The sequence below is a fragment of the Hermetia illucens genome, chromosome 5 (assembly GCF_905115235.1).
Source record: "Hermetia illucens chromosome 5, iHerIll2.2.curated.20191125, whole genome shotgun sequence".
NCBI lineage: Eukaryota > Metazoa > Arthropoda > Insecta > Diptera > Stratiomyidae > Hermetia > Hermetia illucens.
Window position 1 is genome coordinate 77263715 of NC_051853.1, and position 487587 is coordinate 77751301.

The window sequence follows — 487587 nt, forward strand, 5'->3', positions numbered from 1 at the left end:
TGCAGCATCAATGTTCATTTGGCTAGTCTACCGTGAAGGCCAAACTGATCATATCTTTGAGCAAAGTGTACTCTATCACCGTTTTCAAAGTTGTGCCCTCCTTATTTGCTCTAAATTTGTGTACTGCCAGATATTCTTGTTTGTTTGTATGGTAACGCAGTACCTGAATTAACTCACTCGACATATATGCAATCATTGCGTCCTTTTCTTGTCTTTTCCGTCAAGTCCACTTCCTAGGCAGCATACAAAACAATCTATCTGAACATATTCCTTGCCATGACATTTTGGGCCATTTGGATGGGTTAAATCGGCAATGTGCCACATGTGAGAAGAGAATATAAAAAGTTTCCGATTCAGCTAACTCCTTTTTCTAAAATGGATTGGAAAAATAGGAAGATGAATCGGTATCGAACGGTGCCGCGTCGAAACGTGCGGAGTCAGGACGTTCGGGTCGAAGTAACATGCACCCTCATAAACGATATGTATATTCCTAAATGGCCAGTTTGGGCTAACCTGCATGCAAAAGAGTGTAGTCTGCATTTTTCGTACTGCCCACAAAGGATCCATTCACTTCCTTCGTTGCCGAAAATTCTTCTATTTCGTTCATTCCCTGTCTAAAGTTGTCTTCAAAGTGCTACCTATCCGTAGTGACATTGATAGGTAGGATAAGTTCTCCTTTTTCTGACCAATTTCATAAGCTAGCGATTTTTGCCAAGTCGGGGCTGATTATTACTCCAATCCAACTAAACTAACTAACTAGATCCGCCCCGAACCAGTGAATACCCTAATAATCATCAAATCAAAAATCACACTCATGCGATCACATGACCTATGTATCAGTGAAATTACCAAAAATTATAATAGAAAAGCCAAATCGTTTGGTTTTCAGAAGCAATAAAGATGATATAAAGAATTCCTCTCGGAAGATAATGCTTAAATCGCCATACCACGATCGATTTCCTTTTAATAAAGATATGCATTTTTCTTTATTTTCTCGCAAGGGTATTCTTCAACTCATCAGCTGTAAAGAAAAACTGAGGAGAAGTAGGTGAGGCTGATCTGAACTTTGAACATTACTCCAAAATGATCCGAGGAGTGTCGACTGATCAATGCATCAATTACCCCCTTTCCCAATCCCTCGGGAGTACACCAGATTGCTAGGATTTACGGAGGACATAGACAGAAACTGTAAGGAATAATTCCACAGAGAGGGCGTGTCGGTTGGCCGAGATTATTTCACCTTTATTTTGAGAAGTAGTCTGTATCCGTATTATGCGATCATTAGCTATTTTATTCAGAAGAGGTGGAAATTCACCACATATCATACTTTTAAACAGCGCGGTTAAATTTTCTCTCTCATCATCGAGAATGAGGAGTCCATAACCGGAACTAAACCTGTGAACTGAACCTTTCGTGATGTGTCATACCATAAGGAAAACATTACAATCTGTATGGCCTTCCAAACTAACCCAATAATAAATTTTCCGCCACGGCGTACGCTTTATCGTACTTTCCGGAATTTGTCCCACATCCAAGTTTCAGTAGCCAGCCAAATTCTACGGTACCTCTTCGGGAGGTGCTAGAGAAAAGAGCGGTTGTAAAGTAAGGCCCATGTTGCGGTCATCAAAATAGTTAGTGGTCCGAGCCGAGTTTCAAGGGTCGAGGATTTCCTTGGTGAGAGAAGATGCAGAAGCGATACGTAAGCGAAAGCGAGCAACCATCAAATGATTCTCTCGATCTAGGCCGATATCAGGGCCGCTGACAAGGCTATCCAGAATGTACGTTGCAGGTCAGGCGAAACCCAACTGATCTTATGGTAGACTCTGTGCTTGAACCGTGTGTCATCAATCATGAGGCAGTGAAGAAAGCTAACCTGTCACTACGGTCCTCAAGACCGTGTTCCCCGTGACCTCCCCGAGGAAAGTCTTATCAGAGCTCACCGAGCGTTAAGATTACCAATCATGATCACAATGCAATCGTTAGGAAATCTCTCATGAACTGCATTGAGTTGCTTATAGATAACCTTCTTCTTCTCTACATCAGAACTCTCCATTGTAGCGTGACCTTGTACTATGTGGATATTTCTTATTTTGGGCCGGGATCTTGCAGTTAATATTCTATCTGTCACAGATGTGGTAAGTATCAGTCCGACTCCGTATTCACGCTTACTTTCGGCAAGCTTACCAGAGTACAATAGAACAGTGCCGTAAGAGGGAGCATTCCCCAGAATCCCACCATCTTTCAGCGCTTTCCCCATTATGTTCAAACTGCATCACTCAAATTCTCGGTGAAGTTTGAACAAGGAGTATTGTGGAGAACGTTAACATCGTGGTCGAGTAAGGCCCTTATTTAGGATTCCGCTTTGGATGTTCTTATAAAAGTTGCCAACCAACTCCGCCAATTGATTTGATAAAGGTTCTAACCCTAAATATTCAATGAGTATTTTCAATTGAATTACTGGAACCTGAACAATAGTTTTACAAAAAAATCAAAACAACTGTTCAAGCTATATATGCCAACAGGAAAATAATTGTCTTCCAATCACTGTCCAATCCGTCACTTCAAAGGCGCGCCGTTTACTCTAAAGTCATTAAATGTCAAGAAACCAAGTAGACAAATTTATCAGCGCTGATTGACGCTCACCTCCACCAACACCCACCACTATTCACATTAAAAAAATTTAATCCATTCTCAAATGTCAACCCTTTCAAATAAGGTCTTAATCAAAGTCTCTTTGCGTCATCAGTTTTCAAAATTTCACCCGTAAACTTTGCATTGTGCCGTAATTTGATCACTTCCAGCCACCCCAGGAGGCCTGACTGCAACCCCTCCGTGTAATCATTCTGGTTCAGTGATGAGTTCCGTTACGGATGCTGCGTTTTCCACCCGGCCGAGCATTTTCACCCTCATAAATCAGACCGGCAATGAACTCTCGAGTCAGATTGTAATTTGTTAAGTGTCCTTTTTGCTTGTAGCTCCTGAACGTAAGAGCAGAGAGTGAAAGTTGCATTTTTGAGGATCATTCCGGTAATAGGAACTGGTCGTTGAGGGTTGTTACGAGTAGGGTGTTGCAAAGAGGAGTGTATGTGTATGTTCACATAATCGCATAATAACCCCTTGCACTTGGAGGGTTTTGTGAGATGTTCCGTGCGGTAATCAAATTTGGATTAAATTGATGTTTTCGGTGGAAAATGGAATGGAAAACAATGACTGAGGGTGGCGGTGTTTCGAGGGGTGAATGCATTGTGTCTGTTTTTCTAAATCGAAATAATCAAAACATGATTCCGGAAGGGATATACAACTCATTATGGGTCGATATGTCTACGAGATCTTTACAAGGACGTACATTTTCGAAACGACAGGCAAACATGTGATGAATAAATATTGTTCTTTCTTTTTTCGGTTGATCCATGCATCAGGTAAGTAATTTGTCGAAATTATATGATGCGTTACAATTCATTGGACACATGGAATTTATTAGTACATCAGATGAAACTTTTCAATCGGTGAACAAAGCTGTTAGTGCATAGCGTTTTCTGAAAGAACAGGTTAAGAGTATTTTTACTTTCTCTACCGAGATGAAAACTATGGAATAATGCGGATAAGCTCGGTCAATTCGATTGCTAAGTTTGGGGAGTCTCGTCTCCAACAAGCAAAGAAGAAGCTTCTGCTCCATCCCAAAGAAAAACGCTCTTACCACTTCTCTTCCTTTCTTGACCTGGGAGTTGATCTGAGGCTTGATTTTAACTACAAGATTCTGGTCGAGGTTACGGAACAGCAGAGAAGTCCTACGCACTTTAATATAGAGGAAAAGGAAGCTGCATACAGTACAGGAAAGGCTTCCTAATGATCACATTGAGATCGGTTGATTTGAATGCCAAGGTGGGCTCTGAAAATACCTTGATCAGGACACGTGGTTTTTCTGGTCGTACAATAACGGTGAAAAATTTCAGCAATATCCACCGGATTGGTTTAATATCTAGCGTAGTATTAGTTAGTTTTACTAGGAGCAACTATACAGTAACTCAAAATGGACAAGCTTGCATTGCATTCATGACAGTAGAAATGGTACCTGTTGGCACTTCTGCTTGTATTTTTTTTTAGCATTTTGTCCATTCCGAAGGCAGGGAGCTCCTGACTTCCCTGCGGGCACTTTTGCTCACTCCCCGTCCTTTCTTTAATGAAACCCATGCTTCACTTGTATATTCTCTTATCCTTACAGTCCTTTTGTTTCCCACTCGTAAACCTAGTCGGATTCCGGGCGACCGGTTTTGTAGATCCCACTCTTCTCTTGCAGGCAGACTTTTTGGGAATCCAATTTTTGTTTTACCTGCTGTTTCCTGCTTGTGGGTATCGGCGCCCGGCTTGTCTTCGACAATGCCATGTCATACCAATGCTACGCGTCACTCTTGAATAGAAGCAGGAGAATTTATTTCTGTTCTCTCAGTTTCCTTGCTATACGCCTAGGTGCGCTAGTTAAGTTCCCCCTTCTTCAGTTGCTACTCCTTTTGTCTCATTAGCTGTTTCACCGATTTCTCTTTGTAGCCGTTCATCTTACAGGTGCTGAGTATATATTCTTTCACATTTCCGAAGTGTTTTTTATTTAGTAGGATCATGTACATAGGATGGATCAGGGAGTCGAAGGGGGCCATTTTTTGACTCCATGAATGGTTAGAGGTTATTGGGGTGGTTCGTCGGATGTGGGTGCTTTCTCTGTGGAAACGGAGATTGCATCTTGTCTCTTGATTACGAGACATCATCCACATATCTTACCCAAAATGATCGTCTCCAGATGCAACCAGAGAGATCATGTTCTCATCACCAAAAAATAGTCATCCAGCATCTTTTACGTGAGATCATGTCGAGGAACAAATTCCGACTCCGACCACTATATGGTAAAAAACGTTAACAGGTGCCGAATTTTCAAAACCACCAATTTTCAACAACAGAATAAAACCCGACCCACTACGAAAAATAAAAAAGTGATTTACCAGCGGAGGAGCACAGCAGAAATGGAAAAATGACTAGCTCCTATTTTTCAAAATTTCAAGAGGAAGTCCCTTGATGGCGCCGGGAATGACTTCAAACGCTCTATCAACATGAAATGCTGGATATGAATCCCGACGCCGAGCAAATAACTAGTTTGATGGTGAATGTCTTGCTTGACAAGAAAAAAGAGGCATATAAGAAACATATAGAGCGAAATACAAGGACAACGAGAAGCAATTAGGAAAACCGCCGGTGAACACTTAATAAAATATTGAAGCAAAATGAAATGGGAGCATTGAACCGCCGAGAGTAGTCAAAAATTGCTATATGTCCTATTCACAAAAAAGTTGACATGTTAAAATTATTGAGGTTATATTTTTTGGTATTGGTATATATCTTGGTTAAATACGGAGGCGACCAATTACACCAAGTGGTTCATCAACTTGTGCTCAAGGTGTGTGACAGCGAATCAAAGCCTGACTACTGGCAAAGAGGCATTATCAATCTCATAGATAAAAAGGGAGATACCACACAGCGCAACAATTATAAAGGTATCCCGTTGCTGAGTACCATCTATAAGATATTCTCCGCTATTTTGCTAGGTCGGATAGCCCCATACGCCCACAACATTAATGGCCCATACCAAAGAGGGTTCACTCCAGGCAAATCAGCAACAGATCAGAATTTCTCTCTGCGGCAAGCAATGGAAAAACCGTTGGAATACGGACATCGACTTTAAAGCCATGAGAGAATTCAGTATCCCAACGAAATTGATAAGACTGACTTGGCTGATCCTGACCATTGTGCGAGGCCAGATAAAAACAGCAGGATCACTCTCGAGACCATTCAACATCGACAACAGTCTAAGCAAGAGGATGCCCTATCATGCGTCCTCTTTAACCTGGCCCTTGAGAAGTGATCCGTGATACTGATGTAAATACTAGAGGTACGATCCTCTTTAAGTCCACCCAACTACTGGCCTATGCTGACGATATCGACATCATGGGAAGAGCGACCCAAGACGTACAAACTGCTTTCATCCAGATCGAGTAGGCGGCGCGAGATCTTAGGCTGCACATCAATGAAGGCAAGACAAAGTATATGGTGGCAACGTCAGCACCAAAAACCAACCAACCAACAACATCAAACCTTACTAGTCAAACGGGAAAATAAGGATAGGAGAATACAACTTTGAGATAACTCTGATATCTAAGGTCGCAAATCACAACAGATAGGTAGGTAGGTATCAGTGGCCGCTCCGAGGAGCACAATTAGCGCTTTGGTGCGCCGTTTTGATGCCACAAACTCCTAAGACCGTGACTGTTGTTATAGGAACAGGGAAGCGGAGTCCAGCTGGCTCGGATCTTCAGAGCCAGCCCGTAGCATTCACGAAGGAAAGCAGCTCTCCGACCCTGTAACTAGAAATCTCACTGAGGTCCCCAAAGAATGGTTTACCCAGTGTCCGCAGCCTGACTCGAGCCAGAGCCGGGCAATCGCAGAGAAAGTGCATGAGGGTTTCCCTTCCTTCTCCGCAGCTTCGGCAATGCGAGTTGTAGGGTAAGCCGAGCCTAGCGGCATGGTCCCCTATGGGCCAGTGCCCCGTGCAGAGCGCCGTAATCTTTAATGCATTTGCACGCGTCTGGCACAGGAGCTCCCGTGATCGGGCTATGTTATAAGCGGGCCAATTTCTCCTTGATTTGGCACAGCTTGTAAGCCTTCGTCATCTCAGGCCCGCGGCTGCTAGGTAGTGCGAGTAGACTCGGCCCCCGACAGCCGCCAGCGAAACACCGACTGTGTTCCCCGAGGGACTGCCAAGAGCAGAGCCTTGCCTGGCCAATCCGTCAGCCCGCTCATTCCCTTCTATGTTCCTATGCCCGGGAACCCAGAGGAGAGTGATCTTGAGCGTGCCGCCCAGATGGTTGAGCGTGTCTCTGCACTGCCCCACCAACCGGGAAGATGTCGTCGTTGAGTACAAGGCCTTGATGGCCGCTTGGCTGTCGGTCAGAATGGCTATGTTACGCTTGGGGCTCGAATTACGCTCCACCCATCGACAGACTTCCAATATCGCCAGTACTTCCGTCTGGAATACACTGGTGAAACCTGGGAGACCATACGACTTGGATACACCGTGTGTATTCGAGAAAACCCCCGCGCCGACTCCATAGGCCATCTTTGATCCGTCCGTAAAGAATACCGTGTCATAGTCTTGCAACACGCCGCCGGTCTTCCACTTTGCCCTGGTTGGAAGGTCCACAGCAAAGTTTCTCGTGAAGTTCAGCTTGCGTGTGGCATAGTCCGTGGGGGATGCCCAGATTTCTCGAGGTATTTCATCTAGAATGTTGCTGTGGCCGTAGGACTTCGCTGCCCAGCATCCGGACTCACGTAGTCTGACGGCACTGCACGCTGCAACATATTTGATGTGGAGGTCAAGGGGGAGGAGATGCAGGAGTACATTGAGAGCAACTGCCGGGCAAGACTGCAGAGCCCCCGTAGCACCTGCACACGCGGTTCTTTGAATCCAATTAAGCTTCGTTCTATTGTATTGCCTGCTATCATACAATAGATCCGTACGTCAGGATCGGATGCACTACAGCGGTGTACATCCAGAGAACCATCCTCGGCCGGAGACCCCATTTCTTGGCAAAGGTTCTCTTACAGGCATAGAAGGCTATACAGGCCTTTTTAGCCCTCAGTTCTATGTTCAACCTCCAATTTAGCTTAGGATCCAGGATTACACCCAGATACTTCACATTAGAGCAAAGAACCAATCTTTGTTCATTCAGCCGTGGTAGATGGAATTCAGGTATCCTCGTCTTGGTGGTGAATAGCATCAGTTGCGTTTTGGTTGGGTTTATGCTGAGTCCGCATCTTGAGGCCCACAGGCACACCTTTCGCAACGCTCCTTCCATGATGTCGGTCATGATGGACAGAAACATCCCAGATACTAGTATCACCAAGTCGTCGGCATACGCCACCACCTTCACCCCGCTGCTGTCTAATGTACGTAAAATTTTGTCCATTACTATTAATCAGAGCACCGGTGAGATAGCACCACCCTGGGGCGTGCCTCTGTTCACAGCTCTGGTCAAGTGGTTGCCTCCCAGATCGGATTGGATTATCCTGGTACTCAGCATGGATATAATCCAATGCGTGAGATACCCCTCCAATCCAATACCGGTCAAGGCTTCCTTGATGGCGTTGGTACTGACGTTGTTGAAAGCTCCTTCTATATCCAAGAAGGCAGCAAGGGTATACTGCTTGTACTGCAGCGATCGCTCAACCGTGCCAATTACCTCGTGGAGGGCGGTTTCTGTGGATTTTCCTTTGAGGTAGGCATGCTGGGACTTAGAGAAAGGCGTTCTCTCCATAATCGTCCTTAAGTGAATGTCCAGGACGCGTTCTAGGGTCTTCAGCACGAAAGAGGTCAGGCTGATTGGTCGAAAGTCCTTCGCGGACTCATGACCGCGCCTGCCCGCTTTCGGTATGAAAACCACCCATGCGCGCCTCCAGGACTGCGGTACGTATCCTAAAGTGATGCAGCTCCGGTAAATCTCAACAAGCCACGGCACAACCCTTTCCTGCTGCTTCTGTAGCATGACTGGCATTATGCCATCTGGGCCTGGAGATTTGTATGCGGAGAAGCTGTTTATAGCCCAGCCGATCCTATCCCCGGTAATTACCGATTTGATAGTCTCGCACAGCTGGGGTTGCCGCAAACCCTCGAAGCGAGGTTCTGACTCACAGTCCTCCTCGCTGGAGGGAAAGTGCGTTTGCACCAGCAGCTCCAAGGTTTCACTAGAAGATTCCGTCCAGGAGCCTTCCGACTTTTTAGGGAAGGATGGACTCTTATGTTCCTTGGACAGAATCTTATTGAGCCTCGCGGATTCACTAGTGCTTTCAATGTCCTGACAATAGTCTAGCCAAGACCGCCTCTTGGCGGTCCTGATGGCCGACTTGTACTTCTTTAGGCAGTCCTTGTATGGCTGCCAGTATTTTTGCCTGTAGCAGATGTTGAAGATTTCTCTGGTCAGCTTCCTGAGACTAGAGAGATCTTCGTTCCACCACGGTGGCAGGGTCTTTTTGCTATACTTAGCAGGGCACGCGACTTTGAAGGCGGTATCAAAAGCCTTCTCCAGAGCCCCGACCTTTGACTCCAGTTCGTCTGTCGTGGCAATCCTACCAATTTGCGCACCGGAGAGTTTGGTCTTAATTACCTGACCAAACTTTCTCCAGTCGATCCTCCTGGGGTCTCTAAAGGGCTTGGAGACCTCTGCGGCGAGATCTAGACTGAAGAGTATCCAACTGTGGTCAGAGAAGGATCTCTGGTCAGACACTCTCCAGTCCTCCACCCTAAGAATCCCGTTGTCGGTTATTAGGGTGATATCAAGGACCTCCTCCCAACCGTCACAGTTCTCCGAGCAGGGGAAATGAAAGGTTGGTGTACTGCCCCTGTTACACAATGATAGATTTGAAGTAATAATAAAATCAAAGAATGACTCACCTCTTTCGTTGATTTCAGAGCTGCCCCAAAGCGTATGCCTTGCATTTGCATCGCAGCCTATCAGCAGGTTGGCTTTCTTTGGTGTTATGGTGTTCGTCAGATGTTGTAGTTCTTCTGGCGGAGCTGATCGGTCGTAAGCCATGTACGCCGAGGAAATATACACGTTCTCTGCCCCCACCTGCTCCAGCTTGACCACAACTAGGTCACTGGAACTCAGGTCCGGGCACAGGAAAGCGTGCAGACTCTTCCTCGCAAGAATACATGCTCTAGGTTTAGCCTGATCAGCGTCTCCTGTGCTGTGGAATAAATTAAAATATTTGCTTTGGAGCCCTTTGATCGTTCGGTCGCTTCCGACCCAGGGCTCCTGTATTAATGCGATGTCGATGTCTTCCTCTAAGAGGAAGACGAGCAGATTAGCCGAGGCACACTTCGAGTGCTGCAGATTTATCTGCGTTACCCTCAGCATGATCTGCTTGCGTGGGGGGTTCGTCAGCTCCCGTCGGACCGTTGATCGTCATCTCCTCCTCCAGATAACAGCTACGATGATGAAATCCGCGCACGGTTTTTGTCAGCCAACAGAGCTCATTTCAGCTTACAAAAACTGTTCCGCTTGAAACGTCTCACCATAGGGTCAAAGCTCTTACTGTACAAAACAATGATCATACCAGTCCTCATGTATTCCTCGGAGACTTGGGTTCTTACCAAGAAAAATTGCGACTTGTTGGCTGCGTTCGAGAGAAGAATCCTCTGAAGAATTTTTGGCCCCCTACATGAGGATGGACGATTCCGTAGTTTACATAACGACGAAATCTATGAGCGATACCATGACCGTCAATTTGTGGATAAAATCCGGTGAATAGCACTTAATCTGTGTGGATGAGGATGATCCAACCCGAAAAGTCTATAAGGGCAACATGTATGGTATAGAGATGGAGCGATATCGTAGGACGCCAGACATCTTTTAGGGATATCGAATTGGTGGACCTTGGCGCAAAACCGGGATGTCTGGAGTTCCTTAATAAAGGCTGGCCTAGACCGGATACCGGTTATTGCTCCGTTGATGATGATGATGATATTTCTTATAAAATCTTCTCGAAAACACTAGAGAAAAGAATAAGACTGTACGCCGATAAGACGGTTCGGAAATTCCGATCAGTTTCTCGCACTGGAAGATCTATGATTGGTCAACTCTTTACCGTCAAACAGATGATAGAATTGCTGGGAATTCAACATCCGCATCCACCAAATATTCGTTGACTTCAAGGAGACGCATGGCAGTATTGATCGAAATGTACTGTACAAAGTAATACTTGACTATGGAACTCCCACAATGATAATACCCCCCACAATACCGCTCGTCAGAGTTAATAATAACCTGAAAGAAGCGTTTGAGACAAACGCCAGGTTAAAGCAAGAAAGCGGGCTAGCACCTCTACTGTTTAATCTTGCACAAGATTAGGTAATACGAAAGTTGCCTATGGTCCCAAAAGGCACACTGCTTTATAAGTCCTGCCAAATTGTTGCATATGCGGACGCTATAAACATCAGGGCACCATCTTTCGCATCAAGAAATGAAGTTGATTTAGGAAGTAATAAAAACAAGCCGGAAATTAATATTAGATCAGGGACTTGAAGTGTGTTAGAGCACTTCATTCAAGACCGTAACGGTAGACTACAGTACACTGTAGGAGGAGCATTGAATCAGATACAAACATGATTTGTATCAAATATTTAATGACCTCCAAAATAATCAAAGTTTGGAAGCGGCTGGCCATGTTCAACGTATGGACAACACTCGCAAAGCTAAAAGGGTATTCGATGAGAAAGTAAGTGAAGGACGAAGACCTGTGGAAAAATCTCGGAAGTAGTCAGCAAATTCTGTTGACGAAGACAGCGCATCACTGCTCGGATTTCGAAGTTAGAGGACATGATCGATGAATCAAGATAGTTGGAGGAAGAACTTCCTGAAGGTTAGAGCAGAAATGGACTGTAAAGCCTCGACGATGCGTCGTTAGAACGTTAGTTTTAATGTAGATGTCTAGGACCTTCTCCACTCTTTTGGTTTGAAAATCCATACTCTTCATTTTCTCTTCAGCTACTTTCTTATTTCCCATTTTTCTCCTCCGTTTGTTATTAGAGTATCAGTCAGAACGTCATTGTCTTCCACAATGAGATAAGACCGAGAAATGGGTGTTGAGAAGTATTTATTGTTCTCAGAATAGCCTGCATATTTCTGTCGTCTGTTTAATTCCCTCATAAAATTTGGATAACTTAATCACTTTGCTTCTTTGATCGCGTTGCTGCACGTCATCAAAATATTTTTATACATTATCCAGCCCGACTTTGTAGAGCCCGGTTGAAGAATTTTGGGAACTTGGCCTTGCCTCAATCAGACGTCTGGCCTCTTATGCCGCTACTGACTCCAATTTCAGTTCGTTATTGATATCACCGCTCGTCCGACATGAGCCATTTTGTCGTTCATGCACTTTATGCATGGGAATCCCAATTTGATTTCTTCGGATTATGTTCAGTTCTATTTATTTAAGAGTTGCCTTCAATGTCGAATCTGATTAGTCTGTGACCCGACATAGAGGATTCCTCTTTAACTCTAGCTAGCTCCCCAAGATTACGTCTAGGACCTCTTCTTTGGTGGTAGCCATAAATTTCCGTATATTCTATATTTCTAACCTAACTTTCTAGCAATAGAAAAAACAAAGGTACTCTTCAATTGGTGTTTCCGCAGGTTCTACTCTCCAAATCTTCCTATGTGTATTAGCATCGAAAACGAGAGAGAGTAGTAGCACTTCCGCTCGCAGTACCTCACGCACACAGTTTATCATCTTCTGAAAAGAAGTCGGATGTCACGAGGCATTTCCGTCATCTTGCCACAGGCCATGGATAATCACGAGTTCTTCTATCGGAACTCTGAAAGAGATATATATATATTTTAGTTTAAGTTTTCAAATTCATGCATGTTTCTTATATCTGGCACCGTGAACCCAGGGTTTTTGGGCCAGTACTATATCAATACTATTCTTTTGAAATTGCCTTACATGATGATGCATTTTTGAAATTGTGGAAGTGCACTCATGCTATCTAAGTGTTGGCCATTGGTGTCAGAGTATCATCATCCTCCTCATCATCCTCTGACAAAGGACTTCGCTGCGATATGTTCTGGGTCTTAAGCCTTAGGATGTCCACGTGAAGATCGTCCATTCTCTTCTCCTCAATAGACATCAGGTTTATCGTCTTACTATCAACTATGTTCCCATCAGCCTTCATAATTCCTACAATTTCTCAAAGAATCGAGTATGTGTGCCCCTGGTATTTCATCTCCAGCACATGTCAGCGGTTTTGCCCCTAGCAGCTTAGCAATTCAGGGCCTACGCTCTTGATTCATTCCGCCCTGTCTTCGGTGGCGCAGTCTACTAAACCTTGTTTAAAGGATATGCCACCTAAGGCAAACTTGACATTCCATCTCTTACACATCTGTTTAGAGATAAGCTTTCCCATGATTCCCTGCTCTTCACGAGCGAGCAGGAATGAACTGGGTACAATAAGTCAAATATCTTTCAACGCTCTCATATAGTTAAAGTCTAGTATCTAAGCTCCTACCTCTGTCCCTAACATACTCGCAATTTCCTTTTTTTTCGGGTTTACGTTTGGGGCTTTCAAGAGGTTGTGTTCTATTTTCCTTCTTTTCGGGTATAAGTTTAGGGTTTTGAAGAGGATTCCCCTCTTGTGGGTTAATGTCTGTTCCTCCCCTCTTTTTCAGTTATGCTGTTGAAGCCTTAAGCCTCTCCTGAGTCCTCCGCAAGATCTTTTTAGGTCCCAGACCATCCTTCAAATGGTGCAGATACCTTTTGATGCTGCGTACAGATACTATTTGACGCCTGCGTAGTTAAGACATACTTTCTTTTTAATGGCTGATATCCGTTCTCCTTTGTATTCTTTCTGCTGATAACAGATCTTCATTGACTGTGATCTTCAGGACACACAATTCTTGACCTTATCTCCGCTGCCTGACTTCTCTTCTTTGGTATTTTCACTCATGATGTACCAGTTTCCTTTCAGTATGCTTTCAGTATGCAGAACCAAGGTCAAGAAGCCTACCGTACCATAGCCCTTAGTAGTACGGTAAAATCAAACAGCTCGATCTCTATAACAGCGCCTCCGCTACAAGTCTCATATGGCCTCTGAACATTTTCTACGATCAAAGGCGTGCTAGCGGGGATTACTAGACCATACCATCGAAAACGCATTTCGAGCGTCCAAGAGGCTGCAACCCTATGTCGTTCATGGATATTCCTATTTCAGATTCAGTCAAAGTGAGCTATGAAATACCTTCATTTTCAGATATAGACAGGGATCAGCCCAGTCCCAAGGTATGTGCTTAATTAAGCTCCCTTTAATTGAGTGCATTACTCGTCCCCATTAGGCCCTTTTGCTTAATTGTACTACTCGTACTTACATGTTCGATGGTAAAATGATACTTCATAGGGAACAGTTCTATGTCTTTCATTATATGTACCCAAAATTAGGACTGACCATTCGAGGTCCTTCATTGGAATCTCGCTCCTGGAACCGGTTCCCTGGTGAAGAGCCACTACATCATATATTATAGCCACCGTCCAGTAAACCATGTGCATAGAGTAGATTTCCTTTCCTCCTAGCCAAAAAATCAAATCTGCTCCGGCTTTGAAGACAATGGTAAGTGGCTATATACTCTGCATTTATCAGGCAAATTTTGAGAGACAAATGCGCCCACAGGCGAAACTGCAAAGTTGGAGAAGGACACCTTCTACGAGTTAATATGGTGGACCGTCGCGTCGGCTCCTATAGCTTACTTAAAAACACCAAAAATAACGGACTGCAGATTAATCATTTAGCAGTATCGTATGAAATGGTTGTTGGAAGTACCTGGGTTGTGCAGAAAGTGATCCAGAAACAAACGTGGGCCTCTTCAGACGGGACCATTTTCAACCAAGTTGACCACGTGTTGATTGCACGCCGCCGAGGACCAATATAGACCCAGATCACTATCTCGTTGGTATGACAACACCGCCTAGAACCCCGTCTGATAATCAGGTAAGACTGAATACTGAAGCCATCCATAACAAAGCCCTCCGTAATAAGAGGGAAATGGACGTGGCAATAATCGCATCTAACAGAGATCCTGACGATGAAGCATGAACAAATGATCTTCACAACCACCTGAAGAAGGTTATCATTGATACGGATGCAAACATACTTGACTCCAGTCGTTAAAAAGTTCGGATGGATTGGTTCGAACGAAAGAACGCTGTATACCAGGCAATGCTGCACTCTCAAAGAACGCAGGTACGCGCAGAATCATATTACGAACTTCGCCAAGTGGAAAAGTGATTTTATAGACAGAAAAGCCTGTGAAAAGCCTATGAACTCGAGAGGTAGAGAGAGAGCAACCACACCAGGCCCGGAAGTTTTGCTAATAAGTCAGCAGGATGAAGCTTTATAAACCTCGATATCAAAGCGAGAAATCTAATTTCCGACAGAATGGGCTTATTGGAGTTATGGGTTAAGTATTTTGATGAACTATCGCCAACTTGGTTGCATGGAAGGAGTCGACTTGTCCCCTAACAAACTACACCAAGCGGTTCATCAAGTGATGCTTAAGTGAATCAATGCCTAACGAACGGCACCGAGATATTTTCCGCCCCATACACAAAAATGGAGATATCACGCAGTGCAGCAATTATAGATGTATCACGTTGCTGAGTACCATCGATAAGATAGCCCCATATGCCCAGAATATTATTGCCCCATACATCAGTTGCACCATCTTTCCATCGACTTCAAAGCGTCTATGATAGCGCAGTCTGGGTGGAACTATATATGGCCATCACAGAATTCTGTATCCCCACCGTTAAGACTGACTAGGCTGACACTGACTAAAGTGCGGAAATAGATAAAAGTAGCAGAGTCACTCTCGAAACCATTCAATATCAACAATGGTCTCAGACAGGGGAATGCCCTATCATACATCCTCTGTAACTTGACCCTGGGAAAAAGGATCCGCGAAGAAATCTCCAAAAAATGTTTGGCCTCTAACATGCGGATGGACGATATCATGACCGTCTGGATGTAGATAAAATTCCGCTCAATAGATTGTGGTAGGCTGGTAACTTAATCCCTATGGGTAGGGATGATCCAGCCGAGATATTTAGTGAGGGCAACATTTATGGTAGAAAGAGAAGACATAGCAGATCCTGACTCAGATGGAGCGATTGCGTAGGTCAGGACGCCAGACAGCTTTTAGGGATATCAAATTGGTGGACTTCGGAGCAGAAATGGGATATCTGGAGTTCCTGACCAAGGCAGGTCTAGATCGGATACCGATTTTTGCGCCGTTCATGATGATGGAAATTCCTCAATGCATAGAAGTTTGTATGATTATAACGATTCATAGTGCATAGGAAAGTTCTCCGGTGATTATTTCATTTTAAATTAGTCAATATGGTTCCCAATGATAAAAGGGAGGCGTCCGTCAACAATCTCCCGCCTTAAAGGGGAAGTACTGATATGTTCTAAACTAATCCTTGGCATTCATATGAGTAAACGGAAGGCCTATATAATATTTCAGCCGCATTTCGTTACGGACACTTAACTGAAAGAAAACCTAACGTCATGTCGACATTGAGGGGCTCTACTACTGGATTTAGGGTCCATGGCCATTATGAAATTCCCACAAGAGACCAAACCAAAGTTCTTGATATGGCACCAAATGGGTCCAGTCATTCAGTATGGAAGCGTCGATGTCAGACCACGGCAGAAACTATTGCTGGAACCTATTTTCAGCTGAAAGCCGACGAATGGATCCCTTGTAAGCAATTTTCATTGAACAAAATAATTAAAGAAGAGTTTAGACTTGTTGAAAAGTCCTTACTAGCGGAAAATCAGGATGTTATCTTACCCCTTCCAATAGCGGTAGAATGATCATAGTGATCATATATAAAGTACAAATTTGGAAGTGTTTTTCTTAAAGCATTCTATTGAGTAAATTAATTCGAATACATGGTCCCAAAATTGGATACGACAGAATGTTGCTGTTAACTCAGAGGACATATCTCCTCAGCACGCCTACACATCGTGTCGTTGCCTTCCTGTAAAATTACTTCTTATATCCCAAGCATCTTGAAAGTAGGATGACCCTGTGGCCTACCTTAAACATAAAGATCTATCTACATATAGAGTTGTTGAAGAGTAAGGTTAAGAATTATAAATCAGTGTAAGGTTGACATACTCGACTGCATTCTTCTACGACCTCACAACCACTTATTTTGCAGCCCACGTATAACAAAATTGTTTCGAAAATTGAATTTAATTACTTCGCTAATTAAGAAAACATCCCAAAATCCCACACATCTCAAAAGTTGATATTTCGCACTACTTCCCTAGCCTAAACCGTATCCTTCCTGGCTACAATGTCCGTCTGCAACCAAATATCTTCTCGATCTTTGTCACAGCACGATATCAACTTCCTTCTTTTTGTCCTGATTTTTAATTGATAAAGCATTTAAACTGAGAGATGGGCTCATAAATTGTCCGAAAAAAATCGATCGCCATGTCTCGTGTTGATTTTAATCAGACGCCACTTTATTTGTTCGTGTGCTGCTTCTCTACCCTTGCGACGCGGAGGACGATGAGGTATGCATGCGTTTAATGGACAGGTTCCGCTTGTACCAGTTCAGGTATGGGGCGAGGAGCTAACCTTAACTACCTGTAATTTAATTCAGTATCGAGTATTTGCCACGGAGAATCATCTGACGCATAATTTAATATCACAGCTAGCCCAAAATACTCTCTAATGGCCTAAATGATACCTTGAGGAAGAAGTGGTCACTTTGTTGTTGTCTGTTGAGGGGATTAAGCGTTGCCACAGGCCAGCTCCTCTACAGTATCCATGATATTCCTCCTTGGACTGGAATTCTGATCCTATTTTAAAATATAAACCGCACTTTATGCCCGAAAACAAACACATGAACGCAAACATACCCCGAATATCTGGCAGTGCTCTCGATTAGTGTCCTCCTTCTCCATTGTATTCCCGAATTAATTGATAAATATCTTTGTGTCTTGAACCTTTTCAGTGTGGCTTGTTATCGCTGGGCATGATGAAGAAGCAGAGGTGGAAATGCTGCATTTAAACAAACAGCAGGTGGCAGGCCCGGGCCGAATAAATCATTTCTATTCGACCTGAATGGTCTCCGATGGGCGTTCTGTCGCTGAATTGGGTTATTTGTGGATAAATAGTTAATGTGGCTACTAGTCTTTCGAGGGTTCCGCAAGGCTGGTTCACCTGAGCCTATAGCTTCCATACTTTCTCAGAATTTATTAAATTTTGGGTGATTTCAAGCGATATCGCCTTCAGTGCGTCTACAACTTAATCCTCGACTAGCGATAGCGCCCCTAAGTAAATAATGCGATAATGGACATTGCAAGCAATCATTATCAGTTTTATTTCATTTCAGCACCAAATTGAATTTCGTGTCAGCTGTTGCAGATCATCTCCACTCTCCTCAGAGCTCTTAAAGTTCGCACTTGTCACTCGTCCTGACGACATATGCTGCTCCCTATGCCCTCAGCACGTATCCCTTACGTACACAGTCTTCAAGTATACGCTCTCGACCCTCTTCTTCAATTATCCGAAATGAACACATGTACCTTTTGTGATGAGTTGTTATCTTATTCCCAAAAGTAAACGTAATTGTTGCTATCATCTGAAAGTAATCGCACTTGAAAGGCGAGAGAGAGGACGGATAACATGCGCCCCCTTTGGGTGCGAGCGAACAAAAGAAGTACATTAGCAGCCTGCACTCCCTTCTCCAGCTGTAATTGGCATCGTCCTGGAGGAAAACTCAATCCCTGTACGCCACTTCACTTCACCAATTCGCGTTTTAAGTGAACTGCTCAAATGCACTTAATCTGGTTTTTCATGATGTTCCTTTGTCGGTAGGATCCCGAGTATCTGAGCGCCATATCCTTAAAAAAGATGAGTGTTATGGGCTCATGTCGTTCCTTGTCAGATTTGAAGGAAAATATTGAGCATAGTGCATTGTTTCGACGCTGGAACGTATTCATGTTTCAATTCCTGCCAACTTGATCCCTAAGTCCTAGTTCCATTTCACATTGTACGAATAGTGCCCGTATCTCAATTCGCAATAGCTCATCATATTGAATAGTATTGAAAGTATTATAAGAGATTCTTGGTTTCAGATAAAGAATTCCCAAAAATTAAAAGCCTCAATGAGAGACAACAAGGTTCCGCTGCTAGGATCTAATAATAGAAGTCAATAATTGGAAAATAGATTAGAAATTCACGAACTCTTTGCTCATATTTAAAAGTATGTGATATAAGAAACTTAATGCAATCCAAAGTTGAAGAAAAGTAACCACGTTCAAATTGAAGAGGAGTTTAGGTTGAGCGTAACGGTAACTATTATTTAGCTGCAGCTAGCTACTCTAGCTAACTATGTGCATAACATAGCTTCAATCGAATGAAACTGCTATCAGATTGATTTGGAATATTATTTTCTTCCTTCTTAGCCTTTGTTCCGTTTAGGCGCAGAGTTTACTCCTCTGGATTAGATTCGCCACTTTTTTTAGTTACAAACTTGGTCCTCCTCAGGGGTCGTCCTTTCAGGTGTCGTCAGCGATCTTTAATCAAGTAAGCGGCGAGCGCTGATCCATCTGTGAGTTCCGGGATCAGCTAAGCGTAACTCAGGCCTCAGGGAACTGGGGAAGGAGATTTGTCCTCGAGAGTATTCCCGCTCTTGACTATTGGCACCCGCTCCCTTGCACATTATGCGCTGATGAAACTTACATGGAGAACAAATAAAACTAAAAAAAAATGGAAGAAATAACAGGGAAGGAGAAAGAGCTGTCTGCATTCGAACGCAGTATGAAAATGCGTCGCTTACTGCAGCGACCAGCGAACGAGGTAGCGAGGGCTAAAAGACCTAATGTAACACCGGAACGTTCAAATAAGAAGGAAGCGTTACAAAGTGACGCGACAGACGGATTGCAGATAGCTCACTGCAAAGCGAACTGGGGACAGAAGAAGACGTGCTTAAAGGAGCCGGTACCCAACTAGTTTCCAAGGGCCAAAAAAAAGAAGCAGAGAAGGACAAAAGGAAAGAACCGGCTATGTCGTCAGAGACCCATCTGACCAAAGACAAGGAGGCTACAAACTCAAAACCAGTAACAGAAAAAACGAGGAAACGAAGAAACACTAGACTGTCGACTCGAATCAACAGATTAAGCCGTCAGAAGTCAAGACATTTGCAGAAGTCCCCAGTGAAATTCTCTACAAGATGAAACCCAAAGCCAATGGAGCAGAAATATCTTCCATACGGAAAACGTAGCGTGAATACGACTAGCAAGAGGAGCGGTCAAGGGACTACTGAGGGAGGAGGTTCTCGTTTCTAGTCTAGAGGCTATGTGCTCTCTATAAATCTGAGATCTTTACTGCCTCACAAAAAAGGTCGAAGTGAAGGAGGCCATGAAGCGTGAATATCCAGAGGTAACCAATGCCCGGATAAGTATCACTTCTGTGAATGCTCGAAGCCAAAAACTCGCTATAGTGGAAATCCCCGATCAATAAGCGAGGAAATTTCATAACAGCGGGAGAATACAAATTGGATGGGCAGGATGCAGGGTACGAATGTGGATAGCCTCAAGCAAGTGCAGTGTCTAAACTATGGACATACATTAACAACTTGAACGGACAGCACGTCGCATATGCCGTCGGGTAGGTCACTAAGCGATGATCTGGCACGAAAGCAAAAATTGCGTTCCTTGCAGAGGTCGTGATGCGTCTGGTGAGAGCGTTGCGCACAATACGGGTTCATTATCCGCACCCTGTAAATTAACATGCACCGCAGTGTAACCGCCCACGAGTTGTTAGCGCAGTTCGCAGCGGAGATAAAAGCTGATCTAGTGCTAATCGGCCAACAATACCAGAACACCGACTTCATGGCAGTGTTTGGCGACTCTCTATATTTTTCGTTGATGGCAGACTGTTTCCTTCTGCCAGGTTGCTCCGTCAGCCCGGTGGCTGTCAGCCTGCTGTCAACTTGTAGGCGAGCTACTCAGGCGGGGGAGTTTCCAGTCATGGTGAGTTGCGCTACTTTGGTGTGAAGCTCGGACGAACCTACACTAAGCGAGTCCGCACTAAAGTGCGGACGCTTTTCAGCTTTTATCTGATGCTATATGAGACGATGGCGGACTTTCTGCGCCGGCTTAATGCTCTAGAGGTCGCCGTTTGGGGTACGGAGGGGCGAATCCTGGTAGGAGGTGATTTTAAGCTAGGGCCTTTGAATAAGGCATGCCTCAGCCAGATTCCAGAAGGAAACTGATCCTGGAAATGGCGGGGGGAACTGGGTTCGTAGTTATAAACACCGGATTCACGCCGACGTTCCGGAGCCCAAGCTCGGAAGGAAGCATCCCTGATATAACTTTTGCGTCGCAATCTCTGGCACCGTCGCTGGACATGTGGCGAGTACTAGAAGACTTCCTGGCAAGTGCTCATCAGTACATCGCGTTTGACGTGGTTGATGCTACTTACCGGCTTGCACCAAGCGCTGGAGGGCGCTTCGGGGGGTGCCAGCATTACGTGGGATGAGGATGATCCAGGCCGGAAAGTTTATAATGGCGATATGGTAGAAAAATAAGACGAGGCAGGCCCTGCCTGAGGTGGAACGATGGCGTAGACCAGGATGCCGGACAGCTTTTAGGGATATCGAATTGGTGGACCTCGATGCAAAACCGGGATGTCTAGAGTTCCTTATTAAGACAGGCCTAGACCGGATACCGGTTATTGCGCCGTTGATGATGATGAGTAAAACTCAGCTGATGAATTAACCTGATACTGAATATAGCGCGACACATTTTAAAAGAGCCTAACCACATTTTCAACGATGTCATAGTCATCAGTACAAGTAGCTTTGTACTGATGAAGGGGGTAAGTTGTACCCGAAATACAGGGTGCGGCAGCATAACTTCCTTTTTTAAAATGCGCGCCACTCAGTTAGTGGATGTCATAGCGGAGCGTTAGTGGTCTCGTTCAAGAGGGGATACTGTAAGGTTTTGTCCCAACATGGTTCAGTCGCCATCATGCATTGGAATAGTGAGGAGCGTGCCTTTGCCGTTGAGGTTTACTTTTCAAGCGGATGTTCGGTTATTGCAACACAGCGTGCATTTCTGTTAACAAACAAAACATGCGCTACTGGGCTGACACCAACCCTCGAGAATTGCATCAAAAGCCTTTGCATTCACCCAAAGTCACAGTGTGGTGTGCAATTTCCTCAGTTGGAATTATTGGTCCCTGGTTTTTTGAGAAAAATGAGGTTACAGTGACAGTGAATTCGGACCGGTATGTAAACATGCTACAGAATTTTTTTTCCCACGGCTAGAAAATTTGGATTTGGGCGACACTTGGTTCCAACAAGACGGTGCAACAGCACACACTTCAAGAGCATCGATGGCTGTTTTGAGGGAACGCTTTCCAGGGCGCCTTATCGCAATTAGAGGCGATTTGGAATGGCCGGCACGCTCTCCCGATCTGTCCCCTTGTGATTTTTTTCTATGGGGTTTTTTGAAATCCCGTGTTTATGTGAACCGTCCAACAACTCTACAAGATTTGAAGACCAACATCCAAGAAGAAATTGCCAACATAACATCTGCTATGCTAACAAGAGTCATGACAAACGCCAGAAATCAGTTTACGCAATGTATGGAGAATGGGGGACAACACCTAACAGATTTGATCTTCAAAACAATGTAAATAAAAACTTTAGACATGTACCTACATTATAAAAAATAAATAAATATTTTCCGATGCATACAATAGTTTTTATTGAGTTTTGAAAAAAGGAAGTTATGCTGCCGCACCCTGTATATATATACACTATAAAATAAAATTATAGTTTGGAGTAAGCTACTGGTCTATTAATTTTAGATTTAGCTACAAATAGAAGACAATATCTAACCTCTTAAAAGCATTCTTCACATTGAAAGTAAGTACCAAACAAAATTTATTGGCTTTCATTGCCGCCTCTGCAATTTTTGTCACCGTACTGATCTCATTGGCAGTAGGTCTCGCCATTCGGAATTTGAACTGCTTGTCTGCGAGACCGTCCTCCCTTTTATAGATGACCCATTCGAAAAGTTTGCCGATGCCGTTTAACAAGCATATAGGCCTATAAAATGACGAATCGCCCAGAGGCTTATTTCACTTCGTCTGTCGCTTCCACTTCTCCGGGAAAATCCCTTCTTTGAATCAAGCGTGAATGTTTTGGAATTTGTAATTGTCTTGACTGTGACTAACAGCGCTTTGTTGGGGATGCCGTCTAAGTCTGGAGCTTTATTTGCAGCAATCTTCTTTGCCGCCCCTAGGATCTCTTCTTTCTCTCTTTGGGATCTACTTGAACAATGTACTAGATTCGATTCGCTCCTGAAACTTGTAGAAAGAGCATACTAATAATATTCGGCAGTAAATCAAGGTTGGTGATCCGTGGTGAATGTTTACCCTTATTTGATGACATGACCGTCTTATACGCACCTTATCCTCCCCCCATCCCCTATGGGTCGGAGTCCACTTCCTTGCATAAGCTCTAGAAGTGTTAATTTTTACTTCTGAAACTGGCTGCTTGCAGTCTGTCTGCCTGTCTGTCACACTCGAATTACTCAGAAACCTCTAAACTTATTGGTTGGTTAGGACATGTGTTCTGTGAATCCCTGTTGGTCATCTCTGCATATACGGGATGAATTTTTGACCATCGTCCAATCTCAGTATTTCATTTCACACTATTGATTTATGGATGACTTAGCGCATTTTAAGGCAATAAAAATTTACAAAGAATGAATCATATCAAGAACTGCGGAACTACTGACGCAATACACGCTGCAGGGTTACTCATGGGGAAACACCGCGAGAAGCATCGCCGTCTTTACATTGCCTTTCTGGATCTAGAGAAAGCGTTTGACTGTGTACCACAGGAACTCATCTGGTATGCTTTACGACAACACTTCGTGCCAGAAGAACTCGTGCACTGGGTTCAATTGCTCTACCACGATCCGAAAAGTAAAGTTCGAAGTATGGCGGGTGTATACAAACCGCTTCGTGTCTCTGTTGGTGTTCATCAAGGAAGCGCCCTCTCACCACTCTTCTTTGTTCTTGTTATGGACACCGTCACACGGGATATCCAACGTCCAGCGCCCTATACACTGCTTTATGCAGATGATGTTTTCCTAGCATCTGATAGCAAAAATGATCTCGAGCAACTTGCCCAAAAATGGAATGATCGCCTCATGCAACACGGTCTCAGATTGAATTTAAACAAAACTGAATTTTTGACGACCGATCCCCATGAAACAGGCACAATCACTGTCAGCGGCAGTGATCTGCCCAGAACTGAGCGATTTAAATACTTCGGGTCAACGCTATCAGCCAATGGAGAACTGCGTTATAAAATTGCTTCACGCATTAACGCAACCTGGATAAAGTGATGTTCCAAAACTAGTGGTCTTTATGATCGACGTATCAACGGACGTCTCAAATCTAAAATTTACCGCAATGTCGTCCGTCCAGTCGCTCTCTATGGTTCTGAGTGTTGGCCGACCATAAAAGACAATGAACGGCGTCTTGCGGTAATGGAGACGAAGATGCTACGTTGGACTAGTGGCGTCACACGTTTAGATCACATCCGAAATGAGGATATCCGCGATCGTTATGGGGTTGCACCGATCGTGGAATAATTGCGGGAGAGGCGTCTTCGATGGTATGGTCACGCAATTCGTGCAAACGAGAATTCACTTGCCAGGATTGGTCTGAACATCGAAGTCGATGGTAAACGACCAAAAGGCAGACCTAAACAACGGTGGCTTGATACGCTAGATGGCGATTTAAAGCCTCGAGATTGTACCTTCGATAGAGCCAAATGGCGAAACCGATCACGACGAGCCGACCCCGCTTGTGAAGGGGACAAAGCCTGAAGAAAAAGAAGAATCACAACAGAGAACAAGATCTCAATGAAGCCTACCTCTTCCCTGGGAGTGCAAGTTAATAATTTGAATAAAATAAACAATCTATTACTGCTTAATTCGACTACAACCAAACTAAGTATTTAAAGAGAGGCCAACTTCATTAAAATAACTTTCTAATACAACAAGCAGTCATACCAAAAGATTATGTTCAAATGAATACAGATCCTTTTTTATCAGAATAGCCAGAGAGAAAGTTAAGTACCTTTGACGTATATTATATTCTTACATCCATGCACACACTCACAATGCTTGCAATTTCCATCTATATTTCGCGAAAAAAACGCGGCAGCACTGTTCACTCGAATCACGATCAAGGTAAGTAAGGTATTTTTCCCATTCTATTTTTCGGGCCAGGTAAAAGTAAATTTTTATGTACACAAGACATTCAGATATGAATCGAGCGATAACATGCCAACAAAGACGTCCCGCTGAGCTATTGAATCCCAAAACAAACAGACGTCGACATCGAGGCCCATATTGCAGGCGAAGGCGGACCAGCGTCTTTTGTGGAAATTTATTCGATTTCACGGGGCTTGGATGCCTCCTCGTCCCGAGATTTCTTCCCGGGATAACGTGGACCGATTGAATGGTCTCTGGTGGACGAACTATTCAAGTGATCCGAGTTCAGGTGAGTCAATGGAATGGAAATCTTGAATGCTAAATTGTCTCGATCTTCATCTATGTACGTATAAATGCACGAATATAGTACACACGAGTTGATGTAAGAATGCTTGGCACAAAAGTGTGGTATCAAGTTTTCGACATGCAGGAGACGTTGAAACTTAACTCCATCACAATCGCGATCACAGATCGCCAGAAGTGATAAGACGCAGTCAGCTGGGACGGAAAGGATATGAGCGCTGATATTGAAAGTAGATCCAGGATATCAGTCAGGGATCGCGGTCACGTATGTATGCACATATATATGTGTTTATCAATGTTAATGCTGTGGCAGGAATCTCAGTGATTATTGGAAATAATAAGAAATTTGGAAATCAAACCGAGAGGACTTTGCGTGACTGCATTACTGCACAGATACACCCTTCGATCTACGTAATTTATTTGATCCTCGTGTTCAAGTGTCGAATTGCTCGAATGTGAACAGCCACGAGAAACGACTGAACTTGAGGAATTGAAACAGCAAATCCCTGGGGTGCACATTACGGGGCCAAGCCGCCATAAAAATCTTCAGAAAAGCTGCATGAATTCTTCTTTCTAGTTGAGCAGAAGGAAAGGGAATGTGAGTGTTCTGTTAACCCACCAAAGCACCAAAAACCGTCCACGCATGTGGAAATTATAAATAAAGACAGATGTGTATGAAGTCCCTCCTTAGAGCAGAGAAGTAAATAAAGTATCTGTAGATCCGCGATAGAAAGCCTGCACTTTTCACTCCGACAAATTGCCTCGTACGTCCGCGGGTTAAATTATTCTCAAGATATTCTGGCATAGGCATACTGAATGAGGTGTGTGCCTGTGATCAACAAGAGACCGGAACAATTTATTGACGATTAGCATGGAGGAATAATAACTTACGGGTGCCTAGTTGAGGCTGTCTTTTATTGACTGAACGTCTTTTACTGCGAGATCAAGCCGTCGTTAATTATGTCATCTTTACAGAATGCCTCATTTGTCATTCGTACCTCGAGCCTGCAGAATATGCAACCCGTGGAAGACCCATTCGAGTTGCTGCTCGGGCGGCGCATTTAAACGAAATTAGGAATCATTGCTTGCTAATCGTCTAATCCCTGGGATAAAAGGGTTAGAACCAGTTCAAGTTCTATTAATGATAAGCAGACTAGAAGGGGAGCTGGTAGGAACTATTGCATTTTTCTAATGTATTTCCGCAGATCACAATCTTCTAAAGTTGTCTAACATCACTTTTGGGGTAAGCACCAACTGTTTGCAACATTAACCAATTGGGGCTGCTTAGTACATGAGGGATGGCAAATTATATGTTATGTGAAAGAGAATTGATTGAACGATATAAGAAAATGTTAAAATTTGTAAAAAGGAGTAGAGTGGTTGAAGAGAAACAGTTAGAACTGCATCAAAATAGTAACTACTGATATCCCTTTAATCACTAACTCTCCGTCACATAGCAGCTTCTTTCAGCTCAGATAGAGGAAGAGGGTTTGAGGTAATATACTAAGAACAATCCTCAAGAAAAATAAAAGCATAATGGTGAGACCAGAAAAAGATGATAAGGCGGAGGAGCAAGAGCCTTTCTGGAGATGCACTGCGATATATTAGCTCTTCAAGAAACACAGAACTGCAGTATAAAACGCTGCAACCCAGAACATGAACGCGGTGAAAATGGCTGTGAACCCCTCTACTTTGATAGAGTAACATTGCTATCTCTAAGAATTCCCGTGATCCCATTAAAGACGTCGAGCGGTGTGATGATCAATCATCATCATCAACGGCGCAACAACCGGTATCCGGTCTAGACCTGACTTAATAAGGAACTACAGACATCCCGGTTTTGCGCCGAGGTTCATCAATTCGATATCCCCAAAAACTGTCGGACGTCCTGACCTACGCCATCGCTCCATCTCAGGCAGGGTGTGCCTCGTCTTCTTTTTCTACCATAGATATTGCCCTTATAGACTTTCCGGGCTGGATCATCCTCATCCACACTGATTAAGTGACCCACCCACCGTAACTTATTGAGCCGAATTTTATCCACAACCGGACGGTCATGGTATCGCTCATAGATTTCGTCGTTCTGTAGGCCACGGAAACGTCCATCCTCATGTAGGGGGCCAAAAATTCTTCGGAGGATTCTTCTCCCGAACGCGGTCAAGAGTTCCCAATTCTTCTTGCTAAGAACACAAGTCTCCGAGGAATACAGCAAGATCATGTCTTGCATAGTAAGAGCTTTGACCCTATGGTGAGAAGTTTCGAGCGGAACAGTTTTTGTAACCGGAAATAGGCTCTGTTGGCTGACAACAACCGTGCGCGGATTTCATCATCGTAGCTGTTATCGGCTGCGATTTTTGACCCTAGATCGGAGAAATTATCAACTGTCTCAAAGTTGTAGCCTCCTATCTTTATTCTTCCTGTTTGACCAGTGCAGTTTGATGTTGTTGGTGGGATGGTTTTCGGTGCTGACGTCGCCACCATATATTTTATCTTGCCTTCACTGATGTGCAACCCAAGATCTCGCGCCGCCTGCTCGATCCAGATGAAGCCCGTTTGTACGTCTCGAGTCGTTTTTCCTGTGATGACGATATCGTCAGCATAGGCCAGTAGTTGGGTAGACTTAAAGAGAATCGTACCTCTTGCATTTACCTCAGCATCACGGATCACTTTCTAGAGGGCCAGGTTAAAAAGGACACATGATAACGCATCCACTTCTCTTAGACCGTTGTTGATGTCGAATCGTCTTGCGAGTGATCCTGCTGTTTTTATCTTGCCTCGTACATTGGTCAGGGTCAGCCTAGTCAGTCTTATCAATTTCGTCGGGATACCGAATTTTCTCATGGCTGCGTACAGTTTTACCCTAGCTATGCTATCATAGGCGGTTTTAAAGATGATTTGTTGCAGATTTACCAAGAGAGAAGCCTCTTTGTTATGGGCCAATGATGTTCTGGGCGTATGGGGCTATCCGGCCTAGCAAGATGGCGGAGAATATCTTATAGGTGGTACTCAGCAAAGCGATATCTCTACAATTGCTGCATTGTGTGATATATCCCTTTTTATGTATTAGACAGATAATGCCTCGTTGCCAATCGTCAGGCATTGACTCGCTGTCCCACACCTTGAGCACAAGTTGATGAACCACTTGGTGTAATTGGTCGCCTCCACATTTAACCAATTCGGCTGTAATTCCATCGGCTCCTGGCGACTTATGATTTTTAAGCCGATGAATTGCACGGACTGTTTCTTCTATACTTGGTGGTGGCGGTATTTGTCCGTCTTCAGTTGGCGGGACCTCCAACTCGCCGATGTTCTGGTTGTTTAGTAGTTCATCAAAGTACTCAACCCATCGCTCCAATATGCCCATTCTGTCTGAAATCATATTTCCCTCTTTGTCTCGGCAGGACGAGCATCGAGGTGTATAAGGCTTCATCCTGCTAACTTGTTGGTAAAACTTCCGCGCCTAGTGCGGTTGATCCCTGTACTTTTCTAGTTCACAGACCTGTTGGTTCTCCCAGGCTTCCTTTATCCGTCTGTAAAGTCGCTTCTCCGCTCGACGGAGTTCGTGATAAGTCTCTGCGCGTGCCCGGGTTCTTTGAGAATGCAACATTACTCAGTATGCAGCGTTCTTCCGTTCCGTTGCTAGCTTACATTCATCGTCAAACCAGATGGATGGGTTCAGGGTTAACTCTGACCTGATTGTCAGAGGGGATTCTGGGTGGTGTTGTTTTTCATTCGTTATTCGTAGCCGCTCGCTTATGTTTTCAAAGCCGATAACAGCAGGTTTCATTTTTTTGCTGACTAAGAAGCCTACTTCGAGCACATGATTTACTGGATGGCCACTATACCAGGAAACCAGTCCCTGGCCAACACATCTCTTGGAATGCCGTAACATCAGCCCTATATTGGGACAGGGTATCGGCTAGCTGCTCAGCAGTTTCATCTCTGTACAGGGACCATACGTTCCATGAGAAAATGCGCAAATCATTATTCTTTTGTCGTTGCCGGGTTCGTCGTTGTGTAATCCGTCCAGCCCGAGGCTGCTGTTCTGGTTTCGTAACAAGTTGTTTTCTGTGTAAGGTTGTCAGCCCTATCCAACCCCCAACTTGGAGAGCCAGTTAATACAATTTGTCCCGTTTTTAGGCGCGGGAGACTTGCCTTAATCCTTCTCCGTCTGCAGCTTTTCGTTAAGAAAGAGCTCCCAGCGGTCAGTACGTGGAGCTGGAGGTAGGGTTTGGTAGTAGAGCTGTTGATGTTGGTTCAGCAGGCGTTTCTCAGGTTGTATGCTCCATCGTGGGTACCAATCCACTTTTCGCCCTGGGACCTATACTATTCTTTGACCAGAATTATCCTCAAGAAAAATAAAAACATAATGGTGAGATAAGAAAAAGATGATAAGGCGGAGAAGCAAGAGCCTTTCGGAAAATGAGCTGCGATATATTAGCTCTTCAAGAAACTCAAAACTGCCTTATAAAATGCTGAAACACAGAACATGAACGCGGTGAAAATGGCCTCTCTACTTCAACAGAGTAACATTGCTATCTCTCAGAGTTTCCGTGATGCAATTAAAGAGTGAGGTGATGATCAATGGCGGAGCTCAACATTACTAGCACTGATTGTATCATTCATTTGTCTACTATCTACACGCACCAGAGACAGGTCAACCCGATGCCAAGCAAAATTACTTCTACCGACTACTCGACGAAAAGTCCTGTACCGCATTTGCTAATGACAATATCATCATTGCGGATGATCTCAATGGTCATGTTGGTGAAAAGACAAATACATACCGTCTTGTAGAATGCCTATTCTGAAAATTTGTCCAGCTTATGAACTATGGTCAGCCAGAATGCCAACAATACTTTTGCAAGTCTTCCTGCTTTTCGACAGGATAAAGTTTTCACCATAATTGGTTTTTACAGAAAAAAAGCATTAAGACTATGTCAGCTGTCATTATAGGAAACTTATTCCCGGATTTTGATATCAGCATTAGCGAATCCTACTGATACTCCGATTACTAGTTTCGGTCTCTGTATAGCGGAAATTGAACCTTCTTTTGCTAAGCCATCCTAGATTTAGTGTAGGTACAGCGTATTGAATTTACAAATAAAGTTTCTGAAGTGATCATAATACTGATCACCGCTCTTAATGCAGCTTGACTACCGTTGCAGATTGCTATGTGCCTACCTTTTAATTTCTCGCCAATCACCCAAGTTGCTGCCCTTATGATCATATATACGCCAGGCTAAAAATCGTAGCATATTGTCCCAGGAGGAGGAAAACCCCACTTCTCGTTTCTATTTGAAAGGTACACTCTTCTTCCGAAACCCTGTTCTATTTTTGATTCATTAGCGTAGAATACCTCAGCAAATCCTGCCACATATCTCTCTGATTCACCCTAGTTTTCTCAGCGTTTCAGAATAATTACATTACAACAACTGAACTCTGTTCTCCCAATAACTCTTCCGATATTCTGTGCCCCCCCCCCCCCATGTCTGTTGTTTCCTCATAGATTTAAACAAGTTAGCAGCTCTTGTTGCAGTGATCTGAATATACAAATCCAAGGCTTCAAATTGCGTTTAGAACGGCGCCGGATCTCGTGCTAATGGCAAGACATACAGAGGTGTTTTCTGAAATACGACTAGTTTATTGTCAAAACCCTTTTGTTTCACCTTAATCCACTACAGTACGGACACACTAAGTGAACATCTGCCTAATAACAACAACTGATATCCATATTACAACATGACACTTAAGTCCCCATGTCGAGGCAAAGGTCCGTCTGCACAGCTCATAGGCTGTAGGAGCTCGTTGCATCTTTACCTCTACACGTTTGTTCCAAAGAAGCTTCTTATAATGTAATACTAATAATAATAATCGTTGGCGCAACAATCCATATTGGATCAGGGCCTTGGACCGTGTTAGAGCACTTTATTCAAAATCGTAACGGTACGCTACTGTATACTTTAGGAATCAATGTGGTCAGCATTACGCTCGCCCGAGATTATTACCCTGATTTGACTCAGGTACTCATTCACAGCTGAGTCGACTCGTATCCGACGTCAAATCATGATACAAATCCCGCTGCCACCAGTGAGAATTGAACCGCGACCTTCCGTACGACAGCCTTGTGCTCTAACCACTCAGCTATCCGCACAGCTTCTTGTCAGGATTTCATCCCCTAATTTTAAAAGCAAAGAGCGAAGAACACGTTAGTAAGTATGTTGGTTTTCATTGAATTGATGCAAACTTAATGACTTCTCATGAATGTGATACTCAACCAATCACTCCAGACATTGCGACGAGAATAGTAGATTTAGGTAGTCATTTTTCCCCAGGCTTAGGTATCAATACTACTTTAACGTTCTGCCGCGTAGTCTAGAGTAAGGCATCCTCGAAAAATATTTCCTAGACGTCACCCTGCGTGCTCTACTCCCTCCTTTAGCGTCACCAGATAGAAGCTTTGAAGAACTTAAGGGACAGTATAGCAACTTTCGCTTCCTCATTTCCCTTTGCAACAATTTCGTGATGAAAGATTTGCAGAAATCGCTAATTCTCCCTGTCCTACTTCTGGTATCTGTTCTCCCGGTTAGTATTTTTCCAAGAGAGTCTTTACTGATTCAACTCTGGAGTTCGTGAAAAATCCAAATTGGCAGACTCATTCCTTGCAAGGGCTCTGCACAACCCTGAAGTCTTCTGTCGAGTTGCGCTGTTCAAGTTCAACCAGTCTTCATTCTTTATTCTTAATGATCTTACAAGCAAGATTCAGTAGTAATCTGGTTGATTTCTTGAGTCTTTGCAGTTCTTGATTCCACCAGGAAACCGTATTTGCCTCGAGTAAAAGGATAAGCCTCTTCGAAGCACCCTAAAAGTATGCGATTTATTGTTCCCGATTGATCTCCTATCGCCAAAGAAGTCATTAGTCGCCTAGGGAACTGCACTTTGTTGCCAAGAAGTTCATTTGACTTTCCGCGATTCTTTTCCCAGCATCTCCTCTATGTAGTACAATCTGTTCTGTAGTAAGAGTAAATTTTAATAACGGTGGTCCAATAATGGGACTTTGCTTCACTAATCTAATCAACTCTTTCAACTTTGAAATACAGATTATTAGGTTAATTAGTTCGTTTCTTCTTGCACTACAAATGTAGGGTACACCCTACGTTCGGGGTCAACAACCCAGCAGAAGTGATAAAGTCAAAAAACTTTTCCCCCCAGGATTGCACTTGCCACTCCCCCAATAAATATGTTGAGCGTCTGCAGCACAACCTGTTAAGAATCAAGAACTTCTTCTTTTGATATTGCCACACAACGCAGTAGCTTCCGCTGTCGTCAGTTAGGAATGTACCAAGTATCGTGATGTCAGGCCTACATGAACATACCGATATTAGACCAGCTTTGTACATATCACCAGCTTTTCCTTCTCCCACTTTTATTAGTAGAAGGATAAAGGCTCCCGTTTTTTGGAAGAATTAGGCAAGACTGCTACCGGCTATAGAAAAAGATTCGACATCTTTTTGCTTTACTTACTGAAAATTTCACTCATTCTGCAAATAAGGGTACTTCTAAAATTTGAGCACTGAAGTAAACGACAAATAGTTTCGAAATATTTTTTCTTGTTCTTTATATTTCTAGTAAAATAAAAAGGAAAAGGTTTGAATTTTCAATTTAATGGAGCACACCAGCGTAAAACTTCAAAAAAGTCTATTCTTTATTAGTGTAAAAAAATTTTTGTTTCTTCTCTTAAAAACGCGACCTCCCCGGCCGCTAACTAAATTCAAAATATTCCGCCCGCTGAATAGCGCATAGCCGGGGGCCATACCAGTTGACAGTCGTAAAAAGACGCGCATACACGCGTCGCCCAGCTTCTATGCTTCCCAGATACTTTACTTGATGCGATGAGGAAGGCTGCTGGACCACCTTCTGCCACTGGTCTTCTACTGACGCCGAGCCCACCAGATTTACTCCTCTAACTGGGGTGATTACCTCAAGGCGCAAGAGGAAGGCGAGATCTACAAGCGCCCCAGCCTTTCCCTAATGCTGTTCGGAAAGCCGTTGAGTCCATCTGCAGAGACCTCACTCAAAAGATGTATTGGTGAGTTGACCCAAAACAACAATGAGAGTTTCAATTCCAATCTTCCCCAAATCCAGCTATTCTGGAGCTGTCATTATTGGAAGTGACACCTATGTTTTATCTACCATTTCCAAAAATTGCTACAGTACCATCTTGATAATCCTGTCAGAGCTTAAAACAACAGTGGGCCCACACTGTCTGTCAGAGTGCCAGAGGAGGAATGGAGAAGGTATCAATTCAACCAACCGCAAGACTGCCCTAGCAACCAAGAAAGTCCGAATCACCATTATGCAAGCAAAATTAGGAAGAATGGAAGAGGATGCTGTTGATGAGGGTTGCCTGTTTGCTCTTGGAATGTCACAATAGTGGTGAGTGTCGTAAATCCAAGTTGCCTTCATAAAATCTCTATTCAAAACTTCAATTAACTTTTTCTCAAAATGACTTTTTAAGGTTTTGTTTGCTGATTAGTACTTTTCGATGCTAGTCTTCGTTTTGACATTCGTTGAAAAGGCGATGAGTGGGCTCTCAGAAACTACCTAACCGAAAAATCTGAAAAAAATCGTGAAGCTGCCTCTATACGGTGTCCAGACCTGAAAATACTCTCTATATTGAAATCTGCTCAAATTAAGTTAATAATAATATATTACTATATTTTTGGGAAAATTCAGTAAAAACCCTCCTTAAGTTTATCTTAGAGTTATAAAAATGTGGTAATATAAAATGTAGTATTGTAGTAATATAGAATATAATATGAAGCATGTTATCCCTAAGTTTGATCAAAATCATACTATTACTAACAAAGTTGACTTTAACTGACTTTAACTGACTGTGTAAATTTACTGCAATCCAAAGTATTAAATATCAATATCACACTAAAATGAGTATTCTGACATGCTAAATGCATATACATAACGGGATACGTACAAATGGGATAGTTCTGCACTCAAGTACACTCACAGACGAAGCAAACAAAACCTTTCATACCTGAAGCGTAGAGCTTCCGGTTTCCCGACTTATTTTGAACGTATGTAGCCTCTAGCCAAAACACCGTAGCAAATAAAATTCTGAAATTTTCCAGGATTACACTTAACATGTGAGTTCATCCATCAAACTAAAAACTATTACCCTGAAAATTCAATTTGTCTGTCCAAACAAGCCGAAAACCTGCATGGCAAAGAACTTTTGGCCAAGTAGCTCACATCTTTCGCATTGAAGACCCTAGGTCACTTTCTAGACATTCAGTTGACGACGATCAAGAAGAAGTCGCTTCTCTCCAAATCTCAGCATGCCTACCTCAAAGGCAAATCTACAGAAAGAGTGGGTACATTCTCCGGAGGCATTTTAGAGACGCGCTAAACAGTGTGGACTACAAGCTAAAACTCACCCTATTCTGGGCTCTCGGCCATATAAAGATAGAGGATAAGGAACAGGCCCACGTATCGGCTAGATAGGATTCCGCTTCTGATAACCTCTTGATAGGCACAGTTTGCATTTCGCTGGGAATTTTATAGGGTAGAATCCACTCGTTTTACGTAACAGTCGCTAGCTCCAAAAGATGAAAGAGAATTTGGCCCTCCTACAAAACCGTTATTCATGAGAGCTTTTCTTCAAGACATGCTTGAACGCGCTACAGAATTCCAGCGGTTTGTACAGGGCACTGGCCTCTAGGGAGCCGTATCGCCAATTCGGCATTCCCTACAATTCGAATTATCGAGGTTGCGGAGAGTGGGAGCGATCTTTAGGCATTTCCTTTTTGCCCAGCTCTTGCTAGAGCTCGGCTGGCGAACACAACACGTTGCAGGATGCAGGAGCTGCTAGTCTCCCCAAATGCCAAGGACTGGTTCTGATAATACACAGTAGCCACCGTCTTAGCGGTTTATGGCTTCACAACGGCGCACCATACCGGTAATTGTGCTCCTCGGAACGGTCACTTTTATCTACCTAGACACTCTGAAACTCTTGCAAACTGGAATTGTCCTGCTGGAGTGGCTTTCAGTCAATTAAATTAAAACAACCCATCTCTCCTCCTTTTACAATACCAATGGCTCTGTGTACTCGTATAAATTAATTCGCCATTATGAGATTTTTCTTGTAGAATGTGTAGTTTACTAATTTGTTTTGGTTTAAACTTAATCACACTAAAAATTTGTATTACATTGAAAAAGGCCTATCTTTAAAGTACTTATGTCTAGTAGACGTATAGAGCTGCAATTCACCCCAAATTATTGTATTTAAATTGCAATTGTTCCTCAGAGCCCCACTTGAGGACATATAAACCAAAAAATTAACTGAATCCGAAATTCGGAGCTCTGGGTTGCAAACTTGAATTCGCACTACTGGTATTGGATCTTAGAGCACATCGAATACACGTCCATAAAAACCAAATATGTAGAAGTAAACTGCTGTCACATATAATGAAAGCAGGATATACATGATTTGGAACTTCAAAACTCTCCTGCTATTTTCCACCTCCCCCAAAATTACTACACTTCCAAGCAAAAGTGTCTAAACAGGCGCCCCCTTTGCAGATGAATACATAAACATTCAGAAGAGTAATTTCACGGCTGACTTCTTCCTGCTCTATGCAACGGTGACCTCAATAATAAATCACATACTCGTTCTTACGAATCAGGAGAATTTTAGAAGGACGAGTCAATTAAAGATGCATTCGGAGAAGACACAACCAACCGCGGTATCTGTAATCCATATCTTCTTAGAATCCTTGCGTCCAAGCTATTGAATCCCGACGAAAGGTAGAATACATAACTTCATAGGTTTTAATAGAAAATGGAATAGCATCTTCAATCCCATCATTTCGTTGGTTTTTCGAGTATCAAATTCTATAGGAAATGTGTATCATCCTTTTTCATGGATTAGTCCAAGGACCCTTTTCTAGGGTGCAGGGACCAAAAACCCATCAGACATGGGGATTTCAAGTTTTCACTTGGCTGAATTTTGTCGTAATCAATTCGTAACATGGAATCAAGTTGGATTAAGAAGTTGAAATCAAATTCTTGTGGATAAGGGAAGTTGAAGGTGGCCTTCTTGTGGAGGGAGGTGAAATTTACAATACATTAACATATGTATATGTACGAATATATTGTTATGACGAAGTAATTCCAAACGTGATATTAGCAAGAATCGAATTAACAAAAGGAAATAGTTGCTGTAAATATGTATATATCAACAAGTGTATACAAACACAGTCCTAATACATAATCTTATAAAAATAGTAAATATAGTCAACAAAAATATCATAAAATTGAAACGTTTTCTTTCGAACGGTGCAACCAACAACGATATTTACTGTAAACTAGAACAGTCTTTCAGAATTTGGTCTTTCCGTGGCTTACTAGTGTTAGCTTAGGAAGCAGGTGCATACTGAGTCGATGCCCTAAATGGTTTCGTTCTGTGAAGGCATATACCATTTGGAAGGAGGAGGAGATGCAGTGCGGAAGGCCGCATCAGCAAAAGCTGATGCTTACTATGAAAAAGAGGAGGGTGTAGACCATCGACGCATGGAAGGCAGTAACCAGTGCCCGGAATACAGGAGAGCCCTCAACACACTACTGCTAGTCACAGCCTACCCTTGCAAGACATCCACCAGAAAGATATCGTTGTGGTCATAAAATGGGCGCTATATCGAAATCACGGTGGTGACATTTCGTTCAAAGACCAAAAGGGCCCAGCAGCGCTATGGGCTTGCGGAGAATCAGCCTTCCAGGAAATATTGGAGCATCAGGAGGATGGATTCATCAGAGCAAAAGTGAAAGGAACATATATCATATATATGCTATATCTCACACTTGTAGCATGTAAAAAATCAACACCTAGAATTTTTTTTGAACAAATCTTTTTGAAATATGAATTGAAATAGTCTCTAATAAAATTATAAAAAAAAGAAAACATAAAAATCTTCGGTTTTTTTCTCAAAATCTTGGAAAATGTAAGTGCGGCTAACCTTAGTTCGTGCACTGGTACTGCTCTCTCTGATTCTCTTGATCCTTAAAGAAAATATTCTTGTTAATTGTAGATTAATTAACAATATCTTTTGGCTGATGCGCTTTTATGACGTACTGGTGTATAAAATTACACCATATTACTTTGTATTGTAGGGGACTGTCAAATAAACTGGAAGCCAACCCATCTTTCTTTGAGGGTGATACGTAATTCTCCAGGAGGCGTGCTTCTTGTTTACCAAGAAATAGCCAGGGTGCATGTGAATTGATCTTACTATTAACAAAACACTACGGATCTAGGCACAGGAGTCGAAAAACACCTCCCCAATTTAGGGTGTTCTGCGAACCGTGCCCATTGTATAGTTTCCAATTGGGGGTAAGTGACTTAACGGAGCCCCATGCATACCTAGGCGCCTCATTCAGTTAGCTATACATTATCGTGCTACATTGCGCTATATTACGGCGGAGTTTCTAATCTCTATACCCGTGGAAACAATACGAGTACACTAACAAAAAAGATAAAAAGACTAACAACAATCAAGCGAGACCCCATGTAATGAGAACCAGGGGACTAGATCCCAGAATGGAGAAGTTGGAAATTGACGTCAGTGCAACTATCTGCGCTATCTCAAGTAAAGCCATGAGCCAAAAGTGGCCCTTAAGAAGTCGCAGAATAGACCCAAATCACCGCGAGCAATTAAAAGTAAATGCCTTATTAGCTACCGAGATCCCCGAAGGAATCTCGAAGACCATAAAGGCTGAAAGGACTGGATCAAGCAGGGAAGTAGACCTACTTCTCAGTGAGGAGAAAAAGCTACGACGGCCTAGACCTGGATCTTCTAGGGCTCAAGGTGGACAGCGGTATGCACGAAAGCGCCTTATCGGAGGAGGAGAATGATACTCCGACAGTGGAGAAGAAGTAAAAAACCCTAATGAAGTCAATAGCCAACACTAAAATAGCCTACGTAAACCTCCGCCATGCAAGAGCTGCATCTGCAGTGATTACAAAGGAATTCTCCAACCACAACTTTCCTGGAGTACGGGGTCTGCAAGGGGATGTATGGAGGTTATTTGGGACTCCTCTTGCGAAAAATCAGGAGCTTGCATCATTCATAAACGTGATTTACAACATATATGTTTTTGAGAGTTATTGACTAGAGACCTTGTGGCTGTTCAAGTTTCACTTCCCAGGAGACAACATCCGGATTCCACCAGAGCTAGTCGCTAAACTGGTGAAGTTCTGCAGGAAGAAATCTCCTCGGCTGCGATTCCAACGCCCATCACAATGTCTGTTAAAGCAGCGACACTAATCGAAGAGATGAATACCTTCTTAGATTTATTCTAAATAATAAGTTAGAAATATAAAACGTAGGGAACACTCCAACATTTATGACCAGCACTTGACAAGAGGTACAAGACACAACTCTAGGGAATACTCCAACGAAGAAGCTGGTCAACAATTGGCGGAGGGCAACTATGAAATAAAAAGAATAATAAGGAATCCTAAAACAACTGGTTGTAACTCTTACGCTGCGTTGATACTTAAGAATCAACGTGGCTTATCTACACAAGGACGGTGATATCAGGAGTGAACTAGAACTGAATATAGCGATGGAAGACCTCAACAAAGTCATCATTGGTGCATATGAGGCCAGTTGTCGGACCTAGATAGTTGAGCCATCTAGAGATTCATCGTGGTATAACAGACACCTAGCCAGAATAAAAACAGAAAAGTAAAATAGAACAGATTCAGGGGATTCTGTGAAGGAATCGAACATACTGCCGAAACAGCAGGGCTACACAAAGCTATAGAAAAAGACAGGGCAATATCTTCTGTCTTCTTACATTTATCGAGAATGACAAGGGATACGTCTACTTCTCAGAACTCATTTCCCGGGGTCTTACCCCACGCGGAAGGCGGCAATATTTACATGACACCCCAACAATGGATAAAAAGGGGAAGATGGGAACTGGAAACTAACGTACACTAGGGTAAATCAATTTTAAATCACTGAAATCGTCCGGAATAGGTAGCATATTCCTAGCACTACCACTACCAGAGAGGCCCAGAAATCATCTTATCATCTCATGCCAAGGGCATGCAAGCGGGTGAAAGTGGTCTTCATTCCGAAAGCGGGCAAAAGGGGCCATTTTCATCCGAAATCTTTCAGACCAATTTGCCCTATATCATTCGTACTCAAAACCAACTAACTATCTAATGCGCAATCCCCTACATCAATGTCAACGCGCTTACCAGGCGGGACGGTCAACCGAAACTGCCCTGTATCAGCTGACGGATGCATTACAAGATGCCATAGCAACTAAAAGGAGGGATACCAGTCGTTAATGAGTACCTGAGTCAAATCAAGGTAATAATCTCGGGCGAGCGCAATGCTGGCCACATTGCTTACTACCATGTACTTACGGTTACGGTCTTCAATGAAGTACACTTCAAGGCTCTGATCTAATATGGATTGTTGTGAAACTAACAAAATAATACTTCGTGCGTTTTTTGGTATTGAAGGAGCGTTCGATAATACACCGTATACCGAGATACCAAATTCCCAGATTCGGAAAGAGTGAGAAACATCTAGGTTTTTTGGAGGGGCAGAATCAAGGCTGTCCACAGATTGGGGTACTATCAGCGCTTACTCGTAGTATGGTAGTTTATGAGCTCCTATAAGACGTTACAACTACTGGAATATAGGTCCAGGGTTATGTTGACGACAATGTTTTAATGGCATGAAAGTAAGACGAGAAATAGAAGTCAACTATTCCTATGGAAGCCGCATGTGGAAAAGAAATGTTGGATGACTTGCAGGTCCCTAGTAGGAAAACTCAAGCCAATGATTATCTATGGAGCGGTAATCTGGGCAGAAAAAACTGAACTCAGCGCAACAGCCAGGGAGATTTCAAAGACTGACTTGTGCCTGCATTAGGAAGCAATGAGGACATGTCCAACAATATCCCTAGAGGACCTTCTGGGATAAACTTCTTTCCATCTTTATGCAAAAATGCAGGCACAGAGGGCAATCTTCAGAATATCAGTGAGGCGGGCAACTGAGTAAGTCGAAGGAAAATTAATATTCTTTCTAGGCGGTGTCCTAAATTACTGACACAAAGGGATAACATGTCAGCGAGGTTTCATTTCGATAAGAAGTTTGAAACAAGTTGGAGTAGCAGGGCAAAGTAGGAGAGCGTGCCATTGACTTACGGAATAAACTAACAGATGATTACCGGGAACCTTAACGAATCTTTTCCAGCAGAGGGAGCAAGCGCGAGGCCATGGGCCCAAAGAAAACGTACTTTAAACCAGTGGGTAAGCACACTAGTATATTCCAGGCGGAAATATACCCCATAATCAGATATACCTTCTGCAACCTCCATCCAAAGGAACTATAAGGGACAAAACATTGCTATTCTGACTGCGATCAAGGCACCTAGGGCCAACTAGGTAAACTTCAAACTGGTATGGGAATGCCAAGCGGCGATCAAGGCACATAGATCTAACCAGGTAAACTTCGAACTGGTATCGGAATACCAAGCGGCGATCAAGGCGCTTAGGTGCAGCCAGGTAAACTTCAAACTGGTATGCGAATGTCTTGAGAGGCTGAACATACTCGGCTCGAACAATAAAGTCTGGATGCTCTGGATTATAGGCCATATTGGGCTAGAAGGCAATAAAACAGAGAACTAACTGGTCAGGAATAGAGCGGAGATGCCACTTCATGGACTAGGAAACCTTTCTGTGGAATCGGGAATGGGTTCATGGCTACAACACTGAATAACGAAGAGGAACGGCAAAGGATGATGAACTGGACGAATCTACCAGAAATGGAACCGTCCAGGGTGCGCATGGAGGGTTCTTTAAATCTTAACCTCCGAATCAGAGAAGGAACGCTCACTGGTCATTGCAACCTAAATTATCTACTACGGAAGCAAGAGATATCAGACGGACATTGTCTACAGATTCTGTGAAGAAAGTAACGAAACCTGCTCACATGTTCTGGGACAATTTTCGGCATTTAAGCGAAATAGGTTAGGGCAGCGGAGAGAATACTTAATACCACTCCTGACACTCCTTTTGGAGTTCTTTCCGCTGTCCGCCAATGAATGGAAAGTTTGCCACGACTCAATACCCTCCTGGACATGGAAGCTCCGAAGTTCGTCGTTATCAGCTTCGTGACTGAATTTAGGACAGTGTCAACTGCAGCGCCACCACCCCCAGCATTGTCCTCCAGCGCGGCCCCACCTGCTCCAAAATATTCAATAATCCTCCCTTCACCTTTGCAACATTCCACACACAGAAAGACCCGCCGCAAACACCCTAATTTGGGTACCGTCCCAAATACAGAACGCAGCAGAGCCTAATATATCGGGGTGCTATGAAGCTGGGTCCTTGTTCGCTGATCAACACTAGATCAGCTTTGCTTTCCGCAGCAAACTGCGCTAACAACTCCTCAGCGGTTGCACCGGTCCATATTTATTAGTAGGATGCAGACCATGTTGACCGAATCCTAGCTCTTTCCAGTCCTGCTCTGAAGACCGGACACCGCCCGAAATCCGCAGTGTGCATAGAACGCAACTATCCTTTTCGTTGTAGGTATTCACTCTATGGCCTACCTGAACGCATCTGCGGCATATTGATCTTCGGTCAGGTCATCGATAGGTTATAGACGTGTTCCTTAACGTCTGTAACATTTGGTTGAGGTGCCCTACATATCACCCAACCAATTCGGATTCTCGTGCTGTCTAGAAGCTTCCTCGCGTATTGTTTTTCAACTTCTACCACAGCGAATTTTTGGCCTCGGGAGTTCGCAGAGGTGATACCAATCCGGCCATTGGTTACCTCGTTCTTTTCTATGATGCAGTCAAGGTCTCGAATGTCCACACTGGACGTGGGTCCCAGATTCCTTGACTGCTTCACAGAACGTACCTTTATCTATTGTCCTCGAACCTAATTCGACCAGGACTCCACCACCCTTCATGTTCCGAATGACTACCTTCGGGCTTGATCTTATAACGGATTTCACTGAAGACTTCCGCAAAGGTCTTGCGTTATGTCGACTTAATAAGCAGTGCTGGCGGTCTAGTCGTTGCCTCTTGCCCTTCTCCGGCTTCTTCTTTTGAGCCTTCGAGATTACCTGAAGTTTTCTTCATATGTCCCTTCCTCCTTTCGTTTTTTTTTTACAATTTGCTTTGCAACGGGCTGTCTGCGATCCGCACTTCGCACGTAGGCCATACTTTATTGCGAAACCATCCATAGCATTGTTTAGTAGCCATGGAAGGGGGCTCAGTGCTATGTAAAACCAAAAGGGACTTAACGAATACTCCTGAAAGATTATTCTTCGTATACGAATGGACTATGAGGTTTTGACACCCTCGGATAAATGCACTGATAAGGTGACTTCCACGACTTTCGCCAAAAACTTTATTAGTTTGGGATCAATGCAGTACAGATGCAGAACAGTGATTAGCCAGGGGTACGGGACGCAGTCAAAAGCCTTGGTATAATCGATACTGCAACTAAAGAGTCGATAATGAGTTGCCCTTTGCAACCCCTTGACCCGACTCGGCAGCCCATCTACTCGTCGGAGAAATGTTAGTCACGAAATGCGCATTGACCCTTCCACTAATAAGGGACGTTATAATTTTTTAGAGAATTGATAGCAAGTATTATAGGATATTATTAAGGGTCAAACTGAAAGGATGAGAAAATTAATTATTTCTACTTAGTTGTGTTTCCGAATTGGATATTCATCTCCGAGGACCGACAGCACCGAGGAACATTGCTCATTCATTGTTGTTTTAGCCTTTTTATTCTGTCTACTGTACATATATGTATGAATATATGCTCTACAACTTCAACTTGAGAGCAAACAAATCGCATTTTGTTTGAAGGCAAAATAATTCGATAATTGCACAAAGAAAGTTAAATTTTAAACGTGCATTCGTTTCTCAATCTACGTATATAGAAGCGCATATATCATGAACGGCTTAATCTGCAAACGGTATCATATCCACTAACATTCAACATCCACAGAAACTGTTACTGACCTGACAGGAGTAAGCGGATATCGCTCGGGAAAAACAAATTAATTCAGTACAATTACTTAAGTAAGTCACGTCTGCAGCTCCTAATTGATTTCAATTGTAACGTCTTCATTGTACGGGGTAGTATCAGCTCTCCCGATCGATCACGCAGCGCTTCGACCAGACTTCTTTGCCTCCTTCTTCCAATTGAAGGAATATTTGCAACTCTGGTAGCGCGTTTGTAACTTTAATTGCACAAAGTCTTTTTGCTGCGCTGCCATAGATAGAGATCTGCACGGTTTTACCTTAAAGAGGGAGAACCGCCGATTTACCTCTGTACATGCAATTTTGCACGGTAGGCGGATTACGGTTGCGAATTCGACACAGCTCAGAGTATGGAGTCATCGCCTAAGTGAAGTTGCTCCCGATTTTATCACATTAAAATACAAAATAAGTCATTGCATGAAGTCGGGGGATGTTCGCATAGAGGAATCTCGCTTAAGAATCACGACACGATCGCTAATTTCATTCCATTACAATTCGTTTGGATCTGTACGCTACCTGACTGAAAATAGTTCGTATCTGTTTCAAATCATGAATATAAAATATATTCAAAAATATTTAACATACCAGCATTCATACATCATATGTGGCTGTCTGAAAAGAGAGGGGCCTCAAGTCGGCCGTAAATTTACGATAGTGGCCAACCTCAGGGTAACATGCCACAGCAAGTAAACTCTAGTAGGCCCGATCATCAATTGAAGACTATATTAAGGACATTCTGAAGATAAATGTTACCAGCGTAAGAGTATGTAATTAGACGAAGGAGGCAGGCTTGTATAATGGGTTCAGATATTAAAAGGACATAAAAGTTGCTCCATAATCATCAACGGAAGATGGTTCAACTCTAAAGTATGAACCACCTGTGAGTCCTGTGAACACATGAATGAATTTCTCACCATCACTCTCGACACTATAGCAAATTTGTAGCCAGTGTAAGTTCACTGCAAACGTACAAATGTCCTCCATTCCCTAGGTAACCTCCCCGACTTTATTTCCCTCCCCCAAACCCAATCACATATTCCAATTCCAACCGAGGTAATTTGAAAGATGAACACGTTTTGATTTACGTTACCTCACGCTTGAAGTCCGACTAACCACCCAAGGGTTCCTAGTGAAATGCTTAAAATCGTAAATCGAAAATTTAGACAACGACGGCATAAGGAACATATTGGAAAGTCAGAGGAGAGCCTGGGACCAACAACAACGAGTGGTGATCATGCCATCAAACGAGTATTTATGGGAATTTTTGTCAAAGTTATTTTTACCGAGTTTTAATGACATCCACAATGGTATTTGATAGTCACCTGTACTTGTAGTACGCCTGGGAAGGCCTCTCTCCGCGTGTCTTGGCCATCAGATGGTTGGTACCTGTACAGAAAGTGGCGCCTGTATCCCGTCGTGCGGCTGGTTCACGAGCATACAAATCAGATAAAAACAAACAGTAAAATTGATATTTGAGTTTTAAGTATCTTTAGATTTTTTATTAAGGATGGCCGGGTCAATTTCTTTCTAATAATTTCAGTTTAGATTTCTCTGATGGTGATGCTAATGGTTAACGACATGCTCAGCAATAGATTAATATCTTAGGCTGATGTCAACATTCGTTGGTCTAAAACAAAGTGATTGGTCGCTTTCTACAATTTTACGCCATTGAAATGTGTGACCGCCAATAAACGAAACCACAAGAAAGACTGAAATGATATCTGATATTTCACAAAGGTGCACGTCAATTCGGCTCAGGATAATAAAGCAACAAATAGTGTCACTCGTTCATTCTATCCTCGTATCTACTAATAATTATCTACAGACAAGGAAATCTAATCTTTACGGTAGATGTCTTTAATGCCCAAAGAATTGGATACATGTTTTGAAAGATATGGATGACTTACTTATCACATGATGAAAGCTCTGAAGGATCTTAGCCGAGTTGTGGCGAAAAGAGGGCGGAACGGAGTATGCTCCACAACCAAAATATCGGCGAGTTGGTGGTCCCGCCAACTGAAGACGACGAACAAATAGTATAGAAGGAACAGTCCGTGCAATTCATCGGCTAAAAAATCATAAGTCGCCAGGAGCCGATGGAATTACAGCCGAATTGGTTAAATATGGAAGCGACCAATTACACCAAGTGGCTCATCAACTTGTTCTCAAGGTGTGGGACAGCGAATCAATGCCTAACCTGACCCTCGAGAAAGTGATCCGTGATGCTGAGGTAAATGCAAGAGGTACAATCCTCTTTAAGTCCACCCAACTACTAGCCTATGCTGACGATATCGACATCATGGGAAGAACCATCCGAGACGTTCAAACTGGCTTCATCCAGATCAAGCAGGCGACGCGAGATCTCGGGCTGCACATTAATGAAGGCAAGACGAAGTACATGGTGGCCACGTAAGCGCCAAAACTGACAGTACGAACAACATCAAATCGCATTGGTCAAACGAAAAAAATAAAGACAGGAGGCTACAACTTTGAGACTTCGAGTCTCCTATCTAGGGTCGAAAATCATAACCGATAACAGCTATGATGATGAAATCCGCACACGGCTGTTGGCTGCCAACACAGCCTATTTCAGCTTATAAAAACTGTTCAGCTCGAAACGTCTCACCATAGGGTCAAAGCTCTTACTGTACCAGACTATGATCTTGCCAGTCCTTATGTATTCCTCGGAGACTTGAGTTCTTAGCAAAAAAACTGTGAACTCTTGGCCGCGTTCGATAGAAAAATCCTCCGAAGAATTGTTGGCACCCTACATGAGGAAGGACGATTCCGTAGCCTACATAAGGACCAAATCTATGAGCGATACCACGACCGTCAGGTTATGGATAAAATCCGGCTCAACAGGTTACGATGAGCGGGTCAACTAATTCGTATAGGTGGGGATGATCCCACCCGGAAAGTCTATAAGGGCAATATCTATGGTAGAAAAAGAAGGCGAGGCAGACCTGGCCTGAGATGGAGCGATGACGTAAGTCAGGACGACAGACAGCTTTTAGGGATATCGAATTGGTGGACCTCGGCGCAAAACCGCTGGAGTTCCTTATTAAGTCAGGCCTAGACCGGATACCGATTGTTGCGCCGTTGATGATGATGGTTAAAATGTTTAAGTGAAGTCTCTTCGAAGACTATACTCATATTGAACATGTACAGTCTCAGCATAGCTTCCGTGCAGAAGCCTCTGTTGAGTGCATATACCCTTCTGTTATTAGTTGCTTCGCTATTTAACTATCCATGAGATACCGCACTTTCGTTCTCATCACACTTGTGTAACTGATAGGCCACCTATGATGTAACAATGATTCGAGCCTCGAGCATGAATTCGCTTACTCATTTCGTCTATCGCATATATTCAGTTTCATTTGCAGTAGCGTAGATGAATGCGAATTTTGGACTCGCAAAACAATAGGCTATTAGGCTATCAACTAAAAACTTCTCTCCATCATCAGAGAACTCGCCTGGAACAGATTGGCACATTACTTCGAGCTAGCCCTCCCGCCATCCTGGCTTAGGGAGCTTTCAAATCAAATAATTCCTTTCACCAGCGGGTGGTGAGAGGAGGCAGATGGTTGTTAGTTCAAGGAACCCCTTGCCATCCGATCCCTCCACCAGTCGAACTCAATCTTGTTCGAAACAAGAAGAACCCAAACGAAATGTCCATCTGCCAGTACTCTTCAGCACACCTCTGATAACTTTTTCCGGAAAGAGGTTTTCTGTACTTGTATAAAGTTGCTGATGAAACCCATCCCACTTTTTATAGAGAAAAAGGTATGTTCGGCGTCGTCCACCACTCCAATGCAGAACACACAGTCAGGAGATCGTACCTTCCCAATCTTATGGAGGTAAGACTGAAAACCTCCATGCCCATTTAAAACTTCAGTAAGCAAATAATCAATAATAGTCAGGTGCGTTCGGTTCAGCTACGGATCTAAATTATCAAGCAGTCACGCAGTCCATCTGCCTCTTACCTCATTTCACCAAGTTGAGTTGCCACTGGTTGATGTTCTTCACGGGCAACTAACCCTCTTAAATCTTTACCTTTACGGCTGCAGATGATTTTACGTTTCCTAGCAAGGAAGGCAATGAGGATCTCACACGCGATCACAATCACGCCGGTTCTCAGACAGTGCGATAATCAGACGCCATTTGCAAAGCTCCGCCTCTGCACTTGGTAAAGACGCTTACGATAGACCCCCTTGCCAAGAGCATCAGCCCATTCCTCCACACGGTAGAGCAGAATTGGCTGCTTTGCTCTCATAAGAAGACGTTTCCTGGGAGAAATAGGGCCCCAACATTTGCCACTAGCCGACTCAATACCGAGACTCCAACTGCAGTCCTGTCCACTGCTGCTTTGATTTATTCGAAGAAACTAATCTTCGAGTCGTCACAATATGGCATTAGCAATGTGGCTACAACGAACTGTAATCCTATAGTATACGTTCCGGTCACAAATGAAGTGCTATACACTTCAAAACCCTGATCTGTTTGGATTGTCACGCCAACGATTATTTTTATTTTTCCGAGTTGTCACAATCTCGGCAGATGCCGGATTTTACCTAATACTAGCACTAAGTGCCAAGCAGTTAGGCTCGGACGATCCTACCTACTTAAAAACTAAAGGGGCACTGGTGGTGGTGGCCGGTGATAGGTCAGTGGGAGAATCCGTCGAGTACTCCCCGCAACATCGAGCACGTATGCAGAATGGTGTACTTCTGCATGGTTTAAGCCAGACTCTGTGAGAGTCCCAAGACATCAAGGGCAGCCATGAGGGATTTTGGTATAATACCTGTAGCTGACAATATTATGAGGACTACAACCACATGCTCAAAATGCCAAATTTCTTTAATTTCCCGTGCCAGTGGCACGTGTTTACCGTACATTACCTTCAACTTCCATTCATCGATCCCCTTTTAGTCCGACGTCAACCCACTCAGAGGATCGATCCTTCAAGTTAGTTGGGGTCAGCCCATAGCCTTTCTGCAAACAGCCGGATGCAAGAGACTCGTCTGCTCTTTGCTGTAAAAATAAGGGGGTAGCGAGTCAACTTTGCGATGTTACGAGGCAGGTTCATCCGCTCCAATCCGCGCAATATTCCGACTGCCTATGCCTGTGAAGGGATAGCGAATCTGGTGAGTGCGCTCATTTTATTCTTCCTAGAGAGATGCGATTTCACCACCAGCTTCACAAGTCGCAGGAATTCGGACAGCAGAGCATCCTTCAGATCACCAACTTAAGCATGGGTTCCTTGCAGAATTCCTAGATACTCGTAAAAGTCTGCCTCCGTCATAGGTTCGATGTGGAGGTCACCAATGCTATGTCCGGCATGCGACTCGTGGTGACCTTTGCGGATGACTTGGATTCGATACTTGTCTAATCCGAATTCCATCCAAATATCCCGGCTAAACATATGAGTATCAGCATACATCTTGATGTCATCTAAGTACATTGAGTGTATCACCTCGCACTTAGCAGGTAGGCCATACTTTATTGTGAAACCATACCCTCTAGCATCATTCCGTGTCCGCGAAAGCGGGTTCAATGCCATGCGAAACCAAAGGGGACTCAACGAATCCCACTGGAAAATGCCTCTCCTATGCGGATGAGCCCTGGGTATTATGAACGCACTGATAAGGTGGTATGCCACCCTTCCATGACTGTCGCTAAGAACTTTTTAGTTTGGGATCAATGCGATACAAACGTAGGACATCGATTAGCCAGCATTAGCATAATCGATATAACAACTGAGGAAGGGCGCAAATTCTTCTGGTTGACTAATGACCTGATTTATGCTATGTGCCAGCAAGCGTGTGCCAACCGGCGAGTACCTTCGGCGGTGCTGGGCGGGTAACTCCCAAAGCCCACCCCTATATTCTCACGCTTTTTGGACGGTTTGTTGGGATACGTTGAGAGATCTAAAAAAACTCTGCTGGTTCCTGGCATACGTTTCATTCTGAACACGTCTGGAGTGACTCTAGCCATAGCATCGTAACCGACTGCATACGACAGAAACTATCTGATTTAGTGCGTCAAGAATTTCAACAGCGAGTGTCCCGCTGGGAATGGCATAGTTCCTGTAAACCCTCTGCACTTTATTTTTTACCCGTCTGCTGGCATTACCAGTGCCGATTTTAATCAGCCTAGAATGTCATAACTTAGTGAGTCACGCCGACGTTCCAGACGAATTTTCCATGGTTGGTCTCTTCGGTCACTCAAACCAATAACGCAAAAGCGAGTCTTCTGACCGTGCAATCTGACAGCTGAAATTGCACCACATTGACAATGCTATTAGCACCGTGGTTCCTGTGTGGAGTTGCCAAATTTCCAATCAGGCGATTAGAAATCCAGAAATCAAACCAAATGTAATTTTTCGATACAGGACTTCGGAAGTCCACTACTGACGGCTTTTAGTAGTGGCCAAGTGGGCTCCCGGCTGTCGATATCCAGCTACCGCGATACCTTAGTAGTGGTTAACTTGGCTACTGTGGCATTGGATGCTACAAGAAATAATAGTGTTGTGGAAATGAGATCCTATATACTCTTTGACACTCGACGAACGAGATTTCTCGCAAAACTCAGAAATATATGAATATGAATGAAATCTGTAAGTTCATCAAGAATATCCGCCCAAAATATTAAGGCTCTAATAAGGGGCATTAAGTTGTCCTATATTAGGGCAATAGAGGGGAAGAACGCCCAAGCATCATGCAGCAAGCCAAGCAGGAAACGCAGGTGACATCTCCTCAACATAAGGTAGGTGAGAACGTGGGGAAATGGAGTGAACTCTTTGTTGTCTTGCAAGCCCCCAAGAAGAAAAAAGCCTCGTCACTGAAGAAAACTGAGCGAAAATTCAGGGAAATGTTGGTAGTTCCTCGAGTAAGGCCTCAAAATTGACGAAAGAGGAGAAATCGCCACTTCGTAATCCCGAGTAATAAATAAAGGTGGGCAGCAAAAACCATGAAACATAATAAGAAGATCCGGAGGTATGTCTTATACCGATATCCTTTGGAAAGTCAAAGCAGGTACAGAATTGATAGACTTGGGGGATAGTGTGAGTCGTGGCAGGCGAAGGCAGAAATTAAATAAATCCACCGAAAAGTCAGCGGATAGTTTTCGCGGCCAGACGAAAATGTGCTAAGTGAGCAAGGAGAAGTGAAAGCTCGAAGACAAGAGATAATAATCGAGTATGGGTTTCATCACGGAAGGATATCTGTGTTGCACTAAGGCAAATTATCAATATTTATCGTTAGCGGAATAGGAGAGAGTCCGATATAATCAATGAAATAGACTTATAGGGTTACACAGACCGCTATTATAAATTTGCCGATAGAGTCGCCTAGTTTCGTCGTGTGTCGAGGAAGCAAGTATCTCTCAAGAGGAGATCCAGATGCCGCGATTTCGATTACTTAGCGGCAACATGTGCTAGTCAACACTATAGATTGATATTGTCAAAGATTGTCAAGGAAATCCAGGAAATATGTTGTGCAAAGGAAAAAATAGAGTGGACGACCCCAACATTGCAGGTGGTAACAGGTGTCCGGCATATAGGAAAATCCTTATGAGGTTAATACAAATTAACCTCAACCATTGCACAACTACTCTCTCAAATCAGTCGAGAATCGAATGTGGATTTGGTGATAGCTTCCGAACCTTATCGAAATTACCGTAGTGCTACGTTAGAAAAGGCTCATCTCTAAACGCATATTGGCGATATTGGCATGCAGAAAGTAAGTCACAGATGAAACAATGTGTATTTGTGAGGAAAAAAATCAAAGGCGTCCATATCAACACCATCCCAACAATCTCGCAATGTAAGGATATGTTAAACAGCTTGGTATTGCGCGCTACATACTACAGCCATATTGCCGACGATGTCAACTCGTGGACATTGGAGTGGCAAAGTCGAGAGACGAACAGCAGGTGCCAAGTCCTACTTGAAACCATCGCAAAGTAGAATGCTAACCAATTTTGAATGCGTGCTAGAAACTATAGAAAGAATACCGCGGTCCTCGAAGTAACATTAAGAAGGACATACAGAAAAGTAAGCGGAATTGCTACAGACAGCTGTGGCTTGAAGCAAATACCAACCCGCGGGGAGTAGTGAATGAGATTAGTGGGTAAAAGTCATCCCAAGTGGCGTGCCAGCGACTTTAGTTCAAAGTAATTGGAATTGTTTTTCCACAGCAAGAAAGAAGGGAGTATACTTTAGCTAAAGGTTCAACTGGACATCTTCTAGATCCCCGAGATGACTAAGAAGGAACTACAAGAGATCGGACGAGCTGAAAATAATAACGCTCCAAGAGTGGATGGGATATCGAACGAAGCCCTATCGTTTGCTGCTGAAATCAGGTCCACATGGCTCATACGCATGATTCTTTCTACCCAATGGAAGCGGTGGAGGTTGGAGCTTTTACCGAAAGCCCACTGATGCAAAATCTTCATATCGCCCGATCTCTCTTTGAAATAGTATGAGATAGATGATGGAGAGGGTGCTGCTTCTGTTCATTAAGCAAGCAGGTGGTCGACTGGAGCGACAATATGTGTTTCGGCGAGTGCATTCTATGGTCGATGGGTCTGGTTCAGGAAGCAACAGGAATAACCTCTTGGATAGACTTCTTTGGTACGAGACCAATGGCGGGCTGAAAGAATATTTTGTGCCAAAGGAGGCAACGTTGTCTGGGTTTTCGTGATAGTTGCGAAGCAAACTGCGGACGTGAAAGCTTACGGAAGTGAAACCATTCATGCCGTCAGGTTAGCAATTGAGGTAGTCTTTATTACCAATCGCAGGAAAAACAATACTGTTAAAATCCGGGTTGGTAATCACTAGGTCTTTGCAAAATAGGTCATTAGTTACCTGGGTATAATCCAAAGGACACTTGAGCTATGCGCGAAAATGGCAATTTTAGATATCCGCTATCACGATGAGGCCTATTATCGGGTGGATAAAAAATAATCACCAGCTACTAATCGCAGGGGTGGTGAAAACCATCTTGGTCGGCGCAAAGGACTGGCACCCATACGCGTTGTGATCGCAAGGCGTAAGAGGCAGTAGACAAGTCACACGTTAAGGAGGAGCAACAACTACATTGCTAGTCACGCCATGTAGTAGAATCGACTCTCCCAAGAAGGCTGGCCAGTGGGCCGCCGCAAGAGCACTTGGCGTAGAATAGTAGGGGGGCTGACGCGCATTTGATATAACTGCGAACGATGAATTTTAAGTGTGGTTGACGCACTATATCAAACCAAAAGGTTGTGGCGGCACATCGGAGGCCTGAACCACGAACTCATCGCCTTGTTGAATTCACCTCTGACGACGCATTGAACTGCTGTCAACAGAGTTGACGGCTTGACAGGTGTCCGGCGCAAAAAATGACAAGGAACGCTCTCTCGATTTGACCGCCGGCGCGACCGGCTCATATTTTGAAGTAGTGAAATACACACTACGTTTTGTTAGGTATCTAAGTATGTGAATGATATGATAATTTCGAATGAATACTCCCATTATATTATATATTGGAAATATATGAGAACCATATTCCTGTTTCCTGTTCAGGAAAATACACTGGACAACGCGATGAACCGAAACCGAACCCACTATCATTTTTTTCTTCATAAGCAACCTTCTCTCTCCCCTCACGATCCCTTCCTTTAGGCCGATTACATTTAGCTCTTTTTGCCTGTAACGTCCTCAATCGACTGTTTGTCACTTCGGTCGAAATTAGGCGCTCCGCTTCATTGGTACTTTATAAATGCATAAATTGCCACTAAATGCAATTCGATGTGCTCCTCTCCTAAATCCCTTCCCGTTCTCTTTTTCTAGTCTTTTGAAGGCTACCCTTTATCATTCCAAAGCTCAACCCAAGACCTCGGTGTAATGTTCGATGATAAGCTAAGCTTGGACAAATATTGCCTGGACGCCAGCAATTTGATGTGGTCACCCACCAACAACTGTGATTGGCTTGCACTCCCCTTCGCCCCGCCCCATCTATAAGAAGAATTTCGCGCGTGTAGGCTATCCTATGCCACTACATTCTCTTATTCTCTCTTATTTAAGACTAGGCAGAACTTTCCTGGATATGTTTACCCTTTATAAATTTCCCGCTGGCTTGATAGATTGATCCGCCTCTACTGACATCACTTCCGTGCGGAAGGATCACAAATCCGATAGAAAATGCATTAGAAAAAAAGCAAGTGTGCTCAGCTATGAAGGTGCGGTGTACCACAGAATAGTGTCTCGGGTCCAACACAGTTTGTCCTGTATACGAATGATATATTCCAGTCAAGAAGACAAAATAGTGACATTGTCGGACTTCGCTTCGCTTCAAATATTTAGGTATGACATTCGATGCTAAGCTCAGCTGGAAAATTTCCACTACCGGAATTCAAGGCTATATCGTTGCTATAACGCATGACAATTTGGCCTGCGAGGCTCGTGCTATAGTTTTAAGGGTAGGCTAAGCTTTTCTTCTTTCTCCTTCTTCTAAGGATGATACTAACTGGATTATCTCCATTTATTGTCCTTAAGTGGTTGTCGATTTGGGTTGGGAACTGATGGCCATTGATTAGTGCGCGCTAGTGTTGCCGAAAGTCGTTTTGATTCCCCGCAAAGTTTAACAAGTTGGAAAACCGGAAGCTAAACGCTTCAGGTATGAAAGGTTTTGTGTATTTCTTTTATAAATAGATTTGAGTGTGCATTTGTCCCATTAGCATGTAGCGCGTAAAATATGCACATAATATGTGAAAATATCCACTTTCAAGTGATATTGACATTCATAGTCTTGAATTTGCAGAGGAGCGACAGTTTTGACCTAGTATAACTTTGTTAGTAATAATTCGATTTTCACCAAATTTGGCAGAATCATGCTTTATGCTGTAGCCTATATTGCTGCAAAATTTCATGATTCTAGGGTGAACTTAAGGGGGAGTTCTCCTGTCAATTATTAAAAATTATAGTAATGTACTGTTATTAACTTTATTTGAACAGGTATCGGTATAGAGGATATTTCGGAGCTTAGACACCATACAGTGGCAGCCCCATGATTTTTTTCAGATTTTTCGATTGAGTAGTTTCTGAGAATGGGTTTGCTAAAAAATGATCACTTTCAACCTCCCGCACTCCCCACCTTTTCAACAAATGTCAAAACTAAGGCTTCGAAGAGTACTAACTGAGGCTTTTAATTTGACACCCCGCATGACTATATTTCATGAAAAAAAATGTACACCACCCTTTTGCATGTATGAGGACTGCCTTAAATTCGACGTAAAAGAATGTAACTTAATATATGCGTGAGCGTTCACAGTTCCCACCTTTCTACCAAATGTGATGCCAATCGCTGGTACCGTCTCCGAAAAAAATGCGTGTGATGGACAGACAGACAGACCGCCCCTTCCCCCTTCCGGGGGAAGCCACAGTGCTGGGTTACGCTGACGACATAGCACTGGTTGTTGTCGCAAAGCATCTCGAAGATGCTGAATTATACTCAAGCGAGGCAATCGGTGCTGTTAAAAGTTGGCTAAAGAGCTCTGGTCTGACACTTGCGGAGGAAAAAACGGAAGCGGTCCTCATCACTAAGCGCTGGATGAGAAATTACGCCTGTATTAGGATCGGGAATCGTATCATCACTTCCAAGTCGACCATCAAATACTTGGGGTGGTGATAAGCTAGAAGCAACATGTTTGCGACAAATCATCAACCGCAAGTATGGCCCTAGCAAGGATGATGCCGAACGTGGGAGGGTCACAGCATACCTCTAGGTTGCTTATAGCCGGAGTGGTGACCTCGATCATGGTCTATGCAACCCCAGTTTGGAGGGAGGCATTGCGGATGTCAGGGAACGCTACCAAACTGAGTTCAATCTACATTAGGACAGCCCTGAGTGTATGCTCTGCCTTCAGGACTGTCTCAAATGATGCAGCATTCGTCATCTCTGGAATGATGCCGATTGACATCTTGGCAGATGAGATGGCGAACATATACAATGCGAAGCCAACCTCTTCCTCATCGCGGACGAAGAGGGGATCCATAAATAGATGGCAAGAGCGGTGGGAACGCTCAGGAAAGGGTCGGTGGGCTCACAGACTCATTCCTGCCATCATGGAGTGGTTGGAGAGATGACACGGTGAGATTAATTATAATCTCACCCAGTTTCTCACGGGGCATGGAGGATATCTCCAATACGTTTACAGGTTTAAATTGGAGACTTCACCCGACTGTCCAAATTGTGATGGAGTCTCAGAGGACCCAGAACATGTATTCTTGCACTGTCCGAGATTTGTGGAAGAAAGGAGGAATCTAAAGGAGACTCTAGGAGAGGTGCTGGTACCAGAAAATCTGGTGCCGAAAATGCTAGCACACCAAGAGAATTGGGATGCGGTCAACTCCATGATCGCATCTATCCAAAATAAACTGCGAAAAGCAGAGGAGAAGAGAAAAACGCGGTCACGTGCGCCGCGTATAGAAGAAAGGCGACCAAGCTAGAATGAGCTGACTCCACTCCGTGATGTAATACTTTACGGTGGTTCCGCGGGGCAGGGAGGGCGTCGGGGGTGGTTTTAATGGGTAAAAATCCCAAACGCTGGTGTATCCAGACTGGTGTCTTTTGAAGATTTCCACCTCCTCAAAAAAAAAAAAACAAACAGACAGTAAACCGATTTTTATAAGTTTTGTGTTTATACAAACCTTAAAAATGGTGTTCGGATTCTCCTCACAATTAATAAAAATGGAAACCTCTGGAGAAAGAGAGAGCCCGTGTCGACTAGTGCTCAAAAGTGACGGAAGAAAGACAAGCGTAGTTGAAGTCTTCACGTGACCGCAGATTACTACTAGTTTCTATAAAGAGACTGCTCTTATGTCGCATTCCCCCCTACCCCACAAAAAAAAACAGTTGTAAGAATTTTTTTTACAAATGTACTAAAAGGCTTAGATGTTTCTGGGCCATGCTGACTGCTATTCGTTTGCCTTTTCTCAAAACAGTTTGATATTGAAATATATACATATGCATTTCCTTAAAAAAAATTCTTTTAAAAAGTCAAAATTGATTTAATTGTATTTAATTTTTCCAGTATCTTTATTTCTTAAATCGTGTAAGGACCTCAAATAAGGATGAGAACAAATAAAAATCTTCCGATTATTGTGACCGCCAACTCATTTACCATCTCCATAAATTTTATAATATGTAAGAACTTTTATACTATATTTGTCCATTATTTCAGATTAACATCTGCATTCAACGCGTTCTTATCTGATTTTCAGATTTTACCGATATGCTTACATTGTAAAGATATAAAACCGCAACATGAATAGCACCAATTCAATTTCAAGGACCTCTTGAAATTCGCTACAAAACCCTAAACACCGGGGCAGGGCAGGTGATACAACATTATCATAGAAACATGAAACTCCATGTTGATAGGCGATAAATGTTGTAACGAAATGACATTGGTGACATGTTCCTCGTTCGAATTAGATCGTAAAGTTTACATGCATCCCGATAAAAAGATTGGCCATAAAAAGTTTTATGTAGGCACCTCTTGGTCGCCGTGTTGCAGTCAGCCAAGACAGCGCTTCAACCGCTGTCAAGTCCAGGTATCAACAGGCAGTAAGCGAACCTGAACCTCTGCTGGTTGTTCCCGGTAACGAGCTAATCAAAATTGTCAGCTCTACTGACGACCTGTTAGTATAATTGCTAGATAAGCACAAAAACGGATCTCGGAGCCATTTCCGTGTAAATTATTGCCAAGCGCTTATGTTCACGACGATCTCCGTATCTTTAAAGCAATGGGCCTGAAACAAAATCTAAAGATAGTGAGGAAGGTTGTAAATTCGTGGAAGATGTAACGGTTAAATTAATGGCTAATTATGGAGATAAGAGATGTGGTGACAATCTAATTCGAACAATGCCCATCCAGCAGTAGTTTGAACTGAGATGAGGAGTCTACAAATTGAAGAGGAGTGAGTATACGAAAAGGGATTTCATGTGAACCGTATTTTTTAGTACATGAAAAAAGGGAAATGCGTAAGTTACATGCTTCAATTTTTTGTATGTCCCATATGACTTGAGAGAAGTAAGTGCACTTCATCCTGCATGTGCTCTCGACGATACGATCTTACTGCAAAGAAACTACGTCCCAAAACATCATGCCTGGCATACTAAATTTACAATTCGTTGCTTGTTCACTTGGATCTCACTTGACACCGCAAATTGTTAAAATAATTGCGAACAGATTAACAAATTGCGAAATTAAAATGCTGGCCAATAAATTTCTTCTGTTCGCACAGAGTCGAATTCTGTCGCCAACGTGCCAATTTCTTATCTTTCCTTGGTTGCTTTCTTTTTCCCGGCCGCAGACGATTTTCTTGGTGACATAAACAGGAATTCTACATTGATGAATTTCCATGGCGCACTGATATACGCAACCTGTCATAGGAATTGACTGCATCATTCATCAGTCGATCTGCGCTAGATATCAGATACTTGGGCTCCAAGTAGGGTTTGGGTTATTTTCTGAAAATAACATTAAGGAGTTCTCTTCAGACAAGGAAAGCAGTGCTCCTTAACTGGATGTACCCTTTTAAAGTGCTAATTCCTTGGAGAGCCAATGAACAAATTCCAGTGTCAACAAATATTTTGAAGAGGCCGTTCGTGATGAACTAAAATCAGGCAGAGCAATACTGAATGAGACTCAATAGAGGCGATTTTTCCAAATGAACTCCAAAACGCATCAACTTAGGTTTGATATCTCTTCAACCTAAGATCCTCATGAAGGAAACTACACTTATGTGAACTTGGACGGCTGATTAACATACTACCCAACACGTGAAAATGTGAGAATAGTTTTCATTTTTCTTTTATATCCCCACTGAAGACATACCAAAAGAAATGCACACATAGTTGGAATGGGCCGCCTCGGCAGACAAAGTACAATCTCAATTTCCTGTTACTGGGACGGGAGAGCCTAAATGAGATTCTGCTGTTTTTGATAGAGGGATCATTAATAACTGAAGAAGGAGAAATCACAATGCCAGAAATTGATCTTGTACCCTGAACTTGTTGGCAATCAATTTTAGGCATATTAATGCCAAGCAAGACGAAGGAACATGTGTTCAAGCTTGAAACCATAGTTCCAAGCCAAGCTGATGACATGTACATCTCAGAAGACAGAACAATTTGATGACATAGGTTTTATGCAATTTTGCAGCAGAAAGATATTTTTTGGGAAAAAAGCTTAGTATTCGTTTTCTGTGATAATCGAATTCGATGGCTGCCTTCATTTTCACCTCAGAATCATTAGATCCCCAAATTAAAACTTTGCTCTGAAAACTCTACTTCCAGAGCTGTATAGAGTTTTCTCTGGCACTTATAAGAGGGCCCTTCGAGTTGGGGTTTAAAAGCACACTCAAAGTGTTCTCTGCTTGCCGTAAAAGGCGTCTAAAAGGGATAGAATTTCGTGGGCCAGCAACCGGCAACTTTCGAAAACGGTTAATGATTAGTTCCTGAAATGTGCGCATGCTTCTCGCCCAAGCTATTTAGATCCTCCGGAATACTCGCTTTCTCCAGTTAAAACGAAAACTTCAGCCAATTAGGCTGGATATAATGGGCCTAAAAGAAGTGAGATGATGGAACTCGGGAGAGTACGCTTCTCTCTCTTGCGGCACCATGCTTTTGTAGTCTTGAAAGCCAATTGATAACAGATGTGAATCAGGTGTCGGACTGTTACTGACGGTTACCGCAAGGGACGCTCTCATAATCTTGGAGCCAGTTCCCCAATGCAAGATTGCGGTCAAGTTTAAGGGATGATGTTGAAGAGAAAGAGGCTGTTTTGTGCAAATACACGCAGTTCAGGAAGGCTTGCCAAAAGCGACAGTAATGGGTAATCCGAACGCCAAGATGCGATCAAACATGGTTTGGAGGCGCATGGCTTTGACGACTGTATTGACAACGGTCGAAGGTTTGTGGCTTTCTGAAACTTTCATCGCCTCATCAGCGACAGCATACTGTTCGTCAACGCAGCCACAGGCCTTGCCCAAATTCTGCTAGGTTTCGACTGACCGCATGTGAAAATTTAATAACATCGAGAATATCACAATTTGCAATAGCAGTGACAGCTGGTACTGACATCGGCCTCAAAAAAGACCATCACCTGATGGTCGTTTACTATCGGGTGTGTTACATCTACACCTGCTGTAGGGAAATATACTGTCGGTCGCAAAAATTCAATATGGGTCCATCACCCGGCGATCGTCGATTGATGTTTGGCAGCGGGAAAACTTTCTTATTACTCAAACCGCACAAACTCTAAACAATCCACCCGGGAATAGTAGTGACCACTAGACCACCATCAAAAGTACCTTTATTTCTGGTCCTGATGAATTTGTTGGCCAAGCCCCAAAAGAACGTCACAAGGTCTGACTGACAGTGACAGATCGATGAACGTGAGCTTTGTGGAATGTTGTGAATGAAGGTTCCGCTCGAAATGTCTCACCATAGGGTCAAAGCTCTTACTGTACAAAAAAATGATATTGCCAGTCCTCATGTATTCTTCGGAGATTTGGGTTCTTAGCAAGAAGTATTGCGAACTCTTGGCCGCGTTCAAGAGAAGAATCCTCTGAAGAATTTTTGGCCCCCTACATGAGGATGGACGGTTCCGTAGCCTACATAACGATGAAATCTATGAGCGATACCATGGCCGTCTGGTTGTGGATAAAATCCGGCTCAATAGTTTGTGGTGGGCGGGTCCCTTAATCCATATGGATGAGGATGATCCAGCCCGGAAAGTCTATAAGGGCAATATCTATGGTAGAAAAAGAGGACGAGGCAGACCCTGGCTAAAATGAAGCGATGGCGTAGGCCAGGACGCCAGACAGCTTTTAGGGATTTTGAATTGGTGGACCTCGGCGCAAAACCGGGATGTCTGAAGTTCCTTATTAAGGCAGGCCTAGACCGGATACCGGTTATTGCGCCGTTGATGATGATGATGTGAATGAAGGTGGACGTGCTGAAAATCCGTTAGCAAGGCAATGCGCAAGAAGTGCGATTGGTTAGGGAAGCAGAAAGTGCCGCAAATAATAACCATTTCGTTACCATATATTGTATCATGAAAGCGCTTACAGGTGGTAATAAATCCTTCAATGATCCTATGAGGGACGGTTCTGGAAAGATGACGATCTAAAGAAATGGCTCCCCAACTTGGAGCGAAATTATCCTTGCCAACAACATGTTAAGTAGACTGAAATTTCCCAGCTGGACGGTCTTCCTATAGAAATGTTCATGATTATTTCAACAGTTTTTGTGTCGCAGCTACTTTGGCTTTTTTGTGCTGGAGATCTTCCCCTAACAGTGGAGGAAAGAGATGATAGTCAAGATTTTGAAAAAAAGGTCCACCATCGAGGGCGACGATCAACTTGCCTAACTTGATAGCATTGTTTCTGAGCACAGAACTCGATGTTACCTGACTTGAAACCGGGCATTCTCGTTTTATTTAAAATCTAGAAATTCAGACACTTCAACACCCACATCAAGTTGAGGTTCTTCCGCACCATCATCCTCTCTGTGCTGTCACATGAACCCACATAAAAACTGAACGTCCTCTTACTGAAAGACTACAAACCTTTTTTAACTATAAGGTCTGTACGCTAAATTTGTGGGAGCCAGCCACCAGATTTACAATGAGATGCAGAAGGCAATAATAGCCGCATCGTAAAAGATCGCAGTTGTGACAGCCAAAGCTGGCGTTATATAGAAATTTGTCCTGATCGCTGCATCGCATTTCAATACATTTTAGGAGCCGAAAGTATTTGACGGACTAGCAGGATCTTTATGAATTATAGCAACAGACGTTTTGGAGGGGGTAGTCTCAGGAATGTCTATACCACATACAGGTCCGAAATAAACTAGACCAGGAAACCCCAAGTGTGAAGCCTGACCAGTCAGTACTGGTTGAGGAAGAGGGAATTACACAATTACCGCTAGCACATGCCGCTGCTATCAGCAGGTGAAATTCTATGTGGACGGTCATTGATGGACCAAACTTGACGGTAAAGATCAACTTTTCTATCGAAACGATGATCAAAGATCGTCAGCATACGGCGAGAGCATTAATTTAGACTTCTGATCTCAAAAGTCAAAAGCTAGAATTTCCCCTAGCTCGAAATTTTTCAGGAATTCAAAACAGAAATTTCAATTAAAAAAGAAAACAATAAGCTGGCCCGCACACTTTTTAACTTGGGCTCAAAGGTGACACCTGAAGCTAAACGGTAATCATAACTACAAGCCAAGATGTAATTACCGTGCCGCGGGCTGAATGCTTACAGGATTTAAGATATGACCGTAAACGGTGCACTCTGGGTACTAGGCGACCCCTAACTTCAACTAGCCTTGTCTAGGCAGAAAGGAATTCTACCGAGATCGATTTTCTCGGTAAAACAATGGTCATGGCACCAAACCACAAGCCCGGGTTGTCCAAAAGTTAAGGAGAAGGGATCGTCCGAGGCATTAAGCTTCGCTTTGAGTCAGTCAATAGGTGTATACCATAAAATGTTATGGCTAAATTTTGCGTCGAAAGCATAAACTAGTGGCGCTGGCAATACTCTTCCTCCCTCAACGAAATGTGGGTGGGTGCGCAACTAACCTAGGGCCTAGTCGCTGCCATCAATCAGAAAGTTTTTTTTGTGGTTTCCAGAAGAGAAGCGTGATGGTGCTGAGACTATGGAACATTTTGGTGCCCAGAATAACCTCAACACTTCCACCTAGATGCTACTAGCCACTATTTACTATTTTTCACTATCGACATTCCTGAACCGGATATTAAGAAGTTTCAGGAACAAACGTCAGGTTTAAAGGGCCGGAAGCAAGGGGCCTAAATTTCCAACATGCTGACTTGTTGCATGCCAATGGAAGATGTAGACACTGCTCCTGCATGGTATTTTCAAAAGACTTCCAGGCTGTCTAGTTAGCGGCCCATGTGATGGTCAACTTTTCCATGTGAAGCATTAATCAGAGCTAACCAATATGCCAAACGGGATAACAGCAGTATAGGATGTTAACGTTCATCATATATGCTAGGGAAGTTCCAATATCAACGCAAGAGGAACGAGACTCTGGTAGGAATCCAATTCGAATCCTCAATTCGAATAATGAACCCACTTCCTTCAACGTGGTCAGGCGAGAAATCGTTGTGGCTTCCCCTGACATTATTGCTCTTGACAGAGGGTGGAGAGTATCACACGATATCACAGTCTGGGATCATCGGTGCATTGATTTTGAATCGGAAGCCACACAAAAAAGACTGGGCGATATACTAAACAGAGCTGGGGGCCAAAGTTACGATCCTAGGGAGGCGAATCAAATCCGTTCCTGAAAATGCAAAAATAACCCAGATGATCACAACTTCCGAAGAGAATTGCCCACTCAATGCGCCAAAGAAGGGCAAAAAACCATAATGGAATTCGAAACTGCTCTGTGGTTCTGTATGACCGAGATAGATAAGACCCGGGAACTTTCACCAAAATGGATTCATTGTATGTATGCATCCATAATAAAAGCTATTTTAATGAACATCGATTGTTGTTGTTCTGGTGCTGATTCAGGTGCACGGTTTTCCAAGTATTACAGGAACAATGAGTACTACGCCTACCCCGTCACTCGAAGCTATCCTAAATCTACCCCTATTCATTTGGAGGTAAAACGGGAACCAGCTAACGACGCATATAGGCTTGATATCAATAGTGTGTTGAAAGGCGACCAATCATATGGTCATGCGTCCATATGGAAATTCCTTCGCAAACCCCGCCTTTGAAAAGACATACTTCGTCGTAATCCCGAAAAAAAAGAGGTGTAGTCAACTAATAGCGACGAGTCTTTTGGAATTACAGACTTAATAATCTTCACCGACGGGTCAGCCGTGAAAAACAAATTGGGCGCAGGGATGTTCTCCGGGAGATTTCCAATTATGAAACTGGCCCGTCCTTTTCGGAAAAATGACGACCATATTCCAGGAGGAGATATATGCCATTTCATTGGCAGCAGAAGAATGACTGAACGAAACGTTCTTGATGTTGATGCCAGGGCAATTGAACATCGCTAGTAATGAAGAAGCTGGCAGACTGACCCACCAAGGGTATGGATCCACAATGGTGGTCGGAACCAGATTTTGGCAGCCGACATCCACTCTACTGTGAAGGGTGAAATGGAAAGAATTCACGCAGCTGAATGGAGTAATTTTTGGCAGTCGAAATTCTTTGTAAAGGAACCATGAGCCGCTAGAGCGGCATTTTTGTTTTCTTTTAAGAAATGGTACATGAAAACTCTAGGAGGGCTTTTAACGGGACACTGCTCCTTAAACTACCACATGGAAAAAATGGAGTGATGGTTTCGACTATATGTCAATGTACGGAGGAGGCAGAGTCGGGCTTGCACTTCATAGCAGCTGCCTAGCCTCCTTCTTGCTAACGTTTTATTCAACGAAGAGTCGTAGGCGATCTCCAGAACAATTAGTACAATTGGCCAAACAAAAGGCCTGAGTACTTGGAGCTGCAGCTACCACTATCCTCCCAAAACCAAACTAACTAACTTATTCACAAAGGTGAGGATGATCTAAAGTCTACAGGGGCAATATCTACATATGGTTGGAAAAAAAACTTGTCAAACCCTGCCTCACATGGAACGATCGCGTAGACCAGGACGCCAGACAGCTTTTAACGATGTCGAATTGGTGCCTCTCGTCGTAAAACCGGGATGTCTACAGTTCCCTATTAAGGTAGACCTAGACTGGATACTAGTTGTTGCGCCGTTAAGTGACGATGATGATAATTCATTAGCCAAGATTGAACTGGACATCAAAACTGAATTGACCAAAGGCCGACTGAAATAGAGATGGTTTGATAAGATTGATGCGTATGTAAGGATCTGTCAATTCCATCCAAGCGAACAGATTTCCGAAACGTAGTCCGAAAAAAGGGGCGAACTCAATTTTAATGAAACGACTCCACTTCAGAGCAGGACAAACACTAATACACTAATACAACTGATGGAACTGCGTACATGGTCAACGACTAATGGCGTGGTCGCCTTTCCTTCAACTTTTTCGGTTCCTTCCAATATTAACAATGAGAAAATTTTTATTAGGAAGGTACTCGGTGCCACTTGACCACCTTGACTTACTTTAGCAAACACTAATTTATTGGAAACGTCATAACCCTTCCTGCTGCAACATGCACTGGTGTACCCAAGTAGGATTCGTTAATAAATCATTACCGACTACCCAATAAATCTATCTATCCAATTATACCCAAAAAATATAAAATTTTCGATGATATCTTCCGGAACATTTCATAGGTGATGCGTACATGTGTATCTCGCCAAATAATATCTTCTAATGTGTGCTCCATGAATAATTCATTAGAAAAAAGTTGGTAATTAATTCTGCATAAATGATGAGTTTACTGGGTTTTGATAGGATACATGGCGCCCGCTCCTACTGATCTCAGATGGCAGAATTCAAGGTGTAGTAAGTAGGCGGCGACCACAAGACTAGACCTGAAAAACGTTAAAACCAGTGGCCGTGCAGTTTTAATGGTTCTCTATCGCCACTGGATACCTTCATCCAATTATTCGCCTTCTACAGGGCATATTGATAATATCATTTTTCTCCTGAATCTTTGTTAGTAATTAAACTGAGGTTTTCTTGTTTTTGTCTGGAAAGTTTTCAGTTTATAATATTTTCAAATAAATAAGATTCCTATCATCCTTTCCTTTTCATTGCCTTTTCAATCCGAAAAAGGATAACGGAAAGGACGCGTTTCTTGTGGAAAAACTCAATGGACAGAACAATTGAAATGAAAGGACACACCCCAAACAACATTTACATAAAGCGTACGTTGTCACTACAAACTTTATGGGTGCTGAATATCTAATGCACCCACAAATCGTGTCACACTGCGAACCTTACATCGGGAAATTGTCCTTTCTACGTGTGGAACCCCCATGCAAGCACCACCCAGTGCAACGAAACGTCCGCAAGAATCGTTTATTTTAATTTGTGTCAATTAGAAATAAAATATGAGCTCGTTCCTGGAATAATCAAATAAATTTCGCAAAACTTGATCCGTAACTAGAAGTGCCATTGAATTGGAGGCATTATGGCTCGTAGACAGAGCTCCGCTGCGAGCGCGTGGGAAGCTGCTGGGTGTGAGTCCATGTCTTCGTCCCCGGATGTTTCAAAGACAATTGTTAGACATTAACTAATAAGATGTTGTTTGTTATTTGGAAGCCGTTTAACGCCTCTAACGTTCCCTCCATCCGTGCCCCTTTTTGGGCTCATACAAATTCACTTAGTCGTAACTACATTCTGGAGCGCCATGGGAGAACGGGTCGCCGTGTTTTTATTTGTCCGCTGGGAAATCACTTAAGTGCCTTCTTCAATTCAAAACACTTTAAGATATGTGAGTTTGGACTGCGGTGAATGGAAGAAGTCGAGCGTGCCGAGGTCCATCGAGACGCTCATTTGCTACTGAGTTCGTTTCCAGTTCCTATTCACTTCCACTACTGCATCAAGCGAAGCTGCCAGGGGAAAACTTCAGATATCGTACCGGGCTTTGTCATAACATGGTCCTAGCGGAAGTTTTGAAATTACCGAACTGTCTGGCAACTTCCACCATTGCAGTCCGCCTGCACTTCCACGCGGTATTAATGACAATCCGCTACCAAATGAGCGCTGCTTATAGTGTTTTGTCGTAGGACCCATCAAAATGATAAGACAAGAGCAGCTGACGAGTCTGTTCCCGTATAAATAATTTGGGTATCAATGTCAGGCTACTATTTAGATCGGTTTCCAGAGCAATGGTCGTACAAGCACAGTGGGCCCGATATCGGTCCCTTGGGTGTTTCGCCTTCTGCGCGAGTACTTTTGAGTTGTGAGTTTCTAACGTTCCAGCTCTGGGGTGCAATGTGCAAGATGTTTAGCAATCGACTCCGGTTTATGGACGAAATACTTAAGAAAATGGTTTTCTAAACAGGCTCATAAATTACGAGACATAAGTGGCGGCATCAAGAGACATGTCCACACATACTTAATTTAATGCCTATACGCTCTTGAAATTCGGAAAATGATTCGTATTTGTAAAAAGTGTGAAATAATACAATCCCACATATGGTTACAGATATCTAATTTTGTTTTTAAGCATCCCTTAATTGCTGAAGCAACTTTTGGCATGCTTAATTTCTTCCTATATAGTACACACCGATAACAAAGTTGTTTCAGAAAGGCTACTTCAGTCTTTGATAATTTGAATACATGCATTACTCCCTGTCATGGCAATTCGGCCTTTCCACACGGTCTGCTATCAGATGAATTTCCAAATAAATAAACTTATTGGCAATTAATGTTGGAATCCTATAACATCAAGTTGGGCCTGATTATTGTGCTTTTTCTTGCGCCATAATCATAGTGTCATTTTCATTAATCCTTAAACCCATACCCTTAACGTTTGACCCTAGACACAAAAAGATCTCTTTTGTATCCGATGTATTTCGTGTAATATTTTTAAGTCGCTTCATAGGCAAATCTCACTATTGGAATGTACTTGGACAATAAGATATCATTAGTAACTGCTGGGATTTTATATAATGGGAAAATACTGGATGGATTTGCTAAATCTCCGATCCGGCACGTCCCTTGGTGCGGATAAGGGAATACTCGGCAGATGTATTATAAGCATTCACATATCCAGAGGCAGCTTGAAACCTGCTCTGCCAAGCGAGAGGAAGCATGAGTGAACGCTGTATCTCCAGCCCAAAATCGTAGTAAGCCACAATCGAAGATGCAATAGACAGCTTTTGAGGAAGAGACATTTCTGACAATTCTAAGAGGACGTGACGATCCGAAGGAAACGGCGCAGGAAAAAGTGAGTCAGTTACGTCGCAACCCTGTTTTCCCCAAAGTACCAAACCAATCTTTTGGTGAAATCGGAAAAGTTAAGATCATATTGTCTATAAGCGAGGTAGGTAGGTAGGTATCAGTGGCCGTTCCGAGTAGTCCAATTAGCGCTATGGTTTCGCGTTTTAATGTCACAAACTCCTAAGATTGTGACGGCTGTTATGAGATCAAGGAGGCAGAGTCCAGTTGGCTCAGATCTTCAAAGCCAACTCGTAGCAGTCACGAAAGAAAGAGAGCTGGACAATCGCAAAGGAAATGCCTAAGAATTTCCCCTTCTTCACCGCAATTTCGGCAATGCGAATTGTACGGTATGCCGAGCCTGGAGGCATAATCCCCTATGGGCCAGTGCCCCGCACAAACCGCCGTAATCTCGTATGCATTTGCATGTATCTGGCACAACAGCTCTCGTGATCGGGTTTTATTATAAGCGGGCCAAATCCTCTTTGATTTGGCATCGATGGTGTAAATTCCGCACATGACAGTCGCTAGCGAGACATCGACTGTACTCGCCGAAGGACTACCAAGACCAGAGCTCCGCCTGGCCAATCCGTCAGCCCGCTCTTCCTCCTCCCTATGACCAGGAACCCCTAGAAGGGTGACCTAGAGTGTACCGCCCAGCCAGTTCAGCGCATTTTTGTACTATCCCACCAACTTGGAGAATGTCGTCGCTGATAATAGCAGCTATCGTCCGGTTTCCGGTTTCGCCTATACTTCCACTTAGAATACAATGTTGAAACCTAGGAGACCATCTTTGATCCGTCGGTGAAGAATACCGTGTCATTGCATTGCAACACGTCGCCGATCTTCCACTCTGCCCTGGTTGGAAAATTCACAGAATAGTTTGTAGTAAAGTTTAGTTTGAGTGTGGCATAGCCCGTGGTGAATTCCCGGATTTCTTAAGGTACTTCGTCCAGGATATTACTATGGCCGTAGGACTTTACTGTCCAGCATCCGAACACACCTATTGATTGTGGAGGTCTAGGTGGAGGAGGTACAGTCTGTTGAGAGCATCTGCGAGCAGAGCAGCATAATTCCGGTAGCACCAACACACATGATTCTCTGAATCCTATTAAGCTTCGTTCTATTTACTTTTCCCCAAAGCCTGCCACCATAGAATAGAGCCGTACGTTAGGATGGAATGCACCACAGCTGTGTACATCTAGAAAACCATCATAGGCGGGAGACCTAATTTCTTTGCGAAGGTTCTCTTGCAGGCATAGAAGGCTATGCATGCCTTTTTCACCCTCAATTCTATGTTCAATCTCTAACTTAGCTTTGGATCTGGGATTATACCCAGATACTTTACATTGGAGGAAAGAATCAATCTTTGTTCATTCAGCCGCGGTAGGTGGAATTTAGGTACCCTTGTCTTGGTGGTGAAAAGCATCAGTTTCGGTTTGATTACGTTTATGCCGAGTCCGCATCTTACGGCACACAAGCACACCTTTCGCAACGCTTTTTCCATGGTGTCGCTCATTACGGAGGGAAACATCCCTGACACTAACATCACCAATTCGTCGCCATATGATACCACTTCCACTATCGTAGGCACTAACATTTTGGAATGTTCCCTCTATATCCAAGAAGGCATCTAAAATATACTGTCTGTACTGCAGTAACCGCTCAACCGTGCCAATTACCTCGTGGAGAGTGGTTTCTTTGGATTTGCCTTTGAGGTAGGCACGCTGGGACTTAGAGAAAAACACTCTCTCCATAATTTAAATGGATGTCCAGGACGCGTTCTGGGATTTTCAACACAAAAGAAATGAGGCTAATTGATCGAAAGTCGATTAGTAGGGTGATATCAAGGACCTCCTACCAACCGTCACAGTTCTGATGGTTCGGACGCCTCCGAACCCAAGGCTTCTGTATTAATACAATACAATGCGAAGACAGGAACACTACACTAGGCGCACTTCGTTTGCTTTAGATTTGTCTGCATTACCCTCAGGATGATCTGCTTGCATGGGGGTACGCCAGCTTCCGTCGGACCGTCGATTCTCATCTCCTCCAACAGGTTGTTGGCGACGTCGATTGGATCCAAGTCATCTTCAGGTTTTGAAAACCCGAACACTTTCACCTTTTGCGTTCTAGACTCCGAACCGCATTTTTTAGTCTATCTTGTCCAATCCGTCACCAGGTGCTCTCCGTTTATACTGAGCAGAAAAGTTGGCTGTTTGTCTAGGGTTCCTCCTCTCTGATAACTACCCAGTCGCCCATGGGAATCCAGGGGTTTATAAGGCGCAGAAATTGGACGAGCTTGCTCTTATCCATGTGGGTCTTTGGCAACCAGATGCAGCGTCGGATCTCCTGGGAATCTCATCGTAAAAGTTGACTTTGAAGTTTACGCCCTTCCAGGCGTTTCTGATCTTAGCGACGCACGAACCTAGAAAGTTCCTGGAGAATTGGTCCTCACAAGCTATTACGTGGAACCCACGAACCACCTGAGAGAAATCAAAGAAAGGGGTGGATCCCGAGTTTTCATCTTTGGCTCATTTACCATCTCCAATAGCCTGACCTCCACACTGGTCCACACCTCCGGCGCCAGTTTGCCGTTAACGGAATTGCCATCCGCCAGCGCCACACGTAAGTGGCTCCTGGTCACGTCGCTGAAAAGTTTCGCAGTTCGTGGCTCGTCGGCTGGCTGTTGGTCCTTACTTTTCTGCTCCGCTTGGGTGTTCGGATAGCTGAGTGGTTAGAGCACAAGGCTGTCGTACGGAAGATCGCGGTTTAAATCTCACTGGTGGCATTGGAATTTGTATCGTGATTTGACGTCGAATACCAGTCGACTCAGCTGTGAATGAGTAGCTAAGTCAAATTAGGGTAATACTCTGGCGAGCGCAAAGCTGACCACATTGCCTCCTATAGTGTAGTGTAGTATACCGTTATGGTCTTGAATGAAGTGCTCTAACATGCTTCAAGGCCCTGATCCAATATGGGTTGTTGCGCCAACACTAGCGGGCTTTCTCTTCTTAGCTGGTTTCCGGTGACCGACGTTTTTTATCGGTCTGGATTCTCTGACATCGACGGTTGCGCGTTAGGAATACTATGTCTGGTATTCGCTATACCCGGATTGACGGCAGTGAATTTCAGGTGGACTGTCTGCTGCCTCGCTCCGAGAGGTCCCTACGGTTAGTTTTCGAGCACAGCGATGCTACGACTGGCCCCGATTGCACTTCTCTCGACGGCTACTGTCTCGAAGCTGGATGCCAGCAGCTCCTCCTCCCATGATGCGCCTGGCATCACCACCTCTTCTTGTCTAGTTTATTTTATTTTGAGTCCATTTCTTGGTCCTACGAGTAGTCCGGAAAGAATGTCCACCCTGGCTAAAAGAAGGAGGTTAAGCAATGACTTCAACGTAGTTCTCCCAGCCCATAATTTCGTCAGAAAATCATCGAAGTGCGGCAAACGCAACAATAACCATAATACCAAATAAATTCCAGTCACTGAATCGAGCCCGGTCAAATCATTTGATCGTGCTTGTGTAGTTCGCTGCCCTCCTCACATTACTTTGCAATTGTTCAACAACTCGTTACCAAAAAAACAACAGTTGTCAGTGGCCAGTATCTTAATTCCCGAGTCTATCAACTGTACCTCAAGTAGAAGGAGGCGCAGGAGCATCTTGAAGATGTTCATTGAGCAAGAGTAGTGTCCATTCCTGCGGTTTTTGGATTATGTTAGGCTTAATCCTGTAGTGTTCCTTGTTCAATGCAGACAGACAACGGAACCATAATGGTTGTGTGTTTACTCACTAGTTCTGTGTTTAATCACCAATTTAACTTTGCATCCGCAATCACTTCAAAATACTGTACATTAGAAAAGAATGACAGTGTTCAATCAAGAGAAGTGCAGCTCAGGTATCTTTAAATTAGCGGCGAACAGCATCAGATCAATTTTGGTTGAATTTATGCCAAGTCCCCATTTTGTGATCCACAGTCTCCCTTTTTCCTGTGCTCCCTCATAATCTCGCTGAAAATGATGAGAATCATCCCTGATACGTAATATAGAACTAATTCCATATTTTCTGAAGACCATGACCGCATAATCTTTAAACGGAGGTCTAGGCAACAATCGACCTTGTTTACAGAAAAACCGAAAAGTTTCGCCGGAAAATTTCATCCAGGAACCATCTAATTTTTAAAAAGGGGTGCGTTCCTACGTTCTTTGGCCAGAATCTTACTATGGTTTAGAGAATCAATGGCGCTTTGACTTTGACTAATGTAAGTCCTTTTGGTAACCGCTATCCATATTAGTTGAAGATATTCAAAACCACCCTAGTCATCTTCTGGAAAGTAGATATTACTCCACGGTGGTAGCAGATTTTTGCTCTTTTCTACTATGCATGAGACTCTAAACTTACGTAACTTACATTGTCTTCTCTAAAATTTCACCTGGAGTGGTTTTGTGTTTGAAAGGCTCCACTTTAATAAGCCAACTTTCTTCACTCAACCCTCCCAGAATCTACGAATGATTTGGAAGCGTCTACCACTAGATTCACATTGAATATCCAATTGTGGTCTTGGATCTTTGGGGGATCTTTGTTTGGACCTTCCCTTGTTCTCCACCCTGAAAGTCACACTATTAGTAAATAAGGTGATATCAAGTACCTGACAGTGCGATGCAATGTAGTAGGTTGGGGTCATCGTGTTCTGCATCGTTACGCTGTGTTCATATCCAGGGTCGTCATGAATATGTGTATTCGCCTTTGTGCCCTTGCAGTGAGATGCTAATAAAACTGAAGTACATTTCAAGTACCCTTTCCTAACGAGTCATCGCGCTTTTTCTACTTGCATTAAAGGGCAAAACATGGAAGACGTCGAACAATTGGTAGGGTTGTTTCTGCCGAAGGTTTTGACCAAAATCTCAACACTACCACCAAGTTCAGGCTGTTTCACGGCAACGTTCTCCCTATGCGGTAACCACTATTACTTAAGAGTTCTAAGCTATCATTAATTCATGTCTGTATCGTGCAATCGGGGTATACTGATTTGAAACAATTAGAAACGGCCAGATATCCGTAGAGGTATTGATGAAGAGGCGGTAATTGTTGTTGATGGGGCATACTGTGGGAAAGGGGATAACTCCATTGCACACTTCGCGACGCAATTGAACCCATTATCAATGGATGGGCAGTGATTGGGCCGCCCTAGAAGTATATGATGCCGAACAGCGAAGGAGAAGAAGAAGCTTCGTACATGGTTAGAGATGAAGCACATTGGTAGGAATGGGCAGCGTTGAAGCAAAGGTCTCTGTATGTTACACTGAAAGATATTGTCTTCACTACACTGATAGATTAATAGTAATAAAATCAAAAAGTTCGTTGATTTCCAGGCTGCCTCAAAATGTATGCCCTGCGTTGGCATCACAGCCTGTTAGTAGCCGATGTGCGCTAAATGCGATAGCCCTTAGGGCATTCCGGGTCGATTGTGAGTCTATGGTAGTAAGTAAAAGAAACATCCAAACCTTACGCTCCCAACTATTTCGCTTCAACCACAGCTAAATCTTTGGAACCTAGGCCAGGACACATATAAGTCCTTTCAGCCAAGGTCAGCCGCTCTACGCTTTCCAAGATCGACTTTTTTTGCGCTTTAAAATGAATTGCTTGTCCTTAAGCTCTTTTATTACCATATCTCAAATTCAGGCTTCGTAAAAGAAGGGAAGGGAAACAAGCTTAGTATTCCCAATCTTAAATCACAGCAGCAGGAATAGTGGGTCAAATCTCCCTGGTGGTAGAGGGATTTATATCGTGTCTGGATGTCGGATACTAGTCGACTCAACTGTAAATGAGTCAAATCAGGGTAATAATAACATCGTACCGCACTCCTTTAGTGTCTTGGATGAAGTGCTCTAGCACACTGACCAAAATCCATTTGTGTTGTCGATTTTCCGGTGCATTCAAACTGCCTTCAATAATAAGAAGTAGAAAGGGAAGACTATTATCGTGAGGTTCTTCCTTCGTGGCAGAAGCCATTGATCACCTCTGCCTTGGAAGCAGCGAGGAGGGACCGAAAACAACATGACTGCGAATTATATCCAGTATGAAAGCCACCTTAGTCAGGCGCAAACTTGCCCAAAACAAATTTTTGTTTTGAGACAGAATGATAGGAAGGAGAGGGGGTAGGACACCGTTGATCCATCGTATTGTCAAAGACAACAGTTTACCACTATCTATAGGTGACTCCTGGTCACCTCGCTGAAAGGCTTTGACGAGCCATTGTGCTTTCGATGGGGCTACCTGTTTTGCGCGGCCCTGTAACCCTTACTCCCTTTACTAGCATCATCAAGCTCTTTCTGGGATCGGTTATGTTTAAATGCAGTACGCTGCGTCCTCTTTAACTCTCCAGGTGTTAGCTGTTTCATTCTCTAACAATCGCCTGGCGCTCATCAGTCGTACTGGCCCTCCTATTCTTGTCAGTCTTACTCAGGTTTTAGTATTGCCTCTGAGAAGGACTTCAACGGATCATTGTTAGTTTCCGAGGTTTCCTGTGCTAGTTTTATGGGAATTCTCCAACATTGGTGGTTTCGAGTGTAGCTGTACTAGCAGTAGCTTCCCCCTTGGCTTCACACCCTCTCGGCAATTATCGTCTGCAACAAGGATGGCCTCGAAGCTATTGCTACAGTTCATCCATGCCCCGTTTCTAGTTGGCTGTCCCCAACAAGCTCTAGTCCTTTCAGAAAACAGTTCCCAACGCTATCATACAGCGTTAATGTGAAGCACAACCGATCTGCGCCATTGTGGAAGTGATATAGCTTACAATCTGGGGTAGTAGTAGTAGTTGGGTAGTCAAGTTCCCGGTCACATCTAAAAGGGATCTCTGTGACTGCGAAAGCGTAGAAGCAGTTCGACGATAGTAAGAAACTGAAGACTCTTATCGCCGTTGCGAGTCGGTGCGAATGAATGATGCAATTGAGCTCTGAAACGGTAATAAATCCCGCCTCCGCAAGCGTCGGGAAAATGAGATATTAACATTGTGCTGGTAGGGGAAGCCAAAGCTGCTGTAAATAATAGCAATTCGTACCGTATCACTACAGAACCTGCAAATAGTCTCAATGGTTTAATTTTAGTTTAGTTTAGTTTAGTTAACTGGGGGGAGCCGCAGCACCGAGCACTCAGGCCATTGTTAGGCCAATTGTACTATCCCCGTAGTTGCCTATTCAATGGCTTTCCGCCTACGGTGTTCGCGAATCTAAGAACATTCTTCAGAGACAGAGAGTGTGCAGATTCTTCATTGAAGAAAACCTTGCCAAGGTGTCTTCGTCTGAGATCTGAGGATGCCGGGCAGCTGCATAAAAAGTGCAGGGCCGTCTCCTCCTCCTCCTCACATTGGCTGCACATAGCCGAAAGAATGTCCCGGCACCCACATCAGGAATGTTTCGTTCAGTCGGCCAAGTTTGAGCAGCACCTGATGACAACTCCACACCAACTGGCTTGATATGTTGTTGCCATTTAGTGCTGATAATGGCACCCAACTGTAGGAGCAGATTCGAATGGTGCGACCCCTCCATTTTTGTCGCAGAAATTCTCCTATTGCCAATGAAATGGCATATATCTCCGCCTGGAATATGGTCGTCATTTTTCCGAAGGGGGCGAGCCCGTTCTATAATCGGATTCTCCGAGAACACCCCTGCGCCCGATCCATCCTTCATGACTGACCCGTCGGTCATGGCCACTTGTCGACCATTGTTCTCTTTCGGTGATTACGACAGTGTATGTCTTTTCAAATACGAATCTGGAAACCATATGATCGGTCGGCATCAGGGCTACCGGATGTTTTCCAAGGAATTTCCAGATAGACGCATGACCGTTCGATTAGCTGCCTTTCCACGCCCCAATGGTATTGAGCCTATATGCGTCGCTGGCCGCTTTCCGTTTCACCTTCAAGTGAATGGGGGGGTAAATTTAGGATAGCTTCGAGTGCCGCAGTCGGTGTAGAACTCATTGCTCCAGTAATACTTAGGGAAGCAAGTCTCTGAATCTGCGTTAGCAGCTTCCTGCTGTTAGCAAAGTTCAGTCTTGGCCACTAGACGATGCATGCATACATCAAAATGGATTTTATTATGAATGTATTCTTCCACTATATCCGTTTTGGTCAAAGTTCCCAGGTCTTACCTATCGGATCTCTACAGCACCAGAGCAATCTGCAGGATTTCTGATATTGTTCCTGAATATGATGCTTCCACCTTAACTTGGAGTCGAAATGTACTCCTAAGTACTTGACTGTTTGTGCTAGCTGGATTTCCGCCCCTGCTAAGGTGGGTAGCGTATAGCTGCCCCACCTGACGTTCCAAGTGAACATAACTAGTCCAGTCTTTCCAGCGTTCACCGTGAGTCCATTGCGGAGACACCAGCTGTGGATTACATGCAGAGTTGCATTCAAGCGGTCACATACTGTGTCCGCAAACTTGCCGGTAATTATTACGGCTAGGTTGTCCGCAAATGCTTGCGCAAAGGCTTTTTTGTCTTCCAGGAGCCACAGCAGGGTATCCAAGAGCCATAACAGTGGAGAGAGAACTCCTCCCTGTGGGCAGCCCCTGACACATCCTGCTTCAATAGACTTCTGGCCGACCAATATGTGGATTTTTTTCCACTCTAGCATGTGAAGGATCCAACTGATTAGCAGCGGTTCGATTCCATGCTGGCTTGCCGCATCACAAATTGCCGCGAATGAGGCATAATTGAAGGCACCTTCGATGTCTCTGAATGCACCTAAGGCGTATTCTTTTTCGGACATCGCCTTTTCAATTTTTGCCGTAAGTTCATGGAGTGCTGTCTCCGTGGATTTGCCTTTCTGGTAGGCATGTTGCCTATGGTGAAGTGGCCACATAGGAATGTGTGTATCCCTTATGAACCGATCTACTAGTCTTTCTGTCCTTTTAGCAGAAAGGACGTTAGGCTGATCGGTCGAAAGCTTTTTGGGTCTGTGTAGGTGGGTTTTCCTGGTTTGGGAATGAACAACACCTTCACATCCCGCCATTTCAATTTAAGGACATTATCAGAAGCATCCTCATTAACAATGACGATCAACTCAGCGATTTAACATTCGGCGAAGTTCTATCTCTCGTGGATGATATAACTATTCACCTTGTGAGGTCGTGAAGATGTTCAATGGACAATGTGATCTTGCCTCAAACAAATCGACTGCGCTGATGACATTTGCTTGCTCATTGCTCATCGAGATATGTAGCTTGGGCAGGTTCTTAATTTGGAAAAGAAGATTAGTACAATCAATCTGAAGATAAATGCTAACAAAAACAAGTTTGTCAATCTTTCTGGTCATTGGACTTTTAAAACCTACACTAATGCGTAGAGCATTGAAATTAAATGCCCAGGAAACCCTCGATGCAAAACTGTAGGTTTCTGGGGAAGTCCTGGAGCAGCGCATTTTTAGAAGTCAACAATTTTGGGGCGTATAATGTGGCTTACGAACTATGCGCCATTTGCGGGAAAATGACAATTATATACGAGTACATATCCCAAAAGTTCATAAAGAGCTTTGTTTCGTGGAATATATACTGCAGTTTCCATAATATTGCCGCCACAATCTTTAATAGCAAATATATAGTAATTTGTGCCCAATCAAGATTCCTTTTGCAATTCTGGGTTTAGCTTTGCGATATTCCTAAATATAGTTATTCTGCTAATGAGCCCATAACATAATCCAAACGATTTCGTAAAAAAAAATTAACCACCAATATCAAGCCAAAGATTGTCAGCATGGAGCCGAGTTCCCTGTTCGGATTCCAAGAAGTAACCTGTTCAAATTATGTAGGCAGAAATTCTCGGAATCGGATATTTTATTTTATTATATAAACAGTCTAATTGGCTGCTTCTTTTTTGAATTTTCATATACAATCCTTTATGTTCTGTAGATATTTTGGACATAATCAGCAATTCAAATTTCATTTTATGAATATCCACACAAATTGTCCGAAAAAGTCTGTTTTCCAGTGGAGGTGATAATGATCTTTATGTGCAATCACAGCATTTTGTTGAATATTTCCAGACGCTCGGAGAACGCTCGCAAGGAACAAGTTGTTTCACAAGCTGGGGTCAATTTTCAGAGATAAAAGATAAGCTTTTATTTATGGATAAGCCAGTAAGTTCGCTGGAATCGAGCCATAAATAATGTTTTTGTATGGGGCGTATGCATAGTGAGTGGCAGACAGTAATTGATTGGTCGTTTTGCATGTGTCCTAGAGAAAAGAGAACGTCGATGCGAATAAAATTTTCTAATTGGATTCAAATTTGTATAAAGTTTCAATATTCAAAATGCCAGCGGCATAAATTAGTTTGGAAATGAGAGCCTGACATTCTGATATTGAGGCGCTTCGATATGCAGATTAGCTTCTGAAACAACCTCCCGTACTCATACTCGCCACACTGAAACAGAGGCTGACCTATCAAAAATGGCGAAGCCTTATTTGAATCCCATGTTCCAATATTTATTTTTGCTATACGACTACGGCAGCACGCAGCGAAAAAATCCGGACTTTGGGTCGAAAGTAAGTGGACTGCGCCATTAACCATTTAGCTTTAACTACTTCGCTGCGCAACCCTCTTGCATGTAGGAACTTGACTTGCAAGTCCTGGATCCAACCCAGTAGCGTGGAATACACTAATCCTTCCAGTAATTCTGGACGTTATGAGCTTGTAAAAGGTTAGGAGTCAAGTAATCGGTATTCTTCTCTACCATGTAGGGAGAAAGTAAGGCAAGAAAGAAGGGTGAAATTTTCCTTCAGCTGATTAATAGCCTTATTTATATTATATGCCAACTAACGATGCATATGGGTAAACTTCTTGCACCCGATCCAAGCTAGGGGCTCCACAGTTCAACGAACTGATTATAGCTCGTCGAATCTTCTCTTTGGTAACCCAAAAATCATGCCCATGATATTGATACGGCAGATACCTTAGGAGGTAAATCACTGGGCATCCAACCCTCAAAGTCCATTCCAATATTCTTTTGCTTCATTAGCGAAAAGTGCACTGACGGGATTAGTAGAGAGTACGAAAGTAAGAAACTTTATTAATGCCGGCAAAGTAAGAAATTCTCTGGAGTCACCGATGAATTTATAAAACTATGATCTCGACTCCTTATTGAATTTCTTGTTTAGTGCAAACTCATACAGAAGATCAAAGTGATTGATCTTCAAATTTTTCACACAAGTAATGAGTTGATTGGTGTGGCCCACTATTTGCTTCAGGACACTGTCATATCGCATAGGAAACAATTCCCAGACTCATAATAAGTCGATTTGCTTCATCCTCTATATTGCTCCATAGGTACGAAAGGTTTTACACCTCTCTTAGTCGAATATTTTCTTGAACGGAATTTTGTACAGATCGCGTCATCCTTCTACTATAGTTACCAATAAATGAAGCAATTCTAATTGGCTCAAGTTAAATGTCATTGTTGCTGTTTGCAGTTGCCTGCTGCTGGATAGGCGTCACATCTTATCTTCGAAAATCACAAATCACAGCAAATTATCTTAAAGCTTATCGATTAGGTAGAAGTATCCGAAAACGTAAATCTGGCCTGCCCCCTCCCGCAAGGACATTCTTTCCTGCGGTATTTTCTGGATCTCATATAATGGTCCTATCTTGTCTAGGAATGTCTAATCGCATTCGTTAGCACTTCTCTGTCTATAAGGCCCAATAGATCCCCATGTTCGTTTAGTGCGACGAAGACTGTTCGGTATTCAGACTAATTTCGTAAGACTAATTAGGCTGAGCCTGATCAATGTGCGAGATCAGATAAAAACAGCAGGATCACTATCGAAACCATTCAACATCAACACCGGTCTAAGACAATTGGATGTCCGATCATGCGTCCTCTTTAACCTGGCTCTGGAAAAGTGACCCGTGATACTGAATTAAATGCGAGAGCCACCATCCTCTTCAAGTCAACCTAACTATTCGCCTATGCTGACAATAGCTACATCATTGGAAGAACGACCGACACGTAGAGACTGCCTCCATCCAGATCGAGCAGGCAGCACGAACTCTTAGGCTGCACTTCAATGAAGACAAAACGAAATATATGGTAGCAACATCGATACCGAAAAGCACCAACCAACAACATCATATCACACTGGCCAAGTAGGAATAATAAAGATAGGATAACTTCTCCTATCTAAGCTCAAAAATTACAATTGATAAGAGCAATGACGATGAAATCCGCGCACGGTTGTTGACAGTCAACAGAGCCTAGTAGATTTTGAAGCCTATATTTCGAATGGATGTACCATTCTGATTTTTTTCCGATTTTTCGTTTGGATAGGTTCTCAGAACGAGACCAATTACACTTTTCGGGGCGCAGATTTTGAGCCCTCGCTCTCTTATATTTTATCCAGATCCATAAAAGGATCAATTTCGAAAAGTACTAATCGAACCCCTGGGAGCTCTTTCTTAACGAAAAGCTGCAGACGGAGAAGGATGAAGACGAGTCCCGCGCCTAAAAACAAATTGTACCAACTGGTCCTCCAGGTTGGGGGTTGGGTAGGGCTGACAACCCTACACGGAAAAAAACTTGTTACGAAGCCACAACAGGAGCCTCGGACTGGACGGATTACACAACGCAAACCCGGAAACGACAGGGGAATAACGATTTGCGCATTTTCTCATGGAACGTGCGCTCCCTGTACAGACCGAATGCTGCTCAGCAGCTAGCCGATACCCGATAGTAGGGAAGGAACCCGCCCGCCGATAGCCCGATAGTAGGGAAGGAACCCGTATTTAGGCGATACGTTGGCTCCCATATCTTACACGAAAATACAAATGGTAACGGACTACGGATTATTCGATTAGCAGTGTCAAACGAAGTACCTGGTTTGCGCGGAAAGCGGTCCACAAACATACGTGGGCCTCTCCAGACGGGGCCACTTTCAACCAAATTCACCACGTGTTGATCGAACGCCGCCACCTCTCAGCCTTGATGAATGTCACAACATATAGGGGGGCCAATATAGACTCGGATCACTATCTCGTTGGCATGGTGTTCCGAGCTCGAATAACAATACCACCTATAATCGCCTCTGACAATCAGGTGAGAGTGAACACTGAAGCCATCCACAAAACAGCCTTCCACAAACGCCTTCCTATAAGAGGGAAATGGACGCCGCAATCCCTGCAGTCAACAGAGGACCTGGAGATGAAGCATTAACAAATGATCTTCACAATCACCTGAAGAACGTGATCATTGATACGGCCACAAACATACTTGGCTCCAGCCGCAAAAGGAGTCGGAACGGCTGGTTTGATGATGAATTTAACCTAACAATGGAGCGGAAGAATGCCGCATATCGAGTAATGTTACATTCTCAAAGAACGCGGGCACGCGCAGAGACTTATCACGAACTCCGCCGAGTGGAGAATCGATTTCACAGACGGAAAAAGAAAGCCTGGGAGAACCAACAAGTCTATGAAATAGAAAAGTACAAAGAGCAACCGCATCAGGCGCGCAAGTTTTACCAACAAGTCAGCAGGATGAAGCCTTATACACCTCGATGCTCATCCTGCCGAGACAAAGAGAGAAATCACATTTCCAACAGAATGGGCATATTGGAGCAATGGGTTGAGCTACTGAACAACCAGAACATCAGCGAGTTGGAGGTCCCGTCAACTGAAAACGACGGACAAATACTACCACCACCAAGTTTAGGAGAAACAGTCCGTGCAATTCATCGGCTTAAAAATCATAAGTCGCCAGGAGCCAATGGAATTACAGCCGAATTCGTTAAATAAAGATGCGACCAGTTACACCAAGTGGCTCATCGACTTGTGCTCAAGGTATGGGATAGCGAATCAATGCCTGACGATTGGCAACGAGGCATTATCTGTCTCATACATAAAAAGGGAGATATCACACAGTGCAACAATTATAGAGGTATCACGTTGCTGAGCCCAAAGACGACCAACAAGAGCACGTTCTGCGAAGCGGTCAAGGGGCTATTGGGGGAGAAGGCTCTTGTTTCCAGCCTAGAACCCATGTGCTCTCTGGAAATACGGGATCTTGACTGCCTCACAGAAAAGGTCGAAGTAGAGGAGGCGCTAAAGCGTGAATGTCCAGAGGTAACCAATGCCCGGGTAGGTATTACCTCTGTAAATGCTCGAGGCCAAAAACTTGCCGTGGTGGATGTCCCCGAGCAATATGCGAGGAAACTCCTTAACAGCGGGAGAATCAAAATCGGATGGGTAGTATGCAGGGTACGAATGCGGATAGTCCCCACCAAGTGCTACAGGTGTCTGGACTATGGACACACGTCAGCAGCTTGCAAGGGTCCGGACAGGAGGACAGCATGCCGGAGATGCGGCCAAGCGGGTCATCAAGCGAAGACTTGCAAGGAAAGCGAGAGTTGTGTTCTCTGCAGGGATCGTGGCGCGTCTGGCGAAAGCGTCGCACACACTGCGGGCTCGGGACGGTGTCCGATCTTCAGGGCGGAATTGGAGAGGGCTAGGGTGCGAACGCCATGATCCGCATTTTGCAAATTAACATGCACCGGAGTGCAACCGCTCACCAGTTGCTAGCGCAGTTCACTGCGGAAGTAAATGCTGATCTAGTGCTGATTAGCGAGCAATACCGAAACAAGGACCCGTCCTCATGGTATCTCGACTTATCGGGCACCGCTGCCATCTGGGTTCAGGACGACGTTCGACTTCGTGTTCTTGCCGAAGGCCGGGGGGACGGATTTGTCTGGATCCGGTGTTTAGGGATAACGTTTTTTAACGTTTACCTGACGCCGAATGAGTCGATTCCGGACTTTCAACGCCGGCTTGATGCTCTGGAGGACGCCGTTTCGAGCACGGAGGGACGAATCCTGGTTGGCGGTGATTTTAATGCCAGGGCTCTTGAATGGGGCATGCCTCAATCAGACTCCAGAGGGAAACGGATTCTGGAAATGGCGGCGAGAACCGGGCTCGTAATTTTAAACACCGGATCCACGCCAACGTTTCGGCGCTCAGGTTGTGAAGGAAGCATTCCCGACATCACTTTTGCGTCGGAATCTCTGGCATCATCGGTGGACGGGTGGCGAGTCCTAGAAGACTTCTCGGCAAGTGATCATCAGTACATTGCGTTCGAAGTGTTTGACGCTACTTGCCGGCAAGCACCAACACGACGTTCCCCCTGCGTGTGGAATGCCGGGAAGGTGAACATCGGAAGGTTCGTCGAAGCTCTTGGAGCAGGTTGGGCCGCGCTGGGGGGCACTCCGGGGGGCACTCCGGGGGGTGGTGGTGTCGCAGCTGATACCGTCGTAAATTCAGTGATGAATTTGATAACGACGGCGTGTGAGGCTTCCATGCCCCGGAGAGGCCCCAGGCGCGACAAGCCTTCTATGTACTGGTGGACGGCGGAAATTGCCGACTTACGGAAGGAGTGTCATAAGCTCCGCCGTTTGGCACAACGTTTGTACGCCAACGAGGAGGCATGTGCCATAAAGGCAAAATATAGATCAGCAAAAAGGAGACTCCGCAGTGCTATAAATAAAAGCAAAGCTCGCGGCTGGCAAATTCTTGTTAATGAGGTGAATGATGACCCGTGGGGATTTGGCTATAAGCTTGTCACTCGGAAAATCGGGGCTCTGCAGAAGCCCTGCATACTGAGCACCGACCAGATGGACCGCATTGTGCGGGCATTGTTCCCCAGACACCCTGTACGGGTTGATGTAAACAGCGCGGAAAGCGTCGTGGATTGCCCCCTTTTCACAATGGGAGAACTCGAAGAAGCGGTTCTCACTATGAAAAACAGGAAGGCGCCAGGTCCTGATGGCATCCCGGCGGAAGTTTACAAACTGGTGTTCCGCCAACGGCCAGAATTGCTGCTCGAAGCGTTCAACGCGTGCTTGAAGGAGGGCATTTTTCCTTCTCGCTGGAAAGTGGCCAGACTCGCGTTGATCCGTAAGGGTAAAGGAGATCCGGAGCTCCCGTCTGCATACCGACCGCTGTGTATGCTTGACAGAAGCTCATCAGGGGTAGACTCGCTGAAGCGATCCGTGCTGCCGGGGACTTATCCGCAAGGCAGTTCGGGTTTAGAACAGGGAAATCTACAGTGGATGCTGTTATGGAGGTCGTAGATGCGTTTAATCGAGCCGGGGCGCACATCCGCCGATCTCGACGGATAGTGCTCCTCATAACGCTTGATGTCAGAAATGCCTTCAATTCCGTAAGATGGACAGATATGCTAGGCACACTAGAGAACTCCTTTCACGTGCCAAACTATCTCTTGCGGATATTGAGGGATTATCTGAAAGACCGCTCCCTGTTCTATGAGACGATAGAGGGCCAGAGGAGGATGGAAATCACGTCGGGAGTAGCGCAGGGATCCATCCTAGGGCCGAACCTCTGGAACGCTTCCTACGATAGTCTGCTGAGACTCGATATGCCCGAAGAGTCGCGCCTGGTCGGCTATGCAGACGACGTTGTGGCACTTGTTGCCGGACGCACTGTTGAACAGGCGCAAAGCAGACTTGGCATATTGATGCGACGGGTAAGCGGATGGATGCCTGCTCACGGTTTCAACCTTGCGCTGGAAAAAACCGAAGTAGTCATCCTGACCAGAAGGAGAATCCCGACCTTGCGTCCAATATCGATCGGCGAGTTGACTATAGAGTCAAAACCAGCGGTTAAATACCTTGGTTTAATGCTCGACTCGAAGATGAGCTTCTTCGAGCAAATCAAAGCAGCCGCGGACAGGGCTGCAGCAGGAGTCGCGGCCTTGAGTCGGCTAATGGCGAACGTCGGCGGCCCTATATCAACTAGGAGACGTCTCCTCATGGGAGCAACGCAGTCCGTCCTTCTCTATGGTGCGGAGGTATGGGCTGATGCCCTTGACAAGGAGGTGCATCGTAAACGCCTCGCTCAAGTGCAGAGGCGGGGAGCTTTGCGAGTGGCGTCTGCTTATCGCACCGTCTCCGAACCGGCTGTGATGGTGATTGCGGGAGTGATCCCCGTTGCCCTCCTTGCCAAGGAGCGCAAAGCTATCTATCGCCGTAAGGGCGAAAACTTAAGAGAAGTGGTTGCCCGTGAAGAACGTCAACGCACCCTTAACGAGTGGCAAGTTTCTTGGCAAAATGAGCCAAGGGGCAAGTGGACTGCGCGGCTCATCGACAAATTAGACCCATGGTTGAACAGAAAGCACGGTGAGATTGATTACTTCCTTACCCAACTTCTAAGTGGGCATGGAGGTTTTCAGTCTTACCTGCACAGGGTTGGGAAAGCGCGATCTCCTGATTGTGTGTTCTGCAATAGAGTGGCGGATGACGCTGAACACACCTTTTTCTCTTGCGAAAGGTGGGACGGCCTCCGCCAGCAGCTTTATGCAGACACAGGGGAGCTCTCTCCAGACAACATTGTCAGAGAGATGCTGAAGAGCGCTGGCAGCTGGAATCGTATTGCGCATTATGTTCGGGCTCTTCTTACTACGAAGAAGATTGAACTCGACCGGCAGAGGGATCGGACGGTAAGGGGTTCCCTGAACTAACAACCCCCTTCCTCCCCTCCCCTCCCATTGGTGAAGGGAATTCCCTGACTTGAAGGCTCCCAAAGCCGGGAGAGCGGGAGGGCTAGCCCGAAGTAATGTGTCAAACGGTTCCAGGCTAGTTCTCTGATGACAGGGAGGTGTTTAGTTGGTAGTCTGCCAGCGTGCTGTTGCGGGAGTCCAACACTCTGTCCGTAAACGCATTCACCTACCCTACTCCCAAAAAAAAAAAAAAAAAATCACGTTGCTGAGTACCATCTATAAGATATTCTATGCCCAGAACATCATTGGCCCATACCAAAGAGGCTTCACTCCAGGCAAATCAGTAACAGATCAGATTTTCTCTCTGAGGCAAGCGATGGAAAAACTGTTGGAATATGGACAACAATTGCACCATCTATTAATCGACTTTAAAGCCGCCTATGATAGCATAGCCAGAGTAAAACTGTACACGGCCATAAGAGAATTCGGTATCCCGACGAAATTAATAAGACTGACTAGGCTGTCCCTGGCCAATGTGCGAGACGAGATAAAAGTAGCAGATCGCTCTCAAGACCATTCGACATCAACAACGGTCTACAACAAGGGGATGCCCTATCATGCGTCCTCTTTAACCTGGCCCTTGAGAAAGTTATCCGTGAAGCTGAGGTAAATGCAAGAGGTACGATCCTCTTTAAGTCCACCCAACTACTGGCCTATGCTGACGATATCGACATCATGGGAGGAACCATCCGAGACGTACAAACTGCTTTCATCCAGATCGAGCAGGCGGCGCGAGATCTTGGGCTGCACATCAATGAAGGCAAGACAAAATATATGGTGCAACGTCAGCACCGAAGACGAATCAGCCAACAACATCAACCGCACTGGTCAAACAGGAAGAATAAGGATAGGAGAATAGAACTTTGAGACCGTTGACAATTTCTCCTATCTAAGGTCGAAAATCACAACCGATAACAGCTATGATGATGCGCACACTTGTTGTCAGCCAACAGAGCCTATTTCAGCGCGTTTGAGAGAAGAATCGTCCGAAGAATTTTTGGCCCCCTACATGAGGATGGACGATTCCGTAGCCTTCATAACGACGAAATCTATGAGCGATACCACGACCGGCCGGTTGTGGATAAAATCCAGCTCAATAGGTTACGGTGGGCAGGTTTCTTAATGCGTATGGATGGGGATGATCCCACCCGGAAAGTATTAAGGCAATATCTTTGGTAGAAAAAGAAGACGAGGCAGACCCTGCCTAAGATGGAGCGATGGCGTAGGCCAGGACGCCAGACAGCTTTTGAGGATATCGAATTGGTGGACCTCGGCGCAAAACCGGAATGTCTGGAGTTCCTTATTAAAGCAGGCCTAGACCGGACACCGGTTGTTGCGCCGTTAATGACGATGATGACTAATCGAACCCCTTCATTTGATGTCCCATGATCCCGTGACTATGCTCTATGAAAAAAATGTGCCTCTCTTTCGCATGCATGAGAAGCCCCTCTTAAACTCAACACAAAATGCCACTTTGCAAGTGGTTCATAGACTACACATTCTCACCAAACTTCGTGACGCTAACGTCAACTGTCTGCGAATAAATCGGGTGTTATTGACAGACATGCAGACAGACGGACAGATAGTCATTGAATCGATTCCAATAAGGTTTTGTTCCACAAAAAACCTTAAAAAATAAAAATATATTGTACCCAACAGACGCAAGGTGACTCTGAATCCGAAAAAGTTACAAGAACCGGATTCAATTCTTCAAATATCTATTCCATTACTTTGTTCCCCTCATATAACGAGTTCGTCTATGGCCAGCTCTTATTGCAATGCTCCGGATAAAAACTATATATGTACATATATCCTACCCCACTACAGATATATAGGCTAACATCGGTTTAGCAACATATATCCACATTACCACATGAGGCTCTAATGCCCATGTAGAGATAAGGGTCCGCCTGCAAAGCCCATAAACTGTAAAATCTTTGCCTATGTATGTCTATCCCAAAAAATTTTCTCATCTAACATAACTCGCAACTGTTTCACCTCTTCCAAGACAGTTTGCTAATTTTCGTAAATAATATCATTGTGCAGACGTGACGAGAAAGGGTGAAAAGCAGTAGATTCTCCCCAGGCCGAAGTTTTCTCGGGGGCCGGAGTAAAAATTCCTATGGAAAAAAAGGATAATAGGATGGCCCGCATAATTCTCAATCCAAACTTGCATAATTTTCACCCCGGACTTTTTTTCCCACATAATTTTCGACTATTTTTGCACATAATTTTCGCACCGGGCTGAGATGAGAGATGTTAATAGGATTTGCTGAAAACCTGAGGGACCAATTGTCAATATTGTTCAGAGGAAGCTCAGCCACTTGATTCAGATATACTTGGGGGTATATTGGCAGCTCTTGAAGTTCTCACAACACTGAGTACACCAACGCACCCCACAGTACACGGTAACACACCCCCTGGGGGCAATACCACCTAACTAAAGTATCATTACCACCATGCTCTCTGGCAGTATCGCAAAGTTTTTGGAATGGCGCACAGTTCCCTCGCTTAGATGTGTTTGAGGTGTTATGCCCCATTTATGAGGATAGTTACAAGCATATATACCTGTGTTCCGCCTCAGGCCTTTGAATTCCCGTAACTCGAACTAACTCACCAGGTTCCTATGAAGACCTTCTTTTTTAGTGGCTTCCCTTAAATCTCTGCATTTCCTTATTATCTCGTATGTATATCTAGTCCTTCACGGTTTTCTCCTCTCCCAAAATATTGTCGGCTCGGATTGACATGTCCAATGTCTGTAATAGTAGAGGAAATAGGACACCTTTCTATGTCCCCCTTTCGTTATACATACACAGCATCCCTTCTATCTCCCAATTGACAGCTGCCTTAACTTTTTGTGCGATATTTGCAAAGAGAACAGCACGTTTCTTGAAAATAAAGACGACCTCTAGCTTGGACTTCTTTCTGCAGTCTTTTCAGTTCAGTGTTATGGCTATCCATTCTTCGTTTCACCTTCTCTGGCGGTGCCCCCCTAACTACTTATCTTTGATCGGAGCACTAAAGGAACAGGTCTGTACCTCCCATCGATATTGTTCTGATATTCTTCAAGAACTGGTCGTTTTGACTGATCTTATGATGATAAATCTAGGAACCCATCACGAAAATCGAAAATATTCTTGTCCTTTGGGCAACATAAACCGTGCCCGCCATCTCTCAAAAGGTGCCTCTAATCCCTGCACTTTCTGCAGTTTTCCAGCCTGTCTTGATAGCTGTTGTATACTGGTGTAAAGTGGTACCCAAGGAACCTTTATGAAAACAACTTTTGTGCATTGCAGCAAAGGGAAGAATAAAATGGAATCTCCATACGCCTATTCACGACCAGGCCTACTTCCATATCGCCTGAAATAATCAGTTGAAGTGCTCAGTCAGCGGACAAAAACCTATAAGATGGATTTGTGTTTTTCCACAGACCTTGTTCATCCCCTTTGCCTCTCGCTCCAAACAAGTAAAGCCTAACTTTTCTTCCAGTTCAGCGACATGCCTTATTGCAAGATGATTTCGTCTGTTACTTTGTATTCTACGATTATCCCTAGTTTCCAACCTCTTAGACTCAACTTGCTAATGTTCTGGATATTCCCGTGATAACTGTCCGCTACCTTTTTGCTACGGTTGCTTGATCCGACTTCCTTTCAGGTTTCCTAACTTGGTAGTAAAAGGTGTTGCAAACTGCAAATGGCATCTATTCTATTCAGGACATTCATTCAAAGATATTTCCACGTTTTTCCTGTTACCTGACATCCATAAATATATTAACCAACCAAGCAACCAAGTGATATATAACTCGGGTTTTTGTATCTTCAAAAGTCATCTAGTTTCCGCATCCTGCCCTCAAGCAAACAAACATACCCAAACAACCCTCACAGACAAATTCTCCCCCAAAAAATCAATAACCTCCCCCATTTTGGACTCCCCAACATGTGCGCAGACAACATCACTCTTCATTCATGACTTTCACTAATTCAATTCGCCCCACAAAAACGTGCAACTTCAGCACAAGACCCAGTCGAGATGGCAGAGCACCGAGTCCGGGCAATAGACACTCGCTCGTGATAGCCGTCCATTAATCATCGCGTACACTGTAAAAACGATGCGGAGAACACGAACCGCCCGACACTTGCTGCGTGTGTTCACCGAGCCCGGGCATAGTAGGTAGCAAAACAAACGTCCCACGGCCGTAATGGGCTAATTCGAGGGGTGGTACCCGTCCTAACACGTCTCTCGCGCGTCATTCGTGCGGTTCCGCAGATTACCATCGAAGCGGCTACCGTTCCATTGTTCGGGCACTGGTTCGCTCCCCACCCCGCCGCTCTGAACCGCAACCATGTTGTCGGTAGACTGCCGATGGTTCTCCCGATAGTGCAGTTCGGTGGTTGCAGTAGTTCTTGTTTGAATGCGAAGGGGCGGGGCCGACGCTGCCGACAATGGGCTGAGATGTAGTACTGATTGTGCATTTGCGCAGATGTTGCTGGAGCGCCCGGAAGATGGTTGATAAAGTTGTCCTGGGCTTGCAATGGATTGGAAAAGAGCGCGGGTGATTGCGATCTGCAATATCCGCTTCATAGAGATGGTAAGTGAACCACTGAGCAATAGTACCTAAATTTGCTGCCGTTGTATCTTTATGGAACAATCTCGAATCTGATTGCCCTGCATAATAACTAGCCCAGGACAAAATCCGGCTAGTGGTGATATAGACCGATGCCAGTTGAACTTCATATTTGAATCTAATTCATTCCTTTTCTTGTTTTTTGCGGACCTATAATGCGCCCATTTGTATTTCTAATTGATGAGTTTATGCGTCAATAATATATGTAATATACCTAATTTATGTCATGCGTGACATCAGCATATGTGACTGGAAAACTCAATTCAAACATGCGTCTCCTCAAAATCTCCTGTAGCGATTGTACTACGTTCTTTCGTATTTTAGTACAACCCAAACTGAATCCCACAAGCAACCATGGGATATGTAGCGCTCGCCTCCGCTGTCTCGGCCCGCCCCCTTTCTTCTTCTCGGCGTCTCGTTCTGCTTTCTTGGTGTGCGACGCCTGCACCGCTGCACCCTGGGAAGGAGTGCTCAGGTGTGGGAAGTTCCTCCCCGGTGTGCTGCGCGAGTCGCTCCCAGAATCAAATCGTCGTCGTCGTCTTCGGCGCTCGGTGACTTGAATTTCGAGTTTTCCTCAGTCAGTGGTTTGCCGCCCGCGTCGCTGCGTTTGCTTCGTGAATTAATTGTGCCGTGTCGCAGAGTGGCGCTGACTAATTGCCGGCCCCGTACCGGAGTGCATCGACAATTGCATTTCCGCTGGTGAAATTCGCGCGCGGCCAACGATGAGGTGAATTCCGCGAGACTCGCATTAATCCGTGTCGCAATCCACACGGAGGTGGTGAGTGCGTCGGCTTCTGACCTGGTGTAGTTCCGATTCTGCAAGGAAGACTTTCTGTTCTCGTGGCTGCTCGCGGCAAGGATCCCAGACTCAAGATGCTCGTCCCGTCCGACATGATCGCGGCCCAGTCGAAAATGGTTTACCAAATGAACAAATATTGCGCGGATCGCGTGCAGGTGCGCAAGTCGCAGATCCACAAAACGATCATGGAAGTGTGTCGGATTGTGCAGGACGTGCTCAAGGAGGTCGAAGTGCAGGAACCGCGATTCATCTCGTCTCTGAACGACTACAATGGCCGTTACGAGGGGCTGGAGGTCATCTCACCCACCGAGTTCGAGATCATCATTTACCTGAACCAAATGGGCGTCCTGAATTTCGTGGACGACGGGACTCTGCCGGGTTGTGCGGTTCTAAAACTCAGTGACGGACGCAAGCGATCCATGTCGCTGTGGGTGGAGTTCATTACCGCTTCCGGCTACCTCTCGGCCCGGAAAATCCGTTCGCGCTTCCAGACACTGGTTGCGCAGGCGTGTGATAAGTGCGCGTACCGGGATATCGTGAAAATGATCGCAGATACCACGGAAGTGAAGTTACGCATCCGCGAAAGGATTATTGTGCAAATCACGCCCGCCTTCAAGTGCGCGGGGCTGTGGCCCCGGTCGGCTTCTCACTGGCCGCTACCCGGAATTCCGTGGCCGCATCCTAATATCGTGGCCGAGGTGAAGACCGAAGGATTTGATATGTTGTCGAAGGAGTGCTTGGCGCTGCAAGGAAAAAACTCTGCCATGGAAGGCGATGCCTGGGTGCTGAGTTTCACAGACGCAGAGAATCGATTATTGCAAGGTGAGCGATATGTGGTACACGCCGTCGGCGTTTGCTTTCGGGGAGACCGGGAAGAATTTAGTTCCCATTGCCGAAATTAGAATAGTCAAACCAAGCATGGATTAATTATCCATAGGAAAATTTTTAATCACATTAAAGCTAAAATTTTGAATAGAAATTAAGATTTAATCCGAAATACGCAGTCATTCACTACGTGAGCTGTATTTCGGCTAATGCTCGAATGTGGGATGGGAAGTATCTTGCAAAATTCAAAAGAATGAAAATCTTCTCAGAACGAATTCTATGCATTACTGTTAACGTCGAGCTTATATCGCATATTCCAACTGCGAACATTTCACTCACAATACCAGCGGTTACTAATGAGCTTCCTCTGATCCTGGATGAAGTCGCGCACGCTAAAAGAACGCTTGAAAGTCTGCATTGAATGAAAATTGCGAATTTTCACGGCTAAATTTCACAATCTGTTAAAATTTGAATTGAATGAGGAAATGTTCATTTATTCATAATAAATCTTATTGATAAGTGAAATCTTCATTAATTTGCGAATTACTCTAATGCTGGTGGCAACAGAAATAAAATAGTTGCGGCCCGAGGGATAGGCGCTTCCGGCGTAAGCGTTTTGGAATTTTCTTATGCGGTAAAAATTAGCAGAGAACAGAGAAATTGTTTTAAGGTACATCTTGGATATCTGGGAGTAACCGACATTAGTCATTCAAAATTCAAGATCAAATTGCTGATAAATAGTTTGGCTTGGTCCAGCTGAGTAAACCATTAGCAAAATTAATTTACTCTGAATGGGGGACTCATATGTTCACTTCCTCGTCCTTCGAAATCATGCCATTCGAAAAACTCATGATCTACGTGATCCAGAAGTTGACGCAGATCTGTACTTAGAATAGCAAGTGGAATACTGCCTTCCCCTTAATGACAGTGGTTCAGAATAGCTTTGCAAATTGTAACTTTCTTCAATGCCAGCGTAGTTCGCTGTGGAGGTAAAGGGGACTTAGTGCTAAGCAGGGAACAGTATCGGAATAACGCGGACTCAGATGTCGCTTGGTTTCGGACCGTGTCTGACTTCAGGCTCGGCCCCAAGGCCGAGAGGATAGCTTTATCTGGATTTGGTGTTTAGCGAATATCCCGGCCTAGAGTGCGAATCAATGGTGGCGTCAATGGACGGGTTGCGAGTTCTGGAAAATATTTTGGCGAACGATCATCAATACATCGCGTTCGAAGTGGTTGTCCTTACGATTCGCCGTGCTCCAGCCCTGCGCTCTGCCTGTGTCTGGAATGTCGCAAACATCACAAAATTCGTTGAAGCTCTTCGAATGGGTAGAACCGCTCAAGAGGACACCTTAGAAGGTGATATCGTGGCAGCCGACACTGTCATAATTACATTTATGAACCCGGTTATGACAGCCCATGGAGTTTCTATGCCCTGTTTGGCACCTTTTATTGCCAACCTGCAAAAAGAGCGTCATTTGTTTCGCCGTTTGGCTCAACGTTTAGACGACCGGAAAGTGGCACGCATTACAATTACAAGGTACGGATCAATCAAAAGGAGACTGCTTATGTGATAAACACAAGCAAAGCTCCCTACGAATTAATCGATGGGTTGGCGATAACAGCGTGAAAGGCGAGGATTGCGCACTGTGCACGATAAAAAACCTGGAATGGAAGAAACAGTCCTCTCTATAAAAAATAAGAATTTACCAAGATCAGCACATTCAGCGCTTACCTGGAGGAAGCAATTATCCTTGTCGCTAGGAAGGGTCAAAGCTGGCATAGATGAGCTGAGGCAAACGAAATCACCGTTTTCATATCAATCATTCTATGTGATTGATGCAGGCGGGAAAATGCTCGAACGGCTCAGGAGAAGCAGATTCATAGAGTTGAGGAGCAAAGCCGTTGTCAACTCTTCGTAAAACTTGATGTTCTGAAATGCATTCAATTTCGTAAGATCGCTGATATGCTAGGCACACCAGAGAATTCAGTTCAAATGTCGGGCTAACTGTTGAGTATATTGAGGGGTTATCTGAAAGACTACCCCTGCTTATTTTTGAGACGCTATGGGTCCAGAGAAGGGTGAAAATCACTTCGGAGGTAGCACAGGATCTATTCTATGGCCAGACCTCTCGAATACTTCTTACCAAAGTCTACTAAGACCCTACATGCCAAAAAACACTTGGGACATTAATGTGATGGGTAAGTAAATCCATGACATCTCAAAAAAATATGTAGTAATTGTGAGTCCCATATCGATAGGCGAGATTATTAAAGAGTTAAGCCCAACGGTTAAGTATCTTGGATAGAACCTCGACCTGAAGCCTGAAAAGCCATAGCTGGGGTTTCAGCCATAAATTGGCTAAGGGCAAATGTTGTGGGTACCACCATGATAACATGAATCGTCGCAGTCCGTTTTGCTTTATGGCGCCCAGATTTGGGCTGAGGCAGCTATCAAGGAGGTGTCTTGTGCAAGCACAGAAACGGAGGGTGGTGTCTGCCTACCGCGTCGTCTTAGAATCGGTAGTGATGATGGTGGTCGCGGGAGTGACTCTCATTACCCTTTTTCCAACGAAAGTAAAACGATCTACAAGTGGAAAGAAAAAGTCTCGGGGCAGATGGTTGCTCGTGAAGGACGAGAACATATACTTCGGAATCAGATAGATCACGCCGCTTAGCAGTAACTTAAGCTCGTGATTAAAGCGAAACCATGGTAAGATTGATTATTTCTTTACCCAGTTTCTAGTTATGCGTAGAGTTCTTCAGAGCTACCTGCACAAGATTAAGAAGGCACCACTCCTTGACTGCGTGTTTTGCAATGAGGTGGTGGATGACCTCAATCACATCTTTTATCTTATTGAAGCGGGTAAGGAATTCGTCGGCAACTTTACCCAGATAGAGGAGAGCTCTCTACGGGCAGCATTTGTCAAAAAGATGATGAGGAGCGCTGAAAAATGGATCCGTTTTGCGCATTATGTTCTGGTTCTTGTTGCGAAGAAGATATAGCTCGACCGTTAGGGGACGAAAGGCAGGAGTTTTCTAAACTAACAATACCTCATTTGCAGACTCCCTAGGGCGAATCCTGGCTCAAGTTAATCATTCCGGAGGTATATATTTTATTGGTAGCCCGACGGCACACCGGTACGGAAGTCCAACACTGTGCGTAAACACATTCACCTACTGTATCTAAAAGGGCAAGAATATTGGAAGAGTAGGAAATAAAACATAAAAAAAACCTTGTAAACGGAAAACTATATTCTAAGCCCGGAAATTAGAGCGGCTCATGTAAATAAATTGTTTGGTCTAATTTCTGCGAGTTATAATTTTAGAGTGGCTAGTGTACAAACAGAAGTTGTGATTGTCTCTTTCTCCCGACTTGTAAAGGGTGATCAGGAATTTCGAATTATCTGAGTCAGGGTTCACGACCAACAGCTTAACATAGAACATCGATACATTTGATTTGAAGAAGGAACTCCAAGTCAGATGCTTTATTGATCACCGAGTTTTTGAACTTCAGGGTCTTAATCTCGTTGCCCCGTGTTAAAATTCCGCTTGACCATGGACGTTTGTCTTCATTTTTATGCTGTCCCGCTGCTGTAAACTTATCACTGCACTCAGATCCTAGTGGTCCATTGTACTGGATTCTCCCGTCTAACGGAGTACCCCGGATTTGTTTACGTATCGCAGGATTTCTGTTAGTAGATGTGATACTACCCGCTCCAGTTGGAGCACATCAGCACTGAAAATCTGATAGGTAGGGACTCACATAGAAAAGGTTCTTTCGATTCCGTTTCCTCATTACACAATGGACACGTATTGCCTCGGAGAATTCATATTCTGAACATATGCTCAACTAGTAAATTATGACCAGTCAGAATGCCCAAACTGCTCCTGCAAGTCTTCCTGCTTTCCTCCAGGATAAACTTTGCAGTATTTTTGTTTGGTTTTGACAGGACAAGTTTGGTGTAATTAAAAATAAAACTAGGTAGCTTGCTCCTACTACAATATATTTTACCTCTAAGTACTTAAGTACTGAGGAAGAGAGTAAGTAGCTTTCGAAATACGTATTTACTAACTATTAAAATATATTGTAGTAGGAGCAAGCTACCTAGTTTTATTTTTATTTAGAAGAACTACAAGCATCGGAACGATAACTATTTTAAGTTTGGTGTGTTAAGCAGTATTAAGGTTCTGCCATTTGCCATTACGAGAAGCTTGTTCCCAGTTTTTGGTAGCAGCATTAGGTAATGCTGTTGACATCCCTGTTGCTGGTTTCTATGGGGAAATTGAGCCTTCCTTGGCTAAAGCAACCGAGATTTCATTCATCGGGTACCACGAATACTACCACCATATTGAATGTAGAAACAGAATTCAATTGATTTCTACATTCTTGATCAATTTTTGAAGTGATCAAATAATTGCTTAACCTCCTTAGATTGCTGTGTGCCTGCCGTTCAACGGCTTGTCAATCACCCAGGTTTCCGCCATTAGAATCGTTTATACTTCACCCTGAAAGACCCTTGAATATTGTTTCAAGGGAAAAGTCCACTGTTCTGCTTCTGAGCTATCGGTGTGGAAAATACCAGTATATCCTACCATGCCTTCCTCCGGTTTGTTCCGGTTTTCTCTATGTTTGAAGATAACTTCATATCTTCTACTAAACAGATGTATGGGAATCCGGGAATCAGGAGGCATTGTTAAAACTGGATTCACTTCTCCCAATAACTCTTCCAATGCTCTGTACCTTCCACGTCCGTTGTTTCATGGTAGACCTAATCGAATTAATCTATGAGCTACTCTCATTGCAATGCTCTGAATAAACAAATCTAAGGGCTGCAAATTGAGTATTGCATTTAGAGCGGGACCGTCGTGTCGTGCCCATGGTATCGGTAATACCGATTCTTTACAGTGTGGCTAGTTTACAGCGAAAACTCTTCTGACCTCAACCCATCATGGATGCACAAGCGAACATTAGCCTAATGAGGTGCCCCTCACCTCTGGAAGCCAAATACCATTCAGTTGTCTACTTTTTGTAGGTAATACCATTGTTGTTTTATTTGAATTTGCCGAAAACCCGTGCCTGAGGCAATTATCAATCAAATCAACGGCGTATTGTATATTTCTATACACCATTCTGAGATCCAACTAGCACAGCTACGTCATCAGCATAAGCATTAGCGTGTATTCGCAGATTTACCAGTTCACATAGTAGTTAGTCGACCAACATACTTCATAGAAATACGGTTAGCACACCTCCTTGAGACAGCACACAACAGCAAAATCTACTTAATGAAAGTTTTATCAACACCGTGCGCTCTGGCGCGCATCACACAGCTTTTGAAAAGGTACATAGTCAAACGCCCCAGCAATGTTACGAACACCCCCATCACGTACTCGCCTTTCAAAGTTGCGTCCTATATTTTTGAATACAAAGAGTGAAGAGCAGCCTCTCAAGATTTTCCACGCTGGTAATCGTGTTGGTTTTCATTTAGTGAGTGCGACTCTAGCGTCTTCTCGTTAGTGTGACTCTACAGACATTTCAGGGAAAATAATATTAAGCTGATTTGTCTAAAGTTCTTTGGATTTGAATAGTCATCTTTCCCAGGATTAGATATGAGGATTACCTTAACCTTCTGCCAAAAGGTGGACAAGTAGCCCAGAGCAAGGCATCCTCGAAAAATATTTCCTAGAAGTGCTCTAAGTGTTCTATGCCCTCCTTTAGCATCGTTGGATAGATACCATCCATACCAGGTTCTTTAAAGTGCTCAAAGGATAGTATAGCAACTCTCCCGTGTTCATTGGTGATAACCACTCTCGCTGTGTTCCAATTCCCGTTGCAACACTTTCGTGACGAGAGGTTTACAGAAACTGCTAATTCTCTCCTTACAAGAAAGTCTGTACAGACTCACCCCTGGAGTTCGTGAAAATTTTATCCAGGTTTCTAACAGAGTTCAACTTGGTCGACTCATCTCTTTAAGGATGCTGTATAGCCTGGGAGTTTCCCTTTCTCCTTCCAGTTCTCACATTGTGCTTTAAAGGAGTCTTGCTTCGAACGTTTCACAAGCCTCTTATATTCATGCTATGAGTTCCAGGGGTCTAACCTGCATTCTTATTGCTTTTACAAGCACATTTCAGAAGTCGTCTGGTTGATTCCCTGAGTCTTTGCAGTTCTTGTTTCCACCATAAATCTGTTTTACCACTTTGACCTGCATAGCAGATGACAATGAAACTAAAGCACAGTTGGGTAGAAAACCCGAAATTATGCGCTCCACTTATGGAAGCTTTATGTATTTTTTATATATAAACATTTGTTCTATTTGTACCTAGCTCGTGTCAGACTATTCACTTTAACATTGTGCTGTTAAAATGTTCCTCATTTTGGACCGAAATGTTGCGGTCAGTATTTTGTCCGAACCCGACTTCCAAGTAATTAAGGCGCGCGTTGCGATTGCAGCATCAACCCAACGTCGGATTAATGCATGTTTCTATCAAGCTTTCCGAAGTACAACGGCACAGCCACACAATAAAGAAAGGGGTACTCTCCAGAGTCTCCCCTTCTACCCCAACTTAACCCCAGAAGGTCCAGCTTGTAACGCTGGAACTCTCGTTCAAGTTGCAGAAAACGAGCGTTATGGTTCTGGCTACCGCAGCCGCCTTCCGAGTCAAAGGCCGTTTACCGGTACGTATAGTTCGTCGTTCTCCGGGGCATATAAAATGTGAGATTAGCAAGAAAGTTTCGAAATCTTCAACTGGCTAGTCCGTTGAAATTGAACCTTTTCAGTCGCGTTTTGCGACAAGCACCCACCTTAGTGGGACAAAGGTGCATTGGCTTAATAGTGAATAATTTTAATAAGAACCCACCTAGGCCCTGAGACCCTTGAATGTTCAAACCAGTGGGTCATTCCTCCATTCTCAAACGGATTTTTGATCGTCTTTGAGGGAGTAATCTTTAGAGTAACATAATTAGAATTTAGAATTGCACGATTTATGGAGTGTAGATTACAAATTATAAAATAAACAATTTCGTTTACAAAACTTGAAAAATAAATAATTTTCCTTGTCCTCGCTGCCAACGCCTCTACCCCAATTCTATTACCACAGCCACAGTGAGAGGATGCTGCATTTGAAGATCCTCGGTCCTTCTCGAGAAAATTATGTTCTCCAACAAGGATTATGCTTGTTCTCGTACACTGTACATGCTTCATGTTACCATGCACATAAAGCCTGTCAACATGATTTGTTGTTGTTTCTTATCATTCAAAGAAGGATTCTCAAGAGCAGTCGCCATCACTTTCTTTATTCTTCTAAACGCCGCGTGGAGGCTGACCATCACTATCGCTGAAATTGTCGCCACTTGGTTTTACAACCGTCTATTATCATGGAGGGGGGAATGGGAAACCAGAAGCCTGACGAAAGGGGAAATACCCTCAGGCCCGAAGTTTTCTCAGGGGCCCGGAATGGGGACTTAAACAAAATAAAATGCATATTTTTGTAATAGGGTAGGAGCCCTATTGACCCCTATTCATTTATAAATTCTTCGGGAAGCATGCAAAAGGATTTTATATTTGTGTTAACTTGATAGGTGGCGAATATATAGTATGTATAGCTGTTACACTTCTCCAAGTCTTATTTTGACAGAGTTCGGAAGCGTATCATACTTAGCCAATTTTTTCTCCGGCACTTGTGATTACTGGTGACCAGCCAAACCACAATTAGACATTGTATTGACCAACCAAAGTGATATTAAATAAGTATCGAATATGGAAGAGCCGACAGGTCATTTTGCTCAGGAAACCTGTAAGCGGGGAGGTTGTCGAGCTAGCTAGAGGATACGACGATCCACCAAACTCTTGTAAAAGTGCGGTTGATTTCAGTACCGGGTTTCCAGAGAACAAAATGCAACTTAGTCTTGTGTAGAGTGATGCACACCCAGCAGAAAACCTAACCTTCACTCCGTCTGCCAGTAAGCCAAACAATTGCCCAGAGGGCAGTCGATAAGACTTATTAACAAAGAAATTACAAGTCTGGATCAAAATTAGTTCTTCTTCTTTTTCTTCAGCCATTTTCCCGTTCACAGCTCGTCGTAATCGGTTTCACCATCTGGCTTTATCGAATGCCTGATCTGGGTACAATCTTGAGGCTTTTAAATCCCCATCCAGCTTATCAAGCCACCGTTGTTTCGGTCTGCCTTTACCGTCGACTTCGATGTTCACACCAATCTTGGCAAGTGAATTCTCGTTAACACGAATTGTGTGACCATACCATCCAAGACGCCTCTCTCTCAACTCCTCCAGGATCTGTGCATAAAAGTTAGTTATTTTGCTAAATACTCCTAGATAGATCGATAGAGAAGAAGACTTAAGGAGACTCTGGGCAGAGACGAATAAGTATTTGGTAAGTCTCTAGAGGGGTCATTCCAAAGACATACAAGCGATCACCGGCAGAGATTTTATCATTCAAGCTTTATTGCTTCAGCAAGGAAAGGATCGTAAGCAACTTTAAAGGTAATAGTAGACGTTATCAAAGGAGAGCTATATGAAATATGCAGTAGGATATGGGTAGAAAAACTTCAGACTTGGAAAAAACCTAATCAGGCGTTGAAGCTCTGGAGACTACATTGGACACATTTGCCAAGTTGTGCAAACCATGCATTGCAGAGATCTTCCTTGCATTACGGGCGTGGCAGAAGCTTGTTTTGATATCTAAAGGTGGTAAACCTTCCATTCTTTTATCATTCCATATATACTTTAAGCACTAGAACAAAAGTGCTGAAGCAAGTAATAACTCTGATGGGTACTTTTTGATGGGGACCAGCTCACAGCAATTTACTTTCCCTCTTGTGGTCCATGGACCACTCTTTGTTGGGTTAAACACCCAAGTTTATCAAAAAAGTGGGCTGACGTAGCTGAACAAAAAATTCACTTCGGCCTAGTTTGGGTCTGAACATACGGTGAACTTCACTTCAATAATAATTTGCACTCATGTCGTATTTGCCATTATATATAAGTGGAGCGATTATCATCCATTGATTTCCACCAAATAGCTCTAGAACGACCCACTCGCAGATCATCCAGGGATACCGATACCATTGCATGGCGCAGCTAGCGATGGAGTTGTCAGCCTCTGTTCCATCCAGTGCAGCGATGAATTTCTTCGTTCGAAATCGTATCATGCCAGAGAATCTCAATACACGACGCAGACAAATGTTGACGAAGGCTTAAACCACTTCCATATTGCAGCGCAGGAACATTACCATCAAACCGCTTCCGCTTGATGTTAATTCGGTGCTCGTGATCAAGCTCTGTGCCGCCGTCGGCAGGAGCAATGCTTTCGAGATATACATAGAATGCCCTACCCGTTAATGGGGCAAGAAGAATGCAATGACTAATAAGACTGAGAAACTTGGTTATGTTGGTATTTATCTTTAGTCCGACTCTGTTTGTTTCCGCCATATGACCAAGGTCGATGAACCGGTGAAAGAGCAAAAAGATGTTATCATCGTAGTCGAAGAAAAAATTTATTGTTCGTTGAAGTCTTCTATGTCCTCCGGACAAGGTAGCCTAAGAAAATTGACGATAATAAGAAGAAATGAAATCGGTGACAGGATGATGATCATCATCATCAACGGCGCAACAACCGGTATCCGGTCTAGGCCTGCCTTAATAAGGAACTCCAGACATCCCGGTTTTGCGCCGAGGTCCACCAATTCGATATCCCCATAAGCTGTCTTGCGTTTGCCTCATCTTCTTTTTCTACCATGGATATTGCCCTTATAGACGTTCCGGGTGGGATCATCCTCATCCATACGGATTAATTGACCCCCCACCGTAACCTATTGAGCCGGATTTTATCCACAACCGGACGGTCATGGTATCGCTCATAGATTTCGTCATTGTGTAGGCTACGGAATCGTCCATCCTCATATAGGGGGCCAAAATTTCTTCAGAAGATTCTTCTCTCGAACGCGGCCAAGAGTTCGCAATTTTTCTTGCAAAGAGCCCAAGTTTCCGAGGAACACATGAGGACTGGCAAGATCATTGTCTTGTACAGTAAGAGCTTTGACCCTATGGTGAGACGTTTCGAGTGGAACAGTTTTTGTAAGCTGAAATAGGCTCTGTTGGCTAACAACAACCGTGCGCGGATTTCATCATCGTAGCTGTTATTGGTTGTGATTTTCGACCCTACATTGAAGAAATTATCAACGGTCTCAAAGTTGTATTCTCCTACCTTTATTCTTCCCGTTTGAACAGTGCGGTTTGATGTTGTTGGTTGGTTGGTTTTCGATGCTCACGTTGCCACCATATATTTTGTCTTACCTTCATTGATGTGCAGACCGCCTGCTCGTTCTGGATGGAGGCAGTTTGTACGTCTCGGGTGGTTCTTCCCATGATGTCGATATTGTCAGCATAGTCCAGTAGTTTGGTGAACTTAAAGAGGATCGTACGTCTTGCATTTACCTGACAGGATGATACCCTGACAAATTCCGCTTTGGATTTCAAATTTGTCTAAAGCTTTACCCCGATACAGAACGTAACACTTTAGCTATCATATTTCACTCTGATAGTAGCTATTAGTGTCACCGGAAAGTACCTCTTATCATTTATGTGGTGGTGTTTAACTCAAAAAAGAGGGGTCCGTGGACCATAAGAGAGAAAGTAAGTTGCTTCCCAAGTGGTCCGGTATGTCATTAAGTGGATGCGGATTCAGGAATCCCTATCCTTATCCCTACAAAAAAGATCATTTAAGATGCATTCCCTGTTGACACTGTTAAAAGCCTTCACCAAATTGATGAAAAGCAGTAAAGCGGAGATCTAAACTACACCCACTGTTCGAAAATGATCCGGGTGGTGATGTGATCTGTGCTGGAGAATCCAGAGCAAAAAGCGGCCTGCACTCTGTCGATCAAACCTTCGAAAGTTCCACAATTTCAGCAATATTTTAGCTACTGTCTTTGCGACTAGCCATTTCAGGTGGAACGTCGTCAGATGTTATACCGTTGAGAGCCCGGGTGAAGTACTCCTTCTATCTCTTCAGATGCTCATCATGATGAATAAGGAGCTGGCAGTTTACGTTGATCAGACCATTGAAATGCGAACAACTGCAAGTTCTTTCATAATGTTCAGTTCAGTTCTCCTGAACCACCCTGAAGGTGCAACGTATCGAGAGATATGCTGGTGATGAACTGTTTTTGCTGTTCTGCTCTGGTAGGGAGTGATATTGTTTTCAGATACGAACCACAACTTTCACCTCAGCAACAATTTCTTAAATATTTTCAAGAGAATATGAAGAATATCTGTTGGTCTATCGGAAGTAATATGCGTTTTGTCCTTCCTGTCGTTCGGAATCATCGAAAGATGCAAAATTTGCTAAGGTTTCAGCTGCAGATTGAAAACATAGGACACTTTTCTGATAATGAAGTTATTTCCTGAGGCTTTCTTTGGATCGGGGTGTATTCTCGATGCTTGCTTTTGAAAAGAGTATATTTTTGTACGCTATGCTATTCCGAATTAAATCTCATAGCACTAGCAGATAGTAACTGACGATTAGGTAATTATTTGGCATTGTGGTTGGTGTCTATGCAACGGTGTAACTGCTTGTAGCCTTAGATACAATATTATAGAGATCTGCAGGTGTACCTTGGTTTGGACTCGCTCTTCAATTGGCAGTATGTATCCTACTACAGTTTCTTCAGTTGTTGACACTGGAATGCTTATTCTTTGAGCAATTAGCTCTGTTATGTAGATCTCCACAAATCATGCAGACACTAGGCACTTTACAGTAAACTTTGTGTGGGCAAATTCTCTACATTTTTGACACTGAATGGGTCTACTTCATTTCCGCGGTTCTTCAGCAAGAACCCTGAAATGCGCTTCAATTCCCCCACGATTTCTGTAGAGGATTGCTCGCATTCCTCCTTCACGGTTGTACGCCAACTGGTCTTGGGGCGACTCACTCGCCGGCCATCTTGGGGGAATGGGTTACTCTGCTTGACGTAGCCAGCATTAAAATTGTCGCCTCTCCCAAATGTGTGATCAATCTACTGCCTTGTTGGCACTGACAAAGGGAACTAGTGGTTGCGGAAATATCGGTGTTTGCAAACTTAATAAATACCGCTAGCGAATTGAAAAGGCAAGTCTTAATTATTTCAAATATCCACTGCCATCCGATCACATTCTACGGATGACACGCCTGTACGCCTGCACGGCGATTGTGTTTATTTTCAGTCCAACTCTGTTTGCATCTCTTTCCAAATCCAGAGCAGATTGCCCATGGCCAGATGTCAAAAATTTAACCAAGGTTTTTGAAGAAAAATGTCGCCGTCCGTTGAACACGTCCTCCGGACAAGATAGCATGAAAGACGCCACCAATGACAAGAAGAAATATTATCGGTGACAAAACGCGACTCTGGTGTACTCCGCATTGGATCTTAAATTCCTTTCTGCTTTTGCTCGATTCAGCACGCGACATTTTGCCCCATCATATGTTGCCCTTCGCTTCCGAAATGCACCTCCTGCTTAGAACAGGCCAGATATACTCCCATTTCACACTGTTGAAAGCTTTCTCGAAATCGATGAAGAGCAGATGAAGCAAAGATCTTAACTCCGTGCCCTCCAAAATAATTTGTATGCTGCTAATGTTGCCAATGTATAAGAATACAGAGCAAAAACCAGCCGGCCAAGTTTTGATGAGTTTCAGGATTATTCTATCTACAGGGTGCGGCAGCATAACTTTTTTCAAAACTCAATAAAAACTATTGTATGCATCGGAAAATATTTATTTATTTTTTATAATGTAGGTGCATGTCTAAAGTTTTTATTTACATTGTTTTGAAGATCAAATCTGTTAGGTAACGTCCCCCATTCTCCTTACATTGCGTAAACCGATTTCTGGCGTTTGTCATGACTCTTGTTAGCATAGCAGGTGTTATGTTGGCAATTTCTTCTTGGATGTTGGTCTTCAAATCTTGTAGGGTTCTTGGACGGTTCACATAAACACGGGATTTCAAAAAACCCCATAGAAAAAAATCACAAGGGGACAGATCGGGAGAGCGTGCCGGCCATTCCAAATCGCCTCTAATTGAGATAAGGCGCTTTGGAAAGTGTTCCCTCAAAACAGCCATCGATGCTCTTGAAGTGTGTGCTGCTGCACCGTCTTCTTGGAACCAAGTGTCCCCCAATCCAAATTTTCTAGCCGTGGGAAAAAAAAATCTGTAGCATGTTTACATACCGGTCCGAATTCAGTGTCACTGTAACCTCATTTTCCTCAAAAAACCAGGGACCAATAATTCCAGCTGAGGAAATTGCACACCACACTGTGACTTTGGGTGAATGCAAAGGCTTTTGATGCAATTCTCGAGGGTTGATGTCAGCCCAGTAGCGCATGTTTTGTTTATTAACCGACCCACACAAATGAAAATGGGGTTCATCGCTAAAAAAAATAATAGCACCCTCGGAAACGACATCAAGAAGAAGCTCACACGCGTTCATCCGAGAATTGAAGTCACGTTCTGAAAGTTCATGCACAATCGCCATCTTATAGGGATGAAAATGAAGATCATCTCGAAGAATTCTTCTCATAGAACGATCGGATAGTCCAAGGGCAGATGCGTGTTTGCGCGCAGAACGCCGTGGCGATCGCAACATTGACGCTCTCACTGCTTCAATGTTCTCAGGTGATCTAACGGGCCGAGGGACTCCAGTTCTTCCTTTTGTCGCACTTGCAGTTTGTCTGAATGTAGTGACCCATGTAACAATTGATTTGCGGTCTGGGACGGGAGCCAACGGGGCTAAATTAAAGCGATTCCGAAATGCACGCTGTGTTGCAATAACCGAACATCCGCTTGAAAAGTAAACCTCAACGGCAAAGGCACGCTCCTCACTATTCCAACGCATGATGGCGACTGAACCGTGTCGGGACAAAACTTTACAGTATCCCCTCTTGAACGAGACCACTAGCGCTCCGCTATGACATCAACTAACTGAGTGGCGCGCATTTTAAAAAAGAAAGTTATGCTGTCGCACCCTGTATTATCTTTGCGACGTTAGGAAATACGCAGATACGCCTCCACATCTGAGGCTTTATTAGCTCAAGTGCAAACTCCAGTCACATAAATACTGTTTGGATTCCATTCTTGCAAGCTCATCTTCGCTGGTATACCACAAATGCCTGAGCACCGCATCTTCGTTAAAACCCTCGCCCTTCTTTTTCCATGAAGTTTAACGATGACAATTCTCCAGAGGAAGGGTCTCTTGCAGTGCAGAGGCAGGTGATCTTTAAGGCGAGGACAGTTTCTTGATACCTGCCTCTGCTTTTTTTTGTTTTGTGTAGCTGGTTTCAATGTCCACATCTGACGACGGCCTTTTTTGTGGCGAAAATAGCAGCTTTCCCTAGTGAATGACATATCCGAGATGTTTGTTCCAGTTTAATTTCGTATCTTGAATCACACCCAGAAATTTTGCTTCGCTTAATATTGATGAAAGTTTGATCAAGCTTTTTTTAGTGAACGCCAGGTGAGGTTGAGGTTTATCGTAGGATTCTTCCTATCTCTATCTCTACATCTGTGATTATATTTTCCCGATATGAGTACATTGATGTCATCGTTATACTTTTGGACTCGATACCCTGTTCTCTTTAATAACACAACCAATTCGTCCACTATGAGGTCCCGTCTTCCAACAACGACTGTAGAAGTCCACATATTGGTACCTTCTACACTCCTCTCCTGGTGGTTAACAAAACGAAATCGAAAGCACCGGCCAACCTCTCCCTCATGTGACTTTTAAAATTATTTTCTAGTGTTCTGGCAAAGAGGGGGAGTTATTGCCTTACAGGCTTTCGTCTAGGATCGACCTTTGCTTTGGCTTTTCTAGAAAGGCCATTTCAACTAGCTTTTAAGGCATCGGTATGTAGCACAATATAAAAATGCTGTTTCAGAAATAAAATCCTCCAACACAACAGGGTGAGGTATGCTCCATTTGAACCTGGTTATGTATATGGTTCAGTGAAATTCATCGTCAATTTCATTTTATTACTATATTCGTCCCTACTCGCATTGAAGTTCAGAAGTTCAGGATGAAGAACACTTTGAAAGCTCCACCAACAGAGAGCAGGTTGTTTTTTGCTGTAAGTCTTGCTGTACTAACCTCGCCAAGGCCCTCCGAATAGTTTTAGAATGGTGTGCAGAATTTAGATCTCTGCTTTTCCTGACGCTAAACGTGTACTGTCATTCCTGTGTAATCTAGTAATGGAGAAAGGGGCAGCAATATGTATGGAGAGAAGAAAACCCTCAACAAAAATGCCAATAATATCCTCTGCTGTATAACCACTTTAAGAAAACAGCGGTAGTACCAATAGGATTTTTTCTAAAAACTACAAATATTGCAAGTTTATGTCACGTGATTACTGGAAAAATATAGTCAAATAAATAGGACAATCGCAAACATATTTCGAAATTGCAGTCAAAATTCACTTCGGAAACAATCCGATCGGCATTATCGGCATCCAGTACTTCACCTTTCAATCTGTATTTTTGGATATGTACTTATAGAAAAAAAACAATGACAATGAAACTGAACGAGATTTCAAACACAATTTCAACGTCCGCTAGAAAACCACATTATTTAGGAAAGAAACAACTGCAAAATCACGTGTATGTCTATCACTATCACTAACTAACACTGAAATTTAAAATTGAAATCATGTATTTGGTTCACCCAATCTCATTTCTAAAAATAACCGTGGTTATTATGACTGGAGCCTCTTAAATATTTTATTTTAAGAAAAATGAATACTATTTCCTTTAAACTTGTGAAAAATTCTGCATATGCCGGCTACAATCTAAAATTTATTAATTGTTTTAGTTGAGAACATAACTCCCATCCATGAATATTCAGAACTAGTTGGTAGTTTCCGCTCGGTCTTCCTCATTAAGACAACTACATTTACTTTTCTGAAGAAAACGTGCCTGAATTTATTTTGCCGCTTTCTATTTATAAAATAACTTAAAATTCAAAACTACAGCCTACATCCATCCTTATCTTAATTAGCTATCTTCTGCTTTATTCCTAAAATTGTGCTCGCCGGAATAATTCTGCTGAACGTCGGAAGCTTTCACACTTGAATTACTTTAATTACGTTTACAGCACATAAAAGTTTACCTCCAGACAAAATAGCGCAGTATTTATATCAAAATTTAACTGGCCCCTCAAATCCGTCCAGTTGCCAGGTATTCCGCATTCAACGGACGGAGTTCTGGATTTTGCTGTGGCGTTCTAATGAATGTCTTCTTCCATTTCAATTAATTTTTCTGTCAGATTCGCGTATTTATGGCTCTCCTACTCTCAATAAACAATCAACATAGAAATGTCATGTGCGGCTAGCTCTTCCGCTTGGTTTTGAATGGCGGAAAAAGTGAGGCAAGCAACCTTCCTGCAGTCGGAGGATCCAAAAGATAAAACACAGCTGAAACAAACGATCTCAGCCCCAAACCGACATGCACGCTATCGTGCTCCCACATGGAAACCTACTAATTGTCCGTGTCAAAAATAATATTTTGTTTCTCGTAGTAGACAACTGCCCACGACAATAGAAATAAATTTTATTTATTATAAACTTTCAGAATTTATTGGGAATTAACGAGAGTTTTGTCTCGTCTAAAGCGAGATAAGTTTATTTGGATAATTAAAATATTTTCATATTTTTTTTCAAAGTCACAAATCTTCAGCAATGATGGGATGATAAATCTGGAAAATATGATTTTTCAAGAAATAACCATTAATAGTGGTTAAGATAAGCTTTTCTTGGGATTTGCCTTCATATATTTTAAAAAAGTTGAGGAATTCCCACAAAAAAATGGAACTTGGAATTCGGGCTTTTTAGGAACCTTGCCACATTTTCTGTATCTTACCTCGGGTAACAGAAAGTTCGTTGTTCTGTTAACTTTAAAGTGTGTTGTATTTTTTGTTTGTTTTGAAGATGGCCGAATTTTTGTTAGTGAAAATTGTCCTCCAGGTTGGGGTCGGGTAGGACTGACAACCCTACACAGAAAACCAACGTTACGAAACCACAGAAGGAGCCTCGGACAGGATGGACTTTACAACGACGAACCCGGCAACGACAAAGGAATAATGATTTGCGCATTTTCTCATGGAACGTGCGCTACCTGTACAGTGACAGTGCTACCAAGCAGCTAGCCGATACTCTCTCCCAATATAGGGCTGATGTAACAGCGTTGCAGGGACCGGTTTCCTGCAGAAGAGCCAGTACACCATATATTATTGTGCCCATCCAGTAAAACATGTACTCGGGGTAGGTTTCTTAATAATAATAATAATAATCGTTGGCGCAACAATCCATATTGGATCAGGGCCTTGAAGTGTGTTAGAGCACTTCATTCAAGACCGTAACGGTACACTAGGAGGCAATGTGGTCAGCATTGCGCTCGCCCGAGATTATTACCCTGATTTGACTCAGGTACTCATTCACAGCTGAGTCGACTGGTATCCGACGTCAAATCACGATGCAAATTCCACTGCCACCAGTGAGATTTGAACCGCGACCTTCCATATGACAGCCTAGTGCTCTAACCACTGACCTATTCGGACACGTAGGTTTCTTAGTCCCCCCAAAAAATAAAACCTGCTGTTATCGCATTAGAAACATAAGCGAACCGCTATGCACTGTGCGCTTGCGAGGCAAATTTAGAAATATAAGCCTCATTAACTCCTCCGCCCCTACAGAGGAGACTGCAGATTCGAAGAAGTATACTTTCTACGTGGCAGTGGAACGAACTCTCGAAGCCTGTCCCAAGTATGATATCAAAATCATTGTTGGGGATTTTAAAAGTCAAGTAGGGACGGGGCCCGTATTCAGGCGATACGTTGGCTCCCATAGCTTACATCAAAATATAAAATGATAACCGACTACCGATTATTCAGTTAGTAGTATCGCACGAAATGGTTGTTGAAAGTACCTGGTTTGCAGGGAAAGCGGTTCACAAATATACATGGGCCTCTCCAATCGGGAACACTTTCAATCAAATTGATCGAACGCCGCCACCCGTCAGCCTTGATGAATGTCAGAACATATAGGAGGGCCAATATAGACTCCAATCACTATCTCGTTGGCATGGTGTTCCGGGCTCGAATAACAACATCACCCAGAATCTCCTCTGGCAATCAAATGAGAGTTAACACTGAAGCCATCCACAGCACAGCCCGCTGCAACACCTATAAGGGAAAATGGATGCCGAAATAACCGCAGTCAACAGAGATTCTGGAGATGAAGCATCAACAAATGATCTTCACAATCACCTGAAGAACGTTATCATAAAAACGACGTACAAACTGCCTTCACCCAGATCGAGCAAGTGGCGATCAGCGCGAGATCTTAGGTTGCACATTAATGATGGCAAGACAAAAATATATGGTGAAAACTACAGCTCCAAAAACCAACCAACCAACAACATCAAACCGCATTGGTCAGGGGGGAATAAAGATAGGAGACTGCAACTTTGAGACTGTTGATAACTTTTCCTATCTAGGGTCGAAAATCACAACTGATAACCGCTACGACGATGAAATCCGCCCACGGTTCTTTATTCTTTATTCTATTTTAACTTACAAAAACTGTTCCGCTCGAAACGTTTCATCATAGGGTCAAAGCTCTTACTGTACAAGATAATGATCTTGTCAGTCCTTATGTATTCCTCGCAGACTTCTGAGCAAGAAAAATTGCGAACTCCTAGCCGCGTTCCAGAATTTTTGGCTCCCTACATGACGATGGACGATTCCGAAGCATACCATGATCGTCTGGTTGTGGATAAAATCCAGCTCAATAGACTACGCCGGGCGAGTCACTTAATCCGTATGGATGAGGATGATCTAGTCCGAAAAGTCTATAAAGGCAATATCTACGGTAGAAAAAAAAGATGAAGCAGACCCTGCCTGAGATGGAACGATGACGTAGGCCAGGATGCCAGGTAGCTTTTAGGGATATCGAATCTATCCTTACTAAGGCAGGCCTAGACCGGATACCGGTTGTTGCGCCTTTGATGATGATGAAAATTGTTAATCAATATACAACTACGAAATATGATACAATAAATATCAACAATAAGCAGCATAGGTAATGGATCGATCCAAGGATACGTTAATCAGAGATACAAGAAACAGGGTTGGAGAAGGGGACGATATAATCCGAAAAAAGAATAAAATACGAACCTCTTCAACCCTTTGTTAATAATAATAAGATCTTTACCAAGCTTTCAGAATAATGCTTCCTATAAGAGCCTATCTCCCATCTAGGGTGAGCTTAAGAGGGGTTCGCAGTAAATTTTCAGAACATAAAAATTTGAGGAGAAATCTAAAAGGAGAGTATTTGGAAGCCTAGATACCATGTTTACTAACCACCATAATTTTCTTCAGATTTTTCAATTTTATCTCGTTCGAAAAGCTCTATTTAGGACCTTCCATTTGGTATTCCACATGAATATGTTCGATGAAAGAAAATTTGCACCCCTCTTTCAGGTATATTAATTCACCGGATGCTTCTAGTTCACAGTTTCTACCTCCCCACCAAAATTCGTGTTGATCGGTGAAATCGTTTCTGAAAAAAGTGCGTATGGCATACAGGCAGACAGAGAGTGAACCGATTTTAATAAGGTTTTGTTTTCAACAAAACTTCAGAAAGAGGTAGATGCACCGGTTAATACTGATGAACCTTTGCTAATTATATTGTACCCATTAAGTATACTATATTATGTCGATTAATCCTATCTCTATTGGAATTTTAGGAAGTTTCCTTCTTCTAGGTGTTTCAGCCTAATATCTCTATCTAATTATTCTCCCAGGAGCACTAACCTACTTTGCAAAAGTGATATTGTTCGAACATGTGCATGGAAGTTTCATGGCTCCCCTTACGAAAACCTGCCGACAGCACCCGCAAATATCTCTAGTTTCCCCACTGCTGTGTTATCCAACTTTATTGTATGAGCCAAGCATATTCAATTTATCAAAACATTCCCATACTGGTCCAAAATTCTCCTGGTTGGACCTGAGTGTTTTGACACCGTCTGTTTGTCGGTTAGGATCCCAATATTCTACCCCCTATACTTCCTTTGGAGGTTGTACGTACACCTATCTTTGCCTTACATTTTCGCCTGAAATATGTATTCTGGTATGCTTACCCATTAATTTGAAATACGTTTCCCTTCGAGTAATGACTCCTTCTACAGTGCATGACCCGTAGTGTACCAGGAAATCAGTGGCTAGTCTTAACCATAGGCTAATGGCATGCTCTACCAGTTTGTCCTGTTGCTTCATCGTGTTTCAAACTTTTTATCAAAATAAAACTCTATTGTCATGTTATTGGCATCAGTAATTCGGGATACCGTCTAAAAATAATATCAATCTTCTTTCGATTTAGGCAGTCCGCCGTGTACCTTCAACATGTTGAAGATTGCGCCCTCGCCTGCATCTGTATGCGAAAATGAAGGGGCGCTCTTTGCCGCAGTGCTATACAACAAACTAATATTTGATGGGCGATACTATATTCCACCATGTGGATTATCTTGGATTGTGTCCATGACAATAAAATTGGTACCTGGTGATACTTCTACTTGCCAAGGATCACGCGTGGAGACATTACTGCTTATGTAACCATCCAAGACTTTCTGTACTGTTTTCAACACAAGTGATGTTGTCCTCTAAATGACTACCAATGTACCCCAGGTTGTTTCGCTTGGTTGAAAAGTTTCCATATCTCTACTTTTAATCTAGCCAGATTCCTGTTCCACTAGGGAACGTCCCTTGGTGTCCTTGCTCAGGTACTTTATACGTTCTCTTAGAATTTCTTACTATTCTTTAAAAACCTAATAAAACTAAGAAAGATTACTATGACCACTTTCTGAGAATAGTCAATGTGGTACTGAGGAAAAAGAATAGCCACCCTTTTGGCAACAAGGCAAGTTTTCAAAGCAGTAAAAAGGATAAAGATTGGGTTTCAACCAAAAATAAATATGTGTAGACATAAAGATGACAGTATCATCACCGGGAAGCGAAGAGGAACGAAAGGTGGGTGTCGTACTTTGCCGGTCTCCTCCGACACAATGCCAACGGATGAATTGACAACCTCGCAAATGGAGAAAACTAATGCTGAGGTTTTCCTACTATCCCTACAGAAGATTGGTGCAACGATAAAGGGCTTAAGACAAACAAAGCGCCGGGGATTAATATCATACCACCGTTGCTATTGAAAGACTGCAGCATTCGGATGAAAAAAACCATCTCCATACTTATCTCGCAGATATGGAAGCAGGCGGAAATACAGTTACAGTGGCATAAAAACATCATTTATTACAACCTTCAAAAAAGCTGGCAAGCTGGCATGCGATAATTACAGAGACATCACACAGCATTGTACGTCTTGGAAAACTGACTGAAGCCCTACTCGAAAATAACAACGGAAAAGCGGCTTCAAGCGTGGAAGCTCAAAAATATATTAACTCTTCACCGTGAAACAAGTGCTTGAGATGCGCTGAACGTTTAACGTCAACATCTGCCAGATATTCGTCGACTTTAAACGAAGGTAAGACAGTATCTCGCAACGTACTGTAGGTTAAACTCTAGTTTGGCATTCAAACAACAACAACACAAGTTTCCCTCACGAAAGCAACTGTGAAGAGCTCAACTTTGCTTCGAACCTGCAACCAATTTGACTGGTCTGAAATGGAGGGACAGATTAGCACCAATGCTCTTCAACTTGACACTTGGGCTCGCAATCGGAAAAATCCTTATTGATACCAAAGGTACGCTGCTTCTTAACAACGCAACAAATTGTATGCGAAACCTTCAATGATTAGTCCAGGGCCATAGAGAGAAAATCAGGTCCTGAGTGGAAATTATTCAGAAAACAGGGCCCGATGTGAAAATTATCCGGGTCTCGCTTCAATCGCTCAATTGTGGACAGGTCACAGTCACTGACAATGACAGTGCCTTTTTCATCAGCATTAGTCATCAAAAATTCAATTTCACTCTGATTGAATCTGAGACCGTGTTGCATAAAGCGAACATTCCATTCTTAAAAAAGTTGCTCGAGATCAGCTTTTCTATGAGACACTAGGAAAACATCTGCATGAAATAGTGTATAGGGCGCTGGATGTTGGATGTCCGTGTGACAGTGTCCATAACTAGAACAAAGGGGAGCACCAACAGACACACGAAGCAGTTTTGATATACCCACCACACTTTGCACTTTACTTCTCGGATCGTGGTAGAGTAATTTAACCCATCGCACGAGTTCTTCTGACACTATTGTTGTCGCAGTACATATCAAATGAGTTCGCGCGGCTAACGGTCAAACGCCTTCTCTCGATCCTGAGAGCGACACTTCTCACGGTGCTTCTCCTTAAGTAATCACATGGCGTGTATTGCGTCAGTAGTCCCTCAATTCTTGACAAACCCAGCTTAATTCACGATTATTTGCACGATGTGGATAATCTTGCTTGGGATAAGGTTGTCACCGGATCGGACGGTGATTCGAACACTCACCTGGACTCTTTTCTTTTTCCATATTGGAATGTTGGTGCGTTCTTGCTAGTCAGATGTAGTTTTACTTTCACCCGATTGAAGCTGGAAGCTGTACGCTTTTGCCCATGCAGGAGCTTAGAGGAGATATTGTCAAGTTCTGCTATTCGTTTTATGAGTGCTCGGCTTCAGCGGCGCTAATAGGTGAGGTTGCCAAAATTGTCGCTAAAGCTTGTGAAAATGGAGGATGCACAAATTTTTCCGTTGAAATCTGCTCGAAATATTCCTGTCATCTATCCATCCCTGGTGGTTGATCAACAAGCAAAGTACCGTTCTTGTCATAAATGCAAACGAAAGTGCTCGGTACCCTGTATTTTTCGGTGTCGACTTTTGACAAGTCGATTTAGATCTCTCTCACCGTCCCGAGTGTTGAATTTATCATAAAAAGCCTTTATAATGGGCCGGCCAGGTGACAGCGATCCCTTCCTTTGCTTTTCGATTAGCATTGTTCTAAATTTGCGAATAGGCCAACGTTTTATCGTCGAGAAACCTACGGTAGTAACAAGTTTCTTCTCACAGACATCTGAGCCGCTGAACATCGTCATTTCAAAGATAAGGATCTTTCTGGGATAAGCATCTTTCTTCGTGAACTCAAGGGTTGCATAGGCCGCTTTGTGCGATGATCTCATAGAAAACGGCTTTGCAGTCAGTGATGGCGATAAACTATCGGCGTCTTATAAGGATATAATCGATATGCGTTTTACTGCTCGCGCTATATATAAATGTAGGAAAATGCGACAAACATTTGATAAGCCATTAATTGCCAAGAACAAGGTCGTGAATGTCCGCATAACCGGCAGCTTACCACCCTCATTGCATGCTCAAAAACATTTTCGCCATGGGACCTGTTGTCGTCTGCCTCTTCGTCCACATGACCATTAAGGCCACCTGTAATGATGATATAATTATCAGCAGGCACGTTATAGGCCTTTGCATCGGGAAGTTGTCAGAAAGCATCTTTCTCGGCATCAGGTCAACCTATCTGCGATGGGTATGCGACGAAAAAGTGAATCGTGCGATCAGCTGATATAATGCTGAGCTTTATCAGTCGGTCATCAGATCGTTCGACTACCTTAATGGCATCACGAAAACACTCAAAGATGCCAATGTCAACATCATATTGCGTGTGTGGGTTACCAAAATAGAGCCGTTTATAGTCATTTCTACCGCGATCACGTTCTATGTTGTAGCTTTTGGCACCATACTATGGAGTTTCTTGCAGAGCACAGAAATCAATGGGCATTTTCCGAAGGTTTTTGCGTGTTCCTCCGTCTTTCCAGTGAGAGTGCTAGTATTAAACATGCAGACACGTATTTGTTTTGCTCGAGCTAATTTTCTTACGTTCCGACGCCGTTCATGCGTCAAGAACCCTTGCCCGTTTCTCGACAGGATCGGGGCTCGTCCTGCCCGGTTGACTTCCGTTCCGAAGCTTATACCTTAGGGGTAGGTAGGTATCAGTGGCCGCTCCGAGGAGTCCAATTAGCGCTTTGGTGCGCCGTTTTGATGCCACAAACTCCTAAGACCGTGACTGTTGTTATAGGAACAGGGAAGCAGAGTCCAGCCGGCTCGGATCTTCAGAGCCAGCCCGTAGCATTCACGAAGGAAAGCAGCTCTCCGACCCTGCAGCTAGAAATCTCGCTGAGGTCCCCAAAGAATGGTTTACCCAGTGTCCGAAGCCTGACTCGAGCCAGAGCTGGACAATCGCAGAGAAAGTGCATGAGGGTTTCCCTTCCTTCTCCGCAGCTTCGGCAATGCGAGTTGTAGGGTATGCCGAGCCTAGCGGCATGGTCCGCTATGGGCCAGTGCCCCGTGCAGACCACCGTAATCGCTTATACCTTAACACGATCATTTTGTTTTTAACAAAATTAGATGCATTTGCTTGCTCGGCCTGTTGCGAGACGTTTCACCAGGAGAGATCAGGTAGAATTTAGCATAATGGAATAACTCCAACTCTTTCGCTGATCACAGCATTTTATTTTTGTTTTACTGAGACTAGGCTTGAGACCAATTCGCTATCTAAACAACATGGCGAAGTTATGTTCAGCGAATGGGTAACTCAGACATTTAAAAATAAAATCGATAACTCCAGACCGGTTGAGAAGCCGAGAAGGCGCTGAGGGGATTCAGGCGAAACCAATAGGACTTCATTCTTATTCGTAAGGAAATTAAGGAGGCCAATGTGTTCACAAAGCGAGCTCTAGTATTACGCAGAAGAACAACTGTATATATATGTATGCATGTGTGTGTTTTCTTGCGGTCAAGTATGTTGATCGAGCTTGTTAACGACGTTACCGCCAGCTCTGTTATTACTGACATCTCATATGACAATCCTCCTACTCTTATACGTAGTATAAATGCTGTTGAGGTGCCTTTTCGGTAGTTCAAAATACACATATACCCATGAATGGGCAGATACTACAGCAAACTACGACTTGCTTCCTCCGACTCTATTCGATTCGCTGGCTTCCAAAATAAAGTCGGTTGTTTGTCGGAAACATACATACGTAGACTAGGACAATACTCAACAACTATATTTAAATTATCTTAACAATCTATTTATGGCCTAAATAGGTAAACCATAATTTTGGTAGTACCTGAATACGAAACATCAGTTTCCTTGGGAAAAGATGCACATCTACCCAATTACTTGAAAACTAAACACAAAATTCAATCGCTTGACCTCAACAAAACAACTAACAACAAACATTTTCTTTCTCTATTCAATTGCAGGTGCAAGTCGACGACGTTGTCTCAGCATCTTAAAGACACTGCGTGATCGTCACTTAGATTTGCCCGGAAACCCGGTGACATCATACCACCTAAAGACATTGCTTCTGTACGAATGCGAGAAACATCCACGTGAAATGGAATGGGAGGAAAATTGTATTGCCGATCGGATCAATGGCATCTTCTTGCAGTTGATCTCATGCCTACAGTGTCGAAGATGTCCTCATTATTTTCTACCAAACATGGACCTGTTCAAGGGTAAATCGCCCGGTGCCCTCGAGAATGCAGCGAAGCAAGTGTGGAGGCTGACAAGGATTATGCTAACCAACGCCAGATGTCTTGAAGAACTTTAATTCAGTTGCAAGACCTATTCGTAAGCCTAACGTATTAAAAGGACTGTGTAGTATTCGTGATTGCGTGGAAAGATACTCAATGTTAGATGAATGATAAGAAGAATGCGCGAGTGCATTAGGAGAAGCGAAAATTGAATTTTCTTCTTGCTATAGTCAAAATTTCTAGGATGGCTTCAGTGTAGAGTAGTCGCTCAAAGGCGTTTCGAGTAGTAAATTGCTCCTGGAAATGATAATGTGTGATTAGCATGAGGACGACTGTGAGTCCTTATCAGGCGCTCTGCCAATTTATTATTGTAACATTTTCATTTCTGTTCGAACACTAAAACTCATTTGAGAGCTACTGATGAAACTCAGCAAAAACTTAGTAACAAATAATCCAATTATGGCATAATCCTTGTTACATCTTTTTTCATTCCCAACCAGCTACTTGTTAGCTAATTTGAAAAACATTTCCAAACAGTAAAACAGTACTACGTAGCTTATCTCGAATCAATGTTGCAAAAACGCAATGACAAGATACACAGGTAACACAGATATGACATGTCCACTGTAGCCATTCTCTTTAAACTAAAGATGCAATATCTACGGTCACCACCGACCCAAGTTTTTATCATATTACATTTCGCGCTGTCGCTGCATTACATACTCCTGGCTACGACTGGCCTTAATGTGTATCTATCAATAAGTGTTCATCTACAAAGGTAACGAGTGGCGACGAAGCGGTTAAATCTTTATAGTTCCATATAGAAATCAACTTATGTTAACTGAGACAAAGGCTTGAGTATCTTTTTTGTGGCGTGGAGGATCCTCTTAAAATGGCATCGCCGTTAATCAAATGTGTCACTAAGTGGCCTTTAAAAATAGCCGAGAGATAAGCTTGAATAGAAGCAATTTACATAACAAAACGTTCCTATTCTACGAATTCTCGGAATGGCCTCACCTCTCCCTAGAACAATATCTAAATTAAAATATATCTGAATTTAATGTGAAACCTATCCAAATAAGTCGTTAAAAGCACACACAGGCACTATCGACCTCTGAAAAAACATATCGTCATGAAAATCGGATCTGACTCCGCTCCGGCTCCTCTCTTGCTGGATACGTCCCAGGTCTGAATTAGAACTTTGTCGTTCCACCTACAAAAATGCGCTTGGCACGTAAAAGTATCAATAAAAAATTGAATTTCAGTCGCTATTCAGAAAAATCTCACATAAATTTCAGAGGGAGAATATAGAGATGAGCACAGCCAACTGAACGATTAAAATATGTTTGATTCTCCTTTCGCCTCGCATAATTAACATTTTAGATGTAAAACGTGAATAGGAATCGATTAATCACTGAATTTGGAAATATGGAAACACTCTTGAGCGACACCAGTCTGAAATCTGAATCAATTTGGTTGGGCTTTTATCTTGTGCACTTTGGGGGAATTTCAGGTTATCGTTGAGGGTTGCCGCAAGCTCTGTTAATGCAAAGACCCAATAATTGAATTGGGCGATTTGTAAGGTTTAATTTTGGAAGTGGTAAGCAGCTAACAGCTTTAAATCCTTAAAAGTTTGCATACATAGCGTGACGTAGAAACAAATTTTATAAAAAGGCATTGGCATGACGTTTTCAGATTTTACCGGAGCTGGTCGGATTCTTGAGAAATACATTACGAACTCAACGCGGCTAAAACCAGGTTCAACTATCGGTACCTCTTGCTCTTCCCAACGTTAGCACTACCACGGGACATGGTAATGCCTCCCCGTGATATGTACTTCTGTACATCTTATATATTGGTAATTCACTGTCCAGCAGACGACGGTTATATTCAGAGTTGACTATTTCACAATCGTTCGCGAGACAGCCCAAGGAAGCTTCAGTTTATTTGAACCATTTTTATCTATAAACACTCCAAGGGTTGTTTGTTTTATTAGAATGTTTTGTGCTGACATGAAGGAACCGAAACTAGCCTACTATGAAGATACCGTATCAGCAAGATTACTTTTCCTGAAGACGGCCAGAGAACTATTGCTATGCAACTCCACCGTATTGTAACACTCCATATTCTGAAATGGTATTCCCTAACTGAATTTTCCTAAAACCGACTTCCTGCACAGATGCGATATTAAATACGATTTTTACACTGAAGTGTACCAAAGTACAAAGTATATATATAATATTACATTGAGAGGGTGTCGCGTTGCAGAATCAAAACATCGTACCTCACTTGAACCTAGATGATGTTGCTACAATTCCCTGTCCATCTGGGAAAACTGAATAAGTTAAAAACTGTGGACCTTGACATCTATATTGTTTATTGGGAAAACCACATAAGCAGGACCGTAGACAGAAAATCCGGGCTCAGCTTAAAAATTATAGGGATAACCGAGAGCCAAGGTGAAAGTCATGTACATGGGTCTAGGGTGAAAATTACGTAGGCCACCATTATCCATTCTCTTCATTGAAATTCAGGCTATTCAAAAACCGGCACAATCCCCTCTCCGATTTACATTCAAAGTTGAATTGGGTTAAAATGCTGTGTTGCTGCTGGAAGAGCGGCTAGTCCCTCGTGGGTTCAAAAACTAAAGTTGATAGACCAGTAGCTTACTCCAAACTACAATTTTATTTTACACAAAGCTACTCTAGTAGCTTTGTACTGTTGAAGGGGCTAAGTTGCTCCCGAAAGATATATATATACTATAAAATAAAATTGTAGTTTGGAGTAAGCTTGATAGATAGAAGACAATATCTAACCTCCTTTAAAAACTACTTTGAAGCAGACTGCATTTCACACTATTTCTTGACTCGTATCACACAGTCCCTGTGTACTTGATATGTTTATGTCAATAATTTCGTCGCCATCTACATCACATCATTCATCACAATTTGGACGAGTTCGATATTCCATTGTTACTCCGTATTTCAATCCTGATTATGGTTCGGTTTTGTGGTCACATGTTCAAAAACATCACTCCGTCTCCATCACTTTTTTTTTCGGCGATATAACCTCATTCCAAAGTCACCAGAAATCTGTTTTCCTGAAAAGCGCCAGTAGGCCAACCAAGCCTTTGGCTTTTTTTTTCCGCGAAAATACTTTTCGTTGCTCAAAATTCAATAATTAGGATTGTACTCGTAGCCTGGTGACGGCTATAACACTGCCTCACCCACTAGAACAAAACCTCACGAGAAACGACCTGACAGATAATTTTTAGTGTTCCATCTACTTACTAAAAAAATGCAGCTAGGGAATATGATGCATGCGATACCGTGTGACAAAAACGAAACAAGACCTTCTGTCACACAAAAAGCGAATGAAAACTATAAAACACCCTAGCCGAAGGGCCTTTTTGCTTGCTTATGTTCCAACTAAACCTCTAAAAGTTGCAAATAAAGTTTCGCCTTATACCCTTTAATCAAATATATTGTATTTACCTGGCTAGAATATTATTTAGGGAATCCTAGTTTGGTCTTAGCTGGATTTGCCACAATACAGGCAGGCCTAGATTGGCGCTAGTATGACTTTGGTTATTTAGTATATTCTAAATGGCGCCTGCAACGTTTTTATGTTTGTCTAGATAAAAGGATTATCTTGGCCTTTGTAGAACTCTGTGATCTCTATTATATTCTAGATCGGATCTAAATAGCTCACTCCAGATGATGTTGGCCATCTCAGTTGCAAATGTAGCTAGTCGTTGCCGATGTGCAAGTTGGCTTAATGTCAGAACCTCCATCTTCCGATGGTCAAGACGCTGATTTTTGCGACTCTTAAAACGTACAGTGTGGTGGCAATGAAATGAAGTACAAGTATTAAAAAGGATAAAAAATGCAAGTTTTACCATGTTCTAAATCAACACTCCCTGCAGCCTATTCAGCCTGGTTTTATCAATGACTATATAGACAAGATACCATTCAAAGACTTCGCCGTTATACAGGCGTCAGAATCGCATTTGCTGGGTCAAAGATTTCCCGAAGTATCTTCCTCTAGAACACAACTACGTTTTCGCAATTTCGTTTGCTAGGCTCAAGTCTCTGAAGAATAGGTTAGGAGTGGCAAGAGCATGGTCTTGAACAGTACGAAGTTTGACTTCGTCAAAGCTAAACTGTAGGCTGCCAAAAGCTGCCAGAGTTGAATATCATTATCTGTAGGTGATTAGTGCGTCTGATTACCATTGACATACCTGCGTCTGTGCCGCCTGCTCAATCAGGGCTAGCAATTGAATGAACTTATTGAGGACTTAAGATGCATATGTTTGAAGTGTTTCTAACGAGGAATGAGGCAATGCTAGGAATTTTCCTACTCATTAGTATAGGTATTTTTTAGACATGCAAATTTGAGAACGATGTCATTCTCTGTGATGCCTTGGCCAGGGGACGTGGAGAGGTGTCAATGGAGTATATCATCTCATCTTAAACATATTCTGATCAAATCTGATTGCTTTTTGACCGAGTCATAGCTCCTGACCAATGGCTTTAAATTTATAAAACGAGGTACAGAGGTTCGAACTAACGACACATAGCAACAGTTCTCAGTCTGACATGACAGAACCGTGAAATCGTCAATCACTTTTTACATCTGGCCAGGGTTTTTACTGCCGGTGATGGACCCCACTCGACTAGATTCCCTTTTGTTTTGATTATGATTGCTTCATCTGACTCGTTTCTGTATGGTACTTCTTCCGAAACTGGTCCTAAAAGAGGATTTATTCAGTTTAACTTGCCGTATCATAGCGCTTTTGTTACTACAAGTTGAAAAGCCTAGCTCAAGACTGCTCCGTAGGTGCGTGAACATTGATGGGGCTGTTATTGTGGAAGGAGAGTGCTTATCATTTCATTTATTGCTTTGAAACTGATACAATTGGATTAATTTTTTTGCTCATGGAAAAACATGTTCCGAGCTCATAGCGCTTCGGATGTCAGCTGAAATAAATGTTGAAGTACTTTTTTTCTAAGTGGTAGTGCGCATCCACCGTATTACATAAACTACGGTAATGCCCACATTATATATGAACAGGAAATACTCGTTCTATGGAAAAATGCGCATATGATTGTCCCTTTTTCGTTCCCGGATTCGAAGAGGCACACTCTGTCTCAATCCAGCCATACGCTTGGTTTTGACGTACTAAACCCTCGCATTCGTCCTACCAACTAGACAGTATAAGTACAGTACCCAGGTGCCTTGACAAGGACGTACTTACTATTAGAGCTGAGAAGTTCCATAGCAGGATACATTTCTCTAGCTTTGATGCCTTGGGAAGGAGAATCCGCGACACAATGAGATACCATCCCTTTGGTTTTGACCCTTTCACCTTGCATTCTTCGACCAATCCCGAAACTTTTTTTACCAGCACGAATTGGTTAATAATGATGTCATCTCTACAAATGGAACTATTTATCAGGGGTTGCAAAAAGGAATGAGGAGCTTGATGTAACACTCGAAATTCAAATTCTTGTCTTTGGCATCACCTTAATGTCCCCAATCAGCAGGAAAAATATAAATCTCTAAAAGCCTCCTTCCACCTGACTTGGCAACACACAACCAACACTGATCACCATAAAACATTGTACGCATTGATGACTATTTTACCTTCCAAATGTGCTTCACCTGATCAAAATATCAATCAGATTTCTGGTTGTCCGATGACATGTTTTGAATATTTATGCTTTTATTATATCACGCCGCATCGCATCAAATCATTTAGCTTGTTTTATCCGCGATTTTATTGTGTGTTGGCTGTCTCTTAGCTCCACGGTACACGTATAGTTGTATCTAAAGTAATGGACGATAAATTATCTTGCGAGATTTGTTGATGACCGTTTTTGATAAATTCGTACATGGTTTTTGGCAATTTCGACGAGCTCTAATTTCATGAGGTGTCTGCAGAGTTTACCAATGAGCCTGGCTGGTCAACTGCGAGTTGTAGTGGTTGGAATGGATTCCACCTGTAGCGGACAACGTTTGCGAAATGTTGATGTGATGTTTGTTTTGGCCATTTCGAGGAGAGCAAAGACAGTCTGCAGGTTTTGCAAATTGCGACAGCGCAACCAACTGTAATGATGCGGCCAACTGCGACGATGGGGCTGAAAACGTGAATATGCAAATTCTCGCAGTAAAAGCGTATCTCGTCTGTGAAAACCTGAGCAATACTTGATCAACGATTATATGTCATGTTTTGTAGGCGAACTGCAATAAAATAATTTACTTTATATAGCAAATTCATGTCATTGCAACATCTTGTTAGCGGAGGTGAAAATAGTTAACCCTCAGTTGGAAGCATGCACGGATAGGGAATGCACAAAGTGTTCTTGGTAATAATTCAGGAATTATCCTACGATTTTCACCAAGCGTCCCAGTAAAATATAGGTGACGAGTAGACAGTACACTCTATATTTGTATTATCCAGTCCACTCCCAACATTTAATTGCGGTCTTTGGAACATGGGGAGCACGCTTACCTTACTTCAAATTTCGCACACTGTCTCTTCGCTAAGGGTTAAATGATTTCCATCTACATCAACTCCAAACAACAAAGTATATCTTTGCTCTTACTGTAAATACCTTAATTATTTGCATTTATAATTAAATTTATATTTGTGAATACACGGATCGACATTTATAGAAAACGTACACTCGTTGCTGTGATATTAACATTTTTTATCATCATTAAGCAAATCAACACACTGGTCACGATCAAATAAGACAATTTTAAAAGCACATACAACAAAACTTGTTGGTTGCTAATCGCGAAATGAGTATATTTTATGAGTAATAACACCAGTTACAATATTATGGCAGAAGTTTTGTTTTCAATAAATTCAGTAGATACATTTGGATAAACGTTATTTATTTGCCGAGATGGATACAATGGGAAATCGAATATGTCATTTAGCTGCATTTAGAGTGTTTTTATGAAGGTGAATGTTGACCCCCAAGGGAAATGGTATTATGGTATTAATGTAACGCGGAGGACACAATGCTCTCCAGATTCATCATCGAATATTCTCAGTCATCTTTAGATAGGCCAAAAATTCTATTAATGCACCTCCATCCTGCGGTGAACAAATTTAACATATTATTGTAACCTGCAGTTATCGTTATTCTCAGAACAATGATTTAGGTAGGAAAAGAAATCTCATAAAATTAACTCTTCCCGCGAAGGATGATCTCCATCTGAGAGCTTGACGTTTCTTTGAAAGTCCGAACTGTCTCATCTCTTAACTTTACCTTTCCATTAAGGGTCCATTCCGTATTTATATTTTCTTCTTTGTTAGCAAAAAAAACACAACTCAAATATATTGAGAGTCAACACCTGGACAAAGGGTAAAGCGCAAATCAAAGGACTTCGAAAAAATATTCTACTTGCGATTGTATCCTGAAAACAATTGAAAATGTTTTCAATATTTAAACAGATAAATTCCTGACGAGCTTGTAAAGGGCGAAATTCCGGCCGAAGGAAAGGATGTTAATGTTAAGATAGAAGAACATTAAATGAAACAGATGACATGTCTAAAATTTGTTTTCAGTGCGCGGACGTACATACATAAGTATTCTTGGCAAAAAACGAGGAGTCAAGGTCAGGCTGTTGTTCGTGAGCCCCACATTGGGCGCTGCTCATAATATTTGGGAGTGAAATGTGAATCAGACTGCCATAACAACCGAACCCTTCTGGTGTAATATAATGTGAATTACATTAAAAGTTACTTTAGAAATGATCTCGGAAAGTGGTTTGAAAGATGATAATCAAAAATGTTTATGTTTATGTTTCTACTATTTACTGCCTCTTCAAAAATGGACGATCGTTAATTGCTCCTCCCCTTTATATCGTAGATAATTTTACCATATTTGTATTCTAAAGGGATGAATACAAAAGCCTAACATCAGATGTTGACCCCGGTTTCTCTCATAGTATCGCTAGTTTTGATTAAACAAAGTTAAGTGCAGAATTGGGAAAACGGCTCCAAGCGCTTCTGTTGACAGATAGTACTAAAGAACCGAACTGTATAGCCGAAAAATCAGGCGTAACAAAGGCTTTGCCAGTATATGAGCCAGGGTATATCAAGAGACAGACAAGGTTGACAGTGAACCAGGGAGGGAGAAAAGTGAAAAAATTACGAAATACCAGGAGAGGTTGCTTGTAGTTCTTGAAAAATACTCTGATGACATTCAGGCGAGCTAAAAATATTCTGTTTAAATATGGTACGGACATACCCCTGTATAAAGTAACGCACTGATTTAAGGAGGTATTCTAATCTATACCCATAAATGTTGGGCGCTTTGTAAGTTAAATAAGAAAAACAAAATTTATTTTTGACATTCATTTTCCGATAGCTTATTTATCGATTCTTAAAAAACGTATATACAAGTTTTTCAAAAAAAAAAGAACGAAGGATATATGGTTAAGGTTTGGGACAAAATGCAGGTGTGCTGGCTAAAAAAATTGTTGACCTGATTATTTGAAAGCAAAGTCAAAACAAGTCGAAAATCGCGTTGCAGATATGAAAAGTTTTGTATATTTGTTAGGTAAGAATATTTAAATGCTAAATTGTTGCTTTTGTGCGTAGCTCATAATCAGAGCCGTAGAGAGAAAATCCAGATCTCAAGTGAAAATCATACGTAAGAAACGGAGCCCGGTGCGAAAGTTATATAGGTCCGAGACGAAAATTATGCGGGCCCCTTTATTACCCATTTTTTAATTGAATCTTTTATTTCGGCCCATTAGAAAACTCTGGGGCTGGGAGGAATCCTCTCCCTACCACCCACTCTCGTCAGGCCTGCTCATAATGGATTTTAGTATGCCATTTTAATGAGATATCGAGAGGGGTTGCGCCGATTAAAATTATAATCTAAAAATAGAAATTCGCTGGCTCCTTGGAGTGGATGATGTAGTTTTCGTTTTTCCAGAAACATATTTCGGCATCCACTTGCTGTTTTTTACCACTGAATTATGATATTCAATGTCTTGGGTGGCAGTGAATCATACAAAAGCGACTATACTGTTATGATAGGAGCGAAGGTAGTAGACCATGAAACTTTTGTAAAAGTATGGCTATATAATTTCTGCTGAAGAAAAATGCGACTTCAAGTGATGCATATTCTCCAGTAGAAAATCAGCTATTGATGGAATAATGAACTGACTAACCTTCATTCGGGTCACTATCGAACCTAACAATTGGCTAGAGGGCGGCATATAGAGAAGCCTACAAGAACTTCAATTAACTATGTAGCGAATTGAAGGAACTCTTGAAAGCACATTGTTGAAAGTCGAATGTTTGTGTTGAGGATCATTTCCATTCCCTTTATCCCCATTCCGTGGTTATTCCCTCAGCAAGGGAAAGATTTGGGGAATAATAGTATTAACCAGAGAAATCAGGGAAGGGCTATTGGAATTACCTAAATCTCTACCGAACTAAGGAGTACGGCACCCGTGTTGAAACGCAACACCACGCCGAGGCCCGAAGGTCTCTTCTCGCTTGAGCATAACCACAACCACCATGAAACTCCCACTAGGGGGGCCAACTGCAAATAACCGGGCTGTACTCACATACAACGCGAATTCACCCGAAGTATGACAGTCCAGGGGCTTTCCCGGTTCCCATGGTACCAGTATACGCCCGGTAAGGTTTCGTGACCAAGTTTCCACTTCAGATGAGTCCCCGTGCAGACTCAGGTCTGATCGCCCTAATTAGGCCTTTGGAGCATTAGCCTACTGCATGAGGGCCGGCAAACCAAAGTGAGTACAGCGTCTCCCGGTGCCACCACTACGGAGGTTCTCCTCGGCCACTTGGTTTTGGTTTGGCCAACAGGGTTGCCGCCCCGCCTTCCTCACCGCCACTTTTGAGCACCACACAGATATATACAATAGGATTCTGTATTGCGCTCGCTATTGTGGAACATAATGCGCAATGATGTACCAAATCTTTACCAAGCCACCCCATTGAACAAAGCCAAAAACAGCATTATTCACAGTTGGAAAACATGTAAAGGATGTCAGGTACAACTCATGTGGAGATAAGAGACATGACATTTTTATTATTTGGAATCACATCGCCACTTTTGAGCTGGCTGTGGGAATCGTGATGAGCGCAAACTTAAATTTTAATCAGCTCCTGTAATATACTCGTCACAAAATATCCAGTGATTGTATGACCCAGGCGAGAATGATGCTGATCATAAGAAGTATATTTTTTTATTGCTTAGGTTTTAGAAGAGAAAGGAAGAAGGGGACATTTTGCATAGATACGGAATTTTCATCGGGGCCCAAAATTGCGACACACAATGAAATAGAAAAAGCAAAAAGAATAATAGCGAGACCAGCATAATTTTCACCCCTGCCCGGATTTCTTCTCTAAGGATGAGAGTGCTACCTTAAACTTCATAATTATGAATGGCTTAACCGCCATTGTTGGGTCTAGGCCTGCTTTAGTAAATTCCAAACCACCTGTCCTTGCGCCGACGGCCACCAAATCGATATTCGTAGCAGCTATTTGGGGTTCACACTTACGCAGTAAAACGGCGCACCACAGCGCTATGTTATCCCTACATCTGAGGATATTGTCTCTATGGACGTTCTGGTCTAGATCATTTTCATCTATACGTACAGCATCAAGTGCGATAAAAATGGAGCTGAAACACACTTTCATTGAAAACTAAAACTGTATGAATCTTCCGTACTTCACAAAATAGTGAATAGGAGACATACAATGGTAGTGAATGAGCAATAGTTTTTGATGTTGACATTGCTACCATGTGATCGGTCTTGCCTTTATTAATGTGCCACCCAAAATTTCCCTTACGCGATCTGGATGAGTGCTGTTCTTCTCATATTGTCCATATAGCATATATAATATTTGTATTTAAGTGGACTTGAAGAGAATAGTGCCAGTAACACTCACTTAGTCACTCACTTTTTCTACCGCCAGATTTAAAAGAATACATGGTAGATATTAGACTGTTAGTGATGGCAAAAGGTCTCGAAAGTGGTCCTGTTGCTTTTATAAGCCTAGTCAGTCTTACTATTTTTATCGGGATACCGAATTTTCTCCTTGTGGCATATAGTTTTACCCTGAAGGTGGTATCATAGTTTTTCCATCGACTGTACAAGAAATCAAATCTGAACTGTTACTAGTTTAGTTGGAGTGAAACCTGTTTAGAACTGAGCTGATGATATCTCGGGATTATGCGGTAATCGAGCATAGAGAAGCTATGAAGAATTCCTTATAGATGATACTCCACAACGTGATGCCCTTTGCTGCTATCCTGAGTGATATCTCCATTTTCAAGGATGAAATCGGTAATACCTCGTTATCAGTCATCAGGCAATAATTCGCTGTCCCAAACTTTGAGCATACGTTGACGAACTACCTAGTGTAGTTTACTGATTCTCAGCTGTATTTCCATCGACTCCAAGAGACTTACGGTTCTTAAGCCAATTAATTGCACAGACCACCCTCCTATAATTATCTGCCGTTTGCTTTTGGCACCTCGTGTTCAACAGTATTCTGATTGTTGAGCAATTCAACGCATTACTGCAATATGCTCATGCGATCAGAAATCTGCTTCCTTAGAAGAAGCATCTCTTCTCTTGCCTTCAGAGTTCGCAGGAAATTTTGGAGGTTATTGCATTGATACACAGCATTCTTCCATTCTGTTCCAGGTGTTCATATCGTGTACATCTGAGAACTACGGTTTATTTGGCAACCTGTTTAGGTGAGAGAGATTTGTATCGTTACTAGATGTCGGATGTCAATTGGCTCAGCTGAATGAGTACCTGAGTCAAATTAGGGTAATAACACAAACAAGCGCAATGCTGACCACATTGCCTCCTACAGCATACCATAATCTTGTAGTATGCAATCTTGGATGAATGAAGTGCTCCAACATGCTGCAAGGCCCAGATACACTTGAATTATTGCGCCAACGATTATTATTTTATGTAGGTGATACAGAGTCAAAGGGAAGAGTGTCAAAGGGTATTTGAGGTGGAGTTGTTATTCAACCCCAAAGCACCATATCAACCATATTCCGATCCGAGTCTTGATTGACCCTCTCCCCCATTTGTCCCAACATTCATAAAAGCTTGTAGGTGGCGACATTTGATTTACGTGTCCTCAATTTGATTGAAAATGGTCTCATTTAGAAAAACCCACGTTTGTTTGTCAATTTATTTCATGAAAAACGAGTAACTCCAAATACCATTTCGTGTCACACTGCCAGTGGAATGACCCTCAGTCTGTTGTAATTAGTATACTTTTACAAGCCGACGTATATTTTATTTGCCGACGTATCGCTTGAATACGGGCTCCCTCCTATGTTGAAATCCCTCCAAATGGTTCATTGCCATATTTTGGACAACCTTCGAGGACCCGTTCCACTGTCTCCTTGAAAGTGAAACCCTGGACACGGAATTGATCGTGCAACAACCTAGTTTACTCGCAAGCAGCATGTCAAAGTAATCGACATTGAGCCCCACCTAAAGGAAAATAACTCCATTTTGATCTTGAAAGAACTGTTCCTGACGGTGGAGGTGGCACAGTGTTTAAATCTTCAGATAACGGACAATAAAAATCAAAGGAATCACCATGATTAGTTCAGAAATGCAGAAAAAAATTAACTATAAGGAAAGACACATTGTGTCGATTGCGTCTACATTTAATAAAAGTGAAAGAAGAAGGAGGAATAACAGTTGGGCGTTTATGCATGAGTACCTCCTATCTAATCCCAATTCGATTCCTTTCTAGCACAAATTGATTTTGCGACCATAGAAGACTCCTGGCGAAGGTGCAATGGTACAAGTCTATACTGATGGCAAGTTCGGTATTTACGATGGTGGAATCGAAGTCTATGTAAAATCTCCGTGGAAATTAACTTGGAAGGGATTTAACTAGCGGATTTAGCACTGAACTCAGTGGCGAACTTAGGTACGGAACCAGCAGCAAACTTAGTTCTAGACTTAACACTGGACTTAGCATTACTAGTAAATTGAACGTCGGTGGTGGTTACGTAGACAAACTTCATTTCGTCGATAGTTTGAGCAGCAGTGGCTTCAACTTTCTCCAGAAGCGCTCATCCTAAGTGTTCTAGTCGATTTAATTTAAGGGGGTCATCCCGTGTGTCGGATCCGGGGAATCGAAAATATGGGCAAAGTGATTTTTTGATATTCGGAATCGTTCAGATATTACAGTGTTAAATAGGTAAAATGTCACATGCCAAGTTTATGCCGATCGCTATAATAAAGACGTTATTTATCTGAATGACGTTCGAATGATTTCGTTAAAATAATAAGAATTGAAACCAAGGGTTTATATGTGTTTGTTCAAAAAACATAAGGTTTATGGACTAGGCATAGCAGATAATGGTCAGTTTAAATTTTATGGTTAAAAATAGCATTCTACTTTTTAAATGCGATTTCTCGAAACTGCATGTCGAAAATCTGTTACCACCATAGCCCAAAATCTTCCCAGCGAAATTCTTTGAAATTTTCAGGACTTATTCAGAACATTCTATGGTCCGCAAACTAGAATAATTGCGATTCGTTCAGTAGTTTTTTTTATTCATTAAAGAAGCCTTGAAAAAACACTAAAATTCACAAAAAAAACAAGACACCAAGACTGGGGACTATTGTTAAGTCCGCACATTAAAATGCCGTTTACAGTTTTTCTTTAAGACAGCGCCCTCTAGCGTGGCAGCAGAAAAACACCTTTTTTGGAGATGGGTATTGAAGTTGCTCTATATTCCAATAATTAACTATCCTATTGGGCTGGAAAACTTACTACGCATCCTCAAGATATCAATAAATATATGGTGAAAATTTGCATTTGTACCTTTATCCAGTTCTTCACAAAAAATTTCTAAAAAAAGCGAAAAAAACCACCTTCACACGGGTAATTGGGTAGTGTTTCTTGAATTGTTATGGTATGAAAGGTAAATGGTAATGTTTTTTGTGTGACTTTATCATACTAGCCGATTTGAATTCAATTCGAAAATGACAATAATGTTACCAAGGAAGCAGAATATTTTGAAAACAAGTCGGGAAACCAGAAACTAGACGCTTCAGGTATGACAGGTTTTGTGTATTTCCTTAATAAAGAGATTTGAGTGTGCATTCGTCCCATTAGTAACACGTAATATATTCACTTTCAAGTGATATTAACATTCAAAGTCTTGAATTTAGGCAGAAGCGACAGCTTTGACCCATTATAACTTTGTTAGTAATATTATGATTTTCACCAAATTTGATAGAATCATGATGTAGCCTATATTGCTGCATTTCGTTTCTAGTATGCATGTATGGGGACCCCCATTAAATTCGACGTAAAAGGATGTTCACAGTTCCTACCTTTCTACCAGGTGTCAATCGCTACAAACGTCTCCGAGAAAAATGCGTATGACGGACAGACAGTAAACCGATTTTAATAAAAAGAACCCAACCCTCATATTTTTGACAAGAGCAAGCTCACGAATGGATTCACCGGTCTGCTCAAATAATCTCTGGCTGAATTGATTAACCATCTTCCTTTAGTTTATAGCAAACTAGGATATAGGTTTTACAGAAATGCTAAAAATATCCAGGAGATCCACCCCAAAAAACACCCAACCTATCGATTACTGAAAAAATAAATATAAGCGATCCAGAGAAAAATTGAAGACTATCTGGTACCAATATCCACTACTTCATTGAAATTTTAACAATACTCGAGAAAACTACCATACTCAAGCCATTCTTAAAATGATTCTCATAACTTTTCGCCAATGAGGAAAACATACTTTCAGAATACACAAAATAATTATTCAATAAAAAACAAAAGGACTAAATATACCATCTCTTCACCTGGAATATTCTTCTTATTACTATAAAATATTATACTATAGTTCATAGTGTGTATATATTATCCATACATATATATTTACGTATACCTTTGCACATAAACATGTGCTAAAATCCTACTCAATACAATTAATTACACACCCATATTTAATCTTAGTTTTAAGGAATATCAAATGTACCCCTAAATACTGTGATTAGTTATAGCTATCTTCCTTAAGCACATAAACAAATCTTTATAAATACTTAATAGTATGTAGATAGCCCCAGTTAAGCGCACGAAAAAAATCGACAACTTAATTGGTAAAATAGACAAAAAATCTCTTCTGATTTATTATAAAATTATAACAATCTCAAGAGATTCATTTCGTTTATATGATTCTTTCGGGTTTGTTCTCTTTTTGTTAAACTTTTAGACAATCTGAATCATTTCCTTTCACTAAATAGTTCCGTTTGTTTCTAATGTGGTTTCACTTTTTAAAGAAACGATTTTGTAATATTTATTGATTAGCGATTATTCTTAGAGATTAAGATCTGTTAAGTTGATTCGAGGATGCATGAAATGTTGATACTATTAATTTATCATTAAAAGATAATAAAGCGTAGGAATTAACTTAATGTTATTGCTAATATATAATTAGTGGAGTATATTCAGTATACAAAAAAAAAGAAACAAAATATTGTCAGTGTTCAATTATTCATACTCGTATTATGTAAATTAATTTACATTAATGGTCTTTGTTTATAAAGACGAGGACATGGTAAATGACTTAGAGAAAAAATCAATTCAATAATATTTAATGTAAATAAAACTCAGTAATTTATAAAGACTCGTTTTAATTTTACTAAAAAGCTAAGAACCGGGCGGCTCTAAGAGTGGGAGTATAATTCAAACCAGATGTGAATGGTAGATACTTGCATATATTTGGTATGAAAAAAGTGACCTCAACCATTCTTGTTTAATTTTTTTATTTTTTAACTTGCCTAATTATTATCCCTTATAATATAGTGTAATGCATTAAGTTACCGTAAAGGAGAGTCGTGGTGGCAAAGTGATATGCATTTTAAACTGGATGTCGGGTGAATCAGACGGCATGGAGGAAACAATGATGGCTAACTACCCGAACGACGATGCACCGGAATATTCATCAGAATATAAGGTCCATGATAAGAGGCATTACGTTCGCGTATGGCAAGGTCCAGGATGAAGGAGCAGTGAAGATATCGCCGTGATTTCAGGGGGACGGGACGTGTGTGGTACCCCAAGAATATTGTGGAATCCTAAAAAAAGGTGGCATCTCGAAAAAAGATATATAGGAGGAGGATACGACCGAAGATTATTATAGTCTCCAAACGAAGCGAAGGGTCATTCACTGATACTCTAAGAAGAGCGAAGACAGACTTACCAATTGGGGAGATAATATTAGCCGCATTAGACGTTCAAGTCTTCATTTGGAAATTAAGAAATGAAATGAAATAACGGTGAACAAATTTTTGAGTCGAACTGGAAAGTCCTTAGGATAAACAGCCGGAATCAGGCCCAACAGGCAGGAGATCTTTATAGTCTGCAAGGATATAAATGAGGTCAGCACAAAGGAGGAGTTTGAGGAGACCGGGAAAAAATAGTTCGCCATATTGGACTTCAAGAGTCAATGGTAAAGATGCTAGGGAAAGCCTATCATGGGATACAAATTGCTATCATCAGTTTTCCAGTGGAGGCAGCGCTCAAACTGTGCGCAGCAAGAAGAATAAGATTAATTGGGTTATGTGGTGTCTTAGGAAGCAGGTGTCGCTGAAAGAGTGCTTTAGATGCCTTGGCTTTGGTCATATTGTGAAGGCATGTTTCAGTATAGGTGGCCGGTCGAAGCAACACAGAAGATACGAAGCGAAGGGTAGGCAATTGCAAGATCTACTCTCGTATATCATCCATGAGAAAGATATCCATGTGGTCACAATTATTGATCCATATCAAAATCACGTTAGTGGCATTTGGATCAAGGAACAAACGGACTAAGCGGAGCTATGTGCTTCCGTGGAACAAGCCCTCCAGGAAATAATGGAGTACTCTGAAGAAGGAATCATGAGAGCGAAGATGAAAGGAGTTCACATATACAACTGCAATGCTCCACCCACCGCTAAACTTGACGAGTATAAGCAAATGCTGAATGCTTTCGTTTCGTATGCAGAAGGCATTGGCCGATAATCATAATGTAGGGCCTCTTGAAGAAGACAACTGGAAAATGAAGGTGAGAAGAAGTATTCTGCTCAAAGCATTTGTGGAGTTAGACGTGGTACTGGAAAATGTCGGAAGCCTATACACATTCAGAGAAACGAGCCTGGGTTTAACACACGTGAGTGTCACTTTAGTCAGAAGATCTACTCGGCAAGTTAGTGAGGGCTAAACTCAAAACTCCACAAAGCTTTCACAGAGTCCGGGTGGGTTGGGGGGTTGGACGGCGAAAGATTTCAAATGGGACATGCGCTATACGGCACTTGAGCCTGATATATCCCTAAGTATAACCATAGAAAAAACCACCCAGATCACCAATAAGTGACAAAAGCATGCGATATTACTATACACAAACGACGACTACTTCCCAGTAAGCAGTCCAACTATCGATGGATCAACGAAATAGGAAGATTGTGCACAAGGAGGCACTCCCAGAGGACCTCAGAGGAGGGAAACCCCGGTAGCGATGATCAAAGAGAGCCGCATAGACAACTGCAAGGCCGCTTAAGGGAGCGGATTGCAAAAGTAAAAGAAACTGGTTCAAACAGTTGTGCAAAGATACAGATACCGTTGGGGTGGGGCTTACAGAGTGGCAATAAAAATGTTGCAAAGAGCACTACAGGTGTCCTATCCGCACCTGCTGAAAGAAATTATTGCCACTCTGTTTTCTCATGACCCACGCGTGATAGTTCCAGTTACCTAGAAGGAGTTCCGGGAAATGTGTGATAGGATCGGTGACAATGAGGTCGCAAGTTTGGATGCCATCCCTAGCAGAGCTTTAAAGTAAGCAATGGAGACTAGACCCGAGCTTTTCGCTAACACCTTCCAAGTGTCCTTAAAATAATGAATATTCGCAGCTCAGAGGAAAAAGAAAAAAATAGTGCTACTTCCCAAGTCCAATAGACCAGCGAGAGATCTTGCATCCTATCGCCCCATTGTCGAAAACAGCAATGGCTTGTCGGGGTGGCAAAAGGCGCGCTGTTTTTTGGCGGCTACTGCACCGTGTTGACATCTATCATCATAAACGGCCGTATTTAGTCTATGCCTGCTTTGATAAAGAACTCCAGATAGCCCGGTTTTACGCCAAGGTCCATCCAAGCTGTTTTGCATCCTGGCCCACACCATCGCTTGATCTCAGGCAGGGTTTGCCTCGCCTTCTTTTTCTACCATAGACATTGCCCTTATAAACTTTCCAGGCTGGATTATCCTCATCCATACGGATTAAATGACCCGGTCTCCGCAACCTATTGAGCCGAATTTTATCCTCAACCAGACGGTCGTGTTGAGGTTAGATGTCAACCCCACCAACTGAAACAACGTTAAAGACGCACTGGCCGAAAATTATATCTTAAAGAGGACTTTTTGCTGTGGGTCGGATGAGGGCCCCGAAGAGTACATTGTCGCACTTGAGATACCGCAGGGCTCAGTGGAATCTCATGTATAATGGGGCACTTGCCTTTTCCGTTCCAGAAGGGGCTACGATTGTCAGCGAAAAAAAAACACTGCCAAAGTAGAAATCCACGGACATACGATGGTCATAATTCCCACCAAACCGAGTTTTTTGAGAATACTTAGAGTATACATGCCAAAGGGCAGTCAGTTCCACCGCAGCACTTGCAAAAATTTATTGCCGAACCGAAGAAAGAAAGATTGCTTCTAGGTGAATTGGTGCAATCCATTCTGCTTTACGCGTCACGTTTGGTGCAGGTGTTTACAAACTTTTAGAGAAGGAAGTAAGCGAATTTGATTTACCAGTTGATGGCTTTGAGGGTTTACAGCGCTTATAGAACCACACCAGATGAACATTTTTGTGCTGGTCGATGACAGCTGGATCAGAGAGACGGAATTCACAGGCTGATGCTTTTCCTTTTACTACGAGCAGACGCAGTAGGAATACACAAATGAAACAACCATGGGGTTATGATCTCTGATACTACTTAACTTAGGCCGGAATCTTACAGCCAATATCATGAGAGAAACTAGCTTCCAAGTTATGAGAGGTCTCCCTGGAATTCCCGCTCAAGTTATAGAAAGCAAGCATTCTGAGAAGTTTTGAAATTTCTATGCGTTTTAATCACCTTTAATCTTCTTCTCTTTCTTCTTAACAAATGGGGTCGGCTCGTTCTTATCTCTTGATCATAGGTCTGATCAAAATGAAGGCGGGAGGGTCCCAAATCACCATCTAGTATAATAGGCCATCGTCTTTGATACTCAGACCAATCTTAGCACTTGTATTCTCGTCAGCGTGAAGTACATATCCATACAATTGAAAAGCCTTTCTCCTAATTTTTCAACGATCAACGAAACTCGAACAACCCTGGTTCTATGCAGCATCTTTATCACCGTTACCGGCACGGCACGGTTCATTGTCTTCGAGAGTCAGCCGGTACTCATAATTGTAGAAGCCGAATAACACTGCGGTAAATTTTGGATTTTAGACTTTCATTGAAGCACCGATCTCAAACAACGCCAGTTATGGAATGTCACTTCATCCAAGTTGCGTTGGTATGTGAAGCAATTTCATAATGCAGTTCACCATTGGCTGTTAGCATTGCTCAATTCTCAGCAGGTCGGGGACGGTCGTCAATTTTTCTTTTGTTTAAATTTAGTCTCTGATCGTGCTAAATAAGGGGTAAATTCCACTGTTGGGCAAAAAGTTTTTGAAGTCAGCTTCGTGATAAGACGTTAGGAAAACATAATCTGCATAGAGCAGTCTGTAGGGCGCTGGGTGTTCTGTGTGGCAGTGCCTATAGCCAAAACAAACATTAATGGTCAGTGGACGCTTTTTTGATAAACACCGAAAGAGACACGAAGTGGTTTTGATATACCTGCTACATTTCGAACTTTACTTTTCAGGCTGCCATGAATTTCGATACTGAAATATTTATGGTTAACATTGATCAACGGAAAGCAATTTGGAAATGTGCCGCAACAGCATATAAAGTAAGGGATTTGAAACAGCGCCAATGGAAGGAAATATTACATTATACAAGATGATATGATTTGAAGAGGAAGGAATGAAAAAGGTGGGAAAAACTTTTTGTACGTATTTTTAATGTAAATACTACATACTCAAAATTCCAATTGTAAAATGGAATGACAGTTAAAAAATCCATTACCAAGGTCCATGACTCGGTGAGAGAGGAAACAGATGTCATCAGCATAGTCAAGGTGTTTGAGGGGAGATGTCATGGTACATTAAAACCCCCCATGTCCTCCGGATAAGGCAGCATCAAGAACAGCATGAACAGCATCGCCGATAACAAGAACATATAATATGGGTGACAACATGCAGCCCTGGTGAAATTTGCTTTGGATGGCAAATTCCTGAGTGCACCATGTGACACTTGCCTTCTCTGATAATAGCTACAAATTTCTCCAGGATGCCTTTGGTGCGGAGAGCAGTTCACTCTCTCGAAAGTTTTCTCAAAATCGATGAAGAGCAGGTGAAGCTAGGATCTAAACTAAGCGGACTGGTTCCACATTGTCAGTAGGTTGTAGGCGTGGTCATTGCAGAAGGATCGAGAGTGGAAACCAGCTTGCTCTACGACGATTAAGTTTTCGAGGTGTTCTTTGATGCTTTCGAGCATTACTTTCGTTGTTATCTTTGCGGCGGCAGGGAACATACTTCTCCAATTGCCACACTCAAAAGGGGTGCCATTCTTTGGAATCTTGACGATCACCCGCTTCTTCCACTCTTTTTAAAAGGACTGGGATTCCCAAGATTTCGGTACGAGTGGAAGCAGCAGATCTGCAGTAACTGCAGGTACATCGATAAATAACTCTGCGGGTGCGACTTTACTCCATTTCAGTGCATTGATAGCTGAAATGATTTCTCTTCTGCTAGGAAGAAAAGTCGGTATCCGACTAACCAACGGAAGGGATACGGTTAAACAACGTGGTGCAGTGTTCTTTCCATCTCTTCAGCTGTTCATCAACGTGGATGAGAATTCGACTGGTAACGTTCTTCACCGAACCATTGGAAGATTTGCGACTACACGCTAGCTCTTTTGAGAAGAGATATAGATTACCGAAATCATTGCGATGTACGGGATCGTTCACTGCCCCAACCAGCGCAATGACAAATTCTCTCTTGTCACGGCGTACACTACGTTGAACTTCTCGGGATTTCGCTCGGTATTGGAGTTCGAGCTCGTCACGCCCGTCATCACTTGCACCCATCAGTAGAGCCTTCAATTCCCTCCATTCATCAATCAAATTCCACGATTCCGCAGTCGAACAGATCATATGACGCCCCTTCTGACGACCTAGGTAGCACTCGAGAAAAAAGTATTTTTGATGACGGCCTAACGCTCATCGATATGCTCAGACGGGTTACTCAGTATATCTGCCGTCCGATCAGTAAGATAGCTCTCCCACTCTTGAGTGACAGCTGGGTCATACAAGCGGCCGATATTGAATTCGGGGGCTCACCACTCCCCAACCGTGTGAGAATTGGTGGTCGCAACACGCAAGCGAACGGTGATCCCTTTCGAGGCCGATGTCAGCGTCAGGTCGATCGAAACTCAACTGACCTTATGGCAGGCTCTGTCCTCGAAAAATGTGCCACCAACGGCGAGGCGCTGAAATTTGCAGAAATCCACGATTCAAGAGAGTGCGCCTTACAGAGTCAGAACCAACCTGACGCCGGATTCGCGTCTGCTACCACTTGGCTTTCCAGAGTACAAAAGCACATTACCATTAGTATGACAAGAGGGAGAGGAGTACTCTCCAGAGTCCCACTACTTTAATTCGGTTAGTCCCGCTCAAGTTAGAGAAAGCTACATTTAAAGAGGAGTCTGCGCACATTCCAGAAACCAATCATAGTCAGTTTTCGAGAGCCAAAGGTCGCTGTCGTGAGATCAGGTCCTATCTGAGCCGTTGTTGACTTTTCGGTAGCAGTGAGGTTTCAAAATCCGCAAATTGCTAGCTCGCAAAATTCTATCCCTTTTAGTCGCATCTTACGACAAACAGGGAACACTTTAGATGTATTCTTAAGCCCCAACTCACGGGTGTATATCCGACTCGAAGGACAATCAGAACAAAACCTCTAAATTTACTGCTGATGACAGTGTGATCGATTTGATTAGATATTCGCTACCGGTCCGCCGACACCCCACTCGTTCTCATGGCCGTGAAAGGTACAAAGACCTATAGGTTCTGCGAAACTAATTCAGAATTTTCCAAACTAATTTCAGACCTTTCTAAATGAACTTGAGACTTTTCCCAATCAATCACAGAATTTTCCATTTCAGATTCAAATTTTACCATTCCAAAATCAGTATTTTCCATTTCAAATTTTTAATTCTTTCAATATTTTGCTATAACGTTTTGTACCAACTTTATACTAAAAAATCCGAACTCCCCATCAATTTTCTATCATTATTGATTTTAATAGACCATAGTATTCGGTCTGAGAAAAAGTGTAATCCCCTCAATCTTTGCTGTTTTTCCCATGACCTCTAGATATAAAAACGAGTATTTGTAACTGCAATTAATTCTGCCATTTCCTGTGTTCACCGACAATCGGAAGAGCTTCCTAAGAGTTAACAAGTTTAAGTTGTGGTGTTGCTAATTATCATCATCAACGGTGCAACAACCGGTATCCGGTCTAGGCCTGCCTTAATAAGGAACTCCAGACATCCCGGTTTTGCACCGAGGTCCACCAATTCAATATCCCTAAAAGCTGTCTGGCATTCTGACCTACGCCATCGCTCCATCTTAGGCTGGGTCTGCCTCGTCCTCTTTTTCTACCATAGATATTGCCCTTATAGACTTTCCGGGTGGGATCATCCTCATCCATACGGATTAAGTAACCCGCTCACAGTAACCTATTCAGCCGGATTTTATCCACAACTGGACGGTCATGGTATCGCTCATAGATTTCGTCGTTATGTAGGCTACGGAATCATCCATCCTCATGTAGGGGGCCAAAAATTCTTCGGAGGATTCTTCTCTCGAACGCGGCCAAGAGTTCGCAATTTTTCTTGCTAAGAACCCAAGTCATTAATGTGCAGTCCAAGATCGCACGCCGCCTGCTCGATCTGGATGAAGGTAGACTGTACATCTCGAGGTGTTCTTCCCATGTAGTCGAAATTTGAAGGTTGCTAAACTACAAATTGTTGTGCCTTCTAGTCACCTTCTACACCTATGGCAAGCAGCAAGTTCTTACCCCTCCGTGAAAGGTCAACTAGGAAATGATAAGCTGCCAAAATCCCCAAACTTTCCACAATAGAAGATAAAATCCTGTTATTCCCAGACTAAACAGACAGACAGACGAGAATTCCTGCAGATTCAGTTTCCGGCTTATTTTCTTCCAATAACATTTATAAGATTCGCATTTTTCACTTCATTATCCCTGCCAGAATGAGGTGGCTTTCGCTTCCCTTTCGATGTATACATTTCAGAAAGCAGTTTACGATTCCTAGAGGGTCACCGGACATATCAAAAGCAAATTTATAAGAAATTGTCAGTTGACGGCCGTAATATATCTTGGAGACATTTTGAGATCTTATGCAAAAAACTCGTAAGAGATCTCAGCAAATGTGTATGAGGCTGATTTAGTTATAGCGAATAGTTCGCTTCGAAATTACCTAATGAGTTTCTTCTATAAAGTTGGCATTTACTGAGAATGTTCACATGAAATCATTTTCATTATGAATATGGTAGAGTATTTGATTTTAATTAGGTTTTCCCGACGCAAGTAGCAGAATAAACGTTCCAGCGCTTCAGGCCTTCATGTAACGTCGAAACACCTGTCCCGGGGACGGGGATACTGCTCACTGCTCCATCTCGCTGCTTACCTACGTGCAAACGTACGCTATTTGAATGGCATTTGCAATCAGATGCCTTTTACAGTAAACATGTTTGAAATTAAACATGACCACAACTCACCTGGTTCGCCTCGTCCGGATTCTGTTTGCTATTCCCGGCGCCCCGTCGCACAAAGGCAGACGGAGCTGCTTAATATTCCTGACGAGAGTGCACACTACACATGTTCGATGTGCGATAAATTCTGCAATCAGGACGCGGATTCGGAATGTCATAAATGAATGGAAATTATGATAAAACTCTGATGAACATATCAAATTTCATCACGATATTGAAAACTTGTTGCATATTTTTGTTCTTCACGCATCACTTTGCACGTTTTGCACCGCACCGTGTTGTCAGCGTCGTGTGCTCGCTCGAGCAGGTTGAATGGCGGCCATTCGTGAAGGACAACGCTTGAATAGGGGAGGACTCCTGGGCTTGGCTTTAACCCGCAGACAAACATAGCTAAATGAACACGTCGCAGTTTGATGCAAAGCGGTGGACATGGTTGGCAGGCGCTTTTCCTGTCGATTGCTATTAAGGCTCCAAATGAGCCACCCACAAACAGGCAGTAAACAAATAAGGAATATGCGAGCGCGATATGAATTAGCCTGGGTGGCTTTTAGATATTATCCAAGGGTACCCACTTCGGGTTAACTATTCTTTGTGGGTGCTGAAGCGGATACAAGCGGACGGTCATATTCCTCCTTCTGTTTTGAAAGTGATTGGTCTCTGCAAAAACCGAATAACTGAAAATTGCCTGTATGGACACATGGATGTATGTTTGCGTTATATATTCTTATAACCTCGTATGCACTTCAGATCGGCAAAAATACAATCTCAAAGGTGATCTTGTCGCTTTGCCATAAATCCGTCTTAAAAATAAAAGATACCCATAAATTGTGAATTGTGTTCGCACAACAGACAGAAAAGGGACAACAAAAAAACTATCAAAATGTTCACTTTTTCCCATCTCTTAGCCAAACAGACGTCGACGTTCGGTAGGCGAAGGAAAATGTCAAATGGAAAATGAATCTAGAACCCACCAAAAAATGGCTTCTTACTTTGGGCAGGCAAACGACATCTTTTTGGGCAGAATGCCAAGGGAAGGGTACTTTTACTACTTTATTTATGAGTAGTTAGGACTGTTGAAAAATTATAACGACAGCTAAACAATGGACAGTGGCTGAATGATATTAATGATGGCCGCAATGAATGAATGTTTGGAGATTTGTGGTTGATAATAGATAATTTACATATAAAGGAACGAAGGTAGAGGGAACATAGGCAGACTAATGCGTGTCTGTTGAGCCCTCTTAACTGAAAGTAAAACAAAGGGAATTATTCCCAACCGCCCAAAAACTAAATTTGCATCTAAATTTATCCTTCAAATATTTCATATTCCATGAAATTCGTTTTTAAAATGCATCAAATATTTGGAACTTAATGGTATGTTTGTATGCTTGGAAATTCAGAAAAGGGGAAGACCTGAAAACATACGGATATGTAAATGAGAGAATGCCTAAAGGTTTAGAGGCTAAAAAGATTACAATTATTTACAAATACTTAGTGAGCCGTAAAGAGGAAATCCGCGAACGGGGCTATCTATTATTCCTTTATTCCAATAAAAGTCTGTTCCTACAAGGCAGCGCTTTACACGTGAAAATCGTGATCCACTTGCATCTTCGAGATGAGGCAATTCTGAAGCAAGTCGACAAACCGCAAGGTGCACTTCTAGGATAAATGTAAGGGGAGGCAACACCTATATGACTGTAAATGGGCAAGTGTCTGCTCATCCCTGATGCGTGGACCAAAATAATTATGGGAAGGATACGCCAAACATTAAACCAAAATGGAAAACGAGAAAAGGAGTAAACTGACGGTGCAGGGGCTCGGAATCTCACTACCGCCAGCTTATGGTAGTAGGAAACCGGACGATATGCCTCGCCAATGGAATCCAATGCTGCAATTAATTGAGGTTTTGAAAGAGAAATGTTGAAATGAAATACCACCTCGCTGATAACATCCGTAACAAAACCGAAAAAAAATTGGGTGAAAGTAGATCTGTGAACGATAAAAACGATAATAACAATATTGCCAAGGAAAATCGCACTGCATCCTATAAGGACCATTGTGCCTCTTTACTGGTTATATTATATCTATTAACTATAGTATGTCGTTCAAGCTTATAATCAACAGTTGCGCCTTTGTGGTTTAACGTACGAGTACTAGTACCTGTCTCGTAGACTTAATCCCCCCACGGTCTTGTTAATTGAATTTATTGGATTGATTTTGTGACCACCATCAGAGCACCGCTGAAACAAGCACAGCGGTACCAGTCTATACTGAATGCATGGCTCAGATTATTCATACTGGTGGATACAAGACCTACCTAAATCTTTACCGAACTATGAAGTACGACACCTGTGTTGAAACGCAACACCGAAGGCCCGAAAGTCTCTGTTCGCTTGAACGTATCCACCCCATGGAACTCCCACTAGGGAGCCAACCGCAACAACCGAGCTGAACGCACATGAAACAGAAATTCTTCTGAAACATGTGAACTCAGGGGATATCCTGGTGCCAATGACAGCAGTATATCCCCGGTAGGGTTTCGTGGCCTGGTGCCACTTTAAGCCCCCATGCACACTGGGATCCAATCGCCCTAATAAGCCTTTGGAGCATTCGCCTACTGCATGCATGCACCAAAGTGAATACATCGTTTCCCAGTGTCACAACTATGGAGACTCTTCTCGGCCACTAAGTTTTGGTTTGGCTGACAGGGTTGCTGCCCTGTCTTCCGCATCGCCACCTCTGAACACCAGCCTATAATCGACAGGAGCTTTATTACTGGTTAAACGAAACAATAAAGACAGGAGACAACAATTTTGAGACCGTTGAAAATTTCTCCCATCTAGAGTGGAAAATCACAACCGATAACAGCTATCACAATGAAATCCGCACACGGTTGTTGGCTGCCAATAGAAGCTATTTCAGTTTACTTTCACAGAACTATGATCTTGCCAGTCCTTATGTATTCTTCGGAAACCTGAGTTCTTAGCAAAAAAAAATTGCGAATTCTTGACTGCGTTCGATAAAAGAATCCTCCGAAAAACTGTTGGCCTCCTACATGAGGATGGACGAATCCGTAACCCACATAACGCCAAAATCTATGAGCGATACCACGACCGTCTGGTTGTGGATAAAATCCGGCTTAACAGATTGCGGTGGGCGGGTCATCTAATCCGTATAGATAAGAATTATCTAGCCCGGAAAGTCTATAAGGGCAATGTCTCTAGTAGGAAAAAAGACGAGCAGACCCTGCCTGAGATGGAGCGATGGCGTAGGTCAGGATGCCAGACAGTTTTTGGGGATATCCAATTGGTGGACCTCTGCGCAAAACCGGCATGTTTGAAGTTCCCAAATAGGGCAGGCCTAGACTAGATACCGGTTGTTGTGCCGTTGATGATGATCATGAACTTTATTATGATTCCTACTTTTAAGAGGGGTATAAAGTATCTGGTATAAAGTATTCTGCCTCTGCTTCTCTCCTGATCAGCTCGTCCGAAGCTTCCTTGCCTTCTAACCCAATGTGCTCTTGCACTATTACTCCAACGTGGTTCAAACTTCTTATCGAAATGAAACCTTAACGAAATGTTATCCCTGGGTATCAGTATTTGGGGATACCGCCTCTAAGCATGCCATATCCTCATTGCCCTATTGATACTCATGCAAACTAGTCTTTGAAATTTGTATAACTCCTCTCTGTCCAGATTATTTCCCCATAAGTAGTGCAGCATTTTCGGGGTGCATCCTCACGCTATGGATTTGGGAATCCTCAGAGCCCTTGTAGCTTCCACAGTAGTTTTTGGTCTAGGGTGGTTCCCAAATATTTTACCTTGTTTTGCTTCCATACCATGAAATCTAATGGCTCTCAGGTGATCAGGCTTACGCTTCCTAGTGAATAGTATCATATTAGTCTTAGCTGGATTTATGCACAGCCCCGCCACTAGTTACTAGTGATTCGTAGTCCAATTTGGATTCTGTCATACAAGGTAACTTCATATTTGCCCCTACAGATTAAAACAATGTCATCAGCGTAACTCTAGACCTGTACTTCAGTTTTTATTAACTCTCTTGAAAGTTCGTGCACTACCATACTCCACAATAGTAGTGGTAGTATTCCGCCCTATGGACAACCTTGTCGGCACTTCTATTTGCCTACTACCTAACATTTCGCCCATCTAATAAGCCAGGGTGTTTCCTATTTCCTTACCGATCAGGACATCTCGTATCTCAGCGTACGAAGTGCTGTCGAACACAGATTCGATGTCTAGAAATGCACACAGTGTTATGGCATCCTGTAATACATCCGTGGATTGATACTGGTAAACATGTTGGCATAGATGTAGGGGATTACGTTAAGGACGTTAGTTCTAATTAAGTTGTCTATGACCTTCCCCATGATTTCGAATACAAGCGATGCCAGGGAAATTGGTCTGAACGATTTTGGGAGAAAGGGATGCTTTGCACCTGCTTTCGAAGTAAAGGTCACTGTTGCCCGCCTCCTTGCCCTTGCTATTTACCCTAAGGCTATGCTGTCCCGCACCGATTTGTAGGGCTCTCCGGGGTAGTGCTGGGAAAATGCCATCTACTCCATGTGATTTCTGTAGATTAAAGGTTCTCACTGCCCATCTTTCTCTAGTTTTCGAGCATAACCATACCTCTTTCGCTAGTTTCCAATTCCCTTTCTGTCCGTTGTTGGGGTGTCATGCTAACTGTTGTTGCCTTCCAGCATTGGATAGGAGTCCGAGAAATGAGTTCTGAGAAGCAGATGTACCCTGTCCTCCTAATTCTTGGTAAATATCCCATCTTCCTTTTTCAAACAGACGAAAGATGCGTTCTCATTCTGGCTAGATTCCTTTTCCCCAGGGTTCAATTCTTGATAACGTGACTCTCTTAGGTATTGACTTATATGCGTCGGTGGCGACTCTATTAAATTCTTCTAAAACCGTTTTCAGGTCTATTACACTCCTGATTCACTGCACACCTATAGATGAGCCATCTTACCAATCAGGTATCATATGTAGGAGTCCCAGTCTGGTCTTCTAGTATTTCTTATAATTCTCACTACTTCCAAGTTGCCCTCAATGTCGAATTTGATTATTCTGTTATCTCACATAGAGGGTTTGTTTGACACCTTTTAATTTTTGACCAATCATCAGAGTACTCCCAATAGTTCTATATATTACTTCTTCCCTGGTTCTGGTCACGTTTGTTGGCGTGTTCACTACGTTATGTATGTAACTTGTTGCTAAGGTAGAATTCTCCAGATCTCATGATGGGTGTCGACATCGCAATCCAGAAGAAGTGGAAGTGCCTTCCTCTGGCAACCTAACGAATAATTCCAGTTGGATCCTCGTGCCGCCTCCTGGTGCCAAAGTGCGTCTCGAGTTCTCCCTGCGGTTTACAGTTGACTTTTGTAACCACGCCAATCAGAATCTCTGGAAGACATATATGTAGACCTCTTCGGTGACATCGGAGTAACACTTCTCTGCGTATCGTTGCCTACCTTGGATTCTAGAAGATCCAGGTATAGGTCCTTCAGGTTCTCTTTCTCAGTGAGTAGCAAGTCCATCCCCGCTCGATCCTGCCTATTGGTCTATGGCCTCCGCAGGGATCTTGGTGTCCTCCGCGCAGTCTAATAGTATAAGACCTGATAGAAAGCATATGTCACCGAACTCGCGCTCCGCGCTCCATCACTTGAACATTTGCATGACGATAAGGTCTTCGATCGCGACCTTATTCACGAGTGTTTATTGGCGCCCGAAATAATTTCGATAGTATAGCCCGTCGAATGCTATCCACCGGGCCAGCACAGCTAATGGCAGGCCTCCTGGCTTTTATCTTTAACCTTGATCTACGCAGAACTTCCTTGTGTTTTCGATTTTACATGCCTAGACATACGACGACATAATGTAACATGAATTAGTCATAAAAAACAAACTTTATAGCCCACCCTAAGACTATTCTAGCTCCCAACTTCCACGAGTTGTCGTCCTAATCTGAGACCTAATCTGACACCATTTTAAGCGGATCTTTTCACACAATGCGGACATGCAAACGGTCCTAGGTCGCAGTTGATTTTCTCGGTTGTCCGCTACCCTTCTTCCTTGCAACGGGGTTCGTGTTACGGAATCGAACTGCGACCATAAAGAGCTTTAGCTTTCTCGGACAATTGTTTTCTAAAAGCACAATAAATCAACGATAAAATAAAACAAAAATAAAATGCTGCGACCAGGGATAGAAATAAATAAAGTATAGTTGGAGTTATTCCACTATGCTAAATCTTACCTGATCTCTCTTGGTGACCTGAGAGCCATAACATTACATGATATGGAGGTCAAACGAGAAAAATAAATGTTTGGGAATTATGCTAGACCAAAAATTACTCTGGAAGACACATGTAGGAAAGCAACGAGGGCTTTAATGACTTGTAGATCCATAGCAGGAAAAAAATGGGGTAGCAGCCCGAAGATACTACTTTGAATATATACTGCAATAGTAAAGCCAATGATTACCTATGGAGCGGTAATCTGGGGAGAAACAACCGAACTCAGCACACAAGCCAGGGAATTACATAAGCTCCAAAGGCTGGCTTGCGTGTGTATCAGTGGGGTAATGAGGACATGCCCAACGGCATCCCTGGAGGTCCTTCTGGGATTAATCCCTCTCCATCTGCACATACAGATGCAGGCAAGGAGAGAAATATCCAGGATGGCCGGTAGTATGAGTGAGGCGGGGAGCTGCCTAAATCGAAGGAAGATTAATATTCTTTCTAGGCGGTATCCCGAATTACTGATACCGAGGGATAACATGACAACGAGGTTTCACTTCGATAAGAAGTTTGAAACCCGATGGAGTAACAAGGCAAACTGGGAGAGCGTGGCTGCGGCATACGGCTTAAACCAGCAACCAATTACTTGGTACACTGACGGACCCCTCACAGCAGAGGGAGCGGGTGCCGGTGTCATTGGTCCAAGGAAAATATGCTTTGAGCCAGGTATACTATTCCAGGCGGAAATATACGCGATAGACAAATGTGTCTCCTTTAATCCGCAAAGGGACTATAGGAGGCAGAACATAGCTATTCTCACCGATAGCCAAGCACCGATCAAGGCACTTAGGTCCAACCAGGTGAACTCTAAACTGGTATGGGAAAGCCTTGAGAGACTGAATACACTCGGCTCGCCCAACAAGGTCTGGATACTTTGGATTCCAGGCCATGCTGGGTTGGAAGGCAACGGGGCAGCCGACGAACTAGCCAAGAAGGGAGCAGAGATGCCTTTATACGGGCCAGGACCCTTCTGTGGAATCAGAAACGGCTTCATGGCTATGAATCTAAGAGATGAGGGAAATATACTGGGCGGGCCTACCAGGGATGAAGCGGTCCAGGGTGCTTATTGGGGGATACGAACCCATACGCACAAAGGGTTGCTTAAACCTCACAAAAAGAACCTCCGAATCATAGTGGGATTTCTCACTGGTCAAGCTAGGGATATCTACGGACACTGCCTGCAGGTTTTGTGAGGAGGATGACGAAACTTCTATACACGTCCTGGGGCAGTATCCGCCACTTGTGCAAAGTAGGTAGATACCTCGACCTACTTTGCACAGGGAGAACACTTAATACCAGATGCAAAGCTGCAAGATCTGGAAGTGGGGAACATACTCAAGTTCCTAACGGTTATAGGCCTGCTAGAGATACTAAGATCAATAAGTACACTATAACCAGTAAAAGGGGCACAATAGTTCTTCAAGGACGCGGTGCGACTTTCCCTTAACAGAATAATAATAATCTGCGTTCTGCAAGAAACCCGATGGTCAGGGGCCAAAAATACTCAATACTCAATACAAAGTTGGCATTGCCATCTCAAAGGGTTTCCGTGATGTTATTAAAGAAGTGAAACGATTTGATGATCGGCTGATAAAATTCACACTTTATATCAGCCGATCGCACTATTTACTTCTTCACCGCACCACAGACAGACGGACCTGATACCGAGAAAGATGCCTTGTGGCAACTTCTCGATGAAAACAATCCTAACGTGCCTGCTGATGACTATATCATCATTGCCGGTGACCTTAATGGTCATGTGAGTGAAAAGGCAAACGGTAACAGGTGTATGGCGGAAAGGAGTTTGGAGCGTGCAATGAGGGTGGTGAGAGTATAATCGATTTTGCGTACACTCATGACCTCGTACTTATGAATACATGGTTCATCAAACGATTGTCTCATCTTCCCACATTTTATAGTGGGAACAGTTCATCCTCCACGTTCACAATCATTGCCGACAGGAGCAATTCCACCTGAAGTCGAGGAGGCAATAAAACGAATAAAATCGGGGAAAGCCACAGAACCTGACGACATCGCATTTGAGCTCTGGAAAGCGAAGAGCTGGGGCCCAACACTGTGGCTTCTTTAATCTTTAATCAGATTACTCAGGAAGGTAGCACACCGTCTGATTGGCAAGAAAATACCACAGTTCCAATATGGAAAAAGGAAAGTAGTTCAGCAGAATGTTCAAATTATCGTCCGATCCGGTTACTTTCCCATACCATGAAGATTTTTGAATGCATCCTTGAAAACCGTATTCGCGAAATCGTTGAAATAACCGTGAATCAAGCTGGATTTGTCAAGAACTGTGGAACTACTGACGCAATACACGTTGCAGGGTTACTCATGAGGAAACACCGTGAGAAGCATGGCCCTCTTTACATTGCATTTCTGGATCTAGAGAAAGCGTTTGATCGTGAGTTACACGAACTCATCTGGTATGCTCTACGACAATACTTAGTGCCAGAAGAATTCGTGCGTTCGTGAGTTCAATTGGTCTACCACGATCCGAAAAATAAAGTCAGAAATGCGGTGGGTGTATCAAAACCGCTTCGTGTCTCTGTTAGTGTTCATCAAGAAAGCGCCTTCTCACCACTCCTCTTTGTTCTTGTTATGGACACCTTCACACGGGATATCCAACGTCCAGAGCCCTATACACTTATGTTTTCCTAGCGAATGATGTTTTCCTAGCGCCTAATTGCAAAAATGATCTAGAGCAACTTGTTCAAAAATGGAATGATCGCCACATGCAACACAATCTCAGATTGAATCTGAATAAAACTGAAATTTCGACGACGCATCCCCATGAAAAAGGCACAATCATTGTCAGCGGCAATGACCTGCTCAAAACTGAGCTATCTAAATATCTCGGGTCAACGCTATCAAGCCAATGGAGAACTGCGTTATGAAATTGTTTCTCGCATTAACGCAACCTGGATGAATTGGCGCTCCACAACTGGTGTTCTTTGTGATCGACGTATCAATAAACGTTTTACATCTAAAATTTATCACAATGTCCTCCGTCCTGCCGCTCTCTATAGTTCTGAGTGTTGGCCGACTATAAAACACAATGAACGGCGTCTTGCGGTAATGGAGACGAAGATGTTGCGTTGGACTAGTGGCGTGACACGTTTTCATCACAGTCGAAATGTGGAAAAACTTCGAGAGATGCGCCTTCAATGGGTGATCACGTATTTCGCGCCAACGAGAATTCTCTTGCCAAGATTGGCCTAAACATCGAAGTCGATGGTAAGCGTCCAAAAGGCCGGCCGAAACAATGGTAGCTTGTACACTGGATGGAAATTTAAAAGCGTGGCGATTGCATCGAGAACAAGTCAAATGGCGAAATCGATCACGACGAACCGACCCCGCTTGTGAATTGGACAAAGGCTGAAGAAAAAGAAGAAAAATAAATCAACAATAAAATAAGAAAATTCGAAAAATTATTTTGAGAATGCTTTTTTTTCTACTCAAAAAATTGACGAGAATGGCAAAAATGAAAGTAGTTACTTTCTGGCCACCACCAATTCGTTTTTTAACGGAAAACATTTTTAAAAACTTTGAGCATGTTTTTTCTCCGCCACTTTATATGAGTATAAAACAGACAGACAGAGAGACATTGAACCAATTCAAATAAGGTATTGCTTTACACATAACATAAAAGTCACAGTTCTAAATAGTTAAATGTAGCAAAGTCAGTGATGGAATCCATCAGAAATAATTTTTCCCTAAAAAATTTTCCAAACTTTGTATGAAGTTCCAGACTTGCAAATTGAATATGCTCTTAAATATGTACACGGATGCAATCTTAACTATGTAACCAAACATGTAGATTTGTTTATATAAGGTTTTTCCATGAAGAAATGATCTTTTCACAGTCAGTAATGCCACCAAGTTGGCTACTGAAGCCTTGTGTCTGCTAGCATATGGCCCCTGAGAACGCCAGGACTACTCATATGTATGTATCTAAGATATTTATGACTGGCGTAATCATGCTCTCTGTGTCTGTACATACTTTTTGAAACTCTTCGGTCTGCTGCACAAAGTTCTCCGCCAATGCGGAAATTTTTATGTTGTTTTAAGTGAAAGCTTTATGGCAGGGATGGCCCCATATTTTCTAGAGACACGTTTAATAAATTTCCAACAGTTTTGTTTCTGGTAGATACAATTGATCTGATAGGTGAAAGCGGCGATATATATTTCCAGTATTTTTCTTTACATATTTACATATATACCTGGAAAAGAAATTTTATTGTACTAGGATTGTATTGAAATGTGATAAAGTCATTAATATAGTAAATTTTTTTGCAAACATCTAATTAATAAAAGACGGACCCTGAAATTCGGAGCTGAAATCTGAAGAAGATTGACTTTGTGCGTGTCAGCCAGATTGCTCATTGTATCTTTCCACTCCCCACGCATCTTGACAAAATCGGCGCCAAAAGGATAATTGTGCGGAAAAGAGGGCCCGGGGTAAAAGTTGTCCGGGTCTGCGGCCCCCTATTGCCCCTTCATTTCATTGAAATTTCTGTTTCAGGCCCTTGGGAAAACTCCGGGCTGAATGCTTGAAGCTTGGATCACACTCTATCAATACACATCAATATCACCAGTACTTTCGCTTGGAATATACTGGCGTATACTAGAAGATTGTGCGAATCGGCCACACTGTATGTAACCGACCGGATCGAAGAAAATAGAAATCACTGGGTCCAAGATGACATATTGCCAGTCATATTATAGAAGCAGTGAAAAACGGTTGCGCCATGGCTCGTCGAAATTTGCCAGAGTTTTATCCCTTTGGGAGACGTAAGACGTTTGGCTTTCATAACAAAAGCGGGCAGTCCATGAAGGACTTCCCACCAACCAACCTTATCTCTTTCGTGTTGAAGACCCTAGAGCGGAACAAAAATATTCTGTGGAGTCACACACATTCATACACAGTGTATTCAAGTCATACGGTCTCTCAAGATTCGCCAGTGTATTCCAAATGGAAGTAGTAACGATACTGGCGATGTTTGGGGCGTGATCTGAGCCTCATCATCCAGGCTGGTGCGGCAGTGCAGAAACGCGCTGAATAGCACACTCAATGTTATTCTCCTCTGGATTCTCGGTCATAGGAACATGGCGAGGCGAGCGTCTTTTCTTTGGCAGTCCTTCGATGGACACAGTCCATATCTCGCTGACAACTATTAAGGGTGGAATCTATTCGCACTACTCCGCAGCAACGGACGTCAGATGACTCACATCTGCGCTAAGTCAAAGAAAATTAAGGGCGTTTATAGCAAAATTTGATCGCGAGAGCCCTTATGGCAAACATGTGTAAATGCATACAAAATTACGGCAAGCTGCACGGGGCATTGGACTATAGGGTATTATGCTGCTAGATATTGCTAGGCATTGCCGAAGCTACGGCGAAGAGGGAGAAACCCTCAGGCACTTTCTTTGCAATTGCCTAGCTCTAGCTAAAGCCAAGCTACGAACACTAGGTAAACCATTCTTTGAAAACCCCAGAGAAATGTCTACCTGCAGAAAGGGAGAGTTGCTTTCCTTCCTGAATCTTACGAGCTGCTTCTAAAGATTTGCACCGAACCTAGGAGGTAAGAGCAATCCTTCCACATCAATAGTGGGATTAGGAGTTTATGGCATCAAATCGCGCACCGCAGCACTAACTGGGCTCCTCGGAGCAGCCAGTGATACCTACATACCTATAGCCCTCCCACCGTCTCCTGTGACTGAAACAGTTGGTTTGTCGTGTCACACGACACCTTGCCAACGAAGAGTCGTGCGTAGACTTCGTGGATTTTGTCGGCGGTGGCAGCTAACATGTTTAGAGACCCCAGATCCGCCCATGCCAGGGAGGCCTGTGTATTGCCGGGAAGCTGCCGACATCATCGCGCATTTGTTGACTCGGCGCACAATCATGTGCAAGCTCTGCCAAAGATTGGCCGTTTCACCCACTAACAGGCGCAGGAGTGTTTGAGGTAATTTATTTAGTACAATCCTCAGTAAAAGATCCATTGTTGAGGGAAAGTTAGAAAAAAGTACAAGTGAACGCCCGGCTTAGTTGGGATAATTTCGATACACCGCATCGTGCCTGATCATACTCCTTCGTCAAGGGGGCCTAATTCAATTGACCTGGTCTTCTAGGTTGGGGGTTCGGAGCGATAGGCCCACCACCCGGCATCCACCAAAAACCCAGCATCAAGTACGGAAACAGGATGAACAGCCTCAAATAGCATTAATACCATGGAAACAACAATATCAAATAAATAATTGGCTACGTTCTGGATCCCTTAGATCGCTAAACAAATGCTATCAAAAGCCTACTTTAAAAGGCCAGCAAGTACAAAGTCAGGGCTCTGGCAGTCCGGTAAAGGAAAAGAGATGGTTGCGAGATAACCGACATGAGGTCGCAAACAATCGAGTAAACTTGAGTTTGGAGTTGCTTTCATCGTGAATGGGGACTTCAAAGCAAATGTTATTTACTTCCAACGTATATCCAAAAGATTGTGTGCTCTTCGCATCAAAGGAAAGTTTTTTAATGTATGGTTTGCCAACAGACACGCCTTAACTGAAGAAAAAGGTAACGAAATTAAAGAAAAACTTTACGATAGTCAGGATACGACTCATTGCCTCCGAATGACGTGAAGATATTGCTTTGGGGATTTCAACGGCAAGGTCTGAAACGAGGAGATGCATCGAGAAACAACCGGAGGGTATTGTCTCCATGATACATTAATTGAAACAGTCAAAGCTTCATTGACTTTGCAAGTAGCGGAAATTTCAAAATCAACATGCTTCCCACACAAGCGCATTTACAAAAGGACAAGGGGATCCCCAGATGGCGTTACTTTCAACTAAATACAAAGATGGTCCTCATCCAGGATGTAAGATGTAAGAAGTGTAGGATCATATCGAGGAGCGAACTACGATTCGCACCACTACATTGTTGGACAACTGAAAAATAATTTAATAGCGCAAGAGTGCTAGGCAAAACTGGAAGAACGATTAGCTCCTATTCTCCAGAATTTCACTGGAAACCTTATGAAAGATATGAGTTAAAACGCACTGTGAAAATTACCGCGAAAAAAGTGGTTGGATATGAATCCCAGCACAGGAAAAACGATTATTCTGTTGGTGAATGCCAAGAAGCACTTTACAAAAAAAAATCAAGCTTACAGACAAGAAATAGAGCGAAAAACAGGGGCAAAGAAAGAAAATTACGAATTTTCCTACGAGCAGGTAAAAGGTAACATATTAAGGCAAAACAAACAAAAACACTTTAACTATTAATCAAAGGAAATTGATGACTTTGCGAACAATAACACAAAACAAGCCTAAAAAGTGGTGGAGAGCCTGAGGCGGCGGTATCAATCCAAAACGGTCATTATCATCGCAAAAATTATATAGTATGCCACGAAGAACGGAAGAAAGGGAAGCTGGTTACGAGGACGTTATTGGTTTAACGTCGGTATGTGAAAATGGAGCCAAGTGACCCGGACACCGTGAACTTTGGAAGGCTCCAAGACGGCGTCAGAGAAAGGTGAAGCACCTTAAAAATGAGGACATGGACGTGGCTGCACTAGGTGCGGTAATGCTCAGAGAAATAGGACACAAGGATGCGGAAGGTGGGGACAAACTGGCAACCACTGGCACCAGACACAGACTGTCAGGGGTAATATGCGCAAAAACGTAAGACCAACACATCTGTGGTGGGCAACGGTTTATTGTGTCCCGCACTAAGGATGTCAAAATGTCAGAGAGACAATTTACCATCCCTCGGGAATGTCTGTGAAAAAATATGCTGGAGCTTGAAACAAAGCTAAAATTTAAAAAACAAGGTTTTCGCTATGAGCTCCTCCCTTTGGAGTGTACTGATGAGGCTGCCTCAAAGCGGTTCTTGCAGGTAATCAAGGCTTTGAGTTCTGGCGGTTGGCCTAAGTTTTATGAACACTGAGCCACGTAGGGCAGAAGGAAGGCAGGAGACATCCTCCGCATGCTGGGTGAACACAACTTGAGCACATGGAGGGTTTCAGCTTGGTATTTGAACTAGGCCAAAAGAGTCTGAAGGTACCCAGGTACATATGGTGCTCCACTTTTTCTTCGATAAATTGAAATTCAATCACATCAGGAAACTGCAGAGCATCATGTCCGTTTTGAAAGCGAAGAACAATGATTTTCTTCGACTCACACAAGAGAAAGCAAATTGCAACATTTTCGGTGTGCTTTCTCACAATGGAGATGCGGGCGAAGGGTAGTGCACACAGACGCGAAAGCCCGGTATGAGGGCTGGCACTGGCGAAGAGATTAGAGAATAAATCCTACCTGCTAGTAAAGAAGACGAGGCAGACCCTGCCTAAGATGGAACGATGGCGTAGGCCAGGACGCCAGACAGCTTTTAGTGATATTGAATTGGTGGACCTCGGCCCAAAACCGGGATGTCTGGAGTTCCTCATTATGGCAGGGCTAGACCGGATACCGGTTGTTGCGCCGTTGATGATGATGATGCTAGTAACTTCTCCTAAACTATTTACGGGACAGGCGGAAGAAAGAGAAGCCAGAGGTATGAACAGAAGTGACTTGATGCCAGTTTCTGTGATCGGATCTACGCAAACCGGGACGCCGCAAACCAGTGAAGGTGTTAAATGCGAAACATATGAATGCTCTGCGTGATGAGACGAGACCTTTCATAAATGAAGACATGGGAACTGCTGTACCTCCATTTACGGCTATTCTCAGAGAAATCAGACACGAGGAGATCTAGTCTCTGGCGGTATGGTGTGAGGGAAACCCGATTACACGCCGACCGTGGCATACAGTTCCAACTGTTCTCCATTTCACATTAGACTAAGTTTAAGTTGAAAAACATAAAGATAGGTCAAATTAATGTGCAGCATGCCAAAACCTCCACCTATCTGCTGTGCAAGAGCCATGGGTTCGATTCAGTCGAATTTGACGCATTGGATTAGTAAAGGGGGCTAGAATCTTTTACGATCAAATATCCATCCGATGGCTTGTGTCATGATGTCAAGACGATTAAAGGCAACTATGCTGAGACAGTTCTGTTCTCAAGACCTAATTACGATCATCTTACAATACCAGATTAATGGCGAGAGGAAAAACATTAAAGTTGCTACGCTTATTTATCCTATGATTCTTTGTGTCCTCCACCGACGCAAGAAGTAAGGGATCTGGTAGCGTATGCAAAATTAAGTGGTCTCGTACTCTTAATAGATTGCGTTGTGAATGCCCAACACATTTGTTTGGGCAGTAACAAATGAAATCCCTAATGAGAGATGCTATTTGATTTCATCACTTCGGCTGGTCTCATAACCGTAAACATAGGGTGCGACCCTAAGTTCGTTGGACCGAGAAGAAGTGAAGTAATCGACTCAACAATTTGTACTTCAAACTTGTTAAAGTTGATTAGAGACTGTGTGTGCTAGTTGAAGTCCCACTGTCAGATCTCCGATATCTAGAATCCAATCTGGCTATTGTTGGCGAACAGTCTATAATATAAAGACGGATTCTTAGGAAAACGGATTGAACAAAGTTAAATGAACTTCTTGCTAATGCAGCCCCTAGGCGACTAAGGACTCCTTTGGAACTTGAAAAACTCTTAATCGCATACTTGTAGAGTGCTATGAAGAGGCTTATCCTATTTCCCGAAGCCAAAGCGGTAAAATTCTTCCTTGGGAAAACCGCGAACTGCAAAAACAAATTAACTAGGCGACTTCTAAATTATGCTTGTGAAAGCAATAAGAATGAAGACTGATTAAGCTTTCCAAACTCACAATTTGAATATAAGAGGCTCGTTAAAAGTTTGAAATGAGACCGCTTTAGAGCGTGCTGTGAGGAACTGGAAGGCGAAAGAGATACTTCAATGTTGTCCAGAGTCCTTAAAACGGATGATTCGCCAAGTTGAACTCTCTTAGAAAATTAGAAAATCCGATAGTATTTTCACGAACTCCAGACTGGAATCAGTACAGACCCTCTTGGAAGCATACCATCCGGGAGAAGTGGAAAGGGGAGAGTTGGCGGTTGGTTGCAAGGTAGACTGGAGCACTTCGAAAGCGATCGTTTCTAATCAAAGGTGAGAGCTGCTATACTCACAGAAGGTTAGGGTAGTCTTTATACCAAAGACTGGGAAAGATAACTATTCGAATCCAAAGAACTTCAGACAGATCAGCTTCACATCATTTTTGCTGAAAGGTTTTCGCGAGACTGGTTGAGCGTCACATTCCTGGAATGGTACCGACCAAATGAAAGCTATCATGCTTACCAACATGGAAAAACTTATGAGTCTGCTCTTCATTCTTTGTTGTGGAAGATAGAGGATCCAACTCTACAGGCCGAGTACGTATGAGGGTGTTCGTGGACATTGAAGGGGCGTTTGATTAAAAATTTGTGATGCCCCCAGAGCTTCTGGTGTGTAAGTGGCTGTTAACCGCTATCTATTAGCAGAAGCAACGAAAAGCTGCCCCTAAGGAGGTTTGCTATAGCCATTTCTCTGGAGTATGTTGATCGACTCACACACAAGGCTGGTGAAGATCACGGAACGTTGTGGGGAAATATACAATCTGCCGTTAATTTGATTGACAATTGGTACCTCAGGCATGGACTTTCAGTTAATCCAAATGAAACCACAAAAGCATCATGCCTCCCAGAAATAAGGGTACAAACCCTCAACTCTCCGAAGAAGTGAAATATCTGGGAATCACTTTAGATAAAAAGCTTCTTTGGAACAAACATGGCCTCATGTGGTAATGTGGGCATACGTTGTTATCGTTACAGCGATGCTCGCATATGCGTCCGTAGTGTGGTGAGTTAAGGCGACACAAAAAAGTTTTCACTGAAAACGGCACGCCTGAAAGCCACGTTACAAAGAACTGTATGTCTGGGTACTACCGGTACCGAAAGCATAACATCTTGCGCGGCCATTAATGCATTACTCAATTTGCAGCCCCTGAATATATTCAAAGCACTGGAATGAGAGTAGCTTATAGACTACTTCGATTAGATCTATGGGAAAACAATAGGGGGCACAGAGCATTGCAAGAGTTATTGGGAGAAGTGAATCCAGTTCCTTCAATACGATCCGATTCTCGGGTCCCCATACATCTGTTTGGTAGCGATTATAAGGTCGGCAACCTAGATGATTGACGAGCAGTTGAAGGGCAGACGCATCACAATCTGCAGCGATAGCCAGGCTGAGCGCATTGCTCGCCTTTTTCGGGAATGTAGAAACCGATTGAATTCTATTTCTAGATTCACGGAGGAACCACCTGCACCACCTGGTTACTGTGGTGTAGAGGAAAATGAAATTTTGGATGCCTTAGTAAAAAAGGGTTTAATTTCCCCCATAATGACAGGTGGTTGAGCCTTAATTCTGCTAAGCACACCAAACTTTTCCTGTCAGCACCAAACAAACAGATGGCAAAGTTTATCTTGTCGAAAAGCAGGAATTATCCAAGATGATATGTGTTCATCCTGTAATGGGAAAGCGGAATGCACGGAGTATTTTCTATGTGAATGCTCCGCCTAAGGACGCATCGGACCTTAGGTCTTTGGTGCTGACGTGCTTCAGTTGCAGCGGGTAGCATCACATCCACTCACGGAAATCCTACGATACATAAACGAATCTGGGATATTCCGTTAGACGAATAATAACTTACCGACTTCATGCCTTTACATGTAGTGTCAAATGTTTAGACTTGCGCAATTCCGCATTCGTTTAAAAATAATCAAAACCTATTTCTATGTCGACCTACCTTGGTGGTATCTTCTATCGGTGTAGCCTAAAACATCCTTTTATAATCATGTAATGTCACATTGAACAAACCTACACTTTGATGGAAGTTAAGGTGTCAAGTCATGAATTTAATGGTATCTCGCACACTTATTTATCTGAAAAAATAAGCCACCATATATTAAAAATTCGGCCTGCATTTTTTTGTGATAACCTCGTGTGCCTATTTGGGACATGTATGTAAATAACGAAGGTGATCCTCTCAATATTGTGAAAATACAGTCTCATTCTTAATGCATTCAACTTTCGGAACCATTTTGTTTTATTTATTTTTGCGCACTTCACCTCAATTTGATAGAGAGGAAACAACATTTCTTGACATTTAACAACTTCTTGATCCTCAATCATCAATTTCTTATAATTAGTTCGGACAAGCCAAAAAGTATATTCTTGCAAAATAAATACTTGGGATTTATATTTATGAAAAACGGGTCTTAATGGCGATTTATTTACCAACAGCACTGTAAATTCTCTCCTTATAATCTGAAAAGGAAGACAATTTCGTCGGGATATAAAAGCTCTAATAGAAGTTATGCATCCCTTGTCAGGAATAAATAAATTTCTCCCATTTATAACATCCATGAAGTGCTGGAATGCCAAAGATATCGATTTCAATTCCGACTGAGCTCCTCCCATGCTGGCCTCCATTGTGGTGAAGAGGCGTGGCGAACAATCGATCTGCTGGACCACCCCACAGTAAACGTATAGAAGCCCAACATCGACCCGCACTGCATTACCCGACTACTGCTTTCCATTATATCTTCAACTTCGTATCTATTTCCCGGTTAGTATCTAGAGACCTTGTGCGGCGGTGTGGTGGCTGTAATTTATGAATGGAAGGGAAGTGATTCGCGTTCTGTGCGTTCGCTTGTGGGAGTGTGTTGTTCGTTGCATTCCGTGGAGGGTAGAAAAGTGAAGGAGGTGGTCAATAGCGATTCCATCGCGTAGGGGAGATGCTTGTGTATTTGCCTTTGTGCTCCAAGTGCAGTGGAAATCCCGGTGAAGGTCCGTCCGTTCACTCGCCCCATTTGGCTGGACCAGTTTTTTGCAGTGTAGCCGTTTTCTCGCATGGAAGACGCTGCTGGAAGTGCGCGTTACAAGCGATTAGGTCCGCGCCTCGTCCGCTTCGACCTCTTGTTTCGCGCAACGGTTTTCAGTGTGATGGCATGTAAAAGAGGTGACGGCGATTTGTGATCAAACTTCTCGATTTCAGCGGATTCGCTCGCTTAGTATTGTTATCGGTCGGTGGAATCGGAGTGAAAAGCGGAATCGCGAAATTCGCGAAAAGAACGGCGAAATGTTGGTGCCACCCGACATGGTGGCGGCGCAGTCCAAGCTGATTTACCAACTGAACAAATTTAGTGCGGAACGTGTACAGGCGCGAATGCTGAAAATTTCCAGTGCAATTCGGGAAATCGTCAAAATCGTTCAGGACATCCTTAAGGAAGTTGAGATACAAGAGCCACGATTTATATCCAGCTTGACGGAGTATAATGGACGGTAGGTGTGGGTGCTACCATAGAGTGAAGGCAGGAGTGCTGGGGTATATTTATGTATTAGATGTAATGATCTCAGTAATCTATTTGTGATATATAATGAGGGAATGAACTACGATTATCCTTAATCCTGCAGTAAATTTTGCCTTGTTTAGTTAAAATTATGATGGGGAAAGTCGTAGAAGGAAAGTTTGCAAAAGATGGATAACTTTTAAAATAAGCATGATAAGCTGAAGGCAGATAACAACTCCTGACTAACGTTCATGGTGACTTCCCATCATCTTCGGGAAACTGCAATAATTCTCACACTAATTTTAACTATAAGATCACGAGTTTGACATCTTATTAATTTAGATTGCCGTTGTTATGGAGGAACCACATCCCTCTGCAAGGCTATGGAATGACGGAGCCACGGTTGTATTGCATACTTGTTTTTCAATTTTCCACTATCAACAGCACTTGCAAGAGATCACTATGCCCATTCTGTGGAACCTCTTATGAAGATGCAATGAATTTTGGATAGATACGAGTATTTAAACATTATAGATAATCATAGTGCATCTGCCGTCTAGATGATTCTTCACGCTAAACAACTGATCCATCTAATTGACCAGGTCTTGCCGCATTGCAATAGTTGTTGATCTTTTGAAAATCCCGTGATCAACATAGCGAAGCAAAGTATGCCTTATGTATTTACGGCACAGCAACATAAACCGTCAAAAAGGCTATAAAAGAGCAGACTGGAGTTGTTTGTAGTAGCAAGAAAATTTGTCGTTTGATAGCACCTTAAAAAGCTTCCAATGCATCTTGCTGCAAGTAACCCCAAACTAAAGCCCCAAAACACGTAGAATTCCGCACTGATATCATAATCACTTTCCTTCAATGACACTGAAGTCCGATATCGGTCCTTGGTCTGACGAAGTTTTCGTGTACATTTTTATTTCTTTAGAATTGGTTCTGTTTTGCTGGAAAGCATGTTAATTTCACCTTTTTCATTGTTGTCCTTTCTGATAGCTGATTCGAAGTGCACACAATTGTCGACTCGTTTGATTTATCACGTTATTATTATTATTATTATTTTCTAAAGATGCACTGCGTTCTAAAAAGAACTTGTGTGTCCCTTTCACAGGTTATAGTGTACATATTAAGTACAGTATGTCAAGCAAGCCGGAGTAGTAGGCTGACATTTGTAGAGAACGGACGTGTCTACAAATTGATATTATTAATAAAAATAATTTAAAATTGAAATTAAATTAACTTTTATCAAGAATATAAAAAGATATTTATATTACTTAATTAATAATATATAATTTAAAACTTAATCGAAACTAATTTACTTTTGAGTTATTATCTAAGTTACTTTTCCTTAAAAAGTTTTGAGAAAACATTCGTTTTTTTTTGGCTTGGCGGGAATGAGCGGTGAGCCGCCGGCGGGTGGCGGACCAGACCGGCCCCCCACCATAAGGTCTAGGGGCACTCGGATCGGTCGTGGAGTCCGCAACGAGGAGCATCCAGACTTGAAAATAGCCAAAGTGAGGATAGCCAATCTTGAAAGGAGAAATGGCGAGCTGGCGAAGACACTCGAAGATTTCAAAAAGCAAATGACAACATTAATAAAAAAAAATGAAAAGCTTACAGAGCAGCTAATGGCTGGGGAGGCGGGCCCGCCGTCTCCAAAGGTAGCCAGAAAAAAGGTTAAGCTATCTTCGACTACTTTTGCAATCATGGAAGAACCGGGCTGCCTTGAGGGCGAACAAGTTCTCGACAGCGAATCTGTCCGTATGGAGGACATAGAGAGCAGTAAAGCAGACGATACGAGAGTCGGCGACAACGGTGGCGAGGGAAATGTCCCAGAAGAGAATGCTAACCAGGCAAGTTGCAATAGTGAAGATGGAAAATTGGGTGAGTTTTTGGTCTATGTTTCCAAAAAATTAAAGAAAAAAAACAAAACTCAAGAAAAAATGTTAAATAATGTTAAAAATAATGCAAGTACCAGTGAAAATTTAAAAAATAATGCAAGTACGAGTGAAAATTTAAAAAATGGTCCGACTGGGGATACAATTAGCACCCGAAATAAAGAAAAGGGGGAAAGGGTGCCCCCCATTAATGTTTATAAATTAGGTGGTAGAGATTTAGCCACTCTACTTAATAGGAGCGCGGGGCTCTCAAATTTTGTTATTAAAAAGACGGGGGCCGAGAGAGCCCAAGTCAAATGCAATAAAATTGCAGATTATAAAAAAGCACGGGAGGTCCTCGAGCGAGTGAAGGCTCCTCACTTCACCTACACTCCAAAGGAAGAGAAGGTGCAAACCTTCCTTCTGAAAGGCTTGGATGCGGAGGAAGAGCCCGACGAGGTGCTCAAAATGCTCCGGGAGACGGGAACTGAGGTTAAGTTCCTCTCAGTTTCACGGTTTAGTACGAGGAGGTCCGTTTTGGAAAAACAAATCCTGCCGCACTTCCTCGTGCAGATAAGCCCGGAGAGCCGGGGAAGCGATCTGATCGGCATCAGGTCGCTTAATTACCAGGCCATTCGTTTTGAGCGCCTGCTAAGGGGCGAAATAGTCCAGTGTCGAAGATGCCAGCGCTATGGTCACTTGGAAGTGAACTGTCAAATGACCTTACGATGTGTAAAGTGCGGGAAAGACCATATCGCAGCTGAATGTTCGCTGACTGAAGCAGATGGCAAGGAAAAAACTTTCTGTGTTAACTGCGGAAGCGGAGGGCATCCGGCTTCGTACCGTGGATGTCCTGCATACCGCAATGTTAAGGTCACAAGGCAGCAAGCTCCGAGATCGGCCCAAAAAACGAAGGTATCAGCGGCGTTGGATGGTACCGTCCCTTCGGCACCAATCGTCTCGGGGATCCCATTTGCAGAAGTAGTTCGACAAGGGGGAGCTAAGAAGCCCCAACAAGATGCAAGTGGCGGGATGAACACTATCCTCAATAAAATACTAACCATGTGTGAAAACATGCAGCATACGCTACACGTACACAATACAAAAATAAATAGCATAACAGAATATTTACACAAACAGCATGCCCGCTGCTAGGTCTGCAGTCACAGCGGTACCACTGAATGGTCTCCGGATCATCGCGATTAATGTGAATTCCATCGTAGGAATCCATCGAAGAGCGGAGCTCCTTGATTTCGCTGCCAGACAACAGCCTGACATAGTCTTGATTTCAGAAACCCACCTCAATCCGAGGCATTCGATAACATTCAAGGATTTTGAATTCGTGAGGAACGATAGACGAAATTGTGATGGGGGAGGTGGTACCGGAATACTTGTGGGTCGCCATTATCGTTTCAGGCATATTAATAGGCCTGAATTTGAAACCTTTGAGTGTATCGAAGTCTCATGTATTCTTTTTTCACTGCCTAGAGGAGGGAATTTATACATTCTGTCAGTCTATGCAGTGGGAAACAACCGAGCCAAGTTCAGGGAGGAATTCCATTCTCTGTTTACGATACTCGAACTGAATAGGCTGCATAATTACTATATTATAGCTGGCGACTTGAATGCTAAGCATACCTCGTGGCTAAACGCCACAAACAATCCCAGAGGGGTATTCCTCAAATCTTGGATAGAGCAATACCAGATAGAGTATAAATGCGAATTATATGGGTCAGAGAGTCCAACCTGGCCCAGGGCAAATTCCTATCTGGATTTGTGCATTGCTGACGCGCGCTTGAACTTTAATTTTAGGAATCCTCAACGGAAACTACAGACTCTTCCTTACGATAGCGATCATAACGCTATTCTTATTGAAGTTCTGTTTGATGGACGAAGAGTTCGCCTTCTGCCGATGGACAGTGGTGTCCACAGGCTGAACTTTAAACAAACAAATTGGAAGAAATTCCAAGAGAGGTTTATTCGGGGATATCGAGAGGAATGCCCACCTCTTGATGGGGAAAACGATAGTACAATTGCACCAGGTGACAGGAACTTGAGCAACGAGGAAATACTTCAGTATCTTCTCAAGCTGGAGAACTTGACGCTGGAAACAATTGAACAAGTCGTCCCTAAAATTAAACCTCGCAATAATATGGAAGGATATGAAACTGCAGCCATAAAACGGTTGAAAAAAGTGAAAAGCCTTCTGCTCACTCGCGTCAACAAAATCTATCGGAGATATGGGGACTATCATCATCCCATATTGGTTGAGTTCAAATCACTTCTAAAGATCGCGCGGGATCTTATCCGTCAACATTACGTAAATGAAGTGAACTCCCAGTGGCGGGAGAAGTTAAAGGGTATTTCACCAAGCGATCCAGATTCCATGTTTACTAAGATAAATACGTTATTCCGGAAGAAGTCACGAATAACTGTGCCGAGAATTAAAGTCGGTGGCAGCGAGATACAACACCTTATTGACTCAGGTATAGACACGAATAGTGTAACTGCTGATGCGCAAGGCAATTACATCGTGATGGATGATGCTCTGAAACTCGAACTTATAGGGGAGCACTTTGAATCGGTGCATCGGCCCAGAACGGACTTAGAGCCAACGCGACTTTCGGAAATTGTAGAACGAGATGTCCACAATTTCAAATATAGCCTGAACGGCACCACAGTTCTCCAATTTAGCTCTGCGTTGCAGGCTGATCTCATACCGAGTGATAATCTGCTTGATTACTTTGTCTCATGTGTTGAGTTAACTTCCATATTCAGAAGAGTAAACAATAAGAGATCATCCGGTATGGATGGCATTCCCAACGTGGTCCTCAGGCATTTACCAGACATTGCCATTCGTAATTTTTGCATTTTGTTCAATAATTTATTGAACAATTTCTTCTTTCCAGGACAATGGAAGAAAGCCCGAGTATTCCCGATTTTAAAGAGAGGGAAGGATTCATCCAGCCCTCAAAGCTACCGCCCAATCAGTTTGCTGCCTAACATCAGCAAGGTGTTTGAGGTTTTGGTATTGAATGCCTTGAACGGGCATATCAAGAAGAAGGAATTATTGCCGAACGCGCAATTCGGATTTCGATCTGGACATTCGACAATACATGCAATAACGAAGGTAACGTCTGATATTTGCTGGCGGATCAACAATGGTGAGTGCGTAGGCGCTTGCCTTATAGACATGGAGAAAGCCTTTGATACCGTCTGGTTGGATGGACTGATTTTCAGGCTCCTGAAGAATGAGTTTCCCAGTCACCTCGTAGCGATGATGTGTAGTATGCTGTATGGCAAGTGCTTTGTTATTACGGACGGAAATCTCACTACTAACAGAGAATTTCATGTTCTGAATGGATTACAGCAAGGGACAGTGATTGCGCCTACACTTTTTGCGGTATTTGCCGGCGAATTGCTCAATTCTTTCGATTTTAATAAATCTCCTAAAAGGTCGTTGGTTGCCTTTGCTGACGATCTGATAGCCTACACGGCGCACAAGAAGGTAACTGAGGTGCAAGTTGAACTTCAGAAGATGTTCAATGATATTAAGTTCTTCACGAACAGTTGGCGGATGAAAATCAATGCGCAAAAGTGTGAAACGATTCTGTTTCGAAATTCCTTGGCGTATGCCAGTAGGAACTTGAAAAGGAATTGGAGAGATTTCCACATTGTCGCGAACGAGGATAGTTCAGAGCGCATTCCTCATAAGAAGTGCGTTAGATACCTGGGTGTGCGTCTTGACGAGCGTCTACAATTTAACGAGCACGTTAAAGTCGCGCTAGAAAGCGCTCGCAAGGCATTCATGTCTCTTCGAAGACTCTTTTATGCTCCACATCTTAGCCGGAAGGTTAAGATTATTTGCTATCTTACTTTGGTTAGACCGGTGCTTACCTACGGGTGTGCTATCTGGTTTAATTTGAGTGCTAGCCAAATGGAGAAAATAAGGATCTTTGAAAGGAAATGTCTGCGTGCTTGCACGGGGCTTAATAGGACTGCTTCGTCAAACTATGAGCACTATGTAACTAATGAAGTGATGTATGCAGCTGCTGCTGTGCCAAGAATCGATACAGTTATCGTCAGATTGATTCGGAATCATATAGTGCGATCTGCTTCGCATGGTGAAAACCCTTGGGTTTCGCAGCCGTTCTACCCAAATGATGGGTATTTCGAGAAAACTCTCACGACAGGCTTCATTCCTCCCGAAGCGTTCGTGTATCTTAACAGGAATGGTCTAATTCTTGATTCTGCCGGTGATCCGGTTATGTATCATATACATAGGCGGGCCACGGACAAAAGGATAGAATACCCCCCGAATTTGACAGTGGGGGCTCCGGGATTCGACTGGAGATACTCCAGAGCGAGAGCAATTGGCATTAAGCGGGATGAAAAAGAGAAATCTTGGTACTGGTGGCTGCGGGATGCCGGTTAGCGGTGGTCGTGCTCAGTCCTGCTATTTGTTTCTTGGTGGGGCTTTGTAAATATGTATACATTGAACGGGTGCTGATTTTGTCTCCAGTTGTAACTTATAAATACATACGTTATTATTCTTTGTTTTTTTTTTGGATGTTATTTTAAAAAAAAAAGAAAAAATGTGTAATATAAAATCTATAATTATGATAGTTTTAAGAACAATAATTTAAGTTAAAAGTGTCTTTTGAAGCGATTAAATATTTATTATTACTTTTTATATTTCTTTATTTGCCACTAAGGCCAAGTGAATTCTGTCGGGTTTTTGACCATTTCCCGACAACTTATTGTAAAATTAGATTTTCATTTCTTACTGTTTCTCTTCTCTGTCTGTAAATCGTTATTCAAAAATTTTGAGAGCCCACAGTGGCCATTAGATTTAAGTTATTTTTGTTATTTTAAAAGATTGTTTTTTATTGTTCATTTTTCCAATCCATATACTATTGTTACCTATTTCTTAAAAATAAAAATGATTTTAAAAACGTTAAAAACGTTAATGTCAAGCAAGCCTAGAATCATAAAAATTTCTAATATATTCCCTACTTCTCAAATATTTCAACTTGACATCTGGTATTAAATATTTTCCAGGTGCCTCGACCTACTTTGCATAAGTGCAGAACCTGCAGACAGCGTCCGTAGATATCTCCAGCTTCCCTAGGTGATCGTTTAGTCGTGACCGGTGAGCATTCCCACTATGATCGGGGCATTCTTTTCGGTGAATTTCTTTGAGCGCTTTTGTTCGTACCCCTTCAGAAACACCCTGGACTGCTTCATTCCTGGTGGGTTCGCACAGTATAGTTCGCTCAGCCTTAGTCGTTCTTCTTTATTTTTTAATGCCATAGCCACGAACCCGATTGCGATTCCGCAGAAGGGTTCTAGTCCGGGTAGAGGCGTCCTTGCTCCCTGACCTGACCATGACCTGGAGCTCAGAGTATTCAGACCATATTGCGCAAGGCTAGCGTGCTCGGTTTCAAGGCACTCGCATAACAGTTTAGAGTTCATCTGGTTGGATCTGAGTGTCTTGATTGTCGTCAGAATAGCAGTGTTCTGTCCTCTATCGTTCCTTTCGAGATTGAAGGAAGCACAGTTGTTTATAGCGTATATTTCCGCCTGTTATATTGTAGTGTGTTTACCTATTGGCTCCAGGTACATTTTGCTTGAATCGATGAGCCCGACGCCCGCTCCCTCTGCTGCGAGTGATCCGTAAGTGTTCTACGTGATCAGTTGCTGGTTTAAGTTGTATGCCACAGCTACGCCCTCCCAGTTTGCTCTGCTCCAACGTATTTCAAACTTCTTATCAAAATCAATCCTCGTTGTATGTAATTTCTTGGTATCAGTAATTCGGGATGCCACCTAGAAAGAATATCAATTTTCCTTTCATTTGAGTTTTTCCTCGCCTCACTGATACTCCTGGCCATTCTAAAGATCACCCTCCTTGCTTGCATCTGTATGTGCTGATGGAGATGGGTTAATCCCTGAAGGACCTATTGTAGTAAATATCCAAAGTAATATCGCCGGGGTGCAATTCTATTTGTGGTTTCCACTGCGTTTCCAGAGTAATTTTTGGTTTAGTATAATTCATAAATATTTGACTTGTGTTTCTTGTTCCATCCCATGATTTTGGTCCGCTTTTCGTTTATTTTCAGTCCAATTTCCTTTGCTACCTTGTCAAGATTCACCAGAGCTTCCTTCGCGCTCTATTTCGATCATCCACATGGACTACGATCTAAAAGGATTTTTATTGCAGCCTCTCATTAGGATCTACTATTATCTATTCATCCATCATCAATATGATTATTCAATGAATAATGTTAGTGTCTGCCTATTGTTGCCTGGTTTTTAGTTTTACCTGAGCAGTTGACAGTTCTGATAAGCTTAATCATAAACATCCTAAACGCACTCCCTTCTAATGATAAAAAGAAGAGGTTTAAGGCCCGGTACGGATAATCTGCAGGAGTTCTGATTTAATAATTTGGTCGGGTTCCCGTAGTGGATAGCATGGTGTCGAAACCGCTAATTGTGCGCAGGTTTGACATATAGACGCCACGATGATCAGGAATACGGTTTGCGTAGGCAGCGGAAGAAGGACTGAGGCAATGAATCTCTTTGTAAAGGGCAATCTCTTACCGCCCCTTGTTGCAATAAAGATTCGTCAAGCGTTTGGTTGCAGATCAGTACTGCTCTATTACTTGTAGTGAAACAAAAGAGGTCGTTCGGCCTGTGGTCACCGCGGAAGCTTGTAACCAAGGGTCGATGGGGCAATGGCGTCAATAACATCTTGCCGCACTATAGGCAACAGTTTCAGTATTCGCGAAGCACTCTTCTTCACCGTCAGGCTCTCCGCTGAGGTTCAGGACGAATTTCAAAGGCCTTGTAAAGAATTTTTCGAAATGGATCCTTCACATAAACCAGACATTCCTGCGTCTCTAGCAATTCCTAGAATTCTATCTTAAATCAATATTGAGATTGAGTCTCGACTGCGTATTACCCAGTGAAACATCAGAAGTTGACATTCCGGTCAGAAATCTTATTTTGTATGCAGTTTTGCAACGATATGGCTTAAGTCACTCCAAATGTTTGCAACGTACGCGAGGAACAATGGAGCTTTTTCAGATCACTCAAGGAATCCCAACAGAGCTTCGAAGGGGTACAGTTTTCGACAACCGAATCAAAACAATATTGGGGTGGATTTTGGGGGTTACCGCTGAAGCAGAGGTATCCCGAGCTTCGAACAACTGGAAGAATTGAAAGGGCCCTGGTTTGGATCGGGTGCAAAGTTTCTGGTAAAAATTCGCCAGTATATACGGTCGTTGGCCATATAGCATAAACCGTGTCATTAGCCGGTCGGAAGAATTTCCACACTTCCTCACTGGAGGAAAAGACACGGAGCAGAATCCAGCAGACACAAGACCGATTACTTCCCTATCAACTTTCTACAAATTCGTAACGCCCATTACTAGTGGAAGGATCAATGTGCACCTTGAGACTAACCACATTCTATTTGAAGATCGAAAGTGCAAAAGGTAATGGAGACGAAGATTTTGCGTTGGAATAGTGGCGTGACATGTTTTCATCACATCCAAAATGAGAATATCTGTGATCGATATGGTGTTGCACCGATTTTGGAAAAACTGCGAGAGAGGCATCTTCGATGGTATGGTCACGTAATTCGCGCTAACGAGAATTCACTTGCAAATATTGGTCTGAACATCAAGTCGATGGTTAACGACCAAAAGGCCGGCCAAAACAACGGCGACTTGATACGCTGGATGGGGATTTAAAATTTGATAGAACCAAGTGGCGGAACCAAGCACGACGAGCCGACCCCGTTTGTGAACGGGACAAAGGCTAAAGAAAAAGAACAATAGTTGTAAAGCAAGCAACTAGAGGCCAAAGGAATCTCTCGAGTTGCCATATCAACAACGCTAAAGATTTTGCCAGCATCTTTGATACCTAGCTGTTGATGTCCTACGTCTGAGATGACCCAAAAAGCTAATAAAGCTTTTGGCAACAGTCATGAAAGGGTAGCAAACAACCTCATCTCTGAATGTACCAACAACTCAGAACCTATCCACATAAGAAGAGAAACCTTCCAGTGAGATTCTTTGAGACCATTTTGGTTTTGTGCCCCAATGAACTCTCTTTCATGGCAAGTGAACATATTGCAGGGCATTGTTTTCCTATGGATGTCGAAGATAATGCACGGTAAACATGTAAATTGTCTCTCTTTGAAACGTGGATGCCATCCGCGGTTCTAGAAACCTATCAATGGAAAAGCTGGCAAAGAACGACCAGCGCAGAATGTATGGAATGGCGTTCGGAACGTTGGATCTGATTTCTGATTGGTCTGTAATGGTACTGGTTTAATACACGGACAGCAGCATAATACTGTATGCAAGTAGATTCATCAGATCCATATGCACCGGCTGATTACGGGGGCATGTCCGGTGTTCCGATGTGAACCACAGGTAGTACTCGATAGCATGTATTTGTAGCGGCAAGTTTTAACTGGGGGTCGATGTTACCGCATGCCTCTTTGAAGTCAAATAAAATTTGATGAATGCCACTGATGATATCCGATCGGTCGTTGACATTCCACGCAGCCCTCCCTGATTTTCGTCAATAATATTTTTAGAGAGACTCCACTTCACATCAATGCTATCGGGCAACATTTCAGTGTCTGCAGGATTTATCCTCCTAAAGCTCCAGCCTATTTCGGTGCTATTTCTTTTCACTGTACAATTTGGTAAGGCCCACGTTCTCTTTTGAATTTTTCAGTGAAAGACATAATTCTATGGAAATTTCACGTTTTTCCTTCAAGCGAATTTTGCCTGCTTGTTTCCGTTTTAGTTAATAATATCGTGGAAAATGCGGTAATCTCATGGCGAGCCAGCTCCTTTCCGATCTTTGCATTGTCGCCGAGTACTGTTTTCACATCGTATGCAATAAAACAAACCTTACTTAAAGCGTCTGTAGAATTCATCTTTTACTGATCTTCATTGCCATCCATTGGAGAATATACATTGATTAGTCTGTGATGCCCCATTCTCTGCAAACTTTTAACAGCTTTTAGCTATAGCATGCTCTCGAGAGTCAAACACATCACTGCCCAATAATTTCGTTTCCTGTACCGCCATCGTACTTTTCAACCTGTTCGATGTGTGTTTTAAGAGAGCCAGTTCTGACAGGAAGCGCACGCTCCAGGTTCCAAATTCATTACTGTTATTAACGTTGTATTTCCGATTCAATCTGAGCCTCAGTTTTGGCTTTAAAGGCAATAATATGTATGCTGTGCCCAATCTCCAACTTGGAAGACAAGTCGGTTTATTTCTGTTCCACAAAGCAGAAAACTCGCCTTTTACCCTCGCGTTTTGCATTGTGCAGGAATTACTAGGGTTAATGGGAGAATATAATTTGATAGGGCTATAGGTGCTAAATCAGCTATCAAAGGTTGAAGCAGCTTTCGGATGACTCATAATTGGTAGCCTACTTGAATCCCTTCGATAGGAGAAAATCCCAGAAAATCAGAAGATCCATTGAAGTGGTGAGAGAACTCAACCGATGTAAATCGATACTAACCCGTTCCAATTAGATGCCTCAATCTCTGATTCCAACAAATAATTGTAGAAGTAATATATCTCGGAAGACTTGAAACAGGCTGTTACACCAAAAATGATAACGGAGCTGAACAGTCCTGATGCAAGATAGTCGGAGCAAGATAGATTGATATAAATGAATAAGGTCCCAATTCAAATTTTAAATGGTCCGAAGTTCTACTTTAATGGACATAAAAGCATTTAACATTTCGTGTTGTCATACGCTAATTTAATCAAGTAAGTTTCTTCAAATAATAATAATAATCGTTGGCGCGACAGTCAAATTGGACCTGGACCTTGAAGCGTGTTAGAGCACTTCATTCAAGACCGGAACGGCACACTACTGTAAACTGTAGATGAAAATGTAGTGAGCATTGCGCTCGTCCGTGATTATTACCCTCATTCGCAATTGATTCGACTAGCATCCGGCATCCAGTGAAGCTACAAATATCTCTGCCACCATTAAGAGTTCAACCTCGACTTTCCGCTGTGACAACTAAGCGCTCTAACTACTAAAGCATCCGGACACAAGTTTCTTCTATTAACTTTTACCAAACTTTTCCAAGTCCTATGAAACCAGACGCTGTACCGTTCTTCATTCTCTAAACCTGTAAGATTTTAACATGATTTATTCAGAACCAAGCGATTCAAGAACTTCAAGTCAGTGTTTTCAGCTAATGACAAACTGTGCTATGAAATTGCTCCGTGCATCAGCCCCACTTGGATGAAATGGAGCCCACAACTGGCGTCCTTCGTGATTGACGCACTAACCAGCTTCTGTCGTTCGCCCTATCAACCTGTGTGGTGCTGAATATTAGCTGTGTGTGATTTCACTCAGGTATTCATTCACGGCTGAATCGTCAAATCAAGATAAATCAAGATACCAATCCCACTGCTACTCAATTATCTGGAGAAAATACCTAATAATTTGGAAAAAAAACTTTGAATTGGCTAAGTTTGTGTTTGTGTAATACTCCTGCACAAACAGCAAGAATTGCGCAAAATAATGCGAAAACCTATCAAGAATCTTATTAGTTCCTAGGAGAGTCCTGTTCGAACTCAACCAAGTGTAGCCATGTCATCCAGAAAGAGACAAACTTTCATTGACACGATGTATTTTTCCCTGACAAACACTTGAATAAATCATTTAATCGAAACCTTCAAAGTCATTGTCTTCGAAATAAACTATTTTTCATCTCTTTCTCATGGAACTCCCATACAATTAACACATCACCGCGCGGGTCTAACCTAGCTAGTCCTGCGTTCTTCCATTCACTTTCCGCTGCTAACTTTGAATGGAATCGTTCTCTTCCCAGTTTTTCGACACTCTTTGATAGTTGTGACCAGAGTTGACTGTAGCGAAAATGGACATATAAGCATCTAAGTACGACATCACCCTATTAGCTACTTACCGTTTTTTTCTAAATAGCATAAGAGTAGTAGTAGCATCCATTTTATCAGCATCACAGATGGCGCAACAAGTAGCATCCTTTGTAGAGAACTTCAGATATTCCGGTTTTACGCAGAGATCCATCAATTCGATGTACTGGCTTCTTGGCTTACGCCATTGCTCTATCCCAGGCAAGGTCTGATATGCTTTCTTCTTGTTTTTCGATCATGAATATTGCCCTTGTAGACTTTCCGGGTTGAATCATCAGTGATTCACCCATCGCAATATATTGAGCAGGACTGTTCAGTTCCATCATATTCATAACTAGACGATCGTGATATCACACATGAATTTCGTCCCTATATAGCCTACGGGATCGCCCATCCCCATGTTGGGGCCAAAGATTCTTTGGAGGGTTCTTCTCTTGAACGCGGCTAAGTGAACCCAAGTCTCGGAGAAGTACATGAGGACAATCAATATCAGTGCCTAGTACAGTAAGAGTTTGGCCCTATGGTGGGACGTTTCGAGCGGAACAGATTTTGAAAACTGAAATAGATTCTATCGGCTGCCAACAAAAGTGCCATTTATTCTAAGGAAATCTAAGGAATCCGAAACGTCCTTGTAAGAGAGCAATTCTTCAATGAGCTCGAAAGTTTTTCACCTAATTTAAGCTAACACAGCAGCTAACAAAAATCTCCCTGAAGGAACGAATCTAAAAGAGCCGAACCAAGATAGGAATTGGAAAGAACATTTTCTCAAAAGTGCCAAGGTTTCGCGCGATAAGTTTTCATTCATGAACCAATGTAAATTTCATACGAGTCACAAATCATTATTTGCCAAGATCCCAGTTACCTGGGATCATATCAAACATGAATTAAAGTAGCACAAAGAAAAGGTAATCAAAGTGCATAGTTTGAGAATTCTTTGGAAATTCAGCTTCAAAAATTGGAAGCTAAGATGCCAGCAATGAAATAAAAAGGTTTGAAAGAGAAGGATTCCCAAGCAAGAGGCAATCCTCGTCCGGAGACCTTCTCCTACACTCCGGCTAATGTTGAAAGTTGATTTGTGTTCTCAGGCTTACTAAGGGTTGCAACTTCTCTCGCAGCAATATTTTATGTCATGTCTTGCGAATTAGAGTTCAAGAATATACTCAAAGTTTTTCTGCTAACCATTTTTGTGTGGGCTCTGACAATAGCTTACTTTAGCATGTAATGGGGTGACGCGGTCTTGGTCATCGTGATCTGATGCCCTTACCGTCGCTTGCGTGTCGCTACTACTTTCGCCCGCAAAGAAACGGAGTTTCGGCCCAAATTGAATCATCTTCGCAACTCAGAGGTTGTCCAGCAGTAGGCAAACTTCGTTACTAATACAAACATCTCCAGCTCTATTAAACCCGGCTTAGAATATTGATAAGCACTTGCCTCCCATCAAAATGCCTTTATCTTTGGTACGGGTAGAGTCAATGGTAATGTCCCAAAAAGACAATGCAAGACCTGGCCGTTGGGGAAAGTGAAGACAGATCGAAAAACTTAAGGAACTGAGAGCTCTGTTACTCTTTATTGCGAGCGAGTTGTCATCAAAAAAGAACTTCAGGGTAAACGTAAACCACTCGACGGTATTGTGACGGAGGCTAAGGGGAGATTTCTCAGTCACAACAAAGAATAGCTGAAAAGTGGAAGCAGCACATAACCACAATTCTGAGTCTGGTCAAGAACCCGTTCAAACGAAATAAAGCCACTAACCTTGACGGTGTTCCTCTGCAGCTCTCGCAGTCCCTGCGGAATTGTTAATTCTACTCATTTTCAGTGAATGAAAATAGAAAATGGTCGTTAAGGTTCCAAAGACAACTCAATGGATATTTGCGTGCTATCTTCTGTCGCAAGAATATTAGATGAAAGCATCCTGAAAAGCATCAAGGAACACCTCGACAGAGAGCAAGTTAGTTTTGGCTCTACATTCTCCTGCATTGACCACTTTAACACCCTTCGTGTCATTGTGAACCAGTTTACGGAGTTCAGATGACCAGTCCACCTGCTCAGCGAGTGTTCCGGCGAAACTACTATAATAGCTATAATCAGAACGACAAATAATGGCGCAAAATGTCATGTGCTGCATCGAGGTAAAATCACAGTTTTTCTTCTCATTATAGCTGATGATGTAAATGCTGCCTTTACTAGGGGACACTAACGACTTCATTTTGCAATGTTACTTGCTCTCTCATGAAGTCATGGACCTTGGCTCTGAATTTGGAGAAGGAGCCAAGCAAAGTTAGACTGAATATAAATCCTAACAAAACTAAAAATTTCAGTCTGACAGGTCATCGCACTCTTCCTATCTGCAGTAACGAACAGAAAGTCTATCTCGATTGTTTTGCTTTTGTTGACAGTTGCACTCAAATGGTGATACCTCAACACCATCATCAATACACTGATAAAATTCCAATCACTTTGGCAAAACTTCAAAAACACCCCTCATATCGTAGTATCAGTCTTTTTGACACTATGTGGAAAATGTTGCCTGTTCATCGATTTCTAAAATTTTCTTCAGCATTGGCTTCTCGTTGCCTTCGTGAATTGTCCGCCATCTATACAGGTATCTAATGAAGCGTACTATTGTGATGAATTTAGCAAAAGAGCAAACGCAAGTCTACATTATATAGCATTAAAAAGTAATAAAAACTGGACTGGTTTCACCTGGGAGAGCGGCAACTAATCGAATGTTTCCTCACTCCAGCGCTCTTAGTCATGGTGGAATTATTCACTAATATAATCTGGTTGCGAATTTTAATCAACAAAATAGCATAGTTCCAGTCTAGGCTGATCAAATACTCATTTCTAATTAAGAAAAATTAATTGAAGGAGACCATATCGTACTAATTGGGAGGAAAGTGCCTCCCTCATTTTGCATCCTTTTCCTCTAGATGAACCGAAAACAGGTCCGTTTTGAATAATATGTGTATGTTCCAAAATAATTCGACACATTCTCCTCATTTGGTGCGACCTGACAACTGGATTCGAGCTAAGGACTCCATTAGACAACAAAAGAAAATATAAAAGTTAAATTTTGTATCTTCGAACTTCATTTTTGTCTAATCGCGATGTTAATCTCTTCTATTGTACTTGGAAGCAAAGATCATCCCACACTCTCCGTTGTTTCCGGTTCGATACAATGAATGCAGCTGCCGCTCGCGCTAAAATAATAGAAGATCCAATATTCAGAATCGAATGAACCTTAACCTTGAATTTATGCTTCCCAAATTCATGAGCACCGCAACTAGACTGATTCGATGATAATTGTTAGCTAAGACCATTCCAAGTTTTCATTTCAGCTGTATCTTCAATATTAATCCCGATCATTGTTTTTCAGATTCGAAGGATTGGAAGTTATATCTCCTCACGAATTCGAGATTGTTCTGTACCTGAATCAAATGGGAGTCTTCAACTTTGTCGACGATGGAACTCTTCCTGGTTGCGCTGTACTGAAGCTAAGTGACGGCCGCAAGCGGTCTATGTCCCTTTGGGTTGAATTCATCACTGCCTCTGGATACTTGTCTGCACGGAAAATGCGATCACGTTTTCAAACTCTTGTCGCGCAAGCATGCGATAAAAGTATATATCGGGATGTAGTGAAGATGATTGCGGATACCACAGAGGTCAAGCTTCGAATAAGAGAACGATATGTGGTCCAAATTACACCCGCATTCAAATGCCCGGGAATTTGGCCACGATCAGCTGCCCATTGGCCTCTAATGGGCATCCCATGGCCACATCCTAGTATAGTTGCTGAAGTGAAGCATGAAGGATTTGATTTGCTGTCCAAGGAGTGCATCACACTGCAAGGGAAGAATGCTGCGATGGAGGGTGATGCATGGGCCGTGAGTTTTTTCGAGGCTGAGAATCGCTTGCTAGTGGGTAAGTTGAATTCTTAGACAATGACGCACATACTACACTACAATTGGCAAACCGGCTGATACCTCGAATTACCCATACGTAATCATAAATCTATCAGCTACAAAGTATGCCTGTGATTTATCAAAGAAAAAATTATAAAATCAATGAGGTAGTAAGTTGTCTAAATTACTGCAGACCGCGATCCATATTTTCAGCGCCAGGTAGTTAACTTAATCTCACCTAAGCAACCTAAGCGTGTAGCGTGTGGGAGTCCAATTTTAGATTGGAACTTATTAATCGAATATCTAATCACATATCGCTTCTTAGGGGGCTGCCGCAAACGGTGCCTGAGCATTCTGAAAACGTTACGTGATCGGCACCTAGATCTCCCAGGCAATCCGATTACATCATATCACCTGAAAACGCTGCTTTTGTATGAGTGCGAGAAGCACCCGCGCGATTTCGAGTGGAGCGAAACCAGCATTGCGGATCGAATTAATGGCATTTTCTTGCAACTGATCTCATGTTTACAGTATCGACGATGTCCGCACTATTTCTTGCCGAGCGTGGATCTATTCAAAGGTAAGACTCCCAGCTCGTTGGATGCCGCCGCGAAGCAGGTGTGGCGAATTACCCGCGAGATGTTGACCAATGAACGTGCATTCGAGAAGCTGTAGTTAATCCAATCCTAACCTAATGATGTTAGCTACTAGAATCCAAAACCACTACGTGAATGGAAGGAAGTAAAAAGACTACTTTACGAGTAATGTTAGCGAAATCTGCACTGGTGTGAACGTGATATAATCAAGATGCAATAGATACTAAGCTGTGCCCCGAAAGGTCAAATTAATGTTTTTTTTTATTTGTTGGATTTCATTCTATGAATAAAGTTGATTTTTATACGTTAAGTGCCTTTTTATTTCGAAATAGATAAATTGGTTGTTTGGTAGATCCAAGGCCTTAGCCCACTAATGACGATATGTAAGGAGCCAAACCGTGAGAATGCCTTGATGTCAATCTACGTACCTTGATATTTCCATTTATCTGATTTCATAGAATCAATCAACATTGAAAACGTCAGAATATGAAAGACCATGTTGCTATAGCTCAGAATAATATAGTTACGATTCGCTGCCCCAACATGATGTAAAAATATTGCGTATAAATCGGCAATGAGCTAATACATCGGGAAACAGGGGGTGACGACAGTCTCCATAGAAAGAATGACAATAACGATTAGCGCTTCTTTGATTACATCCCACATTCTCGCATTCATGAAAGCTGGACCACCAGATGACCAAACCCTTGACCAAATCGACCACATAATAATAATAATCGTTGACGCGTCAATCCACTCGGATTAGAACCTTGAGTATTAGAGCGCTTCATTTAAGGCTGGAGGAATACAGAATACTGTAGGAGGCAATATGATCAGCATAGCCGACCTTAAATTGACTCAGGTACTCATTCACAGCTGAGTCAACCGGTATCCGCCATTCACTCACGACATGAATCCTTCTGCTACCAGTGAGATTTGAACCGCAACCTTCTGCTACGACAGCCTAGTGTTCTAACCCCTGAGCCACCCGGACCACAAAATCGACCAAGGAAGATGGACGGTTAGCATACTTGACAAGGCGCTTACCGTGTCTTAAATTATTAGCTAATGAAAAACACCTGTTGGTGTCGTACACCTACAGCTCTTGACAAATAAAGCCAGCTCTTTAAAGACTGCAGGAGGTACCCATAACGCGGGCATATATGTTATCTCTGGGAATGGAAATAAATCAACATCTACATGAGTTCTCAAATGGATCCATCAACGACAAACGGACTTAAACTTAAAGATAATATCAAAAATGCCACTGTTTCCAAACAAAAACCAGTCCTTGTATAGACAAGATTAGAAGCGTAATTAGCGAGCATGTGATAAACAAATAATAAACGCGTTACTTCTCAGTACTCACGATCCCACCAATTCATCGGGAACAACGGAGGAATTTTCTTTGAAAGTGAAGTGGTGGATATGGCCACCAAAAGCTGGAAGTCAAACAAGATCCCACAGAAACTAAGCTAAAAGCGTGTGGAAGAGGCGTGGATGTGTGGCAAAATACATCGACCTGTTGATCCAATAGCCTAACCTACTTGAGGGGGGCGATCAGATTCGAGTCTGCATGGAGCTCATCTGAAGTGACTTTTGCCCCAAAGTTTCATCAAAGGTTATTTGAGTACATGCTCCAGGAAAATTTCTGGAAGATACGCTCTCGGCCCGGTTATTTGCGGTTAGCCCCTTATTATAAAGGTTGTGACCACATAGCGCGCAGAACCGTTTGTAGGGTCAAGTATAAAGTTGTCGGTCGCCGTATCCCCTAGTTGCACAGAGATTTTAGGTAGGTCTCGCATCCACTGGTATGAATACTGAGCCTGCATTCAATATATAAAAGTACCGCGGTGCTAGTCACCACGGAGTGGTCTCCAAATCAATCCATGTCCAAAGGGGGCAGTGGGACTATGTCCACATAGGAGGTACTCACGCTAAATCCCTACGACCTTCATGCAAATCCGACAATGATAGAGCGAAAACAAGCATCATTCACCCTATCTACAAAAAAGGTGACAAACTAGTTTGCGAAAACTACAGAGATATCTATGCATTTCTTATAAAGTCTTAACCAACATTTTGGAGAAGAGTGACATTCTAGAAAAACTAGTCCGGCTACTAAAATTGACGATGCGCGTTCAGAATGCACTATCTGACCCATTAAACACTAAACAGAGTTAAAATTAAGAAATTGGCTTGCAAATGAACATACAATCAGACTCTCCATTGGCACCAGATGGAAGCTACTGTTTAAGCCCGAAGAGATGCTCAGTACAAAAAAGAGAAGTCGGCCTTAGGATCAAGGAAAACCAAATGAAGACGAAGCTGTGCGACAGAGTGTTCTACTTCTCAAGTGATCCGGTCCGTCATCAAGTGCATGCGGATTCAGGACTCCTTGAATCCTCAATAAAAATTCACTTCTTCCTAGTTTAGGCCTGAACATACAACAGATTTCACTGCAATATCATTCGCACTCATGTCGTAAATGAAGCGATTACCACCTGTCGTCGCTTCCGGTTACATTGTTCCCAGGGCAGGGGTGAGACTGCGTCTGATGAGTTGCTTCTGCCCGGGACGAAACCGTCAGTCAACTTTTTTAAAAAACTTGGGCGTTTAGCCCGAAAAGAGGGGTGCGTAGAGAGGAAGTAAGTTGTTTCCCAAGTAGTCCGGTTGGTCATCAAGCAGATGAGGATTCAGGACTCCCTGCATCCTCAACATGAGATTCTTGATTTTGGTGGTGTTTATATTCAGTTCAACTATACTTCCCTTTTGTTCCAAATTCAGAGCCATTTCGCCAAGGTCCATGGCCTGGTCAGAGAGCAAATATCATCAGCGTAACCGAGGTGTTTGAGGAAAAATGTCATAGTCCATTGAGCTCCTCCAAGTCCTCCGGACAGGGCAGCATTGAAAACATTACTGATAACAAGAAGAAATAATATTGGTGATAAGATGTCACCTTGGAGGACCCCGCTTTGAATCTCAAATTCCTCTGAGATTTTTCCTCAAAACAGCACGTGATATTTAGTTTCTTCGGAATGTCCCTCTTGCATAAAGCACTTCCAGTTCACTCCCTGTTCAAGCTTTCAAAAGTATTCTCAGATCAATGAAAAGCAGGTAAAGCGAAGATCTAAACCCTGCACACTGTTCCAAAATAACCCCTAGAGTGTTGATGGGTTCAGTGCAGGAGGATCCGGAATGGGAACTGTCCTACTCTTTGCCGATCAAATTTTTGAGGTGTTTTTTGATCTGCTACAGAATTATTTTATGTACATATTGTCTTTGCAACGGCAGGGAGCACACAGTAACCCCTCCAACTATCATACTCAAAATGATTGCCCTTCTTTCGAATTTTAGCGATCATTCCCGAACGAATGAAAGAAGCAGATCAGCAGAAACTGCAAGTGCAAGCCCAAAGGCTTTACTCCGTTTCATTGCATCGAAGGCCATATGTGGAGAAGTCCATATCCGTATGTTACGGTGACTAGTCATTTAATCCATAAAATTTGAAATTTCAGCGGATGTGCTGCTCGTTATTGTGGGTGGAGAGTAGACCCTTAACGTTCTTCACAGGACCATCTAGAGTTTTACTACCTCATGTAAGCTCATTCGTGATACAGTATACACTTCTGAAATCATTGCGTTCTGCGGCAGCGTCTACTTCCCTGACCAGCACAATAACAAATTCCCTTTTGTCATGGCGCACATGATATTCTAGTCCCCGTGTCGGGATTTTGCATGGTATCGAATGCACACCATCACTCGCAACGGTCAATAGAGCTTTCAATCCCTTCCATTTATTGATCCGCTTCCACGATTTCAGCCAAATATTATAACGCCCCTTTGGGACCTGACCCACGATCTGTGCTGATATTCTCAGGTAGGTTACTTAATGTATCTGCCGTCCGATTTGGAAGATAGTTCTCCCACTGCCGAGCGACAGTTGAATCATACAAGTGGTCATTGTTGAACTTGAGGAGTCGCAGCTCTCCAGCCCTAGGAAAGACCTTGCGGACACAACACGTAAGCAAGGGGAAGAGAAGCGACCGTTAAATGAAGATCCCTTTCGAAGCCGTTGTCAGCAACTTTATTATTACGCACGTCCAGAAAAGAACTCCTAAATCTATTGCTGATCGCAATGTGGTTCGATAATTGCCCGTATTGTGTAGGTCAGTTGAAAGTGCCACCAACGGGCGCCAAGGCCGTATTTCTCCATTACCTGTTCAGGCAAGGTGTTGTCAGAGCCCACTGTGACATTCAGATCACCCATCATAATCGTAACCTTTAGGAAGCCTCTCCTTAACTGCGTGTAACTGTTTATAAGACGCATCCTTCTCCACTATATCGGAAGCTTTCGTTGGCGTATAGTACTTTTCAATTGTGATGCTTCTCAACCTGGACGAAAATCTTACAGTTCGAATCCTTTCAGAAACCGGCACTTGATTTTCCAAAATATAAAAGGACATTGCTATTAATGTGGCAAGAGGGAGTACTCTCCAGAGGCCCGGAATATGCAGCTTATATCTTTAAAATTCTCGCTCGGGCTAGAGAAAATGAGCATTCTGGGGATTTTTGATACCGTTGTCGAGAAGCTTGCGCACATTCTAAAAACCAATCCTAGTCAGTTTTCGATAGCCAAAGGTCTTCGGCGTAAGGTCAGTCCCTACGCGAGACGTTGTTGACGTTTGGGTAGCTGTCAAGTTTCGAAATTTGCAGGAAGCTAACCAACCAGTTTCTATCCCTTTTAGTCGCCTTTCACTATAAGTAGAGAAGAATTATTCTTCTTCTTCTGAAGGAAGTCCTGAAATGCAAGTAAAAAATATCCAAAAAGAACAAAGGAATAAACCGAAAGAATACAATTTCTTGCACTTTTTCGATTCTACTACCAGTTGGAGATGTCAAAGGCTGTCTAGAAGAAGGCGGTCTGTCACGACCCCTAGACACTTTTTAAATATACACAGATCTTAGAAGTGGTGCTAATACATCTCTGTAGTGGGCATTAACTGACCTTTTCTTAAAAAGGAAAGTACTGAACTAAGGAACTTTGCAGGAACAAAGCGTCATTTCACAGTTCTCTCGGTAATAAGGCAGTGAGACGTAAAATAAGCCTGGAAAGAGAGTGTGTTGTTCAGTCGAAAGACGCACGGCTTCACCAAATTCAAAGCGAAGCCAGGTAGTAACGAATGAAGAGATGTTAGGCAAGGGTTATAGGGTGGTAAAAGAAAGGTTTCGAGAGCAGATAACGATGCTTTTTTCCTCTTGAAAGCAATGCAATTAGGGGGCCGTACCTCCAATGCTGAGAAGCTGAGGAAAATGTTTGGCAAGATGCAAGGAGAGTCTTGCGCAAATACAGAGACGAGGACCTTTGACGGTGGCGTGTGTATATCGTACTGTTTTTGAACCAACCGTGATGGCGATCGCCTTTTCTCGTTACCCTTCTTTCTAACGAGCGTAAAGTGATGTACAAGCCCAAGGGCAAACATTCCAGGGCGGTGGTTACTCTCGAAGAATGGCAGCGTATGCTAAATGAGCGGAACTGTTTTGGCAAAATGAAGCAAGCTACAGATGGACTGCACGGCTCATTGCAACTTAAGTGCGTGGCTGAATCGAAAGCATGATGGAACTAACTACCTTCTTACCCAACCACCAAGTGGGCATGGGGGTTTTCAGTCTTATTGGCGCGCGGGAAGGCACAATCTCCACACTATTTATTTTGTGGGCAACGCTGATCACACCCTTTTTTCTTGTGGATGGTGAGATGGGATTCGTTAGCAACTTCATTCAAACGCAGGGAAGCAGTCTCCAGACGACATTATCAGAGAAATGCTGAGGAGTGCTGACAGATGAAACCATGCTGCTTATTACACTCAGATTCTTCTTATTGCGAAGAAAATAGAACTCGGGCACTGAGAGGACCGGATGGCAGATGGAAATTTGCTAACTTGAAAGCTCCCATAGCCGAGAGTCCGAAGTAATGTGACAAACGATTCCAAACTAATTTTCTGACAACAGGGTCGTGTGTTTAGTTGGTAGTCCAACGGCGTACGGTAGCAGGAGTCCAACACCGTGTACGTAAACGCATTTGCCTAACCTATTTGCTCTTCTGGCCAATGAATATAACGGGAAGCTGTTCTGCACAGGCTACAGGAGGGTGGTTGGAATAAACGTGGGTTTGGATCTGGCAAAAGACGCAGCCAGTTCTATCAAGTGGGAGTACCATGCTTACACTAAATGTAAAAAATACGTGCAGCTCACCAAATTAGTGTGAAATCAAAGAGGCATTATTTTAAATTCTGGACGGGAAAGAGACAGAAGGGATACCAATAAGTTCAATACTAGGTGTTGTAAAGTGGAATTTAATGTATAATAGAATATTTCTGGTTCCCATCACTTTACAGACCATTGTCGTTATCATCCTTAGGCCCTTGGACAAAGCAAAGGTTCACTTAACGGGGATGTTAGAACTCCATAATACTACCTAGACAGATCTTGATCGACTTCGACGCAGGGGAAATGAAAGCGACTAAAATCCATAGCAATAATAAAAGGAAGACCATAAAAATGGATTCAATAGACAATCGCCAACCATCCTATAGTTGGATATCAATATCCGAGGGTGATGGTCGACATCTAACGGAGCGTCAGAATGTTGTCGGTGGCACTGAAATGCAGATGGAGATTGCTCATAACTGAGGTGGTGCAGTCAATAATACTAAACATGCCGACCATATGTACAGAAATTAAGACAAGCTCGCAAACGGGCAACAAAATAAAATAGGAAAAATGCCTGTTAATTTGAGGGTTTATATCGCCTTAGGAACAAAGGACTTACTTACATGAGAAATGTACTTGTCGTGCAACGCGCATAGACGAACGGCACTGACAGAGTCGTGCAATCACTAGCAACACAGAAGGGATTAATCTCTGAAAACTGTATGTGTTTGTGTTGAGGTGGAAAAGAGGCAAAGCCTCTGAGCAATCAGACCCTAGTGGTCCATTGTACTCGCCCATCTAATGGAATATCCTGAATTCATTGTATCACAGGATTTCCGTTAGTGGATGCGATGCTACCCGCTACAGTTGGAACACATCATCACCAAAGTTTGATATCTAATGCATCTCTAGGCAGGACGCATGATTAGAAAATGTTTCGTGGATCCCGCTTCCACATTATAGGAGGGACACGTATCATTTTAGAGAATCCGTATTCTGAATTTACTGCCTAGCTAGTAAATTATGGTTAGTCAGTATGCCCACAATACTCCTGCAAGTCTTACTGCTAGGATAAACTTTGCAGGATGTTCAGCAGCATTAAGGCTCTCTTTCCTGCCATTAAGTTCGTTTCCAGTTTTTGATAGCAGCATCAGCTAATGCTACTGACACCGCAATTGACACTTATCTTTTTATTCGAAAGATAAACTCCTGCTACCGGATCCTGCTCTGTTTTCCAGCCATCGGTGTAGAAAACGTCAGTATATCCTAATACGTATTCTTCTGGTTCGCTCCAGTTCCAATATAACTTCATTTCTTCTATGTCATCTGAGAATCAGAAGACTTTGCGAAAACAGGATTCAGTTCACGAATAACTCTTATATTGCTCAATGCCTCTCATGTCCGTTGATCTAATCGAAAAAGTCTAAAACCTAGGGCTGCAAATTGAATACATTTAGAACGGCGCCGGATGTCATGCTGTTGGCACGGATAATACCCAGACACACAGTTCTTTCCGGTGTGGGTAGTTTATAACGAAAACTCTTTTGTTTCACTTTAACTCACCACACTACAGATGCATAAGCGAGCATCTGCCTGATGATGACAACATAAGTATATCCCCGTTACTACCTGAGGCCCTAATTCCCATGTCTACAAAGCCCGTAAGCTGTGAGAGCTCATTTCATCTTTACCTTTACAAGGAAGCTTCTTGTCTAGGGCTTCTTCTTTCCACCTAGTAGACATATTGGGTTTCGGTGGTGCGACCTTAGCGCCTTCTCTTAATGTGTTGGTCAACCAGCCTTTCAACACATTTCAGCGAAAATGATATTACATTGATTTGGCTGGAATCCTTTGCCACATGAACTAATCTAGTATGCTCCACAGCAACACCTAGTACCAGAGGAATTCGTTTGCTGGGTTCAATTGTTCTACTGTGATCCGGAAAGTAAAGTTCAAAAAGTGGCAGGTGTATTGAAACCGTCTCTTCCGGTGTTCATCCCCCTCGTCTTTGCTCTTGTTGTCACACGGGACGTCTAACGTCCAGCGCCCTATGCATTGCTATATGCAGATGATGTTTCTCCAGCTTCGCATAGCAAAAATGATACCACGATCCACATGAAACAAGCACTATCATTATTAATGACAATGACCTATCCAGAATTGAGCGATTTAAATATATCGGGTCAATGCTACGAACCAATGGAGTTACACAAAATGAAATTGCTTCACGGATTAGCGCAACCTGGATGAAGTGGTATTCCACAAGTAGTGTTCTTTGGGATCGACTTATTAATGAACGTCTCAAATCTAAAATTTACCGCCGTGTGGTTCGCTCAGTCGCCCTCTATTGTTTCCAGTGTCGTCCGATTATAAAAGAGAATAAACGGTGTCTCACGGTAATGGAGCCTTAATCACATTCGAAATCTGGATACATGCGATCGAGATCAGGTTTCGCCGATGGTGGAAAAATTGCAGGGGAGGCGTCTTCGATGGTATGGTCACGTACTTCGCGTTAACGAAAACTCACTTGCCACAAAAAAAACAACGGTGGCTTGCTACGCTGAATGGTAATTTGAGAAGAAGGTGCTCTAAGTGCTCTATACCATATTTTGGCTTCGCTGGATAGATACCATCCATGCCAGATGCTTTAAAGTATTGAAAGGACAGTATAGCAACTCTCGCCTTTTCATTCGTTACAACTGCTTTCGCGCTTTCCAGTCTCAATACTCCTTCCAACACTATCGTTTGCCGAAACTGCCAATTCTCTCGCCCCTACTTCTGATGCCTCTTCTCCCAGATGGTGTATTACCAAGAGAGACTGTATAGACTCAAATCCGGAGTTCGTGAAAGTACCATCCGGTTTTTTAAGAGGTTCCAAATATTCACACATCACAGAGACTTCCAGGCGTCTCTTTTTCGTCATCCAGTTCCTCACAGTATACTCTGAAGGAGTCTCAGATCGAACGTTCTACGAACTTGTTATATTCACGCTATGAGTTCCGAAAGTTCAACCAGTCTTCATTCTTATTGCTTTTACAAGCAGCGATTCAGAAGTTATTTGATTGATTTTCTGAGTTTTTAGAGTTCTTGTTTACTCCATGGAACAGTTTTGGCCTGAGCAAATAGGACAATCCTCTTCCACGCACTCTGCGGATCAGAGTTTCCAATTGATCTTCTGTCGGTAAAGAAGTACTCATTCGCCTGGGGAGCTGTTACCAAAAATTGTTTTGAACTTGATTCTTGCATCATCAGAGGACACAATTGGTAGGGTAAGTAAGCAGAGGCGGCTATGACATTTCTCCTCTTGCCATTAAACTATTATAGTATTGTAAGTTGGCCGCAAGTTCTGGGAACAGAGTTGTCTGAGCCTGGTTGCCTCTAACAATGTTGACATCATTATGTAGGCTCTCGGTCGCGAGGATCTTACATCGAAAACAACTAGCTTTTATATTTGCAGATATAAGTGTAGTCTAATGTGAAAACCGCTGCTAACTACAGGGTCTGCTACATCCAGTGTGGGTCTCACCGAGATTACCAGCTTGTCCCCAACTTCCGCTTTCTTGCGTCCGATTTCTCTGGATATCGCCACACTTGGTGGTGAAGCAATGCCTATATCCTCATTCCCAAGAAACTGTGCCTTTTCCCAGTGTTTCCACATACCGCTTTAAATTGAGTGATAGTATGATTTTTTTCACCGCACCGCCTTATATTCAATGCTAAGAGAAGGTGATTGAATCGAAGCTAGAAATTGAAAAAATTAACACTGAGTTTCTCAAGGAAACAGAAGCGGGAAACCCTTACTAGGATCGAAACACGAGGGTCTAGTAGTAACCTTTCCCTCGAATTAACATTTAAGTGTGTGTCTTCCTACGATATTTATATGCGATATACCCTTTTTTCAAGGATGGCCTATTCATGACCACTTCCGAATTCCGACGTAATTAAGGTTTTGTGTAGAATAAAATCTTATGAAAATCTGTTTACTGACTCCTGAAGAGAAAGAGATTTCTAACAGGTAACTCTAGCTCCGGGACTCCCGTGGACCTTCCAATTGAAGCGGATGCAGTATTGTAAAGTGGTTACCTCTCTATATAGAAAAAAAGCTATGCACCACAAAGGAAAAGAGAGTAAAACTTAGCACTAAGAACTACAAGCTTAGAATGAAAATGTGTAATAATTTTTTTTCGGAAAGATATTTTAAAACTCTGTAAACACGGTAAAATTACCTCTGGGTGGAATATCCGTACACTACGGACTTTCAACGCTCAGATTGTTTGTATTTAAATATTATAACTGACCATGCCAAATTTACTCTCTCATAACAGAATCTAAGCCAACTCGGAAAGGACTTAGGACTAAGCAACATTTGATGACTTTAGGGAAGCATCATCATCAACGGCGCAACAACCGATATCCGGTCTAGGCCTCCCTTAATAAGAAACTCCAGACATCCCGGTTTTGCGCGAGGTCTACCAATTCGATATTCCTAAAAGCTGTCTGGCGTCCTGACCTACGCCATCGCTCCATCTTAGGCAGGGTCTGCCTGGTCTTCTTTTTCTACCATAGATATTGCACTTATAGACTTTCCAGGTGGGATCATCCTCATCCATACGGATTAAGTAACCCGCCCACCGCAACCTATTGAGTCGGATTTTATCCACAACCTGAGGGTCATGGTATCACTCATAGATTTCATGATTGTGTAGGCTATGGAATCGTCCATCCTCATGTAGGGGGCCAAAAATTCTTCGGAGGATTCTTCTCTTGAACGCGGCCAAGAGTTCGCAATTCTTCTTGCTAAGAACCCCAGTTTCCGAGAAATACATAAGGACTGGCAAGATCATAGTCTTGTATGGATAAAAACTTTTTTGTTACTCAACGGCGTTCGCAGTTGTATAGTACCCCCAATTTCTCCCCCGTCAAATATCCTCTTCCCTTAATACTATACTATCCTTTTAATTCATTTAAAATACAACCAAGTCAGAAATAATCGGATAAAGTAAGGAACTAATTAGATTATGCGCGCAAAACACAAGGGAGAATACTTTCTTAAAAGGAAATTAACGACTCGTCCTCCACTTTTGCTCGATTCTTTGTAATTCCCATCGACATTTTGTTTTATCTGACAATTGATAGATACTTAGGAAGCAGACGACAATCTTATATCTCAAACTACTCCAACGAAGCGCATCCTCAAAGGATCTTAGTAGTTCATGTAAAATGTACGCTAATCCCACGCAGGCACTGAGTGACACCTTAACCTAAGACAGGATTATAAAATAAGATGTCAGTGTTAATCCTCAGTAGTAAAGGAGCAACTTAAAGAAAAATTCTCGAATTTATTGCAATTAGGGCAGTCTGGTGTTGACAACGCAATAAAAGTTCCTGAAAGCAACCAAATGTGATTATGCCGACACACGTCGATGCGTTGACGAGGATATGAGCACGGCAAACATTTTACTCCCATAAGCAGTTGCCGAATGGCTTCTTGGGCACCGCTTCGAATTTACGCTGACATTTATGAGGGCTAGTGAGATAGAGGGTGGAATGTTAAAGAGGATAGTATGCCTCATAAATGGATAAGTGTATGCCTTTCATATATTTTAAACTATTACAACTATGCATGGATATTTACATGTGGCTAATACGGAAGATACACAAATCTAAGCGTTGAGTTTATATGCAATGTTTGTATGCATTGGTTCACCAAACGTGCCCTATCGCGGTTATATTAAAACACTCACTTCTAAAGGATTAATCTGTCGGCAGGACTGTTGGAAGTGTTTCACAGCGACTTCTTTCTATCCCACAATAGCCTCCCCAGATCTGCAAATGGCAGGAATCAAAGCGGTGTGACCGCACACCGTCACAGAACTCTGTCCGCCTGGCGACCCCACGAAAACTTTTTTCCCGGTTTCAATTCAAGGTGAAATATGATCCGTTGATATTTTCTCCTTTGCGTTTCGTGCCTGAAGATAATTTGTTATCCCGCGCCACAGATAAATTTTCATCTTAACGCTCATTGTGCTCGCATAATGCCAGGGAACTTAATACGCTTCGCTGTTGATCCATTATCCATTATGCCCTTTGTGCAGCTCGGAGTCGATAATAGAAACTTCTTGTCGGGATAAGGTAAATTGCATGCTCGAGAGAGTTTCTGTGATGGACCTGGGCTTCTTCTGCTATTTACCTGATGATAACATCCCGCGATTTAAGAGTGCATGACAAGAAAGTAGCCTGGGAAGCTATCAGTTGGCTCTAAGTGCATTTTGGAAATGGATCTCATTAATATTGTTGGTCCGTTCTTTGACCCTGGGATGAAACACGTTGTAGATTCATTACCCTTCACTTGTAGAACAACAAACCATCGAAGGGTTCTAGATTCGATGGGCGGGAAGAGAGATTCCAAGTTTTAAAAACAAAGGTTATAACATCTATTTCTAAGAAATCAATCTTCTATTGAAAAGTATCTTTTTCCTGAAAAATGAGAAGACTTAACGGAAATCCACAGCCACTTTGAGCAACATACGTTATCATCAATCAAACATTCAAAATACCTTTCCACTTTACAACGAATGGCAGCAAAGTTCATTACCAAACTTTGAGTCCTTAAAATAGAAACTCAGTTTCCCGATGATGCATATGTGTCGTCGCAACTGTAATGTTGTCCGTATTAACTTAAGCAAATGAATACCAGTTGTTGTCGGATATCTGACGATTTGGTGTGAATCAAAGTGACATTTTGTGTCCCATTTTAATTAAATAATTGGCTCAATATGTTCCTAACACTGGAAAATGTTGGAAAGCGATGTAAAGCAAAGTGCAAGCGTGCAGCCACGTATTTCATGTCTGTTATTGATTCAGGATAGAATTTTTTGATTTATTTTTAATGGAAGTGTGGCAATTGGTGGGTGTTTATTTTTGTGATAGGCAATTCTGTAAAAGTATAATGTCATTCTCAATTAGATACTTCAATTTTCGAGGTATGTCAGCAAAGTGACCCACTTCACTTTAACTACCGGTTTTTGGCAGGAATACTAAAATTTAACATTTCAAATTCAAGCCAAGATTTTATTTATTTATTTGATTTGCTCTAGAAACACAGAAAAATATTTATATTATATTGATTCAGGGAGCAGAGGATTCAACACTTTAATGACTATACATATGCAGACATGACTAACCTCAGGACACTTCGACTTATAACGTGTGAAGAATTGAGGAATACACCTAAACTTAAAACAAGCGGCCATCCTGTAAACCATGTGCTCGGAGTAGGTTTCTTAATCAGCCATAAAATGAAACCTGCTGTTATCGGCTTTGAAAACATAAGCTAACGGCTATGCACTCTGCGCATGCGAGGCAAATTTAGAAATATAAGCCTCATTAACGTTCACGCCCCTACAGAGGAGACTGCAGAATCGGAGAAGGATACCTTCTACGAGACAGTTGAGCGGACTCACGAAGCCTGTCCTAAGTATGATATCAAAATCGTACTTGAAGATTTTAACAGTCAAGTAGGAACGGAGCCCGTATTCAGGCGACACATCGGCACCCATAGCTTACATAGGCTTAAAAATGATAACGGACTCCGGATTATTGAGTTAGCAGTATTGTGCGAAAAGGTTGTTGGAAGTATCTGGTTTGCGCCGGAAGCGGTTCACAAACATTCGTGGGAATCTCCAGGCGGGACCACTTTCAACCAAATTGACCACGTGCTGATTGAACGCCGTCACCTCTCAGTCTTGATGAATGTCAGAACATATAGGGGGCTTAATATAAACTCGGATCACTATCTCGTTGAACTCCCCTCTGACAATCAGGTGAGAGTGAATACTGAAGCCATCCACACCACAACCCTCCGTAACACCTATAAGGGCGAAATGGATGCTGCAATATCCGCAGCTAACAGATTTCCTGGAGATGAAGCATCAATAATTGATCTTCACCCGCCGCTTTTTAGGTGGTTAAAAAGCGTTATCTTTGATACGGTTACAAATATACTCAGCCCCAGCCGCAAGAAAAATTGGAACGGCTGGTTCGACGATAGCTGGTTCGATATAAGCTAACAACGGAACGAAAGAATGCCGCATACCGAGTAATATTGCATTGTCAAAGAACGTGGGCACACGAAGAGACCTATCGTGAACTCTGTCGAGCGGAGAAGCGAATTCAGAGACGGAAAAAGGAAGCCTGGTAGAACCAAGAGATCTGTGAACTCGAAAAGCACAGGGAGCAACCGCAGCAGGCGCGGAAGTTTTACCAACAAGTCAGCAGTATAAAGCCTTATACACTTCGATGCTCATCCTGCCGAGACAAAGTGGGAAATCTGGTTTCCGACAGAATGGGCGCATTCGACCGATGAGTTGAGTATTTTGATGAACTCCTCAGACAGACAAATGCTGCCACCATCAGGCATAGAAGAAATATTCCGAGCAATCCACCGGCTTAAAAACCATAAGTCGGCAGGAGCCGATAGAATTACAGCCGAATTGTTTAAACATGGAGGCGACCTATTACACCAGCCGATTTATCAATTGATTTCCAAAGTACGGGACCGCGAATCAATGCCTGCGGACAGGTAACATGCATTATCTACCTCATACATAAAAAGAGGAATATCCTGCAGTGCAGCAATTATGGAGGTATCACCTTGCTGAGTACCATCTATAAGATATTCTCCACTATCTTGCTAGGCCGGATAGCCCCATACGCCCAGAACATCATTGGCCCATACCAAAGAGGCTTCACTCCAGGCAAATCAGCAAAAGATCAGATTTTCCCTTTGCGGCAAGCGATGGAAAAACTGTTGGAATATGGCCATCAGTTGCACCATCTTTTCAACGACTTGATGATGATAGCATAGTCACTGTAAAATTGTACATGGCCATGAGAAAATTCGGTATCTCGAAGAAAGTAAAAAGAGTGAACAGGCTGACCCTGGCCAATGTGCGAGGCTGGATAAAAGCAGCAGGATCACTCTCGGGACCATCCAATATCAACAAAGACCTAAGACAAGGAGATGCCCAGTAATACGACCTCTTTAACCTGGCGTTGGATGCGAGAGGCTCCATATTCTTCAAGTCCACCCAACTACTGGCCTACGTTGACGATATTGACATTATTAGAAGAACAACCCGAGATGTACAGTCTCAGATCGAGTAAGCGACGCGAGATCTTGGGCTGCACATCAATGAAGGCAAGACGAAGTATATTGTGGTAAAGTCAGCGCCAAAACCAAAGATCGAGCAACATCGAATCGCATTGGTCAAACGAAAACAATAAAGATAGGAAACTACAACTTTGAGACCGTTGAAAATTTCTCCTATCTAGGGTTGAAAATCACTAACGATGACGGCTATGACGATGAAATCCGTGCACGGTTGTTGGATGCTAACAGAGCCTATTTCAGCTTACAAAAACTGTTTCGCTCGAAACGTCTCACCATAACGTCAAAGCTCTCACTGTACAAGACAATGATCTTGTCAGTCCTTATGTATTCGTCAGAGATCTGGGATCTTAGCAAACAACTGCAAACTCTTGGCCACGTTCTAGCGAAGAATCCTCCGAAGAATTTTTGGCCTTCGACATGAGGATGGACGATTCAGTAGCCGACATAAAGACGAAATCTATGAGCGATGCAACGACCGTCAGGTTGTGGATAAAAATCCGGCTCAACAGGTTACGACGGGTGGGTTATTTAATCCGTATAGACGAGAATAATCCAACCCGACATGTCTATAAGGGCAATATCTATGGTAGAAAAAGAAGACGGAGCAGACGCTGCCTGTGATGGAACGATGGCATAGGTCAGGACGCCAGACATCTTTTAGGGATATCGAATTGGTGGACCTCGGCGCAAAACCGGGATGTCTGGAGTTCCTTATTAAGGCAGGCCTAGACCGGATACCGGTTGTTTACGCCGTTGGCGATGATATTACATGTGGAGTATAATTTAAAACTGCTCGCACAGAAAAATATTGAAAAACTCTTTTTTTAAGAGCTTCAAACAGATTAAGCCCCTTAAACCATTTATATACTGAACCCACGTAGCCGACAGACCCACCCATCGATACGAATTTTGCCTGCTGTAATCTTATTTTGAGTTTATCGGCGTTATCGGTGCGTCAACATACGCCTTCCAAAGTTGTAACACATTAACCTCACCTTACTGATTGTAACCCTAATTGGTACTCCAAATCTCGGAATTTATGGTGACTGTATCCAGGTCCTTCCACTCGATTACCACAAAAAAAAACCTTGCTCAATTTGGCCGCTTCGATTTTCTTCTTTAGGCTTTCACCTCCATCTTCGTCTGCTTTAAGATCTAGCACCTTATTTTGGACTAGCCTGGGGGACCCCTTTCACCAACGGGAGGGAAGATGAAAGAAACTCCTGCCATTTGCTCCGTCCACCAGTCGAACTCAACTTTGCTTTCGCGAGTAAAAAGCCCGAACGTAATACGCAATACAACTCCATCCGTAAGCACTCCTCCGCATCTGATAACATTGCCCAGCGAGAGCTCCCCTGCATCTGCATAAAGTTGAATTCCAATGCACCTTCTACGACAAGCAAAGGAGCAACCAGTGTAATTTACAACCGCAGTGCAAAATACATAATCGGGGGTCGTGCCTTCTTAATCTTGTGCTGGTAAAACTGGAAACCTTCATCCCCACTTAGAAGCTGGTAAGGAAAAAATCAATCTCACCAAATTTTTGGTACAACTCCGGATCAAAGTTGCTATTAACTCTATCTGGTTCTTGATTCTTTTCGCCAAGAATGCTGCTACTCACCTAGTCTATGTTACCGTTCTTCACGAATCATCTGCCTTCAGACTCCTCGCTACTGAAGGGCGGCAGGTATTACTGCCACAATAATCATATCAGCTGGTTTGGAGACAGTGCGGCAGACTGACTCCCCCCGTGAAATCCACGTTTCCGTACATGCACAAGAAGCTTACAATAGAAGTGTATCCTGCATTGCTAAGAACTTCAGTCCATGACTCATTCGTAGGTTGCTTCGGCGCGGGATTTAAGCAATGAGCATTCATTCCGCTTACCCGTTGCATCAATATGTTCAATCTGTATTGTGCCTGTACAATGCCACTTCCAGCAATAAGTGCCGTAACGTGATCAACATGACTGATCAGACACAGCTCTCGTGCCGGATCGAGTCTAAGCAAACTACCGTAGGAGACGTTCCAGAGATTCGGCTTTAACATGAATTTCTGTGTTACCCTCGACGTGATCTCCATCTTCCACTGACTGGCCATCGTTTCATAGAGCAGGGAGCGGTGTCTCAGAAAATTTCTCTCTCGCTCAACTTACGGGAATTGAAGGCATTTCTGGCATCATGTGTTACCAAGGGCAATTTTCTTCGAAATCAACGGCTGGATACCTCAGCTCCATGAACTACATCCATTGCGGGTGTCCCTATTGTACAAGCAAACTTGAAGATAAGCACGTAAGTCTTCGACGAGTTTTACGGGCATTTTCCCGGCTATGTCAAGCATATTCCTTCTTAAGCTGTTCGTTGTCGCCGATGACGAGTCTCCCGATAACGTCTCTCACTGGTTCATCGAGAGACTTACCAACACCTGCAGCTTCAGCTTCCTTAACTAGCGAAATGCCAAATTGTTTTATGTGACGATGCACACTAGACTTCACTTCCCGAGATTTTCCGCGGTATTAAAGCTCAAGAGCATTACGTATTTTTCATCACGCTTACAATATCACCTCAGGAAGCCTCTCCTGGGCTACGTTGAGTTGATCACAGAAAGCGATATTCTACTCAACATCGGAGGTCTTCGCTGGTGCGTAACACTGTACTGTTGAGGTGTTCCTCATCCTAGAATCTCGCAGTTAGTATTTTGTATGAAGGAGCGCCAAGCGGATGTAATAAGCATTAATCCGATGCCGAATTCACGCTTACTCCCGACAGACTTGCCAGAATACAAAGGCACAGTGCTGCAATAAGGAAGGGAGTGCTCTCCGAAGCTCTACCATCTTACTTCACTTAACATTATAATGTCCAGCCTGCGTCGATAAATTTCTCGCTGACGTAACGAGCATTCTATTGAACATTTGCTGCCGTTGTTGAGGGACATTCGTATATTTCGGAATCCAATCATAAACCGTTGACGAAGCAAGTACCAATCCTACCTTATTTTGCGTTAACCAGTGCAGAATGATCATGCAAATGGAGCAATCACATATTATCTAGAGACAAGTCGAAAACCGAATACTCGTCGCTCCAGGTGGAAAAAGGTTTGTGTATTTCTTATGTAAGAATATTTGGGAACACAGCTGCTCCATTTGTACGCAGCTCGTAACGCATATTTACTTAATATATCAGACTATTCACTTCAGTGTGACATTGATATTTATTGTCCTGGTTTGCAGTCAATCAACAAAAAGAGACATTTTCGACCTACTGTAACTCCGTCAGTAATAATATTATTATAACATTATCGCGTATGTTGTCACAATCTCGGCAGATGTCGAATTTGATCTAATACTAGCACGAAGTGCCAAGCATTTCTGGTCGGACGATCCTACTTTTTTAAAAGATGAAGAGGCGCTGGTGGTAGTGGCCGACGTTAGGTTAATGGGGGAATTCGTCGAGTCTCCCCGCAACATAGAGCACGTATGCAGAATGATGTACTTCTGCATGGTTTGAAACAGACTATGTGAGAGTCACAGGACATCAGGAGAAGCCGTGATGGATTAAGGTACAGTACCTGCAGCTGCCAATATTATGGGTTTTAGTTGGATCTATGTAAATTTCGCACCTTGCGGCCCACAGGCACACCTTTCCCAAAGCTCCCTCCATGATTTCACTCATAATGGATGGGAACATCCTTGACACCAATATCACCAAGTCATCGCTCCTATCCAATATGCTTACAATTTCATCCATCACTATTAACCAAAGCACCGAAGAGGCTGGGGAGTACCTCTGCTCACAATTCTCGTCAAGTGGCTGTTTCCCAAATCAGACAAGATTACACAAATTCTTAGTATGGATATTATCCAATGCATAAGATACACCAATCCTATGTATTCTGTTTAGAGCTTCGTTGATGGCTTGCGTACTAACATTCATAATACTCACAATATATTTAAATATGCACCTAGCATATATTGCTCGTACTGTACTGACCGTTCAACCGCGGTAAGTACCTCGTGGAGAGCGGTATCTATGGATTTCCCTTTGAGGTAAACGTGCTGAGATTTGGAAAAGGGTGTCTCTTTATAATCACCCATAAGTGAGTTGAGATCGAGTGGCCGAAAGTCGTTCGTATACGAAAACCACGCTTTCGATACGAGCGCGTGTCGTCAAGGGTGCGATACATAAATCTCTACAATCCACAGCACAATCCTTTCTTGCTGACTAGTAACAACTATCTCGGCCAGGAGGTTTACATATATGCGGAGACGCTGTTTAGAGCCTAGTCGATTTTTTCCTTGGTAATTACCGATTTGATAATCTCACACGATTGGGGCTGCGTACTCTTCAAGCAAGATTCTGACTCACACTCCTCCTCACTGGTAGGGAAGTGAACTAGTAGCTCTAGGGTCTCACAAGAAGATTCAACTTTTTAAGAAAGGATGGACTATGTTCCCTGACCATAATCTTACTCAGTTTCGAAGATTTACTGGTGCTTTCAATATTCTGACAAAGTCGAGCCAGGACAGCATCCTGGCAGTCTTGATGGCCGACTTGCGCCTCTTCAGGTAGCCCCTGTGTGGCCGCAAATATTTGCGCCTATGGCGTATGTTTAAGACCTCCCTGGTCAGCTTCCAGAAGTTGGACAGACTCCACTTCAACCCCGGTGGTAATGTCTTCTTCCTATAGAATGAGGATAAACTTTGTGGGAGATCCTGGAGGAAGTGGAAGCATATTGACAGAAACAGACTGCTCTGGCGCGTGGGCGTAATTTATACGCGATTCCTCACATACCTGGCAACCATATATGTACTCATACGTGAATTGAATGTACTTTACAAAGTAGTAAGTGTAGGAAGGAAGCTACACCGTGGTGCCCTCAGCTTGTCATGTAATGACCATCCAAAACTTTTATGATTGCAAATAATTTCTAAGCATTGTTGCGAGATTTGCATCGCTAATCGAATGAGGTAGCTACTTCTACTTACATACATGTAGTGTTATCCATTTTTTTCTTCATCCCATCTCTAGGTGCTATGTAATTATATCTACATATATGTGCATCTGCATATGGAGGCATTCCCGAACAAGTTACAAATGATCAAAAGGTAGCTGTAAATTTAACTACCGCACCAACATTTAATTGCTACTAAAAAGGTGACGAAATTACCTCAAAACGAAGGCGCTAAATTAGCTAGTTTTCCTAATAAATAGTCAAAATTTACATCTCCTTCGTTTTATTGCCAAGTTACAACCATGAAAATTCCTAAGCGCTCAGATTTTCGTTTTTCTCGGAACTCATCACATATACCATGTTAACCCGTTCAGTTTAAGAAAATTTAACGGAGACCCAACATGTAACCAATCATTAAGACTTGTCAAGATGGACTTGTAAAAACGTTATTGTTGGTGCCCCTCTAAACGTTATGTTTAAGAAATTTAAGAATTATATTTTTATAGGCATTTGGGCTTTGTTGTTGCCCTCGACGTGGAGTTTCTTTTTCTCCGGAGTCTCTGTTTACACTCGACGAATGTCCAGCTGTCAGCTCCGCATTAAATTAATAATTTATCTGGAAGTTAACATCTATAATATCTGCCTGAAACACTACCCGGATCGTTTACTGATCCCTTATCTTTTTATATGCTATCCATAACGAGAGTAGGTTCTGGACCCGAAACAAAGACCTCACCTTGATCAAAAAGAGATATCTCGATTTAAGATCTTTGTCATCGTCACAGAGTCTTCTTCTGGAATCTTTTGGGATTTCTTCGTGTTGAAAATTCTGAGGCTGAGTTGTGGATTAGAGTAGGGTTCGGGAGGTTGGATTAAGGGGATTAAGAATGTGAGAGAATCGGTTAATTTTTACTCCTCAGAAAAAAAATTAGTAAGACAGTTGCTGATAAAAATGAATGATTTGAAAATTGAGAAACAATCTGGTATCAGTCACGGGGCAAGACCAAGATAATTCTACGATAAAGTCGGGTGTGGATTTCTAATAGTATCTTGTATAAATATAATTCCCTATAATCCAAAGAAACGATTCTTCTAGTTCGATTTTTCTTGGTCGTGGTTGATATCTTGAAGAACTGGATAACGTGTATAACTCACTCAATCCAGTGTAGGGGTTCGTATCTTTCAGTACGCAACAATGCAATCACCACATTTACAATGCTAAGGTTCACTCCATGAAGCTACTCCTATTCTCTAGTCTGACCTCTCCGAACAGGCTAACCTCGAGGTGCCCAACAAAACGTTCCTCTTCTACCGTTCAACATGTTGTTGCTGATGTAATTTATTGTTGATAGGTGAATAGTTGTCAACAGGAATTTGTTTCCTTTATATTTAGTTTGTTTGAACAAGCTTTCATTCCCCAGTGCGGATGAGTAGATGGAATTCCTCTCAGCAAACATCATTGACTGTGTGTTCTACATCGGGAAAGATGCTGCTGCCGTGGTGGACCACGATCTTCGGATCTTTCCAGATTTGAGAGTTTCATATCATTCCAGATTGGGGATATTGACGTTATGGAGTGCGTCGTTGTTGCTTTATAGTCAGTGTCGATTTCGCGGAATTTTTCTTGTGAACAAAGCTTAAAATTTATTGCTGGAGATCGGTATCAGTGAAAATATTAATGACAAAAAACATACTAAATTGGTCTTGAGAGAAAAAATGGTAAATTCCATTCAGGAAGATGCCAATCTGAGATAGAGATGTGGTAGGAGTTACATTTACTTTTAAAAATGAAAGTTCACTTTGATAGCGGACAATAGTTATATGGCATTTGGCTGTTTCCTATATTTTATCTTCTAAATTAAAGAAATAAATTTGGATGTTTTCAATTTCTTAACATCATCTGGCCAGGAACGCTTTGGAAGGTTCTTCTGGGAAACGGAATGCATTCTGGTCCCTGCACAAAAAACGATTAGGAAAATAATTTGTTGTTACTTTCGGAAAATTCAGCAAGGTGGCAGAATTAAACAGTTTTGTTAATCTGAGAACTAAAATTATATTCAACGATGCATACCTACAGGTATCTAAATATTATACATAATCGTAAAAAGTCATGGTCACTCAAAATCATTGTCTTCATAGTCGAATCGATAAAGAATTACCTGAAATTGTTGTTTGTAATAAATGGGACTACAACCTTTTTCTTTCTCGAAGGTGTTCATATTATGTAATTCAAAAGTTTTAAGGCTCTCAAGTTTTTGCAGTATCGAAATATTGATGTCATCCCTTACGACTATATTAAGCAATAAGGGGCTTGGCAGGAGATCTTTTCCCCCAAACTACAGGCGGACCTGTAGATTAGCGGTTTCAGACCTCAAGTAAAAAAATGAATACTATGCCGGAGACGTGGTAACATTGACTCGAAAAAAGGTTCTTTTTCAGGATCATTTCACCTTTCACTGGCAACCGCTTTAGATAACAATAAAATTAAAACAAAAACCAAACGAAATCTAATTTTCAATACAATCATGGACAAAACGAAATTAAAACATATGTTCATATATGGGCTCAGGATTCGTACACATTCAAGCTAGAACTAATCAGGTTCACTGCATGGGAACTCGATTTTCAACAAACGAACCAAAACAGGTCCGGCCGGCAAACTACCTTCTGAGGCAAATGTTTAGTCAACGGAAAAGCATCTACCTCTAGGCAGAAAACTACCGTCGAACGAAACAAACCTCCATCGGCCAAACTCCAAAACTTTCTATTCGTACCAGAGTTAAGAAGAGGGGATTCTTCCTTAAAAGTAAACTGAGGCGAGATCGCTTTTCTGAAAATCTCAACTCGTTAATCAAATTAGCAAGAAAACAGATTCAGTCGTACCGACGCAACTAAGGTTATGGAAACCGATAAATGACAACACCAACCAACGAGCTGTGATACCAAATGCCATGAGGAAACTTCTCCTAGCTGTGAGAACTACATCCTTGCAATCCATCAAAGTTTGCTACAGGACGCTAAATGAACCAACACAGCCCAAATATCCTAACATTTGGCGCTAAATCCATTTTCGTCAATGGGTTAGGCGAGATCCCATTGATATTACTAATGGTAATTTTTTGCTGGAGCAGTTTTCGTAGATATCACAATCTCAGACCGCAAACGTATAGACTTTGTATGAAGCAAGGGAGTACCTCTTTAGCCCTTTAAGTTGAAGTTTAACAATCCACTCAAAGTATTCTATGCTTCTAGTAAAATTCGTGGGCTAGTAATCTGCAAATTTCAAAACTCTATTCTTTCCCAAACGTCAAAAATGTCTCGAACATGGCTCACTATTGCGGACTTTGGCTGTCGAAAACAAATGTACGCAGCGACATTAAAGCCCCTCTGAGAATACTCGCCCTCTCTAACTACAGTAAGAATTTGGGTTGTAAAAGCTGGAAATTCTAGGTTAAGCGAAGTGAGATGGTGGAACTCTGGAGAGCACCTCTTTCGAGTTTGAGAGGCTGTACTTTTCTACTCTGGAAAACTTAGTGATAGCAGAGGCGTAATGAAAATATTCAAATATAAGCATATGTGTGGAATAGGAGGGTTCGAAAAAGTGAAACAATGTGGTAAAAGGTAATGAACCGAAAAAGATAACAGACAGAAATAAAGATCGAGGCAACAAGGAATATATAGTACAAACAATATCCAATAATACTAGAGTCATTGTCAGACACTCAGACTAGACATATCGCATATAATTAAAAATACAACTCAACAGCTCCCTCAGGTAGACTAAATCAATATAATTTCAAAATTTACATTTTTCTTAAGAAACTGAAAAAAATTAAAAAATGGTTTACATTTTTATTGACTGTCATTATATCAAAACAATATAATGTGCCTTGCCTCGGAGTCTTAACAATAGCGGAAGGGTTTTTCAAATAGTGGCGAATTATCCACATCGAAACGTGCCATGTCGAAACGACCTGTTTTTGTTGCTAACAGTTACTGTAAGACCCGGTCTCATCATATGGAAGCCGGTTTCTGCAACGATGTTAGCTGCAAGATTCCGGTCTAGTTGAAAAAAATATCACAATTGTGAAGTGCCACGCGCCAACGAAGATACCCGATATAGGGGAGAAAGATATTTTCTGTGAGCAACTACACGCCATTCTGGAGAGCCTTTCGAAAGGAGACACTGTGATTGGCTGAGCTGAATGCTAAGATGGGCTCTGACAACAACTTACTCGGACATGTAGTGGGGAGGAATGGTCATCATTAAATCAACCATATCGCTATCAGCAGTAGATTTAGGGATCGTCAACGAAGTGTGCCCAACTTTAGAAAAGCTAAAATTGATCTCAAAAGAGACCATTTGCATCTGGAACAAAGCGTCCTACCCCCAAAATTTGCTGCGCCCCTCCGATGCTTTTTGCTGCGCAAACAGCACAAATTCTAAACAACCCGACTGAAAACAGCGTGGAACATTGGGTCCTCTCCAAAAATGTCTCTATTTCTGGAGCAGACGAAGTTAACGACCATGCCCCAAAAAGGTCGTCACGAAACATGACTTACTGCGGAAAAGTGGAGGTGTATGGATAAATAGTTGTGGCAAGAATGAAAAATCCACCTGCAACGACGCTATGGATACTTATCTCCGCGGGTAGGAAGAATGTACCTCTTCCAATACCAGACGGTCATTGCTGCTATCTTGACCCATTATTTTAATTACCTGAGGCACTGCGGATTTTCTACTCCGTATATGCAGGATGGTGCAACCAGCCATAACGCCAAAGTATGCCTTAATTTGTTAAATACATAATATCATGACTCTTCCTTGACCTAGCAATTCTCCTGATTTTCACCCCGTAGAAAATGTTTGGAGCCTATTGAAATCGAAAATTTGCTTCTCTTGTAATCATACTGTAGATGTGCTCTCTAACGACATTATCAAGGATATGATTGACCGCTGCTATGACAGCATGCCAAACAGAATAAAGGCTGTTATTATGTATATATGTAAGAATTAACGTCAATTGATTAACAAAGAGTGCAAAGAAAATATTTTTTATTTTATACCTCACTTAAAAAAACAAAAACAAAAATTGAATGAAAGAGAATTGAATTTTGGTAAAAACATTAGTGGTCCTAATTCGATGAACAGAAACTCATTCAAGCCATTAAAGCCGAAAATCGGGTGCAACCTCCTAATTCTTTCAGTCAAGACCGATTGGCATGAAATTTAGGGTGGAGGTAGAGGGTGACATAAGAAGCCAAAGTTATATTGCGCCGATGTGCGCCTGAATTTTTTTCTCGAAATAACGACAAAAATCGATTAAGTGGTCAATTCGAAGCACAAAATGTTGTTGGCGAGCCACGTAAATTCATAATCATCATCAACGGCGCAACAACCGGTATCCGGTCTAGGCCTGCCTTAATAAGGAACTCCAGACATACCGGTTTTGCACCGAGGTCCACCAACTCGATATCCCTAAAAGTGTCTGGCGTCCTGACCTACGCAATCGCTCCATCTTAGGCAGGATCTTTGACCCTATGGTGAGACGTTTCGAGCGGAATAGTTTTGTAAGCTGAAATAGGCTCTATTGACTGACAACAACTGTGCGCGGATTTCATCATCGTAGCTGTTATCGGTTGCGATTTTCGCCCCTAGAGAAGAGGAGGAGAAAGGAGAAATTATCAACGGTCTCAAAGTTGTATTCTCCTATCTCTATTCTTTCCGTTTGACCAGTGCGGTTTAATGTTGTTGATTGGTTGGTTTTCGGTGCTGATGTTGCCACCATATACTTTGTCTTGCCTTTATTGATGTGCTGCCCAAGATCTTGCGCCTCCTGCTCGATCTGGAAGAAGACAGTTTGTACGTCTCGGGTGGTTCTTCCCATGATAGGCCAGTAGTTGGGTGGACTTAAAGAGCATCGCGGACTACTTTCTCCAGGGCCAGGTTAAAGAGGACGCATGATAGGGCATCCTCTTGTCGTAGACCGTTGTTGATGTTATCCTGCTACTTTTATCTGGCCTCGCACATTGGTCAGGGTCAGCCTAGTCAGTTTTATCAGTTTCGTCGGGATACCGAATTCTCCCATGGCCGTATACAGCTTTACCCTGGCTATGCTATCATAGGCGGCTTTATAATCGATGAATAGATGGTGCAACTGATGTCCATATTCCAATAGTTTTTTCATCGCTTGCCGCAGAGAGAAAATCTGATCTGTTGCTGATTTGCCTGAAGTGAAGCCTCTTTGGTATGGGCCAATTGATGTTCTGGGCGTATGGGGCTATTCGGTCTAGCAAGATAGCGGAGAATATCTTATAGATGGTAATCAGCAACGTAATACCTCTATAATTGCTGGTGTAATTGGTCGCCTCCATATTTGACCAATTCGGCTGTAATTCCATCGGCTCTGGCGACTTATGATTTTTAAGCCGATGAATTGCATGGACTGTTTCTCCTAAACTTGGTGGTGGCAGTATTTGTCCGTCGTCTTTAGTTGGCGGGACCTCCAACTCGCCGATTTTGTGGTTGTTCAGTAGCTCATCAAAGTACTCAACCCATCGCTCCAATATGCCATTCTGTCGGAAATTAGATTTCCCTTTTTGTCTCGGCAGGATGAGCATCGAGGTGTATAAGGCTTCATCCTGCTGACTTGTTGGCAAAACTTGCGCGCCTGGTGCGGTTGCTCCCTGTACTTTTCTAGTTCGCAGACTTGTTGGTTCTCTCAGGCTTCCTTTTTCCATCTGTGAAGTCATTTCTCTGCTCGACGGAGTTCGTGATAAGTTTCTGCGCGTGCCCGCGTTCTTTAAGAATGCAGCATTACTCGTTATGCGGCATTCTTCCGTTTCGTTGCTAGCTTACATTCAACGCTAAACCAGCCGTTCCGGCTGAGAGGTGGCGGCGTTTGATCAACACATGGTGAATTTGGTTGAAAGTGGTCCCATCTGGAGAGGCCCATGTATGTTTGTGGACCGCTTTCCGCGCAAACTAGGTACTTCCAACAACCATTTCGTGTGACACTGCTAATTGAATAATCACAGTCCGTTATCATTTGTATTTTGGTTTAAGCCTGGGAGCCAACGTATTGCCTGAATACGGGCTCCGTCCCTACTTGGCTGTTAAAATCCCCAAGTATGATTTTGATATCATATCTAGGACAGGCTTCGAGGGTTCGTTCTATTGCCTCGTAGAAGGTATCCTTCTCCGACTCTGCAGTCTCCTCTGTAGGTGCGTGAACGTTAATGAGGCTTATATTTCAAAACTTGCCTCACAAACGCAGAGTGCATAGCCGGTTGCTTATATTTTCAAAGCCGATAACAGCAGGTTTCATTTTCTGGCTGACTAAGAAACCTACTCCGAGCACATGGTTTGCTGGATGGCCACTATAATATATGGTGTAGCGGGGACTCTTCTCCAGGAAACCGGTCCCTGTCCAACATATCTCCTGTAGCGCTGTGACATCAGCCCTATATTGGGGCAGGGTATCGGCTAGGTTGCGTAATGTCTATGTTATTTTGAAAGAAAACCCAGAAGCGGGGGGAGCACACATCGGCGCTATATAATTTGTGTTTCTCATGCCACTCTCTATCCATCCCCCCCCCCCCCCCCCCTTTAATGTCTTCACTGAAAGAATTCGGAGGGTGAAAGCTTTAATGAATGGACTAATTTATTTAAATGCAGTGAGTGTTATTTAATAAAAACAATTATCAACCCGACGGGAATTTCCATCTCCTAATACACAAAGACCTTGTCGTTCTCTCCTTGCTTTGTTTGCTTCTTTGAAGTGACCTGCTATTTGTATCGATTGAGTCGTCCCATCTTTTTCGTAGCTTTCCCCGTGGTCGATTTCCTTAAGCTCTGCCTTTAAAATCTCCTCTCGTTTGTTACATGTTGTTTACATGGCGGGGCCATTGAAGCTAGTAAAATTTGATAGAGGAGCGTATCCACTGTCAAACAATTGATACAATTAGTGGTTATAAAATATTGAGTTCGCTATGGCCCTTCTGCCTTGAATTTCGAAATTTTTATTTCAAAGTGTCAAACAGCTTCGCCCGGTAGGACACACTTAAATTACTGCTGTCCCCAATTCTTGATACCCCTCCTTTGGATGGATTATCGGACCATAGTAACCACAGATTCCAGGAGCAGTGAACCCGGGTCAGTGAAAACTACCTTCTTGACAATGTGCTCGAGCACTAAATTAAGGAGGACGGGAGCAAGACAAAATTTTCAACCACCTATTTCACAGATAGTTAGCTTCTCGCTTCAAAGTCTACCTTCAGGATAGATATACATACATACAATGCTGCTTTGACCAGAGTTTGCATATTGAGTTTAGTGGAGCATTTGCTACGCATTATCAATATTTAAGTAGAACGAGAAAGTAGTCCGAGTAATTTTCTACAAAGAGTTCAGACATTTTACACGAAGTGCCATTTTACGATGAGAATATGGTCAATTTGAGCACGTTATGTTATGTAGGTGGAACTTACAACAGAGTATGTAACTTGCGAAGTCGATAAGTTTTTGTTCGTTGTCGTTCACTTCATCATGGTGGCCGAGCTCTCCTATTATGTCCCTGCGGAGCAATTGGTTGTCAACTTTAGCGGTGAAATCTTTTATTAAAACGTCCGTTACTTGTTTTTCCCCTTTTATCAATTGATTTTAATAGGGGCCGCTATTTTAGTGACAAGATAAATTTTGGCAAGAATATCTGGGAGTGAGGACTCTGAAATTGAAAGCCACTCCCGAAATCAAAGCAACTGAGGTTGCTGATTGCAAAACTATTTTACCTAATAACACTGAAGTAGAATCCTTCCAAATTATTTTCGAACGTATGGAAAAATTATGGGTCAAAGCATTAATTGAAACTTCTGCATCGCTAAGCCGTAGTCAATGAAGATAGTATCATATTAAATTAATTAAATTAAATTACTGCTAGATGTAAAGGAATCCATAACTCCGCCGATTTTGAGCCACGCATAGCGCTCATTGAGTTCTCTTTCGCTTTTCGCAATTGTTAGCATCATCAATATTTTTTAGTTTTTGCTTGAATAATGGTTAATGCTTGCATATTATATCTTTTTTCACACATTGGAAAAAAATGCATCAGAAAATATTCCCTTCAGACTAAGTTGAAGAATTTATGGTTTATAGCCGCCCGTGATTCTTCCGCATCTCCTTTTAATATTTCCCTGACACTAACGGAAAACATTTTTGTAATACGTCGCGGTCCATGATTGCTTCCAAAATATAGATATCATTTTTAACTGCAACAAATTCCTCTACAAATTTTCTAGATAGATCCATAAAAATAGATCCATTTCATTGAATCATTCTCCCAACGAGGAATATTTTTTCCACTCACGAGTAGTAAATTCGAATTCCGAAAAGAAGAAAAAACATTCAAGAGAATTATTGTCACCGGTCGTCCGGAACTATTCGAAACATCTTGAATCCTTCCTGTTGAATTAAAAGCGCATTAAATCCGTTGCATTTCTCCCCCACAGATGCATTTTTTCTGTGAAAGGAAAAGTGCAGTCAGAGGCCTAAGTGTATGAGCATTTTAATTATTTCAGATCGTTCTCCATTTGAGAGTGGCGCACAGAGGCTTAGGCGGTGATGGCATGCAACCCCACTCAATCTTAATTAGCCGGTGATTATCAAAAACACGTGGAAAATATGAAAATTGGATGTGCAGTGTATGTGAATGTGAACTATTTTTAGGGAAGAGAAAGCAGAGCTGCCGTTTGCAAACATTATGATTTAGATGATTTTATACTCATTAGGGTTAGGATTTCAGCCTATTTGCACTTTTTCATATTTATCGCTGTATTTTTGACGAAACGGGAGGACTAAGAATCTCAGTGAGCATAAATTTCTTGCTTTGGAAAATACCAGATGTTTATTTATTTTTCACTTTTAAGGTTCGTTAAAATTTGGTAGCAAGGGAACTGTGAATCCCCAAATATGGGGGGAACTAGATTATTGCACGTTAAACTTAGCGTTAAAAATGGATGGACAATTTTTTTTGCAACGAATATATTCATGTGTTGTATCAAATGAAAGGGAGAATTAGTACTTTCCGAAGTAGGTACATACTAGTTTTGGCATTGGTTACATGAGGGAGGAGTGCGGGAGTCCGAAATGGGCCAATTACTTCATAGACCCGTTCTAAGAAACTATCCAAGCGAAACATCTTAAAATGTGAATTATGGTGGTCCACGCACGTGATATCGAGATTCATAACACCTTACGTGACGATATCTGCTCAGATAAAATTGATAATACTATATTATTATATTAGGTTGTTGCACAGGAAATGGCCGATTTGGCAATCAAGTGAAGTTTCCTCTGCTGGTGTCGGATAATGAATTACAAATTCTCCTACATTTAATCAAGGCGTCATTTCAGTTTTGACCATCGTTGTGATAACAGTGAATAAAAAGGAAAAAAGGCTGGAAAAGAGTCAAGAACGTATACTTTTTCTGTATGAGGTCAAACTCGGTCATAAAGCAGCGGAGGCAACCAAGAAAATTAACAGCGCATTTGGAACTGATACGGTAACCGAACGAACCACATGGCGGTGCTTCGAAAAATTTCGGTCAGGCGACGTAAACCTTCAAAATTAGCCACATGGACATCCAGGACTATTAATTGACAACGACGAGCTGCGTTTGCTAGTCGAATCCGACACACGTCAGACATTGCAGAGAAACTGGGCGTGCACTATTCGACAGTTTCCCGGCACTTGCAACAACTTGAAAAGGTGAAAAGCTCGACAAATGGGTTCCGTATGCCCTTACGGAGCAAAACATGACGCTTCGAATGGAAATTTGCAGTTCTTTACTCTCCCGCAACAGAAGCGAATCCTCTTAGCACAGAATAGTGACATGTGATGAAAAGTGGATATTATACGACAATCATCGCTGATCAGCACAATGGCTAGATGTTGAGGAGCCACCGGAGCATATCCCGCAACCGAACCTCCATCCGAAGAAGATGATGGCGGCTGTGTGGTGGTCTACAGTTGGAGTTATCCACTATTCTTTTCTGGCACCTGAAGAAACTATAAATGCCCGGAAATACTGTGCCCAACTCGGGGAAATGCACCAAAAATTGAGTATACAACGGCCCAGATTAGTCAACAGAGATGGTGTGATACTCCTTCATGTATATGGAACAACGATTCAAAAGTTGAACGAATTGCAGTATGAGACTCTGCCTCATCCACCATATTCACCGGACCTTTCGCCAACAGACTACAACTTTTTTAAGCATTTGAACCTTTTTCTGGCGGAAAGACAATTTAGGAATGGAGAGGCCATCAAAATTGCTTTCTACGACTTTATCAACACTGGAAAATTGGACTTCTACGAAACTGGCAGGCATGCTCTTGTATCTCGCTGGGAGAAGTGTTTTGAGTCGACTAGCACCCATTTTGTTTAATTAAATAAATTTTTGTAAGCTTTACAGTCGTTTCAAATTTTCATTTTCAACAACCTAATATTTTGACAAATTTACAGCGAAACCCCCTTTAAATTCTTCCTAGATCTAAAATTTTATGGCTTTTAATATGAAGCATCATACTGGCAAGTTTGATGGAAATCCTACTATTAATAACAATATTATATTTGCTCAAAGTTAGAGATAAAATGTCAGTACAACATCGAATTAAATATCAGATATATGCAACCTCCATACACTTAAAGCTATATATAAATGGATCTATCGTGTACCGCAATATTTTTACATAAAAAATCAACAAAGTGTTTCGTACTTGAAGCGCCGGGCTTCCGGTTCTCGACTTATCATATTTATTTTATTTATTCACATACATAATAAAATTAAAAATTTATCCATTCAAATTTACAAAGCAGCAGATACTACTTTCGCAAGGCAAAGAGTTGAAACTGATGTGATTGTAATGTTTGAAATGACGGCATGTATACTTCAAAGTTTTTCCAGTATTGTGAAGTTTGTAGATGAAGGAAAACTAAATAAAGGGACTCAACAATCCTATGGGTAAATGTAAGGTCGCAACCCTCGCACAAGGGAAAATAAAAGGGAAAGTGCAGGATAACCTCCAGCTAAGCTTGTGATGGCCCTAAGTATTTGGGGGTGGCCAATCGCGAAAAATTCACGATTATTAGTGACCATTAAGCTGGAGGCACGTTATGCAAGTGTACTATATTCTAGATTCATGCCAGATTACTCTCCTCAGATAGGTGGAGTCGTACAGAGGGCAAGGACAGTGAAGTCCGTGAAGGTTCTACCTTCAACAAGTGGCATAAAGCATTCAGAAGAATAATCCACCGAATAATTATCATTTCCGTTGATGAAGGTGATTACCTGCTGGAGTAATCTATGAAGCACAGTTAAGTGCAAAAAAAAATACCTCAAACGGTTAAAAAACCTTTGGAGGCGGTTTACAATAAAATAATCTATAATAAGTTTGTCCAACCTGACTCCCCTGTAAGTTGGAGGTTTAGAGTTCAATCAACCCATTCCCTGCTTGTCTTAAAAAATGCGTGTCAACTGCCTGCAATTCTCGAATTTTCAGAAGTTTGCATGCCTCGGAATAAAAATAATTTTTCGACTACGCTTCGAAGCTTCCTAAAATTCTGGTAAGTCTGCTGAGTATGAATCCGGTCTCCAGTTAGTGCCTACCGCATCAATACTGATAAGGTAATTTCAAAAGTGAGAGGCGTATTGGCGGATCGATGGATCTAAGAAGTTGAGAGCTCTGTTTATCGCTCCCTTACCATAAAAAATTGTAGATCCTTTGACGGTCATGTAAGAGACGTAAATAGTAGGAATCTCACCCACGATGATGAATAGCTGAAGAGGCAAGTAGAAAAGTGAATCGTATAACATATGACGAAATACTACCTCCTATGGATGATATAGTAAACCACTGTAACATGTAGATATAGACTGTTCCCACAAACAAAAGCGAATTTATCTCTGCCATCAGCTAACTCAGAGGAAATAAAGTAGTCGGGGTTTCTGCGGAACTTTTTCGTGCAGCCCCTACAATCTCCGTAGATTTGTTACTTCTATTCATGCGTAAATAAGATAAGGTTTTTCCTAGTAATTGGAAAAGGATGATGGTTAATATTCTGAAAAGGTGAGTGCGGTAACTCAACCAATATTTGCGAGTCTTAAAGAACACTTGGAAAGCTTGATCCACAGGGGGTAAGCTGGTTTCCACTCGGAATCCCACTGCGCCGACCACATTAATGCGCCTCATTATGAAACAGTGTTCGGGGTTTACATCACTGCTTCATCTTCTTTTCCTCGTATTCGGAAAACTTATAGCTATTATCAGAGCGACATATGATGTGTTGTAAATAATTAGACGATTTTTCTTTTTCGCTAGTATTTACTTTGGTACGCTTACCGATATTTCGAAAACAACTTATTCCCTTCTTTAGTACTACACGTCTTATTGGTACCTGCGTACCAAAATGAATGCATACTAGTGAAACAGAAAAATCATCTAATTATCTACAAGCAGCATTGTAAGAATACACTCAGTTGGACATATAATGGCACAAAATGTACCGGAAAGGAAGGAGTTTGACGTCGAAGGCGGAGTCGCGATAGTCACATATTGCCCCGAGACTTTTTCTTTTTTATTCTCGTAATTTCAATGTCAATCGGTCTTAACTGAAAAAAAATCGGAGGTTAAAAGCTTTAATGATTTGATTATATCTGTAGGAAGTTCATTTCTACACAAAAGCGAGAGATCATGCACCTTGAATTACGGTTTAATGATCAACAGCATGGCCCTAGAAAAAACTTTTCATCATGCTGGCACCATCATACATCCTGGCTACTGGCCTATGCTGAGGATATTAACATAATGGGGAGAAAACCCCGAGATATACAGATTGAGTAGACGGTGTGAGAAACCACAACATCAAATGGCACTGGCCAACTTTTTCCTACCACGTTAAGCTGTAAGCACACAAAAGAACCTATTTCATTTAACAAAAGCTGTTCTGCTGGAAATGTCCCACCATAGCGCCAACGCTCTTACTGTACAAGATAATGATCTTCCCACCGGAGATTTGGGTTCTTAAAAAGAAAAATTTCGAACTCTTGGCCGCGTTTGAGAAGAGAATCTTCTGAAAAAATGTTGACTTCTTCAGGAGGATGGACGATTCGGTAGCCTTAACTACGAAGAAATGGCGACATCAAATCTGGTTGTGAATAATCCGACTTAATAGGGCCCGTCGACAGCAGGTCACTTAATCCGTACAGGTGAGGATGATGATAGTCTATAAGGCCAAAAAAGAAGACGTCGCAGATCCTGCATCAGATGAAGTGATGGCATAGGCCAGGGCGCCAGATAATTGTTAGGGATACCGAATTGGTGGGATGTTTGGAGTTCCTTAATATGGTAGATTGTATACCGGCTATTGCGCTTTTGGTGATGATGGTGATATAAGAAATATGGTTCAGTGGGTGAGAAGGCAAGTTTTCAACATGCGGGTGGTTGGACTTATATCGCTGGACTACATATACATACATTCATATTTCATCACTTCAAGTTATGAGAACTCCACAATTGCCATTTCCTAATATTCGTTAGATTCTAATAAAATTCATCTACTGTGTACATATTAACCCTTATTTTGTCAAGGACGTCACGAAAAAGCCTGAACATCCACACTAGGAAACAAATAAAAGCATAGATATATAGTTATTCCGAGCGTTCTAAATCTCTTGTCAAAATTTGTTGACAATACTATATCATTTATTTTAAAAAATATATACAAGCGGAACCAAAGGACACATTCGCCAATTAAAGGTCGTCGAGATGGCAAATTAGGGAAATCAGGTGACGAGGGTCTACTCTAGTTATTATGATCGTCTGGTTCTATTAATCTGCCATAAATTGATAGGTGGAATGAAGAATAATACCAGATATTCTGGAAGTTTGTCTGAGAATATCGACATAATAAAGGTTAGATAAGAGTTTGCTGTCAAACTTCAAACCAAGATCCTTGTAAGAGGGAATCACTTTTAAAGACTGACTATCGAAGCAGTAAACGGGGGTTGCCTTGAGATGCCTTTGAAAGAAACAAGTCGGAATACCGGAAGCTCGCGCTTCGGATATAAAGGTTTTGTGTTCATTTTATGTAAGAAATTTCAACGCACATTTTTCTATCCGTATATAGCCACAAATCCAACATAATCCTTCATATTTTTCCAAACTACGAGACATACCTATATATTACAGCCATAGATATTACGCTCACTCTAAACATACAAACTGCCTATTTCCGAATACTGTACACATATATGCACGTATATAAATTGATCGTACCCATATTTCCGATTTACTTCTTATATCTATCTGAATTAGGCTCTACCCGCAAAGTTCATTAGCCCGCAGATACTATATACCTACATACACACATGTCTGGTTGGAGTAATTGATATTCATATACAAATGACTAAAAAAGAACTCATTTGGTTGTGGTAGTGACGAATTGATATGTGATGATGACGTCATGCAGATTGAAGAGTGGACGAAATTCACAAAAAATGGTAAAGTTTTACCCCCTATAACTTTATTAATAATAGTTGGATTTTCTTCAAACTTGATTAGTATGTGCATTATGTTCTTCATTATACGCGTGCCAAATTTTGTAGTTCTAGGATGCACATAAGGGGGGTTGCCGGGTAAATTTCTAAAATGTGGAAATATTCTATTATTAAGTTTATTTGTGCAGATATCGGAACCGGATATATTTTGAGGCCTAGATTTCGTTTAGATACAACACTGTGATTTTTTTCAGATTTTTCGGTTGAATAGGTTCTGAGAACGAGACCTGTTACACTTTTTGGGGGTCATTTTTCGAACCCTCACTCCCCTATGTTTCACCCAATATCAAATATGGAACCAGTTTCGAAAAGTACTAATTGAGATCTTTCATTTGATACCCCACATGGTAACATTCTATGAAAAAAAAATTTGGACCCTCCGTTCACATGTATGGGGAGCCCCCCCTTAAACGTAACACAAGATGGTGCCACTTACTGCATGTAAAGGGAACACCAGATTACATACTCTCACCAATTTTCGTGACAATCGCTCTAGCCGTTTCCAAATAAATCGGGTGTGACAGACAGACAGACAGACAGACAGACAGACAGACAGACAGACAGACAGACGGACAGACGGACAGACAGACACCGTCTCGATTCTAATAAGGTTTTGTTTCACACAAAACCTTAAAAATGGAGACGAGATGCCACTGTTGAAAGATATTGGATTTACTTTACCAGTTTGGTAAGATCTCAATCAGCAATGGGGAAAAGAGGATAAAAAGACAACCTCGAAATGATACTCTTAAAATTTATATTGGAAATAAAGGATTTTCAACATCACGTATTCAGTTTTGTTAAACGAGGGGAGAATAGCCAATGAAAATCTGCACAATAGTAGATACGGGAGTAGCATAGAGTGGAGAATAGACCCAGTTGGTGATAGTCTGCTTTCAAACGCATGCTGCTGCTTCATACTGGGGTGTTCTAAAGGAAACGGAAGGCAGTCTTCCATTGACCGGAGGAACAGGAGATGGTGAGATGGTGAACACCGATTTCGAAATAAGTCGCGTCTATTTGTCTTCATTCTGAAAAGTACGTTCTCCTTCTTAGATATCATACCATATCTAATCTCTGTGCAATAGGACATCTCAACTCAAATAACCCTTTTTCTTATGGACATTGGGTTTAAAATGTATCATACTACTTCATACCTTCGACATAAAAGAATCTTAAAACTTACAAACAGGACAAATGCTCTTGCACCTACGCCTTTTCACTATGCCTTTTTTAATAAGAAATCTTCACAAAAGTCTTCGAAATTGAGCAGCGAAAAGCTATTCTCTATCTTTTCATTTGGAAGTTCACTTAAGTTTTTTCATTATCTCAAAACCAAATCCCAGCAACCGCGGCAGCACCGCTTCAATTCTTTTCGAGAACTATTCGTGACACTGGTAAAAGCGCAGGGAATTGAAAGTGTAATTTTAATTATTTCTCTTCAGTGCTTCAATCTTTTTCATCCCGACGAGAGCACTCCAAAACTCAGCAACAATACGTCTGCAGTATATTGTCGCCGAGCCGCTCCACCTCGATGATTTAATTGTGCACGCGGCTAATTAATTGCCAGGATATCTGGATGACTGGCCATCAACATTAAAGATGATGAGTCAATTATCGTCGTAAATAATTGATATGAAAAGGCATCCGCGGTGTTTATGAGATGATACTCTGGAGCTACTCGAATAAAAAGAATGAGATGCTTTCCAGGATGAGGAATGTGATTTGAAGCAAATGGGCCTCGGGGATTTTATATTCATGACAGCAGCTGCTGGATGCATCCAGCCAGTGATGGGGTTGATTGTGCGATATAATGGAGAAAATGGACTATTTCATTTCGATAAAATAAAGTCATAAATCCAGAAGAAAGGAGAAGGTTTTCGAGAAAAATAATAGAATGTTACTTTTAATTGCCATCTTAAAATATGCTTCTATCATAATATGTTTAGGAGTGGAGGTTAATAATTGTAGCTGTATTTCCAAAGCGGGAACGAGATACAATCATTGCTGGGAAAATTGATTAGATTACATACCATGATATATATTCGAAAAACAAGGAACTAGTAAAACTTTCAAATCAGGAATATCTTAAAATTTTTATTGGGAACACAAATAGTCGGTTCTTCTCGAGAACATTCTTCAGATTCAAGATGATGCATTGAGTTTTGTTAAGCTAGACAGTATCTTCAATGGTTACATCATGGGAACTGTGTTCGATAGTTATAAGTTAAGTTATGTAGACCATACTAAAGAGAATATTCGCCCACAATTGCAAATTTGGAAAATATAATATGGACGTTGAAGCTATTTTATTTGATAACACATTACACATTAGTTAGAGCACTTGAGTATAAATGATTCCGATGTCACAGTCACACCCTTTCGTGTTTCTCAATAAAAACGCATTCGTATGGCCTCCTAATTTAGCTAAGAATTAGCTATCATAACTGGGAGGATGTGATATGCGCAACAAGCAGGCCTGCATCCATACAATATAAGAGATTGGTAAATATTCATCAGACTCTCACCTTTTCCATTTCCAATACATTGATAAAAGGCTTATAGCCTATAACTAGTATGAGCAAAAAATAACCCACCATTAACATTTCACCCTTTGTGATGGTTAGCTTTCAAAAGTAGTATAGTACCCAGAACGAAAGAGCCTTTTAGTGGAGCTATGGAGCACAAAACATTCAAAGAAAGTCTGCTAAACGAACACCAGCAGCCCTGCTAAAAAATTGTACTTCCACTTCCACATGGTAATCGTTTTCTAAACGGAAAACAGCAGACGCATGTGGATGAAGTTGAATCTTCCACACCTGAAACCGGGAAAAATTGTACCAGCTGGCTTTCTAAGTGGGGGTGTGGTATAAGGCCAACAACTCTACTAGAAAAACTACCTATCATAGAAAATCGGTAGGAGCCTCAAACTAGACTGTAAATACACCTGAACCTGCCAAAGAAATAGAACAAGTGAGTCGATTATTTTTTCGTGGGACATATGCTCACCTCTCTGGGAAATCAGGTTCCATTCGATGGAATAACCACTGCCACTTTCACCCCCTAACCAACACATCTACCGGTAACTGCCTCCTATTCCGACTTAGGTCGAGATCTATTCTCAGGCTAAAAAAGACCGAGAATACACGGCGGAGGCAGGTGTGAACAAAGACCTGGAGCTTTTGAGTAACAGTGGCAAGGCTTTCCATGCACTGCTCACATATAGCAGCACGGGGAGAGCATTGGAGCGAAATAACCTCAACTAGATGTTAACGTTGAGATATCTGCATTTCCAAATTTTAGACAGAACAGCAAAAGCGGGTCTAGGGCTGTTAACGCGTTATCTTCAGTTCGACTTCTCTGGTCGCTCTTTCCAAATTCAGAGGCATTTGGCTAGGGTCCATGAATTGATTAGTGAGTAGACAGATGGCATCAGCGTAGTCAAGGTGTTTGAAGGAAGGATGGTTTGCCCCGCCTGCGGAAAGCACTTCAGATACATTTCCTGTTAACACTGCCCAAAGCCTTCTCAAGATCGATGAAGGGCAAATGAGCAAAATGACCGTCAGGGTATTATTGTCTGCTTTTTGTCGATCAAGTTTTTCAGGTGGTCCATGATACGTTGCAGGATTATTTTAACTATCATATTGGTGACAATGGGGGCACGCAAATACCTCTCCCACACTCGAGACGGGTGCCCTTTTCTACTTACTGATAAATAGATTTCCAGGATTTCCGGACCCTTCAGAAACTGTAAAAGTTGCACCTTTATTTCGCTTGAGCACATTGATGGCAAAGATAATTTCATTTCTATTTGGAGAAACAGTCCATATTCACATGTTACGGTGGGAAGCCTTATCATCCGCTGTGCGCCGAACTTCTATATGGTTGGAAACCTCGTGAAGTTTTCTTTCCATCTATTCAGTTACTTATCATTATGAGAAAGCGACCGCAAAGGTTCTTGATCACTTGACAGATTTGCAACCATCTGCAACTTTTTTCTTGGTGCTATATATGATAGCGAAATTGTTATTATTTCCGGCAACTTTTACTTTCCTAATCAGTGCAATAGTAAATTTCCTTTTATCGTGGTATACACTACGATTCGCTTCGCGAGATTTCTCACAGTATCGAAGCTTGTTCTTGTCATGTTCGCTACCAGTGGTCAATTGAGCCTCCACACTTAAAAAGGAGGCTCGCATCACCATTTCACTAACAAAGTTTTCCATAACATCTACAAGTTGGAAATGGAGGCCGTAATAACAGTACTTATCAAGCAACTGAAAAAGATTATCGTTGGTACGCCCACAAATATATTTAATCGCGGTAGGATGATGATTTTAAGCTAGAAGCGGAGCGGATGGATACTGCTTACTGGATAATGCGGAAATCTTAAAAAAAACGCAGCTACGCACAAAAATTCATCGTCAACCTCGATAAGCAGAAAAGTGACTTGACACGCAAAAGAAGAAAGACTGAAAAAACTAACAAATCTGTAAACTCAACGAGTATAGGGAGAAATCGCGGGCGTTTTACCTACAAGTTACACATACGTCGTACGGAAGGTTGCGGTTCAAATCTTACTGGTGGCTAGAAGGATGTAGTCTACCATTACGGTCTCGAATGAAGTGCTCTAACAGACTTTAAGGCCCAAGGCTAATGTGAGTGCCAAAGGCAGTATTTTCTTCAACTTATCAATAACCCTCGACATAGCATCAGTAATCGCCAATCTAGCCACAAGAAGGTGTGCTAGTAAAGCACTCACCAGTTGTACGATTGTAGCAAAGGCATTGATCAACTTAATTTTAGATTCTGTGAGCGTTAATCGATCCAGGATCGCAGACATCATTCCTTTCTGCCAGGGCAGCCACACAGATCGCAGGCAACCAGATAGCAACTGTTCGAAAAAAGGAAAGATTCTAATCATTTTGAGGAGCTCACAGCAAAAAAGCTGCTATGCTGCTGTATCATGAAATAAAAGAGCTTCTTCAATGTCGGGGTTTCAGCCTACGCAAGTGGACAAATGACGATCCAGAACTTCTTTCTAAGATCCCATATGAAGATAGGGAATTCGGATCTTTGGAGATATGCGGAGATAACCAGACCAAGCAGAGACGAGTTCAAATTTAAAATAACGGGATTCGGCAAATCCAAAAAGATATCAAAGAGGCAATTGCCATCTAACATAGCCACGATCTATGCCGCGGTCATATATACTAGACTTGTATGGGCAGATTAAAGCAATTCAGCCTTTTTAGATGAAAAAGGACTTCTGCGAGTTGGCTGTTGACTTCGAAATGCAGACATCTCGGAAGATGAAAAATATTCCATTTTTCTTCCAAAGCATCATAGCGTCACCTTTCTAATCATAAGAGATGCGCATAAGAAGACAAGGCATGGATTTCCTCTGCTCGTCCGGAACTATTTCCGTATGAGATACTGGATGATTAACGATCAAATCAATCGACGTTTGACTTGCTGCAGACACCCGAATTGAGCAAAAATCCATTGATGGAAATTTTATCTGTTGTTCGAATAAATCTTGCGAACGCCTTCACATATTGTTGCCTTCCTTGTCTGCATGATGACAAAGACAATCCATCAGGAGCTTAGTACTGACATGACTGCGAAACCGTTTCTAGCAGCTTTCAAGAGGTTTATCAGCCAAAGAGGATTTTGCAGGGATGAATCAAATTTTATTCAAACAGACATCAAGTCAAGGACCGTATCTTCGTTCGGATGTCATCAATAAGGCAATGGAATTTCGACGAAGTTGGGTTTCCACTTTTTAATCTTACGTGAACCGCAAAAACAAGTCAACATTGGTCACCCACCAAGGAAAAACTGAACATCTGCGATTTCTTCCTTATCCCTGAGAATATAAAATACGACTTAGTGCATATAACAACAGTACTTCAAAGACAGGATGCATCGACGATAGCTATAAATTCCAATAACCAAGCATACTTCAGTTTGGACGAAGAGGAGCTTAAAGCATGTACAACTGAAGACGATGTATTCCTATGCGCCCTAGGCATGATGAACAACATACAACAGACATAAGTAAAAATAATGGCCAGTTATCGAAGTAACAAACGAGTAAATAATATGGAAGGAGGCCAAATATTTGGTTTTTGATCGTAGATGTCTCCACTGCCGCAGAGATGCTGAATGATATTGGCATCATACGGATCTTTGAAAACTGTGCTATACAGATCGACCGAATCACGCTATGAGCATTCTTGGGGGTACACGAAATTTTACCAGCTTTACAAGGCTGGTGAAATGATGGCGCACTACCTTCAACATCTTTCAATAAGGATAAAAACACGTTACTACAGGAATTCCCATGATAGTGGTCGCCATTATCATTTTACTTCTATTGCTCCAATTTAGGAGAATTATGAGGTCATGGCGTAGGAGGACATGGATCCCAACGAAAGAAGACGAGGACACAAGATCAGCGTGATCACAATAAGACGTCCAACCATCACTTCAGGAAAGGTTCGATAAAATTCTTACTACCAGGGGACCAATATATTCAGACGGTGAAAAGAGGCAAGGAAATGCGTGAACTCATCATTATTGCAAAAATCGAGTATCACCAAAAATATTTCCCCACAAGCCAACGACCCCTTGGCAATCATAACACAAAAATGATTATCAAAATGTAAAATTCTCTTTTTGATATGGTCGATTCATAGTGGAGTCTAGTCTACTCTTTCTTGATCAAGTTTTTGAGATTTTCTTTGGTAACGGCAAGAAGCACGCAAATAAACCTTGAAGTGTTGTCCTTCTTCGGAATCTTAACTTCCACTCACCGGGAAAGATCTCAGATTCATTTACGAATGAATATAACTAGCATTGCCGCACAGACTGCAGAGCTTGCGAGAAATAGCGAAATTGTCATTTCCGTAGCTTTTGCTTCAGTAATCAACGCAATGGTGGAATTCCTTTTACCATAGCGTACGCTATGCGGTACTTCTCGTATTTTGTTATGCTAAAAAGGCTCCTATCCAGCAAATTAAATAACTCGTAACGGTTAACAAAGCTCTCAATTCCTTACGTTCATTGATCTGCTTCCACGTTTCCGCCACGTCTATTTGGGATGTGACCGATAATTTCGTCAACACTGGTGAATAAAAGTACTTTTGTTGGTGACGCCATATTTATTCATATTTCCGAGCGGCTTGTTTGAAGTTTGTGCCGCTTACAAACCAAGAAAGTTTCCCCACTGCTCGACAACCGCCTGATCGCAGAAACGGATGTTACAGAATTTAGGGGAGGAAGAGGGTAACGCTCTGCTTGTTTGCGAACAGATGAAGCAATATGCATGCGAAAGAAAACCGTCGTCAGATAATGGTTTATTTCGAGAGCAATATTAACATTTACGCATATTCTGAAAATAACTCCTAAAACTATTTCTGATTGGGATATGGCCGATCTGAGGCAGGCAGGCTCTATGTTCGAATAAGGTTCCGACAATAACACGGTGCTGTAAACTGAAAAAATCTGCAAGCCTTGCGTCTCATAGTGTTCAAAACGTTCTTAGAATCCACCTTGGTATTCCGATCACTCATAACTATCACAATATCTGAACTACATGAAGTTACTTATAGAAAGCATTTTTCCCGTCTACATTAATATTCATTAATATTAATCAATCTCGACACCCCAACCCAGGACGGCTGGATAGTTATCAAGGGCGAGGAATCCCAGAGGAACAGCCAACCTTCCCTGTTCCGTATAAATGGAGAGTGCCTGGAGGCACTGAAAAGAGCAGACTATAAAGTACGGTTCGGAGCCAGAAAGGCTCTATTGGACGACGGTCTGGAACCAATAATTTAATTCACAGCACAGGAGACGGTGATCTGGACAGACCTAGAGCATGTACCCTCGTGATGAAGAGTTTGCACGCTTCTGTGTCCGGACCTGAGTTCCAGTGACCTAGTTGTGGTCAAAGTCGAGCAGGCGGGGGCAGAGAACGTGTATATTTTCTTGGCTTACATAGCTTACGACCGATCAGCTCCGCCAGAAGAACTGCAATATTTGACGACAACCATAGCAACAAAGACGATCAACTTATTGATAAGTTGCGACGCCAATGCTAGGCATGCGTTTTGGGGCAGCTCGAAAATGAACGAAACAGGTAAGTCATTCTTTGATTTTATTATTAATACAAATCTGTCGTTGTGTAACAGGGGCAGTACACCAACCTTCCATTTTCCCAGTTCAGAGAACTTACGGTTCGGAAGAGGTCCTTGATATCACCCTCCTAACTGACAAAGGGATTGTTAGGGTGGAGAACTGGGGAGTATCTGACCACCACCGCCAAGAAGCGGTCTTGGTTGGGCTATAGTCAGAATATTGGAAGCACCAGCAAATCCGCAAGGCTCAGTAAGATTTTGTCCAAGGAACATAGGAGCCCATCCTTTCTTAAAAAGTCGGAGTGCTCCTTGACGGAATCTTCTGGTGAAACCTTGGAACAGCTGCAGTAGACGCACTTTCCCGCCAACCAGGAGGTCTTTGAGTCAGAGCATTGCTTGGAGGATATGCAAACACCCCAGCCGTGCGAGATTATCAAATCAGTAAAGGATCGGCTGAGATATAAACAGCTTCTCCACATATAAACCTCCATGTCCAGATGATATAATGAAAGTGCTACAGAAAGAATAGTAAAGGGTTTTGCCGTAACTTGTTGAGATTGAAAATACTTTTCGAGATGGGCGGTTTTGATACCGAAAGTGGGCAGGCACGGCCATTAGCCCGCAAATTATTTTCCCTAAATCAGCCTCACCTCTTTTGTGTTGAAGATCGATCTCGATATATGCCAATTATGCTATAGAAGCCGCAGGAAAGGATTGTCACGTGACTTGTCGAGATTTACTGGAGCTGCATCTCTTTGGGATATGTACCACAGTATTGGAGACGCGCACGAGTGGTTTCCATACCAAAAGCAGGCAGGCACGCCATAAGTCCTCGAAGGACTCTTTTGTGTTGAAAACCCTAGAGTGCGTCCTGGACATTTACTTAAAGACGATAATGGAGAAAATGCTTTTCTCTAAGTACTTGCATGCCTACGTCAAAGGTAAACCCACAGGAACCGCTCCCCACGAGGTAATTGCCATGGTTGAGGCTGAGGTGAAGAGGTAACTTACGCATTGACCACAGTTGTGAACAGAAAGATTTCAAAAAGAAACTGAATTGCTAGTCGACATGGCTGAAATTTTGGTAACACAAATGATGGTAACACTAGCCTAACATTCCTTGAAAATCCTCAATTAATTATCGACATAATAAAAATAAATTTTAGTTTAATATAGAGATTAAATATTTTAGCAGGAAACATCTCAAATCATCATAGAATAGACGTCCAACAGTTCGATGAATATGCCATGGCGACAACGAAATTATAACAAATGTCGATCTATATGGGTGGCCTCCAACAAATTTTACAACTATAATTGCGAACCTTGTTGCCCTTAGGACAATTGTCAGAAAAGGCAGCAGAAACTAGAAATACGCACTTTCGTTTATACCGCAAAAACTGCACTCTTGGTATACACAATACACTATAATGAAGTTCAGATACTCAAACATGAATCAAAGAAAGAAAACACCAAAACAGAACCATTTTGTCCTGAAACAATCAAAAAGTGTTAGTACCAGCTAACCAAACACCGAACTAATAAAGTTCCGCCAAATTTTGTACCTATATATATTTGTTCATTAAAATTGTAATCACTTTTTTAATTTAATTTTTAATGTTAACTTTTAATTTTTTTGCCTGGAAAGACAAGGTAATTTTACAAAGAGTAAGAAATTCTGCCTTTGCACTTTTTAATTTACCATTCGAATCATCATTATCAACGGCACAACAACTAGTATCCGGTCTAGGTCTGCTTAATAAGGAATTCTAGACACCCTGACTTTCTTCTGTGGTCAACCAATTTGATATCCCTAAAAGCTTTTTGGCGTCCTGGCCACGCCATCGTTCCATCTGAATCAGGGTCTGCATGTCCTCTTTTTCTATCATAGATTTTGCTCCGCCCATACGAATTAAGTAACATGCCCACCGCAACCTAATCAGTCGATGATTGTTGTATCACAAATTTAGTTGTTATATAGGCAGGGGGAAACGTGGATTGGTACCCACGATGGAGCATAAAACCTGGGAAACACCTGCTGAACCAACACCAACAGCTCTACTACCAAACCCTATCTCTACTTCCACGTGCTGGCCGCTGCAGACAGATAAGGATGAAGGCGAGTCTCCCGCGCCTAAAAACGGGGCAAATTGTACCAACTGGTCATACATGGAAAACAACTTGTTACGAAGCCACAACAGGAGCCTCTGACTGGACGGATAACACAACGACGAACCCGGAAACGGCAAAGGAATCAGGAATTGCGCATTTTCGCATGGAACGTGCGCTCCCTGTACAGAGATGGAGCTGCCAAGCAGCTAGCCGATACCCTGTCCCAATATAGGGCTGATGTAACAGCATTACAGGAGATGCGTTGGACAGGGACCGGTTTCCTGGAGAAGGGTCACTACACCATGTATTAGGTGCTGGGGTAAGTCTCTTAGTCAGCCAAAAAGTGAAACCTGCTGTTATCGGCTTCGAAAACATAAGCGAATGGCTACGCACTCTGCGCTTGCGAGGCTAATTTAGAAATATAAGCCTCATTAACGTTCACGCTTCTACAGAGGAGACTGCAGAGTCGGAGAAGGATACCTTTAACGAGGCAGTAGAACGAACCCTCGAAGCCTGTCCCAAATATGATATGAAAATCATACTTGGGGATTTTAACAGCCAAACAGGGAAGGAGCCCGTATTCAGGCCCCATAACTTGCATTAAAGTACAAATGATAACGGACTGCGAATTATTGAATTAGCAGTGTCACACGAAATGGTTGTTGGAAGTACCTGGTTTGCGAGGAAAGTGGTCCACAAACATACGTGGGCCTCTCCAGACGGGACCACTTTCAACCAAATTGACCATGTGTTGATTGAACATAAAGGGGGGGGGGCTGCAATATAGACTCGGATCACTATCTCGTTGGCATGGTGTTCCGAGCTCGAATAACAACACCACCCGGAATCCCCTCTGACAACACAGCCCTTCGCGACACCTATAAGAGGGAAATGGATGCCCCAATAACCGCAGTCAACAGAGGACCTGGAGATGAAGCATCAACAAATGTTCTTCACAATCACCTGAAGAACGTTATCATGGATACGGCCACAAACATACTTGGCCCCAGCCGCAAAAGGAGTCAGAACGGCTGGTTTGACGATGAGTGTAAGCTAGCAACGGAACGGAAGAATGCCGCATACCGAGTAATGTTGCATTCTCAAAGAACGCGGACACGCGCAGAGACTTATCACGAACTCCGTCGAGCAGAGAAGCGACTTCACAAACGGAAACAAGTCAGCAGTATGAAGCCATACACACCTGTAATGTTCATCCTGCCTAGACAAAGAGGGAATCAGATTTCCCTCATGATGATTTCCCGACAGAATGAGCATATTGGAGCGATGGGTTGAGTACTTTGATGAACCACTGAACAACCAGAACATCGCCGAGTTAAAAGCCCCACCAAATCGGCTTAAAAAACAGAAGTCACCAGGAGCCGATGGAATTACAGTCGAATTGGTTAAATCTGGAGGCGACCAATTACACCAAGTGGTTCAACTGGTTCAACTTGTGCTCAAGGTGTGGGACAGCGAATCAATGCTTTACGACTGGCAAAGGGACATTATCTGTCTCATACATAATAAGGGGGATATCACTAAGTGCAGCAATTATATAGACATCACATTGCTGAGTACCATCTACAAGATATTTTCCGCTACCTTGCTAGGTGGATAGCCCCGTACGCCCACAGCATAATTGGTCCATACCAAAGAGGCTTCACTCCAGGCAAATCAGCAACAGATCTCTCTGCGGCAAGCGATGGAAAAACGGTTAGAATATGGACATCAGTTGCACCATCATCTAGCCAAGGTAAAATTATACACGGCCATGAGAGAATTCGGTATTCCGGGTCGAAAATCACAACCGATAACAGCTACGATGATGAAATCCGCGCACAGTTGTTTGCAGACAACAGAGCCTATTTCAGCTTACAAAAACTGTTTTGCTTGAAACTTCTCACCATAGGGTCAAAGCTCTTACTGTACAAGACAATGCTCTTGCCAGTCCTCATGTATTCCTCGGAGACTTGGGTTCTTAGCAAGAAAAATTGTTCTTCGCCGCGTTCGAGATTCTTATCCACCGAAGAATTTCTGTCCCCCTACATGAGGATGGACGATTACGTAGGGTACATAACGACAAAATCTATGAGCGATACCATGACCGTCAGGTTGTGGATAAAATCCGGCAGAATAGGTTACGGTAGGCGGGTCACTTAATCCCTATGGATGAGGATGATCCAGCTCGGAAAGTCTATAAGGGCAATATCTATGGTAGAAAAAGAAAACGAAGCATACTCTGCCTGAGATAGAACGAGGGAGTCGGTCAGGACGCCAGACAATTTTTAGGGATATCGAATTGGTGGTTCTTGGCACAAAACCGGGATGTCATTTACCTTGGACTATTTGATATGACATCCCCTTGTTTTAGATCGTTGATGTTGATTGTAAAGTCTGTTTATATGTCTGGAGTGAAACCTCTTTGGTATGGGAATTGAAATACTTCGTCAGAAAAATCAAGAAGTGCGCTACTAGTAAAGACAGTTAAGATTCTGCCGAAGATTGATAGGGGTGTTCCCATAACTGATAGGATCCTATTAAATTAAAGGGCAAAGTAAATAAAACGAAACTCATGACCCAAACATATATCACAACGCATGTATTCCAAACCTTCTGAGAATACTGAACTGGAGGACGCGCTCAGCTGATTGCGAGAATTACGAACGATGTATCGAGAAAGCCCGGATTAGAATCAAACTGTTGCCCCATCGTAATACCTTAACAAGAATTGGAACATGTTCGCCAAAATCAGCAACGATGACCCGTAGGTTTGTTTCACCAGCGATATTCCATTCAAATCCACAGCAACTATAACGCATATCTAATGTTCCATTTACTGCATCCTAAATATAAAAAGGAATTTTTAAAGCAAGTAAAGTCAATATTTCTGTTTGTCAGGATCTACGAATTTATTACTTTTAATTATTATCATTTATCATTTTGATATAAATCATTTCTATTTTGTATTTTGTCAAGTATTCGTTTGTAACATGCTTATTCCACCAAAGAACTTCACTCTTTCAGCTGCATCCATTTTATTTTCTACTAATTATTGAGTTATTTGTTAAGAAGGCTATTTATTGTTTTCGGAAAAAATTGTAATATTGCCTTTCGACCAAATCTGCAATTTCTATGTGATTATTTTTAAATTTATAAGAGAGTAATTTACTCCAGAATTTTTAATTTAAGGAATTTTTTTTATTTTCTTTGGAATATTTGTAGAATGGGGGAAACGCAGCTATGCTGGAAATCTAGTAAAAATTAGTATCACAGTATTATTTTATAAGAATTGTAATTTGAGAGTTTGAATTTGGTGTTGAGATTTATGAATGGAAATTGTTTGATTTAAGATTCAGAATATGAATGAAGTAATGTAGAAAGTCATGGGCGGATGTGAAAATGATATTAAATACAGAAATGATAGTTTATTGCAAATAAAAAAAGCATTTTGAAATATTTGAAAGTGTCGCAGCCTGTGTTTTGCTATTTCATCCCGATTGATTGCGAAAAGGATTCAATTTTTCATTTTTGTCACTTGAACTTCTAACGCGTCCTCTCCTCTATCCAATTTTCTATTTTTTTAACCAAGCAAGTCAAATATTGGAAGCCCAACTTTGTTAGATCAAATATAATTGTAATAAATCGATGACGTAATGTGAACTTGGAAAGTGTTCGAAGCCTTTACGTGCAATATAAGCATTGCACTCGTCCGGGATTATTATCTCAGGTAGTCATTCAAAGCTTTTTTCTTTTCATTGTTTTTTCAGGTGATTCTGTTGTGAAATATCGTGTACACCGCAAACAACTATTTTCCGAAGAGGCTCCGGAAATTCAAAGCCACTTATTCAATTTTACATTTTTCGCAATAGAAGTTTCGGGAAATATTGTTCAAATTATATTTCACTATTATAGCGGCGGAACAAACACAAGACAAAGACAGACAACCATGACGGCTGGGATTGGAACCCAGAGCAACGAGATTGATAGGCTGACACTCTACCCGGCTCAATTAAATTGTTTTAAGCGATTCAGGAGATGAAGGTTCGTCAAACTGCCAGTAAAGTTCCAGATATCGAAGTTAATGATGATGAGAGGGCTTTAATAATGCTCCAAAGCATTGCACCGTAAGCACGTAAACACTGGTTTAGTGTATACGGTTTGTAATCAGCAATTTTTTCTTATAATTATGATAGTAATTTAGGGATTTTTGACAAAATTTGGTGATCGCAATTCGCCGTTCTGAACTTTGTTAAGGCTTGAGCATGGCAGAATTGTAGTAATTGGCTTATCAATTCACCTGCAAGCTAGAATTACATTAACCACTGAGTTGGGATGAAAAAGAAATGACTGGAGAGCAGTGGTACTATCAATTCATGAGACGCCATAAAAGTTTGCTACTGAAGAAGTCTGAACCCAACAAGCATGAATCGGGCGAAGGCGTTTTGCAAAAACTATGTTGACCACTTTTAGAATTTAGGGCACGTATTCACTGGAAGCCCGTATGGACCAAGTTCAATATGGAGTATGAATGAAACAGGGTATTGAATTGGGAAAAGTCTGAATGAAAGATCAAAAGTATTATACATTGGTCACAACTTCGGGTGAACGTGAGGCCATGATTACGGTGGTATTTGTGGTCATTGCAACAGGAAGGGCGCTTCTAAATTTTTATTTATTTCCGAGAAGGCAGCAGTGTATCTTGAACATGCATAAAATACAATGGGGTACACGTGCGGAAGCGGAAGGAGGCCACTTCTGGATTTGCTAAATTCATGAGGCATTTCTTAGACTGTAGGCATTCATCAAAAAGTACACCCAACGTTTTTTTTATAGGACAATCACACATCTCACCAGTGTGGAGTGCAGGCGATTGATTTGGCGGATAATATATTTCTTCCCATCTACGTTGTGGCGACCGACTGTAGCCGTTTCATGTTGGAATGTTTGCACCTGTGAAAAGTGCATACGATCAACAACACAATGCGTAGATTAGACTTTAGAAATCATGCCCATTCCTCTACTTATGAAGGTGGCGCTCAAGAAAATGGCGAAATCAAGGATAATCGTAAATGCCTTCAAAGTCACTTATGTCAGCCCATATAACTCTGGAGTGTTTAAAGAATCAGCCTATTGTTTGGTTGGTCTAGATCAAGCGAATGCCGAACCTAGTGTAATTGAAGGAGAGTTTGACGAAGAAGAAAAGCGTCTGGTCATTGTTCTTTCTTAGGAATTACTGATTGCTAGAAATCAAACAGTTGTCACATCTAATTTGCGGAGCTTAGACCCGTCAACATTCGAACATAGTATACAATGTGCAAATTTTAACCATTTTTTCATTGATATATACTTTAATTAATAACATTTAAAACACATTTCTCTTTTAATTTTTCAGCGTAACTTGTAAATTTATAGAAATATATGAATATTATACGTAGAATGCAGTCATATACAGCTCAATGCTCATCCTGCCGAGACAAAGAAAAAACTCCGATTTCCGCTCGTGTGGTAACATTGCAGCCATCGCTTCAATATTTTGATACAACCAGCATATCAGCATGCAATTCATCATATCGGCAGTAGATCAGATTCTTCTTTACGGCAATCGATGGGGAAATTGTTTGAATATAGCCATTGGCCCGTTGTAGCCAGGTTAAAACCTTACACGGCCATGAAAAAAATCGATACCCTGATTAAATAAGACTGATTGGCCAATGGGAGTCTAGATAAAAGCAGCAAGATCCCTTTCCAGAACCTTCCCCATGAACAGCGGTCTGACAAAAGGGGATGGTCTGCCATGAACCCCTTTTAACCTGGTATTGGAAAAAAATATTCGCGACGCTGACGTAAATGCCAGAGGGACTACACAAGTCCACCCAAGTACTGGCTTATGTTGACGATATTGACATAATGGGAGGAATAACCCGAGAAACTAGCGGCGCAAGATGTTGGGTTGCTCATTAATCAAGGGAAGACAAACATCCAACAGCAGTGGTCAATTAAAAATAATAAATATAGGAAGTTTGAAACCGTTGAAAATGTCTCCAACCTAGGGTCGAAAATCACAACCCATAGCAGTTATGACGATGAAATCCGTGCATGGTTATGGACAGTCAACAGAGTTTATTTCAGTTTGCAAAAACTATTCCAATAGAAACGTGTCACTATAGGGTCCAAGTTTCTAGTGTACAAGACAAGAAAAAATATGATAAAATTTATGAGCGATACCACGACCGTCGGGGTGTGGGCAGGTCAATTAATCCTTTTGGATGAGGATAATAGAATTCCGAAAGTCTGTAGCGGCAATATTTACGCTAAAAAAGAAGACGAAGCAGAACCTGTCTCAGATGAAGCGATTACGAAGGCAAGGATGACAGACAGCCGTTAGGGATATCGACTTGGTTTCAGCTCAACATAAAGTTGCAACGTGTAGACGTCACGATGACCAGGAGCATAACTCCGCCCGGTTCAACTGTTTCACCACAATCTGTGGGGATCATGTCAGCAGGTTCGCGTAAGCACCGGAACTATACCATTCCCAGTGAAACACTCGTAGTTGAAATTGTGGCCATAGTTGAATTGTGGCCATAGTAGCATAGTTGAAATTGTGGCCATAGTAAGTTGAAATTGTGGCCATAGTAATTTCAGTCGTATGCGGTTGGCAATGACAGTATGGCGAAAATCACTCCAGACGTATTCAGAATGTGACGTCCACGAGGAACCAGCGCAGTTTTTTTTCAGATCACCAATAAAGCGTCCAGATAGTAAGGTTTCTGATAACGGAAGCGAAAGAATATTCAGGTGGACTTTGAGGGTTACCCCAGCATGCCTTTGGTTTTGCATGGCACTGAATCGCCTTTCAACTGAATGATGCTGGAGGACATGGTTTCGCAATAAAATATGGCATACGAGCTAAGTGCGAACTGAGATAATTGATGAACTTAGATGACATCAAGCTGTATGCTGGTACTGGCGACCACTTTAGAACTCTGTTGTGAATAGTAGACATGTTTAGATGCGATATTCGGGTTGAATTTGGATTAGACAAGTATCGAATCCAAGCCATTCGCAAAGGTCATCACGAACCACATGCCGGATATAGTATTGGCTTATGACCGAGACAGAATTCTACAAGGAACCCATGCTCGAGTTGGTGATCTGAAGGATGCTCTGTGGTCTGAATTCCTGCGACATGTAAAGCTGGTGCTAAAATTGCATCTTTTGGGCAAAAATAAAATATGTACTGGCTTATGCCTCGTGATATCGGAGGATCGCTAAGTCAAGTCGCCATGCGCTAATTTTTACAGTAAAGAGCAGGCAAGTCCCTTGCACGCAACGTTTGTAAGGAAGTTTGCGGGCTAAATCGAAATCAGAAATACATAATTCTGCATACGTTCTCGATGTTGTGGGGAGTTTTTGACGGATTCTCCTACTAGCGCACCATAGGCTATCACCACTAAAGAGCCCCTTTATCTTTTAAGGTAGGTACAATCGTTCGAGCTTAAATGCATGGCACTTAGTGCTAGTATTAGGTAAAATCCGGCATCTGCCGAGATTGTGACAACTCGGAAAAAATCAAAGTGTAATAATTATTACATTGGTGACCCCGAAGTTAACTGAACTCAATGCAAGTTCACTCCGACGTCGTCGGGGTGATGTGTCAAAGCGAATGTACCAATTTTTTTGGTCATGACATCGGAAAAATTATTTTTCACATGTCAAAAGAGAAAAATAAAAAGGAGTTAGTTAGTGACTGAATTAATGTAATAATTAATAAGTTAATTAATAAAATACTAAAGCTACAAAATATCAAAATATGATAATTATTACAATATCATGGACGACAGCGGACAATTACAAAATGCCAAGAGAGATTGATCGTCAAGTTGCTCAAAGTAGAATGCTATTACACAAATTTGTTTTTTAAAAGCACCGAGATTGATTCTATCCACCGGAACTGATTCATTGAAAAAATTCAGTGCCGTCCGACTCTCCAACCGCGGTAGATAACCAAATCCCCGTTTATATTTGACTGACCCTCAAATATCGTCGCAACAGTACATCACAGGCTCGTGCGTAAGAGAAGGGCGCGGATCCTGTTGCGGCATGTAAGTTGCAAAAACCACCTTCTTCAGTTTCAAAATGTAAATTTCACGATATCTACAGCTACTACATTGGAAGAAGCTCTACATATATTAAAGAAATGGTTAAGATGGAAGAAATGGCAGGACGAATTTATTATAAAGCAAGGCTTCAGTTTCCAAAATTAAACAGAGCTGTTCAAATGGAGCCAACTGGTAGATTCTACCCCACCCGAAAAAGGTGTCTATAACCTCAAGATACCGATTTTTTTATGAGATGTATCAGTCTTCCAACTGAAAGTTATCGGGAGTTTAACAATGGGAACGGCTCGATGTTGTTAGCCAACGGTATTATTTTAGTGAATTTTTTGTTTATTATTCATCTGATGAATCACTGATGCCAAATTACTATGAAAAGTGACTCGATTGAGCAGCACGTGGTAGAACAACATCTGTTCAAATTCGAGACATTAAGTTATGCACACAGTTAAGTTATCACACCCGTACGTTGAATGAACGCTATATCCGCCGAGGACATCACCAGTGTCCGTGAAAGTGTGGAGGCGAACCTGAGTCAGTAAATTTTTCGTCGTGTACAAGAACTTCGCTAGTCATAGAGGTCAACTTGCTGAATTTTGCATCCAGACTTGGGTCTGCACCCGTACAAGATTCAACTGGCTCAGGAAGTGAAAGTTAGTGACCATAAACAAAGTCGTTTGTTTGCTAAGTAAGCTTCGGGGTGTTTGGAAAAGGACTTCAACTTTAGCAAAAATATCATCAGAAACGAGGCAAGGAGAACGCCACGATGGGCTTCTGTATAAACGATTTGAGGATATAGTTATATCTCGCTGAGGTGATGAAAATTGGTCATCTGATTTGATCTGACTAGACGTTTTCTTGTGTGACGAGAACTACTTGTTAAGATTAATTTGACCATCGAAGCCAACGGGAAACGACCAAAAGACCGGTCAAAACAATGATAGCTGGATATGTTGGGTGGTGATTTGAAAGCCTTTTGGCTCCACCCAGATTAAGCCATATATAAGGCCCAAGGCATTTACTGCTTAATGAGAAACTAGGTTCAATCTCTGAATGTTGTTGAGTATGAACCACTTTAATTTCTTGGACCAAATGAAAATCTAATCTGTAGCTAATTACTACCGCTGCAGTGCTAAGTCTTCAAAATTGACCAAAAACTCTCTTCTAATCATTGTGACCTTTGCAATAATTGAATGGTGATTTAGGATCTCTTTTATAGCAAAAAAATCCAGCTGTGTAAGGTTAGACTTTTGAATGGAGTCTGTTCATTTCTTTGCAAAGAATAGGGCATCCACATAGTCTTGTTTTTTTATTCCACTTTCAAGGAGAATGTGCATCAGGCTCATCATCGTCTCACCTAATGCTGTGTAAGCATAAAGTAGCGGGATAAACACGCAGACGAACACAAACGCCAACGACGGACTGAAATTCGAAGCTGAACGATATTTTCCTGAAAAGTATAAATACTTGAGATGTTGCAGGAGAATTAGCTTGGGAAATTGCCCTTATTTTCAGCGATGTTTCCTCCTTTTTTTATTCAACTCATCCAGTTACAGTTATCTTGTCTATTGTTCAGTACTTATTTTTCTAATGAAGGGATTTTAGGTTTCGATCGGTGAGTGGTGGTCGCGAATAGTACCTGAGAATGACAAAACAGTGGAAAAATGAACCGACCACGTTATGAGAAGTCAGAATATTCTAGCGACTGGAACCGATCAGAAGAAGAATAAATAAACTTAGCAATTTCGAAAGTTTCATTTTCGATTTCGCAAAGTGGCAAATAAGCATCGTCCGTCCTCCTTTGTATTCACTGAGTCTCGTGAAAATTCAGGGAGACGGACAAAATGGCTATTTCTGGCATCACTATTATTCCATTTATTTTTGTTGTCTCACGAAGATGATTGATTTCCTGCTGCGCATGTACGTGGCGACATTTTCTGCGATTTATTTTAAATGCGCGAATCATTGCCATGGATTTTGATCGACCGTGAGGGAAGGGAACTTAGTTATAAGGAAAAGTGATCGGAAGACTGTTTGGAACTCTTGTTTATGGAAGTAGAGAGAGGTATTGTTTGTCCAGTGATGTAGGGATGCTTAAATTGTCGGAATCGACGCCCAATTTTAATTCAGTTTTCTATCGGCTCTTATAATTGACGTTTGAAAAAAAAATGATTCGCGGAATTTCGTGAGAACGTCGCATTGGACTTAGGAGTAATCGTCCGAGTTGTAAATGGCATGGATCTTATATAACGTGGTGCCAGCCAAACCCGTTCTAGGAGGATAATTGAATAATGATTTCCAACTAATTGAGAGTGCAGGAGTTGACATATTCAATGGACCAGCCCATATTTCCGAGCCTAGCTAGCATATAGGCATGCATTGACATATCGAGAGGACATTTCAATTAAACTGAATTTAGGCGCAGATTGACCTGTACGATCAATATTCATCAACTTCTATGTATAATCTAGCTCTGTCCAGCTATCTCTGTTCGTCCAAATGGATCTATGTCCACGAAATCTCCCGTGTTAATTCACTACAAGCATCGAATCGGACAATAAAAAGTTAAACAGAAGAAATATTTTGAGAATGATGCGGTCCTAAGTCCGCATCAACTTAATGCTGGACCGGACCAAATGGAGAGCAACTTACTTCCTCTTTCCTGGTCCACAGACCTCTTGCTTAGGGCTTGCACCCAAACTTCACAGAAATATCAAGCGATGACGACTTTACGGTTTCTTACCAGGGCAGAGGTAAATCGTCAGACGCTGCCTCGCCTCTGCCCTGGAAGCAGCGTGTCCGTAGCGGCTCGCAGATGTTAAATGCTCCATGTCGTGTTCTACGAATTATATAAAGGAGCATTTACCATCTGCGAGCCGCTACGGTCACGCTGCTCCCAGGGCAGAGGTGAGGCAGCATCTGACGATTTGCCTTTGCCATGGTAAGAAACCGTAAATCCGTCATCGCTTGACATTTCTAAGAAGAAATATTGTCAGGGTAGCATTATTTGGAGTATTGCAATATTAAATTCGAAAATATTCAGGCAAAACCAGATACTGCGTTTATTTTGAAGATAAAATAATCCTGGTACTTCTTTTGCTACGGTAAAGCAATTCGCCCGAAGGTGCTGTGAATTCGGTGGATGTGAAAAAAAGGATTGAAATTTAAAACAAATTGTAGAAACATACAGTAACTGGATTTGATTCGTATAACGCATAAGCATAGAATTCTGTTTCAAAAAAGGTTTACTTCTTTGATACAATCATCCTATTATCTCTTATAGCAGGTGAATTTTTAAATTAATTTTCTCCACATAAATAAATAATAAACGAAGTTTTGCTGGTTTTTTTTTTTATTTATAAAAGTCAATATAAATAAAAACTGAAATAAAGTAACTAAAAGTAAAAAATTGACAAGTCGGGAAACCAGAAACTGGACGCTTCAGATATGAAAGGTTTTGTGTATTTCTTAGATAAAGGCATATGTGCCTGTGACTGTGCATTTGCCCCATTAGTACGTAGAACGTAATATACGCATATATTTTGTGAGATTATTCACTTTCCTAGTCTTGAATTTGCAAAGAAGCGGCAACTTTGACCTATTATAACTTTGTTAGTAATAGTGCGATTTCCACCAAACTAGTTAGTTATATCCTACATTGCAGCAAAATTTCGTGGTTCTAGAATTAACTTTTTGCAGCCAATAGCTAAAAATTATAGTAATATACTATTATTCACTTTATTTGAAAGGATATCGATATGGAGCGTATTTCGGAGCCTAGGCACCATATAGAGGAAACCTCTTGATTTTTTTTCAGATTTTTGAGTTGGATAGTTTTTGAGAATGGGTCCGTTCCAACAAATGTCAAAACTAAGACCGGCCTCGAAAAGTACTCTTCATTTGATACATGACATACATGACTATATTTGGTGAAAAAAATGTTCACTCCCTTTTTGCATGTATGGGAACCCCCTTAAATTCGATATAAAATCAATCAATCAATCGCTATAATCGTCTCCGAGAAAAATGCGTGTGACGGGCAGACAGACAGACAGTAAACCGATTGTTTTACACCTTAAAAATGGCGAATGGAGTGGGTCCAAATACAGCTAACAGAAGGTTATCTCTTATTTCCACAATAAAGGTGAAACCTTTAGAAGTATTGGCAACATTTTTAATAAAGCCACGGTCGCTGTATATAAGGTTGTCAAAACTTGCAAGAATGATGGACCCGCCGAGCATCGATATTCTAAAAGATGACCAATAATTGCAACAAGAAGCATCTCAGTAAGATCCATTGCTTTAGGCTCCAACAATTTTAAATAAATTATATTAGATGGGAAAACAATCATATTTATACACTATTAATAGAAGGACCTATGAAGAGGGAAAACATGGTCGAGTTATGCCTAAAATTCCATATATAAATAAAGCAGACTTGTAAATGAGGATGAATTTCAGATAATCTTATAAATCCGGAAATCTTTTGACATAAAATGCTATGGACGGGCAAATCGATGATTCGTGTGAAGTATGGTAGGGGCCAGATGTACGTTTGGTGCAAAGAGGATGAAGCTTTGACCTTTAAACGTACCAGACCAACCCTTAAGTGTGAAGGTAAGAGATTGATAGTTTGGAGACGTTTTTGTGCGAATGGAGTGGGCAAAATAGTCGTACTGGAAGGCAAGTTAAATTCTCAAGTTTATCTTAACTTGATGAAAAATGTCAATGTCGCAAAGTAAGCGTTTAATCAATTTAGATTTTATTATACAATAGGATAACGTACCAATTCACAAGGCCAAAATTGTTTCAAAATACATATCGGAGGTGACTTTTATCATTTTGGAGTGGCTTCCTCAAAGCCCCTGATTTATAGTGCTTCGAAAATGGATGGGTGTGGCTAAAAAAACCAAAAAAGAGAGGTCCCCGAAATTTGACAGTAATGAAGAATTTAGTCGGAGGTTTGGCCTAATTTTCCTCCAGAAATGTGCAGAAAGCAAAAATTAAAAATTTTGTTTACTTATTTATGGCTTAAAAAATGTTCCTCTTTCTTATTGTAACCCCTCTTATAAGGAAGTTGTGTATTTCAATTCAAAGTTTATTTTATTTTGTTACTGAAAGATTATATTTTCAAAACCAATTATTAGTTTTTCGTTTGAAAAATATGGATTTGAATTCAAGACATGGCTTTGTTTACTTATCTATGACAGCCACTGCATGTAGGCTCCACAGGGAAAAGAGTCCAACCAAAAGTTCTACCAATATACAGGAGAATAGAAGAATTTTTAAACAATTGATTTCGCGCCTTGAAATAAATTTTGAATGGAGGAAATTATTGTTAGCAAAATACCTGAATTATCAGATTGATGAGGTAACTTATCTTTTTGGTCAGCTAGCACTTAAGGGCTATTCAAATGAGAGTATTATGAAAAACTTGGCGTCAATATGCATTCCCAATGAAGCAGATATTGCTGTCCGATAAAAGTAGTAATATGACTTTTTACAGGCCTTTGCTGCTTGTCATTTACTACGAATAGTGCGAATCTTGGGACTATGGCCCAAACCCCAAACTTTACGGAAGAAAAATCTTAAAATTTTCGCTGAAAGGAGGTCTAAATTATATTATGAGAATGGCGGTGATCTAATGATGGTGATCTTTTCCATTATTGAAAAACAAATATTTTATACTTTAGATCAATTCACGCCATCCTACCTTATACTAATAATCGTTGGCAGGGCAATTCAATTGGATCTGGGCTAAGAGCAATTCGCCCGTGATTATTATCTTGATTTGACTCAGGTACTTATTCAAAGCTGAGTCAACTAGCATCCGACATCCTGTCACGATACAAACCTCTCTGCCACCAGTGAGATTAAAACCGCGACCTTCCGTTGCGATTGCTGTGAAGAAGCGCTTTCTTATGCTAGATAAAACTCCAAAAAATGATTTTGAATTTTTCGCATCAATTTAAAGAAGGGTTTATCTACTTTTATATAATATCAATTATTCTGAAGTTCACACCGGAAAGCCAGCAAAGAACCTACTGGTTGCCCCGGTTCATCATCAGTTAACGGGATGTTCTTGTCATTTCCATAGAAAGCAAAGCAGCTAAGTTACAATTGGTGGAGAAATTCTCCAATATTATTCCGATAGCGTTTTTCGATACAGCGGACATGAAAGCATCGCTTTCTGGATATCTTTTCTTTTCTAGCCGATCACTAGCGAGGATAGCCCGTCTGGATCGATTGGGTAATTTTTCTGGCTTATAAACTTGATCTGGGTGCAGTCGAGAGCAATCAAATCACCGTCAAATCATCAGTGTTTCGATTGCTTTTCTGAATATATCTTCCAACATTGTATATTAACAATTAAGTGTTTAGAATATTATTAGATATTAGTGAACCGCAGAAAATGCTTTTACCAAATCCAATCCTTTTAATACAAAAAAAATGTCAGAAGTTCAAGTTGACAAATATTCGCAGTATAAATCTTACAGTTTGAAGTTTCCTCTTTCGCTTTTTCGGTACTTTTAGAAATAAACGTTCCACCCAATTAATCATCTCTTTTAAATCTATGCCTATCAAATAGAGTAAAATATTTATGTATACATACTTCTTACTTTAAAATCAAAATTGGTCCTAGACTAGTAATACAAATTTAACTTCATCTAACTTCACCATCACAGTCCTATTCTTCTTCACAAAGAATCATATCAGATAAAACGAGAGAATTGATACACTCTATAAGAAAGGGGTTCGATTTCATTCCGATGAGCGTTCAGAACCCCTGCCAAAAGCATCCAAGTCAGACGACTAGAACAGAATACAAAAAGTGGAAGATTTCAAGTGAATGGAAATAAATCGTTTAATTGAGATAACATTCAGTTCAACCAAAAACATCTACAATGCTTATCAGCCAAATTTTCAACAGTTCCACACAATTATTGCAAATTCACCACTTAATGCTACGCTTACCCTACTGTCAGGACTAAAATAAATAAGAAAAAAACTTAAGGATTGTTTCACTCGAAAATTAAGAAATTATATTGAATTCAACACAGGCTTTGATCGATAATGATATGAGTTTGTGGCAATGAAATGAACCTTATGTAGGGGGAATTCGTTGATATAAGACTACTGTAATGCCATAATACTTTCTTACTTAGTTCCAGCAATAGAGCTGCATTCTATTCTAGAAATATCCTAGAGCGAAAGTTCTCTGTTTCATGTGTACTTTCAATAGTAATAATATCTGGGAATTTTGTATTAACATTGCTACGATCAATATGCTCACTACCATCATCAACATTGGGAGTTAATAGCAGTTTAAAATCTTTGGAGAGTTGCAGCATTATATCTACTACCAACAAGAATTTGGTATTATTGTAATAACTCTTATTATGACCATTATTAAGATTGCTACCAGCCATTAGAGGAGTTGTTTGAAAACGGCATCTATTCATTGTGAAGTTACAGTTGTAGTTATTGTAGTAGTAAGAACTTTTGTATTCAGTGAAATTTTCGTAGTTGGCTAAAATCAACTTGAAATAATACTTCAATGAAACTTCCATAATTACGAATAGTAAGAAGATAGCGATAGCTAGTCATTCAGGAAGACAGAATTCATCTTGCTCAATCGGTTTCTTCAGCCAGTTACCCAGATCTTCGCGGCGAAATGCATCGAACAGCTCACGTTTCGCTGTCTGTTGGGAGTAGAAAAAAGGAGGAGACGTTAGTATTGTTTTGAACGTCTCTTGATTTGCTTAGTTTATATAAAAATAAGACCAAACTTACCTGGTAATCTTCCACTTTAAGCTTAGTTTCTCCATAATCACATACAATCCTCCTATTTTGTAATCCAGGCATGACTTTCAACAAATTCGCAAATTTTCGGAAAAAAGCTGCTTTCGTTATACGCGACGACTGATTACTAATCGTTTTCCCTGTTAACGAATTCACAACCTCAACATCGGTGTCGCCGATAGTCCAATTGATACCGAAATTTGGCGCTTTTGCTTGATTTCTCGGTTCAGCAGATGTCACTAGTGCTAAACGTGGTTTATTCAAATGATATGGAGGCGGAAGACCTTGGATAGCTTTCTCGATGCGCCCGCATACAGCTCGATACATATGCTCTGGGTGCAATAAACTACCCAGAACAATTGAATGTAAGTAAATTGGTTCGATGATGGACGAGAGGAGAGCGCCTTGCACCCCAAGTATATTCCATCGGGCAATTTTGTCGGAACAGGACATGGTGAGTAGCCGTTGACCCTAAAACATTAGATGGTTTTTACTCGAGTAAATTTATTAATTTTTTGTATGTAATTTTTGATTCGTTGAATTATTTCGCAAATTTTAAAAAATATTTTTTTTTGTGATTTCGCTTGTGCTCTTTGCTAAGACCTGGCCACGATTGTGAAAAAAATATAGAGTTCCCAGTGATTTTGATAGATTTGTTCATTGGTACTTGCCAACAGATCGAAACTGTCTGTTTTTCGATTGTTCGCAGCTTATGGACTCGATACCGTACCGAATGCATGAAGCGGGGGATCCAGAGATGGGAAAGTAGACGTCGATGATGGTTCACGCTCTAATAGGCCAATTGTCCCGTCGGATGGGCATTGTGAGCATTTATTCCAATGCCCTGGAACTGAAGATTAACTATTTGTATAAGAGTGGTCTCAAAAGGAAGCTTAATGTATGGGTGCACACGAATTGACGCAAAGGAACAAGGACTGATTTAATGTCTGCGATTATCTGCTGAAACATAATGTAATGAACCCATTTTTAAAGAGGCTGGTAACAGGTCTAGTTGCTTCGAGCTGGTACAAACCTTTTGCTGTGTGTTTGGCGGGATTGCCATCTGAGTTGCTCCCATCTGACCAATCACTCAATTCATGCCGCTACTGTGAACATGGTGTTTCATTAGGACAACGTAATGTCACATACATCTTTAACTACGCTCCAGTAGCTACGAAAGCCGATGAGAGATTCTACGCAACCGTCGTAGAGTCCAGACATGACCAAGCGATTGCCATCTTTTCAAGCATTTGCAAGTTTGTTGATGGTGCAAAGCTTTCGTCATGGGACAGTTGTGCAAATGAATTGGTAAATTTTTTTAGGGGCAAAGACTTATCCAATTGCGGAATTGTAAAATTATCTTCATAGTGGACTAACATTCTCGAACAAAATGGCGCATATTTGAATCAAATATGTAAGTTAATCCTGTCCGTCCTTGAAATAAAGCAAAAAAAAAGCTTCAAAACTCCTTACTCCATCCAATGTTAATAAAACTTAAAAAAATGTTGCACAGCAACCTTTTTCCCTTTTATTAATCTACGAACGCCGATTACATAATATGGTTTGTTTTCATTACTAACTAACACCTACCAGACAATGCATAATCACTGAACAATAAGGGGAAAACAAGAACATCAACTTACTATCAGCCCATGGTGAACTGTGCCATGAAATTGTTTCACGCATCAGCGCAACTTGATTGAAGTGGCGTTCCACAACTGGCGTTCTTTGTGATCGACGCATTAACGAACGTCTTAAATCCAAAATTAACCGCCGTGTCGTTTTTTCTGTCACCTTCTATGGTCTGGAGTGTTGGCCGACTATAAAAGACAATAAACGGCGCTTCGCGAAGCGGGTGCTCCACTAATGTGTTCCGAAAGAAACATTTTTTCGATAATGTCGAGCGACAGAAAGTGTGTCGGAGAACCTTCTGCCGCTCTAACAATCGTTTCGGTTAGGGTGCCATCGTTTTGGCGGCGGAACCCGAAGATACGTTTCCTCCAGTTGAAGGCGCACTAAATTTAACCGCGCGTTGATTGGCCTGGACGATAAATTGGTCGCACTAGGGGTACGGTGACGTCTACCCGAATTGCAATACCACGTCGCCTTACACTGTATGCCCCTCTTAGTGAGTGCAATTTTCTGGTAAACCCCGGCACAGAAGTCGGCAACCTGCTCGAATAACAACACTCTTTCCCTTATTTTTGAAACCCAAACATTCGCGCACTCCTCCAAAAATATTGCAAAATTATTACCGAATGTAGTATCTCTTAGCCAGGTAAGGATGATATCGAGCACCAAATCAATACTACTGGTTCCACGATATTCTCGAAGCTTGTTGTTGCGCAAGGTATATGCAGACCTTCTAACAGCAGCTGGTCATCTCCACTCCATATGGTCCCCAAGCCCTGCAGTCGGACTCTAAATACAGTTTTAAGGAGTTTTCCATCTTCGGCTCATATTCCTCTATCTACTGCAAGATCTCCGAAAATGGAAGTGTTTGCTCTTGCGCACCAGGACATTCGGGCGACGAACCGGCTACTCTCCAATAAATATTTTTGGCCGCTCATGAACAAGAGAGGACATAATAGCACAATGATGTGCTGAGACCCTCGGGCCAGAGTAGATTCCACGCTTTAGTATTCCCGCCGTAATCATCATAGACCAGGGAATGTACTTTGAATCTACTCTTTTCTCGGAGCTCGGAAAGCTCCTGTGATTCAAACGCCAGCAAACAACCAGATACCATTAGCAGTCCAATGGGATGCTAGAATGTTTGGCATCAGACGCTGAAGGCAGCGATTATGGCGCACGACAAGTCGTTCAGGCCGCGGGTCTTTCACTCTGTTTGGCCTTCGTATAATACAACCGCCCGCACCGAGTTTGCTGTCAGTCCCGCTAAACTGGTGTACGGGGAGAACCTAAGACTCCCTGACTACCTGGTTCCCGACAAAAAAGTTTGCAGCTTGGGGTGAAGTGCTGTGGCGTAGCGATATTATGCACCCGCTGCACAGAAGTGTATGGGACAAGTGATGCGCGTCCCCGTCGGATGTGCTAGCAACTACGCAATTGTAGGGCGTGCCCATTGGACGCGACATCTCCCGAAAGAGTGGGGCACCGTCTTTCAAATCACATGGAAAGAGGTAGGAATGACGAAACTGACCGTCGACAACAAAGAATTCCAGATCAAGATCCAATCTGATTTAACACAGAGCTTCAGCACAAACTCGGGTTTGGAGCACAGATAGAAGAACTATAAAAGTCTTCAATGTAACTCTGGAATATGTCAATCAAATAATTCTTATCGACACAAAAGGTATACTACGAATAAAGTCAACCTAACTAGTAACATACGCAGAGTATATTAATACGCTCAATGCCAGTTGCTAAAGAAACTTTTCCAGCAGCAAAAGAAGTTTGATTAAGGATCAGCAAGACCAAAACAAAATGTATGACCCAAACAAAAAAGCGTGACTATAGGAAATTTGACTTCGAGAGTACGGATAGTTTCATATATTTTGGAGTTCACCTAAGAAAAAAGTCTAGTAATTAAGAGATTTGCTCGGCCCTCCCGAATCTGAAAGCAAAAAAAAAAGCACAGGACGAGAAAACTGCACAACACAGTGTTACTGTTTGGCTGTGAAACTTGGAATGTGATAAAAGCAGCTAAAAATATCAAATCCTGTAGCGCATGTTTGCTCCAATGCGGGAGCGATCAGATTGGAGAATCAAGTACACCGCGGAGTTATAAGGAATCTTTGAGGATCCAGTTGTATCCATTCTAGCCAAACTTGGCCAGATCATTGGTGTGATTTTCTGGAAAATTATGAACTAATCAGTGATCCATACTCTCCATATCATATGTATTTGTTTTTTTGCTTCTTTATTGCACCCAAAGCTAATTAGCCTTCCTCCAGAGGCATGCATCAAAGTTGTCGGCAATCAGCACCAATTTTGACTAGATACTAATTTTGTATGAGTGCATAGTCAGCAATCTGTTTATAATATTGGATGAGGACGGCATGATATTAAGCCTATTAATCCACGGTTTCCTTGGAAGATTCTGAAAAACGCTTGTAAAAAATCGTCTTTTGACTTTGCTTAAACAGCGTTTCCCACACTTGAAATTTGAATTTTTATTTGCCTGTTTCACAAATCGCAGCAACATGAAAGTCCCTTCTGTGATCTTAAGGCTTTTTGGGAAGAAATTCTAATTGCAGCCGGATATTTGTACATGATTCTTGCGTCCACATTCGCTTTGGAAAGAGAATATTTAACGTACTCTCCCAAATCTAGATGAGATTTTGTTTTGTTTTCGGTTTGAGGGAGCTTTAAGTCCATATCCACTTGATGACTATCTGAACCTATTCGGGAGATATTATCTCCCACTTTTTTGACACGCGAACCCGTTGTTTTTGGCAAAGATGATTGCTTGTTTTCAAAAACCTCTTTTTCTATAGCTTTGTACTCTTCACAAGCGGGGTCCGCTCGTCGGATTCAGTTGCGCCATTTTGCTGTCATTTAGTCATTTAACTAATTTGGATGGGGGGCGGGGCTTTAAAATCCCTATCCACCGTATCATGCCACCGTTCTTTTGGTCGTTTCCCATCGACTTCTAAGTTCAGATTAATCTTAACAAGCAAGTGACACGCCTATCTCATAATTTTTCCACAATCGGTGCAACCCTTAAAGGGCGCGGGCATCTCATTTCGGATGCCATTAAGGCGTGTCACGCCACTGGCCCAACGCAACATCTTCGTCTCTACTACCGCGAGACGCTGTTCATTGTCCTTTATAGTCGACCAACCCCTCACAAAGAGCTGCAGTTGTGGGATGCGACTTCATCCAAGTTGCGCTAATGCGTGAAGCAATTTCATAACGCATTTCTCAGTAATTTCTTGATAAATTGGATAAATTATAATTACAAATTAATTATTCTTGTTAGTCATTTCTCTTTTTGTTTAATTACAGTTACATTACATAATTAATAAATTTGATTATTCTTATTTCATCCTACGACAGACGGAAGACTCCTCAACATTCTTACTTTTTTTTACGTCACTTTCCCGTCTACTTATCGCGCTCTCCACTCCTGTGGCGAGTTCTAAAAAATGTGTGGTGAGCGCCGATGGCGTCATCTGATCGCTCACATTCGCAACATTCGAAAAAAATTTCGAACGCCGTGAATCTTGCCGTGCCACATCTCCATTGACATATAATATTGACCCGATATATTTAGATCGCTCGATTCTAGGCAGATCACTGCCACTGACAGTAATAGTGCCTGTTTCATTGGGATCGGTTGATAAAAATTCTGTTTTATTCAGATTCAATCCGACACTGTGTTGCATGAGACGATCTTTCCATTTTTGGACAAGTTGCTCAAGATCATTAGACGCTAGGAAAACATAATCTGCATAAAGCTGTGTATAGAGCGCTGGACGTTGGATGCCCCGTGTAACAGTATCAATAACTATAAAAAAAAAGGTGAAAAGGCGCTTTCTTGATGAACGCCGACAGAGGCACAAAACGATTTTGATTCACCCGTCTCACTTCGAACTTTACTTTTTGGATAGTGGTAGAGCAATTTAATCCAGCGTATGAGTTCTTCTGGCATTAGGCGTTGTCGTAGAGCATACCAGATGAGCGAGCTCGTGTGACACACGGTGTTTCTCCATGAGTAACAGCGCATCATGTATTGCGTCAGTAGTTCCGCAGTTCTTGACTCATGGTTGTCGAAAATGCGTTCAAAAATCTTCATGGTATGGGCAAGTAATCGGATCGGACGGTAATTTGAACATTCTGATGGACTACTTTTCTTTTTCAATATTGGAACAGTGGTACTTTCTTGACAGTCGGATGATGTTCGCTTTCCAGAGCTCTGATGCGATGTTCCCGATTTCATTCGTTTTATTGTTTCCTCAACTTCAGTGACGCTGACAGGGGAATTGCAGTACTTGCGGAAGTGGAGGATGAACAATTTTTTCCATTGAAATTTGTTTGAAATATTCTTACCATCTATTCGTCGGTCGGTAAGCAAAGTTCTTGCGATTATCTTGTGCGCCTTGGTGTCGACTTTTCACAAGTCGATACAGTTTCAGTTTATCATAATAATATTTTTAATGGACCGCTCGGATGACAGCGATCGTTTTCTTTGCTTCCCAGTTAGTATTCCTGAAAATTTGCAAATTGGCCGACGTTTTATCCTCGAAAAACTTGTGGTAGAGGCCTTTCTTTTCATAGACCTTCATTTCAACATCGTCATTCTAAAACCAAGTATCCCGGTTGATGAAGCGCTTACCTGGCTTGATAAACCCGAGGGTTGCATAGGCCGCTTTATGAATCAAGTCTTTAACTTGGTTCCACGATTTTTCCCCATTCATAATGGTTGGTAATCGGGTAAGTGAGATCATTTTTTTTTTCTTCTCAAGAAACCGCCACCATGTAATGCGCGGTGGGCCAGTGCGTTCCTCACGTTACTTTATCGGTGGCTTGTTTCGCAAGACGACATCAACGGTTGATGTCGAGGTGCGATGGTTTGATAGGAAACGGGTTTGCAGTCAGTGATGAGACCAAATTCAACCATTTACTGTTCGGATTGCAAAGCATACATCTGGCGACAACCGCATGTAGAATTCGCACTCAAAACCATTCGTGCCGCAGTCGAACATGAGGGAGGGCCTTTAATAGTTTTGGGCTGTATGCCCAGTGCTGGAGTTAGCAATCTCCATTTATAGAAGGTACAATGGATAGATATGTTTACCTCCACATTTTAAAAGAAAATATAAAACAGACTGCAGAGAAATTGGGCAAATAATTTTGCGTTATACCAAGATAATGATCCTAAGTATATATCGGAAGTTACAAAACTGTGGTTGATCTATAACTGCCCCAAACTATTGCAAACACCCGCTCAGTTCCCAGAGTTAAATGTTATTGAACGTGTGAAGAACTACGAAGAAGGGTTTACACCCGGAAAGTCACCCCAATACCGTAGCTTAAAGAGGCCTTGATTCAAGAATGGAAGTCAAATCCATCCCAAACTTGCGAAAATGTTATCCAATCAATGGCTAAACGTCTTCAAGTAGTACTCGCTACAAAACATTAGATAAAGGATAATTTTGCCTTTTTTCGGATTTTGGGCATCTGTCTGATTGCTCGTTAGATATACGAAGTCCATTTGTTTGCATTCTTTAAGTGCTTTGAATTAAGAATTTAATTTTTATTGCGGTTTTTCTTAGAAAGTAGTTTAAAAGGAGTCAATGAATCAAATTATACACCAATATTTGTGCAAACATCGTTTATAGCCCAATTATTAAAGAAAGCCTACCTTCGCGTAAGGACATTTAATTGAATTCCGCCTTCAGGTACCTGATTCAAATAAAAGATAGTTGCAGTCCTACAATAAGTCCAAATAGCATCGTGATAGCTTCTCTTTGGTCCGGACAGTACTCAGTTATTGAACTCGAACTCAAAGTAATTGAGGTCGATCGTCAACTTTTTGTTTTGATTTGCAATATGGCGACCATGTGCCAAAAACATAAATTGAGGTCAAGGTTGAGAAATTTTGCAGGACCTACATCCTCCATGACTATCACTTTAGAAATCTCTTCTTATGGAGGAGAGGGGAAGGAACATCCATATTTTCCCGGAAGAGCTGGCAATCCTACCCATGTGAAGAAAACCTGGTAGAAGAAGGATGCAAAACATCAAATGGATTGCAGTGCACCTATTGCATAAAGGACTCTGCCCTCCTTAATTCTGCCAAAACTTGCTAATAGAGGCACCTTCATTTCCGAATATTAGCTCCTGCAAATGAATCTATGATTCTTCTTTTGTCCTTTATAAGGCGCCGACCCTGGCATATATTAAATGCTTCTCTGACAAGAAATTTTCTAAAAGTTAATGAGAGGTCAGAGAATAGATGATGTGACGTGTCTGCTCAATAGCAGACGTGTCGTTTTGTAAAAGCAAATTACCAACAGAACAATGCAAATTCCGTCGCAAAGTTTCGCTTTTATGTGGAGCTTCATTTTAAATTTTAGCTTGACAGCTAATTTACAGTACGTTACTCGTCGGCTTCAGTCAATTTTCGGTAATTGCAATTTGTTTCAAGGTTTTGCTTCAATATCTCAACAAAATACTCACCTGCATTACACCATCCCAAGTCTGTATGCCATCGCTACTCTTTACTGGAATTGTTCCTTCGCCTGACTCAATTTTCGTTCGTAACTGCCCTCTGGCTTTCCTGCAAAACACAGAGATTTATGCATTGCTTTTCAATTGAATTTTCACCAAGCATCGTGAGTCTAATGAGGCTTAGTGATAACGTCATAGAGGCTTATAGGTAGCGTAAATATATGAAACCAAAGGGACCACCAAAGCTAATTACCGGGAACATGTTAATTCACTCACCTATTTGGGTGTTTATCCACACCCGTGTCATTTTCATGGGGGCTGAAAATTCTCGCATCACCGCAGGGAGCTGTGTTGATATACAGGTGAAAGTGAACGCCGTTTTTGATTTTATATGGGTATTTAGTATTGCCGTTGTTTCGTACGAATATTGATTGGTTTTGCGTTGCTAGAGATGGAAAATATGCGAAAAATGCGAATATTCTCAGCTGAATATCATTTATTATTTATTCAGGCTATAAAAAAATTTCCATCATACCTGAATTCGCTTGAAGCTCCAACTGTGAGTATAAATATTTCATCAGACATCTCCGCGATACAATTTCGGCATGTGAATCATTGAGAACGGCTCCGTGGACGCTCATGTGCTCCCCATTTACGCACTTCGTTCCAGTCGAAACGGATATTACCTAAATGGAAGCGGAAAAAAACAAATTGCAATTAATTTTTTAAACGTGTACAAACATCTCAAAAACAATATCTTGAATTTTTCTTCGTTAAACCTTTGCTTCATTGAAATTCAGGTTCTCTGTCATAACAATGCCAGCTAACACTTTTCGTCTCGAGTACGATTCCTGCCCCTTGATGATTTGCATGAATTTCTCCGTGACGAGACGTCCTATGGTGTCAGCATGAATTTGTGGTAATTCTATTGATGAAATTTTGTCGTCGACGGGCACGGGTACGTTTTTCTGTGAACTTATCATTGGACTGTAGGAAATGTTGCAGAGGGAGGCCAAGGCCGCTTTGGCAGCAGCATTTTTAGCCAGCTTTTTAGAAGGTCCTTGAAAGATGGAGAGAACGAGCTACGTTATTTTCTGGTATTATCTTAATGACTTTGTTATTCAACGATGACAAATATGATTACGGGACCATCGGAAGTTCGACCTCAATTTGGAAAGGTGATATTAATGGCAGATTCCATCGCATAATATTAACATGCATAACTGACTTTATGTTGGCGAAGGAGAGCAAATACAGATGAGTGGATTTAATTCGACCTTTGGAACCCGATAATGGTCTAATAATAATCATGTTATACGGTCGACTTACCTGTACCTTCGAATGTCGCATTATTTACATGAACAGTCATTTTGAAGCGACAATTTTGAATACCATCGACCCCGGAACAATCGAAGCGAACATCATTGAAGAGTTCGTAAAGTAACATCACCGGTCCTTTGTCTGGAACTCGTTTTTGCCCTTCGGCTGTCATTACATTTCGTGTTAATTCTTAAAAATTAAAATTGAACTGTTATCACATTTCTAATCGCACATTAACGCACATTACAGAAAGTAAATTGTGGACAATTGAAATATTTAGCAAAAAAGACGCAAAAAATCTATGTCTGGGGAAGAGTTTTACTTAAAGGATGCAAGGTTTAGAGATTAAATCGAATAATTCTTTCGCTGTAACAATGCAAGGACGAGCATAACAAAAACTCGAACGATAACACCATTCATCATTCAACAAAGTAATAAAGCAACTTTAAAATATTGGGGACTAGTGGAAGCAGGAGTATAAAATTTAATCAACAAATAAGTGGATTGATGTGTGAAAACGTGAAATGTGAAGTGCCAATGTTGACGGACTTGTATTGTATGGAGAGTAGAGAGAGCATATCTCGCATCGATCACTGGATGTGGTGATAATCGTTTCTTCGTGAATACTCGGTAAGGGGCATTTCGGAGCTAACATTTTAAGTTTTTAGCCTGAGTGAAACGAAAATAACCACCATTGTGTAAAATTAAAAATAAGTGTCAACATCAGGCATTCTCCCGTAAATGATATGTTGCCCTATTGTGCTGGGCAGGTTTGTGTTTCCCTCCCCCCATCTCAATATCTGACAGTGAACGATAGCGCTTGTCGTAATAGCTTGACTTCAAGTCATTCATGTAATAAAATGGAAATTCATTCACGGGAAAAATAATCGCTCAGAATATGGAAAATGATTTTAGAATCAAATTAAAAGAGAAACGATGACCTTCAAATCCGAAAGCAGAATATTGTATACCTGGAGGGTATGATCTCTGCCCACAGCAAATTATATCTACAGTTTCCATAGAACAGTCTAAAACTTGATGGTTGAGGCGTTCGGCCTATGATTGCACACAAATATCGTGCGAAGAAGATAATTTGGAAGACTAGAAATTGATGTCGACATTTTAAAGCATAATTACTCGAAATTTTCCAGCATCGTGACAGAAAAACGAAAGTTTGGGTGTAATTCAAAAGAGTTGGAAAGTTTCTAAACTTTGGCTGGTTAATAAACAAAGAGGGCGTAAAATGTTATAGCCGCCGATGACTTCAGCGTAAAGGTTGATACACAGCCTGAATGTGATGAGATACTAGAACGACCTCCTCCCTCTGGACAAACTAGGACAACAGCACAATAGGAAACAACCTGAATATGTGATATTGCAACTCCCAAGATAAGAAATCATTTAATATTAGATTGTTAACAAAGTGATTTCATGTTCCTTAATTGATTCAACATTATTAATGTGTTACTTTAAATAAACTAAGTTGCTCAGTATCATTCCATTCTCAACTTTGGCAAGTGCTGTTCACAATTACTTTTAGATTTCACTTTTTCTCTTCTGTAAGTAGTTTTACGGAAACTGGAATACGTGGCAAACTGATGATGGTAGATGGACCAAAACTTTTTAACTGAACTCTTTCAATTTTTACCATGTTACAATGTACGCTGTTTTGCCTTGCCCTGCCGAAAGATGGTTCTTCGAGGTTTCATTAATTTTGAGCGATCCTTCCTAATTTTTCGTGCAATTTCATTAGTTTCTGATAGTATGGATTACAATCAATAGTTTTTCAAATCCCAACAACAAAACAGCATCATTTTCTTGCTCAATTCCGAAGAAGTTATGTGAGCTTAAATGAATAAACAGTACAACAAATCCCTAAGAGATCAAAAGGGGCGATAGTCTGGAGAAAGCCAGCAACTCTAAAAAGGAGAGATAGGAGCAGAATACGACCAGAGGTGCTCATCGCCTCCGAGTGAGCTGAAGGGTCATACACAGATATTCCAAAAAAGTGAAGCAGATTTAGAACTCACTGATTTAATCGAAAGGGTTAGTCGCATTAGACGGCCCCGAAAAGAGACCACATGCAGGAACTCAAGAATTTCAAGAATGAAGGTGGCAAGGATAGAGTTGCGATCACCACAAAGGAGGTCCACGGGATGTTGTAAAAGGAGATCGACTTTGTCGTATTTCAAAAGTTAGCGTTAAAAATGCAGCATTCCGGGCAATGCCGCACTCTCAAAGATCCCGGGCACGGGCCGAGACCTATCGTGAACTTCGTCGCCATGGACAGAAAATGAATCCTGGGAAAACCAACAGGTCTGTGAACTCGAAAAGTACAGGGAGTAACTGCACCAGCCGTGAAAGTTTTACCAACAAATAACCAGGGTGAAGCCATATACACCCCGATATTTATTCTCTGGAGATAAACAGGTCCTGGGCGAAATTGCAAGTTGTCTATTTTTGGATTTTTTGAATTTCGGGTTTCTGGCCCAGAGCAGATGGGTCCATGGACCAGAAAACGTGAAAGAAAGCTTCTTTCCACGTGGTCCGGTCCGCCATCAAGTGAATAGTGAATTCAGGGCTCTCTTATATTCTTAAACAAATCGGAATACCAGAAGTTGGTGCTTCGGGTATGAAGGTTTTGTGCTCATCATGTGAAAAATTTTCTATGCATATTTTTCCATTCGTATATGCCTAAACACCCAAAATATTTCTCCATATTTCTTTCGAACTGCAGGATTTACGTACATATTACAGGGGTAGCTATTATCTTCACCGGAAACAAACAAAAATTGCCTATTATCGAATATAATATTTATGCATGCACGTATATAAATTAGTGGTCAAAGGGTAGTATAGGTCCCGACCCATGATGGAGCATAAAACCTGGGCAACGCAACACCAACAGCTCTACTACCAAATCCTATCTCTACCTCCACGTGGCTGTGAGTTCTTTCTTAACGAAAAGCTGAAGACGGAAAAGGATGAAGGCGAGTCTCCTGCGCCTAAAAACGGGACAAATTGTACCAACTGGTCCTCCAGGTAGGGGGTTGGGTAGGACTGACAACCCTACACGGAAACCAACCAGCTAGTCGATACCCTGTCCCAATATAGGGCTGATGTAACAGCGTTACAGGAGATGCGTTGGACAGGGACCGGTTTCCTGGAGAAGAGCCGCTACACCATATATTATAGCGGCCGGGATAGTCTCGGATCACTATCTGGTTGGCATGGTGCTCCGAGCTCGAATAACAACGTCACCCAGAATCCCCTCTGACTATCAGGTGAGAGTTAACACTGAAGCCATCCAGGATGAAGCCTTACACATCTCGACTCGAACGGGACTGAATTAAAGGCGCATTGACTGACATAGGTGTATACTTAGAACATTTGGTCTAGAATTATCTCTCAAATAAGTGTCTCTGATACGGTGCGGGTAAGGGCCCCAGAAAGTACATCTTCACAGCGGGGTACCATAGGGCTCGATACTGAATCCTCTGCAATGGTAGGTCATATATCATCTCGACCCAGAATAGCCTGTGATTATCGGCTTTCGGTATGATTGAGATAGGATTGTTACAATAAAGCACCCAGCGGATGTGGTGGCCTTTGTGACGGAGATGGTGAGACCGGTAAAGTCATGGCTGAAAAAAAAAAAAACAGATCGATCTCGAATGTGCATAAAGGCACTGCCGAGGGGTTTTAGGCAGGAGAGACTGAGGATAATTCGGTGCCTATCCCATATTCAACTCTTGCTCTAACGCTCACAAGGCTGAGCTGGGGCGAACGTGTCTATTTAACATTTTTACACCTCTGGGTAGACAAAGAGAAATATATATAGATAACATTATACTAGCTATCATGGCAGAAATTATGAACTTCCGAAAATTCATTCAATATCTGCTAAGTCAGTTTATGCGAAGCATAGGCATATGGGCTCTCTAAACTAAAGGCACTTGCTCTCAACTACATAGTCACAGCCTCGAATCTTAGTGTTAAGAACGCCATGGAGTTTCGGAAGCGTTAGGAAAAAAATACTGTATTTCGACACATGGGTTATACGAAACGGAGGAGCCATATAATTAGACTGGCTTCAGAAACTGCATGTGGACGAATAATTTATTTTTGGTCTTTCTATTTCAGAAAACAAACAAGTGAATATCGGAAGCTGTATGATTCGGGTATAAAGGTTTTGTGTTTTTGTTATCTGAGGAACTTTGGGTGCAATCAAGCAATATTACTGTATACATACGCTTGTTTTCACAAAGAGAAAAGAGACGTCCACCCGCGTTGTTGGATAAGGGGATCTTAAGCCATTCCCAGGTGAGCTGGACATATCGTGCACGAATGTTTGGGTATATGAAAGCTCTGTTCAAAGCGGGTGCCACGTGAGCTCACAATCGACCAAAAACAACAACGAGTTTAAGATTATGAGCAGTTTTTGAAGCTCTTTCTCCATGAAAAACTCGAATTTATGCATCGATATGTGATAATGGACGAAATATAGTTCCATTATTTCACATAAGAATCAAAACCATCGTCATCCGACTGGTGAACCGCGGTAAACCGACTCCAAACCGTACGAAGACGCAACAGTCGGCTGGCAAGGCTATGGCATCTGTATTTTGGGATGCGCATGATATAATATTTATTGACTGTCTTGAGAAGGGAAAACCCATTAACAGTCACTACTAATAGCGTTATTGCAGCCATTGAAGGATGAAATCGGGGCCCCATTTGAAGAAAAAGAAAATGCTGTTTCATCAAGTCAACTGCGTTACAAATCAATGAAAACGATGGCAAAATTGCATGAATTGGACTTCGAATTGCTTCCGCATCCAAATCTGCCCCCAGCAACTTTTCCTATTCTAAGACCCCAAGAGAATGCTGTGGGAAGGAAATTTAGGGCCAATGGAGAGATAAATATCGTTGCCTTATTTGTACCATGATCAGAACACATACCACACAGGCTACAGCCGGTTGCTTTCAATAAGAGCGTCATTAATTTAATTGTGCATTGTGAAATTATGTATGTTTTATAAACAGTTGAAGATTCAAGGATATTTCTCTTGCCGAGGCGATTGAGTGCCAGCCTCTCTATCTCCTTACACTGGTTCGAATCCCGATCGTCATGGATGTCCTATACTCCACAAAAGAGTGAATAGCAGAAATACTAAATCGATGAGCCAGTGCCTGTTATCGTTGGTAGTACCATGAAGATTGTGCCTTTTAGTAGTTTTACGATGAGAAGACGAAGCTGGCTTCTAAGGTTTTTAGTTCCTTCCAGCACAACAAATCACATGTTGACTTTAACTTAACTATAAAAACGTTATTTTATGTTTCCTTTGCTTCCTCTGTTGATCCGAGGCTCCTTTTCGGGTTTCTTAATAAGAGATGTTCTCTGTGACTACAACCAACTTTTAACTTAGTTAATGCCCCAAGCGCTCACATTGATCGTGTTCATTGAACTTGGAGATCTCGTGCCGCATCACACCCCCTCCTATGGAGTGTTTGATTGGAAATAAAATTTCCGATTTTCGGGCGCTCAGGTTCATGGCCATTGAATTGACCAACGGTGAAGCTACCTTGCGTTATTCGACTTCTTTATTGGGTGCCTACTAGGACGTAGGGTGCTCAATTCGATTTTTATGCTACTGAGTGATTTTTGCCTACATTTTGGCACATTTGGATGTTGTGCCCGTGGGGATCCTTATCAGTCTTCACATCACTGTTGGATTCAATTTTCCAATACTTCAAGATAAGTGGTTGTAATAAATTTGCAAAAACTACAGGGACTCGATAATAGATTTTGTGGTATGGCAACAAGATTTGGGGGAACGAAAAGTGTCCATAGTTGCTTCACGCAATTAGCTTGCGTATAAGCAACATTTAGGGATATATCTGTGTTTGCTTTAATTTTGAAGTTTAAATGAAGAAGTTTATTAAGTTAATCCCTTTAATTAGAGTAATGAAAGCATTTTGACAGATGATAAGTTCAATAAGAAAACTGCGTTTGTTATATTAAAGAGTGTGGTATTAAAGTTTGAAGACTTTTTGGGGATATGCCGAACTCTCTATAATGCTCAAACTTCCATCGAAATCAGTGACTACAATTAATACTAAACATGACGATGCGAAATACCCTGTGTTTTTCCGCTGAGTTCATTCAGAGGTGTTTCAACTTTAAAGTAGAAGACAAAGGTATATTTTGTTGTTGTTTCCGATGATATTCTCAGGTAACGTTGACATTCAGTGAATTTCATTGAACCGTGGTGTTTCGCACTTTGGTTGTCTGGATGACATCTGCTTTCTCTACAACAGGTCATGAAACTCTTGACCGCACCACACCACACGACAAAAGCCGTGAGAGTTGAATTCTATAAGTCGACGTGAGGCTCCAATATCAAAGTAGTTTTCTAACAAAGTATTTGCGCACCTTATTAAGTGAGATTTGAAAAAGCCTTTTTTGTTAGAAGGCAACGGAAGTAGTGTGTGCAATTCGTACGAGTGTTGAGAATTACGTGTAGATATCTAGATTACGAAGATTTTGGAGTTTCATGTCAAAAGACTTTAGGAAGCTTCTGATTTTTATAAAACGATAACCGGCCCGGAAACGGAAGTCTCGGGATTCACGTGAATAACAACGCAAAAACTGGAGCAGCTCAAAACCGGGGACAAAAGCAGAATTCGAGCAAAGACTTCGCAAAACTTTGGAATCGTGAGGTATTAATGTTGAGGAAAATGAATTGTCACACTGCAATGATTAAGAACAGTGCACTAAATCCAGTGCAAACATTGTTCCAACAAGAGAATGGAAGCATGCGAGAACGCATTAAAGAAAACTTAGAAAACCGCAAAATGAGGGAAGAGATCTGTAAAAGAAAAACAAAAAGAATAAAATCAAACAGGGCTTGAAGAGTAGCTCTTTTATTGGCTAAAAAAATCAAGATCGCGAAATACGATATTTGTCTCTCATACCAAAAAAATTCTAGCTAATAAATCAGAGACTGTTTATTTTATTAAACACTTGACTAACAAACTACCATGAATAAAAATAAATTATAGAAAGAAATGTTAAAGCAGGAAGAAAAAACAGTGAAAAAAGCGGACAGACGACAGGAGGAAAAGATTTTGAAAAGTCAGAAAAACGCGAAGTCTCACACACACACAAAAAATGTTATAATATCCAAGATTTCAGGTACGGTAAAGAGGTCAGGATTGAAAGTGTCACGAGAAAGTTCGACTTGAAAATCAAAAAGATGAAAATCAAATTTTAGAATTTAGAAGTAAGCGCCAAGTATGATTCAGATTACATTGGGAAATTGAAACAAAAATATCCCGAAATCAAGTTGGATTTAGACTTGGTTGTAGCTAAGAACAAAAATGCATCTAAATCTAAAGCCTCGGTCTATGGCGGAGAATGAAAATGCAGTTCAGAACCGCTGCCGCCCAAAATCATTACAGTGAGGACGATTCTGATGCTACGTCAGGAGAACCACTACTGCAAGGTGCGGCAACAGAAGTATTGCAGGAGGTTTCGAAAGAGGTACTCAATAATTATACAACGGATTTGGTACTGCTCCGGCAAAAGTTAGGAACCAAATATAGAAAACAAGAACTGTAATACTTGCAGCAGAAGTGGAAAGGCTGACTTATATGATAAATGCGGACTGCTTAGCAGACTACATCGAAGGATATAAAATCGAATCTTTTGTGGATGGTATTCGCGAACCAGAAACGAAGCGAGAGACCATTATTTCAAAAAAGGCCTTTATGTAAAATATTTCGAATGTATTATTGTCTGCAGTATGTTGGCTCATTTAGAAAGCCCGAAAAATGATATGCGAAGATGACGAATTAGAAAATGGAAAATGAAAATTCACTGTTTAGTGAAAACTTTGGGAATGGCAGGACCCCAAGGCTCTAAAGGTAAATGCGTTAACTGTGATGCTGTGGCTCAATATTGTCGGAGAGTCCGAAAAAAGTCCAGGAGAGAGAAAACAAGAATAAATTCCGCAAACAGCGGCGGGGTTCGCGGTATTCGAAATTTATTTAGTGTAAGCGATAAAACGTATTCATAAAGGGCGCTTTTCGAGGCCCTTTTAGCTTAGCTTTTGCTAGGTTTGGTTTTGTACTTGTTTACGACCTACGGCTTTTGGATTAGTTTGGCGAAACGTCTTTCAGAAGTTGTGGGATTTTATCTTCAATCGTATCTAGTGAAACTAAGGTACAAGCAGTATGATAGTTTCTAGGAATGTCAAGCAACTAAAAACCCAAGCTAAACGTTGACCAATTAGTTGGCTTCCACAAGAGGCTACTTTATCATCTCCACTTTCCGACTTGAAATTTGAAAAGACGATAGCAATGTATACAGGAGGTTAGTTCGGTTGATATAATATGATCTCATCACTTACAGGAATTCGTCTAGCGAGGTGAGAATACACCAATACTGGGAAGACTAGATTTCAGAAGGAATGGACTTACATTAGATGTAGAACGAATTGTGAAGTTCAGAAATGCAGAAATACCTCGGCATCTTAACTGGACTCGAATGATTATTAAACGGAGTGATTATCGGAAAAACGCTGGTTGAAAAGAACAAAAGTAATTTGGTACCAGTATGAGTTCTAAACTTGGATAGCTCATTGAATTGAAGTTATAGGACAGTTACCACAAGAAACTTGGCGGAAACGGAACGCGTGAAGCTAAACAACTTCTGAAGAAGTATTAGGGAGTGTTTGCTAAAAGCAGCGATGGCACAACTTCAATCGTGAACGATAGCATTGATACAGGTGAAGCTTTTCCGATTCGGTAGGCTTCATCAATGGCCACATGCAAAACGAAAGGAAGTGGAAAACTAAAAGTACTCGGTTCTGTGGAGATTACACGAAGTTAAATAAACCTACTTAGATCTGTTAAACCAATCCCAACAAATTGAAAGCGACGAAAGGGATCGACATAAAACCGCATTCAGCGTTGGTAATGGATTGTGACAAATTGTGGTGATGTCGTTTGGACTACGGAACACCTCAGCAATATTTGAAATACATGGTGATAAATAACTCCTACATGGAGCGTGGCGTATCCACCACGCCTACATACCATCGTTCCCGCTTCGACGAAGTGCTTTTGAGCTTTCTCTAGGTCTTCCCGAGAAGCCTGCACTCTTCCTCTACTGCTCTGCACCATATGCTTCTAGGGGACTTTACTCGTCGAGCAGTTTGGAAAAGCCGGTTCCATTGCATTCCATTTTAAAGCGTGACCTATTCGCTACCAACTTCCTCGAATGTAAACTTAGGACATCATTCCATATTTGCTCAGGTCAGATTACACTGATGACATGGAGCAGCCAAGTGTTAGTGAAGGCTTGGAGCCCTTAAGTAACGATGATGGTTACTTTCCATTTGCTTTTCCCAGATAAAAGCACGGGCAGAAAATTGGCGCGGAGTAACAATAACTCGTTGAGGTATCTGCATTTCCACATTTTTGCCCGTTAATGCAGACAACGATGACAGATTGAGCACCTTGGTTTTGTTGGTGTTTATCTTCAGTCCAACTCTAACTGATTTTTTTTCCAAATCTAGAGTCATTTCCCTCAAGATCCACGACTTAGTCAGATAGCAGATGGTACATTGAAGTCCGTCATGTCTTTTCGACAAAGCAGGATGGAAAAAGTCAAAATGCAGGAGGATCCAAAGAGGGAAACCAGCCTGCTTTCTGTCGATTATGCTTTTGCAATATTCTTCAATGCATTCCAGGATGATTTTAGCTATAATCTTAGGAACCGCAAGAAACACGTAAATATTCTTCCCATTATCGCATTCAAGACGTGTTCCCGTGTTCTCGGAACCTTGACGATCATCTCTTTCTTGCACTCTAGACAAAGATCTCAAATTCCTTGCTTTTATGGATGAGTAGAAGAAGCAGCTCTATATTGACACAAGGAGGTGCGGTGAACTATTCCCCCGGGAGTGCATTGATAGCCAAGTTGATTCCCCTTTTTTTTGGAAGAGTACTCCTTTTCAATGTGTAATGCGGACTAGCTATTTTATATGATTATGCGGTTGAGAATCGTGAGGAAATGTTCCCACCACCTCTTATGCTACTCTTCGTCGTATGTGGGAAGTCCACAAGCTTTTTCGTCATGCGGTATGCAGTGGCATTTCCACTCTCAATCATACTACATACTACTATTTTTGAAATGTTTCTCATCCTAGACCGGAATATCGCAGTGTGGATGTGGTAAATATTAATCCGACACCAAATTCAGCCTTACTTTCAGCAGACTTGATAGAATACAATAGCAAAATGCTGAAATATTGAAAGTAACACTCACCAGAGTCCCACTATCTTACTTCGTCGCACAGCATATCCTGTCCGTATCATAGAAAGTCTCATTGAAGTTGCGGCAAGCAAGCATTTTTTTGAGCCTTGATTATTTGATCCCTAGGAGATGTCAATTTGATATTGTGCGGCGTTCACGGCTGGTTTTGCTAATAAATTGCCGTGAGATGTATTATAGCATAAATGTTTTGCGATAATCTAGTTTACTGATTGCGCATGCAAGAAATGACATTATTCTACGTTGAGTTTAAGAAGCAGTGGATCCCATAAAAGCAAAAGAGGAACGTTAGATTCAACCACTGAATATAGCCATGTGAAAATTGTTTATTGGTTCGAAGCTGATGTTACCTTTAAATTGCAATGGAAGACAGTGTGGGAGTTAGAAAATGGTTACACAAACTGTCCCGCTTGAAACGTTTCACCATAGAATCAAGAAGAATCTTAGATTGAGGATGGCATAGTTCAGGACGCCAGACATCTACAAGGGATATCGAATTGGTAGACAACTCAAAAAAGCGACTGACGGTTTCGTCCGGGGCAGACACTGCCTCACTTTTGGCCTGGGGGCAGCGTGACCGAAAGTGGCTACAAGTGGTAATCCGCTTTGCGGATGAGTTGTCTCTACCCTGGACGACAATGTCAGTAATTTTTTTTGGAAATCTGAGTACTTAGTTTAGAAAAGAGGGGTCCGTGGACCACAAATGTGGGAGAAAGTCTTCCCAATTGGTCCGATCTGACATCAATCCGATGCGGACTCAATGCTTAAAAAAATGTTTGAATATAAAGACAAATCACATTTGGATATAATTCGTACTCGTGTAGTATTCGCCATTATACATAAAGGAGCGCTTGCCATCTACAACCACTTTTGGTCGCGCTGCTCCCGAGGCAGATGTGGGGCAATGTCTAATGAGTTGTCTCTGTTCTGGAAGAAATCGTCAGTTTCTTTTTGAATTTTTGGGTATTACCACCACCGGACAATTGGGAAGAAAGCTTGATGCGGGCTTAGAACTCCCTCAATCCTCAAACAAAATGGTTGATAATGATTTTCATGGAGCTAATCTACCGATAAATATTAAAACAAATCATGGGAATCCCCTTATAAGTATCTAAATACTGTACGTCTCGATATTTGTTCTAATAGAGATAATAGCATATCACTATATTTCATTAGCTTACTATGAACCCTCCTTAAGTTCATCGTGAAACAACAATATAGACCATGATATGTTGCACCCCACTGGAAAATTTGGTGGGAATGCTGTAACTATCTATTAACAAAGTAATAACAGATTAATTAAAGTTGCGTTTTCTGCGTGAAATTACTGCACCTTGAGGGATAGATATCAGTATCACATTGAAGTGAATAATCGGAAATACTCAATGCATGTATCATACGAATCATGTACATATCATCGTACACTCTAATATAGGGTTGGGGAAAAAGAAATGTCGTAAATGTCAAGGGATGACGACTTTACGGTTTCTTACCAGGTCAGAGGCAAATTGTCAAACGCTGCCTCACCTCTACCGTAAGCGCTTGACATTTTTGAGAAGTTTGGGTGCAAGCCCTAAGCGAGGGGTCCGTGGATCAGGAAAGAGGTAGTAAGTTGCTCCCCATTTGGTCCGGTCCAGCATTAAGTTGATGCGGACTTACGACCCCATCATTCTTACAAAGACAAAAAGAAATTTCGTTTTTTGTCAATAGAGGGCGACACTTAAACATATCCTGTGTTGTACCTATCGCATCGGGTCATACTATACGTCGATCTGAAGACGACAATCGTGCTACAAGTATCTCTTCGACAGTGTTGTGATCATACTTTTCAGTATCAAGTTATAGCGCGTCGAAGATGGAGTCCACCAAGCAAGAAATTCGTCATATTTTACGTTTTTACTACCGGAGAGCTAAAAATGCAACGAAGGCGGACGAACAAATTTGTGAAGTCTATGGGCTCGGTACTGTAACGATTCGCACAGCACAGCGTTGGTTCGATCGATTTTGTTCTGGTGTAGTGGATATCGAAGATACACCCCGTACTGGTAGGCCAATCGTCGTAGAAACCGATAAAATCGTCCAAATCATCCAAGTAGGCCGGCATGTGAGCATTCGCTCGATGGGCCAGGAACTGGGTAAGGACCATAAAACGGTTTGGAACCATTTTCAGAAGATTTGGTTCCAAAAAAAGCTGGATGTTTGGGTGCCACACGAGTTGACGGAAAAAAATCTCTTGGACCGAATCAACGCCTGCGATGCACTGCTGAAACGGAACGAATTCGACCCATTTTTGAAGTGGATGGTAGCTGGTGATGAAAAGTGGGTCACGTACGACAACCTCAAGCGAAAAAGATCGTGGTCGAAACACGGCGAACCGGCCCAAACCATCGCCAAGTCCGAATTGACGGCCAGGAAGGTTTTGCTGAGTGTTTGGTGAGATTGGACTATGGACACTATGAGCTACTCAACTATGGCCAGGTCCTCAATTTGGTCCTCTACTGTGAGCAACTAGACCGTTTGAAGCCAGCGATTGACCAGAAGCGGCTAGAATTGGTCAATAGGAATGGTGTTGTATTCCACCAGGGCAACGTTCGGCCTCACACATCTTTGATGACCCGCTAGAAGCTACGGGAGCTCGGATGGGATGTCCTATCATACCCACGGTATAGTCCGGACCTGGCACCAAGTGATTACCATCTCTTCCGATCTATGTAAAACGCTCTTGGTACTACTAAGTCAGCTGTATAAGTTGAAAATAATAATAGTAAGGAGAAGAAAGAATCTGTTTAATATAAGTAAACCCCTCGGACGAAGAAAAAATCTAAACAAATCAGAATTCCGGAAGCTGGACGCTTCAGGTATAAAGGGTTTGTTTTGATCTTGTGTGAGAAACTTTCTACACCCACTTTTCCATTCGTTCATAGCTAAAAATTTAATGTATTCCTGGATATACGTATTGTCACACTCGACTCCGCCAATCATGTGAGTTCATTTTATCTGATGATGCCGTCATATACGCCTCCGCCGTCTATAACTTTGTTAATAATAGTTTAATTTTATTCAAACTTTCCAAAATTGTGTATTATATCATTACTTATAACGGTGCCAAGGACGAACCTAAAAGGGGTTTCGGGTAAATTTCTAAAATATGGCAATATGCTATTTATTAGCTTTATTTGAGCAGATATCGAAATGGTATTTTGAGGCTTAGATTTTGTATAGATGCATCATTGTGATTTTTTCAGGTCTTTCGATTGAATAGATTCTGAGAACGAGACCTGATACATTTTTGGTTTTGCTAATAAATTGCCGTGAGATGTATTATAGCATAAATGTTTTGCGATAATCTAGTTTACTGATTGCGCATGCAAGAAATGACATTATTCTACGTTGAGTTTAAGAAGCAGTGGATCCCATAAAAGCAAAAGAGGAACGTTAGATTCAACCACTGAATATAGCCATGTGAAAATTGTTTATTGGTTCGAAGCTGATGTTACCTTTAAATTGCAATGGAAGACAGTGTGGGAGTTAGAAAATGGTTACACAAACTGTCCCGCTTGAAACGTTTCACCATAGAATCAAGAAGAATCTTAGATTGAGGATGGCATAGTTCAGGACGCCAGACATCTACAAGGGATATCGAATTGGTAGACAACTCAAAAAAGCGACTGACGGTTTCGTCCGGGGCAGACACTGCCTCACTTTTGGCCTGGGGGCAGCGTGACCGAAAGTGGCTACAAGTGGTAATCCGCTTTGCGGATGTGAGTTCATTTTATCTGATGATGCCGTCATATACGCCTCCGCCGTCTATAACTTTGTTAATAATAGTTTAATTTTATTCAAACTTTCCAAAATTGTGTATTATATCATTACTTATAACGGTGCCAAGGACGAACCTAAAAGGGGTTTCGGGTAAATTTCTAAAATATGGCAATATGCTATTTATTAGCTTTATTTGAGCAGATATCGAAATGGTATTTTGAGGCTTAGATTTTGTATAGATGCATCATTGTGATTTTTTCAGGTCTTTCGATTGAATAGATTCTGAGAACGAGACCTGATACATTTTTGGGGGTTCATATTTTGAGTCCTCACATACTTCATCCACATGATTATATTCTGAGGAAAAAATTTTACATCTCCCCTTTCGCATGCGGGGACAACCTCGCCTTAAACCAAACGCAAAATTTCGCAAGGAAGTGTTCCGTGCAATTCACGACTTAGCGCATCCAGGCATCAGGACAACAAATGGGCTAGTCACCGAGCAATACTTCTGGCCCTCCATGAACAAGGATGTCAATTCCTGGGCCAGAGAGTGCATCGCATGCCGGGAGTGTAAAGTCTCCAGGCATGTAAGGGAAGAACTGGGCTCATTCCCCCGCACTACCAAGCGTTTCCACACGATACACCTCGACATAGTAGGACCTTTGCGAGACTCGCACGGTTACAAGTATTGCTTCACAATCATCGACAGGTTCACGCGGTGGCCTGAGGTAATACCTTTGGAAGACATTACGGCGCAATCTTGTGCCGAAGCCCTCTGTCGAGAGTGGATACCTCGCTTTGGCGTCCCTGCAGTGGTCATCACTGACCAGGGAATGCAATTTGAGTCCACCCTTTTCTCGGAGTTAGGCAAACTCCTGGCAATCCAATGGGATGCTAGAACGTTGGCACCGGACGCTAAAAGCCTCCATTATGGCACGCGACGATCCGTCTTGGACTCAAGTCTTGCCTTTCGTCCTACTCGGCCTACGCACAACCCGCCGAGAGGAATTTGCTGCCAGCCCCGCGGAGCTGGTATACGGGGAGAACCCAAGACTCCCAAGCGATCCGGTCTTCGACAAGAGATCGAGTCTCACAGAGTCGGGGTTGGTGCGTCTGCTGAGGGACATTCTCCGACGCATCAAAACCACACCATCCATCCGACACTCGTCCGCACCTGCCAGTGCGCCCAAGGAGCTGGACACGTGCACGCACGTCCTGGTCAGGACGGATGCCGTCCGGAAGCCGCTGCAGCCTCCATATGAGGGCCCGTACCGCGTTCTCGAGCGGGGAGAACATTTCTTCCAGCTCGAGATCGGCGGACGCAAAAAGGCGTTCTCTCTGTCCAGACTGAAACCCGTGTGCGCCCCGAAGCAACGTCGCGTTCGCTTCGCGGACTGATGGAGAACGCAGTTCCGGATTCAGTCGCTGAAACCCCCTAGATTTCATCTGGGGGCGGAGTGATGTGGCGCAGCAGGATCCGCGGCATTCGAAATTTATTTCGAATGTTGCGAATGCGAGCAAATAGATGGCGCGCCGAACTCGCCACGGGTGTGGAGGACTAGCGGTGAGAAGGTGCCGTTGCCGGTTGGGACAGGAAAATACCGCATGGAGATGAGCCGCTCTCTCCTGTCTTGACCACCCGCAAGTGCACACAGCACGTTTTCTTTTTGAACAAAATTCATCGATTACTGCTAACTAGCTAAATTCGGTGTATCGTTTTATTTAAACCAAAGAAAAAACAGACGTAAAAATAAATTGAAATTGTTTAACAATTGATCCCAACTAACTAAGCAGACAACTTGAAACTTTGTTCTGCCTAGCATTAACCGTAAAGGTTAATGAAAGATATTTTGGAAACTACGACCAAAGTGGTGAAATTACCAGCTGCGCTCGATGTGAAAGTGGAATTGTTACAGTGAGGTGACCCAAAGCATCTTGAAATTTGATTTTTGTATGAGCTGTCGAACGAACGAATACTAATTGGTGATATTCCTTTTGCATAATAACGTTTGAGCTGAACGAGCCTGGCCCCAAAACTAGTTGCGGAGCGAAGAACAGTTAAATGCCACTAGTTGGATACAAAGGAACTCACAGATCGCATTCTCTCATCTAATTTCGTGTCAATAGCTTTAGCCTTTTCCGAGTAAGTCGGGTGTGACAGACAGACAGACATCGAATAAATTCTAATAAGGTTTTATTTCACATATAACCTTAAAAACTCATGAATCGAAACGGATAATCCTTTAAGCTATTATATTCCTTTGTAAAGCAAAACCTGTAGTTGGACTTTTTGTCCTACTTGCCAGGCACTTCTGGGAGCTATCAAAAAATAGTTCGTATTAATTACAATTGACAATTTTGTATTCACAAATTTGGATGCACTACAGCTTCGGGACTCAAAGTGGTGATTAAAAAAAATCGTGTCATCAACCTATTGATTTAAACCACCAAAGTACACAATATGGAACTACCAGAAGTTATAAACGAAGACAGAGACAAACGACAGAATCGCTTCAACAATTGGGGATAATTTGCCTTTCAAAGTTTAAATGAGCGACGGCACTCAAATGCCGTGAACGTATATAGAAATTTTAGTACAAACACCGCTTCGAAGGTACGTAGACGAGCTGCTAAAACTTCAATTAATTTAAGTCTACACACAGAGTTTCTATAAGTGGCGTTCTTATTAATCATTGTACTTTACAGTTCAGCAGGAAGTACTTTGAACACTTTATCACCGAGTCGCGAAAATCGTCTTGTTTATTTATAGGAATTCCTCTTAAAAGGGTATGAAAGATGTTTTTGCATACCGCAAATATTTGTCAGTCCCATTGATCTTATAGCGGAATGAATGTTTGATTAATAATAACCGCGCTATATTTATAGTCATCTCGTAGCTATATCTACATGACTTTAAAGATAGATTTTTACATGGTACGCATCACTTCGTCTTGACTCTGGTGCTTGTTATGTCAAATTAGAACGCACTTATCCCCATTTTCTCACCGGGCAATTTATAAATTTGTTGACAGGCATGTATTAAACATAAAACTATTAAGATGCATTTTATACTTGCGGTAAAAACGGATATTACAATTTGTTTGTGTGGCACGGTCCGTTTAAAAATATGAGAGATGCCATCTAGGATTATTGTATAAAATGCAAATAAAATGTAAAAGACGACACGCAACATACCAGACTTCTTCATATTCAGACTCATTTTGAATGGTTCGGGGGCGACAAAGTGCCAGCATGAAAGAAACACGAATGCATTTCAACCGAAAAATGCACTCCATTTGAAAATTCCGAGGTTGATAGTGGTACAATCCTTAGAATCAAAAGGCAAAGGCATGAAGATATTCTGCTCACGAGTGGCGCGTTTCTCAACGTGAAATCCTTTTTTGCTGACTATCCGAGGGATGTTCAAGACGGAAGGACGAAGATCAAGATTCCTACTTTGAAATAACACATTCTAAGCACCTTCTTTTGTGGTAAGACATTCGCCTTTCAATCTGCAGCACATCTTGAATTGTCTCAAAATCAGGGTTGAGTGCGGCAGTTTGAAGTAGGAATGGAAATGAAATGTTACGTGGCTTGACTTCACACTTTGCCTTGCGGCATCTTGGGATAGAAGTAGGTGTGCTTCACAACGCATAGCGACGATATGAGCCACTCTCGGTGAAGTAGATTTGCCCTTGCATAAATAACTTAACAAGCGACTTTTGAATAGAATGACATATAAATGAAATAAAAATGTAAAAATTATAAAACAAAAACAAAAAATAGAACAAACACTTGCTTTCTAAACGAGCGCCGGTATTATACTTTGACTTAGCATGCCTTAAATATTGCTCTAAAACTGCAACTAATTCATCTTTGCCAATATTTGAAATACCATTTTCCAAATGTTCATCACTTGTAAAGTCAACATTAATGGCTGGTTTTAGCGGTGTTAGCACGGCTCCATCCTTAAATTGTATAAAACTACGTAGCGCCGCAGCGGCTGCTTCGATACGTGCTATTTTCTTACTTCGACCTTGTCCTGTATATTTCTGTCCATCCACCTGAAATAAAAAAAAAGTGAAACATTAAAATATATGACACAACATTTTGTATTCGTAACGAGAGTGGGAAAATGCAATATTTATGTTGCATGTGATGTTCATATTCTGCATATATGGCGAGATTGCTTTGTTGTGCATTAGGAGAATAAAATCCGTTTTGCATATATGATTTGAGTAGTTCCTGTTACGGAATTCCATTTAATGATGGCATGACACGCACGTTTCAAACTGAAGCTTTGTGCATTCGCTTCATAATGGATTGCTACATTGACGGAGGTAATAATATTACAAGTTAAGAGGATCATGAATTGCTGTCATTCTAGCGCTTACATGAACATTCAAATGAGATGTCCTAGAATCTTACTGATGTGGAATCAAGCTCGATACATTCCAAGCTATAAGGAATAATAACAAACTTTCCATTCTAATAGACGTAATAACGATTGATGATTTATAAATAAAACTTTCTTATGTACGAGCATATCGGGCGAGGGAAAGAAGCCTTTCATCAATGACTCAGCACCAGAATGGACTGGAGTCATTTTTTTGTGTTGTTTTTCTTCCAAATCGAAAAAGATATAAATATGATAAACTGTAATGGGGTTGGCACGATTTTCAACGCTTCCTCATTCCATAAGCTAATCTTTTCGTATACATAACTCACAAGACATTTTCCTTGTTGGCTGATAAAAAGGATACAACGATGATAGAGTAGATATAGGAGCTCCAATTTTGAACTTTGTTGAAAATCAATAGAAATAAATTGGGGATCTGAATTCTACTGAATTAAAACATTACTATGATGGAATCCCTCAGTCAGGCGTTTCTGATGTAGGATCTTTTGTATTTCTTTTATGAAAACGAATTTAAGCATGAAGATGTCTTTAATGCATTCAACCAGAATGCATTGTGCACTGAATTTAAATATGATATTACCATTTTATGGTTTATATGATGAGGCAACTACATGCACTTCAACTCCCTCCTTCCCGGGACGCCTGCACTTCTCTCATATTGTTCGCCAAGTGTTTTTGGGGCGACCCACCCGTTGGCCATCTTGGGAGAGTAGGTTTAACCCACGGGTAACTGGCCAGTACTCCAACCAAATTCTTTATTACAAATAGTATCAGACCAGCGTACTCCGATGATACGTCGCGGACAGGTGTCCACGAATGCTTGGAGTTTTTAAGGGGGTCATCCCGTGTGTCGGGTTGGAGAAATCGATTTTTTTTTTTTTGCATGAATTGTATCTATATATAGTGGAGAATATGTGGGCAAAGGGATTTTCCGATATTCCGAGTTCTTCAGAAATTACAGTGTTAAATAGGTAAGGAGTTTGCAGCCGCGGCTAGATTACTCGATGAAAAAGAGCATCGAATCTTTTTTTTACCTGCCTTATAAATTCGAACACAGGTATAAATATAAAAAGATGGAAAACCAATCAATTGTCTAAACTTATTTGCTGTTTGGAATAAAAAGGATAATCCAGTCTAGAGTGAGCACTGAAAGGCGTTCAAGTTATACTCAGTTATATTTTGTTGTAAGTATTGTGCTGTTTGTGTGTTCAGTGATTTTTTTAAATGAATCGTACGAAGGGAGATCGCTTTAATGTTCAACGTCATGCTCGCACTAAAAAACGAGTATTTCATGAGAATCGATAGTTATCAGAGAAGAAAAAGGACTTCGCATTAACATCAGCAAAGAAACTTTTAGCAAGCATGAACATGGATGTTCCAATTGCGACAAGTTTTGTATATTGTATATTGGATTTTGCTGGAGTTTTCTCCGATATTTCTGCAAATAATAAAATATACGTAGTAGTAAAAAAGGAATACGTAGGACATATCAAAAAAAGAATGGGAACGCGGCTTAGAAATGCAAAGAAGAATCACAAAGGCATTGGTGGAAAAGGGGCTGGAAAACTTACTGATAAGGTTATTAACGACCTCACTACATTTCCTGGGCTGGCTATTCGTCGACACGCAAATTCAATAGAAGGAATGAAGCAATGAAGCTAAAGGAGAACTGGATAGTTTTCACCACGAGAAGGCACCTTTGACTGAAGAAGTTCAAACAGTCATCAAACCAATCTACAAAGATTTGTCACGAGATGATCTCTTGAACAGATGTTTAGCAGCAGAGACCCAGAATAACAATGAGTCGTTAAATGCATTGATCTGAACTTTCGGTCCTAAACACCTTCATTCTGGGGCCAAGGTCGTAGAAATAGCCACTTTTCTGGCTGTAATTATTTTCAATGAAGGATTCAATGGCATTCTCAAAATCCTAGTGACAATGGGATGTCAAGTTGGTCACATATGTCAGGTTTATGCCGACCGCCGTAATGAATCGCGAATTTGGCGGTCCGAACGACGATCGACTGACCTCGCTAAAAGAGCTACAATTGACACCAGAGAGCAACAATCGGCCTTACAAGACTTTTTTGAAGAAACGGAGGGTGCTCTCTATGGAAAAGGTATAGTAGATTAATGGTGAGCTAAAATTTTACTGTTGATAATCACATTTAAATTTTCAAATGCGTTTTTCTCGAAACTGCATCTTGAAAATCGGCTGCCACCATAGCTCAAAATCTATCCAACCAAATTCTTTGAAATTTTCACGACTTCTTTAGTACATATTTCTACGGTCCGCAAACTAGGATAATTGCAATCGGAAGGGTAGTTTTTTTTTTATTCATAAAAAAAGTCGCAAAAAAACACCAAAACCCAAAAAATTAAGTTTAAAAGCCCACCAAAAATTTACCTTTTAATATTTTCTAATTATCCTAGTTTGCGGACCGTGGAATATTGTCCACATTAAAATGCCGTTTAGTTTTTTTTCCCTCAGATGAACACAGCGCCCTCCAGCGTGGCAGCAGAAAAACACCTTTTTTTGGAGATGGGTGCATACATTAACACCTATTCCAAAAATTAGCTACGAAATCGAGCTGAAAAATTTACCACATATACTAGAGATATCAATAAACATATGGTGAAAAAAGCACGTTTCTATCTTTATCCAGTCCTTCAAAATAATTTTTCAAAAAAAGGCAAAAAAAACAGCCTTCACACGGGATGACCCCCTTAAGTGACACTGGGGGTCATTTTCCATGTGCAACTCCCATATAACAAAACAGAAAGAGCATTAGCACATAAGAGTCTAAACTTGAGCTTGGTGTTGGTGAGAGCAGATCTCTCGCTGTTAATGCGTCGAGGGACATCCAGTTCGGTGCCACCGGCGGGAAAAACCACACTTCCTAGATATACAAATTGATCGACGCCTTCGATGTTCTGCCCATCAAAGCAAATAAGGAAAATACGATGTCTCGTCAGACTTAGAACTTTCTCTGAGTGTAATTACGCGGTGTTTCTAGCGATTAATTATTTGAAATAATAAAACTTGTTTTTCCTATTCGTTAGTGTTCATTTTTATTTTGCAAATACCGATATTTCGGGAACACTAGCGAATAGGAAAAACAAGTTTTATTATTTCAAATGAGACCTTTCGTTGGTTTTTATCTTCAGTCCAACTCTACTTGCCTCTCTTTCTAAATCCAGAGCATTTATCTAAAGTCCATCAACCAAAGAGAGAGAGCAAACAGATATCATCAGCATAGTCAAGATGTTTGAGGAAAGATGTCATGGTCCATGAACTCTTCCACGTCCTCCGGACAAGACAGCATGAAGAACGTTACTGATGGCAAGGAGAAATAATATTGGTGAGAGGATGTAACCCTAGCGGACTCCACTGAAATTTTACGCCAATGCAGCACGTGACATTTTCCGCCATCATATGTTGCTCTGACAACTTTAGCTTTCCCGGAACGCCCCTCCTGTATATTCCCTTCTTTGGCATCTTAACGATCATGCCCTTTTTCCACTCTCTGGGAAAGGTCTCAGATTTCCATGACTTCCGTACGAGTGGAAGTAGCAGATCCACAGAAACTACAAATGCAGCGGTAAATAACTCTGTAGAAAAACCGTCAAGCGCAACGGCCTTACTTCGTTTGAGTGCATTGATGGTGGAGGTGATTTCTCTCCTGTTTGGCGAGCAGGGCATATTTGCATGTTGACGTGACCAGCCACTTCATTTCGGTTATGAACTGTGTTGAAGTGTTGCTTCCACCTCCTCAGTTGCTCATCATCGTGGATTAGGAGTCGACTGTTAACACAGGACCTTCCAAAACTTTGCGACCACAAGTTTTTACGTGATGCGGTATGCAATTCTGAAATCATTGTGCTCTGCGATATCTACTGCTTCTCTGACCAGCGTAATAACATATTCCCTTTTTGTCACGGTGCACACTACGTTGAACTTCCACGGAGTTCGAGCGCATCACGATCACAATGGCAGCGGTTAGTGTAGCCTTCAATTCATTTTGTTCATCAATCCGCTTCAATAATTCAGCAGTTAACCGGATTTTATCACTCCCTTTCGAGATGTGGCCGACGACCTGCGTAGCATCCAAGACAAGAGCATTTTTTGATGGCGGCCTAATTCACATCGATTTTGCCAGTCGGATTATTCTCCGCCGTTCGATAGGTCTTTCACTGTCGAACGTCAGCTATAACCAATCGATGTTAAACTTAGGGGGTCGCAGCTCTCCAACCCTGCCAGAAGTATGACGGACGCAACAAACAAGCAAAAGTAAGCGACCATCAGGTGGTGATTCCTTTCGAGGCCGATGTCAGCGCTACTATTGTTACGTACATCCAGAAAGTCACTCCTAAATCTACTGCTGATCGCAGTTAATCTACCGAACTGACCTTATGGCAAACTCTGTGCTCGAACAATATTTCAGATACTTTCTGCGATTATCGTTACGGTCGCCAGGGACGACGTGTCTTTCCATCACATGTCTGAGTAAGGAGACATCAGAACCTACCTTGGCATTCATCCATCACGATTTCAATGTCCTTCTTAGGAAGCCCGTCCTGAATTCCGTGTAATTGCTCGTACAATGTTTTCTTTTCCACGATATCGGAATTCTCCGTTGGTGCATAGCACTATACAGCTGTAATGCTCCCTAATGTTGACCGGAATTTGCAATCAGAATCATGTCAGAAACCGGGCCTCAGGTCAAGAGAGCGCGACTTGCGATTGCCTCGGCTTTTTATAATACAAAAGCATTTTGCCGCAAGAGGGAGAGGAACACTCTCCAGAGTCCCACTATTTTGCTTAGGTCCAGAATGTCTAGCTTATATTGTCAGAATTCTCGCTCAAGATGGAGAAAGCGACCATGTCCAGGTCAAGGGAGAATGCACATTGCCACAAGGGGGACACGAATAGTCTCATTAGGTTCTTGCGATAGATTTCTTCTCTTGGTCGTGTTAGACCTCTTAGAACAATCTTGAGACCGTCAACCAATTGACTTTATCATTACACATTCCAGAAACGAATCATAGTCTGTCTTCTATAGCCAAAAGTCATAACCATGAGGTTAGTCCCTATCCGAGTCGTTGACGTTTTAATAGTAGTAAAGTTTCGAGATGTGCAAGTTACTCGCCTACAAATTTTGATGCCTTTTACGACAAACATTGAAGATTTTGAGTGAATTTTTGAGCCTAAATTCATCATCAGCCCGGTGAGCGATTTATGGGAACCATGTAATATTGCTTCCTCGCGTATCACTACGGTCTCAAAATCAGGTACTATAACACGATGAGGAAATCCGCGTACGGTTGTTGTCAGCCAACAGAGCCTATTTCAGCTTACAAAAACTTTTCCGCTCGAAAGTCTCACTATAGGGTCCTTTTACTGTTCAAGACAATGATCTTGCCAGTCCTCATGTATTCCTCGGAGACTTGGGTTCTTAGCAAGAAGAATTGCGCACTCTTGGCCGCGTTCGAGAGAAGAATCCTCCGAAGTATTTTTGGCGTACATAACGACGAAATCTATGAGCGGGTCACTTAAGCCGTATAGATGAGGATGATCTAGCCCGGAAAGTCTATAAGGGCAATATTTATGGTAGAAAAAGAAGACGAGGCAGACCCTGCCTAAGATGGAGCGATGGCGGAGGCCAGGACGCCAGACAGCGTTTAGGGATATCGAATTGGTGGACCTCGGCGCAAAACCGGGATGTCTGGAGTTCCTTATTAAGGCATGCCTAGACCGGATACCGGTTGTTGCGCCGTTGATAATGATGATAACATGATCAATATATTCAATATTCGACTGTTGAGTAATTATTACATATTAGATCCACCGGAAAGTTCTGTCGTTTTGGTTACAGGTTTCAACAGGTGTTTGAAAATTCATTTGACGCATATTTTTCTTTTTCTTTTTATCACTAAATGTATACATACTGATCTATCGAATGAACTAAACAGAAGATGATCCACGTTAGTTTTGAATAAAATGAATTTCAACATGGGAGAAATGCTACGATAGTGTGAAAGTGTTTAGTGAAGATAAAATTTGTGACAGAACATGCAGAAGATGATTTGAAAAATTTGAAGTAGGAGATTTTGATCTTTCGGATAATTCACGCACTGGACGATATTTTGAAAACCACATGCTACTTTAGCGACTTGTCGGAAACTGGCTGGGATGTCAGACACGCGCTGGCTCAATTTTTCGATACCAGGGTTAAGACGCTTTTTTGATAGACAAATCGCCATTACGCTGGAGTCAAAAATAATGATGGAAATTAAATTATTCAAAAAGGTTTATTCTAAAGAGGAAAACTTTATTATTTCGTTTTAATAAAAAAACGATAGAGCTAATATATGTATGGTTTTCTCCTATGAACCGCTTCCCCCGAAATCTGCACAAGTACGAAGACACCAGAATTGAAAATTTAATACGACTTTGGTATCACTCGTAAATTTCTTCATCTTTTCATGCTTACATGCCTCTTTGTCCAGTTTCGTCCACGCCTTCCTCTACTTCTTTTGAACACTACACACTCTCCAGTTCTTTCTATCTACAAATGATGCATTACCATGCTGACCGAATTCTTTCACCATTTCCCGGTTGACTTGATACCATCACTTTTCACTCTGGAACTTCTTTTTATGTTCTTTTTATGCACTATCAAATTTATTTTTCAATGAAAAACTGACCCATTGAGCTTCCGGTTTTTTTTTTTTCATAACAGAGATCTAACAACAGGAGAAGTTTTGTTAGGGCGATTCAGCTCAATCATCAACAACTTTAAACTGAATCTAGTTCTAATATGGTTGCCATAAGCTGTCCCACGTGTCTTCTTATTTTCCCACGTGACTTCTTATTTTCGATTCACATGTAGCAGCTCAAAGCGAAGATTGCCTTAGAATATTCTCAAATAGGCGATGATAACCTGTCAGACAGAGAAAGTTGGTTTTGTTGATCTTTACCTTCGATGAGAAACTATTTGCCTCTTTTTTCAAGACCACAATCATCTTGCCAAGGTGCAATGAGAGAGCAAACAGATGTCATCAGCTTGATCCACTTGTATAAGGAAAGATGACATAGTCCATTGAAACCTTTTACGACTACCAGCCAATAGCGGAGCTCTGTTCCTCAGTGAGCAGACGCATTGGCGAGACAGAAATGAAGACGAGCAGATAACAGTTTCCACCGAAGCCGATGTCAGTATCTCTTTTTTGTGCACATTCAGCATGCACCTCCTAAATCTGCTGCTAATTATGATATTCATTTCGGGTCAGACGAGACCCAACTGACATTGTGGCAGGTCCTGTGCTCGAACAGTGTCCCACTGATGATGAAGCGATGAAAGTTGCATAGATCTGCAGACACGGTTTTCACCAAGTCCATGTCTTGCGTTCACATACCCGAACAAAGTGTTATCAGAGCCCAACTTAGCATTCACATCATGCATCACGATTATAATGTCACTTTAGAGAGTCTCACCTCGACTGTGCCTAGCTGCTCATAGAAAGCGTTGTTCGCCCCTATATCGGAATTCTTGCTCAACCGCCCAACACTGTTTCTTTTACATAAAAAACTTGATTGAAGTAGGGACGATAGTCATTTGTTTTCCGATCATAAATCTTTTCGATTTTTTGGTCTCAAACTATCCAACGCAGAGATTCCCCACAACGCAAATTACTATTTTTGTTTTAAAGCATTTGTTTATTTCATTCTTTCTTATCACTGGTATGAGCCGATCTAAGAATTAGTCTTCCTTTCAAAGATGTAAGTAGATTTTAGAGCTTCGATTTTAATATTAGTAAGATGGAATTGATAAAGGAAGCCTGTGAACTCGAAAAGTCTTGGAAGCAACCGCACCAGGCAGGGAAGTTTTCCAAGCAAATTAGCAGGATAAAGTTTTATACACCTCGTTGTTCATCCTGCCGAGACAAAGAGAGAAATTTGATTCCCGGCATATAGGAGTAATAGGTTGAGTACTTTGATGAACTGCTCAACAACCAAAATATCGGCGAGTTGCAGGTCCCGCCAACTGAAGATGATAGACAAATGCAGCCATCACCAAGCATAGAAACAGTGCTTGCAATTCATCGGCTCAAAAATCATAAGTCGCCAGGAGCCGATGGAATTACAGCCGTTAAACATGGAGGCGAGCAATTACACGAAGCGGTTCACCAACTGATGCTCAAGGTATGGAACAGCGAATCAATACCCGACGACTGGCACCAAGGTATTATTTGTCCCATACATAAAAAGAAGGAGATATCACGCAGAGCAGCAATTATAGGGGTATCACCTTGCTGAGCACCATCTCTAAAATATTTTCCGCTATCTTGGTAGGCAGGATAGTCGCATGCGCCCAGAACATCATTAGGCCATACCAAAGAGGTTTCACTCCAGGCAAATCACCAACAGGACAGATTTTTCTCTCCGCGGCAAGCCATGGAAAAATTGTTGGAATATGGTCAAGAGTTGCTGACTGTCGACTGTCTAGGTTGATCCTGACCAATGTGGGAGTACAAATAAAAGCAATAGGATAACTCTCGAGACCATTCACCATCAACAATCGTCTAAGACAAGATGCCCTACAGTGTGAGCAGGCGGCGCAACATCTTGAGTTGCTCATCAACGAAGGCAAGACGAAATATATGGTGGCAACCACCACCAAAACTAAAGAAGCAACAACATCAAATGGCTCTGGTAGTAGGAACAATAAAGCTAGGAGACTACAACTGTGAGAATATTGCTGATTTCTCCTATTTAGGGTCAAAAATTTCAACCGATAACAGCGCACGGGTTTTAGCTGCCAACACAAAAACTGTTCAGTTCTTACCATAGGGTCAAAGCTTTTACTATACAAGACAATGATCTTGCCAGTCCTCATGTATTCCTCGGAGACTTGGGTTTTTAACAAGAAAAAATGCGAACTCTTAGCTACGTTCGAGAGAAGAATCCTCCAAAGAATTTTTGGCTCCCTACAAAAGGACGGACGATTACGTAGCCTATATAAGGACGAAACGATGACCGTCTGGTTGTGGATAAAATCCGACCCAATAAGTGGCGGTAGGCGGGTCATCTAATTTGCATGAATGAGAATGATCTAGCCCGGAAAGTTTTAAAGGGCAACGTCTATGGTAGGAAAAGAAGACGAGGCAAACCTCAGATGGAGCGATGGTGTAGGCTAGGAAGGCAGGCAGCTTTTAGGAATATCCAATTAGTGGACTCGGCGCCAAACCAGAATATGTGGAGTTCCTTATTAAGGCAGGTTTAAATCGAATACGGGTTGTTGCGCTGTTGATGATGATGATGAAGATAGGATCCTGATGATATTGTTACTTATTCATCGATATATCAAGTTTTTCGTATGATTTCGTGACCAAGAGTAAAGTTCTATTTATACTATCCAGTGGGTAGCGTGTCCACCACTGAATGTATCAGACATAAAAGTGTTCTTTCATATATTCACTATGTGAGTATTCATTCTACTAGCGTTACATATTTAATGCAGCATAGACGAAATTTAGATACAAAAGAATTCTTCCATAATTCTACTATGAGAGTATTCATACAGTAGGCGTTCCGTAACCGCCAGACTTTGCACAGCACACGTCCGAATTCTTACAAAAGATATTTTTTCCGTGCTGAAAAGCTCCCCAAGTAGGGAAATTCACAAACCATTCCATTGGATGCGAAAAAACATAGTTATGCGCATGAGTTTAGGAATTGTTCCGTTGGAGGCCAATCTACATCAAAATGTACTTCTCAAAAATGCAAGAATAAATAGACACAAACACAATACAAATATGAAGTGGTTCCTGTGTAGAGTGCACTTGCTAACTTCTATTTAGTTTGTAGTTCTGCGAAAAAAGTAGTCTTGCGACAAATTTGTTCCTTTTTCAGCTGTGAAAATCATCAGCTTTGATAAATGAACGAATGATTACAATTTCGTGCAGGAAAACGGTAGTCGCATTTATCGTTAAAAACTATATTAAATGATGAAATCATTGATGCAAGAACGAAATACTTGTCCCACTAGAAGGCGCACAACCACACAAATTCAAGCCGGGAGGCTTTTACCGATGCGGTATCTAACACGCTTCGTGTTGGATACGAAACGCCTGCTTCTGGTAAGCATGAATACTCTCATAGTAAATACCTGGTAGAATTCTTTTGTGTCTGAGACGTTCTGTGCGGTATAATATGAAAAGAGCTTAAGAGAGCGGGATGGTATGAATAGAGCTTAAGTCGTTTGCAGTTAAGAACGAACGGTATGAGTATCCTTCGACACTGAAATCAGGATATGGGAAAATTCTAATTAAATTGAAGTACAACCAAATTTCTTGGAAGCCGTATATTAGCTGATATTAAAAGTCACTGGTGGCAGTGGGATTTGTATCGTGATTGGACGCCGGATACCAGTCGACTCAGCTGTGAATAAGTACCTGAGTCAAATCAGGGTAATAATCTCGGGCGAGCGCAATGCTGACCACATTGCCTTCTACAGTATACTGTAGTGTACCGTTACGGTCTTGAATGAAGTGCTGTAATACACTTGAAGGCCCTGATCCAATATGGATAGTTATGCCAACGATTATTATTATTATATATTAAAAGTCATAGGCCGTCTGTTTAGCCTCTTGGTAAGTTGTTTAAAATTTATTCCATATAAAGAAACTTTTTCTTTAACCATTTTTATGGAAACCACGGCATCGAATACTGTTTGCAGTTTAAGAAATATATTTTTCCGACTCGCGACTCATATACAACTAATTTAAGTTCACCAACTCATTTTCATCCCAAGAAATGGGTTATTTTCCATCAGAACTTAATAGCAGCGCCCTGGCACGGTTTCATAGCACCAATCCTTTTCACATAAGGAACAAAAGGACATTCATTCTCCGACTTCTATGTACGTATATGCGCAAATACAATACTTGCTGCAATTTGTCACGCTGCTGATTGGATACAGTTGAAATAACTTTTGTCCTCTAATGTTTTATTATGACTCAGACTGTTGTTTGGATTTGCATATTACCAACCATTGTTCCTGTCCTCCACGGGGTAGTTTGTTTAGATCTCAATTTTCGGCGACTTGTTCGGCTAAACGGACAATATTATCGTGTCCTCGAATTGCTTTACTAGCGAGAAGCAATTTTCATTATTTTTTTAATAGTCCTCGTAACAATTTCCCGTTTCAGCTCATTAGCTTTCCTCTCCAATTATTTGCGAACTTCAATTCAGCTTTAGGAGGTTTTTCATGAAGGCGTAAAAATGCAAATATGAAAAAATTGCATCTGATGATCTGTAAAATCATAAAAAGTTTTGACCTAAACCCAGTGCCAGAGTACTGCAAAGCCTTAATGAAAAATATCGATTGGCTTTCGCAGAGATAAATTTTATCAAACTGCTCCCCCTCTTCATACCACGTACTTTAAAGTGTCAATATTGGAATATTTCCGGAACGATGCCTCATAGACCGTATGCACTTCTGCTAAGGGTTTCATATGTGCAGATTATACAGAGGCTTCTTATTTGATCCATTTCACTGGAAACGTGATAAAGCACATATGACGGGAGTCCACGGCGGCTAAACTTCATTTCAGACCATCGCCAATCCATTTGTTGTATCCGTATTTCCTCCTAGACGTTTGCTCTATTTTCGATACATCGGCATTTTCAGATCGTAAATATTTATTGAATCACATGAGGGAAGAAGTCTTTTGATGTTATAATGGCTGAAAGTATGTTTGGTTATTGAACTTGAATGGTTCAGGGTTTTGAGGCAGACCTAATTGTGATTGAATCGATTTCCGGAAATCGGTTGGTTGAAATACGATGACCACTTTCAATAGGGGTTTAGAAAATTAACCTCGACCCATCTCTGGGGTAATTAGTTTTTATCGGCAATTTTCCCAAACGTGACTCAGTAAACAAAACTCAGTTTGCTCGCAAATTTTATGGACTCCAGTGAAATCCATCTATTTTTAAAATATCAATGAAATATTCCACCAACACAACATGAAAACTTTCTCCCTCAAATGCCTCTCTCGATGCGAGTGCGAAAATAGAATAAAAAATAAAAAGATACAATTCTAAATCAAATTGCAACCGTTCAACTGAAATGTGCAAAACGCACATTATGCAACTGTCAGAGTTGCAATGAAGGCGGCAGACCGGCAGGTGCTTGGGGCAGACGTGAAAGGCGATGTCGAATTCAATTTTCTGTTTAGGAGTTTCAATTCATAATGAACCAACAACAAGAGTTATGTTTTCATGCGATCGGCCCAGTTACTGACAGTCCAATATAAGATGAAACGGGAACAGATCAAACCGAATCACATCTCAAAATGCAATTCTTGCTAGAAATCACCTAAACCAGCGTCAGGTGAACGAATATTTTGCCGAGATAAACTCGATACGCATGTAACGTACTCGTGCGTGAGTCCGCTTTTCAGAAAGAGTTGCTGGAGTTGACTGCAGAATTGATATGTAGGAAATTGGAATTGATTTACGCACAGTGGTATCTAAACAGCAGTTTAAATGCACGTTAAATTGGAATCTATGGACACTCAACACAGATAGATTTTTAGATTCAATCAATTTAGGAAATGTGGTGAATGTGAAGGTAAGATAAGTTAATACTTTGTATGGAATTTTCAATATTAAGAGCGACAGAACAGATTTATCTCCATTTCAAATGAAGTGACGTTTGAAGGTACACATGGTTTCGCCATAAATATGGGCAGGCACATAATACGGCAAACGGTTGGAGAAAATTCCTGTAATCCTAAAAGCGTATAGCAAGAACGGTTCGAAATGTAGGCCTTTAGTTTTTATGATCCTAAATAAATTTGGGGGCAGATCCATTGAAAACTCGGCCCAACATTCAGCAGAGACTCTTTAACAGTTTTACCATTTGACTCCTTCTAGGGCACCGTTTTCTTTCTTACTCGGAGCATAATTTAAACCTAAGATTCTGATTTCACTCGACTTCTTGCAACTTTATATCTATATAAAATCCTTTTGAAACACCAGCAGTTTTGTCCTTTGCATAAATTGAAATATTAAATGGAACGAAAAGTCATCGGTTTCACCATTGATTCCATTTGTTCTCTAACATATTCACATCTCTCGGATGGGGAGTCTCGAGAATGAGATTTATTTTAGCTTTAGCTATTTTCTCGTCGCTTTTATGGATGTGCGAACTGGTAGTTTGTAAGGAAAATGTGCTTTTTTGTTGGTCGAATGCGGTCGTTTTCATTCCTATTCTCTTGCTCCAAAATCTTCGAGAAATTTGTGAAAGATTGGTTGACCGCGTACTTCAACCACTTCATTGCAATGGCTTCATGAAACATCAATCTACTGCGGCTTTCAATTTACCCCGACTTCGTTGCTAAATGCCTTTAATTATGGTAGGAGATACACGTAATTTATACCGATTTCTCTAAAGCCCCAAATCACCTATTTCAAAATTGATTACCCTTTTTTCACGTACCGGTGGGTACTTTACGTAAACGACTTTAAATTATTTGCCTGTTTCCCCTTCACTGCACTATTTTCTCTTGGATTGTAATTTAGACATGCCTGGTAAGTAAGTTGACACTAAACGTCGGAATCCTCAAATCCATTTCTTACTCTCTGGTGGATGGCCTCTGTTATTTTTGATCTCTTTCCAAAAGCAAGCCCATTGGGACAGTGACTCCTCTATGATGTGGGGATTAAAGATTCGCTCAAAGGTTTCCCTACTTATTATAAAAGGTGACCAAAAGCGGTAGAAATCTGTGAGTTACCAACCTGCAGATTTGGATTTTTTTGCTTGTTATAAAAACGTTATCAACGCCACGGATCAGGACAGGTCTAAAGGCAGCGTACAGCGTATTAGGACACGGGCTGCTTTCTATAATGTGCACCCCCTCCTCAATAAAGTACCACATATTCGTTTTCTCCAACTGGAGCATGGATTCCAGAGTAACAGGCTGGACATTCTGGGATAAAGTGAGATTAGATGGTGTCACTCTGCAGAGAAATCCTCTCCCTCTTACACCACTGTGCTATTGCACTCTGCAAAGTCTGGCTGAAGTAACCCCGTGTTCAATTAACACTTACGGGAACTGAAAGATTCGTCCTCATTACCTGGGATAGGACAGGATACCGCAAATTCTGGAAAATTTCAACGATGCAGTGTTACGTACCAACGAAGATTTCCGATTCAGAAGAGAAGGAGACTTTCTATGAGAAATCAAATGCAGTCCGAAAGAGCCTTCCTAAAAGTTAAGGGGGATCTTGAAACACCTAGGTTTCATCTGCCCTTTTCTCGGTTCCTACTAGGCCATATCACGAAGGATGACTGCGAAATCATAGAAATGGATCGGAGAACGTATGGAATTGAAGGCTCTATTGGTCACTAGGAGTGAGGGTGAGCATGAAGTACTCGAGTACCAATACAGCGCCAAAGTTCAGCATAGTGGGCGCGGTGGGAAAAGAGATTTTTTTGATTACGCAGGTCAGGGATGCAGAAGATGCCGTAGATAGCAATGATTTCAGAATCGAATACTATTAGGTTCTTGCATATGAAATGGCCGATTTGGCAATCCAGTGAAGTTAGTTGCGATTTTGATGTATCAAACTACCACCAGTTGCGGCTGTTGGTATCGGATAATGTAGTATAAATACTCCTACATTTAATCAAGGAGTCATTTCAGTTTTGACATTTGGAGTTGATACGGTAAGCGAACGAACCACGCGGCGGTGGTTCGAAAAATACCGATCAGGCGACGTAAAGCTTCAAAGTAAGCCACGTGCACATCTAGGACCATCGACGAGCTGCATTTGCTAGTCGAATCCGACACACGTCAGTCTGTGAAAGACATTGCAGAGAACCTGGGCATACGCTATTCGACAGTTTCCTGGCACTTGTACAACTTGGAAAGGTCAAAAACCTCGACAAATGATTTCGGCATGCAAAACACGGCGCTTGGAATGGAAATTTACAGCTCTTTACTCTGTTTGCACAGAATAGTGACATGTGATGAAAGTCCTGGGGGTTTAAAGTCAGTACCTGCCGTGTAGGCATAATCCCACGGTCCTCTTCGGACACGGATTGATTTTGGGACCACAATCAGAGCCCCGCCATGACTAGCACACCGATACTGGTTTATACTGAGTTCAGACTCAGTATTCATACCAGTGGATGCGAGGCCTATCTAACACCTCTGCCGCAACTAAGGCGTACGGCACCCGAATTGTTCAGCGCAACTCCACGCTTGAGCTTGCAGATTCGGGTCTGATCGCCCTCCTCGAATACGTGGGTACGGCACAGTGACATGTAATGAAAAGTGGATATTATACGACAATCGTCGCCGATCAGCACAATGGTTAGATTCTGATGAGCCACCGGAGCATATGTCGAAACCGAGCCTCCATCCGAAGAAGGTAATGGCGACTGTTTGGTGGTCTACAGCTGGAGTTATCCACTATTCTTTTTTGGCATTTGGAGAACCGATAAATGCACAGAAATACTGTGCCCAAGTTGAGGAAATGCACGAAAAATTGAGTATTCAACGGCCGAGATTTGTCAACAGAGATGGTGCCATATTCCTTCACGACCTCATGTTTCCAGAACAACGGTTCAAAAGTTGAACGAATTGGTGTATGAGACTCTGCCTCATCGACCATATTCACCGAACCTTACGCCAACCGACTACCACTTTTTTAACATTTAGATCATTTTTTGGCGGAAAAACAATCAACAATCAGTTTATCAACCCTTGAAAATTGGACTTCTACGAAACTGGCATACATCCTTTTGTATCTCGCTGGGAGAAGTGTTTTGAATCGACTGGCACATATTTTGATTAATTAAATAAATTTTTGTAAACTTTACAGTCGTTTCAAATTTTAGTACCAAATCGGCCATTTCATACATCATGGAAAAATTGGCATGTAACCGCAAACTGTTGGACGGTCCTGTGAGGGATTGTTGACGGTCGATTCGTCATTCACAGTGATAGGCAGCTGAAGAGGTGGAACACGCAGTTAATTACGGCTCGCAACTGTATCACATCTTCTCGTGGAAGAAATGGTTGCTCCTCAAAATAGAAGTGAAATCATCTAAGTCATCACTCAATCGAACTAGAGCCACTGGACTGACGACCTCCTCGTAGAAGCTATTTATAAGTTTTTCTACAGAACCGCTACTTACTGTGAATGGAAAATATTTCCCAGAGAGTAGTAGAAAGAGATTATCGTTAAGCGTCCAACGATTGGACGAGTATTTGTGTATTCCTTGGCATCACAAAATAATCCTGGAACGTATCAAGGAACATCTTAAAACTTTGATCGACAGAGAGTAGGCTAGTTTCCTTTCTGGATCCTCCTGTACTGACGACATCAACAGCATGCGCATCATTTTGAAACAGTGCGCGGAGTTTTTATTTCCACTTTACCATATCTTTATCGATTTAGAAACGGATTTTGAAAGCGCTAACAAGGGGTATGCCTGGAGCGCTCTACACAGAAGGGGTGTTCTAGAGAAACTAATAATAACTATTGTTAGAAGCGCGCAAAAGTCATGGGCTGGATGGAGGTAAAATCTTAATGTAATTTGAGGTCAAAAGAGGCATTCGCCAGGGTTGCATCTTGTCACCAACATTATTTGTTCGTGTGATTGGTGATATTATTCATGCTGACTTGTCCAGAGGACGTAGAGAGTTTTAATGGACCATGATATCTTTTCTCAAACACCTTTAGTACACTGATGATGTTTACTATTTGACCGGACTTTCAGAAGGAATTGGGCAGAGGACAGAGGATAAATATAAACAAAACCAAGGTTCTCAGTCTGACAGATCATCGCACTTTTCCTATCTGCATAAATGAGCAGAATATCGGAGGTGTTGATCAATTTGTATATCGTCGGAAGAACGAGACCCGCCTCCGTGCTGTGCTAATGTTCTTCCTGTGTTGTTATATGACAGTAGCAGATGGAAAGCGACCAACGCTATTACTCAAAAACTGCAAGTTTACACCAACTCTTGCCTGTCGACGTTTCAACGAGATACTCTGGTTTGATACAATTTTGAATGAGCGTCCAGGTCAGGCACCAGTAAACGTGCTGATCAGATGGCGGAGGTGGAATGGATAGATCCCAGAATAAAAAAGGGCGAAAACTCCATTGCATGGCATAGCCAGCATTATCCTAAGATGGACGGCAAATGGATTGCACTGGAGCACATAGCGCATAACAGTGGCAAAAGAGTGCAAGCCTCTAGGAAACTCCTGGAGGATGATGAAACAAATTTCAGGACACCGTGAACCCATTCAGCGGTGAATAGCAACCATATATATGATGTGTTTCATCGCTACTGGACCACCTCTGGGCTGTGTAATTTAACCTTTCGTTGTTATCCATGTTTGATGATTTTTTTGTTCCTTCAAAAACCATTGTCAACAATAATACATAAAACTTTATGGATAATATGACGGGGAAGTAATAAATTGCGGAAAAAGCGGATTTAATGAATGAATGAATGAAAAATTCAAACTAACAATTGGTAGATATTTATTAACAACTTCAACATATAAAAAACGCAAATTTTCGATCCAGTAAAGAGGGATGCGTTCAATTGCATGTAGTTCAGGACAGGGTTTTTAAAGGTGAAATTGTGATCGCGATGGATTTTCTGAATGCCAAAGTGATTCTGACAACACCTTGTTCGGACATGTGATGGCGAGACATAGCCGCAATTTCACCGATTCACCATCGACGGCGAACTTTTCGATCACAGGGCCTACCACGAGGTCGGTTGTGTTTTGTCGGCCACGAACAACTGATCAGATTTAGAAGTTGTTATGAATGTGCAAAATAAAAGAGGTGTCAACTGGGCCTCGAAAGGACCATTATCTGATGGTCGCTTACCTTCGTTTGTGTGTAGCTATTGTACTATATCTGCTTGCAGGATGGCTGAGTGTCGGTCTCCCAAATTCAACGCGCGCCGCCTCCGCGATCCAGCTATCGTCCAGCAAAGGAAAAACTTTCCTGCTGCGCAAGCCAAACAAACTATACACAACCCCCTCGAGAATACTGACCGGCACTGGATCATCATCAAGGGTCCTTTGCCAGTGTAGGTGAAGTTGTCGGCGACGTAACAAAACCTGGCTGACTGAAGAAACGTGGGGCGGATCGATCAACGTAAGGAGCTGAGAGTTTTGTTGCTAGCTTTGAGCGAAAATGAGCGCAACCTGCTGTAGCTCTGATACATTGCAAAAAATACGAGTAATTCAATGTAGTGTGGGCCAGGACAAAACGAATTCCACCATTGCGCTATAATTGTGCGGTACACGGTGGCTAACGCATCGAATCACGAAACAGTGTGCAAGTAATCGTAAGCCAACCCCACCGTGATGAGCAGCTGAGGCAGTGGAAAACACTTCAACACGATTTTGAATCGTATAACGACTAATGAAGTGGAAGTACTGCTCCTCCAAACAGTAAGGAAATTATCACTCCTACCAACGGGCTCAGAGTAAAGCCGCCGTGGTTGACGGTCTTCTCGCGGAACTTTTCTGTACACCTGCACGAGAAGAAACCTTCTGAATTATTACTTCCGCTCATTTGTAAATTCTGGGAATTTAGTGAAAGAAGGGGATGGCCGTTAAGATTCCGAAGGATGGTATCGGTTTTACTGGTAATTGGTTGGGTATTTGTGTGCTTGCCGCATTCGCGAGCTAAGCTCATTCTGAAACGCTTCAAGGGACACCTCGAGAGCTTGATCGACAGGGAGTAGCCTAGTAGTTCGCTAGCTATTAATGGGGCAAATGTCCACTGAAATATTTTTATGTAAGAAATACATAAAACTTTTCATACCTGAAGGGTCCAGCTTCTCATTTCCTGCATTTTTTTTTTAATGATTTTTAGAAGAGAAAAGTAGTGTCACTTCTGAACGATTGTCATGAAATTTCGATATATATCATTTGAAGGTTATTAGCTTTTAAAAATCGATTACATTTTATATTAGACTGTCTATTTCAAACTTCTTTGTAGTTGAAGGTATCTTCTCAAGGTCCGCGTCAGGCTTCTTATTTCTTTACAGTCTATACTTCGAAATAATGCCTACCTTTCCTCAATCTTTTAAGCTAGACAACGGTATATTCTAATTATTATAGTATTAGAGGTATTGGGTTTTCGGGGATCATTTTAATCATCATTCCAGTAATTTTTTGACTATCTTCTGAACGTCTGCCAGTTCTAACTACACCCTCAATTTATTCATTACATTCCATGATACAACAGGTTAGCAACCTGCAAATCTGAAACTATTGAAGTGTAACCTTAACAGAGGTGAGATGATTTATTGGCTAGGAACTTTTGCTTTCGTCGAAGAGCATGAATTGGATTAAAAAATGTGCATACGTTTCTTAACAACGGTATCGCGGCCGTCCGCGAACTACACTCTCATATTCTGGGAAACGGGTATCAGATTAGATATTGACTAACTGACTAACTGATGAACACCGCTATGTTACCACCTGCGATTTCATCCAGGGCAGAGACACTCATCAGACACTGCCTCACCTCTGCCCAGAGAGCACCGTGAACGGAGTGGTTACAATGTGGCAGTCGCTCCATTATATTAATTCAAAACAAGTCGGGAAACCGCAAGCTTGACGCTTCAGATATAAAAGGTTTTGTGTTTCCCTATGTGAGGAGCATAACGTAGTTCTCCATTGGCTTATAGCATTGACCCGAGATATTTAAATCGCTCAGAACTCAGCGATTTAAATATCTGGAGGGGCAGATTACTGCCATTGAAAGAAGTGAGCCATTTAAATATCTCGAGTCAATGCTACCAGCCAATGGAGAACTGCGTAATGAAATGTTTCAAGCATTAACGCCACCTGGATGAAGTGACATTCCGCAACTGGTGTTCTTTGTGATCGACGTATCAGCGCACGTCCCAAACCTAAAATTTACTGCAATGTCGTCCGTCTGTCGCTCTCTAAAGTTTGAGTGTTGACTATAAAGGACAATAAACGGCGTCTTGCGGTAATGGGGCGAAGATGTTGCATTGCACTGGTGGCGTGGCACGTTTTGATCACGTCTGAAATGAGAATATCCGCGATCGATATGGGTTTGCACCGATCGTGGGAAAACTGCGAGAGAGGCGTTTTCGATGGTGTGGTCCCGTAATTCACGCTAACGAGAATTCAACAACCAGTATTGGTCAGAACATCGAAAGCAATGGTAAGCAACCAAAACGCCGGCCAAATAATGGTCGCATGATAAACTGGATGGGGATTTGAAGGTCTCGCGATTACATCCTGATCAGGCATTTGATAAAATAAAATGACGAAACCGATCACGACCAGCCGACCCCACATGTGAACTGAAGGTTGAAGAAAAAGAAGATGTGAGGAGCGATGAGCCTATTGACATCTATTTTTTAGAAAGTAATTTAAATAAATCATTTGATGGAAAGCCCTGTGTTGAAATAGTCAACCTCATACGCTTCACAGTCTTAGTTTAATATTATTAGCCACACAATTTTACACAAAACCTTAAAAACGACGTGTATATGAATTATTGTGTCCGGATAGCTGAGTGGTTAGAGCACAAGGCTGTCGTACGGAATGTCACGGTTCAAATCTCACTGGTGGCAGTGGAATTTGTATCGTGATTTGACGTCGGATACCAGTCGACTCAGCTGTGAATGAGTACCTGAGTTAAATCAGGGTAATAATCTCGGGCGAGTGCAATGCTGACCACATTGCCTCCTAGTGTACCGTTACGGTCTTGAATGAAGTGCTCTAACACACTTCAAGGCCCTGATCCAACATGGATTGTTGCGCCAACGATTATTATTATATGAATTATATTGTAACTACTTCGGTCACGCTGCTCTCAGGGCAGAGGTGAGGCAGTGTCTGATAAGTTGCCTCTGCCCTGGACGAAACCGCAAGTCATATTTTGCAACTTGGGTGCTTGTCCAAGAATGAGGGTTTCGTGGACCACAATCGAGAAAGCGTGTTGCTTTCCAAATGGTCCGGTCCGCCATTAAGTGGATGGCGGACTTACGAATCCCTCGATTCTTAAACAAAATGTTAGCGCTATGTTATTTACATTGCATGCTGGTACCCCCCAAAGGAGGGTTTAAGGCAACGTACTACCTTCAGTAAAATAAAAATAAAATGTTGAAGCCAGAGAAAGGGATAAATAATGTATAGTTAGAGTTAATCAATAATGATAAATTCTACCTAATCTCTCTTGGTGACAGTTTCCGAGACAGGCCGACCAAGAAAATGCATTCAATGCCGTTAAAAAGAAAACTGGCCTGTGTCTTGTCCGAGAAATGCTAGGGCGTTCACCTCAGTCGGCAGGACGGGTCTTGTTGAGAAATGGGGAAGGGTTCTTGACGCATGGATGACGTCAGGACGTAAGTAAATTAGTTCGAGCAAAATAAATACGTATCTAAATTTTTTAACCCCTAACGGAAAGACGGAGGAACTCCCAAGAGTCCTTCGGAAAAGTTGCATTAATATTTGCGTTCTAAAAGAACTCGATGGTGTGGTGCCAAAATTTACGACATAGAAAGCGAACGCGGTAAAAATGGTTATAAACTTCTCTATTTTGATAGTCCGCACACTTAATATGGTGTTGGAATTAGCATCTTTGAGTATTTTCGTAATGCCTGTCAAATAAAGCTCAGCATTATCAACTGATCGAACGATTCACTTCACACCGCATACGCATCACAGATAGATCGGCTTGATGCCGAGAAAGATGCCTTGTGACAACTTCACGATACAAATACCTCTAACGTAAAACTATTAAAAGGAAAAATTTCCAGTTTAACTATCGATTTAATTGAAGGACAGCACCTTCAGTCCTTCAATAAAAAATTATAGTTAAACTGGAAAATTTCGATTTAATATTTTTATTTAAAGGAACTATAGGAAACAAAGGAACTATTTTTATAAAACCTTTAACGTGTCTGCTGATGACTACATCATCTGCGGGCATCCTTAATAGTCATGTGGATGCAAATTTTGCAGACACTTGTCGATATATGGTTCATCAAACGATTGTCTCATATTCCCACATTGTATAGTAGTAATAGTAAAAGTAAAAGTTGGAGACTACAACTTTGAGACCGTTGACAATTTCTCCTATCTAGGGTCAAAAAACACAACCGATAACTGCTACGATGATGTCAGCCAACAGAGCCTATTTCAGTTTACAAAAACTGTTCCGCTCGAAACGTCTCACTAAAGGGTCCTCATGTATTCCTCGGAAACTTGGGTTCTTAGCAAGAAAAATTGCGAACTCTTGGGCGCGTTCGAGGGAAGAATCCTCCGAAGAATTTTTGGCCCCCTTCATGAGGATAGACGATTCCGTAGCCTACATAACGACGAAATCTATGATACCACGACCGTCAGGTTGTCGACAAAATGCAGCTCAATAGGTTACGGTGGGCGGGTCACTTAATCCATATGGATGAGGATGATCCAGCCCGGAAAGTCTATAAGGACAATATCTATGGTAGAAAAAGAAGACGAAGCAGACCCTGCTTGAGATGGAGCGATGGCGTAGATCAGGACCCCAGACAGCTGTTAAGGATATCGAATTGGTCGACCTCGGCGCAAAACCAGGATGTCTGGACTTCCTTATTAAGGCAGGCCTAGACCGGATACCGGTTGTTGCGCCATTGATGGTGAATAGTAAAACGCAAATCGGTTATACCCTCATAGGATGCTGTTCCCTATATACTCCATCGGCTGCTGATTGCTTGCGAATCAAGCCACAGATAAAACACCGTGAGGAACTCACTCGCCGCGCATTCAATGGTGGCGATTTCGTCAGAAAAAAAGAAGAAATGATCTCACTTACTTGATTTCTAACCATTAAGAATGTGGAATTGTGGAACTAAGTTAAAAACACGATCCAAAAAGCGGCCTATACAACCCCAGGTAAGCGGTTCATCAACCGAGATATCTGGCTTTGGAATAACGATGTTGAAATGAAGGTCCGTGAAAACGCCTCTACCACAAGCTTCTGGACCATAAAACGCTCGCTAATTGGCAAATTTACAAGAATACTAATCTGAAAGCAAAGAAAACGATCGCTTTTACCCGAGCGGTTTACTACAAAAGATCTTTATGACAAACTGAACACTCGGAACGGCGAGAGAAATCTATATCAAGCCGGCACCAACGTACACAGGATATTGGACACTTCTATTGCTTTAATGACAAGAACGGTATTTTGCTTACCGATCGACGAGCCACAATGTATAAATTGCGGAAATATTTCGAGCGATTTCAATGGAAGAATTTGTTCATCCTTCATTTCCACAAGTACTGCCGACACAATTGAAGTCGAGGAAGCGATAAAAAGGATGAAATCGAAGAAAGTAACAGGATCTGACCACATTTCATCTATGCTCTGGAGTACCAAACACTGGCTAAGTGCGCTCTTTGATCGGATTATTGAGGAAAGTCGAACGCCATCTTCGGCACTGCACGGCAAGCAACACTGTTCCAATATGGAAAAAGAAAGGTAGTCCAACAGAATGTTCAAATTACCATTCGATCCGGTTGTTTTTCCATATCATGAAGATTTTTGAACGCAATAACCGTGAAAGAAACCGGGCTTGTCAAGAACTGCGGAACAACTGACATAATACACGCTGTGCGGAAAACACAGTAAGAAGTATCGCGCTCTTTACATTGCATTTCTGGATCTAGAGAAAGCATTTGGCCGTACACCACAGGAACTCATCTGGTATGGTCTACGATAATATTTAGTGCCAGAAGAACTCGCGTGCTGGATTAAATTACTCTACCACGATCCGTGTTCATCAAGAAACTCGAGCAACTTATCCAAAAATGGAATGATCGCCTCATGCAACACGATTTTAGATTGAATTTGAATAAAATAGAATGTTCGTCGACCGATCCCAATGAAAAGGCACTATTACTGTCAGTAGCAGTAGCCTGCCTTGGACTGAGGGATTTAAATATCTTGCGTCAATGCTATCAGCAAATGGTGAACGGAGTTATGAAAATTTGCCGCAGTGTCATCCTCTATGATTCTCAGTGTTGGCCGACTATAAAAGACAATGAACGGCGCCCCGTGATGATGAGGACGAAGATGTTGCGTTGGACCAGTAGCGTAATACGGTATGATCACATCCGAAATGAGAGCATCTGCGATCGATATGAGGTTGCACCGATCGTGTAAAGATTGTAAGAGAAGCATCTTCGGTGGTATCCCCGCTAACAAGAATTTTCTTGGCAAAATTGGTCTGAATATGGAAGCCGATGGGAAATGACCAAAATGCTGGTCGAAACAACGACGGCTTGATACGCTGGATGATGATTTGAACGTCCCGCGACTGCATCCATCAGGCCTTTTACATAGTAGGATGGCGGAACCGATCAAGACAAGGCGACCCCACTTCTGAATAGGACAAAGACTGAAGAAGAAGAAGAAGAATTTCGTTTACTGATGTTGCAATAAAGACTTTTGTAAAGTTATTACCAAATATTTCCGCTTTTGCTTGGTCTGTTGTTTGTTTTTCATATTTTTGACTCACGAATTTTTCAGATTTGATTGTGACGGCCATGCCGCTTGTACTATTGGAAAAAATCCTGATACTTTGATTTGCCCACCAAAACCTTAATAGTACTCTGAGTGGCAAAACGAAAAAGATAATGAAATGCATTGATTTCTGTACATTAGCACGAAAGGTTACAATATGCCCTTCATGTTGAGGGCTCCGTGTAATATGTGACATAATCGATATCAGCATATCCCATTTTGAATATGGAATAAAATCTGTATGTATGTGAGTACTTTCACTATGTTACGAAAGCTAATCAAAATTCCTATTCATTTCGCCTAAAAATCTCATTTATCTGCAAACGACAAAGTCGGTTGCATGTGGTTTTATTCGATTCAGTCGTTATCATCGTTAGTCTTTTGCATGTTGTTATGTAATAATGCATTCGCCTAATGGCATTCATGCATTCATATCAAAATAATAACAGCCTGCGAGGTGATTTGGAACCGTTTAATCGATAGTTGTAGTAAACCGAAGCTGCTCATCTAGCCAGCATGATGTACATGATTTCATGTACGTAAAGCATTTATAAATAGAAAGCAAGTGTGCCGGTAGCGTAATAAACACCGCCAATGTGGACTTTCTGTTAAACTCCTTGCAATGTGAATCATAGGAATCGATTTTCACCGCAAGCGAGACACAAAAGCCGCGAAAGTGCCGGGAAGAGTTCGGTAAAAATAACGCTTTACTAAGGGTTGCGGTCTTGTATCTCTAACCTTCAGGCCTTAGATAAATTTTCAATATATTCGCGGACATGACCCTTGGGTGCCCGGCTCACCATACCACAGACATAAATGCCAAATCCGGATGGTCTATTTAGATAACGAAATAGATTGGACGCTAGCAGGCTTTTTGGTACTTACCTCCACTGATATAGTGAAGACCGGAGCATGTACAGGACCAGTTTGAGATTCTAATTTGTAGACGAGGCCGGGCCTTAGTTCATTTAGCATGGCCACTGTGTTTTTTGGTTGTGGTATTCGTTCCTTGCTCAGCCGTTGCTTCTTTTTCGATGTAACTGTAAGAGTAAATATAGACACGGGTTATTAGGTATGTTATCCGGGGATGCTCTTGCTCTTCGAATCTAGCATGATGAACAGACAGTAGCTTAAATGGTGTGGACGCCATTTGTAGGGACAATTAACGATGGCACATTTCCAGCTGAACCCATGAATATGCAATTCTGGCCAAACTTGACTTTTTGTTCGCGTCTGATAAAGGAGAATTAGTGGAAGCTACAAATCCAAATTGCAATTAGAACGCAAATATGGGGCCTATTTCGGATTAAGTGATCTGCCCCCAGATTTATTGTTCTTTTCAAGCCAAGTGTGAACCACTGAACATAAATTTCCGGGGGCGCATTACACACCAAGCATTATCTATCTGTGCATCATGTAATATTTCAGTTTACTTACGGCCAAAATTGTGTCCATCGTACCGCCGCTTGGACAGAATCGATTTGCTGTGGCCATTCATTGCGGCCGCCATGGTGGGTACTACCTGTTAATGAAAATATGAAATTTGCAATTATCAACTATTTCCGAAGTGGTCGGCGGGGACAACATGTACACAATTATATCAACACTCACATAAAACAATTAGTTAAAACATCAAAACAGGCAGACGACATTAAGAAGAAGAAAGCGGATAGAAATAATTAAGGAAACCACAAGATGTTGACCCTTTCCACAGCCATCACAGGGAGTGTTAGCGTGAAATGGTTTAAAATTTTATAGCTGCTTGCTCCGTGCCAAATTATTATAATCAAGGGTCGAAATTAGCTGAACTCTTGTTGCCAAATGCCAGCACTTGCCTGCCAAACTTATTAAAACGATTCTCATTCAGGAAATAAATTGCTACAGTTAAATTACGAATATGTGTTAACTTATTTTCTAGATCACGATAGCAGTGTCGGGGCCGGCCTTGGCTAGAAGAACGTGATTAAATTTCAATCTGTGCATGTGTGTTTGTGATAGATTAGATTTAGTTTTCAAACAAAGCATGGATAAATAGTGGTTCATTAAACTGGTAAGTGTGATTAACGAGGACTCGTTAACCTCCCACAGGCTGTGGATATTGCGGGCATAGTTGACGAGGATGTAGAATTAGAAGTTTTCAGCTGCAAAGTTGTCTGAAAGTAAATATTAGCTACAGGGGAATATAATGAGATGAACTTTGGGGATAGCATGCAACACTAAAGTGAGAAATAGAACACGCTACTTAATTTCTGTTAATTACTACTATACCGAGCAGTTTCTTTTGAATAGTGCGAAATGAAATTCATAAAGGAGAAAGTGTGAGATTTTTCGCTCCAGAGATGAAAATAACAAGTTTCCAAAATGTTGAACCGAAATCCCATGATCACGAACAATGGTACATACACTCCCAGTTTGTCCTGGGCAAGATCTTAAAAAAAAATGTTCAAGTATGAGTAGATTCGACATTGGGGGTAACTCCGAAATAAAAAGAATAATAAGAAATCCCAGGAGAACGGGTAGTTAATCCTACACAACACACTTGAGCAACAACATTGCCCGCCTTCAAGGGGGCGGTGACATCAGGAGCGAACTGGAATTAGAAACGGTGGTGGAAAACCTCAACACAATCATCATTGACGCATATGAGGCCAGCTGTCCGGCCAAGACAGTCAAGCCATCAAGGGATGTACCATGGTGGAACAAGAACCTAGCCAGAATGAGAACAGAGGCACGAAAACTCTTTAACCGGGCAAAACAAATCGGGGACTGGCGGAGGTATAAAAATGCACTGACTGCATATAGCAACGCGATCAGGGAAGCGAAACGGAACAGCTTTAGGGAATTCTGTGAAGGGATTGAACAGATCACAGAAGCAACCAGACTGTACAAGGCTGTAGCCAAAGACGGGGGAATATCCTCTGTCTGCTTGAAAAAGGAGGATGGGACATTCACCGAGAATGAGGAGGACATGGTACACCTGCTTCTCAGAACTCATTTCCCGGGGTCCTACCCCTCGGTGGCAGGCGACAACAATCTACCTGACACCCCACCAACGAATATAAGGGGAAGGAAAGAGAGCTGGAAACTAGCAAAAGAGGTATGCTCAGAAGCTAGGCTAAGATGGGTAGTGAGAACTTTTAAGCCAATGAAATCTCCCGGAGTAGACGGTATTTTCCCAGCACTTATCCAAAGAGGCCTAGGAATTATCTTAGAGTCTCTTCTGAGGGTGGTAAGGGTGAGCATAGCACTGGATTACATACCAAGGGCATGGAGACGGGCAAAAGTGATCTTCATTCCGAAAGCGGGTAAAAAGGATCCTTTTCACCCTAAATCTTTCAGACCAATCTGCCTAACATCGTTCGTACTCAAAACGGTGGAGAAGGTCATAGACAACTATATTAGATCCAACGTTCTAAAGCGTAATCCCCTACATCACTGTCAACACGCTTACCGGGCAGGACGGTCAACTGAAACTGCTCTGTATCAGCTAACAGAGGTACTACGGGACGCCATAGAAACAAAAGAAATTGCACTGTGCGCGCTTTTGGATATCGAAGGAGCATTCGACAACACATCGCACACAGAGATACAGGATGCCCTGAGTCGCAAAGGAGTGGGAAACACCCTGGCACTCTGGATGAGCTAAATGCTAGAAAGCAGACAATTAGAGGTACAAACAGGTACAAATTCTATTATCATGAACACCACCCAAGGCTGTCCACAGGGTGGAGTACTATCGCCGATGATGTGGAGTATGGTAGTGGATGAACTTCTGGACATGTTAACAAATACTGGAATACAAGTCCATGGTTACGCGGACGACATTGTTTTAATCTGTAGGGGCAAATATGAAATGTGAAAAACTGGATTAAGGGTTACTAGTGCCTGGTGCAGGTAGGTGGGACTGCGGGTCAATCTAACTAAAACCACCAGAGTACCATCCACTAGGAGGCGTAAGCTGGATCACCTGAGAGCCATAACATTACATGATATGGAGGTGAAATGAGAAACAGAGGTCAAATATTTGGGAATCACGCTAGACCAAAAATTACTCTGGAAGACACATGTCGGAAAGCCACGAGGGCTCCGATGACTTGCAGATCCATAGCAAGAAAAAAATGGGGTTGCAGCCCGAAGATACTACTTTGGATATATACTGCAATAGTAAGGTCAATGATTACCTATGGAGCGGTAATCTGGGCAGAAAGAACCCAACTCAGCACACAGGCCAGGGAATTACATAAGCTCCAAAGGCTGGTTTGCGTGTGTATCAGTGGGGCAATGAGGACATGCCCAACGGCATCCCTGGAGGTCCTTCTGGGATTAACCCCTCTCCATCTGTACATACAGATGCAGGCAAGGAGATCAATATTCAGGATGGCCCGTAGTATGAGTGAGGCGGGGAGCTGCCTAAATCGAAGGAAGATTGATATTCTTTCTAGGCGGTATCCCGAATTACTGATACCGAGGGACAACATGACAATGAGGTTTCACTTCGATAAGAAATTTGAAACACGTTGGAGTAACAAGGCAAACTGGGAGAGCGTGGCATGCGACATACGGCTTAAACCAGCAACTGATTTCTTGGTACACTGACGGATTCCTCACAGCAGAGGGAGCGGGTGCCGGTGTCATTGGTCCAAGGAAAATGTACTTTGAGCCAATGGGCAGGTACACTAGCATATTCCAGGCAGAAATATACGCCCTAGACAAATGTGCCTTCTTTAAACTACAGGAGGCAGAACATAGCTATTCTCACCGATAGCCAAGCAGCGATCAAGGCACTTAAGTCCAACCAGGTGAACTCTAAACTGGTATGGAAATGCCTTGAGAGATTGAATACACTCGGCTCGTCCAACAAGGTCTGGATACTTTGAGTTCCAGGCCATGCTGGGTTGGAAGGCAATGAGACAGCGGATGAACTAGCCAAGAAGGGAGCAGGGATGCCTTTACACGAGCCAGAACTCTTCTGTGGAATCGGAAACGGTTTCATGGCTATGAATCTAAGAAATGAAGAGAAACGGTTGAGGGAACTATATTGGGCGGGCCTACCAGGGATGGAGCAGTCCAGGGTGGTTATTGGGGGATACGAACCCATGCGTACAAAGAATTGCTTAAACCTCATCAAAAAGAAGTCCGAATCATAGTGGGAATTCTCACTGGTCATTGTCGGCTGAACTATCACCTACAGAAGCTAGGGATATCTACGGACACTGCCTGCAGGTTTTGTGAGGAGGAGGACGAAACCTCTATACACGTCCTGGGACAGTGTCCGGCACTTGTGCAAAGTAGGTCGAGACATCTGGGAGAACACTTAATACCAGATGCAAAGCTGAAACTTCTGGAAGTGGGGAACATACTAAAGTTCCTAACGGTTACAGGCCTGCTTGAGATACTATGATCAATATGTACATTATAACTAGTAAAAGGGGCACAATAGTTCTTCAAGGATGCGGTGCGACTTTCCCTTAACAGAATAATAATAATAATGAGTAGTTGCGGATTTTGTATTTAGTTAGACCAGAAAAATAGCAGTTTCATGCTATGGCTCATACTATATTTCTGGAGCCAATTATTTTCTCATCGAGCCACGTTCTTTAAAGACGAACTATGGATTCGAATTATCTGCAGAGGAAATTAGGGATTTTAAGACGCCTTACTTTCACGCACCAGTAAAGGGTCAGGAACCCTTCCTGGCATTATCCCTTTGTCACGAAACCCAAAGAGACATCTTGAAATTAATTGGATCAATGGAAACGATACGCAAAGGGTTACTGGGCTTATATCCTGAATCCTGGAATGCCTGATTTTCGAACAAAACTGAATATTGTAGCAATCCACATAAAAACGGAAAATCTACGGAAAGAGAGTTTGGAATGGCATTCATTGTTAATACTCAAACCACTTGTTATAGACTTCAAACCCATCAATGAATGACTGCGTGCGGTTCGTATACGGACGAAATTTTCTAAATTAAATGATCCAATTTATAACCAAATCTACGAAGTGCTTATTTAGAAAATATGTGCTGATCCTCGATATTGGGCACTTATCGAAGGGACGTCATAAGGTCTGGCGGACTACAGAATTGTGGAAGCGGATCGATGAACGAAACGGGTTGAAAGCTCTATTGACTGCTGATAATAATGGTGGGCATAATGCGCTAGAAATCCGCTACCAAGCGAAATCCCGGGACGTTCAGCGTAGTGTGTATCGTATCAATGATTTCAGAAGGGTATATTGCATAACGAAAGAGCTTACATGTGAACGCAAATCATTCGTCCTGCGAAGGGTATTAAAGATTGACTCCTCATACGAGATGACGCACGACTGAAGAGCTGGAAAGAAGAGTTCACCACGATTCTTAACCGTATCAGACCCGGTGGGATGTCAACGTAACATCCGGATATGGATTCTCCAAGCAGAAGAAAACTCATTTGGGCCATCAGTTTACATAAAGCTGCTAGGCTTGGCGGTTTCCCCGCATTTAACGTTACACCTTTTGCTCCCATTTGTAGGGATATTTTGGGAATTCGAGACCTTTCCCAGAGAATAGAAGAAGGGGATTATCTTTAAATTTCTAAAGAAGGGCATCCGTTTTGAATGTAACAACTGGAGGGATATGCGCGTGTTCCCTGCCGTCGCGAAGAAAATAGCTAAAGTAATCCTGGAACGCATCAAAAATTATCTGGAAAGCTTGATCGACAGAGAGTAGGTGGGTTTTCGCTCAACGTACTCCTGCATCGACCACAACAAAACCATGCGGATCATTTTGGAACAGTGCGCCGAGTTTAGATCTTCATTTCACCTGCCCTTCATCGATTTCGAGGAAGCTTTCGATTGTGTGAACAGAGAGTATTAGGACGGGCTTTCCAGAGAGACACATAATAGTTATTATTTAAGCAGGATATGATGGCATAAAATGTCATGTGTTGCACCGAGGTAAATCTCAAAGGAATTTGAGGTCCAAAGCAAACTCCGCCGATATTATTTTTTCTTGTTATCAATGATGGCCTTCATGCTGTCTTATTCGGGGGACGTGGAGGAGTTCAATGGATTATGACATCTTTCCTCAAAAACCTCGACTATGCTGATGATAACTGCTTGCTCTCTCATCGGGTTATAGGCCTTGGCCAAATGGATCTAAATTTGGAAAGAGAGGCAAGTGGAGATGGACTGAAGATAAACACCAATAAAACCAAAGCATCGAAAGAGTCGAACAATTTGAATACCTAGGAAGTGTGGTTTCTACCAAGGGTGGCACCGAATTAAATTTGGCCCGACACATTAAGAGCGCTAGATCCGCTTTCGTTCTGTTGTTATATGGGAGTACCTCTGTCACTCGCAAGTTACAGTGAACACCTATGTACACCGTATTACCGGAGTACGCTGGCCTGATACTATTTCAAATGAAGAACTTGATTCGACCACAGGTCTGACACAGGAGGAAAGAAGTTTGGCCGCCTTCGCATATGGCAGTAGCATCTCACAGTTCTCCCTCTTCGGGGCCAGATAGGCTTGACGGTGCAGTAGAAACAGGATTACAGGTCAATGAAGAGAAGTAAGTACCCGCGAATTTTGGCAACAGTTATATATTATAAGGCAGAAGTGACAGTGGATAAATCATAAACTAAAGTTGACAACTACATTGCTGATTTGGGACACAATGAAACCCAGTATGCTAGGATGACCAGCGAGTGGGGCACCTTAGAAATACATGGCGCGGAGCAGTGGAGTTTCTAAGGAAATCCCGGAGGAAGTTTAAGCAAAAACCGAAAGTGAATGGGCACCATACCCATATGAACACGTGATTCTTTTCTAGGCTCCCCGTCAATACACTACCTAATAAGAGAATCACCAATTTTTTTGGCAGACTGTATAGTAATTTTGTGGAATAATTTGTTTTCAGTTTAGCCCAACAATTTCCTCCTGGTACCAGTGCCTCTTCCATTAAAATGACCGGCTTATCTGCCAAACGCGCTGCATCAACTAACACCTTATTTCGCCAGCCCACCACTCTATGGATGCAACTTCGAAAGTTCTTGCCAAATTATCAGCTCCATGAATTCCGGTTGGATCCAACTTTGTAAATCCTATACAACCTGTTGCTTGCTGCATCCAATTTACAACGAACCAACAGCCACTGCTGCTACAACATGGTCCTATTTTAAAACTGTCACTTCTATTTTCAAACTGTTAGATCTATTACCGTCAAGGTAGAAAAGCACAAAACAGCTTTTAGTTTGCAGTATATCATACGCTACTTCCTCGAAGTGTTTCAGCATTATCACGCCTTTGTGTGTGACAAATTAGCATCCCCGAAAGTGTGATAGCTTTCTTCAAAGTGGCATAATTCCACTGTCAACTTTTCTCAAGCCGTGTTTATCAAGCGTTACAAAGGACAAATTTCGCGGGTAAATTACGAAGCAACTTGTCTGTTCGGTCTATTTATGTAAAAGGATCTATCGATTTTACTAAAAAGCAAGATCCCTACGAACAATGGGTATTACAGCCGGGGGAATCTCAGCATTTTAATCAGGGTAGTACAGTTACAGTAATACATTGCTATGAACGGAGTACTAAAGGCAGATTGAACAAGACACAGATATTTATCTGTCTGATGTCTGACACAGCCGCAGAAGAAGAATGTTGTCTTCGCTTTCAAGTGCTTTCTCATCATCTCACAAATTCATTAGGCTTGAAAATATCTTTCGATTTTAAACTTTGAAACTTCGGCCGTATTCGTATTCTATTGTGTAAATATCAAAATATTCACATTTCGAATATAAATATATTCATATTTGTATTCATAGAAAATCATCGTACGAATTTATTCGTATTCGTATTTACGAATATGAATATGCTCAACACTGACTCTCAGGGTAGGGTGATCGAAAGAGTGCTTCCTCGCGGGGGTATCCAAAGTTGCCTTTCGACACTGTTTACTAACCAGGATTTGTAGGTACTATGATGATAAATCGATCAAGAAGCTACTGACTTCATTATAGGAGTACATTTCAAAGGAACAACATAAACGCTCAGCTTTAACTTAGTTCTCTAGCTCCTGTCCGTACCTGGGGCATCATAAAATGTTTACATAGAATGAAGGTGCTAGATGGAAATGTGCCAGATTCAGTGCTTACTATGTTTCATATAATTGCTAGTACGCCAATTGGATTAATCTGTAAGCCGCGGGACTCGAGTATATAAATAAATTTTTCTCCAGCGAAAAACCGTGTTGAGGAGGTCAATAGGAACCTTGTAGCTTCTCAAGGCATATGGTCTGATATTGAAGTTGACTCGAAAATTGTGTGCTGTTACGTTTTCCAACAGGATTGCATTTTTACCACAAAATGGTTTTTCATTTAGATAAGTTTTAGTTCTAGCAAAAATATTGTGGAACCTACACTATATATAGAGTGTGGCCTGATTTAACTCTTGACGGAAGGGTTCATTTTGGTCCCCAAATTATAAAACGGGTCTTCCATCTTAAAACTCTTTGCCATTTGTTGAAGGTAAACGCAAATTTACAACCGCTCCTGTCCTTTGCTTTTCGTTAATGTTACTTCTTTACCAGTACTGAATAGGGAGAAACCAAGCCAAATAAACGTAACACAACACAATCAAATCTTTCCCTTTTACTAATTAATACCCACTTTGCTATTACATCAATTTGCTTATTAGCTATCTACAGTAATTGGATATTCAGATGAACTTCCCCTTTTCGCTTATCCTTATCTCTGCTTCTAAAAGTCACTGATGACGGATCTCTCGGAACAGCCAACATTACATCACATGCTACGCACATCAACCCTCGTAATATTCTAACGAGTCGCTAAAAATCGTTCTCTATATCGCATTAAGGAAGGAGTAAGGAACTTTGTCGTGTGGATACAGGGTTTTGTAGGTTATTTTCAAATATCAACTTAGGAAGATCTACATTGATAGAAAACATTTTTTTAAAAGGGATTCTATTAAAGACAGTCAACATAATTTCACATAATATTTTTTGTTGATGATGCTAGGAGTCCTAAGTCCGCACCCACTTAGTGACGGACCGAACCACTTGGGGAGCAACTTACTCCCTCTTTTGTAGTTCCCGAACTCCTTTTTTTTTGAGTTAAACCCAAGTTTACAAAGAAAGGCAAAAAGAAAGAAACCGTCAGTCAACTTTTTGTCATAATTTCACAATTCGACACCCTGTTAGATTCTGAATTCGTTATCCAAAAACTATTCCTATAAAGGTTGTATATTGGTGATGGTTCATCTGACGATCAAAACTGACTAAGCTCACCTTTGCGAAAGAAGTCTGAATTTTCCAATAAACAAGCTTTACTGCTGGGACTAATTTTTAATTTTCAACATTAAAGTGGTAGTTTGTTAACCTTGAGGAAGAATCATGGTCACAGCCGACGAGGTGGAGAAATTAATTTCGTGGATGTAGTTCGTCTTCCCTTCGTGCTAATAAGGGAACGCTCAATGGATAAATATGTACAAGCATAGATAAATATAAGAAGATATGAATGCACGTTTATGCACAAGTCTGGTAGTGGGACGAAAACGTCCACCCTTGCCCAAACATGGCTGTGGGGTAACCTAGTCTACTCCATCGTTTCATCTAAAGCAGGGGACTCCACATCTTCTTTTTCTTTTTCAACCTCATAGACTTTCTGAGGTAGATCACCTTGTGATCCTCTTCACTGAAGAAAACTGACCGAAGAAAAGAATCTAGTAATCGAAATAACGCATAATAAAAAAAGTTGAAAATTTTTAAAATGGCGGATATGTCGTGTGCTGACTTCCTTGAAAATTGAAAACCGATTTCAATGATAGATAGATATGAAATGTGGCAGGCGAATGCAGAAAAGCGGCATTATGCTGGAATTAGATAAGTGCAGCAAAAGAATGGTCAACAATGTCTGGTCAGGATAACTTGAAAGCAGGCCATTCGAGGAGAGATATAATATCTTCGGTGCATGCATTCATGGAGGGATATATATTGTTATTATTAGTTTGGCAGTTGGGAGGTAACTTTGTATGGGCAAAAACCAAAGGCATCTACATCTTCGCTCCTCCCAGTATACAAGTTTTCCATTAGATAAAACCAACTGCTGGTGGAACTAAAAATTTGGAACGTTGAAGTTGCCTTGTCTGTGAAGTAAAGCAAAAGATGGAAAAATGTTGGATCTTACGAAGAAGTTTTTAGGTGGCCTTAAGCAACTCGTACGAAGGCGCAAGTGGCAATGCAACAGTCTTGAGACGAATACAAATCTGTAACGTGCTGCCTAGGAAGTTATTTTGAAATAAATTTATGGATAAAAGTCACCCTAACTGACTAGGGCACCGCTTTTGTCGTAAAAAATAGCTACCCTTTTTTAGCAACAGCATAACGCACTTTGGATTCTATCATATAAGAATATTTTTTCGATACCTTCAATTATTGAGAGGAAAGTATGCGAGATTTGGAGACAGAGCTCTTGACGTAGTTACTAATGAGGCCAAATTTGTTGACTATGTAGTATTTTTGAATTGTGCATACTAAAAAGAGTAATTCCCTACGGCTACCTTCTTCTTCAGCCTTTATCCCGCTCACAAGCGGAGTCGGCTCGGCGTGATCGGTTTCGCCATTTAGCTCTATCGTATGCCTGAGCTGGGTGCCATCTTGAGGCAATCCCCATCCACCGTATCAAGCCAAACTTATTTCGACCTGCCTTTTGGTCGTTTACCATCGACTTCGATGTTCAGACCAATCTTGGCAAGTGAATTCTCGTTAGCGCGAATTGCGTGACCGTATCATCGAAGACGGCTCTCTCGCAGTTTTTCCATGATCAGTGCAACCCGATAACGATCGCGGATATCCTCATTTCGGACGTGATCAAGCCGTGTCACGCCACTAGTCTAACGCAAAATTTTTGTCTCCATTACCGCAAGACGCCGTTCATTGTCTTTTATAGTCGGCCAACACTCAGAACCATAGAGAGCGAAAGGACGGACGACAGTGCGGCAAATTTTAGATTTGAGACGTTCGTTAATACTTCGATCACAAAGAACACCACTTTAGGAACGCCATTTCATCCAGGTTGCGTTAATGCGTGAAGCAATTTTATAACGCAGTTCTCCATTCGCTGATAGCGTTGACCCGACTACCGAAACCTTCAAAATCACTGGTTGTACCTTCTCCATATTTCTTATCTATTTCTATAGAAACAGGGTGCACTCGTTTGTTCCAGGTTTGTTTGGGTGGCAACATGAGTATAGGCGAATCCGTCCCACGATTGATGCACTAACAGAAATCATGGATTTAACTGGATAGTAACTCTGAACGTAATGAAAGTTTTTAATTCGCCCAATTGGATGATGCGATAGTCGAGCTAGTTTTGAATTTTGCTTAGTCATGGATATTTGTGTTCGTCTTTGTGCTGTCCTGTTACTGTAGATTTCCACATGCATAGCATTAAGCGCGATGATAATAAAGCAGCAGCAGAAAATCAATTAGTAATAAAAAAAATAAAGCGAACAAGGAACTTTGTGGGTTGAGTTGTAATCGTAGGCTGACTTATCCCCGACTCGTGCGATCCGTGGTACGATATGCGGTTCTTTTCTAAGGAGGTTTCCTATATGCCGGTTACCACAAATCAATTCTTTCTTTTATAAATGAATATATTTTGAATGCAGAACATATTGGTAGTATACTGCAGAAATTTCAGAATGCAATTCAAATATTTACCCACTGAAATGCAAATATTTACCAACTTACAACAAATCGAAGAGCATGTGTCATACTGACATGCATATTATACAAATCCCATTTTTAAACCACATTCTTTCAACTGGTAGAGAGCGTAACTAAAATTCTGTTCAACCGATTGAGCTGAAATTTTTACGCATTATTTCTTATTTTTATTTTGCGTCTCCAGGGAACAATTGACATGATTTTTGAAGATTTGTTTGTACAACTCCGTCATTTTAATATTTAGCAAGGTAAACTTATGATCGTGGATCAGACAATAAGAAGGGTTTGAAATTTTGATTTCAGATTATTACAAATGAAAATGTGCTTCCCACCAGCAACCGACCTTTCACTTTTAGAGGAAAAAGGGTTGAAATATTGTGCATCACATAGGAAACCCAAGCGATCGCTACTAAGGCGCAAGTGGAAATGTTAGAGGAAACACTTTTGAAGCGAATATGAATCTGTAACGCGCTACCTACAAAGTCATTATGAATCAAATATATGGACAAAAGTCACCCCAACTGACCAGTGCACAGCCTTTGTCGAAAACAATAGCAACCATGTGAGTGTAATTACGCGATGTTTTCAATGATTAATTATTTGAAATAATAAAACTCGTTTTTCCTATTCGCTAGTGTTGATTTTTATTTTGCAAATCCCGATATTTCGGGAACCACTTGCTCCCTTCATCAGAAGGGAACGAAATATCGGTAGTTGTAAAATACAAGTCAACACTAGCGAATAGGAAAAACGAGATTTAATATTTCAAATAGCAATCATTTTTCCCCAGCAATATAATGAACTTTGGATTATATAGGAAGGTTTTTTCAATACCTTCAATTAATGAGGATCACAAGGCTCCAAGATTGAACCGAACAGGCAGTTAAGAGCAAGCCCAATCGATTCACTAGTGTTTTTGAATCGTGCATGGTGGACAGTGTGATTTGCGGTCAGTTCTACTGCCGAATCCTTAACCACAGGTCGTAGCATCTCCATATTTCTTCATTGAAGAAGTTAATAGTTTATTTATGCGGCAATATGAATGTAGGCGAGCCTATCCTATGAGAGATGCAATAACAGGAGCCATGGATATAGCTGAACGTCAAGAATGATTTTAATTCAGTCAATTGGACGATGCGATAGTCGACCTGGATTCGAATTCCGTTTGGTCATGGATGTTTGTATTTGTCTTTGTGCTATCCTGCTACTGTAAACTTATCATATACACAGCAGACAGTGTGATGATAATGAAGCAGCAGCAGGACATCAATTAGCAATAAAATGACAACGAGTATAAGGAACTCTTCGGACTGAGCTGTAATCGTAGACTTATTTTTCCCGGAATCGTGCGATCGATACTGCCATATGAGGCTCTTGTTTATTCCAAGCATTGGCCCAAGTTGGGAGCCAGAGAATAGTGAGTTAATTGTGCCGTCTCACAGTGCTGAGGGTGTGCAGTACATTTATGGCGACAGCGGGAATGATCGCTACCTTGTTAAATCTGAATCGCTGAATTTCGTTGGACGCTCATGGCAACCTTCCGCGGGGTTGTTCCATTGCCGATCACTTGTGTATGAGCATTTTGATGCTTCTGATTATCGATTTCAACTTAAAGGATACAAAGCGCATAGGGCACCAACCAACAGAATTTTAACTTACAAATAAGCTCGGTGTTAGTTAGAAAACTATCTCCAATCGTCTGCGTGACAAGGAAAATATCCACGAGGTGGTAAAATGGATGCTTGGTACACTGAATGAAAGGAAAATGGAGATGGCGAGAACGGTGCCGACTTTTGTTTCTTCGCTTCGAGAAAAAATTGTTTTTGCATCAGATCGTGACTGGAGACGAGAAATAGATCCACTTGATCAAACTGAAGCGCAAGAAATCGCAGGTTTCATTCGGCAAGCCTTCCACATCGACTTGGCGTCGATTGATTCGGCCAGAAAGAATTGCGGTACATTTGGTGTACCAGAAATTGTTAATCATGGAAAAAAGCCGGAAAACGCGCAGAGACAAAACAAAATCATTTAACTTGTATAACTACATCCACAATTAAATTGACGGGATGTTGAAATCGGATGATAGCTGAACCACGGTAAAGTCCCCAACAACGGCAATTCAAGAAAACGTGCTTTATCATAAGCGGTAGTGACACCTTAACATTACTAAAACCTACTGCATCGTCTTCATAGGATTTCTAACTTTATCCATAAACAAGTTCTCGAGCCATCACTGCAGATACAAACATTAAAAAACTTAACATAAATTCAGAAGAAAACATTTCTTGCTAATTCTTTACAAAACCCTAAAGGGATGTCACAGGAAAGTTTTTTTTCGCATGATTTACAACCTTCAAAGTATCTTAAATCAGTCTCCCCCCATTTACAGTTTTATGTTCAAGGAACATGTTGAAATTTGTTGAATTTCCCAAAGAACATGTCTGTAACCACTCAGGACACCGAAAGTGTGCCTTTCAATCGATAAACGAGAGGAAACATGTGAAATTCAAAGAAACCAACAAAGTGATTGAATTTTTGAGAAATACTTATTGTGGGTAAGTGATTTTAAGTAACGAAGCGAAGTAGCGATGATTCTGCATTGACAAGAAGATACGGAGCATCGGGGCCCCATATTGTTCAGATAACTTTGGAGCGTTTGATGATTATATTCTTAATAAGACAAGATCAAGTTGAATATATTTGATTAGATATTACCTAATAACTTTACGTGTACGGCTTCATCCACGATTTATAACATTTAGGTAGGCAACAAAGCAATTCCGAAGATTTCATGAGTATCTCCTATTCATAGGAATCTAATTATATTCGCATAACTGCGAACGGAATCTTTTCAATTAATTATAATTATTTTCGAATAAGGTGAGTAGAGTCTGTACAATTGGCCATCATATTCTGCAGTGTGTGCTGGGTGCTCTAACATCTAGATGCATTCAACAAACGAGGACCCTGTCATCACTGCAACAAGCATCCCATTAATATTAGATAAATTACATACATTTGAAAGGGAGAAGCAAGATGGAGATTTGCATATGCAGAGAGAAATGAATGGATGTTTGCAATATAAATAGTATTGAAATTGAAGCTAGAGATGACCCTTTGAGTAATAACATCGTCCCGAAATGCAAGAAAAACATGCAATGGAGCATGTGCCTGTACTTATTCATTTTCTTATTCATGTGAGCTGAAGTTATGTAAATTACATGGGAGATGAAAATGCAGAAAAACTTGCTTCGTTTAGAACAGACACTCAAATTTATAGCATAAATAGTGACTATACATATGTAAAGAGTAATCTCACAAAAATCAGAATTGAATGAATAAAATGATGCGCCAAGTTTCTACGGTTTGCCATTGAAAAAACACTGAAAAATAGGGGATGAAAATATGCGCAATGATTACCTTCGTCGCCCTTTCTATGGATGATTTATGGCGCACGTCGATGTAATAAAATTTATGCTCGGATCAAACGAGATACTTTTTCAGAATGTTTTCTTGATTCTACAGAGATTGTTAAGTAGCTTTTTCGGTTTCTCGGCCGTTTAGATAATCTGTAGATGGCGGGTGATTGATATGGATTTGGAGGCGCCTGCACCTGGAAGTTCCATCATTATTTACGCTTTATTGAAATTTATGAAAAAATTAAGCAAATCTATAAATCCGTTTTGTCTGTTACGCTTTGTGAATTCATTTTAAATAAAGGATAAGCTATAAAACGTTTCAACTAGATTTTATATGAAAGCATTTTCGTGATCTTCTTTTCACACCATAGTATTTTTCGGTTCGGTATAGATTTAAATACTAAAGATTTCTTTCCAATTCAAAACTTGCATGTCGTGCTCAACATGACTATATTAGAGAGTCCACACCTGTACACCTTCGTAAATTCAATGCATTCATGCTACGCGAATATAAGCTGGCATAGATCATATAACTACACCAAATTTTCGGCCAATCGGTTCAAACTATTTCTAATAAATGGCATAAGAACGATGGTAGCATGCAAACAGATAAGTAGGCAAAAATCGATGTATGCTTAGTTTTATTCAAGCTTGAAATAAGTTTCGAGGAAAAGAAAGAAAGGATTGATATTCAGCAGTTAGGTTAGCTTAAAGGAGTGGAAGAAACTACAGCACCAAGCACTCAGGCTCCTGTAATAAGTTCATTGTTCTGCCTCATGTCTTCTCCTATCTGTTTAGATGGTTTTCTATCTGCGAAGCCAGTAGACTTTGAAAATTTAAAAACGTCTCCCAAGAGAAGATAGGCGCACAGATTCCTCATTGAAGAAGATTTCACCGAGGTGTTTTCACCTGAAATACAAAGAGGTTGGCCAGTTTAATACAGAAGTAGGGCCGTCTCCTCTTTTTCCTCACATCAGCTGCATTGTATCGTGACCACCACGCTGACTTTCTACAAGTAGAGGTTAGGAGGCAGTGCCTAAATGTCCTACTATGGGTTTCACGTTCCTTTCTTAATGTCAAATGAAAATGCTGATAAATCGGGTTTAGTGAAAATTCATTGCATTTTCTTTGTATGTTTTTTGAAGTCATCCATTTCAGAACAAAGGTAAATCTATGATGTATTGGATTTGGTACGAGTTTTCTCGTTTTTTTTTTCTAACAGTTATGCAGAAAAATTCGTAGGCTAACACAGAGAGTGCTACGGGGATTAAATGCATATGACTTTTAGTAAACTCTAAGCTTCAAACAAGTCGGGAAACCGGAAGCTTAACGCTTCAGTTGTACAAGGTTTTGTGTTTCCTCATGTTAGCAGCATAATGCAGTTCTATATTGGGCGATAACATTGACTCGAGATATTTAAATCGCTCAGTTCTGTCAGCGGCGGTGATCTGCCCAGAACTAAGCGATTTAAATATCTCGGGTCAATGCTATCAGACAATGGAGAACTGCGTAATGAAACTGCTTCACGCATTAAAACAATCTGAATGAAGTGGCATTTCACAACCGGTGTTCTTTGTGATCGACGTATCTCTATACTTCTGAGTGTTGGCCTACTATAAAAGACAATGAACGGCGTTTTGCAGCAATGGGGACTAAGATGTTCTACTGGACTAGTGGCATGCCACGTTTTGATCACATCCGAAATGAGGATATCCACGACCGATATGGGTTTGCATAGATCATGGAAAAACTGCGAGAGGCGTTTTCGAGGGTGTGGTTACGTAATTCCCGCTAACTCTCATTCACTTACCAATATTGGTTTGAACATCGAGAAGATACTAGTAAGCGACCAAAAGGCTGGGCGAAACAACGGTGACTTGATACACCGGATGGGGACTTAAAAGCCTCGCGATTACATTCAGATCAGGCATTTGAAAAATACAATGGCGAAACCGATCTCGACGAGCTGGCCCCGCCTGTGAACGGCACAAAGGCTGAAGAAAACGAAGATGTGAGGAGCGACGAGCGCATGGCAGCTCCATGTCACATAGCTAAAAATTCCATTGATCTCTATTTTTTAGAAAGCGATTTAAATAAATCATTTGATGGAAAGCCCTGTATTGATAATAGTCAACCTCATACGCTTCACACTCTGAGTTTAATGTTATTAGCAAATGCGAAGAATTTAATCGACACCAGATATAAACAAGTCGGGAAACCGGAAGCTGGGCGCTTCAGGTATGAAAGGTTTTGCTTGCTTCTGTGAGTATATTTAAGTGTAGAACTATCCGATTTGTACGTAGTCCGTTATGTATATGCATTTAGCATGTCTGATTACCAACTTTAGTGTGGTATTGATATTCAGTTGCAGTCAATTTGCACGGTAAAGTCAACTTTGAGCTACTGTAACTTTGTTACTAATAGTATGATTTTGATCAAACTGGGGATAATATGCTTCATATATTTTATATTACTACCAACTTTCATAACTCTAAAATAAACGTTTTACTCAATTTCCCCAAAAATATGGTAATATATTATACTATTACTAACTTGATTTAAATGGATATTGATATGGAGAGTATTTTGAGGCCTGGGCACCATATAGAGGCAGCTTCATGAATTTTTCAGATTTTTCGGTTGAGTAGTTTCTGAGACTGGGTCCGTTAAAGAAATCATCAATTTCCACCCCTCCCGCTTCCCGCCTTTCTAATAAATCTCAAAACTAAGACCGGCTTCGGAAAGTACTAATCGAGACCTTTCATTTGATATCCCATGACTATATTTGGTGAAAAAAAATTTTACACCTCCCTTTTACGTGTATGGGGACCCCCCCTAAATCTCAACGTAGAAGGATATCACTGACTGCACGTTTCGGCGTTCACCAAATTTCGTGTCAATCGGTATAGCCGTTTCTGAGAAAAGTGCGTGTGACAGACAGACAAACAGACATTGAACCGATTTTAATTTGTTTTGCAAACAAAACCTTAAAAAGGGGATTTTTAATATTTCACTCGAATGTCAATTATTCTCGTTAATTATGACGTCATCATATTATTTGTATGGCTTAGGATGCTGTTAATTTGCACGAAATTGACAAGTTTGAACTCTTATAACTTTGGCACTAATAGTTGGATTTTCATGAAACTTGGCATGCGTATGCACGATACTGTCCTCTACGGCGGTGCCTAGGATGAACTTAAGGGTTTTTTTTAGTCAATTTCTAAAAGTTGGTAATATACTATTAGTAAGTTTATTTGAGCAGATATCGGAATGCGACATCTCTCGAGGTTTAGATTTCACATAAGTGTTTTACGCAAAACCTTAAAAAGGGCTGGGGAGAAGTAGATTTTTCATAAATGCGACTTTAATATTTCTCGCTAATTATGGCGTCAGCGTCTTATTTCTGTGGATTTGGAAACAGTAAATTCGCGAGAAATTGCTAGGTTTGAGCTGCTATAACTTTGGCGTTAATGGTCAAATTTCTATAAAATTTGGTATGTCTATGCGGAATGAGGTCCTCTATGCTGGCATCTTGGTAATCCTAGGATGAATTTAAGGGTTTTTCACTAAATTTCTAAAAGTTATTAATAGACTATTAGTAACTTTATTTGAACAGATATCGGAATGGGACATATTTTGAGGCCTAGATTTCATCTAAACGCACTTTCCTGACTTTTTCGGATTTTTGGGATGGGTAATTTCCGAAAATGAGTCCTGTCTCACTTTAAGTGCGTACATTTTGACTGCTTGCTCACGCACTTTGCAATTCATGCCAAAACTTTCGTCTCGGAAAGTACAAATCGAGACCTTTGATTTGATACCCTACATGACTATATCCGGTGAATTTTATTTTAAAACCCCTCTTTGCATGTATCGGGAGCCCCCCTTTAAACTCCACCTAAATTTATGTCACTCGCTGTATGCGTGGGATTTCATAATTTCCATGTATCCACCAAATTTCGTTCGGGTCGGTTTAGCTCGCTTTCCTCAACTCCAGCGAGAATGCCAACGATATCAGCTGGGTTCTAAGTCTAAGCGAACTAAGGTGGTGGGACTCTGGAGAGTACTCCTCTCCTTCTTGTGCAATGTGCTTTTGTACTCTGGAAAGTGATAGCAGATGCTAATCCGGTGTCAGGTTGTTTCTAACGGCTACCGCAACACGCGCTCTCTTAACTTGGCAACCAGTATCTGGTAGAGTTCTGACTGCAAGATTCCGGTACAGCTTAAGGAGCAGCACACTTCTGCAGTGCTACGCACCAACGGAGACTTCCAATATAGTGGAGAAGGATGCTTTCTACGAGCAGTTACACGCAATTTAGGAGAGGCCTCCTAAAAGTAACATTGTGATCGTGATATATGGTCAGAATGAGAAGGAAGGCTCCGACAACAGCTTGCTCGACCACAAAATGGGGAAACATGGTCTTCGCGACCGTAACGATAACGGTTGGTTTGTGGCCCAGAGCCTGCCATAAGGTCAGTTGAGTTTCCACTCACCACTTTGCGATCAGCAGTACATCAACAGCAGATTTAGGAGTTATCTACTTGATCTGCGTAACTAAGAGAGGCACTGAAATCGACCTCAAAAGAATTCAACATCTGATGGTCGCTTACGATACTTTCACCGCTTCTACCAGGGTTGGACCATTGACTTCGACCCCTAAGTTCAACATCGACCACTTGTATGATCCAGCTGTTGCTCGACAGGGGGAGAACTACCTTGCTGATCGGACGACAGGTGCACTGAGTAATCCGCTTGAGAATATCAATGAGCATCGGTCCACCATCAAAAATGATCTTTTCTTGAGTGCAATGCAGGTCGTCGGCATGAAGTCACTCGCATCTGGCCGCAAACCTTCTAATGGTGCTGTGAAGGACGTCAACGGTCAACTTCCCATGCAAGAAGACGAGCAGTTAAAGAAATGGAAAGAACACTGCACCATGGTTCTTCACCGTATCACATCCAGTGAGGTTCCCCCGCTTCTAGATGAACTGGCCAGTCAGTAATATGCGGATATGTACTGTTCCTCCACGCAGAAGAGAAATCATCTCTGCCATCAATGCTCTCAAACGGAATAAAGACGCTGGGCTTGACGGTTTCCCCAGAGTTATCTATCGTTTTACGTACAGATCAACTACTTTCATTCGTTCGAGAATCTAGATCTTTTCCAAAGAGTGCGAGAGGTGCTCCTTGCCATCATAAAGATAACAGCCAAAAAAATTCTGGAACACCTCAAATAACATCTGGGAAGCTTCATCGACAGAGAGTCGACTGACTTCCGTTCAGAATCCTTCTACATTGATTACATCAACAACCTACGGATCATTATAGCATAGGGTACGGAGTTTAGATCTTCACTTCACGTGATCGCCATCAATTTCGAAAAAACTTTCGACAGCGTGAACAGGGAGTATAAGTGGCGTGTTCTACGTAGGAGAGGCGTTCCAGAGAAACTAATAGCTATTTTCAGAGCGGCATATGATGGCACAAAATAGCAGGTGCTGCATCGAGGTAAAATCTCAGACGAATTTGAGGTTCAACGCGGAGTCCGCCAGGACTGCATTTTGTCACCGATATTATTTTTTCTTGTTAGCGATGACGTTCTTTATGCTGCCTTGTCCCGAGGAGGTGAAGGAGTTCGATGGACTATAACTGCCTCGAATACCTCGAATACGCTGATGACATCTGTTTGCTCTCTCACCGGAATATAGACCTTGGACAAATAACTTTGGATTTGAAAGAGACGTAAGTAGATTTGGAATGAAGATAAATACCAACAAAATTAAGGTTCTCAGTCCGCATTAATGGGGACAGAATCGAAGACGTCGTTGAATTGATATATCTAGGAGCCGTGATTTCCGGCGACGGTGGCTCCGAACTGGATGTTGACCGACGCATTAAGAGCACTAGATTCGTTTTCGTTGCCTTTTTAAAATTTGGAAATGAATTTATTCAACACCAAGATCAAGTTGAGACTGTTCTGTGCTAGTGTTCTTTCGGTCTTGATATATTGGAGTAGCACATGGAAAGTAACCCTCACTGTCACTCGAAGGATCCAAGCCTTCGTCGTATCATTGAAGTGCCTGATATTTTTACAAACGAAGAACTTGGTCGATGCACAGACCGGTTACTCGTGGGCGATGTGATGGGAAGGCGATCAATCATACGTTTATGCACCCACCTGGGATTTTTTGCAAACATCAGGAAGCTTTGATGCCCGCCGATCTTATGGTTTCCATATTCGTCTTTGAAAAGACATACTCCGTCATAATCACCAAAAGAGAAGAATGGTCGGTAAATGGCCACGAGTCTTTCGGGATTACAGGTTTAATAATATTCACGACGTGTCAGTCGTGAAAAACGGATCGGGGGCAAGGGTGTTCTCGGGAAATCCGATTATGGAACTGGCTCGACCTCGGAAAAATGACGACCATATTCTAGATGGAGATATATGCCATTTTATTGGCGATAGAAAAATGTTTGCGGCAAAAACTGAGGAGTCGCACATTTCGAATCTGTTCCGAGAGTCGGGCATTATTATCAGCACTGAATAGCTACGATATGTCGAGTCAGTTGGTGTGTCATCGGGTGCTGCTGAAACTTGACCGACTTAACAAAACATTCCTGATGTGGGTGTCATGGCACTTAAACATCACTAGTATTGACGAAGTTGACAGACTGGCTCGCCAAGATTCTGGATTCACAATGGTGGGGCTAAAACCAGCTTTTAGCATCCGACCATCTACAGTCACTCTCACTCTATTCTGAAGGGGAAATGCAAAGAGTCAGACGAATGAAGAAATTTGAACTTCTGCCGGCAGGCAAAATTTTTTGTGAAGGAATCCGAGGTCGTTAGAGCGTTTTTTTTTTGTCCCTTAAGAAGTGGCACATGAAAACCTTAAACTACCAAATGGAAAAAAATCGGAGTGGTGGTCTCAGCCATATGCAGCCAATGTGAAGAGGAGGAAGAGACGGCTCTGCACTTCGTATGCAGCTATCCTCCTCAGACCTCAGACGAAGATACCTTGGTAAGATTTTCTTGAACGAACAGCCTGAGCATTCTTTGCCTCTGGAGAATGTTGTCAAATTTCGCGAAAAGCTGCGAACGCCATAGGTGAGAGGTCAATGAATAGGCGATCTCAAGGGATGGTACAATGGGCCTAATAAAGGTCTGAGTGCTTGGAGCTGAGGCTTAGCCCCACGAAACTAAACTAACTAACTTTCGAGAATGGGTCCTTGGAGGTATTGACCCTTTCGGACCCTGGAGAGACAGACAGGAAGCCAATTTCAAAAATGTATTGTTTTCAACAAATCCTTAAAAACGGTTGTCCAAGAAGTTCCAATGCCGGTTTTGAAAGTTATCAATTTCGACCACGTAACAACCAAAACGAGGGATAAGGAACGGAACGAAACGACTATTCCGCCCCATCATAAACATAAGAGGAAATATCATAGGTAATTTTCACAATATCTATCAAGGGCAGGTAATCCAGCAATATTTACATGTACTGTTACTGTTTCTCTCCAACTTTCAGCGTTAATACAATTCTGAGCATTATTTTGCTAAGCAAAAATGCGACTACTTTAGAATTTTTCTCCGGTCTATCATATGTGAACTCGAATGGTAAAAGCATCTTCGGGGTTTGAGGGACTCTTTTTAATAATGCGCAACAAAGACGAAAATATACATGTCCTTCAGGTTGAAAACATTTTGTCCTTCCACGGTCTTGCACAGAAAAGGATTTATGCAAATACATAGTTTCAATCCCAAAAGTTTGTTTTGTCACAAGAACTAAAGGTCATAGAGCATGATTCCTTTTGCCCTCATGGACATTCATTTACTATTCGCAAAAGAGAAATTGCCGCTATTTAAACTTCAACTAGCGTATCTAAAAGCAAAGACACACAAGAAGGCTCTCCACGAAGTAATTCAGTCGACAGGATAATTTGTTCCAAACAGTGTGCTTCCCTTCTAGCACATTGAGAGCACCTTCCACGTCTTTGCAAAGGATGCACTAGGAGCGAATCACACTACACATTACTTATAATCAACCTGTTAACTACGGATGAGGATTTCAGTTCAAGCAGACCGGAAGGTCGTGAACGTGGCTATGAATGCGGATTATGAATAGGATCTCCAATTGAAGAGATAAGGGATTAATAGCTTTCTTAAACGCTAAATGGATTACGATGTTGAAACCTTTTAAACGGCTTTCGGGATGGTAACAAGCGCGAAATTTGATTTTGGAAATTTTCGAATTGGAAGAATTTTGTATGAAAGGGAAGTCATCAAAACAATGAATGAATGTTGTCTGTAAAGTTTTAGCAGTAAGGATTCGCATCGTATGTTTCATATTATTCATTATTCATATTGAGTCCATGCTAACATTATCAACGCAAATGTTTGTAATATTTGGACGCCAATACATACTTTTGTAAATGTAATTATGAAGAGGGTTTCAATGTAAATGAACGAAAACGGATATTGTGACCAGTTTGAAATCAAAGGCACTGGTGGAGCTTCCATTCAATATCAGGCGATGACAAGGATTTATATATTTCAAGTGACCTGGAACTAGATTAACACTTTTTACGCTCCCTTAGTTTTTGATGAGAACATTTTCAACCATTTTGTTGAGGTTTCTATGCCGGCCAAAAAGGTGGCCTATTTTATCTGCAGGCACATGGAAATCCAACCGGAAAAAGGAAATTAGCTTGTTCGATGTAAAAATATGAACAATTTAATCTCATCTTTTATCAGACAATACATCAGATTAGACTCCTCATCAATAACAAATGCAGGCCTACAGGCTGTCGAATATCGATTTGGTCAACGTATTGCTACCTTAAGTGAGAGTCAATTTTTCCCATTTCAGGCAATGCATGAAATATCCCTTTCATGAAAAGAGACTCACTTCACTTTCACTCAACGTGACAAATACAATATATAGTACACGTTGTAACATTTCACATTCTCCATTACATTTCCACCGATGTCACTCTAAGGATACAAGTCATTAATCATAACGTTTCTATCCTCTCTTGTACTTCACTCCACTTCTCCCCTAAGCTTTTCGCCTTCTGAATTCCTGGTAAAATGGATTTTTTCTGCCACTGATGCCGTTGCCGTCGGATTCTATCGACATAGTCCATGTAGCGGCATTTTAGGACTTGAGGCAACTTAGTGTATTATTTCGTACCTATGTAATATGTATTTGATTTCGCAAGGCTATGTATTTTGCAAGGACTTTGTATACACAGAAAGGCGAAGAAGGCTCAAGTGAAATATTGCTGACCCCATTTTCCAGCGTTTTTTTCCTTTCAATGCGACAGCAGAATCTTGATTTAAAGTGACGCAAACCAATGGAAATCCTTTTACTATTAATGACCCATAAATGTATTTCGTTTCTTACGTTCGAGAGTATAAAAATAAACCATAAATATAAGCAGTGAATGCACAGACCAGTGGAATGAAACAAAAGGAGCAATTTCCTTGACAGACAAAGAGGTTGGGCGAGTGACACTAATAAAAGCTTTCAAATTCCGAAATAATATCCCAAATCGCACCTGTACCTGTCAAGTTGAATACATCATGTCGTTTTATGGTGAATTTTTTAAGAAGGGTACTGAATTGTGTTACCGCTACTCCTTCAAAAAGGTAGTCGCAAGGATGTCTTTTTTTTCTCTTATTCAGAGTCTAGGTCAAATATGGGTAGGTTGCGTTAATGGCTTTCTATTTCTAAAAGCTGCGTCCAAGCTATCCATCAATCATATATTCTTATTCTGACAAGAAATACGAAAAATTTCGCCCTCGAGACGAGTTCTAATTGTTAAAGGCTGATAAGAAGTCTCAAATTAAAAGACTTGCCCCCTGGAATATAGTGGATAATTTCCATAATTCTGGTTCGGTCGGTTCTCACCAATCAATCTTGTAGTGCAAGGACCATTATCCATTTGGAAATTAATGTAATTCAAATTTTTTTCCTTGAACGCCCTGAGGTCGAGTTAGCCGTTTTTACCCCTTTATTTCAAGGCATTTGATAATACTCCCTTGCAAGAGCATAACTTTGCATTGGAAGTAGATCTACGTAGTTGAAGATGTTTGTCGCTCTTTATTACTTTGAAGCAATGGTTCACTATGGTACGATTACCCGGTACCATGAATTGGTATAGCAAATCGCACCAGTTTACTAAAGATGCAGGCCATCGAAGCTCGGTTACTAATGTCAAAATGAACATGACTTTGCAGTCGCTCTAAGGAAGCCATGAATTACGGCCAGGGAAAAACATTGATTAGATCATCAAGTATCAGCGCACGATCTCTCAGAAAAGCTAGATGGATGCAGAGTGGAGTCTGCGTTACTTGTTGAACTACCCTGACCCTATGAAACCATCTTGACGTCGTCCCACTAGCCTGAAGTAGTTCACTACTACACCATAAGCGTCCCAAAGATGAATATGGAAGCTAAGAATTTGGCATACAAGTCAGTCTCCTACTCGCGACGTTGCGCAATTAAATCACGGCGGGGGGGCGCGGACTTTGAAGAGCTCTCCAAAATCATGTTCCCTTATAGAGTGAAGGTATATTCTCCATGTCATTGGCAGAGACAACTGTGTAGCAACTTCCAAAATGGGAGAGGTAGGAAAGCCAATTACGGGCGGTCAGTCCATGGCATTATTGCCAAAATCTCTCAGAAACCCTAAAAAACAAGCAAAACAGAAGGAAAATTCAATTACTAAGGAATGGGGACTGGCTTAAACATGTCAGTCAGAATCTTCTCCCCGCCTTTATCGAAAAAGCGAAGAAAATGGACACCGCGAGCTTACTCTTCAACTTGCGCGGTTCTTCAACACTTTCAAGATTACACTTGCCTCAGAAGCATAAAAGTTTTTCCAATGAATTTCAGCATGACAAAGCATCTTCCTTTCTACTGGCAGCGAGGCGGACAAAGTTACAGGACGAGAACCTAGCCTCGATTATCTTACAAAATCAGATTAATGTACAACTGAATAATGGCAAGAGTAGAAATTTGATAGTTGCCTCTGTACACCTACCCTTTGATTCTCTGTGTTCATCAAGTGACCTTGAATTCTTAATAGGTAATGATGCGCTGAAAATCTCCAGGATTTTTCATTAACTGATGCCATTCGAAAATGAATATGATCTATTTCAAGAAGTCACTATTTTATGTGTGAGGTTTGATGACACTTCGTTCAAAGATTCACACGAATGAGGAAACCATCCTGGAAGCCGAAGCCAATTTCGAAGGCTGTTGAAGAATGAATACAACTTTGCCGTAGAAACCTTTCTTTTCATTAAGAATCCTGGCGGAAAAGCAGCCAATGCAATCCTAGAGGAGAGAGGCTATTTGATTTCATCACTTCAGCTGTCTGATAACTGCGAACATAGGATGTGTGCCTTAACACTTGTCAGGCAAGGAAAAATGAAGTAATTGACCTAAAAATTTATACTTCAAAAATGTTAAACTCGATTAGAGATGACACTACCATTACTTAGATTGGCGAAATTCAATGAGCTTCTTGACAGTAAAATAGAACTCCGCAAATGACTAGGAACATATTTGGCGACAGAACCACAATGCAAATATGAGCAGAAAGAGGACGGAAAGCTTCGGGCTGAATTGGTACAGGGCCACTGAATCGCAGAGGGCTGAATCATCAAGTGTGTCCAAGGTAAATATTACAACTTATTCCAAAGTACAAGGAACACTGATCGGGACAGACCTAGAGCATGTATCCTTGGCAGAAGGAGCCAACAAACCTTTTTTGTCCGGACATGAGTTCCAGTAGCCTAACCGTAATCAAACTGAAGATAGCATGGCCAAACATTTATATCTCCTTGGCTTACATTCTTCACGATCGATCAGCTTCACCATGAGAACTACAGCAACTGACGTTAATCTTCGCAGTGAAGAAGGTCACCATTTTGATCAGCTGCGACGCCAATGCAGGCATAAGCTTTGGGTTAGTTCAGAAATCAAATGAACGAGGTGAGTCTCTCTTGGACCTCACTATTAACACAAACCTATCAGTGTGTAACATGGATGCAATGCAGTACACTGACCTTCCATTTCCCCAGTTCAGAGAACTTTGACGGTTGAGAAGCAGCCTTTGATATCACCCCATTAACCGACATTGGGACTTTAAGGGTTGATAATTGGAGATTGTCTGGCTGGAAATCCTTCTCAGATCACAACTGGATACTTTTCAGTTCGCTCAAGAGATCTACTCTTTCAGAGACCTCAGGAGGATCGACTAAAGGAAACTGGGGATCGTGTCTTCTGATGCTGAATTAGAAGTTGAGTAAGGAAATAATTAATCTCACCTAGTTCCAACCAGGGATATAAATTGTCGATTAGCTGCGCAGTCCATCTGCCCCCAACTCATTTCGCCAAGAGAAATGTCACGCATTTAGTGTACGTTGCTGTTCTTCACGAGCATCCACCTCCGTTACGTTCCTTAGTAAACAGGGCAAGGGAAATCACTCCCGGGATTATCATCACAGCCGGCTCTCTTCCACTTCAGTGGAAAGACTGTGTTTAGTGTCTACCGAGATATCAGTTAGAAAGGAGAACATCTCAACTCCCGGTAAGATTCACACTGGATGCAGGAGACTCTTCAGCTATCGGGGGTTTCCACATTAGACTACACAGGTGTCTACAAACATAAAGGTCAAATTTACCTGCAGCATGGCAAAACCTCTTCCTATCTACTGGCAACAAGACAGGAAAAATTGCAGGACTGCCCCGACATGTTTCTGTTACAAGAGCCATGGGTTGGTTTTAATAAAATCTGTGATATTGGATCAGGAAAGGGGACTAGGATCTTCTTCGATGAGATCATTTTACAATAGGTTTATATTAAACAGGTTAATGGCAAGAGAAGAAACGTCATAGTTGCCTCTGCTTACTAACCTTATTGGTTTTCCTGTCCTCCGGCGACTTAAGAACTAAGGGATCTGATAGTGTATGCAGAATCAAGTAGCTTTGAACTTTTAATAGGTTGTGATGCAAACAGTCAGCATATTTGTTGGGACAATAGTAAATGCAACCCTAGAAAAGATAAGCTACTTGACTTTATCACCTCAGGTGGTCTGATGTGTGAGAACGATAGGTGTTCCTAAGCTCGTGAAGAAATTGACCTAACAATCTGCACTTCAAAATTGTTAGGGTCTATAGACAGGTATTAGACGAAGTCTCACTCTCATATCACTGTTACTTAGAATTTAGTCTGACTATTGCAGGCGAACAGACTGTAATACAAAGGGAAACGGATTGGACAAAATTTAACCAAGCTCTTGATAGCAAATTGTAGCTGTAAGGGCTTTTTTGGCGATAGAAGATCAACTGGGAACTCTGTATCGCACACTTTTAGAGTTCTTTGAAGAGGCTTGTCCTATTACCCTAGACAAAAGCGGTAAAACGGATCGCTGATGGACCTGAGAATTGCAAAAAACTCAGGCAATTAACCAGACTTCCGAATCATACTTGTACACAATTTAAAAATTAAAACTGATTAAACTTCAGAAACTCACAGCGTGGGTATAAGCACGTTGTAAGGAAGTGGAACGTGAAAGAGAGGCTTCCAGGCTGTGCAGAGTCCTTCAAAGAAATGAGTCGGTTAAATTGGTCTCTCTTAGAAAACCGGATGGAACTTTCATGAACTTCAGAGCTGAGCTTGTTCAGAATCTCTTGAAAGTACACCATCCGGGAGAACAGGTGATGGAAATGAGAGAGAGAACTGGCGTTTTCTGCAAACTTTTCAATGCGAAACTTTTGCAAGGGGAATAGACTCCTCGCCTTATTTCCACTCATGACGGAAATCGCTTCTATGGTGCAATCTGACAAAACTCTTAAAGACCTTTTTTGAATAAAAAACTGTGTGTTTGAAATTATGAGCATTTGAATCAAATTCAAACAGACTGAAAAGCCCGCTCCATGTTGTGTGACGTCACAACTTGACCCAAGAAACTTCAGTAACCCGGTAACTGGCAGTTACTCATAAAAATATAATACCATTGCGTTTGTGTCACTATTGAATCAAGTCACAAGAGAAGATATACCACAAAAAATTCAACGTGCCCAAGGTTCGAATCCCGTTTAGTGCAAATCCATGTTTTATCCGGCCTGTGAATCTTTCAGAAACGTACGTTTTATTGCTGTTCAGGTAAAAATGTCAGAATGAAAATGCTATATAGCTTGTTACTATTACTGCCGAAATGTAAGGTAACTTGAAGGAATGTCCTTTCACACAACAATTTCCCATTTTCCTGTTTAATTGCTTAAAAAATAACAAGTAACAAACATTAAATCGGTTGCCTTCACGTAGATAAGATTCAAATTGCTCCCTCGATGACGCTACCGTGTTTTTTTTACGCTTGATGAGAATTCATTTTTTAAACCATTATAATTAACAAATGAACATTCCGAATTGGTTTTTTAACGGATATGGTAATTTAGCAGATGAAACTACTCATTTACCAATAAAAAAGCGGGAGGCTGCTATGATTTCCTTTGAGCACTTCAAAGCACCTGGCATGGAAGGCATCTATCCAACAATGCTAAACCAGAGAATGTAGAGCTCTTTTCTGGGCTCCATGCTTACCTCTTTGTTAGAAAATGGAGGTAGTCTTCATTCCTAACCCTGTGAAAGATGATTATTCAAATACAAAGAACTTCAGATAGATCAGCTTAACGTCATTTTCGCTGAAATGTCTGGAGGGAGTGTTTAAGCGTCACATTCGTGGAAGATATGAAGTTATCCTGAAACGTACGGGAAACTGAGACGAACCAAAAGAATGCGTGGCAGGATATACAGCACCCAATCCATACCAGAGCCTTTCTAGTCCTTCGAACTGTTTAGGACAGAAAGTTTCTGTTTTAATGTACCAAGATTTACAATCACATTTCACTGGGGATGATATATGTAGATCCGGTAGACCCATTGTCCTTTATTTTTCACCATTGCCAGCATGTCATTGCCAGCACTGATTTAAATCAGTATAGCAATGTTCTGCCTCAGTAAGTTGCACCGATATTCTAAACAAAGTTTCCATGTTGAAACTCTTCGATCACAAACCAGAAGAAGAAGAATATATTAAACCCGAATGCCAACCGGGAAGTAAAGAAAGCGATCGCTCTCACCCGAGCGGCCTATTACAAAAATCTTTGTGATAAAATGACCACTCGGAATGAGAAGAGAGATCTATATCGACGTGCCAAAAGCTGAAACGAACGCACATAGGATATCGAACACTTCTGTTCCGCGTTGCGTTAATTACAAGAAGTAGTTTGACCACTGACCGTCGAGTCGCGAATGATAGATGGCGAGAATATTGCGCGCCGATTTCGACTAAAGAATTTGTTCATCATCCACTTCCACAATCATTGCGGACATTTGGCACATTTCCACCTGCGGGCGCAACTGGTGCTCAGAGGTGGCGGTGAGGAAGATGGGGCGGCAACCCTATCGGCCAAACCAAAACCAAGTGGTCGAGGAGAACCTCCATAGTGGTGGCACCGGGAGACGCTGTAATTACTTTGGTTTGCCGGCCGTGATTCAGTAGGCGAATGTTCCAAAGACCTAATCAGGGCGATCAGACCCGAGTCTACACGGGGACTCATCTGAAGTGGCAAATTGGTCACGAAACCTTACCAGGGGTATACTGGTACCATGGGAACCGGGAAAGCCCCTGGACTCACATACTTCGGGTGAACTCCTGTTGTATGTGAGGACAGCTCGGTTATTTGCGGTTGGCCCCCCTAGTGGGAGTTTCATGGTGGTTGTGGTTGTGCTCAAGCGAGAGGAGACCTTTGGGCCTCGACGTGGTGTTGCGTATCAACACGGGTGCCGTACTCCATAGTTCGGTAGAGATTTAGGTAATTCTTGCATCCACCAGTATGAATGCTAAGCCATGCACTTGATATAGACTGGTACCGTTGTTGTTTGTCTCAGCGGGACTCTGATTGCGGTCACAAAATCAATCCGTGTCTTAAGAGGACCGTGGGATTAAGTCGCACGACAGGTAGCTACGTTAAACACCATGGACGTAACTGTGAGCGCAACTGAGGTCGAGGAATCCATAAAACAAACGAAATCGGGGAAAACAACAGGATCAACCAACCAATATTGCATCTGAGCTCTGGAAAGCGAAGAGCTGGGACCCAGCACTGTGGCTTAGTGAATTATTTAATCGGGTTATTCAGGAAGAAAGAACACTATTCGACTGGCAAGAAAGTACCACAGTTCCAATATGGAAAAAGAAAGCTAGTCTAGCAGAATGTTTAAATTACTGTTCGATGCGGTTACTTTTACATACCATGAAACAGGCACAATCACTGACAGTTGAAGTGATCTGCCCAGAGCTGAACGATTTAAATGTCTCGGGTCAACGTTATCATCGAATGCAGAACTGCATAATGAAACTACTTCTCACATTAACGCAACCTGGATGAAGTGGCGTTCCACAACTAATGTTCTTTGTGACTGTCGTTTCTATGGTTCTGAGTGTTGGCCGACTATAAAAGTCACTGAAGGCGTTTTGCGGTAATGGAGAGGAAGATGTTGCATTGGACTAGTGACGTGACACGTTTTGATCACATCCGAAATGAGGATATCCGTGATAGATATGAGGTTGCATCGATCACGGAAAAACTGCGAGAAGCATCTTCGATGGTAAGGTCACGTAATTCGTGCCAGCTATTTAAATTTAAAATGTCCATTTCCCCTTCTTTAACAACCGTGCTTAGGCTAAGATTTTTCATTTTTTATTTTATAAATATTAGGTTGAGGAAAAAGTAATGTCGGATTTTGTCAATAGATGGCGACACTTAAACATATATTGTGTTGTACTTATCGTATCGGGTCATACTATACGGCGAATTGAAGACGAAAATCTGGGCTACAGGTGTCTCTTTGACAGTTTTATGATCGTACGTTTCAGTCTCAAGTTATAGCGCGTCAAAGATGGAGTCCACCAAGCAAGAAATTTGTCATATTTTACGTTTTTAGTACCTAACGAAGACGGCCGAAAAAATTTGTGAAGTTTATGGGTCCTATACTGTAATGATTCGCATAGCACAGCGTTGGTTCGATCGATTTCGTTCTGGTGTACTGGATGTCGGAGATACACCCCGTACTGGTAGACCAATCGTCGTAGAAACTGATAAAATCGTCGAAATCATCCAAGTAGACCGGCATGTGAGCATTCGCTCGATTGGCCAGGAACTGAATAAGGACCATAAAACCGTTTGGAACCATTTGCAGAAGATTGGATTCCAAAAAAAGCTAGATGTTTGGGTGCCACATGAGTTGACGCAAAAAAATCTCTTGGACCGAATGAACGCCTGCGATGCACTGCTGAAACGGAAGGAATTCGACCCATTTTTGAAGCGGATGGTGACTGGTGATGATAAATGGATCACCTACGAAAATCTCAAGCGAAAAAGATCGTGGTCGAAGCTCGGCCAGGAATGGTGTTCTGTTCCACCAGGACAACGGTCGGCCTCACACATCTTTGATGACCCGCCAGAAGCTACAGGAGGTCGGATGGGATGTCCTCTCTTCCGGTCCATGCAAAACGCTCTTGGTGCTACAAAGTTCGCCTCAAAAGAGGCTTGGGAAAACTGGCTGTCTGAGTTTTTTGCAAATAAGGAGGGGGATAATAGAATTGCCTTCTAAATGGTAACAAGTTTGCGAACAAAACGGCGCATATTTGACTTAAATCGGATAATTCTAAGTATGTTAAATAAAGCGTTAAAATTCGATCACAAATACGACATTACTCTTTCCCCAACCCAATATTTGTTTTTGTTTTATTAAAAATTAAAGCAAGTATATAGTTTTACTACCAAGTGGAGAAAAGGTCATTTCCGATCCTTAAAATTAGTCTGTGTCGTTGAAAATGGATGAAAAGAGTTCGGAGAACCATTAAGGAAGGAAGGGGCAACATTGCAATGCTGAGATTACAAACTAAATACACATTAGACACACTCGTCAAAACAAAAACGGATTGAATCGTTTATTCTAGCTTAAAGAAGTGATCAAAAACTTTCCCGGAGTCTGCAGATATGGAAAATCTTCTCATAATGGCACTTGAAGAACCTTTTTTCCCCATTACCTAGAACTATTTCGAAAGCTCACAAATAAAAGAAATAAACATTTGTAGGCATAAATAAGCAAAATGAATAAATCAGTGTAACTAAATCAACATTACCCACCGTAATTGTTGATGATACCGCACGGAATAGAGAAAATAAAACGAAAAGATTCTGCAGGAAAACTACAATAACAACAAGCTAGATGGCAGGACAGGGAAAAAGGACCGTTTAATATGATATAGAAGCAAATGGACTTTTGAGTGGAAAGTCTTGAAAGTGTTTCTAGCATCCATCAGGAGTATATCGATAAAAGTTACACAGACGAGTAAATTCTCCATAGCAAAGGTGAACTTCGACGGATGTTCAAGGACGCTGGGCACTCCTTGAAAGTAAACAGAATTTTTCCAAGGCATTTCGGCACTTTAAACGCTTCTTCAAGATACATATGTTCTTTACGAATTTACATATCACAGGCAATTCCCAGAATATCCCATCCACAAATGCTTTGGATAGTCGTCTGCCCTTCAACGGTAGATTTCGTTAACCAATCGTTACGAAATGCCTGCATAAATACATAAGTATGAGTAATCGATAAAACGTATTTTTATCAACAGAGAATGCCTATACACAAATTTCACCGAATGAAGAAATTTCTCAGGAAATTTAATCTCTTTCTGGAGATACAATTGCACATATGAATAGGTTAAGTCAGGCGTCTGAATCTTGGAGTCTAACACTGATTTGGACGTCCCACGGTAGCACTCGCATTGGAAACTACGACGTAACGACCCAATTAGGGAGAGCTTTTTATCTAATCAAGTGAAAAATGTCAAATATGCGAACATCATAATCGGTTACCCAATTCGACACTCGACCGACGACAACCCTGACGTTCATATCATGTCTCGTTCCAATAGCAAATAAAGCCAGGAATGAGTAATTGAATTCTATGCTCATCATTCACCTTGTAATCGGTGGAATTTACGTGAGATACAAATTTCCGTGCAATACTGCACACCCCGGCGGTTCGGGTATCACAGTCACGAACGACGCCAATATGGCTTGTCCACTGATTCAGGAAATATGAATGTGTCTCGTCGACGTTCTTCATCAGTAGTAGAACCTTGCCCGGAACCCAACCCCACCCCCCAAACTTAGGCAGCACAAAAGCTGTCATAATTGGTCTTGTTAGTTGTGATTTAACCCGGTCCCGTAGATTATTTATAAACGAATGAACGCAAGAAGTTCTGATTGCTCCCCAGATGGGGCAGAGTATGAGACAGGATTAAATATTTGCTTGCAGAGAAAGCAGTTTTATGGGTTTGCCATTCCCGCTCGCATGTTCCCTGTGAACGAATTGACGCTTGCAAACATATGAAATGAGGAAAGTTTCCCGAAGAAGGAAAAGATCTCACTTCATGCCTATGAACGAAAGTTGCAAACTTTGTTTGTTTGATACAATGTGCATTCTGAATTGGCACAAATATCTTAACCTGAAAATAGGACTGAAAAGTATCCCAAGGAGTATGGGAAGGATCCCGTGTACGCACGCAAACTATAATGAATGCAAATATTTGCATTGCTAACTATTTGCCGAAGAGGAAGTGGAAATGTGATTTCTGGTTTCATGAAGGATAGCAGGAAACATGATTTCCATATGTGGTATGCCCACAACGACGTTAAGGAGGATACAAGTGCAGAGTGGGAGAGTTAATTATGCTGATGATTATGCAGCGAATTGAGAGTTTGATGTAAGCAGAGCCCCACCATCGAATAATTAAAACAGGTTTGTGGGAGGTGAACTGAATTCAAATGTACGCCTACAAACCGCATATTTCTGTTGACCTTGTAACCACAGAGGATTACACTTTAAAATCTATTCAACCACAGCGCCTACTTCCGAACATGTCTAACTTTTAGCAGGAAGAATTCCAAGCTACACACCGCTTTTGCTCTGTTAAACGAAGCCTTCGCGGGAAGCAATTGTGTTTATAGCTGCTGAAGGACAAAGGAAGAATTACAGATTCATCATTTTTATTTGGTTGAGAGGCAATTTGCGAGGATCCGTGTAATCTTTAATCTTTACTAAATCTATACAGCAATTCTTTCGGAAACAATAATTGGACGTATTGGCTCAAAATTTGGTGAATGTATGAGAAATATGAAGTTTATATGGTTGCTATTTACTTCTTAGTTAGTTAGTTTAGTTTACTGGGGGGAGCCGCAAACCCGAGCACTCAGGCCATTGTACTATCCCCGTAAATCGCCTTTTCAATGGCTTCTCGCCTACCGCGTTTGCAGGTTTTAGCGAATCACATTCTCCAGAGGCAGAGAATGTGCCGATTCTTCATTGAAGAAAACCTTGCCAAGGTGTCTTCCTCTGAGATCTGAGGATGCCGGGCAGCTGCATAAAAAGCGCAGGGCCGTCTCCTGCTCTTCCTCACATTGGCTGCACATAGCCGAAACCACTACCCCAATCTTTTCCATATGGTAATTTAAGGAGCAGTGTCCCGTTAAAAGCCCTACTAGGGTTTTCATGTCCCACTTCTTAAGGGGCAACAAAAATGCCGCTCTAGTGGCCCTAGGCTCCTTCACAAGGATTTTCGCTTGCCGGCAAGAGTCCAAATTTCTCCACTCGGTTGCGTGAATCCTTGAAAGTAGACTTGACAGTAGATGATCAGATTCCAAGAGCTGGTTCTGGCCCCATCATTGTGGATCCATACCCTCGCCGAGCCAGTGATGTTAGATTGCCCCGGCACCCACATCAGGAATGTTTCGTTCAGGCGGTCAAGTTTCAGCAGCACCTCACGACAACTCCACACCAACTGGCAACGACACATTTAGTGCTGATAATGCCGCCCGACTGTCGGAACAGATTCGAATGGTGCGACCCCTCCATTTTTGTCGCAAACATTCTTCAGCTGCCAATGAAATGGCATATATATCCGCCTGGAATATGGTCGTCATTTTTCCGATGGGTCGGGCCAGTTCTATAATCGGATTCTCCGAGAAGATTCCTGCGCCCGATCCATCCTCCATGATTGACCCGTCGCTGAAAATGATTAGGTCTGTAATCTGAAAAGACTCATGGCCATTTGACGACCATTCTTCTCTTTCGGTGATTACGACAGCGTATGTCTTTTCAAAGACGAATCTGGAAACCATATGATCGGTCGGCATTAGGGCTACCTGATGTTTGTCAAGGAGTTTCCAGATGTGACTGGCCGGCTTTCTACGCCAAAATGGTATCGAGTCTATATGAGTCATTGGCCGCTTTCTGGTTCAACTCCAAGTAAATGGAGGTAAATTTAGGATAGCTTCAAGTGGCGCAGTCGGCGTAATACTCATTGCTCCAGTAATACTTAGCCAACCAAGTCTCTGAATCTGCGTTAGCAACTTCCTGCTGTTAGCAAAATTCAGCCTTGGCCACCAGGTTTTATTATGGATGTATACATCCAGTATATCTGTTTTGGTGAAAGTCCCCAGATCTTACCTATCGCATTCCTACAGCACCAGAGCAATCTGCAGGATTTCTGATATTGTTCCGGGATATGGTGCTTCCACGTTAACTTGGAATCGAAATGTACTCCTAAATACTTGACTTTTTGTGCCAGCTGGATTTCCGCCCTTTGCTAAGATGGGTAGCGTATAACTGCCTCACCTGACGTTCCTAGTGAACATAACTAGTCCAGTCTTCCTAGCGTTCACGGTGAGTCCACGGAGGCACCAACTGTGGATTTCATGCAGGGTTGCATTCAAGCGGTCACATACTGTCTGCAAACTTGCCGATAATTATTACGCCTAGGTCGTCCGCAAATACTGGCGCAAAGACTTTTTCGTCCTCCAGGAGCCACAGCAGGGTATCCATTACCAGAAGCCACCGTATTATCCATTACCAGGAGCCGTAACAGTGGAGAAAGGACTCCTCTCTGTGGGCAGCCCTTAACACATCCTGCTTCAATAGACCGGCCGATATGTGGATTTTTCTCCCCTCTAGCATGTGAAGGATCCAACTGATTAGCAGCGGTTCGATTCCATGCTGTCTCGCCGCATCACAAATTGCCGCGAATAAGGCATAATTGAAGGAACCTTCGATGTCCATGAATGCGCCCAAGGCGTATTCTTTTTCGAACATAGTCTTTTCAATTTTTGCCGTAAGTTCATGGAGTGTTGTCTCCGTGGATTTGCCTTTCTGGTAAGCGTGTTGCCTATGGTGAAGTGGCCACTTAGGAATGTGCGTATTCCTTATGAATCGAGTTACTAGTCTCTCTAGTCCTTTTAGTAGAAAGGACGTTAAACTGATCGGTCGGAAGCTTTTTGCGTCTGTGTGTTTCCTTGGTTTGGGAATGAATAACACCTTCACATCACCCCATTTAATAGGAATATAAGCGTGTGCTAGGCATGTGCGATAAATATTCCGAATATGTAGATCCAGAGCATTCATTCCTTCTATTACTAGCGCAGGAATGATTCCATCCGGAGCTGCAGACTTGTATCTATGAAACGAGTTAAATGCCCATTTTACTCGCTCCAGTGATACTACTTTGCATACCAGATTCCAGTCTTCGGTTGAGGACTGTATGCACCTGGTGGCTCCGAGATTAGATTCTGGATGCTGCCTGGGAAATGCACTTCAAGCAAATGGTTTGCCGTTTCTTCATCGCTTTCTGTGTACCTTCCGTTCTGTAAACGTAAATAATCCAGTTTCAGGTTACGTTCTTAAATCAGAATCCGCTTCAGCTTTGAGGTTGCCTCAAGAGAGTTAGTCTCTTCGCAAAAGCTTCTCCATGACGACCGTTTAGTCGTTCTGATAACGATTCCAGCTAGCACCTGAATCACACTTCAGAGCACAATTGAGGAGCATCCTTGTCGTTCTCCTCTGTTCTGCCAAATCCCTTCTTTGGCATTTTGAGTGGACAGCTTTGTTCGAAAGCTTCTCTCACGCTAGTTGTGATCATCTGGGTTGTCTTCTCAATTCCAGCAATGGATCTGATGCGCTTCCCAGGGATATTTACTTCTTAGTAGGGTATACGCTAGTGAACTTGTTTCTACTGTTCTGCGCCAAATACTTTTGAAGCGAGCTGCCCGTCGGCTATCCTGGGAAAGTGTATTTCACTGCATTGAGTAGCCAGTAATGGAGTTGTCGCCTATTCTGAATGTGTGAACTATCCACTGCCACTTCAGTCTTCCGGTCACATCCCGTACGTATCGTCTATTGAACTCCTCCGGAGAAGATGGTCGTTGATAACAATAGGAAATAATACGTGTGATAAGATGCAACTTTGGCGGACTTCGCCTTGGATCTTAAATTTCACTTCGATGCAGCAAATCATAAGCGGATCTGATCAGCTATTAGTGTCTCCGAAATGTCCCTTTTGTGTAGAGCACTCCAGATACACTCTATGGAAAGATTTGTCGAAATCGATGAAGAGCAGATAAAACGAAGATGTTGTTGATCAATTTTTCGTTGATCTTTGATTTCGTATACCCTTCTGAAATCATTGTGTTCTCCGCCATCTTCCGCTTCCCTGACTTGCGCAATTGTAAATTATCTTTAGTCGAGGCGTACACTCTGCTGAGCTTCCCGGGCTTTGGCTCGGTATCGGAGTTCGAGCCCGTTGCGCCCACTACCGCTCGCATCCATCAATGGAGACTTCAACCCCTTCTCTTCATCGATCCGCCATCACAATTCTGCAGTCAGCCAGATTTCATGACGCCCCTTCGGGACATGGTCAACGACTTACTTTATGGCGGCCCAATGCTAACCGATATTCTCAGGCGGGTTACTCAGTGTATTTGCCGTCCGATCAGCAAAATAGATCTCGCATTGTCGAGCGACAGCCCTTTGGGGGGTGGCCAACGACCTGAGTGATATTCGACAAAAGAACAGTTTTGATGGCGATTCAATGGACATCAACAATCTCAGGTGTCAGTGAGTGTAAACCCAACTGCCCCAACTGACCTTATGGCTGTGCTCGAACAAAGTGCCATCAATCAAGAGGCGGTAGAAGCTGCAGAAATCCAGAAACCTGCCCCCATTATGGTTATGGTCGTCTACACCGTGTGTCCCCACCACATGTCCGAGGAAGACTCGGAGAGAGAACGAAAGCACATCGCCAATAGTGTGGCAAAAGGGAGAGAATTACTTTCCAGAGCCCCTCTATTTTACTCCGCTTAGGCCCAGAATATCCAGTTTATTTTTTTGAAATTCTTGATCGATCTGAAAAACTATTGTTTTGGTTGATTGATTTTGCAAGATGAGCATCCCAGCTGACTATCGTTAACCAACAAACCAGAAAGAATGACGACGGACCCGCACCTTTGTGTATTTTCCTGCGCTAAGCCATTTCGAATATCTTTCAGCATGAACTGCGGGGTCCCAAGCCCATGTGATATCTAAACCTTTATGAAATCGCCCCCTTCATTTGCGGTGGAGTTCTTGAGGTTATTAAGAAAAAACCGAGAGTGAAGCGATCCTAAGATTAAGTTCGAAACTATAATTGTATATAAAATATAATTTTATATCTTATTATCTACATTGCCGTAGTGGGCTAACTCAATAAAAAAGGTTATCTAGAAAACTAGAGAAGAATCCAAAACTAGGCCAACCTCCAAGCTAAGTTGAAGAAGAGTAGGATAGGAGTTAAAATGTGGTCGCGAACGGTGGACTTTGGATAACAGATGACCACCAGTTTCAACTAGCCGTGTCTTGAAAAAAAGAAGTTCTGCTGAAACTCAAAACTAAACTTTGATGACTACGATTCAACACTGAGATTATTCATGGAGCACCTGGGTAAAATTCTCCATATATTCATATGCAAACCAATCCAATTGGGATCCAAACCGGGGCCAACGGGCAGGCCCTTTTGTCGCAATAACCCACACGCTAAGCTCCAATCAGCGCCACCTTCTGAAGCCAAAACCTTACCCACGGATAAACATTTGCCTCCGGACAAGCCTTAACCCCCGGAGTGTTCCCAGTTCAAGAGGAAAGGTGCATTGAAGCAGCAGCAGATCAAAGCTCAACCCAAATGATAACAGAAGCGGCGCTGTCATGAGTTACGATAGTGAACGCTGAGAACTGCTTCAGGGCCTAGATGCATATTAGATTATTGCGCCATCGATTATTATTATAAACCAGGCTTATGAAGGTACGAATGATTGCTTCAGGCAGTATTGCTCCTCCCTAAACGATGTGTAAAAGGATACACAAGTAATTCTGGAAAGGGCTTTGTGAGCCTTTCCAGAATTACTTCGATAATGACTTTCTCTAGCTTCCAGATGGGGATCGAAATGGTGCTCGAACAGCTTGGTGTACAGAGCAATCTTATTACCAACATTTCGATCCTGTTGGGCAGCAAAGCAAGATAATGAACTGACCGATTACGAACTTTCATTCCAATCGGTGTGTTTAAAGCGGAGTTTAAGGAAGTTCGAGAACAAATGCGATGCCTACTCTTCTACGGGCTACGCTACAAGTTCCGTGAAAGGAAGGCGTAGTCCACGGCATCTTCATTTAAGGCAAAGAAGAGGTACAATTTACCAAACAGATTTGCAACATTGCAAAGCGGGCATTACACGTATCATTCGTCGAAACAAATGCTACAAGACATTTTGATATCTCAAACAAAAATCATGTGTGTGGAAATTAGAGACATGAAACTCCGACATGTTGTTCTATTGTATACCAACTGAAACGCCAGACCCCGGTCATGCATGATCGTTCGAAAAATACTTGCAGGCTACTCTGTGATGGCGACACAAAAACGTGCTCAGCTTATTTTCTTTACAACGAGCACGAACGTTCTTAAAAGCTATCCACTATGAAAAGAGTAAAGACATGGATACAACGCGATATTAATTGCATATTTGTTGGGGAAGTTCTATCATCTAAACTCGAACGATATAACGGTGCTGTTCCTTAGAATTGTGGCTCTTGCCGGATCTGGTTCTCAGGCCTCAAACGCGTTGATTTTGTAGTGAGCATAGAACTAACTTTAGCCACATCACACATCTCACTACGAGGAAGACACATTGGGCGACGTAAAAACTAGTGCTGATCACCATAATCCATTGGAAGTGCATGGAAACCATTGCCCGAAATTGAGAAAAGAATCCAGATGTTCACAAATAGCATGAGAGAAAAGTTACCCAAACAATACGACAAACAAGTGTGCATGTTGGAAAAGGAAGGATGATATCATCCCGACGATAATACACCTGATTAAGAAGAAGACGAGTCATCGGCGGCTAAAAACAAATTGTACCAACTCGTCCTCCAGCCTGGGAGCTGGATAGGGCTTACAACGCTACAAGCAGACCCAAACTCCGTCGCCTCGAGGGAAGCATCGGACTGAATTGACTACAGAACGACGACAACGAAAACGTAGTAACGATTAGCGTATTTTCTCATGAAACGTGCAGTCCCTGTACAGAAAAGGAGCTGCAATACAGCTAGCCGATACACTGCCCCAATGCATATAGAGCTGATTAACAACGTTACAAGAGATGCACTGGAGAGAGACTGGTTTCCTAGAGTAGAGTGGCCATCCGGTGAACCATGTGCTCGGAGTATGTTTCTTAATCAGTCCAAAAATGAAATCTTCCTTTATCGGCTTTAAAAACATAAGCGGACGGCCAAGCGCTCTGAGTTTGCGAGCCAAATTTTGAAATATAAGCACCTTTAACGCCCCTACAGAGCAAACTGCAGAACCGGAGAAGGAGGCAGTAGATCGTAGCCTGGTCCATGTATGATATTAAAATCATACTTGGATACGTCAGCTACCATAGTTCATACTAAACTACCAATGACTACCGACTGAAAGTCCTGGGAGTTTCACATGAGCACGTGCCGTATAGAAATAATCCCACGGTCCTCGGCCTGCTTTACATTGAGTGCAGGCTTAGCATTCTTAACAGTGAATGCAAGGCCTATCAAACACCTCTGCCCCGAGTTGTACAGCGTAACTCCACGCTGGGCCCACGAAGAGCTCCGCCCGCGACATAGACGCAACCACCATGAAATTCCCAAAAGGGGGCCAAACGCAAATAACCGAGCCGAGAGCGCATCTCTCAGGAATTCTTCTAGAACACATGCTCTTAGAGGACCACCCCAATTCCCACGGTAACAGATAGCCTCCGGTGAGGCTCCATGGCAAGAGCTACTTCACATGAGTCCCTTTCAAATTCGGGCCTGATCGTTCTAGAGATGCAGCATCGGCAAATGATCTTTTCTACCATCTGAAAAGCATTATTACAAAGGTTCGACGGTGAATGTATGCTAGCAACAGAACGCGCGGGCAAGCGCTGAGATATATCACGAACTCCTTCGAGTGCAGAAGCAACTTCCCAGATAGAAAAAGGAAGTTCGGGAGAACCCGTAGCTCTGTGAACTCCAGAAGTACAGGGAGCAATCGAACCAGGCGCGCAGATTTTATAAACAAGTGATTATACTTGATGCTCATTCTGCTAAGACAAAGAGGGAAATCTGTTTTCCGACCATATAGGTATATTGCAGCGATGGGTTGAATACTTTGATAAACTGCTCAACAATGCAAATATCAGCGAGTTGAAAATACCGACAACTGAAGGCGACAGACAAATCCTGGGAGAAACAGTTCGTGCAATTCATTGGCTTAAAAAGCATAAGTGGCCAGGGGCTGATGGAATTACAGAGAAATTGGTTAAATATGGAGGGGACCAGCTCCACCAAATGATTCATCACATGACGTTCAAGGTCTGGGACACCGATGGTGTAGACCAGGAAATCAGGCAGCTTTTAGGGATTTCGAGTTGGTGGCCCCTCGGCGTAAAACCGGAATGTCTGGAGTTCCTTACTAAGGAAGGTCTAGACCAGGTAGCGATTTTGTTTTTTTATTTTATTAACTTATATAACAGCAAAGCTAATACGGGTTATACTAATAAGTTTCTACCCAATGTCGCTATGTAGTCTACACAGTTCCTGATAACATTGTGCTTCAGTTTCATTACCATGACACTTAAGTCTGTGCCAGTGATACCCTCACAGCAGCGAGAAAAACACATACATTCCCTCTGTTGACCGTTACGAGTGGTGGCAAACGTGACACGTTGTGGTGTACTGTGCCCCATGACAAAACAAAGTTTACTAATGCGATGGTCCGGAAACTCGAAAATATAAATAATAATTAATTTAAAATCGAATGTATGCATGCTTCTTAGAACACCTCAAAAACGTGATCGCAGAAAATTGCAGGTTGCTTTACCTTCTCTTCATCGATTTCGAAAAGGCTTTTCAACTATGTCAATAAAATGAACTTAGATTACTCTATCTAACATCTATTGTCAGAGGTAAAATCTAAAGTCCGAAACGGAATTCGACAGATTTACATCTTGTCACTGATGCTCTTTCCTTTCGTTTTCGATGAAGACCTCCATGATTTGCTTGGAAGACGCGAAGAACTTCAATAGACCACGATTGCCATTGCCTCAAACACGTCGACTATAATGATGGCATCCGCTAGTCATTTTGAGCGAGTCGTGGACTTTGATTAAATGGCTTTAGATTTGAAGAGAAGGCATGCAAAATCGGGCTGAAAATAAATACAAACAAAACCAAGGTTTGTAGTCTGACTGGTAGTCACCCTCTTTTTATCTGTATTAACGGACAGAGCATTGAAGGCATGATCAATTTTTATATGTAAGCGAAGCGTTATTCTGCCAACGCTGGCACCGAGCTTCATTTCATTCGACATATAAACAGCGCGATTTGTCCAAAATCATGCCACTGGAAAGCTAGAATTGTGAGGAAAGAGTGGAGACTTTTCGTGCTGCAGAGAGCTGAAACACATCTCAGTAAACCGACAAAGATATTACATTGGTGACTAAATACCGAATTTCACCAACCAGATACGGCTTCCTTTCAAGGCCAACCATGTGATTCAGGGTGAGTAAGCTGACTTACTGGAATAAACGAAATTTCAACAATTAATTCGACAACAATCTTTCAATCTTCAAACCAGTCGAATGTTCAGGTCATTGATTAACAACAGTCCGACCAATCCTGAACGATGATTCGTGAATTAATCTCTCGGTAATACGGCTCGATACTAAAATCGATTTGCCCTTTACTCAGTACATCATCACTAATACAAAACACAAACAGGATTCATGAAAGTATTTATCGATTGACTTCCATTTGATAAACCGACTATGAATACCTCCAACATCACTACAGAGGAACCACATCACAATAAAGTCAACGAAAATAAAAGATTAGGGCCAAGGATTTCATAGGGCTCAATTTCAGATCATTGCATCTGAGATATAAAGTCACCAGATATTTCTGCGACGGGGAGTAAGCTTACGCGAAGCTTTTTCCGTATTAGAAGCAAATCAAGCTAAACATAAATCCGATAAAAATGCGAAGATTATCTTTGATAGGTATCATAGGAGCTTTGTAATTCACACAAACTGTAACGAACTCAGAGTTTCTTTGTTAGATTGAGTTGGTGGCGATTTTGGTTGCTCATCACCGAAAGCCTCTGCAGTTGCGAATGTGACTTCCACAATCGTTTGTTATCATTCGCGTATTTTTTTGTGTGTGAAAGTTGATAGCCGTCGCTGTTGGTTGAAAACTATGAGTGATATAAACATGTGGAGATAAGGAAAAGCTGCGCATTGTATCCAAGACAATATGTTGTTATGATTTGTTATCAACACTCACAAAACAAGCTTAATCTTGTATCCACTCAACTATTATAATTGAGCCAATTATTGACATAATGACGCGGTTATCTCTTGATTAATGCCCATTAAGAGGTAATCATCTTTTCCACCTAATTCCTAAGTCAGACAAGGCAGATCATCCATTTATCAATTAATTAAACTATTTTGGTCGTTTAATTAAGTGCCTCGCATCCTTTCGCCATCAGCTTTTGTAATTTGGAAAGGACTTTCTTCCGTTTTATGTGGTAACTTTCCATCAAGCACCAATTTTAATTAGGGCTCTATTGTCCAGTAGCACTGCAGCGAGCGAAAAAAGGCATTATATATGCGCAACAAGTATATCCTTATTATCTTTTATCCACTGGACCGCTAAGTTCTGCTTTTCAACATCTTAATAAAGAAAAGTTTTCTTTTCGCATTATATATGAAATCAGCGCTGAGGTTCTAGTAGAGCTGCTCGCTTCATATCCAACAGACCGAAAAGTCATATTGGCAAGTTTTATTTCATTTTCCCTAGACGACATTCTTCCACATATATTCATGTGAATGCTATGTGAGTCGGGTAGATGCTATATTGCTTTTTCCACCATGCCTAGAACTTCCTGCCACGAAAGGCGTGATGAAAGTTAATATTTCTTAGACATTGTCAGGGCCGGGAAAAAGGAAATGTTGATATTGCTTTGCGCGACTTTTTCACCTTCGTGGCACATTCAGACATCATAACAATTATGGAATGATTGCCACCTAATAAATACTGTTTCCAACATTTCCTTTTAATTCATAAACTTCTATTGGAGTGAAGGTCACATTCGTATAAGAAATCCAACCCAAATGATATCACAAATGTGTTTAGATGTTTGTAATTGAGCAATAGCTAATCAAACTTTTCCTGATCGAAATTTCTATAATGGGGTCCGACCTTCTTCTACTACATGGGAGCCGGTCTGGGTAATGCTAACCACCTTATTTGGGGTGGTTTTGATGGTAGGGCCAGTGTTGGTTAAAGTGAAAACTTTCTAGGGACCAAAAACACTTTCAAAACGCGACATCTATCATTCCCAATTATTGGTTCATAAGAGGGTGAATCGTATTGGGACACAAGTCCAATTTCGGAATATTTGCGCACTTCTGGATAAGGGACCCCCGGAACGCTGGACATTTTTATGTTAGATGAGTTCAGATAGCAGCACTCTGGAGACCACTGTTCTCCTCTTGTAGCATTCTGCTGTCGTCCTCGGGAAAGCCTAGCTGAAGTGGCGACTGGCTACGAAATCCCAACGCAAAATTTCAATTTCAGAATTCTAGAACATTTCAATTGTACAGTGTTAGCAACTAACAGAGATATAATCCAGAAGAGGCTTTGAAAATATAAGCGCAAGGCTATGCACTCTGAGCTTGCGAGGCAAATTTAGAAATATAAGCCTCATAAACATCCATGCCTCTACAGAGGAGACTGCAGAGTCGGAGAAGGATAGCTTATACGAGGCAGTTGAGAAGACCCTCGAAGCCTGTCCCAAGTATGATATCAAAATCATACTTGGGGATTTCAACAGTCAAGTTGGGACGGAGCACGTATCCAGGCGATACGTCGGCTCCCATAGCTTACATAGGGACACCAATGATAACGGATTGCGCATTATCCAGTTAGCCGTATCACACGAAACGGTTGTTGCAAGCACCTGGTTTGCGCGAAAAGCAGTTCACAAACATACAGACGGGACCACTTTCAATCAAATTGATTGAACGCCGCCACCTCTCAGCCTTGATGAATGTCAGAACATAAAGGGGGCCAATATAGACTCGGACCACTATCTTGTTGGTATGGTGCTCCGAGCTCAAATTACGACACCACCTACATTCCCCTCTGAGAATCAGGTGAGAATGAATACTGAAGCCATCCACAACATAGCTCTCCGCGACACCTATAAGAGGGAAATGGATGCCGCAATAACCGCAGTCAATAGAGGACCTGGAGATGAAGCATCAACAAATGATCTTCACAATCACCTGAAGAACGTTATCATGGATACGGCCACAAACATACTTGGCCCCAGCCACAAAAGGAGTCGGAACGGCTGGTTTGACGATGAATGTAAGCTAGCTACGGAGCAGAAGAATGCTGCATACCGAGTAATGTTGCATTCTCAAAGAACGCGAGCACGCGCACAGACTTATCACGAACTCCGTCGAGCGGAGAAGTGACTTCACAGACGGAAAAAGGAAGCCTGGGAGAACCAACAAATCTGTGAACTACAAAAGTACAGGGAGCAAGCAACCGCACCAGCCGCGGAAGTTTTATCAACAAGTCAGGAGGATGAAGCCTTATACACCTCGATGCTCATCCTGCCGAGACAAAGAGGGAAATTTGATTTCCGACAGAATGGGCATATTGGAGCGATGGGTTGAGTACTTTGATGAGCTACTGAACAATCAGAACATCGGCTAGTTGGAGGTCCCACCAACTGAAGATGACGGACAAGTACTGCCACCACCAAGTATAGGAGAAACATTCCGTGCAATTCATCGGCTTAAAAATCATAAGTCGCCCGGAGCCGATGAAATTACAGCCGAATTAGTTAAATATGGAGGTGACCAATTACACCAAATGGTTCATCATCTTCCGCTCAAGGTATGGGACAGCGAATCAATGCCTGACGATTGGCAAAGAGGCATTATCTGTCTCGTACATAAAAAGGGAGATATCACACAGTGCAGCAATTATAGAGGTATCATGTTGCTGAGTACTATCTATAAGGTATTCCCTGCTATAATATCTTGCTAGGCCGGATAGCCCCATACGCCCAGAACATCATTGGCCCACACCAAAGAGGCTTCACTCCAGGCAAATCAGCAACAGATCAGATTTTTTCTCTGCGGTAAGTGATGGAAAAACTGTTGGAATATGGACAACAGTTGCACCATCTATTCATCGACTTTAAAGCCGCCTATGATAGCATAGCCATAGCGTATCCCGACGAAATTGATAATACTGAATAGGCTAACCCTGCCCAATATGCGAGGCCAGAAAAAAGCAGCAGGATTACTCTCAAGATCATTCGACATCAACGACGGTCTACGACAAAGGGATGCCCAATTATGCGTCCTCTTTAACCTGGCCCTCGAGAAAGTGATCCGTAATGCTGAGGTAAATGCAAGAGGTACGATCCTCTATAAGTCCACCCACCCAACTACTAGGCTATGCTGACGATATCGACATCATGGGAAGAACCACTCGATACGTACAAACTGCCTTCATCCAGATCGAGCAGGCGGCGCGAGATCTTGGGCTGGACATCAATGAAGGCAAGATAAAGTATATGGTGGCAACGTCAGCACCGAAAACCAATCAACCAACAACATCAAACCGCACTGGCCAAACACGAAGAATAAGGATAGGAGAATACAACTTTGAGACCGTTGATAATTTCTCCTATCTAGGGTCGAAAATCACAACCGACAACAGCTACGATGATGAAATCCGCGCACGGTTGTTGTCAGCCAACAGAGGCTATTTCAATTTAAAAAAAACTGTTCCGTTCGAAACGTCTCACCATAGGGTCAAAGCTCTTACTATACGAGACAATGATCTTGCCAGTCGTCATGTATTCCTCGGAAACTCGGGTTCTTAGCAAGAAAAATTCCGAACTCTTGGCCGCATTCGAGAGAAGAATCCTCCGAAGAATTTTTGGGACCCCACATGAGGATGGACGATTCCGTAGCCTACACAATGACGAAATCTATGAGCGATACCACGACCGTCCGGTTGTGGATAAAATCCGGTTCAATAGGTTACGGTGGGCGGATCACTTAATCCGTATGGATGAGGATAATTCCACCCGGAAAGGCTATAAGAGCAATATTTATGGTAGAAAAAGAAGACGAGGCAGACCCTGCCTAAGATGGAGCGACGGCGTAGGTCAGGACACCAGGCAGCTTTTAGGGATATCGAAATGGTGGACCTCGGCGCAAAACCGGGATGTCTGGAGTTCGTTATTAAGGCAGGCCTAGACCGGATACCGGTTGGTGCGCCGTTGATGATGAATCCAGAAGAGGCTTCCGAAAGATGGCATTGTAATCGTCATGGCAGATCTAAATGCCATAGCAGGTTTTGACAGCACTTTGCTCAGACATATGATAGGAAAAGGATCTTGACCATTGCAACACTAATGGTGAAATGTTTATGAGTTCCTTAAGCTTCCACCTAATCGTCATTGGTGGCATTGTTCATGCATAGAGCTTCTCATAAGATCGTAGAGTTTACAACTCACTAGGAGGGACAGAGTTGATGAGACGGTAATCCGCCTATGAATATTGAACAGCATTGGGCCGCGATTAAAAATGCTCTCTCTCGGGCGATACTCAGGCCGTCGGCCAGCTCCCGAGGGGCCGCCACAGAATCTAGCTTACTACCTAAACGCGGAAGCGGATCAATTAACCTATGGGATTAAAGGCTCTTCTGATCGCTCTAAGTGGAGATCAGGGTGGCGAACCTTAATTCGACGACCCACGATACCGTTTGAAATCCCAGAAAGGTCAGTGCAGTATGAGCCTTGGCAAAAATAAATTTATTATTACGCAAGGAAACAAAAAATTTATTATTACGCAAAGTAGTTAGAAATCTTTAGATGCCCAATTTCTACAAGGGAGAGGGTATTAGCGTGCTTCCTGCTGCCGCGAAGACATTAACTAAAATCACCTTAGAACGCATCAAAGAATACCTCGAAACTATAATCGACAAAAACCCGGCTGGTTTCCGCTTTCGATTCCTTTATGACGGCCGCACTAGCACCGTTGAGATAATTGGGAAACAGCGTCAGGAATTTAGATCAACGCTAAACCTACTCTTCGTCGAATTCGAGAAAGCTTTCGAAAGCGTCACCAAGGAGTGTATTTGGAATGTCTAGCTGAAGAGAAACCTATAATTTGAGGTCCAAGCGTAGTGCGCTAGAGTCGCATTTGTTAGCGACAGTATTCCAATGGAACAAGACATCATTTCTCAAATACCTCGACCGTGCTATTGACGCCTGCTTGCCCTGTATATATTGGAAGCGTTATTTTCATGCCGCTTGATACACTAACACCAATAGATTTGTCATCGATGTTTTATCCGAAACGCGGTCACCTCGAACCTAGCATCAAGTTTAGACCGTTTAATGTGATACTTTTTCACAAATTGTCCACATCATGACTCGAGGCACTTGTGTGTATGGGGCGGGGGAGACGCATAGCGTCTGAGCACTCAGAGTGTAGTGGTCTATTGTACTCGATACCGCCATCCAATGGAATATACCAGATTCACTGATATATTTCAGCATCTCCGTTAGTGAGTGTGATGCAACCCTTTGCAGTTGAGGTCTAACACGTCTATATACAGGGTACGGCAGCATAACTTCCTTTTTTAAAATGCGTGCGACTCAGTTAGTTGATGTCATAGCGGGGCGCTAGTGGTCTCGTTCAAGAAGGGATACTGTAAAGTTTTGTCCCGACACGGTTCAGTCGCCATCATGCGTTGGAATAGTGAGGAGCGTGCCTTTGCCGTTGAGGTTTACTTTTCAAGCGGATGTTCGGTTATTGCAACACAGCGTACATTTCGGAATCGCTTTAATTTAGCCCCGTTGGCTCCCGTCCCAGACCGCGAATCAATTGTTACATGGGTCACTACATTCAGACAAACTGCAAGTGCGACAAAAGGAAGATTTGGAGTCCCTCGGCCCGTTAGATCACCTGAGAACATTGAAGCAGTGAGAGCGTCAATGTTGCGATCGCCACGGCGTTCTGCGCGCAAACACGCATCTGCCCTTGGACTATTCGATCGTTCTGTGAGAAGAATTCTTCGTGATGATTTTCATTTTCATCCCTATAAGATGACGATAGTGCAGGAAACTTTCAGAACGTGACTTCAATTCTCGGATGAACGCGTGTGAGCTTGTTCTTGATGTCGTTTTCGAGGGTGCTATTGTTTTTTTAGCGATGAAGCCCATTTTCATTTGTGTGGGTCGGTTAACAAACAAAACATGCGCTACTGGGCTGACACCAACCCTCGAGAATTGCATCAAAAGCCTTTGCATTCACCCAAAGTCACAGTTTGGTGTGCAATTTTCTCAGCTGGAATTATTGGTCCCTGGTTTTTTGAGGAAAATGAGGTTACAGTGACAGTGAATTACCGGTATGTAAACATGCTACAGAATTTTTTTTCCCACGGCTAGAAAATTTGGATTTGGGGGACACTTGGTTTCAACAAGACAGTGCAACAGCACACACTTCAAGAGCATCGACGGCTGTTTTGAGGGAACACTTTCCAGAGCGCCTTATCTCAATTAGAGGCGATTTGGAATGGCCGGCACGCTCTCCCGATCTGTCCCCTTGTGATTTTTTTCTATGGGGTTTTTTGAAATCCCGTGTTTATGTGAACCGTCCAAGAACCCTAGAAGACCAACATCCAAGAAGAAATTGCCAACATAACACCTGCTATACTAACAAGAGTCATGACAAACGCCAGAAATCGGTTTACGCAATGTATGGAGAATGGGGGACGTCACCTAACAGATTTGATCTTCAAAACAATGTAAATAAAAACTTTAGACATGTACCTACATTATAAAAAATAAATAAATATTTTCCGATGCATACAATAGTTTTTATTGAGTTTTGAAAAAAGGAAGTTATGCTGCCGCACCCTGTATGATATAGTAAATTTTCGGTGCATTCCACTTGATCATTCAGTCACTCACAACACTTCTGTAAGTCATAATGCTTTTCGGCAGGATATAGATATGTCAAGTGTCTTTATTTGTTTCTGACAGGAAAACTTTGGTGTGCCGACTGGTTTTAGGTTTTACCTCTTTTTCTAATGGGAACTATTTCCCTTTTTTATAGCAATATTGGTCAATGCTATTCTTTTGTTAAAGCATATGTGGTGGCCAAGTACTCATAGAAGTTCCATGACATTGAATCTAAATATAGAATTGAAACATTTCTGAATAATTTTTGAGCTGATAAAGACTACTCAACGTAGTCAGGGCGACTTAACTAGGAAAAGAAGATTTGAGAAAATAGTGGCCCACTAATGCAGTGAGTGGCATAAAAATTTGACATTCATACCTTTTTGTTAGGGCATTAGAAAATGTCAAATGCGCAAACGCGGTAAACTAATAAAGTGTTTGCAAAGAGTCAGGTTGCTGTGTTACATAAAATAAACAGTATTCGCGGAGTTATTAATTTTAAAGGTTTTGTGCAAAACAAAATCTCATTAAAATCCGGTCAATGTTTGTCTGCACAAGTAATTTTCTCGGAAGTGGGTGTACCGATTGGCATGAAATTCAGTGGATGATTGGGAACTGTGAACGCCCACAAAGGCAGTTACATTATTCTACGTTGAGTTTAAGAGCCATATATACAAAAGGAGAATTTTCACAGAATATGGTATACCCAGTGGTAGTTAAAAACTTGACAACTTTCCATCGCATTTCTAGGGAAGCGATTAATTGCATAGTCAACAACATAGTGGAAGCTAAAAATACTTTTAAAACATGACGTCTATCATTCTCATAAAGTCAAGCAGTGGAATGCAAAGTAGATTGATGTAGTTCTCCGGGAGCCAAGATTCTTAGTTCGAGGTGAAGGCCACGCCCTGCACAAGGTCACGATACTATAAATAAGTTGCCCAGTAGACAAGTTGCAATAAGGGTAACTGATTGTATTCTATAGGAGCCCTATTGATACTTAGTCACCTTTTAGTTGGCTCTACTAGTGCCAGTAATTGTGCAATGCAGATACACTTTAGTTGGCTCTACTAGTGCCAGTAATTGTGCAATGCAGATACGCGCGTTGAAACCAAAACACACTCAAGCAAGGCAAAGGTTTCCTGTATTTCGGGCGATTGTAATTAAATTTACCTTCGAGCTTACTTTTTATAATATATATTTGAAATACAAATTTTACTTTAAGATGATATGTTTGGTTACAAGTCAACTGTACAAATGAAAATGAAACGTAAAATGAATGTGACCGACTTAGTCAGCGGTTGGCAACTTAATAATCAAAAACGTTAGAGGCAGAAGAGAAGTCTCGCTTCATCTGTTTCTTTTCTGCCCCTAACTCATGGCACACTTTTCTCGCCGGTCCCCCACTCCCGTGGCGTGCTCCGCAAAGTGGACAGATCCGCGCCATCTATTCATTCGCATTCGCAACATTCGAAATAAATTTCGAATGCCGCGAATCCTGCCGCGCCACATCACTCCGGCGAGAAAAGTGGACAGATCCGCGCCATCTATTCGTTCGCATTCGCAACATTCGAAATAAATTTCGAATGCCGCGAATCCTGCCGCGCCACATCCTCATTGAATAAGCCTGACCTTACAATGCTATTGGAGGCTATGGCACGGCGGACCTCCTGACCCCATATCGTGGGATTCAAAGGAGTTCTGTAAAAAATAAAAATAAAAAAAAAAAATAAAGAAAAATTAGGCGGCGAAGTCGAGTTTAACATTGGCCTGCTAGCAAGACCACAACCTACAAAGATCCATGAACAGAAGGCAAAAACCAGCAACAGTTCGTCTGAGGTTGGGATATTAGACGTCAGAGGGAAAAAAGATCTGAGTCGCGCAAGAACCACCGCTATCTTACGGAAGGTTTGGAACCGGAAGACGACCTAAAGAAGGATCAGGATAGCTTAAGTCTTCAACAGAAATTGAAGAAGAGAGCACCATCTCCGCAAGGGGGAAATAGTCCAAAGAAACCTGAACCGAAGAAGGAGAAAACATCGAGGACGCTGAGGGCTGGCTCCTACCTTAAAGCCAGGAAACATACCACTAGCTATGGTACAGCCGTCAAGGATATTCTATTGAATATTCTACCAAAATCATTTCTGAAACAAAACTCACTCGTGGAGAGCAGAAAATTATGGAAACCCTTATTGTTAGGCAGATGTGTCAGGGCTGGAATGGCAAAAGGAGTTCGACGGCATACGCTTTCGATCAGGTCCGACATTGGATGTATTACGCAGAGGACACACAAGAATGGCTTGAGAGGAGCAGAATTGTCGAAGTGATGAGGGTGGTATATTTAGGGAATAGGTAGTGACAATCTACCATCCCAAAACCACAGCAATCGGACTAAGAAACTCCTAACCTTACAATTACCAAAATGAGGGTGTACACACACGTTTGTGAAGAGTTATCAGATAACAAGAAGGCGAAGGAAAACTTTCACGACCTTAACTAAAGATTCGATAGTATCCGGTCACACGTGTACAAGAAGAAAACGAAAAGGGATACTTCGAAGGACACATCAAGAGAAAAATCCACTGAGATGCTTAAAGGAAACGTGGACCTTATGGAATTCGAAAGAACAGGAGGGGATGAGGAGGTAGACCTGCAGCCTATTAAAGAGACACTGGGCGATCTTCACATGCAGCTTCTAAGATTCAAAGTGGACTTCAAATGACAGGCAGGGGCCACATTGGAGTAGGACGATACTCTGACACTGAAGAGGAGCTCCAATATTAATGGAACATAAACCTTGCTCAAGAGCCTTGGGTGAGTCTGCAAGGAAGGCGCATGCAGGATATCTTTTGTGAAAGGTCCCAGAACCTACATGATTTTTAAAACCAACCTAAGGAAGATATGCCTTTGTTTCGATTGGAAGCCAGTGGGAAACTCGTGATGTAGTCATGGCACCGGGTCGCTTTCCAGGACAGGAAATAGCACCCGGATCGCACCAGAACAAGTCGTTAAACTCGTGAAATATTGCGAGAGAAATTAAGTACATCTTATTCTCGGCTGTGATGCCAACGCACGAGATTTGAAGACAACAAGCAAACAGGTGAATTTCTTTCTAATTAATCTTTAGTAATCTAGGAAATACGCCAATATTTGTGATTAATATTAGTTACGAGGTTCGACACAAGCCTAGAAATTACTCTCATGGGTGAGTTAATTAGAAATTGAAGAGTTTTGAGGAACTCTCCATGACGAAACGCATAATAATCAAAGTTGACTTTGAGATAATAGTAAGAAATCCCAGGAGAATGCATTGCGATTCTACGTAGGGCACCTGAGCAATAAAGTGCCTCATTTGGAGTTGGGCGCTGGTAAAAGGAATGAACTAGAATTGGAAACAATAGTGAAATATTTTCAGAGTCATCATTGACGCATATGAAGTCAGTTTTCCGGATAAGACACTTACGTCATCAATGAATGCACCCTGGTGGAACAGGAACCTAGCCGGAATGAGAACAGAGGTCCGTAACAGGAAGCTTTTCAAGCGGGCGCAAAAAAAGCGGGAACTCGCCAAAGTACAAAAAAGCACTGACGCCCTATAGTAGCGCGATCAGGGAAGCAAAGTGATACAGCTTCAGGAAATTATTCAAGAGGATTGAGCAAATCATAGAAATACCTAGACCATACAAAACAATAGCCAAATATAGAGCAACATCCTCTGATGAGAGAAGGTAGGCCCTTGGGATATGCACAAAGGGCATGGAGGCAGGCAAAAGTGGGTTTTATTCCAAAAGCGAGCAGAACTGATCATTTTTATCGTAAATCAAAGCAATGGGAGAGGTCTTAGCAAACTGTATTAAAACTAACATTCTAATATGTTATCCGTTACTCCATATCAACATGCTTACTGGGCAGGACGATCAACCGAAACTTCCCTGCATCAACTGACGGATGTATTACGCGATGTTATAGATACCAAAGAAATGGCACTGTTTGCCCTTTTGGAAGTCGAAGGAGCTTTCGAGAACACATTGCATGCAGAAATACGAAATGCAAGGTTCGCAAGGGAACACCCTGGTCTACTGAATAGGAAGAATGTTAGAGAATAGACAAATAGGAATGCCCACAGCTACAAATTCACTACTCAATGTTGTCCAAATCGTGGGGTATTATCACTACTAATGTGGAGTAGTGCTGAAATCGCATCTCTCGGGGAAGAATAAAATAAGCGCGTTGAATGTATTCGCTATCTCTTCACTGGCTTATACATTCGGAATATTGCAGTGGACGAAGACCGATCTGAAAAACGTCCAGCGGCGGATACGAACAACTATGTCCAAATTCCGAATGCACCATCGAAAGTCTGCCGTGGAGCAGATGAACCTGCCTCGTGACATCGGAAGTAGGGGCGTGGTTGACATGGCGGCACAACATCCTCGCCAAATCGATTCGCTGCGCGCTTATTTTTACAGCAAAGAGCAGGCGAGTCCTTTGCATGCGGCTGTCTGTAAGGCAGACTGTAGACTGCTCCACTTAACTTGAAGGATCGATCTTTCAATCCTCTGAGTGGGGTGAAGTCGGACCAAGAGCGGATCGATGAATAGAAGTCGAAGGCAATGCATGGTAAGTACGTGAATTGTCTTTGACAGCCATTTGTCGAACAGATGGTTGTGTGCTGGGGAGCTCTTTGCTGAGACGGAGGGGTTCATGTGTGCCATTCAGGACGACGTGGTCGCCATCGAGTTTATAAAGAGCTCATCATGAAAGAACGGATGGAGAACGACGTGCAGAATGTGTGCTTCGGCGTTAGAGACGTTGGACCATCTCATTTCTGGCTGTACTGTTATGGCACCGGTGCAATACATCACCAGGCATAGTGCTGTATGTAAGGTGATCCATCAAAACCTTGCATACAAGCATGGACTGATCACGGGAACATGTCCGGTTTACCGATATGAGCCGCAAGCAGTACTTGACAGTTCTGCTTACAGCATGTATTGAGACCGGCAAGTTCTGACTGATCGCCATACTTCACATAATAAGCCTGACGTACTGTTAGTTGACAAGACGGGTCGCTCCGCGTATATTATTGATGTTGCTCTACCCCATAATAGCAACATTGAACAGAAATACGTAGAGAGGAAGGTGAACTATAAGCCATTGGCTCGGGAAATTAAAGAAAGTTGGCGTCGCGAGCGGGTGGTTGTAGTTCCCATAATATTGTACAGGTATTGTACCCAAATTCTTCACGGCTTCCCTTTATGTCCTTTTGCTTTCGCACAGTCTGGTTCAAACCATGCAGAAGTAGTCTTCTTCTCGACGGATTCTCCCATTAACCTACTACCGGCCACCACCACCAGCGCCCCTTTAGTTTTTAAGTAGGTAGGATCGTCCGAGCCTGCTAGTATTAGGTAAAATCAGGCATCTGCCGAGATTGTGATAACTCGGAAATAATAATAATTGTTGGCGCAACAATCCATTTCGACCAGGGCCTTGAAGTGTGTTATAGCTCTTCATTCAAGACTGTAACGGTACACTACAGGATTATAGTACCTTATAGTAGGTGGTCAGCATTACCCTTATTACCCTGATTTGACTCAGATACTCATGCACAGTTGAGTCGACTGGTATCCAACGCCAAACCACGATGCAAATTCCACTGCCACCAGTGAGATTTATACTGCGATCTTCCGTACAGCAGCCTTGTGCTCTAAGCATTTAGCTATCCGGACACTATGAAACCATGATTTATTAAATTCCGGCATATCATCCAGTCGAGGCAAGTTGTAGTAGATCACTGATCACAATAAGGAATTGTATTGGGTTTCAAATTCTTCTGAAGCTTTACCTTGATGAAACATTTGACATTTTGCTCCATATGTCGCTGGGTATTAGCTTCTTTGCTATGCCTCTCTTGGGAAGACCACTTTCTGGCAGCGCTGCCCCGAAATCAATGGAAAGTAAGCTGAGCGATGAACATTATTGTGTGGGTTGCTCCATAGTGCCCTGCAGAGTATCTATGTGGTTAAACAAGAGAATCCATAGTGGAAAATATCGATCAAACTTGCGAAATAGGCATCTATAATCACGGCATTATTTTAGATAACCCTTCAATTGTAGCCCTAAGGAAGTGTCTTTTCTGGGATTTTAACGAAGCATAATTTTCCTCATCTTGAGTGTAAATATGTTTTAGTTCTCCTTGTTGATATTGATCAAAATATCTTTTGTCCCATTACCGGATCATTGGATTGGTATTCGGAACCAAGATTTCTAATGATTCGCATTGCTCGAATTTGTATGGTGGAAGAAAAGCATCGGACATGTTTGACGTTCTTAAATCACTTGGACGTGAAGAGTTCTACGCAGGGATTTGATGATGTTCGTATCATGTATGGATATATGGGAGGGGGAAACATACTCAAGAAAACCATCTAGGCGCCATCAACACAGTAGACAGCAGTAGATGAACATGCGCCACGCGCCAGTTAGCTACCAGTTAGCAGCTACGGCCACGGTAACACCGTAGATGGAATACCTCGAGAAATCTGGGCATCCCCCACGGACTATGTCACACGCAAGCTGCACTCTGCTGTGGACCTTCCAACCAGAGCAAAGTGGAAGACTGGCGGCGTGTTGCAAGACTATGACACGGTATTCTTTACGGACGGATCAAAGATGGCCTATGGAGTCGGCGCGGGAGTTTTCTCGAATACACACGGTGCATTCAAGTCGTATGGTCTCCCAGGTTTCACCAGTGTATTCCAGGCGGAAGTACTGGCGATATTGGAAGTTTGTCGATGGCTGGAGCGTGTTTCGAGCCCCAAGCGTAACATAGCCATTTTGACCGACAGCCAAGCGGCCATGAAGGCCTTGTCCTCAACGACGACATCTTCCCGGCTGGTGGGGCAGTGCAGAAACGCGCTCAACCATCTGGGCGGCACTCACTCTCACTCTCCTCTGGGTTACCGGGCATAGGAACATAGAGGGGAATGAGCGGGCTGATGGATTGGCCAGGCAAGGCTCTGCTCTTGGCAGTCTCTCGGTGAATACAGTCGGAGTTCCGCTTGCGGCTGTCGGGGGCCGAGTCTACTCGCACTACCTAGCAGCCGCTAGGTAGGCTCTGGGATTGCCCAGCTCTGGCTCGAGTCAGGCTGCGGACACTGGGTAAACCATTCTTTGGGGACCTCAGCGAGATTTCTAGCTGCACGGTCGGAGAGCTGCTTTCCTTCGTGAATGCTACGGGCTGGCTCTGAAGATTCGAGCCGGCTGGGCTTTGCTTCACTGTTCCCATAACAACAGTCACGGTATTAGGAGTTTGTGGCATCAAAACGACGCACCAAAGCGCTAATTGGGCTCCTCGGAGCGGCCACTGATACCTACCTACCCTACCCAGCTACCTCGTACCTAACCCGCGTATACGCAATCACATTCCGTGCCGCCTAGATACTGTATGAAGTCTCCTTGCGGATAGAATTATTAATAATATTTAATTGCATCAGTTATCCTGATGGGAACTTCAGAGAAAATGATTCAATTGTGTTTTTCCTCTTGGAACGAACAAAGCTGACAAAAAATGTATCCAGGCAATTAAACTGGACTCCAAATCTTAAACTTTACTGGCTATAAGTGACATTCAAATTTACTCCATTGAGAAATGAAAGTCAAACTTTCTGATTATTTCTCCGATAAACTGTTGTTAGAAACATTTAATTTTAAATTCATTTTATCTGAAAGATCGATATCGCAAATAAAGAAGCTAACGGAAGATTATAGTACTCTAGGAGTGTCAAAGTTGTTACGTATTTAATGATAACGATGAAGTTCAGTTATCAACAATTTTGAAGTGCGAATAATACAGGGAGGCCTGTATGATTAACTTAAAATAAAGGTAATTTTGAATGTTTATATTTATTATCCAAAAGATATTATGATTAAATTCCGTTAAGAAATATCCCAAGAATTTTTGTGCGGATCTTGGATGGCTTAGAGCACTAAACTTTCTCGGTGTAACCATGAACGTGTTGGTCAGAAGTGGATAGATCACACACTATCCAATTGGGTCCACTATTCCATATGACATAGCCAGGGAGAAACTGTAAACAGCCATGAGAGAATTCCATATCCCGACGAAATTGGTAAGATTGACTGGGCTGACCCTGACTAATGTGCGAGACCAGAGCAGGCTCACACTCGAGACCACTTGACATAAACAACGGTCTAATACTACAAGGAGATGCCCTATCGGGCAGCCTTTTTAACTTGGCCCTGGAAAAAGTAATCCGTGATGCTGAGGTAAATGCGAGCACCTCTTTAAGTCTACCCAACTACTGGTCTATGCTGACGATATCTACATCATGGAAAGAACGACCCGAGACGTGCAAACTAGCATTCATCCAGATCGAGGCAAGACCAAATATATGGTGGCAACTTTTACACCAAACAACCAACAACATCAAACCACACTGGTCAAACGAGAACAATGAAGATAGGAGAGTTTGAGATCGTTGATAATTTTTCCTATTTGGGGTCGAAAATCACAACCGATAACAGCTACGACGATGAAATCCGTGCACGGTTGTTCGCAATCAACAGAGCCTATTTCAGCATACAAAAAGCTGTTTCGCTCGAAACATCTTACTAGCTCTTACTATACAAGACAATGATCTTGCCAGTTCTCCGAAGAATTGTTGACCCCGTACATGATGGACGATTCCGAGCCTATATAACGACGAAATCTATGAGCGATACCATATCCGTCCGGCTGTGGATAAAATCCGGCTCAATAGGTTGCGGTGGGCGGGACACTTATCCGTATGGAAGAGGACGATCTAGTCCGAAAAGTAAAAGATAGAAGAAGACGAGGCAGACCCTGCCTGAGATGAAACGATGGCTTAGGCGAGCACGCCGGACAGCTTTTAGGAATATCGGCGGACCTCGGTGAAAAACCGGGATGTCTGGAGTTCCTGGATGCAGCTTGGATTCAAAGCAAGAAGATTTTCCCATTAATTATGGATACTTTCCGGTTAAAGATGGTGTATTTGAAATTTTGTTCAAATCAAAACATCTCTGATATCCTCAGAATGTCCTTTAGTGGCGACTGATATGATCTTGCCGTAAAAACCGATGTTTTATGAGTGAATTCAATCATTTTCAGTCGCTTCAGTTGAATTAAGACTGGCAGATCTGTAAGTGACCGTAGATCTAGCGCCAAAGGGTTCATGGTAGTAATATTGATTAGGGAGTTCGAAGTCAAACGAGTAATCAGGCCTTAATTTGAAAAAAAAATCCCGAGGTTTCATTTGAACTTCCATCGTTTACTGGGTCCAAACCGATAACAAAATCAATACGTATACAAACTCTTGTAAACAATTATCACACTCAATTTTCCTCTCTTCAACGAATTCATTATGTTCAGATGTAACAATTGCTGAATCACTTGAAAAGCCCCCATACATAGCCAGTCATAATTTTTGCAGTTTATGGCAGATACATTTAAATGAATTAAGTGCAGTTGACCAATACTTCCTGTCTAAATTTTCCGTCAAACCAGAAGCCGTAGGGTGTTTTTATACTGTTATCGCTGAGTTTTATTTGACAAAAATCACAATCAAAACTGAGACCTGCATGACTAAAAGTTACAAGGAGAATATGCATCTCAGTCTACCAGCTTTATTAGCCTATAACAGGTGTAGATTCTGGCCGATAAAGGGCAAACCTATTGTCCGAAATATAGTTGAGCAATATGTACGAGAGCCAAGCCTACTGTGTTTAATCACAACCGAGCTGTAATGAATTCCCATCTAAGGAGAACTAGTGAGCGAACTGTCATGCACTCATCGTTCCTCACATACGGAAACACAAAACCTTTCATACCTGAAGTATCCAACTTCCGGTTTCCCGACTTGTTTAATAATAATAATCGTTGGTGAAACAATCCCTATTGGATCAGAGCCTTGAAGTGTGTTAGAGCACTTCATTCGAGACCGTAACGTAACACTACACATTGCTTGTAACGGGGTCACATTGACCAAAACCCAACCTTGAGGGCCGGTTGGTAGCGTTTAATCCTGTTTTTTTTGGAGCGAGAGACTCGTCTTAATTCGTCTTTCGTTTAGAAGGAACTATTATCAATCACCATATGGATGTGCAGGTCGGGTTCGGTAGCAGAGTTGCTGGTGCTGGTTCAATAGGCGTTTTCCAGGATTTGTTCTCCATCTTGGAAGGGGATAACCGTTAAAAGGGACACCCGACCTGAGTGCGACAACTGATGGGATACTTGCATATTTGCCGCTTAATCATCCTGGAATACATCAAGAAATACCTCGAAAGCGGGATGGTTTCTGCTGAACCGATCACATTAACACCCTTCGAGCCACCGATTTCGAAAAGGTTTTGGACAACCCGAATAAAGAATCTATCTGGAATGCGCTACGCAAGGGTCATTCCGGAGAAATTACTAGTTGTTATGAGAACGACATATAGCGCCGCAAATTGTCGCATGATGCTTCGGGACAAAATCTCAAAGGGTTTTGAAAGGCAAATTGGATGCTGTATATGGGAAGTCTGCACCATCATTTACCACCGTGAAATTTGGGTCAGCTAAATTCGAACGTGGCCTGCACGGACGTTCAAAAACTGCAACCACTGACGATACCATCGCTTAAGTTCACCAAATGGTGCTAAACGATCGTCAAATTAAGGTGAGAGGGATAGCAGAAACTATGAATATGTCAAAAGAATGTGTTTATCACATATTAAATGAAGATTCAGGCATGGACGTTGGGTGCCGTGTTTACTCACGTTAGATCAACAACTCGTTCGAATGAACATTTCCAACGCTCTTTTGGCGAAGATTAATTACTGTAGATGAAACTTGGATACACCATTATACGCCGGAAACAAAAATATAGTCAAAACAGTGAAGGAGGAATCGGCTCCAAAAAAGGCAAAAACTGTTTGTTCGGCTGGGAAAGTGATGGCGACTAATGTTTGGGATAGTCATGGAGTTATCTTAATCCTCAAACAGTAAAAACCATTTTGTATCATTGCTAGCTCGGAAACTTTCCAGATCACCCTCGTACACTAACGGGCAGAACATCGAAGGCCTTTGTATAAATAGGAAGCGATGTTTTCGATGACGGCGACACCGAACTTGATGTTGCTCGACATCTTAACAATGCCAAATCACCTTTCACTATTTTCTTCAAAATTTGGAGATACAACTATGGTGCCAGTGCTTTTTCTGTGCTACCATATGGGAGTAGTGTATGGAAAGTGACCACCGCTATTATTCGAAAAATCCAAATTTCTCCAATTCTCTGTCGTGCAATCGAAGTATTCTGGCTTAAGATAGTAATTAAGGAAGAACTAGGTCGGCGCGTCGATGTGGCTGACGTGATATGCCCTACATAGGAGTTTATGACAGCTTCCTATGCTGACATTAACGGACTTCTTACAACAGGATAAAAATCACGATTTTTTGTTTCTGACAGATTTTTTCGATGATTTGGATAAACAAATGAAAATAATAAAGGATCCAGGATAGCTCCCTGTATGTCGCCAGGGAGGAGGGGGAGAAGGAACAGGATGTGCAGCCATCAAAAAAGATGGGGTAGGATCGGGTGGAAAGGTAAGAGGCAACCCATGAAGCAAATGTTATGATGAGAGTTTGGACAGAAGAATCTTGTGATTTACGTGTCAAAAGCTTTACCAGTGGACCTACGCTACAAAGCCGCGTTGAGTTTCCACTATGAGGTAGTCAAAGTGGGTGGATAACCAGTCACTGATATACCTTTCCAAGATTTCCGAACAGGAAGAGAAGAGCGAAATGGGACGGAAATTCTTGGCAAGAGGACTTCCACCACTTTTGTGAATGAGGATTATGGGAGCCTTTTTCCACAGATCCGGAAAATGACTCTCTTCGAGGTCTTTATTGAAAATAAAACATGAGGAAAGGGAGATGAAGAAAAAAGAGTTTTGGAAGACCGTCGAAACCAGGGCCAACATTGGTACTCGAAGAGGAGAGCAGTAAGGAGGGGAATGGCAGGCAATGCGAGCTGGCTACATCCACTAGCGAGAGGGAAGCGGAGGGGGACAGGAAAACTAAAATCAGGAAAAGTAACGGCAGAGTAAATCACAAGAAAGCTTGGAGGAGTTAGCTGAGGGGCCAGAGAATTTTCTGAGCGGTAGGGAGTTGCGAATGTGGGGCCAAAAAGATTTGAGGTTTCCGCGCTCCAGTAACTCTCTGGACTTAAGTATTAAAGATTTGACCGAGGAACGCAATTATGAAAACCACGAAGTCAGCATAGATCATAGAGAAGAGGAATTTCTTGCCCGCAGTGGGTTTTTGACGAAGTTTTTTATGGACTTCAGTGGCGAACCCGACAGGATAAGCGTGCAGGTACTTAGGAGAGGAGAGGACGTAACAGGGAAGAAGATGAAATAAAATGGTGTAGTACGTGCTCAGTGCTTGGTTACACGTTAATGGAGAGAGAAATCTAGTTGATCGCCGACAGGGCTGAGTTCAAGTTTGCTTTACGGAAGTTAAACTTGGCTGGCTTGTACACGACAGGGGAGTGGAGTTGGGATATCTGAGCGCCTGGTCGGTTATGCAGACGACGTTGCGGCACTTGTTGCCGGACGCACTGTTGAACAGGCGCAAAACAGACTTGGCATATTGATGCGACGGGTAAGCGGATGGATGACTGCTCACGGTTTCAACCTTGCGCTGGAAAAAACCGAAGTAGTCATCCTGACCAGAAGGAGAATCCCGACCCTGGGTCCCATATCGATCGGCGAGTTGACTATAGAGTCAAAACCAGCGATTGGTTCAATGCTCGATTCGAAGATGAGCTTCTTCGAGCAAATCTAGCAGCAGCGGACGGGGCTGCAGCTGGAATCGCGGCCTTGAGTCGGCTAATGGCGAATGTCGGGGGACCTATATCAACTAGGAGACGTCTCCTCATGGGAGCAATGCAGTCCGTTCTTCTCTATGGTGCGGAGGTATGGGCTGATACCCTTGACAAGGAGGTGCATTGTAAACGCCTCGCTCAAGTGCAGAGGCGAGGAGCTTTGCAAGTGGTGTCTGCTTATCGCACCGTCTCCGAACCGGTTGTGATGGTGATCGCGGAAGTGGCGTAAGGGCGAAAACTTAACAGAGGTGGTTGCCCGTGAAGAACGTCAACACACCCTTACCGAGTGGCAAAATGAGCCAACGGGCAGATGGACTGCGCGGCTCATCAACAAATTAGACCCGTGGTTGAACAGAACGCACGTTGAGATTGATTACTTCCTTACCCAACTTCTAAGTGGGCATGGAGGTTTTCAGTCTTGCCTGCACAGGATTGGGAATGCGCGATCTCCTGATTGTGTGTTCTGCAATGGAGTGGCGGACGACGCTGAACACACCTTTTTCTCTTGCGAGAGGTGGGACGGCTTTCGTCAGCAGCTTTATACAGATACAGGAGAGCTCTCTCCAGAGAACATTGTCAGAGAGATGCTGAAGAACGCTGGCAGCTGGAATCGTATTGCGCATTATGTTCGGGCTCTTCTTATTGCGAAGAAGATTGAACTCGACCGGAAGAGGGATCGGACGATAAGGGGTTCCCTGAACTCCCCTCCCCTCCCATTGATGAAAGGAATTCCCTGACTTGAAGGCTCCCAAAGCCGGGAGAGCGGAAGGGCTAACCCGAAGTAATGTGTCAAACGATCCCAGGCTAGTTCTCTGATGACAAGGAGGTGTTTAGTTGCTAGTCCGCCAGCGTGCTGTTGTGGGAGTCCAACACTCTGTGCGTGAACGCATTCATTTACCCTAATCCCAAAAAAAAACCAATAGTTTACATATATTTGACTAAACATAGATTTTTATTTTATTTTTTAACTGATTAAATTATTATGATGTTAAAATTTGATTTTTGTAGAAAAATTATCTGATATAAATCATGATTGATTGATTTAAATCATTATTAAAATCAACCATCTTTCATCGTCAAAAGACGATCAGTAAATAGCCAACAAATGACCTCGTCGATCAAAAGATTGAAACTAGCATTCCTTTTCGCAGAAAGGGATGGATCACTTCAGGCTTGTCAGTCTATGCCATCAGCCGCCTTGTCCTTTCCTGCTATTCACGGAAGTCAGACAGCTGTGTTATGTTATCTCGTTTTTACCACCGAAATCCTCTACCATCCCAGTGTCAACTCCAGTTTCGATTTTGAACTTTTCCTTGAGTTCAGCTGCCTGATAAGGGTTTTATTTAGGTCAGTTGCAGCAAAATCAATGTGAGAACGACTAGGGGAATCGTCGATTAAATTTTTAAACCGAGGACGAGTTTAAAATGAAATGTTCCAGTGGCGGTTGTTCGAACAATGCGAATTTTCCCACCACGTAAACTATTGACAAGGCTATTCGCAGCTTACCCATCATTTTCAGCAACACATTGGCCATTGCTCCGGTTCGCGAGAACCTACTTTTTCTGCCTAATCCGACATTGAAAACTTTTGCAACATTTCTTCTCTCTCCTTCTCAATATTATGCAACTCAACACTCACCTCTGCCTGACGCAAATTTGTTTTCGGTGCTGCGTTCCTGGGTATTGATCAGTTTACTCTAATTTGTGAGGAACTGGCGAGGCTGATTAATTCCAATTGCTGTGGCCTAATCAGTTAAGCCCGACGTACAAATCAATAACACGAGGGGGCAATAAGCCGCATAAATTTCAAACAAAGGGAGGCGCCCGGCGCTCTTACAGCGACACTCATCTGGAGCTAATTCTGAATTTATTAGGCTTGCAAGCTGGAAGCGGTGGTCGCAATCCATTTCATTATGCGAGAGACAATCCACTATCGCAGCTCGCAACTAATTGGAGGAGCCAACCATCTGATGGCCAGAAAACAAGGCGAGGAGATAAGAAGTGTGCAATAGAAAGGACTTTACAATTTGGTTCTTGTTTAGTTTGCGAAGAGCGAAACAAGTGCACTTGGAAGAAAAGTTCGATAGCGAGCACCATCCTCACATCGTCTCTAAGTGCTTTGTAACTTGGACGAGGATGAGGGTCCATTTGTGGGTCATATTCTGCTTAAAGAAAGTTAAATTGAGATTTACGCCTGCAGCGATGGCAGAACTCCTCGCATTTTGACCCAAAAAGACATGGCAAGCGAATGGGGCTACAATGAGCGAACAAATTTACTTATAACGCCGTCCTAAACAAAGCCTCACTACGGCTAGGCGCATATATTGGCAATTAGAGTATAAATGAGAGTTACAAGAGGCGATAGGCGAATGTAAAACCTGCAAACGATGGCTTGATGCAAATTTGAGCAGAATATGTGTCACTAGTCTCTCCCCCATTTTTTCCAGTCGGAGATTCCTTCGATCCAGGGACTAACCCAACCGAACGCTCCAAATTATCCGCTGCTCGACTTGCAAGGGGACTAATGAGGTTCGTAGGCTAGAATGCACCGTTCCAACCCTTTTTCTTCCCTGGGCTGTGAAAAAGGACACATTAACGAACGAAACAATTACCACGAGCAAACGGACGCGTTCCACCTTCGCAACGCATAAGCTCGGTGGTCTCCTCGAATTACTGCAATATTTGGGGAGGGAGCGAGAATGTTGGATGGGAGGCAGCAGCAGCAGATTTGCGGGAGTTGTCTAGCGCGAATGCCATCGGTGGAGCCCTGAAGGGCGGCAGGCGTAGGGTTGGCTCAGTGCCGAAAAGCGCGAGGATGCTCCTCGTTTGCAGCGACGAGTCTCGTGCCGAATGCACTTTGCGCGCATCCCAGCTTGCAGGAGACGACTGCAACTCGGGGTGCTGCCGCACCGCAGAACGGTGCAGCGGAGACAGATGAGTCTGAAGACTCCTTGCGAGTGGATTCCGCCAGCAAAGTTGGAAGAAAGGCTCTTGATTGAGGCACTATCGCGAAGTGAGGATGCCGGCAAGAGCATTGTTTGCTAAGCGAAAGGATACGAGTGCCAGGATAGCGGAAGTTATGCGAGAACAATTGACGGTGGCAAACAAGGAGCTGCAGTGCGAAAAGACATTCTTCCGCGCGGAAGGCATGTCACGGACGACAGGATCTGGGGCGACGGCACGGGGAGCGTTTGGGGAAACAAAAGGAACAGAAAAGGCAGAAAGTGCTTGGTCGGGTTACATAGCCTCGTGCGGGGCGGACGCAAAACAATAGATAAAGTGCAGACAGGCTACGGGAGGCGTGCGGAGGGCAAGCTAACACGCTGTTTATCTGATTCTACTTACATGCGGCGAAAAATTGAATCTATTCTCGTTGAACATAGCGTTGCTACGGGATCGGTCTCTGGTCTTGGGGTTTCTTTACCGTTTCGGCTCGCAGCGAGTCGCGACCTGGGCAATTCGTGCGAAGCCTGTGCGGGCCGCGGGCGATGATGGTAGGGCGACGGGGGAGCTAATGAACTGTGAGCAAATCAAAACAAACGGAAAAGATGCGGCAAACAAACAAGCAGCAGCGGCAGCCAGCGGACCGTTCCAAACAAGTGCGAGTGTCAGAATTCAATCGATTGGATCCCGTGCTCGTGGCGGCTGAGGGGTCGCCATCCAAGAAAAAACACCTCCCGGGGGCGGAAAATCAATAAATTGGCCGCACTTCGGACTCCCCGAAATGGACAGTGGGTGACACCGGCCTGTCTGCGGGACCCTCGTCCACCTCGCAATCACTCACTCAGTCGTAACTACTACAAATTGCTGGGCAGGTCCTAGCGTCTCTTGCCTATTACCTTCACATGCAGGCCGCCCCGGGTTAGCACTCGAAACTCAGTCCCGACCGTCGTGCGGACGAACAAACGGAAAACACTTGCTCAGTCGCGGATTCGGTACTCACGGCGTAAACATTTCTCGCGATTAATCTCGACGAGATAAAGAACTGGCCCGACCGCGACGTCTAGTAGTGACTGTGATTCACAATTTGCGAATTTGCCTCGGTGCGGAAACTCTGCGACTACGCGACACAACAAACCTAATCAGTTTACATATCCGAAAACGACTGCCGCTGAATGAACGTCGTGCAAAATGCAGTCCGGCGATTTTCCAATTGGAGTTTGTGTGCAGCGGTGGAAGGTCGTTCGGCTGTTAATTGTCATTAAATGTTAAATTTGCTATTTCAATCGAATACTATGTAAGAACTGCTAATCGAAGAAGATATAAACTCGGGAAATGTTTATTAAACGATTTCACAAAGAACGTACATAGCTTTTACTTAAAAACGTTACTAAAATAACGCTCTTCTTTACTTCTAGCACAATTTTCGAATTTTCCCCTGTGCAAATACTCCAGTTCAAACGTAACCTCACATTTAAACGTCAAAACATGGTTGAGGATTTTGACATATCGCCACACAGTCAGTTGGCAGACGATTTGCTATATCGATTTCAGTTTTAGAGAGTTTAGCGTTTTAAGAATGTCTTCCGACCACCAAGACCCTCCGTTGAAAGCTATTGCCGGACTTATTCACGATGTCAAAAGAGGGTAAGCAGAATTTCGCCATTTTCCACAATTTAGCTGGCAAATTTCACGTCTGTCCGTCTGCACCCTCCACAGGAAACTCGAAGGCTCCTACAACATCACCGTGAAAACTCTGGATATTCTGAAGAAAATCATTTCCGTCTGTGATTGGAAGAGTGCCGAGTAAGTGAATTAATTTCATCTGAATTCTGTGGAAAGCGTTAAATGCGTTTTTGCATGTGATGCAACTTTTCAGGGAACTCATGAAACTTATTCGGACGCAAGGGAAGATCTTGGCATCTGCACTGCCTCAAGAGGTCGTCACGGCGAATATTACGCGGAGAATAATCAAACTAATTCGGGAAGAGTACGATTTGTTGCAAGCGAAGGTAAGTTTAGGCGCGCAGTTACCTGTTTTGTTCGTATGAAGACGTGACCGCAGTCTGGATCAAAACCAAAGGAACAACTTTTCTCAAAACCGCTCTACCCTGGGAGTACCCTGGGATTTTGATTGTTGTTCTGGAGAATTTCTCTTCTTTTCTGATGTACCAGTAAAGAAGGGAATACGGTTTCTGTGCTCCCACGATTTGATTGCCGATTGGGGTATCATCATCGACGCAGCAACCGTGAGATGGCTTACGATCACTTGCCCACTCTTCCGTGATGTGGTACGTTAGCAACTGTACACCGCACAATTGTGTCTCAATGGTGAAATTCCGTTTGTCATGGCGCATACTACGCTGAACTGCTCGTACTTTTCCACGGTATCGGAGTTGGGGAGCGTCGTGCTCACTTCCGCTCGCAGTCAGCAACCAAATTCTCAGTAAAAGAGGGACAAAGACGGCTACGGTTTCAACTCATCAAACGTTGCCTCATCTCTGCCCTGGGAGCAGCATAACCGAAGCGGCCCGCAGATGCTATACGCTCCTTTAAATAGTTCGCAAAACACGACAAGGATGCGAATTATGTTAAACGTAAATCCGCCCATAGTTCGGACCAAAGCTTGGTCGGAGCTCCAAAACCGTAGCCGTCGTCGTCCTTCTTCCACTTTTTTAACTTTGGATGTTAAACTCAAAAAGAGGAGTCGATGGATCATACAGAGTGGGAGCAAGTTGCTCTCCATTTGATCCGGTCTGGCATTAAATGGATGTGAACATAGGACTCCCCAGTTCTTGAAAAAAACTCTCAGCTCCTTGCGTTGTTCAATTCGCCCTACGTTTCTGCAGTCAGCCAGTTTTGTAACCTGGCCGAAAACTTCACCTACACTAGCAAAGCGTCCTTCATGGCGGTCTCTATGTATCCGCACACTATTGAAAGACAATTGCCCTAAATGTCCTGCTTACAAGTCAAGAATGGACTTAACCCCCGCCCGTAGCGGACTCGATACACAGTATATCGACTCCGCTATCAACGTGTAATCTGCGTTTTCTGAAAGTTGTTCAGCAGTAATGAAACGGCCGAATTTCCGCTATTTGTCACTTTCCCGCCATATCCATAAAGTTTTATGTATTAGTGTTGACAATGGTTTTAGAAGGTACTTCTTTAAAAATAAAAAAAATCATTAAGCATAGATAGCATAATTAATAGATAAGGAGTACCAGGCGCGTGTCATAGATTGCGAATAATGACATAGCCTACAGGGTCAGCTATGAATAACGCAAGTTAATCTTGTAAGTAGCCGCGGAAAAGCAGAACTTTTCCGTTTGTGTTCATCTTCCCTTCCCTATTCTTTCCTTTCAGGGAGAGTAAACCCCCTTATCATCATCATCAACGGCGCAACAACCGGTATCCGGTCTAGGCCTGCCTTAATAAGGAACTCCAGACATCCCGGCTTTATGCCGAGGTCCCCCAATTCGATATCCCTAAAAGCTGTCTGGCGACCTGACTTACGCCATCGCTCCATCTTAGGCAGGGTCTGCCTTGTCTTTTTTTTCTACCATAGATGTTGTCTTTATAGACTTTCCGGGCTGGATCATCCTCATCCATACGGATTAAGTGACCCGCCCACCATAACCTATTGAGCCGGATTTTATCCAAACCGGACGGTCATGGTATCATGCATAGATTTCGTCGTTATATAGGCTAGGGAATCATCCATCCTCATGTAGGGGGCCAAAAATTCTTCGGAGAATTCTTCTCTTGAACGCGGTCGTCATAGCTGTTATCGGTTGTGATTTTCGACCTAGATAAGAGAAAATTCCGGTTTGCCCAGTGCGATTTGATGTTGTTGTTTGGTTGGTTAGTTTTCGATGCTGACGTGCCACCATAAATTTCGTTTTGCCTTCATTGATGTGCAGCCCCAGCTCTCGCGCCGCCTGCTCGACCTGGATGAGCTGCCTTCATCCAGATCGAGCAGGCGTACGTCTCGGGTCCCATGATGTCGATATCGTCAGCATAGGCCAGTAGTTGGGTGGACTTAAAGAGGATCGTACCTCTTGCATTTACGTCAGCATCACGGGTCACTTTCTCGAGAGCCAGGTTAAAGAGGACGTCATATACCATTGATGATGTCGAATGGTCTTGAAATTGATCCTGCTGCTTTTATCTGGCGTCACACATTGGTCAGGGTCAGCCTATTGAGTCTTATCATTTCGTCGGGATACCAAATTCTCTCATGCCCGTGTATAGTTTTACTCTGGCTATGCTATCATAGGCGACTTTAAAGTCGATGAAGAGATGATGCAACTGATGGCCATATTCTAACAGTTTTTCCATCGTTTGACGTAGAAAGCAAATCTGATCTGTTGTTGATTTGCCTAGAGTGAAGCCTCTTTGGTATGGGGCCAATGATGTTCTGGGCGTATGGGGCTATCCGGCCCAGGATATCTGATAGATGGTCCTCAGCAACGTAATACCTCTATAATTGCTGCATTGTGTGATATCTCCCTTTTTATGTATGTGACAGATAATGCATTGTTACCCGTCGTCAGGCATTGATTCGCTGTTCCACACCTTGAGCACAAGTTGATGAACCACTTGGTGTAATTGGTCGCCTCCATATTTAACTAATTCGGCTGTAATTCCATCGGATCCTGGCGACTTATGATTTTCAAGCCGACGAATTGCACGGACTTTTTCTCCTATACTTGGTGGTGGTAGTATTAGGTTGTGGCACATGAAATGGCCGATTTGGCTATCAAGTGAAGTTAGTTGCGATTTTGTTGTATCAAATCACCACCAGTTGACGCTGTTGGTGTCGGATAATGAAGTATAAATACTCCTACATTTAATCAAGGAGTCGTTTCAGTTTTGACCATCGTTGGGATAACAGTGAATAAAAAGGAAAAGAGCCGAGAAGTTATACTTTTTCTGTATGAACTCGGCCATAAAGCAGCGGAGGCGACCAGGAACATTAACAGCGCGTTTAGAGTTGATACATAGGCGAAAGAACCACACGGCGGTGGTTCGAAAGGTTCTGGTAAAGCTTCAAAGTGAGCCATGTTGACATCCAGGATTATCACGACGAGCTGCGTTTGCTAGTCGAATCCGACACACGTTAGTCTGTAAGAGACATTCTAGAGAAACTGACCGTACACTATTCGACAGTTTCCCGGCACTTGTAACAACTTGGAAAGGTGAGAAAGCTCGACGAATGGGTTCCACATGCCCTTACTGAGCAAAACATGTCGCTTCGAATGGAAATTTGCAGTTCTTTACTCTCCCGCAGCAGAAGCGATCCCTTTTTGCACAGAATAGTGACATGTGATGAAAAGTGGATATTATACGACAATCGTCGCCGATCAGCACAATGGCTAGATGCTAATGAGCCACCGAAGCATTTGCCGAAACCGATCCTCCATCCGAAGAAGCTAATGGTAACTATTTGGTGGTCTAAAGCTGCAGTTATCCACTATTCTTTTTTGGCATCTGGAGAAACGATAAATGCACAGAAATACTGTGCCCAACTCGTGGAAATGCACCAAAAATTGAGTATTCAACAGCCGAGATTAGTCAACAGAGATGGTGTGATACTCCTTCACGACATTGCACGACCTCATGTATACAGAACAACGGTTCAAAAGTTGAAAGAATTGCAGCCTCTGCCTCATCCACCATATTCACCGGACCTTTCGCCAACCGACTACCACTTTTTTAAGCATTTGGATCATTTTTTGACGGAAAAACAATTTAGGAACGAAGAGGCCATCAAAATTGCCTTCGACAAGTTTATCAACACCCGAAAATTGGACTTCTACAAAACTGGCATACATGCTCTTGTATTTCGCTGGGAGAAGTGTATTGAATCGATTGGCACCTATTTTAGTTAATTAAATAAATTTTTGTAAGCTTTACAGTCGTTTCAAATTTTAGTACCAAATCGGCCATTTCAAGTGCAACAATCTAATATTTGTCCGTCGTCTTCAGTTGGCGGGACCTCCAACTCGCCGATGTTCCGGTTGTTCAGTAGTTCATCAAAGTACTCAACCCATCGCTCCAATCGCCCATTCTGTCGGAAGTCAGATTTCCCTCTTTGTCTCGGCAGAATGAGCATCGAAGTGTATACGGCTTCATCCTGCTGACTTGTTGGTAAAACTTCCACGCCTGGTGCTGTTACTTTCTGTACCTTTCTAGATCCCAGTTGGTTCTCTCAGGCTTCCTTTTTCCGTCTGTGAAGTCGCTTCTCCATACGACGGAGTTCGTGATAAGTCTCTGCGCATGCCCGCGTTCTTTGACAATGCAACATTGCTCGGTATGCAGCATTCTTCCGTTCCCTAGCTTGCTTACATTCATCGTCAAACCAGCCGTTCCGACTTTTTTGCGATTGAAGCCAAGTATCTTTGTGGCCGTATTAATGCTAACGTTCTCCAGGTGGTTGCCAAAATCATTTGTTGGTGCTTCATCTCCAGGTCCTCTGTTGACTGCGGTTATTGCGGCATCCATTTCCTTATAGATGTTGCGGAGGGCTGTGTTGTGGATGGCTTCAGTATTCACTCTCACCTGATTGTTGGTGGTGTCGTAATTCAAGCTCGGAGCACCACGCCAACGAGATAGTGGTCCGAGTTTATATTGGCCCCCTATATGTTCTGATATTTATCAAGGCTGAGATGTGGCAGCGTCGAATCAGCACGTGGTCAATTTGGTTGAAAGTGATCCCGTCTGGAGAGGCCCACGTATATTTGTGAACCGCTTTCCGCGCAAACCAGGTACTTCCACCAACCATTTCGTGCGCTACTGCTAACTGAATAATCCGCAGTCCGTTATCATTGATATGTAAGCTATAGGACCGGATGTATCGCCTGAATACGGGTCCTTCTCTACTCGACTGTTGAAATCTCCAAGTATGATTTTGATTTCATACTTGGGACAGGCTTCAAGGGTCCGCTCAACTGCCTCGTAGAAGGTATCCTTCTCCGACTCTGCAGTCTCCTTTGTAGGGGCGTGAACGTTTATGAGGCTTATATTTCTAAACTTGTAGAGGGCATAGCCTTTCAATGTCATCTGCAGGTATCAAAAAAGCTTTCAGCGAATGACAGACAACACGTGGTTCAACGGGGATTCTATAAAAATCTGAAAATAACCTCGATCTGGATCAGGCAGAAGACGTTTGGAGAAGTGTTTGGAGCGAACCCAGCCGTTGCAATTTAGAAACGGCGTGGCTGCCAAACCTTATGCGTTCATGGGAGGCCCTCCCCGAAATGACTACGCCTGACATTACTGAAGATGACATAGAAGCAGCCCTTAAAAAGGCAGGTCATTAGAAGACGCTAGGAGTTGACAAGATTCACAACTTCTGGCAGAAACGGTTCAAGAGCATTCACAGAGTCCTTCAAAATGTCGACCAATTGCTTCCTACCCTCTACAAGGTCTTCATTTCTGTTTTGTGCGCGAACATCTCAAAACATCTTTATGTTCGCAAATTGATAGCTAAAGAACAAAAAGGATGCACAGAAGACTCCCTAGGCAGTAAAAAACAGCTTATAATCGATACGGTAGTTGTAAAGCAGGCTGTCCACTAAAAACGAAATATTTCGACAGCCGACATCGATTCTAAATCAGCCCTTGACTCCATATCACACTCGTGGTTGCTTTAGGTGTTACGCTTGTACAAAATCAGCCCGGATGTGGTTCTTCTCTTGAGCACGAAGCTATCGGTATCCTCACAAACATCTGGAGAGATACCAATCAGGCGACTGTGGTTTTGCTTGGCTTTGAATCCATTATCCCATCTTTTCCATGAAAGTGGAGGCGCCTGCGAGAAACGCCTGGGTGTTCTCTGAAAGTCGTCGAAGCCAGAGCGACTTCAGCAAGCCGTCGTCGACCTTGCTCCCACCCAATTGCCTCATTTCGCGAAGCAATTGGCTGGGAGTTCTATCGCCCAACGTCAAACCCGCCGGCAAGTGACCCAACTTAGTTGACTCACTTACAGGCCGGCGCTTAATTAGCTCCGGTTTTAGTACATTGTAGGAGGTCGTTTTGACAATGTCTGTCACCAGGAGGATGGTCTTCTCATCCAGGCCCACAATGGCATAGTTGAACTTGGTCGCGTCCGCTGTGATTCTGGACATCTGGAATTGCGCCTCCAGACGGAGCAACCACAGCTCCGGGTTCCTCCGCCAAAAAGGCGGGACGCACACAACGTGGGCGGTCACTTGAGGGCCCGATGAGCCTGCCGCGTCTTTATTGTCCAGAGACATGACAATAGCTAAGTTAAACGATGCGAGATGAGTTGGGGACGCGGCTGTACCGAATTTGAACAGACCCTAATTTGACGACGGCAAACCGCACCCCCAAATGCCCGTACGAGAGACAAAAGAAAAACACACTTCAGCAAGATCCACCGATGCATCCCAGAGCGGACGCTTGAAGCGCATTCCAAAAACAGAAAACTCGCCACGAGAGCGACGAATTTAAAAAAAAAAATCTCATCACCGTCTCTTGCGGCGGTTCTATATTTATTTATGCTTCCACGTTAACTAGTAAATTCAGGACACGGAAGAAATATGTCATTAATATCAACCAATACAAAATTTTCCAACTAAGAAATTTTTTCCCTGCGGCGGCTTGCACTGACAGCGTTTTTTGAGATTGGGGCTCCTGAGCGTGATCCTTGTCGGCGGGTCCTTTTTTTGAACGGAATGCTTGATCGACAGTCAGTCATTTGTATTTCCAAGATATCAGTCTAGCACGGCTTGACTAGATGGCGCGATAGTTGAGGGGGTCGAGCGCAGTCCCTCAATCTCGCTGCTCCGGGTTCAAATCCCAGTCGTCATGGGTGTCTATGTTCGTCTTGTGTTTGTCTCGCTGCTGTGAGCTTATCACTTGCACAGCGTTAAGTGTGATGATAGTGAAACTGAAGTACAATCTGACTGTGTGGATGCCCTTTATTCCGCGAAGGAATAAACAGCAAGCACTACTACTGCTTCATTTGCTAGTAGAGTGTTCTGAAAGTGTTTTTTTTCTGAACAAGAATCGTATTCTGCATTTTTCGATACCGTGGTCCTGGTTATTAATCCGATGGAGAATTCCATGACAATAAGTTTTCTGTGGACAGATTGTTAATCTACTCCACAGCCCACCATCTAGAGGACCAGGCGACACGACTTAATCTTATTGCAGACACCATTCACTCTCTCTCTCGTCTACTATTCCAGGGATTATCACCGTGAAGACGAGAGCGGGACTATAGATAATAATACTAAATCAGCGTGCATTACTCAGACTTTTATTGTGAATGATCACTTCGCGTATTTAGTAGACGTTAAGAATTTTGTCTATTCTCCAGAAGACTGTTGACAGTTTGCCCTTTTATTACTCCCATATCCATCTAAATGTTAAAGTTAATTATTGCAAGCAAATTAGAATTTAGTGTAGAATTTTCAAGTGTAAAATGTAAAATAATAAACATTCACGTATTTCATTCGAAGGTTCATCAGATTACTGATGACTCGCAAGCCTCCCTTCACAAGCTCGTTACGCAGACAAGTGACAACGACATCAGCCGAGATTACTCGAAACCTCAGGAAGGATTGCGGGAGGCCCTCCTAGATCACCTTCAAGAAATAGAAACTGAAATGGAAACCTGTTCGGAAAACGTATCCGCTCAAGCCGAAGAACACATTCACACTTCAGAAGTCATCCTTACTCTAGGTCATTCAAGGAGTGTCGAAAACTTTTTGAAACGGGCTGTGAAAAAACGCGAGAACTTAACAATTATCATCGCCGAATGCGCGCCAGCCTGCCGGGTGAGTAGTTGCATGCAACGTTACACGAAGCAAGAATGCAATTAGAACGCCTGGTACGATAAAAAATGTTATATTCACTTTATTTCAGGGTCACCACTTGGCAGCCAATCTAGCCACAGGCAGTGCGGAAATTGTTGTAATTCCAGATTCAACAATTTTCGCAATGATGTCGCGAGTAAATAAAGTGATAATTGGAACCCATAGCGTGCTGGCAAACGGTGGTTTGCGTGCTGCCTGCGGCGCCTACACAGTCGCTCTTGCAGCGAAACATTATTCAGTGCCAGTCATTGTTCTGGCTCCAATGTACAAGTTGTCTCCCGTGCATATGTGCAACGTAGAACAGGATGCTTTCAATTTAGTGGAATGTGCCGAAGGAGTGATTCCTTACAATTCACTGGCCGCCAAATTTGCGAAAGTTTACAGTCCAATCTTCGATTATGTGCCGCCTGAATTGGTGACGCTGTTTATTTCTAATATGTAAGTGGCTTTAGAACAGCTAAAATAGTTATTCTGTTGGATTTAAAGTTTAGGTATGAGAATCTAATTACTGTTGTTTCTTTTTCAGGGGTGGACATGCGCCTTCTTATGTGTACAGATTATTAAGTGAATTGTATCATCCGGAAGATTATGAGCTTTAAAATAAATACGATTTTTTCAAGGAGCTGAGCTTGAATTTACTTTTGCCGACTAGCATGGCCTTAAATTATTTTCCAGGAAGTTGATGGTCTATGGAATGTACGAACATTATCGGTGGGTTTCGTTTTTCTCTACGTTTACATTTTATAAAAATTCCAAATATTTCGATCGACTTGGCTTTGACTTCATCTGTCAATCAAATATTTTAAAAAAAGGGAATCGGGTACAGGTTTTTACTCTCCTCATCAATACTCCAAACTTTTTCGAATTCCACTCAAAATTATCAAAATTCTCAGTTCCGGCTTTACACAACAAAATGGTAAAGGTTGACATCGAATACTGGTAACAGCTTTCCACAGAATAATGTCTATGTTTCGATAACACGTCGTCGTTTCTTTTCAACCAACAGTGGCTTCTGCGACTTCCAGAGTGAATGCGAGGATATTGCAAAGACTCTGAAAATGCTGAATCCAAATGTTGAAGTTAAATGCCACCGAGGACGGAAGGGGGCATTCGAAGTCAAGATCGACGAAAAAGTTATTTACTCCAAATTGGATTCAGAAAATTTACCTAATTTTCAGAAGATCACAAATACCGTCGTAAATGCCTTTAACGAAGTGGAAACCCGTTCCACTAGTAGCGGTTTCTGTGCCCTGATGTAAGATTTTGGCAAATTTTAGGTCTCCCAAAAGAAAAAGTTAATAAAAATGCAAATAGATGATAACAATTTGATTTATTCATTCAACAACTACTTCATCGGAACATGAAACGAAGTTCGGCCTGGAGAAATCAAAATCTGCCAGCGACAGATATATCCCGAAGCGAATCTTTCCTTCGAATAGTCTGGCAATCGTGCGTAGCGGCTCTGCGGTCTTTTCTCCGCTTCTGGGATCGATGCAAATCATTTGACAACGTGTACATTGACCGCTTATTCGAAATTGAGTGGGGCCAATCTTGAAATTTTGGAAATCATTCTCCTCCAGAGGCTCTGAAGTTTCAATTATTAAGTTGCCTCGAAAACGATCCACGATCCCATCGATGTCGTTCCCGTCCACGTCAAACCATTCTTCAACCTTCGAAGCCAACCATTCAACTGATGTGTAGTTGATGAGAAGGAATTGCGCTTCATTAGAGAGAGTTATGTCCCTCACTTCCCCATTTCGGGTGAGCCGTTGTGTTCCATCATATTGCTGTATTAGTCGTAGCCCATCCATTCCTAAACAATCACTTAACCAGTAAGCAACCTTTACGCCGCCATCCGTGCCCTCTACAAAGTCGCCGCATACCTTGCTCTGACAAAGTGATGATGACACGATTTTGTTCTCGGATGACTGCAAAGGAATCTCGATGGAGTCCGCGCCTGGAAAGGAAAAAGTAGCCTCCATTATTCTCAGTAATTATTTAAATAAGTAGAAATCTGATTTATTTTGACGGAGCCGATCAATGTAAAAGTATTCGGTTTATGGTAAACCCAGACCTGCCGAAGGAGGAGTAATAAGCCGGACGCAGGAAAGCCGGAGATAAGAAAGTTATGGCGCTGTATCATCATGACTGTTTTTTAAGTTCAAAGTCTGATTCCTATTCTGATTATCGAAGAAATTGCAGAAATATCGCCAAATTAGCTTTTGGGGAAGCAATTTGGAAATGGGAAGATAACTATCATTGAGAATGGAGCATGAACAACAACGCAGGTTGCAGTTACTATTGAAAACTGTGGCATGAACACATACCTTCGCATCTCATGATTATCCCGGTTTTGTTTCATTGGGGTTGGTTGAAAATTTTCTTTTGTTTCTGATTTCGCTTCTTCCACTCGTACGGGAGATTGGAAGAAGGAAATGAACGTTAAGATTACCTACTCTTCATCGATTTCAAAAAAGCTTTCAACAGTGAACAGGGAGTGTATCTACCGTTCTCTATACAGGAGGGACATTCGGGAGAAATTAATAACTAATATCAGGGCGACATATGATTTCACGTTCTCTACCGAGGTAAAATCTCAGAGGAATTTGAGATCCAAAGCGGAGTCCACCAGGGTTGCATCTTGTCACCGATATTATTTCTTCTTGTTATCGGTGGCGGTGGAGTACTTTAATAGATCATGATCTCTCCTCCAACATCTCGACTACGCTGATGAAATCTGTTTGCTCTATCGCCAGGTCATGTACCTTGGCTAAATGTCTCTGGATTTGGTAAGAAAAGTAGGCAGAATTGAACTGGAGATAGACACAAAAAAACCAAGATTCTCAGCCTGGTTGCCTCATTCTCTTTCTATTTGGATTAATGGACAAAATATCGAAGGCCATGCGCTGACAACCATGGTCAGAAATCGAGCCCCGAAAAAAACCCAACCGGAGGCACTCAGCATACCGTATTGCCCATTCGAAAAAAATGCTAGAGATGGTGACATTTTGAGGGTAGTGCATATCAAAACTGTGCAAGGAACCCTTAAGTGACTAATTACCAAACTCTGCCTCCTGCCTGTACAATCTAAGTATCAAATGTGTAATGAAGGTTCGCCGGTCGAGCTACAAGGTCTCAAGATCCAAACGCAAAGCCTACAAAATTGTTACCAACAATAGTTTATCAATTTTAATAGTATTTATTGTTGGTGCTTACTGTGCCTGTTTACTGCCATCAGCAATCACGGTGCTACTAATAGAGTTAGCGAAAAACAAAATTTTGTAAGGGTCCGATAAAAACATTCAAAATATCGTTGGACAATATTCTCAGAAAGCAAGGCGTTTTGCACAGCTACTGTGAATGATTATGTAATAAAATCAAGCGAGAAATAATCTGACATGCCGAACTGAACGTGGATTGCGGGTTTAAGGCCGCATCAACTTGATGTCGGTCCGGACCATTTGGAGGCCAACTTACTCCCGCTGGGCTAAGCACTCAAGCTTTACAAAAACAGAGGACTAGCGATTTCGTCCAGCGTAAAGGCTGTGAGACGCTGTGCTTCACCTCCGCCCTGAGAGCAGCGCGACCGAAGTTTTTAGATGCTGATTTCTATCCTATATATTCGGAAACATTACGTTAGTGCGCATTATCACCAGGACAAAAATTGTCTTGTTCAGGCCTAAGATATACCAAAGAAAGTTTTGGTAACTTTCCCACTTTAGCACTTCTGAAAAATGTTTTTTTTTTATTTTGTATTTTTCAAAAGTTTTGACATTTATAGATACTGTGTTCAAATTTCATGAAGTCCCGAACAGTACTTTTGTTATTTTGACGATGCAAAAATGCAGCTTCCGCGTTCTTTCTTTGGAGCAACAGGGTCGGGAATCGTCCCCTCTGCTCTGGAAGCGGTGCTAATAGGACCCCGAGCCATACGCATCCGGCATACATCAACTGGCCTGACCAACCAGGGTTAACATTTTTCTCATATTACTCGTGGGACCAAAACATGGACTCTACCAACAACAATAAAAAACGGATAATAGATAGTGGTACGCCGCACATCATCGCAGGACGAGCTGGATGAAAAGGACCTCGCTAAATATTAGCAAACTTCTGGAAAACCAGTAGAAGGCGAAGCCTATCGCCTTCAAGCGCAATTGATCTCAAAATCAGGTGGAACAGCAACTAAAGCGGAGCATAGTGTGTAAGGGCTCGGACGCTAAGCAGCCTTTAGAAACAGGGTAACAGCCGCCGACGAAGCACGAACTGCGAAACCCTTTAGCGGCATGGCCTGAAGTTACTTAAGATGGCGCTAGTATATAGCTATTCCGCTAGCGGCAAACTGGCGTCGGAGGTGTGGCTATCGTAGATGGCCACTGAGGATCTCTCGTACAGCAAAGGGCAACAAGGAGATTTGTCCCTTGCTTTTATTCCTCCCAGGTGTTCGTACTCAAGATTCCCATGGATGACTGGGTGGTTATCAAGGAGGAGAGACGAGACATTGATCAGGGCAGACCTAGAGTATGTATTATCGCCAGGAAGAGCCCACAATACTTTTCTGTGTCCGGACCTGACTTTCAGCGACCTAACCGTGGTCAAACTGGAGCAGGCGGGAGCGGAGAACGTATATGTTTCACTGGCTTACATGGCTCCGGCCGAATCAGCTTCACCAGAAGAAGTACAACATTTGACATGCACAATTGCAGTAAAGAAGGCCAACCTGTTGATAGGCTAATGTAACCCCAGTCGTGTGAGATCATCAAATCCGTTTTTACCGAGAATAAAATCGATTGTGATATCACTAAACACACTTCTCCGCATATAAATCTCCGGGCTCAGATGATATAATACCACTACAACAGAAACAGCATGAAAGGGTTATGCCGAGGTTAAACACACTCATACCAAAAGCGGGCAGGCGCGGCCATGAGTCAATGAAGGATTTTCGCCCAACCAGCCTGACGTCTTTTGTGTTTAAGATTCTATGGCGCTTCCTTATGGACAGAACGCCTTTGCTTAAGTCCTAGCACACCTACCTCGAAGCCAAAGAAACCGCTCTCCACGAGGTAATAGTAGTACATCCTAGCTGTTTTTTGGATATAGAGGGAGAATTCGACAATGTTAGTACCAACGCCATCAAGGAACCCTTAATCAGTATTGGATTGGAGAGGTATCTTCTACCTTTATCCTCTATTTTTATCGACGCATTGGATAATATCCATACTAAGAACTACGATAATCCTGTTTGATGGAAGCCATCTGGCCAGAGCTGTGATAGTAGTGGATGAAATTCTATGGATATCAGGCAGGAGCGGTGTGAAGCTGGTGGCTGTCAGGGCTGCTTCCCTCCGATCTAAGTGACGTCCTGGAAAGAGCGTTGGGAAATATGTGCCTGTGGACCATGATGACTCGGCAAAAAAGAAGCTAATGCTATTCACCACCAAGACGAAGAATTTCGTTCCCGCAACTAAATGAACGATTAGTTTTTTCCTTCAATATAAAGTATCTGGATATGACCCTGGATCCTAAGTTAAATTGGAGATAAAACATAGAACTGCGGGTTAAGAAGGCCTGTGTAGCATTACGCGTGCATCTGGACCTTCATAAGAAAATGAGACTGGAAACAAAGTTTAATAAAATTATTTAAACAACCGCGTGTTCACGCGCTATCGGGGCTCTAGAGTCCTGCTCGGCAGATGCTCTCAATGTACTCCTGCACCTAGTATTCTTTATCGACGGATCAAAGATGGCCCGTGTAGGAGTTTTCTCATATATATACAGTGTAGCCGAGCCTTACGGCTTTTCAGGATTAGTGTGGCAGTGCAGGGAAGCGCTGAACAGTGTGAGCGGCACGTTCAAAGTTATACGCCGGGTTTCTGGTCATAGGAAAATAGGAGGGAATGAGCGGGGTAACGGACTTGCGAGGCGGGGCTGCCCTTTTGGCGGTCCCTCACTGGGCAGAGTCTATGTCCCGCTGGCGAGTGAAATCTAGGCCTCAAAATATGTCCCATTTCCATGTCTGCTCAAATAAATTCACTAATAGTCCCCATACATACAAAACGGGAGTGTAAATTTTTTTTTCAGCGAGTATGGTCATGTCCGGATAGCTGAGCACAAGGCTGTCATACGGAAGGTCGCGGTTCAAATTTGAAATCTGACCACCTTACTTCCTATTGGGTACTGTAATCCTGTAGTGCACCGTTACGGTCTTGAATGAAATGCTGTAACACACTTCAAGGCTCTGATACAATTTGATTGTTGCGCCAACGATTGTTATTTCCGAGTGGTCACAATCTTGGCAGATACCGGATTTTACCTAATACTAGCACGAAGTATCAAGCGTTTAGGTTCAGACGATCCTACCTACTTAAAAACTAAAGGGGCGCTGGTGGTAGTGGCCGGGGGTAGGTTAGTGGGGGAATCCGTCGAAAACTCGCCGCAACATCGAGCGCGTATACTGAATGGTGTACTTCTGCGTGGTTTGAACCAGACTGTGTGATAGTCCCAGGATACCAATGGAAACCGTGAGGGATTAAGGTACAATACATGTAGCTGACAATATTATGGGAACCACAACCACCCGCCCGAGACGCCAAAGTTCTTTAATTTCTCGAGCCAGTTGCTCATAGTACCATAGTATCGGTAAACCGGACATGCTCCCGTGATTAACCCATGCTTGTATGCAAGGTTTTGATGGATAACCTTACATACAGCATTATGGTGATATATTGCACCGGTGCCATAACAGTACAGTACAGGACCATCTCATTGGTCCAACGTCTCTAACACCGAACCAGAGATTCTGCACTGGTCGTTCTCTACCCGTTCTTTCATGATGAGCTTTTTATAAGCTCGAGTGGCGATCATGCCGTCCTGAATTGCACACGTGAACCCCTCCGTCTCAGCAACGAGCTCTCCAGCACACAGCCATCTGTTCAACAAATGCAAATCGACAAATGGCTGCCAAAGAGAATACACGTGTTTACCGTGCACTGCCTTCGACTTCCATTCATCAATCCGCTCTTGGTCCGACTTCACCCCACTCAGAGGATTGAAAGATCGATCCTTCAAGTTAAGTGGAGTCAGCCCACAGTCTGCCTTACAGACAGCCGCATGAAAGAGACTCGCCTGCTTTTTGCTGTAAAAATAAGTGCGCAACGAGTCGACTTGGCGATGATGTTGTGCCGCCACGTTAACCACATCCCTACCTCCGATGTCACGAGGCAGGTTTATCCGCTCCACGGCAGACTTTGGATGATGCATTCGGAATTTGGACATAGTTGTCCGTTTTCGCCTGTGGACGTTTTACAGATCGGTCTTCGTCCACGGTCATTTTCCGAATGCATAAGCCAGTGAAAGGATGGCGAATACATTCAATCCGCTTATTTTATTCTTTCCCGAGAGATGCGATTTCAGTACCAGCTTTACACGTCGCAAAAATTCGGACAGTAGAGCATCCTTCATATCACCAACTCGAGCATTGGTTCCTTGCAGAATTCCTAGGTACTTGTCGAAGTCTGTCTCGGTCATAGCTTAGATGTGGGGGTCACCAATGCTATGTTCAGCATGCAACTCGTGATGACCTTTGCGGATGACTTGAATTCGACACTTGTCTAATCCAAACTCCATCCGAATATCACGGCTGAACATATCTACTATTCGCAACAGACTTCTAAGATGGCCACCAGTACCAGCATACCGCTTGATGTCATATTATTATTTCCGAGTTATCACAATCTTGGCAGATGCCGGATTTTACCTAATACTAGCACTAAGTGCCAAGCATTTAGGCTCGGACGATCCTACCTACTTAAAAACTAAAGGGGCACTGGTGGTGGTGGCCGGTGGTAGGTCAGTGGGAGAATCCGTCGAGTACTCCCCGCAACATCGAGTACGTATGCAGAATGGTGTACTTCTGCATGGTTTGAACCAGACTGTGCGAAAGTCCCAGGACATCAAGGGAAGCCGTCAGGGATTTAGGTACAATACCTGTAGCTGACAATATTATGGGAACTACAACCACCCGCCCGAGACGCCAAGTTTCGATGATTTCCCGAGCCAATGGCTCATAGTTCACCTTCCTCTCCACGTATTTCCGTTCAATGTTGCTATTATGGGGGATAGCAACATCAATAATATACGCGGAGCGACCCGTCTTGTCAACTAACAGTACGTCAGGCTTGTTGTGTGCGGTATGGCGATCAGTCAGAACTTGCCGGTCCCAATACATGCTGTAAGCAGAACTATCAAGTACTGCCTGCGGCTCATATCGGTAAACCGGACATGTTCCCGTGATCAGTCCATGCTTATATGCAAGGTTTTGATGGATAACCTTACATACAGCATTATGCCTGGTGATGTATTGCACCGGTACCATAACAGTACAGCCAGAAATGAGATGGTCCAACGTCTCTAACGCCGAACCACACATTCTGCACTGGTCGTTCTCTACCCGTTCTTTCATGATGAGCTTTTTATAAGCTCGGGTGGCGACCACGCCATCCTGAATGGCACACATGAACCCCTCCGTCTCAGCAAAGAGCTCCCCAGCACACAGCCATCTGTCCGACAGATGCAAATCGACAAATGGCTGCCAAAGACAATTCACGTGTTTACCGTGCATTGCCTTCGACTTCCATTCATCGATCCGCTCTTGGTCCGACTTCACCCCACTCAGAGGATTGAAGGATCGATCCTTCAAGTTAAGTGGAGTCAGTCCACAGTCTGCCTTACAGACAGCCGCATGCAAGGGACTCGCCTGCTCTTTGCTGTAAAAATAAGCGCGCAGCGAGTCGACTTGGCGATGATGTTGTGCCGCCACGTCAACCACATCCCTACCTCCGATGTCCCGAGGCAGGTTCATCCGCTCCACGGCAGACTTTGGATGATGCATTCGGAATTTGGACATAGTTGTCCGTATCCGCCGCTGGACGTTTTCCAGATCGGTCTTCGTCCACGGCAATATTCCGAATGCATAAGTCAGTGAAGGGATGGCGAATACATTCAACGCGCTTATTTTATTCTTCCCCGAGAGATGCGATTTCAGTACCAGCTTTACACGTCGCAGGAATTCGGACAGCAGAGCTTCTTTCAGATCACCAACTCGAGCATGGGTTCCTTGCAGAATTCCTAGGTACTTGAAGAAGTCTGTCTCGGTCATAGCTTCGATGTGGAGGTCACCAATGCTATGTCCGGCATGTGGCTCGTGATGACCTTTACATAATGTCTATTATTCGCAACAGACTTCTAAGATGGTCGTCAGTACCAGCATACAGCTTGATGTCATCTAAGTACATCAAGTGTGTCAGTTCGCACTTAGCACGTAGGCCATACTTTATTGCAAAACCATGCCCTCTAGCATCATTTAGTAGCCATGAAAGGGGGTTCAGTGCCATACAAAACCAAAGGGGACTCAATGAATCCCCCTGGAAGATGCCCCGCCGTATACGGATGGGCTCGGAGGTATTAGCACCCTCAGATGTACGGACTGATAAGGTGGTATGCCACCCTTCCATGACTGTCGCCAAAAACTTTATTAGTTTCGGATCAATGCGATGCAGATGTAGGATGTCGATTAGCCAGGTGTGCGGAACGCTATCAAAAGCCTTGGCATAATCGATATAGCAACTGAAGAGGTTTCTTTGGCCTCTAGTTGCTTGTCCTACAACTACCGAGTCGATAATGAGTTGCTCTTTGCAACCCCTTGACCCAACTCGGCAGCCCTTCTGCTCCTCGGACAGAATGTTGTTGGTCTCGAGGTGCGCATTGATCCTTCCACTAATAATGGACGTGATGAATTTGTAGAGGGTTGGTAAGCAAGTGATCGGTCTTGTGTCTGCGGGGTCCTGCACCGTGTCCTTCTTAGGGATAAGGTAGGTAATCCCCGCAGTGAGGAAAGGTGGAAATTCCTCCGGCCGACTCATGACCTCATTTATACTTATTATTATTATAGTCATGTGGGGTATCAAATGAAAGGTATGTATTAGTACTTTCCGAAATTAGTACTAGCTTGGACATTGGTTGCAAAGAGGAGGTGTTCGAGGGTTCGAAAAAGTCAGTTACTTCAAGGAACTATTCAACCCAAATATCTGAAAAGAAATATGATAGTTCATGTACATGGTATCTAGGCCTCAACATACTTTCGACACCGATACCTTTTTAAATAAAGTCAATAATATTATATTACCATATTTATTTCAGAAATTAAATGGGAACTCTCCTTAGCTTTATTTTAGAATCGTTAAAATTTTCAGTAATATAAGCTTTACCGTGGAGCATGATACTACCAAGTTTGGTGGAAATCGCACTATTATTAACAAAGTTATATTATGGGTCAAAGCTGTCACCTTTGTGCATTCTAAGACTTTGAATGTCAGCAATATATTAAAGTGAATGGTTTAACAAATAAAATGCACAGATATTACGAGCCAGGTACAAATAGGACAAATGCCCACCTAAATATGCTTATATAAGAAATACACAAAACCTTTTATACCTGCTTAGCTTCCGGTTTCCCGACATGTTCACAATTCAATTTACAAAACCCATCGCCTTTTAAGTTTCCCCAAATTCCGAAGACGATCACAATGTTTTGATTGTTGCTTTCACCTAGGTTTGCTCTTGGCTTCTGCATGATTTCTTGGTTGTATCTGAATGAATTTTGTTTTGAATTATAAGCAAATGAAGTCTACTTCATTGTTTATAATTTGAGGACTCCCTTTTCCCGTCCTTTTCCTTAATCCGCAAGACTTACTGTAAGAATAGGCCTCAGGATGCTAAGGCAGGGTAAGGAACTCTAGAGGTCGCGCCTCATGAATATCGTCCTGAATCTTCCCTCTCGATCATGGCACTTTGATCCGTAGTTTGACAGGTCCACGCACGCTGTCGAACCATTATTTTTTTCCTGTTTTTTCCAGAGTTTTTTTAGTAGGTCGCATGTTATCTTCTGAAAGGTTCGTGCGATACACCGTTAAAAAAGGAACGACAAAACGCTTCAGTGGAGGAGCTTCACGGTCAATTTCGCCAACTGTTTTAGGTTTTTGGGATAACCCAGAAGGGAGAGGGTCATTTCTGGCCACTGAGAATGGTCGTTAGACGATTGTCAGATCACATATGTCAGTACACTACATAGAAGCAATCGATCGAAAACATTGCAAATACTACGAGCGTAAAAATTCAAACCAACCTCTGCTTCAAATTACACTTATATGCGCTACGCTATTTTTGCAGCATACCCGATGTCAAAGGAACAATGGGATTGAAATAACGGTCACTTACACTACCCTTTCAGTCTACACTCGGCATAACTGGAGCAGGTCCCTACTGGAAAAAAAGTTATCAGCTTTATCTTTTGGCAAGGATAAGATGTCTATGTTGTACAATTTGGTTTCTGCTGATTGATCAAATCTTGCAGGCAGCTGACGATGTATAGAATTTCAAACGATAACCTCATAAACTCGACGCCTGTTCTCATACCCATTAAACCGGCAGACGCCACCTGGTCGGAAAAAAATCTTACCTGGGAAATAAAGTATCATAACTTGGCGCTGCAGATTTATCTCCGGTCGTATCAAACATAATTTCGTGCTTGTCTTCTGTGTAACGGCCACGCCGTTTGCATTTACAATCATCCAACACCTATCGTATTTGAAGCCCTTCATCGTTAGCTCCCAGCGGTCGTTAACTTTAAGTGCACCACACGATTTAATAGGATATATACAGATCTGCCTCAGGCGTATCTTCTGATTGGAAATTTTCAGTCTATCACGGATGTGCAGGAGATTCTCGGGGATAGTTGAACGTTCCAATATTTCGCATCGTCCTTCGCGTCCTTGCAAATAGCAATCCTTCAACATATGTGTCAGTGTGTCCACATCCTCCTTCCTAGACATATACCCGAACGATATCCTCACAGCACCAGTTGGCAATCCATCAACCAAATCGTTATAATCCCCGCAAATGTGACCAGCCTGGAAGACAAGGAAGAAAGCGATAAGATGCTAGCCGTCGGCGGAAAGAGCTTTATGTCATCAGAATGCAGTGTGGAATTGATTGAGAGTATCCTCTTTGGCTCACTCAATGAGGAATTCCTTTGAACTCGATACTAATTCAATTACACCGCATTCTTCTCCTGGAAGTAGATTACTTGGAAATGCTTCTGTAGTTCACTATCCTTGAGCTTGAGAAGGACTTGACATGCTCCAGGGTTGCAGAAGCAGCCGGTTCGCAAGACGATGTTATGAATGCTGGCCATGCAGGCAACCTGAAATATTCGCAGTTTTCAACGATGTGCACATAGTGGGTAATTGCATGTCCTTACTTCAGCATAGCCGATGTAGCTCCCATCGTCGTGCAGCAAATTAAACGTAATCACAGCACCTTGTTCCTGCACCGAATCGTATTCAGTGTGAGAGTAGATCTTAACCAACGGTTTTCCATTTGCATATGCTAATTTTCTAAGTTCGTTGTAACCATATTTAGCTAATTGGAAGACATATAAGCTAATGCGTTCCATACTATGATCGGGTCCGATGAGTCTATCGATAGTGGCAAACCCGGCAAGCAGGGCTACGATGGACAGGAATGGCAAAGTGCCATCTTCGAATCGTTCGTGGAAGCAATCTCGTTTCACATGGAAATCAAGTTTGCTCATCGCAATCTTGACTGTACCACCGCCATAATATCTTTTTTTCAGAACGTTTTGACCGCGCTTACTAACGAGCAATGCCCCCAAACCGGTCGGATATCTGAGAAAATATGCATTAATGAGGTTGTATCTGTTTCGTTTATTGTCTGGTTTTAATTCGGTTATTTGAATTTTTTTAACGACAATGTTTTTCTGTGTATGCTCCCAGACAACTATTAAGCATTGCAGGCATTTGGGGGTAGACATCAGAGTGGTTAGACAAGTGAGCTGAGAAGCAGTACAACTTACCCAAATATCTTATAAAACGAAATGCAAACAAAATCCGCTTCATATCTACTGAGATCCAAGAAGTTCGTTGCAGCGAAAGCTGCTGCATCCAAGCATATGAACCAGCGATTCTGTTTTCCATCAGACAAACTAAGATTGTTGTGCTTTAATACCGTTCCCATGGTTTTGAGTCCAGACTGCTGAATGTTGTCGATCAAGCCAAGAGGGTACTTAAACCCGCTGAAATTGCATTGCGCTGGGAATGTTATTAAATTGTTACTTGCAGACGCGACAGGTTGTTCAGGCTTGCACACCTTCGCAACCTCAGCATTCTCTAAAAGTTGCTTTCTACTGAGTACATAAGTGGCTTCACTTTCCACTGATTCTCGCATGCCCAGTGCCGAAGTATGATTTTCTTGTACATATGAGAATACTCCAGTCTTCCCGAAGTCGAAGCATTCCGCTACTGTTTTGAGACTTGCTGTAGCACCAGAGGTAAACAAGACGTCATACTTGCTGTTGTCGGTGTTGAAGTGCTTCAGGACCCTGAACAAATGATAAACTATGAACTGTAAAAACGGCGAGAAAACCTGACCTAGCTTAATTACCTAAAACGAACCTGGTCGATCAAATCTTCAGTGGCTTTACTGGTGTGGGGGCTTGTGTATAAATTTTTCCGAAGATTCTGATACACTGACTCGATCTGCTGTTCCGAATATAGAGTAGCTCCCGCATGATCGAGATAACACTTGCCTAGGAGAAACGAGCGTTCGTTATCAATAGCGTCACTATCACCACCAATTCACTGGGGCTACCTTTCAGTCTGCCAAATTCATCTTGAATTTTGTCTATTTCGTAATCACTCAATGCACTCGGGTTCATGCTATGTAGTATTAAAAGCAGAGTCAATTAACTAGTGACGAATCGATCGTCTTCGCCGCGCACTACCGACTAAAATCAGATACTCTTGAAGACCTCGACCAAGTCAACAAGAAGGCAGGCTGCTTGTGGGACGAGTAAGTTTTTTGACGAAAGCGGACCCCAGCTTGGAGTGGGCAGATTATTTATAAATACAATCTAGTCATTATCTATCGTGATAAGTCAGTTTTACAGTACATTGCTGTAATTGAGATGGCTAGTAATAGTAGTGAATGCAATCTAATCACAGTGTTAGATCGTTACGCATAGTGAACGGTACGTGAATCACTCCACTTCAAAGAGACGGTTGAGCTGAATATTTCATATGCATTTTGGGGGAAGTTCGGATTGATACTAAATCAAACAAGTCGGGAAACCAGAAGCTGGACGCTTCAGGTACGAAAGGTTTTGTGTATTTCTTAGTACGTAGCACGTAATATGTGCGTATATTATGTGAGAATATCCACTTTCGGATGATATTGACATTCATAGTCTTGAATTTGGAAAGAAGCGACAACTTTGACGTAGGCTAGGTAGGTAGGTATCAGTGGCCGCTCCAAGGAGCCCAATTAGCGCTTTGGTGCGCCGTTTTGATGCCATAAACTCCTAAGACCGCAACTGTTGTTATGGGAGCAGGTAGGCAGAGTCCAACCGCTCGGATCTTCAGAGCCAGCCCGTAGCATTCACGAAGGAAAGCAGCTCTCCGACTCAGCAGCTAGAAATCTCTCTGAGGCCCCCAAAGAATGGTTTATCCAGTGTCCGCAGCCTGACTCTAGCCAGAGCTGGGAATCGCAGAGAAACTGCATGAGGGTTTCCCTTCCTTCTCCGCAGCTTCGGCAATGCGAATTGTAGGATATGCCGAGTCTAGCGGCATGGTCCCCTATGGGCCAGTGCCCCATGCAGACCGCCGTAATCTTGAATGCATTTGCACGCGTCTGACACAGGAGCTCTCGTGATCGGGCTATGTTATGAGTGGGCCAAATTCTCCTTGACTTGCCACAGCTTCGCCATCTCAGGCCCGCGGCTACTAGGTAGTGTGAGTAGACTCCGCCCCCGATAGCCGCCAGCGGAACACCGATTGTATTCACCGAGGGACTGCCAAGAGCATAGCCTTGCCTGGCCAATCCGTCAGCCCGCTCATTCCCCTCTATGTTTCTATGCCCGGGAACCCGGAAGAGAGTGACCTTGAGCGTGCCGCCCAGACGGTCTCTGCACTGCCCCACTAGCCGGGAGTCGCTGAGTACAAGGCCTTGATGGCCGCTTGGCTGTCACTTTGATGTAATATAATTTTGTTAGTAATAGTGTGATTTCCACCAAACTTGGTAAGATTATGCTCCATGTTATACCCTATATTGTTTCGTGATGCCAGCATGAACTTCAGGGGGGTTTTTGCAACGAATTACTAAAAATTATATCATATTATATCATATATCAGTATGGAAGGTATTTCGGAGCCCAGGCACCATATATTGGCAACCTCCTGTTTTTTTTTCAGATTTTCCGATTAGGTAGTTTCTGAGAATGGCCCCCTTAAAGGAATGAACACTTTCAAGCTCTCGCACTCCCCACCTTTCCAGTAAATGTGAAAACTAAGACCGGCTTCGAAAAATATTAACCCAGACCTTTAATTTGATATCCCACATGACTACATTTAATGAAAAAAAATTTACACCCCCCCTGTATTCGTTGTAAAAGGATGAAACTCACTGTATGCGTGAGCGTTCACAGTTCCCAGCTTTCTACCAAATTTGGTGTCAATCGCTGTAACCGTCTCCGAGAAAAACGCGTGTGACGGACAGACAGGCATACAGACAGACAGACAGCAAGACTGACAATTTTCTTTGGGCTATGGTTGGAGTCACCGGGCATAAGACCACCATGACCAAAACCGAGAAAGATGTCAGGCTGGTCCGCTAAAGCTCTGGATGAGCAGACCTTCATGGAAGTGTGGTTAGACCAACCTAATAAAGCAGGCGCCTCTACGGAAAAAGCTGCCCATGTGCCCAATGCATCGCCAGAGCGTGTGACGCGTCCATGCCGAGGAGGTGCTCATTCCCCAATAGAAGACCAAACTACTGGTGTAATACTGAACTGGCCAGCCTTCGATCAGCCTGTCATCGAGCCAGAAGACCGGCTCAAAAAGCGGTAGGCAGAATCGACCAAGGGCAAAAAGAGCGCGCCTATAAGGAAGCCCGCAAAACCCTCAAGCTCGCCATCCAACGGAGCAAGAGGAAATGCTTTAAGGAGCTCTGTTTAGAAGCAGACGTAAGCCCGTGAGGGAGCACCTATAGAATCGTGATGGGGCGATTCAGAGGCCGATCATCTCCGCAGATCACGTGCTCTTCACTCTTGTTAAAAATTATTCAGGGGTTATTCTCTCAGCAACAGGAGGGCGTAGACAGCTTCCAGCGACCTCCGAACGACACGGCAATACCGCCAGTCACCAGTGACGAGCTGCTGGAGATCTGCGTTAGGATAGGAGATAAAAAAGCTCCAGGTCTGGATGGCGTGCCGAATAAGGCCATTTAGCTTACCGTGAAGTCCAGACCGGACGTTTTCGCTGAGTTGTTCGAAGCGTGCATGTCCGAGGGGATATTTCCTACCCCCCAACGACAGAAGTTGGTGCTCCTGTCTAAGGCTGGCAAACCTCCAGGTGAGCCAACCTCCTACAGACCTATTTGTCTTTTGGACACGGTGGGAAAAGTGCTAGAGCGAGTAATCTATAATAGACTACTCCAGGTTGTTGAGAGCCAGGGAGGTCTCTCAGATCGGCAGTATGGGTTCCGTAAATCCAGATCAACTATTCATGCCATGAACGTGGTTACTGGCTTGGCTGAAGATGCAATCCACGGAGAGGACTGTACTAGCAAATATTGCATAGTAGTGACCCTGGCTGTGAGAAATGCATTCAATTCAGCAATTGGAACTTAATACGGGAATCTCTGGCGAAGATAGGTATTCCCGCTTATCTTGCAGCTATTGTCAACAGCTATTTGCAAGGGCGGAGGGTTTGGTATGACATTGATGACGGACCCCAGGAGTACGTTATCTCTGTGGATGTCCCACAGGGCTCCGTACTGGGCCCACTGCTGTGAAACATCATGTACAACGACGTTCTTAATCTTATCCTTCCGGAGGAAATCACGGTGGTGGGCTACGCTGGGTAGAGAGTTCTGGTCTGACACTTGCGGAGGAAAAAACGGAAGCGGTCCTCATCACCAAACGCCGTAAAAGAAATTTTGCGCGTATTCGAATTGGGAATCATATCATCACTTCTAAGCCTGCCATCAAATACTTGGGAGTGATGATAGTTGTGGGAGGGCCACGGCATGCTTCCAGGTTGCTTATAGCTAGGGTAGTGAGTTCGATCCTGCTCTATGCAGCTCCAGTTTGGGGAAAGGCATTGCAGGTTGCATTTAACCCTAACAAACTGAGTTCAGTCTGCAGAAGAACAGCCCCAAGGGCTCGGCATTCACGACTGTCTCAAATGATGCAGCATTCGTCATCTCTGGAATGATGCCCATTGACATCTTGGCAGATGAAATGACAAATATATATAATGCGAAGTCTATCTCTCCTTTATCGCAGACGAAGAACGCCGAAAGAGAAAGATCGCTAAATAGATGGCAAGAGCGTTGGGGACGCTCGGGAAAGGGTCTGTGGACACACAGGCTCATCCCTACCATCAAGGATTGGTTGAAGAGACGGCATGGTGAGATTAATTATAATCTTACTTAGTTTCTCACGGGGCATGGATGATTTCGCCAGCACCTGTTCAGGTTTAAACTAGGTACCTCACCCGATTGTCCAAACTGCGATGGAGTCCCAGAGGACCCAGAGCATGTATTCTTCCAATGTTCCAATGTATTCTTCCAATGTGTTTGTGGTGGAAAGGAAGAATCTAGAGGAGACTCTAGGAGAGGTGCTCGTACCAGAGAATCTGGTGCGAAGAATGCTAGCATGTCAGGAAGACTGGGATGCGATCAATTCCATGGTCGTATCTATCCAGACCAAACTGCGAAAGGCAGAGGAGACCAGAAAAGCGCGGTTACGTACGCTGCATAGAGACGAAAGGGGACCAAGCTAAAATGAGCTGACTCCGCCCCGTGATGTAATACCGTGTGGTTCCACGGGGCTGGGGGGGGGGGGGGGGGCAGCCGGGGGTGGTTTTAAGTGGGTAAGAAAGAAGAAAAAAAAGGCGGACAGACAGATAGTAAACCGATTTGAATAAGGTTTTGTGTTGACACAAAGTCTTAAAAATGGATCGAGCCACCCTGTTGGAACGAACCTCATAGAAATATTGCCTGAATATTCGATTGTGAAATCGTACGGCCCTCATTTTCGGCGATGATCACATATATACCATATATAAGGTCTTTCAAAACTACCGGAAAAACTGTATGCTCGACAATTTTTTTCGATTTCTTCATCTTTCAGCTGGTGCAGGCCAAGTCAGGTATAAAAGTTTTGTGTTCATCTCCTATGAGAAACTTCTTTTTAAAATAAAAAATGGCAAGTAATTCTGTTTCCTGGACCACCAAGATATCTATCTTGTACTTTTCGATTTTTTTAGTAAGTGCACAAAGAGCGCCAGTTCTGAACAGGGAGCGCTCTCTTCAGGTTTCAAATTCGTTGTCTTTTTTCCGTTGCCTTGTACATCTCTCCAATTCGATCTGAGACTCAATTTTGGGTTCCATGACAATAGTGTAATGTGGAAAGGCTGTCAGTCTATTGCATAGCTCTCCACTAGGCTGGCCAGTCGGCTCATCTCTGTTTTACGGCGCTGAGAAGTCGCTGTTCGCCCTTCCTTGTCTGTTGGTTTGCATTGTTTAGGGTTCACCAAAGTGGAGGCGAGAGTAGGGTTTAGTAGTAGAACTGTAAGTGTTAAATCAGCGTACATTACTTAGGTATTTATTATGAATTACAGTGCTGAGTCTGCGACCCTTCCATATATTATCCTTCAAACTCCATTGGGGTACAATACGAACTGCGTACACGTATGGGTAACAATGTTGATGTTTAGGGAGACATATAAAGTTGACATGGACATTATACAATAACCAACCATTATCGTGCCAAAAAGGAAGGGTACTTAGTGTCATTGTCCTGCTGGAAGACAAACGGTTGTTGCGTGCCTAAGGTGTGTTTCGTAATAAATTAAGAAACAACTTTACCGATTTGAACCCCCAAGTTAACTGATTTTTTTTTCAACCTCATCTTGAAGCAACCCCAACCTACCTGTAACCATCAAAGACGTGGAACAATTCTTTGAGAACCAATTTGTAGTTTTGACCTATAATAGGGGGGCCATGCAAGACTCGTCAAAGTTTCCAGCGGCTTATAAGCCAGCCAAAAGGAAAGGCAATTTAGGCAGCAGGAATACGTTTTGGATTACATTTGCCGCAAGAACTGAAAAGGAGAAAATAGTACAATTTCTTTGCTTCATTTGCAGTATTCTATTGGAGTATCCTAGAGTTTTTAAGTTGATGGGCAGTAATAATAAAAGTAAGTTACTGCAACACTGCGTTTTCTGCGTGTGCTATAAGAATTCAGGGCAGGGGTAGAATGCAACAAACTCAGGTCACTGAAATGCGAAGTATGCCATGGACAGCACATAAGCATTCTCGTACCTTTTAAGAAACAAGGTGAGTGTATTTGACGAACTTTTGGGACATGTCAATCAATCAGAGTGATGATAGCAATTTGGAGAAGAAAAAATGCGGAGAAGGAGGCCTTAGTAGTGCAAGCGAAGACGCTCTTAACAAGGCTCAGGACAGATCGAAGTTTCCGGCGACAGAGCGAAGAAAGCGGGAGTAGTGGAGACCATTCCACAAGAAAGAAGAAGAAACCGAAACCCGATTCCAAGAGGGAGGAAATCCGGGGAGGTCAGGGATGAAAGTAGGACCTTGAAGGCCCGACGTTAACTATGCTAATAGAGTGAAGAGCATTCGACTGGCCATACTACCGCAACTATTTCTGCAGCAAATACTCCCTCGTGAGGAACAGAAAATAATCGTCATGGAGATGTGTGAAGGATAGAGTAAGGAGCTTGTGTTCACCGGCATGCGCTTTCAACCAGGTCTTATGCTGGTTGATTGCAAGCATGGAAAGTCCTTATGATCGGAGCAGGTGACCAATCTTTGGAGAAAATTGAACGTCGTAACTGCTTCATCAATAAGAGATTTGGCAGCTTACACGTGCACGTGCACAAGAAGAAACCAAGGAAGGATACTTCAGAGGACACATCGGGTAGAAATCCGCCCGAGATCTCCGAAGATATCTCGGAGGCTATACAGCCTCAAATCACAGGCCAGGGAAAAGGCTCGGCAGGGCGATTTACAACGAATGATGGAATGATGTTGGCTCAAGAATCCTGGGTGAATTGGGGGCATATTGGAGATCTACAAGGAGGAAGCATGCAGGTAATTTGGTATTCCTCCTGTGAAAAATGAAAAGCTTCAATCATTTAGAAACGAGACTTAACATATATGTATATGCTTTTTAGAGTTTCCTTCATGCTGTCCAAGTCTAACTGGAAGCCAGCTAAGAAAGTCAAGTCATCAAGAGGCGTACCCTGGTTAAACAGAAACCTATTCAGAATGAACGGATACCCGAAAATTTTTCAACCGGGCGAAACAAATCAGGAACTGACAGAGGTATAAAAGTGTACTGATGACGTATAGCAACGTGTCCAGGGAAGCAAAATGAAATAGCTTCAGGGAATTCTACTTCACAGAACTCATTTCCCGAAATCCTATCATACAGCGGATGGAAACAGCATTTTGCCTGACACTACAATAACGGACAGAAGGGGGAAATGGTGAATTGGAAGTTAGCGAAAAAAGGATGCTTGGAAGGTATAGTAACATGGGCAGGTTGAGACTTTATACCACTAAAATCATCCGGAGTGGCTGATATTATCCCACCATTACTCCAGAGATTCTTAGAAATCATTTGAGGATACCTCCTAAGAGTGGTAAGGAGCAACATAGCCTTGGGATATATACGAAGGGCACGAACGCGAGCAAAAGTCCAAGAGCGGGTCACCCTAAATCATTCAGAACAATCTGCCTGACATCGTTCGTACTTAAGACGGTTGAAAAGGTCAGAGACAACTACATTAAAACTAGCGTTTTAATGCGGGATCTTCTAAATTTATATCAACACGCTTATCGGGCAGGACGATTAACCGAAACTGTCCTGTATCAGCTGACGATGTACCCTGTAGATGCTGCACTGGTTATATGGTGCAATAGTCAAACCAATGATTACGTATGGGAGGGTAATTTGAGCAGACGGAACTTAACTCTGCACAACAGTGAGGAGTTACACAAACTGCAAAGACTCGCTTGCGTGTGTGTCAATGGGGCAATGAGAATATGCACAGCGGCATCTTTAGAGGTCCTTCTGGGATTGACCCTTCTCCATCTGTACATATAGATTCAGGTAAAGAGGGCGATGTTCCGAATGTCTGGGAGTACCACTGAGCCAATGAGTTGCGTAAATCACAGGAAAAGTGATATTCTCTCTAGGCGCATCCCAAATTACTGATAACAACGGTTAACACGACAACGAGGTTTTCGTTAAGATGTTTAAAATACTTTGGAGCCACAGAGCAAACTGGGAGAGCGTGGCGTTGATGACTACCTGATGCACGACGTACCCCTTCGGAAGGAGGAGCAGCCAACGGGGTCATTGGTCCCAGGAAAACGTATTTTGAACTAAGCATAGATATTTTAGGCGGAAATATGCGCCATTGATAGGTGTACCTTGTTCAACCTTGAAAGGAATTATACGGGCAGAATATTGCTATTCTAATAGCCAACCTAGCCGCTAGGCACTTAGGTGAATTTCAAACTGGTATGCGAATGCATTGAGGGACTGAACACGCTCGGCTCGCTTAATAAAGTCCTGATATTCGGGGTTCCAGGCCGCATTGGCAACCGACGAGCTGCTAGGAAAGGATTAGAGACTTAGGGATGTCTATGGACACTGACATTCTATGAGGAGAGTAATCAAATCTCCATACATGTTCCAGGGAAGTGTCCGGCATTTCTGCAATGTAAGTTGAGGCACCTGGTAGAATACTTAATATCAGTCGCCAGGTTGAAACTCTTGGAAGTAGGGAACATGATAAATTTCTTATTGGTTATATGCTTAAACGACATACTATAATTATTAAATATACTATAACTACTAATAGTTCTTTTAGGACTATCAACGTCCCTTGATAATACTATTATTATTATCAAGCATTTCGAGAAGACCTCGATGGAGTTTAAGCACGTTTCCGTAAACTGAGAACAGTAGTGTGAGATGTAGTAGAAATTTAGGAGATAATGTTAACCATCAAAAATGGTGGTCAAAAGGTAGTATAGGTCCTAGGGCGAAACGTGGATTGGTATCCAAGATGGAGCATAAAACCTCGGAAACGCCTGCTGAACCAACACCAACAGCTCTACTACCAAACCCTGTCTCCACCTCCACGTGGTGACTGCTGGGAACTCTTTCTTAACGAAAAGCTGCTTAAAATCGGGACAAATTGTACCAACTGGTCCTCTAGGTTGGGGGTTGGGTAGGGCTGACAACCATACACGGAAAAAACTTGTTACGAAGCCACAACAGGAGTCTCGGACTGGATGGATTTTACAACGATAAATCCGGCAACGAAAAAGGCGCATTTTCTCATGGAACGTGCGCTCCCTGTACAGACCGAATGCTGTTGAGCAGCTAGCCGATACCCTGTCCCACTATAGCGCTGATGTAACAGCATTGCAAGAGATGCGTTGAACAGGGACTGGTTTCCTGGAGAAGAGTCACTAAACCATATATTATCGCGGTCATTCAGTAAACCATGTGCTCGGAATAGGTTTTTTGGTCAGCCAAAAATGAAACCTGTTGTTATCGGCTTTGAAAACATAAGCGAATGGCTATACGCTCTGCGCTTGCAAGGCAAGTTGAGAAACATAAGCCTCATAAACGTGCACGCCCCTACAGAGGAGACTGCAGAGTCGGAGAAGAATACCTTCTACGAGGCAGTAGAACGAACCCTCGATGGCTGTCCTAGATATGATATTAAAATCATACTTGAGGATATTAACAGCCAAGTAGGGAGGGAGCCCGTACTCAAGCGATATGTTGGCTCCCTTAGCATAGATCACCATCCAAATGATAACGGACTGCGGATTATTCAATTAGCAGTTTCACACGAAGCGGTTACTGGAAGTACCTGGTTTGCGCGGAAAGTGGTCCACAAACATACGTGGGCCTCTCCAGACGGGACCACTTTCAACCAAATTGACCATTTGGTGATCGAACGCCGCCACCTCTCTGCCTTGATGAATGTCAGAACATATTGGGGGCCAATGTAGACTCGGATCACAATCTCGTTGGCATGGTGCTCCAAGCTCGAATTACGACACCACCTACAATCCCCTCTGATAATCAGGTGAGAGTTAATACTAAGCCATCCACAACACGACCCTCTGTAACACCTATAAGAGGAAAATGGATGTCGCAATAACTGCAATCAACAGAGGACATGGAGATGAAGCATCAACAAATGATCTTTACAATCACCTGAAGAACGTTATCATTGATACGACCACAAAGATATTTGGCCCCAGCCGCAAAAAGAATCGGAACGGCTGGTTTGACGATAAATATAAATAGCAACGGAATGGAAGAATGTCGCATATCGGGTAATGTTGCATTTTCAAAGAACGCGGGCACGCGCAGAGATTCATCACAAACGCCGTTGAGCGGAGAAGCGACTGCACAGACGGAAAAAGGAAGCCTGGGAGAACCAACAAATCTGTGAACTCGAAGAGTACGGGGAGCAATCGCACCAGGCGCGCAAGTTTTACAAAAGGTCAAAAATATGAAGCCTTATACACCTCGATGTTCATCCTGCCGAGAGGAGAATCAGATTTTCGACGGAATGGGCATATTGGAGCGATGGATTGAGTACTTTGATGAACTACTGAACAACCAGAACATCGGCGAGTTGGAGGTCCCGCCAACTGAAGACGACGGACAAATATTGCCACCACCAAGTATAGAAGAAACATTCCGTTCAATTCATCGGCTTAAAAATCGTAAGTCGTCAGGAGCCGATGGAATTACAGCCAAATTGGTTAAATATGGAGGTGACCAATTACACCAAGTGGTTCATCAATTTGCGCTCAAGGTGTGGGCATCAATGCCTGACGATTGGCAGAGGGGCATTATCTGTCTCATACATAAAAAGGGGGATATCACACAGTGCAGCAATTATAGAGGTATCACGTTGCTGAATACCATCTAAAAATCATTCTCCACTATCTTGCTAGGCCGGACAGCCCTATAAGCTCAGAACATCATTGGCCCATACTAAAGAGGCCTCACTCCAGGCAAATCAGCAACAGATCAGATTTTCTTTGTGCGGCAAGTGATGGAAAAACTGTTGGAATATGACAAGGGGATGCCCTTTCATGCGTCCTCTTTAACCTGGCCCTCGAGAAAGTGATCCGTGATGCCGCGGTAAATACCAGAGGTACGATCCTCTTTAAGTCCACCCAACTACTGGCCCATGGTGATGATATCGACATCATGGGAAGAACCACCCGAGACATACAAACTGCCTTCATCCAGATCGAGCAGGCGACGCGAGATTTTGGGCTGCACATCAATGAAGGCAAGACAAAATATATGGTGGCAACGTCAGCACTGAAAACCAACACCATCTAACCGCACTGGTCAATAAAGATAGGAGAATACAATTTTGAGACCGTTGATAATTTCTCCTATCTAGGGTCGAAAATTACAACCGATAATAGTTACGATGAGGAAATCTGCACACGGTTGTTGTCAGCCAACAGAACCTATTTCAGCTTACAAAAACTATTCCGCTCGAAACGTCTAACCATAGGGTCAAAGCTCTTACTGTACAAGACCAGTCCTCATGTATTCCTCGGAAACTTGGGTTCTTAGCAAGAAAAATTGCAAACTCTTGGCCGCGTTCGAGAGAAGAATCCTCCGAAGAATTTGTGGCCCCCTACGTGAGGATGGACGATTCCGTAGCCTTCATAACGACGAAATCTATGAGCGATACCATGACCGTCCGGTTGTGGATAAAGTCCGGCTCTGGAGGTGGGCGGGTAACTTAATCCGTATGGAAGAGGATGATCCAGCCCGGAAAGTCTATAAGGGCAATATCTAAAACGAGGCAAATCCTGGCTGAGCTGGAGCGATGGCGTAGGCCAGGACGCCAGACAGCTTTTGGGGATATCAAATTGGTGGACCTCGACGCAAAACCGGGATGTCTGGAGTTCCTTATTAAGGCAGGCCTATACCGGATACCAGTTGTTGCACCGTTGATAATGATGATAAAAAAATCATTATGTAAGAAGCATTGTACTGATTTCCTTCCAAATTAATTAGTAACTCCACATCTAATCCACTTTTGAAAGCAACGTTATTCTCCCTGGCATCACTTCTAATCTAGCTGGTTGTTTCAGCACTCTTTAACGTTTTCAATGCATCCTATAGTAAAGACCAATTTCAAGTCATTTCTCTTATGTAAATAAGGACGTGATCTCATTGCTACAATGTCACAGACAGTTCTAGTAATTTGGTTGAAGAAAAAGTAATGGATTTGCAGACGATGTGCATGGGAATGCAGGATGCCTTCGTTCCTACCAAGCCATAGTTATTTCAGGAATTGAAGGGAATCCCCTCCATCCACCCACCATCCAGATGCGAGGAACTCCCAGAAAAGAGTTGGGTGGTTCGTAGCATCCAACCAAATGTTGATAACAATGCATTGTAGGATAAAACCGTTAGGAAATGTTTTAGGAGTTTCATCCTGCAACAGAATCTGCTCCCCCTCCCCATATGATAGTTGCGTCCTTCCAATAGAATAATGTTTATATCAAACAGTTCTAGACACAGCGGAACTTAAATTCGTTAGGGCAACTTTCGAGAATTAAATGGTCTCCCTCCCTAATTGATGCTTGAAATAATATCAACTTTAAATGGTAAGAACTTCGCTCCACTTCTGAAACACAGCGAAAATATTTGAGTTTCCCATTATGTGTCTCAATGTAATAGGATGAAATAATACAACCTACTTCATCAACTCTGTCTTCATCTGCTGTGGAGTAAGCGAAACGTACAAAAATAAGAGTCCTTGTATTCGGTTCCATTGTGCTTGATTCTTGCGATAATATTGACTCTGACAATGTGTGGCATAGAAAGCCTGTAAGGAGAGCGTACAAAGCTACATTCACTAAGCCCTTGATAAGAGGTTTACTTCTGAGTTGATCCAAAATTATCTCAAAGAGCGGATCTTGTACTTTTCTTAGAATCCTTAATTTCCTCTCGACACTGTTTGGACAATAAGTAGTCAACACCGTCTGTTGCTTTGTTGTTTCGCTCGAATGTCGAATCCTGTGCTATCAGAAGTTCTATTTGCGTTTGGTCATAACGCGTCCGTCCCACGTATCCTGTTCAGCTGGAGACGAGCGGCAATGTAACATGGTACGTTGATGGATAATGCTATATTTAGGTTTCATTGATTCAGAAGGATACGACCGACGTCGATATTGAGGGCGTAATGTCTATCACACATTTTTGTGGTTTCTGGACTATTCCTCATATATATTGATTTTATTGGATTTGACGATTTTGTTATACACGAGTGAATCCTTTCACACCCTTTCATGGTGGAGCTTAATTTTCGGGGGAAAGGTGGTGACGGTGTGCTTTGGCTGTGTGTTGGATGCTATTGTGTGACTCAAAGCTGATTTCTCATTCGCTAAGAATGGAGAATTTTGATTTCCGAAATTCATGCCGAAGGACATGAAATTTGAATATCGTTTCTTTCCTGATATTTACATTTTTGAAAGATTCAGAGGACGCGATGATAATTGTTAGAAAAAGGAAAATGCCAACAGCAATGCTTATTCCATTTAAACTACATTTTGTTCGTTTCTGTCATAACTGAAGCCATAGTAACCGTTTTCCTGAAAATTATAAAAAGGGTAAAGCTTTCTTATCCTGTTTTCCATAAATTTAAATAGCCTTATGAAGTCCTCTCACATAAAACATCTTCCGAGAACCCACTTAACATTTAATAGAAGAAAGTGATTTCAAGCATATTTTTAAAACGATATTCCTGTTATTAAATGTCAATCTTTATCCAGGTCCCTTGTGTCCGCAGTCATGTTTTGTTGCATCATATTCCTTCCGTGGTATATCAACACATCATTCAGCAAGCAGATGCTAGGAACGGGTAAACATTCAAGTAGGAGCTTTGCTGATGTGATTATATGAACCCTTAGCCTCGATCCTTACAGGATAATGTGATGCTGTCTGCTCTTTTCGGTATCCATGGAGCATGGGTCGCGTGTATGTTCTCTATATGATAACGTTATCATCAGCTGACGTGGCTTTATGATATATGAGCGTACAAAGCCAATATCAGAGCAAATGGTCTTGTTAGCTTCTGGTGACAAATACCATACTCTTGGGATGATAATATACAAATATTTTTAGTCAAGGACAAATTAAGGAAATGCGTTTCTGAGTAGTTGAGTGCTTTCGCTGTGTTGCCATATTTCTGAAGAGGTTCACGAAATTACTTCTTTTTAAAGGTACATAAGAGTATCTCCGATAAGGATGGAGCAACATGTTAGCCATGAAGTTATTTATGGGAACAATTTCGGTAGTAGGTTTATTGTTCCTACATATCCTTGTGGAACGCTTTAGACTATACATTTTACGGTACGGTAAAAGAACACTACCTAATTTCTTGAATAGTTTGCCATATTATCCTCCATCCTCTCATAAGGCTACTTGTGCGCTACGTCTGAGGTGGGAGAGAGGTATGGCCTCTGAGCAGTCAGACAGTAGTGGTCCACTGTACTTGACGACTCCATTTAGCGAAATATCCCAAATTCGTTTGTGTATCACAAAATTTCCATTTTTTTGGTAGGGAAGGGGGGGGTTGAATAGGAGAATGCAACCGCACGCGCACCGAGTGTTGGACTCCTGCCATCGGACTACCAACCAGATATCTGGCCCGAAACCGTTTGCCACATTACTTCAGGCTAGCCCCCGAACTCTCCCGCCTTGAAGAGCCCTCAAATCAGAAAGGGGTGAGGAAGAACTGAACTGTTAGTTCAAAGAACCCCCCACCGGTCGGCCTCTATTTCCTTTACAACGAAAATAGCCCGAAGATAATGCGCAACATGGATACACCTGTCAATGCTCCTCAGCATCTCCTCCCACAATGTTGTCTGGAGATAGATCCCCCGTATTTAAACATATTTGTTGGTGAATTTCATCCTACCTTCAATAAGAAACCAGTCGGGAAACCAAAAGCTGAACACACATTCAATAGATCGTGCCTTCCTAATCTCATGCAGGTTAGACTGAAAACCTCCATGCCCACTTAGGAACTGGGTAATGAAATAGTCAATCTCACCATGCTTCCGATTCAGTCACACACCTAAGTCTCCAGTGACTCACGCAGTCCATCTGCCTCTCGTCTCGTTTTGCTAAGAAAGTTGCCACTCATTTAGTGTAGGTTACCGTTCTTCACAAGCAACTACCTCCCTAGGCTCTTCTCCTTTGCGTTTGTATATGGCTTTATGCTCCTTAGCAGGAAGAGAAACGGGAATCACTTCCGCGATTACCATCACGGCCTCATAGACAATTTGGTATGCTAGCCGCAAAGTTCCCGTTCTCTGTACTTGCGCAAGACACATACGATATACCTCTTACCTAGATCGTCAGCCCATACTTCTGCACCGTAGAGCAGAACAGCTTGCATTCTGATGAATACAGAAAACGTCGTGTACTAGATGCAGGGCCCCTAATGTCTGCATTAGCCGACTTAGCTGAAGAGCTATAACCTCGTCCGCTGTTGCTATGATTTGATCGAAAAAGCTCATGTTTGAGTTAATTACCACTCCAGTTTATGGAGCCTCCGATCGATATGGTCTGCTTTGCGCCCTGTTCGATATTACGTTCGGCAATAAGCGCCGCAATATCCGGAAAACTTCCCAGAGGTCCTGGCCTAGGATGGATCCATGCGCTACTTCCCACGTGACGTCCTCTGATCTTATAGCATCTCATAGAGAAGGGTTCGGCCTCTCAGATAATTCTCCAATATCTGTAAGAATTCGCTCGGCGCGGGGAAAGAATTGTCTAGTGTTCCATCTTACGGAATTAAAGGTATTTCTGATATCAATCGTGACGAGATGAGTTCGGCGGCTTTGTGCTTCCATTCGATGTGCAGCGTCCACGATTTGCCTGACACCATCTACTGTGGAAATCCATGCTTTAGAATCGAACTGCAGTGGGGATAAGTTTCCGGCAGCGCGTATCGGTTTTGCATAAAACAAGTCGGCAAACCGGAAGCTAGACGCTTCAGGTACGAAAGGTTTTGTGTATTTCCTTTATAAAGGGATTTGAGTGTGTATTTGTCCCATTAGTATATAGCACGCAATATATGCATATATTATGTGAAAGTATTCACTTTCAAGTGACATTTACATTCATAGTCTTCAATTTGCACAGAAGCGACAACTTTGACCTATTATAACTTTGTTAGGAATAGTGCGATTTCATCACCAAATTCGGTAGGATCATGCTCGATGATGCAGCCTATATTGCTGCAAAATTTCATGATTCTAGGGTGAACTTAAACTACTAATTACTAAAAATTATAGTAAAGTACTATTATCAACTTTATTTTAACAGGTGTCGATAAGGAGGGTATTTCGGAGCCTAGGCACCACACAGTGGCAGCCCCCTGATTTTTTTTCACATTTTTCGGTTGAGTAGTTTCTTCTGTTAAAGAAATGATCACTTTCAACTCCCGCATTCCTCACCTTTCCAACAAATGTCAAAATTAGGTTCGAAAAGTACTAATCGAGACCTTTAATTTGATACCCCACATATATTTGATGAAAAAAAAATGTACACTCCCCTTTTGCATGTATGGGGACCCCCCTTAAATTCAACGTAAAAGGATGTAACTCACTATATCACTATATCATTCACAGTTCCCACCTTTCTACCAAATTTGGTGTCAATCACTATAACCGTCTCCGAGAAAAATGCGCGTGTTTACACAAAAGCTTAAAAAGGGTCGCTACAGCAGTTCAAAGTCGCCTTTCTCTTTGCTAATCAGTGTAAACGTTGCCACGTTCCATGGAGAAGGAAAAATGCCCTCTTTCAGGCAAGCTTTGAATGAGCCGAACAGTAGATCTGGCCTATGTTGGAACACCGATTTGTACACCTCTGCAGAGATACCATCAACCGAGTCCTTACGGGTTGCCATTGACCCCGTCGACCAGATCCTGCCAGCAGCGAGCTTTGCTTCTGTTTATTGCGTTGTGGAGTCTCCATTTGGCTGATCTGCACTGTCATTGTGGTACATGACTCCTCCCGGTCGTTTAAATGGTAAGCGGCAAAGTTTGTAATACTCATTCCAGAGATCTGCAATTTCCATCGTCCACCGATATATAATTGGCTTGCTACATTTCGAAACCCTCCGGGCAACCGTTATCAGGTTCATAATTTACGACATTGTCAGCTGCAGCGCCGCCACCTCCAGTCGTCTCCAGCGCGGCTTGTACCAAGAGCTTCGAAAAATCTCACGGTGTTCACCTTTGTAACGTTCCACGCAAAGAAAGAGTGCCAGGGTGGCCCACACCGAGAGGTTGCATCAATCACTTCGAACGTGAAGTATTAATGGCCGCTTGCTGAAAAGTCTTCCAGAACTCGCTACTCGTCCACTAGCGAAACCAGTGATTCCAACAGGAATTAGGGTGAGACATTCCTTTTTTAAGTACCTCACCATTGAAGTCACCTCACAGCAGGATCCGCTCTTCCGTGCCCAAGATAGCGTGCTCTAGAGCATCAACTCAGCGTCAAAAATCTGGCGTCGTCTGATTCGGTGCTAGATATACACTGAAAAACGTTCCTCCAAAAGCACAGATCCAGGACCCACTCGGTCTTGGGCAAGAATGCTAAGGTGGGTGCCGCACCAAACCCAGATGGCAGCGGTATCTGGCCGCATCTGCGGAATATGTCCTCCTGCCTGGTACCCGGCAGGTTGCAGTGTGCGCATAATCTAAACATCTGTAACATTTGGTGTGGTTGCCCCGAATTCATATCTTACATATTACCCAACAAATTCTGATTTTCCCGCTGTTAAAAAAAAGTCAACTTCCATAACATCGAGTTTTGGCCTCGGGAGTTCGCAGAGTTGATACCTATCCGGGCATTGGTTATCTCCGGACATTACTTGATGGCCTTTTCTACTTCGTTTACAGAAGAGAACGAAGGCAGTCAAAATCTTGAATTTCCAGAAAGTACGTGGGTTCTAGGCTAGAAACCAGAGCTTTCTCTCCCAGTAGCCCCTTGACCGCTACCTATATTTGTTACCTTCGAACCGAATTAGGCATACCTTTCCTTTTGGTGCTCCACTATTCATATCCGCCTTAATTTTAGGCAAAGCTTTTTCTGACGACGCCGCGAGTTGTTAACTCTTGACATCTCCCGTCTTCTTCTTTTGAGCCCTGAAGAGTACCTGAGTGAAAACTCATTCAGATACTCCTTCCTTTCCCCAAGTCGCTCTGCAATGGGCCATCCGCTATCCATTTGGCGCTTGCGGTGCTTGCAGCGGGGAGCGTGGTTGCTTCTGATTTTTGCGCATCTTCTGTTGATCTTCTCCAGCTCTATCAGCCCGTTTGTCACGCCTTTGACGATGTTTTTCTTGAGGAACGTTGCAGACCGCATGCGATTCACAACTGCAGTGCATTTCTTGATAAGCGTTTCATTTTGACTTTGGTAAGATCAGTCGACTGCGTTCCCACTCGGCTTCGGTTTCGAGCCATCGGCTCAATTTCAGGAGTTCCCATTGTGCTTCTTTCCCCAACATCAGCACTGCCTAGTAGTGTCTGGGCTGCTGTCACCCTCCCGGATGCCATATCACTTTGCGGCGGTACTTAAATAGGAAATTGATTGCGCTTCTTCACTTGGATACTTATCATCTCCTAATATTCCCATTTTGAATATGTACTCAGCGTATATGACTGATCGGAATGCCCGCAATACTTCGGCAAGTCTTCCTTCTTTTCAAAACGATGGGCTTCGCAGTATGTTTGTTTTGTCTTGCCACTAAAAGTCTAGGCTATCTAGCGGCCTTTTCGCTCTGTCAATTATCTGGGGGCTTCTTCCATGCAGCATTCGAATGAGTGTTACTGACACTCCATTGTTGGTTCCAGTTTTGGTATGGGAGAAATTGAATCCTCTTTTGCTAAATAATTTTCATTTCACATTTAACATCATGCCATTGGGATCGGCACGCAGTGTAGTTCCATCGTAATGAATCTAGATATAGCTTCGACACCATTTATATATTTCTAAATTATTTTTGAGGTGATCGAAAAACTATTCCACGTCGTTAACGTAGCTTTTCGCGGCAGATTGAAACTGTCACTCTTAATTCTAGTATTCCGTCTTTGTATTACAATAGGCAGCAATTCTAAATAACGCTGATCAGAGAGGTTCGTCTACTTCTAGTCTTTGATAAACCGTAAAATTTTGTAAGCACAGATTGTTGGGATAATTACTTCATTTTTCCTGTGCTCCATAAACATGGGGGTACACCCCACTCTCGTCGTTATGACACCAGCGCCATGGATGCCATTTACTATTCTCAAGACAAGTATGTTGAGCGTTCGAATCACAACCAATTAAGAGTTTAAGACCACTTGACTCCGTATACGTTACAAGATCCCTTAGTTCTAGCGTCGGTAGAATACACAGAATCATTATGCAGGTTCATAGAGCCTCCTATGACGATCTTCCTTTCACCATTAACCTAGTATTGTAAGATGATTGTAACTAGGCCTTGGGTCCAGGGGTGTCTAAGTGTGATTGTTTTCAAAAATTTGATATCAGGACACAGGCTTTTGATCCTGTGGATCATCGAACAGCATCCTTTCCTTATCCGGTATTAAACCCATGGCTCTTTCAACAAAAAGATGTAGCTGTTTGTTACGAGTAAGACGGAAAGGGCTTTGAAATGTTCCAAGTTAATTTAATGATCCTTAACGTTTTTGGACGTAAGTGTAGTTTTATATATGCTGAAAAACCGCCACTAACCTAAGAGCCTGCTAATTCCTGGGTCTGACCGGGGTTACTAGCTCGCTCCTACCTTCCTCCGTTTTTTTGCATCCGATTTCTTCGCATATTATCACACCTGGTGGTGTAGTAATGCTCATGTCCTAATTCCCAAGAAACTTCTCCCGCCTTCCATTACCGTAGGATGAAGGTGTCCCTAGGGTCAAGGTGTCCGATCTGCATGGATTCGTTTTCTCATACCGATATTAGACGAGTTCCCTTGACATCAAAACCTTCCTTTCTTCTGCTTTGTCTGGTAGAGGAGTGAGGGTTCTGACCATTGTGGCTGAAGTTTCCTTATACCTTGCGGTTTTTCTCCGGATTCTGGAAGATTTAGGCAACATTGTCGCGAAGAGACTGGTCATAGTTAGGTTTCCTCCACAGATTCGCGAAGGAACATGAATACGAGGCTTGCAAAATCCATGCCTCGGCCGCTGATTCACTTCTCAAAATTGTAGTGTAGCTACGGACTACTGTAGGCTATCCCATCACTACAATGCTTGGCCTTGCTGGGAGAGAAGCTCTCCAATCACTATCGAGTCTATCAAACCATCACTGTTTCGGTATACCATTCGGTCATCCCTCATTGCTTTCGTTAGCTAGTGAGCCCCCGTCAGTGCAAATTATATTACTAATCTTTCTACAACGTTTGTAACCCCATAACGATGGGGGAAGTACTCATTTCGGGTGTGGTCACAGCGAGTTACGCGACTGATCTAAGACAACATCTTCGTCTTCACTACCGCCACTTGGTGATCATTGTCTTTAGTTGTAGTAGTTTGGAGCCCATAACGCTAGCGGCACTGTAGTAGATCTAGGATTTGAAATGATCTTTAATGCGTAGATCATAAAGGACGGTAGTTATGAAACGCCACTTCCTCCAGATTGAGCGGCCAGTACTCGGCAGATAGTTGGCACTGACTGTGATAATGTTGGTTTTATTAGATTTATATTTAATTCAGATTTAGTTGTTTACCGTGCTGCATGAGGTGATCATTTCACTTCTAGGCAAGTTATTCGAGTTTCTTTTGACAAAGGAGCTTTTAGTCGCTTAGGGACCTGCTTTTTGAACAAATCCGTTGCGCTGTGACCAATCCGGTTTTCTTGGATGTGGTCTTCGTATTACAGTCTGTCCGCCTGTTAAATTCCAAGTAATGAAGGTTTGACAGTTCGACTTTGTCTAGCAATCGCCAGACTCTTGATCAACTGTAACAACTTTGAAGTGGAGATTGTTAGACCAATTTGTCATGATCCCACTAGCGTAGAAGCATATTCCACGTCCACAGTACTGACAACAGCTTCTCTCCTCTAGGCTTGCATGGCCAATTTCAAATACGTTAAACATTCGCACCATAACCCAGTAGAAGTTTAAGACCACTTGAGTCCGCATACACTACCAGACCTTCAGACCATCAACTTGCTATTGTAAGATGAAAGAAGCTTAGAATATCGGTCTTGTGAATCTTCTACTTCAGTCTTTGTCCCGTCCTGAAGCGGGGTCGGCTTGTTTTCATCGGTTCATCCCAAACCTGTCGAGCGAATTCTCGTTAGCACGTGACCATACCATCAAAGACGCCTCTCTCACAATTTTCCCACGATCGGTGCAACCCCATATCGATTGTGGATATCCTCATTTCGGATGTGATCAAGGCGGGTTACGCCACTAGTCCAACGCAAAATCTTCGTCCCCATTACTGCGAGACACCGTTCATTGCTTTTTATAGCTGGCGGTAGAGGGCAACACTAAGATTTAAGACGTTCGTTGATACTTTGGTCACAAGGAACACCTGTTGTGGAACGCCAGATCATCCAGGTTGCTTTAATGCGTAAAGCAATTTCATAGCGCAGTTCTCCATTTGCTGATAGCGTTGATCCGAGATATATAAATTGCTCAGTTTTAGGTTGACCACAATACTGCGAACTTTACTTTTCGGGTCGTGGTAGAGCAATTTAACTCAGCGCAAGAGTTCTTCTGGCGTATGGCGATTTATCCAAATCTTATATGCTATGCTTCTCACTTTTTTTCTAAATAAGTAACCACGCAGCGTGTATTGCGTCAGTAGTGCCGCAGTTTTTGACAAACCTGACTTGACTTACGGTTAGCGTTCAAAAATCTTTATAGTATGGGAAGCAACTGAACCGGTAATTTGAACACTACTGGACTCCAGAGGAGACAGGGATCAAAATGTGTGCCCCTAGTTAAACAGGTCTCGTTTTCAGAACCAATCCAACCGAAAAATCTGAAAAAATCACAGTGACGCATCTATATGAAATCTAGACCTCAAAATACATCCCGTCCCGATATCTACACAAATAAAGCTAATAATAGTATATTACCATGTTTTAGAAATTTGCCGGAAAACCTCAAGTTCGTCCCAGAAATACAGAATGGCAGCCTTTGTGTACGGAGTAAAGTGGAAATGCGTGAATATGCGTTAGATCAATTCATCAATGCGGTAATAGACAATGTTTGTTTATTTAGGATGAAGACAGCATTTGTGTCATTGATATGTATGTACACATAATATAATATAATATAATATTTTGCATTCTTAGCTATGTACGTATGGAAAATCGTGCATAAGCTGAACATAAAGCGCCGAGCTTCTGGTATTCCGACTTGTTTTATATTGGAAAAGTAATGCTCTCTTGCCAGTCAGATGGTGCTCTACTTTCCTCAATAACCCGATTGAAGAAGTCACTAAGCGCAAATACTTACTTTCTCGAATTCACTGGCGTTGACAATTAACTCCTGGTGGTTTAATGTGAGCACCCGTCGCTTAGACCTAACCCTATGCTCTTCTCAAGACACTGATTGATTTTGTAGCCACAATCAGAGCCCCGTTGTGTCAATCAATACCGGTATTAATCTATACTGATTACATGGCTCAGCATTCATACTGGTGGATGTAGGACCTACCCAAATCTCAACGAAACTAAGGCGTATAGTTGAAACGCAAGTCCACGTTTGAGGTCGAGCGTAACCACAACCCCGATGAAACTCCTACTAGGGGACCGATTGCTAAATACCAGACTGAAAGTACATGTCCCAGGAATTCATCTGAGATATGTAAATTCAGAGGGCCATCCCAGTTCCCATGGTGTCAGCATATCTCCGGTAAGGTTTTGTGGGACACTTCAGATGAGTCCCATTGCAAACTAGACAAGGAACAATTTATAACCCTCTTAGCAGACGTTGCTTTATCGTCGACACGGGGGCGAAGATATCGGTTTTTCCTGTATCCCGTCCAAATACACTAATACCGCAGAACTTGAAGCTGGTTGTCGCAAACTCCTCTCCAATCTGTACTTACGGCTACAGGCAGGTGGACGTACGTCTCGGTTTGCGCCGAACGTTTTCGTAGCGATTCGTTTTGGCGGACGTTAGCACCTCCATTTTAGGTGCAGATTTCCAGTGTTACTATGGACTGCCGGTGGACCTGCAGAATAAAATTTTAATAGACCCCGCAACCTCATTGAAGTCATCATGGAAAATGTCCACTTGCGCAAACGGCACTCTTTCATTTGTTTTCGAAGGCATTGCCGACCCTCCCATTTCCGAATTTCTCCGAAAATACTACATACTAGGGTGCATGTACACCTTCCAATAACTGTTTGTCCTCACCACTCCACATAGTGCCCAAGTATAATTGCGAATGGATAACCTGCGGAGATCATAGGCGTCTGAATACTCAGACAATTCCCGACCGATAGCCTATTCCACTCATCCATGGCTTTGCGCAGTACCTCACTAACCACTATATTTTCACAACCTTGCATCTGACCAGGTGGTATCATCAAATTCCTGTAATTCCCGAAGACATACCGAAAAACGGCTATTTGCGCACCTTTCGAACTTTTCAATTTCACCAGGATGACGTTCAGCTTGCACAATGCAGCGTAAACATTTCAGAGGTTGATTCACTCTGTTCTGCGAAAGTCACCTCTTCTTCCGAATCGGAGCATTTAGACCCGGTCTTGATCTAAACGTTGACAAATGTAAATTCCTACAATTACTCGCTCATATGATCACCCCTGACGGAATTCAACCAGACCCAGACAAGGTTGAAGCGATCCCAAACTTTCCCCTGCCAACCACGGTGAAGGATCTGTCACGGTTCTTGGGCATGTTAAGCTTCTACCGTCATTTCAAGCGGTCCTTACCTGTCTGGGCCCAAAAAGGAAAGAAGCTGTCCAGATGTTTGAAATCATCAAGCAACAGCTGGTTGATGCTACAATTCTGGCATTTTCTCGGTCATATGCAACCCTAGCCGTGTTCATCAATGCCTCAGGCACAGCGGTGAGCGCTGCTCTTCACTGCTCTTTACAAACTCAAAATACAATTTCAAGGAGTTTCCTATCTTCGGCTCAAACACCAACTTATTCTGCGTGGCCTCGGAAAATGGACCTAGCCCATTTATTCCGACTGAATTTCGTATGAAAGTGTTCCACGCAGTAAACGGTCTCGGGCATCTAGGCATCTGGACGATGAACTGGTTAGTCACCAGAAAATACTTGTGGCCGTCCATGGACAAGGACATAAACTCTTGGGTCAGGCAGTTCATCACGCGCCAGAGGTTTAAAATCAATTAGCACGTAAAAAGCAGGTAGGCGTATTTCCTCGGTTGACCAAGCATTTCCAGATCATCCACCTCGACATCATTGGCCTTTTTCGAGACTCGCATGGATACAAGTGTTGCCTTACGCCCATTAACAGGTTTACGCGGTGGTCTGAAGCAATACTTCTGACCGACATTACTGCACAACCATGTGCCAAGACCTTCTGTCGAGAATGAATCCAACGCTTTTGTGTACCGTAATTATCACGGCCGAGGGATGCAATTTGTGTCTATCCTGTTCTAGGAGTAAGCAAGATTCTGGGTTTAAGACGCCACAGGATCTCTGCATATCTCCCGCAGTCCAATGGGATGCTGGAATGTCGCAATCCTTGCCTTTCATTCACCTGGGCCTTCGTACAGCCCACCGAGAGGAATTCACGGCCAACTCAGCAGTGATGGTGTACGGGGAGAATCTGCAGCTCCCCGCCGACCATGATTAAGCGTGCTGCGTTCTCTCTAGGACGCGGTTTCGAAACTGTAGGCGGCTCCACCTACCCGATATACAACGCCAGAGCTCGTCACCTCAAGGACCTCGTGAGGGCCCCTTTAAAGTTCTGAAGCGGCGGGCACATTCCTACAAGCTCGATGTCTGCGCTTCCTTCTGGTTTTCCAATGTTGGAAATTCTGGTGTGCATATCCGAAGCAGATCTGTAAGAATCCAAATCAGCAATTTTCCTGGAACACAGACCTCCCAACCTATATACCATCTTGAAGCTGAGACCCTCAGCCGATAGTAGTGATCACGAATGAAGCTCCTTTTGCAAAACTCTCAATATTAACGGAGATATAAGCGTTTAAAGTTTTTCCTCAAGATTCCTCCAAAAATCTGGAATTTTCCTGGCACCCAGACCTCCCAACCTATATACCATCTTGAAGCCCAGACCCTCAGCCAATAGTAGTGATCACGAATGAAGCCCCTTTTTGCGAAATTCTCAATATTAATGGAGATATAAGCATTTAAAGTTTTTCCCAAGATTCCTCCAAAAATCAGGAATTTTCCTGGCACCCAGACCCCCCAACCTATATACCATTTTGAAGCTCAAACCCTACCCCGATAGTAGTGATCACGAATGAAGCTCCTTTTTGCGAAGTTCTCAATATTAATGGAGATATTAGCATTTAAAGTTTTCCCCCAGGATTTTCCCGAGGCTGTAGTCGACCTTCCAGTTTCTCTCATTATGGGAGTTGCTATACTCTGCTTTTTTGGCTGACCGCGTAGACATTAACCGGGGCTTTCCACTGAAGTGGGATGATTTCAACAGATTTTCCATGACCCTGAGATATTGTTTTACCAACAAGTCAGCAGTATGAAGCCTTATACATCTCGATGCTCATCCTGCCGAGACAAAGAGGGAAATCTGATTTCCGACAGAATGGGCATATTAGAGCGATGGGTTGAGTACTTTGATGAGCTACTGAACAACCAGAACATCGGCGAGTTGGAGGTCCCGCTAACTGAAGACGACGGACAAATACTGCCACCACCAAGTTTAGGAGAAACAATCCGTGCAAATCATCGGCTAAAAAATCATAAGTCGCCAGGAGCCGATGGAATTACAGCCGAATTGGCTAAATATGGAGGCGACCAATTACACCAAGTGGTTCATCAACTTGTGCTTAATGTACGGGACAGCGAAACAATGCCTGACGATTGGCAACGAGGCATTATCTATTTCATACATAAAAAAGGTGATATCACATAGTGCAGCAATTATAGAGGTATCACGTTGCTGAGTACAATCTATAAGATATTCTCCTCTATCTTGCTAGGCTGGATAACCCCATACGCCCAGAACATCATTGGCCCATACCAAAGAGGCTTCACTCCAGGCAAATCAGCAACAGATCATATTGGAATATGGACAACAGTTGCGCCATCTGTTCATCGACTTTAAAGCCGCCTATGATAGCATAGCCAGGGTAAAACTGTACAGGGCCATGGGAGAATTCGGCATCCCGACGAAATTAATAAGACTGACTAGACTGACCCCGACCAATGAACGAGGTCAGATAAAAGGAGCAGGATCACTCTCAAGACCATTCGACATTAACAACGGTCTACGAGAAGGGAATGCCCTATCACGCGTCCTCTTTAACCTAGCCCTCGAGAAAGTGATCCGTGATGCTGAGGTAAATGCAAGAGGTATTATCCTCTTTAAGTCCACCCACGATATCGACATCATGGGAAGAACCACCCGAGACGTAGAAACGGCCTTCATCCAGATCGACCAGGCGGCAATTAAGGCGAGACCTTGGGCTGCACATCAATGAAGGCAAGACAAAATATATGGTGGCAAGGTCAGCACCGAAGACGAATCAACCAACAACATCAAATCGCACTGGTCAAACACAAAGAAGAATAAGGATAGGAGAATACAACTCTGAGACCGTTGACAGTTTCTCCTATTTAAGGTCGAAAATCACAACCGATAATAGTTACGATCATGAAATCCGCGCACGGTTATTGTCAGCCAACAGAGCCTATTTCAGCTTACAAAGACTGTTCCACTCGAAACGTCTCACCATAGGGTCAAAGCTCTTAATGTACAAGACTATGATCTTCTCAGTCCTCATGTATTCCTCGGAAACTTGGGTTTTTACCAAGAAAAATTGCGAACTCTTGGCCGCGTTCGAGAGAAGAACCCTCACGGCCCCCTACATGAGGATGGACGATTCCGTAGCCTACACAATGACGAAATCTATGAGCGATGCTATGGGCGGGTCACCTAATCCGTATGGATGAGGATGATCCCACCCGGAAAGTCAATAAGGGCAATATCTATGGTAGCAAATGAAGACGAGGCAGACCCTGCCTAAGATGGAGCGATGGCGTAGGTCAGGATGCCAGACAGCTTTTAGGGATATCGCATTGGTGGACCTCGGTGCAAAACCGGTATGTCTGGAGTTCCTTATTAAGGCAGGCCGGATACCGGTTGTTGAGTCGTTGGTGATGATGAGATAATGTTTGGCACTTGTGCATGGTTCATGTGAGGACACCTAATACCAAACGCTAAAACACCCAGAAATAGAAAACATCCTAAACTTCCCGTCAGTTATAATAGGGCTGATCGATATGATGTAGTTAATAGTTATACTCCACCCATCAGACGGGGCGCATTTGCCCCTGTTTTTTTTTATTTTTTATTCAAATAAAAGAACTTGAAACTCTTTCAATAAAATTTGGGGAAAAACTTGCGTTTCAATGATTATCGGTCCTTGGAAAAAAAAGTAATTCTGCTGTTACGCCTTGAATTTTCGCTTCAAAATTTCGAAGAGCCTTAGTGCCGTAAATATTCAATTATAAGTGATGGTTATTTTCTTTTCCCACCCAGATTGTACAAAATGACAACCCTATTTCCGAGTGGATGCTAATTAGCTCCTAGATAAATACCAGTCCGAATCTACAGCCTGTTGCTTCCACCTGAGCTTTCGACTATGCTCCCAGTTGAAATTTGTTACTTTCAATGGTACCGGGCGTGCATGGAGTCAAGGACTCCAAGGACTACGTAACAACAATGCATTTACGGATGCCAAGAATACCATTCTATCGTCCTTCGGCTGTCTGCCTCCTTCGAGCTGGCAGCTGCTATGGTGCCTGCTGACTCCACTAGCCAGCGAGCGCTAACTTTCCCAACCAGCAAACAGACGCTCGCAGTTCAGTCGATGAGAAGCTTGGCAACAGGTTGCTCGTTCCCAGTTTGCATTGTGCTTGTTCGTTGTTGCTTCTGCGTTTGATATGGAGCGAGTTTAATTCACTTTTCGTGTGATAAGGAATCAGTCGTAAAACATGAAGGAATTCTTGGTTGAAATCGTGGGCACTGTGTCTTTTGATTAGTGCGTGGAAGTGCTTGGTGGTACCACATTGTGCGGGAGTAGGGAAGAACTATGAGAAGATTTGTTTAATTAATTACATATAAATTTTTATCCTTCGAAACGCTCGAGTGACATCCTATTCAATGAATTATACGACGAGGTGTAAAATTTAAATTTATTAGAGGCCGAAAATATAAAGCAAGGGCTTTGAATTAAAAGAGGCGCAAATGTTTTGAATTTCTTTCAAGTTTGTAAAAGTTTCGAGTAGTTTTGGAAAGTCCAATAAAATGTGAAGATATTGCTATGTAGGTTTCGATCCTACGCAAATACCAGTGGAAGAACTATACACTCTATCCTGCTCGCAATTTCCTTTCAAATTCTGGGCACTCAGATTCAGTTGCCTGGTGATGATCGATAGTGTATCGAATGCAAGTTGAGAGCTCACACTCCACTCAGATTCGCTATCAACTTTCAAATGGGACTTCTCCGGCCTTCAAAGCGAGTAGAGCAGCTAATTGAAATCCCAGCCAGTTCGAAATGGGACACGTCGAAATAAAAGATTCCTCAATGCTATGCGCCAATGTGCATTGTTACGTTCCCGATGTGTCGGAGTGAATAGTGAAAAATAGATATAATTGTGACTTTTTGGAGAACGCGAAGAAATAGCGGGTGCCACGATAACCACTAAATTAAATAAACAGCCGATTCTAATCAATGTCAGAGAAACACCCAAAGGAAAAATGAGTGTATGCCACGCAACAAATATCATCAACTCTACCGGAAATCCGGCTTAGCAAGTCGTCCCCACCCTTATATGGATAATTACAAGGTAATAATTTTAATATCATTATCAGACCCCCGGCATAGGTGTATGAGGTTATTTGTGAAATCTACTCATTTAAATTCTGTTCTATTTAATTAATTCGCTCGTGTGGGCTTATCATCCAATACACGGATAAAAGCGCGCTTTAATTGCCTTTTGTGCTAGTTATTACCTGGTTAGAATTGACGCTATGCTCGGAGCGCATATGGGTTCCGTGTTATCATCATATTCACCTTTTATTACAAGCTTCAGTTATTTCCTTGGAATCCCCTTTTGGAACTCTTTGATGTTTTTTTCTCTCCAGCTTCAGTGCCAACTTCCAAGGGATGTTAGGTTAACGTAGTCCTGTATGCGAGGGCGTCTTGTCGTAAATCAGCTTTCGCCCATTTTTCTTTGAAGCCGGATAAATACGTTAAATGGCTTAGATATGATAATGAAAAATAGCTGGGAAGGAGGGAAGGAAGAGAAAGGAATGCAAACTTTATTGGGTATTACGGAATACTTGTAGCTGGGGACCATGTAAAGTAACGTAAACGCGCCTTGAACCATTAACTTGAAGCAAATTTGTTTAATCTTCAGAGAAATCAGTATTTATGGAGTGATACTTTGGTACGTAATTACTGAACTTGGGGAAGAGGAAATGGCACTGGCTTAGGGTAAATATATTTTACTCAGGACATCTTATTGATTATGAATAGGAATATTTTATTATTTTAACGACAATCGGCCTTCAGTTCCAAAGACTACATATTTGATGGTAGATGAATAAAGGAGTAAATCTTAGGAAGTTACAACAGATCAGTGTAGCCTTGAGGTGCTACACCGCGGAGAAAGCTCTAGCCTGGAGTAGCTCACGTCAGTTGTTTGTAGAACAAAACCTTAATAAAATCGGTTCAATGCCAGTCTGTCTGTTTGTCTGGATGTCTGTCACACGTAATTTTCTCAGAAACAGCTATATCGATTTACAAGCAGTTTGGTGAAAAGGGTGAACGGTGAAAGCGGGAAGGTGGGGGGCGGTCGAAAATGACGATTTCTTTAACGGATCGATTCCTAGAAACTATCGAACCGAAAAATCTGAAAAAAAAAAACATGAAGCTGCCTCTATACGGTGTCCATGACTTAAAATACTCTCCACATCCATATATTACTATCTTTTTTGGGAAATTGACTAGAAACCTCCCTTAAGTTTATCCTAGAGATGTAGGATTTGTAGCAATGTAGACAATAGTATGAAGCATGATATCCCCAAGTTTCATCAAAATCGTACTATTACTGGTAAAGTTACAGTAAGTTAAAGTTGTCTTTTCCGTGTAAATTTACTGCATCCCAAAGTATCAATATCACAATAAAGTGAATAGTTTGACATACTAAATCATCATCATCAACGGCGCAACATTCGGTATCCGGTCTAGGCCTGCCTTAATAAGGTAATCCAGACATCCCGGTTTTGCGCCGAGGATTCTTCTCTCCAACGCGACCAAGAGTTCGCAATTCTTCTTGCTAAGAACCCGAGTCTCCGAGGAATGCATAAGGACTGGCAAGATCATTGTCTTGTACAGTAAGAGCTTTGACCCTATGGTGAGACGTTTCGAGCGGAACAGTTTTTGGAAACTGAAATAGGGTCTGCTAGTTACCAACAACCGCGCGCGGATTTCATCATCGTAGCTGTTATCGGTTGTGAGTTTCGACCTTAGATAGGAGAAATTATCAACGGCCTCAAAGTTGTAGTCTCCTATCTTTATTCTTCCCGTTTGACCAGTGCGGTTTGATGTTGTTGGTTGGTTGGTTTTCGATGCTAACGTTACCACCATATATTTTGTCTTTCCTTCATTGATGTGCAGCCCAAGATCTCGCGCTACTCGTCGCTTGCTCGATCTGGATGAAGGCAGTTCGTACGTCTCGGGGCGTTCTTCCCATGATTCGATATCGTCAGCATAGGCCAATAGTTGGGTGGACTTAAAGAAGATCGTACCTCTTACATTTACCTCAGCATCACGGATCACTTTCTCGAGGGCCAGGTTAAAGAGGACGCATGATAGGGCATCCCCTTGTCGTAGACCGTTGTTAATGTCGAATGGTCTTGAGAGTGATTCTGCTGCTTTTATCTGGCCTCGCACACTGGTCAGGGTCAGACTAGTCTTATCAATTTCGTCGGGATACCGAATTCCCTCATGACCGTGTACAATTTTACCCTGGCTATACTATCATAGGCGGCTTTAAAGTCGATGAAAAGATGGTGCAACTGATGTCCATATTCCAACAGTTTTTCCATCGCTTGCCGCAGAGAGAAAATCTGATCGGTTGCTGATTTGCCTAGATTGAAGCCTCTTTAGTATGGGCCAATGATGTTCTGGGCGTATGGGGCTTTCCGGCCTAGCAAGAGAGTGGAGAATATCTTATAAATGGTGCCTCTATAATTGCTGCACTGTGTGATATCTCCCTTTTTATGTATGAGACAGATAATGCCTCTTTTCCAGTCGTCAGGCATTTATTCGCTGTCCTACACCTTGAGCACAAGTTGATGAGCCACTTGTTGTAATTGGTCGCCTCCATATTTAACCAATTCAGCTGTAATTCCATCGGCTCCTGCCGACTTGTGATTTTTAAGCCGATGAATTGTACGGATTGTTTCTCCTATACTTGGTGGTGGCAGTATTTATCCGTCATCTTCAGTTGGCGGGACCTCCAACTAGCCGATGTTCTGGTTGTTCAGTAGCTCATCAAAGTACTCAACCCATCGCTCCAATATGCCCATTCTGTCGGAAATCAGATTTCCCTCTTTGCCTCGGCAGGATGAGCATCGAGGTATATAAGGCTTCATCCTGCTGACTTATTGGTAAAACTTCCGCGCCTGGTGCGGTTGCTCTCTGTACTTTTCTAGTTCATAGACTTATTGGTTCTCGCAGGGTTCCTTTTTCCGTTCGTCGGAGTTCGTGATAAGTCTCTGCGCATGCCCGCGTTGTTTGAGAATGCAACATTACTCGATATGCGGCATTCTTCCGTTCCGTAGCTAGCTTACATTCATCATCAAACCAGCCATTCCGACTTTTCTTGCGGCTGGGGCTAAGTATCTTTGTGGCTGTATTAATGATAACGTTCTTCAGGTGATTGTGAAGATCGTTTATTGATCCTTCATATCCAGGATCTTTGTTGACTGCGGTTATTGCGGCATCCATTTCGCGTTAATACGTGCTGCGGAGGACTGTGTTGCAAATGGCTTCAGTGTTCGCTCTCACCTGATTGTCAGAAGGGATTGTAGGTGGTGTCGTAATTCGACCTCGGAGGACCATGCCAACGATATAGTGGTTCCAGTCTATATTGGCCCCTATCTATCTATCTTCTATCTGGAGGTCCACGTATGTTTGTGGACCGCTTTCCGCGCAAACCAGGTTCTTTCAACAACCATTTCGTGCGATACTGCTTACTGGATAATGCGCAATCCGTTATCATTGATATCCCTATGTAAGCTATGGGAGCCGACGTATCGCCCGAATACGGGCTCCGTCCCTACTTGACTGTGGAATCTCCAAGTATGATTTTGATATCATACTTGGGACAGTCTTCGAGGCTCCGCTCAACTGGCTCGTAGAAGGTATCCTTCTTTGACCCTGCAGTCTCCTCTCTAGGGGCGTGAAGGTTTATGAAGCTTATATTCCTAAACTTGTCTCGCAAATGCAGAGTGCATAGCCTTTCGCTTATATTATCAAAGCCGCTAACAGAAGGTTTCATTTTTTGGTTGACTAAGAAACCTACTCCGAGCACGTGATACTGGATGGCCGCTATAATATATGGTGTAGCGGCCTTTCTCCAAGGAACCGGTCCCTGTCCATCGCATCTCTTGCAACGCTGTTACCTCAGCCTTATATTGGGATAGCGTATCGGCTAGCTGCTCAGCAGCATTCGGTCTGTAAAGGTAGCGTACGTTCCATGAGAAAATGCTCAAATCGTTTATCCGTTGTCATTGCCGGGTTCGTCGTTGTAAGATACACCCTGTCCGAGGCTCCTTTCATGGCTTCGTAACATCGGTTTTACGTGTAGGGTTGTCAGCCCTACTCAACCCCCAACCTGGAGGACCAGTTGGTATTATTATTATTATTTTGTTAAGGGAAAGTCGCACCGCGTCCTTGAAGAACTATTGTGCCCCTTTTACTGGTTATAGTGTACCTGTTGATCATAGTATCTCAAGCAGGCCAGTAACCGTTAGGAACTTTAGTATGTTCCCCACTTCCAGAAGTTTCAGCTTTGCATCTGGTATTAAGTGTTCTCCCAGATGTATCGACCTACTTTGCACAAGTGCTGGACACTGTCCCAGGACGTGCATAGAGGTTTCGTCCTCCTCCTCACAGAACCTGCAGGCAGTGTCCGTAGATATCCCTAGCTTCCCTAGGTGGTAGTTCAGCCGACAATGACCAGTGAGAATTCCCACTGATTCGGAGGTTCTTTTTGGTGAGGTTTAAGCAATCCTTTGTGCGCATGGGTTCGTATCCCCCAATAAGCACCCTGGACTGCTCCATCCCTGGTAGGCCCGCCCAATATAGTTCCCTCAACCGTTTTTCTTCGTTTCTTAGATTCATAGCCATGAAACCGTTTCCGATTCCACAGAAGGGTTCTGGCCCGTATAAAGGCATCCCTGCTCCCTTCTTGGCTAGTTCATCCGCTGCCTCATTGCCTTCCAGCCCAGCATGGCCTGGAACCCAAAGTATCCAGACCTTGTTGGACGAGCCGAGTGTATTCAGTCTCTCAAGGCATTCCCATACCAGTTTAGAGTTCACCTGGTTGGACCTAAGTGCCTTGATCGCTGCTTGGCTATCGGTGAGAATAGCTATGTTCTGCCCCCTGTAGTTCCTTTGCAGATTAAAGGAGGCACATTTGTCTATGGCGTAAATTTCCGCCTGGAATATGCTAGTGTACCTGCCCATTGGCTCAAAGTACATTTTCCTTGGACCAATGACACCGGCACCCGCTCCCTCTGCTGTGAGGGATCCGTCAGTGTACCAAGTAATCAGTTGCTGGTTTAAGCCGTATGTCACAGCCACGCTTTCCCAGTTTGTCTTGTTACTCCAACGTGTTTCAAACTTCTTATCGAAGTGAAACCTCGTTGTCATGTTGTCCCTCGGTATCAGTAATTCGGGATACCGCCTAGAAAGGATATCAATCTTCCTTCGATTTAGGCAGCTCCCCGCCTCACTCATGCTACCGGCCATCCTGAATATTGATCTCCTTGCCTGCATCTGTATGTGCAGATGGAGAGGGGTTAATCCCAGAAGGACCTCCAGGGATGCCGTTGGGCATGTCCTCATTGCCCCACTGATACACACGCAAGCCAGCCTTTGGAGCTTATGTAATTCCCTGGCTTGTGTGCTGAGTTGGGTTCTTTCTGCCCAGATTACCGCTCCATAGGTAATCATTGGTCTTACTATTGCAGTATATATCCAAAGTAGTATCTTCGGGCTACAACCCCATTTTTTTCCTGCTATGGATCTGCAAGTCATCAGAGCCCTCGTGGCTTTCCGACAAGTGTTTCCGACATGTGTCTTCCAGAGTAATTTTTGGTCTAGCGTGATTCCCAAGTATTTGACCTCTGTTTCTCGTTTCACCTCCATATCATGTAATGTTATGGCTTTCAGGTGATCCAGCTTACGCCTCCTAGTGAATGGTACTATGGTGGTTTTGGTTGGGTTGATCCGCAGTCCCACCTTCCTGCACCAGGCGCTAGTAACCCTTAATCCAGTTTGGATTCTATCACATAGGGTATCTTCATATTTGCCCCTACAGATTAGAACAATGTCGTCCGCGTAGCCCTGGACTTGTATTCCAGTATTAGTTAACACGTCCAGGAGTTCATCCACTACCATACTCCACATCAGCGGCGATAGTACTCCGCCCTGTGGACAGCCTTGAGTGGTGTTCATGATAATAGAATTTGTACCTGTTTGTACCTCTATTTGTCTGCTTTCTAGCATTTTGCCCATCCAGAGTGCCAGGGTGTTTCCCACTCCTTTGCGGCTCAGGGCATCCTGTATCTCTGTGTGCGATGTGTTGTCGAATGCTCCTTCGATATCCAAAAACGCGCACAGTGCAATTTCTTTGTTTTCAATGGCGTCCCGTAGTACCTCTGTCAGCTGATACAGAGCAGTTTCAGTTGACCTTCCTGCCCGGTAAGCGTGTTGACAGTGATGTAAGGGATTACGCTTTAGAACGTTAGTTCTAATATAGTTGTCTATGACCTTCTCCACCGTTTTGGGTACGAACGATGTTAGGCAGATTGGTCTGAAAGATTTAGGGTGAAAAGGATCCTTTTTACCCGCCTTCGGAATAAAGACCACTTTTGCCCGTCTCCATGCCCTTGGTATGTAACCCAGTGCTATGCTCCCCCTTACCACCCTCAGAAGAGACTCTAGGATAATTCCTAGGCCCCTCTGGATAAGTGCAGGGAAAATGCCATCTGCTCCGGGAGATTTCATTGGTTGAAAGGTTCCCACTGCCCATCTTAGCCTAGCTTCCGAGCATACCTCTTTTGCTAGTTTCCAGCTCTCTTTCCTTCCCCTTTTATTCGTTGTTGGGGTGTCAGGCAGATTATTGTCGCCTGCCGCCGAGGGGTAGGACCCCGGGAAATGAGTTCTGAGAAGCAGGTGTACCCTGTCCTCCTCATTCTCGGTGAATGTCCCATCTTCCTTTTTCAAGCAGACAGAGGATATTCTCCCGTCTTTGGCTACAGCCTTGTACAGCCTAGTTGCTTCTGTGATCTGTTCAATCCCTTCACAGAATTCCCTAAAGCTGTTCCGTTTCGCTTCCCTGATGGCGTTGCTATACGCAGTCAGTGCATTTTTATACCTCCGCCAGTCCCCGGTTCGTTTTGCCCGGTTAAAGAGTTTTCGTACCTCCGTTCTCATTCTGGCTAAGTTTCTGTTCCACCATGGTACATCCCTTGATGACTTGACTGTCTTGGCCGGACAGCTGGCCTCATATGCGTCAATGACGATTGTGTTGAGGTCTTCCACCACCGTTTCTAATTCTAATTCGCTCCTGATGTCACCGCTCCCTTGAAGGTGGGCAATGTTGTTGCTCAGGTGCATTGTGTAGGATTCCCAATCCGTTCTCTTGGGATTCCTTATTATTCTTTTTATTTCGGAGTTACCCTCAATGTCGAATCTGATTATCCTGTGATCAGACATTGAGGGTTCATCCGACACCCTCCAATTCCTGACCATCCCGTTCATTAGGGTATTTCCTAGAGTTATATCTAGTACCTCTTGTCTGGTGCTCGTCACAAATGTTGGAGTGTTCCCTACGTTGTATATTTCTAACTTATTACTAAGAATAAATTCGAGAAGGTACTCACCTCTACGATTAGTATCACTGCTTCCCCACACTACGTGGTGGGCGTTGGCATCGCAGCCGAGAAGAAGTGGTAACGCCCTCTCCTCGCAATACTCCGTCAGCTTTGCGACTTGTTCCGGTGGAGCCCGGCTCTCGTCTCCTGGGAAGTATCCCGATGCTACCACTACCTTTCGAGTGCTCCTCCCGGCTTCCAATGAGACTTGGATAGCCACAAGGTCCCCGGTTAAGAACTCTGAAAGACATATGTATTTTAGATTACGTTTGAGAATTATGCAAGCTCTTGGTTTTTCACAAGACGAGTCCCAAATTACCTGCATGTCTCCTCCTTGCAGACCGCGAATCTGCCCCCGGTACACCCAGGGCTCCTGAGCCAGCACTATTCCAATGTTCTCCTTGGAATTTGCCCTTGCAATCACTGCAGATGCAGCTCTCGCATGGTGGAGGTTTATCTGGGCTATCCTAGTGCTGGCCATTGGCTCCGTTATTGTTTGGAGCTCTTCTCCACTGTCGGAGTGTCACCCTCCTCCTCCGACATGGCGCTTTCCTGCGCGTCGCTGTCCACCCCGAGCCCTAGCAGTCCTAGGTCTAGGTCGTCCAGCTTCTGCTCTTCACTGGGCAGCAGGTCTATTTCCCTGGTTGATCCCGTTCTTTCCGCCTCTATGGCTTCCGCGACTTCTTCAGGGACCTCGGTAAGTTTTCCACCCGATGCCTCCTCCGAGGTTTCTTTCCTTGGCTTTTCCTTGTGCACATGCACGGGTATGTTGCCAAATCGGTAGTTGATATGACAACTCCGACGTTTAATTGCCTCTAGGGATCGGTCATCTACCCCGATCGTGAGGAGTTTACCCTTTCCCTCCACCTTGCCTCTGAAGACTCTCCATAGTCGAGTATGGAGATCTTCGTTCTGAGCAATTAGGAGTCTCATGAGGTCTTCTGTTACTATTGCCGCGGCCTTTGGGAGAAAAACTGTCACCATGTGGGCTCCTGGTATATCATCTCCAGCACATGTTGACTTCCCAGCCTGGCAATCTAGGAATTATGGTTCTGACCCATTCTGCGGTACCTTCCGTCGCGCAGTCCACCAGTATAAGGCCTGGTCGAAAGCGTATCCCGGTGAACACCAGTTTCGACGTCCATCCCTTGATCATCTGCTTGACGACCAGTTCTTCAATGGTTTCCTGTTCCTCCCGAGTGAGTATTTGCTCGGGAAACTTTTTTGGCAGTATGGCCAGCCGAATGCCCTTGACCGCACTAGCATAGCTAATGCCGGGCTTCCTGGGTCCTGCCTTCACTCCTGACCTGCCCGGGTTTTCTCCTCCCGTGGGTTCAGGTCTGGGTTTTTTGGGGGCATTCCCTTCATGCGGGCTGATCTCTGCTGCTCCCCGCTTTCTCGGCTCCGGTAGAGATGGCTTAGGTCTGCCCTGAGCCTTCTTAAGGGCCTCTTCTGGTTTCAGGCCTTCCTTCAGATAGCGCAGGTACCATTTAACCCCGGCGCCACTGAGACCTGTCTCCTTCCTGACGTCTGTTATGTTTATCTCAGACGTGCTTTTGCTGGTCCCTGCTCTTTGAGCAGTGGTGTTCGTTGGCTGTAGTCCATGCAGTATACCAATGGTCACCTTGGATCCACTGCTTGACGTCCCAACTTCTCCCTTCTTGGGTGTAGTCACCTGGCTTTCAGTAATTCGGAGACGTGCCTCCACCTGATTAACCAGTTTTGGTGCGGTACGGGGCCCCGCTTTTTTGGTTTTTGTTTTTTTTTTCCAATTTAGTACTCATTTGATTCCCACGAGTATGGGGGTTAAGAGGTCCGCCGTGCCATAGCCCCCCGTAGCACGGTAAGATCTAACTTACTCACTGAGGCGACCAGGTATCAGTGAGGCCAGTTGGTATAATTTGTCCCGATTTCAGGCGCGGGAAACTCGCTTTCATCCTTCTCCGTTTGCAGCTTTTCGTTAAGAAAGAACTCCCAGCGGTCTACACGGGAGGTGAAGATAGAGTTTGGTAGTAGAGCTGTTGGTGTTGGTTCAGCAGGCGTTTTAGGTTTTATGCTCGATCGTGGGTACCAGTCCACGTTTCGCCCTGGGACTTATACTACTCTTTGACCGCCAATTGACATACTAAATATACATATAAATTATAGGCTACGTACAAATTGGATAGTTTTATGCTCAAATATACTTACAAAAGAAACAAACAACACCTTTCCTACGCGAAGCGCGGAGCTTCCGGTTTCCAACTTTCTTTTTTTTTAGAGTTTTGTGTGAAACAGAACCTTATTAGAATCGATTCAATGTCTGCCGGTCTGTGTACATGTCACAAGCGATTTGTTCGGAAACGGCTTAGGCTATGGCCTCGAAATTTGGTGAGGGCATGTGGTCTGTGAATCCATTTACATCCAGCTAGTGGCGCCATATTCTGTTCAGTTTAAAGGCGGCTCCCCATATATGCGAAAAAGAGGCGTAAAACTTTTTTCAACAGAATGTGGTCATCAAACGGTTTGATTGGTACTTTTCGAAACTGATCTTATTTCTGATTTTGGTGAAAATAGCGAAAAGTGTAACAGGTTTCGTTCTCGGAACCTATCCAATAGAAAAATCGGAAAAAATTGAAACAATGGCGCAGCTTTGAAAAGTCTAGGAGTTAAAATACATTCCATTCCGATACCTGCTCAAATTAAGTTATAAAGCACAATACCGTATTTTACAAATTTATCCGAAAACCTTGTGTGCTCATATGAACGGTGGAGTTGGATATATCAAGGAATATTTTAAATTTATAGCTGCCCAGAAGTATAAAAATGCAGCACCTGCTCTCTCACACAAGATGAATACAAATCTTTTATATCTTTATTCTGACTTGTTTTGCACAGAGTGTTGCACTTCCGCAACGGTATGCTTTGGGACTACTATTTAAACATCTCTCTGTCATTAGATCACGAGTCTGGGACCATTGGACTTTGTGTTAGCCTTTCCGCATTCCCAGCTTGGAGAGCTTTCAAGCAGGGAACTCCTTTCACCAACGGGAGCAGCGGAGAAAGGGAATCTCTAGTTAGTTGGAACCTTTTGACATCCGGTTCCCACTGATCGATTCCCGATATTCACCCTTGTGACGTTCCGCATGCAGAGGGAGCGCCGGATTGGTGGGCGCTGGGAATTAGCGTCAGTCACTTCGAACACAGTGTATTGATGGTCATTTGCCGAGAAGTCCTCTAGAGCTCGTTCCCCGTCACCGACGGTGCCACAGATTCCGAAGCAAAAGACATGTCAGGCAACCTGAGCTACAGAACATTGGCGTGGATGCGGTATTTAAAACTACGTGCCTGGTTCTGGCCGCCATTTACAGGATCGGTTTCCCTCAGGAGTCCGGGTGAGAGGGTGACCTTAGCATTGAAGTCACTCCCTATCGGGATTTGCCCCTGTCCTTCAGAACATCGAGCCTGCGCCGAAAGTCCAGTATCGTCAGATTCGGCGTTAGGCAAATGCTAAAAAAAGTTATTCTTAAACACCGAATCCAGGCATACCAACTCTCTCAGCCTTGGGCAAGAACACGGGGTCGACTGCCGTTCCAAACCCAGATGGTAGCAGTGCTCGATAAATTGAGATGCCATGCCTATCAATCACCTTTAACCCTCGTAGCGAACTGCACCAGCAATTCATGAACGGTTGCACTCTGGTACATGTTATTTTGTAGTATGCGGATCATGCTAGTCGTGTCCTAGCTCTTTCTAATTCCGCCACAAAGACTAGCTACCGCCCCGAATCCGCAGTGTGTGCAACACTTTCACCAGACGTGCCACGTTCGTGGGAGGGAACACCGTTTTTGCTTTCCTTGCAGGTCTTCGCTTGGTGATCTATCTGGCCTCATTTGCTGCATGCTGTCGTCCTGATAGGTCCCTTGCAAGCGGGCGCATAAGAACAGAGAGGATCGGAGAGAGGGATTTTTCTTACTTCTTCTTTATATTCGGGTTGAGACGAAGCCATTTAATAAAGTGCACGAGTTTCTCTCACATTAGGTTTTGCTGAAAAGCATACTCGATTAGATAATGATTGGGTCAATCGCCTTCTTTAGATGCAGGAATGTAAGGTAGCGGGAGCCATGCTTTTCTCGCCGAATTTCGGGACGAGTAACCATGCAGAGTCTATTGCGTAAGTAGTTATACAATTCTTAACAAAACCGGTCTGGTTCACGATTATTTGAATAGGCTGCGACGATCGCTCTGTCATGTCGACTTAGTTGGACCTCCCGGCACTAAAAAAGGGAAGAAGTTGTTCCTAAAATAACGGTATTTGCGAAATAAAAGCTATTACTAGCGACGGAGACGGTGTCGCGTTTCAATCCTTTTTAATCAATTACGTGATTAATTTGGTAATTACATTGACTGTGTTCTCTCAGGATACCTATCGCGAGACGGTTACTAAGGGAGATTTGGTAGAATTTATAATAGTGGAGTAACTCCTACTATGGCTTATTTACCTTTTTTCAAAAAAAAAACAAACCCTTGCCTTTTATTTGGGCTTGGGATCAGCAGGTTATGTAACTAACGATTGTTGTTATGTAGTGTATGTGATTAACAATTGCATTACATACTTTCTGTGCAATTGAGAGTCTCACCGTGATTTTTTCCTGGTGGCAGCTCAGGGAGCAGTGTTCCCTTAGAAGTCCTACTTGGGTTTTCATATCCGCAAACTTAGGGTACAGTAAAAAGGCCATTCTACCGACTTAAAGCTTCATAATATTATTGGAATTTGTCAACTTTGTTGACGAATCCCTCGATGAAAAGAAAGACGTGCAGACAATTTATACTGTATTCTCCAAAGCTTTTGATTCCGTTGATCATATCTTGCTCCCCAAGAAGCCCGATACGTATGGTTTTCCGCCATCTGTACTCTTTTATAATAGTTAAGGTTTTATTTATTTGGTAGAGTAAGTAGGGTCTCCTTAAACGGTTGCGTTTCAACTTCTTTTTTCCCCTCATCTGGAGTCTCCCGGGGTTCCATTTTTGGACCATTTCTATTCTCCTTGTTTACAATGATCTTCCTTCCGTATTTACTTGTCTTTGTCTTTTATAGGCAGATGATTTGAAACTATTTTTTATTGTCGACTCGCCTACACAACTTAATCACCTACAATCAAACCTCAACACTCTGTCTCGTTGGTGTGCACAAACTAAGTTGACATTTAATGTTAGTAAATGTTTCACGTCAGTTCTCATTTTCTGACGCATGTTTATCACTGGGATAGCCTCTTTCAGTTATGATAACATCCTCAGCCGAGCTTACAGAAACTTCCGCATTCATGTTACCTTAATCGTCCTGCATTTCTGAATATGTCTCTGGCTGATGCATATGTTCTTTATAAAATAAACCATTGCCTAATGGACAGCTGAAATTCAGTTCGAGACTCTTCGTATGGCATCCACAATGCTAATGGTCCGTGAGGTCTCTTTTACAGAGCTTTTATGCTACTTTTACTCGCCTGTGGCAAGAAGGCTACCAGGATTCAAAATAACAAAAACTTTCGCTTGACAGCATGAGTACCAGCTATATCAAGAATAATTCGTTTAGTGGCAGCTCCATAAAAATTGTCTTCATATTGCAATTTAGTATTGATGATGCCCTGTCTGACTGTCGAAGCAAATTTCAATGGATCAGCCCCACCGAACTGTTTTGTTTGGCGTGCATTTTTCTGCCTCGGTCGGTCCCCCGCTTGTTACTCCCGGTTAAAGAGTTTTCGGATCTCCGTTCTCATTTTCGCTTGATCTCTGTTCTACCAAGGTACATGCCCTAATGACGTAACTGCGTTAGATGGACAGCTGGCCTTAAATGCATCAATGAGGACTCTAACACTATTGTTCCCAGCTTCATTTTGCTCTGGATGGAACCGCCTACCTGTAAATGAGCCATGTTGTTTCTTGAGTGCTTTTTATAAGAGCCCCAATCTGTTCTCTTGGCTTTCTTTGCTATTCTTACTATTTCCGAGATGCCATCAATGACGAGTCTGAAGTCTCCATCCGGCCCCGCCCCCTCCGCCCCCATCCTCTCCTCATAAATCTACCCTTAGTACACTCAGGGTTCTTAAGGCAGAATTATTCCAATGTAATCCTTGGAAATTGCCTTGAAATTACTGCGGATGTAGATTTTGCATGGAGGATGTTCACTTTGGCTACCTTAGTGCTGACCAATGGTTCCATAAATGCTTGAAACACTTCTCCAATGTGAGAGTAACACTCTCTTCCGGCATGGTACTTCCTTGCATATTGCTGTGCACCTTGAGCCCTAGAAGGTCTAGGTCGTTTAGCTCTTTCTCTGCTCTGGGCAGCAGGTCTACTACTCTGCTCGGTTCTGCAGTTTTAGCCTCCATGATCTGGGGGTTTCGGTGGGCTTTGGTTTCCCTATGTGCACAAGTATAGGAATGTTGGCAAATCTGTAATTGATGAGGCAGTTGCGGCCTTTGATTGCCTGCAGGGATCGGTCATCTACTCTGATCGTCTGGAGTTTGCCTTTGCCTTTGCTCTCCTCGCTTCAGCAAACTCTCCATAATCGTCTTTACTTAATCGGTTAGAAGAATATTTTCTATTGAACTAGGTTAAACTTTGCTTAAATGGATACCGCAAATTTATCTTAAAGGAATTAATTACAAAAGAGTAGCATATTAGTAGCGGTGATCAATACAAATCTTTTCATGATATTTGGAGAGATAGTTTCCTGAGAATCTTCACTCTATGGGTATCCCTATTAGAATAAATTGGGCTGTTGGGGTTGATCAAAGCATTAGCCAGTAGGTGACCTTTCCGATAGTATTGTTGACTCAGGACCTCATTTTGGGCAAGTCCTTATTTTCAATCAATCCCTTTGACTCCATTTAAAGTGGCAAGTTCTCCATTTTTATTAGAAATTCATTGCTTATATACTACAGAGTAGATCACGCTAGCTTTGATGTAAACTTGACACACAAGAGTTCCTGAAAAATTGATCAAAATAACGCGAATTTTCCCTTCGTCACAAGAATAATCTGCAAGACCCTTTGCACTGGGAACAAGTACCATTGGGTACCCTACTTGTTTATACTCACGATTTCTGTTTTTTTATCTCTACCTTTTCGCCTTCCTTCCTAATTAGAAAATGAAAACGGCATAAAGCACATACCTTACAAATGGCACTTCAAAGTTCCACCTTCATACAAAATGAAAACATAATGGAAATTTATCGATTCAAGGAAAGAATAAATTTTCACACAGGTATCCACCTAAATGGAGTATGCGAATAGAAATAGGGCAATTATTCCTGAACCTGAATGCCGGAATAACTTTTAAGGAATTTGCTGGGATATGCTTTGTAACGATATTCAAAGAGGGCGATACCTCTAGAAATTACTTCGAAATTTATATAATTCACCTGAACCTTTTTTTAACTATTCAATTCAGATTGAATATTTCTTGAAAAAGGTATGGGAAAATGGAACGTGAACGTTGTCCTGATACGTATGGTATGTAAGGTCCAGGTCTAGAAAATTTTGAGAAGCAGTTATGCTGTCAGTCTAAAAAGATTACATTGAAATGATTGATAGAGTTTCGGTAACGTGGAAACTTAGGGAGGCTCCGTTAAGCACAGAAAGCACTTTTTACAGCTGTGCCCCTATTTACTGATTGACCAGCACTAATCCGATTCCCAATATTGAAATTTTATTTTTAGGGTCTCTTAAAGGGATGATGTAAATATAAAACAAATTTCTACATATTCTGAATGGGAAGCAATTACTATAGATTTTTAGAACTACTTTTCGAAGCAGGTCTTGGTTTTGACGTTAATTGTAGAGAAGGGAAGCGACGGTTCAAAATTACATGCCGTATGATATGCTCATATTTGAAAGCTAGATCCAAAGATATTTCCATCCTGATATCTGCTTATAAAACAGTAATAATAGTATTTTATTATATTTATGAGATCCACTGGAAACCTCCTTAAATGTGTCCTAAACAGTAATTAGAAACTGCAAACTCGGCCCTATGAACAATTTTGGGATTTCTCATTGAAGTATATTTTGGTGCCCCAAGGACCCCAGATTTATCCTAAATAATAATAATAAAATAATAAAATGACGACACAATCCCGGCCATCATCAAGGAGCTCGAGGTTCTCGCGGAAACTGGTGACCGAGAGTCAATGGGGCAGATGTAGCGGCATTAACAACACCACGCTGCACTGCAGGCAACAGTTTCAGTACACGCCAAAGCACTTTTCTCCACCGTCCAACTGAGGTTTCCGCTGAGGTTCGGGACGAATTCCCGCGTGTATAGAACTCTTGGAAATGAATCCTTCGCAGAGACCATGTATACCCAGGCTCTGTGCATCTCCAGCAACTCAGAAAATTCTATCTCAAATCAATGATGAGATTGCATCTCGACTGTGTGCTGATATGTCGCTGCTGCAACTATAATCACTTGTGTATTGTGGTGCAGTTGCGGCTGTCAGATTGCACGGTCAGAAGATTCGCTTTCGCGGTATTGGTTTGGTTGACCAAAAAAATCCACCGAGGAAAATTCGTCTGGAACGTCAGCGGGACTCACTAAGGCAGGACATTGCCTGGTGGATCACCTAAGAACGCACCCGCCGTGCCAATACGCCTGGCATGGATTTTGCGGATGTTACCAAAGAGGAAGTTTGACGAGCCAAAAACAGCTAAAAAAACTGGAGGGGCCCAGGTCTGGATCGGGTGCAGAATTTCTGGTATAAGAAATTTACCAGCGCACACAGTCGGTTGCACACAGCATAATTGAGGTCATTAGTCGGCCGGAAGAGCTTTTACCCTTCCTGCGGGTATTGCCTAGCTTATCCCTAAGGAGGACACGGTGCAGGACCCCGCAGACACAAGACCGATTACTTGCTTGCCAACCCTCTACAAATTCATAACGTCCGTCACTAGTGCAAGGGTAAATGCGTACCTCGAGACAACAGACAAGATTCTGTCCGAGGAACAGATGGGCTGCCGAGTAGGGTGAAGAGGTTACAAAGAGAAACACATTATCGACTCGTGTAGGACAAGCAACTAGAGGCCAAAGAAACCTCTTTAGTTGCTACATCGACAGCTTTCCGCATACCTAGCTAATCGATGTCCTACATCTGTATCGCATTGAGCCTTAATTTGAGGGTGCCAACACCTGAGAGCCCATCCATATACGAAGGGGCATTTTCCAGGCGGATTCTATGAATCGCCTTTAGTTTTGCATGAACCTCATTTCATGGCTACTGAATCATGCTAGAGGGCATGGTTTTGTAATAAAGTATGGCCTACGTGCTAAGTGCGAACTGACACACTTGATGTACTTAGATGACATCAAGTTATAAGCTCGTATTGACGACCATCTTAGAAGTCTGTTGCGAATAGTAACATGTCACGAAATGGTACGTCAGTTTAAGAGTTTGAGTCGTAGCGGCTTCGGCAGGTAGCAGGCAAAAAGGATAAGTAAAATTCTTACTTGAAATTGTCATAGTGAAATTTTTTTGCTTGAGGTTGATTATTTACTTTTGAAATCATAGGCATGCAAGCTTCAATCTCTCTTTGCCACTCCTTACTCGCTTTTTTGTTGTTCCGGAGTATCCAATCCTGATCACATGTGACATGTACGTCATTAGTGTCTGGCCTAAGTAAAAATTCAGTTCTGTGGCAAACCCCGTGTGCCATTGCTACGCTTGATGATTGCCTACCTTGTCGTGGTGAGGAAGCTCAGTAAGGAAGATCATCTAGAGTACCATAGGTAAAGCCTGAATCTAAGCGGTAATTGAAATATCAAGTGACTACCGTGCCGAAAGCTGAATGGTTACAGGGATTAAGAAGTGACCGCGAGTAATGAACTCTGGCGACCCTCAGTTCCGACTGCTCTTGTATCAGCAAAAAGGATCTTTGCCGAAGATCGGCGTACTTTCCTCGGTAAAACAAAAGCTATGGCAACTACGAAAAATCTCAAAATAAAAAACATCGAACAAAACAAAAACCTTTGACGGAAGAGGCATCCCTGGGCTCCAACACCTCAACCCAAAGGCCAGCAAAGAGGGCTTTGTGGAGGCACTGCAGTGTAGAGTAAATTAACGAGTATTCGTGGTCGCTTAGGGTGAGCTCCGTCAGCAAGTGATTCAGCTTTGCTCACTCCCCGCCCGCAGTCAGCGTGTTAAGGCGTTTCTGGTCCATCTCACTCAGGTCCACAGGATCTGCTCATAGGAGCTCCGATTAAACTAAGCATGAAGCAAGTTAACCAAGTCAATATTGCCTCTGCCTTCAACGTTTTTGGTTGCATTTTCAATGTGAGCAAATCAGTCAGTTTCCATCTTTGGACAGTTTTCAAGTGGTCCTGAGCCATGGCAATATGAATACCGCATATGGCTGAAGGAATAACGAAAATTTGAACTTGGTTAGTGATTAAAGAAGCCTATCTTGGTCAGTTTTAATTTGAATGTTGCTAATGGTTTGATTGGTAGGAGCTTGGTGCTGACTGGTGATAGCAGTCGATACTAGCAGTTGAATTCCGTCTAAGTACAAATATTTCTGCCTGTTTCTATCGTTTGACTTGTAGCTAGGGAGTTCAATTTAAGTGACTTTTTGCGACACCATTCAACTCAGAGGCCTTCCGGTTTTTGGAATAAAATCACATTATCCTAATGAGGACATGATCAACCTGTATTGGCAAATAGGTTCGATTTTGTGTGGAAAGTGGACTTACAAAAGGTGAGTGTCGAAGGTGGCACTAACATTGGGCTGGTAGTTCTCAGTTCTATTGTAACCTTTTCGATAATGTTGGAATGACGGTAAATAAACGGCCGATACTGAAACCAGTTACCATACGCTACCATCAGAAAAGCTAGCATCTTCCTGCTTCTACTGCCCCTCGAATACCAATGTTTGCAATGGCCCCATTTCGATCGCGCTCTTTAATGAGCAGAACTGCACCTCTATGAGCAATTCGAAAAAGACAGGCGGTTGTTTTCCTCGCTCGATTTCATGATCACACAGGCGAACTTGTTGAAATAAACATCAGTGTGTCTCTCTTGGCGGAGATAGAAGCCGAAGCAATGCTTCCGAGTTGTAGGATAACATTTACGTTTTGAAAATGTTGAATCACTAGAGAAAATTTAAACTATTCAAGTACAACTTGGGCCAGTTTCAAAAAGTTCCAATTGGACCCTTTTATTTGATGCCATGGCCACATTTTGTGGAAACAATAAGACACCCCGTCCAAAGGGTGGTATAGAACAGGACAGCACTACTAGCCCTAGTACCAAACCCTATTTCCACCTCCACGTAGTGATCGCTGGGAGTTTCTCTTAATGAAAAACTGCAAACGGAAAAAGATGAAGGCGAGTTTTCCATGTCTAAAAACGAGACAAATTGTACCATTTGGTACCTCAGGTTGTGGTTGGGTGGGGCTGACAACCCTACACGGAAAACTGAAGTTTCAGAGCTCCGAAATCAGCTTCTGACTGCATTGACTACACAAGGAAAAACCCGTAATGAACGCCGGCTAAAGATTTGCCCATTTACTCATGAAACATGGCCTCCCTGTATCGAAAAGTAGCTGCCAAACTGACATAATATAGGGCTGATTTAACAGCATTGCAAAATCGGTTTCCTGGAGAAGAGCCACTACACCATATATTATAGTGGCTATCCGGTAAACCATGTGTTCAGAGTAGGTTTCCTAGTCATCCAAAAAATGAAACCTGCTGTTAGCGGCTTTCAAAGCATAAGTGAACGGCTATGCACTTCACGCCCCTACAGAGGAGACTGCAGATTCGGAGAAGAATACCTTCTACGAGGCAGTTGAACGAACTCTCGGAGCCTGGTCCAGGTATAATATCAAAATTGTCCTTGGAGATTTTAATAATGTATTCAGGCGATATGTTGGCTTAGTTTAAACAAAACTACCAACGACAACGGACTGTAGACTATCCAACCATCAGTATTGCACGAAATGGTTGTTGGAAGTACCTAGTTTGTGCGGGATTTGGTGAGTCTCTCCAGACGGGTCTACTTTTAACCAAATTGACCACTTCTTAATTGAATGCTGCCTCACAACGACCTGAACAATGTTATCATTGATACGGCCACAAACATAATTGGCCACAGTCGCAGAAAAAGTCAGAGCGATTGGTTCGTCAATGAATGTCAGCTAGCAACGGAATGGAAGAATGCCGCATACCGGACAATGCTGCCCTCTCATAGAACGCGGGCTCTCGAAAAATGTACAGCGGACTTCATCGAGTGGAGAAGCGACTTAACAGGAAGGAAAAGAAAGCCTGGGAGAATCAATGAGTCTGTGACCTCGAGCAGCAAGTCAGCAGGATGAAGCCTTAACATATACACCTTGTTGCTCATCCTGCCGAGACAAAGAGGGAAATCTAATCTCCGACAGAATGGGCATATTGGAGTGATGGGTTGATTACTCTGCTGAACTGCTCAATAAACAAAATATCGGCGAGTTAGAGGTCCCGCCAACTGGAAACAACGAACAGATGCCGCCACTACTAAGCGTGGGGCGTAGCGCCAAAAATCAAAACCGATATATGACGATGAAATCCGCACACGGTTGTTGGCTGCCAACAGAGCCTATTTCAGCTTACAAAAACTGTTCCGCTCGAAACATCTCACCATAGGGTCGAAATTCTTACTGTACAAGATTATGATGTCCTAATCTATTTCTCGGATACTTGGGTTTTCAGGAAGAAAAATTTTAAACTCTTGGCCGCGTTCTAGAAAAGAATCCTCCGTAGCCTATATAACGACAAAATCTATAAGCGTGGTGGGACAAAATCCGGCTTAACAGGTTAAGGTGGACGGGTCACTTCATCCGTATGGATGAGGATGATCAAGCCCGAAAAGTCTATAAGGGCAGTATCTATGGTAGAAAAGAAGACGAGACAGACCCTGCCCGAGATGGAGCTCGGGATATCGAATAGGTGGACCTCGGCGCAAAACCGCAGTGGCTGGTCCTACCTAAGGCAGGCCTAGACCGGATACTGGTTGTTGCGCCGATGTTGACGATGAATCGGACACCTCGTTTCTGCCTGTCGGGTGGGGGGGGGGGGGTCTCCTTAAACTCAATGAAAAATGGCGCCTGCGTTTTATAGGCTACCAATTGTTTTACACAACGCCTTGAAAAGAAACTTCGAACAGTTAAAGTTTTAATATATTTTCAAAACTTTAAGCATCTTCGAATGACAGTGTTTCACTAAAACGGACGTGATGACACAGCAGAAAATGATGTGCAATAACAATTCAGGTTGTTGTTATCCCTCTGGTAATTTATTCATATCATGATGGCCAAAGATGATGACTATGTTGTCTCAACATTTTTACGCACTCAATTTAATCCAAAGTCGGTCAGTATTCAAAGTAGGAATTCCGAAATGAATTCCAGTTGCGAAAAAAAAGGAATGTTGGTTTTTTTTGGTGACATTTTTCCGCCCCCACTTTAGTCCTACATTTTGAATATTCAATTCTTCTGAATTGTTATTCTTTAATGAGGGCATCATAACTTTCCAAGAACTTGTCGAATAATTCATGGAATTTTGCTTATTAGTTGTTTTCCTTCAAGGAAAATCTGACAGAGACAATTGTGAGCGGCCAAGGCTTTTCCTATAGTAAACGAACTTCTTATGGAACTCAAAATCAGCAGAAAATGAGCAGATAAGGGACAAAAAATACATGTGTCCAGGATAGATAACTTTTCCCATATTAAGTTGCTTCAAAGTATTCGAATATACGAGGACTCTTTGAAAAGGTTCGCATTATTTTGCGTCAAGAACTGAATGGTGTACAGGTGAAGAGACTTTTTCATCATCATAAAAAAGGTAAATTGCTCTTATAATACTTTCTAAGGTAATTTTGCCTTGATTGGATATCACAATGATTTCTGTTTCGTTGCTGTGTCCTGTAAAAAGGGCCAGGAAAACAAGTGGTCGATTCTTCTCAGTTGATTATTAGTAATAGCCGATAGTGGCTGGATAGGGCTGGAATTCATTTTTTACACGAAGGGATTTTGTTTCCCTGAATTTAAAAGGACCTGTAATGACATTTTCTTTAAGTAATAAGTTAAGTTAAAACCCGATTTATTCTTAAATTTTTCAAATTTTTTATGTGCAGAACAAAATCTTATTAAAATCTGTTTCTGTCTGTATGTCTGCCGATCTGTCCATCTGTTTGTTTGTCTGTGTTTCTTTATGATTGGAGATTTTAGGAAAGCATTGCCTGGCAGGTTGCAGCAGTTTGTGGAATTCTCACCCACTAACTGCCCCACTTTCACAGAGTTCCTCTTAATCCTCCTGATTATGGAATTCACCGCGCACCAGTTTGCTCCGACGATGTTCTGCGGGCTTAGGCTGATTTTCAGATGGTCTCCCAGGCTCCACCTTTTCAGGTAGATTCACTCTCTTATCCTCGTATTGAAACGGAGTCATTACCGCAATAACACATACTGCCTCGCCCGAGTTTGTCCTGAAGGCCTTTTCCGATTGCTCTCACACCTGGGTACTGGCTCTTGGTCCAGTACTAGCCATTATCCGTCCTAGCGGTACAGGCATAGTCCAGGTGTTACTTAAAATGATCTTCGCGGGAATCATCGCCCCGAGGTATTTGATAACCAACCTTGAAGTGATGATGTCACCAACACAAAACCTCATCGTATTTATTTTCTACAGTTGGGAATTAAGATCACTTCCGTCTTTTGTTCCACAAGATCATTCGGAATCATCTCCAACCATGCTTTTATGGCGATGATGACTCTATTAACGTAAACCTCAACATTTCAGGTGGGTTTGCGTCGATAACCGGAGGCAGGTCATTCACGAAACCGGCTATTAACTCCTTCTGCATGGGAAGCACAAGGATCCCATCGTGTATCATGTTCCGCAGAAGAGCGACCAACACCGAGCGCTGTGGTACTCCTACTATAACAGCGTATTGCTCAGGTTCCACGTCCGTATCATGCCACTACGGCACCGCATTTGTTGGAGGACATCGCGTTTCGAGCCAGTCTCAAAACCACATGTATAGCGTCGATCATTGTTTTAACTTATAAATACCAGCTATTTTTGTCCTGTCGGATCTCGCTCTTAGAATGCTTGGTTTACACACGCCCGAATTATCTCTCTTTTTAGGTAACGTAGGTGAATGTGTTTACGCACAGAGTGTTGAACTCCTGCAACGAAAGTTTACCGGCCTACCAACTAAATACCTTCCGTCGTCAGAGAACTAGCCTGCGACCGATTATCACATTACTTCGGGTTAGCTCTTCCGCTCCCCCAGCCTTAGGGAGTCTTCATGTCTGCGAATTCCCTTCACAAACGGGATGGGAAAGCAGGAAGGAAACCCTCAGTGCCATCCGACCGTAATGACCAACACAGCTTCATCTGTTAGCACTTCTATTTCTTTGACAATGCTGTCTGAAGAGAGCTCGAATTTTTTCAAGTTCAGGTTAGGCGTAGTCTCAATTTTTCCGAGTCTGTGTGACCGAAAGATCTGATATTCATCTGGCTACCATTTCCTGATAAGCTAGACATCCGTTTGGCATCAGTTGCAGCATCGTGGAACTTGCGTCGTGGGTCTTGAGCATTTCGCACGCGGATAGCTCCCACATCTGTACATTTAATGCATTTGCGCACTATCGGACTATTTTGAGCAATATGCTCGAAGTTTTAGCAGCTGTAACACTGCAGTTTCTCCACTGGCTTTATCTTTTCGAAAGTAATCTTTTGAAGAAGAATGTATTTCACCATGAAATCTTCATTAAGCTCTTAGGAGGACTCAAAGTTGACTATAAAAGACCAGATTGAGATTTGATAGGGAGCGAGGGATTCTCCCTGTGGGAAGCCTTATCTTTCTTGGCCAGAAAATTTGCAATCGGAAGAACTTTCAGAAATAGGTGCTTTGAAGTTAGTTCGTCCATAATTTCTTCGGGGTCATATTCCCTATGGAGCCCGTAGATAATTATGACTACAGCGCTAAGCTGTTTGATGGGTAAAGAAATTCCTGCGGGACATTAATATAATAAAGGTGAGAAAATGTTTGTTAGCACTCACCTGTTGCTTTTTACTTTTTTTTTCGCCTACAGACGAACTTGAACGAGTCTTTTCGTTGCTTCTCCTCGATGATCTTAAGGCACATCTTTTCTGCTTCGAATGCTTGCCTTGGTTCACTTACGGGGTACTTCCGAGTTGACCGGAATGACGAAGTCCCTACTTGACGTAGCTCGCGCAGTAGAGGGAAGTCAGTTGATACTTCTATCGGCTTCGTCAGGTCTGCAGCGTACTGTTCCCCGTTCATAGTGGGAAATACTGTCGCCAATATAGGTTGTAGGACGTCACGGTGTCCTTAGGTTCGCCAATCGTTTTCGTCAGCACCGGGATTTGAGTGATTGCTGATTCTCATTTTGCCCTAGTACATCATTACATGGATTCCGCAGCCATTCCGTGCTGTGACTCGAAGTCATGGAAAATGTCGTCATCGGATAGCAAGAGTAACTTCGACCTCATGCCATCCTCGGGAACGCTGTTAAGATCCTGGGCGGCATTGCTGATTTTGCGGCAGTTACGCCGTTCTCATTACCTAGAATTCATCATCATCAACGGCGCAACAACCGGTATCGGGTCTAGACCTGCTTTAGAAAGGAACTCCAGACATCCCAGTTTCGCCCCGAGGCCACCAATTCGATATCCTTAAAAGCTATCTGGCGTCCTGACCTATGTTATCGCTCCATCTTAGGCAGGGTCTGCCTCGTCTTCTTTTTCTACCATGGATATTGCCCTTATAAACTTTCCGGGCTGGATCATCCTCATCCACATGGATTAAGTGACCCGCCCACCGTAACCTATTGAGCCGGATTTTATCCGCAACCTGACGGTCATGGTATCGCTCATAGATTTCGCCGCTATGTAAGCTACGGAATCGTCCATTCTCATGTAAGGGGCCAAAAATAGCATTTCTTTTCTGCTAAGAACCCAATTGTCCGGGGAATACATAAGGACTGACAAAATCATAACCTTGTACAGTAAGAGCTTTGACCCTATGGTGAGACGTTTCGAGCGGAACAGTTTTTGTAAGCTGAAATAGCCTCTGTTGGCTGCCAACAACCGTGTGCGGATTTCATCATCGTAGCTGCATCGGTTGTGATTTTCGACCATAGATAGGAGAAATTATCAAAGGTCTCAAAATTGTATTCTCCTATCTTTACTCTTCCTGTTTGACCAGTGCGGTTTGATGTTATTGGTTGGTTGGATTTCGGTGTTGACGTTGCCACCATATATTTTGTCTTGCCTTCATTGATGTGCCCAAGATCTCGCGCCGCCTGCTCGATCTGAATGAAGGCTGCTTGTACGTCTCGGGTTGTTCTTCCCATGATGTCGATATTTTCAGCATAGGCCAGTAGTTGGGTGGACTTAAAGAGGATCGTACCTCTTGCATTTACCTCAGCATCACGGATCACTTTCTCCAGGGTCAGGTTAAAGAGGACGCATGATAGGGCATCCCCTTGTCGTAGACCGTTGTTGATGTCGAATGGTCTTGAGAGTGAGCTTGCTGCTTTTATCTGGCCTCACACTTTGGACAGAGTCAGCCTAGTCAATCTTATTAATTTCGTCGGGATACCGAATTCTCTCATGGCCGTGTACAGTTTTACCCTGGCTATGCTATCATAGGCGGCTTTAAAATGGATGAATAGATGGTGCAACTGATTTCCATATTCCAACAGTTTTTCCATCGCTTGCCGAAAATCTGGTCTGTTGCGGATTTGCCTGGAGTGAAGCCCCTTTGGTATGGGTCAATGGTTTTCTGGGCGTATGGGGCTATCCAACCTATCAAGGTAAAGGAGAATACCTCTATAATTGCTGCACTGTGTGATATCTCCCTTTTTATGTATGAGATAGATAATGCATTGTTGCCCGTCGTCAGGCATTGATTCGCTGCCCCATATGTTGAGCATCAGTTGATGAACTAGTTGGTCGGCTCCACATTTAACCAATTCGACTGTAATTCCATCGGCTCCTGGCGACTTATGATTTTTAAGCCGATGAATTGCATGGACTGTTTCTTCCATACTTGGTGGTGGCAGTATTTTTCTGTCGTCTTCAGTTGGCGGGACCTCCAATTCGTCGATATTCTGGTTGTTCAGTAGTTCATCAAAGTTCTCAACCCTTCGTTCCAATATGCCCATTCTGTCAGAAATCAGATTTCCCTCTTTGTCTCGACAGGATAAACATCGAGGTGTATAAGGCTTCATCCTGCTGACTTGTTGGTAAAACTTCCGCGCCTGGTGCGGTTGCTTCCTGTAATTTTCTAGTTTGCAGACTTATTGGTTCTCCCAGGCTTCCTTTTTCCGTCTGTGAAGTCGCTTCTCCGCTCGACGGAGTTCGTGATAAGTCTCTGCGCGTGCCCGCTTCCTTTGAGAATGCAACATTACTCGGTATGCGGCATTTTTCCGTTCCGTTGCTAGCTTATATTCATCCTCAAGCCAGCCGTTTCGACTCTTTTTGCGGCTGGGGCCAAGAATGTTTGTGGCTGTATTTATGATAACGTTCTTCAGGTCATTGTGAACATCATTTATTGATGCTTCGTCTCCAGGTCCTCTGTTGACTGCGGTTATTGCGGCATCCATTTCCCTCTTATAGGTGTCGCGGAGGGTTGTGTTGTGGATGGCTTCAGTGTTAACTCTCACCTGATTGTCGGAGGGGATTCTACGTGGTGTTGTTATTCGAGCTCGGAGCACCATGCCAACGAGATAGTGATCCGAGTCTATATTGACCCCCCTATATGTTCTGAGCGGTGGCGGTGTTCGATCAATACGTGGTCAATTTGGTTGAAAGCGGTCCCGTCTGAAGAGGCCCACGTATGTTTGTGAACGGCTTTCCGCGCAAATCAGGTACTTCCGACAACCATTTCGTGTGACACTGCTAATTGAATAATCCGCAGTCCGTTACCATTTGTATTTTGGTGTAAGCTATGGGAGCCAACGTATCGCCTGAATACCGGCTCCGTCCAACCAACATCAAATGCTTTGGTGAAATGAGAAGAATGAAGATTGGAAATAACCAACCGGATAGCCGTTGGAAATTGCGAGCTCTTAGCCGTGTTCAAGAGAAAAATCCTCCAACGATTCCTTAACCTATATAACGTTAGAATCCATGAGCGATACCACGGCCGTCTGATTGTGGATGAAATCTGGCCTAATAGGTGACGGTGGGGAGGTTATTAAACTCGTATGGGTAAGGATGATCCGGAAAGACTATAAGGGCAATATTTATGGTAGAAAAAGAAGGTTTAGCAAACTAGACTATTCAGTTTCTCCGCACTTGTTCGGAACAGAAATTCTACAAAATGATATATGGCCATTTCGTAAAGATGAAGTGAAATCCACGACATATTTCCAATTTGAGTTTCCCTCTATGGACGCATCAGATTTTTGGTGCTGATGTAATTCAGTAACAGCGGATAGAATGACAGGAACCGGGGATATTCTGGGTGAGTTGAGTACAATGTACCACATACTTTGACGCTATGCCTCTCCCCATGCAGACATAAACGCAATCAAGATACTTTCAGTTTAAGTGGGCCACCTCAACTCTACTCAATGCAACGATATATTCAAGGATATTTTAATACTAAAAGATTTACATTCCAAAAGGCCATATGGCATGTTATGAATGCTGAAGTTTCCATCGATAAAAATTATCTCTGACAGACTAGTAGGAAAAAATCAACAATCATTACGAAAGTTCTAACAATAAAGTTTGGAAGGTTCCTCGAAATCAGCAAAATAACGTCAGACTCTGATCCAAAGTCTATGAACTGAAAAAATAGAATCAAATATTTACCAAAAAATTTTTGTTCTCCTTTAGCATGATGGGACCAAATTAAATCCCTTTTTCTCCTTCTTCAACGAATGACGACTATGGAAATATTATTCAAATGTCGGAGTACTCGTTAATGGATAATCCCCATCTCCAGCCACGAAGGACAAACATAAGTCATTATCTTTTTTGAATATTGAACATTCCTGGATCGTAAGCTGATAATACTGAATAAATCCGTTCCGCTGGACATTAACTGCTGACCAGATTACATCACTCCTTGCAGAAGGAGTAAATGGTTAGTCAGCTCGAAAATCCTTCGAAACTTTTGCTTACCGAGGGTTAATCTTTTGCTTTTCGATGATGTTTGGTTGTAGGCCACATCCCTTTCGTGGGTAACTTTCCGAAACAGCTGCGAAGGTATTGGGTAGAGACGGAAGGGCGAGGACTGGTGTTAGGATGAAAATTAAAGAGCGAAATTCCTGAAAATAATGGACTTTTAAATGATTTGTTCCCCACAGCCCACTTCTACTGGTTTGGCATTATTAATTGGTCTGCCAGCAGGACCACCACTATCCATAATTGCTCCTATCGTTCTACTCAATAAAGCAATAAAAGCAACCACAATTTGGGAAAATATTGTCAACCGAGAATTTATTGATAAATTCCATTTGCTGGTGCCATCCAACATGGGAATAAAATTGTTGACGGAGGATTGATGGCATCTGTTTCCATTCGAAATTCAATTTCAGCAAATGTAGAGCTGGAGGAAGATTCATGCGGGTGTTACGGGTATTGCTGCTCCAGGCGCGGATGTGCAATACGAGGCTCACCGTGTTGGCCTACTCCTTCACAAAATGGGACGCATGAAGTATACACTTTATGGAACTGCTATTATAGTATGTTATGGAAATCAATATCCTGGATACTCGGCAACATTTATCGGTTGAAATCAGCTATCTTTCTGAAGAAAATGTTTAAAAGATGAGTGCTAGGTTGTGGTCTTAATGGGAAAATTGATAAGAATGCTCTGAATAAACTGAGTAAAATGTATTTGTGTTTGTATTCAGTTTATGGAAACAAAATATTGTTAGTTGATTAGATTTTAATGGTGCTAATTTGAAAAGTAATCAAACGCTGGTAATGTTCCTAGTATAGAAAAATAGGATAAATGCTGCTTGAATTGTATGTGTAAGTAGGATGATTTAGTGGTGAAAGACTCGAGGTCACGATTCAAATCCCACTGACATCACACTGCTTCCTAAAAGAACTATTGCACTCATTTACTGGTTATAGTATTCATATTAACTATAGCATGACACTTAGGCCTATAACCGACAGGAACCTACTACTACTAGTATTGTCCCCCTATTCTCCCAGGTGCCTCACCCTACTTTGCTCAAGTGTGGCACACTGTTCCAGAACATGTGTTTAGGTTTCGTCACTCTCCTCACAGAATATATAGACAGTGTCCATTGATATCTCTAACTTCCCCAGGTGATAATTTAGCCTGCAGCGACCAGTGGGTATTCCTACTATAATCCGCAGGCTTCGGCTTACCAAGGTTTATACCGTCTTTCGAACGCTTGCTTCCCTCCAGCAGTTTGGGCTGTTTCATTCCTGGTCCGTTCCGCCAATACAGTAGTAGCCATAAACCCATTTGGGACTCCACAATATGGCTCTGGCCCGTGCAGCAACGTCCCTGCTCCTTCCTTGAGTTGCTTCTCCACTAAGTGAGGCAGGGTTTTTTGGTTAAGTCAGGGTCTGGAATCTTCCAAAAACATCAGCAGAAACCGCTAACGTACACGATTCGCGGACGTAGATCTGCGTCTACGTACTAAACCACACCCGTGGATCCCCCAACCGTTCACACCACGAACTGTCGTTAGATATTACTTCACGGGGCCGGTTAGCAATTATGAAGTCATCCCTGTATGGCTGTTCGCTCACTTTTTTTTCGCTATTCGGAACTCTTTTTGCACATTAGTTACGAATGATACTAATTATGCGTTCCTCCAGAAGATGCATGCACGGAATGTTGGTCCTCCACGCCGCGAAGCGACTGCAATATTGCATGCTCTGCGTCTTTTTCCTCGCCTAGGTAGGTTGGGCATGCTGGTGAGTCGTCATATCCAAACCTGTATAGATATTTGTGCGATACCCAACGTGACCGGATAGAAACTGCGTTTACTGGTAACTAGAGGCTCCATGGCGAAAATTGGCCCACATACGGATCTTCGGAATTAGCTTATGCGTTCATCGGTCTTTCGTTGAGCCATTTCATTGGATCCGCCATTTGACTATTGATAAGCATCTTGGGTTGTCGTTCCATCTCTTTAGCTAAGATGTCTACCATCAACAGTGTGGCTATAACTTACGGCGCGTCGTCTGATATCGTTCGAAAGCCCCACATCATTCTCAGTGCACATAATCTGTACGAATGCACTAGGCTTCTCCTAATTTCAATGCTGCAGCCCATCCAGGCGCCGCATAGAGCAAAGCTGAGTTAATGAGAGAGCAACACCCTAGTGACGTATTTACGTTCACCAATATTTGGCACCATTCGCGAGAGTGCTACCTGCAACAGTGCTGCCTTTTTTCGATATACTCTACACGCACTTTGAATTTGAGTCTGCTGTCGAGCATCCCACCTAAGTATTTTACCGTTTCTTTGCTTCTTATAGTCCAGCTTCCAACTCGAATTTTGAAGAATTTCGGGGTTTCCCAGTTGGGTTATCAATATAGCTTCTGTTTTGTGATCTGCGATCACTAATCCGGCAATTTCTAGCGAACTCTTGATCTTCCAGATCGCTTCATTGGCTGCTGTCACAATCTCGTGAATATACTTTGCAACTACAACCACAGCAATATCGTCGGCAAAACCTACTACTTTTACTCCTTCTGGTAAATGCAGGCGGAAAACTCCATCATGCATGATGTTCCAGAGTGGCTCCAATACTGGCCACTGAGGAACTTCAGCTGAGAAACGGTAGTAATTTGTGCCTTTGATGCTCTCGTACTTAGCTCCCTGTCTGCAAAGTAGTTTTTAGGTAGTGTGGAGTCTTCATTTGGATGAGGGACGTTTTGGTGGTCAACCAGTTTACCAAGTTGGAAGCCTTCTTCACATCCAACGTTACCACCGCGCAGTACTCTTTTGACGCCATCGCCATCTCTCAACTTCTATGGCAATGGTAGCGGTGTCTACCACCACTTTTATTATTGACGACGACTTTTCCTGAATGCAGACTCCATATAGGAAAAAACATTTTCAGCTGCCTCACGCAATCTGCTGCCAATTATTCCCTCCAGAATCTTCTCTATTGTATCTATAGTATAAGGCATATTGGGCGATATTTTATTTTACATACCTGGAGCAATATATTTTCGGTGATACGCGGTGTGGTCTCTAAACCAGCTCCACCGATTGCTTCGATGACTGTGTTCGATCTTTGCGGGAATAGTGTCTCCACTATCGACGCCAACATTGTCGGACAAGTTACTTGCGGTAATTTCTTCCCCTTTATTTTAGATATCACCAATCTATCGGCTGTGGCCCAGGGGTTTACGTCAAATTCATTGCAGAGGTTCTTAAAGCTTCTGTTTTTGCTTTGTTTGATGGCCTTCTGCAAATCAAGTGGCAATTGTTTGAATGTGGAGAGCAGCTCTTAGAAGTCTAATCTTTTTTTCGAAAGTTGGACGCTTCTTCGGGCTTGCAGGTACTTTGCCCTCAGCGTCTTTATTTTCTCATTCCAGCAGTAGTGTGGTGAGCTTCTTCTGTTAGGAATTCTTCTTGGAATTGAGGTTTCGCATCCGTTGGCAACAGACTGAATTAGCTGTTTGGTCAACTTTTCTGCTGATCCTTGGTTCATACTGGCGGAGTTCATCACCGAGTCAAGCGCATCTTTATCGTAGAGGCCATCCTTCCATTTGAGATCTGCCAGTTTGAAATTCAGTGCTCTTTAATTTCAAACACTATCGCCTGATGATCACTGTCGGTGAATTCTTCACTAACCCACCACCTCATCTAAGGCAGAAGCGAAAAGGTGGCGAAAATAATGTCAACGATCCATATCAGCTTTATGATATGTGTTTGCCTCACCATTATTTTGAATCCATAATTTTAAAGACCCAAACCTTTCTAGTAGCCTTCGAACCCTGACGTTGCTATGCTTGCCACTCTGTTGAAATCATCGCCGATACCAAGTGGAACTCTAGTGTTTGCATCTCTCGCCAGATTGTCTACAATTGTCTGAAACTCTTCTATTGTTCAACTAGACCTTGCATGGTAGCTGTAAAAGTTGATGCCGTTCACTTTAGCCCGGACGAAACCCTCTAATCGCTCTTCCATTTCTAGGAACGCTTGCTCCCCGCATGCCCACATAGCGGCCTGAATCGACCTATTATTATCTTGTATTTTTATGGTTCGCTGATAAGAACATCGTCTGCTCACTCGTCTATTACAGTTTGTGCCAGGAGATCCTGAGCACCCTCGCAGTGATTGAGGCTTATCTGTATTACCTTCATGTATTCATGTCCCTCTGAACATCGGACATTTATTACTGCCAACTATGTGGCTAGCATCTTTATGTTTGCTCTTTTCTACAGAACATACATGATGATGTTGAATCGCAGTCCTTAGCTATGTATATAACCTTCACCGCCGCATCTCCTTCATAGCTTAGAACGATCTTCCTCATTTTTACAATGTTTGGGAATGTGTTCAAATTTCAGGCATTTGAAACACTTTGTAATCCTCGCCTGTTCCCGGCTGCGACAAAAAACTCTACCTACTTTTATTTTTCCTGCTTCCTAAAGCTTCTTCGCGCTATTTGCAAGTGCCGCAGTTTGTGTGCCGCCGTACGCTTTGCGCAAAGGTTACTGCTTCCCCGATTTCGAATTAAGAACGAATCGCAACGACTATGCCCTCCTTGGTAGTAATTTCATCGATGTTTTTGTATTAAATGGTAATACGATGGGTTAGGGCTCTAACCTCTGCTTGTACGCCCAGGGCTTCCCCGATGGTCCTTCTGAACTCAAATGATATTTCTCCTGTTTCACTAAGTTTAAACAGTAGATGCCCGTTTTGGGTCCTTCTAATTTTTAACACTACTTTGCCCATTTTTCTCAATTTGCGCGCATTATATCCAAATACGACATTTCCTCCGTTTTCTTAATCAAAATAGCGTTGGACTTCGATTTTTGAGTTCCTTGCTCTTCCTCGCCATTCGCTTTTTGGTAACTTTTGTCAAAACGTCGTCGTCGTGTCGTCCAGCCCTTTCAGGTTTGTAACATTTGCATTCACGGCTCCCGGGTCATTTCTTACTGGCGTCTCGAGTTCGAGGAGTCTCCATTCAGGAGATTCTTCTTTTTTACCACGGAAGCATTTAATCCGAGAGCTGTCTCATCAGGCATCAATGACAACTCTATTGAGGGCGTCCACGGCTGTTCTCAGTTTTTTTTCATTTCTGATGTCACCTCCGATTCGTAGATGAGCCACGCTATTACCCAGGTGTCTTATATAGGAGACTCTGTCTCAATGTCGAATATGATTATTTTCTAATCCGACACATAGGCTTCATCCGACACTCTCCAATTCTTGACCATGCCACTCGTCAGAGTGTTCCCCAGAGTTATGTCTAGCGGATTTTGCCAGGTGCTGAGCACTAATGTTGACGTGTTTCTTACGTTATGTTTTTCTAGCTTATTGTTAAGGACGAATTCAAAAGGTACTCACCTCCTCGACTGATGTCGTAGCTTGCCCAGATTTTATGGTAGGCGTTGATATCGCAGCCGGGGAGAAATAGTACGAATGATTTTCCTGGGATCGCAGTGTCGTCTCCCGGGAAGTGTTCTGATGCCACGACTTCCTCCCATGGTCTTTCCCTGGCTTCCAGGGAGACCTGGACAGCCACAATTAGAAACTCTAAAATACATTTACGTTTCAAGTTTCATTTGAGAGTGATGCAAGATGTTGATTCTTCACAAGAGGAAAGCCAAATTACAAAATTGCTTCCTCCATGCAGACCACAAATCTGCCCCAGTACACCCAGGGTTCTTGAGTTAGCATTATTGTAATATTTTCTTTGCAAATTGCCCTTGCAATTTTTGCAGATGTATCTTTTGTATAGAGAAGATTTACCTGGGCTATCCTACTGCTGTTGTTGGAATATTATCCTCTTCGCCTGACATTGCACTTCCTTGCGTTTCGCTGTCCGACTTGAACGCTAGAAAGTCTAGGTCGTCCAGCTTTTGCTCTGCTGTAGGCAGCACGTTCACTTCCCAGCTCGATCCAAACCTTTTAGCTTCTATGACCACTGCGATTCCTTCGGGAACCTCATAGACATTCCACTTGATATGTCCTCCAAAGTATTCTTCATTGGTTTCTCCCTGTGCTATGCTGTTATTGATGAGACAGTTAAGGCTTTTAATTGTTTCCAAAGGTCGGTCATCGATCCCGCTCCTGGCTTCCATAATCGTGTGTGAAAATCCATGCTTTAAGTAATTAGGAGGCGGAGAAGCATCGTTGGGAAGGGAAGCTGCCAACATGTGTGTCCCCGATATATCATGCCCAGTACATGTTCACTGTTTCATTCATCTTGTCAATTTGGGGATTATAATCTTAAGCCAGTCCCCCGTGTCCACCGTCGCGCAATCTACCAGTATAAGACCTGATCAATCATATGCCGGTGACGACGAGCTCCTTATTCCATCCCTCAGATTACTCCATGACGATAAGGTCTTCAATTATTTTTTCCTCGTCATGAGTAAGTATTTGGTTTGGAAATACTTTTGGCAATATGGTCAGTCATATGCTCTTTATCGTATTAGCATAGCTGACCTTTATTCCTGATCTCTCCGAGATTTCGCCTTCTTTGGAGTTCCAGTTTGGGTTTCTTGGTAGCATTCTCATCTTGTGGTCTTCTATTGAAGAATGTGGTTTGATCATCGTCGCTCCTTGCTGCCTTTTTCTTTTTAGTCTGTCTTGAGCCTTCTTTAGGGTCTCTTCTGATCTCAGGTCTTCCTTAAGGTAGCGCCGATGCTTCCTTCTGATATAATGATGATGATATCAAATGGATGAATATGGACCTGCCCTCTTAAATATCTAGTAATGCCATTCATTTCAGGTGAACTCCGTGTGAGAGAAAACCACACAGAATGATGAAGAGAGATAGTAAACCACAATCTTTCAAAGCAAACAGCGTACAAGAATTAGCGACCTGTGAAATCGTCGGCTAACGTGTTTGACGAGGAGATGCCCATGGATCCTCTTACAAGTTTCTCATATATTTTAAAGACGGAAATTCGTAGTGTGAGTATGTGTGTTTGAGATGAGGGAGAGCCGTAGCCTCTGAGCACTCAAACTATAGTGGCCCATTATATTCGACTCTCGTGGGATCACCAGCCTTAGTAGGTAGATCCAGTCACATTTCCATGAAAGTCTGTTCATCCGCCAGCCTGATTTCCATCTCAGCTTTGGGTATATTATTTACCTGTCGTGTGACTGCCTCCTTAGTTCGAAGGTAATTGCCTGGTAATCGCTTTGGATTATACAACGCGTCAGTGTGGGACTAACAAAGGTCAAGTGTATGATTTAAGTGGAGACTCTTTCCCGAAATACGTGCCCTGGCACAGTCAGGAAAGGAAAGTACATGAACACATACATATTTACATATCAATAGGTATGCCCCTATTCGCTACCTAGTGTCGCACAACTCCTCACAGGACACATTATTACGCCTGGTGGTGCAGCTACACCCATGTTCTCATTACCAAGAACCGCAGTCACTAAATGCAAACTTAACTAGAAAGCATACCCTCCTCCTCCCTGGTCAAAGGGTAGCATAGGTCCCAGGGCAAAACGTGGATTGGTGCCCACGATGCAGCATAAAACCTGGGAAATGCCTGCTGAACCAACACCAACAGCTCTACTACCAAACCCTATCTCCACCTCCACGTGGTGACCGCTGAGAACTGTTTTTTAACGAAAACCTGCAGACGGAGAAGGATGAAGGCGAGTCTCCCGCACCTAAAAACGGGAAAAATTGTACCAACTGGTCCTCCAGGTTGGGGGTTGGGTAGGGCTGGCAACCCTACACGGAAACCCTACAGGAAGCCATAGCAGGAGCCTCGGACCGGATGGATTTTAAAACGACGAACCTGGCAACGACAACGGATCAACGATTTGCGCATTTTCTCATGGAACGTGCGCTCTCTGTACAGAGATGAAGCTGATGAGCAGCTAGCCGATACCCTGTCCCAATATAGGGCTGATATAACAGCGTTGCAAGAGATGCGATGGACAGGGACCGATTTCCTGGAGAAGAGCCACTACCCTATATATTATAGCGGTCATCCAGTAAAACCTGTGCTCGGAGTTCGTTTCTTAGTCAGCCAAAGAATGAAACCTGCTGTTATCGGCTTTGAAAACATAAGCGAATGGCTATGCACTCTGCGCTTGCGAGGCAAGTTTAGAAATATAAGCCTCATAAACGTTCACGCCCTTACAGAGGAGACTGCCGAGTCGGAGAAGGATACCTTCTACGAGGCAGTAGAACGAACCCTCGATGCCTGTCCCAGATGTGATATCAAAATCATACTTGAGGATTTTACCAGCCAAGTAGGGAAGGAGCCCGTATTCAGGCGATACGCTGGCTCCCATAGCTTACACGAAAAAACAAATGATAACGGACTGCGGATTATTCAATTAGCAGGATCACACGAAATGGTTGTTGGAAGTACCTGGTTTGCACGGAAAGCGGTCCACAGACATATGTGGGCCTCTCCAGACGGGACCACTTTCAACCAAATTGACCACGTGTTGCTCGAACGCCGCCACCTCTCAGCCTTGATGAATGTCAGAACATATAGGGGGCCCAATATAGACTCGGATCACTATCTCGTTGGCTTGGTGCTCCGGCCTCGAAAAACAATACCACCTAGAATCCCCTCTGACAATCAGGTGAGAGTGAACACTGAAGCCATCCACAACACAACCCTCCGCGACACCTATAAGAGGGAAATGGATGCCGTAATAACCGCAGTCAACAGAGGACCTGGAGATGAAGCATCAACAAATGATCTTCATAATCACCTGAAGAACGTTATCATAGATACGGCCACAAGCATACTTGGCCCCAGCCGCAAAAAGAGTCGAAACGGCTGGTTTGACGATGAATGTAAGTTAGGAAGGGAACGGAAGAATGCCGCATACCGAGTAATGTTGCATTCTCAAAGAACGCCGGCACGTGCAGAGACTTATCACGAACTCCGTCGAGCGGAGAGGCGACTCCACAGACGGAAAAAGGAAGCCTGGGAGAACCAACAAGTCTGTGAACTAGAAAAGTACAGGGAGCAACCGCACCAGACGCGCAAGTTTTACCAACAAGTCAGCAGGATGAAACCTTATACACCTCGATACTCATCCTGCCGAGACAAAGAGGGAAATCTGATTTCTGACAGAATGGCATATTGGAGCGATGGTTTGAGTACTTTGATGAGCTACTAAACAACCAGAACATCGGCGAGTTGGAGGTCCCGCCAACTGAAGACGACGGATAAATACTGCCACCACCAAGTATAGGAGAAACAGTCCGTGCGCCAGGCAAATCAGCAACAGATCAGATTTTCTCTCTGCGGCGAAATTAATAAAACTGACTGGTCTGACCCTGACTAATGTGCGAGGCCAGATAAAAGCAGCAGGATCACTCTGTGGCGCGGCAGGATCTGCAGCATTCGAAATTTATTTCGAATGTTGCGGATGCGGACGGGTAGATGGCGCGAAACTCTCCACTCGCTCATTTTCGGAACGCACCGGGGGAGTGGAGAATTAGCGGTGGAAAAATGCCGTTGGTTGGGACAGTAAGGACCGCATGGAAATAAGCCGGTCTCTTCTGTTCCCAACCGCGGCGGCGAACACACGAAACACAAAGATCCCAGTTGGATTGCCCTAATTCAGAAAGTGATCAAAGTATTGTGATAAAGTTAATCTTTTTGTGTTTTAAATAAACTAATTTTATTTATTGCTAAAACTCTCCAAACCATTAAACATCAACAACGGTCTACGACAAGGGGATGCGCTATCATGCGTCCTCTTTAACCTGGCCCTCGAGAAAGTGATCCGTGATGCTGAGGTATGTTAAATGCAAGAGGTACGATCCTCTTCAAGTCCGCCCAACTACTGGCCTATGCTGATGATATCGACATCATGGGAAGAACCACCCGAGACGTACAAACTGCCTTCATCCAGATCGAGCAGGCGGCGATTAGCGCGAGATCTTGGGCTGCACATCAATGAAGGCAAGACAAAATATATGGTGGCAACGTCAGCACCGAAAACGAATCTACCAACAACATCAAAGCGCACTGGTCAAACACGAAGAAGAATAAGGATAGGAGAATACAAATTTGAGACGGTTGACAATTTCTCCTATCTAGGGTCGAAAATCACAACCGATAACAGCTACGATGTTGAAATCCGCGCACGGTTGTTGTCAACCAACAGAGCCTATTTCAGCTTAAAAAGACTGTTCCGCTCGAAACGTCTCACCATAGGGTCAAAGCTCTTACTGTAGAAGACAATGATCTTGCCAGTCCTCATGTATTCCTCGGAAACTTGGGTTGTTAGCAAGAAAAATTGCGAAATCTTGGCCGCGTTCGAGAGAAGAACCCTCCGAAGAATTTTTGGCCCCCTACATGAGGATGGACGATTCCGTAGCTTAGACAATGACGAAATCTATGAGCGATATCATGACCGTTCGGTTGTGGATAAAATCCGGCTCAATAGGTTACGGTGGGCGGGTCACTTAATCCGTATGGATGAGGATGATCCCACCCGGAAAGTCTATAAGGGCAATATCTATGGTAGAAAAAGAAGACGAGGCAGACCCTGCCTAAGATGGAGCGATGGCGTAGGTCAGGACGCCAGACAGCTTTTATGGATATCGAATTGGTGGACCTCGGCGCAAAACCGGGATGTTTGGAGTTCCTTATTAAGGCAGGCCTAGACCGGATACCGGTTGTTGCACCGTTGATGATGATGATACCCTCCATTGATTTCTCCTGTGGAGCGTGACTTTTGTCACGCCTCCAAAATTTGCGTCTAGGCCGGGACTTTATTGCTCATAATCGGGGGTGGGTTCAAAGTTTGGGGCATCTTACCACTTGGAGAGTTCGAGTCTATAATTTTCGGGTATCCAAAACAACCCCTAGTGGAGTACGATGCTACTGTAGGCTCCCTCACAGGGACCGAAGAGGAGTAAATTACCAGTGAGTGTAGTCAAATACTGGAAAAACAAATTACTTTCTTTCCACCGTCTCTGGTTTACGTCCAAGTGACAGGAAACTTTACATAGGAGAGCTATTAGTTCTCCATATTTAAATAGGAGGCTTCAGCTCTGTGTTACATAAGTATAAGTTAAATCTGAAAAGATATTGTAGAAGTAGAAAATCTTTCTCACTTTTTAACAGAAAAGCACACTTTAATCGATCTTGTCCCTGTTTCCAACTTTCTTCTTTTCTTAGCTCCTTTCACTGGGTGGCTTATGTTTTCTACCATCTCTAAGATATTTTGGGCTAGAAGACAACAGTAATGAGAATTTATTGGGTTTCCCAGCTGAATAAATTTGTCCATCCCAACAAGACTATATGAAAAGGAGGAATAATGGTTCAAGGTGGAGATTAGAAATGGAGTCCTTTACGTGCAAAGGGGCTACTATGTATATATATGTACGAGCATATTCGTTCTAAATCCTCCAACACTGTACTAGGACATATGGTGTAGAATATGAGCAGTATTCTCAGGAATTATAAAGGAATTCGTGCATTTATAATTAAACAATTCACTGAAAAATTAGCTGCCGGCAGAGTCCTTTTATTTTTGCCTGTGTCATTCACTTAGCTTGAATTCAGAATATATTGAAGTGTTATTAACTAAAGAATTCCAATTCAACCGAAACACTTTTCGCAAAAGATTCATTTCGTAATTGCCGCACGTTTATCTGAATTTATTCCAGCCTTTCAGCTTTTCTCACGTTCCCGCCTGGTTGGAAAACTTTTTGTCATTGTTAGTAATTTTAAGTACGAATTATCCATTCCGCTGAGTAATCCTGTCTAAAACGGCACGGATAAGAGTATTTAATTCCGCGGTAATGAGGCTGCTAATTAAATTTCAGACAATGATAGGCGCAGAAAGTGTGTAACGAGTGAAAATGACAAATTGAAAAGATAATAAACGCAAAAATGACTTTGAGTGGAGTGAAGTAGTCTGGAGCGTTTTAGAAATTAACTTGGGGAAATAAGTGTAATTAATTTTCTGTGTTATGCCTAATTGGTTATACGCTTATTTGATTCAAAAGGAGGGAGAAGAAGGGAAAAATGTCCTGTTTTTGACGACAACCAAAAGCACATCAATTGGAAATCCTAAATCTAATCAATTCTATTCCTCAATATTACCAGGGATGGAGCAGTCCAGGGTGCTTATTGGGGGATACGAACCCATGCGCACAAAGGATTGCTTAAACCTCACCAAAAAGAACCTCCGAATCATAGTGGGAATTCTCACTGGTCATTGTCGGCTGAACTACCACCTAGGGAAGCTAGGGATATCTACGGACACTGCCTGCAGGTTCTGTGAGGAGGAGGACGAAACCTCTATGCACGTCCTGGGACAGTGTCCAGCACTTGTGCAAAGTAGGTCGATACATCTGGGAGAACACTTAATACCAGATGCAAAGCTGAAACTTCTGGAAGTGGGGAACATACTAAAGTTCCTAACGGTTACTGGCCTGCTTGAGATACTATGATCAACAGGTACACTATAACCAGTAAAAGGGGCACAATAGTTCTTCAAGGACGCGGTGCGACTTTCCCTTAACAAAATAATAATAATAATAATTCCTCAATATGCTCCTTTGAGTAGAATGAAGGTACTAAAACATTCTTCAATATTTCGGTATCTTTTCACAGTTTTGAAAAAACCTTTATTAACAGTCGGTTTGTCCGTCTGAAGCTGACACTTTATTCAGATATGATTACATCTACCAACTTTTCCAGCAACCGGTTTTGAAAGTTTCGTGTAAAACAAAATCTTATTCAAATCGGTTTACTCTCGGTTTCTTTGTCTATCTTTTAAGGTTTTGTTTTTACAAAATAAAACCTTATTAAAATCGGTTCAAAGTTTGTCTGTCTGTCTGTCTGTCTATCTGTCACACGCACTTTTCTCAGAAACGACTGCACCGATTGATACGAAATTTGGTGAGAAGGTGGGATTTAGGGGGGGTCCCCATACATGTAAAAGGAGGTTATTAAACATTTTTTTTCACCGAATATACTCATGCGGGGTATCAAATGAAAGATCGCGATACGCGAGTACTTTTTGAAGCCGGTATTAGTTTTGAGATTTGTTTGAAAGGCGGGGAGTGGGAGAGGTGGAAAGTGATGATTTCTTTAACGGACCCCGGAAGTTTGATCAAAATCATACTATTACTAACAAAGTTACAGTAGCTCAAATTTGTCTTTACCGGGTAAATTTACAACCCAAAGTACTAAATCTGACATGCTAAATGCATATATTATACATAACGGGCTACGTACAAATGGGATAGATCTATAGTCAAATATACTCACAGAAGAAGCAAACAAAACCTTTCATACATGAAGCGCCTAACTTCCGGTTTCCTGACTTGTTTGTTGCTGGAGGTGGAAATTGTAGAAAAATATTGCAGGGTCACGTTATAGCAATGTGTGGGATTCCCAACTATTAAAAACCCTCTACTTTTTTTCCCGTGGAACTGCCACAAAGTAATACTTTGCGGGGATGACTTCGTTTTAAGTGACTAACCTTTCCGCTCTTTGCACTTTCATTGCATGCTCCGCCTTACCAAGTTCCACCTGAATCTTCTTTATTATGGAGTCCACTACGCATCCGTTTTCCTCTGATTTAAATATTTCCTTGACAATGTTCTGCAAACTCAGGCTGACTTTCAGAGAATGTTACAAGCTCCTCTTCTTTAAGCTTATTGTGGACACTAGAATATTACATGCTTATGGTCCTCAAAGAGGCTTCACTCCAGGCAAATCAGCAACAGATCAGATTTTCTCTCTGCGGCAAGCGATGGAAAAACTGTTTGAATATGGACAACAGTTGCACCATCTGTTCATCGACTTTAAAGCCGTCTATGATAGCATAGCCAGGGTAAAACTGTACACGACCATGAGAGAATTCGGTATCCCGACGAAATTAATAAGACTGACTAGGCTGACCCTGACCAATGTGCGAGGCCAGATAAAAGCAGCGGGATCACTCTCAAGAACATTAGACATCAACAACGGTCTACGACAAGGGGATGCCCTATCATGCGTCCTCTTTAACCTGGCCCTCGAGAAAGTGATCCGTGATGCTGAAGTAAATGCAAGAGGTACGATCCTCTTCAAGTCCACCCAACTACAGGGCCATGCTGACGATATCGACATAATGGGAAGAACCACCCGAGACGTACAAACTGCCTTCATCCAGATCGAGCAGGCAACGAGTAGCGCGAGATCTTGGGCTGCACATCAATGAAGGCAAGACAAAATATATGGTGGCACCGTCAGCACCGAAGACGAATCAACCAACAACATCAAACCGCACTGGTCAAACATGAAGAAGAATAAAGATAGGAGAATGCAACTTTGAGACCGTTGATAATTTCTCCTATCTTGAGTCAAAAATCACAACCGATAACAGCTACGATGATGAAATCCGCGCACGGTTGTTGTCAGCCAACAGAGCCTATTTCAGCTTACAAAAACTGTTCCGCTCGAAACGTCTCACCATAGGGTCAAAGCTCTTACTGTGCAAGACTATGATCTTCCCAGTCCTCATGTATTCCTCGGAAACTTGGGTTGTTAGCAAGAAAAATTGCGAACTCTTGGCGGCGTTTGAGAGAAGAATCCTCCGAAGAATTATTGGCCCCCTACATGAGAATGGACGATTCCGTAGCCTACACAATGACGAAATCTATGAGCGATAACATGACCGTCCGGTTGTGGATAGAATCCGGCTCAATAGGTTACGATGGGCGGGTCACTTAATCCATATGGATGAGGATGATCCGACCCGGAAAGTCTATAAGGGCAATATCTACGGTAGAAGAAGAAGACGAAGCAGACCCTGCCTAAGATGGAGCGATGGCGTAGGTCAGGACGCCAGACAGCTTTTAGGGATATCGAATTGGTGGACCTCGGCGCAAAACCGGGATGTCTGGAGTTCCTTATTAAGGCAGGCCTAGACCGGATACCAGTTGTTGCGCCGTTGATGATGATGATGATGGTCCTCAGGTATGCAATCACATTCAGAACAAATACTTCTTCCAATCTTGGCTATCATCCGTTCTAGCGAGACATTAGTATTTGCTTCTTCTGACATGCATATTCCAGGTGTTCCTTGAAATTGATCCCTATATCAATGGCCATCGCAATGTATATCATAACCGGCTTTGAAATGGCGATGTGACCGCCAACCTGAATACAAAACGTATTACTTTCCCTACTCGTGGTAATTAAAACCACCCCCGCCTTTCATTCCGCTGGGTCAAGCTCGGCCATCTCTAAATGAATTTTTATCGTGTTTATGGTTTCATGCGGGTAACGACAGCCAAATCATCCACAACGTCGATTATTGCAGCTTCCGTCGACATGAAAACGTTAAGGACCCATAGCACTTCATGTTTCACAGAATACCCAACGATAACCTCTATTTTACTCTTGTCAACACGATACACTGCTTAGGTCCCCCAACCATACTGGAGTGTTGTATCGCATCGTGTCTTTTGTGAGAGGTAATTTTGCCAGTAGCTTAGTCTAGTAACTGGAGACACTGGTTTCAGCCAGTTATCTCTTCGTCATTCTAATCTGAATGGTTCGATTCATTTTTGACGTTCAATGTGCCTACGGCGCAATGGTCACTAGAGGACGTCGCTTCGCCTTGCAGTATTCTATGAAAGGAGAAGACTATTATAAATGACCCTTTCTAGAATTTTTTCTACCGTGGCTTTATAGCCATTATGACAAATCTGGCAATATGAGGATGGGTTTCTCGCGGAGCGAGGAAAACTCCTTCAACTATGCACGTCTCAAATATGCTGATAAACCGGTCAGTTTGGGTCTAACAGCGAGCTTAAGGGCCTTATTTGGAACCGCGTCTAAATGGAGAGATCTATTATTACTAATTCTTCTCAGCTACAACAGAGATAGTGGCGACCTACAATGATTGCTTATCATTTTCCCTCCTATTTTTCGGTGGAAGAGCGTCATCACTATATTCAAAAGAAGATACAGGCAGGTTAGTTGTGGTTTCTGCACTCAACTTCTTCGTAACAACCCCGCTGTTCCCAAGGGACATTGGTCTCCCTCCACGTAAAGTTCTTTAAAGCATTCTTGTGTGTTGGTGCATATAAACTACTTTGGCTTACCTCGAAGATGCGCGTATGCTTCTGTAGTCTGGTCTTTGGTTGGCATATCCTTCTTCCTTGAAAGCATGCATTCCGCAGCTTTAAGATTTCTTCGTTACGCGAATAGTTTGACCGCACCCTTGGAGCATAGAGTAGCTAGCATTCATTGCTAGACGTCACCCTTTTGAATGTATGGCCTACCCGCCGCTACTCTTCCTTTCCGATCACATCGTTCACTAATAACTGCCCTGTGGGTCGACGAAGTTATTTTCTCGAAATAGCATCAGGCCAGCGTACTCCTATGACACTTATAGACATGTGTTCACGAAGGCGCTGGAGTTCTTAAATAACAGTAGAATTCACTTTCCATGTGTTACTCCTATAGTTGTATCTCTTTGGGATATGTTTCACAGCTTTTCAGACGCCGGCGAGTGGTGTTCATACCGTAAGCCGACAAGTGTGGTCATAAGTCCACGAAGGACTTTCAACGCCCTGAACGGATTATAAAGAGAATAGCTCTAAGTCCCAGTACGCCTACCTTAAAGGTAAATCAACAGAAACCACACTCTCGAAATAATTGGCACTGTTGAGCAGCCATTGCAGTACAAGTAGTATACTCTAACTGCTTTCTTGGATATAGAGGGAGGCATTCAACAATGTTAGTACCGACGTCATCAAGGAAGCCTTGATCAGTACTGGATTGGAGGGTATCTTACGCATTGGATAATACCTATGCTAAGAACCAGGATAATCCAGTCGGATCTGGGAACAAGCCACTTGACCAGAGCAGTGAATAGAGACATGCACCAGGGTGGCTCCATCTCTCTGGTGTTCTGGTTGATAGTGTAATAATTTTAGTAATTTTGCGAATATTGGACTGGAGGTGTGTGAAGCGGGTGGTGTATGCCGACGACTTGGTGATATTAGTGTCAGGCATGTTTCTCTCCATTGTGAGTGACACTATGAAAGGGGCGTTCGGAAAGGTGTGCCTGTGGGGCTGCGAGATGCGGAGTCGGCATTAACCCAACAGAACTGATGCTATTCACCAAAAAGGCAAGGGTACCCGAATTCCATCTCGCGCGGCTAAATGAATAATCTTCCAATGTAAAGTATCTGGGTGTAATCCTTGATCCGAAGGTAAATTGAAGATTGAACATAGGACTGCAGGTTAAGAAAGCTTGTATAGCCTTTTATGCCTCCCAGAGTCTCTTTGCAACGAAATAGGGTATACGGCCGATGATGGTTCTCTGGATGTACACAGCTGTAGTGCGTGACATCCTAATGCACGGCTCGATTGTATGGTGGCAAGTTTAGAGAAAAAGTGCAATAGAACGCAGCATAATAGGATTCAAAGGACCGCGTGTGGAGGTGCTTCCGGGGCTCAGCAGTCCAGTCGGCGCATGCTCTCAATGTACTCCAGCCCCTCCTCTCGCTATATCTCCACATTAAAAACGTTGTAGTGTGCAGTCCCATCGGACTCCGTGAGGCATTGGTTGTGCTCATGCGCGAAAAATTTTTATTGGCACGTAGTAATGGCTGTCATGTGAAATTGGCTTGGACGGCTCAATTTTTAAAAAAGTTTTAGAAAAAATAAGTGGAGTGAAGAACTCCTCTTTAAGGATTCTTTAAACTTTTATAAATTAAATTAATTAAAATTAACAAAAATAAAGGCTTTCATGGAATTAAATGTGTTCTTAATGCAAAAATATAACTATACCGATACCATTTCCTTTTTTGGATAGGGAGGTAAAAGGCATTTAGGTACAAACCAGCAGATTCCTGTCTCAGACAGACTTTCGGCTAAAACACCTCCGTGGAGCGTCTAGCAGTCTAACCCGGAACGGTTTGCCACATTACCTCGCTCCTATTACTATTACCTCGCAGAATTAAAGGCGATTCTTACTTCTAGCGTTACAAAGAGCACCATCACCGACAGAGGCGATTGAGTGCCTCAGCCAGTTTCACCTCTTGAACCACCTTCTCAATAGCATCAACTGTAAACGGCCTGCTCTAAAACCACATTATGTTAGTGAGTAGTCTCCCGCAGCACGTATTACATTAGTCAGTCTTGGATTGATGAGCTTCTCAAACAGCTTCCCCGCTGTGTCAAACATTCTGAGCGAACGATACGCTGACGGCGCTTCGGAAATGCCTTTGCCCTCGCTTATCTGCAAAAGTGTCGCAACTTTCCAGCAGGAAGGAAAAATACCCGCTGTCAAACAAGTGTTGAGTGCGCCGATTAGCAAGTTCGACTTGTATTTGATTACAAGTTTCAACACTTCCGGTCCTGATGCTTCATTGTCCTTCATGGACAAGACCGCCTCTGGTTACTTTGCAGTGAAGAACGGACAATACTCAGTACTCACTCCATCATTGGTAGCGTCAGCTCGGATGGAGTGGACAGGAAAAAGGGCCTGCACTATTTCTTTCATCTTCGCTACTTCCATGGAACAGGGTGACCGACGGGCACTGATTTTTTTGGAAACTAGCTTATACCCGAGGCTCCATGGTTCTGTGTTAATGTCGTTGCTTAGCTCCTGCCATCAGCGTGCCTTTTGCCTGTTATTTTCATGGAGGAGTTCCGTTTTCTCTAATATTTTGCGGATCTTGCAATTTCAGCTATCCACCTGTACATAGGAAATTTCCCGGGACGCTCTTTCCTGTTGGGAGCCGATGCATTACAAGCTGCAGTGATAAGCCCCACTGTTGAATGAACTAACGATTCATTCGCACTTCTTCTGTGTGCACCTGGGTCTTGTTGCTGGTTTACCATGCTTGAGGGAGCTTCTGCAAATTTTGTAATGTCAGGTAGGTGTTTGCCGGACGACAGAACATTGCGAGAAGCTGTTTGCCACTTGGAAGGAAACGTACTGATGAAGACTGGCCATACTTCCAGTATCTTCCATCGTTGGGCCACTGACACGAAGGACTCCATAGAAAGAGTTTGCCGAAATGTCGATGTGCTACCGGTATTTATTATAATAAGTCCTGTCTTCCAAATTTGATTGAGGCGTGCCCCATTCAAGGTTTCTGGCGTTAAAGTCTAGAATTCTCTCTTCCTTGTTTCTAATCTTGTTTGTAGACACCGCGATCCTTGCAAAGGACATTGAATTTTGCCGCCCTCTGGCGGCTGAGAGCATTGCGTTTTGTACAACTAGGGACTGCAGTAGCGATGTGGTGGATTGTTATCGGGGTTTCAGAGCTTTCCTTCGGCGATCCTTTTCCTCCTCCTTTAGACTTGTGTTGACGTGACCTGTTTAGATGATTGACTCGTGTAGAGGATCGATACCGAGAGCAACATGTAGAACGGTTGCTTCTTGTAAATTGGATGATGATTTTTAGCAAAGCTCGATTCTTAGGTTCCTTATCGCAAAATCCAGGATCTACGTACATTGGTAGCGTACAACGTACAAGCAAATGACTCGGATGACATAAAAGTTTATTGGGTTTTTGGTGTTGCCGTCAAAACTGAGGTGGGTTGATTGTATGTTGATTTTTCGGTTGCTGGTGATGTGCAGGGAGGGGGAGGGGGGGGGGGGGGGTGGTGGTGGCAAGTCATGCAGGAAAAAAAAAATGTGTATATAAATGATATGGTGGCGTTGGAGGGGGTGGAGTAGAGAATTTGGGGGATGTTATTATGCAGTTGTGGAGATATTGCCATTTGAGCTCTGCGCGGAACATGTTGGCAGGGTTAACCCAGGCACTGTCCAGCGGTTATTATCGAATTTGAGCATATGTGTACTTAACATGTGTCTCTCGAGACTTTACCTGTATGTTCCTCAAGGACAGCTTTGGGTCCGATATTAAGTGATCGTCGCATGAAAAAAACAGTTTTTTTGAATTAATGTATCAGTGGGTGGCCAAAGTGGTGTCGATGTTTGATTTGGTATGTGGTGGCGGGTTAATGACTTTTTTTTATCATGTAGGAGGAGAGAGTGAGGTTTGGGTGGGGTTTTTTTGTTGAAAAGATCGTTATTATGTTGAGTTTTATTCAAGTAATGTTTAGGAGCAAGGTAGCAGAATGTGGCTATTATTCTGTTGGGGATGATTGGAGTGAGGCGGGGCTGAGGGGCGTCTAATGGATATTCAAATGAGCACCATGCAGACAAAGGAAATCTTCGAATTAATTATCTACTCCAATTTACAAAGGTACTTGCTCTAATGTGCATCCAAGATTCACACTGCCCACATTAGCATTTAATCTAGACACGTGTATTGGCGTTATTATTAAACATAGAACGGTAAGAAGCTCAAGACTTGGATTTTTTAAAAATTGTCACCCGTTCTATACGAGATAGCTTCGCAGCATGATGGATATGTAACTCTAGACAAGTGTATGATTAAACAATATAAAATAACTTGGATATAAGTCTAGATGAGGAAGAAGAAGGTCACGAACGGAAAACCTTGAAGCCCCGACAACAAACCACCACTAGGTCTTTGCTTTGTGTCCGGGTTCGCCATCGCTTCGATTGTTTGTTCCCCTCTGGAGGGCTGAGGGCGTGTTGTGCAACTGAGGGCTGTGGTAGTGGTATGTTTTTTTTCTCCGTTTATCTTCAACTGTCTTCCAAGAGTTTCGATGTTATGCGATAAGGTCCATCAGTTCTTCCATCTCCATATGCCATTTTTGACATCCATAGAGATGTTTCACTGGACGATGGTAGCAGCCTTCATTTTGAGCAGCATTTATTTATTTATTCGTTTATACGGGTATATACGGAGAATACTCCAATTACTTATTGCATATAAGTGCATACAGAAAATAGAAGGAAAACTAAAAATTACATGTGTCAATAACTTAATTTTTTTGAGTGGCTAGGCATGAAGCCAGGGGACCAACCCAAACGGTTTCAATCCCTTAATATTCTGGGCAAAGGGGAATTGAAGTCGACCAAGAGCTCCACGAAAGGAACCTCAACCGAATATTGTCTGATGGGTCACGGTAATGAATTTCGGATGCTACAGAGCCCCACCAAATACCCATTCAAAGTTTGAAAAGGACACATGCGTCGGTCAACGATCTACGGGATAGCAGAGACAGGGAACGTTCTTTTGAAAAGTTAGTAATTGAGTAATTCACCTTTGTACAGATTCCACTCCAAAGCATATTCAAGAATATTACGAACAGAGGATTTATACTGGATTACTAAGGAATGGATATCCAAGAATTGATAGAAGAAACGAACGATGAAGCCACACATTTTGGAAGCGCGGCTCGATCGAGTACAGCGACATAATGAACACTGAATTGAATCGGAATTTGCTGTCCAAGGCTGCATCCAGGTCCTTACATGAGGCAATCACGGCTATGCGCTGACCATCAAGATAATAATCGGGGATCGGGGGAAAAGGTTTTAGTGAATAACCTTGTAGTCAGTTTTTATATAAAATAAATGTATTATGAATTTAGTGCCTGCGTAAAAAGTAACGATTTAGTTGTAGATTAGCTCTTTTATAATAATAATCGTTGGCGCAACAATCCATATTGGATCAGGGCCTTGAAGTGTGTTAGAGCACTTCATTCAAGACCGTAACGATACACTAGGAGGCAATGTGGTCAGCATTGCGCTCGCCCGAGATTATTACCCTGATTTGACTCAGGTACTCATTCACAGCTGAGTCGACTGGTATCCGACGTCAAATCACGATGCAAATTCCACTGCCACCAGTGAGATTTGAACCGCGACCTTCCGTATGACAGCCTAGTGCTCTAACCACTGAGCTATCCGGACACTCTTTTATACTAATTTTTATTTTGCCAACGGGTCACATAAACCAATTGGGAAAATTTGCACTGTTTGAATTGTTGTTGTGTCACCTCGTGGTTCACTGTAAAAAAAGATCGACTCGTGGTCTAGCGGTGCAGCCTTATCGCTAGATCCAACGATTTTTTTTCCTTGCCGGACCGGGCGCTCTGAGTGTGCGCCACTCTAGTACTTCGCTGGAGGCAAATCTTACGGAGCGGTAGATTCTGTTACAGCGGTCTCCACAGTACGTCACCCCAGGTTAAACCAGGGGACTTCAGCGAAAATCCGAGGCGTAACTCCCTCAGCTCGGCAAACTGAACCGAACGGCGTGTTCCCCTGGGAATATTTGTCCCTCGGAAGAAAGGTTTTAGGCAAGCTACCGAGACCTTTTTGGACACGCCTCCGACGTTGTGAATAAAGTAGTGCGGACCTCGTTCCGTCTCCGAGATCCTGGTTGCACGACTCAAGATCGCTGGGCCCGCTGGCGACGTTTACCGCATGGTTGGTGTCATTTGTCTTGTGTCACTATAGCGGCCTTTAGTGCCCTGTGCCATCTTTCAAGCATCCCGTTGGCCTGAGGGCGGTAGGCAGTTGTCCGGCGGCCTTTGAAGCGAAGGAGTTTGCCTAACTCCGAGAAAAGAGAGGATTCAAACTGCATTCCCTGGTCAGTGATAATGTTCGCTGGCATACCAAAGCGTGGAATCCACTCTCGAGAGAGGACCTGGGCACATAATAGTGCCGTAATGTCTTTTAGGGGAATCGCCTCAGGCCGCCTCGTGAACCTATCCATAATTGTGAGCAATACGTGAAACCGTGCGAGTCTCGAAATGGGCCAATGATTTCGAGGTGGATAGTGTAGAAGCACTTGGTGGGCCGAGAGAACATATCTACGTCTTTTCGCACATACTTCGAAGTTTCATACTTCTGACATGCGATGCACTCTCTGGCCCAAGATTTGATGTCCTTGTGCACGAAATATTTCGTTGTCCGAATCGCTTCTAACGTTGAGAACAGGGTAGGTGGAGATCGTCCCTGATAGTGTAAGGTTGATTGTGGGATCAACGAGTGATCTGCGTTGCTACTAATGAGTGATCTGCGTTCTACTAACAAATTACAGTTGCACAGTGCTAACGTCCGCTATAGTGAAACGCCACGAATGCGTTCGTCGAAGTCCCAAACGCAGTTCTACTTGCCTGTAGCTGTACGTGCGGATCGACGATGAATTTGTTTCTGCCAATTTTAAACCCTGAGGCCTTAATCAATGGTATTTGGATACCGGGAGAATCGACACCTCAGCACCTGTTTCAGTCAAATAGTTGGGTCTGCTCAGGGGTTCGTAAACGGAAAGGCGACGTGGTATTGCGCTTCGGGTAGCCGTCGCCAAGGCTACCGACAGGTTTAGTTTTTTGTTGCAAAGAGGCAAGGGCCAGAATAGCCCAGTATTTGCCGAGAGTTTTGACGGCCTACTATCCGAGTGCCTATTTCGGGGAGCGGATCTCGACCTGTTTCGCGAGATTCTTCCCGGATGGAGAGTGACCATAGTGTCGGCACTGTGGTTCCCATTGCAGCCATTGAATTTTGTAGTTGCGCGAGTTTATTCGGCACGTCTTTCGCCACTTCAGCACCGTGGGCCGCAAGTGCACTTCTTGGATTTTGTCGGCGGTTGCCACTAGCATATCCAGCGAATCAGAAACGAGTGCCCTCCGGAAGGCGCTGTAACCACAGAGATTCGAGCAGTGCCGTGGCTCCAGTCAGCTCAGATGTGACGCCGGCCAGCGCAAACAGTGCCTCAAGCTGGCGAACCTACTCCTCGGGGCACTTGCGCTATAAAGGTGGTGCGCACATTAGGGTAGCCACGGGTTATGCGAGTCTTATTGTGCCCTTTTGTTCCGTCGACCTCGCTGGAGTGGAGTGTAGTGAAGCACGCACTAAAACCACAGCGGAATCGAACCGATATCCATATGATCACAGTTTGGTGAGAAGCGTGAAGTGGCCAATGGAATCGAAACCTTTCGTGAAGTCAGTATAAATTGTATGGATGTCGTTTCTTGTATTTAGTGTAACGTCGACGTTTCCAAGAAATAATTCGACAATAGAGAGGTTCAGAAGAGGAATGTGGGCTATACTAGCCAAAAAGGAATCAAATATGTCGGAAGAGAGGTAAGATGTATGGTTAACAGTAAAGACGGAGTCCAGATGATCCTGAAGAAGTTCAGAACCTGATTTAGAGGGATAAGAAGTATGATCATTCAATTTAATAATAATTTAATAAGAGCGTATATTGCGGACGTGTGACTAGAAGAGTTTAAATTTCCGTCGCTCGATGCTACTTTTTCGGGGAATGTGCATTTTTGATAGAGAGCTATAAACTTTAAACTTTGCCCTGTCTTCGGCATTACCGGAACGTGTGAACTTCAGACGTGCTTTGTATTTCTCGCGTAGAGTATTACAGATATCTACAGTGGATCAGGCAAGGTATTTGTACAAACTGGGATGAGGGAGGATAACGAAAATTTTCCAAAAAGTCATAAAATACTCAAAAAGCCTGGTAGGAGGCATCATTCCAGTCAACTGCTTTAAGAAAATCATTCAGACCTCGGAAATCATCCTTGTGAAAGTTGAATTTGGGCTGCTTGCGAGCATTATGTTGGATCGATTAATAGAGAAATCAACTTCCAGAGGCGAATGGTAAGTCTCAATTTTAAGTAAGGCGAATAACTAGGATTGTCAACCATCCTGGTCAATATCAAATCTTTCCCTACCCTTGTCTTTCGTATAAAGTCCATTTTCTCCAGTGAAATCATTTGTGTTTTCACTTGTTGCCGTTTTTCCCGACAAAGGGGCATCACGCGGCTCGGAGTTTGCCAACTTTTCTCGTAGCCTCATTATCGAACTTAATGTCGTCTCTCCTTTTTGGCCGACAGCACTCTACAGTGTCACTCTTTTTTTCACTACCAGTCCAATCCAGTACCATTGGGAGAGTGGGTTTTTCCATTTTTTCAATAGGTGAACATCGTAACGTCGCGTTCCTTGCAAAGAAATTTATAGTAGAATCTCCAATGCCGACATCATATTGAGTCCGTGGGCTACCAAAATAGAGAGGTTTATAGCCATTTTTACCGCGTACGTGTTCTACACATGTAGTAGCTTTTGGCACCATCCCATTCAGTTTCTTCGAGAGCGCAAATATCAATGCGTCTTTTCCGTAGGGCGAGTCCCTCCGCGCTTTCAGTGAGGCTGCCGATATTTAACATGCAGACACGTATTTGTTCTGTTCGGATTAATTTACTTGCGCCCTGACGACGTCCATGCAGCAAGAACCATTGTCCATTTTTCGACAGGACCGAGGCCGAGGGGAACGCCTTACCATTTCTTCAAGGCTTTGGGTATTTCAACAGGATCATTATTGTTTTCAACGACATTTCATGTATTTTCTTGGTTGGCCTATAGCGGGACCTGTCACTACGGGAGATCAGGTGGGTGGAATAACTCAAATTATACTTAATGTATCTCTATCAATGATTTCAGCACTTTATTTTAGTTTTACTGAGGATAGTACACAATACATTGCTCCAAAGTCCCCTCCTTCATCTGGGATTGGGATAAGCATGCTGAGTTTTATTAGAGCAACATGTGATGGCTAAATATATCGCGTGATACACAGAGATAAGGTAGGTAGGTGGGTATCAGTGGCCGCTCCGAGGAGCCCAATTAGCGCTTTGGTGCGCCGTTTTGATGCCACAAACTCCTAAGACCGTGACTGTTGTTATAGGAACAGGGAAGCGGAGTCCAGCTGGCTCGGATCTTCAGAGCCAGCCCGTAGCATTCACGAAGGAAAGCAGCTCTCCGACCCTGTAACTAGAAATCTCACTGAGGTCCCCAAAGAATGGTTTACCCAGCGTCCGCAGCCTGACTCGAGCCAGAGCCGGGCAATCGCAGAGAAAGTGCATGAGGGTTTCCCCACAGAGATAAACTGTGTAGGAAATTTTATGTCGCAAGTGAAGTTCGCAGGATCATATTCTGTCACCGATAGTATTTCTTCTTGTTTTGAGTTCCGTCCTTCTTACCGTTTTTGCTGGAGGATGTGGAGCGGTCCAGTTATCCACGATGTCTTTCCCAAACATTATGTCGATGAAATCTGTTAAAAAACCCGTGGCAACCTGGACATTTCCCAGATAGGTCTGAAATTACTGAAGAAGGTGAGGAGTTTCGTACTGAAAATAAATATCCAGGAAATATCTATCAACAGAAAGTGCTGCTGATTCATGTATTATATTTTGTTTCTTTGCTTTGCCCTTTCTAGTGCTTAAGTTACCACAGAACAAAGATTGGTGAAAGGCAAGCACACATCAATTACGTAGTACAGTTGCCTAAGAATGTGCTATTTTCCACCGGATTTTCCATTTCCTTAGTTCAATGCAAAAACTTCCCAACAAAGTAAATTTAAACTAAAATTAGTGGAGACTCAATTAATGTTCTACTTTGGAGACAAAACTATAGTTTTACTTGGCCATGTAGAATTGAGCATTGATACTGGTAATTACTAAGGCTGAGAAGTCGTATCGGCTCCCACCTGAAATTTCAACTCCCATTAGGTACTTTATCAGCAAGCACTTCCCTTGTACACGTTAACATAAGTTTCCAATTCGATAGTATACGACGTGTGGTAAAGTTTATTATGGTCGCCGGACTATCACAAGTAACTTTAGCTACACAAAGGCCTGTCGATGCATTGTTTGCAAATACAAAATGAGGGCGGCTTTCATTATCTGGTCATGGTCTAGTTTATGGCCATATATGGAACAAGGACTATCAACGTCATATGGTTGTCGATTATACAATAGCAACATGGCCGATATGGTTTTAAACTTAATTTTCTGGGAATACGTTCAGGTTGGCTTCACTGTGCGACGATCTATTAATCGATTTCGAGAATGTTTTAATGGAATTTGCACGTAAAGGGATGTTATCAGTTCACGGTATTTTAGCAGGATATGCACAATTTTATAATGAATTTAGCTCGGGAATGGAGGAACGTAGGATATATGAACAAGTGATGTTTATCGATTACGTTGCTTGTGAGAAATGTTTGATATTTGTCAGGAAGCTTTTATAGAGTTCTTTGCATTTTAAATTGAATTAGGACGATGGACTCCGCAAAACCGCTATCTACAACAAAAATTATGCCAGCTGGTTAACCGACGACGGAGAGAAGTAAATGGGCATAGACGAATGGTGAAAGTCTTTCTCCTTTTGTTGCATACACATCAAAACAGCTATTGAAGTAGAAACTTTACAACTTTTTACCCACTTCCGTTCCGATGTATTAGTGGAGTCACTGGAGTTTTTGACTTTCCAAATAGAATTAAGGAATTAATTAAGGGCTTTTGAGGTTGTGCATCCGGTTGGTTAAGTGGTTAGAGAACAAGCTGTCGCAAGGGATGGTCAGAGTTCAAATCTTATTGGTGTTAAAGAGATTTGTGTCGTGATTGGAAGTTAGATACCAGTCGACTCAGTACCAAATCTGGGCAATAATCACCGGTTTTAAAATGGAGTTCGCTAATACACTTATACGCTTATACAAATCCTAGTATCAAATTAGTTGTTGCGCCATCGCTTATTGCAGCCTTTTGGGATTTGGTTTACTATACGAAAGAACAAATCATCGTTACTACTAATATTACGATTTGTATGTTAGTTCTGGAAAAAAGCTTCTTGTTTAGCCTTTATCGATTAGTTTTGACCGATTGCGCAATTTTGAGGAATCATAAGCCAGATCTATGGTGAACTTGTTCCCAAATTTTTGATAACAGCATTAGCTAATGCTAATGATAATCGACCGCGTAACAATCGGCATCCGGTCTAGGTCTGCTTTAGTAAGGAACTCCAGACATCCCGGCTTTGCGACGAGGTCCACCAATTCGATGTCCCCAAAAGCTGTTGGTATACTGGCCTACACCATCGTTACATCGGAGGCGGAGTCTTATAAACGTCCCGGGCTAGATCATCCTCACTCATACCTATTGAACCGGATTTTATCCATAATCGGTCCGGACGGTCATGATATCGTCTATTCCCATGTAGGGGACCAAAAATTCTTCGGAGGATTCATCTCTCAAATCCGGACAAGAGTTCGTAATTTTGCTTGCTAAGAACCCAAGTCTCTGAGGAATACATAAGCCCTAGCAAGGTTATTCTGTCGTCTATTGAAACGTTTTGAGCGAAATAGTTTCTGTAAGCTGAAATATGTTCTGCTAGCTCCTAACAACCGGGCGTTGATTTCATCGTCGCATCGTATCGGTTGTCATTTTCGACCCCTAGAAATTATCTTTATTGTTCTCATTTTACCAATGTGATGTGATGCTGTCGCTTCTTTGTCTTTTGGTGCTGACTTTGCCATCAAGTATTTCCTCTTGTCTTCATTCATGTTCAGCCCAATATCTCACCCCGATCTCAGCCTGCTCAATCCGGATAAAGGTAGATTTTACATTTCGGGTTGTTCTTCTCAAAATATCAATATCCTGTGCACAGGCCAGTAGTTGGGCAGATTTAGAGGGGGTGGTGGGTTCTGCATTTACATCAGCATCACGAATCGCCTTTTCAAGGACCAGGTTAAAGGGAACGCATGATAGGGCGTCCCCTTGTGTTAGACTGTTGTTGATGTTGAACGGTCTCGAGAGTGATCCTGCCGCTGTTATCTCGCCTCGTACATTAGTCAGGATCACCCTAGTCAGTCTTTTAAATTTGGTCGCAATACCGAATTCTTCCATGGCCGTGTACAGTTTTACTTTGCCTATGCTATCATAGGCGGATTTGAAATTGTTGGAATTGATGGTCATATTCCAACAGTTTTCCTTCGTTTGTCACACAGAGAAAATCTGATCTGCTAGCGATTTGCCTGGAGTGGAGCTTCTTTGGTATGGCCCAATGATGTTTTGGGCGTATGGGGCTATTCAGCCTAGCCAGATAGCGGAGAATATCTTATAGATGGTACTTGCAATGTGATAACCTTATAATTGCTGCACTGTGTGATATCTTTCTTTTTATGTATGGTGCAGATAATGCCTCGTTGTCAATCGTCAGGAATTGATTTGCTGCCCCACATCTTGAGCATAAGTTTTAACTTAACTTGACAAACAAAAAGGAGAATCCAGCTAAAGCCATCATAAACGGTCAAGACGTGCCACAGGCGAATGAGGTTAAATATATAAATATGACACTCGATGCTAAGCTCAGCTGGGAAAGATACATCCTAAGAAAGAAGAAGAGTTGAATGCCAGATACAGGCAGATTTAGTGGCTGTTGCGGAGGAATTCTCAGCTGATCGTCAACAACAAGTTGCTAATTTATAAGCAGATCCTAAAGCGCATAAGGACGTACGCATCCAGCTCTGGGGCTGCACCAGACGGAGATTCAAATATGCAAAAAAGCTGCTGGATGGAGATTTCCCAGTCGTAGCTTCGCGATAGGTGGTTTTGGTAGGAAAAAATCCTACACTCTCAAAGAACGTGAACCCTGGGGTTAGTCATTCGAAGATTTTCACCAAAACAATAAAAAAATCTGTGGCAAAGTATCTCCTGAAGTTGATTAAGTTTTTTTTCAATTCTCCATAAGTGGGAACATTTTTTCGCTGATAATGATTATGTGAGATATCAAATCAAAGATTTCGCTTAGTACCTTGCGATGTGTGTAAAATGTTGGAATTGGTTGTGGCGGTGAAAAAATGCAGAAATAGATCAATGACGCATTCTCAGAATCTTTTATGTCAAGGCATATCCTTTCATCAGGCACTTTGGTTGTTGATCACTACACTAAGAGGTTCAAACCTGGGGTCCTGCTGTCGCCGATGGTACCATATATTACCGCAGCTCCTCTTCGGTTACTGGAGGTATTATGCACTCGTTGAGCTGTACCACCCTTTGCCTTCCGCCGTTTTAGTCATCAGGACACCAAATGGCAAAAGTCTCTTTCGAGATTATCTGCGCAACCTTTTAATTGTAAGCTTCACACTAACGGCATCTAAATCGGCATGGCGGCACAGCTATTTAAGTAGTTTTTATCTAGTTTGAAGTGTTTCTTTCAAGTAACCTCGCAATAGCCGGTGTGTCCCCTTTCAATCGCCGCTACCGGGCTTCTTGCTAAGCCTCTGGTAAATCCTTCTTGTCCTGAAACATGAGACGCGCAAAGCTGAAACTATTTGAACTGAAAATGTGTCCCTTTCAGAAGTTTTCGCCGTCCAGCCGGGCAAAAAAGTCGCATTCTGCGAAACCTCCTTTCCAAGCTTGATTTAATTTTGATGAACTATCGACCCTAGGCCCCTTCTCATGAAAGCATCTGAGGTCCGCGAATGTTTCGGGCAGATCATGTCCTCTCACTTTCGTTGTCCGGCTGCCGCATTCGAGACGATGGAATCTCTGACAGAGTTTTGAACCTGGCAATGAAGACAAGGCACAACATTTTCGCTACCTGGTTTACGCGATGGAGAGAGTGAGAGCAGCAAAAACAGTATATAGGGCCTGAAAGATGAGAAAATGGAAGCAGTCCTAATAATCAATAGTTCTGTTGAAAGAAGAACACTATGAAAGTGAAAGTCTATGAATAAACTTGGGGATGCCAAACTGAACTTTAGAAACCACCTAGATTATGCATTTTTGCACTTGCAAAAATGTAGTCGATTATTCCTGGGTCGAAATACTGGTGGAGATGTGATCCATTCTCCTTTACACATCACTTGTGTCGGCGGAGAAAGCAGGTAAATTCGGTTTAGCAACTGATGACTTTGGATGTTTGCAGCGCTTTTAGAAACACATCAGGTGAAGCAGTACTGATAGTGATAGGCATCATCCCAGTCGACATCCTGGCGAAAGAAATGAGTGTCCTATATTATGCAAGACATATAGACGGGCACACAGAACACAGAAATATGGCAAGGTCAGAATCGTAAGATCTATGGCAACATAGATGGAACTAGCTTTCGAAGTTCCTCAACACGCACAGGCTCTTTCTCGATATTAGCGTTACGTCTCTATGATTTTACGTGGGTCCCATTTCGGGGACTTAATCCCACGGTCTTCTTAAGAACTGGATTGATTTTGTAACCACAATCAGAGCTCCGATATAACAAGCTACAAGGGTACTAGTCTATACTAGTGCATGGGTCAGCATTCATACTGGTGGATGCAAGAGTTACCTAAATCTCTACCCAACTAAGGAGTACGGCTGCCGTGTTGAAACGCAAGACTATGTCGAAGCCTGAAGGTTCATGTTGGCTTGAACGTAACTATAACCCGATGACGCTCCGACTAGGGGGCCAACCGCAACTACCGAGCTGAATGCACATACAACAGGAATTCTCCTGAAGTATGTAAATTCAATGGCTATCCCGGTTTCCATGATAACAGTATACCCCTGGTGAGGTTTTATGACCTATTGCCACTTCAGATGTGTCCCCGTGCAACACGGCCGGCAAACCAATGTGATACAGCGTCTCCCGGTGCCACGACTATGGAGGTTCTCCTCGGCCACTTGGTTTTGGTTCGGCCGACAGGGTTGCTGCTCCGTTTTCACACCACCTCCTCTGAACACTCCCAATGTTCGGGTGTAACTTGAGCGGAAACAGGGAGAGACCAAGTACCACACTACTCAGATCATCACGGGACACGTTGGTTGCTATAGGTAGTATTTGCATGGTCTTGGTTTGGACGATTTACCAAATTATTGTGAACGCGGAGGTATAGGGGTGAATACAGAGCATTAATGTAACATTTCACTGTTCAAGGTCGTGATGGAGGGAAGGAACCTCAACGAAACACTGCAGGGAAAGACAGAATCACGAGTGCCTATATACCGCGCGAAGTGATACCTAAATGGTGATCTGGAGAGTGAGCGCGAATCTCAGACATAGATACGGACTGACTCTTCACGTGGTACGAGGTCGAAGCCTTTGTATCCACCCACGACTATGAGCAATTACATTACGACCGAGAGGAATTTTGGAGGTCTCACCAGTTTCACGTTCTCCCCCGAAAATATCTTTGGAAGACATGCCATCCAATTCAATGGCGGACATGCCTATCAAAAGCTTCCCCTGCGTTTATACCGGGAAAAGCTGATCATGTCGAGGCAACTGATCTAATATCAGTGTCTAGAAACGGATCGATGCGGACTCAATGTGGGGAATCCAGAAGGATTTTCAGCCGACTACGGAGGAAAGCATTGCGAAACAAGAAGAGACTCGGAGATGAGGTCATAGACCTTTCTGCAGTAGGTATGGCAAAATCCAGAGAAATCGAACACAAGGAAAAGGAAGTTTCGGGGACCCAGACTTTTTTTTTTTTTTTTTTTGAGGAGGTGGAAATCTTCAAAAAGACACTGGTCTGGACACACCAGCCTGTGGGATTTTTACCCACTAAAACCACCCCCGACTCCCTCCCTGCCCCGCGGAACCACCATAAGGTATTACATCACGGGGCGGAGTCAGCTCACTCTAGCTTTGTCACCTTTCTTCTATACGCGGCGCACGAGACCGCGCTTTTCTCCTTTCCTCTGCCTTTCGCAATTTATCTTGAATAGATGCGATCATGGAGTTGACCGCATCCCAATTCTCTTCATGTGCTAGCATTTTCGGTACCAGATTTTCTGGTACCAGCACCTCTCCTAGAGTCTCTTCAAGATTCCTCCTTTCTTCCACAAATCTCGGACAGTGGAAGAATACATGCTCTGGGTCCTCTGGGACTCCATTGCAATTTGGACAATCGGGTGAGGTCTCCAATTTAAACCTGTGAAGGTATTGGAGATATCCTCCGTGTCCCGTGAGAAACTGGGTGAGATTATAATTAATCTCACCGTGTCGTCTCTCCAACCACTCCTTGATGGCAGGAATGAGCTTGTGCGTCCACCGGCCCTTTCCCGAGCGTTCCCACCGCTCTTGCCATCTATTTATGGATCTCTCCCTCTCAGCGTTCTTCGTCCGCGATGAGGAAGAGGTTGGCTTCGCATCAAGTATTTGATGGTCGGCTTGGAAGTGATGATATGATTCCCGATTCTAACACAGGCGTAATTTCTCTTCCGGCGCTTCGTGATGAGGACCGCTTCTGTTTTTTCCTCCGCAAGCGTCAAACCAGAGCTCTCCAACCAGCATTTGACAGCACTGATTGCCTCGCTTGAGTATAACTCAGCATCTTCAAGATGCTTTGCGACAACAACCAGTGCTATGTCGTCAGCGTAACCCACCACTGTGGCTTCCTCCGGAAGGGGAAGATTAAGTACATCGTTGTACATGATGTTCCACAGTAGTGGGCCCAATACGGAGCCCTGTGGGACACCGGCGGAAACAACGTACTCCTGCGGTCCGTCATCAGTGTCATACCATAGCCTCCTTTCAGTTAAGTAACTATCGACGATAGCAGCGAGATAGGCGGGAATACCAATCTTCGCTAGGGATTTGCGTATTAGATTCCAATTGGCTGAATTAAATGCATTTTTCACGTCCAGGGTTACTACCACGCAATATTTGCTGGTACTACCCTTTCCGTGAATTGCATCTTCGGCCAAGCCAGTAACCAATTTGATGGCATCAATGGTTGATCTGGCTTTTCGGAATCCATACTGCCGATCTGAAAGGCCGCCTTGGCCCTCATCAACCGGGAGTAATCTATTATAGATTACCCGCTCTAACATTTTCCCCACCGTGTCCAAAAGACATATGGGTCGGTATGACGATGGTTCACCTGGAGGTTTACCAGGCTTAGGCAGAAGTACCAACTTCTGTCGCTTCCAAGCCGCCGGAAATATTCCTTCGGACATGCACGCTTCAAACAGCTCAGCGAACATGTCCGGCCTGGATTTCACGGCAAGCTTAAGGGCCTTATTCGGCACTCCGTCCAGGCCCGGCGCTTTATTGTCTCCTATTCTGCTGCAGATCTCCAGCAGCTCGTCTGGTGACTGGAGGAATTGCCGTCACATTCAGTCGTGGTTGGAATATGTCGGTGCTCTCCTCTTGCTGGGGGAATAACCCCTGGATGATTTTCAGCAAGAGGGTGGGACACGTGATCTGCGGAGAGGAGCGGCCTCTGAATCGTCCCATCACGATTCTATAAGCACTCCCCCACGGGTTGATGTCCGCTTCTGAGCAGAGCTCCTTAAAGCATTTTGTCTTGCTTCGCTGGATGGCGAGCTTGAGGGTTTTGCGGGCTGCCTTATAGGCGCACTCTTTCTGCCCCTGATCGACTCTACCCTCTGAGCCGCTCTTCTGGCTCGGTGGCAGGCTGATCGAAGACCGGTCAGTTCATCATTCCACCAGTAGTTTGGTCTTCTACTGGGGAATGAGCACCTCCTGGGCATAGACGCGTCACATGCTTTGGCGATGCATTGAGCTAGATGGACGGCTCTTTCCGTAGAGGCGCCTGCTATATCAGGTTGATCTAACCAAACCTCTAAGAAGCTCTCCTCATCCAAGGATTTTACAGACCAGCCTGAAATCTTTTTCGGTTTCGGGCATGATAGCTCTTTGGCCTGTGGCTCGACACATGTCTCAAAGAAGATTGCCTGGTGATCGCTGTGGGTGTAGCGTTCGCTGACGCACCAGGACATACCACGCGCCAGCGCAGGGCTGATAAAGGTCAGGTCTACAACCGAGCCTGACCCCCCTTTCTGAAAGGTGTTTACGGCACCTTCGTTAGCCAAAACCATGTCCAGCTGCACAAAAGCCTCTAATAGACTGCGCCCCTTAGCATTTGATTCTCTGCTACCCCACTCTAGGGCCCAAGCATTGAAATCACCAGCAATCACCTTTGGACTTCGTCCCCTTGCGTCGAGAACAAGATTATCAAGCATTTGCTCGAATTCAGACAGTGTCAAACTTGGTGGGGCGTAGCAGCTGTATACATATACATCACTTATTTTCGCCCACACAAAGCCACTGGCTGCCTGACTTGCAGTACATTGTATGGCTTGTCGACCACAAGCCCATATCGCCGCTCCACCAGTCGAATCTGTGACCCATACGCCACCGTGGCGGTTTCTGTACGGTTCGCTTATGATGGCAACCTCCATCTTAGATTCGAACGTGGTCTGCTCAAGTAAATCCTGAGCGACCCTGCAATGATTGAGGTTTATTTGAATAAACCTCATTTTCTCATTGCAGTGAGCGCCTTGCTAAATTCCGGACATTTGCCACTTCCGGCAATGTGCCGGTTATCCTGTCCCTCTTTGGCTACGCACAATAGGCATTTGGGGTCCCTATTGCACTCTCTGGCAATATGGCCTTTCTCCCCACACCTTCTGCATCGATCGGACCGATCAATGTTGCTGGTGCATGCCTTCGCGAAGTGACCAAACATGAGGCATTTAAAGCACCTCTTTAGTGAAGTTTGCTCCCTTAAACGGCAAACAACCCATCCAATCCGAACCCTTCCGGCAGCTAACAACATCTGTGCTGCCTCCGCTGGCACTCGTATGGTGGCCGTTTGAGTGCCACCATCGGCTTTCCGTAGACCGACAACAGACTCCTCTGTAAGTTCTTTCAAGTTGAATTGCTCCTTCAGAGCAGTACAAATTTCTCCTTTCGATGTAACTTCATCGAGATCCTTACATTGTATATAGATCTCATGTTTTTGGGCACGCACTGCGGCATTCTCCCCAAGTGAGTTTTTCACTTGAGTGCGAAAGTCATCAGTTTTGCCACCGCTGGATCTTTTCAGCTCGAACATGAGATCCCCTTTCTGGGTTCTTCGGATTCTGTTCACATTTCCGCTCAGATCTTTTAGGTCGGGATCCGCTTTGACCTTTTTGAGTATCTCCGCGTAGGACAGATTGCCCTTACTGGAGATAACAATCGCATCTGGACGAGTTCGCACTTTTGCTTTTCGTTTCGCTTTTTTGTTGGTTACTTTAGTCCATCCATCGTTTTCGTTCGTCTTGGGCTTCGCAACGCTGGTCGAGTTTCCTAGATTCGCTGTATGCTTTCCTCCTTCTGAACTGTTGGTGTTGGTTTTCAGGATGTCCTGTCCGCCTTTTTTCCTCTTAGGCGCCTGCTGATTATTTAAAGGATCCCCCTCTTTTTCACGTACTCGCTTATTTCGCTGGGATTCGATGGTAGTACGGTTAGGCGTCACTTGGGTCGCTTGTGATACTGTTGGCACAGCGGGGTTCGGCGTGTTGTTATTATTCTTCTCCTCCATATGTGATCTATTATAGAGGACTCTAATGGCCCTCACCATATTCTTTATGGCTTGGTGCACGTTGTGCTTGTCCTTGATAAACTCGGACAGCTCAACTATCTTTGCCCCAAGCTGGGTGAAGGGTAATTCCTCCGGATCAGGACTCCGCTCCTTATAAGCCCCGACAGGGTTACTCCTTTTATACGCTGTTTCACTTTTGCCAGTTATTGATCTTGCCTGTACTTTTTCCTTCATCGCCTTTAGCATTGGTGGAGATCTCAAAATTGATGAGCTTCTTTTGAATGGATCCTTATCTTGTTCCTGGAGCACCTCCTGCTGTCGCGCATCTTGAACATATGCTGTGGGTGTTGTTACAGTTTTTGTCGTCCAACGATCCATCTTCAGTTCATCCTTGGTTGTTCTTGCTACTGGTGTTCTCGGTAAGGTCGTACTTCGCTTGAACACTTCCTTCTCCAGATCCAAATCACTTGTAACATTATATGCCAAGGTGGCCAAGTTGTCCACCACCGAGGCACTGCGGTCGAGCGATATCGACGACCGGGAGCCCGCTTGCTCACTCCCAAAAGCCGCCGGTACTGGGGTTCCGAGCCCCTGCACCGTAAGTTTACTCCTTCTCTCGTCTTCCATGGTGGTTTTATGTTCTGGGTCTCCTTCCCATAGCCATTTTGGTCCGCGCACCAGAGATGAGCAAACACTAGCCTATACACAGTCAAAAAAGAAAAGTGCATGAACACATATTTACACATCAATAGGTATGCCCCTATCCGCCACCTGGGGTCGCGCCTGATGGGAGATCTGGCAACTCCTCACAGGTCGGGGACCCAGACTGAAAGCAGTTGTATATGAGAGACTTCACCCAGACTGAAAGCAGTTGTATATGAGAGACTTCATACCAATATGTACGCTTAAAAATAAAGTCGGTTAAATTAACTTGCTGAATACAAGGGAAAGTTGTAAACCTGTCTATCTGCCTTTTTGTTGTAAGTAAGGGGTTCGGTCTAACAGGCGTGCTCTTGTCGAAGTCTTGTTGTCAAGCCATCGTTACTTAGGATAATAAAAAAAATGAATCCTATAAAAGCGGTTCCTTTTTTCTTCCACAAATTTTGGACATTGAAAGAATACGTGCTTTGCTCTCCGGGACTACTGACGATACCCTCCATGCTCCAAGAGAAACTGGGTAAGATTGTAGTTGATCTTACAGTGTCGCCTCTCTAACCACTCTTTGATGGCAGGGATCAGCCTATAGGTCCACCGACTCCTCGCCGAAGGTTCTCAACGTTCTTATCGATTACTTGCAGCCCTCTCCCTCTCGGGGTTCTTCGCCTGCGATAAGGGTAGGTCCGTCATCCCATCTGCAAAGATGTCAATCGGCATCATTCCCAAGATCGCAAAAGCTGCATTATCTGAGACAATACTGAAGGCAAAGCACTCACTTAGGGGTGTCTGTCTACAAACTGTCCTCAGTTCATTAGCGATAACAGAGATCTTCAACGCCTTTTTCCAAATTGGGGCCGCATAGAGCATGATCGAGCTCACCACATGGCCCTCCTAGGTTCGGCATCATACTTGCCAGAGCCATTCTCGCAGTGGATTCTTTGTCGCAAATATACTGCACGTGTTGTTTATAACTGAGCTTTTCGCCTATCATGACTTGAGTGGGGGACGGAGGGTCCCCATATCATGCAAAATGGGGGTGTAAATGTTTTATTTCCAAATGTGGTGGTGTGGGGTATTGAATGATCTTAATTATCACTTGCCGAAGCCAATTTCATTTTTTGACATTTGTTTGAAAGACGTGATCATTTCTTTTACGACCCATGTTTAAAAACTACTAGATCGCAAAATCTGAAAAATTTATAAACCCGCCTTATACGGTGTCTTGGCCTCAAGACACCCTCCACACCGATATCTATTTAAATTAGGTTAATATAATTAGTATGTTTTTGCAAAATTGACTTGAAACCCCCTTAAGTTTACCTAGTTTAACTTGTAAAATAGTTAAAAATATAGATTATAGTATGAAGCATGATCCCTTAAGTTTGCCCGGATTGGTACTATTCCAATTTGTTCCTCCTATGTAAATTTACTGTAAGTCAAAGCACTTAGTGTCAATATCACATGAAAATCGAGTAGTCTGACATGCTAAACGCGTTATGTATATTATGAATTACGTACAAGCTTAACAGATCTGCACTCAAATATTCTTACAGAAGAAATACACAAAACCTTTCATACCTGAAGCATCGATTTTCCGGTTATCAGCTTGTTTATCATAATCATCACCAACGGCGCAACAACCGGTATCCGGTCTAGGCCTGCCTTAATAAGGAACTCCAGACACGCCAGTTTCGGGCCGATATCCCCAAAAGCTGTCTGGCGTCCTGACCTACGCCATTGCTCCATCTCAGGCAGGGTCTGCCTCGTCTCTTTTTCTACCATAGATATTGCCCTTATAGACTATCCAGGCTGGAGCATCCTCATCCATACGGATTAAGTGATCCGCCCACTGTAACATATTGAGCCAGATTTTAACCACAACTTGACGGTCCTGGTATCGCTCATATATTTCGTCGTTATGTAGGCTACGGAATCGTCCATCCTAATGTAGGGGGCCAACAATTTTCTGGAGGATTCTTCTCTCGAACGCGGCCAAGAGTTCGTAATTTTTCTTGCTAAGAACACAAGCCTCCGAGGAATGTACAGTAAGAGCTTTGACCCTATGTTGAGACTTTTCGAGCGGGATAGTTTTTGTAAGCTGAAATAGGCTCTGTTGGCTGCCAACAACCGTGCGCGGATTTCATCGTCGTAGTTGTTATCCGTTGTGATTTTCGACCGTAGATAGGAGAAATTATCAACGATCTCAAAGTTGTAGTATCCTATCTTTATTCTTCCTGTTTGACCAGTGCGGTTTGATGTCGTTGGTTGGTTGGTTTTTGGTGCTGACATTGCCACCATATACTTTGTCTTGCCTTCACTGATGTGCAGCCCAATATCTCGCGTCGCCTGCTCGATCTGTATGAAGGCAGTTTGTACGTCTCGGATCGTTCTTCCCATGATGTCGATATCGTCAGCATTGGCCAGTAGTTGGGTGGATTTGAAGAGGATCGTGCCCCATGCATTTACCTTAGCATCACTTTCTCGAAGGCCAGGTTAAATAGGACGCATGATAGGGCATCCCGTTGGCGTAGACCGTTGTTGATGTTCAACGGTCTTGAAAGTGATTCTGCTGCTTTTATCTGGTCTCGCACATTGGTCAGGGTCAGCCTAGTCAGTCTTATCAACTTTGTCGGGATACCGAATTCTCTCATGGCCGTGTACAGTTTTACCCTGGCTATGTTATCTTAGGCGGCTTTAAAGTCGATAAAGAGATGATGCAACTGATGTCCATATTCCACCAGGTTTCCATCGCTTGCCGTAGAGAGAAAATCTGATCTGTTGCTGATTTGCCTGGAGTGAAGCCCCTTTGGTATGGGCCAATGATGTTCTGGTCGTATGGGGCTATTCAGCCTAGCAAGATTGCGGAGAATATTTTGCTGCACTATGTGATATCTCCCTTTTTATGTATGAGACAGATAATACCTCTTTGCCAGTCGTCAGGCATTGATTCGGTGTTCCACACCTTGAACACAAGTTGACGAACCACTTGTTTTAGCTAGTCGCCTCCATATTTAACCAAATCGGCTGTAATCGGCTGGCGACTTATGATTTTGAAGCCGATGAATTCCACGGACTGTTTTTTTTTACTTGATGTTTGTCCGCCAACTTCATTTGGTGGGACCTTCAACTCGCCAGTGTTCTGGTTGTTCAGTAGTTCATCAAAGTACCCATCGTTCTGTTGGAAATCAGATTTCCCTCTTTTTCTAGGCAGGATGAACAGGCTTCATCCTGCTCACTTGTTAATAAAACTTCCGCGCCTGGTGCGATTGTTCCCTGTACTTTTCTAGTTCACAGACCTTTTGATTCTCCCAGGCTTCATTTTTCCGTCTGTAAAATTGCTTCTCCGCTCGACGGAGTTCGTGATAACTCTCTGCGCGTGCCCGCGACCTTTGAAAATGCAACATTAGTCGGTATGCAGCATTCTTCCGTCCCGTTGGTAGCTTACATTAATTGTCAAAACAGCAGTTCCATCTCTTTTCGCGGTTGGGGCCAAGTATGTTTGTGGCCGTATTTATGATAATGTTCTTCAGGTGATTGTGTAGATCATTTGTTGATGCTTCATTTCCTGGATCTCTGTTGACTGAGGTTTTTGCGGTATCCATTTTCCATTGCGGAGAGCTGTGTTGTGGATGGCTTCAGTTTTAACTCTCACTTGATTGTCAGAAGGGATTCTAGGTGGTGCTTTTATTCGAGCTCGGAGCACCATGCCAACGAGATAGAGATCCGAGTCTATATTGGCCCCGTATATGTTCTGATATTCATCAAGGCTGAGAGGTGACGGGGTTCGATCAACACCTGATCAAGTTGGTTGAAAGTGCTCGCATCTAGAGAGGCCCACGTATGTTTGTGGACCGCTTTTCATGCAAACCGGGCATTTCCAACAATCATTTCGTGCGATACGGCTAATTGAATAATCCGCAGTCCGTTGTCATTAGTTTCCATATGTAAGCTACGGGAGCCAACGCTTAAATACGGGCTCCGTCCCTACTTGCCTGTTAAAATAAAATCCCCAAGTATGATTTTGATATCATATCTGGGACACGCTTTTAGGGTTTGTTCTACTGCCCCGTAGAAGGTATCCTTCTCCGACTCTACAGTCTCCTCTGTAGGGGCGTGATCGGGCGTGAAGCTTATATTTCTAAATTTGTTTCGCAAGCGCAGAGTGCATAGTCTTTCGCTTATGTTTTCAAAGCCGATAACAGCAGTTTCCATTTTCTGGCTGACTAAGAAACCTACTCCGAGCACATCGTTTACTGGATGGCCTATATATGTGGTGTAGTGATTCTTCTCCTGGAAACTGGTCCCTGTCCAACGCATCCCCAACAACGCGGTTACATCAGCCTTATATTGGGACAGGGTATCGGCTGGCTGCTCAGCAGCTCAGCGACACAAAACTATGAATAGAGCGCTGTCCTAGTGGTTAGAAAAATGAACTCGGAGGTTAATTAAAGTAGGTTGGTTATTTATTGCAGACATACGTTCACAACGATTGGGAATTTCGATAAAGCAGCAACGTTGGGTCATCGTTTCTAAACAGTAGGGACAACTTCTCTATTACCAAATTCCACCGATTCATGATAATTTAAGTACAATCGAATCTCCGAACAACCCCTTCTGATTCATTGATAATGTTTACCGGATCCCACAGTGCATCTTTTCCTATTCATATTCTAACTCTTAGTTATTATGTCACTAGTTAGTTATTGAAGTGTGTACTAATTTGTAAATGTGGAATGCCGCCAAACAAAAGTTACACTTTGAAATCACAGCATTCGTTATCTAGTGAAAAGCATTCATCTGGTTTCCCGACTTTCATCCGCATATCCTAATTATCTTTCCAATATCTCACATGTCCACACTGATGAAAGACTCGAATATATGATTTAATATTTTCCATTTGTTCCATTTCAGGACACACATCAATGGCTTCGGGTAAAGCAACCATCGACTATGACTATCTGATAAAATTTCTAGCGCTCGGCGATTCCGGCGTGGGAAAGACCAGTTTCCTCTACCAATACACTGATGGGGTCTTCCACTCGCAATTCATATCAACAGTGGGAATCGATTTTCGGGAAAAACGTGTGGTTTGTGCCTGCACTTTTCCGCAATTTTAACCACTTTTCCTAAAAAGCTTTTCTTCTCTGTTTGAAACCAGATATACTCCGCTCGAGGACGTAGCCAGCGAGTCCACCTACAACTTTGGGACACCGCAGGACAGGAACGCTTCCGAAGTTTAACAACAGCTTTCTACCGCGACGCAATGGGTTTCCTTCTCATATTCGACTTGACAAGCGAGAAAAGTTTCCTGGAAGTCACTAATTGGTTAGAGCAACTCCGGATGCACGCTTATTGCGAAGATCCTGACATCGTTTTGTGTGGAAACAAATGTGATTTGGAGCATTTGCGAGTAGTGAGCGAGTATCAGGCTCGACAAATGGCTGAACGCTATCAGCTTCCTTACATTGAGACTAGTGCTTGCACAGGACTCAATGTGCGGCATGCCATCGATACCCTTTTGGATATGGTCATGACGAGGATGGAGCGAACTGTCGTGAAATGTGCTATGCCTGGAAGGCGGCTTCTACCGCCGCGTCGGTCCCAGGACGGAGGAACTATTACTGAGTTAGGAGCTCAAGACAATAATACACTGCCAAGCAGGAGAAAATGTAACTGTTAAGGAAAACTGATAAATATTATTAATTTGTTAACGTTTTAAGCAAATATTTTTTCAGTAACAAATGTTGTGATTATTTTATTGCTGTTATATAGTCAAAGAAATGCAAATGTTAAAATGTGTTGTTGGACTACATGAACAGTAAAGAATTGCAAAATAATACATACCTATGTGTATGGATAAAAGGTTTTTTTGTTAAAAATGATTCTAAGCTATAATACATATTCTCTGTTAAAATAATCTGAGTGGAAAATCCACATGCGTGTCAAGATGGCTTACTTCAGAATTTTATTATTTTTACTAGAGGGTACTCTAGGAAAAGGAGAAAGTATTTGAATAAATAACATCTTTTATCTTCGATAGTCACAATTGTAAAAAAATACCAGAAATAACACCAAAAGTTTCCGAAATGTCAAAACGTCCAGATGATTCTTGAAGGCGAAACTATAGGAAAATTGAGCGAAACCTTCTTAAAATACTAGAGGAGGAAGAAGAAGGAAATACACAGAATTTTGATGCAAAACCTGACAAAAGCTAATTCTAATTTGGCCTTCGGAAAAAAGTCAACACTCTATGTTCGTATCAAATAGTGAGGCTTGAGGCTTGAATGCCCAAGTGGAAGACACGGACTTCGGGTCCACCCATGATTTTGAACAATCAACTTGCAGCCGGGACACAGAGAAATCTGTCGAGGACATAATCTCCAATTGAGTGGAAAGCCAGCACTTAGTGTCTGCGGCGCGGTTAATCAGTCGGGAGACTACAGCGGCTCTTATAATCGAACAAACTAAAAATCCGACTACAACCAGTCCGTCTGCGACACTGTTGCTAAATCTTCCAGAAAACGGAAGAAGAAAACTTCGGCGAAACAGAAGAGGGGAGCGAGGCTAAATATTCCCCATCAGAACTTTCTCTTAGGCATCTATCGGGAGTAAGGAAACCTGGTGATGTTGACACAATTGGTTTAATTCAAACCTTTGGCAGAAGTGAAATACGCTGGTAGTTAATGGCAGCTTTCAGCATATACAAAGCAATACTACACCTGTATTTTCCAACATAAAGTTCAGTCAAACTAATTGAAAGGGTGCAAAGGCTACTGGCAGGTAGACTACAAAGTACAGTTCGGAGTCAGGAACGCAAAGGTGAAAGTGTTCTGCTCTGCAAAACTGAAAGATGGCCTGGATCTAGTCATAACACAATAGTGCAGTACCCCTAGATCGGAGGCGACCGAACCACCAAAGGGCTCCAAAGCAAATGTCATAATTTATTCTACAGCACAAGATTTAGAGCATGTATCCTCTCGAGAAAAAGTTTACACGCTTTTCTGTGTTCGAACCTGAGTTCTGTCGACCTTTGAGCAAACTGGTACACGCGGTGACAGATCTGCTCCGTCAAAAGAACTGCAACATTTGACCACCACCATAGCAGCAATGAAGGCAACCTGTTGACAGGCTGCGACGCCAATGCAAGGAATACTTTTTGGGGCAGTTCGGAAATCAACGAGAGAGATGAGTCATTCTTTGATTTTATTATTATGTAAATCTACCGGTATGTCACTGGACAGTTAATCAACCTCCCATTTCCCAGCTCAGAGAACTGTGCCGGTTGGGAAGAGGTCCTTGATATCACTCAAATAATCGACAATGAGAGATCCTTCGGAGATCATAGCTGGAGACTTTTCAGTATATATCTTGCCGCGAGGTCTCCAAATCCTTCAGAGACCCCAAGAGGATCGATTTGAGGAAGTATGATCAAGTTATAAAGTACAGTGCGCAAATTTGAAAAAAATGACGATGGATGAACTGGAGTTCAATGCCCAGACTCTGGAAAAGCCATTCGAAACCGCCTTTAAATACTTGTGCCCTGCTAAATATAGCAAGAAGGCACTGTCACCGTAGTGCAATGAGGATCAGCCCAAGGACCAAGGACCAAGCAAACTTTCAACAACTGCTACAGGCACAAATATTGGCAGCCATACAAGGACTGCCTGAAGAAGTACAAGTTGGCCGTCAAGGCTTCCAAGAGGTTGCCCTGGTTGGAATATTATCGGAACATTGAAAGCACCAGTGAATCTGCGAGGCTCAATACGATTCTGCCCAAATAACATAGGAGCCTATCCTTTCTTAAAAAGTCGGAAAGTTCCTGGACGGAATCTTCTGGTGAACACATTTCTCCGCCAGCGAGTACTTCTCTACTTCTTGTCACACTAATGGCAATGTGCTTTTGTATTCTGGAAAGCCGAGTGGTAGCAGACGCGAGTCTGGTTTCAGACTGTTACTGACAGTTACCGCAAGCCGCGTCCTCTAGCCTGGGAGCCGGTTTCTAACAGAATTCTGATTGAAAGCTTCGGGTCCAGGTTAAGGAACATCACAACTGCTCAGTGGTATAAACTACTCTATACACAATTGTACGTAGTTCAGAGCGACTTGGGCGGTGGATGCGTCTGGTAACGCGGCAATCTGGGCGTGCGGAAGACAGGCCATTCAGGAAGTCATGGCCCCCCCGGCAGCCGGTTTTATAAGGACGAAGGTCAACGGTGTCCATATTTACAGCTGCTACGCTCCTCCTAGTGCAACCTTAGCACAATATGAGGAGATGTTAGACAGTCTGGTGTTGGATGCTAGAGACCGCAGCCCTAAAATCATTGCGGGCGATTTCAACGCGTGGGCCCTGGAGTGGGGAAGCCGATCGACGAACACCAGAGGTCAAATTCTGTTGGAGTCATTTGCGGAGCTGGACATCGTGCTGGCCAACGTTGGATGCGTGCCCACCTTTCGAGGAAGAGGGTCGGGTTCGATCGTTGACCTGACATTTGTTAGCACTTCACTGGTAAGGGGGATGGCTTGGCAAGTGAGTGAGCACTACACCCACAGTGACCACCAGGCCATCTTCCTCCACATTGGGAACCGGGGAAGCAGTCAACGACGCTCTGGAGGTGGAAAGGCTAAGGCGGTTGGCTGGTCTATCGGAGCTTTCGACGAGGAGACATTCCTGGCCGCATTGGAGGGAGCCCATGATCCGGATGGAACAGCGGTGGAAAGGGCCACACAGCTGTCTCAGCGTGTAACCGAAGCATGCGACGCTACGATGCCACGACGACGTTTGCACCACGGCAAGAGGCCAAACTACTGGTGGAACACGGAGATCGCTGCCCTGAGATCCTCTTGTCTCCGAGCGAGGAGACTTTCCCACAGGACAAGAGGAAGGCCAGAGCACCAGGAGCGTGAGGAGGAATACAGGGATCTGCGAAGCAACCTTAAGAAGGCCATTCGGAGAAGCAAGCGGGAATGCTACCAGAAGCTCTGCGTGGAGGCTAATACGAATCCGTGGGGTACAGCCTACCAAGTTGTAATGAAGAAGATCCGCGGGCGAAAGTCACCTCAGGTGACATGCCCACGGCTCTTGTTACAAATAATTGCAACTCTTTTCCCGCAGCAGGAGCAGGACGAAAGAGAACCCCAACTGGCAGCTCAGCAGGACGTCTTCTCGATCCCTGATGTTACCGAAGAGGAACTTTGGGAAATCTGCAGACGTATTGGGGACAGCAAGGCTCCGGGATTGGACGGAATTCCGAACAGGGCTCTGAAGGTGGCGGTCAAGGCCAGACCAAGGTGGTTCGCAAGCACATTCGAATCGTGCATGGCGGAAGGAGTGTTTCCCGCCCAGTGGAAGAGGCAGAAACTGGTCTTGCTACCGAAACCTCGAAAACCACCCGGCGTGCCCTCTTCATATCGCCCTATTTGTCTCTTAGACACCATGGGGAAGATGTTGGAGAGGGTGATATACAACAGGCTGCTCCCGTTCATCGAGCTTGCGGGTGGTCTTTCAGAGCGGCAATATGGGTTTCGGCGAGCCCGTTCTACGGTCGATGCAGTAGCAAAGGTCGTGAAATTGGCTCGAAATGCAATGGCCGTGGGCAAATGCTGTGCTCTGGTGACGCTGGACGTCAAAAATGCTTTTAACTCAGCCAACTGGGGCTGGATTAAGGGCGTTTTGGCCAAACTGGGTGTTCCTAGCTACTTGGCTCGGCTCATCGAAAGTTACTTTTCGGATAGACTTCTCTGGTACGAGACGGACGACGGGCCGAAGGAATACATTGTGACAGCAGGTGTGCCTCAAGGTTCTGTATTGGGACCGCTGCTGTGGAACATAATGTACGACGGAGTGCTTGGCCTTCGCGTGCCGGAGGAGACAACGCTGATTGGTTTTGCGGACGACTTGGCGGTAGTTGCAATTGCAAAGCATCCCGAGGACGTGGAGCTTTATGCAAATGAAGCCATTCATACCATCAAGTCATGGTTACGAATGGTCAAGCTGGACCTGGCGGACGAAAAGACGGAGGCGGTCCTCATTACCAACTGTAGGAAGAACAACACGGTTACCATCCGGGTTGGTAATCGTGAGGTCGTCTCAAAATCGGTTGTCAAATACCTGGGGGTGATGATCGATGCCAAGCTGAGTTTCAAGGGACACTTGGATTATGCACGAGAAAAGGCAGCAAATGCCAGCTCATCCCTTGCAAGGATGATGCCTAACGTGGGAGGGCCGAAGTATAGTCGCAGGCTACTCATCGCGGGAGTGGTGAGGTCGATCCTGCTATACGCGGCCCCTGTCTGGGCGGGAGCGTTGAACCACGCTGTCAACCGAAGGAAGATATGTTCGGCATACCGGCCAATTGCGCTAAGGGTGTGCAGCGCATTTAGGACGGCGTCGACGGAGGCAGTGTGTGTTATCGCAGGAATGATCCCTATAGATCTTCTA

The 487587-nt window shown here is 42.8% G+C and overlaps 7 protein-coding genes across 9 annotated transcripts; 5 read left to right on the forward strand and 2 right to left on the reverse strand.

Moving 5' to 3' along the window:
• Positions 1–90277: 90277 nt before the first annotated feature.
• LOC119658459 (protein mab-21) lies at positions 90278–119305 on the forward strand. The gene is made up of 2 exons (XM_038065864.1): positions 90278–91025; positions 116339–119305. The coding sequence occupies exons 1-2, from the start codon at positions 90278–90280 to the stop codon at positions 116686–116688; spliced, it is 1098 nt and encodes a 365-aa protein (XP_037921792.1). The 3' UTR covers positions 116689–119305.
• Positions 119306–159535: 40230 nt separating this feature from the next.
• Positions 159536–177888, forward strand: LOC119657916 (protein mab-21-like). The gene is made up of 3 exons (XM_038065102.1): positions 159536–160240; positions 176457–177001; positions 177308–177888. The coding sequence occupies exons 1-3, from the start codon at positions 160038–160040 to the stop codon at positions 177655–177657; spliced, it is 1098 nt and encodes a 365-aa protein (XP_037921030.1). The 5' UTR covers positions 159536–160037; the 3' UTR covers positions 177658–177888.
• A 60861-nt stretch (positions 177889–238749) lies between these two features.
• On the reverse strand, positions 238750–362021 carry LOC119658349 (double-stranded RNA-specific editase Adar). 2 transcript variants are annotated; one of them, XM_038065705.1, is made up of 11 exons: positions 361258–362021; positions 293743–293827; positions 293191–293345; positions 267167–267335; positions 249174–249353; positions 248624–248904; positions 248380–248530; positions 248121–248289; positions 247854–247953; positions 239697–240176; positions 238750–239605 (listed from the first exon to the last, which is right to left on the reverse strand). In XM_038065705.1, the coding sequence occupies exons 1-11, from the start codon at positions 361291–361293 to the stop codon at positions 239507–239509; spliced, it is 1905 nt and encodes a 634-aa protein (XP_037921633.1). In that variant the 5' UTR covers positions 361294–362021; the 3' UTR covers positions 238750–239506. The 2 variants fall into 2 exon arrangements, with proteins under 2 accessions (XP_037921633.1, XP_037921632.1); XM_038065704.1 differs by having other exon boundaries at positions 267071–267335.
• Positions 362022–362172: 151 nt separating this feature from the next.
• On the forward strand, positions 362173–371324 carry LOC119658350 (translation initiation factor eIF-2B subunit beta). Its single transcript, XM_038065707.1, has 7 exons — positions 362173–362215; positions 362271–362499; positions 362572–362658; positions 362732–362864; positions 370341–370658; positions 370747–371135; positions 371224–371324. Exons 1-7 carry the CDS (start codon positions 362188–362190, stop codon positions 371294–371296), a joined length of 1257 nt encoding a protein of 418 aa, XP_037921635.1. The 5' UTR covers positions 362173–362187; the 3' UTR covers positions 371297–371324.
• Positions 371325–371475: 151 nt separating this feature from the next.
• LOC119658352 (migration and invasion enhancer 1) lies at positions 371476–372021 on the forward strand. Its single transcript, XM_038065710.1, has 2 exons — positions 371476–371636; positions 371704–372021. The coding sequence occupies exons 1-2, from the start codon at positions 371611–371613 to the stop codon at positions 371954–371956; spliced, it is 279 nt and encodes a 92-aa protein (XP_037921638.1). The 5' UTR covers positions 371476–371610; the 3' UTR covers positions 371957–372021.
• Positions 372009–384644, reverse strand: LOC119658348 (molybdenum cofactor sulfurase 2). Its single transcript, XM_038065703.1, has 7 exons — positions 384426–384644; positions 384219–384363; positions 383632–384156; positions 383017–383443; positions 382843–382959; positions 382216–382666; positions 372009–372654 (listed from the first exon to the last, which is right to left on the reverse strand). The coding sequence occupies exons 1-7, from the start codon at positions 384490–384492 to the stop codon at positions 372032–372034; spliced, it is 2355 nt and encodes a 784-aa protein (XP_037921631.1). The 5' UTR covers positions 384493–384644; the 3' UTR covers positions 372009–372031.
• Positions 384645–384770: 126 nt separating this feature from the next.
• Positions 384771–482986, forward strand: LOC119658351 (ras-related protein Rab-27A). Of its 2 annotated transcripts, none has more exons than XM_038065709.1 (3): positions 384771–384924; positions 482061–482236; positions 482308–482986. In XM_038065709.1, exons 2-3 carry the CDS (start codon positions 482072–482074, stop codon positions 482827–482829), a joined length of 687 nt encoding a protein of 228 aa, XP_037921637.1. In that variant the 5' UTR covers positions 384771–384924; positions 482061–482071; the 3' UTR covers positions 482830–482986. The 2 variants fall into 2 exon arrangements, with proteins under 2 accessions (XP_037921637.1, XP_037921636.1); XM_038065708.1 differs by lacking the exon at positions 384771–384924 and adding an exon at positions 411997–412971.
• The last annotated feature ends 4601 nt before the right edge of the window (positions 482987–487587 follow it).

Excerpts from the sequence above, each read along its gene's own strand:
- LOC119657916 (XM_038065102.1), top strand. The coding sequence starts at position 160,038 with ATGTTGGTGCCACCCGACATGGTGGCGGCGCAGTCCAAGCTGATTTAC. Across the intron at positions 160,241-176,456 it reads TTGACGGAGTATAATGGACG|ATTCGAAGGATTGGAAGTTA; the intron begins GTAGGTGTGGGT and ends ATTGTTTTTCAG. Across the intron at positions 177,002-177,307 it reads TGAGAATCGCTTGCTAGTGG|GGGGCTGCCGCAAACGGTGC; the intron begins GTAAGTTGAATT and ends ATCGCTTCTTAG.
- LOC119658351 (XM_038065709.1), top strand. The coding sequence starts at position 482,072 with ATGGCTTCGGGTAAAGCAACCATCGACTATGACTATCTGATAAAATTT. Across the intron at positions 482,237-482,307 it reads ATTTTCGGGAAAAACGTGTG|ATATACTCCGCTCGAGGACG; the intron begins GTTTGTGCCTGC and ends GTTTGAAACCAG.
- LOC119658459 (XM_038065864.1), top strand. The coding sequence starts at position 90,278 with ATGCTCGTCCCGTCCGACATGATCGCGGCCCAGTCGAAAATGGTTTAC. Across the intron at positions 91,026-116,338 it reads AGAGAATCGATTATTGCAAG|GTGCAAGTCGACGACGTTGT; the intron begins GTGAGCGATATG and ends ATTCAATTGCAG.
- LOC119658348 (XM_038065703.1), bottom strand. The coding sequence starts at position 384,492 with ATGAACCCGAGTGCATTGAGTGATTACGAAATAGACAAAATTCAAGAT. Across the intron at positions 384,157-384,218 it reads ATCGACCAGGTTCGTTTTAG|GGTCCTGAAGCACTTCAACA; the intron begins GTAATTAAGCTA and ends TCATTTGTTCAG. Across the intron at positions 372,655-382,215 it reads TATGATACTTTATTTCCCAG|GCGCGGACTCCATCGAGATT; the intron begins GTAAGATTTTTT and ends TTTCCTTTCCAG.
- LOC119658350 (XM_038065707.1), top strand. The coding sequence starts at position 362,188 with ATGTTTATTAAACGATTTCACAAAGAAC. Across the intron at positions 362,216-362,270 it reads TAAACGATTTCACAAAGAAC|CACAATTTTCGAATTTTCCC; the intron begins GTACATAGCTTT and ends CTTTACTTCTAG. Across the intron at positions 362,500-362,571 it reads ATTCACGATGTCAAAAGAGG|GAAACTCGAAGGCTCCTACA; the intron begins GTAAGCAGAATT and ends CACCCTCCACAG.
- LOC119658352 (XM_038065710.1), top strand. The coding sequence starts at position 371,611 with ATGGTAAAGGTTGACATCGAATACTG. Across the intron at positions 371,637-371,703 it reads AAGGTTGACATCGAATACTG|TGGCTTCTGCGACTTCCAGA; the intron begins GTAACAGCTTTC and ends TTCAACCAACAG.
- LOC119658349 (XM_038065704.1), bottom strand. The coding sequence starts at position 361,293 with ATGTTCAACGAGAATAGATTCAATTTTTCGCCGCAT. Across the intron at positions 248,905-249,173 it reads TGCGACATTCGAAGGTACAG|GACCTTCTAAAAAGCTGGCT; the intron begins GTAAGTCGACCG and ends CCATCTTTCAAG. Across the intron at positions 248,290-248,379 it reads GGAGCTTCAAGCGAATTCAG|CAACGCAAAACCAATCAATA; the intron begins GTATGATGGAAA and ends TTCCATCTCTAG.